Here is a 571922-nt window from a genome sequence, read left to right on the forward strand (position 1 = left end):
AACAACCCAAATATCCATTAACAAGTGACTAGATAAACACGTTTGGTATATCCATGTAATGGAATACTACTCAGCAATAAAAAGGGATGAACTATTGATACATTCAACAACATGTATAAACCTCAAAATGATTATAATAATTATCCTGACTGGAAGAAGCCAGACAAAAGAGAGTATATACTGTATGATTCCATTTATAAAAAATTCTAGAAAATGCAAACTAATCTATAGTGATAGAAACGAGCTCAGTGGTTGCCTGGGAATGGCAGGGAGGCAAAGAAGAGCAGGAGAGATTGACTGAAAGGGAAACTTGGGCCAGGGGTGTGTGTGGGGGGTGATAATTGATGTTCATTGTCTTGATTGCGGTGATGGTTTCACAGGTAGGTGTGTGTGTGTGTGTGTGTGTGTACATATATATGTCAAAACATCAAATTGTACACTTTAAATATGTGCAGACAGTAAAGCTACTTTTTAAATTGAGGTAAAATTGACATGTAACATTATATATAAAGCTATTTTTTAAAAGGAAGAAAAAACCCTGAGCTTGTTCTTTCTTTCTTTAAACACTCTGTGCAGTTTGAAGCAGCTGGCCCCCTCCCCAGGTTTCATATTCCTTATTCTTACTATAATGATTTATCTCATCAGCAACCCTGTCCTCCAAAGCCTTACCTTCCTCCTAGGTGACCACAGGTGATAACTGTACTGCCATGGTGTGGTATGGACTACCAGAATACTATCTCCTCATGTTAATAGGTTCATTGTTGCCTTTGGATCAAACTAGGTCAGATATCCAACCTCAGATTCTCATTTCTTTGAGAGTCTATTGCTGGCCACCATCCTGGTATCAATCAGTCTATCGATGAGGGTTAATTACAGAGAACTGAATTCACAATAACTAACTGAAGCAGAAAGGAATGTGTTAAAAGTTGCTGGGGACAAGTTCAAGAGGAAGGTCTCAGTCCTTTCTGAATATGGGAATTACCTCAGTATGTGGGGAATGATTTGATTGTAGAATAATTAAATCTACATTATAGAAGTACCTTTTTAATGGTGTTTCCTGCCCCTCGCAACACATAATAATTTCCCAAACCCTGGTCTTGTGAAATTTCTAGAAAAACTCCAGGGATAGAGAACTGGGGATCAATGGCTTATTCCAGGGATAATTCCCTGGGGTAGGGAAAGGACAAGGTAAACCTGGAACACCTTGTTGGGCTAGAAAGCAAAGAAGCCCTCAAAGATTAATGAGGACCAGTCAAAAGAACACAGGACACTGCACATCTATAAGAATGGCTAAAACGAAACAACAACAAAAACTTGACAAGTTCACAAGAAGAGATTCCGGCCAACTCCAGGATGGCTTAGGGACCCAGCCATCTGCCGTGCAGGGAAACACCTCACCAGATAGCACCTGGATATGGATCGAAGATACAGCATCAACCTCTCTGGAAATCTTTGAAGAACCCGAGGAAAGTGTCCTGGTAGAAATCAGGAGCCCTGGGTTCTGCTGCTAACCTGCCTTGTACCTGCCCACGGGCAGGTCTTTTCCTCTTCTGAGCCTCTGTGTCCTGTGTGTTCAATAAGGGGAGGGGGCACCCTAAGTGTTTTCAAATTGAGTTTCCTGCAGCCCTAGGACCCCTTGGATTGCCTTGGGACACTGCAAGGAGAGCCAGGGTTAGGGGTGAGCTCCACCTAGAACAGTCCTGCTTTTATCTGTTTTATGTTTGGCAGATATAACTCTCAGTTGACAAACTCAGGAGGCACAGAAAATATCAATTCCTTTGGTTTCTAAATTTCTAAATTAATTTCTGACTCCCATGACCTATTCCCAGAAGCTGGATGAAATATTCACCCCAAATATTCTTGGATTTCTCCTCTCAGATTGTGCCTCACTTCCAGGACACGGTGTCCACTAAAAAGCCATGTCTCTGTCCAGTGGTCTCTGTGAGTCCAGCTGTCTCTGCTGATTCTGTGCCACTCCTGGGACATGGGTGCCTTTTGGAAGCTGACCAATGTCCCCTCTGCCTTCCTCTTCCTCATCCCACAGACCCCTTTCTCTAGCCCACCCTCCACCCTGGGATAACTCTTCCTAGCCTGGGGGGATTCCCTTTTGTGTTTCTTTAAGACATTCATTCAGTCAATGCCAGTGAGTCCCCGTCATGGGTTGAACGGTGTTCCCCCCAAAAAGATATGTTGGAGTCCTGACCTCCAATAACTCAGAATGTGACCTGATTTGGAGAAAAGACCTTTAAAGAGGTGCTTAAGTTATAATAAGTCTATAATCCAATATGACTGCTGTCCTTATAAGAAGAGGAAATCCGGACACAGGTAGGCATGGAGGGAAGATGATGTGAAGAGACAGAGAGATGACGACCATCTACAAGCCAAGGAGAGAGGCCTGGAATGAAGAGTTCCCTCACAGCCCTCAGAAGGAACCAGCACTGCCGACACCTTGATCTCAGAGTTCCAGCCTCCAGCACGGTGACAATACGTTTCTGGTGTTTAAGCCACTCAGTGTTTTGTGGTATTTGTTTGCAGCCTAGGGCTGCAGGAAACTCAATTTGAAAACACTTAGGGTGCCCCCTCCCCTTACTGAATGCAGATTCCTTCTGCCTCTTTTACTTCCCTTGCAAACCCTTTAAGTCCTCCTGAGCATTGTCAGCTCTCCTAACATCTGACTGAATGGGAGAAAGAGATAGGGAAAAACATAAGTAAATATTTCAGTTTCATTCAGGTACACACACACAGGCAAGCAGAGAATCAGAGGCTTAGGTGCTTAAAAAATCACTAGGCTGATGAGTTGATGATTGTTGTCATTGGGTGATGGGTCCATGGGGGTTCATTGGACTATACTCTCTACTTTTGTGTATATTTGAAATTTTCCATTATAAACCATTAGAGAGAAAAAAGGAGAGAAAGAGAAGGAAAGCATCACTGCACACCACTGGGCCAAAAGATGATGCAGGTGCTTCCATCTCTAGAATTCCTCATGGTAGCATCTGCCCCTCTCCTTGTCCCTACCAGCCAGACTCTATTGACAGAGTCGCCCCAACCCCAGCTGAGGCCACTGGCACCAGAGCCCATGCCCAATTTTTAGCCTGGAGACTTCCTTCTCCATCCAGGCTTCAGCACTGAGGCCTTTGCAGCCATGGAGCAGCTGCAGCTGCACAGAGCAAGGATGGCAGACAGACCCTCCTGGATCTCAAATACGCCGCAAACCTCATCACCACCTGGGCTGCCTTGCTGGGTCCTCTTGGATGGCTCCTCGCTCCAGCTCCTCTCTCTCCTTTTAGGAGCTGTTTCCCCTGCATCCTCTTATTATCACTTATCATACCAAATAACTACCCCAATATTACTAATGATCACTCAAATTACATCCTGAGACACAGCTACAGTGCCTCATGCCCATGACTCCCCATCATCAAAAGCTCTCCCTGACCCTCAACTCTGGGGCAGGGTGAAAGAACCCATAAAAACAGTATTACTAGGGCTTCCCTGCTGGCGCAGTGGTTAAGAATCCGCCTGCCAATGCAGGGGACACGGGTTCGATCCCTGGCCAGGGAGGATCCCACATGCTGCGGAGCTACTAAGCCCATGTGCCACAACTACTGAACCTGTGCTCTAGAGCCAGTGAGCCACAACTACTGAAGACCTCGTGCCTAGAGCCCATGCTCCGCAACAAGAAAAGCCACCGCAATAAGAAGCCCTCTCACCGCAACGAAGAGTAGCCCCTGCCCGCCGCAACTAGAGAAAGCCCACTCACAGCAACGAAGACGCAACACAGCCAAAAATAAAAAATAAATAAATTAATTAATTAAAAAAAACCCAAACAAAACAGTATTACTCGTGGCATTTTAAATGAGTTCAGGATACTGCTGGTACCAGGGTCACACTACCCCTGGCACTATGGTTAAGTAGTCAATAAACAGCAGCCCAACAGTTCTCAGCTTCCTCGTGCCCCTTTCAGGGGTCACTCTGTGTTTTCCCTTTTAATTCCTCTTCTAAACTCACTTCTTCCTTTAGAGCCCACTAGTGCTGAAATTTTCACTGGCAAAATGAGAAAAGGAAAATGGGCTTTTCATGGGATTGATTTAATGAAATTTAAGAAAACTGTCCTTTTATTTTAGGATTATGTTCTTCTTATTTTCTGGTCTTAAAACATCTTTTCTTCCATGAAGCGGTGATATCAGTGTACCGCAACATACAAGTTGGGGTTTAATTGCAGGTATAGCAGTCACTCTAGCTATTCTAAGCAGGAAATAATTTAATACAGGGATTTAGGACTTTACAAGATCATTGGAAGGGCTGGTGGAGCAAAGGTAGGCTGGGCTTCTCGGAGAAAGTCCCAGAAGAATCGGCCTGCCAGGAGCTCTGCCATCTCTGCCATGATCAGCAATCTGGGGAATCAGGGAGCCGTCTGCCGGCTCCAGGACCACATCACCCCCGGCAGTGATCCACATGATCCACATCAGCAAAAGGGATGCCACATGTTTGCCCCTTGACACACCAAACTAGAGCCTGGGCCTGGCATGTCTGCTACCGCCACCCCCAGGAAAACCAGATGTTTTTGTCTCCCCGCAAGTCAGGAGAAACAGCAGCAGCGCAAAAGCACATGGTTGGCCGCGCACTGCCTTCTCAGTCTCACGCCAGTGCATCTGCCTGGCAGAGGGTGGGTCACGTGTGCACCTGGAGCTGTAAGGCCTGCTGCACAAAGGATGGAGCTGCTTGAGCCAGTCTGCAATTCTGTTGCTCAACTCCCACATTTTACTCAGGTGTGAAATCCAAAATTTCCAGTGGGCACGGGGTGGGGGTGGGATCAGTGTCTAGAGCGTCCCCATCAAGGACAGAAATTAAACTACTTAGATACATACCCAATATCTAATAACCATAGGAGGAGGTGCTCCTCCTCATGAGTCACCAAGAGGATATGAATTAACATCACGATTAAAATCACTGATGCACACCCAGTAGCTTGACTGAAAAGAAAAAGAGCGACAACACCAAGTGAGCGCAAGTATGCAGAGCGAGGAGAGCTCCCGTTCACCGCTGGCGGGAGCGCGTGCTGGGACAGACACTTTGGAAGATTGTGTGGCGGCACCTACGAGAGCTATAAGTACGGATGACTTCTGAGCCACTAATTCCACCCTAATTCCATCAAATAAAAACAGGCATGAGAATGTTCATGGCACCACTATTCTCAAGAGCCCAAACCTGAAGACAGCCCAAATGTCCATCGACAGGAGAATGAATAAATCAGCTGGAGTATATTCACATAATGAAACACTACAGAGCAATGAGAACCAACAAACCACAATCGCGTGCAGCTGCATCAGTGGATATTAAGCCAAAAAAGACAGACGCAAAAGAGCGCATTCCATGTGTTTCCAATTAAACAAAGTGCAGAAGCAGGGTCTCGGGAGTTAGCATAGTGGGTCTCCTTGCAGGTAGATAGGAACTGGTAGGGAACACGAAGCAGGTTTCTGGGGTGTTGGTCATGTTTTTTTCTTGACCGGGATGCTGGTTACACACGTGTGGTTACACACTGGGGATTTCTGTCTTGCTGTACACATGATACATGCACCTTTTAATGTACATATATATATATACGTCAATTAAATTTACAAAATGAAACAGACAACTTAGCTTTGATTCTTTCCCTAAGCACCTTCCCACCCCCCACCCTGATAATAGTGATGGTTCCATTTACGGAACACCTACCGTGAGCCAGGCACTGCACATCACACTGCTGATTCTCACTACCTCTGGGTGAGGTGAAAGGTCATTTTGTGGATGAGGCACCAGAAATGAAGAGTAATTACGCAGCTTGTCCAAAGCCATCCAGTGGACAAGCGGTTGAGCCATGAGTCAAACCCACAACCCTACGGCTTGTGCCTTTCCCATTCAGAAGCCCATTGTGGGCTGCCCTGGTGGCGCAGTGGTTGAGAGTCCGCCTGTCGATGTAGGGAACACGGGTCCGTGCCCCGGTCTGGGAGGATCCCACATGCAGCGGAGGCGCTGGGCCAGTGAACCATGGCCGCTGCGCCTGCGCGTCCGGAGCCTGTGCTCCGCAGCGGGAGAGGCCACAACATTGAGAGGCCCGCGTACCGCAAAAAAAAAAAAAAAAAAAAGAACTCTTTGAGACAGGTACTCTGATTTCCATTTTATAGATGAGGGAACGCAGGCTGAGAAGTTGAGTGACTTGCATGGCAGGCCCTCTAAGCTGGCCCAGTCGTCCCCTCCTCCTCATGTTCACTATCCTTGTGTAACGTCCCACAGTTTGAGCGCAGGCTGGACTTACCGCCTCACTTCTAATGACTAGAATAGGGTAGAAGTAATGAATGTTGCTTCTGAGACTGAGTTATAAAAAGGCCATGGCTTCCATCTTGGGCACACTCTCATTTTCTGGGATCACTCGCCCTAGGGGAAGCCAGCTGCCCGGTGGTGAGGCAGCCTAGTGGAGAGGTCCCTGTGCGTACATTTGGAAGCTGCTCCTCCCCCAGGTGAGCCTGAAGACGACTGCAACCTCATAAGAGACCCCAAACCGGAACCGTGCAGGAAGCTTCTCTCACGTCCCTGACCCACAAAACCATGAGATAGTAAATGTTGTGGGTTTTTTTTTTTTTTTTTGCGGTACACGGGCCTCTCACTGCTGTGGCCTCTCCCGTTGAGGAGCACAGGCTCCGGATGCGCAGGCTCAGCGGCCATGGCTGACGGGCCCAGCCGCTCCGCGGCATGTGGGATTCTCCCGGACCGGGGCACGAACCCGTGTCCCCTGCATCGGCAGGCGGACTCTCAACCACTGCGCCACCACGGAATCCCAATGTTTGTGGTTTTAAGCAGCTAAACGCTGGGGGGAATCTGTTATGTAGCAATAGCTGGCTGATTCATTTGCCTGCACTCATGCAGAGAGAGCTGGAATTGGGACCCAGGTGTGTCTGACTCCAAAGTCCCCACTCTCAACCACTCCTGGTACTGTTTCCCCTGAGTCACGGAAGGACCACATTAATGCCTGAAGTGAACTGAGACTGCCTAGAACTAACGATGAGGCTGGGAGCCGAGGAACTTAACCATTCTGTGCCTCAGTTTTCTCATATATAAAATGAGGATGATAATAATACCCAATTTCATAGGGTTGTCATGATGATTAAACGAGTTTATACATGCGAAGCTCTTAGAACCTAGCGAATATTCCAAAAGAGATAATATTAGTATTAGAGGAAATAATGTGTGCAAATATTAAATGAAATCAGATTCGGCTCAGTTCAAGCTCCTCTTCAAAATCAGTGTTCTTGTTTGCAAAATGGAGATAACAATATTGTCAGTCCTTATCGTCAGGATTAGGTGAATTAGCAGTGTCTGGAACATACTAGAAGCTTCATAAATGGCACCTGAAGCGTGATGATCATGACTAATGTTCTAAGGGTGGCACGTGGAGGATGAGTGACTAGCGAGTACTGTTGCAGTCCAGCCCTTGTTGACCCCACTCTCCTGAGACACATCACATTCCCCTGCGCTGGGGTCTGGGAGCCGGCTGAAGCTGGAGGGCGGGATGAGGGTGTGGGCAGAGAGCCTGTGGTTCATGGGAAATCCATGAAGACGCCTAGACCTTTCTTCTGGTCCTTGGGAATGTGCTCCCTTAGAGCACTGTGCTGGCAGCTAATAGGTCTCTCAGTCCTCCAATTATGGGATTATGTTAACTATCCCAAGAAGGAAATTGGTTCCATGAAAATCCCCAAGTCCCTGGGGCTGAAAGGCTTAATGAGTTCCCAGCACCAAGGATGCCACCATTTCTCATTCCAATTGATCTTTCTTGCAATCCCATGGTTTGTGTACAAAATGTACTCCAAAAGAAAGAAATAAGTAAATAATACAAAAAAAGATGGGCCTTACTCTGCAGCCCTATGTGGAAATGTTTGAGAAAATGTGATGACCATCTTTGTTCAAAGATTTGGAGATTTGGGAAACATGTTTGTATAACTTTCCCAATTTGTCATTGAGTTTTTTAGCATAGTGAAGAACCAGATACCATAAAGAAAACACAAAACACATAGTCCCCAAAATGATACCAGAACATACTTTTTAAAAAGTACAGGAAATTCCCTGGTGGCGCAGTGGTTAAGAATCCGCCTGCCAGTGCAGGGGACACGGGTTTGAGCCCCTGTCTGGGAAGATCCCACATGCCACGGAGCAATTAAGCCTGTAGCCACAACTACTGAGCCCATGTGCCATAGCTACTGAAGCCCGTGTGCCTAGAGCCCATACTCCGCAACAAGAGAAGCCACCACGATGAGAAGCCCGCGCACCACAATGAACAGTAACCCCCACTCGCCACAACTAAAGAAAGCCTGCGTGGAGCAACGAAGACCCAATGCAGCCAAAAGCAAATAAATAAAATAAATAAATTTATTTTTTAAAAAAAAAAGTACAACTGCAGAGCAACCCAGATGTTGCCTTTTTCACCGAGGTCCAACAACGCTGGCTGTGAACTTCAGGCAGGAAAGACTTGGATTGTGATCCTGTCTGAGGCAGATCACTTCCCGTCTCTGGATTTTCTCATCCACAAAGTGTCAGGCTTAGATCTATCACTGGTTTTCAAGTTGGGTATCTTGGAACTCCTGGGGGTGCCCTGGGAGGGGTTCCACCCCCTAAAAAATCAGAGCTGCTCCCCTTTTGTCGGCCTCACATTTTAGGATTCAGATTCTGATTTTTTTGGAAAAGAGCTTTTCCTGCTTAGGAAAAAAAAAAGACTTGAAAGCTACTTTCTTTGGTCATCTCTAAGGTCCTATCTAGTTCTGGTAACCTTAGAGTCTGTGTTCAAGAGGAGGGAAAGGGTGGTACAAATGGCATAGGAAACACAGGAGTCAGACTCAAAGGAGAACTTCCCTAATAGCAAGGAGCATGGAAGGAATAACATGGAAGGAGAGCTGAGGAGCTTTCATTTGCAGGGATCTTTGAGAAGAACAGCAGAAGGGCTTAGATGCAAGGAGGTAGGTGAGCTGATTCCATGGCAGGAGGATTCCACTGCCCTGTGAAACTCCTACATGGGCTGAGCAATTCCTGGATGGGGAAAGGCCCTGCAGACCAGAAGGCACAGTCTCTCTTCTACATTTCTTTCCTTCTACCTGAACTTACGTCTCCCAGCTTTGCAACCTGAGTCACACATTCAACAAACATCCAGGAGTGCCTACTACGTGCCAAACCCAGTGCGAGTTCTGGGGATGCAGCTGTGAACAAGGTGAAAATCCCCGCCCTCTCGTTTTAGAGGGCGGCACAGAACTTGACCTACAAACGGCAGTCATTTAGTGCCACCCATACTAGAGCTCCAAGAAAGAAATACAGAACCACAAGAACAACCGCAGGGAGCTGGAACCCAGGGGTTACTGGGGTGGGGCTTCCTTGAGGAGTGATGTTTGAGAGAGGTGAGAATTAACCAGGTGGAGAGGGAAGAGGACCCCATCCCACGGAGGGAGCCACAGGGAGGGTCTTCCAGCCTTTCCCTCTGATGCACAGACATGCTTCCAATTTCTACATTAATGAATTTGCACTCTGGGTGGTCTCACTGTCTGCATTAGCTTCCCCACCCATCCTCTGGTGCATGCTTCTCAAACCTGAGTGTGCATCAGAATCAGCTGGGCGCTCGTGAAAACCACGTCCCTGGGCCCCGCCCCCCAAGTCCTGAATCAGTGTTGATGAGGTGGAAGCCTCCCAAGACCACACCTGAGAGGTGCTGCCGGCTCAGGGGTCACTTCCCATCGAGCCTCACTGGACACCCACCTGTCAGAGAGACGGGCGGCTCCCTGCCTGGTGTGATGCTGGCACGAGGAAGCTCTCATGGGGAGGTGGCATCCTTTCCCTCCACCTCAGGTCCCTCAGCTGTTCTGCCGAGAGGGAGGGCAGGCTGCCTGGCCAGGTTTCAGTCCCTCAGCCCTCAGTATTTCTGTCTGCCTTCCACTAGCCCCCAGCCCTACTGACCAGTGAGGTTCCCCTTAGGTGGGAGGGCAGTAGGTGGGGGAGTTGGTCAGCTTTGCAGGCCCATTTTCCAGCTGGAACAACGTCTCGTCGAGGGAGCCAAAGGGAAGGATGTTGGGGGAAGATTGCCCCCCAGGAAGGCCAGCCCCGCAGGAGGAAGGCCCACTGATGTTCAAGCTTAGGGTATGGGAGACGCCCCAAGGCGGCTTTGAGGCCCAGCACCAGCAGCTGCCTGAAGCCTGCTCTGTGACACGCTGCTTATCCTCAATCACATGCCTCTTTGGCTGAGAACAGGGTCAGTGCTACGGATTCCCACCACGACAGGCCTCTCAGGCCCAGGAGAACAGGCTCACACATGGTGGGTGGGCCTGGGTGTCCGCTCCACAAGGCCTCATCTGTCTCTGCCTTGTTCGTGGGTCCATCCTCAGTGCTCAGCACATGGTCTGGCCTGGAAGAGATGCTCCCCAATATTTGCTGAATGATGACAGGAGAGGAGGAGCTGTAACGCAGCAGTTAAGAACATGGGCTCTAGAGCGGGACAAACCTGGTTTCAAATCCTAGCTCTGAACTTACCAGCTGTGCGTCTTGGGTAAGTCCCCAGCCTGTCAGAGCCTTATTCTCTTCGTCTGTGGATCAGTGATGGTAATGGCAGCAGCTACTTCGTGGGGCCCCCAGAAGAGCAAGTGAGACCAGGTCTGGAGGTGTCAGGGCAGACAGTGGCCACAGTGCCCAGTGAGTGTAAACTACTCGTGTTGCCATGGAAGGGACCTGGGGTGTGTTGTCTTGAGAAGGGCTCAGTGTGGTGGGCCACAGAGGGGATCAAGAGTCCAGGGCTGCAAAGGGGCTTCCTCAAAGGAGGCTGGCCAGTCATGGTTTAACCCCACCAAGGAGAGAACTGTCATACGATATGAGAACACAGAATGAAGCTGGATGAGAGAAAAGCTTCTCACTGAGAATGAACCCAAAGAGTGGCTGGAACCCATGGAGGTCTTGCAAGGGTCCCTCAGGGCTCTTCTCTCTTCTGGAAGTGTCAGCATCACAGCTTTGCTGCACATCTTGCGTAGCTTTTCTCTCTGTGGCTTCCTGCCTCCTCCCAGCTTGGCTTTCTGGCCGGAACTGAGGAGCCATCAGCATTCCTATGGTGCTTGTCACTGTAGAAAGCAGGGACAGGAGAGACAGAGAAGGAACAAGAGAACTGAGGAAGGGGAGTGGGGGAGGGGAGGAGGAACAGGTGGGCTAGTGACCAAGCCACTGGCCCAAGCCGGGAGTGGAGGGAGTGGGATGGCTCCCCTTGGGAGCACGATGGATCCCCTTGGAGTGAACTCAGGCACCCAGGAGAGGCTCTGAGGTCATCCCAGCCATCCCCCAGCTCTGGAGCCAGATGACGCCTCCCCTGGCCCAGGCAAGTGGAGGGGACTGACCCCATCTGAGGCTTTTAGAGCCCCATACAGCGTGCATGTTAAATGGGCATCAGCAGGGTTGCTGTGCTACGTGAGAGCTTAGGAACCCCTCAGCCGAGGACAGCAGGGCTCAGTACAAGACAGTTCTTAGCAGCAGCCACGAGAGCGACTCTGGCCAGGGACCCACTTCCACTTTGGAGGCGGGGCTGTGCCCACCTACCTTCTCCAACTGCAAAAGCCTCAGATGTGAGCAGTGGGCCCGCAAATTTTTGTTCTGTTTTGTTTTGTTTTTGTTTGGGGGTAGTGGAGACTTAGGAAACAGAGTTCAGCAGTATAATTAAGTGAAGCTAATAACAAAATTAATCTGCCACCTAATTATATACATACTGTTATTATGCTAAGTAGTAATTAGTCGTAAATAGTAAACAGGCCATGAAGACAAAGGTAACGTATGTGCTTTTACACAGCCAGGCGGGTGGTTATGGCAGGTCTCTTTTTGTCCGATTACCTTTCCGAGGATGTGTCACGGCTTCGGGCTGAGAGTTCACCTTGACGCCAGGTACTGTTCCAGCACACGCGATCACTGACACTCATCAGTTGTGCCTCAGTTGTCCCCCTGGCCTGGGACTTTCTTTCCATGCTCCCATCACCCGAGGACCCGCCAGCGTCCCCCCAAGCGAGGGGTCATCAGCCATACATTCAGCTGCTCCTTTATTTCTGCTCTGACCTTCTGGCTGCCTTCCTCCTTCAATTTATTAACAAATATCTGTGCCCCACCCCTACAGGGCAACTCTGTACCGGACGTTGGAGAGACAAAGGGGAAGGGCACCAGTTAAATTATCAGGAGAAAACGGAAACATTTGGGCTTACGATGATGAGATATGTTTGCTCTATGATGTCACCATACATATATTATTGCTCGCAACCAAGATCTTTTCATACGACTCGAAAAAGGTTATATATTTTTTAAAAGATGAATAAGATCAGGCTTCTCTGGTGGTGCAGTGGTTGGGAGTCCGCCTGCCGATGCAGGGGACACGGGTTCGTGCCCCGGTCCGGGAAGATCCCACATGCCGCGGAGCAGCTGGGCCCATGAGCCATGGCCGCTGAGCCTGCGCGTCCGGAGCCTGTGCTCCGCAATGGGAGAGGCCACAACAGGGAGAGGCCCGCATACCGCAAAAAATAAAATAAAATAAAATAAAAGATGAATAAGATCTAGTTTTTTTTAATCTAGTTTTTTAAAAGGAACCAATGGCTGGCTGAGGAAACCAGTCTCCCTCCTTCTTGGTACAAGACTCTGGGATAAGGCTGGAGGGGTCTGCGGAGGCCATGGAACAGCAGTGGCTCTTGTTTGGTGAGAGGAGGGGGGCTGGACATTGCTCAGGGCAAGTTTCACTGAGTGGCGTCTGGAAGGATGGGGAATTATAATAGCAACTAGCGTTGATCGAGCACTTACTATGTGCCGGGCACTGCTCTAAGTGCTGTGCCTGCATTAACCCACGTGACCCTCACAGCATCGTGGGGCAGGTCTACTGTTGTCCCACTTTACAGAGGAGGCAACTGAGTGCAGTGGGATGAATGGTGTCCCCCAGGAAGATATGTCCAACTACTAACCCCTGGTCCCTGTGAATGTGGCCTTCTTTGGAAACAAGGCCTGCAAATATAATTAAGGATTAAGATTTTTTAAAATTAATTAATTAATTTATTTTTGGCTGTGTTGGGTCTTCGTTTCTGTGCGAGGGCTTTCTCTAGTTGTGGCAAGCGGGGGCCACTCTTCATCGCGGTGCGCGGGCCTCTCACTATCGCGGCCTCTCTTGTTGCGGAGCACAGGCTCCAGACGCGCAGGCTCAGTAGTTGTGGCTCACGGGCCTAGTTGTTCTGCGACATGTGGGATCTTCCCAGGCCAGGGCTCGAACCCGCGTCCCCTGCACTGGCAGGTGGACTCTCAACCACTGCGCCACCAGGGAAGCCCAGGATTAAGATATTTTAAGGACAAAGTGAGATTATGATCTTGCCTGGAGATGAGATCATTTGGCATCTGGGATGGGCTCTAAGTCCAATGACTGGTGTCCCTATGAGAGAAAGGAAAGGAGCGGGAGATTTGAGACAGAGACTCAGGGGAGAAGCCCAGGTAAAGACAGAGGCAGAGATTGGAGTTATGTGGCCATAAACCCAGGAAACTAGAGCCTGCAGAAGCTGCAAAAGACAAGTGAGGATTGTCCCCTAGAGCCTCCAGAGGGAGGACGGCCCTGCCGTCCTTGTGCTGTAACAAGTTCTCCTCTGGAGAACCTGGGTCACTGTGAGTGATCTCCCTCATCTCCCCTGCCCCCTAGAATCCTTCAGATCCATGTCAAGGAAGGGTAAGCTACCTCCCGTCACCGGGTGGCGGTCAGCGGACCCAGGGAACCCCGTCTCAGACTTGCCGGCCCCTGTGGTGTTTGCTCAGCCCACCAGGAACAGCCTGGCTTCAAGAGTGAGCAGGGCCTGTGGTCACCGTTGGGGGAGTGCTGCAGGCCGACGGAGCCCCCAGGTGGATAGGCTGGGTTCCTGCTTTGGGGGAAAGGTCTTGCTGCTTTCCCCGCCAGCAGCAAACCTGGACGCCTGTCCTGAGGGGGAGAAGGGAGACTCACTGGGCAGTCTTGTCTGGCCATAATGTCAGCGATCAGGAGACTCCTGGGCCACTCAGACAACAGGGCTTCCAGTGGGGCAGGCCGAGCCTTCTGGCGGGTTGACAAGGGGTGCGGTTCTGTGGCCCCACCGTGTCCTCACTCCTTTATCCTGATTCTCAGAGAGGGCTGGGGACTGGTTTGCTTCTCCTGGAGAAGACAGGTCTTGCTGCAGCAGGAAAGGGACTTTGGCACTTTGTGTGGGAGATGGGAGCAGCAATCAAGGCCTAGGGAACCCAAAGGATGGGGGAGGGTAAGGTTTGGGGGGGCTTGTGGGATAGAAATCACACTGCTTGTCCCGGGGCCCCTGAGGGCTTGGAAGTTAACACAGGGACTCGTGGGGCTCAAGAAACCAGTGGGTACCCTGAGCAGTAGCCCGAGCTCCCGGGGGAACTACCCCTCAGGAGGGTGGAGCCACAGCTCAGGGCTCTGCAGGGTGAGGGGGTTGTCAGACTCCTGGCAAGGCAGCTTCCAAGCAGATTCTCTTTTCTTTGCTTATACTCCCCAGCCCGGCCCCTGCCCGGCACATCTTCCCCTCCCAGGGTAACTACTGCACTTCTGCCAGGGTCCAAGCAAGAATGCCACGGGGCTCCACTGCGTCTGGTTCTGAGAATGTTCTTTCTCTGAGGGAGGGATTGATGTCAGTGCCCCCCAGGGGCTGAAGTTCCCCTCCAGTGTCCGGGAGGGGGACCCAGACTGCACGGGTAGAAGGAGCTGCCTCAGGCAGTAGAGGGAAATCCTTCTGGCTAGGACTGAGCAGGATGACAAAAATGGGCAAGAGGGACGTGGGGACTTTGACATTTTGTGGCCACCTGAATGGGCTAATCTATGTTTCTCTGTGACAGCAAAGGAAAGAGGATTTCATTGTTGGGCCCTTGCTTTCTCTGTGTGATGGAGGGATTGGCTTGAGAAAGAGGGGGTGAGTTCTTCATGATGGTTGAACCCAGGCACTTGACTGTTTCTGGCCTCGCTTGGCTGTGCCATCACGTCGTGCTCACTGGTCACCAGCTCAGGAGCCAGGCTGGGTGGCTGCAGCTGGAGATGGTTTCAGATGGTGAGAGTGAGGCTGGGGGCACAGCACAGAGCAACCTGTGGCCTTGGGGCAACAGTAAAAGCAATATAACTGGTGTAGTCATGGAGCGTGGGGGTTCTGGAACACCCTCTGGCTTTATGTCCAGGCTCTGCCACTCACCTGCCAGGTGACCCTGGCCCAGTTACTTAACCTTTCTGTGCCTCAGTTTCATCATCTGTAAAATTGGAGTCCAGCAGTATTGACTTCGTAGAACTGTTGGGAGAAATACACAAGTTAATATACATGAAAAAATATGAACAGTGCCTGGCACATTGTACGTGTTAAATATTAGCTACTGTTATTCTCCATGGGCCGCCCTTGCATTAGGGGCCAGCACATGGGTGAGTCACTCTGCATTTGGAGGAAGTGCCTCTGGGTTTTCATATTCCTGGGTCCCCTGGCAACATTGTCATCAAGTAAATACCAAAAGAAACCTACACTGAGGTAATGCTGCCTGAGGGTAGAGGACATCCTGGGGAGACTTGGGGGTGCTGAGCATGGACCAAACCCCTTCTGCTCCAGGCCTTTTTCTCTCACCCTAAAGCCTCAGATCAGCTGCCTTGTTTTATATTTATTCCATATTGTCAGCTTTTACTCCTGCACCTGTGGATCTGATATCACCTGAGCACCTCTCCAACATATGGTCCCTCCCGTGTGCTTGACTAAATCACATGGTGTCAGGGGCTGCCTGAGAGTTCCCAGAACTTACCCCCTCATTGTTCAGAGGAGGACACTGGGACCCGGGGCAGGGAGGGAGAGAGTGACACAGCAGGGACTCTGTGATGTGGTCCCTTACGGAGTCCAGTGTACTTTCACTAAGCTGGTGCCTCCCAGTAGGAGGAGAAGTGGTTACCTTCACCCCTGGCCTTGATCACATCTCCACTGATGGTTTCCTTCAGCCCATGACTGGGCTCCAGCTGGAAGGCACCGGGCAGATATGGGGCCTGGGCAGGCATTGGAGCTTGCCATTCAGAGGAAGGAGGGGAACACATGGTCTGAGGTCCTGGCTTGTCCTACTGGTCTGGCCTCCTCGGATGGAGCCCAGCCTGGGCCTGAACAACGTCCTCCAACCAGATGAGGTCCGTCATTTAAGGGAGCTCTTGCCCTCAAGGGCCAGAGGCACTGCCACCTCTGGGGCCCCTGGGGAGCAGCCTGTGCACTTGGACTACTTACTTCCTGGGACCACGAGGTGAGGAAGTGGCTGAGGTTCCCGCAGTGCCTGGCAAGGCGGCCACAGCCTCTGCTCTGCCCTCCATTGAAGCAAACTCAATCCCTTCAGCCATTTAATGAGCAGGGCAGGGGCTCATTTAATCCTCCCGGAAACTCTGTAAACGAAGTATTATTTTGTCCCTATCTTATATGTCGAAGAGGCTCGGGGAAGTCGTGAGGGCAGAAAGTGGAGCAGGAATCAAACTCAGGCCTGACTCTGAAGCTCCGTGTTTCTCTGTCTCCAAGTAACCAGGCAGAGGTTGGGGAGGTTGGTGCTAGGCAGAAATAGAACCACACAAACCAATAATATAGGGCACTAGAGAGCGGTGGAGAGAAAAACGGAGATAAATTAGGGAGACTGAGGATCACAAGAATGAGAAATTAAAGAGGAGAGGGAGAAATGACATCTTCTTTGTGTCCCTATGGCAGGGGCTATACAGCTGCTTTACACCTGCTATATGCAGGTACATCCGGGTATAGTAGGAGACCCTAGATGTTTGAGCTACACATCCAAAAAACAAATGAACGCACGGCCTGGTGGGGTGACCTGGAGAACCTGCCCATCCAAAGGGAGAGCCTCCACCCTGACCCCTGCCATGTGCCCTGTAGGACTGGGGCCCAGGATTGCCAGAACTCCAGGGCATTTTTTCAAGAGAAGCAGGAAATTAATTTTTTTAAATGTGAACCCTCTTAATTTAAAAATGTTAGTAACCAAAACAGTTTAGAATATCACTTTAGAAAAGGAAAAAAAAAAGCCATGTTCAGCTCACAGACTGCAGGGGTGCAACCTCAGCTTTACTGCACTTGTTTCCATGAGGATCTCACCACCAAACTGTGAGCCTTTCCAAGGCTTCAGACCGCAGGAGGAGCAGTGTGGGCTGGGGGGATCGAGAATTGAGGGCTATGAGACTGTGAGGAAGAAGCATCCAGATTTCTAGAAAGGAACCAGACTAAGTGAGACCAATGCATTGTCAAAAAGATGCAAAAGAGTCATTCTGCCTTTGACCCTGGAGGTGCCTTCCACCTGTTCTCTGCAGCCACAGCATTGCCAGAGCCCTGAGCTCCAGGCGGAGAACATGAAGCTATGGGCACAGGAGGGCTGAGTGGGGCAGAGAGGGAGGATTGCTTGGAGGCGGTGGGAAGCAGTTCAGCCTGGTTGCTGAGAAGTGAATCACATTTCCATGTGATGGGTGCAGTTCACACTTTGTAAGGGAACAGAGAGCAACCGGAGCCTGACTTTTCTAAATATACCAGGCAAGCCAACTTGCCTGGCTCGGAATCGAGATTCCTGGCAGGAGGCTCGGCGAGCCCTGGGATCCCACATTTGCAGGCTGCATCCCAGGCTGTGCTTCTCCAATGAGGGGAGAGGGGCTGATGCCGGAAGCTGGGACTTCCGGAAGGAGTCCACAAACTTCCATTCTTGGGTTAATACCTGTAGGAACTCTGGGAAACCCTCCCAGGCCTGGGTTAAGCTGTACCACCACGGGGCTTCTGCGGTCAGAGGGGCCACTGGAACCACACAGCAGGCCTCCTCCTCCTGTCGCCCTCAGCCTTCCCAGGGCTGCCTGGCACAGACCCCCTGGTTGCGTCCTCCAAGCTTCCAGGTACGGGCAGTGTCCCTGACATCCTTTCCAGGGTCTGGGAGGGTCCATCTCCCCCAGTTCTCTAATCTCCTTGTAAGTCTGCACCTGAAGTCACGGTGTGGGCAGCTGAGGCTCCGCCTCCCTTGACAGGAAGCTCAAGTCCCTGGAGGAGCATGAAATCCCCTCATCGTACACCCAGAAGTGGCCTGCAGGGCCGTGCTGTGGGCTGGGAATGCGGGATCCAGCTCTGCCAATGACCACCCGTGTTCCTTTCTCTTCTTGGACTCAGTTTCCAACTCCGGACAAGTGCAGGCTGGAGGTGACGATGCTCATCTGAGGCCCCTTCCGGTTCTGACGTGTCATGGTTCCCTCGTGTACACATGGGCTGGAGGTTTGGGAAGGTACGAGGTGGGTGGTGTTCAGTGACAGTTCTCCATGGAGCAGGTGGGGCTGCTCATCTTCTGACTTTGAATATGAAATGAAGCAGCCTCAAGCCGCTGGCAGGCTATGATAAGTGGCTGGAGCTTACAGCTTGATCAGCTGTCCTAATGCAGGGGAGAAGAGGCAGGGATAATCAAATAAATGTAGGCTTTAGCCTGTGGACAGAGATGTCCATGTCATGTGGGCACACATCTGGGCACCTTGGGCACTGTAGGCCGGGCCCAGCCCAGCTCTAGGGAGGAGCTCTGGTCCTGAGCTGCTGCGGATAAGCAACCACCAGGCTTCGAGAATTCCTTGTAACCAAACTCTCAGCTGTCATCAGCTTGGCTAATGAGAAGCGCCTGAGGAAAAGGCCGAGTCCGGTGGGGAGGTAGGGTTTTAAGCTCAGACCCCCAGGGCTCCGACTGGAGGTGTCAAGCAGAGTGCTGCCGCCTGGAACCCAGGAGGTGGAGCCCTTCTTGGACCTCAACCTCCCATTGCATCCACTGGGCTTCTCGGGGAGCCTGGTTCAAGGGGTTGCCAGGAGACCCAAGGGCACCAAGAGGACTAAAAGTCTCCAAGGAGCCAGCAGCTGTACGCTTTGAGAGACTATCTGGGTGGGGTACCCCCCGAAAGTCATCCTAAATGAACCCCCTGCCCCCTGCCAATGCCCCTGTGCTCCAGGGAGCAGGGAGACAGCATGGTGGAGGGAAACCACTGTGCACTTTGGGATTTGTGGAGTTTGGATCAAATCCTGCATCCATCCCTGTTCAGAGGCCAAGCCTGAGCACATGAGCCAAAGCTGCAGGCCCAGCCCCTTCTTAACACATTGACTTTCTAAGTTTCTTTAAAAGAACTTACTGGTATCTGAAATGACCCTATTTAATCATTTGTTTATGTTTCCTGCCAGTCCCTCAAACCCTAGTAGAAGCCTGGGGACTGAGAATACAGTGGTCCACAAGCCTGGAGGAGTTCCCACCCTTGTGGAGTCTGCAGTCTTGACAGGCAAACAGGTGAGAAAAGATGGCAGTGAGAACTGGGGGGGAAATATGAGCACTGTCACAGTGGCCTCAGAAATTACAATATTGCATGAGACATACTTCACTGTTACCTGAAATTCTCACTTAACGGGTCTCCTGTTTTTTTTCTGGCTCCCTGGCACTGTGGGAGCATCCAGGAAGTACACCAGGGCCGGTCCTAGGACCTCGGACAGGCACTTCCTGGAGGCCAGGCCACAGCCACTCCTGAAGGACAGGAAGGAATTCACCAGGTGGAGAGGGAGAACCTCCCAGCAGAGGGAATGTGCTGGACAAAGACCAGGAGGTGAGAGCCAGGTGCCCCAAGGGCCTGATAGGCCTTTATGAACATGGGGTGCAAAAGGGTGGAGACAAAGCTGACACAGGTTGCAGAAAGTCACTGGGTCAGGTTCAGGGGTCTGGACTTTGCACCAAGAACAATAGAGTTACTGCAGGCTGAAACAGAGAACGGCATGATAATACTTGCATTTTAAAAGGCTATTTTGGCTGCTGTATGGAGAATGGATTTGGGGGGAGGGCAAGGGTGGAAGCTGACAGCAGGTTGGGAGGCCGCTGCTGCTGTCCAGCTGAGATGGTGGTGGCCCAGATAAGAGAAGAGGCGGCGGAGGAGGGAAGTTGATAAATTCTATGGATCCTCAGGAGACAGAATCAATAGGATTTAGCGACTGATTAAAAACTAAGTGAGGGCCAATGAGGGAGCAGAAGAGGGAAGATGGCTCCCAGGTTCTTGGCTTGACCAGCTGGTGGATGGGATGCCATCCAGTGAGGTGGGAAAGGCTAGGGCGGGAGAGGAGGAAGGGATTTGTGGCAGGGGGAGGCGGGGAGTTTCATTTTGGATAGGCTGAGCTCTGGGCGCTTATGGGATGCCCGAGTGAAGGGGTCTAGTAGAGCTCTGAGATGGATGCAGGCTTGAGTCAGAGGCCTGACTTTAGTCATCAGCACAGAGAGGAAACGCAAAGCCATGGCAGCCCTGCTCCACCTCTCCAGCTCCTGCGTCAGATTCCAGAGGGGCCTGGCTGGGCAGTGACAGGGGGCACCGTGGCCTGAGCCTGATCCCTTCCTGAGCACCCAATCCCATGGGCAGCCCTCCTTGGTTCTCACCGATGCCCAGCATATGGGAAAGTGACTCTTGCTGCCTCGCCTTCTGATTTCTCTTAGATGGTTACATAACGTGTAAAGTGTTTAAAGTGTTCACAACTGATTCAATTTAAAAAAGTAATGTGGGCCAAAGAGAACATGTTCAAGGGCCAAATCTGTTCTGGGGGCTGGTGATCAGGGGCCTCAGATTTGAAGTAAGGAGTTAGGATAGAACCCTCAGGGTCAGGAGCCCTGAAGGCAACGTTCTTCAGAGTAAGGCCCTGGGCCAGAATCCCCCGGGAGCTTGGGTGAAAAGACAGCCCCAGTCTCTGTCTCCAGTGATTCAGATTCAGTAGTTCTGAGGGAGCCAGGAATCTGATTTTGTCAAGTACCCTGGGCGATTCTTGATGCACTCAACCTGTGAGTCACGGGGTTGGCAGAGACACGAGCAAGTTTGGTCAAGGAGGCAGGAGGAAACCAGAAGAGCAGGCTGTCCAGAGCAAAGATCATTTCAAGAATCATGTTGGCTTCCTGGGAGGGATTCCAAGATCCCTCTTCATTCTCCCCAGCATGTCTTGGCTCCTTCCCAAGGAAGAGGAATGCTAATCTTTGTGCTCAGTTTTGAGATTCTGATGGAGCTCCATCTGCTAGTGAGAGGGAGTGGAGTCAATGGGCATTGAGGTTGGTGTGCAGGGGTGTGGGTCTCTCTTCTGGCTCTTCTAGCCATTAAGTGGTAAACAGAGCCAAATCTCCTCTCTCTCCCTGGATGCTTTCCTGTCCTTCCCAGCCTAGGCCAGCCTGGAGCCAAGCATGGTGGCACATGCACTCAATCTTTGAGTATTTCTTCCCTGGAGATGGTGGTATGTTGGGTCAGCCTTTCTATCACAGTAGTAGGACCTAAGAGCTGGGATGAACAAGAATAGGGTGAGAGGTAAGCTGAGCAGGCCTCACGATTGCCTTTAGTCTGAGCTACTTCCTCTTACTGGTTTAGGAAGCATGAGTGTTCTATGAGGAGCTTACCAGAATGCTCCCCCTGGGGCTCAAGCCACAGTTAACCATTACACATTTTGTTGGCTGGTTCCCCCTTGTTTCTTTTGCATACACCTTCATTAGAGATGCATGGAGAAAAAATGAGAGTTCTGGGCCAGGACTGGGTATTGCTGGGGCCCCCAGTCTATTCCAAAACCATACCATTATTTCTAACATCCAGCAGGTAGTACCCCAATTTCAACCATACGGCAAGGACCACAAAGCACACACTGGATTTCATAACAAGGAGGTCACTAGTGACCTGGAACAGAGCCGTGTCGGTGGCATGATAGGAAGAGCCAGGCTGGGTGAGACGGGAGTGGGAGGTGAGAAGCAGAGGAGAGAACAAGAGGAGAGAGGGTGGAGGGCTGGGGTCAAAGCCAAGATGGGGAGGCACTCCATGGGAAGAGATGGCAAAGAGGACGTACAGAGAGGATGGGATGGCTGGCGTGAGTGTGTGTGTGTGTGTGTGTGTGTGTGTGTGTGTGTGTGTGTGTGGTGGCATCATCTAGAACACAAGGAAGGGATTAACTTTGGACAGGTCACCCCTTCCATTCTAACAGGAGGAAAAGAGAAGCGTATGCTCAGTATAGGTTAAGTCTATAGCTGTGGTGATAGAAAGCTGAAGGAATTGCTACCTGATGGCACATTTCTCTGAAATTGGGGGTGTTATCCTGGGCTGGGAGTGAGTCAGAGGTTTAAGGAGGATGGAGTCTAAAGGGAATCATGGGCAGTGCCAGGCAGGCAGCCCCAAGGGGGAGGCACAGCTAAGGGTAGCAGCTGGATGATCCCAGCTCAGGGTTTTGCCAAGAGGGTGCAGTGGGAGGGCAGAGGGGCACGGGGGTTCTGATAACAGTGAGAAGAATGGTGGAGTCTGGCAGGAGAGTCTGATGGGAAGCCTGAGGGGTCATGGGCAAGAGAGACTGGGGAACAGGGAGAGATGGGGAACAGCGAGAGAGCTGGGAGCTTCAGAAAGCCAGGGATGGGTGTGGGCAGCAGAGGGCAGGGCATAGCCCCGGAGCCGCCCTGGCAGGGGGCGCGCAGAGAGCTGGTCCCAGCTGTCTCACTATGTGGCCCTGGAGAAGTCACGTGCCCTCTCAGAGCCTCAGTTTCCTCTGCACAGAGAGTGATGGCTTCTCTGGCTCCCAAGCATCTAGGTGGTGAGCTGACGTGGGGAGGATGCCACCCGGAGCGAAAGGAACTCTTAAGGCCGTGTCAGATAACAGGGCACACCAGGACAAAGCAGCCATCACCTGGTGACGTTCAGGAATGAGGGTAAAGTCAGGGAGACGATTTCCTGACACCAGGAGCCTCAAGGAGGACATGAGCCTGAGTAACGGGCTGACAGCGGGCACTTAAACTGGGGTGTAGGCACAGGGGGAGTGGCAGTTGGCCGATCCAATTTGGGGCTGTTGGTCCCAGCTGGGTCTTCTCAGACAGACACTGGTAGGCTCCCTTTAGACGCACCAGAAGGTGGCAAATGGTAGACTCCATCCAGGGTTGCTGACACCTGGGTTCTCAATCTAATGTGTAATTCATTACCTATTTGAGATGGTGGTTTATTAAAAGCAAAAAACAAGGAAAATCTTCCCAGATCCCAGGCTAAGCCCTCGTGCATCTCTTTTTCTGTTCCCCCCAGGACATGTTAACATCCTCTGATGGGGAAAGCTGCCAACAGATTAGTATTTTTCATGGTGTTCAAGGAGCTCTAGCCCTGAAGATGTTTCAAGGATAAAGACAGAAAATAGCTTTCGAAAAGCCTGCAGCAGCACCCCGTCTCTTGGAGAGTCACAAACTGCATTCAGGTGCAAAAAGATCTGAAAAGCACAGCAGGACAGAAAACTTTGTTTCAACTTTTTAAACCACAGAACCGCTCCCCCCAGCATATCCATACTCCCATGCCCTCATAACTAATATTCTATGGCTTTCACTTTGACATACATTGGCTAAATAAACAAACCACCTGCTGTAAGACTATCACTATCTGCCCTGGCACAGTCAACTAGTGTGGTTGTAGAGGCATTACGTATGCCCTTGGTTATCTATTTGGTATGTCCAAAATCGGTGTCATTTAAACAGCTCTTGAGGAAGACTTTAAGCCTGTTAAAGAGACAATAATCCATGGCATGAATAGAAGTATTTTAAATCTGTGAGAAAACTCACAGTCCAAGAGTCAAGTTAACTCACACCCACAGAGTGTACTGGACATGCTGCAGACGAGCATTCTCGGGGCCAGACACGGCCTTATAAGGTGGCCCGACATTTTTTCATGGCCCCGGCCACCCTCCAAAAATATCCAGACAGAAGAAGAGTGGGAACTGACCTCCCTGAACGTTTCAAAGATTAACAAGCAGGCTCTCCATTAAACAGGAGCACTAACACCTGCTTTACGACCAGCTCCAAAATTTCTCATTTCAAAGCCAGGCAGCCTGCAGGGTCCCAGCTGGGGAGGTCTCCCAAGGCGGAAGAGAATAGCCGGAGCCTCAAAGCACGCATCCAAGCTGGGTTTTTTGCTCTAAAAAGTGTTATTTCCTGTACCCCTGCAGAATATGCTTTAAGATCCGGCTGCCTTTAATTTATATGGACAATAGAAATCTGTGACTAATTTGCTATAGTGCGCCTTTCTGCCTCTTCACGCCCTTGGACCGAAGCTGTGTTCCAAACGCCTTTGGCTCCCAAGGCCCCGGATCGCTTGTGAGGTGCTGCCCCCCAGCGGGACAGCCCAGCTACGACAACACGGAGGCGGACATCGCCTTTGGGTTTAACCAAGTCCAGCATCTGGAAGTGCATCTGGATTGCATCCACGAAAGTCAAAGATAGATGTGGAAGCACTGCCGTTGTGATAAGTCCATGTTCTGGAATTAGTGAACAGAAAGCACAATTTCCAAACATAAGCAGATTTATGAAATGGGTACTAGGTGCTTAAGTACACCGCCTCTCACATTTTATTTTTGCTCATCAAGTGACTTTTAAGGTGAATTGCCTTTTTGTGGGAAAAAAGATTATTTTTGGTAATGAGACCTACCCCTATAACAGTAAGGGGTATCGGGGTATCTTTCTAAATTTGAAAAAAAAAAAGATTAGTTTCTCACATGTTTAAAATAAGAGTGTTGGTCAAAAAAAACCTCACACAGCTCTCTCTTCTAACTCTGGTTCCCAGTTGCCGGCAGGGGAATGTTAATAGATATGGCTATTTTTGCTAATAGTTGTTTAGAACAGTTTCTTCAACACTAAACTGTATAACAACGAACCAGTCTATTTGTAATGCTGGGATAAAAAAATACATGAGGAATTGCAAAGCTAGTCTTCATTCTTGTTAAAGGGAACAGAACAACACAGCAGTATTTTCGGAATGCTGTGTGTAACAGTAGGTCTCTTAATTATACCAATGGTAATTCCTCAGGCTGGGGCTTATGTTAACATAGTACACAAAATTGCCATAAAATATGACAATGACAAATGACAAAGCCCTGGCTGGTTTCCCATTACCACCCTAAGATTGAAAGGTTGTATTTTCTGTGTAGCCTCTACTATGAACTTTACCTCTGTTCTTCAATTTCAGTTGAACTAATTTTCTTTCTTTTCATAAATGAAAGCGTGTCTCCGAAGCAGATGAAACTCTATGTGAGGAGAGAGGTGGTCCTAACCACTGTGCTGGTAATGTCTGTGACCAGACAGCGTTCAGAAAGAAAATGTTCCTTTTCGGAACAAAGACCACGGTCCTGGACAAGGGTGACAACTCTGAGAAAGACCTGGCAGACTCAGGAGGGGGCATGTCCCTGCTGGAGGCACCCTGAGATCACCCAGAGAAATAACCAGAAAGCGACCGGCACAGGGATTATGCATCAGCACTTTCATTCTGAGGTGAGGAAATCTAGGGTCTAGTACTTAGCAGGTCAGAAGTGGCTGAGCTGAGTACCCTTCTCAGTGTCTTTCTGCCCACTTGTTACTGTGGACGTCAGTGTGTAAAGTGGTGCCTAGGATTGCTCTGTATTTGGAGTTGTTTTCAGGAGGAGGTACTCAACCACTTGACCAAGTACTGGTTTTACTATAAGATGAACATTGCTGGGCAACAGTATTTCCCCTCTCAACTTACATTAGAAAAGTTAGATTAAAACACACACACAAACATTGTAAGACAAGGGCCCTCAATCTTGTACTGATTAATTTTCTATTTTTCTTGGTCACCTATATGAGGAATCCATCTTGTCCTTCTGTGTAGCCAGGTTGGAGACTGGCTTGGTAAGCTTGAAGACTGACTGGTAGGAAGAATGACTTTTTGGAAACCTCTTAATATAATCTATTTATTTTTATTTTTCCTGTAAGTGTAGAACCATTAATGAACAGCAGAAATAGATTTTAAAACTGTAAAGAAAGAGCTGGAATCCGTTAACAGAACTGAAACTCTTCCGTAATCCTGTAACACCATTCTCAGGCCAATTCAGTATGAAAAATCACTAGACTCACTGGTCAGTATTTCAAATCCAGGCAGAGCACACACCAGTTTATTTTGAAATGCAACACAGATCAGTATTTTATGAATACAACTTATTACTACATTAACATTATCAGGTAAAAACAGCTTCCAAATGCATGCATAGAAAGTTAAGCATAGTCTTTGAACTCCTTATTTCTAAATATACAAAAAATACATTTAAATTATATAATTTTAGTGAATCAAAGACTTATAAAATTACAGTTTTGGTTTTCTCAACATAGAAAAAATATAAAAATGACTATATATATGGTTGTATAATTTTTTACCCAAATTTTAAAGGAGCAGTATGTACTGATATTGTCTTATAACGTTTTATCTGAAACTCAGAATTGAAAATAATTTGCAGGTTGTACCACATCAACGCCAACCTTTTATTATAAACGAATAACCAGAAACATAAGTGGAAGTGAGGGCACAATCTCTTCACATGCCTTAACGCTACACTGTCTAAACCCTTCCTGTCGGAAGTTTGCTCCAGAGAACGTTTTCATCAGGGAGGATGTGCTTTATTCCATGACTAACTCTCCACGGTCAGTACGTGTTAAATGAATGAACCCAACCTTAGCAAATAGAACACAGCAAGATGCAGATTAGCAGCTTGTGTCTACAAAGCACTACTGCATACCTCAAAGAATTTTCTGCCAGAAGGTGGTACCCGAAGGGGGGGATCTGAAACACCCCATCAGGTCGGGGGCTGGGCAGTTGATGCCTTTGACTGTGCCCTGAAATGAAAATGGTAAGTCTGACAAAATACCCACCAAAACACCACCTTCCTCATTCACACTTTATAAGAAGATGTGACATCTGGTGGGGTTAGACATTCTCAATTCATAAGAGAACACCACCACTTCCAAAGAGAAATGAATTCATGTTAGAGATAAAGAAACCAGTTACTGAGAGAGGTGACTGAAGGACACGGTGGCATGGCTTACTTATCTTCAATGAGCACTTCAAATGGTGATGGACAAAAATGCACACTGGGGTTGAGACCCTTTTTGAGAAGGGAGTTGTTCGCTGCGTTCTTGTTGCCGAAGTTCAATTTGATGCATAACCACTGTTTGTGACAGGCTGTTTTTCATAGTGACAAATTATAATAGAGAGGCCCGAATAAAACCCCCAAGCCAGCAATTCTGGAAAACCTGCATTTCTCATCCCATCTTCTACAACTATTCCAAAAACAAATGAAAAAATCTTACTCAAATTAATAATAAGGCTAATATAACCCAAACTGATTCTATTTTATAGTAGAAATATATTTTAGAAAAAGAAAAAGCATGAAAAATAATCTTTCCCATATATTTTGTTTATCAAATACAAGAATAGATTCTAATCTCAACACGCCCAAGTTAAGAGTGCTAACTTTAAGAAGGAGAATTTTAATGTTTAATTCAAAAATAATTTATTACACATCTACCTGCATTAAACTTTAGGCTGCATATTTTCTTCTCATTTTCATCTTAATTTTCAAGCTTCTATGAAAATAAGCATTTAAAAATTAGTTTTCCATTATGACACTTCTAATAATAGCAATTATATTTTAATTGATAATCAGTCAGTAAGCTAGACTTTTACAGATCAACCAATTAAAAAAAGGGGGGGGGAGTTTGCGCAAAGAACATTCTGTGTTTAAAATCCAGTGCATGTCTAAACTTGGGCTTTACATTTTTATCCAACCCTTTCTTGAAGAGCCTTAAACTTAAATGCAGTTTAGCAATTAAAGTATGGAGACATGATGTTAATTAGACAATGTCCATATGTCCAAAGTATTTCTTGGCTGATCCAAAATGTGGGGACAATACTACTTTTAGCTCATGACTGCCCAACTGGAACATTTCACTGCCTCTGGATTTACAACTTGGTGGGAATTACATAGGACCATAATTAGGAAAAGTATCCAAACAGAAGAGATGAATGAAAATGTAAAAGTAAAATAATAAGGGCATATAAACCCATTCCTGACTGTTCTTCCAGACTCCATTTTTAGAGTAACGCCTTCCATGTGCTTTCGTTAATGGATTCTTTACTCCTGTGCAACTAGACTGGCGTCAGGTCCCTAAGTAAGAATTGCTCTTGGCAAACACCTTGCTCAGGGGTGTTCTGAGAATGGTACTGTGAAAGGTACTTGTCACTGACTAGTGACTGAGCTTTCCCTTTCTGAGAACTGTCATTTTGTTAAAATATGATTGAGGCTGAGCCCCAGATAAAGTAGCTTCCCTACAATATACTTATTAAATTCTTATTAAATTCAAGCACATTTCGTAGTGGCAGGCAGTAACGACTCGATTGAAAACAAACAAAAGGGTTCTAGCTGTTTTCTGATTACAGGCACTACTCCAAAGCTTCACAGACATATATACATTGTATAATTCATTCACTAGATAGAGGGGAAGGTCCCAGCCATAACTTCAGAGCATTCCAGAGAACAAATGGCTTCCAGCATGCAGTCAAGCACTTTGAGAGGGAATGCTAAACACACTGCAGACTGAAACATAACTGCTGCAAGCTGGGCATTGAGTGGGCACAACTTCATTACTCAGACTGTAACGCTCAAGTATTTAGTATTACAGATCTTTATTTATCAGACACATGAAGGAAACAGGAGGATAAAAAACGCCAAATCCCTTTCCAGCGCCATCCTAAATACTGGGAACTTCTGGTTGAAAGAACATGCTGAAATGGACCAGCAAGGATGTTTTATGTAACAGCTTTTGTTTTGTTTTTTATAAAATCCCAGGCCCATGTGACACTGGATTTTGGTTTTTGTTTTGGTTTGGTTTTTTTTAGTATTTTAAAAAAAGTTCTTACTTATTTTCTATGAAACGTACTGGGAACAGAAAAAGTCTGCAGCATCTTTTGTCATTGGAAAGTTTGTTTCTGGGGGTGTGCAGGAAGCAGGAATTATTCAAATTTCTTGTGCTCTTCAGTATGAGAAAGGACCTTTCTTCTCTGGTGTATCATGTGGAAGTATAACTGGGGAAAAACTGGAAAGAAAAGAAAGGATTCATTAAGGAGATGATTTAAAATCACATGTTCTATGTAAAGCACATGGACTTGAGGTCCTCTCTGACTCTCTGACCACTTTCTCTTCCAGCAACTAAGGAAGGTAACAAAGTGGGCTTGGAGAGAGAGGAAAAACACAGAGGGACTGACTTTCCCGCTTTAGCCGAGGGGGAAGGGTAGCGTGGACTGGAATGACAGATACTACTGACACTACCATTACCAATCAAGATGCCACAGAGCTGCCCAATGATACTCTTTACACTCTCTCATGTTATCTTCACATGTATTCTCTGATTCCCCAACAACTAGGGGAAGAATTCTAGTGATGGAGTTATTATTCCTGTTCACAGAGGAGGAACTCAAGCCCCAGAGAGGGTGGGCGCATGCCTGGGGTCTCACAGCAAATCACTGACACAGTCAGGACCAGGCTCGGGGTTCCTGACCCTTAGTCTCGGCCTCTCTGTTACGGCTCTGTCATCAGGGAGGATCTCCTGAAAGTACTTCCAGAGAAAGGCTGTTCTTTGAGTGGGAAGACTGAAGAGGGGGAGGAACGCTATGACGTTTGATCTGAACACCACTAAGCCAGGTTTGGATGAGGAAAAAGTCCATATGAAAAGCAAGCCCTTAGGCACCGGAGATTCTGTTCTTGGTCATTTCATAGACTACTTTAAAAAGGACTGGTTCTCAAGTGAATACGGTGGTCCTGCCTCCCTAGGCAGTATTTAGAAATGCGGGTGGAGGGAGAGTATCGAAGGGGGTAGATTACTGGCATTCAGCACAAGGGGCCAGGAATGCCAAAACCCACAACGCATGCATGACGGTCCCCCGTGACTAAGAACTGTGTCATCCCAAATGCCTATAGTGTCCCTGCTGGGAAATGCAAGTTTAAACTACCTGACCTTCACAAGGTTACTGTAAACTGGGGGTTCAAAAACCATGTGAAAAACTCCAGTGAGCTGGTCTTGGATGTACACTATCCCTCCTTCCCTTCCCAACCGCTCCAATCTCTATTTTTTAGACAGTAACCTGTGTTTTGGGGGAGGTAATTTCTACTACTGCCAACTCTCCTTTCACAGTTTCTTCCTTTTTAAATGGATTCCAAGTTGGCCAAATGTCAAATGATCCTCCCAAAGTACTCCAAGACATCAGTGGGTGTGTGCACATAGATCTGATAAACTGCAGAGGAGGCCCCGGTGCCGAACTGGGCTGCCATCCACTCCACTCACTGTTTGCAGGCAGGAAGTTATTCACAGAAAAGACCCAGCTTGTGCATAAAATTCAACAGTGAGAGAACTATTTTGGTGTGAAAGCCAGAAAATGTGACAAGCTCTATAATCTAAAAACTGGAAGTAAAGATATAATTAAACCATAAGGAATGCTAATTGTAATCATTTGAAAATGTGTGGCCAGTCACATTTCTACAGACCTACTTTAGTAAAGGGAAACTTTGAGGCAAGGTACACTAAGGACTTTTCCACTGGCTGCATTTGTTATTACGCCACTCATAAGGTGGCTATAGCCCCACAGGCTCTGAGGGCGGACAACGATCCAGAAGCCATTCATCAGGCCCTTAGTGGCAGCACGACGGCCAAGTATACCTTCTTCGTCCCCCAGGCAAGGGCCTGCTGGCTACAGAGGGTCAGGGGTCAGAACTGGAGAGCCAATATGGCCCTTTCATTTTTTTTATATCTTCCAGAGGTTTCTCAGTGCCCAAGAGAAAGGCAAGTGTGGGGGAGGCCAGGAGAATGGGGGTACTTGGGTTGGAAATTCTCTACTGCTCTGAGAGGTGACCAGAACTTGGGTGACACTGTCTCCATCTCAATTACCCACACGTTCACACTGAATCCAACCACAGTGACTGAAACAATTCCAGATGCACGGCTACTGCTTTTAACTACACTGAAAATCTCAACCTGCCAACAGGCCATTTAGAATTCTACCCTCTGCTCTTACAGTTCAGGACATGGAGGGTGGAGATGGTGGCTGTGCACGTATGTGTGTCTGGCTTGGTGTGTCTGAGTCGGGGTAGGGAGCTGTGCGTGTCACTGCACCCACCTTCCTGTAAGGAAATGGGCTCTCTTAAGACTTGAAGGCTGAGAGCAACTGGAAATGCTCTGCTTGGGGCAAGTTTCTTCTGTTCCTCTAAAAATCAGAGGTGAGGTTATGGTTACTGACAATGTGGAGAGTGCCCTGCTTCTTGGTGCCCTCACCCTACTCATTGTTTCTCATTTCTCTCAGCCTTTTTTTTTAAGGCTATAGCTAACTTTCTACAGCCTTTTTAAGGCTATAGCTAACACCCCTATAGCTAACTTTCACCAATTTGCACAAGGATGGGGGGAGGTGATGTAAACAGGACTTAGATGTCTACTGAGTCCTGTGGATACTGTACATACTCATACTGCATCTGCAGCAGAGGAAGAAAAGAGCATCTTGCAAGGGACTCCAAAGCACCTCGATATGAGAAAACTCCCAGGGCTGCGGCTCATGGGCCATACACAATATGGGCTATGTGTGCACCAATGCGACATCAGGTCAGGACCGTAATGAAGAGGTGCTGCTTTATGTAAGATATGTATATCATTAACTTCCCATTAAAGAGGGTTAAAAGAAACGTAAGTTGTAGAAAGGAAACCAAATTTGGTAAAGAAAGCTGCATATCAACAGCAACCTCTCCTAACTCTGCATTTTCTTCTCATAAATACCAAGTTTTGGAAAGTTGGAAATGTGCAGCTGGCTGGAATGAACTGTACAAACTGGTCTCAATATTAACAACCTGAACTACTGACAACATTCAGGGCCATTGGCTCAGGCCAGAAGCATAGTGAGTGCCAGCAGACACAAATATGGTCTGCATGACCATCCTGAGCCGGGGTGGGGAGTTAGGGATTTGGAGGGAACCTTTTAATCCCTGTCCTTGTTCTACAAGGGTTAAGCTGCCTTAGAAATGAAAGAATACAGCTTTTAACCAAGCCAAGTTCTCTTGTCAAAAAGAGGCCGAGAATGGAAGACGGGGGAAGGACTGAGGTAAAAGCAGACGTCTGTTGAGAGGAGAGCGCTGTAAGACAGCTGGCTCTAAGGTCTGTGTTTTCTCTCTTTTCTCTTTTAAGGCCAAGAAGGACAATCCCAGAGAACTGGGCTTGTTTTCCTTCAGGAATCCTATCATCCTGTGCTTGACCAGGCCCCTTCGCTACATTGAGAGGTCAGCAGGCAGAAGCAAAAGGCTGGGCAGCACTGGTTGCCCACCAGAGCACAAAAAAGACTACGAGGTGCAGACAGACACGGGCTGCCCTGGAGAACTGTTCCTGGAATAAAGCCCCTCCTTCTCTTCCACAGACAGAAAATCTTGCAGCAACTCTGAGGTAGGGGCCCCAGATTTCTGTCAATGACACAGCACCTTGTTATTGGTTTGATTTCATGATATTCTCCTTGCCCCTTTCCCAGTTACCCAATACAGCATCTATCGCCATTCAAAGACTTATGTTGAATTTAAATAAATCCTGTGGTGCTTGTTGGGATATTTGTTAGCCTGGGTGTGGCAAAACTGCAATTAGGAATTGTTGCTCTAGAGACTGGAAATAAAACTCTAGGGGAACAAAATTAGAAAGGTGAAAAGCTCTAAGTTAATTTTTATTACGTAAATTTTTACACTCTTCCATATTTATCTTTTGTTTGAAAATCAACTACCTTTTACATTTGAAGAGAGATGTCCTTTAGCCACCATGGTTCTAGCACCAGAGAGGAGGACTTGATCATTAATAAAGAGTAGAAAATGAATCATGTAGCAGAACTGCATCCAAGAACTTCTCCAAGATAAATGTTCACATGAAATCGGGGTGTGCTTTTTTTCTCACAACGCATGAAATGCAATTTTCCACAGGGGGACACAAACATGTCACCTATGATTGTGTTAGGATGATTCATTCAGTTAATGCTGTGGGCTGAAGAAAAATCCAACCCTCCAGTCTGAATTTAACCTGAGGTTTAGGGGAGGACATAGCATCTCACAGACTAAAATAAGATTCAGAGTCACAATGCCTATGGAAGTAGCTAAATGAGAAGAAACATTAACTTTACGTGTCCTTGGGTAAAACAAGATCCTTTTGGATATGTGGAAATCAATCATAGGATTGCAACTGAACATCAGAATTTGAGAAAAGGAGTAAACAACTCTTCCTCAGCAAACATGACTCATTTCAGAGAAGCCTCAAACATGGCTTTTTCTCTCTGTTAATGTGCTGATAGGCGTGTCTGATTACCATATATTTAAACCTTCAGAATTATTAAAATAATTGGAAACCATCCTGAAGATAACACTATGTCCTATTCAGATGGCTTTGTTTATTTCCAAACAAGAAAATAAATATAGAAAAAACAAATTAATCTATTTTTATTTTGTTTCTAGTTAACTATCAATTCCTTAAAAGTGAAGTAACTGTCTATTTTGATACAGTAAAAATGTAAAAATCTCTTTACAGTGTTTTTCAAATACCACAACAAGTAGTTCTCAAGAGACAGAAAAACTCAAGGTAAGGTCTTTAATGGCTTTTTTTTTTTTTTTTTTTGCTTTCCACTCAGTACTCTCCTCCAATAGACAGTTAACCTATCCTGGAATTCACTGTTTAAAACACACACTGAGAAGCACTGCATTTTGGCAGCTGTATTGAGAAGGGTTCATCTTTATTCAATCACTACCAGAGAAAATTCCCTCTGACAGTCGGTCGGCATTCAACAAAAACCAAAGCGTCCCCAATAAATTAGATTTATGGTGTAAAAACAACCAAAGGCATTTAACTCTAGTTATTCTTGAGCCAATTTTTGAAACATAAATAAATATATGCATAAACATCTACTTACTTGGAATGTAGGAGATCATGATCAGAATTAGGAATGCGTAATAGTCAAAAGAGAAATTGTATTTGTTAGGTAAACTGATGGAGTACAGGCCAGACTGTCTGACAAAGGGCAATGCAGCATATATTGTGAGCAATTCTCCTGACACTCCCATTGGGTACAGCACAATGAAAAGCGTGTACCTAAAACAAAACAAAATATTCATTACTGAGGTTCAAAGCCAGCTTTAGTAGAAAGATGCATCCCCACCAATACTGATTACTTGGTAGAAAGCTATCGTTTATACATTTCGCTGTTTACCCACTGCTTAAATTCAGGTTTTACAAGCCAGTTTTTGAAAAGGGCCAAAGTAAGTATGCTTCTGAATGTTCTAAAATAAAAGAAATGTGTTTGGTCAGCCTCAAAATTTGGCCTAAATAAACAACTCTTCAAAACAACTCCCTAAAATAACTGAGATGATGCCAAATATTGGTAAAGGAGGGGCACTGAGTCATGGTTTATACTGAAGGGTCCTGCCTCGTGGGGTGGGGGTGAGTTTGCGGGGGAAGGTGTTGGAGCATGGTGTCCAGGAATCCCTACAATGTACACCAAAGTCTGGTCTGTGGACTGAAAAAAACAGCACATCCAACGTGTGTATACTGCTACAACTTTTCAAATGTCTGTATGTGCTATTGTGAAAAATAAAATATACCCTAATTTTAAAAGACATTAAAAATTTTTATGATAAGCCTTTAGTCATTACATAATTTTCCAGTCAAAAAAACTACAATTACTATCACATGGGTGACTCCACACAATTTTTTTCACTTTAAAATAAAGGAGTTCCTCAGGTTTCAAAAACAATTCAGAGGGCTTCCCTGGTGGTGCAGTGGTTGAGAGTCTGCCTGCCGATGCAGGGGACACGGGTTCGTGACCCGGTCTGGGAAGATCCCACATGCCGCGGAGCAGCTGGGCCCATGAGCCATGGCCACTGAGCCTGCATGTCCGGAGCCTGTGCTCCGCAACGGGAGAAACCACAACAGTGAGAGACCTGCGTACCGCAAAACAAACAAACAAACAAAAAAACCACAACAATTCAGAGAGGTTCATCCAATGGAACTAACTGGAAGCCATTCTGAGGTATAAGTATTGCTAAAGAAATCATCAGCTCAGATTTTAAAAAGCCTTTGGCTGTTTGTGGCTGACAATAAATACTGGGCTCTAAATGTCCAGGTACAGGAATTGTGCCGAGAAATCTGTGACAAAAGAAAGACATGTTCTCCATTGCTACCTTCAGCCATGCTGAGGAGGATGGTGGAGAAGGAAGACTCTTCCATGGGCCACAGAAGACAATGGACAAAAGAATCTTTTCTCTAATTGTAAAATCAGGGTTTGGTCAATAAACTTTCCCTATAACCAGGATAGACAGCTTTCACAAGTCTGCCCAGCTTGGTTAGAAACTGCTATATTTTTCCCATTCTCCCTTTTTCCTAATATAAATGTTTATTGAAAAAAAAGAAAAGAAAAAGAAGTTCACATGCTTGAAATGTTGGAGGCATTTGGTTTATGTCTCTGTTTAATCACTAGACTCATAAATTGTCTAGGAACCATCATTTTCCTTTTATGAAATGAGGAACTTTGGCCCCAAGGATGATTTTTTTTTTTTTTTTTGCGGTACGCGGGCCTCCCTGTTGTGGCCTCTCCCGTTGCGGAGCACAGGCTCCGGATGCGCAGGCTCGGCGGCCATGGCTCACGGGCCCAGCCGCTCCGTGGCATGTGGGATCTTCCTGGACCGGGGCATGAACCCGTGTCCCCTGCATCGGCAGGCGGACTCTCAACCACTGCGCCACCAGGGAAGCCCCCCAAGGATAATTTTGATCCTTAGGCTTTGTCACTCCTTCCTGTAGTCATTTCTAACTCAGAAAACTGCTCACAACTGTGTCACACATTAGTTCAGATAATTAGATGAACTATCAGCCTTTTATACAATTCATAACAAATATTACTGCTAAAAATAATCAAAGCAAACTAAACTGATAATATGCTAAAACTGCCATGTAACATTTGTTATTAATTAAAAAGTAATTTAAGAGTTATCTTGGCAAAATTGAGACAAGAATTGGACTTGGTCCAAAATCCATCAAAATGGCAGAAGCTCATCAGTAAAATTTTCTATGGACAAAAAAGGGATGGTATATCAAATCTCTTTTGAATAATTTAACTGAAAAGAACTGATCCCAAGGAAATAAGTAGAGATAAAAAATTTTAAAGTGTTTCTATTAATCAAAGTTATGTACAGTCACTTATTCTGATGAAATCTACAGACCAGATTTCTACCTAACCCGTCTCACACAATTTATTGGCCACACCGGGCAGGTTGCAGGATCCTAGTTCCCCGACCAGGGATCAAACCCAGGCCCACAGCAGTGAAAGTACCAAGTCCTAAGCACTGAACCACCAGGGAATTCTCACAATTTTATTTTTAGAAATAAAAAATAGTATTTAGGCAATAAAGGAAAAATACAGTGATAGATCACTTCAAAAGTTAGTCTTCATTCCCTGTACTTCTTTACCTGGCCCATTTGATGAGGTAAGGCAGATGGTTTAATAGACTGAATGTATAAAAGGAGTAACGGATAATTTCTGTGATTGTCCAGGCAATAACAAACAGGAGGACACTGTCTTCACTCTGTACCTGTAGAAAAGGAAGACAAAAGCAAAAGCAAACACATAAAACATCTTAGCAAAGAAGCACTCACCATGTGGGAAGCTGAGTCCCTCACCCCCTTACAGAGCTGGTGGGTTGAAGAAGTTGACACAGCCCCTGGTGTTTACCTCAATGGCCATAGCACAGCACAGAAAGAGCTTACCACATAAAGGAACACATGCATGCCTATGACAACAATTGTGTAGAGCCAAGTGAGAAGGAATTCGGCTTACTGACGAGTAAGACAGACAGGGAGGGGGAATTATATGAGCTGTAGCCCACAGGGAGAAACAAACACGATGAGTGAGTTTCTGCATGTTCGTTTGCTGACCTGATGTGGAGAATGTGAACTGGCATTAGTGGGAGCCAAGAATGGTTAGGTAAGATGGCAGAAGGGTGAATTGGTGGAAACCTTGGGTTCCATTAACAAGAATTTTAATTTGCTTTGCATGACAACTTGGAATTCAAGGAAGTTTCAAAGAAGGGCAATATAATGATTAAAACACAACTGAAGCTAATTCCCTGGGCAGGATGAATTCACGTGAGGAGGCTGGAGACCAGCTACGAGGCAGGGCCCATTTATTCTCTCCCACTGGTGACTTCTGCCCGCCCCCCCCCCCCCACCGCCATGAGGCCTGGTTTAACTCAAGGATTACAGAAGCTTCCATGCTGATCACAGGAGGTGGCTAAAGCCAGAAGAGCTTTGGAATACTTAGCCTCCCCTGAAGTTGTTTTCATGCTGAAAAAAACAATATATATATATATATATTTTAAACTTTTTAAAAAATTAATTAATCAATTAATTTATTTTGGCACGCTGGGTCTTCGTTGTGGTGTGTGGGCTTCTCTAGTTGTGGTGCATGGGCTGTAGAGTGCACGGGCTCAGTAGTTGCGGCATGTGGGCTCTCTAGTTGCGGCATGTGGCATCTTAGTTCCCCGATCAGGGATCGAACCCGGGCCCCCTGCATTGGGAGTGTGGAGTCTTAACCACTGGACCACCAGGGAAGTCCCCAAAACAATATATTTTAAACAGAGCTCCTTATGTATGTTTTTTAGGGGATGTTCTCACTAGATGCCTTAGACTGCAAATCTTGCATGAAAATTTATTACCGTGGTATTAACTTTCAGCACCCCCTCTTCCCACCCCAGCTAAGTTATGATGATCCTTGGCGCTTGGAAACCAATAATAAGAAACAACCTTCCACACCGATTCACTTATATTTTCTTACATCCGAAAAGAGCAGTTAGAGAGTTGGATGTGAATAAGAAATTCCACTGAGGAAATCAAACAAATTTCAATTACAAGATGGATGTCTCTGTCTTACTCCTAACATCTAATTCAACAAAGGTATGGCATTCTAACCTTAACTTTTGCTTCTCTGCATTTGCAGTGTTAATTTAGCACTTACATTCTTCCTCAGAAAGTGTACATGGAGCGATCTACCTACACAATGAAATAAGGAGTCATTTACATACCTATTAACTAAATTGCTCTCACAGAGAATTTCATAAGTCCATAGTTACTACTCTCTAAAAATAATAAGAATTTTATACTGTCAAGAGCAAGAGTACTTTTTGTTTTCCTGGCACTCTTATATTAGCCAAAGTAAAGCAAAAGCTAAACCCCTCTAAAGCTTTCATGTTTCATTTTTCAGTCTGTCTCCAAATCCTTGCTTAAAACCCATCTATACTAAAACATAATTTCAGAGCACACTTTGCTTTTTGATAGACTTTGTAATCCTCCTCATCTTAAGGAGATATGTTTTTACAGCTATGGGCTGAAGCCTTCCTTAAAGACCTTTGGGTTAAACAGGAAGTTCTTCTAATATTTTGCATTGTAATCGTCTTGAAAGCAGGGAGCATGTTTTATTCATTTTTGATTCCCAAAAGCTCTTTGTGATTTTCACAAGTAGGAGCTCAACAGATATTGGTAAAGCAAAACAATTCAATCATAATCAGCTGCCTGCTTTTTGATACCTGATATTAGTTTCTACGTAGTCTTAGAGGCCTTCAAATAAGGGAAAAGCAAACAAAGAAGTCCCCCCCACCCCCGGGGCCTCCCACTCTGATCCAGCCTGCAGGTTATTTGATTCACTGTCCCCCCACCCCCACCCCATTAGACTTTAAACAAAAGAACTGTAACAAACTCAGACTCAGGATGAATGTGAAAACAGTCTGTTCCCAGAATCCAGCTGTGAAGACCATGTCACAATTTTAAGAAGACTAAGGATGGGGAAAATGATCATTCTGTACAAATGATATCTTCAGATCAATAGGAAGTACAACATGTTGTTAAGGAGGGGATCACATAAAGTCAGAGATCAAGCTTATCTAATTTGCAGATAATTATCCAATAACACAAAATAGGGGTAGAATGGAATGAGTTAAAACCAGTAAGATCAATGAGCAGGTTTGGGCTAGGTTGACCAAAAATGTCTTGAAGCCATGTTTCAAAGCTGCATGTTCACCATCATGGCACAAACGGGGGAATGGGCCGGGGGCAGCCTGGCTGGCCAGGAAATCTTCCTTTGCCTGGTGCGGTGAGCTGCGTGTTGGACCCTCCACACTGTAGAAAGCAGGTTTCAGCCCCCTGCTCTACAAAGGGAGAGGAGACGCGGGGAGTGGGTGGCGTGTGCAATTTAGCCAAGGGAGTTTACATAGAAATTCAAGCTGGAGAAACAAATGGGTGCAAGAGAAAAACCTTTACACATAAATAGCATCATCTGTTTGACTTTAAAAGGCTCAGGGAGTATCAGTACATGAAAAGCTGTCATTTTTATTACATTCAAAGAAAAACAAATGGTGCCACATAAGAAAATCGCTATTGTAGAAACCCTATTCTTCTTAGCATTTTGGAACCTACTGCTTACCCCTCTGGTTATTTCAAAGAAATCCCCTGATCATGCTTTCTCTGGTAGGTGTTCTTTCCTCTTCTCGATACCCTTTTCATTTGTGAAGAGAAGAAATTTTGGTAAAATCTCGGAGGTGAGAACTAGAGTCTGTTCTTGGCAGAACTGTGAACAGTATGTTTATCTCAGTCTCCTCTGGTTGCCATAATAAAATACCATGGTCTAGGTGGCTCAAACAACAGAAATGTATTTTCTCGCAGTTTTAGAAGTCCGAGCTCAGGGTGCCAGCATGTTTGCTTCCTTGTGAGGACCCTCTTCCCGACTTGCAGCTGGCTGCTTTATCACCACATTCTCACATGGAACGTGAGAGAGAGAGAGGGAAGTTCTAAAAATATGTAAAAGGTATCATGTGCAAGGATATTAGTGCCTTAGAGGCATGAATCTCATTGTGAAGATCCCACCCTCACGACCTCATCTAAACCCAACCACCTACCAAACGCCCCCCCTCCAAATACCATAACACTGGGGGGCTTAGGGTTTCCACATACGAATTTTGAGGGACACAATTCAGTCCAAAGCGTCATTTCAGACCAGGTGTTGGCAAACTTTTCCTAAAAAGGGCTAAATAGCAAATATTTTAGGCTTTGTGCCATATGTGGCCTTAGTCAGGTATTTTTTTTTGTTGTTTTTTTACACCCTTTAAAAAATGTAAAAACCATCACAAATTGCAGGCTACATGTAGCCCACAAGTCAACCCTGTTTTAGATCCATTTGACTCCCCCAACTTTCCCTGTTAACCTCTACAAATATCATTCTTCAGCCTTCCTTTGGCAGACTCTGCGCGCGTGTGTGTGTGTGTGTGTGTGTGTGTGTGTGTGTTGTGTTGTGTTGTGTTTTGCTGGGGGGTGGGGGAGGCAATATATCTATAACCAATGGACGTTATGGAAAAAGGAAGTAGTCTTAAAAGAATACATATAGGCAAGTTTTTCATGTTATGTCATCTTAAAATCTTAGTAATCTCCTTATGTTTGTGATAAAATATACATAACTTAAAATTTACCATTTTAATCATTTTTAAGTGTATATTTCAGTGGCATTAAGTACATTCACCATGCTGTGCAACTATCACCACCATCCATTTCCAAACTTTTTCATCATCCCAAACAAACTCTGTACCCATTAAATAATATCTCTCCATTTCTCCCTCCCTCTAGCCCTTGGTAACCACTACTCTACTTTTAGTCTTTAAGAACTTGCTCATTTCACAACACTGTAAATCAACTATACTTCAATTAAAAAAAAAAAAGAACTTGCTCATTCTAGGTACCTCAATTAAATGGAATCATGCAATATGTGTCCTTCTGTGTGTGGCTTCTTTCATTTAGCATAACATTTTCAATGTTTATCCATGTTGTGGCACGTATCAGAATTTCCCTCCTTTTAAAGGTTGAATATTATATTGTACGTAAATACCACATTTTGTTTACTGATTCAACTACTGATGAACATCTGTATTGCTTCCACCTTCTGGCAATTGGAATAATGCTGCTGTGAACATGGGTGTACAAATATCTATTTGAGTAGCTGTTTTCAATTCTTTTGGGTATACCTAGGAGTGGAATTGTTAGATCATATGGTAATTCAATGTTTAGCTTTTTGAGGAACTACCAAACCGTTTTCCACATTGGCTGCACCATTTTACATTCCTACCAACTGTGCAAAAAGGTTCCAATTTCTTCACATCTTCACCAACACTTGTTATTTTCCTTTTTTCTTCCTGACAGTATGAAGTGGCATCTCGTCGTGGTTTTGATATGCATTTCCCTAATGACTAGAGATGTTGAGCATTTTTTCATGTGCTTGTTGGTCATATGTGTATCTTCTTTTGAGAAATGTCTTTTGCCCATTTTTAACTTTGGGGGGGAATAACCTCTTTTTAATAATTATGATCACAATAGCAGTAAAAATAATTATACCTAATAGTTACTGAACTCATACTATCCTGCCAAGCACTTTTTAACATATATTACCTCTTCGGATCCCCATTTTACAGATGAGGAAAGTGAGGTTTACAGAAGTTGAATCCAGGTCTTGTCCCAAAACTCTGAACAGTTCTGACTTGTCTTCTTGGGCTTTAGACATACACACACACTCCCCTGTTGCTGTGGGGAGAACATCTCTCTTGCAGTTGAGGATGGGGAGGTGAGGGAGAGACATAGAGATGGTAGGTGTAAGAGATGGCTAGTATGGTTGGAAAATCAGTTACATGTTGTAAATAAGTAAACTGAGCAAATAAATCAATATATTAAAAAATGGACTTCTCGCTGTTGGAATAGGTATTTACAAACATGGAAGGGAGAATGCTAGAAAGAACACCAAGATGTTGAATTGTAATTGGAGGAATTGGTATGAGCTCATGATTTTATGTATGTGTGTGTGTGTGTATACACATATACACATACAGTGACGTAAATACTTTTAGATATACATGTGTATGAGTATATACGCATATAGATGCATTGATACATATATGTATATAGTAGCTTTCTCTACTGAGAGGACCAAGAGGCAATAACATCCCAGTAGTGAGGAGCACCTCAACTACCAGATCTTGGTTCCTAAATATACCATCCTCCACTAAAAGGAACCAGGTTCCTTGGCATAATGGCTGATTCCAGGGCTGGGGCAGGGGAAGTACAAGATGATTCTGGAAATCTTTTTATCAGAAAGTAAGGAAATGCTCAAACAATGATGAAGACAAGTCAAAAGGACAAGAAGAAAGGGTTCCCTCTAACCAAATCACAGACACCTTTAGCATCAAAGTAAATAACAGATTACAATCCACTGGATTATATAGGAATTCACAAGTTCAAACTGATATAAATAAAATAAATAAATGAATAAATGAGAGAAAGGGAAAGCTATTCCTTACAGTAGGATGCCAACTAATACATGGAAAAGAAATGACGGAAGTAGAGAGTCACCATTTGGTAACCATCACAGAGGTGGTTGATAGAGACCAGGAATCTTTCCCGAAATATACTGATCAATAAAACAGGGAAAATGGTGACTTGCAGGTGGAGAAAGCCGGCAGGCACCAACAGAAGCAGGTGATTGAGGTCAACATCACCGGGGGGGATGGGTATAGTCATGGTGCTGCCACCTCATGTGATACCCTGAGAAGAGCATGGCACCATGTCTCTGGTATTTCTGCCAAGAATGCATGGCTTGAACTGGTTATGAGGGAACACTGGATGGATCTAGGCTGAGGGTCACCCTAGGGAAATTAAGGCCTATACTCTTTAAAACTGTTAAGGACATGAGAGGCAGATCAGGACTTCTTAGTCTTAGACTGATGGGTCTAAAGAGATCCGACAACTCATTGTATATATGGCAACAACCATGTTTCTCCTTTCCCTGTGTATCCTGGTGCTTAGCACAATACCTGGAGCGTAGAAGATACTTAGTAAATATGTGCCATCCAGAAAGGGAAAAAAAAGGACACTTAGTTTAGACAGTTAGTGAAATCTGAATGAGGCCTGTGGATGGGACGATAGTATTGTATCAGTTTTGGCTGCCAGACTGGAGGGTTGTTATGCAGGTGATGTAGGAGAGTGTATGAAACATGTACTTGGGTGACAGGACATCATGTACAGCTTGCTCTCAAGGTTCAGAAGAAAACGAGTGAATACGGGTAGATAAATACAGAGGAATAGGTGATAGGAATAGGAACAAATGTAGTAAAATGTCAGTAGTCGGGGAATCTGAATGAAGGAAACGGGAGAGTTCTTTGTACTGTTCTAGTTCAAATTTTCTGTAAATTTGAAATTACTTCTAAAGAACTTATTTTAAAATATCACCTGAGAACTAAGCAACCACTTTGGGGACATAATTAGAAGCAAACAGTATCATCTGGTTTCTATAAATTGCTTTTGATATGGAGCCTCTAAATCTGCTGGAAGAGGCGGGCTACATAACCATAAAAGGAGATATAAGAACATTTATAACAAAAACTACCAATAAGAGCACACTCGAGAAGGAACAACAGGTTTAATGCTGACCCTAAATTTGTATCGGCATTACTATTGTCTTACACTGTAAGTACCCCAAGGGCAGGTCCAAAACCTCGCTTTGAAAAGGGGTTAGCTTACTTAAAAAGCAAAATCAGACTTTCAATAAATGCTTTAGATTAGGAATAATAATGATGATTAAGATAATGATAACTCCCATTTAGCAGGGCTAATTATTCCTTAAGTATGGTAAAAGTAATTATGTCTAAATTTTCACCAGCTAACTGTGAAACCATTTTAATAAGTATAAAAGAATTCATTCCTATGTGAAGTCAATTATATCTCTCTTTTAAAAGTCAATTATATCTCTGCTTCAGGACATAGAATTCAACACAGTTGTGTAGAAATTTGTCACTAAAATTTTGGGAAAAGATTAGGTTACATTATAGCTAATATGTACCTAACATTTACTGAGCACTTACTAAGTGCCAGGCACTGTTCTAAAAGCTTTATATGTATTAACATATTGCATCCCCAAGACCACCCCATGAGTAGGAACAACAGGGCCTGGGAGACTAGAACAGTTCCTCAGGAGCTAAAACAGCTGGGCAGCTGAAGCGTGACGTGGTGCCAGCACCCTGTCTTTCCTGCCTTGTCAGTTATCCCACTCTACCGTACTGCTCAGTTCTGCTCCTGAGCAAGCCCTGTAAGGGCGGCACCTGTGATTTCTCCTTCCCATGCATCCTAGTGCTTAGCACAATACCGGAGCAGAGAAGGTACTGAATGAGTATTCTGACCCATCTGCAGCCTGGCCTGCATGTCCTCTGCCTTGGTTGGAACAGCCTTGGGTGAGGAGGGCAGCTCCCCAGGGAGGGTGAGGCCACAGGGCTGCTGCCTGGATGGTGACATCAGCAGAAGGTTTGGGCTGGGGCACTGGACAATTCTGACGACAATCCTGGTCCTTTCCATAACTTTCTGAAGCTTTTTTGAATAAAAATGTAACTCACTTAGTTATCTGCTTAAAAGGAATGTCATCCTTGATAAGAAGCTGAAATGTAATAAATATTGACATGTGGTGGTTTAAAAAAAAAAAGATGTCTGGATTAGCGTTAGTCTTTTCACATGGCAATTTCATGTGTAAAGTGTCCTTCATGATTTAGTGTTTATTAAAAATCCATGATAGGGTACATGGTAAACAAACCAGAAAATAATATTCCTTTTCTATGGAAAATGCAAGTTATAATATTAATATTCTTCTCCTTTAAAGGAGAAAAAAATGTGCATCTACATAGATTTTTCTTAACCTACAATGACAAAGGGAACTGGTTAAAAAATTATTTCCATTACAACACAATAACTAAGGACTAATTTTTGATATGGATGATGGCCTAGTTAAAGGTTTTGGCGTACGAAAACAAGTCTTGGTCATGAAATTAACTTTTCTGAACATGCAATGAGAAAAATGTATAAGCATGCGGTAAACAAGCAATGCATGATCAACTCTATATTTATGACAGACATGCAGGTCTGAATGCTAATATGGTCCCATTAGTCCAACTTTAATGCTACTATCTGCTCAGCCCATTTCCTGGGAAACATGAAGGAAGAGTGGCAGGTTCCTACAACTAGCCTCTTCTCCAGTCATTGCAACTCTTGAATTAAACAGACCTCCAGGCTTCCAGGCTGCATATCCTTATCTCTCCCAGCCTCAGCTTCCTCATATGGAAACTGAGGTAATATTTGCCTTTGCATGGTTGATGTGAAGTCAGAAAAACCTATCAAATGCTTAGTAAAATGCTAGCCATTTAATATACAGCAGTTATTACTATTATTCCACGAAAGAAAAATTCAATTCAACAAATCTGTATTAAGTTTCTATTATCTATGCTAGCCACTGCTGGGACCCAGTACAGGTTGGTGGCTGCCTCTTAGGCTTAATTAATTACCAAGATAATATTTTGTTTGTTGTTGTTTTGCTTTCTGTTGGTAAGTGTTAAAGGCATTAGCCTGTACCAACTCTGGGATATCTAAGGATCTCACCAGCTGCTAGCCTTTCCCAATGTTCTTCCTGAGTTCTGTTTGATTTTCTCACCTCCAAAGAGCACATTATTAACTGAAAAGTTTTCATGCAACTATTTCCTTCAACCAAACTCAAGCACGAGGACTGCATCAGAATGAGGTCATAATTAGTCCCACCTTGATCATATATACCCAATACAGTCTAAGTATTCTACGAAGCAATAGTCCTTTAACTACAGCAAGACAGCTCGAGAACAATATTCCCAGCAGTAGGTTACTGTGGCCCCATAGGGAGAGCTGGGGAATACTCACCCCACTGTCCACCCCAGACCTCTAAATGTATCATCCTAGTGTGCCTACCCAACACTCTAGAGGGAACAGGATTGATCATTGTCAGAAATGTAACTGACATGGTCAAAAGAACATGAAATTGGCAATAGACACTGTGAAATGTCAAGGTTCTTTTGTTCTATGATGGTTTAAGAATTGCAAAAATGTCAGTAAGACAGAAAATAAAAACAAAGGCCTCAATGAAAACAAACAAAACCTCCAAAGGCTATGAATACCATCTCCTGGAGCATAAATATTAAAACAATGTCCCATGATCCTGGTCCACAGATATTATGAGTTTGTACAGTGCTCTAAAAAATAGTTGAGCCAGTTTTTTAAGTTAGAGATTTCACATTAAAAAAAAAAATCTGTATTTCTGCTTCTGCTTAAAAGAGCGACTGCATAACACTCGATCGATTTGCCAATCACTAGCTGAGGTGAGCACGGCCTTTCTTCTTAGATGATATACACTCTCTAGTCATCATATTCTCTTTGAACTTTCCTTTAACACCCACCTGTGGGACAGACATCTGGTGCCAACTGATAAGCTCTGCTACAGATGGCAAAGTGCTACACAAATGTAACATGACTATTTGAAAAACTCTAAAGTTTTAAAAACTATTAAGTAGTATATAAAAACTTGGTTAATTTGATTAGTTTTTACACTTGAAGCTCTCAACATACACTTCTTTGAAGCAGTAACCTCAATAAAAGATTCCCTAAACTTGACCTAAAAAGACAGCACCAATGCAGAAGGCAAAAGAGATGCATGATTATCGAGTTTTTGGTTATCCTGGTAATTTTTTTGCCAGAGCAAAATATAGTAAAGGGGAGAAGATGCAATACAAACGATTATGGTAGCAATTTAAAGAAAAGACAAGTTAAAAGTCTTTAATGCATCAAGCCTAATAATTAGTCTCCTCCCTCCCTTCCAAATGCAAGCATACCCTCAGCATGCTTCCACACACAACCACACATGTGTATCAAGTCACGTCTTACAAATTCCCAAAGTGCACCAGGGTCACTTCAGACTGGAAAAGGGTCCTCTCTCTGGAAAATGCAGACGACTTAGTAATATGCTTTATTTTATCCATGATGCATCACAGCTTTTAAATGAGAGCTTCTTGACTATATAGGGCTTCTTGATATGGGTAGGTAAAAAAGGTTATTGAACCCTCTTCCCAGAAGCAATAGAAATACACTTCACACATATTTCACAGGAGCAGGGGGATAGGGATGACTTCTTCAGGTTCCCCTGTCATCTTCAAGATTCCCACTGAGACCAGTTACCTGCTGCATTCACTGTGCAGGTCAATTGTCAGGAGACTGAACGTACTGGTATTCTTGTCAATTTATATATTTTTAATTAAGTTACCTGATTCTCCATATTTGTGCTGAAAATACAGTTATACTGAAAAAGCTACAGCATATAAAGGACCGATTTGGCAAAGGAGCAGATAATTTAAGAGACAGTTCCTCCTCCTACATATTAAAAAAGTTTTCCAATGAATATTTATCAATGCTTTAAAAATGCCACTCATTATACTGTGGAGCACACCTGTTTAAAAGCAGTTTATAGCTAATAAGTTTTAACTTTCCTTGACTTTGCTGACATATTTTAGCAATGCTCACGACGTATGCCACCAGCTCACTTTTACAGTGTGAAATGAGAATCTCTGAGCTCATTGGGATAATAATGTTGACTATATTTCTTCTATGGTATCTTTGAACTCAAATAGGAGAGAAAAGGCCTGTGAAATGGTTTTCAACAAAGGCAAATGTGGGACATGTTAGCATGGTGAATCCACTGCAAAGGCCAAACTGCAGGTCTCTGAAAAGTAGGGTCTATATGGCCTCCTGCCTCACCAGTTAATCAACTGCTACCTCTGCAAAAGATGAGAATACCATCCACACTGTTTCCCACACCTGCAATCAGGATTTTTCTGACAATTTAATCTAGAGTACTAAACAAAAAATCTCCGTATTTAAAGAACACAGCATACCAAGTATACCATATAAATTTCCTTTGGCTACTTTTTTTTTTTTTTTGCGGTACGTGGGCCTCTCACTGTTGGGGCCTCTCCCATTGCGGAGCACAGGCTCCGGACTTGCAGGCTCAGCGGCCATGGCTCACGGGCCCAGCCACTTTGCGGCATGTGGGATCCTCACGGACCGGGGCACGAACCCGTGTCCCCTGCATTGGTAGACTCACTGTCAACCACTGCGCCACCAGGGAAGCCCTACTTTTTTTTTTTTTTTTAATCACACAGTCATGCACATATGAGATAAAATATATGGAACCTAATTGACTGAAATAAAGAGAATGGTAAATAATATTACACTGAACAACTACAGCTACACCGTCCGATACAGTAAACTCCAGTCACATGTGGCTATTTAAAATTAAATTACATTAAAATTCAGTTCCTCATTCACTCTAACTTCATTTTAAGGGTTCAATATGTGTTCACATACAACTAGTAGCTACTATATCGAACAGCACAGACACAGAACATTTCTGCCATTACCAAAAGTTCCTTTGTACAGTCCTGGGATAGAGGAAATACCCAAAAGAAAAATGCTGGTAACCAACATATTTCTATCACTATATGGGACCAAAAAGTTACCCTTTTTGGCTTGACATAAACATCTGAATTCACTTCACTTTCAAACCATGGATGAAAACTGGTTTGAGTGTCAAATTCACTTATTGGTAACTCTCCACTGACAGTACAACTTGACAGCGCACTTCTATGACACAGGCTTACTTCCCTGCATTATTTATTCTTCAACTCAAGCTGATGACATACAACCAAAGCTGAAACCACTTAGGCTCCCAGCCTGTAAATCTCATCTCAGGTGCTTCTTTGGGAAACTACTATTTTACACGCAAGGTAACCTTTCTTTTTCTTTCATCATTCTCATTCCTATTCCATGACAGTTTCCTAGTGCCAAAAGTCAAACATCTTTGTTAATCTCAGGACTCCAAGTATCCAGATTTGGCTCTAAACAGGCTTCCTACTATTTCTAAGTAGCAGCAATTACATATATTAAGATACTACCCAACAGTATGAAAATGTCTTATGCTTGAAGAGGATTCATTCCAACAATGAGCTTCTGTGTCAGAAATTTCATTATCAGAAATAGAAGGGAAAAAATTAGGAGGAAAGTAGGAGACACCACTGACACATCCAGAATATCAATTAAATGGGGGAGAGGGGTTTTAGCATAATATTTTAAAAGACTAACTGAACTGTAAATGCACTGGGAAACCCAAGATCTGGAAGTTCTGGGGCAGAGGGAAAGGAAGAAGCCAATAGTGCTCAGGCCTGAAAGGCCTGGCCACCTGCAGGGCAGTCTGGACTGGGCAGGCTGGGGCAGGTCTGGCTTTGAGTCCCAGAGGAACCTCACAGAGTGGGGCACTTTCCTTTGGAGCTGACAGGTCAGGCCCTGGCCCTTCCTGCCCTGAATGACATTCCCCCAAATGAAGATAACCGTGCAATCTTCCAGGGAGTTTGTCTGGTTTACCTGCTCCCTCTCGTGCCAGAATTGAGGAATGGGAATGGATGATGTCAGATTTGGCCCTTGGGGTAAGAAAGCAAAAGAAAAGGTCCCGAGAAACTTCAAGTGTGAGGGTGTTTGTGGGGCAGGGTCACCAATGAAGGAGGGTGCAGTGGAGGAGAGCCAAGAGGAGAAAAAGATTAACATTAAACACAAATGAAAGTGATCTCCTGATTTTGCTGGGGCTATGTTCTTGTAGGATGTAGTGGTAACACTCGCTTGGATGGTTTAAGATGTTTTATTTTATTTTAAACACAACTGACTTAATTATCAACGAACAGAGTATAATACATTTTGAACAAAGGAGTGCCGCTGAAGTTTTCCAAGGACTACAAAAGAACTAAGACAATGGGAGAAAGATGCAACATCGAACATCAGACGTGAACCTACACTGAACCCAAAAGGATCTAAATATTTTGCAATATTTTGAAATAAAATTTTTATACACGGTTCAAGAAAATGTTGGAAAGGGACAGAAAAACACTGAGAGAAAAACAGACAACCTGATTTTGCCAAAATCACCTACGCTAAATATATTTAATGTCAAAGTGAACCATCCAGCCTTGAGAAAAGTAACACTATCTTTAAGTGTCCATTATTAACAGATGCGGAAGTGGCATTAAAGTACTGCTACATCTGTCTTGGAGTTGTCTAAAGTCTGACAGTGTCTGATTAACAATCAAATAATGAGGTTTTCTACCTTTAGGAGAGGTGCTAATTTTAAAAGTGAAGGTGATGCAAATCCACCTACAGAAATATTTAAAATAGAAAGTAAGGGAATAGATGGAGTAGGGTGGAGAACTTTAGACATTTAGCACTCAAGGGGCCAAAAGATACTGAATGTATCCCAGTGTCCTTTGCTAACTGAGATGGAACGTCACTGTGGAAACGGCCTGGGCTAGAAGACAGTGGCGTGGCTTCTGGTCCAAGCACAGTACCCAAGGAGGGAACAACGTGCCCCAGATGCAGCCTCTCAGCTCCTCATCTGAATGATATGGATAAGAAGGTGCCCCTCCTGCCTAACCGAAAGCCCATGTTCATGGATGGCCATCAGGGACAAGGAGCATGTGCAGCCACAGGAAACATGCTAACGAGAGAAGCAACCTCAAGAGGCAGCAAGAGCACGAGCGCACCGCGAACCCAGCTGGAGGACCCAGCAGAGAAGGAAAACCTATAATGCAACACAACAGGAAAAGGATCATGGAGTACCCTCCAGGAAGAGGATCGTGGAGTATCGAGGATACCACTGTACGTAGTCCTTTAGCTTCCACAAGAGTGAAAAAGGAGCGGAAAAGAGGAAGAAAAAAAAAACTGTGTGGCATCTATGAAGGAAGTAGCAATCCTTCCGAAGTGAAACTGCTTTATAAGGGGTTTCAGAAGCTGCTCAGCAAAAAACTGCATGCTAGAGACCTTGATTTCTAAACACTGCTGCCTTGTTTTCATGTATCCCTCTCAGTTAATCTCCACAAAAACTCTGTGAAATGAGCAGGACAGATACCAGTATTACCATGTCACAGATGAGAAAAACAAGGCTCAGAAAGTTGAAGTGCTTTGTCCTAAGCCACAGGGTAAGTGTCGAAGTGCACACTCACCAACTCCTCATGAAAATTATGGCTGTTAAGCCTCCATGTTCTAGAATACTGAGTTTGACTTACCTAGAAAATAACAGAAGTGTCCAAGGAAGATGACATTTCTTGAGAAAACCGAGGAAGAGAGATGTTTGTGCAGCATTTCCTTGGGTGGAAACGATAACGATCTACCTGGAATCATATATGATCTACCTGGTGGCGTTGGCCAGGCAACAAGAAGCACCTGCCCAGGATGGAGCCCTTCCCTCCAACCGCCCCCCAAACAAATGATGCTTTAGCTTCTTTAATGCCATGGTTTCAAATCTGCCTCTGACTTCAAGGTGGGCCCTTCAAGCTTCCTCTTATATGCAAGTGACCCTCAGCTCCACAGACGCTAGATTTTGGAGAAGGCACCAGAAACTCCACAGTCCCTCCACTTAGCTGGGTAAGGGAACTCCAGGCTTTCATTCTCTAAGAATGAGACTATGGCTCTCAGATTTGGGACAGAGATGGTGAAATTTGGTTAGGTCTCGAGGAAACTAAGCAGAAATGGGAAGTAAAATCAAGAAAAAAGAAGGGCAAATAAAATTATAGCACAACACTACAGTTTCTTAGAGCATTTCTCAAACCTTAGAATTCATCAACTTATCCAAGGAGCTTAATAACAGTGATGATTCTCTGTCTCCACTCCCCAAAATTCTGTATCAAATGTGGGGCAGGACCTGGAAAGTGCATTTTTTTTTTAATTTTTTTTTTTTGAAGATGTTGGGGGTAGGAGTTTTTAGTAATTTATTTATTTATTTTTGCTGCGTTGGGTCTTCGTTTCTGTGCGAGGGCTTTCTCTAGTTGTGGCAAGCGGGGGCCACTCTTCATCGCGGTGCGCGGGCCTTTCACTATCGCGGCCTCTCGTTGCGGAGCACAGGCTCCAGACGCGCAGGCTCAGTAGCTGTGGCTCACGGGCCTAGTTGCTCCGTGGCATGTGGGATCCTCCCAGACCAGGGCTCGAACCCGTGTCCCCTGCATTAGCAGGCAGATTCTCAACCACTGCGCCACCAGGGAAGCCCTGGAAAGTGCATTTTTAAGAAGCTTTCTGGTAATTCTGTTCCAAATAGTCCATAAACCCCAGTATGAAAAATAGTCTTGGAACTTTCAAGGAGAAAGGCCAATTAATTGGAGAGATTTAATCAGATTGTCCTAAAATGAGCACTAAAAAACCAGAGAAGCACATGGGCAAAGTGTTGCAGACAAGCACCCAGGGCCTACAATTGATTTGTACATTTCACATGTAAACCATCTGAGTGGAGAATCCTATGCATGTGGTATGACAGAACCGCTGAAGAGGAAAAGTGCTTCTGGGTCTGGGATGGGGGTTTTCAACTCCACACGGGATAAAGAAAGTATGGTTAGCACACAGAAATAAGGATGTGTTTACATCTCATTTCTAACTGGTGAGAGCAAGCTCTGATGCAGTAGGAAGACTGTGAATTCAGAAGTCTGCTTTTCAACTCTGCCATTTGACAGACAGTCATTTGCCTCTCTAGCTTCCAAGCTTGAAATGGAGACTACAACCTACCTCAAGAGACAGTTGTCAAGAGTGAATAATTACAACATATCTTAATAAAGCCCTCTATAAACTGTAGTGCATCAAACAACAAAAAACAGCATAATGATAAAGAACTGGAGGTTACTAACTTTCTTAAACACTGATGGCAAGCTTTTTGTAGGCATCTTGCTGAGAAGTTAGCAAAGATGGCAGATTAAGTGTTACAAAGCCCAGTGGCATGCCAGAAAGAAGTGGGAAACAGCTGACTGGTGAAATCAGGAGAATTTACAGAACACTCCAAAGGAATGTGGGCAAACATCCTTTTCTCCAATGGTGGCAAAGGGTGAGGAAGAAAGGAGAGAAGACTCAGCACTCCAGACTATAGTCTATTTTACACAAATTACCGCTAGTAAAGTGTCGAAGGTGTTTGTTGCACTTAGGCTAAAGTCACAGCGAGAGCCCAGCAACTTCTTACTCAACCGCTGCCCATGCCCTGGGACTTCTGCTCCAAGAACATGGCGATCTTACACTAAGAACTCCGGAGGGGATGTGTGTGGGCTTCTCCAAAGAGGGCTGGGCCAGGAAAAGGGACAGTGGCCTACCTGTGTGTCCAGGAATCTGAGGTTTGGCTCAGCTACTTTTGGACAAGGAAGAATATGTGCCCTGTGGACTTGTCTGTTTCTGAAGGGGGGTCATAGTGAGGGACAGAAGGTGGCATCACCCACTGCAATTCACTCTGAAAACTGTCGATCTTTTTTCAGTTCAATGAGGAGACAAAGACACAGACCCAAACAGAGGGTGAGGGGAACAAATGCCCACAGAGGCCTATGTGGCAGTAGCAGTGGCCAGCCTGGCTAAGGAATGGGGAGGAAGCCAGTTCAGTCCTGGAGGTCAGGTGGGAAAACTGGAAAGGAGACAGGTTAGCTAGAATTTCTGATTCCCTCCTGTATCCCTCAAACCCTATGTCCCACCCTGAGCGTGTCTGTTTTATCAGAAGTTTTACTTTGCTTATATAAAAAGTCCTTTTAAAAGGAAAGAAGTGGGAAGGTTATTTGCTATGTTAGGTCAAGAAAAAGCTTTTGAGCATAGAGACATTTTTTCTTTAATATCCTGCTCATCAAGGTGTCCTGCTAGTGATGGTGGGTCCTTATACATCATAAAAGAAAACCAGCTGATCACCTTTTAGTTCTATGATATACCTGGTGACATCTATGTGACTAGCATTCCACGCAGTAAAGAATTATAATGACAAGTAAGGATGCATGTCCTAAAGGGCATCTTAAAAGAAAATATACCTCAAATATGAAAAAAGTAGTATCTAGTCTTAAAAGGTATACAGGCTATACCTTAGTACATCATGTACAATTACAGAAAACAAGGGGAATGAGCATAGAAAATATAAGCAGGCCAGAGAGGGTGGAACAAGAGTCCAAATCCAAATGTAATGCTATGAAAATGAAGAATCTGTGTCCACTTTAAAGGGAAATATGATGTAAAAACAAATTGAGAATGAAAGTAGAGTATTGTGAAAAGAATTTGAACATTACTATGAGAAAGTGATATATATTTTATGAAGCAGTTATTTCTGAGGTCAATTTCCCTATGCATTAGTTATGTGATTCCCACCATTAAAATAAACAAAGCTGGATATAAAGAAAATACAGATATTTTAAAGATGTTTCAGTAAAACAGAAGAATGGAAGTTTAACAGGGAAGTTGTATGTAATGTTGTATAGAACCAACTGAATTATAGCTAACATGAAACTCTACGGCAGGAAAAATAGCCTTTGGCCAAGAGAAGGGGGTGAGGAACAGGTCACAGACAGCAGACTCACCTCTGAAATGCCACACCAACAGGTTTTCAAATTAGCTATTAGCAACTTGGGGTTGGCCAGGAGGGAATCTACTGCCATAAACAAAACGATGAATGGGTTCTTTTCAAAGAAAAGGGGAATGAGGAGAAAAGAAGTGTGATCTTGGAACAGCAAATACTATTTACATGAGAAAGGAGTAAGTCAATTAATCAGCAGGGTATATGTGAATAGAAGAGGACCCAAGAGGTGACAGAAAGACAAAATTTACTACATTCCTAAGAAAATGATATGTTAACAATAGTAGAAATTGTGTAAGTTTGGTTGCAGAGAAACAATTTTGAATACGCAAATCTAACAAGCATATAACTTAAATTACTGTAAGGCTCAAATATGACACTACCTGTGAAACCATCTGTTAAATGTCAAGTCTGTGCATCTGTCAGGCAGGAGGTTACTGAGGGCAATGGCCAGGTCGACATAGCTGTAATCCACAGAGGCATTTAATAGCTTTCTAATCCAAGCTGTCTTCCTGCTCTGCCCAGGAAATCCTGGCAAATGTTGGTAACAGCAATAATGGTAACAACTGCTTAATTTGAACTGTAATCATTTTTGATTTACCTGTCTACCACCCCATTCGCCAGAAGTGCTAATAAGCAGAGGAGTGGTTATGGAAGCAGAGGAGAGGAGAAGCAGAGGCCATGAATAACCCACCACCTGGAGCATTAGCTCCTGGACACCTAGTGTCTGACTTTACTGGCAAACTGATTAAACACTCCAGAGCTGAAAACACTCTATCTTCATTTAATTATTCAAAGTGCATAATTACCTGTTTAAGAATATAAATGAGTTAATATTAGGAAGAATGTTTAAGTCACTTAAGACTATTGGGAAATTAAAAATTCGAGTTGCTGGTTAAAATGGAAAGGACAGAGTGTATACACAAAAGTAAAGGAGGAAGAAATACAGGTTAACAATGATTTCTAGAAAGAACTTTGAAACCAATGAAAACAATAACTTTTCCTTACTCCAGAAACAATTAAGAATGAGGTCAAGGGGCAATATGCTACATTAGGATTTACTTGCCTGTTTTTGACTTTTTTTTTTTCTTAAGAAATGTGATTACTCTTAAAAGTGATCATGTATGAGATTGTTTTACATTCTTCCTACACAGAAAGTGTAGACAGACATCTTCAAGGAGTGAAAGAGCTTAAAAGAAAAAGTCTGTGAATCTATAACAAAAACAATAACTTAGCTTAGTCAATTTTGCTTAAAAACTCATTAGCTATGTGCATTTTTCTGTATGTATATCATACGCCAATAAAAAAATCATTAGTTAAAATACAAATGAAACTGTCTAAATAAATCCTGAAAAACAAAATGTTTTGACAGGGATTTCAGAGTAATAGAGCTAATGGATTAGCACATTTCATGAGGCTAAAGAACCCAATACTGCTGGTGATAAGTTACCGGGACTGGAAAACTGAAAAATGAATCTTCTTGGTGGCTACAGGTACTCTTCCTCACGATGACATTAGCAAGTAATAGCTGACTTTTAAAAAGCCAAAACATACTGGAAAACAATTCCCTTCCCTGATACCAGAAAATGAAAGCTTAGTTGTGGATTTACACCCATGGTAATGATGTCTTTCTCCCTCCAGTTCTTACAAGAAGCATCCCTGGGCCTGCCCGGGTATCCACCACCCCAGACCCCCAGCAGAGGGTATCCACCACCCCAGATCCCCAGCAGAGGGTACCCACAGATCCCTGGGCCTGCCCGAGTATCCACCACCCCAGACCTCCCAGAACCACTAGACTCAGCACACTTGGGAATTCTATTAACCCTGGTCGGCTGGGTGGAAACAAGTTTGTTTCTCCTGGTCCTACAAAGATTGGACTGTTCTGGGAATGCATTAATGTCCCTCACTTCCACAATGGTCCCACTACAAGGATGAAGATGTCCAGAGTTTATGGTGCTGGATCCAAACAAGAAAGCAGAAAAATATAACTGAGGTGCAGACCACATCCATACCAGCCAAATCTCCAAGGGAACTGAGATTTCAGGACTTTGTGTAAGTCTTCTCTTTACAACACTGCATATTTGGGGTATGTTTCCCACTAGTAACCCAATTCCTACAGTACAAGGGATTTTTATCTGGGCTATAATGATATGACCTGGAGTTCCAGCTTTAGCCATAAAACACATGTGAGAAAGAAAAGTTGACTAACGTTTGTTAAAGCTGATAGTATTTTATTTTTGTCAATTTAAACACTTACCTCTTTGACGCTATGTGTTACTGCCCATATTAAAAAAACTCTTGACATCACCTGGAAAGAAGTCAGGACAACAGAAGATGGAACAATTCCTGAAAGAAATTTTAGGCTGGGTAAATAAATGTATTGTACTAAGTTCCAAAATGTAATCGATTTTCTAAAACATCCAAATTTTAATGTTTAAAGCCAAAACTATCATGAGCAACTGAAACTTATCTACATTGCTATATAGACTATGTTTTTCTATGTAGTCAATATTAAAACATTTTTCCTCCCTCAAAACAATAAAATTGTTAATGGCAATAGCAAACCACAGAATCTAGGTACCTTTCGTAGGTCTTTCAAAACCACTTATACAGGTAGAGAAAATAAAACCACTGCTTAACCTTTAAAATTAGACATTGAAAGTTCCTTTTACAATATGTGTTTCAAAAATGAACAGGCAACTACAGAAGGAAAATCAATGGTATGTGTGTCACTGGAATATTGGAAGCTCCTGGATATCAGACTTGATATGATATACTACCTAATGGTTAAGTTGGCATTTTATAACCCACTTGAAGATTCTGCCAACAAGTGGACAAAATCAAAGTTTATATACCATTTCTTCTTACCTTGTTCTTAACAGTAAGCATTGGTACAAGTATCTTCCCAATGTTCTCAAGTTATAACACTGGAATCATGTTTAGTTATTTTAGATAATCATCAAGTTCTGCTAAGTTTACATTTCTTTGGCTTCTCCCTTCAGTTCCTACAACCACAATCTAGAGACCAGCCACCACCATTATATAAAATTCTTCCCTCCTTTAATTCATCTTAAACCCAGCAATAAGTCATTATCTGAAAACATTCTCCTATCTTTGTTAACTTTACACTGGCAAGGAACTGCTACAAAAATAAAATCTGGAAGCAGAATTATGGGTATGCAGTCCAGTAGCCCCTCCACCATTTCTCACTGGTCTTACTGCTACCAGCAACTAGACTTACCAACTTTCTGGACCTGTCAAGTTGCACGTGGGCAACTCCACACCTGCCAGGAACCCCTCATCACGGGTTGTAAATTCTTCTTCCGCTTTAAAACTAACCTCATCTTCAATACATTCAGTGGACTATCCCTGATCAATTTTCATTCTTCTAAGCCCTCTAAAATACACTCAGATTTCTAGACATTTATATAGTTGGACAAACTACAACTTGCCAAAAGACCATGTGCAAATCATATAAAGCTCTATAGGTTTGGCTATGAAAGAAAATTATATCTTAGAATGAGCTTTAAAGAAGATCTGGGCTTTGAAGAGGTAGGGTTTGGTTCTCAAAAGCAAGTAAAATGGACATGTCAAGCACAATGCTTGGCATATAAAGACGCTCAATAAACCTTTGTAGAATGAATAAAAGAAAAATATAAATGTATGGACATATAAATCAATGGAATAGAACTGAGAGTCCAGAAATAAACCCTCACATTTACAGTCACTTGATTTTCAACAAGGGTGCCAAGACAAGTCAATGGAAAAATATTTATCTTTTCAACAAATAGTGCTGGGACAATTGGATATCTACATGCCAAAGAATGGAGCTGGGATACTTTCTTACACCATATATAAAAAGTTACTCAAGACGGATCAAAGACCTAAATGTAAGAGGTAAAATTCTAAAACTCTTGGAATAGAGTTATTTACATAGATGTAAATTTTGTAACCTTGGATTAGGCAATGGTTTATTAGATATGATACCAAAAGCACAAGAAAAAAAAAGGGGGTTTTATCAAAATTAAAAACGTATGTGCTTCAAAGGACACCATCAAGAAAGTGAAAAGAAAACCCCCAGATAGGAGAAAATATCTACAAATATATATAATAAGGAAATATATACAAAATATATAAAGAACTCATAATTCAACAATAAAAAAAAACTACCCCATCTAAAAATGGCAAAGAATTTGGATAGATATTTTTCCAAAGAAAATATGCAAATGGTCAATAAGCACATGAAAAGGTGCTCAGCATCATGAGGGAAATGCAAATTCAAATCATAATGAGATCCACTTCACGCCCACTAGGATTGCTATCATTAAAAAGACAGATGATAACAAGTGGTGGTGAGGATGTGGAGAAGTTGGAACCCTTGTGCATTGCTGATTGGATTAGAAAATGGTGCAGACACTCTAGAAAACAGTCTGCATCAAAATGTTAAATACAGAATTACCCTATGACCCAGCAATTCCACTCCTAGGAATATATATACCCAAGAGAAATGAAAACATATGCCCACACAAAAACTTGTACGTGAATGTTTGTGGTGGTATTCATATTAGCCAAAAAGTGGAAATATTAAAAATGTCCATCAACAGATGAATGGATAAATAAAATGTGGCAAAGTCATACAATGGGACATTAGAAATAAAATAAATAAAAAGTAATAAATAATAAATCAAAGAAAATGAAGTAATGATACATGCTACAATATTAATGCAACTTAAAGCATTATGCTGAGGAAGCCAGTTACAAAAGATTACATGCTGTATCATTCAATTTACATGAAATGTCCAGAGTAGGCAAAATTATAGAGACAGAAAGTAGATTAATGGTGACCTGGGACTGGAAAGTTAAGAAGAAAATGGAGAGTGACTGCCAATAGGTACAGGGTTTCTTTTTGGGGTGATGAAAATGTTCTAAAGTTGATTATCGTGATGGTTGCATAACTGTAAATACTGAACTGTACATTCTAAATGAATGAATTGAATGATATGTGAATAAACCTTTTATTTAAAAATATGTACGAATGGGCTTCCCTGGTGGCGCAGTGGTTGAGAGTCCGCCTGCCAATGCAGGGGACACGGGTTCGTGCCCCGGTCCGGGAAGATCCCACATGCCGCAGAGCGGCTGGGCCCGTGAGCCATGGCCGCTGAGCCTGCGCGTCCGGAGCCTGTGCTCCGCAACAGGAGAGGCTGCAGCAGTGAGAGGCCCGCGTACCGCAAAAAATAAATAAATAAAAAAAAATTAAAACATGTACGAATGAAGTACAGAGCCTGATGATATAATGTGTAATACTGCCAAAGAGGCTAATTAGTGAGTCAAACATTAAGTGTATATACTTAGCCAGATCGCATTTCAAATAAGAAAAACTAAAAAAGATTGACAAACAAAAAGTTTTCTTAAATGAGTTATTAATAAGCACTTGCCACTCAAGGAAAGATCACTACTCTTTCTAGCTTCTTTTTTTTTTTTAACTCAAAGACCAGCTCATCACATAAAAACATGATTTTTTTTTCCTTTTATTTCTGCTCTTTCTTTTTTTTACCACTGAAACAATGGGCTAGACTGCTAACAGTCTGAGCAGTGCTCCAGGGTTGCTGCTACATTTGGGTAGGGATCAAAAAAGTCCAGGATCTGGACCTCAGATTTCCAAGTTCAAAAATCTAATTTTATGCCACTCACGAACAAGAACTAGGCTCCTGGGAGACTGACTCATTAGTCAAATCCTAGTTAATAAACCAAAATGTCAATTTATTCACTTGTAATAGAGGCACAGCCTTTGTAATTACTAAATGTCTGGGATTTTAGAGACCCTCATCTAGGGGTGTTTTCTGCTGTCAAAATCAGAATGCTTTGTAAGTGTGACTTTAAACAGAGGCATTTGGGAGATCTGAAGATGAATATCACAATTCAGTTGTATACAGCTTTATTAATTATCCCTTCTCTACTATAAAGCTCCCTTTTCTAGGAAACATGAATATTTATATGTTTCCCTTTCAAAAGTGCTAAACAAAAATTATCTGATTGTTTTCCTTAAAAGTAAGTTTTGGTAACCAAAAACAAAGATTTACTTTTCTGGTAAATTTCCCACTAGTCTTTTCTTCTAAATATATATATATGTTTTTTTTGTTTTTTTTTTTTTTTTGCGGTACGCAGGCCTCTCACTGTTGTGGCCTCTCCCATTGCGGAGCACAGGCTCCGGACGCGCAGGCTCAGTGGCCATGGCTCACGGGCCTAGCCGCTCCGTGGCATGTGGGATCTTCCCGGACAGGGGCACGAACCCGTGTCCCCTGCATCAGCAGGCGGACTCTCAACCACTGCGCCACCAGGGAAGCCCTCTAAGTATATTTTTAAATACAGTTCAACTTCTATTGTTTATACTCTTTGTGGTTTGCTTTCTCATTTAACATTTTAAGAAATTTTCTATCTTACAACAAACATATTCTTCAAAATTTTTAACTTGATTCATAATATTCCTTTGAGTTGAATATGTTTGTTTACCTATTCTCCTTCTGTGAGACATTTAAATTGCTCCAATTTCTTGATACTATAAATGAAGTAATGCAGTATTACATATAACACTTAAAATTTTTTGAGGCTTAGACCCTTTTTTTAAAAAAGGATTATTTCCTTGGGACAGTTCCCAGAGGTATAGCTGCTAGGTCAAATGGCATGAATGCCTTTAAAGCTCTTGAAATATACCACCAAATTGCTTTCCAAAAAGTTCGTATCAATATACACTCCCACCAGAAGCATACAAGAGCGCCTGCTTTAGCACAGCCCCAGAAGTAAATTTAAATCTTAGTAAGTTAGGGAATAAAAAGCCGATTGATGCTTTCTAATTTGATGCAGATGCAGAGATGTTTCTGGCTTTGCCTGCAGGTGCTTCTGCATTCCCTATCCAGGGAATCTGCCTAGTTAGGCACCTGAATTTTTTCCAAGTGATGCCATCCATACCAACTCTCACTTAGCTTCTATAGCATATGAACCTACCTCAACCAGTCACCCAGAAAATAGCACTTCTGGCCCTCACCTAACAGCTCAATCTCAAAATGCCTCCTCTAAGAGATCAGTAAAAAGGCCAGTGGGAGGAACGAACCCTTTCCTAGGGAAGACCATCTGAAGTCCAGGAGCTCCAAGTTTATCCTTGGATTCAAGCCAGACAAACAATAGAGGGCCACACCGATGAAACATATTATTTTAGCTGTGAAAAGAACTGACATCACTGAGTTGGGTTTATTGTTATCATCAGGTCGGTTTCATAAGAACTGGTTAAAAAATTATTACCTTTTTGCTGTAGGAATGGAATGCAGTGTAATATCCACCCTATCACTCAATGCCCCCCCTCTATAAAGCCTCAAGTAGGAAATTTGTTTAAAAACTTAATGTTAAGAAGTGTTGCTCCTCTCCTCTCCTCTCATCATTCCTCTCCAATGATAAGAATTATATAACTCAGTTGCCCTTTTCAACTTGGTAGTCAGAAAGTTTCAAGCCAAATATGAAGCATACTACAGTACTATATTTTGTGTTTAAGTTACCACAAATCCTTGTGGAATGAGGAATATAGGTAGATAAGACAGACCAGATCCTCTCTCTTTCCTAGACTTCTTACAGTCAATCCCACTGTGTTAACATTTGTTATACCATTACCCTTTATTTGAATACAATGTTCATTAACATAGCATGTTTAAACTACCCAAACCGCACATTTTTTTTTTTTATTGTTGACTGCTTCAATTGGTTGTTTCCAAATGACGGAGAGATTCTGCAATCTTATCAGTAAGCTATTACTATATCAAAATTCATTCAAAATGATTACTAGATATCTATTATTTGTTAATTTAATTCAACAAACATTTTTGGAGTACCTACTCCATGCCAGGTACTGTTCTTCATGCTAGGGTTACAATAGTGAAGGAAATGTCCCTGCCTGCATGAACTTACACTCTCAGGCTATAACTGATTTACTTTGGGATAGCTTTTATTTTTAGCACGGTTTCCCTGAAGTTGATATGAGGCTACTAAACATTTGTAAACTGGAAAATGGCATGAGTGTTTCTTGGCTTCAGAAAGATATCTCTGTCAGCAGTGTGAATCTTTGGCAAGGCAAGGTTATAAATTGAGAAACAATTATGAGAATTTATGTTGAAAAGGCAGTGAACTTTTGAAGCAAAACACTGGCAGATAAAAGAAACACAGGCACTTGTGTGAGTGCACATAATAAGTAAAAGCTGTATAAAGAGGATTCGGCAATCAGTTTCTTGTTTCTCCAGAACCAGGGTGCTCTGAGGACTCTCCAAACAGTTGAGCCCTACAAAGCTGAGTAGCACTAGAAATCCTCCCTGCCTGGTGCAACCCTCACATGGGCCAGGGTAGTGGGATTGGGAGACTGGCTACATATGACCAAGACCAGGTTGAAAGTTAAGTACAGGAAAGGCAACACAGGCTGGGAGCAGAGTAGGATAGTGTTCAGATGGAGCCCACTACCAAAGCAAGAAAGGAGACACAAAGTTGGTGCCACAAATTAAACTAAATGATGGAAACTGAAATCAAAATCTCCCTACCGAAATTCCAAATCCATTGAACTAAAAGTAATAAACATTAAATAACAACAACAAAAATCACTAGCAGCAACCAGAAAGGAATGGGGTACACCTTTATGCCATGTATTTTATCTTATCTTATTTTATTTATTTATTTTTTGTCTTTTTTTGCGGTACATACGCGGGCCTCTCACTGCTGTGGCCTCTCCCGTTGCGGAGCACAGGCTCCGGACGCGCAGGCTCAGCGCCCATGGCTCACAGGCCCAGCCACTCCGCAGCACGTGGGATCCTCCCGGACCGGTGTACAAACCCGTGTCCCCTGCATCGGCAGGCGGACTCCCAACCACTGCGCCACCAGGGAAGCCCTATGCCATATATTTTAAAGAGTGCTAGCCAAGAAAGGATTATTGCACACCTCCTGCTTTGTTCCCAACTCCCAAAAAGTGATATTGGTGAATCAACAAAATCGCAAGAATTTTCACTAACAGGCCTAGATTTGAAGAGAAACACAAATTTCTGACTGGAGTGTAACAGACGTGGAGGCTGGAAAGTGATGGGGAAGTAACTAACTGGGAGCCACCTCACAGATGCTAACTAATAAGCCTTTCAGACCCCACAGAGTTGGAAGACTGGTACAAAGTTCCCTTTGAGGACAGGATATACTTTCTACAGGGTTGAGGAATCCCAGGATGAAGCGATTAAATCTCAGAAGAGAAGAAAGAGCTCACATGTTTTTAAATAAGTAATTCGTTCACACTGTTCAAAGCTTTTAAAGTATAAAAAGATACACAGAGAAAAGTCTCCCTCTCAGTCCCATCCTACTACCCCTCAGGTGCCTTTCCTACAGGCAACCAATTAACTTTTTGTCTATCATTCCAGAGATATATTTTAGGTATACAACAGCAAATATGTTAAGTCAGTGTATAAAGATACATTTATACACACTCTTTTTCCAATTTTTTCCATAATGACAGTCTTTTCTTCTTTTAAAAATATCCTGATGATCTTTCTATATCAATACATGCGTACACTGTTTTAATTACTGAGGCTTTATGTTTTAATATCTGTGTACTCTTCTAAGCCCTACCACCATGCCCTCAGCATGTAAAAAAATACATAAATCAGGAAAACCTTCATCCTTAAACTGTAGCTTAGAGGGGAAGACAACTCAATCTTAAATACTGTGGAAATGCAGTCAGGGAGGATTCAGTAACACAGCAAATAAAATGGCTGGACAGGGCTGCTTGCCCTTTAGCAAGACGAAAAGACATGGCAACCATATGAACATAACGCAAGAAAAAAACAAAAATAAAGCATGCATTGACGGCAGGAGGAGAATTCAGATAGATTCGAAGCACAAGAAGGATCTGAGGCACCACTGCTGGCTTTTAAGATGGAGAGGCCATGTGCAAAGACTGGAGAGCAGCATCCAATTGCTGAGAGCAACCTCAGGCCAATAATCAGCAAGGAATCAGGACCTCAGCACTATAACCACAAGGAACTGAAATCTGCCAACAGCTTAGAAGCAGATTTTTCCCTAGAGTCTCCAGATAAGAACCCAGACCAGCTGATACCTTGATTTTGGCTTTGTGAAATCCTAAGCAGAAAACACAGCTGAGCCCACTCAGACTTCTGACCTATAGAACTATGAGCTAATAAAGAGGTGCTGTTTTAAGCCAAAAAGAAAAAAAAATTAAATCAAGAATAAATACAATAAAGCATGCACTGCATTTAGGGGAAAAGTCAAAGATTAAAGCAACTGGAAGGAAGATAATAATTACAGAAGACAAAGACAATCCAACACAAGAATAATTGTTATCCCCAAAGTAGAAAACCCAATATATGGAACAGAAAATGTATTTAAGGGTGTAATCCAAGAAATGAAAGAACTAAACTTGTACTGAAAGAATACTGTATCCCAGAAAACAACTGATAGTGAATAAGTAAAACCAAGAACTTTCTTGGTTAAAAAAATAATACTTTGGGATCCAGGAAAAAAAGCAAGTTACCTACAAAGTGGCAAGAAAATCAGCCTGGCTTCAGACTTCTCCACAGTAACATTCAATGTCAAAAGACAATGAAGCAACACTACAAAGGTCTGAGGGAAAGAAAGTATGTTCAAGAATATTACACCCAGACAAGATGTCATTCTAGTGTAATGGCAAAATGTAGACATCACTAAATATGAATGAACTTGTCACATAATGCCTATGTGACTGACCCTGAGAAACACACACTGTCAGAAATTCAGCCAAACAAGATACAAATCAAAATAAAGAACTCAGGAATGGAGAAGTCATGGCAAAAGGGCCCATAGTAGGCAATGGATCCATTCATATATAACACTAAGACAAAACAATTATGGTAATTATGGTTATAGAACAGAGTGTAAATGCTTATAATTTATAATATTATTAAATTAGTAACAATTTAAAAATGGAGTCAGGGAAGAAGAGATGGAAGAATTAAGAGATATTGTCTAAAATATTGCTAAATGTAATTCTAAATTTACATTCTAAATTCTAAATTCTAGATTCTAAAAATCTAAATTTTTCATAATCTTTTTGTTAAACTTTAAGGGGCCTTTTAGTAAATAATATATCTCTCATGGTTAAAGGTTTTACACCATATTCTTTTTTATAAACTCAATACTTTTAATGAAAAATAGCATGTATAGCATGAGCTACATAACTTGATTTTTCTATCTACTTTTTCTTCCTTATATTAATATACATGTGAAAAGAATGCTCCCTGGGATGATGTTTATCTAATATAAATGACAATTAGCACTACTGATACAAGTTTTTAAAACTTTATGTACTTTTACACATTGTTTGAACTCACAAAAAACATGAGTTAAAAAATTTAAATTAATAAAATCATCATTCTTAACAAGAAATGAAACATTTGGCATCAGCAAAAGATAATTCTGGAATTGAACTAATTCCATTCTTAAATAGGAATTTTCTTAAATATTTTCTCTTAGAGTACAAGCTTTTCTTAGGGAAAAAAATATTTCTGGCCAAAATGAAGAGAAGGGTGGGAGTATGAAATTCAAGGAAGATTACTGGCTTCTTTTGTTTTTGTTTTTTAAAGAAGGACTGACAGAAGATCAATTTTCTTTTTTTCCAGAACATAGAAAACTGGCCATGCCTCTTGGGCTTGCAGCACCTGACACCCCCAGAAAGCAATTTTCAATATATTTATCATAACCACACTTACTTTATTGAGATCTGACAAAAGAAATTTGTGTCTTACACTGAAATCAACAGCAAAATTATGGTATTTATATGATAAACTCTGGATTTATTTGAGATTGGCATTTCGAAAAGATATACTAAACTGTAAGATGGCGTTACATTTTGTGTTAAAAGGATAATGTTACTAAGTGCTTATTTTTTACCAAATTGAAATGGATATAAAGCAGAAGCATAAGAAATCAGGTACAATGATACTTCATGTGTCTAGCACTGGGAAAAACTGTAGTTAGAATGAAATCTTTTCCCTTTATGTGACAAAACTTTAAATACAGAGGTGCTTCTCACACTGGGGCGTGTATACTCCAAATACGTGCTTTAGGGTCCAATCCAGAGGCATGCTACTAGCAGTCAACTTACTCAAACTCAACAGTATGAACTCAACCAAAAGAAAATAAGAAAGAAAAATAACTTCATGCGGGCAACCTCACCCAGCATTTCACAGTGTGAATGTGTGCACCGGAGTGAGTGGTGGTCTCGGGTCTCCTGGCCATGTTGACTGTGATTTTACTGTTCAAAGGTAATATAATATTCATCTAATGAGGCCCTAAATGCAAGCCAATTATTTTATCCGGCATTCAAATGAAGGAAAAGTTAACACTTTCAACACTGGAGGGAAAAGTGCCTGTGCTGGACTCACTGAGAGTCGATACTAAGTTGTACTGTTGTATGAACAATTTCAGGTGTTTTTCATTGGAATTTTACCTCTACATAAGCAACTCCACTTTAGAAGACAAAGCCACAGGATATATATAATGCATCTTCATGGTTCATTAATTTTCCCTGAAATTCGGGGGGGGGGGGAATCCATTTTTACATTAAAACATGAAGAAGGAGACTTCAAGTGTTTCATATTTATGGCAAGTTATCTGGTGTTTACTCTCAAACCCCTGGAGAGGAACTATACTCCTCACAGATATTAGGCAGACTTGAGAAAAGCTGGAAAAGCACTATGATACATAATAAAAATATAAGGTAGGAAGTTGAGCGCATGGAAGAAGGGATAGAAAAAACCTCTCGAAACCACGGGAGAAATCAATACCTAAATGGATGTGGTGAAGGCCTGTACACTTGCTTGGGGCAGAACACAAACTTGGCTTAGAGCTCCTTTATGACTAATGTAACGAGAGAAAACAATCCGCGTGTAATTTCAGTGTACATGAGAAAAACAGAACCAAGGGGCTCATTTTTGTTTTGTGTTTTTTTTTTGGCTGCTCCACCGGGCCTGCGGATCTTAGTTCCCCGACCAGGGATCAAACCCACGTCCCCTGCATTGGAAGCATGGAGTCTTAACCCCTCGATTGCCAGGGAAGTCCAGGGGCTCGGTTTGAGCATGTACTTATATGTAAAATGGCTTTGACTACAGTAGTAGTTTCAAGTTTACTGGATGTCCTCTATACACTTTTCTGTTTGTTTTCACTGTTTCCTGTTGCAGATAGTCGGCTCTCAGAGTGTCTGCCACCAGCTTGCTCTTCCACTTAACTGAGGTTCTTACATGTAAAAAGTAACAATAAACTGGCTTTAAGAGATCCAGAGGCCTCTGAAGAAAATGAGCTCTGGAGGGTTTTATCAAATATCCAGAGGCTTTTTTTCATTTGTTTGTTTACTTTTGGGGTCTCCATTTTTTAACAAAGTTACTGGAAGTCTAATCTCTGAATGAGAGCAAAATGTAAACATTTAAAAAAATGACACATTTCCAACCATTCTGAAGATAACATATTATAAAAGGGTGACACATTTTGAAAAAGATGAAAACATAAAAATATTAGAAGCCATTCTCAAAGAGGACACAAGTCAATGATAAGTCATGGAACCTCACTCAAACCTCTATATTATAGTTAGCATTCCAATAGCAAATTGCCACCTGATTAGTTTTACTGTTCATAGAGCTGCAGGTGTTTTAGATCAGACTGTTAAGTGCAGCCTTGAAATAGGGATAGTTCATATATATTTCACCAGCAAAACTACATCATAAACTTTTCTTAAAAAAAAGATTTATTAGTATCTCTATTTTTACACTTATCAAGTTTTGTCTTAATATACTTATGAAAATTCTATTATGTAAAGCTTTTTCAAAAGGCTGAACCCAATCTGATTGTCACTTACTGGAAATAACGGAAGATCTAACGTCAAGTTTGAGAGTATAATCATTTCCTTACTACTTGAAAAAACCAACAATCACAGGATTTCACTTAAGCAAACCAAGAAATACACTTCTGCTAAACCATGTTCTTTCTCAGAGTTCTACCAAACCCTGTGAGTAGGGAATAAAGATTGAAGATGAAGTCTAACTTTACTAGAAGGTTGTGAAAGGCAGCTTTCTTGGGAAAGATTCTTTATTTAAAAGAGCAAGTAACCACAAGGGTTATTTAAATATGGTGATCTTTAGCTAAGAAAATCTTGGCTGTCAGAGTTGGAAAGGATCTAAGAGATCAAGTTCAACTCAGTTCTTGATAGATGAGGAAACTGAGGTGTGAAGAGGTAAAGTGACTTGCCAAGCTTACATGATAGTTGAATACAACAAATTAATATTTATGTTTAAAATTTGGTGGTTATTCACAAAGAAGGTTTTAATTATTGGTCAATATATAGCTATAAGAGAATTAAAGTATTAGCAACCAATATGACAAAAGGTTAACATTCGAAGCATATGAAGACACAATTGTTTTTGTCTTTTAAAAAATCAAGACCCTAATGGACAAATAAGCAAAGGGCATAAGTAGATAATTCACATAATAAAGAACATAATAAACAAACATGGAAGTATATATAATTTCATAATTAGCAAAAAAGTAAGAAACAAGAGTAACCTATGATTTTATATGATTAACTTAGTGAATATTAAAAATAATCCTTTGCAATTCAATTTGGCTTTTTTTTTTTGGCCCCACCCTGCAGCATGTGGGATCTTAGTTCCCCGACCAGGGATCAAACCAGCGCCCCCTGCAGTGGAAACACAGTGTCCTAACCACTGGACCACCAGGGAAGTCCCAATTTTGCAATATTTTTGTTAAAAGAATCTTCATACTCTTTGAATTAGTAACTACATGTGAAAATGTATGTGAAAGGCATAATCCAAAGACTAAAAAGTTCACATATCAACAGATATTGGTTGAAAAATTAATATTTAAAAATGGGGACAACCTAAACATTTTCCACTGGGAGGCATGACAATACATCTAATTCAATGAGATATTTTGTAATTGAAAAATATCAGTGAATACAAGATAAGTGTGAAACACCGTCATATCAGAAAGTAAGGACACTAAAACGGTGACTGAGGTTCTATCATAAAGGACTCAGAAGACAATCTGAAGATGCTCCCACTGGCCAAAGATGGCCAATTTGAGCGTTAAAAAGAAGAGATACAATGGACTGAATCACACCGGATATGTTAAAATTCATGAGTTCATGATGATAAAATAAGAAGCAAAGACCTTCGCTGTCCCTTTGACATGCTGATTTGTGTTGTATGGAGGAAGGGGTGTGTGTGTGCATGTGCACGTGTATATGAACGTGCATGCATGCGTCCATTAGTATCAGTGCCTGCCCGAGTCAGGAAAATGACATCCCTGGTTCTGTATGAGGACAACAGTGTATAAAGCAACATGAAATGCTAGCCCTCATTTTGTTAACTTACAGACTAATGTCAATTGTTCTCAGAACTGGATTTTTTTCCTCAAAATTGAAACTGCTTTTCCTTTTGGGTTTAATGAAGTATTGCTAGTTGAAGCCAGTCTGACATGGTGACAGAGCTGTTAGACTGATGAGAAGTGTTGCTGCCTGATTTAAAGCCAAACCCTGAACCCTTTTAAAGAATAAAAAATATTGTATATGGGAAAACCCCCCACAAACTTTTACTGGTTTTCTTTAGAGGATTCTGGGAAACCAACACATTATTCTGAAAACTGGGAAAGGGATAAAAATCAAGCTTGGAAAAAAAGAATATATATATCTTGTTATGTCACAAGAAACTAAGGAAAGCAGTTTGGGAAAGGGGGAAGGGAACTGGATAAGTGGAGAACCAGGGTGGGACAGGGGCTCACTTTTCACTGTATACCCTTTAATGAATTACCTATTTGAAAAAGAAACTCATTTAAGTATCACTATAGAGATTATGTAAAAAAATGGAAAAATGGTTATATTAAAGGAAAAAACTCAGCAATCAAACGGTAGCCACTCTGATTATAATAATGTAAAAACCGTATATGCACGTAGACCAGGCCTGGAAGGAAACACAGAAAAACAAAATTGCTGACTAGACTTGCAGAATTTAGGGCATTTTTTCCTTTACATTAAAATGAATTCCCTTGTTATATTTATAAAGTTATTTGTCCAATAAATAATGTTAAGGTGGCATTTAAATGGGAAACATAGTATTTTCACTCTGTTACCCATACTTGTAGGAAAGCCCAGATATTTGAACCTTGAGCCCATAATCAAGGCACTAAGAACCATTTGCAGGCAACTTGACTCTTACTGTAAGCAAGAGATCTAAGAAGGATAAAAGAAAGGGTATACTGAGCAGGCTGTTCATACAGTAGATGTTAAAAGTACAGTGACTCTGCCCAGCTCTATTTCCCATTCCTGCACTAATGCGGGGGTGGAGGCGGTGGTGGCATTCACTGAGTAGGAGGCCAGCAGAACATGGAAAGAGCCTGTTGACAGCGCATAAAAGACACACACTGAAACGCTACTTGCAGGAGGAGTGAAGCTTGTCAAAGTATTGCAGAGGCTGGGAAAGTGAAGAGAAGAGAAAGAGCAATTATAACCTGAACCTAACAATTCCTCAGCTAAATTTAACTAGAGAGGTGGAATATATCTGCAGCTTGAAAACGATAGGCAAATGAATGTTCAGGTACAAAAAGGCCCAACCTACACAGAACTTTAAAGGGTCATTGTAAAAAAAATTTCTATTTTCATATCAATCATCTGCTATTATTCTGAATATATTTCAATTGTGAACCCCTCAAATAAATAAATGGACTTAAGGAAGTATAAGGAAATCCTAGGCTCAGAGCAAAACCTTTTATTTCTTGTTATAAATCAAAATCAGTAAGGATTTATTAATGTCAAGCTTTTCCAGAAACATTACTTTAAAAACTTTTAGCTCTGAATAATGAAAATTAAACAGTCACTTTCATTTACCTTTTCAAGTTTGAAATGAAATTATTTATTCAAAGCCTTCCAAATTTTTATGTCAAGAGATAACTCAGTTAATATACTTATTTACATTGAACTGTGTTCACAAATAATTCCTAAATATATTACTTAAACACCTAAAACACATTATCCTAAAATACAAATACTTTATATGAATTAAAATGTATATCTAAAAGGTAATGATAACTATTTCTAGGTAGTTAGATTAAATTGATTTTTACTTTCTTCTTTATGTCTTTCAGTATTAACTGATTTTAAAAATAATACGCATGTGTCACTTTTATACAGAAATAAGGTTATTTTAGAAATAAGGCCTTTTCACTTAAAAAAAATCACCACAACATGATTTAATAGCCACCATATTATAAATTCTGTTAAAAATAAAAATGGGTAGAAGTTCAATCAAAACAATGTATAATTGTTTTCACACACAACTGATTTACAATTATTTTAGCAAAAAAAAAAACACATGTAATCAAAAATCTAAGTTGCAAACAGCTTTTGGAAGAGTTTATTTATTCAGGTACCCCCTATTCTAATAAAGACTTTGCTGGGAGGAGTTGATCATATATAAGGTCATTACTGAGATTTATGATCACATATATTACTTAGCGGTACTGAGATTTATGACCATACATATTGTCTAGAGGTAAACCAATCTATGTTTTAGCTTTTCAAATCCAACTTAAAAAATATAAAGCAGATTAATTATTCACATCAAGTACTCTAATATCACTATATTCTGTTGCCAAGTGGATGGACTCATGGATTGCTCTATGGGCTCAAGACTTGAGCAACCATTCAAATCCTTTCTGGCAACCACTACTGGTTGATTATTCACTGTGCATTTTCCTCTCTTCCTTACTAACAGAGTACTGATCTTATATGGAATAGCAGTGTACCCTGCTAAAACACTAGCTTCTTTGGAATCCCCTGCAGTTGGAAGAAGCCATGTGGCACAGTTCTGACCAATGAAAAATAAACAGTTTCTGGAAAGCCTTGCTGTGCAGCCACTTTCTGCCTGTAATGTGACATGACACCACATAACTCATCACAGCCATATTATAACTACAGGACCACATGCACCAAGACAAAAGTGACACACTTCTGTGAACAGTAGAGCAGAAAGACAGATTTCTTGTTATACGTGAAAAAGAAACTCCTATTTGGCTAACACACAGTAGTCAGAATTCCGGCACGTATAGCCAAATGCAATCCTACTTACATACTCTTTCTTTTACAGTTGAGAAAATGAACCAAAACTCTGAAGGGAATTTGAGTAGACTTAAGAAGTCCAAGTATATCAGAGTGCAGGACAAGGTAACACTTTTAACAAGAAGCTATTCCAATTACACTTTCCAGTCATGAAGACTAATGGCATCTGTAAGATGGTGAAAATTTGGTGCAATATTTTCTTCTGGTTAACAATTTCCTAAATCATCTATAAGCCAGATTTCATATCTCAAAAAAATCACTAATATTTTATGTCCAAAAACAAAAGCAAAAAATCTGCTCTCTTTTGCAATTATGACATGTGGTATTCATGAGCATCTTTTAAAAACATTTTTCAGTAGCCAAGAATGTGGCTTGCCAGGTCAAGATCTACCAGATATAACTGCAGTATTTACTGCAACATTTAACTATCATAAATAGTTCATTGCTCTAAAATGAATCATTTTTCTTTAACAGTGTTGGAAATGTGATTACCCTATTCCCCCTGCACAGATTATTTTAAGGAAAACTCCACCCATAAGCACCATACTATATCTAAGCAAATCACCCACAGACCTAAGAGGAAAATGTTATATGAAAGGAGATAAACTCTAGCGAGCTAGAAAGTATGTATTTTACTTGATTCTTCACAGTAAACAAAGTACTATGAAGAATCACTTTGTTTTGAACTCCAAAGAAGTTTAATAAATATTTATGGGCTGAATGTGTGAATGAACCCTAAGAATAATGAACACAGATCACATATCCCAGAGCAGGTTCCTGTAAAGTTTAGGAGAAACCCCTTTTGAGGTTAGAGTTTCAGAGTGGAGAGGGATACCATTTCCTCATGGTGTGTCATTATGAAGCTAAATCTCTCACAGGCTATTCTACTACAGGTGGAATCTACACCGAGTGTCACCAGCTTATTTTGCTCCTACCATGTATCCCTGAAGTACTTGCCAAGATGACCAGAAACTCTGTATTAGGTGCTATCTGTTAGACCAGGATTTACTTTAAATTATATAGAAGTAAAGGGAGAAACAATAAGGCTATGTTGTTGCTCAACCTACAACAATACGAAAATCTACTATTAATTGAGAGTATTCTATGCATCAACCATGGTTCTACATCCTTTACTTATATTAACTAATTTACTTCTCACAACTCCTATGAGATAGGTGCTATTATTTTTCTCTCTCTTTTTTTTTTTGGCCGCCCTGTACAGCATGCAGGATCTTAGCTCCCTGATCAGGGATTGAACCAGGCCCTCAGCAGTGAAAGAATGGAGTCTTAACCATTGGACCACCAGAAAAGTCCCTATTTTTCTCATTGTATAGATGAAGGGAACTGAGGTCCAGAGAAGGTAAGTAACTTGCACTAAATCACACAATGAGTAAGTGGTAGAAGCAGAATCAAACCCAGGTAGTCTGGCTTCGGAGTCCATGCTCTTAACCACTAAGCTATACTACCTCCAACTATAGGAAGGAGAAAATCAAGCAAAACAAGCCTGTGGATGGTTTTAAAATATGCCCACAAATTCTTTGATACTCCTCCCTTTAAGAGGTAGCCTACTTTTCCTCCCCTTGAGTGTGGGATGGACTTAGTGCCTTGCTTTGAACAAAAAGAAAAAGGTAGGAGTAATAGTGTGTGATGTTAGGGATTAGATCATAAAAAGCACTGTGGCTTCCTCTTTGCCCTCTCTCTTAGATCATCCACTCTGGGGGACACTAGCTGCCGTATCATAAGGTTCTTTCAGCAGCCCTATGTGGAGAGGACCAAGTGGTGAGGAACTGAGGTCCCCTGCCAATAGCCATGAGAGTGAGTTATCTCAGAAACACATCCTTCTGCTCCAGTCCAGTCTTCAGCTGACTGCAGTCCTGGCTGGCATCTGACTACAACCACGAGAGGCTGAGCCAGGACCTCCCGGCTAAGCTGCTTCTGAATTCCAGATGCACAGAGACTATGAGAGAGGAAATGTTTGTGATTTTAAGTTACTCAGTTTGGGGGTAATTTTAATGTATCAATAAGCACAGAAACTTTCATCAGAACCATATTTTCAATATAAAATTATATTTTAATACATTTTGTGTAAAATATATAAAAACTTGTATAATTAATATGTGTAATTACATAATTACACAAATTGTATAATTATATAACTATCTGTAATTATATATAACTATATGTATAAGCACATATAATGTACATGTTATATATATAAAATATATACCCACATATATGTAACTACATGTAATATGTAATTATATAATTATATGTGACTATACATTAAGTAAAAAATGATTGAGTATCTGCTCATTCCCTGGAAGCAGTAACCATTTTAATCACTGCAGAAGGGTAGAACAACATATCCGCAATGTCCCTTCAAAAGCTACTCTATTTACTTGATAAAAAATTAAACAACATATATTAAACATATATACATGTAGAAAGATTATTCCTGCCTTATATCATCACATACTCTTTACTTTTCCTCTTTTCTTATAAGTCAATAAAGAAATAATACATTCCAGCTCCAAAAGTCTATCATAAGAACAAACTGTCTATTTGATTCCTAACAGTCTATTCAAGGTGCTAATTTGCCATTATTTATAGACTTGATTCCTTTCTGAGCAGCTGTCATTAACAGAATAACTTAGGAGTTCAAAACATTCTTTATTCAACTCAACTGCCTCCTGGAATTGTTAGTCATACATCTCAAGGTTACAACTATGATAAAAGCTAAAGATGAACCAAGTTTCAAGAAGGCTATGAAAAAGAGCCACCATTACATACACCAAGATTAGTTGACGCTCACTGATTGATATTCCGTTAAAGCCTTCATTCCTAATCATTTAGGTCTCTTTTATCAGATTGGAGGCTTTCTGAAGATGTTTCCTGTACCAATGTTTTAACTGTTTGTGGCTTTCAAAGCACTCCAGAGCAGTCATTTGGAAACCCATGTATGCCTAGAAGACAAACACTAGTGTACCTCTTGGTGTAGAAGGGAAAGAGAGAAAACAGTGAGTTGGCTTCTAGTCTAGAAGTATTTGATACTTTGTCCACACCATTCTCCCTGCCTCAGGTTTTAGAAATAGTACTCTGGCCTCAAGCTGTCTCATCCTAACTCAAATTCTCTAAAGAAAGAAGAGTAGAGGCATGACCATACCTGGGCAATGAGGGCTGAGGAGAGTCTGAGAACAGGAAATGCTGAGGGAACAGATGAGGACGAAAAGTGGAAAAAGAAATGGAGAAAATGAGCAAAAATGAAGAGGCAGGAAAAATAGAGGGGAGGAAGAAAAGGCAAGGAGGAAAAGAAGGAGGAGCAGAGAGATTTCAGAGGAAGACATGAGAGCACAGAGAGAATAAAAACATGGAAAGGCAAAGAAACAATATTCCTTCAAGGAAAAGAGAGCAAGTGTGAGAGAGAGAAGGGTGTGGGGGGGATAAATGGTGAAAAGGCAAAGAAGGGGGGGAGTCATAGCTTACCTCTAAGTCTCTCATTAGGCAACCAGTAGAAACTGGGAATGCCACTAACAGATCCAGAGAATAAGAGAAAAAGCAGGTCTGAGATAAAATGATGACTTAAGCTTTATACATCTTGAGTTTGTGGTGTGCATAAAGGAACCAAGTGGCAATGTTCATCTGGGCAGCTGAGTTGGAAACTCAGAAGGCTGGTGTGGCCCAGAAGAGAATATGTGGGAGCCAATGAAGCAATGGGGAAGGTATGGTGAGGTCAAAGAGGGAAACTGCACAGGGAAGAAGAAGAAGGCTAAGGACCAAAGCCCAAGTACACCAATATTTGAGGGACACAGAGAGAAAGAAGAGCCCATGAAAGAATCTAAGGACAGGTGCAGGTGACCTAAGGCACAGGAAGAGAGCTAGGAGAGAGAATGGGCAGGTGGAAGAGTGAACTGAGGAGCAGCAAGGGAAGTGCTGTCCTTACGGAGAGTGAGGTTTCCATTAAGGTAAGAAAGTTGAGGAATTATTCTATGAAGACAGAGGTGAATTTGCTTCCAGTGGAAAAGGGTTCCAAAAAGCACTGTCATCTCTCCTTCTGTGCTCCCATACCCATTTGAACTTATCCTTTGGGCAAAACTTTTGTCACACTCTGCTTCATGTTTGTGTCCTTGGCTCGAGAACAGGATGGGGTCTGCTGATATTTGTATTCTCGGTGCTTAGTCAGTACAGTGCTTGTCACCCGGCACAAACTCAATAAATGCCTGGAGGTTTTCTGAAGGGCAATGGGAAGTATGTGTTAGTAGAAGTCTTGATATGACCTTTGACATATTTCTACGAATTTATCTATAGAGACTAGTCACAAATGTGTATAGATTTAGCTACAGATGCAGTTATTTGCAAACTTTATTCAACAAATACAGCATTGATTAAAAATCAAAATATGTCTACATAATGAATACTATACATGCTCCAAAAATTTTTATTGACCATCAATAACAAATAAATCTATACAAAACCTAAACCCTCAGCACAACTAAAAGATATAGACTCAAATCACATGTAAGTAGAACTATAAACACCAAATTCCAGCAGAGCCATGTCTTGAGCCTCTACTGCAAATCTTTATGGAAAGTGAGAGTCTGGAAAAATGGCATGCTAGCAAGAAGAGAGGAACAGAGGGCTGAAATTTGAGGTAAAAATTCCCCCAGGAAGAGGCAGTCCACCCTAGGTACAAAAACACTGAGAAAAACATTTTGTTGATTAGACTAACGACAGAAAAGGGAATTACTTTAGTCTGTGGGACCCAAGTGGCAATCTCAAAAAGGTATCACTTCTAGGGAAGAAATGGGTAAAAGGGAAGGGAGAGATGTCTTTTAGTGAATGGATGGTGAAGGAGGAAAGAGACAGGAGGAAATCTACACTCCTGTAACACAAATGAGAGCTCAAAACAATTGATAGGCATACAAATCCTATTCCTACTGACCTCCTCAAACAAAAAGGCATCCTTTGAAGAGACTACACTTCATTATGTTTACAGATAAAAGTGTCCTCAAGCTAGTAATCTTATAAATCAAACCAAACTTCCAACACTAGCCAATGAATACATAAAAGCAACTTACAATTGTACAAAACTACTATCAGAAGAAAACAAAGAAAGAGGATCAAACACTTTAGCTAATGAAAATGCACTCAAAAAAAAAACAACCACAAAGGAAACTTTAACACAACACTCCAAACTGAATATTATTAAATAAGCATTTGAGTATATGAAAAATTATTTTTAATCAGAAGTCCAAGAACTAAGAACAGAAATGGACCAAAGCAGGCAGAAATGAAACAAAAGTTGAACTCAGGACAGAAATAGAAGAGAAAGACAAAATGATATCTGACCTAAGGACTACTTAAATCTCAGGTGATCAAAAGAGAATACATTCAAATGAAAATTTAACAAAGGGCACTGAAGAAAGGAAGCAAAACAGCCAAGAGAATAAAAATGAAATTAAAGTAAAAGGGATCAGAGAGAAAGTGGATGAAAAAGAAGGGAGGCAAACAAGATCTAACATACAGATATTTGGAGCCCCTGAAAAAAAAAAAGAACAATGAAACAGAACTAAAATTTAAAACTATAATCCAATAAAACTTTCCAGAAATAAAAGAGGGCCTGGGGCTTCCCTGGTGGCACAGTGGTTGGGAGTCCGCTTGCCGATGCGGGGGACATGGGTTCGTGCCCCGGTCCGGAAGGACCCCACATTCCGCGGAGCAGCTGGGCCCGTGAGCCATGGCCGCTGGGCCTGCGCGTCTGGAGCCTGTGTGCCTTAAAGGAGGAGAGGCCACAACAGTGAGAGGCCCACATATCGCAAAAAAAAAAAAAAGAAGGCCTGAATTACATATCAAAAGAGGCTACTAGGTACCTGGGAAATTGCCCTGCAACAGTCAACTCTAAGGCATACCCTAGTAAAACTATTAGACTCTAAATATAAAGAAAAAAATCCTCAGTGATATCAGCAGGTTGGCAGAATAGGATTTTTCAGTATGCATCCCCTCACAGAAACATCAATTTGAAAAACTATCCATGCATGAAAGTACTTTCACAATAGCTAAGGATTCCAGGTGAGAGATTACAGCACCTGGGTGAAGCACAGAAAAAAGAAAGGACTCACTGAAGGCCAGAATAGGAAGGATGACCTGCATCACCCTTCACCATCAAGCCTGGGTAGCATAGTACAGAGGGAAATACCCTCCAATGGGGGAAGGAGACACCCAATTTCACCACAAACTCCAGCACTAAACCTATCCCTGCAGCCCCTGGCTCCAGTCCAGCCCTCAGGACCCCAGGCTCCAAGCTGGCCCTAGTGTCAGGCAAACCTCCATGGCCACCAGCTCCAGACTGGCTTGCATGGACCTAGGACCCAGGCCTATGATCACAGACCCAGGCTCACTCCAGTGCCAGACTGGCCCCTATGGACCCAGGATTCAGACACACCCCAGTGGACTCAGGCACCAGGCCCACCAATCTGCTGACCCAGGCACAAAGCCAACTCGCTTGAGGACTCCAGCAGCAAGCTGACCCACAGACCTCATCAGATAGCCTGCCCAGAATTTCTGGCCAGGTCGACTGGTGAAAAGCTTTCCAAGCTGAATCCAGTTTATAAAAACTGGAAGAGGTGTCTATTTCTTCAAATGTTCAGACAGCAGTGAAAGGCTGAGGGCATGAATAAACAGGGAAACATGACACCATCAAAGGAACGAATAAAGTACTTGTAACTGATACTAAAGAAATGGAGATCTACAAACTGCCTGACAAAGAATTCAAAATAATCACAGAAGAAGCTCAGTGAGCTACAAGAAAATGCAATTAGATAACAAAATGAAACAAGAAAAACAACACATGAACAAAATGAGAAGTTCAACAAAGAAACAGACGTCATAAAAAAGAACTAAATAGAAATTCTGAAGCTGAAGAACACAATGACTGAACTGAAAAATTCCACAGAGAACTTCAAGATCAGACTTGATCAAGCAGAAGAAAGAATTACTGAGCTTGAAGACAGGTCATTTGAAATTCGTCAGTGGAATGAAAAGAAAAAAGAATGAAGAAGTGTGATGAAAGCCTATGGGAAACCATAAACTAACCAATGCATACATTATTGGAGTCTCAGAGGAGAAATGGGCAGGAAGAGAAAGAAATTATGTCATTACTTGTCTAAGAAAATGATGATAGAAAGCTTCCCTAATCTGGAGAAGCAAACAACATCCAGATCCATGAAACCCAAAGAACCCCAAAGAAATTATATATACAGAGGTCTTCACTGAGATACAATATAATCAAATTATCAAAAGTCAAAGACAAAGAGAATTCTGAAAGGAGCAAGAGAAAAGCAACTCATCACAGTCAAGGGAATCCCTATAAGACTAACAGCAGATTTCTATTAGGCCAAGAGACGATGATATATTCAAAGTGCTGAAAGAAAAAAAAACCCCTGCCAACCAAGAATACTATATCCAGAAAGAGTTTCCCCTTTAGAAATGAAGGAGAAATAAAGACTTTCGCAGACAAACGAATGCTGTGGGAGTTCAATATACTAGACATGCCTTAGAAGAAATGCTAAAAAGAGTTCAAGTTGAAATGAAAGAACACTAACAACACGAAAACATATGAAAGTAAAAATCTTACTGTAAAGGTAAGAATATTGTCAAATTCAGAATATTCTAATACTGGAATGGTGGTATGTGAATCACTTTTAACTCTGATATGTAACTTAAAAGACAAAAGTATTAAAAATAACTATGGCTACAATAATGTGTTAAAGGATACCCAACACATAAAAGATGTAAATTGTGACACCAATAACAAAAAAACATGGGTAAAGTAAAAGTTAGAGTGTAGTTTTTGTATGTGGTCAATGTTAAGTGGTTATCAGCTTAAAAGAGACTATTTTACTACAAGATGTTTGATGTAAGTCTTATGGTAACAACAAAGAAAAAACTAGAGTAAATACACAAAAGAAAAAGAAATCAAAGATACCACTATAAAAAAAATCAAATCACAAAGGAAGACAGCGAGAGAGGAAGAAAGGAACAACAGAACTACAAAATGGTCAGAAGGCAATTAACAAAATGGCAATAGAAATAGCACCAATAATTACTTTAAATGTAAATGGATTAAATTCTCCAATCAAAAGACAGAGTGGGCTTCCCTGGTGGCGCAGTGGTTGAGAGTCCGCCTGCCGATGTAGGGGACACGGGCTCGTGCTCCAGTCTGGGAAGATCCCACATGCTGCAGAGCGGCTAGGCCCATGAGCCATGGCCGCTGGGCCTGCGCGTCCGGAGCCTGTGCTCCGCAACGGGAGAGGCCACAACAGTGAGAGGCCCGCGTACCGCAAAAAAAAAAAAAAAAAAAAAAAAGACAGAGAGTTACTGAATGGCTTAAAAAACAAGATCCAACAATATGCTGCCTACGAAACACTTTAGCTTCAAGGACACATAGGCTGAAAGTGCAGTGATGGAAAAAGATAGCCCAAGTAAATGGTAACCAAAAGAGATCAGGGGTGGCTAAAGTACATCACACAAAATAGACCTTAAGTAAAAAACTGTCACAAGAGACAAAGAAGATCATTATATAATGATAAAGGAGTCAAATCAACAAAAGGATATAATAATTTTGATTACATACACACCCAACATTGGAGCACCTAAACATATAAAGCTGATAACAAAATTGAAGAAAGAAATAGCCAGCGGTACAAAATTAGTAGGGCACTTCAATACCCCACTTCCAACAATGGATAGATCATCCAAGACAGATCAATATGGAAACAGCAGACTTGAACAACACACAGATCCAAAGGACCTAAGAGACACACAGAGAACTTTCCATCCAACAGCAACAGAATACACATTCTTTTTCAAATGCACGTGGAACATTCTTTAGGGTAGATCACACGTTAGGCCACAAGACAAGTCTTAACAAATTTAAGAAGACTAAAATCACATCAAGTATCTTTTCCAACCACAACAGTATCAAGTTAAAAAACAATAACAGGAATAAAATTGGAAAATTAGATTCAAAAGGGAAATAAAAAAATATCTTGAGACAAATGAAAATGAAAACACAACATACCAAAACTTATGGGATGCAGCAAAAGTAGTTCTAAGAGGGAAGTTTCAGCAACAATGGTTACATTAAGAAAGATCTCAGCTTCCCTGGTGGCGCAGTGGTTAAGAATCTGCCTGCCAATGCAGGGGCATGGGTTCGAGCCCTGGTCTGGGAAGATCCCACATGCCGCGGAGCAACTAAGCCTGTGCGCCACAACTACTGAGCCTGAACTCTACAGCCTGCAAGCCACAACTACTGAGCCCGCGTGCCACAACTACTGAAGCCCACGCTCCACAAGAGAAGCCACCGCAATGAGAAGCCTGCTCACTGCAACAAAGAGTAGCTCCCGCTTGCCACAACTAGAGAAAGCCTGTGTGCAGCAACAAAGACCCAATGCAGCCAAAAATAATAAGTAAATAAGGAAAAAAAAAAGGATCTAAAACAACCTAACTTTATACCTCAAGGAACTAGGAAAAGAAGAACAAACTAAGCCCAAAGTTAGCAGAAGGAAGGAAATAATAAAGATCAAAGCAGAAATAAACAGAGACTAGAAAAACAATAGAAAAGATGAATGAAACTAAGAGCTGGGTTTTTTTTTAAAAAGATAAAATTGACAAATCTTTAGCTAGACTAAGAAAAAAAGAAGACTCAAATAAATAAAATTATAAATGAAAAAAGAGGCATTATAACTGATACCACAGAAATACAAAGGATAATAAGAGACTACTATAAATATTTATATGCCAACTAGATATCCTAGAAGAAATGGATAAATTCCTAGAAATACAACCTATCAAGACTTAATCAAGAAGAAAGAGAAAATCTGAGCAGACCAATAATGAGTAAAGAGAGTGAATCAATAATCAGAAACTTCCCAATGAGAAAAGCCCAAGACCTGATGGCTTTACCAGTGAATTCTACCAAACATTTAAGGAAGAATTAATATGAATCTTTCTCAAATTCCTCCAAAAAACAGAAGAGAATACTTCTAAACTCAGAAAATAAAATAACAGGCCAGTATCTCTGATGAACACAGATGAAAAAATCATCATAAATACTAGCAAACCAAATTCAGCAGCACATTAAAAGGATCATACAGCATGATCAAGTGGGATTCATCCCTGGAATGCAAGAATGGTTCAACATATGCAAATCAATAAATGTGATACACCACATTAACAAAATGAAAGCTAAAAATCATATGGTCATCTCAATAGACGCAAAACAGCATTTGAAAAAATTCTAAACCTTCTCAAAAACTCTCAACAAATTAGGTATAGAAGGAATGTATCTTTTTTTTTTTTGCGGCACACGGGCCTCTCACTGCTGTGGCCTCTCCCGCCGCGGAGCACGGGCTCTGGACGCGCAGGCTCAGTGGCCATGGCTCACGGGCCCAGCCGCTCCGCGGCATGTGGGATCCTCCCAGACTGGGGCACAAACCCGTGTCCCCCACATTGGCAGGTGGACTCTCAACCACTGCGCCACCAGGGAAGCCCAAAGGAATGTATCTTAACATAATAAAGGTCATATATGACAAACTAACATCATAGTCCATGGTGAAAAGCTGAAAGCTTTTCCTCTAAGGAACAAGACAAAAATGCCAACTTTCAGCACTTCTATTTAACATAGTACTGCAAGTCCTAGCCAGAGCAATTATGAAAGAAAAAGAAATAAAAGGGATCCAAATCAGAAAGGAAGAAGGAAAATTGTTTTTGTTTGCCAATGATATGATCTTATATATAGAAAACTCTAAACATCCCCCCCGCCAAAAAACAACTATTCAGTAAAGTTGCAGGACAGGAAATCAACAGAGAAAAATCAGTTGTGTTTCTACACATTAACAATGAACTATCCAAAAAAGAAATTAAGAAGTCAATTCCATTTACAATATCATCAAAAAATATATAAATATTTCAGAATAAATTTAACCAAGGGGATAAAAGATCTGTATACTAAAAATTATAAAACACTGATAAAAGAAATTGAAGACACAAATAAATGGAAAGATATCCTGTGTTCATGGATTGGAAGAATTAATATTGTTAAAATGTCCATACTACCCAAAGTGAACTATAGATTCAATGCAATTCCTTTCAGTATTCCAATGGTGTTTTTTATAGAAATAGAAAAAAAAAATCCTAAAATTCACAAACACAAAGGACCCTGAAAAGCCAAAGTAATCTTGAGCCAAAAAAAAAAAACCCAAACAAACAAACAAACAAAATACAATGCTAGAGGCAGTATACGACCTGATTTCAAAATATACCATAAAGCTTTGGTAATCAAAACAACATGGTACTGGCATAAAAACAAACATATAGACCGGTGGAACAGAATAGAGAACCCAGAAATAAATCCACACATTTATGGTCAAAAGATCTTTGAAAAAGTTGCCAACAACACATAATGGGGAAAGGATAGTCTCTGCAATGATGGTGCTGGGAAAACTGTATATTCACATGCAGAAGAATGAAACTGGATGCTTATCTCATGCCATGTAAAAAAAATCAACTCAAGGTGGATTAAAGACTTAAAATATAAAATCTGAAACTGCAAAGCTACTAGAAGAAAACATAGGGAAAAAGCTTCTTGACACTGGTCTGGGCAAATTTTTTTGGATATAACCCTCAATGTACAGGCAACAAAATAAAAAACTGACAAATGGGATTGCATCAAACTAAAAAGTTTCTGTGCAGCAAAAGAAACAATCAACAGAATGAAAAGACAACCTACCTAGATATCTGCAAATAATATATTTGATAAGGAGTTAATATCCAAAATATTGATATATGAGGAACTCAACTCAATAGCAAGAAAACAAATACCAAAACAGAAAATGGACAAAGGACTTGAAAGGGCACTTCTCAAAGGAAGACATACAAAATGGCCAATAGGTATATGAAGAAAGCTCATCACTAATCATCAGGGAAATGCAAATCAAAAACCACAATGAGATACCACCTCACACCCATCAGAATAACTATTACAAAAAGCCAAAAGATACCAAGCATTGGCAAAGGTGTGGAGAAAAGGGAACTCTTATACACTGTTGGTAGGAATATAAATTGGTATAGCCATTAGAGAAGATGGTATGGAGGTTCCTCAAAAAATTTAAAATAGAATTACCATATGTTCTAGTAATGCCACTTCTGGGTATACATCCAAAGGAAATGAAGTCAGCATCTTGAAGAGGTGTCTTTACTCCCTTGTTCATTGCCATATCATTCACAACAGCTAAGATACTTAATCAACCTAAGTGTTTACTGATGGATAAATGGATAAAGAGAACATGATACACACACATGTATTATCCAGCCTTAAAAAAGAAGGCTGTCATTTGCAACAATGCAGGTAAACCTGAAGGACATTATGCTAAGTGACATAAGCTAGGCAAGAAAGAGAAATACTCCATGATCTCACTCATAGGTGAAATCTAAAAGAAGTCAAACTCATAGAAGCAAAGGACAGAATGGTGGCTGCTTAGAGCTGTGGGATGGGGAAAAAGGGGAGATGTTGGTCAAAGAATACAAAGATTCAGTTGTGCAGGACGAATAAGTTCTGGAGAACTAATGTACAGTATGGTGACTGTAGTTAATACCATTATATTGTATACATGAAATTTGCTAAGAAAATAATCTTAAATGTCCTCACTACGAAAAAAAAAGCTAACTGTGAGGTAACAGATATGTTAATTAGCTTGAGTGTGGCAATCATTTAACAATGTATATTTATATTGAAGCATCACACTGTGTACTGTAAATATATATTATTTTTATATCTCAATAAAGGTGGAAAAACAGAAAAAATTTTTATGATTTTCAGGTAAAAAGACAAAATATCATTTTTTTTCCTTTTGGCTGCATTGCATCTTCATTGCTGTGCATGGGCTTTCTCTATTTGCGGCGAGCAGGGGCTACTCTTGGTTGCGGTGCATAGGTTTCTCATTGTGGTGGCTTCTCTTGTGGCAGAGCACGGGCTCTAGGCACACGGGCTGCAGTAGTTGCAGCATGCGGGCTCAGTAGTTGCAGCATGCAGGCCCTAGAGCATGCGGGCTTCAGCAGTTGCGGCACGTGGGTTCAGTAGTTGTGGCTCGCGGGCTCTAGAGCACAGGCTCAGCAGTTGTGGCGCACGGGTTTAGCTGCCTTGTGGCATGTGGGATCTTCCCAGAACAGGGATCGAACCCGTGTCCCCTGCATTGGCAGGCAGATTCTTAACCACTGCGCCACAAGGAAAGTTCCCAAAAGACAAAATATCTTTAAAGGGCAAGATAATTAGGTTGGTATCAGACATCCCAGGAGAAACATACAAGCAAGGCCGAGTAAAGAACATAATGAATGTCAAACTGGAAGTTCTGGCTAGTGCAATAAGACAAGAAAAAGAAATAAAGTATACAAATTGCAAAGGAAGAAACAAAACTATCTTTATTCATAGATGGCATGATTATCTATACAGATCTACCCAAAGAATCTACCAAAAAACCTCCTGGAACTAATAAGCAAGTAGAGCAAGGTTGCAGGATACAAGGTCACTACATAACAAGCCAATTGCTGTCTTATATGCCAGCAATGAACAACCAGAATTTGAAAAAAAAATTGTGATAACAACAAAAAAAGGAAATACTTAGGTACAAATCTAACAAAATAGGTACGTGGAAAATGTCAAAACAATGATGAAAGAAATCAAGTAAGATCTAAATATATGGAGAGCTAGTCCATGTCTGTGGACTAAAAGACTCAATATTGTTAAGATGTCAATTCTTCCCAACATGATTTATAGATTCAACACAATATCAGTCAAAAATCCTAGGAAGCTACTTTGTAGATATTAACAAACTGATGCTAAGGTTTATACGGAAAGTCAAAAGACCCATATAGTACTGAAGAAAAAGAAGAAAGTTGGAGGCCTTATACCTATTACAATCAAGACAGTATGGTACTGGCAAAATAAATGACATTTAGATCAACAGAACAGAATAGACAGCCCAGAAATAAACCCATGCAAATATCTGATCTTCAACAAAGGCACAAAGACAATTCAATGGACAGGAGAAAATCTATGTGACCTCGGGTTTGGTAATGAGTTTTTAGATACAACACCAAAAGCATAATCCATGAAAGAAAAAAATTCCTTCATAAAAGCAATTTTTTGGTTTTAAGCTGGTTAAGTGTAAAGTTGGTTGGTTTTAAGTTAAACTTTGGTTAAGTTGGTTAAGTTGGACTTCATTAAAATTAAAAACTTCTGCTTTGTGAAAGAGACTATTAAAAGAATGAAAAGAGAAGTCACAGACTGGGAGAAGATATTTGCTAAACATACGTCTGATAAAGGATTTACATCCAAAATATAGTAAGAATTTTAAAATCTCAACAGGAAAACAAACAACTCAATTAAAAAGTGGGCAGGGCTTCCCTGGTGGCGCAGTGGTTGAGAGTCCGCCTGCCAATGCAGGGGACACGGGTTTGTGCCCCGGTCCAGGAGGATCCCACATGCTGCGGAGCGGCTGGGCCCGTGAGCCATGGACGCTGAGCCTGCGCATCCGGAGCCTGTTGCTCCGCAATGGGAGAGGCCACAACAGTGAGAGGCCCGCGTACCGCAAAAAAAAAAAAAAAAAAAGTGGGCAAAAGATGTGAACAGAAACCTCATCAAAGAAGGTATACAAATGGCAAATAAAAATGTAAAAAAATGTGCACATCATTTGTCATTTGAGAAATGAAAATTAAAATAAAGGAAACTGGGACTTCTCTGGTGGTGCAGTGGTTAAGACTTCGAGCTCCCAATGCAGGGGGCCTATGTTAGATCCCAGGCCACGGAACTACATCCCACATGCATGCCGCAACTAACAGTTCACATGCCACAACTAAGGAGCCCACATGCCGCAACTAAAGGAACCCACGTGACGCAACGAAGGAGCAGGCAAGCTGCAACTAAGGAGCCTGCCTGCCATAACTAAGACCCAACACAACCAAATAAATGAATATTAAAAGAAAAAAATAAAGGAAACCACTGCATATATACTATGATGGCTAAAACCTAAGATAGCAAATGCTGGTGAGGATGCAGAGCAACAGGAACTCTCATTCATTGCTGACAGGAATGCAAGATGGTACAGCTACTTGGAACAGTTTGGCAGTTTCTTACAAAAGTAAACAGTTTTGCTATATGATCCAATAATTGTGCTACTAGGTACATAATCAAATTATCTGAAAATGCAAAAAAAAAATTTTTTTCCCACACAAAACCAGCACACAAATATTTACAGCACCTTTATCCATAACCATCCCAAACTGGAAGCAAACTAGATGTCCTTCAATAGGTGAATGGATAAACAAACTGTACATCCATACAGTGGAATATTATTCAGAAATAAAAAAGAATGAACTTTCAAACCATGTGAAGATATGGATGAATCTCAAAAGCATGTTGCTAATTGAAAGAACACTGTGAGGTAGGAACTGTTTTTAAAATACTAGTGGAAAGATGTTCACTATGAATGATGAGGAAAAAATTCCTTTCCTAGGAAAGCTGTACAAAACTATAAAAGACATACTACGTCATACAGATATTCCAGATATTCCAAAGTGTTCTTGCTTCCTTCATTAATACACTATTTAGCATTCAACTCCTGCTGTGGAATCATAAATCAAAGAATTCTTTTGCTAAACTTTCACTTTTGGGCTCAATGCAATTAACTCGATCACTAGATGGTGTTTCCAGCTTTGCTGGACTAACCTTGCTTTTGAAGCTAAGAACATAAGTGGAAGGTTTACTGACTTCAGACTGTCACAAACCATCTGACCAGAGATCTTCTGAAATACTTTCTTTGTCTCTAGCTTTTTAATTAAGCAAATTAAGGTAATTTTTAATTTTAAAGATACCTTGTGCCTATAATTAAGAAATATTTATGAGATAATCTCCAGGGCAATGCAGGAAGTTTCAGCTTTTTGTTACTTAAAATATTAACGATCAAGGCATGAGAGAGCGATGGAAAAACATCCACTTCTCTTTTCTCTCTTTTCAGTTTCAGCTATTGATTCATTACTATTTTTATTAGACGTCCTCCCGAAGTCCTTACCTTCAGTGTCTCCTTACTAATACAAGGGTGCCATCTAGTGATGATCATGGGTAAATGTATGCCATACAAAGTGTGTGTGTCCATCTCCCACCCCAATTCAGTTTTCTGCTGGGGATTTCAAGATGCATTGAGAAAGCAAAATAAACAAATGGGACCTAATTAAACTTAAAACCTTTTGCACAGCAAAGGAAACCATTGACGAAACGAAAAGAGAACCTACTGAATGGGAGAAAATATTTGCAAATGATATGACTGATAAGGGGTTAATCAAAATATATAAACAGCTCATACAACTCAACATCAAAAAAACCAAACAACCTGATTAAAAAATGGGCAGAAGAACTCAAGAGACATTTTTCCAAAGAGCACATGCAAATGGCCAACAGACACATGAAAAGATGCTCAACACTGCTAATCATCAGGAAAATGCAAATCAAAACCACAATGAGATATCTATCACCTCAAATCTGTCAGATGGCTATCATCAAAAAGAACACAAATAACAAATGTTGGCAAGGATGCGGAGAAAAGGGAACCCTTGTACTGGTGGGAATGTAAATTGGTGCAGCCACTGTGGAAAACAGAATGGAGGTTTCTCAAAAAACTAATAGACCTACCATATGATCCAGCAATTCCACTTTTGGGTATATATCCAAAAAAACCCCAAAACACTAATTTGAAAAGATACGTGTACCCCAATGTTCATAGCACCATTATTTACAACTGCCAAGATATTGAAGCAACCTAAGTGTCCCTCGACAGATGAATGGGTAAAGATATGGTATACACATACAATGGAATACTACTCAGCCATAAAAAAGAATGAAATCTTGCCATTTGCAGCATCATGTATGGACCTGAAGGGCATTATGTTAAGTGAAATAAGTCAGACAGAGAAAGACAAATACTGTATGATATCACTTATATGTGGAATCCAAAAAATGCAATAAACTAATGAATTTAACAAAAAAGAAACAGACTCACAGATATACAGAACAAACTATCGGTTACCAGTGGGGAGAGAGAAACAGGGAGGGGCAGGATCAGGGTAGGGGATTAAGAGGTACAAACTATTGATACCATGTATAAAATAAATAAGCTATATGGATATATTGTATAGCACAGGGAATATAGCCAATATTTTATAATAATTATAAATGGAGTATAACCTTTAAATTGTGAATCACTATATTGTACACCTGTAACATATAATATTGTACATCAACTATACTTCAATAAAAAATGCATTGAGGGCTTCCCTGGTGGTGCAGTCGTTCAGAGTCCGCCTGCCGATGCAGGGGACATGGGTTCATGCCACCATCTGGGAAGATCCTGCATGCCGCGGAGCGGCTAGGCCCGTGAGCCATGGCCGCTGAGCCTGCGGGTCCGGAGCCTGTGCTCCGCAAAGGGAGAGGCCACAACAGTGAGAGGCCCGTGTACCGCAAAAAAAAAAAAAAAAAAAAAAAGCATTGAGAGGGAAAATGTACTAAAACTATCAATACTATACTTGAAACAAGTTTCCTAATACTCATACATAGGTATATTTAAACATCTAGCGCATCCTCCTTTTCTATTGCTGCTCAGATAACTGACCATCTCTGAAGCTACTTCATAGTTAGTTTCATGGAATTTCAGATCATCCAGCTGAAAGGAATGTTAGAGATGATATATTATCTAGTCAAACTCCTACTTCTTCAGATGTGGAAACTAATGCCCAGAGGGAGGGTGCCTGACTTGTTACACAGCTCGTAGTGTTTCCAGTGGGGTTGGTTTGCCTTAGCTTGGTTCCTGATGGACTGGAAAACAAGATAGTATTACCTTGCAGAGAAGATATTTTAAACTATCTCAGTAACAGGTTTCCATTCAAACCAAACCCCTAGCTGTTCCTGCAAGGATGGCAAAGGGTAAAATTCCCTGATCTAGGCTCTATTCATGGCTTTCCCTTTTCCAACTGGGCACAGAAACCCTCAGGGATTATGTTTTGCCCACTGATAATCAATGGAAGAGCTGCTACAGCTTACTGCATGCTTGCTAGGTGCCAGGCAGTGTGCAGGAGCTCTGGGTAAGTCCCTCACCTCCCCTGCTCAGGCACTTTGGGCTCCTGATGAGCATGCCCTATTTGTCCCTTCCCTTCATCTCAGTACATTCACTCAGAGCCGGGAACAACTTACGGAGCTGGATGTTCCAGGCAAAGGGACATTTTATGTACAAAATCATGGAGTGTGAAAATGCAAAGTTTATTCAGAGAAAGTGGCTGAAACTTTGGGTATGAGGAGCAGAAGACGCAGGTGCTAAAACTATCTTTCTTTCCTCTTCTCTCTCTGTCTAGAAGGGAGAAGGCAAAATGTGATCAGGAGGCAACAGAATAATCAAAGCGCCAAAGCCGAGGGAGACTAAGCTAGACCGGTCTGAAGGGCTTGGCTGATTTGGAAAAGATTATGAACACGGTCTTGGTAGAGTTCTGGTGTTGGGATGCTGGGAAATTAATAAATGACAAAGACAGAATAACAAGGAGTTGACCAGGCCTCTAACCTCCCCACTGCACCCAGACAGCCCACTGCACCCAGACAGCCCTCTAGGCAGCAGACACAGGCTGGCCTGCTGGGAAAGGTTAAGTTCGTTTTCCCACCTCAAAGGGCTTCTCCTTCCCCTGTCAGTACTACCACTAAACATGCCCCCAGGCAGAAAGCAACTTCTGAAGCTAAATCTGCACCATTTTGTATTCCGTAAGCCAGGAAAACTGGCTTGGGGAAATGGGTCCCAGGGTTGAACACACTAAGAACAGGGTGGAAGAGAGCCAGCAAGGTCCATGTGACCCTGTGTCAGTTCCCACTAACAAAAGGGGAGATAGATCTCAGGATCAGAAATTTGTACTTTGGGAATATGGCTATTTTTATACTGTTTGTATTTTTGATACTCATCCCCTTTTTGTTCTTCCTCACTTTTGGTAAAGTTCATTTAAAAAATGTCAACTAAGCCAAGAGGCACCAAAGAAGGCAGTTTTGTTTCTGTGCCCAGCCATACCCATGAGGGCTGGGCACAGGGGTGAAAGCAGAATTCCAGATGAGCAAATCCGGGGGAATAACTCCTTTCCTCCACAATGCTTTCCTTCCAGAGTTCTCTTCTGCTGCAACACAGAAGGTTCTGGGTCTGGCTTTAGTAATACGTGAGGGCATGTCCTTCACAATATTGCACTGTAAATGAGTAATAAAAGCTTGAACCTCTGGGAGGCCGGTGGCGGGGGCAGATGGGAGGAAGCGTTGCAGTTTGGAGAGGATTTAGTTCATTCTCACTGGTGGGAGGGATAAGATTTCTGGTAGGAGACTGGGTCTCTGGTGCTTGTCTCTCCGGCAGCTGCCCCTTTCCTCCCTGGCACCATTTGTTACTTAAAATCAGTCTGAAGCCATATGCTACCTATTAACATTAGGGTGATTACAAATTTCTTAAAATTAATTTTTAAAAAATAATTAAGTAAAAGGTATCATCAGTTTACGAGAGGAGTGCAAGCTGGAATGTACAGCAAATATTTGAAACCACAAATCTAGGATAAGGGCTTCTGTCCTTGTCTGTTGATGATATCAGAGTGCTAATACTCAACTTCAGACATAATACCCTCTGGGCTGTGACTGAACTCCTGTTCTACAGTTTTCAATCAAGAGAACTTCCAAAGTTATTTATATTGACAGTATAATTTCCAACACAAAGGTTCACCAAACACACAATGTTACATCTTATTAGGAGTATCATCAGGGGCTTCCCTAGTGGCGCAGTGGTTGAGAGTCCGCCTGCCGATGCAGGGGACACGGGTTCGTGCCCCGGTCCGGGAAGATCCCACATGCCGCGGAGCGGCTGGGCCCGTGAGCCATGGCCGCTGAGCCTGCACGTCCGGAGCCTGTGCTCCGCAACGGGAGAGGCCACAACAGTGAGAGGCCCGCGTACCGCAAAAAAAAAAAAAAAAAAAAAGAGTATCATCAGTTCTAGTCCCTCTACCTCTAATTTCTATCCCAACAAAGTGGGGTAACCATACTCTGGAGTTAGCTGAGAACCACCCATATCCAATATGCCTCTTCCACAATCTAATCTTGAGCACAACACAGAAAAACAGGTAATACTTCTTTCAGTACAAACTGTACCATGTGATTAAAGAAAACCACACTCTTCTTTGCAGTCTTGTAAAAGACATGTCCCAATTGGGTTTTTAAATTCTCATTTCCAAAAAGAAAAACACTGCGTAAATAAAAGCACTATGAATCTTGGTCTGAGGACTGAGACCACAGTATTTAAGAAATCTTATCCCAGAAAAAGACAAATACTGTTTGATCTCACTTTTATGTGAAATCTAGGGAAAAAAAACAAAAACAAATAAACAAACTCATAGATACAAAGAACAGACTGGTGGTTGCCAAAAGCAAGGGGTGGAGGTGCGGGGAACGGGTGAAGGTTGTCAAGAGGTACAAACTTCTAGTTATAACATAAACAAGTCCTGGGGATGTAATGCAGAGCATGGCGACTACAGTTAATAATACTGGATTGCATATTTAAAGTTGCTAAGAGAGTAGACCTTAAATGTCCGTATCACAAGAAAAAAAATTATAACTATATGAGGTGATGGACATTAACCAAACTTATTTTGGTGATCATTTAACAATATATACATATACCAAAGCCTTATGTTGTACACCTGAAACTAATACAATGCTATATGTCAGTTATTCCTTAATTTAAAAAATATGTCCCCAACATGTGCTCAAAAGGGCTATCATTTGTCCCCTTCCCTCCCCGCAAAAGAAATCTTGTTCCTGCATTATCAGTGGAGAGCAAACAACCCACTTTAAAGAAGTTGGGGCATGGAAACCCATTTGGAAGGACAGAGGCCTGACTTCCTCACAGAAATGAATCCCTCACGTGGAATTTTAGTTTACTATTTCTGGAGGCTATTTTTGCCAAGTTGCATTGTCATAACCATGGACAAGAAGCAACTCCAACCCATACTAAGAACAGGTGACCCTGAAGCACTCACTTACACAGAAATTACAATTTAGGAAAAATAAGAATATGGAAGAGTTACACTTATATAAATCTAAATATGGAACATTACATTAGGGACAGAATAAAACTTTTAACATTCTATGACATTATTATTGTTAATAACAAGAACTACCATTTTATTGGGCAATTTTCAACATTGCCATATCTTAGACATTAAGCTAAGTGTTTCTCATGTGTGTCCTCTCGCGTTTTCACAACAACCCTAGAGGTAGGTATTATTATCCTCCTTTTATTGAGGAAGAAATGAAGGCACACAAAAGTCGAGTTACATCCTGAAAGTAATAGCTAGTAACTAACCCAGGTCTGACTGAGGTCTAGACTTCTCATCAACAATATGTAAACTAAAGACATCTCAAGGCATTAAAACAAGTTTCTAAAAGGCCAAGCTGGGGCCTCCCTGGTGGCGCAGTGGTTGAGAGTCCGCCTGCCGATGCAGGGGATACGGGTTCGTGCCCCGGTCTGGGAGGATCCCATATGCCGCGGAGCGGCTGGGCCCGTGAGCCATGGCCGCTGAGCCTGTGCGTCCGGAGCCTGTGCTCCGCAACGGGAGAGGCCACAAAAGTGAGAGGCCCGCGTACAGCAAAAAAAAAAAAAAAAAAAAAAAAAAAAAAAAAAAAAAAAAAAATAAAAGGCCAAGCTATTACAGTGAAAAGTTTCAGAAAGCCACAGGAAAATAAACCATCATTCCAAAAGTAAACTTAAGTCGTATGAGTAAAAAAAATAAAGGATTGCGTTTAGGCTAATGCTAGAAACAGCCTATTTATTAGTATTCTTACCGATTTTTTTAAGGAACTGAAAACATTTTGAAACAAGTTTCAGAAAATTTCACCAGAATTTAGTAAGATTATGATCAAATGTTCACTGAGCTCCCACTAGGAGCCATGAACTGTTAGGTGCTGGGATACAGAAATCAATAGGAGACAGTTCTCATTCTTGGAAAAATTCAGTGATCTTGGTGGGAGATATAGTGACAGACCACAATACATTGTGGAAAGTGTGATAACAGAGTGAGTTGCAGGGTATTACAGAAAAGTGAGGAATGGTATGTAATCTAGCCAGAGGGTGGTAGGAGAGTTTACTGGGGGAAGCTGCCAGCTGCAGGGGATGCGCTACCACTCCGGCAGAGCACAAAGCCTGGGCACAGACCAGAGGCAGGAAGCAGTGCAGTAGTATGGGGGGCCGGGGGGATACAAGAAGGTCAGGGTTGCTGAAGCAGAGAGTGGGAGGCAGGGAATGGACATAGGTAAGGCTAGGGAGGTGGGCAGGGTCCAAATCATGAAGATGTTTAAACCAGCGAAGGGTTATAAGCATGGAAGTGACATGCTCAGAATCATCCTTTAACTAAATCCCTCGAGGACTGTAAGCATGGATTTGGAGCCACACAGCCACAGGATCAACTTCTAGCTCTAAGGCTTATTAGCTAAGTGAACTTTGGCAACATATAAAACCTTCTAAGCCTCAGTCTTATCAACAGTAAAATGGGAAGTAAGTAGATTATGAATGTAAAGCACTGAAACATAGTAAATGCTCTTATTATAATGATCGCTCTTATTATTACTAATATTAATATTATAAACCTACAAGTTCAGGGAGTGTGATATGGGAGTCCAGATGAGACATATTCAGGCCCTGAACAGGGTTGGAAAAAACAGGACAATCTGAGAACTATTTAGGAAACAGAACTGAGAAAACCTGATGACCACCTGGCTATGGGAGTATGGGGAAAGGACAGGAGACATCATGGATGAGCCCTAGGTCTAGAATGGGTGACTGAATGGACAGTGGTTGGAAGCTGGTGGAGCACCCAACAAGAAGAAGGAGGCTGCTGAGGAGGAGGTGTACATCCAGGAGTGGACATCCAGGAGCTCACGGAGTGAGTCTGGAGTCTGGGGTGCAGGTGTGGCTTGGAGTTAAAGAAGTGAGTGTCTTAAGTACCTCAACCCATGAGAAGGAAAGAGATCACCCAGAGGGCCTGTTCAGGGAAAGGAGCAGTGCGCTTGGCCAGATACTGGGAACACCCACAATTAAGGGGCAAGGGGAGAAAGAAAAGCCCCCAAAGAAAGAAAAGAACCACAGAGGACCAGAAAAGCCAGGAGGTCTCAGTATGATGTAAGATAAAAGAACAGGATGTCACAGAGGGGGTCATCAGTGGTACCCAACGTAGTTGAGAAGTTCAGTAAATTCCAAACGTTAAATTCCTCAGAATTTAACAGAAACTCGTGCTGATTTTAGACCAGAGGGCAATTTTAGTAGGACAAGGGGTACAGAAGCACAACTGCTGGGTTAAGGTATAAATGGGAGCGTGGAAGTGGAAAGAGTGTACCAGAAATCTGGTAAAAGGGATGAAGAAGACTTATGTAGTAATAAGGGAGGAAGGTAGGGTCAAAGGTTAGGTTAAAAATTATTTTTAGGATGGAGCATTCTGAGCATTTTGTGAGCTGAGAAGGAAAAGGCAGATGACAAAGGTTGACGATGCAAGAGAGAGAATCACTGATGGAACAAGGTTCTTGAGAAAATAAGAAGGAATTTTAAAGTATCTCCTGTGTGTCAGGCACCAAACCGAGACCTAGGGACACCTGTCAACAAACCATCAGAGCAGAGTGTGACATAGATGCTAGTCCTCGGAGCGCATCCTGCCAGAGGTGCTCAGAGGGGCGCCCATCTGAGTGTGGCTTTCCTGAGCTTAAGCCTGTGCCTGTTCACCTCTCTGCTCCCACTACCCACCAGTGTCTGGCCCCACCTGGTAGGCATCCAATCAAGTTCTTGGTATGAATGAATAAATATACTTGTCAGAAACTTTATTTCCAGGGGTAGAAATTTTATAGAGGCATGAGAATATATTCTAGGACAGATAAAAGGAATTTGTGTATTAAAAGACAAGGCAATATTAATTAAAATAATAATACACATGCTTGGAAAACATGCATCTAAGAGCTTTGTATGGAGGCAGCTGAAGGTTAAGAGAGGGGGGAGACTGGGGGCACAGGGTTCAGTCATATGGAGAAGGCCTGAACTGGTTCCAGAACTCTCTCTGGCTGAATATATCCCCCAATCTACAAATTTAAGCACTTAAGAAGGGACAAATTTTTCACCTCAAAACTCTAGATAAAGGACTAAAAAGGAAATGTATGTAAGATTATTCACTAGCTGAAACCCATTCACCATAAAATAAAGTCAGTCAGGTGGGCTCTGGCTCAGACTGGCCAGGTCCCAAGTAAGGCTGTGCCATTTACTGGCTATGGGACCAGGTCCCTTAACCTTCTCTGGGAAAGCAGACCACATGATAAATGAGTCTCCAAGCTCCTTTCAAATCTCTTGCTTAAAGGTGCTAAAGCAGTTTCCTAACCTTCTGAATCACGCTCCTCTGAGAATCTATGAAACCCATGAATCCTACCCACCTTCCCAAGCAAACACAGACACATCCATACAAAATTTTGCAAATCATTTGAGAAATCCCTGATTGTAGACCTCCTCCTAGTGAGGAAACAGCCGAGGTGCAATTCTTTATACGGAAGATGTTTGTCTTCCTTAAAAGTAATAGAGCCCAGGTATCATAGTGATCCCTTTAAGGCCCATGGTGGAGAGTTTGCTGTGTGTCCACCTGAACCGTAAGTCTCCTCATTTCTGAATTCCCCAGTGCCCCGAATATAGTAAGTACCCACTTAATTTATCCATTATGTTGATCAGGGCTATAATGGGTTGAATGCATAGTTCTGGAGTTTTCAGACTCTTGGTGCTTCTCAGTGAGTAGCAACTTCAAATCCTCCCTTGGAGAGACAAGTCCACATGCACAGCAACCGCTATGGGTTTACTCCACAGGGCCTATCAACTTTCCAAAATTGATTTCTGCTTAGAGGAGTCTAGCCACCCCAGACTAGAAGCAGAATTTGATGACCCTCCGCATTCCCCCAAAAGGAATCACATTGTATCTGCTTTCAGTAGAAATCTCTCATATTTGCATAACCCTTTGTACTTGTACTTTCCAATCCCTCTCACATACATTAAATATTCATCTGAGAGGTAGGCAATATACGCAGTACTCCATTTTAAAAACTAAGGAAAGAGAGTATAACATTTAAGTAATCAGAGAGGGCTTTCAACAGAGCCCAGCACTCCAAGTCACATTTTTATAAATATCTAGTGTTTCTCTATTTACCCTTGTACTGAGAAGGTAGGAGAGGCCTCTTTAAATTGACAGAGAAAAACAGCCATGGCATTTAGTAAAGTGTTCAGTGATAACATCTAAATAGTACCCATGATTTTAGAAACCAAAAGCCTAAGCAATTTTATATATAATGATTAAATAGGTTAGTTTTTTCAATGCTCAGTAAGAATCTAATCAACCTATCATTCATGACTTAAGAAAAGAAAGCAGAATCCACTCTACATAAGTTGGGGGGGAATTCCATACTCACCTACTGCACAATGTAAAATCTAGAGAGAAAAAGGGGGGAAAAGAGAATTAGTAAAGATCAATAATATTATAGTTTTATTTCATACAAACTAGCCTTTCAGAAGAATAGAGCAGTGTCTGCCAGCAGTATTGAATTCAAAAAATGAACAATTTTTAAACTTGGCTACAGACTATTTAACAAAATGTAAATTCTTGTTCAGTTTTTTGTTTGTTCATTTTTAGTTTGCGTATCTATGGAAGATTTCCTAAGGAATAAATCTTACCCAATCGTTTAGCAAATGTCAAGGACCTCTTCTATAATACATAAACTGGTAGGAGCAGCCAGCGTACAACAACGCCCATGTCCCATTTGTACAGAACAGAACTATCACAGACTATGGAACACAGGATCAGAAGAGCCTTTTCTTACCTGGCAGGCCCTTCAATGCAGACATTTATTCTACAAAGCTCTACCCTTGGACCCCATCTTATCTCATTCTGTGATCTCATTATAGGGGTATTCCCAGTCTAATCTCTAACCCCAGATCTCTTTGAATTCCAGGCCCAAATTCCTTTGGACATCTCCATCTAGGTGTACCAGCAGCAACTCAAAGATGGCGTGCTTCTGCAGGAAGCTCACCCTTCCTTTCCTTCATATCTACCATGCCTCTTGATCACCAACCCCCCCACTCTCAGATTCAACTGCTCTTTCCTTTCCTTCACTCCCAAGTCAAACAGGTTTCCAAGTCCTGCCAATGCTTTTGGCATGTCTTCCCCAGTTTTCTTTTCCCAGTGCATGGGTGAGACTGCTATCTCCTCTCCATCTCAATGGCCATCTAACCAGCCAATTAGGTTCTTCCAAATCCCCTTCCACTTCATCCTGTGTCTGGCACTGCTTTAACCTGGGTGGTGGTAGTAAAGAAGTAATTTGAAGCCATCTACAAGGTTGATTTAATGACCAAAGCGTTTTTGGATGATAAGACCTAACAAGTATTGCAGTGCATTTTGGAATTTACATTTCTCAAGCCGTCATTGTGCTGTTTGAAACTAACAATAACCCTGGCAGATGGGCAGGACAGATATCTCTACTTGCAGATGAGAAAACGAAGGCTTAGAAACACTGCTCAGCTTCACCAAGGTAGTAAGTGATGTACCGGATCAAGAACCTAGATTTTATTTCTACTCTACTGCTTTTTCTATCATTTCACTGTACATTAGTTACACCTGCAAAAGCTATAACTTGACAAGACTTAGCTCTATCTAAAACATGCCTAGGGACTTCCCTGGTGGCTCAGTGGTTAAGAATCTGCCTACCAGGTTTCCCTGGTGGCGCAGTGGTTGAGAGTCCGCCAGCCGATGCAGGGGACATGGGTTCGTGCCCCGATCCGGGAAGATCCCACGTGCCGCGCAGCGGCTAGGCCCGTGAGCCATGGCCACTGAGCCTGCGCGTCTGGAGCCTGTGCTCCACAACGGGAGAGACCACAGCAGTGAGAGGCCCGCGTACTGCAAAAAAAAAAAAAAAAAAAAGAATCTGCGTGCCAACACAGGGGACATGGGTGCCAGCCCTGGTCCGGAAAGATCCCACATGTCACAGAGCAACTAAGCCCGTGTGCCACAACTACTGAGCCTACACTCTCTAGAGCCCGCGTGCCACAACGACTGAGCCCGCATGCCACAACTACTGAAGCCTGTGCACCTAGAGCCCGTGCTCCACAACAAGAGAAGCCACTGCAGTGAGAAGCCCGCTCGATGCAACTAGAGAAAGCCCGTGTGCAGCAACAAAGACCCAAAGCAACCAAAAATAAACAAAAAACAAACAAAAAATAACATGCCTAATAAGACTCTGTGCTCAAGTCTCTGATTTCACTAAGTTTTTTCTGAAGGGAGGAGGATGGAGGTGGCTTGGATTTAAAAAATAATCAAGCTGCACAAATATGTCAATAACTGATAAAAGAACAAAAGAATTACTAGACTGCAAATCTTATATTTTTCAAAAGAAAACACTGCTAAGAATCTCAAATGTGTGAATATTACAAGATAGGACAAACTTCCTGCTGCAAAGTTGAGGAAAACTAAGATACGTGTTGATTAAAATGAAATGGAATGAAAGATGAGTGATGAGCATCCTTTGAGACAAGATAGATGATAGTGCCTAGATAGAAAACCTATTCTATTCATGTATGTGGCAAGACATCCAGGCTGCTGATTTACAATAGGACACTGCAGAAAAGGAATGGATAACCTTAAGGCCTATCATGTCTTCTTTGTGTGACAGAACAGATCTTAGTCCCATGAGACCCAATCTCCCCTTTTTTACCACATATTTTATAATGCCTCCTTTACTAAATATAAAATTCATAGATGATATAACTTACCTGCACAAAAATTAAAACAAATAAACAGTGTCCTAACCAATATGTAAAGAAGAAATAAAAAGATAGTAGTTTATTTAAAAAAATATGTATTTCCATAGATAAATGCTTGGGGACACAATGACATAATGAAGCAGTCAGATATAGGTATCAACTTATGATGAATAAGTTTGGATTTAAAAATAAGAAGATCAGAAAGCACTTTGGACAAGAATAGGAAAATAAAAGAAAAGAGGTACACACCAACCCTAGAATAAAAACAGTATTAAGATAATAATGGACATAGGGGAGTAATCTTAACTGAAGTTAAAACAACACGGCAAGTAAATAACAAAGTAGAGAAAATGAGGAAGTACAACATTATCACAAATGAAGCTAGGTCTTATTTATTTGTAAGTGTGGTGTCAAAATAATCCCCTAGATTATGTCATGGGATAGGGTAGGAAGAAAGTATCACAGAAAGCATCCTTCTGCTTTGAAATCCCACTGAGACATACAATCTGTGCCTGGTCTGTAAAAAGAACTTGGAAACAATATTCTTTGAATGGTGAGACAAGGAAAAGAAGATGGATTAGACAAAAACACAGTAATGCAAGATGTGATAAAGTAGTTGTGTAACTGTGGATAGTTTTAGGATAAAACTGAACAACTGTAGTGATTCAAAAAAAGGCAGTATAAAATATTATTAAAATAGTTATATTAAAGAAATCGAGGGGGCTTCCCTGGTGGGGCAGTGGTTAAGAATCTGCCTGCCAATGCAGGGGACACGGGTGCCAGCCCTGGTCCGAGAAGATCCCACATGTCGTGGAGCAACTAAGTCCATGTGCCACAACTACTGAGCGTACGCTCTAGAGCCTGTGAACCACAACTACTGAAGCCTGTGTGCCTAGAGCCTGTGCTCCACAACAAGAGAAGCCACCACAGTGAGAAGCCCACGCACCGCAACAAAGAGAAAAGCCCACGCGCAGCAATGAAGACCCAGTGCAGCCAAAAATAAATAAGAATTTTTTTAAAATTTAATTAAAAAAAAAATCCGCCTGCCAATGCAGGGGACACGGGTTCGATCCCTGGTCCAGGAAGATCCCACATGCTGCGGAGTGACTAAGCCCATGGGCCGTAACTAGTGAGCCTGCACTCTAGAGCCCATGGGCCACAACTACTGAGCCCATGTGCCACAACTACTGAAGCTCACGCACCTAGAGCCCATGCTCCCCAACAAGAGAAGCCACTGCAATGAGAAGCCCATGCACCGCAACGAAGAGTAGCCCCCACTGGCCGCAACTAGAGAAAGCCCGCACGCAGCAACAAAGACCCAGTGCAGCCAAAAATAAATAAAATAAATAAATTTATTTTAAAAAAAAGAAATTGAATGAGATCCCTGCATTTCACGAGTCTCCATTAACTTAAAGTCTGAACAGGAATCTCAATCTGTTCCATATTTTCAATCAAAAATTTCATTGTTTTTGCAGTTATAACTGTTGCACTGAAATCCTTTTCAACTAAATATGCAAGCTGGAAATGCTATAATGTTTACAGAACAGAACGTGCAGAGGGAACAAATTACTCAATTATTTTGAGATGATACCTTTATTTCACTTAAGCTCCCTATTCATACCAACTGTGCTAGGCAGAATGCTAAAGATGATTCCCTAAGATTCTTGTACCTTGGTTATCCAATCAAACACTAAACAAGGTACCACAGGGCGGGAATTTTGCAAATGTAATTAAAGTCTGAAGTCAATTGATTTTAAGGCACAGAGAGTATGTGGGTAGGCCTGATCCAACCAGGCCAGCCTTTTAAAAGCAGAGAGTTTTCTCCAGCTGGTGGCAGAAGAGGAACTCAAAGATATTCAAGGAACAAAAGATATTCAATATGCCATTTCTCACTTAGAAGATGGAGGAGGCCATGTGCAGGGACTGGAGAGCAGCCTCTAGGAGCTAGGAGTGACCCCCAACTGACAGCTAGTAAGGAAATGGGACCTCAGACCTACAACCACAGGTTAAGTGGATTCTGTCAATGAGCTGAATAAGCTTAGAAGCAGACTCTTTCCCAGAGTCCCCAGATAGAAGCCAACCCAACTGACACCTTGATTTCAGTCTTGTGAGACCCTGAGCAGAGAACCCAGCCAAGCCCAGTTTCTGACTCATAGAACTGTGAGCTAATAAACGAGTGTGGTTTTAAGCCACTAAGTTTGTGGTATTTTGTCATGCAGCAAGAGAAAACTAAGAAAACGACCTTCTTCTAACTTAATAAGCTTTTTGTTTAATTTCTTGTGAAGATTTTTTAGTATGAATATGTACTACAAAACTATCAATTTATATTTGGAGAGGGATCAGCCCATGGTATATACAAAAGTCAGGGGGAATACAGACCTCCACTGAGTTGGACTGTCTCAGACAGCGCAGGACATCTACTTATAGCACCCCCATTCATTGTGGCAATCAAAATACCCTCAGTTTTCTAAATCGTACTCTAGAGGGGTCACACTGCTCTTGCTGAGATCTACTGAGAATCACTGAACTAAAATAAGCATACCTCATTAGAAAAAAATTCAGAAGACTTGCCATATTCAAAATCTCCCTTGAAAATATGTCATAGTGCTAATGATCCAATGTCAGCTGCTAGGAGTGTTCACGCGGTTGAATGCTCCCCAATGTGTCTGCCACCAGTGTCTGTGTTCCCTGGGTGAGCCCCCCCCTCCCCAGCCTCTCCAGGAGACTCCCCAAGGCCAGCAGGAGACTGGGGCATGAATGGAACTGGTAGAATTTGTACACAGACAGCCAGGCTCCAGAGCTGGTGCTCTTAACCACTACATATATTATTGATTTTGAGATGTGTGCCTTACAAACCATAAATATTCAGAACTTTGAGCAGTACATTTGCTTCTCTCCTGTGTCTGGAATGAGAGATAACCAGAAGTACAGATTTAGACTCATTCATGAGCAGTTTCTAATGGTTTAGCTGGGTGGTCAGGAACTTGGAAGGAAAAGGATTGGAAGATAGTGACAAGGAAAGTTGGGGAAGAAGTATGTGGATGGATCTCTTAGAATGGGCATAGACAGTGAAAATATTTGTCTCACATGAATGCTCACCAAACGGCATCTACTGTAAAGGAGACTCTTAATGATGGTGGACAAAATGATGGACCCTAATAACGTCAATTAGACTCTTCCCAGCCATCCCAGTGTTTCCTCAATAGACCCATGAACAAATCGGCCATGTTAACAAGAATGGAGGCTACGCATGGGCTCAACAACATGAACCTCCTCTTAGTAAGGCAGACCTGGTTAACCCTACTGCTGAGCACCTAATCTGCCAATAGCAGAGATCAGAATTAAGTGCCCTATAAAGCATCATTTCCCAGGCGGACAGCACACAACCTGATGGTAGGTCGATTACACTGGATTTCTTCCACCAAGGAGGGAGCAGATATTTGCCCTCACTGGAATAAACACATACTCTAGATATGGATTTGCCTTCCTTGCCCACAATGCCTCTGCCAGTGTTGCCATCTATGAACTCACAGGGTGCCTGATCTGCCATCATAGCATTCTACAAAGTGTTGTGTCTGATCAAAGAACTCACTTCACAGCAAAAGAAATACATACATCAATGGTCTCAGGCCCAATGAATCATTTGCTCTTAACCACATATGCCATCACCCAGAAATGCCTGGCTTAGTTGAAAGGTAGAATGATTTACCGAAGACTCAGTTATGATGGCAACTGGGAGACAGCACCTTGAAAGAATAGGGTTCTGCCTTACAGGATGCAGTTTATACTTTGAATCACAGATGCTGTATTCCTCATCACCGGATTACACAGGTCCAAGAATCAAGGGGAGGAAGTAGGAGTGGCTACTCTCACTATTATACCTATTAACCCACCTAAAGAATTTCTGCTTTCCATCCTGGCAACTTTGAGCTCTACTTGTTTGGAGAGCTTAGTCTCCACAAGGTTACTGGTTGCACCAGGTGACAACAATGGTTCTACTGAATTGGAAGATTAGATTGCCATCTGGCCATTTTGGGCTCCTTATTTATGCTACTGAACCAATAGGCAAAAAAAGGGGGTTTATCTATGGATGGAGTGGTCAATCCTGATTGCCAATGGGATATCATGTAGCCGTACATAATCGAGGCAAAGCGGACTATGTATGGAAGCCAGGGGGTTCTGAGGCACCTCTTAGCATTTCCAGTAGTAAACGTTAATGGAAAACTACAGCAACCAAAAATAGGAAGAATGACTAAGGACTCAGACCCCTTGGGAATGAAGGTTTGGGTCACTGCTGTGGGTAAGGGAAATATGGAATGGGTAGTAGAAGAAGGAAGCCACAGGTATCAACTATAACCTCATGACCAATTACAGAAACAAAAACCGCAAAAAAAACAAAAAAAAAAAAGCAGTAAACATCTCTCTCCTCTTGAACCCTTTCCATTTTCACCCAGTGGCAATAAGCTCATTTTAGTTTCAAAATTCAACCTCAATGTTGAATGTCATCTTTCACAATAGGTTACTTGGAAATATCTTTTTTGTAAAAGTTTCTAAGATTTGCACTAAGGAAATTAATTTTGTAAGTTACCAACAAGTTTGTTCAGTTTCATTTTTTAAATAGACTTCCATTTTTTAAAGAGTAGTTTTAGGTTCACAGCAAAACTGAGAGGAAGGACAGAGCTCTCCCATTTACCCCCTGCCCCCCACTCAAGCACAGCCTCCCCACAATAAAAATCCCCAACCAGTGTGGTATGTTTGTTACAACTGATGAACCTGTACTGACACATCACTGTCACTCGAAGTCCGTAGCTGAGGGTTCAGTGTTGCTGTTATACATCCTATGGGCTTGGACAAATGTATAATGACATGTACCCACTATTACAGTATCATACAGAGTAGTTTCACTGCCCTAAAAATCCTCTGTGCTGTGTCTATTCACCCTTCAGTTTCATTTTTAATCCAAGGTGAAATAACAATAACAAAGTCCAAAAAAGAGTAGCAAGTCTCAAGAGGAATAGGAACCCAATCAGCTTTAGTTCATGGATTTAACATCATTCAGCTATAGTAAGTCCCAATTTGTCTTTCAATTCAAAATTCCACACTGTTGGAGAAAAGTCTGACCAGTCCAGTTTGGGCCAGGTGTGCAACCCTGGATCAGCAAGCTATGGCCTGAGAGGAAGAGTCAGGGGTAGAGATGCAGCTGGTATGGGTCTAGTGGTAGAACTGCGAAAATTTCCAGAGAATAAAACCCCCTGAGCTGGGCAGCTCCACAAAGCATGTCTACTACACTCATGTTATGGAGAGGTCTAGAACTAATTTGGGTTATGTTTACCAGTATTTGGTTAGTTTTGAAAATTATATGTATTTATGATTTCATCTTTTTTTCTTAAAACTTACCTATATAATAACATGTAGTCTTGAAAGACAGACCTCAATATGTTAACAGCAGTTATCATTAGCTTATGACTGATATGTTTTTTCTTCTTTATGTTTATCTGGGTTTTGCTACAATGAATATATAGCACTTATGATTATAGACGATAATGATTAGAGGCAAACACCTTTCCCCTCTCCTCTGGCTTCATGAGGCTTTTCTTCCAAATATTTCTGGTCTCTCTCCACCAATTAGTCACTTTACTTGAGAAAGGAAGGATGACGCAACTGAGCAGTAAATTTGGCAAGAATGGGGCGTGCGTACCTCAGCTCCACCCTAGGGCTTCCACAGGAACCCCAAGCTCTCTGGTTTTCTCCATGCTGCCCTGGCCCCTGCTGCCTGGAGGCAGAGTCTAACTCTGGAGTTCAGTTAGCAAACCTGCTTGACTTGCACACTAACACACAGCCTCCCACTAGGCCTTTATCACTAATAAAGGTGATTTTTAGGGTCCTTATACAATTTATTTCCCAATGTTCAGAACATAAGCAAGAAAAAGAGGGTATTTAGTGTGCTCTCTCAAAGGTTTCAATCCAAACATGTTTTCAAAATCCTTTTATATCCATTTTTGAAGGAGGAAATAGGTGAAATTTCCTTAATCACCGTTACTTTTTCTGTCACTTAATCTGACCTTTTTTGCTATATTTGGCTCTATAATTTATTAATTCATTATCTGCTGTATTTTCATATTCTGATTGTGAAATGTTGAAGCCCCACAGCACTTAGAACTGGAAAAAAAATGTTAAGGTCATCTAATCCAGAATATTCATAACAGAGAGGTTAAGACCAAGTGGCAAAACCAAATCTTAGTACCCAAATTTCTTGTCTTCAGTGTTCTTTTACATATACTGTGACACTTCTCAAGTACAATTCTATTTTTACTTCTTTAGCCATTTCTGCCAGCTTTTCTATGATAATCATTCAGCCATTAATAAATTCCACCGACATGTGTCTACCATGTTCCTTCTGCATGACAAATTGTAAATGCGGCAAGTTTCTCTTTGGCTTCTGCTCTGAAATCAACTTAATTTTAAGCAGGATGGTCCTGTTTTTCTTGTATGCTTGGTCGTGGAAGGCTGGTTTGTCCTTTAGTAAGCTTACGTCAGTCTTTTATAGGCAACAGATGTTGCATTTTGCTTTTTAAACGAGTAACCACCACCCTACCTTTTTACTTTGATAAAATTAACGTCTACTTGCAAAGACATTAGAAGCAATGCATTTGTGTGTAGTCAATCATCCTATACATTTATTGTTACTGCTACTGTCTTTTTTTTTAACAGATGTAAAATTCTGTACTTCACTTTAAATCAAAAGATAACCTATCTAAGCTGCCTATTTTCTTCTTTTATCAAAGAACTTTTAAAAAAAATAAATTTATTTATTTATTTTATTTTTGGCTGCGTTGGGTCTTTGCTGTGTGTGGGCTTTCTTTAGTTGCAGTGAGCAGGGGCTACTCTTCGTTGTGGTGTGCGGGCTTCTCATTGCCGTGGCTTCTCTTGTTGCAGAGCACCTGCTCCAGGTGCATGGGCTTCAGTAGTAGTGGCACGTGGGCTCAGCAGTTGTGGCTCATGGGCTCAGTTGCTCCGCAGCATGTGGGATCTTCCCAGACCAGGGCTTGAACCCGTGTCCCCTGCCTTAGCAGGTGGATTGGTTTTTTTGTTTTTTGTTTTTTTTTGCGGTACCCGGGCCTCTCACTGTTGTGGCCTCTCCCGTTGCGGAGCACAGGCTCCGGATACACAGGCTCAGTGGCCATGGCTCATGGGCCCAGCCGCTCCATGGCATGTGGGATCTTCCTGGACCGGGGCACGAACCCGTGTCCCCTGCATCGGCAGGCGGACTCTCAACCACTGCGCCACCAGGGAAGCCCAGCAGGTGGATTCTTAACTACTGTGCCTCCAGGGAAGCCCTCAAAGAACTTTTAAATCTTATTTTCCTAATTCATTTTTGTTTTCTATTATACTTTATTACATATTTATTACATATTATATCTTTCCTTTTTAATTTAAAGATTCACAAAGTGATATGTAAATGCACACTAAAGTATATAGAATAAAAAGCAGAAATTCTCTTGTATTCCCGCCAAATACCACATCCGTCCTCAGAGGTAAGCACTAGTAACAGTTTAATATGCACCCTTCCATACCTTTTCCAATATCTGCAATTTGCTTTTTTTTCTTTTGATTTTCCTAACCTGAAAACACCACCATATTTTAATAATTATTCTCATTATTTTTGTCTTATGAATTAAAAAGTTTATAAACTCTGTTGTGACCTAAAATTTACATCACAAGGTTTGTCTTCCTTTGCTTTCCCTCCTTCCCACTTTGTTCTACCCTGGGAGAATCTGAAATATTTTATGAAATTACATGTGGACACCTTGCAATCTGTATGACGGTCTAAAGCTATGCTGTCAACGCAGTAGTCACTAGCCACATGTGCCTATTTAAATTTCAGTTAAAAGTAAATAAAACTAAAAACTCAAGATTTTCAGTCTCACCTGCCCCATGGGCTCAACAGCAGCTAGTATATCAGACAGCACAGATTTGGAATATTATCGTTGCAGAAAGTTCTTCTGCACAGTGCTCATCTAAAGAATTGGTTAATTTTATTGGACTTCCCTGGTGGTACAGTGGTTAACAATCCATCTGCCAAGGTCGGGGACACGGGTTCGAGCCTTGGTCCAGGAAGATCCCACATGCTACAGAGCAACTAGGCCCGTGCGCCACAACTACTGAAGCCCGCACGCCTAGAGCCCATGCTCCACAAGAGAAGCCACTGCAATGAGAAGCCCGTGCATCGCAACAAAGAGTAGCCCCTGCTCGCCACAACTAGAGAAAGCCTGCATGCAGCAATGAAGACCCAACACAGCCAAAAATAGATAAATAAAAAATAAATAAATTTACCAAAAAAAAGAGAATTGGTTTATTTTATTTATTTATATATCAGTTAAAAACCCTTTGATAAGGTTCTTTCAAAGTTCTATTATTTTGGTAGGTGTTTTCAAAATGTCTCCATCTGTACGAAATTGCATGGTCTGTTATTCAGAAACCTAATGCTGTCTCCTAGCTTCATATGAATCTTTTTATTTTTCAAAGTCTAACGTCCCAAGTTGTTTTACTATTACATTTTAAGATCTCTTCTCTGCTAGAAATCACTTATCTTTCTTTTAAGTTTAAAAATTTAACAAATAGGTGCCCAGGAAGGGAAGGGATTTTTTTTTCTTGAAAAACAGTGCCTATGTACAACTCCATATACTCTCAATAACCACACTGAGAGGGGCTTTCTGTTCTGAATAGTTTTCTAGAATTTTTCCTGATTGTTTCTGAGTTATACTTTCCAACCTTTTCTACTTCTGGTAGCCGTACTTTTTGACAGGTTGTATACCCTCAATCTGTTTTCTAGATACCTTGGTTCTACTATACTATTCATCTGTTAAGTTTCACTACTTTCCTGTATATTTTGTTTTTCTGTTGTACTGATAATCATTCATGCATTAGCTAGTCCACCAACACATATCTCTGATGTGCCTGGCACTATGTATTTTGTAATGTTCTTTTTGACATTCAAATGGTACACTCTGAACAGTCCCAATGGTTTCTGCTCTGTAATGTTTTATCTGAGACTATAACTAGGAACTCCTGCCTTTCTTGAATCTTCAGTATCACCTATTTCTCTGCACTGTGGCCTGCTTCCCGCCCTGAACTGCCACCATTGACATTGTTAGTTCTCTTTAAAAAAAAAAATTTCAGCACCCTCTTTTCTATAGCCATTACCTATCTTCTCTGAATACCGTATCAATTTGCTTCTATTTGCTTGAGTTGTTAAGCAGTGAGGCCTGTGTGGGTGGACTCCTGTTTCCCACAGTCTCCCTCTTCCCTTCTAATGTTGTGACACTTAGTAATTATACCCAAGTTCTATTTCCCTCTGGTTTTCACACTGTTTCTGAAGCTGGTTTGTCTGGGTTTGCTGTCATTCCTGTTTTGTGTCAGATAGCTCTACTATGACTTGCTCTGCTAGCTTTTCAGAAGTCTCTTTTAGAGGTCTGGTTTCTCAAAACAAGTCCTCAGAATAAAGTTAGTCTAAAATGTGCATATAGCTTGTGTTTCAGAAGTTCCTTTTTAAAATTACTGAGAAATTAGCATGTTTCCACAAGGAAGAAAAATATTACAGATGATGGTTATGTCCCCAGATGAGTTCAGAAAAGCAAAGTTAATATATAATGTGCCTAAAGTATTAGTAATATCACAGAACCCAACCACCTAGTATCTCTGTGGAAAAAAATCATCCAGTAGTTGAGGCAAAAAGACAAAAACTGGCAGGGAGACAAGATGGGAGCCCTCTTCGTAAGGACACTACAAATTCTTAAGATTTTGCTATATTTTAGAGAAATATCCAAAATCAGTTTCCTATTATTTCATTAAAGGATCTGAGGAGAGTTGTGACATGAGGCATGAAGAATTAGACCAGAATACAGATGGGGCTTAGAAAACAACAAAAGCTATCTTCTCTCCTTCACTGCTTCTCCAGAACCAGTTCTGCCATTTCAGACCCAGTCCTAAAACAACTCTAGGAAAAGATAACAAATGACACTTTTTTTCTTTATTTTATTTTATTTTTCGGTAGATAAGAGGGTTCCAAGCATTAGAAGGAGATGGAAGAGAATAAGAAGGAAAGGAGGTGCCTGTGGTCCATTAGATATTCCAAGATGGACGGTAAATGATATTGAATATATGTACTGATGTACATGTGTTGAAGATGGTCTATATTAGTCTCAACAATTAATGTCTCTGCAGAGCAGTCCTTAACCTATTGGAATCCTCACTGTCAATCACAGAGGCACATCCAATTACGAGTATTTGAAAATGTCTTTGCTGTAATTACATTCTTATATTAACTAAATATATTTAGAAATCCAAATTCTCTTAGAAATAATTTTAAAGCGCCATAATGTAGGATCTTTAATTTCTAAACTTTAACTCAGTTCTTAACAAAGCTGGAAAGATAGTCTGTCCTTATCCACGAACATCATGGACCCAAAAACAAGAATAAAGTAAAAAGAAAATTTATCCGGCTCATTATAGATGAACGGCATTTTTTAAAAATTGAGATATTAATTCACATATCACAAAATTCACTTATTTAAAGTGTACATTCAGTGATTTTTAGTTATGTTCCCAAGGTTGTGCAACCATACTACCATCTAATTCAAGAATATTTTCATCACCTTAAAAAGAAATCTTGTACCCATTAGCAGTCCCTCCCCATTCTCTCCTCCCCACAGCCCCTGGCAACCATTAATCTACTTTCTGTCTCTATGAATTTGCCTATTCTGGACATTTCGTATAAATGGAATCAAACAACACATGGCTTTTTGTTTCTGGCTTCTTTCACAAAGCATGTTTTCAAGATTCATCCATGTTATAACAAGTACCAGTAATTCACTCATTTTATGGTATGGAGATATATTTTATTTATCTATGAATGGCATTTTAAAAATATACTTTTGCTACCTATGTTAATTAGCTCTCAGATTCAACTCAAGACACATTGTAGTTATTCACACACTGATCCCTTGGCACACAAAGTTATCAGTATTTTACTTTCTATAAATTTATAAATCATCTCATACCTTATCATCTTCACTGTATTGCGTCTCATTACTTTAATACTTAAAGTATTTACTTAAAGTAAATACTTCTTGGACTTAATGCCTAGCACCACTTTTCTATAAATTGTCCCTTCCCTCCAACTTCTATATGGTTAATGTGACCCTACTCTTGTCTACAGGTGATTGGTCCAGGAATAAGCACCTGATTCAAGCTGGACATATTAGGCCCTTCGCTAGGAATACGGAAATGGAAATGATATTGTTTTTAATTAGCTGCTCTTGATTGCAGAAACTACAATCTCAGGAGTTTTCTGTTACCATTGTCTGCCACACAGACTAAGAAACCAAAAAAAAAAAAAAAAACCCAGTCTGCAAGAAGAGAAGAACCAGAGAAAAAGAGAGAGAGGTAATAGTAGAGATAAGAGAAAGAGCAAGACCTCCTGGGTTCCCTGTGGTGCTCTAGTCCCAGATTCCAGGCCATTCCTAAGGCCCAGCTGCATCCCCACCCTTGGATTCCATGGGACATACTATACACTTATAATAAGTTCCCCTTACAGTTTAAGTCAGTTAAGGCAGTTTGTATAATCTCTAGCCAAGAGTCCTAACATAATCAACTACCCAGTAAGATTTTAATATCTTTACTAGCAAGGGTTCAACCTCCATGGCACCCATTACAGTGACTCAAACACATACTTATTTAACTATCACCTGTGGAATATTTTGAAAAACTATCTATAAAAATTACTCAAGACATTCTTGGATACGTATGTGGAAAAAAATTAGGATTTCTGTCTACTTTATTAAAAAGCTATATTATTGGGACTTCCCTCGTGGTCCAGTGGGTAAGCCTCCGTGCTCCCAACGTAGGGGGCCCGGGATCAATCCCTGGTCAGGGAACTAGATCCCGCATGCTGCAACTAAAGGTCCCGCATGCCGCAACTAAAGGTCCTGAATGCTGCAACAACAACAGAAAGATTCTGCATGCCACAATGAAGATCCCGCACACGGCAATGGAGATCCTGCCTGCCGCAACTAAGACCTGGTGCAGCCAAAGAAAGAAAGAAATGTTTTTTAAAAAGCTATATTATTGTATCACAAACTCAATATATCTTTGCACCCATTTTGCAAAAAATCATTTAATTTCCTCAGAAAGTCTTTCTGTATTACACTACTACACGCCCATTTACACTTGCTTAGTAAATGTTTTATATTTTTAAAAAGCAAAGTGTTATATTTTCCTAAGAAGATTTGAAGTTTCTTGAGAACAAGTAATCTCTATTTCCTCTTAAAGCAAATTCCCACAGAACCTACTAAAGAAAAATCACACAGATTACTATTCAGAATATTCATACAGAGATATAAGTGAGTAGCTGACCTCCCTGGACTCATTTTTTCCTCCTATAAACACGGTTTATTGTCAAGCACTAAAAATTCCCATAAGGACAACTTATCTGTAATTAAACAACACTAAGCACATTATTATACTATTAGGTTGGGTAGGCAATAAAACATTCCTTAATGGACGGCTCAGGAGATGCAGCTCTAGCAAGCCTGCTCTCTTGTCCCAGGTTGAGGGGTCTACTGCCAACACTGCCATCTACAAAGCTAATTCTCTGCACATCCCAGGGAGTCTTCATTCATTTTGCAGAGTTCTTTTCCCAAAATCAAATCCAGGATTTGTCACCTAATTGGTTCTTAGTGGGGATGACAGAGATAAAAACAGAACTCCAAAATATTTTCTTAAATCCCTATTAAAAATTTTATAGGGATAAATGCGCTAATCCCTCCAAGTCTAAGATTTGGTTCCTGAGTAGATTTTGCATCACACTATTTAATGTCACAACCTTCCCTAAGATATCCTTAAATTTTAAAAATTATACCTCTAATATTACCAAGTCTTACAGAGACAGAATCCCCTTTAAATTAGTGAATTATTGAAGTATTCCAGTTGGATACAACTTCTTACTATATCAAGCACTCCGGCAGTTCCTGATGGTCTTGACTCCAAACTTGGTTCTCTGTAGCTTGAGAACTGTGCTGGCCAAAGCCCTGACAGACAAGTGATACTTCTTTACTATTGCCGCCTTCCCCACAAAATTTAAGCCTCTAAGTTTACAATATGGCCCCCACAAGGATTTGCTAGTTTCCTCAAACTCAAACTGTTAGGGCAGAAAGGAACTTTACAAATCTACTTCAAACTAATTATTTTACAAATGAGAAAACAAGGTGGACAAGAGATAAATGACTTGCCCAAATTCACAAAGTTGGTAAAACCAGCATGCTTAGAATAAGGGCACTCAGACTCCAGTTGTAAGTTCATTTCATCATACCATCTAACTTAAACATATAAGTATGGACAGTATTGAAATCTCCCTGCTTTCTGGGAGAAAAAAAACCCAAAACCTACAACTTTCTGCTTTCAAAAATGAGGGTGAGGGCTTCCCTGGTGGCGCAGTGGTTAAGAATCCGCCTGCCAAGGCAGGGGACACGGGTTCGAGCCCTGGTCCCGGAAGATCCCACATGCCGCGGAGCAACTAAGCTCGTGTGCCACAACTACAGAGCCTGCGCTCTAGAGTCTGTGAGCCACAACTACTGAGCCCGCATGCTGCAAATACTGAAGCACATGTGCTGCAACTACTGAAGCCCGTGCATCCTAGAGCCCGTGCTCCTCAACAAGAGAAGCCACCGCAATGAGGCGGCCACGGACCACAATGAAGAGTAGCCCCCGGCCTGCACGCAGCAACGAAGACCCAACGCAGCCAAATATAAGTAAATAAACTAATTTAAAAAAAAATGAGGGTGAGAGGTTGAGGTAACATCTCATTTCACGGAGATAAATGGTCTTTTCTTAAACAGCCTTCCAAATGTCATGATGGGCTTGGCCTAGAGGCTAGGTAAAATGAAACTGAATACCAGATCTTCTCTGCAACCTGAAAAATTTTCATCATAATGAACTATGGCAGCTACGGTGTGTGCCCAAAGCTACCTCATTCCCCCTTTTCCATTAACAAAGTCTACAGTCCCTTGGCCAGAAGAATGGGCATGTGTCCTAGATCTGACTAATCAAGTATTTCACATCACTGGCAAGAGTGATTGGTCTAGGTAAGACCAACCAGAATCCTTCTCTAATGCTGAAAAAATAAGCTCTCTCCCACCAGGTGGAGAAGGCAATCTGCGGTAGGAGAGCCTAAGACTAATATTCAAAGAGAAATAGAGAGAAGCAGGGATGAGGGATGGAAAGAGAGTCCGGCAACATCAAATCCTTGGTTCTCATTCCCAAGCTGGTTCCTTTGATTTTGTAAGTTAACCCTATTATCTTTATCAACTACAGAAGCCAATAAATTTCCTTTTGCTTAAAATAATTTGAATTGCAAGTCAAAAATCCTATAATATACTTACCCCAGAAGACAGGACTGGATATACATATTACCCTTAATACAGGGAAATTAATAAACTATTGTTTAAAAAGGTTTTTGGAGGCTTTTAAACAGGCTCTACTATTTCTTATATCTATCACTCCTGACATCCTACACTCACCAACTTCACTGTTCCCATTATATGCCCGGTCCCTGTAAGTACCTGAGTTTGTTAACACTTCCCTAGGATGTCCCTAGAATTTTTTTAAATCCTAATATAAGCTTGTTTCATTTGATTGACAATAAAAGTTAAATGTAAAATATATTCCAGGTAATACAAGTTAAATGAGATCTTATTTATGTAGAATGTCAAAAAGATAAACCAGGTATCAACATTACACATAGCGTTCTATGAGGCAAGTTTTCAACATTTAAAGCAAATCCAACAGAAACATGGCTACTTCAATATAATTTAGTAGCTGGTTTTTAATTTTAAAACAATAGAAATCAACAACAACAAATCTCAGGACCCACCTCCAATAAGGCTCCAGTTTGGAAGAATTTCAAAGGCTTTTCAATGGAATAATAAAGGCTATGATAGCTACCCTTAGCCAGGTATGCTCTGACCAGACCAACAGCTATAACGAGCCACCTAAGAAAAAGAGCAATCAGAAGAAAAAAAAAAAGTAAGTAGGATTATAATAGAAAGATGTGGCAATCATAGATATTACTACAGGTGACCTCACGATCTGTGTCCTAGGTTTATCGATTATCACTCTCAAATGCCAAGCTGTATGTAATGCACAGAAATGTTGTACCTCCAGCAGCGCCCTACGAAGAGTGCTTTTTGCAAAAGCACAGTGGCACCTCACCCATCTGGAGCTCAGCTTTTTGGCAACTTGCCCGTTGAGAACAAGGCCAAAAGGAGGGAAATAAGCTAAATTGGTCCTTGAGCAGCTAAATTAGGTGCCAGGAAGTCCAAGACAAGAGAAAAAAACTATTAAAGGAAAATTTTAAATGCCCTGTGCAGTTAAAGGGTCTGTAATAATAACAGGGTGGAGAGATGTTTTAAACTATTTATCGAAGTATCTCATTGAACATACCCCTACCTTAAAATCTATTCTTTTAAAAGACTGCAAATGACATATGAATAAATGGTTGGTTTTTTAAAAAGAATAAAAGGTTTTTAAGCTGAGATTCCCAAAATCAATTTAGTAAAGAAAGCCAGATCAATACAAAACACAAAACAGGGAAGCACTTAGGCATATGGCTCTGAACACTACATTTCTGTTCTACTGTCCTCCAAAATAAATTTCTCAGGCCTTGTAGTTTTTTATTTGTTGAGTTCCATAATAAAATGAGGTATATCATTATTAAGGTGTGTCTCCTTGAAGGTGCTAACAGATTTATTTACGTGTAAAATCTTAACTAGGCAATGGGGTATGTGGTCTATGTTATTTCTAGAAACTATCATACAAATACCTCGAACAAGAGTTGGTAAAAAAAAAAAAAAAAAAAGAAATGAATTCCTTAATGGTGTAACTGGTTCAGCATTAGTAGCCTAGAAAAAAAGCTTACTTTACTCTCATATCCCCAACTTTTCTTCTGGTTTAAGATACCACTCCTTACCCTCCACCCCATTCTCTATGTTCATGGTTCAGGAATAAAGGCTTCTTTTCGTCTTCCTCAGTGTATCTTAAAATCCCTCTTCAGTACAATGCTCTCATCAAAGCCCTTGCTAAGATGACAAGAATTTTTATATATAAATATAAATACACACACATATGCACTGCTGAATATTCTTTTAAAATCATTCTGTGACCATTTATGTGATAAAGAAAACGTGCATCTGTAATATGGCTTCTAAACCCAGAACTACTACTAACAAGTTCTGTGACCTCAAGTCAAGCAAGTCACAACTTCTCTGAGCCTAGGTTTCAATACAATACTGGCTATTTCTAATACTAGCCATAAAGCCTATGATCCTCTCAAGATGTGTTTGTGTGTGTGTGTGTGTGTGTGTGTGTGTGTGTGTGTGTGTGTGTGAAAAAAGCAAGGTGCTGAAATGCTAATCATTAACATTCGTATTTTAAAAATACCCATGTACACATATTTGCTTGTATCAGTATCTGAAACATAAACAAAATTATCTGCCTTCCAGGGAAGAAATCTGGGTGGAAGGGAAGGTACAAGGGAAGATTTTCACTGTATGCCCTTGCATACATTTTCAATTTTGCACCTGGCCAATATATTATCTATTTTAAAAATAAATAAAACTGGATGTTCATTATACAGTTCTTTCAACTTTTCTATATGTTTGAAAATTTTCATAATAAAATGTTAAGAATTTTTTTTTACAAATTTATAAAATTTAAATATATATAACAGTCTGATCCTGTGATCCTCGTCATCAAAAATCATGGGGTCAGAGAATTAGAGGAATCTTGGAGATCACCTAGCTCAACTCTTTAGTTTTTACAGATGAAAAAACGGAGGTCTAGAAAAATAAAATGATTTATCCAAGGTCACACAGTTAGTGTCATAACTAGAACTAAAAACTAGCTGCGACAAGGGATGGACTGAAATAAAGGAGAAACAAGAGGGAGTAAAATCTGTTTCCAGGGTCTATTCCGCTTCTCCCCCGTAACTCTGCCTTCCATCTCTAGTGTCTGCCCCACCTCAATCCATCCTACAAAGTCTAAACTCACCTAAAGCACAGGACTGCTCATGTCACTGGGCAAAAACTTTGAACGCTGTTCCACTACCTTTCCCATTAAAGCTCATCCTGGATTTTGAAAACAGCCGCCGAAATAAACGGTCAACTCTGCAGACACAGCTCCTTCCACTCCCTTGGGGGGAACAGCTCGCCATTCGTGACTTGCCGCCTGGGCTCTCAGCGCTGCAGGATCGCCCAGCACAACGCCCCCCAAACATGGACGTGTGGCCAGCCCATACGTCCTCCCAAGGCCCTCCGGACCAGCGCCTGGGCAGCCTTCCCCGAGCCCCCTTGGAGCCCTGGAACTCCAGCTCGGGGCACACCCGGTGCCTGGGAACTTGCTCGGCCCCCAGCAAGCACCCAGGCGGATTCAGCCTCGACTGCCCCCGGAGCCCAGGTGCCGGGGCCCGGACTCCCGCCACTGGAGCTGCGCTGCGCGAGGCGAGTAGAGCCGGGCCGCTCTTCCTGCCGCAGAGCCCCCTCCCCGGCCAGGCTCTCTCCCCGCCTTCCCGAGCCCCAGCCTCACCCCGCGGTCATCACCACATTGTAGATGACCAGGTACGCCGTGGCCAGAGGCCCCGGGCCCTTTTTCTTTCGCGAGCCGCTGGCTTCGCCGGCCCCGGCCCGGGCCCCGCCGCCCCCATTCCCTTTCGTCGCTGCAGTCGCCGCGGCTGCCGCCATATCAAACGCCGGGAGCACGCTCTCCTCGCGCGATCACCTCCGCCCAGACTGCCCACTGCGAGCGGGATGGAGGGAAGGACAAGGGAAAGGCGGGGCTGAGGCCGCGGGGCGGAGCCAGGGACAGCTCCCACGGCTGCCGCCATCTTGGAGGAGGGCAAGGACGCCCCGGCCCTCCCGCCCCCCCGCTCGCCTCAGTCGCCACCGCCATCGTGGAACAGGGTAATCACCGCCGCTTTTGCGTTCCCGGTAATAACCTCCGGCGCCATCTTGGATTAGGTCAATGTTGTATTTGGCCTTATTCGACAGGCCAGTTGTTTCTGCCGTGTGGATGTCTCGTCGTCCCTGGTTATTCTCTCTCCTATAATTTCCGCCTCTCTGTGGGATTAATAAAATGATGCTTTCATTTTCCCTTCTCATCTTGACTTCTCCCAGTGGTCGTAACTTCACCCCTATACACGCGGTTCGAGTAACCTGCCATTTTGGGTCAGGGCAATTGACGCTGATTTCGCTTCCCATCATCCCCAGAGGCCGGCGGGAGCTGCCCCTTATCTTAACTGCTAGCCGGGTTGAAGATTGTGTCTCTGAAGGTTTATTCCCTGCCTTTTGATTTTAAGTTACTTGTACAGTGGAGAAGGTCAGCAAGAAGTATGTCCCTTTTCCTATCCGATTAAAGTCGCCCGTGTGGCCTAGGATCCAGTGTCATTCTTGAGGGCCTGGAGGATGCCCCAATGCGTCTTCCAGCTCGAAGCCGCGTGGGCTCGCCCGTCGCCTAAGCCCGTCGTCGAAGCAGGACGAGGATGAGACGATTAGGCTGCCGGCTAAGGGTGAGGTGTCGAGTGGAGCGAGAAGCTTTCCACCCACAGTCTTCCAAAATAGAGGGATGTTGGCTTATATGGAAAACATGTCTGCTTAAGGAAACCGGGACAGCTTGTGGAACCTGCTTCAACCAGCTGACCCCACTTTTCATTCACTGCTTTGTTCTAGCGGTTTTTGGTTTGTACTAGAAGTCTCCTAACCGTCAATTTTCTCATGCCCAAATCTCTCTTTAAATTAATTACTGTACATGTGGTGGTATACAATACTTATTTATTCTTTCCAGTAAGTATTTATTTTATGGAGCGTCTGCGAGATTGCACTGGGGTTCATAGCACTAAGTGAAAGACAAGTCCTCGGTCTCCCAGACGTTATAGAGGGAGCCAGGTGAAAATAACTGTGTGTTAATTGGTGAAGAGTGTTATCAGTTAGGAAGTTGTTTCAGTAATCCAGGCCATAGCGAGTAGTGGTTTGGGCCAGAGTGGTCGCAGTTGAGGTGATGAAAACTGAATTGAATTCTGGACATATTTTAGAAGTAGCGCTCATAAGATTTGTTGATATGTTAGTTGTGGAGTGTGAGGTAAAAGACATTATGAGTAGCTTGGAATAATTGAGTTGTAGAAGAAGCTATTTTGAAGGCAGAAATCTGAGATTTTATCTTTTACTTGCTGAGCTTGACGTCTATTAGACATTCAAGTGGAGAGGTTGAGTAGACAGATACAGACGCTGAGGTTCCAGGAAGAAGTGTGCACTAGACGTATAAATTTGACAGCCATCAGGGCGGTGATGGTATTTAGAGCCATGAGACATCTAAAGATCGAGAGGTTACAACTAAACGGTTGTCAGTGTCTCATCCTTACAGCCCCACAGATTGTGTAGAGATCCTGTTGCCTGGTTTTCCTGGTTTCTTTAAAGAGCAAGTTGGTGTACTCACATTGCAGGCTGTGATCAGAGGGAAAAATTTTTGCAAAGGAAATAAAGAAGTGAGTCATTTTGCAGAGCAGATAATCACTATCTAAAAGCTTCTTTCATTCATTTAACTGATATTTTTCCCAATATAACCTGCTTAGTGGGAAAGTAGGAGGCAGGAATGCATAAAGCTCTGTCGGAAATCAATTTAAAACTCAACGTATCTTCTTACAGTCACTTAGACCCCAGTGTGTTCTCTCCAGTATAGTCACAGCGATCTTTTCCAAATACAAACTTGTTCATGTCTACTACCTTCCCCCCCACCCTCTTATGACATTTAAATGGCTTTTAATGCACTTATAATAAAGTACAAAATATTTAATGTGACCCACAATAATGTGAATGGACTTAACTCCTACCTGCTTCTTCAGTCTCACGTCACACCATGCTCTCCCTAGACATACTACCTTTATCTTAGTTCTTCCAATGAGTGATGAGCCTTTCTGCTACAGGGGCTTTGAGCCTGTTGTTCTCTCTGCCTAGAATCTCCATCCCTACCTTCCTCCTTCTGATCTAAGTTTGCCATCATTTTCCCTAAACTTCTGGAATGAGTCATTCTCCTTGTCTCCACGTACTTCCTCTCATGACACAGGCCACAGTAATTTTATATTTACTCACGTGACTTCTCTCCCCAATAGACCACAAGTTTCATAAGACAGGAATAGTGGTATTTCCTTGGTAGTAGTGGCTTGTTTGAGTTGTTTGTGTTTGTGTTTTTCCCCTTCATTGCCTGACACATTGCCAGCAACATGATTCTGTCTAGATCAAGCATGATTTCTCTAGCAAAAGTAATTATTTCAAGCCTTAGGACTATCATGACACAAGCAGAGCTCATTAGAGTTCTTCTGTGAAATTGATATGAGGATGCTGGGGTGTAGTGTTCATCTTTTTGTCAGGATTATTAAAAATAAGAGGTTGTGCTCCTGGCTCCAGACAGTCACCTTCCCTTCCATGTGGGGAGAGGAGAAATCAAGCAAACAAGAGGGACTCTGTGTTTTGAGGGCTTTGGGTCTTGATTCCAGTCCCTGAGGTCTGGTACTTGATGCTTTTCCAATTTTGTGGGTTTTCTCGTTATTCTCCCCAGCATGGGAGTCAATATATTTCTTTTGCTTAATTTAGCAGTCCCAGAACAACAACAACAAACCACAGCTCTATCCTATTTGTTCCAATAAAAGCCCTGTAAATTAATCTCTTTAGTTTGAGTCACATGCCCATCACTGAGCCAATCATTGCAGCCAAAGGGGATAGAATATGCTGACTGGCCAGGTCTTTGTCATATACACATAGTAGGAGGAGGGAGGCTTCACCCAAACTATATAAATTGAGTTTATACATCCCCCGCGTTTGGGGGATATAGTTCCCCCAGAAGTAATAAGGGAGTTTTTATCAGAAGAAGAGAATAGATGTTGGGCAGGTATGGTAGGCTGAAAAATGGCCCCCCCGATTGACGTCAAATATCTGTGAATGTTACCGTATTTGGAAAATACATTTAAATTAAAGATCTTAAGATGAGAAGATAATCTTGAATTATCCAGTGGGCCCTAAATGCAATCACATATCCTTATAGAATAGACACACAGAGAAAAAGAGTCACACAGAGAGAGGAGGAGGCAGTGTGACCATGGAGGCAGTGTGACCACAGAGGCAGAGATTGGAGTGATGAACCACAAATCGAGGTATGTTGACAGCCACCAGAATCTGAAAGGTGCAAAGAATGGATTCTCCTTTAGAGCCTCCAGAGGCAGTACAGACTTGCCTTGCAATACCTTGATCTCAGACTTAGAGAATTGTGAGAGAACAAATTTGTCTTAAGCCACCCAGTTTGTGGTAATTTGTTACTGCAGCAACAGAAAACTAATACAGCAGGTAAAAACAACAGATACTGAATGCTTATTATATGCCTCCAAGTATGTTACTCCAAGCCAAGTATTGGGAGAATTGCTACATTCAAAGAATAATTGAGAATGTTAAGCAGGTTAGAGTGGTCTAAATAAACATTGTTTCTGAGGACTACAAAGCAGTATTGTTGTGAGGAGAGAAGTCAGGAAAAGCTTCTCGAAGGCATGTCTCAAACGTAATCATAGGGATGTGTTATGAAAAGGTTGAAAGTCATTAAAGTGAGAGAAGATAAAAGGTAAAAAATGTAAGAGGACACAGCCATGTGTCTACAGAAGGCTAACAAGGGTGAAGGGATAAAAATAAGTCTAAATAAATAGTTGGGACTTGATTGCTGGACTGAGGAATTTAAATTTGAACTAAGGGCCTCCCTGGTGGCGCAGTGGTTGAGAGTCCGCCTGCCAATGCAGGGGATACGGGTTCGTGCCCCGGTCTGGGAGGATCCCATATGCCGCGGAGCGGCTGGGCCCGTGAGCCATGGCCGCTGGGCCTGCGCGTCCGGAGCCTGTGCTCCGCAACGGGAGAGGCCACAACAGTGAGAGGCCCGCATACCGCAAAAAAAAAAAAAAAAAAAAAAAAAAAAATTTGAACTAAGACATGGTAATGAATCAGGTTCTTAAATAGTTACAGGTTGAAAGTATTATCCGAAAAGAAAAATCAACTCCCATTTATTAGTTTCCTATTGCTGCTGTAAAAAATTATCACAGGTTAGTGGCTTGAAACATCATGGAATTTATTCTCTTAAAGTTCTGTAGATCAGAAGTCCAAAATGATTCTTTCAGGGATAAAGTCAAGGTGTTGGCAGGGCTGGTTCCTTCTGGAAGCTCCAAGGGAGAATCCATTCTTTACCTCTTCCAGCTTCTAGAAGTTGCTGGCATTCCTTGGCTCACAGTCACATCTCTCCAGTCTCTCCAGTCTCTGATTCTGTTGTTGGAATACCTTCTCTGATTTTGATTCTCCTGCTTCTCTCTTATAACAACTTTTGCGATTACATTGGGCCTAGCCTGATGGTCAGGGATACTCTCCCCATCTTAAAATCCTTGACTTAATCTCATCTGCCAGTCCCCTTTACCTTATAAGTAACAGTCTGGGGATTAGAGCATGGACATATTTGGGGGCTATTATTCAGCCTACCACATTCCATTACCAAAAGAAAAGGAGGGAGGGAGGGAAAACCCCAAAGACTTGAAAAATGATAAACATTCTTTTTAAACCATTGCTGAATTTGCAGGAAAGTAAAGGGTATCTCCAAAGCGGGGATCAGAAGTGGAGTGAGGGCTTGTGTTGGGGATGGTAAAGAATAGTAAATTGAAACCAGAACAGTGATCGGTTAGTAAAAGCAAAAGCCAGGATTTCTCTGAAGGTAAATGCTAATGCCAGTGCTAGGGCTGAGAGACTAATCAAGTGAGTTTTCTAGGGCTTTTTCTATTTGGGCACTACCCATTGATTTCAACATATGAATTTTGAGGGAGTCATAAACATTCAGACCATAGAAGTTGCCTTCCTTGACAAAAGGGATTTTGTAGGTGTGATTAAATCAGGGACCCTGAGATGAGGAGATCATCTTGGATTATCTGGGTGGGTCCTCTGTAATCATAAAAAGGAGGCGGAGGAAGAATCAGTCAGCCAGAAGGCAGTGTGACTACAGAAGAAAGTCAGAGTGAGATGCAGTGTTTTTGGCTTTGAAGATGGAGGAAGGGGGCTTCCAGAATCTGGAAAACACAAGGAAATAGGTTCTTCCCTAGAGCCTTCAGAAAGGAATGCAGCCCTGCCAACATCTTGATTTTATCCCAGTGAGTCCTATACTGGACTGCTGATCTACAGAACTATAAGATAATAAATTCGTATTGTTTTTTAAGCCACTAAGTTTGTGGTAATTTGTTACATCAGTAATTGAAAACTAATACAGTAATACATCTGTATCAATAGCAGCCAAAAAGCATTACTAGAGGTAAAATCTTTCATAATAATGAACTGTTCTGTTCACCAGGAAAACAACAATTTTAAACAGGTATGCATAATTTAAGAGGTATGGCCTCTGTGCTACTGTTCCAATTCTACATAGAGAATTATAAAACATTATTGGATGATGTTAAGGAAACCTAAGTAAGTGGAGAGATACTGAGTTCGTAGATTGAAAGACTCAATACAGTAAAGATGACAGTTCTCCCCAAATTAATTTATAAATTGCATGCAATCTCAATCAAAATTTCACCAAGTAGTTTTTGTTTGTTTTGATTTTTGTGGAATTTGAGAAGCAGATTGAGATTTTATATGGAAATTTTAATGGTCTAAAAATTACCAAGATATTGGGAGAACTTGCTCTACAAGATAACAACATTTACTGTAAACTATAGTTTTACAATTAAGACAGTATAGTATTAGCATAAGGATGGCAAATAGACTGATAGAACAGGATAGAGAGTCCAGGAACAGACCCACACATATATAGTCACTTTATGTATGACAGAGATACAGTAGGGAAAAGATGAACATTCCAGTAAATGATTCTGGGACAAGTGGATATTCGTATGGGAAAAAAAAATTTCCTACCTCACACTATACACAAAAATCATTTCTAGACTTAAAATGTGAAAGTCAACATTTAAAGCTTTTAGAATTAGTATAGGAGAATATCTTTATGACCTCAAAGGTAAGGAAAGAATTTTAAAACAAGATATAAAAAAGTACCAGTTATAAATGAAAAGGTTGCTTCTTTGACTATATTAAAATAAAGGGGGCTTCCCTGGTGGCGCAGTGGTTGAGAGTCCGCCTGCCGATGCAGGGGACATGGGTTCGTGCCCCGGTCCGGGAGGATCCCACATGCCGCGGAGCGGCTGGGCCCATGAGCCATGGCCGCTGGGCCTGCGCGTCCGGAGCCTGTGCTCCGCAGCGGGGGAGGCCACAGCAGTGAGAGGCCCACGTGCCGCAGGAAAAAAAATAAATAAATAAAATAAAATAAAATAAAGGATTTTTGTTCATCAAAAGATAGCATAAAACAAGCAAAAAAAGAAACAAGGTACAGAGTGGGAGAGGATATTTGCCACATATGTAATTAATAAAGTACTAGTCTCCACAACATATGAAAACTCCTTCAAATCTGTGAGAGATAATTACATTGAAAAAGTGGGCAAAAGACTTGAATAGGGACTTTACCAAAGAAAAAATATAAATGACCAGTAGACGTATGCAAATATGTTCAACCTCTTATTAATCAGGGAAATGAAAATTATAAGCACAGTGTGATACCATTAGCCATTCTCCAGAGTGGGTAAAATGAAACTGTTTGATAACACCAGTTGTTGGTGAGGGGACTGCAGGTGGTGAGTTGGCGCATTCACTTTGGAAAACAGTTTGGCATTATCTAGGAAAGTCAAAGATACACATATCCCATGACTGGTTTTCTAATGCCAGGTTGATGGCCTTAAAGATTCCCTAGGGTACATATATTAGAATATTCAAAGCAGTATTTTTCGTTACAGTCCCACACTGAATACAACACATCTATCTACAGTAGAATAAATAAATAAATTGTATATCTTACGATAGAATACTTTACAGCGATGCAAGTGAACAAATTGCAGCTCTATTCAGTTATAACAGAGGAATCTCAATATTGAGTGAAAGAAGTAAGGCACAGAAGAATACATACAGTATGATTCATTCATCTAAAGTTAAAAATCAGGCTAAATGAAAAATTATATTGTTTAAGGGATTCATACACAGGTGGTAAAACTAAAGAAAAGCAAAGAAATTATCATCACAAAAGTCAGGATAGTGGACACTTACCCAGGATAGGTAAGACAGGTGCGTAGTGGGGAGGGAGGAATTTATGACCAAGAGGGGACAAGTAGCAAGGATTGGGAGAGTGGCAGGGAGAGGAGTTCTGGGTGTAATGGAAATGCTTTATTTCTTGACCTGGGTGGTGGTTATATAGGTTTGCCCTTAGTGATAATTCATTAAGATGTATATTTATGTTTTGGGTGCTTTTTGCTTATACTTTATATGTTAGATATACTTTATATGCTTGATATACATAAATGATATATAATAAATATAAAGAGGAGTCCTGATAGTAGGAAATACTGCATCAGGATGATCATGTAAGAAGCTATTGTAGTTAATCTGGGTATAATAAAGATGTTAAGGGGGGACATCCCTGGTGGTGCAGTGGTTAAGAATCCACCTGCCAATGCAGGGGACACAGGTTTGAGCCCTGGTCCGGGAAGATCCCACATGCCGTGGAGCAACTAAGCCTGTGCACCACAACTACTGAGCCTGCACTCTAGAGCCCGGGAGCCACAACTACTGAGCCCGCACGCCTAGAGCCCGTGCTCCACAACGAAAGAAGCCACTGCAATGAGAAGCCCGTGCACTGCAACGAAGAGTACCCACTGCTCGCCACAGCTAGAGAAAGCCCATGCACAGCAACGAAGACCCAACACAGCCAAAAATAAATAAATAAATAAATATTTTTAAAAAAAGATGTTAAGGGGACAGCATTGCTGGCACCTCTTTTTTTTTTTTTTAATTTATTTTGGCTGCTCTGGGTCTTAGTTGTGGCATGTGGGACCTAGGTCCCCAACTAAGGATTGAACCCAGGCCCCCTGCGTTGGGAGCACGGAGTCTTACCCACTAGACCACCAGGGAAGTCCCTGGCACCTCTTTTTAAGAGAAGCTGCTGAGGCAAAACCCTGGTGACAGATAGTGGCCATGTTTTGTACCCTATGATCTTCATCCCTTTGACTACAGATAGGAATACATATACAGATGGTAAGACTATACAACAAAGCAATGAAATGTTTATCACACATTCAGGATAGTGGATACTTCTGGACTGGAGCTGGGCACCTGATCCAGGAGTTATTGATAGGGAGGCACCCCTCTTCCTCATCTTTTCATCTCCATAAAAAAGGCAACTTCTGTACAAAAGGGGTTATGTACTAATCAGATTTCCAGCTTCCTGAACAATGGAGACCAAAACTGGTTAGTTAGAGAGGAGTGTATTGAAAGGACATTGGATAGCTCACAAAATTGATGGAAAAGCTGAAGAATAAGGTTTGGAACATCGACAGGAGCCAAGGGAAATTAGACATCTAAAAATAGAGACCAAATCAATACACAGGAAGAGTCTGGTTAGTATCTAACAACTTCTGTCATTGGCATAGCCACCATTGGGCATTGGATGCTGCCATTATTGTTTCCTCTGTCACCTCTGGAAAGATTCTAAACTGCCATTTACTTCTCTGTGTTATTCAGTCCAGAGTCAAGGTTGTAGGTAGGAGCATATTGTTGGAAGTTGACATACCCAAATTCTAGAGACAAGGCAGATGGGAAAGGGGCTGTTTGCCCACACTTGCTTCTTTATTGGAATTACCTCCAAAATAGGAAGTGTGTTTAGATACTGGGTGGCCAAAAATGAAAGACACCCATCACAGGAAATATCAGAAATAAACGTATCTGGCCCCGCAGGGAGGAGGAAAGAGTAATATGATTAAGATCTGTGAAATTCATTGGGCCATGTTTTAACCGGGGGACGAGAGATTCTGCACAGTCAGGAAAGGCAGCCAGGCTGACTCTACTGCCCTGCAGTGCACCATTCTCTCTCTTTTCTAGTTTCTCTGCCTGTGATTGGGAATAGGGAGCAGGGTGTAATTCTGATCAGCCCTGTGCTACTGGCCAGGCTATCTTCAATTCAGGAAGCTGGAAGTCCAGATTTCAGCAATCTTCATGGTTGGTCACGTACCGCAAAACATACCCTTATAGGGCTCTCTCTTTTTCTTTTATTATTTTTTTATTGAAGTGTAGTTGATTTACAATGTTGTGGCAGTCTGCTGTACAGCAAAACGACTCAGTTATACACATATAGACATTCTTTTTTTATATTCTTTTCCATTTTGGTTTATCACAGGATATTTAATATAGTTCCCTGTGCTATACAGTAGGCCCTTGTTGTTTATCCATCCTATATATAATAGTTTACATCTGCTAATCCTAAACTCCCAGTCCTTCCCCCACCCCCCTCCCCCTTGGCAACCACAAGTCTGTTCTCTGTGTCTCTGTTTCTGTTTTGTAGATAGGTTCCTTTGTGCCATTATTTTAGATTCCACATATAAGTGATACCATGTGGTATTTTTCTCTTTCTGACTTACTTCACTTAGTATGATAATCTCTAGTTGCATCCACATTGCTGCAAATGGCATTATTCTGTGCTTTTTTATGGCTGAGTAGTATTCCATTGTATATATGTACCACATCTTCTTTATCCATTCATCTGTCCATAGACATTTAGGTTGTTTCCATGTTTTGGCTATTGTGAATAGTGCTGCTATGAACATAGGGGTACATGTATCTTTTTGAATTATAGTTTTGTCCAGGTATATGCCCAGGAGTGGAATTGCTGGATCCTATGGTAATTCTATTTTTAGTTATCTGAGGAACCTCCACACTGTTTTCCATAGTGGCTGTACCAACTTACATTCCCACCAACAGTGTAGGAGGGTTCCCTTTTCTCCACACCCTCTCCAGCATTTGTTATTTGTAGACTTTTTAATGATGGCCATTCTGACCGGTGTGAAGTGGTATCTCATTGTAGTTTTGATTTGCATTTCTCTAATAGTTAATGATATTGAGCATCTTTTCATGTGGAGGGCTCTCTGTTAACTGCCAGATGGGAGATGGTGCTGAGGTCATTCCCCACCTTCCTGAATTGTTATAGTTTCATTATCATACAAAAACCTGCAGAAAAGGAGGGGTGAGTGATAGGATTCAAACTCTAAATTCCACTCTAAACTTCCAGTTAGCCCATAGAATGGCCAGTGATATGACTAATATGAAAAGGTTATATCACATTATTCTTTTGAGAATTTGAGCTTGGGGAAACTGACACCCGAGCAGATGTGGAGAGAAGAGACCCTCTATGAGAGACTGTGAGATAGCTGCCTTAGTACTTGATGACTTTCTATGATCAGCTTCAGGCCATAGATCTCCTCATAAATGGTTAATAAACACACTGATGAAGATAAATAACATTTATGAACAAATGATGATTAAAATGATGAGATAGATGCCCTCTTTTTTTTTCTTCTTCAGAATGTCAAAGATAAAAATAATACTGTTAGCAGGGATATAAGGACATGGGTATTCTTAAACTTTGCTACTGAATGTACAGACTGATAGATACACTGTCTGGAAGGCAGCTTGACAATACATAGCAAAACCTTCAAACCATGAATGTCCTTTGACCCAATAAGTACACTTCTTGGAATTTATCTTAAGGAATTTAGCTCAACTTTTTTTTTAAATTTTATTGAAGTATAGTTGATTTATAGTGTTGTGTTAATTTCTGCTGTTCAGCAAAGTGATTCAGTTATATATATTCTTTTTCATATTCTTTTCCATTATGGTTTGTCACAGAATATTGAATACAGTTCCCTGTACTATACAGTAGGACCGTGATTTTTTAAAAAAATTTTTATTGGAGTATAGTTGATTTACAACGTTGTGCTAGTTTCTGCCATACAGCAAAGTACATCTGTTGTGTGTGTGTGTGTGTGTGTGTGTGTGTGTGTGTGTGTGTCTCCACTCTTTTTTAGATTCTATTCCCATGTAGAGGACCTTGTTGTTTATCTATCCTATATATAATAGTTTGCATCTGCTAATCCCAAACTCCCAGTCCTTCCCTCCCCCACTCCCCTTCCCCTTGGCAACAAGTCTGTTCTCTCTGTCTGTGAGTCTGTTGATCTTAAGAAATTTAGGATGTGAAAAAAGATTTAGTTAGTTATAAGTGCTCATCACAATGCTATTTACAGTATCAAACTGTTGTAAATAATCTAAATGTCCAGCAGTACAGACTGGTTAAATTATGATAGAGGTTTAAAATAGTATAACATTCAGACACTAAAAATGATTTTGCAGAAACTTACTTTCAAATGATTCAGCAAAAATAAAGTGTGTGTGTGTGTGTGTGTGTGTGTGTGTGTGTGTGTGTAACAGAGAGCACAAGTGTGAGAGAAATTGTGCGCAAAGGGCAAATGTGGAAAATGATGTGATTGTTAAGACAAAAACTATAACAGGTCAGAAATGTCTACTCTGCCTGCAAGCTAACAAGGTGGCCTGGCCCCCACCCCACACACTCTCGTATTTTCATGTATATTTTTCTTTCAGGGCCCAGCCGCAGCAAGGGGCTCCAGATTTTTGTCCCTGTAGACCATTACTGCCAATTCTTGGGGTCTTCCTCCCAAAGGACAGCCTCAAGGCATTGTTCTCTCTTTGTGACCCAGCCCAAGTTCCAGTACCCTGTGCTGAGGGAGCTGACCTTTTCACCCAGGTCCCTCAATGAGGAAATGTTCTCTTCTTTTGAACACCATGGCGGACACACATGGTCTGGGGCCTGGTCCAGGTGGATGGAGTGTGGGTTTTCCCAGGAAGAGGAGCAGGGCAGAGCTTGATCTCAGGGTGCACTTTGTGGCTTAAGGTATGTGTGTGGGGGTTAGTCTGGGTCCAGATAGAGGGGCAGGAAGAGGATGTATGTATGTATGTGTATGTTTATATATATAAAATATACATGTTATTTATATATATATTATACTGTTACACACACACACACACATACACACACACACACACACACACACACGAATAATGAGCCCTCTGAGCCACAGAACAAAAACCATTTATCATTTATGGCAAAAGCAGCAGCCAGAGCAACATCTTATGTTGGTTACCAAGCCCCATCCACAAAGGGCAACATAATGAGGGCCAGATGGTACCTGCATATGCAGTGGGGTGCATTACAGGAGAGGAACCCTGTAATGGCATATTGGGGGTGGTACATTCTGATCCCCTTCAGCTCCTTATACAAATATTAGGAAACTCTGATCTTATATATGGCTGCTGGTGACCTGTCTATCCTGCCCTCCAAAGAGAGAAACCTTGTCTTTATTCTAGAATGTAAGCCAGTCTTCTCCAAGACGAGAAGGAGAGGTCTTTATCTTTACTATTCTGAACATCTCTGGGAAGAGAAACATATCTAATCTTTACCCTACTGAAATGTCTCTGTAGGGGAGGAAAAAAAAAAAAAGACCCTTTATCCTCTACCCTCTTAGGTTCAGTGTCTGGGACCCTGTGAATTGAACTGATAAAAGATTAACAGGAGAAAAAGGTTTACTTCATATACATGTGGGGGGCCTCACAGAAATGAAGTGAAAACCCCAAAGAGGTGGTCAGACCCAGAGGGTTATATGCCATTTTAACAAAGAGCAATAAATTTGTGGAGAAGTGACAAGACAAAGGAAGGTGGGTTTAGGTTTTTATGGGCAGTAAATTGTGGGAAGGTAAACTTGTGGGGAAAATTAATGGAAGATAAGGGTTGTTTTTAGTAAAGTTTGTTATGTAGCTGCCATCTGTGGGCTGAGACGAGTTTAGAGTCAACTCGTGTCTGGTGATTCAGTGTTATTCTGCTCTTCCTGATATATGAGAGAGGATGGGGACACATTCACAAAGGGAGATTTATGCCCTGCTTTTAGGCAGATAGGGGGAGGATAGAGAGCTTTTTCTGTATCTGCTGTTTCTCACTTGCCTTCAGCTCAAAATAGTCCTTATGCCAAAGTGGCATATTTGGGGGTGGTACATTCTGATCCCCTTTAGCTCCTTATACAAATACTGGAATTGATTGTAAATGCTTTTGATCAGAAGACCTGAATTGTCCAGAAAAGTGAGATGTTCAGAGTGGATCATCTCCGAACAATATGGCGCGGATCATCTCCCAACAGTATTCTACTGAAGGGTTTAAGAGTGTTTATCGAACTATACTATCAATCTTTCTCCAAGTTTGAAAAAATTTTAAATAAAAAGTTGGGGAAATAATGCAGAGATGCATTTGATATGGAAATTGTTTAGAATATATTAAGTGGAAAAGTGGACTATACATGGTGTGTAGTAAGATCTTATTTTTATAACAGTTAGGTATATGTCTATAGAGAAAAAAATCTGTAAGGGGATATACCAATATATTATTAGTGTTTATCTTTGGCTGAGTAAGGGCATTAGGTTTTTTTTCTTAATGTTCTTTCTGTTTATATGTATTCTGCTTTTTTTTCCCAATGAGTGGTTTTGTGAGTAAATTCTTTTCTTTAAGTTTATCAAAAACAAATCCCTTTATGTCTTTCTGTCTTCTAATGAGGATAGATAGCAGTGACATGTTGGTTTTTTCTCCCCTCATCCTGGATGTACTTAAATTGCCCTGCAAAGTGGGGAGGGAAGAGAGTGAAAGATAAAGAGAAGAGGAGAGAAACCTAGGAGAAGAGACAGGTCTGGGAGGATTTTTCAAATGAAATGCTGATCAATATGAATTCCCTTATTTACTTTACCTACCTTACAAAATCAGTAAATTCTTTTATATTTTTGTGTGAGTTGAATTTTTTGGTGGGAAACTCAAAAGGAAGAGGAGACAACAGTAATATGGGTTACATTTTGGGTGCTGCCTGGGATTTTCAGACTAAAGTGCACTGCCTAGCTATATTTAGGATTAAATCATCACCTATAATAGTGGTTTTCAAACTCAAAGATTATTGAGGCCCCTAAAGAACTTTTATTTATGTGGTTTATAACTACTTTATATTATCCATATTAGAAATCAAAACTAAGAAAAATTTAAATCACAAGAATATGTTAGCTGTCAGAGTGATGACATTATCACACATCAGGACACCAAAAGTAAAAGCAACAAAAGCAAAAATAAACAAATGGGACTATATCATACTAAAAATCTTCTGTTACAGCAAAGGGAACCATCAACAAAATAAAAAGGCAACCTACTGAATGGGAGAAGATATTTGCAAATCATATATCTGATAAGGAATTAATATCCAAAATATATAAAGAACTCATACAACTCTATAGCAAAAAAAAAATCCAATTAAAAAATGGGCAGAAGATCTGAATAGACATTTTTTTCCCAAAGAAGACATACAGATGACCAACAGGTACCTGAAAAGATGCTCAGCATCATTAATCATCAGGGAAATGAAAATCAAGACCACAATGAAGCATCACCTCCCGCCTGTTAGAATGACTTTATCAAAAAGACAAGAAAGAACAATTGTTGGCAAGGATGTGGAGAAAAGGGAACCCTCGTGCACTGTTGGTGGAAATGTAAATTGGTGTAGCCACTATGGAAAAAAGTATTGAGTTTCCTCAAAAAATTAAAAATATAACTATATGATCATATAACTATATGATCCAGCAATTCCATTTCTGGGCATTTATCTGAAGAAAATGAAAACACTAACTAGAAAAGATATATGCACCCCCATGTTCACTGCAGCATAATTTACAATAGCCATGATATGGAAACAGCCTCAGTGTCCATCAACAGATAATGGATAAAGACATTTATATATATATATATATAAAATCTCCATTAAAAAAATGAAATCTTGCCATTTGTGACATGGATGGACCTCGAGGGCGTTATGCTAAGTGAAATAAGTCAGACAGAGAAGGCCAAATACTGTGTGACCTCTCTTATATGTGGAATCTAAAACAACAACAAGAACAACAAAAACCCAACCAACATCATAGATACAGAGAACACATTGATGCTCTCTGTGTTGGGATTGTCACCTGATCCGTGTGTTTTCTGAGTTGCTACTTCTCACTCTCACTTGTGCCTGTTGTCCACCAGTCTACAGCTTCTCTAGTCTAACTTAATTTATTTTATTTATTTTTCCCTCTGGTCTAACTTTAAAAGACCCCTTTTCCTGCCCGCGTTCGAGGAGAGACTGTCAGAGGGCCTGTGGGCTAAAGGAGGAGATGGAGGGGGAACAGTGAGTCTAATTCCTCTGTTTTTTGCCTTGTTCTGTGGTAGGACTCAGCTTGCTTTTTGACGCTTTCTCCCCTGAAGATGCTTGCAGAGTGGAAAAAGTTGAAACGAAATTACTTACTAATTAGTCTATCCCAAAATTTTGTCAACAACTCGAGTCTAATGTATCACCTCTCTTATTCTTTGCCCTGTGGGTTTAATGCCTTTTGTGCCTTTACTTTCATTTTAGTGAGGTTTTGGGAGGCAGGAGATAAATTCAGGTGTCCGATCCACCACGTATGACCACTAGCCTCAATTTAGTTTCCATAGAAACAGCTTCTCTTCCCTTTAGCACCCCATTTTTATTGATTTATATAATAATTAAATTATGTAATTACAGTTGTACAACTGACATAAAGAAGTCTAAGAACAAATCCAATTGGTAAATAATACTACTCAGTGGATATCAGTTAGGAGAACAGAAGTGTGTGGGCTCCAGTTCATTTATTTTACAGAAAGTATGAAAATTGTGGTTAAGTCAGGCAAGTTGGATTAAATGGAAATTAGTTAACTGAGCTTCTACATTAAATAAATGAATATAAGACATTCATTAACAGGGTGCATTTTATTTTTATTTTATTTTTTTTAACATCTTTATTGGAGTATAGTTGCTTTACTATGGTGTGTTAGTTTCTGCTGTATAACAAAGTGAATCAGCTATACATATACATACATCCCCATATCTCCTCCCTGTTGTGTCTCCCTCCCACCCTCCCTATCCCACCCCTCTAGGTGGACACAAAGCACCAAGCTGATCTCCCTCATTAACAGGGTGCATTATTAAAAGTCTAAATGATTTGGTTTCTTGGACAACCAATTTAACTTTAAGTGACTTTATCTGTCTTTAAAAACTCCTTGAGCAAGCAAATGCCTTTCCAGGATCAGGCTCTTTTCTGTACTTTGAACATGGGTACTATTGATGTGTTCAGACTGACTTCCTGGACTCTGGACCCTTGTCTGTCCTAACTCCTATGTATCCCAACCTACTTCTACATTGATTTCCTGGTTGGACTTTTGACCTGCATTGACCTCAATGCATCAGTGAGTTGATACCTTACATTCCTTTTGAGGCTCCCCTTCATAGGTACATTGTTCCCTCAGTCTCTAACCTTTTAGGCTTCTTCAGAGTAAAACTGACTTGCCTTCCTATTGGACTTCTTCTCTGCAGGAAGTCAGGTTTCAGCTTCTGTGCTCTAAGTAAGTTACCTGCTCATCTGTTTGCTTTCCATCTTCCAAAATTCTGGTATTTTTCATCTTTCTTCTCCCATATTTGTCTTTGAGGGGTTTATAGCTTTAAAAAAAGTATTCCTTCACTCTCAGTTTAATGGGGTTCTGAAGAGAACGGAGTTACTGCTTGTCTTCTGGAGTTCATGTTTGGTCTTCTCTCGACTATGGTAGCTTCCCATTTTCCAAACCCTTAATCTCTTGATTCTCCAGAAAATAGGAGCATTTTGAGCTTTCTAGACAACTTAAAAAAGGTGTCTACCTAGTCTTTTCCTGGGACTGCCTAGCAGAGCCCTATTTGTTCTGTGGTTAATATACTGCCAGAAGCAAGTCAATGTGAATTAGCTTTTGTAAATATAAATTAAAAATGAGAGAACTTTTGGGGATTAAAGGTTAAGTGTGAGTTTAAAGTCAAGCCAACTTTGAGAAATTTCCTCTTGATTGGAAAATAAGACTCATAAGGTCAGATGAGCTTTTCTCTTTTGACTATGAAGAAGAGAGTATTTAGAGACTGGAAATTAAAACTTTTCCGGAGACCAAGAAGGCAGTTGTAGCATTTCCTAAACTCATAGCAATTGTGTTTCATACAGCTGTATGTGCACTTTCAGTTACAAAGATGTTTTTCCGGAGGTGGGTGGAATTTCAATAATTCTTTCCATTTTTCATTAGTGTATAACTTTTCCACATATTTGTTTTGTTTCTACAGAAGTATTATCAGTTCCTTGCAGGTAGAGGATGTTTCTGACACATCTTAGCATCTCCGAGTGCTAGAAGAATAGAGCTGACTGTAAGGATCAGGTACTGTGCATGAGCTCTTTTAATTTTTATAACGATCTGTGAAGGAGGAAATACAATTTCTCTAATTTTATAGGTGAGGAAACTGAAGCACAAGCTACACAACTCCAGTGAGAAGCAGAGCTGGAACTGATTCCACTTGGCTGATTACCCAGGTCAGCTAGATCCTACCCCTCATATCCTGCAGTGCTTGCTTTCAGTGACAGGTGATGTGCTTTCTGGAGAGACAGATATGGGACTTCATGGAGCTTACAGAATAGGCTATATGACTGCTTGCTAATAAATGTCTGTTGAATCTGACCAGAGGCTATTGGTCATTGTAACATACCATCTGGAGCAAGACTGTGGAGAAGCCCTATAGCTTAACCTGTCTCTTAACTGTTGGAAGCTACTGATGTCTGCCCAAAAGAAGCTAATAATAATGAATTGACTTTTAGGTTAATTTGTAACCTTCTTCTTCCTTAGTTATCTCCAGCTGGAAGAAATCTAGTCCCAGAGAGTCAAATAATGATGTCTTGTGAAGATTTATCATGTACTTCTATGTGGTCACTACTGGGGCTGTGGTCTCTGACACGAAGCCCTCCTTGCAATGTACAAGCATTTGGAACACTGGCAAGGCCTATGAGCTAAAATTTCAAACAACCAGCAGTTAGAAACTGACGGTTGTCTCCAAGTGCTGTAGATCTCCTGGGTATTTCCAGCTCCAATGGGAAGGGAGTTATGATCAAAGCCACTAAGGTTAAAATGACTGTAGCTATCAGGATGGCCCCTCCCCCTTCCTTTTGGTTCACTGTTGGGGAAATCTTGCCCCAGGGACGCTGTCTCTTTCTCTGCTATCTCAGTTGTCCCTGTTGGATGCTCCCCTATCTCAAGTAGCTCCAAGTTCCAAAAACACCAGAGATTTTTTGCCTAACTGGTTGCTTCATATCACAAGTAATCTGGTAATTGCTTGTGAATTGCAGGTCTATTTCAATTTTGTGGTGAGAAGCACAGAACTGGTACTTTTTAAATGTCTTAAAAAGTGAAAAAATATATGAATGTAAATAATCAAACACAATAACGTAAGTATTGAATTTGTGTTATCCAATATGATTGATGAAACTATAGACCATACTTTCCAGACTGATTTCACGCAAACTTTTATGTTTTAATTTCACAATTTGAAAAGTGATATGCATAGTTAAGGTAAAATTTGGAGTTTCTCTTTTCCTCCTAGTCCATCTAAAACAGTGCTGTCTAATAGAACTTTATAGAACGTTTTCATCTGTGCTGTCCAATAAGATAGCCAGCCACTAGTCACATGTGATTATTGAGCACTTAATGTGGCTAGTGTAGCTGAGGAACTGAATTTTAAATTTTATTTTCATTAATTTAAATTTAAATAGTCACTGGTGAGTCATGGCTACCATATTGGTCAGAATAGATCTAGAATACAGTGATGACCTTATAACAGGATAGTCTAGGCTATGTTACAGCCACAAAGAATGCTAAAATCTTGGGGATTTATAAGAACAAAGATTTATTTCTTGCTTGTGTTAGGTACTCATTTGGGATTGGCTTCGGACCTAGGTGGATAAAGTAGCCACCATCTGACATGTTGCCAGTCACTATGGAGAGTCTTGCACCAGTACTTAAATTCTCTGGACCAGAGGGGATGAACATCACTTCTGCTTCTACCTCGCTGACCGGAATTAGTCACATAGCCCCATCTCCCATCTCACACAGGGAGTCAGGAATGTGGTCCTAATCATGTGCCAGGGGGCAAAGAGCCTCAGTAATGACTGTCACAGACATTAGCTTCCTTTTCGAAATACAGAGGAGTTCCCAAGGGTTAAAGAAAGTAGTATTACCTGTGTTTTCTTGAAAAGTGGAGAGTTGAGTTTCTTTAGAATTCAGTTATTCTTTAGCTCATTGATACTCATTAGCACAGATGTATTAAAAGCACAGATTTTATTAAAATGTGTAGAACTCAAACATCTTGATAAAAAGAAAGAGACTTTAAGTAAAGTTAGAGCTGCCAACAGTCAGCATGTCATTTTAGTTACACATAGAAATTCATTTAATATGAAGCTCTGCAATGTAAGGAATAATCAGTGGATTGTTTTTTATATGTTTGGGATGAGAATGGAATGGAAGGAAATTATTTGTTTTCTTTCAGAATATAAGGGGCATTTTTCACTAGCGAGGAATAAAAAGTCCTTTTCTTTAAAAATAATAATTTCCTCACTAGGAACATTTGTGGATTGTGGTTGCCTTAAAAAAATGAAACAATTTAAATATTATCTGGACAATGGATTCTTTCCAGACTATACTGTGGAATCATAGAATCATCTAGTCTAACATTTAATAGTATGTCTTGATTCTTTCTAGAATATCTACAGTATTGTTTGAATACTCAAGACCTGGGGGCCCCCACCATCTGATGTCTGATAACAGACTTCCTGTGAAGCAGGAGTGATGGTTTCCTGAGAACAAATGCTTCACTATCAAGACATGGAAAGATAGCACTCGGCTGCTAGTAACAAATTGCACCAAAGTTACAAATGCAGACCAAGCCTTGGTAAATATTAATGACGATGATGATTTTGTGACATACTGAAAATGTTAGATTTTAGCATTATGAGTGTACTGTAGATACTAGAATGTAATTGAACCAAAATGATGCTTGAGAGAAATTTTGAAGCAAATGTGCAAATTAGGCTACCTAGTATAAACTAGAAGTGCCTAAGTCATTCTGTTCCTTAGTAAAGCACAACCAAGTAAGCCTTTTTTTTGGCTGCTCTGCGCGGCATGTGGAATCTTAGTTCCCTGACCAGGGATCGAACCCGTGCCCCCTGCAGTGGAAGCGTGGATTCTTAACCACTGGACCACCAGGGAAGTCTCCCAGCATGTAAGCCATTTATGCAGCAGAGCATTTGTTTTTAGTTTCTGAGATCTGTTTGGGTCGTCTACAACTGGTGGCCTGAAAGGGAAAAGAAGGCTGCAAAGACTGAACAAACAGCATGCACTGTGGTAGCCTTTATTTAAAAATTGTGAGCTAACTACAGTTGTAGTGTTCTCATTTACCATTCTGATGGCATAATAAACTGGGAGAACATTAACACAACTTCAAGAAGGCATCAAAAAACCTGTAAACAAACATACACACCACGCATGCGCGCACATATACAGCATACATGCACACAAAGATTATAGTCTAAACACAATCAGAAGTGATGAAGAAAAGCTTTGAATGCTCTAAATCAAATTTAAAACACTATTATAATAAACTGTGGCAATACTGTGGCTATATGAAAAATGTTGTAACTGCTTAAAAAGCAAAAAGAAAAATACTGGCAATTTGAAACTAGCAGCAAGAAGCAGATAAAAATAGAATGGAAGATAACATAAGAATAGGTAACATCAAAATTCTAATGTTGATACTGTGTAGGATTGCACTGAAGTAATTTAAAATTGGTTCTTAAGGAACTCTCAAAAAGTCCCTTGAGGGCCTCCCTGGTGGCGCAGTGGTTGAGAGTCCGCCTGCCGATGCAGGGGATACGGGTTCGTGCCCCGGTCTGGGAGGATCCCATATGCCGCGGAGCGGCTGGGCCCGTGAGCCATGGCCGCTGAGCCTGCGCATCCGGAGCCTGTGCTCCGCAACGGGAGAGGCCACAACAGTGAGAGGCCCGCGTACGGAAAAAAAAAAAAAAAAAAAAAAAAAAAGTCCCTTGAAATATTAAACTGCTGCGCTTTACAAACAGTGGAAAAGAAAAAAGTATTTGGAATGTTACACACACAGAGAGGAAATGTATTAGGCATATCAGTTTATGGTCTTTGTTTATGCCCTTCAAAAAGTTTTATAAAGAAAAATTTAAGTGCCAATGTAGTGAAAGAAAGTTAAAAATTCCTAAAGATGCAAGTCTGAGTGCATTTATCAGGTTAAGAATATATTTCAAGGTTGGGGGGGCAAGGCATGATTGATGCACATTCAAGAAGAAAAGTCTCGTGGAATCCATAAGGTAAGTAGAGTTCTCTGGAGCATGTTTAAAAATGAAGGTATATTAAACTCAGACTATCCTGAATTAGATTCCAAAGTATGTGGAGTTCTATAGCTGAAATCTATTTCATAGTGGCCAATAAATAATTAAGACTAACTTTTCAGCAAACTGTTTTTTCATACATTCAAACACAAAGATCTTTACCACACATGCAGAGCTGATATTCTAAAACAGCGCGGGTATGAATACTGGTTTCAGAAAAACACATTAACAAGGATTTTTTTCCATAGGTTACTATAAAAATGTCTGAAGCTTCTAGAAATCTTCAAAGAGGGGATAAGTTTAGATTTCCTACTGATTTTGGAAGAAAGGAGATTCTGTTTTTCCTAAGGAAGCCAGTCATCCATGAGCAGGAGACGTGTCTTCAGAATCTAAGAAGGGTAATGTCCCTAATGCTTAAACTCATGGCAAGTCCAGATCCAGAAAAACTGGCAGGTAGAACAGGGGATGGAAATGAGAAGTTCAAATGTCTATAGTATACTTTGGAAATATTGTGCCTCGTAAGTTAAAATGGCTCAACTGCCTGAAGAATGAAGTGCTACAAGACTGGAGGAGACCCGGTTCTCTGGAGTAGGAGCTGGGAGAGACCCCCATCTCCAGGGACCCTCTGGGCAGGGCTGTGACCTTGCTTTTTCATGAGTGCTTTCAGTTGGAGAATTTGTATGACTTTGCCCAGATAAAGCTTCCTTCTGGTTACTTTTTCTCTAAAATTGGTTGGTCAGGCAACTTACTGGTGATTTCCCAAAATGAAATCTAGCTGTACTAGAATCTTAAGGTGCCAGCTAATTTAAATTAATGCCCCTCAGTAATGCTGCTGGGTATCAAGCACTATTGCTGAAGAATCAACCCCGAAATGACCTAACTAAACAATCTATCACACTAGGTGCTTTTACTGTCTTGGGTTTTTTTGAGCTTTAGAGAGATAGTCTTTGTCATATGACTTAGAAACCGCTTCTCTCTGGCTTTGTTTCATTCTTCCTCCTCTTCTTCTTCCCCTTCTCCTTCTCCTTCTCCTTCCTCCATGGTTTCCACAATGAGCTCTGCTGTGCAGGTGGCTTCTCCAAGACTGTTGACAGCCTTGCAAGTGTACTTGGCATCATCATCCCCGCAAACATCACTAATGATTAAAGAGCAGTTCCCATCCTCATCATAGTCTATCTGGAAGTGGCGGGACTCCCTGATTGACTGGTCATCTTTGAACCAGACGACCTCAGGGTCTGGGTATCCTGTATCACAGGGAGGGAACACAAGTTGCAGAAACTATTATTTAAAACTTATCAGTTCATGCAAACTCTTGAGCTACCTCTATTGATTAAGGGGGTAAAGGGAAAAAAATTATGATGTTGGCTTTTACCATCTATTTTGATATTTACATTTGAATAGGGGCATGTATTGTAAACACTAATATCTGAAACACCACATAAGGTATTGTACAGCCATCCCATTTCCCACCCATGTAGGGCTTGTACCACCTCCCACCTTAACACAGATATAGATAACTCCCTGGAACACTGTCCCAGTTCCAACCACATGCCTGGAGCTAAATATCTTCTTGGATTAAAAGAAAACTTGTTTTATCTTGTATAAAAGAACTTAAATAAATTTAAATAAAAAAATAAGAGTCAGAAAAAATGGGCACAAGGGATCTTTTGGGGGTGATGGAAATGTTTAAAAACTGGATTGTGGTAATGACTGCACAATTCTGTAAATTTCTAAAAATAATTGAATTGTATACTTAAAATGGGTGAATTTTATGGCATATAAATTATAATTCAAAGATGATAACAGACCTATAAAACGTAAATTAGAAGAACTGACAATACTGCTAGGAAAAAGAAAGCAGTATTTGTCTTTGTCTGATCCAAAGACGACTCATTCGTCTCATTTTATGCATTAGTCATGTTGCTGCAAAGTTCAGCATTAAAATATATATGTTTTATGCCTTTAAAAACATAATACTACTAACTGACTTGTTTTTAAACTTTGGAGAAGTAGTTTTACAGGACAAAATTGTAGCCCCAGCTAGAATACAAATTACACATAAGAATTCTAACATTCTTTTCAAGTAGAATTTTGTTTTTAACAAACAGCATCCATATGCTTTAATTTCTCCTCAGCACTCCAAAGTAATGCAAATACCAAGAAAATAATCCCAAAGAGAAAAGTAAGCAAAAAGGTAATTATTATGAAATAATATTTCCTAAAAAATAAAGGAAAAAGTAAAGAACTTAAGACCCAGAGACAGTGGTGATGGTGAGAGCTACAAGCAGTGGCCCAGAACTCTCAGCAGAACCCCCAATCTGAGCACTTCCACACTAGCAAAGGCAGCACATCCACTTTTTTAAAAAAAATTGAATGAAAAAAGAGAAAGATTTGGTAGGCGAGGCATTTATAAGGCATCTTGATAATATAGTGATGCAGGAGAAAAATTGTTTTTTCATTCCTACCTTTGGGTTACTTTACCCAAAAGGCATTATCTAGCCATACTGCTGGAGAATCTTACAAAGTGGGAGGCATGGTTCGTTATCACTGCTGTCCTGTGCTATGCTGCCTTGGGGAAGTTGGTCTGACCAAAATGGGAGATAGACCTCCACTCTGGTTGGCACACAACAGTCACAGACCTGAAGCAAAGAGGCCTGTCTTATCTTGCCACTTATCTTTCTAGAATGTTGCAGTCTGTTGAAACTGAAATGCTATGTGTCACCAACACTGCTAACTTCTCAGGTGCTATGCTAAGATCCCTTAGGGTCCCTTGAGCTCTAACAACTCACTCTGGCCACGTTATTTCTAGCAGGCAGAGAAACATGGGGAAGACAGCACAAGGGCCTGGATCCCAACTTCCCTCACTTTGAAGTCACACCGCAGGCTGTCTCTGCACTTACTAGTTCCACAACTTTTCCCTTGACTCCATGTCATCTTTAAAAGACTTGAAAGGTTTCCCCTTTCCACATGTTATCTCACAGTCTCCAGAGCCACTCAAGGCATTAGACACTAACAGATGAGGACTAGAGGCTCAGAAGAGCTAAATCACCGCCCAAGGTCACAGAGCCCAGTGATTAACAGCAGAGCTGCCTTCTCTGCATCCTGTGCTCTGTGCCAGCCTTCCTTTGAGAGCCTTTGGTGGGCAGTTCACATGCTTCCCATAAGCTTGTAGAGCTCATTTCATTAAGCATGTTCCAAGGCAAATAGGTCCATGATAAACCACTTTTAACTTGGGTGTAGTGGCTGATGTAAGTAGGTGAAATACTAGATGTGCCCTCAGTGAGTCACTGAATGGCCCTAATCTTAAGCAGGTGGAGTGGGGCAGTGGGCCAACTCCTCCTGACCCATTTTCCCTCACAGCCTGGCTGCCCCAGAACTGGCATTCTGCCAAGGGCACACAGTAGGGGTCCACCAGCCAACCATACCCCTTTTGTAGTTAAGGGAAGAACAGCGACAAACTTACCTTCGATCTTGCAGTCAAATCTAGCAGCACTTCCCTCCACAACTTCTAAATCACGAATGGTCTTAGAAAAGTAGGGTTTTACATGGGCCTTTTCCTCAGTGACAGCCTCAAGGAAAGCTTGGGAGACATCTTCTAGAAGACAGGGAAGAGGACATGGTAATTTCTTTATTCCTTGTTCTCTCCTCTTCCGTGGTTTAAAAAAGCTGACTTTTTTTTTTTTAAGTTGTTATACTTTAGCAAATAATGGCACTTAGAGGACTGAATCATAAGCACACCTTTCTCCTGGGGACTGGCTGGCCTGCTGCCAAATGATTTTGGCAGAAGAGAGAACTGTGACCAAACTGGGGAAATGTTTGGACTCCCCCTCCCTTATGCTGACACACTGAAAAAGGAAATAATCTTTAAAAAGGTTATCTGGCTGCATTTCATGCTGTTTCAGGATTCAGTTGAGGGTATTGAAGAAGGACGGAAGCACGCCAGCCCACCTGATCCCTGTATCCCCTCTGCCCTCCTCTGGAAGCAGCAGGCCCTTCATCTGCTCCTTGGAAGGGAAGACCCAGGTCCTAGAGGCATCTTCGATTTGCCAGTAGCTCTATTCTCCACACGGATACTGCCTTCACAGTGTATGACTCTGGACCAGGGTTTGGGATTGGTCCAGGGAAAAGCTGTAACTTTGAGTGGCTCCTGATCTTCTCCTTCCCCTTCAGGCTATTTCTGGGTTGTCTGGAGAGTGGCAGGGCTGGAGCAGGAGGGACCAGGCCCATGTGCAGCAAGCAGTCTCGGTCCCTGGCTGCACCAGAGCAGCTCAGCAAGCAGCCTCACCGATTACCCTGTCTTATGCACAAAGGGAGCTAGACTCAGCTTCTCACCTTTGGATACCAAAAGCATTAGGCAGTGGGAGGTGGAGGAGTGTCTCAGGTCAAATGAGGCACCTCAAGATGATAAGGGCCAGACCCTACATGCATCTGAAGCAGGAAGAGGCCAAGGCCTTCACTGAGGAGATGGATGGGGCAGCATCTCAAAGACGGTGGGCAAGAACTAACCCTGTTGGTCTCTAGGAGGGGCCCTGCCAGTCAGTGTCTACCCAGTTCAAACGACATGTTTCAGCATCATGAAAAATACCAAACAAATATGGACTATATGAGTCAATTTTTGTTTAAAAGGAAAATGCAAAGACACGTTAAAAAAGGATATTTTTTAAAAGTACACTACTATATGTGATTTTTATTTTATGTTTGCCTATTATTATACAAGCATTGCTTTTGTAATGAGAAAAAAGAAACTTTTAATAAAGCCTTTGCTAATTCTTATGTAAAATATAGGGAAAAGATTAGCGGAGATCATCTAGTTCTATTAGACAAATAATAACTTCTGAAAATAGTTAAACCTAAGGTGAAACAATTAAAGAATAATTACTGCATTTAGTAATTATTGTCAGGGCAGTGTAAAAGTAGTTTCAAATTTTTCCTTTTAGGTTGTATTAAAAAACCCAACCCCCCCACCTTAAGAAAAAAAAACCTCTAAATGCCTCTCCATCCCCCAACCCTTCCTTTGTCACCATCTGGCTGGAGAAAATCTTCCTGGAGCTTCTTACCTTCAGACTCTAGTTTTTCTGCATTGAGTGGGCTGGTTGGTGATCCTGCTGAAGATTTCCTGCCACTGAGCCCTGAGATCATTGCCATAGAGGACAGTCTTCCAATGGCTCTCACAGCATTGCCCGTTTTCTGGAAAATAGACACTGGCGTTGGACTCAGGCGGGGTCACTGGTTCCAGCTGGGCAGCGGGGCTCAGGGAGAAGAGCCCAGCCCAGGAGAAGCAGCTGTCCTTGAAACAAGGGCCTCCTGAGTGCCGAGGTCCTGCAGAGGAGTGAGCCCAACCTTACTCTGCTCAGCACTCTCAGCGTGTCAGAAGATGTTCGGAGAATGGAATGGGGCCTGGAACCGATGTGTGCGTTAATGTGACTAAACAAGGTCAACATGAGACAAAAACCCTTTTCATACTGTGCTTCAACTCCCATAAAAGGGATAGTTTATATAAAGCAACTGCAGGCTGAGACGGCTCCAAAGACTTAACTGCTGACAGGGCCCAGTGGAGGCTGTTTCTCATAAAACAATGCTAGTGATAGGATTTTAATTGGCCAAGAGAATAGATACTACGGATCCCACAGGTCCCGTTGGGGGAAAAAAATGCCTTCTATTGACCATAGGCAAGTCGCTTAACCTCCCTGGGCTTCAGTTTCCTTCTCTGTATAAGGAGTGGGGTGGACAAGATGATCTCCAAGGTCTCAGTTCTGTTTATGATTCAGATACTTCAGAGATTTCGAGAAATACTCTGGCTGGCCCCAGCACAAGTCTACAGTGAAGTTCTGGAGGAGTGTTCTTCCCTGATGTACACCCAGCATCAAAAAGCAGCACCCAAAGAAATGAAAAGCACAGCACTTTGCTTTCCTTAGTCAAGGCACCTTGGGAGAGGACAGAATTTTTACTGAAAAAGATGCCAGGACTTGAAAATTTTCTTTGCATTGTGAAAATTCTACGAAGCATAGGATTTAGGTCAAGAAGTCCCCAATAATACACATTGTGTCTGTGTTTCTCACCTGTAAGTAACGATTCTCACCCCTCTTCTAAGGTCAGTGGAATGACTAAGATAAGAAACTAAGGCATAACCACTGCTTTCCAGCCCTGCACCCAAAGCATCTTTTGAGGCATCCAGATGCTGTGCATCCAGGGAGCAAATGTCACCACAGACTAGCTGCTGAGAGAGGAAGGAAACAGCCCGTACACAGGCAAACGGCTGGCACTCACCCACTGGACCTCAAACTGCCGGCAAAGCCATTTTCCTCCTGAATTAACTTCATACACCCAGGTATTTCAGGCAAGCCTCACAATTTTGGACTATCTGAAAAGCCAGTATACTTCAGGTAAAAGATTATTTCAAAAGTAAAGAATTTCAGGCTGCTGGGGAATCACATAGAAAGAGAGAGAGAGAGAGAGAGAGAGAGAGTGTGTGTGTGTGTGTGTGTGTGTTTTAAGCGGAGTCCTACTGCTGTGACCACAATCGCTTCCTGTTATGTCACAGCCCATCCTTCCTGCAGACTACTTTCATGCACTCTGGACAGGCATTCCATCTTGCCCTGTCCTCTGGCCATCCACCTCTCACATATACACTGTGAGGTGTGGTTATGCTTCTGGCCCTCTGTCCCGCAGTGAAGCTGGGTCACTCTGAAAAGAACCCAGGAGGCCCCAGGTGGAGGTGATGGGGGAAGAAGGTGAGGAATGACAACCCACTGACTTAACTGTGTGCAGAGGCACTGTGGCCCTGCAGAGGACACTCCGGGAGACTGAGACTTCTAGCAACTTGCATGCCTTCTGGGAGAGGCTGTTACTGGTGACTTCACTGATCTGTTTGTTCTGCTAGCTGGAGTGTGGAGAGACCCAGCTCTTCCCAGGGGAGCTTACCCTGACGTCAGAAATGGGTAAAAGGTGGTGCCAGCCACGGCAGCCCTCCCTACGGAGTCCATGCCGGACCAGACCACTTCCTAACCAGCCAAACTCTCAGATTCAGCCCTTCTCAGCTCTCCAATCCCTTCATCCAACACAGATTGGTTTGCCCTGGGCCAGGAGTCTAAATTCAGAGGGTTTGTTTTCTAACCACTCATTACTCTGTTAACGTGTGCAAATCAGTTCCCCTCTCTGGGCCTCATTGTTGGACCTGAAGATTCAAATCTCCCTGCAGCTCTAGTCTTCTACAGAAAGACTATGATTCAGACACGCAAATGTGTAGCAGGGAACGCTCCCCTTGAGCCCATGGGCTCCCTAATCCCAAACACCTGGATGCAGGACTGTCTTCACTTGCATGGTGTGGAAGAATGAAGTCTTTCCTCTTCTGTTAACAAAATGACTAATACGAAGCTATGAGAACAAGGCAAATCAAAGCGTTACAATATTTCAGAGAAGGTGGCAAATAACAAACGAATAGACCACACATTGGGGGAAATTTTCCATCAGATGGAGCAATAGACCATATAATTTCTAAAAGAGGAAGAAATGTAAGTGCTCAATAGGGAAAATCTTAATAACCTACACATCAGAGGTCAATCTTTGGAAGCTGCTTCATGGGAAAAAATAGTTGGTGGGGGAGTTATTTGTCAGAACTATATGTTCTAGCCTTCCAGTTTCATGCCTTTGGGCTGAAAATTGGTTGCTGCTTTACTAACTGAGACCTTTGGAAATTTTTTAAACATCAAAAAAGAAAGATTCAATTCTTAATAAGTTCCATTCTTGTCTTGAGGAGGCCTTTTTCTTGTTGGAGGGCAATTGCCAAGGCTGGGTTCCTGTGTTCCAGGCGGGCAGGGTCTGTAACGGCTTCCCTAACAGAGCACAGACTCCCTCCCCTGGGACAGCCAGCGAGGGTGACTAACCAGCCTGGTTTCCCAGGACTGAGGGATTGCCCAGGATGAGGGGCTTTCAGGGATAAAGCTGAGACAGGCCCTGGAAAACCTCGGCAAGGTGATCACTCTAGAGCCAGCCAGCCATCATGGGCCCTACATAAACACCAACAGCCCCAAGACTACAATTTCCCCTGAGAATGCATATTATCTAAATGTGATGGCCAAGAGTACTCCATGCTATACTGAGTCAAAAGCTTTCTTCCCCAAGGCCCTTTGGTCCATACTGCTGAAGTCTTTGTGGTTCTCAGAGAATAAAGATGGCTGCCCACAAGCCTCCAATTCCTAGTCCTTTGCTTCCATTTTGCATGCAGAGGCCCTGTTATCCTGCTCAACTTACCCACCCTCAATGCTATGACTCACCACCATGTCTCTTCAACATTCTTTTGATATAAATAAAAAACCTACCCTCTTTCAGAATAACTTCATTCTAAGATCAATAATACAATGAGTCATCTATCTGTTGCTTGTTTGTTGGGGCTTGTTCCCATGTTACTTCCTTGCCCTTTTATGAAAACCACACCAGGGGCTCCCCTGGTGGCACAGTGGTTAAGAGTCTGCCTGCCAATGCAGGGGACATGGGTTTGAGCCCTGGTCCAGGAAGATCCCACGTGCCACACAGCAACTAAGCCCATGCACCACAACTACTGAACCTGCGCTCTAGAGCCCGTGAGCCACAACTACTGAGGCCGCGTGCCACAACTCCTGAAGCCCCCGCGCCTAGAGCCCCTGTTCCGCAAGGGAAGCCACCGCAATGAGAAGCCCACGCACTGCAACAGAGTAGCCCCCGCTCACTGCAAATAGAGAAAGCCCTCACGCAGCAACGAAGACCCAACGCAGCCAAAAATAAATAAATTTTAAAAAATCCTTAAGAATGTCATAAGCTTTAAAAAAAAAAAAAACAAACACCAGGATGATAGCAAAGAAGCTTTTCTTATGCAGCTGTAGAGCGTTGTGGGCCCCCTGTGCTTGCCCTGGCCCTCTCCCTCCACAGCGCACCCCATTCTATTCCCCTCCACTCCACTCCGCCTCAGCACACAGAACCTCAGCTGCTCTCAGAGGGAACCCCCTATTCCAGGGGTGCTAAGGTCCTGGTATCCAGAGTTTAAAATGTGGAAAACATTTTCCTAAGGAAGAAATGTAACACAAGATGGTCAGATGCAGCTGAACTATTACCAGTGACAATATGCTTCAAGGACATTATGTGTTGAATGGGATTTTGCAGACTACTTTTCTATGTAATTTTGTGAAACCTAACCACTTTTTCTGTGGAAAAGCCATTTCCAAATGCTGCTACCTATATTAAAATAGGAAATTAATGTTCCTTCTCTGAATTCTGTCCTTTCCCTTCTCACTTTCAGAAAACCTTATGGCTAATAACACTGTAAACAACAAGAAAAAATGGTTCAAATATCACCACAAATTACAGTTTCTGGGCCCATCTGACTGAAAAATTCCATTTATTTCCTCTCCCATTTCCTTATCTCTTCTCTGCGCCTATCCCCTGGGTTTAGGCTCTTTACTGGCTTTGGTTCACAGGCAGATGCGTGGATGCCTCCAGAAGCCTGAAGTAATAAGGCTGCCCTTTAGCCCACGGCCTCATCCAACCAAAACCCAGTGCGATTCCCTCCTCTGAGAACTGCCCCACCCCCGTACCAGTCACCGTATCTGCTCTAGAAACACCACTATTTCTTTGAGATCTACTGGCCACAGGATCATTAATAAAGCCAACCTTTGATTTTGTGGCCCCCTTGTGGCTTTGTTTTTTTAAAAGAATATTTGCTCCTCTGATTTCACTGGACCCTAATGGCACCAGAGGGTAAGGTAAGCGGCACAGGTGTTCCAACTCACCAGGTACTTGACGGAGGCCAGGAGATCCACCCAAACCTTCAGGTAGGGCTAGCCAAGAACTGACTCCCACTTCGGGGAGGCCGCTGAGATGTGCAGGGGGTGGAGTCTCTCAGACCCACACACCCGAAGCCCCTCTCTCACCTTTGCTCCTCTCAACCTTTGTGTGAACTTGGACTTTTCAGTGAACTGTGGTTTAGTCATTCTGTGTGGCAAATCACCAGTGTCCCAGTTGCCCCTAAAATGGTGGTTTCCTTTTTCTCTGCCACAAAGGCAAGGTCTAAATGCCCCAGTCCCCTGAATGCGCAGCTAAAAGACTGCTCCTGTCAGGCCAGCAGGATCAGGGTGAGGTCCAGTTCCCACCTCTGAGCCTTTTCCTCCGTCTGTGCTGTTATCCCCTCCTCTCTGTGTTCTACTCATGTTCCATGGCCAACTTCAGACTCCTGCCCTTGGCAGCCTTTCTTCACAACCACATCCACCTCTGGTGTGACTGGTTCCATTCTCTGTCCGCACTCACATATATGGGAATGGAGAGCTATAGTGATCATTTATAATTCTTGGTGTGTGTTATGTCCTTTTATGTCTACTTGCTTCAGGTCCCTGTTACACTATACATTCCTTGAGTATAGAAACCATGTACCCTCCAGTAACCCAGGAATTTTATAATACTAGCAGTGATAATAAAAATAAAATAGATCATGATAAGTTCTCTATGGTTTTGGATGATCATTTTCTCCATCTGCTAACAATCAGAGGCAATTTGTGTCATTAAACTGTGTGCTGTTAAGACTGTGTATGCTGGAGCCAGTCTCTGGGTTTGAATCCTGGCTTTCCCACTTACTAGCTGTGATCCTGGGTGACCTTCCTAACCTTTCTCTGCTTTGTTTGTCTGAGAACTGGGGATAACAATAGTGCCTGCCTCCCAGGATTAAAAAACAATGCATAGAGAGTGCTTTGAATGTTCCCTGATATGTGGCCAGCCCTCCATACATATTGGCTACCGATCTCATTTATGAACACTTACTATGTGCCAGGCAATGTGCTAAAGGCCAGATGAATATTATCTCATATAATTCTCACAACAGTGAGAATCTCACAAAGATTTGGTACCACTAATATCCTCATTTTATAGATGAGAAAACGAAGGCACAGCAAGGTTAAGTAACTTGGCTAAGGACATGTAGCTAGTAACATACAACCTCTCTATGTCTCTCCCATGTCTCTCTTTATGGATCACGTGCCCACCTCCTGCACTGTAAAGAAATGCAAGACCATCACGCTACCTATAAGGAGATCACACTCTCCAGGGTTGCCAAATAGTCCTAAAGGTGACATTGCTCGTCCCTAGTCACGAAGACATGGAATGTCAGTCTTGGTCCCAGACTATTTCAGAAACAAATGTAAACATTTTTGGAGTGAGGCCAGGGCAAGTTGGGAATGAGGGTAGCTTGAATAAAGCAACTGTGAGGGGCGACATCCCAGTCCAAAGTGACCCCTCATTACCTGCCATTTTCTTCTTGCCATGTACTTCTTCATCCGGTCCTTGGAGAGTTTCTTGGCCTCCATGTTCCTGGTGTCTTTCATTAGCCATGTATGCTGAAGGCACTGGGTGCAGTCCAAGCGGTTTCTAATAGAGGCAGAGATCAGAGGGTTTCTGAGCAGAAGGGGACCACAGAGACTGCTGGTCAGATCAGAAATGGGAGGTCACCTGTCCCTAGTTACACAGGGCAGAGCCCAGGGCTCTCTGCTCCCAGTCCATCCACCATGATGAGAATCACTGTGCTGTTGGCCTTTTTCCTCTCGGCCTGGGTTACACTGACTAGACCCAGAATACATTAGTGTTAAGAAGGCCTAAACACCAGGAAGCAACTGGAGTCTCATGACCTGCCCTTGGGGTCTAGGGAGGCTAAGTGCTGGAGGGCAGACATGTCTGGGAATGACTGGCACCGTATTCCAGGGTGGGGTCATTTTGCTGGTCATGTGGGGGCTGGGAACTGCGGAGGCCCGATCCTTCTGCCTCCTTGTCTGATGGAGAGAAGAGTGAAACCTTAGGCCCAAACCTTCGAGAATCAGTGAACTCTCAAGTCTTATGGTGTGGTTGAGTATCAGGTTTTTCCCATTAAAACTCAAAAGAGGTATGTCCTTTGTACAACCTATGAATTATGACAACCTTAGAACTGCACTGAAACTCATTTAATCTTCTGAAAGCTCTGGGAATCTAGAAATATTTCAGGGCCATCACCTTAATTGTCATAGGACTAATGAAGTCCAAAGTACCAAATGCTAACATATGTAGAAAAATGAGTAAAAGTAAATTTGCTAACTATAGGAAATATAGTGATCTTTAGATAAGGGGATATGGATTATTTTAATTTTCTTATATTCAAAATTTGTACAACTTAATGTATTAATTTATAATAGAAAAACATTTTTAAAAGGATAGATGGAGATTTCTGGTTGAAGAGATGCTGAGTTTGAGTTTATGGGAATCTAGTGTCTTGATCTATATGAAATCAATTCTTTGGTGAGTCCATTTTATGAGCACAGAGGAGCCAACATGTTTCTGAATAAACTCAAGGTCAGGTGAGAAAATAGGGTATATACACAATACCTCATTTACCACATCTTGGGTGAATGAAGCCTGGTTGACAAAAGCCATCCTTGGACCACAGTTGTTAGGAAGGAGGTCCGCACCTCCCTGAGGCACCTGGGGAGCGGGGACCCCTCACACGGGAGGGGCATCTCGGTCCCCCCCAACATCTAGATCCTCCTTGGGTCACACCTGCTTCTGAGGCAAAGACTGGGGCAGCAAAGTGCTAAAAAGACCTCGCTGTCAAGGAGTGTAGAATGTCTCCTCTGGAGGAGTTTGGCCCTGAGCTGGCTAAAAAGGACTGAGAGGTGGGTGCGTAACCAGAAAACCAGACCGAACCACTTAAGAGACCCTCCAGCCTCGCTCCTTTAGCAACTGTGCTCTCATGTCCCAGACAGGATTTCCCCCAGAGGGAGCAAGACGACCAACAGCCTCACGGGGGGTCTGTGGGCCAGGCAGACAGGGCAGAACCTAGGCCACAAAGTCCCCTTGGTGCACATGCAGAGCCTCTGGGCTGACCCCTCCCACCTTCCTCCGGCACACCACCCGTTTCAACACCACTTTCTGGGGAAAAGCTTATAGCTGCTTGTATTGCCAAATACGACTCCCCGGGGCCCCTGGAGCCAGGCCTTGCCTCATCTGGCCACCTGTTCACAGAGTGGGTGAGGCGCCCAACAGCCCGACACCCCACCCCTCCCTTGCCCTGGTGCAGGCCGGCCCTCCCGGCACGTGCACGGCCCCTCTCCACTTCCTGCTTTACGGTAGCTGCTTCTCCTCGCCAGTGAATTCTCTCCAGCCACACCAAGACCCCCTCAACCTCCCCTCCTCTGCTCTAGCCTCCTCTACTGCCCGCACCTCCATCCTCTTCCCTCTGAAATACAGACTGAGCGCCTTGGGCGTCTGACCTTTCCTCACAGCCTTAGGCCGTCTATACGCCTGAACACTCGGGCCTCCTGATGTTCACAGATGTTCTTTATAGTCATCTGCTGACCACCTGGGCAGCTCCAGGCAGCCCCAGAAGGTGGAGGAGAGAACCTCACAGTCTGCATGGCTGCAGGGGACAGAGATGGAGCTGGGACCAGTGGCCTGGGGTCACAGCCTAACTGGCCAGTGGTGGAAGGTACCTGGCCACACTCAGGCAGGCAGCTCCTACATGATTTAGATACAAAATAAGCATCAAGCCAGAATAGCTAGGAGTATGATCAGGACCGGCAAATAGGGTACCTCCCCTGCAAGCCCCAGCAGGGGGGCTGAGGTTTCAGCAGGGCGGCTACAGGCCACAGCTGTACACGGAAGATAAAAGGGGCTGTCGTTATTCACACGCAAGCTGCCTCATTCCGTCAACGCTCAGTCAAGCGTTGCTTTTCAGATGAGGCTTCTGTGCTTCGAAAGACAGGAGAGTGTCCGGCACCAGGGAGCAGGACCCTGGCGCACGCAGTGCCCATCCTCCCCTCCTCGGGTGCGGAGGGGCCCACGACAGGGAAAGAGAGTCCCAGCCTCTGGACCCCAGTCCAGGGAGTGGGGAGGCCGAAAAGACTGAAATCTCGACTCATTACTTCATATCTTTCTTCAGCAAGCTGCTGATAAAATCCTTGGCGTCATCCGAGATCTCATCGAAGGCCTCGTCGTCAAAGTCCCAGGTGGCTGAGGTGACGTTGGCTAAGGTTTCGTTATCGTTGTCACCCATGAAGGGGGACAGTCCACTGACCCTGGGGGATGAGAGAGGAGAGCAGTGAGTGGGGGAGGCCAGCAGAGAGGACGGTCCCGCCAGGGGAGCGCTCCCTGAGGTCAGAGGTGAGAGCGCCCCCAACGCCCCCGCGCCTGCCTCTCCTCCCACCCAGGAGAGAAGGGGGCGTGGCTCTCAGCCTCTGCCCGATGGCCCACTCACTACTTCTGGGGTGTCGCCCGCCTGTTGACACCACCTGCCTGTGAAGCTGAGGCGGAGGGACTTTTCTTCAGTTTACCACTTCCACACAGCACAGCAGGGCCTTCCTCCCTGCCTTCTGTTCTTACCCAACACCCAGGCGAGAACTTCGCCCCGCAGAACCTTCTCCAAGGTCCTGGGGGGAGGAGCGGCCTCCTTCGCAGGGCTCCAGGCATGCATGTGCACGCGCGCGCGCGCGCGCGCGCACACACACACACACACACACACACACACGTGGACTGGTCACGTGGTACAGCATTCATCACCGCGCCCTGTCCCGCCCTCCCACCTCTCACCCTCAGCATCAAGAACAGGGCCAGCCCACGCGGGGCTCAGCAAGGGTGTGTCCACGAAGGGTGGACCTGCAATGCGGGTCGGTGATCATTTAGACCAAACCAGAAAACTTCCCTCAGAGGAGCCATGGCCTGTTCATTCGCTGGGTGACCTTGGACAATTCCCCTCATCTCTCTGTGTCAGCTTCCTCCTCTGTTAGATGGACAACCTGCTACTTGGAGTGGTCACCACCGCCACCTCTCCCTGTTCTCCTTCTCCTGCGTCCTCATTCTCATGACAGCAGACATCTATCAACTGTTCACCACGTGCCATGCACTGGGCAGAGAGCTAAAACAGATTAACTCATTCAGTCTTAACACCACCCTTTAAGGCAGGTAACTCATTACTTCGTTTAACAGATAAGGAAACTGAGGCACCGAGTGGGGGTAAGTAACTTGCCCAAGGATTTGCAGTCAATGAGCCTATTTCTTAACCGTTAATTTGTACAGTCATTTCTGGGAAGATGAAGTAAATCACAGCGTACAGCACTGGCAGGAGGCCTGGTCCGCAGTAAGCAGCTTGGTCTGCTGTGACCATAGCTATTAGGCAGTTCTTCTGTACACAGTTCACCCCCACTGCCCCATCAATCTGTGATCTCTGGAATGACTCACTTACCAATAGCTTAAGCCAAATAAAATTTGGAAGGTAAAGTATCTCAAAGCTGAATGGAGCAGACGTCTGGCTTACTGGCCTCACCTCTCACCTCTGGCGGGCACCTCATCTTCCCCCCAGCCATGCAGCCCGCCACTCACCCTGACCTAGGGCCAGCTTCATGGGCCTTGGAAGAGCCCCACTCTTGGCTTAAGGCTCTGCTGCCATCATTTTGAAATTCTTAATGTTCACATAAGTCACCCCACCTTTTTATGCTGCACTGGCCCCTATGATTTATGTAGCTGGTCCTGCCCTGTCCCCACCTGAGCCCCACGAGATGGATCTAGGGCCCTCATGCCATCAACCTTCCAAGTTAAGTCTTCACTAACATCCCTTTCCCCAAATCCCTCATCATAAACAATAATGCAAACCCCTCGGGAGCTGTTTTGGCATCCAAGAGGCCTCAGCTTATGAAATACACTCGGCCCTGAAAACTAAGTTTTGTAAAACAAAATCTATTGAAATATTGCAAGGAAAGCTTGCCATGGGAGGAACCCTCTCGTGAAAATCTTCATTAAAAAGAAGAAAAAGAGCTTTTTCGGTGTAAATTATCTCACCCTAATCAACATATTTGTGCTTTTGAATAAAAGAGTTTTATAGATGGCATTAAAATGTCTTAAAGCAAGACACCAATTTATGTTCTGAGAAGGCATGGAGATAATCATTCTCGATCATATCACAATGAGGGAAGGGTGGGACCTCACCAGGCCCGAGTGTGTGCTGTTACATGCTATTCCTTTCCCCTTTCCCCTCTTATACACCAAGGGTCCTGGACTAGAATTCCTAGGGGCTCCCAGGAAGCCCATAGGCTTAACTAGTCCCATCAGGAAGCAGCCTGACTCTTGCTTGCCAGCTACATGCTTCATTCTGTCTCTGCACTTTCCATTTGAAACAAAGGGGGGAAGTCCTACAGCACTCCAAGAGATTGCTGGGAGTGGGGGGCAGGGAAGCAAACAACCCTGCTGTGGAATGCTGAAAGGCCGCCTTCTGTAAACCTCCTTTCCTAATTAGGAACTGTCATCCTGCAAAGATAGGGCTTAATCTCTGTGATGTTCATAGTTGGGGAGAGCCTCCTCTCCTCTGGCCTCTGGCACTGCTCCTTCCTGGCAGCCCATCCATCTGAAATCCCTCCCAAGCCTTGGCTGGCTCCTCACCTGCCCCAGCTCCCCCAGCATTCCCCCTGATAAACAGTACATCTCTAAAATAAAACTTGCAAAATATGCAGAGCATGATGATGAAGACAGTATTCGGATTTTAGTAATGCCGTCCCGTGGTGGTGGGATTTTGCAGAATTTTTAAACTTCCTTTCTTGTACTTTTTCTTTATTGCTAGAATGTGCATAGGATCATACATGGTTGGGTTGTTCAACCCAATCAACAAACATAGTAGTAACCCTAGCGTTAAAAACACAGCTACTCACCTCTTTTCCTAGTCTTACCTAGGTTTTAACTGAAGGGGATCAAAGTCTACCACCCCAAAATATGAACCTGGGCATAAAAATTGCCTTGAGCTGAAGGCAATTAGCCCTTTGTCCTCCCTCTTTCTGTCTAAAAGCAGGACATAAATTTCTCTTCATTAAGGTGACATAAATTTCCATTTGTTCTATTTGTCCATTTCTTCTCTTCCCAGGAAGAGGAGAAGGACTCTCATCTGCATATTAGATAGTGCTGAACAGTCCCTATAAATTTCCTAGTCACCTTGTCACAATTTACTCCCTCCAGAACCTCCAAACCTTTTTTCCTTCATCTAGTTATTTCTGTATAATTTATCACTCTTTGTTAAAGTAGTATATAAGCCCCAAATTTTAAAGGTACCTTGAGTCACATTTCTTTATGAACACCTGTGCATATGTACATAATTAAATCTATTTTCTTTTTGTTAATCTGTCCTTTTTAAAAAAAAAATTTATTTATTTGGTTGTGCCGGGTCTTTGTTGCTGCATGTGGGCTCCTTCGTTGTGGCATGTGAATTGTTAGTTGCAGCATGCATATGGGATCTAGTTCCCTGGCCAGGGATCGAACCCAGGCCCCCTGCATTGGGAGCGTGGAGTCTTAGCCACTGTGCCATCAGGGAAGTCCCGTTAATCTGTCTTTTGTCAGTTTGACTTGCAGACCCCCAAGAACTGAACCAAAGAGGTAGAGGAAAGTTTTTTCCTCCCTAACATAACCAGTGAATTGGTCTGGTTTTCACAAAATTGTAATCAGTGTGGGCAAGTTCTTGGATGCTCTACTTTTTCCTCACTTGACATTGTCTTTCACAAGTGTATACAGAGTCTTAATGTTCATTTTTAATGGTTAAATATTAGTCTTTGTGCTAATGAGTCAACTAAGGACATGACTGCAGGGTGTTCTAATTTCTTAATTCTTAATCTCTCACTGCAGCCAAACTTCACCAGGGAATCTGATGCGGGGGCCTGTTCTGCTTGGAGGACAGAACATCAGGAGACAGAAGGCAGAAATGCCTCTTGAATTACACTTTCTCTATGGTGTTTTTTAAGCAGATGACTCCACTGCATGAATGGCCAGCAAAGGAGGCCATACATCTTCCAGCAGAACTACTGAGTGCTTAGGAAGGGGTTAGTCTTTTATCCTTGGGATACTCATTCCCTGGTGTGGTGGGAAGATTTGAGAGGGCTGGGAAGGCCCCACAGGAAGAGCTGGGCATTGTTTTGTACAGTAGCCTAGGAAAGACAGACCCAGGGTTTAGTCATGTTAACCACAGCCCAAGTCCCTGGAGAGCAAAACCTGCAGGTGGTGTCTGGGCCTGTTGTGGATGTGGGGTGCCTGGAGGTCTCAGGACCTGCAATAGAGAGCATGTCTGGACTCAGCAGCTAAGAGGGCAGAAGCAGCCCTGGGTGGAGTTACTGGATCCCTCTGAAGAGGCCTGCATCCAAATCTGAGTCCGAGTAGGTACCTGATGCTTGGGCACTGGGACTTCTCCCCAGCTCACTAGGCTGCTGTCCCCAGAAGTTAGATTCCAGACGGGGATGGACCTGGCTCTCTGGACCATGGTGCGTGCTCACAAATGAGCTGAGATGGGAAGTCTGCTGCTGAGCACAGCAGGAAGATGGTAGGGAGGAGAAAGCAGGGCAGCAGTTTGGGGGAGAGGAGGAGGAGAAGGAATTCTGGGGTAGGGGTGAGGGCAGGGCACAGAGAAGGGTTTTGGTATCTCCACAGGCAGTAAGGGAACAGCAAGTCCTAAGGAAATGGGGGGAGGGAGATAAGAGAGGGAAGGAGATCTTAGAAAAGGAGGTGGGGCTTAGAATTTCTTCACCATTGAAGTGTGGCCTAGAGAGCCTGGTCCTCTCTCTTCCTGCCAGAAACCAATGGGTATTGGTAATAGCAGAAGTCTCCAGCAGATTCACGAAATCTGCTTCTCCCTTCAGAATCAGGGGTGAGAGGGTAAGGGGCCCCCAACCCCACCTGCTACATCTCTACCCTGCCTGGAGACCCTGGGCAGGCAGTGGAGCCAGGTCTCCTGTGCTGTGACAGGATCTGCCCCGATCTCTCCGAGGGTGTGAGAAGGAGTTCCTTCAGCAAAGTCAAAACAACCTATGGGACACAGCTGCTCACTTAGAAGGTGCTCACCAAATCTGCACTGAGGGATACATCTGTTATCACCTGTCCCCAAGCTCCCCATATCTCACTGGCCCCAGAAAGGAGATGGTGGCGGGGGGACATCCTCTGGCACAAACAAACAAGGAAGGTGACCCTGACAAGGACTCCAAGCTCCAAAGAGAGGGATGGAGGGTGCATGAGGGCTGCCAGAGAACCTCTTCTGGGGGCTTCCGGCAGTGGCTCCAGAATTCTGCAGAGCAGGGGCTGAGAGGAAGCAATCTGGCTGGCTCCACCTTCTGTTCTCACACCACGTGCCCTGCTGACAGCCCTAGTCGAGGAGAGAGACTCCCAGACCTCAATCCCCACTGTGAGAGCCAGCAGGAAAAGTCCCACAGGGCAGAGCAGCCCGCAGAGGTGCTGGCTCCCCAGCAGCCAGGATGCTGGGGAGGCTACAGGAGGCTGTGTAGGGCTGGCCTGTGTCCATCACCCCCACTGCTCACCTGCCCCCCTTCCACAGGCACCTCTCCACCCTCCCGCCTCCGTCCAGGTGCCTTCAGGCTGGTGCCCCATTCATCAAAATTATTTTCCCCCCATTTCCAAAAGCCCTTCCCTATTCCTAGGTCTCAGCTTTAAAAGTAATCTGGCAAACCATGTAACATGTTATCCAAATTACTTCTTCCACCTCAAAGAATTTTCATTTTAAAATAAAGTGCTCGGGCTTCCCTGGTGGCGCAGTGGTTGAGAGTCCGCCTGCTGATGCAGGGGACACGGGTTCGTGCCCCGATCCCGGAAGATCCCACATGCCGCGGAGCGGCTGGGCCCGCGAGCCATGGCCGCGGAGCCTGTGTGTCTGGAGCCTGTGCTCCGCAACGGGAGAGGCCACAGCAGTGAGAGGCCCGCGTACAGCAAAAAAAAAAAAAAATAGGGCCTCCCTGGTGGCGCAGTGGTTGAGAGTCCGCCTGCCGATGCAGGGGATACGGGTTCGAGCCCCGGTCTGGGAGGATCCCATATGCCGCGGAGCGGCTGGGCCCGTGAGCCATGGCCGCTGGGCCTGCGCGTCCGGAGCCTGTGCTCCGCAACGGGAGAGGCCACAACAGTGAGAGGCCCGCATACCGCAAAAAGAAAAAAAAAAAAAAAATAAAATTAAAAAAAAAATAAATAAATAAATAAAATAAAGTGCTCTTATGAACCAGTAATTCTAGTTCTAGATTATATATCCAACAGAAATGCATAAAGATATTCACTAAAGCACATGTACCGGAATACTCACAATAACCCAAACTGAAATCTAGTCAAAAGCCCATCAGCACAGAATGGATAAGTAAACTGGATGAAGTTCACAGAGTGAAACACTATACAGCACCAAGAATGAACAGCCTACAGCTACACACCATAACGTGAATGGGGGTCACAAACAAGGCGGGGCAGAAGAAGCCAGACACACCTTTCTGTATGATTTCGTTTATATAAAGTTCAAAAGCAGGGCTTCCCTGGTGGTGCAGTGGTTGAGAGTCCGCCTGCCGATGCAGGGGATGCGGGTTCGTGCCCCAGTACGGGAAGATCCCACATGCCGTGGAGCGGCTGGGCCCATGAGCCATGGCCGCTGAGCCTGCGCGTCCGGAGCCTGTGCTCCGCAACGGAAGAGGCCACAACAGTGAGAGGCCCGCATACCCCCCCCACCCCAAAAAGCAGGTGAACATGGTGCGTGACGTTAGAATGGGGATCAGGTTACCCCTGAGGGAGTAACCAGAGCCTGGGCACCGGGAGGGCTGCGGGCCTGGTATTGTGTGGTTTCCGGGTCTGGGTATAGGTGTGTTCACTGTGCAAATTCACTGAGTGTCTAGTCACCGGTCTGGCCCTGACCCATAGGGAGACCAATCGTCCTAGTTTGCCCAGGATGGTCCTCACTTCAGCACTGAAAGTCCCGTATCGGAAACCCATCAGTGCTGGGTGAACTGGGACAGCTGGCCATACTCTAGGACTGTGGCAAGTGGGCAGCCATGCAGGCTTCCCTGGCTCCTGTGACCTCAATGCCAAATGAAGATCGAATCTCTGCCATGCCCCGCTCCCAGGTTTATTCTGAGGACCAAACAGATGGTCCTGATTCTACAGCAGTGGGAAAACTGATGGAGAGAGTAAGGCAAGTCTGCTTGATGGCTGCAGGGTGACCCAGGACCAAGCCAAGCCACAGGGCAGCTGGGTCTGAACAGAGGGAGCTGACAAAAGACCGTTTCCCAAGAGCCTTTCCTGGGCAAAGATCCAGCATGAGCCCCATCCAGCCTGGGGCAGTCCCCACTGCCCTGCTCTCCTTTATTTACCAAGGGGCCAGCACTACAGAATCTGGCACAGTTTTCTTCACTCCTCAGCTCCCTTTCTCCTGGAGGGGACTGGGTAGGGAGAGGCAGGGAGATGCACTCCTGGCCAGAGTTTCTTCTCTGCTGCTCTGGGGGAGGCTGTGTTGGTGGGGGTGACCCCAAGCAGGGAAGAAGATGACTCTCTGAGGTACAGAACCTGTGACACAGGTTCAGCTGAGGTAGGCTGTCCTAATAGCCCACAGGGAAAGTAAGACTCCGGAACACGTGAAAAAGCCACATTGGCACGCGCGCACACACACACACACACACACACACACAAAATCACTCTGCTTCTGCTAAAGCTTTTGTAACAGTGGTTCCTAAACCCAGCTGTGCAGTAGAATCACCTAAAGCCATTTCTCACACTGGGGTCTGAAGACCCCATGGATCTAAGAAAGTATTCTTAGAGGTCATATTCAAGTTTTCTGCGAAAATGTTTAATTTGTCCTTTTGCTTTAACAACAAAAACTTTTTTCCAAAATGACTACATGCATATCTGCATTTTCAGGGAGACCATCCCATAACTGTGTGATGCCACACAAACTCAGGGGCTGCCACTAAGGCTAATGCCTGCTTGCAGCCTGAGGCTTCAGAGACTAAATCAGCCAGATCCCAACAAGAGGGTGTGCTCTAGGGCCTGGTACTCAAAGTGCTGTCTTCAGACCAGCACCATCAGCAACCAGCACCTGTTAGAAATGTGGATACTCAGGTCCCCTGGAGCTTCTGGATCAGAACTTGTAATCTAAGGAGCAGCCCAGATGATTCCTTCATGTTACATGTCTGTGAAGCACTGGTCTAGATTACTGGCCTTCCCTCTTTTCTCCAGCATTTTTTAACAGAATGGCTTCCTATTTTCCACCTAATTTCCCAATTCTATTTACTACACAGTAGCTTTCTGTTGTCTATGGGTCCCACTAAAGGCTCAACCATCAAAAGTGCTTATTAATTAGTCCGCATACTGGACGCAGAGATGAGGCTGGAATTTGGGGTCCCTCTGCCATGAGGATGGGGTGTGGTCCTCTGAAGATGACGATGACACCCACAGCAGGTGTACACCTGGGATCTCTCCCTGCTTCTCTATGGACCCATGTACACACATGAAGGTAAATTCCACGGCACCAGCCATGCTCCTGTCCTCCTGACCAAAGGCCCCTAGGTGGCCAGCATCAAGGATGGTGAGGGGCCCAGAATGGGGCTCTTGCTGTGTAGAGCTAGACGCTCCTGCAGAAGTGTGATGTGGGCTGTGGACATCACCTGGAGCACAGAAGCCAGGCAGGCCAGCGAGGAGGGGGATGGGGGCCTACCGCCCTCCTGACTCTAGGTGGGCTCCCCATCAGGACCCGCCCTGGTCCCTTCAACCTCAGGGCAGCCTGGGGACCCTCCCCCCATGTGCCCCAGGACTCACAGAATGTAGCAGATGACCCCGATGCTCCACATGTCTGTGGCGTAGCCAATGGGCTCATAGTTGATCACTTCAGGTGCGACAAACTCTGGGGTGCCAAAGAGGACCTTCAGAGACCCCGCATTCTCTGCAACCAGGATGGAGAGGGATCAATCACCAGAATGTCCCTAAGTCAACCCGAGGTAAGCAGATGCCTGGGAGGGACACAGGCAAGGCCGGCCTTCAGCGGCTCTCCCCTTGCAGGATGGCACAGAGACAACAGCCTCCTCGATACACCAGTGAAACCGACAAACTGCATGCGAACCTCAAATGTTTGGGCGGGGTTGACGGAGGCGGGAGAGCCCGTTACAGCCCTGCCCCGGATGGAATGGCTTTCCATGTGTCTGTCTCTCCCATGAGTTCCCTGAGACAGGGGTTGTGACTTGTGCTTGAAAATAATCTCTACCATTCAGTCTGTCATTTGTACCCTGCTGCCTGCTTTATGAGGACTTTCCTATTTAATGCTCTGGCCAACCCTAAGGAGGATGACCCCCATCTCCCAAGGAGAAAAGGGAGACCCAGGGAGTGACTCCCCCCACCAGCCTCCCGGTAAATGGTGGTCAGGACCTAACCCAGGGGGTCTGACTCCTGAGCCATGTTCCTCCCCTCCCCCACCCACCTCTCCACGCGTAGTGTCACATCTCTCTTCCCAGGAGCTGCTGGGAGGTCAGTTGGGAAAAATCGTAACCCTGAGGTGGTGCCTCTGAGCCATAGAGGACCATCACCCACCAAAATGACTCTTGGGTTGGGTACTCAGGCCCTGACCGCCTTCCACTATCGTGCCCTGCCTCCTGAAAGGGCAGGAACAGCAGTGATGCTTCAGAGAGCCCTGGACTAGGCCCCAGGTCCTCATTCCACCCCAGCTCGTCGTGGGACTTGCTGGGCAAAGCTACTGTGAACCTCGGTTTCCTGGTCTATAAATTGAGGCTCATAAAATCTGCCCTGCCTGCCTCAAAGGGTTGCTGTGAGAATCAGATGAGAGAAAGTAGGTGAAAGTGCTCTGGAAACTGTACAGTAGGATGCAAATGTGAGGAAGCACCATCAGCAAAATGTTCTGCTGCCGAAGGCACCAGAGTGAAAATAATAATAATGATAAAATAAATGAAAACACCTACATAGTGCTTACTATGTGCGAGGCACTGCTCCTATCACTCTACCTATATTAACTCAGTGATCCCATAACAACTCTATGAGGTGAGTCCTACTGTTATCCCAATTTACAGATAAGAAATTTGAGACATAGGTCCCCACAGCTAGTAAGTGGGAGGGGCAGTCTCCACGGTCTCTGATCTCAGCTCCAATCTGGTGCATCCCCTCTAATACCGTTGTCTCTAATACAGTGCATGGAACACAAACAGCCATGGCCACTGCCATGACATGCTGGTGACAACAGGAGAGGTGGCTCAGTCTTACCCAACCTCCTGGCCAGACCGAAGTCGATGAGCTTGATCCTGGTGCCTGTCTTGTTGACACACATGATGTTCTCGGGCTTGAGGTCCAGGTGGACAATGCCCTGCTTGTGGATGTACTCCACCCCCTCCGAGATCTGCCTCATGTACTTGATGCACTCCCGCTCGGTCAGCTCAAAGTCCTCGTCGATGATGCGCTCGAACAGCTCACCCCCGGACACGCTGCGGGGACAGAGGGGGCGCTCAGACCACAGGAGCAGGGAGCCTGGCCAGGGCAGGCTGGGGGAAGGGGTCACAGCCAGGAAAGCCCAGTGTATGGGGGTGCCAGGCATTTTCTGCAGCTTCCCGAGTCCCAGACCACTGCCCCGTTATGTTGGCCCCAGTCTTCCACTGTGTGAGGATGGCCCGGTCCTCCTGGTTTCCTGTTTGGGGGACCCTGCCTGAGCCCACTAAGCTTTGGAGGGGTTCAGGGAAGCATCTACTAGGCAGTTTCAGAGGTGGCCATGAACTGAGATATCCAGAATGATCTCCTAAGCAAAAAGGGTAACTGCCAGGCAACCTCTTTTCCCCAAATGACTATAGATGTAAGAGATTATCCTGTTCTCCAGCCATGTCTTTTAGTCATAAAGAATTGAAGTTTAAAAACTCACAGTACCCATAAGCATTTGTTTTGCATAGCCAGAAACAGAAAAATATCTTCAATAATACGGAGCATCAGCACATTTTGTAAAATTCATTGGCTGTAACCTATTATACTTACAGTTGTGATCGATTTGCTTCCTCTGGCTAGGCCTATAACATCAGTTTACTCCTTCCAGCAATAACTAACTTGCCTCCCCTGCTCCCCGGCCCAGGCTGGGTGTGTAGTACATCCTTCCTGCCTGGATAGACTTTGGATCCTGGCCATGGTGGTTCTGGGGCCTGCAGTGGGCGTCTTTTCTAAGGATTGGCCAGCCAGCATATTTCCCTTCAGTGCAAATGCTGAGTCACATGGGGCCTCTCCATTCCCTTCTCCCAGCCTCCCGAACCCACCTTCCTTGCTCGCCGCTCAGAAACCTTAAAGCATCCCCTTGGTAACTCATGTAGCATCCAGACATCAGTAAGTTCTTTTTTTACAATGTCCTGTGGATCCACCAGCTGAACAATGTTGAGTGGGCTTCCTTCTGAGCCTGTCCTCTTCCAAGGGGCTTCCCTCTTCTAAGGGAGTCATCGCAAAGATGGGAAAGAGCTGAGTTTGAATCCTGTCTCTGTGGCTTGGGCAAGTTACTTATCCTTTCTGAGCCCCAGTTTCCTCATCTGTCCCTACGTCATAGTAGTTAGGAATGAAGGAAATTTTGTAAAGCATCATGCCTGACACACAGTGGGTGCTCAGCACATATTAATTATCATCTGACAACCTGCTGTGGGCCAAGTGGATCTTGTTACTGACCCCTGAGGGAGAGACAGACAAGGACGCACCACGGGGCCCAGCACACGGAAGCCTCTGTGGGTCTCCATCACCACAGGACAAAGACTTCTGGGAGGTCTGAGCGGGTAAAGGTCAGTTTGTGCCAGTGGCCGCTGGGGGGCGCTGGAACCAATGCTTTAGAACCAACCGAGAAGGAGGTCCTTGTGTGGCCAGCAGGTGGCGCCTCTGTCCTCAAGCCCTTCATTTCTGTTGCCCTCCACCCAGGCTCTAGGTCAAACTCTAATCTCCGTTCTTAGGTTCCTAGGTTTCAGGCCATTCTTATAACATCTCTGAGCCCCAATTTCCTCATCTGTAAGATGCAGATAAAAACACCACTATCTCATAGGGTTGCTGTGAAGATTGAGTGAATTAATACAGGTAAAGTGCTTAGAAAAGTGCCTGGCACATAGTAAGTGCTCAACGATGTTAATTATCTTTTTTTTTTTTTAAAGAACCAGTGGGGGCTCTTGTTGAAAATACAGACTCCCAAGCTTCTCCCCTGAAGATTCTGATTTAGAAAATCTTGGAAGGGTTGTGATCCATATTTTTAATGAGTACCCCAGGTCATTGTTAAGATCAGACAAGTTTGAGAAATATTGGCTTACTCAGTTACCACCCCTGGGAAGCCAGCTGAAATTCATGTCCTCTGAGAAATCACTCCCAATTTCATCATATGATCTTTCCCTCCCTGGGTTCCCACAGTCTCATCTCTGCACTTTTCCCATCAAGTCTGCCTTGTCTTAAAGTTGTTTGTGAACATGTCTGGAAAAGGTACGGCTCATCTCTAGACACTTGTTTTTACCTGGCAATATCTGGCACAGACAAGGTACCCCAAAATGTTTGGTTTTAAATTTAAAATATTCTGAAAAAGCAAGAAACCATTTTTTGCAGTGTCCTTGGGAACGTCTGAGGCAATGAGTGGTGGAAATCTGAGCCATGGAGATAATTACTGCTGCATTTCTAGAGGTAACCTATTCAGTAGAGGTGCAAATATAGGTTCAAACCTATTCAAATTTATTTAGTGTATTTTGAAAACTGTCCTTGTGGTCCATTTTCGAGGATGGAAGGGGTTACATAAACAGGATTAATGGTTCTATATAGGTTTCTTTTCCAATCGCTCAAGACTGTGGGTGGAAAGAAGCTGCCACCCACAGAGATGGGATAAAGCCATGGGCCAAGATTGGGCGGAGGAAATGTGTGCTTAATAAATTAACAGTGACGAGTGAGTGAATGAATGAATGAATGAATATCTACCTTATTCCAAGGGATCAAATTTATCCCCCAACTGTAGACATTGGCCAGCCCTCACTGGCAGCCAGAAGGATGACACTTCACGGGGCTCCAAACCCAGACCCTCTCCTCCTTGTCTCGTGGCAGCTAGCTGCTTATTCTTTGATCAGTTTTGCCAATGGCAGCATGAAGGTGAGATGGGAAATGGATGACCCAGCTTAAGCTGTACATCTGCTTCAGTGCTCAGGGGCCCGCCAGCACTTGGAATGTCCCAAAAGGACCAGCCCTGACTCCCGGCCCGGAGCCTGAAGGAACTCCTGTATTAGAGCAACACTGCTACAACAATAGGGGCTTGTCTCATAATCGGAGGTCAGAAAGGCTGAAGACACATTAATTCTGGTCTCTCACTGTATCTGAGGCGGCTGATCTGAAGGCTGGGACCCTGCAATACATTTTCATTTTTCTGTATCACCAGGGATTGCCCTTCTCTTAATCTCAGTTTCTCCACCAAACAAGGAGAAGAGCAAATCATACTGCTGAAAGCCAACCTTTGCCTCCTCAGTGGCCAGGTCTGTTTAAGCCGGGAGGGAAGTACAGTTTGAGTATGAATCTGCTCCTTCTTCTCTGGTCGAGTTCCTATCAAGGGGCAAGCTCCTTACCCCAAGTGCAGGAGAATCATCTGGCATCTGTGAATGTAAGACTCACTCCTGTCCACGGGGGAGGTGTGGGGTGGAGGGATGAAAGCCAGACCAGCTGAAGCCCTCGTACGTTTTCTCCCAACATTTTCCATCCAGCTTGCCAACTCCCAATTCCAAGCTAAGTATGGTATTCTGCCCACTGGTGCTGCTGCCCAGCCTCACCCAGGCTTGGCTGCCTCCTACCCGCTCCTGCACCTTCTCACGAGCTTGCTCAAGGTTTAACTTCCAAAGATAAGACATTTCTTCACATGTCCCCACACGCCCACGCTGCCTGGACCAAGCAACCTGTTCTACAATAAATGTGAAAGGCTGCAGCCCATAGGGCTATTGTGAGGGTATCATGAGTGAGGCCATGGACATGGGCTAAATCTTTCCCAGAAGTGGGGAGGGAAGTTGGAATTCGGGGCTGAAAACTGATTCTAAGAGACGAAGGAAGATTTTCTCTGAATCTGTGTAAAAGTTCCACAGAACTGCAGAATTTTAGAACCAAAAGGGAGTCTAATCCAAATACCTCTCCTCGCTGAAAGGATTTAATAATTACAAAGTCACAGCTCGACAGTAATAGAAGCTGACCCCAGGTTTCCTGAATAGTAGGATTTGTTCCACACAACCAGTTGGGTGTTAAAGTGCTCACAAAATAATTTCAAGTGGAAAAAAGACCAGGATACAGAAAAAGTCAATGCATCATACTCCTAAGAATAACTCGCAATTATACAGCCTGTGCCTGACACATGTTATTCCATCTCATCCCCACATTAAACACGAGATGGGTTATAGCCTCCTTTTACAGATAATAAAACGAATGATTGGCACCGTTGGGCAACTTATTCAAGGTCGTCAACAAGAGGCCGAGCAGGGGGTGAAGTGAGGTTTCTCAGACTCCAGTCTGTCTCTCAACCACGACTGCCTTTCCTGAGGAACACAAACCGAAAGGAAACACGGAATGAGGGGAGTCATGTCTCAAACTGGGGATGCCTCACTGGCTTCTTCTTTCCCAGGAAAGAACACCGAGATGTTGACAGAGTCCTCTCCGAAGGACTGAGACCCCTGAAGCTCGGGATGAGCAGTTCAAGGATGCTGAAGGCAATTTCAGAATATTGCTAAAGCTTTCAAATGCACATCCCCTTTGATCCAGCACTCCCACACTTCTGGGAATTTTCCCTACAGATGTACACAGGCATGAGTGTAAAGCTGTATGTATAAGGTTATAAACACTGCCTTTTTGCAAAAGCCAAAGCCTGGAAACCATCCAAAACCCTATCAAAAGAAGACGAATAACCTGTGGTCTATGCATGCGCTGAGATCCCAGGGAGCAGGGAGAGAGAGGAAGCCCCCTGGCTACTGATGTGGGCCTCTCTCCAAGATACACTGTTGAATGGAAAGAAGCCAAGTATAGAATATTGAGTGAAACTTGTCTTTGGGTTAAAAGGTGGGAAGTATGTGTATATATACATACATACATACATACATACATATATATATATATATCCATATATGAATATGAATAATATATATATAAATAATATATGCTTGCATTTTCTTAAAGAAACTTTGGAAGGACACAGACAAAACCAACAAAATTGGTTACCAGTGGTGCTGAGGCAGGGTAGGAACAGGGTAGATGGGAGACAGGGGTAGGAACGGGACTTCTCATTGTGTATTTTCTTATATTTTTTGATATGATTGTATCATATACTTTAAAAATTCAGATTAAAAAAGGAAAAGAAATACTTAAAAAATACGCACTGGGCTTCCCTGGTGGCGCAGTGGTTGAGAGTCCGTCTGCCGATGCAGGGGACACAGGTTTGTGCCCCGGTCCGGGAAGATCCCACATTCCGCGGAGCGGCTGGGCCCATGAGCCATGGCCGCTGAGCCTGTGAGTCCGGAGCCTGTGCTCCGCAACGGGAGAGGCCACAACAGTGAGAGGCCCGCGTACCGCCAAAAAAAAAAAAAACCACACTACGGAGCATGTCTGGCTTACTGACTCCAGTATGTTAGTATGTGTGTGTGTGTGTGTGTGCACATGCAGACCAGCACTCAGAGGGGAGAGAGGTGGAGGACTGGGACTCGAAGAAACAACGGAGTCCAGGAAAGCCTTGGCTGGACGTCATCTGGTCCTCCCCCTGCCTCTCTGTACAGCCCAGCTCAGAAAACGCTACTCTTTGGTGAGTGAGAGGTCAAGAGAGAACAAACCAGCGTGGACCAGGGGCACACAGAGCAGAGCAGGAGGACGGGAACGAGGCTTACACTCCTGCATTCTGAGCTCCCAGCCCTGGGCCCCCTTCTCTCTCACAGGCTGGTCGGGAAGTTGCCCTGTCCCCCCTCTTCTGCTCTAAAGCCACCTCTAGGTCAGAATGCCCTGAATGAAACCAAGGGGCCGAGGGGTAGCCCTGAGCCTTTCACAGGGAGGTGAAGGTGAGAAGGGGGCAGGGGTCCTCAAAGACCTGCCAGTGTGTTCTGGAGATGAGCAGAGGGGGCTGGTGGGCAGTGGGTCAGGGCCAGCACCATGCACAGACGGACTGTCCCCAGGGGTCAGCGCCCGGCCATACGGGCTGTTGAGTGTCGTGCACATCACACCCTGGCCCACAGTGCTCTCCATCTTGGGGCGGAGGGTGGTGGCGGGACAGTGGGGGAGTCACACAAGGGGATCCCAGGCCCATGGTGCCTGGGCCGCCCCGCAGCGGGACACTCACATTTCCAGAACCATGACGATGTTGGCCTTCTCTTCGAAGGCATCCACACACTGGACCAGCTTGGGGTGGTGGAGGCAGTTCATGATGCTGATCTCCTGCCGGATGTTCTCTTTCTCTTTTGCTGAATATGCCTTGAAGAATTTCCCTGCCCAGATTTTTCCAGTTTTCTTTTCTACAAGTCGAAAGACCTGTCCAAATTTTCCACTGTGAATGAAAGGAGGAGAGAAGAAGCAATTTAGCTCAGCTTTCCACTAACCTGGGATTGGCAAGTGATGGACTGTGGGACCCACAGTGGGCCTCTCTCTTTTTCTAAATAAAGTTTTACTGGAAAACAGCCACGCCCATTTGTGCCCAGACTGTCTGTGGCTGCTTCTGGGTTTCAGTAGCAGAGCAGTCGCTGCAGCATAAACCAAATGGCCCACAATCCCTGAATATCCATTATCTGGCCCTTTACAGAAAAAGTCTGCCAGTCCCTGCTCTGGGTCAGTGAAGCACACTGCTGATGCAGACAGACCTACTCTCCATCACTTGTCAATGTCAGCCTAACTCTGTCCAGTCTTGCTGTTCTTTTAGGACTGTCATCTCCCTGGGCTGAGGCCTCAACCTTGGCGACAGACTTCTTTCCCTTTCCCCTGCGAAAGGACCCGTGACGTCAGGTTGGGGAAGTCCTCCCCAGGTACCGAGAATTTCTGAGTGGTTGCCTTCCTTCCACGCCTTTCCAGTACCGGGGCCCTGGAGACAGCCGAGCAAGGCCCCTGCTTCCCACTGTGGGGATGGCAGTGGTGGCATTCCACTGACACCACTCCCGCCCCAGAGCAGGGTCCTCGTTCTTCAGGACTGCGATGAGGTTGGTGTCACTCCCTTATTGGACAGAAACCCTCCGGAAATAAGAGCTGAGCCCCATTCCTCTCTCTTCCACCTCCCCTCCTCCTCCAGGGATAGTCAGTGGGCGACAGGCAGCCCTGGGTGCCGCTGCTGGTGGGCACAGCCTGGCTGTGCCGAGGGCCCGGGGTTGCGGTCTGAGTCCATTGGTGTCTCTGCAGCCGAGGGAAGAGCCTGAGCGGAGACTGTGGACTGAGTTCACAAAGCGAGGGGTGATGACAGGAGGTGCATGTCAAGGGGGCGCATTCTTCTGAAGCACTAGAGCTAGAACTACTGAACTGTGAGCACAGATCAAAGGGAAGGGATCCTAAAGACAAGTCGGGCCAGACCCGCTGCCCTGGGTTATGTCCTATGTGCGGGGTGGATTGCAGAGGAGGACGGGCCTGCTCAAGCTTGCGGAGGGAGCCCGGGGCACAGCAGCTCCTAAGAGAGCCCTGGCCGGGTGATGCTTTCACGGGTGCCAACAGGTCAAGCCCTCCCGGTTCTGCAGGAACCTCAGTCTGGGGAGTTGACAGGACCCAGGGAAGGACAGGAAGAGGAAGCAGAGAACTTAACCTCGGGGCCTGTGCCACCCTCACCCTGGGCTCCGGAAGGATGCTTCCCACTCCACTTACGATCCTAGTCTCTCTTCGATGTCGTAGAAGTCAGACACTTTCTGGTCAGTATTGACCGCAACGGTCCGGTAATCAACCTCGGGCTCCTTTTCATCTGCAGGGTGGGGGTCGGGATGAGTGTGAGCCATCAGACCCATCACCCACCCCCCTCTACCCCTCGAGTCTTCCCAAGGACGGGGGCCAGCACTCACCATCATCTGACACCTCCACTTCATCCTTCGGCTCTAGGGGGAGAGAGGGCGTGGGCGATTAGTAATGAAGGCCCACCAAGAGCAAAGCATGCCGGGGGCCCTGTCAGACTTCAGCCTTCCCAGGCCCCAGACCACCAAGCCCAGAGCTCTGGGCATCACCACGGGCTCAGTGGGTCCACGCTGCAACAGGGCCACGTATACACCGGCAGGCGCTGTCCCCCTCACCTCACCCAGCCCCTCCTCTGCCAGCTCTCCCCTCCATCCACTCCCCTCTAGCCCCTAGGCATGCCCTTCTTCACATCTTTTCTAGTCTCTCTGACTTTCAGAACCTACACACAACTGCGACAGTCCCTTTCCACTCCGGCTCAAAAGTTGGCAACTTATAATTGCTACTAGTGTCAAATCCATTTATCCATTGGCTGAGAACTTGTTCTGGAATTCCAGCTAGGTACCAGTTATTTTGCCAGTGATCATGGGTGTACAAAACAAAATACAGATGGTATGATCTCTCCTCCTTTCTTGGAGCTTATACATAATTTCGTTGGAGAGGAAAAAACACATATCCTTGAAATATCCACTACGAGTGTTATAAAGTCAAGCACATGATATCGCGGTACAAACTGAGTAGACAATGGAGGAAGGTGACACAAGTGGGGCAAGTATAAAGTCAGAGCAATTAGTCTAGGAAGAAGGAGGCCTTGAGTTGTGTCTTAAAGGAAATGATGGAACACAGTGAGGAGGTGGGTGACGTCATGCAGGAAGCCAGCAGGTGTTTATGGGTATGGCAAGGAGGGACATGAGCAGCCCACCCTGGCCGTTCACACAGATGTTTCAGTAGTGGATGGGGGGTCGTGAGGGGACAGGCTGGTGGCCAGAGGAATACACCCACTTCAGAAGTCCAGGCTTTCCTTTGCTTTGGTATAATTAGTCCCTAAAGAGCCACTGTGGCTTCTTGACCTTAGCCAAGTGCCTTTCCCTTCCTGGACCTCAGTTTCCTTATCTGTAAAAGGAAAGCACTGTATTTCTGGGTGATTTCTCAGGTCCTTGGCTAGCCCTGGACGCCATGCTTTGTGATGTGCTAGGTGCTGCTCAGCCATGATGCAGGCTATGTCCCGTCTGACAGCGGGAACCAAGGGAGGCTTCCTGAAGAGGTAGAAAAACCCGAGGAAGCCAGAGAGGGAGGCCAAGGATTTCTCAAGTGTGTGTGTGTGTGTGTGTTTGTGTGTGTAAACAACTGGGGGAAAGGGTGTGATTTGCTGAAGCTCCCAGCAGAGTAAGACTGAGGACAGGAAAGGGACGGCAGATGGAAGGAAGGCCAGAGCAGACGGGGCCGAGGGGTTGGTCAGACACTGCCCAGCAAGGAGGGCTTGTGAGGGAGCGGGCCCAGCTCTGTGTGTTTCGCAAGTGGAGCGCTGGCGGTGAAGGTGCGGGTCAGGGACCAGGTGCAGCTTGAAACTGTAGACAGTGAGCCTCTCTGTTAGGCTGAGGGCAGAACAAATTACTGAAACCTAAGCAGGCAACCTGAGAGAAGTCACACAGTTCCCATGCAAGATAAGTACCCCTTGCTGGAAAAGAGTTTTGAGAGAGTTTATAAGCATGTGACCGGGAACAAGAGAGGCTATGATTTGTTTAGAGTTCTTAAAATGCTGTCGATGAAGTTTAATTTTAAAAAACCAACACAAGTGGGATTGGGAGGAATATTTGTCACAGAACGGAAAATGCCATGGAAAAATAAAAAAGGATAAGATCGACGGGGACTCTCAGGTTAGTGCTGGGGTTCACAGATACTGTCGGGATGTGAGTATAACTGATCAAGTCTTCTAAATCACAGATTTGAGAGTTGAGAGTGACACTGTCAAATTCACAGACGACCAAACTGTACTTGAGAGCAACACACCTGGAAGGTAGTAATGGAGTCATGTGTTCAGGGAGAATTGAATCATTCAGACTTTCAGCATGACAAGCCCTAGGGTATCTAGTCAGAACCAAAAGTGGGAGCCCCATTCCTCAACCAACTGCTCTGGCCAACAGAATGCTGTCATTGGGGACGTGTGCACCGGCGGCAAACAGGTATTATTACTCTGCCCTTGGTAGAGCCTGGGGTCATGTGATCCTAGAACCCTGGCTGTTGGCACTGAGAAAGTCTCAGTGCAGCTGGAGGAGGCATGGGCCATTGAAAGGAAGAGCTGCCATGTGAAGACAATCAGAAAAGGTTAGGCCTCTCTGGTTGGGAAAGAAACCTAAAGCAGACAGGATCAAAAACAAAAAAATCACAATAGCCAAGGGTGAGATTAGGGTTACGAACTTTCACCAACTAATGAATACTATAACGTGGGAGAACAATTTAGCGTTATACCTCACATAGGAGGAAGGCTGTAGGCATCTGGAAATCACATGACCTGTTTCCCGGAGGCATCTTCCAGGTGGCCCTGAAAGGGCATGCAGTTCTAGAACTGCCCTCTCCCCATCTCTTTGACACCAGTTAGAAATGGAGATAGCCTTCTTGCCCTCATCTCAAATACCACACCTACCCTCACCTCCTGCCTCTCTCCTTAGCAGTCAAGATGTAGAGTGCTTTCCTGGTACCAAGGCTGTGGGGTCCAGCTCAATCTCAGGGAACCCAGGCCCCTGCCTCTGGCTCACTGTTACACAGCAACCCTTCCTCTGTGTGGAACTCGGACCAAGGCTCCAGGCTGAGACATTTCCCTTCCTCCTTTTCCTTTTCGTCCTGTCTCCACTCTATTTGGAAGGGAAATGGCCATGAGAGGAGGAATCCCAGAGGCACGGGGGAAAGACCACAATTCAATTAGCCAAGCTCTCTGAGCATAAAGGGGTAGTAATGAGAGAGGTGGCCACGTGGTGTCCATCTTTCCTTTCAGGAAGGAGCTAAATTGCAGTAGAAGGGACTTCAACGAAATACTTTTTTAAAAATCCACTCAGAAAGAGCTGTGAGATCCAAGAGCTAAGTGGAAGAACTATTTGGAAGATGGTTCCAAGACATTTCTGCAGGCAGATGACACCATCCCCCTGGAGTGGTGTTTCGGGGAGGACCGGCTGAGCGCTCTGGCCCTCACGTGGCACGTGTCTAGCCGGCTCCCTGGACAGAGCGGTCCCTTCGCACGGCGGAGGGCTGCTGGGCGCCCAGCGGGCACTAGAGGGCGCCCGCGCCCCGGGGAGGGCAGCCGCGGCAGCTCAGGGTGAGCGGTTGATTTCCGCTGCTTCTCTAGGGGCTCTGCATCTCTACCCTACTCTGCAAGCAGCCTCTATCACAGCTGTTTGCTAACAACTGTATAGACTAGGACAAATTAGGATTAGGAGCAAGGACGGAGCGGATTTCAGAGTTAGAGTTGAGTATGGTGGGAGTGGAGATCCAGCCCTGGTTGGGATGGGAGAGAGCGGCTGCGTTGGGTGGGAGGGGGAAGGGGAGGTGCTCGTTTACTCAGGTTTGGGAAGATGAGGAGGGGAGCTGTCAGGTTAGGGGTCCTAGTCTGAGGGGGGGCGGCTCTGGCATAAGGAGGCCACAGAGCTGGGTGAAGACCTACATGCTATGCTGTGTCCTCCACTGTATCCCTAGCGCCCCTGCAGCACCTGGAACACAGGAGGGGCACCGGACACACTGAGTGAGTGAATGCAGAGTGAGGGCGGGGATGGAACTGAAAGGTCCGGATGAAGCCAAAAACTGAAGTTGCTGAGGCAGAGGCTGGAGGGGCCGTGGTAGCGGTGGGAAGGTGAGAGCCAACGTTAGCTGTGCTCAGAGGGGGGAGGGTTAATTGGCACTGCCTTTTTATGACCACCAGACCCCACGGGCTCACAGAAATGATCTACTATAATCACATCCCTCTTCTACACATGTGCACACACACACACACCCTCCACTTCTCTGAGAGCCATTGCACTTTTAAAGAGGAGAGAGGTGATCAACCCAGGCTATAACGGACAGGCTTCTGAGCCGTCCACAGAGAGCTTCACTTGGAAGCCACATCCCCTTACCCTCACCCTCCCATCCCCCCCTTCATCCTCTGCCCCTCCCCCCCCCCAGTCAGGGACAAGCCAGCTGGACCTGGGGGTCGGAGCATCTTCCAGCCTGGAAGCCCTGGACCCCTCCTCTGGATTGCAGGCAATTTCAACATTTCCCTTTGTCTGCTCCCAGCCAGGATGGGCCCCAGGAAGAGAATCTGAGGACCACAGAAGGGGGTTCAGCTGGCCTCAGGCAAGAAGGGAGAGGCCACCTGCCTGGAGCCACGTGGTCCCAGCCCCTCCTCCCCATAGACTGTCCTCACAGCCCTGGAAGCTGCTGTCCTGGCCTCCTAAGAGCCACACGCGCAGCTCCTGTGGCTTCTGGTCCTCTGTGTGGGGCTCAACAGGTATTCTACAGTCTCTCCTGGTACATGCCATAAAAGACCTGGAAATTTTCCCTTCCAGCTAATGCACATCTCACTGCCATGTTACCCCTTTTCTATCACTTTTCTAAGAAGTTGGGAGTCATCTTCTTGGACAAAGTAATATGCTAAAAACATGCAGACTGGAACCTGGCTGCCTCTCCTGGCACACCCACTCTAACCAGTCTGCTTCCCATTCTGCTCAGGTCAAAGGGGGATGTCAAAGGGCGGCCGATGGCAGTTTTGTTACTCTTTCTCCCAGAAGACATCTGTGAGCGGCTAGTGGGCAGGAGCCCCATGAAACTGCAAAGAGGTCTGGCAGGGCTCTCTCGGGCCGGGCTCCACGATCCACGCTGCCACAGCACACTGTGGCTCTCAGAGAGGCCTGCCCTCTGGGGATCTCTAGGGCTCACTGGGCAAAGGACCCCAAGACAGGGCTGCACAGGCAAAAGTATAAATTTGGTGTGTTTTCCACTGGCAACCTCCAAACTTTCTTTCTGGAGCCCTCATTTAATTTGCAAGTAAAGTTTAATATCTGTTTTATGCCTAAATTTTGAAACTAAAGAGGGGTATCAAACTGTAATGACAGTTTCCATACGTATGATGCCTCTGGCTATATGGTGATTTCAGTACCTGCATCCTGTCCAGCTCCTGGTCCTTTAGTCTGCTCTCTACCTCACATCTTACAGCTCTCTCTTCTCCTAGAAGTCTTTCACTTGTTTTCCCTCCACCTTCCTCCCTGCCCCCAACCTTGCCTCCATCTTAAATTCACAGCACTCGTTTTCTTCTCTTCACATGAAACTTCTTGAAGTAACATTCCATACTCCTGGCCTCTCCTTCTTCCATTTATTCCTTAGCCCCAGGCCAACCATTTTCCACCCTGTGGAAATGTTATGGACTTTGCTCTCAAAAATCACAGCTTATCAAAGGGCTGAATCCAAAGATCTTGCAGCCTCATCTCTTTCCTCTTTGCCACTCGCTGCTTCCATGTTTCTGCAACACAGCTCCAGCCTCCCCTTGGTTCTCTCCCCTCTCAGTCCTTTCTCCTGGTCGTGCAGGCTCCTTCATTTCTGCACCAGTGTAGACTTTCTTTACCCCCCTCTCCGTGACCTTACTGATGCCCATGGCTTCAATTACCAATTAAATAGTGAAGACCCCCCCCCAAACCTGTAGCTCGAGCTTAAACCTTTCTCCTGAGCTCTGGATCCAGCCATCCAACAGTCTGAAGACACCTCCCCATGGATACCCCTCAGACACCTCAACTTAACAGGACTGAAACCAGAACTTCCACCTTCTCTGGGACTCCCTGCTATCTAACCTCCAAGTCACTGGGAGGCAGCCTGGCCTCCTCCATTAGTTTAACCAACGGAGCTCAGGCTCAGGGTCAGACAGCTCCGAGTTCAAGCTTCAACACACCATTTCCAAGCTCTGTGACCTTGGGCAACTAGCTTCACCCCTCTAAACCTCAGTTCCCCTACCTGTAAAGTGGGGGTAATATCAGTATCTACTTTGTTGAGTTAGATGCGTGACATAATGCACGTAAAGTGTTTAATGTATGGTTAGCATACAGCAAGTGTTTAATATATGTTAGCCACCATGAATCATAATAATCAACCTCTAAATGGCTCTTGAACTTGTCTTTAGTTGCCCAAGCTGGGACCTGGGAGTAATCTTAGACTCTTCTAACTTTTCCCTTGAATTCTCTGCCCCAGAAGTCATCAGGAATGGTCAATCCACCTCCTAAGGAGCCCTTACCATACCTCTCCTGGACTACACCACAGAGGCTCAACCGGTATTTCACTGACTCCAATCTCATCCCCCTAGTCCACTTCAGTGCTTCTCGAACTTTCAAGTGTATATGAATCCATGGGGGGTGAGGGTGGATAATGTTAAAATGAAGGTTCAGAAGGGACTAGGGAAGTGGGGGGCAGAGAGTCTGCATTTCTAACAGGCTCCCAGGATCTCAAGACTAGTGGTCCAGACCACCCCTTGAGTTCCAAAGGTCTATTCTTCCTCTAAGTCTCTTTCTAAAAAAACAGATCTAATTGCATCAAGCCCCTGCCTGAAAACCTTTGATGACCTCACAATTTTACCCACACTGTCCTTTTGTGTTGCTTCCTCCTGTTCTATCTCACACACCATATGCCCTGGCCACACCACACACAAGAGTCTCAAAATGCCATGCATTTCCACCACTTTGTACCTTTGCTCACGCTGTTTCCTCTGCGAGGAATGCCTCTCCCAATCTGCCCTACCTCTTGGAATCCTATTCCTTTTTCCAAGACCCAGCATAAGTATTACGCCTAGGAAGTCTTTCCCAACCTTCATGGCAAAATTATTCATGCTTTCCGCTGTGTCTCTGCAATTTGTTTATACTGGTCTAATAGGATGCAGCCCATCTCATTATAGTTAGCTGTCCTCCTTGTTAGATTTTATGCTCCCAATCTTATCGGTCTTCCCTGACACTGAGTTCACCCTCAAATATGAGTGCAAGAGAGGAGGGAGCTGGATGAGTGGGTAAGGCAAGACGTTGAAACTGTAGGTCTACCTGAGCTCCCGTTTCCCAGGACTGTGCCCCTGATTAACACACCATCGCCCCTGCTGGGAGTGTACCAAAACCGGTGGTTCAATATTTTTTGAAGGATCATAGGTACCTCTTTTAGAGTATAGATCAGCATCACAACATTGGAAATCAAGATCCCAAAAGACTCTGCCAGTCATCAGTGATGTCTTGTCAGTTCCCTTGTACCCGGCTCAGTTCAGCCTTCTATACACACAAGGTAAGTCATGCACATTTATCTCAAGCCACTGATGAAAGGAAGGCAGCCTACCCTCAGGTTTCTCTCCCACCGCTGTGAGTTCAGACTCCTGGCTCGGCTCACTGGTTCCATAGACGTTGATTGCGCGCACACGGAATTTATACTCTCGGTCAGGCAGCAGGTCGTGGATGTTAAAAGAGGTGCTGCGACACGTGGCCAGTTCCTTCCACTTCTTGTCCGCCGAGTCCCAGATCTCGATGCTGTAGGACTGTACAGCGCTGCCCCCATCGTACGAGGAGCCGTACCAGGACAGGGTCAGCGAGGAGCTGCGAATGTCAGAGGCACAAGGCGTGCCGGCCGGCGGGTCCGGCTTGTCTGGGGAGACAGAAGCACAACATCACCCAACTCTGCAGGACTGCAGGGAGAGACGTTCTTTAATTTGCTCTGTCATGAGGGAGAAGCCTGGAGAACAGGAGCTGCAATCCCTGGTCCTGGCTCTCCTTCCCTCATCCACACGGTCACACCTATGTACACACCTGCCTATATGGAAAGCCCCACAAATACCGATTTGCTCAGAAAAAACCTCTTTTTTGGCTAGTTTCCAGTCTACACGTCAAGGTTTCCTGTGCTTTGCCCAAGTCAAAAACATATTTCTCAGTGTAAACAGACCTAGAAAGCTGCCCAGGAGGCGTGGACTGCTTCCCATCAAAAATATGCTTTGAGGGAGAGTTCAATGTGTGTGTGCGTGTGTGCGCGTGTGTCTCCTTCAGGCCTGAGGTCAGTGACCAGGGGTCACATAACCAGGGGTCAGTCTCCACTTTCTCTGGGACCTGGGAAACACCTGCCCCGCTGACAGTCAGTACAGAACAGTGAGCTCTGAAGTCACACACTGGGTTTGAATACAGCTCTGTCTTCATTCATTACTTGTTAACCCCTCTGTGCCACAGTTTCCTCGTCTGTAAAATGTGCATGATCATAGCACTGGATCACAAGGTTGTTGTGAGACATTCTTAGACAAGCGTCTTGTTTGAGTAGCCTTTACTGTCATCATTATTGCAGAAGTTTATTTCTAACTTTATAATATATAAAAAATTACTCCTACCCTCTCTCTGTCATCCTCCTAGGACTGGTATAAAATGAGGTAGAGAATTTCAAAGCGAACCACAGTAGCAAATCACAATTATCCCTGACTGAGGGCCAGAAAATGAGCTAAGGACACAAACTAGGAGCGGCCCTTTGTCTGGCCGGCTTCCCATTCAGACCAGTAATGCTAAGAACCAGTAACACTGCCAACTTCAAGGCAAATCACGGTAGTCAGTGTGTTCATTAATGAGGTTCTTTAGTTTTGCTGATTTTTGGCAGGTGCTCATCTGAACAGAATTCTATTTTTCAGATTTAGTCTCTGTAGGTGGTTGGTTTAGTTACAGATACCAGTGTTCACTAAGCCTTCATCTCCTCCAAGACAATCTGAGTCCTAGAGCTCCCCAAACGAGCAATTAAAAGCCTTGTTTTATGCTCTGTGAATTTATAAGCTATGTGAATTCCAGCTAATTCTTTAACTTCCAGAACAAGTTTGTCTTTTACATTTGGAAAATGGGGTTAATATATATCTACCTCTTAAGGGTTTTGCAAGCATCAAATAAGCAAACCTAGGTAAAAGTACTTCATTTCTACTCTCCTCCCCCTCAGCAAGGTAGGAAGGCCAAAGAAAATCCCTGCAAATGACTTAAGCATATTGAGAAGAAAAAGAACATTCTGCCTGTGTGTGTGTGTGTCCAAGTATACATATACATAAACACATACACATGCATATGCATACACATACACCTATACATACATACACATACACACACAAACACATACATATATACCTATATACACATCCACATCCACATATACATATACACATACATATTCATTTTCCCCCCTCCCCCAAGCCCTGCTGCTTCTACATCCAGCCAAGAACGCACTGCCTGGAAGCCATCCATACCCAGCAACCCCAGCCTGGGTTGACTCGCCCTGGAATGACTCTGGGACTGTGACAGCCACTCCCCACCGGTGGCAGTCACTCTGGAGGCCTCCTATGATGGAACCACTTTCACTGGTTGTTCAATATGTTCTCTTAGAAAAACTGTTTGTTCTGAAAGATATATTGGTCTTTTTAGAAATATCTCTGGTGTTGGCTAAGATGTTTATTACTCTAAACTCTCTTACAGGCAAGTGGTTCAAGTCCTCTCAAGACCTAGCTAAGGAAGTAAAAAGGCCTAAAGAAAGATGAAAGACAGACTCCCTGCCTCCCTCCCTCAAAGGAAATGCCTGGAAAACTTCTGACTGGACACGTTTAATGTCCTGTAGTTTGAGATGACGAATACAGATACACTCCACTGACTGATATTCTCCCCTCCTGCTTTGGTCAAGAAAAGAAAACTTTGAGAAATGGGTATTTTGGAAAAGGTACTATGAATCCCCTACCCTGTTCCAAATATAGTCTCTTGGCTAAAAGAGAGCGAACCGACACAGGACATATGTCACTGCCTGCAGCATGAGAGAAGATGCAAAGTTTGGGGAGGGTGGCTTTAATTCAAAGTGAAACCTCAATGCTTTCAAGGAATTTGATGCCATATTAAGGAGTTCAGAACAGACTCAAGTCTGAAGTCATAGGAGATTAGGAGGCCCCACCCGCATGCCTGCCCTTGGAGCCACGGGCTGAGCCTGATGCTTTCTGTTCTTTCCAACCTACGGAGCTCCACATGGAGGCTGGATGAGCTGGGAAGGAAAACCCTCAGGACAGAATAGACGTCCTCAGAACAGCCTGCTCTCAGGGCCAAAGAAACAGACGCACTCAGTCTGGGAGGGAGGCCTGGGCATGGCCTGGCAAAGGCCAGGCGGGCTCAGTGTCTGGGGCCCCGAGCTCCATGCTTCCTTGGAATTCCTTCATGGCTCCCTGGAGACTTGACTAGCAGAATGGGAAATGCTGAGTCTAATGGAAGGGGCTCCGATGGCACCAGTTCCAGGATCTTCTCTTCAGCAAATATTCTCACTCCTGGGAACGGAGGATCTCATCTCTACTGCTTCTCTGGAGTAACTGCGCTGGCAGTCTCTGCGTGCCTGTGTGTTTGAAGATGGTCTGTGACTGGGCCTAACCCCACCTGGGCCTCCCTTCACTGGCACCTCAGCAGCCACCTGCAGCTTTTAGAGAATGGCAGGGCTGCAAGGGCCCCCAGGTTATCTATCTGGGTAATCCCGGCCCTTCGGGATTAGGCAAGGCACTTTGCTTACCAAGAATACCCAGCTGGCCAGTGACAGAGCCAAAAGGAGATTCTAAAAGGTCTCTGAACCCTCACTCCAGGGGCCTGTTATTTTCCCAGCTATCAGGCTGAATAAGATCAAGAATGCATCTTGCTTAAGCCCCAAGCCAAGCATTACGATGAGAAATCTCCTGACCTTAAAAATCATGCAAGTTCCAAGCTCAGATAGTACTGGGGGATTACTGGGTATCTGGGATTCTCTCTGCTTTGTTTTTCTCCTTTAAAGATACGCAGAGTGGCCTGTTTTTCTTGTGTTGGACAAGTCGCATGAAGGATTTCATCTGGGTCCAGCTGCTCTCTCCTGCCCGAGAGGCCCCTCCCTCACCCTTCCGAGGCTGAGGCTGGAGGCCCACTCGCGGGCAGAGGCCCTCTGTGCATCACAAATCCCTGCACTGTCTTTTAACATATAATAATAATAATAAGCCTTCAAAATAGCTAAACATCACTTATTTAAAGTAACTGAAGGAAAGGCTAATTTTTTTAAATGGATTTATGTATTTATTTTTTTATTTTTGGCTGTGTTGGGTCTTCGCTGCTGTGCGTGGGCTTTTCTCTAGTTGTGGCGAGCGGGGGCTACTCTTCCTTGCGGTGTGCGGACTTCCCATTGCGGTAGCTTCTCTTATTGCGGAGCATGGGCTCTAGGCACGTGGGCTTCAGTAGTTGTGGCTCGCAGGCTCTAGAGCACAGGCTCAGAGTTGTGGCACACGGGCTTAGTTGCTCCGCGGCATGTGGGATCTTCCCGGACCAGGGCTCGAACCCGTGTTCCCTGCATTGGCAGGTGGGTTCTGAACCACTGCACCACCAGAGAAGCCCAGGGAAAAGCTAATTTTTATCATCATTTTAAAAAATAGGAGTCAGAGACTCTCTGAAAAGAAAGGGGTACTTTAAAAAACATACAGGAAGAGAAGTTTACAGCTAATTAGTAGAAGTTGTGCTAAACTGGCCTTATTTAGCTGGCTTACAAAGTGGGTGCTTCCAAAGTGCCTGAAACTGTCTGGAGTAGGCCAAACAGTTCCTGTTTCATCTCATTTACATTTTACATCTACTTAATCAACCCTGATCAGATAATACGCAGATGTCCCTAGAGACATGCAGGTAAACCTGGGCTTAATCCAGATTTACTTTGGACTGATTCTAAATCCACAGGCTCTGAATGAATGTGGATTTGCTGTATCCATCAACGTGAGTCCTCATTTTATTGAGCAATTCTATTCTTAGCTCTCCAAGGGGGAAGCAGACAGAAAGCCCTTCCCCTCCATTCCATTCCCCTCCCAGGACGGCATTTAACATGCCGCTCCTGCCAGCTGGCGGACAGCCAAGCCAATGGCCCTGTCAGCACCGGCCGAGGAGAATGAGAAACTCAACCATAAAAGGCCACAAATGCAGCCCGTATGGTAGTGATGGAGGAGGGGAGCGGGTGGCACCGTGGGGAGCATGGGGGCAGGGGGCACTGGTCACAGAAAAGCAGTTCCATGGACTTGACCCTAAAGTTCCCCCAGCAGGAGCAGATGAGAGAGAACACCAAGGAAAACTGGAAACTGCTTCCAGCTGACGGGTGGGGCGTGGCACCAAATCAATACTTCAGGTTCCGGTCTAAGTGGAAAGGCGAACTGGATCACTAGCACCAATCCCCCGCCCCCAAAGTGTTCCTGACTCCAGGAGGAGACAATTAAAATAAGCATCCAGAGTCACCACAGAGAGAGCGAGGGGGTCAAGGGTCTCTCCTGTCTTTTATAGATGAGAAACCTATTCCCTGAGCCTCTGGTCCACTGGCCTTCCCAGAGATAAAACTCCTGGCCTAAGGAAACTAAAGAAAGGGGATCAGATCAAAGAACACCAGGTGAAATCCAAAAATGGGCAGAAGGCCTAAATAGACAATTCTCCAAAGAAGATATACAGATTGCCAACAAACACATGAAAGGATGCTCAACATCACTAATCATTAGAGAAATGCAAATCAAAACTACAGTGAGATATCATCTCACACCAGTCAAAATGGCCATCATCCAAAAAATCTACAAACAATAAATTCTGGAGAGGGTGTGGAGAAAAGGGAACCCTCTTGCACTGTTGGTGGGAATGTAAATTGATGCAGCCACTATGGAGAACAGTATGGAGGTTCCTTAAAAAACTAAAAATAGGGCTTCCCTGGTGGCGCAGTGGTTGAGAGTCCGCCTGCCCATGCGGGGGACACGGGTTCGTGCCCCGGTCTGGGAAGATCCCACATGCCGCGGAGCGGCTAGGCCCGTGAGCCATGGCCACTGAGCCTGTGCGTCCGGAGCCTGTGCTCTGCAACGGGAGAGGCCACAACAGTGAGAGGCCCGCGTACAGAAAAAAAAAAAAAAAAAAACACCAAAAAACTAAAAATAGAACTACCATACGACCCAGCAATCCCACTACTGGGCATATACCCTGAGAAAACCATAATTCAAAATGAGTCATGTACCACAATGTTAACTGCAGCTCTATTTACAATAGCCAGGACATGGAAGCAACCTAAGTGTCCATCAACAGATGAATGGATAAAGAAGATGTGGCACATATATATACAATGGAATATTCCTCAGCCATAAAAAGAAATGAAATTGAGTTATTTGTAGTGAGGTGGATGGACCTAGAGTCTGTCATACAGAGTGAAGTAAGTCAGAAAGAGGAAAACAAATACCGTATGCTAACACGTATATATGGAAACTAAAAAAAGAAAATGGTCATGAAGAACCTAGGGGCAGGATGGGAATAAAGATGCAGACCTACTAGAGAATGGACTTGAGGACACGGGGAGGGGGAAGGGTAAGCTGGGACAAAGTGAGAGAGTGGCATAGACATATATACACTACCAAATGTAAAATAGATAGCTAGTGGGAAGCAGCCGCATAGCACAGGGAGATCAGCTCGGTGGTTTGTGACCACCTAGAGGGGTGGGATAGGGAGGGGGGGAGGGGGGGAGATGCAAGAGGGAAGAGCTATGGGGACATATGTATATGTATAACTGATTCACTTTGTTATAAAGCAGAAACTAACACACCATTGTAAAGCAATTATACTCCAATAAAGATGTTAAAAAAAAAAAAAAAGAACACCAGGTGAAAGGCTTTCGTGTGCACCACGTATGAAGGCCCACAAGTGCTCTAGGACCAGCCTGCTATCCATCTGCTGCTCCTTCACTGTCCCAAACGCCTGCCACGTGGCGGGGGGGCAGTGGGTTGAGCATGACAGACAGTGGGAGGCCAGTTAGGAAGCTAGTTTGATATTTCAGGAGAGAGTTGACCAGGGCATGAAAAACACAGTGATTAAGATGGAGAGGAAAAAGTGACCTTGACAATCAGTCTGGAGACAGACTCTGAACTCAATCCTGGGATGTAGGAGATAAGAAAAAGGGAGTGGATTGGGGATTAGGAGGGCAAGGTGACCTCAGAAGAGTAGTCCCAGAAGACTAATGGGGCCTGGGGGTGAGGCTACAGGGAGTTGAAGATTGTTGCCAGGGAGGTGAAGAAGGAGACTCAGAGGAGAGACTGGCTCTTTCAGAGGGTTTGGCTGTGAAGACAGAGCAGGAGAAAGACGCTAGGGTGGCCAGAGTGAGACGAGATACTGCAGGAGTTATGCGTGCCTGTGTGCACGGCGAAGATGGGAGAGACCTGGCAACATTTATGGGAGAAATTGGGGAGAAGTTGAAGAGAGTGGGGGTGGCGGGGGTTGGAGCCCTCAAGAGCCTGGGGTCCGGAGCACAGGAGAAAGGTGGGCAACACCCAGAGCCTGGAGGGTGGAGTCAGCACAGGGACAGATAGAGAGACGCCTGCAGGTGTGGGACCACCAAGCTAAGCAAGTTCATGCCAGATGCCTCCTATTTCTCAGAGAGGCCAGTGGCCAAGGCCTGCAGGGTAGGGGGGAGGGTCTTGAGGAATGGCTATCTCAGGGTGTGGGAGAGGGCACTGACGCCTTGGCTGAGCCCTGACATTGACAGAGCCCAGCACTGAGTCTGCAGATCGATGTGATCTCTCTGCCATGCCCCAAACTCAGGCAGAGCGGCAGTGAAGTTGAAAGGCAGCACTGATTCAAGGTGAGGGTTTGCGAGGGGACTGGGGTGGGGGCAGGCAGTGGACCAGGGGGCCAAGGGGTCACAGGGGTCACAGGGACTAGCTGGAGAGAGCTGGAGCGGTAGAGTTCAGAGTCTGGCTAGAAACCGGGAGGGGATTCATAGGAAGAGGAAAACGCTGTGTGTGCAAGGTCTGGGATTCTCAACAAGCATGAAAGGCAGCAACAGTGTGAGAGCAGGGAGTGGGAGAGCAGGGAGAAAGGGAGCCTGTGGGCAGAGGGAACGCGTGCTGAAGGAGTGGCCCCGGGAGATGAGGCCTGGAAGTCCATCATCCCGCCTTCCCTTCGCCCCGTCCCCAGACTCACCCACAACGGTGAGGTTGACCTGGGCCTGCCTGCTGCCCAGCCTGTTCTCCACCAGCAGAGTGTAGCAGCCACAGTGCTCCTGGCGTGCAGCCCGGATGGTGAGCTTGCTGCCATTCTCACTGTTCTCCACCTTGATGTGCTCACTCTCCTGGATCTGGGACAGAGAGTGGGGCAGGCACTGGAGGCTTGAGCCAGAAAGGAAGGGGGCTCCGACCCCCACTCCTCACCCCTGGGGATGTGGATACAGCTGCCCGAGCTGTGTGGGCTGATCTTGTCTGGACTCTGAGCTTCCCCCTAAGCGGGGAAGACCCCCTAAGGTCTAGACTCTGAGCTTCCCCCTCTCCTGCATCCAGAGCCAAGCTGCCGTGACAGGGTCGAGATCTGGGACAAGCAGGGAGGGTGCTGAGCAGGGTCTGGTGGTCGGGAGTGAGCTGTCACTCTCTGCTCCAGACCGGAAACGGGGTACATTCCAGCCCCCTCCACTGCTCTGGGATGGGATGGTGGGAGAACACATTTGATCAAAGTCACTTACAAAGCCCACCCAGTGGATTCTGACCTCTTCTGTGCTGTCAAATACCATAGTCACCAGCCAGATGTGGCTATTCAAATTTTAGTTGAGTGGCAAATAATCCAAATGTCCATCAATGGATGAACAGATCAACAAAATGTGGTACATCCAGAAAATGGAATATTATTTGGCCATAAAAAAGGAATAAAATATTGGTTCATGTTACATCACGGATGTGCCCTGAAAACATAACGCTAAGTGAAAAAACCCAGACACAAAAGAACACATATTGTATGATTCCATTAATAAGAAATGCCCAGAATAGGCAAATCCAAAGAGACAGAAAGCAGGTTAGAGATTGCCAGGGTCTGGGGGAAGGGGAGAAATGACTACTAATGGGTCTGGGGTTTCTTTTCGAGGTGATAAACATGTTCTGGAATTAGAAAATTGTTATGGTTGCCCAACCTTGTGAATATACGTACGCTTTAAAAGGATGAATTTTATGGTGTGTGAATTGTATCTCAACAAAGCTGTTATAACAATTTTTAATTAATTGAAGTGTAAAATTCAGTTCCTCATTTGCACTAGTCACACTTCACATGTTCAATAGCCACATATGGTGAGTGGCTACTCTCCTGGATAACAGACATAGTACAATTACATCACTACAGAAAGTTCTGTTGGATGGAGCTGGGACTTGGCTCAATGTCTCTGAAGAGGGTTGAGATTCCATCTTACTTCAGACACCACTAGCCCAGACAAAACCCAAGTAAACATGCTTTGGGATAAGGCCAGCTTCTCTTCTTCATCTTTTGAGTCCAACTCTTCTTTCTTCCCCAGGACTAGCCTCCCACCTCTGGGCCTTAGGAAAATTTGAATGGGTTGGAAATAGAGCAACAGAGGGCTCAGAAGAAGTCATCACACCTTCTGTAGAGGTCCTGATCCAGGGCCAGCCTGCCGGTCTGGGGCCCCTGCTGATCAGGCACATGGGCACACACTACCAACGTGGGATCAGGAAAATGGCCAGGCTCCCCAAGTTTCTCTAAAAGGAACTGGTTGTTTGGAAATTCAAACATTTTCCTGTACGACTGTTGTTATAAATGGAAGTTAGATTTCTGGGTCAGTAAGCCAAAATTCTGTTTAACGTACAATTTATCTACTCAAATACTCAGGTGCACTTTTATCTCTCCAGCATGTGGTAAGTTTAAGTGGTTGCCACAGATAGGGCTCAGTGAGCTGGCACAGAATCACGGAAAGCTCAAGAGTCTGAGAGGTCATTTAGGTCACTGGTTCGATTTTCCCGACTCCAAGTAGAATTCTAGACAGAGATACCAAAATCAGGTGGGGGCCATAGGTGGTTTCTGTTTCTTCCTTCATACTCTTCTCTATCACACAAATTGTCTATAAAACAGGCATTCTTGCTAGATGTAGAAGAAAAGGTTATTAAGAGCTCAGATTGGGTGGGTGGGTGACAGGGGTGTGAGGGGCTCTCCCATTTCTCAGGCCCCTGTGATGCCCTTCATCACAGCATTTCTCATCCCTTTTGGCCCAGAACTGCTCTGGAACTCGTGTGGGTTGTTCTCAGGCCACTACCCTCTGTTACTGACCTGCTTTCGGAACTTCATCCAGGTGCAGGTGATGGGCTGGGTGCCGGCCACTTTACCAAACAGCTCCACAGGCTCTCCTGCACGCACCTTTTGGTCCTCAGGAAACTGGATGATCTGAGGGGGCACGGCTGGGGGAGGACAAGGGAGAGAGTGAGCTCCGAGGAGGAGGGAGCCTCAGACATTCTAATCTCATTCGACGCTGCCAGCCACATTGGTCTGTTGCTCCTCTCTCACCTTCTGGAACCTTCAGGGTAAGGCTGAGCAGTGACCACTGCTTCAGACACCTGGGCTGACAGATCTGCTAGGTTTGTTGGTCTCTTGATCCTGATTCCCTCAGAAGTGACCCACACAATTTACAAGGCATGATTCTCCGTTCGTTGGTTGTTCTGGAATTTGTGCCTTACCCTAATTTTTTGAATCTGTGACCTTACTCCTTTATTAGTTACAAAGCATCTTGCCTTCTAACCTCCAAGTCACCCTGGCTGACAGGCTCAATATGGTTCACACCCTCAAATGTCTTTCCATGGAAAACAGACAGGGCTTCCTATAACAGGGACATACAGAGCAGAGCATGAAAACAGCACAAAGTGGATTATCTCCGTAAGGGGCAGACTGGAGGACAGAGAGGTGAGCAGGATTTCACAGAAGGGATGGGAAAGTCACCCAGTATCATGTAATGCTGTCTATACCAGGGAAGCAGGAGAAAAGGCAAGTAGTGGAAGGGGAGGGGGTGGGGCAAGGCGTACAGAGACTCTCGGGGAAATTTCAGCCTGAATAATGCAGAGCTTGAATCGGGGAGCGGGGTGGGACCACATCCCCAGTGGTCAGTCTAGCAGAGCAAAGGGTAAATCCCTCATGGCAGATGACTCCCTCGCCCGCAAATGTTGCCATGACCAATTACCTGCCTTCGGAGGTGTCTTGGGGGCAGGTTTCTTTTTCACAGTTGCATCACCTGAAACAAAGAAGTCCACAGGTTATTTTCTGTTTTTTTTTTTTTTTTTACAAGGCTTCTGAATCCTAGGAGGGCATAGTCTTATCCACTGGCCCCTCATCCAGATAGAGCCCTCCCTTGGATATGTCTTTCTGGAGACCTTGCAGTCTCACATGGACAACCTCATGAGCGAATGAATATCACTTCTTAACAGGGCCTCTGGAGGGGTCCCTGGAGCCTCCAGAGAGATAAAAACTCTGAAAAACGCTTAAGTTTCCATTGTCCATTTCAATGATGATAACCCCAAACTCACTGACTCTTCTCTTACCCTAACTTTCAGGAAACTCATAAGGGAAATTATGTCAGATAAACTGACTAAATTTAGTCCTTGGTGTGGATCCAAGGGTCTCAGGCTTCCTTTGGGTCACAGACTGTGGACTGTGGCTTTTATTTTTTTTAATGTTTGTTGAATGGATCAATGAATGAACAAACAAATGAATGAACAAACCAATGGTCTCCTTCATTCTTACCCCCCACCCCCCATTCTCCAAATAACTCACATAAGAAAAATGACCCAAACAGACCAGTTTTGCCACACAAACCTATTCATTTGTCTAAATAGCAATATGGTGAATATGTAAAAATATCCTCAGCTATCTTCATAGCTTAGTTTCATATTTTTTTCAGGTCTTTGCTCAAAAGTCATCTAACATACTTATCCAAGTGAAATGAAAACCTACATGCACACAGACACCTGTATATGAATGTGTGTAGTGGGTATGTTTGTGATTGCCAAAAACTAGAAGTTATCCAAATGTCCTTCAACTGGAGAATGAATGAACTGTGGTACATTCATACAAGGAAATACCACTCATCAATAAAAAGGAACAAACTTCTGATATACACAACATGAATGAATCTCAATGATTCACCTTTCTCTTCTGCTAAAAGAAGCCAGACTCAAAGGCTGTGTACTGTATAATTCTATTTGTAGGACATTTTAGAAAAGGCAAAACTCTAGGGACAGAGAAAAGGTGGGTGGGGAGGGGTTGACTACTAAGGGGCATAGGACATATTTTAAGGTGTAGAAACCATATCTTGGTCGTGGTGGTAGTTACAGGACTATACGCATTTGTCAAGAACTGTGCAACAGAAAGGGTGAATTTTACTGTATGTAAATTATAATATGAAAAACGGGAAAGAGTTGCTTAACCAATGAGATCCTCCTTAACCACACTATATCAAATAGCTGTGGTCTTATAATAGATTGTCCTTGTTCTTAGGAAATATACACTGAAGTATTGAGGTATAGAGGATATCACATGTGCAACTTACTTTCAAACTGTTCATAAACAATAATGTGTACGTATGTATGTATACGTGTATATGTGTTTGTGAAGAGGTAGAATGAAAGAGAGGTTGAGAAATAGAGGAAGAGAAGGCGAGAGAACATATGACAAAGCAAAAATGATAAAACATTAATATTTGAAGAATGTGAATGAAGGGTATACAAGAAATATTTGTACTATTTTTGCAACTTTTCCATAGTTCTGAAATTATTTCAAAATAAAAGTTAAACAGAAAGTTAAACAATGTTTTATCCAGCCAACATGATGTAGTTGTTCAAATGAGGGAGAAAGAGAAAGCAGCGTCTGTTGAGGAGACGGCTGGGAGGTGGGACACAGGGTGGACCTGAGGACTCGAGATGATCTGACCTGGAGAGAAGATCCCCACTGATCAGGAACAGAGTGACTCAGAGTAGAGAGTCAGGGTGATGTTTGGTGGAGGGTGGCTGGAGCACAGGGCTGGTTTCAGAGAGCAGTGGCACGAAGATGGCGTGACAATTTAAAGAAAATAAAAAATTCAGTTCCTCGGTCACATTAGTCACATTTCAAGTGCTCACAGCCATGCATGTTTAGTGGCTTCCATATTGTGTAGACAGAGAGCACTGCTATCATCACAGAAAGTTCTATTGGGCAGTGCTGGTCTAGAATGTCAAGTTTGAGAGTTAGGTCTCTGTCCTGAATAACAGGAAGTCCTGACACAAACAGCAATCCAACTGGGCTAGAGGACTCCTGGAGGTCTTTCCAGTTCCAGGGCACAAGAATATCCAATTAGGAGGCTATTGCCATACTCTTAGGAGAAACACATCAAGGTCCAGCCTTGGCAAAGGCAGCAGAAAAGAAAATACAAATAAGAGATGGAAGAAAAGTTAAAAGAATTCCGGGGCTAAACAAGAGGGAGGAACAAAGATTTCTCAGGGACTTCTTGCTTGAATAAATGGGAAAAATTTTATCGATGGAACGTGGAATCTAGGAGTGAAAGATGAGGAGTTTGGCTTGGCTCAAGAGAATGTGGTCGATGAAAGAGTTTAATCTGTGTATTGGCTAGAAGCCCAGGATCAGAATTCTAGAGATAGTTGGTGGAAGCTGAACGAGAAAGATTTCAGGATCCAACATGCAATCATTAATGGAAACTGTGAGGATGGGTCAGTTCTTTGGGGAAAATAGTACAGTGAAAGATGAGAAAGGGCCAGGGTCTGATCTGAGGTGATGCTCTCAGGGAGGAGCGGGGCTGAAGGAGAGGGGCTGTGGAAGGACGGTCCCTGAAACCCAGGGTGGAGGAGGATGGGCGCTGGGAAGATACGACCAGCATCAGGTGATGGGTGGTATTTGAGAGGGCAGGTTCTGTGGGTTGGTGGGGTCAGAAGTTGCTCTAGAGTAGATTCTCAAGGAAACAGCTAGGGAGTCAACTAATCCATCAAGAATTCTGGAGGTGAAAGGGACAAAGAGAAGCAGGGTGAAGAAGAGGAAATGTCAAGCTAACGTTTCTTCTAAGGTGAGAGAGAAGAGAACAGGTGTGAAAGCAGAAGGCTAGGACTAGGTGGCGAGGGAGAGCCCAGAGACGCTGGCAGGGAAGAGCCTGGGAAAGCCAGATCCCTCGGGAGTGGGTACTGGATGGGATACGGAACCCTCAGAATTGGCTGAGCCACAAAACCCCTGCTCCCCTGCATCCAGGGCAGCTGGAAGGGAGACGGCACAACTGGAAGAGAGCAGCTCTCAAGGGAAGGAAAGAGGGGTTCCTACCAGAGCCAGGATCTGACCTCCTGGGAGGGAGGAAAGCCAACTCTTCAGAGGAACTGTGTGGAGGGCTGTTGTTATGGGCTGAGTGGTGTCCCCCGCAGTTCATGTGTTGAAGCCCTAGTCCCCAATACCTCAGAATACGACTATATTTGGAGACAGGAACTTTAAAGAGGTGATTAAGTTAAAAGGAGGCTGTTAGGGTGGACCCTAATCCAAACCGACTGGTGTCCTTATAAGAACAGGAAATTTGGGCACACGGAGAGACACCAGGGATGCACATGCAGAAAAAGGGCCGCGTGAGGCACGAAGCCTGCCACCTGCAGGCCAAGGAGAGAGGCCTCAGGAGAAACCAAACCTGCCGACACCTGATCTCGGACTTCCAGCCTCCAGAATCGTGAGACAATACATTTCTGATGTTTAGGTCACCCAGTCTGCGGTAGTTTGTTATGGCAGCCCTAGCACACTGCAGCTGTGGATGAGCTCTGGGGGCAAGGAAGGAGGGTGCCAGCCCCTGGAGGGTTGGGCTAAGGCAAGCAAGGACACCAAGTGGAAGCAGATGACTCCAAAGTGCCCCCCTATACTATTCTTGGGGGCTCTGGGTAAGCCTACCAGGCCAGAAGTAGAGCCTGAACTAATAGCGATATTTCTATGTTACAGTTAAATAAGATTAAAGGCCAAAATTTTATGGTAGTTCTACAAATTTCGAGCGCCTCCTGCTTGAATTGGTTAGCATTTGAAACTGGTTTGGTTCCTATCAGTAACAACTATTTGAAACATTAACAATGTTCTGTATCCTATTGTATACATATTTTATAGGACCATCTGCTGAAATCCATTAATTGCCTTCTGGGCTTAGGAGAACATATTTAATGGATTAGAAAGCAGAGTCACTGGATTCGAAACCTGGTTTCTCGTAGAGAGCTAGACTCAGCAAGTTGAGTTTCTAACCTATGATGTCATCATCCTTTTTCTCATTGGGTTCTTACCCCAACCAAACACAAGCAGGGCACTTCACGTTGTTTCCATTTCATGCAGAAGGAGAGGGATCTGAATAAAAGTTAGATGACTTGCTGGGTTTATAAAACGACATGTGGCCAAGTTAGAAACAGGACTTAACCCTCTTGCTGCCCAGTGTATGGCTGCTTTCCTCCTGTTTCCTCTTGACTCCAGCTGACCCTCAGCTCCATCCTCAAATCAGGTCCTTGAAACCTTTCTCTGTCCCTTTGCAGAAATGCAGTGGGTGTAGGCTCTGGCACCGGACTTGGGTTTGAATACTGCCCTGTTACTTCCTAAGCTGTGTGACTTATAGCCTGTTATTTCACCTCTTGGAGCTTCAGTTTCCTCATTCAAAGAATGTGGGAAGAATAAATAAAATTTGTTGTAAAGAATTAAGCTACATTGTAAAGAAGGTATAGCAATAAAGTGCAAGCTCTAACACCAGCCCTACCACCCATTCACCTTTCTTCCCCAAACACATCCCCAGAGGATTGCTCTGTACTTTTCTTCACCTGTTTAGTCTCCACACTGTTGGTCAGGTCAGCTTTATACCTACACGAGGTCGCTCATGCTGCACCTGAAGCTCCTTCCCCAGTTCACGTCCTCAGTAGAGGGAAAATTCTTGCTGGTCCAGATGCCCAAGCTCTCAGTACTTCTTGGGTCACTAACTAGTTTCTTCTCCTCTGGGTGCACCCTTCTTATTATCTTATTATTGCTGTCAGCCCTTTGTCTCTCACCCTCTTCTCCAGCACCCCAAACTTTCTGTGCTAGCCATTGTCAGAGAGGAGTATCACAGAAGGAAAATAAAATCCAACCCTCTTTGCAAACCCCAGACACAGGGTGAGGCAAGGAGGGCAGAGTGTCCTCCCTCTCCTCGCCACTGGGTCTGTCCCTCTCCCAGACAGTCAGCCCTAGGTGGCACACCCCTCCTGGTACAGCACTGCTCCCCAAACTCTAACTCCACAGACTTCTCCGAGTTCCTCTTTTTTATCCCTCTTTCTGCTGTCCTCATTTTTCCTGGAGCCCAGACCTCTCTCCTGGGCCCACCCATACATCCCACTACCTGACACCATCTCCCTAGGCACATACCACAAACCCAACACATCCAAAACCAAATCCAGCTTCTTCTTCCCATACTGCTTCTCATCCCCATTTCTCCCAAGGCCCCCTCCCTGCCCATATCCGGTCACGAACTGGCATCCTTCAATTCCATCAACAAGATAACCTCCTTGGTCCCACTTCCACATCCCTGCTGTCACCATTCTAGTCCTAACTGTACCACCTCCTAGACTTCTGGTCCCGTGTCCCCACACTAATATATCCATCACTCAGTGGCCAAAATGGTCTTTCTCAAATGCACGTCTGATGTCACTCCACTGTTGAAACCTCTCCAGTGGCTGCCCACTGCCTCTTAGGATCAAGTCCAATTCACCAGACAAGGGCCTTCAAGATTTGTCCCCGACTTTCATCCCCAGCCTTCTTTTTAACTCTTGGGGAACACCCTCACCCATGCCCTGTATGCTCAATGTCAGTGGTTCTCAAAATCTAGCGTGCATGATGATTACCCGGGAGACTTGCTGAAAACACAGATTCCTGATCTTCCTGGGGTGTGGATGTTGCTGGTTCCTGTGCCAGCTTCTGGGGAGACTGCTCTGTACTCTACACTGAAGGCCTTTCAGTTTCTGCAATGCCAGGATTTTGTTGTCAACTCTTTGCTGACTCTTGCACATTCTGGGACAGGTCTCAGCTCACACATCACTGTTGCCAGGTTGGGTTCCATGCCCCTCTAAGGCAGTTCAATCAGTAGTCATCACAAGGCACTGCAATTGCAGAAACCTGCCCCCAACGCGCATATACCCCAGAAAGCTCCCTGGGGACAGGAATGGGGCCCATCCTGTTCATTTTCTGTATCCCCAGTATGTAGCTCAGTACCTGGCACAGGCTTGAAAACAGCTCTTAAAGGAATAAATGGAACCCCCGAGAATCTCTGTTAACATAGGAATTCCCGAGAACACTCCAACCCACCCCTGGGCTCTGATGCTCAGAGATAAAGCCCATTGGCTTGAATCCTTGTGCAACTTCCCACAAAGAGAAGGTCCCTTTCTCTGTTACCAGTTAGATCAAAGCTGCCAGGTACTGGGCCTTCCACCCCAGACAGGGGACTGAGGCTGGAAGAAGTGAAGCAGCCCAATAAAAACATCACAAATCAAAACACTGAATTTAGAAGGTTCCTGGGAAACATGGGGCTGGGCTGGGAAGGCTGGCCTCCAACTGTCTGGATAATCCATCTTCTGCTTTTGCCCCAGCCTGCCCCCACCCACCTAGTCCTGGCCTCATGAACCTTCCTCTGCCCTGGGATGGCAGAGGTCGGCACCCCACAGAAGTTTCCAGACTGCTCAGTCTGAAGACACATGAGTCCCTCTCTCCAGTGATCTCCGGAAAGATCAGAGAGAGCAACTGGGAGATATTTACAGAGCCTGAAGGCGGGTCTTACAGCTTCAAAAGGGTCTGAGATAATGGAAAGCCAAAGGGAACTGGGGAGGTGGCATGAACAGCCTAGGGTACAGGGAGGTCCCTGGATCTCTGCCTCTCTGGGGACATTTCCTTTTTTAGGTAGCTAGCTAAAAATAGACATCAAACCCTTCACAATTCCCAAAATCAGCATTAACTTTCTGCCACAAGCTCCTGAAGGGGACTCGGGTTGGGTGACGTGTGGAGGGAGAGCACCCACCCTGCAGGGCTGTGTCAGAACAGGAGGGTGGAGGTGAGGGTCTGGGGATGGAAGGCTGAATCTCACTGTCCTGCACTGGGGGAGGCTCAGGGCTCCAGGGGACTTGAAACCCCCTCAACAATGTCTCTCTCCTTCCCCCCACACATATTAGGCCCTTTCCAACCCCTCCTTACAAACCTGTGGAAAACTATTAGTCATTTTCCCAGAATGAACATCTCTGGGCAAATTTCCTATACACATCCCTTCCTAGCAAAGGCTGTCACGTAAGAAGATTCCAGAGGAACACTGCTCCTCTTGTTACTGCAAACACCCAGCCCTGAGCCCCCAGGGCACAGAACATCAGGACGGTTGTGAAAGAGGCAGTCCAGCATGGCCAGGACAGCGGTGTCAGTGTTGCTTGATGGGCATCCTCCAGGCCCTCCCCTGGGAGGACCCAGCTGCCATTGAACTGGCTTGTGGGAGACAAGGGAAGAGCTGGGAAGGATCTGGAGGTGGCAGCCCAGGAGTGGAAGCACAGGCCCACATGCATGGTGGGGTGGAGGGTGGCATGACCACCGTCACTCTCCAGAGACCAGTATTTTGGTTGGGAATAACCAGGAGTTGGTGCCAGCTTTCAAAGACATTCATGGAAATAGCCCCACTTCTCTCCCAGGGTCCCATATCTTTCCCTGTCAAGCAAGTCTTGATGCCAAGTCTTAACCTCTCCAGCATTTCCTTCCAGCCCTCTGAATCCCGGAGAGAGTTCGATCAAAAGGAAGATTTGATCCCGGAGAAAATCTTCTGGATAACTGGACACTGCTTTTGATATCCAAAGATGTTTTCAAGGGGACTGACTTTTGGGTTCAGAGAGAGACACATACAGGAGACCAAGGCAAAGATATCTAAGAGCATCGTAATCTGGGATAGTAGTCAGTGAGGTCAAAGTGACCGATATCAGAGGTGAAGCTCAAGGCCAAGGTCAGGCATGGAATATAAAGTGGTGTTCCACCTGCATCCTCCCCAGATCCCAGAAGCAGGGGAACTCATAAATACATTTGAAAAGTGAAATACCTATTATATCCCTACTTCACACCAGGCACTGAAATTTCAGAGATGGACAGGCACTGGTTCCTGTCCCCTAGTTGTAAAAGCACCTTGTGGATGCTCCTCTATCTCTTTTCTAAAAGACCGTCAGCTTTACGGACTGATAGGAGGAAGCCCTGAGCCTGTTATCGTACTGGCAGTGCCTCTCTGTATTTTCTCAAACCATCCTTCAGCCCCATCAGTGCCTCTCTCACACAAAATTCCAGTCAGATCCCCTCCAGCTGGACACACTAAGCCTGGACTCTACGCATATGGCCTCCTCCCCATCAGGATTTCTCTGCTGCTGTGTGTTCACGCTTGCTGGAGCTTCCACCCTTCATGTACCAGATGATACAAAGGGTGTTGGCCAACCCCACCTGTGCTGTATCACTCCAAGGAAAAGCATTCTATTGAATGTCTTGATGTCAGAGATGGAAAAGGCCTGGGGGGTCAGTCGGAGAAAGTCCCCATTTGACAGTTGCAGAGCGAGGAAGGGCTCTGACTAAGGCCACATGTTCAATTAGAAGCAGAACCAAGACGTTCATTTCCTGCTCTCCAGCCCAGGGGCTTGTTTGGCTATGCCCTGTGCCTGAGCACTGCCCCACCGGCCACAGTAAATGGGCATCTGGAGGGCCAACAAGGAAGGGTATTGCCGTCTACCCACGCCCCCCATCCCCGTCACAGGTGGGGATACTTTTCCCCAAGCCCACGCACGTCTCTCTTGTTCTCTCTCCAAAGGTGGGAGATGACCCACTCTGGGCTGGAGGAGTGCATAAAGTTTTCCAGGAGTGCTGAGACGGAATTCCCATCAAGATGGGGGAAAGCAGCCATAAAGGATACTGGGACAATTGACAAAAATTGAATATGGGACCGTGGGTTAAACAGTATCGGTTCAATGTTAAATGTCCTGATTTTAATAATTGTATTGTGGTTATGTTCTTAGGAGATACACAGTAGATATTTAGAGGTCAAGGGCATGATGTCTCTATTTGTAAATGGTATATATATGTCTATATGATGAATGGTGAATATATATGAACAAATATAGTGTATATATAGTATATATACAGTGTATATAGATACATAGATATGAATATTTGATGAATGGTGTATATATATATGAGTTTATACACAGAGAATGACAAGACAATGGAACAAAATGCAAATAATTGATGAATCTAAGTAAAGGGTGTACAAGAGTTTCTTGTGTTATTCTTGCACCTTTTCTGTAAATTTGAAATTATATCAAAATAAAGTTAGAAAAAAATTCCCATTGAGAGGCATGCAGCAAAGACCCTGACAGGTCTTAAGATCCAGGGAAGCATGCTGGCTGTCACACTCTTCTCCCCCCAGCTCTGATGGCAGACCTCTGTCCCCGCTGGTGGACAGTGTCCACTGTGTGGACAGCACAAGGGATGGCCCTGAGACTATGGAAGGCACAGGGTGGCGTGGGAGGAACGGAGATCAGGGTTGCCCTCACAGTGCCCACATGTAACTAGCTGTGAGCTGTGAGACTCTGGGCAAGACAGTTTAGTTCTCTAAGACTCAGATTTGCTCATCTGTAAAATGGGAACAACTAATTGTAGCTCAGTTGAATAAGACTAGCCTGAAGTGACATAGATTGAGTGGCTAAGATTATGCCTGTTGCATGGGTGTTCAAAAAACTCTTGTTTTGTGTGATGGGCAGGTGACTGAATCGGGGGCCCTCACAATAGTACCTGTGCATTCCTCCCTCCAGTCTCCCCTCACGAGAGGAGTGTTACAGTTCCTCCTCAACCAAACCACATTCCTCTCCTCTTTCATAACCTGGCCTAGCGTTTCCCTCATCCCAAAACCTTCCCAGATGACCCCCTCCTCACTTCTGTTCTTGTGAGTTGGTGTCTGTCAGGTTAACTTGTACTCTCGTCAGTTTTCTCTCATCTGGCCCCTTGGGTTTGGGCAAATCCGCTTGGCTTTTCCCTCATGCTCCCCAGAGCTAGGCAGCAGCGGTGCCCCCAGGGGCTCTCAGGCCAGTGTGGACAAGCACCATCCACTTTCACGCCTGACAGCTCCCTCACAGGACCAAACATCTGAGCTGGGGAGGGGAGGGCATGCAGACAGGGATCTGGCCGCCATCTATTTGACAAGGAAACCACTCAGCCTTCCCTCGGTCACTGGAGGAAAGATGGATTTCCTGGTTAGATTAGGTACTTCCCAGCCCTTGATGAAAATGAACACACATACACAGCCAGATCACTCAGCAACATGAGAATCTGGGCTTTCTCATGGAATCAGAGATGTCTGGGACTGGGGACAGCAATGCTGAGAGAAAAAGGCAAGTTGCAGAGGTGTACAGATTGCATAATTCCATTTCTGTGAGAAAAAAGTCCAACTGAAATATTTGCATGTGTATATGTGAATATTCAGAAAAAAGTAATTGTGAATATATTTGAGGAGGTGAGTGAAATTAGGGCTAAGATGAAAGAGGGCTTTCACATTGTACTTGGTAAACTTCTGTACTAGTTAAAATGTTTCAACAAGAAGGCATGCATATTTAACTTATGTAATTGATAAATCATATAAATTATCCCCCAAAGTGAGAAAAGAACTGGGGATGCAGACCTAAAAGACACCCCTTTCATTCCCTATCTCTGGGCAGCTGCCTTCTCAGGAGCCTCCTGGGAAGGAAGCCCCACAGTGGTACACAGGCACCAAGGAAACTGCAGGTTTCGAAGGAAAGATGCTGCTAATGTTCTCAGTGCCCCAGGGAGTGACAGGCTGGGATGATGGGGGCCAGGAGGCGTGGGCCGGCAGAGGTATTCAACATGGCCATTACTATACATAGAGACACACACTTCCATTCTTTTGGGAGTAAGACATCTGTCTGTAACTCCCACATGAAGGCTTTCTACAGAGTGAAATTCCCCTTCAGCAGACAAGCAGTGTCAGCTGGAGGTGATGCAGTCACGAGAGTGTTTGCCACGGAGATGAAGCACTTGCAGCTGCCCCCGCCCCGAGCAGCACTGCCCACTGAACCCCCCTCTCTGCACCCTTCGGAGGGGAAAGAACCATGGCGCCCAGACTCCACCAGAGCATCTTGCTCTCTCCCTAAAGGCAGGTGATGGAAATGCCCTGAGGACCTGGGCCGGGGGGCCCGCGGTGGTTCCACATTTAATGGAGTTAGTAGAGTTAGACCCAGTTCTGCTTCTCAAGACCAGTGGTGCCAGGGCACCTGGCTTCCCTCTGGACAGTTGGTTTCCAGCCTGGCTGACAGCACCTTGGAATGGCCCAGGAGCGTAAACATACACTGAAGCCGGGATCCCACTGCCAGAGATTCTAATCTAATTAGTCTGGGGTGCAGCAGGGAGCAGTGGTTTTAAATGCTCCCCAGGTGAATCTAACATGCAGCCAGGGTTGAGAGCCCCTGCCCTGGAACTGCATGATGACAACTTGGCTGGGGTTTTCCACAGCCTTCTCTTCTCCAGGGCAAAGAGCCCAGGTCCCGGGTCTGCTCACTGCCTCCAGTTTGTTTTTCTCTTTCACGGCTCTCCTCTGACCCCACACCTCACTTCCCTCGGGATCGCACTGGAATAGATGTGCCAGAGCTGAGGACAGGAGGCTGCTGACCTCCCAGCTCTAACTCCAGGCACTCCTGCTTCTGCCCCCAGGAGAGGAGAACAATCGCATCAGACCCAGTTCACCATCACTTGGCGCTCTTATGAGATCCCATGTCTCTCCCGAGGACTTTGTCCCATAACTAAATAGAACACAGGACCAAGAAATCCTTTCGGAAGATAAAATCATTAACCCATTCTCGCTAGGTTTTTCTTAGAATCGTTTATGCATTGTCAACAACTTATTATTAAACGTCCACTTTTGATAATCGGAGGCTCCCAGTGGTTAAATATCCATGAGAGGGCTTCCCTGGTGGCACAGTGGTTGGGAATCTGCCTGCCAATGCAGGGGACACGGGTTCGAGTCCCGGTCTGGGAAGATCCCACATGCCGCGGAGCAACTAGGCCTGTGAGGCACAACTACTGAGCCTGCGCCTCTGGAGCCTGTGCTCCACAACAAGAGAAGCCGCGACAGTGAGAGGCCCGTGCACCGCGATGAAGAGTGGCCCCCGCTTGCCACAACTAGAGAAAGCCCTCACACAGAAATGAAGACCCAACACGGACAAAAATAAATAAATAAATAAATATCCATGAGAAATTCTCATTCCAATTTGGCTGCCCTGGCATACTGAAGGCTGAGCGTGCTCCCCACCCCACAAGCTTGGCTGGTATGTGCATGAGGAACCCAAGCTCCTCATTGGGAAGGTAAATAGGTTGCTTTGAAGAGATGAGAACAAAACTAAGTTACAGAACACTGCCTTGTAACAGAAGAAGAGAGGCAGCCTTTGAATTAATCTAGCTCACTTCCCTTTATTAGTGTCAGTAATTAAGAGTTTGTCTTGTCTTTTGCTCTTTTAAAACACAGAGTGTGTTGGGGATGCCCAAGCAACCCCATATCTTTTGTTAAAATTGGAGGTTTTGAAGCGTACTTCTAACAAAATTAGACCAATAATTAATCAGCAGTGCAAGCCAGGGCTGCATTATGACCTTTGTGGAGTCTAAGCACTTTTGCCTTTGAAGGCTCCTTCCCTTCACTAAAGTAAAAAAAAAAAGTATATACTTACATACATACATACATAAATTATATTTTACAACTGCACTGGTATAAAGATGAATATATTAATGTTATGAATTAAAACATTTTCTTTGACCTAAAAGTTAAATTTTTCCCTAATTTTATAAGATATTGCAATATTTTTGTGGGCCTGTAAAAGCACCGTGGACCCTAGGCACAGTGCCTAAAAGCTTATAAGGGGTTCTGGGGAAAGCCAAGATCCAAAAAGAGGGAGAGAGGCAGAGTCATAGGAGAAGCCCCTTCCCTGCTTGGCTATTTAGACCACAGCTGCAAGTTTGTTCTAAGAGATGCTGGTAAGGCCTTTCTATGAGCAGGTCACGGCACTGGCATCCTGAAAGGTGCACCCCTAAGTTGGCCCAGCTGGAGGCCCACGGAACTTAAAAAGGAGGAAGGAGGATGAGACACAGACACGTCACCGTGAGCCTGGGAAGAGGACAGCCAATGGAAGAAGGGGGATGGATGCTGAGCGCTAGCGGGGCTCACGGGAGGGGAGAGTTCCTTTCAGCTGGAGCAAAGACGAGCTCAGGGATGAGATGACTTTTCAGTGGGAGCCTGTCCCACAAGAGAGGTGCCAGAGCAAAGGCACAAAGGGAGGAACACAGGGACATCCGGTGCGCACAGAGGAGCTCAGTTTGGCTTGAGGATGAAATAGGAGTAAGGAGCTGGGGGGCAGAGCTTGGAAACAAAGGCTGAGGCTGGATGTCAGAATGTGTGCTCACACGTGGCAGGTGTGCCAGGACGGCAACGTGTGAGAGGTTCACTTGCACGGGACTGGTGGGCCCTGAGGACCGCTGGGTACTCCAACCAGGAGTGATCTGATCAGAGCCACTGTGTAAGAAGGTCTATGTGGCAGGAAAGACTCAACTGGGAGAGATTAGGGGAAGATCTCCCAGGGTTCTTGGTGGGAAGCAGAAGGGGCCTGAGTGACGTTGCCACAGGATGTGGATGTGCAACACCACTCAGGCCTTGGGAGAGGTGGGAGGGGTGAGAAAAGGCCAGTGGCTCGGTCACCGGGGGCTCACAGGGCACCAGGGTGGTGGCAGGGTCCAGGCTCCGAGGAGCACAGGCAGGGAAGCGGCCGGCCCTCAGTCCCGGGTTTGCCTGGAAGAGCTGAACGAGTACTTACTCTCTGTTCCTAGCATGGAAGGAAGAGAGCTCTTGGGCCTCCGGGCTTTCATCTCCGGGGCCTTGGCGTTCTCACTGGTGGGGGCATCTGGAACAAAACAGGTTAACGACAAACATGAGTAGGCAGCTGCCCAGGGAAGGAAGCAGAAGAGGCATCGCAATAAACATCCCACCTCAACACCCACACGTCCTCCCTGTCCCGGCTCCACTCTGAGGGCCCTCAGTGCCTGCTGGGCAGGCCAGGCACCTTCCTCTCAAGAGCACCAAAGAAGGAGTGTCCTCGCCACCCTGCCTTATAAATCAGGTGCCGAGCACAGCTGCCCTGAAGATGGATGGACAGGCTATCCTGGGAGCTGGGTAGCGCTTTCGCCTCTGCTGCAGGCACGGGCTGCCAGAATCGCATCACTGGCAGGGCTGGGGGTAGTCAGAGCCCCTCTGCTCACCAGTGCCTATCTTTTCCCTTCACTGGGTCTTAACTCACTTGGGCTAAACATTCTGGATTTCCAAAAGCCTGCTCTGTGTAGAGAGGTCTCTTGAACAGGGGAAGCAGGGGATGGGTTGCTGCCCTGGGCTCGTGGTCTGGAGGGGGCTTGCAGCCTGTTGTCTCTGACTCTTGTACCGAGGGACACTGACAGTCAGACCTCCAGACCAGATGAAGGCCTCTGAGCAGGCGGCCGGCATGCCTCACGGGGTCTGGACTGAGCCTTGGAGCCCTTGTGGGGGCTCCTGCACCCCCTCCAAAGCAGAGCCACTGGAACCCTGCAGCGGCAGCCTCTGGGCAGAGCTGAAATGCTGCCCGGGTGAGCGCACAACTCCGCGGGGCTGTCCTCCACTCCCCCTCTTCCCATTCATGCCCAGTGTGGAAGATGCCGGGGGAAACCCTCCCTTGTCAGGGCAGCAGGGTGACATAGCACTAGGCTGGGTGGAAAAGGCCCTCACTAGGCCGAGAAGAGACTGGACTCTAGCAAGCTGCTGGGACCGGGATAAGAAGGAGCTGGTTGTACCGCTATCACTGGGCTCCAGCATTTTCCACAAGGAACTCTCTTCAGGGACTAAGCTGGGAGGGAGCCTCCCCCTCCCAGCCCCTTCCTGTGCATCCTTTTCCTGCTCCTGAAGAGGAAGCGCAGAGGGAGAAAGGAGGGGGTGGGACTTTCCAGCTGAAGCTTGGCCACATTCCTGTGGCCCGTCTGGGGAGGAAGGGCCATCTCCCTGTCCCCGCCTCCACGGTGGGGCAATCCCAGACTCTACCACGTGCTCTCGCCTAGACTGGGCTTCTGGGGCTTTGCGGGGTGGGCTCGGAAGCACAGAACTAGGGGCTGGGTGGGTACACTTCCCTTGACGTTTGCAGATCAGGCTGCCATAAACCAAGGTCATGGGGTGAGCCTATGGTTCCCTGTCTGGGGCCCTCCCTTCTTCCCTTCCTTCAAGACCGGCACTTCTGACAGCGCCAGTGACAACTTAAAGCAAGGCACACCCAGAAATGTCTTTGTTTTCCCCCTTTTTGAGGAAGAGGAGGCGGGGACAGAGAGTGCACAGACAGTCCTCTCTTCCTTGGCATAAGTACTCGCTTTGCCGTCTTTTTCCCAGTGAGCTCCGGGGCATCAGAGGAGGGAGACGAGGAAGGACCAAGATTTTTCTTTAATTGATGGGGAAGCTGAGGCATAAGCAAGCAAAGGAGGAGAGGCCCAGTTTTCCTGGGCTCCTGAAAGAAAGGAGACGGGGACTGAGATTCCTTCTCTCCTCGTGGGGTCATGATGGGCTTTGCTTCCAAGCACCATTAGAGTAGCGATGGAGAGAAGAGGGCTCTCGTTGCAGCTTTGTCATCCGCAATCCTGGGATTGGGGGCGAATAATTTCAGCTGCCCCGGGTCTCTGTTTCCACATTTGTACAAGGGAAACTACACTTATTTTCTCTGCCTCACAGCACTACGAGGCTCTAGGGAGAGACTGCGTGAGATGGTGATTGATCATTTACCTGTTCATTCGTTTCTCCTGTTCGCCGCATTTCCTCGCCTCCTTCCCAAATCCGCTTTAGAATCGTCCACCTTCACAAAGCCCTCCCGGATGGGCCCCTGCTGTATGTTTCCTGCCTCCTCATCCGTCCTCAGCTCTTGGGTGCCTGCTTTACACTGACTTGTGAGTACACCACCCCATCATGTGCTTTGAGCCTTGTTTGTGGATGTTCCTTATCTTTCCATCTGGCCGTGAGGAAAGGGGCTCAGGTTTCCCGGGCAGACCAGGCACACCCCCAGACTTGGAGCCCCACAGGGGTGGACCGAGCCCCCTCTTCCCTCTGCAGCACCCCCGCCCCCTGTGTGCTGTGCCTGCACCACGAGCCACTAGCCATCAGTCCGTCCGTGAGAATCGCAGCAAGGAGTGGGCTGAGAGGACCACGTGCTTAATCAGAACCAGCTTTGTGCTCACATGGCTGCCCAGGGGATAAAAATAATAGTAATAAAAGTTTAAGAGCAGCATGTATTTTCTGTCTATTTTAATCAGTTTGTGATGAAATTGAGCTCCATTTCTAGATCTGGGCCCCAGGGCTGGAGGCCTTTGCTGGTCTGCTGGTGCCCCCAAAGAAGCAGGGGGGAGGAAGGTGGTTGTGTGAGGAGCGGCGGTGGGGGGGCCTCAACATAGAGAGGAAAACGTGTCCTTATATGGACAATGCCTCACCCCTTCCACTCCTGGGCTAGCTCTGGGCTCAGCCTTCCAACCCAGCATTTCTTCTTCTGTCTCCCCCGAGAGAGGTCATTCCCAGAGCTGCAACCCTAGGTAGGGGGAGGGAGGTCTTGGGAGGCTTCTGGGAGGGGGGTCTGAGCTTCCAGGACCCCCAGGAGGGGGCAGGGCAGAGGGGCTGGCCTCTCTCTCTCTCTCTCTCTGCCCAGGAGCGAGCAGCATGCAGGCAAAATCAGGAGGGAGAGAGCTCTGGTCAGGATGAGTGCCTTCCTGGCTCTGCAGGCCGGTGACTGTGAGTCCTTGGGCAAGTTCCTGACTTTCTTCACCAGGAAAGAGGGAATAACAACACCCCAACAGAGGAGTGAATGAGATGCGGAGTAAGAGCTGGCATTTATTGGGTACTCAGGCCGTGCCTGGCACGATGCTAAGTGCTTTACACCCGTGTTTCAGGTTGAACCACACCATTGGCCAATATTCAAGTGTTTTTGACCTACTAAAACAGCAATTTTATTTAGTTCAACCTAATACATTTTAGCTGCCCGAGACAATATAAAGAACAAATGGGGGCTTCCCTGGTGGCACAGCGGTTGAGAGTCTGCCTGCCGATGAAGGGGACACGGGTTCGTGCCCCGGTCCGGGAGGATCCCACATGCCACAGAGCGGCTGGGCCCGTGAGCCATGGCCGCTGAGCCTGTGCGTCCGGAGCCTGTGCTCCGCAATGGGAGAGGCCACAACAGTGAGAGGCCTGCGTACCGCAAAAAAAAAAAAAAAAAAAAAAAAAAAAAGAACAAATGGGAGTGGGAGCAGACTGAGGCCAACAAAAGAAGTGGGGGTCAGCTCAGCCACAGTCACAAGGGCTCCCTGGCCATGGAGGCAGTGGACCACAGTGGTTAGGAGCCAAGGTGTGGGTTTAAATCCCCACCCAGCTAGTTATTAGCTGCATACACCTCAAATTAGGCTTTAAACTCCCTTCTTACAGTTGCAAATCACCCCAAGTTGCCAAATCCAATGGCTAATGCTCATGCTCATCTTATTCTACTCAGCAGAGCCTTCTGACACAATGATCTCCATCATTCCTTTCTTATTGAAATGATCACCCTTTGGCCTCTGGGACACCCCTCTCTGCTTGATTTCTTCCGGTCTCACCATGGCCAGTCCTTCTCCGTCTCCTTCACAGACCTCTGTCCTGCCTTACTTGTCAGTGTTGGACTCTCTCCTTCCCTCCTCCATCCACATCCACCCCTGGGGACCTCATCTACGCCCAGGGCACTCAGTGGCCTCATGAAGATGGCTCCTCATGTCCTGCCTCTAACCCCGACCTCCCTCCTCAACTCCAGGTTCATCTAAAGGTCAACCTACACGACAGGCCCACTTGGACATCTAATGGACACCTTAAACTTCACATACACGGAAGTCTTGACTGTCCCCCACCCCTACCCATTCTGATCTTAGTAGGTGGTACCACCATTGACCTGTGCTCCCTCATGAAAACTAAGGGTCACCTTTGACTTCCCTTTCTCTCTGTCTATTTCCAATTCATCAGCAAATCTTATCAGCTGTACTGTCAAAACATTATAAATCTGGTCATTTCCCACCTCTTCCATAGAGTCTAAGCTGCCATCATCTCATGCCTGGGCTATCGTGGCAACCTCGAATCTGCTCTCCCTTTTACCCCTCCTGGGTCTGGTCACCGCCTGAGTGATCCTTTACAACGGCCAGGGCTGTCCCACCGCCCTTATAATAAAATCCGGCGTCCTGGTCACAGCCTACATGGCCTTGCAGATCTGGTCCTCCTCAGTCTCATTTCCTACCACTCTGCCCCTGGCCCGGGGCTCGGCCACCCTGGCCTCCTTACCTCTCCTTCTGGGAGTGTCTCCCATACAGTCTCAGCTCAGGCTTTTGCTCCTGTTTCTTACCTGTGCCGTGCTACTGCTGGGACGCCTTCCCAGATGCCATCAGGCCTCTGTTCAAATGCCTCTTCCTCAGAGAGGCCTCACCCTCTCCAACAACAGCACACTCCCCCATCACCCTGCTTTGCTTTCTTCACAGCATGTGTTGTTGCCTGAGATCGTATGACATATCTGTTCATCCGTATTTTTGTCTCTCCCTCACTCGAATGTAAAGGCTCTGAGAACAGGAACTTGTTTCGTTCACTGCTTTTAACCCCAGCCCCCGGAGCAGAACGGGCACTGACATACGGGTTGAGAGAAGGCCCATGGGAACGCCACGCCCTACCAAATGCACACACCAGCCTCCATGGTTACAAAGCCCCGGATCTCACTGGTAGCTGAGGCCCGATGTCCTTGGCAAGGTGGCTGGGAAGGGCGGCCTGATCTGCCCGGTCTTGGGATTTGGGCCTACAAAGGGCTTTGCTTCCTCACCTCTCACCGGGGTCTGAATGAGAGGGAGTGGGTCACTCAGGCCAGAGGTGCAGAAGGACTTCCCAGCGAGAAGGGCTGTTAGTAAGGAAGACCTGGATCTCTCAGACAGTGGACACTGCCATGTTATTCACTAGATAGGGAGGCCATGCAGGTGGTGGAAAGGTGCAGACTTTGGAACCAGACACACCTGGGTTGGAGTCCTGCCAGGGTAACTCATGCCAGGGAGTCATGTGACTCCCTGTGCAGGGTGGCTCGAGGGGCCTGGGCTTTGGGATCAGAGACACCCAGGGAAATGGCATCTCCTGCTTACTGTCTGAGTGACTGGGGAAGGCTGCTGACCCTCACTGAGCCTGGGTTTTCCCACTGAGAAAGATACCCTGCCCAACTGCTGCATAAACTAAAAATGCACAAGAGTTTCTGGCCACGGCAGGCCATGGAAGGTCTTGAAGGTCAGCTTTTTCTCCTCCTGGGTGAGTTTTCTGACAAGTCCTTACCCACCTCAGGCTTCAGCTGCCTTCTGTGGTACCAGTTGACTTGTCTGCTGCTAACCTGGAAGGAATGGCGGTATGACTATAATCAAGAAAGTGCACAGAGCACGCTTTTTCTTATGGAAACAACCCAAAGGGCAGGATTAAAAGAGCCAGATGTGCTGCATTATAAAGGCAACCTCCCTTTGTCTTTTCTATAAGAGGGAAGTAGTAGTGTGGCTAATACGGAACAGCCAATGAGCCAACGTCATTTTTATGAGGTCTTGAAATACATCATTCTATTAGCCACAGATATATAGTCTAAATGGTGTCCAGCACAGGCTACATGAGTGATAGTGAGTGACTGTAGGGGGCAGGGCCAGCCTGACATCAGCATTAGCTGTGGTCCCCACCTCGAAAGGAGAAGGACCTTGCAGCCCCTTAGGAGGGAAGCAAGACTGGTCTTATCCAGAGGTTTAGCAGGGCAGCTGCAGATGGAGAGCAATGGAAGACCCTGCCCAACAGCTAGGCTTCAAAGTTCAGTCAAGGTTACTTCTTAGGGCAAGCGGTTCTTCACTGTCTTTTTTTTTTTTTTTTTGTGGTACGCGGGCCTCTCACTGTTGTGGCCTCTCCCGCTGCAGAGCACAGGCTCCGGACGTGCAGGCTCAGCGGCCATGGCTCATGGGCCCAGCCGCTCCGCGGCACGTGGGATCCTCCCGGACCGGGGCACGAACCCGTGTCCCCTGCATCGGCAGGCGGACTCTCAACCACTGCGCCACCAGGGAAGTCCCCTTCACTGTCTTTTAATTTATGACTTCTTTTAAGCATTTGTTTAAAAACTGTGGACCCTTTCTTCAGAAAAATGCTCTAATCCACAAACACATAAAAGTTTGCCCATAATATCAAAGGGTGCATGGGCCCATTGGGACCTCTAAGCCAGGTACTATCGCCTAAGGGTGCGGGGAGAGCTGAGAGGATCGGGGACAGAGCAGGACTTGAAGTCTATTTAGCTGAGAGGAGCACAGGGGGAAAGATGCTGAAAGGGGGCGGGGGAGCAGCTCAGGAGCCTGTAGTCCTTTCCTATTAGCCCAGAGGTGGCTCTTGACGGAAAGATAAAGTTAAACGTGGCAGGAAGGACAGGAACATAGTCCAGGTGTAGCAACAGGGAGGAGAGTGGGTGTGGAGGGGGGCTGACCTTCCCTTTTTCTCTTTGAAAAAATACAAAACAAAACCCAATTAACCCGGAGTCCGCCCTGCTATCTCAGCTGGTCTCCCTCTCATCCCCTTCCTAGCACGTCTCCTAAGACCCACATCCCAGTCTGTAGTCTGAGGCCAAACCCTGCAGAGGCCCCTCTGAAGGAACTATAGATACATTATGATGGCCAAGATTAGAAGGAGACCAACTTAAGGGCAAAGAAAGCCCTTTAAGTTGCAGAATGAATTCCCAAACCTTAAAAAAAAAAAAAAAAAAAAAAAGAATCCCCAAATGTATTCTCTAGGGAAAAAGGAAATTTTTTAAAATGAGCCATTTGCTCTTTCTGGAAAAGGTGCTGACACTTTGCAGATAAGGAGAATGAATTGCCATCCTGCCTTCAGCTAGCCATGTAAATAGGACCCAAAGAGGCTAGGGATTCCAAAAGCAGATAACCTCATTAACAGGCGGGGCTTCCTTCTGGAACCAGCATGGGTCCCAAGTGTGGCGCTGTTAGAAATAGGTCTCTGGGGTCAAGTTCCCAGAAACACTGTTTTTTAAATTGTAGTACCTGTCTAGAAAGAAGCAGAACTCTGACCTGGGTGGGTAACAGGAGTAATCAGAAGCAGCAGCCCCTGGCCTCAAAACATGTGTTTCAAGCCCCCTTCTGAACTGACCATACACTTTGACCCATGGAATATGCTCCCTTAGACTCAAGAGCCCCTGTGACAAACACATTCATAGAACTCCAGGGAGACACCCACAATATTCTAGTTTCAGGTTTACTGTTGGCTACTGACAATTTGTGTTGCCATTATATGTTTTATTAAAAAAGACTTTGGTTTTTAAGACTCTCTTTTCTTTTCTCCCACTCATTATGTATCACAGATCTTGGCTTTTATGATCAGGAAATCATATACAAAATCCAGAATGGAGACAATGATTCCACGTCTTGTGGAATGGGGGTGAAACAGGTTAGGGGTTTAGAAGTCAAGTGATTATATTCAAAGTCAGAGGAACAACAAAACTGGTCTTCAAGATGCCTTATTTGGACACTAGCTTTTAACGTGTCACTGATAGTTACTAACCAGGCAGTTCAAGGGCAAGAAATTGTTTTCCCCAAACTACCTTTTTAGACAGTTCCAGGCAAGTAACGAAATACCAAGAAAGGGCACTGGATTGCAAGTCCCAAGATGGGACTCTGGCCCTGGCTTGGACCTCAGTAGAGCAGGGAACCTCATGAGGGAAGCTTTCCCTCTCTGAACAGCCTGGGTGTCCCGCCCCGTCAAGTGAGGGTGGTGGCCTAAACCATCTACTTCCAAGCCTCTAATTCTAACCCTACACAGAGGAGAAAAGGAAAGTCACACACTACCTGCATTTCTTTTTTTTTTTTTGCGGTACGCAGGCCTCTCACTGTTGTGGCCTCTCCCGTTGCAGAGCACAGGCTCCGGACGCGCAGGCTCAGCGGCCATGGCTCACGGGCTCAGCCGCTCCGCGGCATGTGGGATCTTCCCGGACACGAACCCGTGTCCCCTGCATCGGCAGGCGGACTCTCAACCACTGCGTCACCAGGGAAGCCCTACCTGCATTTCTTTAGGACAAATCCCCATTCCTTACAGCTTGGACTCGCCCCTTCCTCACAAGAAACTCCACTCAGACCTGGTAAGTCTCTCCGTCCCCACGCGTCTCTTCCTCTCCCTCTGCTGTATTATGATTACTTTTCTCTAACTGCAGAGGCAGGCCTGTCCCCGTTACCCGAAGCCACAGCCCCTACTCACCTCCTGGAGGAAGTGTCCCCACTTGGACCTCACTCTGCTCCCCCTTCCTCACGGGTCTGTCCTGCTGGCACTGACACTTGTTCGCTGCGGCTTGTAAAATACTATGTAGTCATTTTCCTGTGGGTGTGTCTTTTCTCCTACTGCCCTGTCTCACCCTTCCCTTCCTGGCATGTAGGGGTCAGGACTGGGGAGGAGGGACCAGCAAGGTGAGCAGCCCTCTTCCCAGCAGGGGGCAGGGCTGTGAGGCCACAGGGGACCACCAAGTAGCGCTCCCACTTTCCTTCCTGTCTCATTGTTTTGCAAAACATGGTTTGTCACCCACAAAGCGAATGCCTCACGTTGGGATGGCAGCCTTGGGCTGCAGCCCTGTTCAGGTACGGTGGGAAGGGGGCGCTGAGAAACGGGATTCTACGTGTGGCAGGGGTGGGTGGGCACAACCTACCGTCCACGGTGACTTGGCAGGAACACTCAGCCTGGCCGGCGCTGTTCTTGGCTACGCACTTGTATAAGCCTCTGTCCTCGGGCAGTGCCTTCTCAATGGAGACGGAGCACAGTGAGCCTGGGCGGGAAGAGGAACATTTGTTGAGTGGACCAGGTCTGAGCCCAACACCTGCCGGGCACTTGGAGCATCAGAGCAAGTGTTATTCACACGCTCAGAAATCAGAGGCCCTGTGGGAACCAACCTGCTCGCCCCACCAAAGCCAAGGCACTTTTTGCTGATAACCCAGATCCAAAATAACTGATCCCTAAATATACCCAACCGCCCCCCACCCCAGCAAGTTCTCTCATGGGGATATGATTGAAAGGTAAGAAGAGAGAGAAACAGCCTCTGCCTTTGGAGAGCATCAGCACAACAGAAGGCACAGACGGACCCAGGCCCTCACCCTGGATGTCACCAAGAGAGACAAGCAGTAGTCAGGCTCCGGTCCACAGACTGTGGTAGGGACAGTGGCAGGTGAGGACACTCTGCCCTGCTTACAGCAATGTTTCTGGGAATGCGTCCTAGAAAAGGGCATTTTGAACAAAGAGGTGGGGCGGGGAGGGCAGGAGCCCCTGTCCAGCAGGGACACTGGCCTGTGGGCAGATCTGTTGGGAGGAGACAGTGACTAGCCTGGGACCCTGGAGCTGGCTTTTCAGGAATGGTATCTGAGCTGAGAATCATGGCCGATGAGGGACCCTGGGCTGGGAGAGGGGCTCTGTGGGGCTGCCCCTCTCAGTGCAGGGTCCTTTGGTCCCCTTAGAGAGGGATGGCCTTCTTTTCCACAGGGCTACCCTTGCCCCAGCACACCTCTTCTGGCCTGGTTGGGGGAAGGAGGGGTCAGGCTGGGCATGAACAGAAGTCTGGTCCTCATCCATCCTAGCTCTCTCATCCCAGGGCTGGCTACTTCCCTGGGGGACACGTTTGGGGAGTTTCCCTTAGGGTGTGGGGAGACACCAGCTGAGGACTGGGCTTGCTGGGCCAAGCAGGAGGGCAGCAGTACCCTCGTTCCTGCCATCAGACACACACACAAGCCAGCAGCACGGCGTCCTGCCCAAAGCTGCCCTGTCGTCAGGGCAGCCGTCATCGTACGAGGAGGAGGATACAGCCAGAGCCACGTGCATCCTGCCGCCTGGAGCCACTGGCTCCGGCCACCTCCCTTTCTGCCACACTGCCCGGCACAAGTCACTGGCTCTGAGCGGGCAGAGCTGTGTGCATCCCAGGTGTGTATGCGAAGCAGCATGGCCTTTGATCTCAAAAGTCCCCGCACCCCCATGAGACAGATGCACAGACTTGACCAACAAATACCAGGATATTCAGAGAGAGGAAGGGTGACGTCAGTTCTGCCCAGAGAACCTCACTAAGGCTGGAGGAGAAAGCAGAGACAGAATGGTTCTCTTTACTTCCTGGCACATGGGTAAGGTCTTCAACAGGGCAACCTCAGTCTTGCCGACCCCTTGGGGCAGGATGGCTGATCTGCACCCCTCCCTCCTACACTCTCACTGAGACCCCACCTCTCAGAAGGACCTCACTATGCTCTCCCACCGGGGTCGGCAATGCCTCAGGATCTCTTCCCATTGTGGCTAGGAGACAGAATTTGCAGACACTGCAGCAGAAAGGATTTAGTTTGGATTTTTAGGAACTCTGTCGTGAGAGCAAGAACTATAAGGCACAGGAATCAGGGAATGAGGGTTCCTATCTTCTAGAGAGAGAAATTTCCATTCATCTGGGAGGGCAGGGGCATGCGCAGATGACCTCTGGCCCCCAAACTTGAGGCTTAGAAGAAACGGACCCCATCTTGCCATGTTCCCTCAGTCTGAGGCTAAGGCTCGGGGAGCAGATATCCCACTGCCAACAGACATCCTGGTCGAATCCTTGATTGTCTCTCAGCTTCAGTCCCCCAGCTGCCTTCAGCCTTAAACCCAAATGGGACAAAACAGTAGTGAGACCCCCAGGAGAGGTAGAGCATGTAGACCACAGCCCTTGCCTTTCACGGGGGTAAAGCATCAGAAAGGCAGTTTTTCCAAGCCACTCAGAGCCTGGACCCCTGGCCATGTGCGTGGGCTGGGGGAGGGCCCCCGGCAGGCTTGGAGGCTGGGCTGGCCCAGATTGAAGCATCTGGTATTTCCTGTGGGACAGCTTATTCCTGACCTCCAGAAGAAAAACTGTTTCCCAGAGTTTTTTTTGAGAAGCCTCAGCCTGGTGGGGAATTTTGAGAGGAAGGTGAGGGGGATGGGAACCAGGGATCCAATGAATGGCTCAGCTAGACGGGTCCCTGGGAGAGCCCCTCAAGGCCACAGAGTCTGAAGACCACCCCACCGTCTTGTGCTTTCTCTGAGTGTGTGGGGAGAGGAGGCGTGGGGTGTACGAGGTAGGGGGAGTGGTCCCAAGCCCTAGAGGCTCTGCTCCGAGGCTGCCCTCAGTCAGCAGTGTCTCCTGAGCTGGTCCCCCAGCATGCTGGGACAGTACAACTCAGCTGCAGGTCACCTCCTCAGGGACGGTGCCTTCCTTGCCATCTCTAAGCACCCCTGGCCATAGGTGGACCTCTTCTGTGCCCTGAGTTCACCTTTATCAGAGCTGGTCTCCCAAGGCCATTACTGAAACACACACCTCTCTCCCACGCTAGATCATGGAGGGCAGTGACTGTGACTATTATGAATGTTTTTCCTGAGCCTGGAATGCAGTCAGTTTAAAAACAAAAATTTGCCGTTCTGAGAATGTCCAAGGCATATTTCTGGAGCAGGTGATCTGGTAGGATCTATGCAACAGAAAGTCATGAACACTTAATCAAACATAACCTACCATTGAAAAAGACAGTATAGTTTCTAAAAGGAAAAAAAAAAAGCCTAACTCAGAATTCTTCAAGTGGATTATGCATACAATGAAAAGGGCTAGAATACTGCCTCACACATAGGAGGTGCTGTATAAACCCTTGTGTTTTGTAGGATGGACTTACACAGGTTTTGAAAAAGCCTTTGCGAGATCCCACACTGAAGACAATTAAAAATGAATCATTGGCTGACAGCAGCAACAAAAATGAACCCTCATTCATAGACGGGGAGAGATGTTTGCCAGGGACAGAAGCCTGGCCCGGGGGCAGGAAACAAGGCATAAAGAGAAAAGCACTTCTCAGGAGCAGCGCAGAGCCCACTGGCCAGCCATGGGCCTCCCAGTCCTGGGCCAAGGCCTGAGCAGCGCTGCTGCAGGTCCAGAAAGGGCCTGGTGAGGCCACTCTGCAGGCCTGGAGGGCAGGCCCAGCTGCTGTAAGTGAGCACCATCCGCCCTGCCGTTCTGGGGGATGCAGGAAGAGCAAGGGCACCTCCACAGGTCCCTCCAAGAATGAACAGTCAACTCGACTGACTGCCCTCGCACCTCTCCTGCTCTCCTCGGTGCTAGACAGAGCGGACATAATCATGTTTTGGGGGGCCTGTGGGCTATGAGCCCTATCCAAGTACAGGGTTCAGAGAAGCACCCCTGAAACCTATCAACAGTGCCCACCAGCAGTAGGTCGCAGACACACACATTGATGGGGGAAGAGCACAAGAGTCTGTCATGGCCAAAGGCCCCAGGGACAACAGTCTGGGAAGGAGTCCTGGGGGAAGTGAATCTTGATCTAGATGAGGTAACAGAAGGGGGTTCAGTGCAGTGGAGCGAGAACGGTTCCGAGCCAGGGAGGCGGGGGTGGAGGGGATGCTCAGTAGGGTGTGAAGGATGGGGAAACCCACTTAGCAACCCCCCTTCTCCCTACAAACCCCTCAAAACACCAGCTTCCTTCCTTATTTCCACTGGTGCCATCACTGTGACCCAGTCACCCACACACGGCCACTCAGCGCTCCTCCACCCTTTCCTCTCCTTTACCCCAGCTGCCCACCCTTCCAAGCCAGGCAACAGGTTCTGTTCATTCTGCCTTTGCTTCTTGCACTGGTTATCTCCTGTCTGTGCCCATGGCTACCTTGTTCGCCCAGGCCTCACCACCTTTCTCCCCACCCTCTTCGGTAAGCTCCTTCCTTGTCTTTGGGCACAGAATCAATCAAAACCCGTAAACCTCAGCTTTGTGTCTATTGCTTTCCATTCCCAACTCTTACATGGCTCCCTACTGCCTTTAGAACTGAGTTCCTTAGCATGATAGAGGATGCAATGGGGCCGCGCCTCCCTCTCAGCCCAGATGATGCTGGGAGCGGGCCTGCCTTGGCTGCTGCCTGTGCTCCTGCTTGGGAAGCCCACACCCTCCCTCCTGCTGCGGGCCCTGCCTGCCTTCACACTTCAGATCAAGGCCTTGCTCTTTCACCACCAGCCTCTCCCTGCGGCCCAGCACTCAGCTCCCTCTCCTCTCACTCCCAGCAGCTCATCATCGGCACTTGGCTGGAAGAGGTTTATCACTGTGTGTGTGTGTCCTCTCTTTCCAGATCTATCGAGAGCAGATTTACTCATACCTCTCAGAGGTCCCACTCCCTGCAGCGGAGCCTCCTGAAGTGGTCACTCATGAGGCTTTACCACAGGTTTTCTCCTGGGTCTGTGTTTGACCCAGGCTCTTGTAGATTTGGGCAGGGAAGCACTAGAGAAGGGACAGTGGACCGAGTGTGGCTGCTGCTTTGAGACCAGGCCTTCTCCCTACCAGTCCCGTTTCAAGGTCAGCTTCCTCTACTGCAGTGAAAATACCAGAAGCTCACAAGCCCAGAGGGCACCGCCAGTCTTCCAGCCTCCTGACAACTGTTGACAGTGTTGTGGAATAAACAGCCATTAGCCTTTTCCCCTGATAGACAACGCTCTCCAGGAGCTGATCAGGGAAGGACCAGGATGCTGACACGCTAACAAGAATTAACTAAGAGGTGATAGAGCACAGCGGTCTAGGCATTGGAACTCAACTGCCTGCCTTCCAATCCCAGCTCTGTTACTAACTAGCTGTGCAGCCTTGGGCAAAGTGCTTAACTTCTCTGTTAGATGGGCAGTATAGTGGTTGCGAGGATTAAATGAGTGAAAAGCATAGTAAGATGCCTAGGTCAGTGTCTGGCACGTGGTGTTCCATTAGTGCAGGCTATTCTTATTTTTCAAAGGAGAAATACAAATATTTAGAACCTTTTTAAAAGTTGGTTTGGGGGCTATCTCCATAATTCCCCCCCCACCCCCCCACCCCAGTCTCTCTCTATCCTCTCATTGTGCTGGCCTTCATTTAATCATGTCTTCTTCCCCAGCTTTAGACCTAAAGGGTCCGTCTGAGGTGCTTTCTGTGGGAGATGACACTAGAGTAGCCAGTGTAAAAGGGTCTGGCGCCCAGCAGCTATGCTACATCAAGGCACCCTGGGTATGAAGAGCCCATTCTAAGGGCTCAGGTGCATTTCTGAGACCAGAGCTGAGGTGTGCTTACACTGCTTTGTCCAGTTCATTGTTTATAAGCAGCTCTTGGTGGCTCTGCAGGTTCCACGCAGGTCCCACAACAGCTGCACAGCCATGGGCATTGCCCTCAGCTGTCCCAACATCAGCTTCCCCGAGGGTGGTACAGCCACGGACCTCACAGCGTGTAGGACTATGGGATCACACATGTCCCCACGATGGCAGCTGCCCACCTTCCGTCCCACCCCGAGAGGTCACCACAGGGTAACCTGGGAATTTCTCCTGGTCGAGGTTTCGGGTCAGTTTTACCTGAAACTTTCCAACAGGGAGGGGCCCGCAGAGGTGGCAGGGAAGGCTTGGCATCCACTCCCCTGGACATCTCATCCCACCATGGCGATCCCCCATACCTTCCTGTGTGTGGAAGGGCCGAACTAGCAGAGGCAGGGGGATGGATGAGATGACTTCTGGAGGCCCCTACCAAGCTGAGGATTTTCATGTGGAAAAGCTATCGTGTCAACACGTTAGCAGAAAAGACACCCTTTTTTTCTCTCCTGGCCAATTTCCCCTTTACTCCTTCAGCAGTTAGATTCAAAACGCTCAGGTGTTCCAGATTTGCTGTCTGAGCTGCAGAGTGAAGACAAACTCCATCATGAGCTGAGAGGGATAATGCTATTTTCAAATGCTTCATTAGGGTTTTTAAGAGGAAGGAAGACAGCCAGATGAGGGGTGAAGAGGGGTGCCATCAGAGGACGGGAAGGAAGGCCGCGCAGCGGGGGCAGTGCTTCTGTCTCAGCTGATCTGGAGTTGACAGGACCTGTCTGCTAGGGCCTCTGCCCTGACTGCCCTCTCCCCGTCAAGGTGAAAATGCCACGTCCCCGGGAGCTTGTGCCCTGCCCTGTCCAGAGCTGCCAGCATCAGCCTCGAGTCAGGCCAGACTCTATCCTAGGGCCAGCCACCAGAGTGGAGCGTGGGAAGCCTGCTGTCCTTGGAGCTCCCAGCCAGGACTGGGATTTACAGAAACGTTTCAAACCAAATGAGGGGTCAGAGAAAATACCCCTCTCGTCCCCATCTCTTCTCTAGGTTAAACTGGCCCATCTGAGAACTCCAAACCCTGAAAGGCCCCAGATGGCAGGATTTAGGGCCCCCCCTCTTCTCTCCACAACCCAAGAATGTGAAATACCAGCAAACAAAAGTCTCATCCAAATTAGGAAGCGAGTAGCTCTGTCTGCCTGTGAGTGTGTGCCGTAGGGGCTGCTTGGGGTTTTGGCTTCCCCCTCGGGTCCCTTCAAACACACAATGTTATCAAGACTTAAGTTGTTGACCCCAAATCACATCCCGTCACTGCACACCCTGACCTGAACCTAAAATACGGCTTCAAAGGCAGTTCTCAGCCCCAAGCCCCTGGTCAGCCCTAGCCCCAGTGCCCCCATTTCCAAGCCTATGATCGGAGCCTTCTCTGGGCCAAAGCTGGGCATTAGCACAGGCCTGCTCTGAGGAGCCACACCTAGGGGTGCCATAAGGGGGCTCTGCCAGACAGATGCCGAGATCTGGGAATGTGCCTGGGGGGCCAGGCACCCAACCCTGTCCCCCAGCCATGGAGTGTGGCGGGCACCAATCCTGTGAGTGAGGGGCACAGAGTGGCCTTTCCCACCCAGGCTCTGGGCTACTAACACCATTGACAAGCCAGGGCTCCAGGAGCTGACGGTGGCTGGGACAGGGCTACCCTTCCTCCCGGCCCCAACCGTGTTACCTTCTTGGGAGAGGACAATGAACTTGGTAGTCTTGAGCGTCTTTCCATTCAGTGTCCAGGTGATGGTGGCCGGGGGGTCAGAGGACACCTGGCACTGGAGCAGCAGTTTCTCACCCTCCACCACATGGAGATCTCGTAGCTTCTCCTTGAAGGCTGGGGCTGTCCCTTGGCTCTCGGGTCTTTTTTCATTATCTGTGGCCCCTGCATGGCCCCTCTTGCAGTTCACATCATTCTTAACCTCCTTCTTAAGTTCTTCGTTCCCAGCTGGTTTTGGGGCCTCGGACAACTTGGCATTGCCCAAGGCTTTGGGGGTCTCAGCTGACTTGACATTACCCAAGGGTTTGGGGGTCTCAGTCAGCTTGGCATTACCCAAGGGTTTGGGGGTCTCGGCCGGCTTGGCATTACCCAAGGGTTTGGGGGTCTCAGCCGGCTTGGCATTGTCCACGGGTTTGGGGGTCTCAGCCAGTTTGGCATTACCCACGGGTTTGGGGGTCTCGGCCGGCTTGGCATTGCCCACAGTTTTCAGAAACCCTGAAGGCTGGGCATGGCCTACAGGCTTGGGACCTTCTGCTGCCTTGGCATTCAAGGCTTCAGAGTTGTTACTGCCATTCTCTGCAGGTAATTTTTTCTTACTGCCCAACACCGAGCGAAAATCTGGGGTGGCAGGTTTTGGAGGTGGCACCTTCTCAGGCACAGGGGTCTTGGGAGTCCCCTTCTTGGCCAGGACAGAGCGGAAGTCCACCTGCTGGGGGCTATGCACCTTCCTCTCTTCCTCCGACACAGTCTTCGGCTTCACCTGCCGCTGCAGGTTGGCGCGGAAATCCATCTGCTCGGCTGGGATCTCCTTCAGGTCCTCTTCAGACAAGGTCTTGGTACTCACCTTCTTGCCCAGGAGGTCACGGAAGTCCAGCTGCCCCACCTCCTGCTGGCGGATGGCCTCCTCGGTGTGCTGCCGTGTCTCCACGCGCCTCGTGAGCACCCCGCGCACGCCCTCGCCGTCTCCCTCGTCGGGCCCGCCCTGCCCTCCTGCTGGCCAGCCGGGCCTCAGGCTCCCATAGCCGCCACCGCCACCACCATCAGCGCCAGCTCCCCGGCTGCAGAGGTCCTCACCGCTGGCAGGCTCCCTCCCCCTGCAACCAGTGAAGGGAAAAAGGAAAGTAGCAGGAGGAAAAGGGGCTGGGTAAGAAAGAGACGTCAGGGGAGAGCAAATCCCCAGGGAGGGAGGGAGGGTGGAGGGGAGGGGGGCTGGCCAGGCCTTGTTTATAGAAGGGAACTTTGGTGAGAGGCGCTTGCTCGCTTAGTTGGTTTGTTACATCGGTAATGACTTCAGTAGCCTTATAAGGGTGTATGCCAAAAAAAAAAAAAAAAAATTTCACCCCCCTCTCCTCCCCTGCTCTCCCTCCCTCATTCCCCTTCCAATCTCTCCCTCTTGGCTCGGGCAGCCTCTACTGGAGGATACAAACAATCTGGGGCTGCTGGGCTGGGCCTGCTGGGACCAGGAGGAAGGTGGGCGGGTGGTGGTACAGGGCCTGGCTGGGCAGCCCCTGGGTGGTACTCACCGCAGGACAGCTCTGGCAGGGCTGCTCTGTAGCATCAGTGATACCTGGCAACTGCATTCACCAACCCGGTTCCTGAAGAATTCAAGGGATCAGTACAGATCAAGAGGCTTTCTGGGCCAAGGGCCTGCCTAGCCTAGGGCTGTGAGGAGGGCAGGGCAGTCAGGAACTTGGCCATGGGCTGGCTGGCTGACCCCAGGGAAGACAGGACCCTGGGCTAAGCTGTGACCCTAACACACCCACACCAGACCTAGATTTAGGGCAGGGCCCTCCCCGACTTTGGTCACGCTTTATTTTTCCAGCTCTTGTTTAAAAAGGAAAAAAAAAAAAAAAAGAATCTTCTGGGCAATAGCTACGGTAGGCATCCGGAGGTAGGACTACTTTTCTGTAAGTATATTACAAAAATTATACAATCAATCGATCACTCAGTCAAGGAAGAGTGAAGACTAATACTGCTAAGGGCTGTGATGGAGCCCCTTGGTCTAGACTGTGTGGCCCCTGTCAGCCTTCCCAGTGACCCTGAGTCTGACTCCATGCTCCCTTAAAACAGAGGTGGTTATTCCTTCTCCTCACAAGGTGCCCCTACCTGCTAGGTCCCCTTCACCTGCTCATGAAATAAAAACACCCTCCAATCCCTACCCATCAGCGAATGCCCTCAGATCAGAACTTTTTGTATTAAAAACCTAACAGGTGTCTCCCTACAAGGGTGACCCATTTTCTTCTTCCGTTGGGTGGAGAGGGCTCTGGATTCTTCAGCCCATTGTTAAAGCTGTTCATGACCAGCTGAGGCCCCTCTGCTCAGGAAAGGGGCTGCAACCAGGCTCGCTGTGCTGGGCTTACAGCAGATCAGCCCTCCGACCCCACAAGGCTGCCACCTGCTGGCATTTCTGGGCTCTGACCAGCCAAGAAGGTTCTGCTCAGACGAGGGGAAGTGGAGGGGCAGATCTGAGAGCCAAAGGTGACTCTGCCTGATAATAACCACGTCGTATGCAGCACCTTCCAGCCTTCATGACTTGCAGCCACTATCTTTCTTGTCCCCATACAGCCCAGTGAGGTTCAGAGCACTGCTCTGCCCATTGCAAAGGGAAGAAAGGGAGGCCCAGCAGTTTCCGGGACGCAGTGTTGGGCTCTTGGGGTCTCGCACTCATTCCCTGCACTTGGCCATCTTACTTGCACTTCAGGGGCTGACAGATGCCCCAGACCTTACCGTAGACACAATCCAACTCACTTACTCAAGGCAGCTCTGAAAGGTTGGGGTGAGCATTGTTTTTTGTTTTTGTTTTGTTTTTATTTACTTATTTTTTGCTGTGTTGGGTCTTCGTTGCTGTGCATGGGCTTTCTCTAGTTGTAGCGCACAGGGGCTACTCTTTGTTGCGGTGCGCAGGTTTCTCATTGCGGTGCTTCTCTTGCTGTGGAGCACGGGCTCTAGGTGCTCGGACTTCAATAGCTGTGGCACGTGGACTCAGTAGTTGTGGCTCGCGGGCTCTAGAGCGCAGGCTCAGTAGTTGTGGCACACGGGCTTAGCCGCTCCGCGGCATGTGGGATCCTCCTGGACCGGGGCTCAAACCCGTGTCCCCTGCATTGGCAGGAGGACTGTTAACCACTGCACCACCAGGGAAGCCCAGCATTGTTTTTATAGGTAAGAGAAATGAAGTTCATCAAGGTTAAGTAATTTTGCCTAAATTCACAGAGCTGGCTAGCGGGGAAGGGGTTGGGACCTGGGTCTACTTGAATCCAAGACCTGTAACTTTCCCATCCCACCCTACTGATTGCTAATCAGTACAAATCTATTCTGGGACATGTGTGTGTTTGTGTGTGTCTCTGTGTGTATGTGTATATCAACTGCAGGTATGTGGGCTCCACCTGATGGGCACCTGTGCCTGCAGGCCCATGTTTGGGAACGTGTGTATGTCACCCCCACGTGGACAGAGAGCTGAGCATGTGTCCCGTAGCTCTGCCGATGCATGTGGGTATCTACCTTGCTTTGCCTGGCCTCCCTCCCAATGGAGGACCAGCTCCGGGTCAGGCACCGGCAGCCCACTGTGTGGCAGATGATTCTTGAGGGTCCCAGGGGGTCACTGTTCACTCCTAGACACTGGGACCCACATGACAGAAGGAGAGGTTGATCTTTCGGGCTCCCTAACCCTCCTCTCACCTTCTGGGGTCCCCTCCTGGTCACCTTCCTCAATGCTCAAGCTCTTGGGGGTGCAAATTCAAGGTTCGGGGAGTTTGAGGGCCCAGGGTGCTCTTGTGCTCCACAGACAGCACTTAGGTGCCTCCTCAGGGCCAGGCCCTGGGAAGGCTGGGAGGCCCTCAGAGCATCCTGAGAACTCAGCTCAGAAGACTAACAGGGCTTGGGTCAACCATGGGAGGTCACTTGGGGGTGAGGCCCAGCCCCCTGGCACCCCCCTTCTGCCAGGCTGCTGACCAGTAGAGCCCACTCTGTTCCCACTTTTCTTTCAAGCACAGGGTGCGGGGCCTGGGGTTGGCGTGGAGCAGGACGACAAGATGCCCAAGGGCCATGTTTTCTGGGGAGCCCTTTTCGACACCTCCTCAGCTGAGTTTCCTCCTCTCACAAGTAGCACACAGCCCAGATGCAAAAATCAGGAGCAGACACTGACCAGATGGCCCTGCTTTGCCCTAGCCAAGCCCCTCAGAGGCTCTAAATGGTGGGGTGCCCTGACCCCCAAGCTGGAGTAAGCTCTATCTCTCCATGGGGGAAGCAGGTAAGCACTTCTGTTGTTTTCTATTACCTGCCTTGAAGGAGGCAGGTACAGGTGGCCTTCCCAAGGCCTCACCCTGAGGTACCCAGGCAGTCTGAGGGGGCAGATGGGAGGTAGAGAACTTGGGATACCATGGCTGCCCCACTATGTAAATCATTCTTTGGCATGGGGGTCACTATGCCTGCAGCCACAAACTTAAGTCTCTGCTAGACTTTGAAGGCTAATCATGGGTTCTTTTGGAGCCTGCAAAGGTCAGAGAGGCCTGTTGCCTGGAAGCCACACCCCAGATAATCTAACCAGCTGATCAGCCTCTTCGGCCCTCTTTTTTTTTTTTTAATTTATTTATTTATTTGTTTACTTTTGGCTCCGTTGGGTCTTCATTGCTGCGCGGGCTTTTCTCTAGTTGTGGTGAGCTGGGACCACCCCTTGTTGCGGTGCGCGGGCTTCTCATTGTGGTGGCTTCTCTTGTTGCGGAGCACAGGCTCCAGGCACACAGGCCTCAGTAGTTGCAGCACGTGGGCTCAGTAGTTGTGGTTCGCGGGCTCTAGAGCGCAGGCCCAGCAGTTGTGGCGCACGGGCCTAGTTGCTCCGTGGCATGTGGGATCTTCCCGGACCATGGCTCAAACCCTTGTCCCCTGCTTAGCAGGCAGACTCTTAACCACTGCGCCACCAGGGAAGTCCCTTTGGGCCTCTTTGGTGTCTGCACATACTGTATTCAGTTACAAAGTCAGGCTTGAGGCTGAGGCACGACCCCCATGCACAGCCCAGGTGCTGCCACAGAGGACATGCAGCTATAGCCCTATAAGCTATACCTTTTACAACTAACAGAATCCTTTGTGTTCCCTGCCTCCTAAACTCTGAATAAGAAGCCCCAGTCTTTGGTTACAAAGCCTTGGATGCCGTCCCACTCTGAATCACCCACCCCTGGAATGGATTTTATATGCAAAATTAGTTTAAAGAACTAATTTCCTGGCAAGTATCAATTTTTGAAATATTTCAGCTGGAATTTGGAGCTGACTTTTTGACATTTCCCATTTTAGTTCAGGAGACAAGGGCTAGGGGAGGGGAGGTAGAAACCAACCACCCGTATGTACCCCCAACTTCAGCAGGACAGAGAACACCTGTCCCACCCCCACCCTCAGCCTGGCTTCCTCCCAGCCTCCTAGTCTCCCTCCTTGAAAGGCATTCTGTCCTGGGTCTAGGTCTGATTTCTCTCTAGGTCTGGGTCTGAGAAAAGCCACAGGGCAGCGGGCCCCCTGGCAGGCCTGGCACACACTCCCCAGGGCAACTTTCCATGGACTGGCTCCTTCTCACTGGGGACAAAGCCAAGGCCAGGGCAGCAGCCTCCCAAAGGAATGAAGAGGCTGGACTCTGGGGAGGGAAAAGGAGCAAGGGCTGCACGTGTGGGGACCCTAGTGCGATGTCCCAGGCTTCCCAAGTTCCCAGTGCATTGAAACAAAGAATGGAGGAGCATCTGATTTAAGGACAAAGCTAGGGTTCCAGTCTAGGCTCTGCTACTCACCTTTGGGTGGCCGTGACCCTGAGGCCTCAGCTTCCCCCATTATTAAACAAGGAGGTGGCTAGATAACTTCTGAAGTTCCTTCCGGCTAGGACAGTCTAAGTTTTATGACTGTCCCCAGCTGGGCCCAGACAGTCTGCCTGCTGACCTCCCAGTGCAACCCTCCACTCTGGCCTGGCAGACTTCCCACAGCCTTGCTTTGATCTTTCCTACCCTCTTGTGCTCAGCCTATCCAATGAGACTTTACTCATTTGCCTCAGAATCCCACAAAAAGCTCATCTCTTCTAGGATGCCTAGCTTGATTACACGAGTATTATCTCAAAGCACCACTCCTTTCATACAGACAAGCTCTATTCTAACATATGATCAGTTTCCACTATTTGTACTGGCCTAGAGGAAGAAGAAACTATCTCCTCTCTCTTTTGGAGGCAGATTGGCCTTCCTGATAATAAATGGTTCAGACACAAGGCAAAGGCCGTTGATGTGTTCTGAGCATACTGCTGATGGTGGTAGGATGACCAGTCAGCCCATGAACATCTCATCAGCTGACCACAGACATGTCATTAGCTCAGTTGAGGTTTGCTGAGCCTTTCCCAGCTAAGTAGAATTTCCTAGCAGATCCAAAGACGCCCAATGAATAATAAATGGGTATTTTCTTAAAAGTCACTAAGTCTTGGGATGATTTGTTATGCAGCAAAAGCTAATGATGCAAATATAAAGCACATGCCCAGAAAGGACACAAGTAGATGGAGCACATGCTGGGTTTTGTCATTACTGTAGGAACAATGCTCCATCATAGCAGTAGCTTTGGCATATTGCTACAGAGCTCAGAGACTTGAACATGATGGGCTCAGTACAGGGAAATGATTGATCCAGGAGAGCAAGCCCCTTGCAAAGTGGCCAGGCACCTGAGCCAGAGCAGTCCAGCCATCTTCAGGATGTGGCACAACCTGTTTGCAGAGTCCAGGTGCAGACAAGTGCTCTCCTTCAATGCTAATACCAGCCCTAGGGGCTGGCGTTCTGTCTCTGTCAACCCAGGGTTGGCATGGAATTTTAAGAGTTAGAACATTTTAAAGGTAGAAGAACATTTCTGGATCACATTCGTATAACCAATAGTTACCAAATGCTGACTACGGGCAGATACTGTTCTAGGCCCTGGGAACATGGCAGTGTGCCTTCATGGAGCTTACCTTCCCATGTTCCCTAGAAAGACCTTGAAAGGGAGGAAGAAGGAATGGGGATAGTTAACGTCCCTGCAGTGGTTTTAAATGTCTACCAATTCTTTGATACTCCTTTCTCCAAGAGGTGGAACTTAATTCCCCTCCGCTGGAGTATGGGTTGTACTTAGTGACTCACTTCTTGCAAAGAGAGTGTAGCAGGAGTCATGGTGTGTGACTTCCAAGGATAGGTCATACGAGACATTGCAAGTTCCAACTAGTTCTCTCTCTTGGACCACCAACTCGGGGGAAGCCAGCTGCCATGTCATGAAGACGCTCAAGCAGCACTAGGGAGAGGTCCACACAGCCAGGAGCTGAGGCCTCCCGCCAACAGCCCTGTGAGTGAGCCTTCATAGATGTGGGCCCTGCAGCCTTAGTCGAGCCTTCAGAGACAGCAGCCCCTGTTGACATCTTCACTGAAACCTCACGTAAAACCCTGAGCCAAAACTCATCTAGCTGAGCAGCTTCAAGTTCCTGACCCATACAAACCATGAGAATACAATTGTTTGTTGTCTGAAGCTGCTATGTATGGGGGTAATTTGTTACTCTGCAATAGATAATGAATACATTCCCTCTATCCTGCTGCTTTTCCAATTTTAATCCATCTTCCCTCCTTCATAGTCTTCATATACCAAATAATGGGGGAACAAAAGCCGGGATGTAATAAGACAGAGGACTCCGGGGAACTGAGCTCAGAAGAGAAGGCTCTCAATGAACCTCTGTTGTATTGATGTGGAAGAAACAAAAGCAGCAGCACCAAGCCTGCACTTTCTTTACCTTGAAGCCCAAACCCGCATTACTTTGTGATTCCTCTGGCTTCCCAGTCCCAGGTAGGGACTTTGCTGGGAGGTAGGAATTTGGGGCGTAGGGGTTAAAGGAGGTTGGCAGGTCATGCAGACTCACTTGAGCAGGATCTCATACTGGCCGGCATGCCAGGGCTGCACATTCTTTAGAACCAGGGTGAACACGTCCTCATTCTGTAGCACCTCGAAGTGGCCAGTGTCTTTGGAGAGGGCTTTGCCGTCCCGGAGCCAGTGCACAGTGGGGAAGGGGTCCCCAGCTATGGCACAGGAGATGAGGACACTCTGGCCCAGGCAGGCTGTCACTGAGCGCGGCTTGCTGATGAACCAGGGCTGGGTGCCATCCTGAGGCTCTGAAGTTAGCAAAGGATTGAGTTAGAGAGGGAGGCCTTTCAGCAGAGAGCATTCACTCAACTCTGCATGGCAGTGAAGGTCGGAAGACAGAGTGTTACCCAAAGAACAGCTTGTCCAGAAATCACTTTTATTGAACATACAGGTAGAGCACATCCTTCTCATGGCAAATCTGTCTCGGTTACTTCTCACAGGATAATATTAACATGAATTGGTATATCCAAAGCGTGGGGAGGTTGTCCAGAAGGTACAGGGGCACTGGGATAGGTACCAATGATCTGCATGACATGTGTATGATTAAGAGTTGTCACTTGCTTCATGCGTGCTTAATTTGTCTCTCCTCTTAAATCTGGGTTCTCTAAAGGCTAGGACCATCATAGGCCGTAACTCATCTGTCACTGCCAAACTGTTAGTGTGTTAGGAGATATCTCTCCCAGCACTCTCCGCAGCTTGACACCAGTACCCCAGAGAGGGCAGGAACCTCAGAAGGTAGGGAACGGTGGCCCCACTCAGTCAGAGCCTCAGATGTAGGATGGGGAGCTGGCCACTGGGGCTGGGATGGGACCAAGGGAACGTGGGGTCCGTGGTGGGGACAAAGTAGGCTCACATGGTTTCCTCGCCTCCAAATCACCTTTGGAGAGACCATGGCAGCAAAGCCTCCCTGCCTCTGCCCCTGCCTCTGCCCCTGCCCGCCACTGGTCAGCAGGTCAGCCTCACCTTGCACTGTGAGCACGGCCTGGGTGCGGACCTCTCCTGCGCTGTTCCAGGCTTCACAGGTGTAAGTGCCCGTGTCCTCCGGGAACACTTCCTGGATACAAAGGCTGTGCTGAGTGCCTCTCTGTTCAAAGTGGAAGTCCTCTGACTCCTGGATCTCATTCCCGTTGTGAAGCCAGATGACCTCAGGGGGTGGGTTCCCTGAACGGGGAGGAGAGGCAGGGGAGCTCGTCAGGGAGGTGCTTCCCTGGGCTGTGCAGCAGCTCTACTTAATACTATGACGTTGTATTGCATACGTTTTCCCATCCATAACATATTCTAACCCTATCTATCTCAAAGGTTTACTGGGAGGATTAAACAAATTAATACCTTAGCAGCCCACTAGAAACGCTGATTAGAATAGCATCTGGCACAAAGAAAGTACTCAATGTATGTTCATTGTAATTACTTAACAACAGACTTGGGGAAACCAGAAAGAATCCAGAAGTGCAAAATATTACTTCAGAGACAAAAGAGGAAACCTAGAAGAATGGTTTTTAAAATTAGAATTCAAACTGCTTGATGATGCTGAGTGGTAGCTGGATCAGTGGGTTCCAGCACTGTTTCCTGCTGTGCACACCTCACACCTTGTGTGCGTGCCCAGGCAACACCATGGGGACTTCACAGAAACTCCCTTGTCAGTTTTCACCAAGGGAAAGCTCCCTTAGAGCTTCATTTTGCTACCATACAAATGTTGTCCAAGGGTGAAGATGGGTACCAGGCTTTCCAAACCCAGCTCATGGTGGATAGCATTTTCACTTTTACTAGTCTACTTCCCTGGGTAGCTTCTAGCCATTTGTTGGGGCATAAAACAATGGCCACCTGTGAGGGTTTCCTCTGCGGAAAGAGCTGAGCCATTGCACTCTGCTTCCAGGGGAGCAAGTCCCTGGGAACGGCTGCTGAGGGAGGCTGTGTGGTATCAAGCTCTTTCAGGGACAGAGGAGACCACCATCTGTCTCTGATGGGGTAGCCAGCATGTGTCTGGAGGCCAGGTGCAGGGTGCCTCTGATTTCTATCAACTCGAGGAGTATGTGCAGGGGAGGGGACCCAGCCTCTGCCTGCATTGTCCCGGGACTGCCTTCAGTCTTCGGGAGCAGGGAGTTCATCCCAGGATCCCTAAAAGGGTGAGCCCATGGGTTCTCTCCCAACTCATCTTTATCACTTCTGCAACTCAAAAGGAACTGAAAAACCAGACAGGACCTCCAGGCTGTCACGGGACTGATCAGAGGCCAGCATGAGCCTGCGTCAGTAAGTCTGTGCCAGGACATTCCCCAGGCTTCACTTGCTGGCTTCTAGCAAAAACAGTAAAATCTCTCACTGGGCTGTTCATCCCACACTCTTGTCACCCCACCCATTTGAGAAGGACCCCTGTTCTATCTTCTCTCCTTAACATTTGAATAGAGCAACAGAGATTTATCTTCCAAGGGTTAGGAAGTTTTCACATCATCTGGTTTTGGACCTGTGTTCACAATCTTCCAGCTACATTGGCCATACTACGTTCTCAGTTAATCCCTCACCTCTCTAGCATGGCCATCTTCTTCCCTGGACCACTTAACCTTGAACCCAGAAAATCCAGCCCAGAGAAAGCAGAAGAGAGGGACCAAGAGGCTCCACTTATTTGGGTCCACTGACTGACAGTCCCAGGCTGCCTTTCTGGTGGACAGTGATCTGAGCGGGATGTCGGGAAGCAAAGCCCATGTTGCAACCGTGCCCGTTTTCACGTATACCCCGGGGACAGAGATGCAGGGACAGACCTGACACCTGGACTGTCATGGTGACCTGGCTCCCATCCATGACTCTGAGATCAGAGAGGCCCTGCAGGAAGAGGGGCGCGACGGGCTTGCTGGAGGCCGTGGGCAGGAGGTACTCACTCCTCTCGTCACTCTTCTTTTCTGCGTGGCAAACAGAATGTGGGGTGCACATTCACTCATTCATCCCGCAGACACAGATGAAATGAGCACTCAGCACACGAATGTGTTGGGGCTCAGGTTCCCACCAGAAACTGACCGCTGCCGGATAAGGAGCTCGGGAGGCCCTGGAGATCCCTAGGAACAAGGCGTGCCCATTGCCCTGTGTGGTACGACAGTGCTCTTGCCTCACAGCAGGAAAGGACGAGGCCTCTGTAGGGCCATATCCAACCTAGGCTCTGGCTCCCCAGGAGCACTTCCAGGGGATGGAGGCTGGGAGTGGGGGAGCCAATACTTGGCATCTTATGAGACTTTGTTTTCCCCTTAAATTGTATTTACTCTTTTGAATAAGTGATACATTCATACAGCATAAAATTCAAAAGGTACAAAGAGTATGTGTACAGTCTCCCTTTTACCCCTGTCCTCTGGCCAAATGTCTCTCCCCAGAGGCAACCGATCTTCAGTTCCTTGTTCACCTTGCCAAAGATGGTCCATGCATATAACACACAATAGCAGATAGGTATACTCTTTAATTTTTCTTCTCTTAAAAAAAAAGATAGCACACTATACACAATGATTGGCATCTTGCTTTTTCATCTAACAATACCGTTATCCTTCAGTATCTGCAGGGTACTGGTACCAGGACCCCTTGCAGATACCGAAATCTGCAGATGCTCCAGTCCCTTATATAAAATGCATATAACCTAAAATCCTCCTGTATACTTTAAATCATCTCTAGATTACTTATAATACCTAATACAATGTAAATGCTATGTAAATAGTTGCCAGTGCGGCAAATTCAAGTTTCCCTTTTTGAAACTTTCTGGAATTTTTTTTCTCGAATATTTTTGATATGCGGTTAGTTGAATCCTCAGATGCAGAGCCCGTGGATACAGAGGGCCGACTGCATATCTTGATGTTTCTCATAAAACAGAACTGGAGAGCTTCCTCGTTGTTTTCTATGACTGCGTGATGCTCCTTTACCATCTCCTGAGATTTTAAGCACCTCAGGAAAGTCAAAGATGCTACATAATTAGAATGACTAAAATTAAAGACTGATCAACCTAAGTACTGGGTCTGGCAAGGATGTGGAGCAACTAGAACTCTCCTACACTGCTGGTGCGAGTGTAAAATAGTACAGAGCCTTTTAAAAACAGTTTGCTGGGCTTCCCCGGTGGCGCAGTGGTTGAGAGTCCGCCTGCCGATGCAGGGGACACGGGTTCGTGCCCCGGTCCGGGAGGATCCCACATGCCGCGGAGCGGCTGGGCCTGTGAGCCATGGCCGCTGAGCCTGCACGTCCGGAGCCTGTGCTCCGCAACGGGAGAGGCCACAACAGTGAGAGGCCCGCGCACCGCCAAAAAAAACCAAAACAAAACGAAAACAGTGTGGCAGTTTCTTAAAAAGTTAAACATACATTTAGCATATGAGCCATTCATTCTGCTCCTGGGTATTTACACAAGAGAAATGAAAGCACATATCCATACAAAGAGTTGCACACAAACATTCATAGCGGTTTTATTCCTAATGGCCCCAAACTGGAAACAACTCAAATATTCCATCAACAAGTGAATGAATAAACAAATTATGATATATCCGTACAATGGAATACTACTCAGCACTAATGAGAGACACTACAACAGGGACAAATCTCACAAAAATTACACTGCATGAAAGAAGCCAGGCGAAGAAAGAGTACCTAATGGATGATTCCATTTACATAAAATTCTAGAAAATGCAACATATAGTGACAGAAAGGTTGCTTGGGGCAGGCATTGTGGGGAGGGATTGTAAAGGGGAACAAGGAAGCATTTGGGGGTGATGGAGATGTTCATTTTTTAAAATTGTGGTGAAGGTTTCATGGGTGAAGCCTTCAAATTAAACACCATAAATATATGCAGTTTGTTGTACAACCAAAACGGGGAGCGGGGGCGGTGGTGGAATCTCTCTCTGGGAGGGGGAAGGAGTGCACCGGCTGGACAAAGACAAAAACTAGAACAGCTCTCTGGGTTCAGGGCTGGCCGACTCACTCCCACTCCGTTCGCTGGGGAGATGGGTTAACAAATAGGCTTTCCATTATTCTTAGAATCCTCCCTACGCCGGGCTCTGACCTGCCTCGTGTGAGCCGCACAGGGGAAGGAGCTGTAAGGTTAGGTTGGGCTGGTGTCTATTTCCCACACAGGATGGCCCTCGTGCAGGGCGAGCTCCCAGCCGCCCCGTCTCTGATCCTGCCCTTTGTCCTGTGAGCCAGGTGGCTTTGACCTTCAATAACTCTTTGTTAGTCTTCTTATTTTTGTCTTTGCGGGAGGGGGGCAAGGGTAGGGACAAAGAAGGCTATGGTATCTCTAAGTTAAACTCTAAGTTTGGGGGAAGAGGGACTGTGGTATTTTGAGTTATTTTTAGCACAGGATCACACATACCAGACCTTCTCCTGGAAGCCTGCAGCCATGAGGACACATTTCCAGAGTGCTTTACATACCTGGGAAAGGCCTAACTCCAAACTGGCCACTAGATTTTTATCTGCTGGCACTGAAAACAAAATATGGTGCACTGCAGAGCACACCCAGCACGGCTTCTGGGAACGAGGGTGAGAGAGGCTGGGAAGACCAGGTAGGTAGGAGGACAATTTCCCCCAAGGCAGGTGCCGTGTGAAGGGCCTGGAGCCAGAGTGCAAGGGAAGACAGGGCCCATGACCAGAGGACGGGCTCTTGGAGCCCTCCTGCCCCAGCCCCTGGCATCACTGCCTTTGACAGGGGGCAGCCAGGCAGCCTTGGCCTTGGCAGAAGGCCCCAGGAGTGGGCTCCGGGGGCCCAATATTGGAAATGCAGAGATCTCCTTTCTCTGACTGAGCGGCAGTAGCCAGGGAAGCAGGCTGCCTCAGGAGAGTTGAGGAATTTCCTGTCTTGCACAGACTGAGAAGGCTCGAGGACAAAATGTTTTTGCCCGTCCAGGGCCCTCCCTGTTCCCACCTCTCCGCTGTCTCAGCCAGAGTCCCCAGCTTTGCAGAGCTCCCTGCAGACGGGTTCTTATTCCTAAGTGCTGTGGAAACATCAAAAACTCCAGCTCCCTTTCCTTCCAGCCAGTGCAGCTCCTCTTTGACCCCCACCATCTCCTGGGTCTTCCTACTGCCCAGTTTTCTGGCCTGGGGCTTTGGCAAAGCCAGGCCACCCTACGGGTCTCGGCCAGTGGGGACTAAATGTCTATCTATAGCTCCCTGTCCTGAGAGGGTGGCCTGGGCACTGACTCCCAGGTGGCAGCTCACTGGTTCTCTGAAAGCCACTGGAATGTAGGCTCTGAAGCCGGGTCCTGGTCTTGGGCAAGTCACTGCCTCTCTCGGAAGCTCGACTTCTTCATCTGTATTTAGGGTAATAATAGTATCATCGCAGGACCTGGGGGTTTGAAAGAGATAATCTGTGAAAATACTTTGTCCGGCCATCCATCATCAATAGTCGCAGGTGTGTGAGGCTGGCACAAGAGCTGACTCACACCTACCCGCTCGGGCGCCATTAGCTGGTGGGTTTATCAGCAACAGAAGAACAAACAGAGGCTGGACCCTCACCCCAGGATTACAGACTCATTCTTATGTAACCTAAGGGAAATACTGTTAGGAATACAAATGTGTTGCTTAAAAATATCATGGATATATCTAAAGTAAATCTAAAGCAATTTGAGAACAAAATTTCACTGCACTCCCTCAGAGAGAGGTGAGAGAGAGTGCCCGAATTTGTGGGAACTGCCCCTGGCAGGCATTTAGTTCCAATGTCACCCATCGCCTCTGACCCTGTTCTTGCCTCCCCAAAGCCCCACTGTAAGAACGGAGAGAAGAGGGAAGTGACTGGGAGGAAATGTGCAGAATGAACCTGTTCTCAGACCTGCCGTTCAGGGTCACATGGGACTAGAGCTACGGTGAATCGGGCTAGTGGGTGGCTGAGTCATCCCCAGCATTCAACCTCTCCAGAGTCTTCACAGGGTGAGAGAACCAACCCCCTACAATTACACTCTGCGCTCGGCTTAAGGAGCCAACAAGGATGTCAGTTTTGAGACAAGCAGCTACCTCTAGGTGACCTGAGAGAAGCATCCCTAACTTGAATCCTGAAACCCCAGTCCTAACCCCACCGCCCCACTTTACTGGTAGTGAGGCCAGGACGTGCTCAGGTAAAGGGAGTTGCCTGAGGTCCCAGAGCCAGTGACAGGCACACCTAGAGCTCACCCCAGGTCTCCTGACTGCAAGGCCAAGGTGTTCTGGAGGCTGTCTCTTCCAAGGGAGCCAGCCACCTCCCGTGATGCCCATGCTGAACTCCCTGTGAGGGCAAAGGTCCTATGCTGACCCCCATTCTTGACCCTTGACAAGGGAGAAAGCTATCGCAGAGCAGGGAAAAGGGCAAGGTGTGTGTATGTCATTTAATTCCAAAGCCACACACAACTTCTTCTCGCTCATCTGTGGCTGACTGACCACATATCAGTTTATGCTCACTCTTGTGTGGACTTAGATAAAATGAGACAGATGGAAACAGGTGCTGTGAACTCACAGCCTGAGCTGCATGATCTGAAGCAAGTTCCCCATCCTAAGCCTCAGTGTTCTCTCCTCTAAACTGATAAGAAGACTACAGTTATCATCAGTTACTGACAATCATGCAAAAGTGATAAGGGTAATGCACACATCATCAGTATAATGCATGACAAATACTGCAGGGTTTTCAGATGATTCAAAGAAATAACACCCATAAAACAGCTACAAGAATATCTGGCACATAATAAGTACAGGAATAAATGTTTTATGCCTTTCCTAACCCAACTGTTTTTGGTTGAGCAAACTCAACCTGACAGTAACTACGATGAGAAACGTCTCCCAAATCTGGACATTCACATTTAACCAGGCAGAGATCTGAAAGGTCTCAGCTTCCACTGAGATAACATTATAATAATTCCTTACAAAGTTCAGCACCTCACCATTCTAAAGGATTCTAAAGGATGTCTGCAGCTCTCAGTTTATCCTCAACACCCCCTGAAGTAAGGAAGACTGTGCCCTCATTTTACAGCAGAAGGAGCTGAGGCTCAAACTGGAGAAGGAACTGTTAAAGCAAATAAAGTTGGATCCATCCCCTCAAACCATATATAAGTGGGTTAAAGATAACATTTCTCCCAAACTTCATGTAGAGAAAGGATTTGTCAACATCTTAATGACTAGCTTCTTATAGTACATTTCTAGTGAAGTAAACCCACCCAGTGATGAAACAGATTCTTCTCTGCTCCTTCCGGAAAACAACTGCTTCTTTCCTTCAAGCCAGTAATGCAGAGATTCCTTCATGATCACGTTGATCTACAAGTCAGTGCCCTCTATGCTCTTCAGGTGCACTGCTACGATAGCAACTTCCCAAAAGGCAAGTTACTCCTCTTTTTTGTTCACTTCTATGACGTGGAGATTATTGAAGAAGAAGCTTTCTTGGCTTGGAAAGAAGATATAACCCAAGAGTTTCCAGGGAAAGGCAAGGCTTTGTTCCAGGTGAATCAGTGGCTAACCTGGCTAGAAACTGCTGAAGAAGAAGAATCAGAAGAAGAAGCTGACTAAAAGAACCAGCCAAAGCCTTAAATTGTGGAAAACATACCGTGGGTATGATGTAACTGCCTTTGACCTAACCACTGTGAAAATTCATTCCGCTGTAAAGTTTTCACAATATTTAAAGCAGAAGCACGTCAGTTAGGATTTCCTTCTGCATAAGGTTTTTTTGTAGTGTAATGTCTTAATCATAGTCTACCAACAAATATTTTGGGAGTATCTTTAATGTTTAGATAGTATATTAGCAGCATGCAATATTACATTATAAGTTCTCAAGCAGAGACAGTCTATTGCCAGTGATCATAGGCTGTTTTAAGTTAGAAAACTGAAGAGCAACACTGAATACTGTAGAAATGCACTTTGCTCAGTAATACTTGAGTTGTTGCAATATTTGATTATCCATTTGGTTGTTACAGAAAAATTCTTAACTGTAATTGATGGTTGCTGCCGTAATAGTATATTATTGCCTGTATTTCTACCTCTAGTAATGAGCTTTAAGTGCTAGATTTTAATATCCTTGAGCCTGGGCAAGTGCACGAGTCTTTTTAAAAGAAACATGGTTTACTTGCGCAAAACTGATCAGTTCTGAGAGATCGTAAATGCCCTTGAAGTGGTCTTCGTGGGTATGAAACAAATTGTGAGAATTTGAATTGGTGCCTCTTATTATAGTATTGAAATTAAGTCTACTTAATGTATCAAGTCCTGTTCATGCCCTGATTTTATATACTTCCTTCAGAGAAGGAAGCTGGTCTGTCCTAAGAGCTGACATGGCCAACGGAGTCCTGGTCTGGATGCTCCCCTGCCTGTCCTGAGAACAAAGGCCAGTTGCCTAGATTCCACTGGGAGCTTTCCGTCACTGTGCTCACGCCCAGAGTCACCGGTTCTCCTAGAGATGTCTCTTCTAGGGTTGTGCTTTAGCTGTCACCTGGCATAGTCCTGGTTTGAGGCGGGGAAGGCGGGCCAGGGTCTGAGGAAGAGGCCCCCAGTGGCCATGGAGCCTCAGGGAACCTGAGCCTTCTTCATTTGGGGAAGGCAGGCACTGGCCGTGGCACACCAATAGCAAGGGAGGGGTCCCTGGGACCCTATGACAGACTTGCTACCCAGCTCAAATGGGGCCAGACTAGATAGACCCCAGGGCTTCCCCACACCTGTGCTTCCCCTGCTTTGCTGAGACCAAACCCAGAGGGGCCCTTCTTTCTGGAATAAAGGATGGGCCAAGCCTCCTCGATTTACTGGCCTAGGACTAAAGATCTGAAGTGGACTTATCTGTTGCTCTGGTACTTGGTCAATTGGCCAGTGGCTCTCCACTCACTCACTGACTTACTCTGCTGTTAAACTCAGCAGTCAGGTACTGGGGGCTCTGTTCCATTTTGAGAGAAAGGAAAAGGACCCAGCCTGTCCTCCAGTGGGAAAGACAAGAACTAAGATTAAGAATGCTGGGACTTCCCTGGTGGTGCAGTGGTTAAGAATTGTCTGCCAATGCAGGGGACACGGGTTTGAGCCCCGGTCCGGGAAGATCCCACATGCCGTGGAGCAACTAAGCCCATGCACCACAACTACTGAGCCTGCGCTCTAGAGCCCACGTGCCACGGCTACTGAAGCCCGCATGCCTAGAGCCCGTGCTCCGCAACAAGAGAAGCCACCGCAATGAGAAGCCCTCGCATTGCAACGAAGAGTAGCCTCTGCTCGCCGCAACTAGAGAAAGCCCGTGCACAGCAATGAAGACCCAATGTAGCCAAAAATAAATAGATAAACTTAAAAAAAAAAGAATGCTTATAAGCAGCTTATTGACAAGTAAAAATGATGCCACATAGACTAAGCTGTAGCAAGACTTAAGAAAGGGAAAGAGGAGCGAGAGGAGAGAAGAGAGGGCAGGAGAAAGAAGGGACATGGAAGACAGTCTGAGGGAAAAGGAAGGAGAGAGATGGCGGGGAGCACTGCTTTCTGACCCTACAGACCCTCCAAATTTTCCCTCCTTGGCCATTTTTGCTCTGTTTTGACTCATCAGAAACTGTTTTTGAAGACAGTTCCTAGTCATGAACTTAAACATAAAATTCTTGCTCTGGAGAAGCAAAAGTATCAAACAAATGATTTCTCAGGGTCCCAGAGCAGCAAAGTAGAAAGCAGATGGGCTGAGGCAGCTGGAGGCCTAGAGCTGCTGCCTATTAGCTGGGTTATTGTGACTTGACCTCCGAGCATCGATTTTCTTCATCTGTAAAGCAGAGTTATTCAAAAGTGGAAAGTGGAGTTGTTATGGGAATTAAATAAAACAAACCAGCCTTTCTAACTGATTAGATTTTGTCTATCAAAACAATGTTCCTCATCAGAAAAGCTAATTGATCTTGGTCTTGTTTCAACACTTATAGGAACTGGTATTAACCCAATACTAGATTTTTTTTTTTTTTTTTTTTTTTTTTGCGTTACGCGGGCCTCTCACTGCTGTGGCCTCTCCCATTGCGGAGCACAGGCTCCAGACACGCAGGCTCAGCGGCCACGTCTCACGGGCCCAGCCGCTCCGCGGCATGTGGGATCCTCCCGGACCTGGGCACGAACCCGTGTCCCCTGCATCGGCAGGCAGACTCTCAACCACTGCGCCACCAGGGAAGCCCCCCAATACTAGATTTTGAAAAGCTCTTATTTAAGGAAGTTAAGTACCCACACAACAGGTGCTATTTGTTACCTTTCTCATGAATTCGCATACAATAACCGGTATAACCCTGCTCCTCAAACCTGGAGACACAACTGAGGGCTCTGGCTTCTCTTGGGCTTGAAATTAAGAAGCCCCTATACAGCCTTTGTCCCAGTGCTGGTGTGATGGTAGTGTCTCCCTCTATACTGCATTCATTCTCCTGTTCTTCCCTTCTGGTTCCTTCCTCTCTTTCTATGGGTTTAGCAAGAAAAACAATTCTGAATTTCTCCTTAGAAATTTTCTCTTGGAAGTTTTCTCCACCTGTCAACTTTTACTAGCCAACACGCTGCTCTCTAAAGCGCCCCCATGGTTACGGATCTGAATTTGCATACACATTGAGTAGTTTGCCTTGAAAATGGCCCTTAGCAGGCTCCCAGCTCATTCAAAACTTGTGTCACATTAAAACAAAAAATTATAGAATGTTACCTTTCAAGTGTTTAATGACACAAATATGAAACAGAGACAGAATACCTTACCATCTTAAGAGCCCCTGAAACCATGTACAAGTCCCTGGGTCCTTGCCATGTTGTAACAAAAACAGAAATGAGGTTTTTCCTCTCCTGATAACAAGGAAAATAAAGGGAACAGTGAACATGTGAGAGAAGAAACATAAACTGACCTGAAAGAATTAATCGATCCTAGTTTTACTTTAACCTGTAGTGTCTGTAACTAGATTTGTCCTTCACAAAGCTAACTTCTAAGGCTCTCTTACACTATGTGAATTACATCGTAACTAGATTTGTCCTTCACAAAGCTAACCTCTAAGGCTCTCTGACACTATGTGAATTACATCCTGCACCTATCAGGCCCTAATTCCCTGTGAATTACATCCTGCCCCTAACACTCTCTGATCCTGTGTGAATTACATCCTGCACCTGGTATTTACACTCCCTGAACTCTCTTGTAGCAAATCACCCCTTGTAGCATTCTGCATTTCAGAAAGATGAGGGCCAATAACTCAGACACAACAGACTGAGCTGCTGCAGGCAATTACCAGGCTGCCTGACACCAGCTGTGACTGTTTTGAAATAATGCAAGAAGAAGAAAAATGCAAGACCTTCATTACTTTGATCCTTATCACCTACCCCAGACTGTGAGCTCCACCTATAAGACCTCTTCGGATTCCCCGGGGGGGGGGGGGTGGCACAGTTCTTGAGGTGCTAGCCTACTCTTTGCCTGGCAACAAATGAAGCTTCTCTCCTTTCCTCCGAAACTCTTGTCTCCATATCTCCGCTTGGCATCCATGCAGAGAGAGCCAAGATTTTTGGCATCACTCCCCAGGGCTTCCCACCTGGGGAGGGACCACTGCCTGTCACAGCTTTTACTAAGTCCTGCTGTCAGAGCCTCAGGCCTGGTCTCTCAGCATCTTCCCTGCTCTGACACCAGCGTCCCTGGACCCACAGGTCGTCACCAAATAAAGGTGGACATGGAAGGGCCCTCCCCTACTTCCTAGCATCCCCCACTCCTCTCAGGTGTGCAGACACATGGACCTTTTGAAGATGCATAGTTAGGGGGAGGGAAAATGATTGCGTTTATCTCCGATCTGCTGAAGATTTTCCTTAAGCTTTGAACCTGAGCTATTTTGCTTAGTCATAAAAATGCAAAATACCATTCCAACAGCAAATCTGATTCACCCCAAACCCTGTTATACTGTGGAAATTAAGTAAATTACCAACAAAAGGCAGTTCTGGAAGCACAATCCTCCCTTCTTCTTTATTTGGTGCTCAAAATCCAGCAAGGTCCAGGGATCATGGTCTAGCTTCCTCCTTTCCCTAAGTTCCAGGACTATTGACTCTAGAGGGCTCATCAAGGAAGCTTACCTTCACCCAGACACTCCCCATCTGCAGAGCATTTATGCATGGTGCAAATCCCTCCCCAGGGACAGATGTGAGCTCTCTTCCAACAAAAGTCTGTCTCTTAACCAAATAAACCTACTTGGAGCATCAGCAAAAGGTCTACTTCAGTGGGCATAAAAAGAGATCCTTCCCCCCATAGCCTTGCTCTCTCTTTTGGCTTTTCTTCTCCCCACTGATTTCTCCAGAACCTAAAAAGCAAATGGGAAGAAGTGGCAAGAAAAAGAATGAAAGGAAACAATGACGTATGACATCCCCCAAAGTATCTCTGACCAGTAATGATAGGGTTGCCAGATGGGAGGCAGGAATCATTGCAACCATAGCCTTCTTACTGCCTTAGAAGTTATAATCAAACTCTAAATGTAAAGGTAAACCATCCAAGCCAGCTGACGTTCCCTCCCGAGGCGTGTCTGGGAACCATACTCTCCACCACACTGTCAAAGCACGCATCACATTTTGCCATTAGGAACACAAAGCTGTAATTCTGGATGGCATTCCTGACCAAGGACTCTGGGCAAATAAATGCTAAAGATGACCTGCAATGGCTGTAGAAGTAGACCACGATGCAGCTCTAATTGTCCAATTAGTAAAGTAAGGCTCCAGCTCCATGACGCGGAAACAAACAAATACTCGGAAGTCCTTCTGTGACAAGAAGGGCTCACATGGTGCACAACACCAGTTCTGTTGTATCAACTTGTATAAAACTAAAATATTGGTTATAAAATAATTTAACATTTATTTGCTGGCCTTCATAGAATTTAGAAGACTTTGGACACATATTGTAGGTGGACTAAAGTTCTTAAAAAACAAACAAAAAAGACAAGGTAAAACTGATGTTTATCCTTTCCCCTCAATAAGTTTCTCTTTAGCTGACATAAGATTTAAAAATGTTTTCAATCTATGTGGAATCTTAAAAAATGGTACAAATGAACCTATTTACAAAACAGAAACAGAGTCACAGATGTAGAAAACAAACTTATGGTTACCAAGGGGGAAAGGCGGGGAGGAGGGATACATTGGGAGATTGGGATTGACATGTACACACCACTATATATAAACTAGATAACTAATAAGGACCTACTGTATAGCACAGGGAACTCTACTTAATACTCTACAATGACCTATATGGGAATAGAATCTAAAAAAGAGTAGATATATGTATATGTATAACTGATTCACTTTGCTATACAGCAGAAGCTAACATAATATTGTAAATCAACTATACAGTACTCCAATAAAAATTAACGAAAAAAGGGTTATCTTAAAAAAAGTTTTTTAATGTTTTCAGTGTTTTTAAACTCATAGAGGGAAAGATTATACAACGTCCAAAGTGCCTGCCAGTATCCTCCAACTAAAATGGCGGGAGGCTGTCAGTACTCAAAGCTGCCCCACAGAGAGCTTGTCACGAATCTGAAAACCAGCTGGGCTTCTACGGATGCTTTCACTGCCTAGTGAATGGCTGACTTCCCTGGTGCCTGTTGCTTTCATTAGAGGCTCTTTATCGAAACAAATACTCTAATAAATATGCTTATTGTTTCATTTTTTTATTTTAGAAATCAGGTTTTAAAAAAAATTTTTTTTCACTTACCCACATTTTATGTCCTTAGGTGCCTTTAAGAGCCCAGCAGGTCTTCACTTAAATAAACAAACCATTAGGCTGAGACACTGTCTAACTGGGCACTATTAGCAGGTTAATAAATCTAGTCACTTAAGAATTTTAGCCTTGACAAAGATACTCCAGGGGGAGATAAATTAAAATATTCTAGCCTAAGGAAGCCTCCACACCAATGACTCAGTGCAAATACACTGAAATATTTACTCTCCTTCAGATCTTCCTGGCTTCTGCAGGAATTTAGATTAATCATCCTTTAGGCTCCATCTGGGTCAGGAGGGAAGACTTTCACGGCCTGGTTAACTACTGGGGACATTTTTCCTAGTGTGGGAGGAGGAAAGCAGGAATATTTGTTGGGGGGCTTTTGAGAGCTAGTGTGTGTGGGTTTGCTGAGCACTCCCATGAACCCTGAGACCCCGGACATGTGAGGAGTCATGTGGAGGGAACACCCCCTGCACTACCGGGCAGACTCACCCACCGCCGTTGCTCTTTCATTCATTCACTGAACACATACCCTGCCTCTCTCGGAACCCAGTCTCTACCACTGGGCCCCTCACTCCCCTTGCTCCAGACTCACTGTCTCTTAAATAGGCCGACTTGATTCCTAACTCAGGGGCTTTGCACTTGCTGTACCGCCTGCCTGGAGCACTGTTTTTCCAGTTCATGAGGTCTCTGCTCAAAAGTCACCTTCCCCAAGAGGTTTCCTCCAGCACCTAATGAAGACAGGATCCCTTCCACCCCACTCTCTTATTCTCGTTTTCTTAATAGCACTTGCCGGTATTGGATTAAGCCAGGTGTGGATGATTGCCCATCTCTCCATCAGAATGTAACCGGCAGGAAGACAGAACCTGTCTCTTGTTCATGGCCGCTTCCCCAGAACGATGCCTGGCACCAAGGAGGTGCTCAGTAGAGATTTGCTGATAAGTAAGCACAACCGTAAGGGAGGTACAGCTGGTAAGAGAACTCACCCCAGAGGAAGTGACATTTGTGGGAAGGAGTTAGATTTGGGGAGGAAGAGGTTACAGAGGAGAGAAGGCAGAGAAAGCAGGGAAAAGAGCCTGCAGAAATCATGTCAGAGTGATTGCCAGAAACTGATTGCCAGAAATTGCTGAGCCAGCAATTTCTGGATGATTGCAAAACCTTGGCGAAAGGTTAAAGAGGTGAGAAAGAGCACCCGTGTCTGGCCTTCAACAAAGTATCTGCTGAGCTCTCCTCCAGCAAAAGTTGCCGGGGAACCTGCTCCTCCCTGGAAACCAGACCGGGGAGGGAGAGCCATTGCCGAATGGCGCCCTCTTGTGGCCAGAGCCCCCAGAACGGATGCTCAGACTATGGCTTTCGTGTGTGGCCCTACACTTCCCTTCTCTTGATTCTGATTCTCTCTTCCCTTTACCAAAACCAAACGACCAGACAGACAGACAGAAAAACAACCACCCAGTGTGGCAAAGTTGATCCTTTGGTAAGACCGCTCCTTAGAGTTGCATTTTGAAGGGAGTTCATCTGTTTAAAGGTCGGGACTCCGTTGGACAATCATAAAGGCACCCACTTACTGAGCACGTCCCATGTTTGGAGATCATTAGTGTGTTTGTTAATGTAATCCTCGCAGTACTTGGGGTGACGCTCAGTGTCCATGTCTTCACACAGAAGAGGAAGGTGAGGCCCGGAGAGGAAACAGCAGCCCAGCGGCAGGGCTAGCAAGCCGTGCTCAGGACTCACACCTGGGCAGGTGCTCCAAATCCACGCTCCAGCCGTGGTCTGGGGCCACACGGATGGGAGAAAAAGGCCAGGCCTGGGCAGCTGAGGGAGAGGCCAGGACAGTGGTCGGCATAGTAGGGGACTAATGCCTCCACTACAGTCGTCTCCCTGCCCCTGAGCTGCCCCAGAGACTGCAGCCAAAGAAGCTGCCAATAAAGAAAGAAAAACTCCACGGCTGAGGCTGGTGCGGGACGTGGACCGGAGCCTCCTGGGGACCCTGGGAGCAGAGCCAGGGCTGTCACGGTGCCAGGCTCGGCCTGCCCCGACCCTGTGCAGGCAGCCCAGCGCGGCGGCCCGAGCTCGGCCACGTCTCAGCCTCCTTCACCATTTATGGTAGCTGAGCCTCTGTTTGGCCTTCACAGGCCAGTCAATCCCCACGCTGGGAGGGGGCCCTCGCTCACACAGGGCTGCTCTCAGAGCAGATCCACGTGGCTCTGGCAGAGTTCTTGCCGGGGACCTCTCTGTTTCTGCTTTGAAACATGCTCAGATGGGCAACCACCCAGGACCTGCCCCTCCCACAGACCTGGGGGCAAGGAGGACGGCCCCCAGGCCGAGTGGGAGGGCCTCCTGGGAAGAAGCAGGGCCAGCCCCCGGCTGGCTGGCCAGTGCACACGGGCACTTCACAGGAATTTCAGAGAACTCAGAGAGGCTGGAGAGAGCCTCTGCAGCCAGGCCACAGCCAAGTCAGGGCACCAGTGCTATTCCTCTATCCCTAGGGGTGACAATGGCCAGCCCCGGGGGCGAGGGTCAGCCCCACTCTGGGGCCAGGGGACTTGCACTCTGCAAAAGGGCAGGAAGTTTCAGTAGCTTGGTGATCTGGGTTAAAAAGGCCAGTGTGGCTCACGACCTTGGGGTGCTTAGACAAGTGACATTGATTTCTTGAGACCCTCAGACCCTTCTATGTAAGATGGGAAGAGCACTGCCCCCCACCCCTGGGCGGCTGCTGCTCACATACAGGGAGACTCTCCCCAAGAGGCCGAGCCCTGCGGGAACAGAGTGGGGAGGCATGTCTCCTGCTAGGCTGCTGGAAAAGCAGGGCATAGCGCATCTGTTCCAAGCGCCCAGGCCCCAGTCACCGGGGCAGCTGGGGGCCCAGGCTCAGCTGGGGCTGGGGAGTCAGGCTTACCTGAACACCTGGGGCCCAAGAAGTCCTTCCCCGGCACTGTCACCATGCCTGCTGATACCACAGCCCAGACAGCTCTGTCTTGAGTCTGTGGCTCTCCAGGGACTTCCTGGGACTAAGCGCTTGGTGCTGATCAATGGATGATAGCCATAATAATCAGATTACTGGACACCAGGCTGGTGAGGTATAAGAGCAAGCCTGGGGCGGTGGGGAGGAGCAAGGGCAGAAGGAAAAGGGGGACAAACGGTGGCCCTCTGGAAGCCTCAATACTGGCACACGTTACCCGGTGTCTCCCAGTGTCCCCCAGTGCGTGAGGGGTCATTTATGAGAGCCTAAGTCCTCCAGGGATACTTTATCTTTCAGTGCGTGCCGTTTTCTGCCTACCAGACTGGAAGCTTCTTGAGCCAAGGGAGTCTTTGCCTCTTTCCCCTGCGTCTTCCCTCAGCCTTGGTGGAGTGAGGGAGGGGGGGACTGGCCTTGCATGTCCATCTCCCATGGCAGACCCTGGTCACTGTGAGCTCCTGGAGGCCATCGCCTCCATCTGCCTGCCTTTAGGTGTGGTGCCCTTTCTCCAAAGCTGATGTGTTGGCAGGAAAGGTGCTTCCAGAGAGGTGCCCAGGGGCTCCTACCATGGACAGTGACCCGGGCGCTGCAGGACACCTGCCCCAAGGTGTTCTCGGCCAGACAGGTGTAGGTGCCATCGTCCTCTGGGAGGGCATCCTGGATGTGGAGCTCAGCCACGCCAGCCTCGCAGGTGGAGTGAGCGTACTGGATGGGCTGCCCTGTGGAGGGAAGCACGGGAAGGCTCAGGCAGGGAGCACCCAGTGGCAGGGTGTGAGCCCTGTCCTCAGCAGGGCAGCTGTTGTCATGACGCTGATGTTCCCCATACTTGCTCAGCCCCACTGAGGGCTAATGATGTGTCAGGACCACCCCCAGCCAACTGGACAGAGGTTCGAGGAGGGGAAAAAGAGGCAGGTGCTAGGGAGGTAAAGGAGAGGGAGTGATTATGTGGATGGAGGAGCAAGGCTGGGGCTGGTAGGACTTGGGGGACAGATTCTGGAGGCACTTAGAATGCAGGCAGGAAAGGGACAGAGTTCTGTGCATTCTGTTTAAATAAATAGTCCCCAAATCCACATCCTAGACTTCACAGAATCCTGAGCCTGGAAAGAATCTGACAGGGTCATCTGGCCCATAGCCCAGCCTCAGGCAGAACAGACCTCACCCAGACTGCACATGAGGCTCCCGGCTCCTTTTAGATGTCTCCAGAAACAATGATTCCATTTCCCATTGCAGATATTTACCAGAAGCAATTCTGCACCCTCAACCTAACACTGCAATGACATGCATTTTAGGATTCACAGAAAAGATAAATACAGGGAACTAAAAAACGACGCTGGCCCTTTCTTCCAAGAGTCCCTTGCATGGAGGGCCCTTTATTCAGGTCACATAAAGTCCCGCATGGAGATAGAAGTGTGTGGCGTGAAATTCAGTGGTTTCTTTAATGCTATATGTTCCCGGGATTTTATCATTCCAGGATGTGAGCTTTCATTTCCAGGAAAAAAAAAAAAAAAAGAATCTCATTACTGAAGATCCTGGCCTTAGAGCAGGAATGTTTCCATTCACCACATATGAAGCAACTGTCGGCTCCTTCCCTTGTCAGCCCAGGCTCCTGGTTTGCACATCATAAAACTGGGGGTGGGCAGTGGGAGAGGGAGAAAGTGAAGAAAAAGGTCCTCTCCCTGCAATCCAATGTTTTCTTCTGCACATAGCAACATTTCACATCTCCATGACAGGCACTGCCAAGTCAGCCACAGGGCCAGAGGAAAGAGACCGCACTTCATAGAAGTGGGGCTGGGGGCTGGGAGAGCCAGGGGCCAGGGTCCTGCTACTGAGAGGACTGAACACCCGTGTGTGTGTGTGTGTGTGTGTGTGCGTGCATGTGTGTGCATGTACCTAAAACCTCTCTTCCTTGGGAATACCAGTGCATTCCATGACTGCCATCTAAGTGCCTCTGCTGTTGAAACCTGTGCCAACAAGCTGTTTGAGAGCCCTCCTTTTACTGGAACATAGCTCATTTTGGCTCCACAGGCATGGGGTGAAATGGTGGCTCCAGAAAGGAGTTGTTGACTCAGGGCAATCAGAACTAGGCAACACAGAACTCCCAGCTCCAAGACTGGTGAGATCAGAGTTGGCGGCCAAGGGTCCCCGACTTGTGCATGATCGCCCTCTAGTGGGAAGAGTGTGAAAATGCCAAGATTCGCCAAGAGTAAGGTGGGGTTGCTTTTCAGTTTGGAGAGGTGTAGACCAGGGGTCAGCAAACTCCTGCTCGTGGGCCAAATCCCACTTGACGCCTGTTTTTGTATAGCGCAAAAGCTAAGGATAGTTTCTCATATTTTAAATGGTGGGAAAAAATCAAAGGAAGAATATTTCATGACGTGTGACAATTGTGTGAAATTCACGTGTCCATAAATACAGTTTTATTGCAGTACAGCCACACCCATTCATTGACATGTTGTCTCTGGCTGCGCTCTGTGCCATGACAGCAGAGTTCAGTAGCTGTGACAGAGACTGCGTGGTCTGCAAATTTGGAAATACTTACCAACTGGTCCTTTATTGACAATGTTTCTTGATGTCTGGCCTGGAGTGTGAGCCAGGCGGAAGGGAAACTCTTGCTCAGAGCCCTTCCTTTAGTCTTTAACATCCGTGCTCTGTTCCAGCTGCAAGGAGGCTGCCTCCTCGCAGTCAGTCACCGAATCCGATAGGAGCTCTGTCCGTAGTGAGGGGTGGAGACCCCAATTCTCACCTCTCTGCCCAAGAAGACCACAAATAGGGAGACCCCAAGGCAACTTCTCTCACTGACTAAAGATCATTTCTAGCAAAGCCTAAGCAAACTATACCGATGAAGCAGGTTCACAGGCAACACGGCAATGGTGCAGAAATGACCGGGCTATTTGGTGCACAGGTGACGGGCCGCTGCTCCCTTAAGGAGCCTATCCCATCAGCGTGAGAGCTGGCAGAGACCCAAACCTTCTGTTCCAGCCCAACTCCTCACCAATAAAGAAGCCGATGCCCAAAGAGGTAAAGGGGGGTGTCCAAGGTCACCCGACCACTCGATACAGAGAAGGACAAGTGCAGATGCTTCATCCTCCCCGCAGATCCCCAAAGCAGACCCCACCCAATTTCACCAATCTTATGAACTGTTCTCAGTTCTGATAATAGAGTACTCCCATACTTTTGGAATTTAAAGGCTTTTTTTTTTTTTTTTAAAGAGAAGGGTGATAATATATAATAATTTTTTTTTCCAAAGGACCTTACTTGGCAAAAAAAAAAAAAAAAAAAAAAAAAAAAAAAAACTTAGGATGTCTCTATAGGACTATAATGTTAAAAAGAATTGCTGGTCTATAAACCCCCAAACCACTTGTCGCTAAATAAAAGGCAAGATCCCATAAGCAACTGCGAGTGTGGTTCATTAATCTGTTGGTATATTTGTTCATTTTTTGACTCAACAAATATTTATTGAGGCCCACTCTGAGCCTGGCCATATGAAAAGGAACTAAATTGCTTGTGCACCTGGGTGCCAGGCATCTCATTAACTGTTTTATATAAAGGATCTAATTTAATTTTCACAACTGCCACCCTGGAAGGTAGATGGCATTATTCTCGTCTTGCAGACGAGGAGCTCAAGGCTCAGACAGGAGTAAAACTTGCCCAGTGTCCCCAGCCAGGCATTAGCAGACTCCCAGGTCCCGTGCTCTCTCTGTACCCCGTGCTTCCTTCTCATGCATAAACGGTTCACAGTGATATGTGGGGAGGCCAAGTGAGAATGCAGGCAGGGTCAAGGGCCCAGGCAGCTGGAGCAGGGGGGACTCACCATTGAGCAGCCAAGTAATTCGGGGCACCGGGGTCCCCTGCACCGAGCACTGCAGCACAAAGTCCCGGCCCTCAACGACAGTGCAGTCCTTTAGGACACTGGAGAATGAGGGGGCCGCCTCCATCACGGCCAGCCCTGTGAAGGCAAAGAACAGACAGGCCGTCTCAGATCACAGCTGACCTGTGCTGTTGACTGACCGGAGGCTGACACCTCACTGCCCTGGGCGCCCAGGGCTTGCTTCTTTGGTGGCCTGGCTTTGCCTGACCCATCATCACACAGGGAAGCAGGCAGCACCACTGAGGCAGAGACCTGGAGCCTGAGGCAGTCACTGGCAGGGGCTTTTTCACTGTCACAAGACACCCCAGGTCTGGGAGTGCTCAGGATGAGGCTGGCCTCCTCTCCTCCGGGACGCAAGTACCCCCCACCCCACTCCCCATCTTGTCTTGACTTTCACTATCCTGGAGCATCCGCAGAGCTCCTCCTTCCCCCTTTCTTGGCCCTATCCTACTTTCTGGTGTCTTTTATCGTCTTTGACGTGTCTCATCAGACGATGCAAACATTTTTTTATTTTTTTAAAATCCTTGGCCGAAATGTTTCATTAGATTGAAAATGTGGATAAAATAGATTTTTTTTGGAAAACATAAATGCCTAAGCTGACTCAAAGAACAATTTATAAATTAAAAAATAGACGGGCAACCTCTATGATCTAATCATAGAAATATCCCCTTATGGTTTACTCAAGAGATATATGTACAAGGATGGACACTGAAACATTGTATGTAATAGCTAAAGGCCCTGCACACTCCTGTGAATATCTTTTTCACTTGTAGAGACCACATGCCCATTGGTGAGGACATTTCAATTTTAAATTATTATAATTAATTTTTCCAATTCCAGGACAGAATCAAATGACAAGGACTTACATGGGTTCTAGTTTTCCAACCTAGGCCAGTGATTCAGAAGCACTGGGGGCCTGGGACAATGCATTACTCAGTCCCCCTCATGATTCTGATGCACATTCTCACTGAGAACCACTGAGCTGAACTTTCCAGAAGCCTTCTAAATAGGTGAGTTGGGGAGTATTTTGTAGTTTGGGGGCCATAATTAAGAGCAATAGGGATAGAAAATCTCTTCTACAATACCCAGAATATGCTGCAGAAGAGTCAAGGTAGCTGATAGCTGAGAAAAGGCAACTGGGTTTGGTGATGAGAAGATATCTCACTGGTACTTTTCAAGAGAAGCTATTCAATACAGTGATGAAGGGAAAACCATATTATACAGCAAAGGTTTAAGGGCAAAGGCTAATATTCGAGGGCTTACCAGGTACTTTTCCAGAGGTGACAATGCCACGAGACTGCTATCTTTAGCTCGTTTTATAGATGAAGTTCATAATTTCCCATAGTCAAGACCAATGGTGAAGCAAGGCTTTACACCCAGTTCTCTGACTTTACATCCACACTTCCTCCTCTAGCCCCGAGCTCCCCTAAAGGGAGAGCAGGCAGGGGGAGCACAGCTACAAGTCAGGATGTGTTGCATCTGAATGGGACTGGTACTGAGGGAAGGGATGCCAGCCTATCTGGACAGGTGGGGGAAGGTACCACCTCCACCCCTTTGGACGGCATCAAACTCCCTCATTAGAGAAATGCCTTTGGGAGTCACTGAAAACAATATGGGCTTTTGTGTCAGACCAACATGGGTTAGGAATATGCTATTTTTTACAAGGCATGGGACCTTGAACAAGTCACTTAACCTCACTCCAGCTCAGTGTTCTCATTTGGAAAATGGGTGTAACTCTATCTCATAAGATTGTTGGGATAACTACATGGGGCCATGCAAGTAAAGCTTTGAGCAGGAAGTCTGGCACATTGAACAGGCTTTCAGTGGGGGATTAGCTGCTATTATCAGATGGAAGCTGGGTGTGGAAACTGGAGCACTAACTCCAGGGAAGCCAGGGAAGCCAGGGAAGCAGCAAGTTTTGGGGTAAAAGAGAGTGGAGAGAGAGCGTGGGAGCTTGAGGGTCAGTGAAGCAGAAGGAAGATTTTTTTTTTCTTTTTAGTTGAGGGGAGACCAGAGCACACCTGTAGGGAGGAGAAAGAGGCCTCTAGATAGGGGGACGGGGAGAGACTGAAGAAATGCTGGGAGAGTCAATCATTATTAGACCCGATCTCTGTGGGGATGGGAGGGATGGAAAGAGAAGTCTTGGTAAGGGAAACAGGCAGCTTTTCTGCAGTGACAGGAAGAAAGAGAGGAAGAGGCGTTAGACAACCTACATCTTGGTGAAGCCTTCTAGAGAGCAGCTAAGGAGAAAGGCAGTCAAGCAGGACTTCTGGAATGGCAGACTAAGGACCTCCATAAGTCTGCTCCTCCAGACAAGGAACAGGAACGCTGGCAAAAGTACTCAACATCGGGCTTCCCTGGTGGCGCAGTGGTTGAGAGTCCGCCTGCCGATGCAGGGGACACGGGTTCGTGCCCTGGTCCGGGAAGATCCCACATGCCGCGGAGCTGCTGGGCCCGTGAGCCATGGCCCCTGAGCCTGTGCGTCCGGAGCCTGTGCTCCGCAACAGGAGAGGCCACAACAGTGAGAGGCCCACGTACCGCAAGAAAAAAAAAAAAAAGTACTCAACATCACCTTTCTCAGAACTCTGGAAATTACCCAAAGGCTTGCAGCATTCTGAGCGGCCTTCATTCTAAAACAAACAAGCACACAGCTGAATCTTGGTAAGAACAGCAAGCTTTGTGGCATGCCCAGTTTCCACCCCCTTGCCCAGCTCTGTGGTGGCTTTAAAACCCACATTGTCTTTCACCCCCAACTTGCTGCAGGTACAGTCTCCACGCACAGCTTCCGTTTAATAAGAGTAACTAACACTCCAACCAAAGCTCCTTGGTTTTTAACCTTTGGTGGACACAATGTTAGGTGAGTCCCCCGCCCTGACACAGAGCCCTGGATGATGAAGCTCAGGTTCCCCGAGCTGGGACCTCTGCCTACAGGCGCTCCCACCTCCAAATGAACGTATAATATTCCTTGCAGAGGAATTCACCAATGTAGTAAAATTCCCAATGAAGAAGTGAGTCAATGGTATACAGTGAAAAGCAAGACTACTTATCTCACCCCTTCCTGGACCCCCTGTTTCTCTTCCTAGGGGTAACTTGTGGACCCTTCCAGAAGTGTTTATGCGCACACAAGCATCAGTTTGCTTTGTGTACATAGATTTTTTTTCCTTTAACACAAACAGCATATGATACACACGGCTCTCTCTGTACTTGGCTTGTCCCCTGTGCTAACATATCTTGGACAGGTTTCACTAGCAGGGTCTACAGGTCAGGCACATTCGTTCCCCTGGCTTCATGGCATCTTACTGTGTGAATGAACTCGTAAGCTCTCTTTTCTGAAACATTTATTATGGCAAATTTCAAATATACACAAAAGTAGAGAAAGCTGTATAGTGAATCATCATATCCCTGTTTCTCAACTTTCATAATGGCCAATCTCACTTCATTCATACCCGCCACTGAGTCCCACCACACATGGATTATATCTGAAGTACATATCAGAAATCATAGCATTTCACCAGTAAATAACTCAGCTTATATCTCTAAAATATATGGACTTTGAAAAAAATCACCACGAGATCCACCATCACATCTTAAAAGTAGCACTAACTCCTTTATACTGGATATCTTGTCAGTGCTCAAATTTATCTGATGTTCTTACAAAAAAACTTTTTTAAAGGTGTCTCCATCAGGATCCACGCAAAGTCCATGTATTGCAACTACTGGTGTCTCTTGTGTGTCTTTTCATCTAAGTTTCCTACAGTTTGTTCCTTCTTTCCTTTTGGCTTGCAGTTTACTTGTTGAAAAAACAGGTGAAGGTTATTTGTCTCAGAGTTTCCATCAGCCTGCAATGTGCTGTGGTTTAATAAGTTCCTCAGTAGTATGACATGAGTCTAGGGTCCCTAAGTAGCATTTAAAGTGAAGGGGAAATCTTATAGAGAGATAGATAGGTGCAAGGCTATTGAACACAGTTCTGTTACAGTAGTGAAAAAAGGGAAACAATAGAAACAATCTAAATGGAAACAACAATAAGGCCACGCCTAAACATCATTCTATGAAATATTATACGGCCATTACAAAGCATGCTTTTTTTTTTTTTTTTTTTTTTGCGGTACGCGGGCCTCTCACTGTTGTGGCCTCTCCCGTTGCGGAGCACAGGCTCCGGACGCGCAGGCTCAGCGGCCATGGCTCACGGGCCCAGCCGCTCCGCAGCACGTGGGATCTTCCCGGGCCGGGGCAGGAACCTGTGTCCCCTGCATCGGCAGGCAGACTCTCAACCACTGCGCCACCAGGGAAACCCCAAAGCATGCTTTTAAATGATATTTAAAAATATAGAAAGAAATAGTATAGAAAGATGCTTATGTAATGTGAGCAAATTAGAATAGTCAGCGGTATACAAACAGCACAAAGCTAAATTTGTTTTAAAAATATTAAACTATCATTTACTTCTGAGTCATAAGATTATATACATTGTTTAAATTCCTCTCAATGAACATGCACTACTTTTATAAACAGACACTATAATGAGCACAAAAGATGTGGCACTCACATCACCTCACATCACTCTCAGTGTGTCGATCTGGTTCTCTGTGAGACTCGGCAGCTCACAGCTGGGCTGGGCCTGGGGCCTGGGCATGTTTATTCTGCGGTGATTCGGATGTGAACTCCTGATCAGGAATCACTCTCCTGGAGCAGTGACTCTGGCCTTGGCCGGTGGGTGGGGGCGATGTTTCTGTTGGGTGGTACACCCTGAGCAGGGGGCTGCAGGAGGTGACGCTTGTGTGGTGTATGAAGCACCCCACAAAGGTCCTCCCTCAGGGAACCCGGGGTGACCTGGAGGAATGTACTCACTTTTCACCAGGAGGGTCCAGCCACAGGACACCCGGCCTCGGACATTGGTGGCTGTGCAGCTGTAGTTCCCACTGTCCCTGGCCCGGGCTCTCAGGAGGCAGAGGTAATGGGTCCCCCCAGCTTCATAAACCTCGATGGTGCCTTCTCTTCTCTTCAAGGGGGCACCGTCCAGGAACCAGGTCACTTCGGGCTTCGGGATCCCTGAAACTACAGGGCCAGGTGAAGGACGGGAGGCCCCCGAGAGCACGCTGTACTTGTGGGGCGCAGGTAGGGGTGGAGAGGCTGAGCCGGAGGGCAGAGCCCAGTCCCGTGTGCAGCCGCCCTCCCGCTTGAACCTCCTTTCTTACCCCTCCACCCCACATCCCAAGACAGAGGCAGGGTCCTTGGGGAGGAGGGCTACAAGGTGATAAGCTAGGTCTCCAGGTCAGCCAGAGGGAGGAAAGAGGAGGGGACCCTGTGGCTTGTGTGTGGTGGAGATGGTGGAGATAGGTTTCCTGTGGAGGGTGGTGAGAATTAGGGCTCAGGGTCAATGCTGTCTCCAACCATGAACAATGGGTCACTGCTGGGAGTTTCTCCAGAACAAGAGACATGACGAGATTGAGTCTTTCCGGAGGGGAGACCCCTGTAAGGTGCTTCCTGGGGTCGAGGATGGGGCTCTAGTCCAAGGGGCCAGGGGATACAGGAGACTCTGACCACTGAGCGGAAGGAAGGGAGTGGCCACCCGGGGGCTAAGTGTGGGCACCAGTGGCCTCAGGCAGCTCTACTCACCCTCGCATCTGAACTTGACTGGCTGATCCTCACTGACTTCCTGGCTTTGGGGCTTGCTCTCAAATTTGGGGAATGTTGTGTCCCCCTGGCCCTCCGTGGGGACCTTCCTGGAAGCAACCTGGCTCACAGTGTCTTGGCTTCCCAGGCCACACTGCCTGGCATGGAGGGTGGCTGGAGGGCGAGCAGCTGGCTTCTCCCTCTCTTCTCTGGAAGGAGACAGGGCACCCGAGACTGGCACTCTCGGTGCCAGCTGCACTTTTGCGGCCTGCAGGGTGATGGTGCTGGAAGTCTTCTGCAGGACGGGGGTCCTCAGAGCCTTTCCGGGTGAGTCCCCCGCTGGCTCCGGCTCAGATTCCCTTGGGGGCTGAGGCTGGCTCCCCGTGGCCCAGGTCGGGGAGCCACCTCTCTGGATGTTGGAGCAGTTCTTACTCTCAGCTGCAGCCTCCAGACCATCCAGTTTCAGCCCCTGAGCGATTCCATTGGTCACTTCCTTCCTGATGTCTGAATTGGCCACCTTTGTTCCTCTCACAAGCGACCTGTTTGGTGGGTGTGTGGCGGGGTCAGTGGGGCAGAAGAAGGAATAGAACAATCATCTGGTTACACATTACAAGCCCAGACGGCAGGGATTACAAAAGCCCACAGATCAAGACAGAGTAAGAGCCGAGGTCTTTCTATGCAGTTTGCTCAGTTTCCAGCCAGAAAACAAGCAGCCATTCTCGGTCTTCCCTGCCCCTCATCCCCAGCCCAGTGCTCTATCCACACTTATTACATCTGCCCTTTTTCTCTTCTCCACGAGCCCCGACCTGGTTCAAACACGTGGTGTCCCCTGTCCACACTGGCCCTAACCCAGGTTCCACATAGCATGCACAGTCCATCTTTTAAAAACATAAATTGAATGATGCCATTTTAAGCTTAAGAATTTCCAACAGCTTTTCCACTCGATTAAGAGTAAAACTGAGCTGTTCAAGATGGGCTGCAGGGATGCCATGTGGGAGCTGGCTCCGCGTGGACCCCCCGCAAGACACTGTCTCCAGTGCCTACCAGGCTGCAGCCCCTCAGGGTTCTTTGGGCCCCAGGCTCCCTCTCACCTCACCACTTTCGCACCTGCAACACCTCTGTTTGGAACACTTTCTCCCTGAGCTTTTCTTCTCTTAGCTCATACTACTCCTCACAGGACTGAGCTCAAACATCAAGCTTTCAAAAAGGGGTCCTCTGACACTCTACTCCAAATTAGCGCTTCTCATAGACTTATGTTTAGCGCTTATGTTTTGTGTGGCTCTGTTTAAGGCCCTTCTCTGCACCAGACAGCTCACCATGCATACCCAGCATCTAGCACAGAGCCTCACGCTCAGGAAAGGAAGCTCTCCCGATGAAGACATGCTGGGTGAGCAAGTAGATTCTGGCCTTGAACGTGGAGGGCATCCTTGCAGAGCAATGCCCTTCCTAATGACAGCTAACTAGTAAAGATACTGAGCAGGGTCTCTGAGAGTCTCAATGCTGATGGCAAGCCTGACACAGGACCTGGACAGCAAATTACAATAGAATAAAACTAAACACCCCAAATAAAACAATGCCCCCCAAACAGTCAGTTCTCCCCGCTATACGGTGACTCAGAAATTCAGGGCATTTCTTGATGATGAGCCCTCTTTTCTCTCAGGGCATTTCAAGATGGAAACATGATAATCACAAAGCCTACACATACCTATTGGCAATGTCCAAGCCTGGAAAAAGGGAGAAGGTAGAAAGACCGTTAGTGGAATGTTTTATACACCAAGAACAGCAAGTGATACGACAACCATCTCTTGTTTATGACAGAGTTTGGCTTCCCAAACTCTCACTTTCCCCATCACCTATGGTCCTCCCTCCCTCTCTCCTTTCAGCTTCCCTGGTCCTGAACTTCTTGGGTTAATCTGATAAACTCCTCTGAATCCTGGAGACACTGTTAAGCTTCCAGCACTGCCCTGGGACCTTTATGGCAACCTCTGCTGCCCCGCCCTGGGCACTGGAGCTTCCTGTTCTCTAGCCCACAGAAGGAAACAAAAAACACTCTACTGAAAACTTCAAATCCAGAAAGTTTAACTTGCACGTAGCCCTCAAAAAGAAACCCCCAGTGATCATTTTTGACAAATACCTGCTTCATTTTAAAGTGTACAGAGAAAGTGTAATTTTATTCAGTTCTTCAAAGAAAAAACATACAATTGCTAGATATGTTTTTCTTGCCACATGATTTTAAAACATTTTTATCCCAGAAAATTACAAAATATACAATAGTACAGAGAAGGATATAACAAACACTGAAAGCCTACACCCAGATTAGGGAAATACCAACCTTTTGCCAATCTTATCTATCCCTTTTTGTTTTGGTTATTTGAGGGGCTTTTTCTGGGAATATTTTCAAACAAAATGTCATTAAGTGCTTCAGAAGGAAACAGTTCTTTAAGTCAGTGCTGGGGCAAGTAAAGGGAGAGGGACTAAAACACTTCTCCAGATGACTAACAGCAGGTCCTGAGCCTGTAGTGAGTTGTGAAGTCAAATGCTATGGTCAGAACCAGGGTTTTTTCTTTTCTTTTTTTAAAATTGCCAACGTTTTCTTATGTGGTAGTCCTACACTTTATTTATTTTTTTATTTTAAAATATTTATTTGTTTGTTTGTTTGTTTATTTATTTTGGCTGCACCGGGTCATAGATGCGGCACACAGGATTTTGTATTTTTTTTTAGTTTCAGCATGTGGGATCTAGTTCCCCAACCAGGGATTGAACCCCGGTCCCCTGCATTGGGAGCATGGAGTCTTACCCACTGGACCACCAGGAAAGTCCGCAAGGTTTTTTCTTTTAATGGTGTAGAATGGAAGAGAAAATGCCAGCATGTACTGTACATACTACTACTCAGAATTGTTTCATAAAACTTGTTTTAGTTAAATCTCTCTCTCTCTCTCTCTCTCTCTCTCTCTCTCCATCTATCTGTCTATTTATCTATCTATCTATCTATCTCCTGGGTTGCAATGTAGAATAAGTTTGTTTCTGTGGGTAGTGAACACACTTGGGCCAAAAATGTACAGAAAGCAAGAAGGGGTATTTTCTGAGAAAGGAAAGAGATGGGGAAGAGGAAAGTCAAAGACATGAGGGTAAGAAAGGAGGAGGAGAGAGTAAGGTCATTTCCCTCCCAGATCCCCAAATCCCACCCCGCTCAAGGTTCCCGCTAGAATAAAGTGATGTCAATCCCCTTCCCCCTCCACACACTCTGGCTTCCGCAGGCTGGACTTGGCAGAACCAAGGGGAATGTAAGGGAGAGGCATGTTCAAAGAGGTTTCAAGAGAAGAGTTTACTGGGGCTGATGACTACAGCAAGAAGAGACAGGAGTCAAAGGCGATGCCAAAATGCCCAGTCTGGTGGGAAGCAAAGAGTTACGTTGAGGGAGCACCTGATCTGAACGACAGGATGGATGACAAGATCAATTTCAGGCAGGTTAAATCTGAGGTGACGGCAAGACATTAGCAATGCCCACTCTTCCAAAAGGCAATTAGAGATGTAAATAAAAAAGGAGTCTGAGGGCTCCCCTGGTGGCGAAGTGGTTGAGAGTCCGCCTGCCGATGCAGGGGACGCGGGTTCGTGCCCCGGTACAGGAATATCCCACATGCCGTGGAGCGGCTGGGCCCGTGAGCCATGGCCGCTGAGCCTGCGCATCCGGAGCCTGTGCTCCGCAACGGGAGAGGCCACAACAGTGAGAGGCCCGTGAGTCTGAGCAAGAAGGAAAAACTGAACACAGGTGTGCAGACACACGTGAAGCATCTTCTTCCATGGCCGTGTCTGTGCTACCCGCCTACCCTTTCTTCTGATTCAAGACCCTGCCCCTGGGGAGGGACACATGAGTAGGTAAGTGTGACACGTGTAACACACAGACACGTAATGAACAAGCAGCTCCTTCTAGGAGGGTAGGGACTCCAGGAAGGGACGGTCCAGCACTAGCCCTCCCACCACCTGATACCTTGGATGGAGAGCTCAGCAGACATGGAGGCCTTCCCTGACCCGTTCACCACCATGCACGTGTACACTCCCACGTCATCTTGGTTGACCTCGTGGATTTCCAGGACTTGCACCCCATTCTTCTCAGACATAGACACACGGGAACTGGGCTGCAGGGGAACATCTCCCTGTGGATGGCATAGGCAGCTTGGTCAGAGAAACTGCTCACCTTTGACTCTGTCCTACCTCCTGTCAATCCAGGTGGGACAGACACCAGGCATGCACAGCAGGGCCCTCTGCTCTGGGCTCTGTCAACGTGCTTGACGAGCAGCCTGAGGGCAACCCAAGGGTCCTGACTCGAGGTGCATGGATGTGCTGTGGTGTTCGGTCCAGCTGAGGGTAGGTGTATGGAACCTGTTTCGAAGGAGCCCTAGTTTGAGGTGGGGAATCCTATATTCCTCACTTTAGTTCTCCTCTGTCTCCCTCTTCCTTTTATTGATGTTCCAGGGTCAGTACAGGAGAATCAGGAAACAGGGAAAAGGCATCCTGTCACTCATTTTTATACAGGAGTTCCATCTGTGAAAAAGCTGCTCTCCCTGGCCTTGACCCCCAGAGCTCCTCGCTGCCCTGTTAACATGGGCTGCCCAACCCCCTGCTGCCTCCTCTTCCCCCTCCCCCACCCCTCCCCCACCTCTGTCTTCACATTGTTCAGCCCTGAATGATTTATAAAGCACTCCCACATGGAGCCTCCCAACAGTATTTGGAGGTAGGTGGGATTATCTCTGCCTCATAGATAAGGAAACTGGGGTTCTAAGAGATCAAATGCTTTGCCCGGCACCTCATGCTTTGTCAATCGGGGAGCTGTGGCTTGAAATCAGCCCCAGACTTCAAACTCCATTCTCTTGACATGGTCAGGTCTGTTTTGACTCGGAAGTTTTATACTGTTTTGTGAGTGTGTGGATTACAGGACATCGTGGGCTGAGTAACACAGGGAGAGTGTGCAAACAGGGGTAAGAACGGGCACGGCTACCAAACACATGAGAACCTCAAGGACGCTCTACGGTTGAAGTGGAAGGGACTGATTGGGGAGACAGACTCCCCGTAGTCCAGGGATCTAACCCAGAGTCAGGGCAGACAAAACCTCACCTTGAGCCAGGAGACCTGTGGCTGGGGCCGGCCAGTGATCTTGCAGGAGAACCGCCCCATCTGTCCTTCTCTGACCACTGCTCGGCCCAGCTTAGTAGCAAACTTTGGTGGGCATTCTCCCCAGATGCTAGGACGGGTCTCCACCGCAGGGGCTGCAAATCTGTCCCTGGAAAGAAATCAGCAGAGAATCTACAGTAATGCAGATGCTTTTCTCTCTGTCCCCACTCAAGTTAAGCTGGGCTCAGAAACCAGCAAAGGGCAACCTTCCCAATTCTGTGTCTCAAACACATTTCTGGAAAAATCTGTGGCACCACAACCTATTTCCTCCACCTCCTGAGCATGCAGCTAGCCTTCAGTTACTAGCCTCCCTTGAAGTTAGGTATGCTTGAATTCTACTAAGGTCTGGCCAAAGCTGGGCTTTGGCCAACAGACCGTGATCAGAAAGCAGAAACACCATGTGCCATTTCTAGGCTGGACCCATCAAAACCTCCTGTGCTATTCTCCCCAGTCTCTCTTGCCCACTTTTCTGGCTAGATGCAGAGAGTCCTGCTGAGGCTCCAAGGCCTAGGAGATGATGGAGCCACAAAACAGAAGGAGCCTGGGTCCCTGAAAGATAATGGGAAGGTTTTCTACCTGTCCAAGAATATGTGAACTGACTTTGCTTGAGTAAGAAATCACCTTTCCCTGTGTCAAGCCATTCCAATTTGGGGCTTGTCTGTTATAGCAGCCACTGTTACTTACCCTCACCAATTTAGGCTTACTTGCCATAAGAAATTCACATACTGACTGCCTCTTCTAAGTCTGCTTGTTTAAGTCTTCTGACTATTGCCTTGGTTGTTAGGGACCCCTGCAGACTATGGCCACATAGCCCACTTCCATTTAGCAACTGGACTAGTCAAAGGGGTATCTATAGAGGCCTCCAGGTCAGGAGGTGCCGTGTGACTGACACATCACACCACAATAGGCTCCCGCTTTAGTTATCATAACCCAAGATGTTTGAGAAGACTTGCTCCCCAGGCTGTTCTGCCCAGGCCTCAGGAAACGCCAGTTACCTTACGCTGGGTTGGACATCCTGGAACTTACCCCAAGGCTTTGGAAACAAGAGGCTGAGCATGCTTCTTCACAAAGCCCCCTGCAAGTAGGAAACAAAGAGAAAGAGGCTTGAAAAGTCTGGTCTGAGCCACAAACTGGGAGCAACAAAAGCCAGAAATAGTCAGCGGGGGCAGGGGGTGGATAATGATGGTAACAGTTCACCCTGACCGAGCCCATACTGGGTCAGGCTCTATGGTGGGCACTTTACATGCATCGTTGCATGGATTTCCCACAATATTTTAAGGAGGCTGGTATTACAACATCCTTCTATTTTTTTAAACAGGTGAGAAAAATGAGATTCGGAGACATGAAGTCGCCCACGTGAGTCACAGAGCCAATAATGGTACAGGAAAGCATCCCGGTCTACCTATTCTAGAACACTCCACCATTCTGCTGAGTGGTTATATGGCCCTGGACCTTCCACTCGGGGATGATCTGTGGCGATCAGGACCTCTCCAGAAAAGGAGCCAGTTGAACAGACAGGGGAGATGCACATGCATCTCTCTTACTACATCTATTCCTGTTTGACCCAGTCACCACTCCACCCTTCCACTTAAAGCTCAGCAAACAGCAGGATTTGTCCTGCTGGAATGGAGCAGATCACAGGAGACAAGCTCCAGAGCAGCCAGCACCTCCCAGAACCTGCACCAGCAGGACACTGGGCACTGCCAGTCCTGGGTGAGGTGCTGCTGTGCTGGGCGGGAAGCAGTTAAGTAGCAGACTGTGCAAGGCAGCTGGGGTCAGCTCCTTTATCCTACTGCTGCTGCTGGGAGGAACAACTCATCACGTGACCAGGAAGTGACTACGAAGCAGTGGGGTGTTTTTGAGGAATGGGGAGGGGGAGAGGAGGACATTTTTGAGATGACAATCAGCCTGGAAGTCGTCCTCTTTCTGCGACAAACTAGGAATGTTTATAAAACTCCACCCAAGGCACGCATGGAAAGGGTAGAAGTCATTCCCTGATATCGGCAGGCAGCTGCAATGGGAGATCTGCAGGGTGTCTCCCGGAAAAGGGTAAACTTCCTTAAATTCCAGCACTGATCACATCTATGTGAATGCATAGGAACATAGGAATGGAAGGTGAAGATCATGGCTGAGTACTTCCCTCAGCCATATCTGGTTTAAGGTTATGCCAGGACCTTAGTGAAAAAGGGTTAATAACAATTATTAACAATTATGTTATTATAACATAACATAATAACAGTTATGTTATTAACAAGGTTAATAACAATAATAACATCACATTTAAGTTGTGATGCCACATGGGTTGACAACTGTTGTACATGCATTCTGCTTAACGTAACTATTTAGTGAGCCGTGTATAGTTTTCATCCCATAATGTGGGTTTAGTTCTTGTCATTCAATTCTCTGTTCAAGGTTAAAAGAATTTATAAGCTGATAAAAGGAGAGACCTGTTCTGGGAGGGCCCAACTGACAACTGCAGTCAAGATGCTGGGGTCCCTCGGACACCACTGGAGGAAGTTCTTTTAGAAGGTATTTGAGCAAATGCGAATCATCAGCTTTAAAGATGCTCTGCTCTTAGATCAGCATCTTCCTTTCTGTCTCTCCAGTTAAAGGAAATGATGCTAAAAGTAGGAAAGAAAGTTTACAAAGCTACTCACTTTGGTCTTGTTTGTAGTAGTAAATATTGGAAACAACATAAATGTCACACAGTAGGGAGGCAATAAGTGGCACAGTAAAATGTACAATTAGACATCTTATTCTGCCACCATATTATGTTTAAGAATATATGAAACATGCAGAAATATGTTAAAAATATTATATCATTTGCTCTTCAGCACACTCCAGCTGGGCTGTGATCCTCTTCACTCCACTGAGCTCCATTCCGACCACCATCTTGCCAAACCCAGTGGTTAATCCTCTTCACAATCTCACTCAGTAGCACTTGACAGCAGGGGCTACTCCTCTCCAAAGCACTTTCTCCTCCAGACTCTCCTGCTTTTACCAGGTTGCCTATTCTTTCCTCAACCTCCTTCTCTTCTGGAACTTTATCTCTGAGAGCACCCTAGGGCTGAGTCTTGGGTCCTTTCCTCAGCACTATGGACTCTTCCCCAGGGGGGTCTTAGTCCCATAGCTTTAAATAATATCCATAATAACTCCCAAACCATACTCCCACCAGAACTTTTTATTCCTCAGAAGTATCCAGGCCAGTGCCCAGCACATAGTAGGTATTCAAATATTTGTTAAACGAATGAATTTTATGAAAAAAAGAGCAGCAGGCAAAATTTTCTATTCAATGTGATCATAATCAGGTAAAAATAAGATAAAATACCCAAACATAGTGAAACAACCAGAAGAAAATATATCAAAACGTAATTGCCTCTTATACAGGCTCTACTCCACAGCATTAGGCACACACCAATCACTAAGACTCTCATCTAAAATAGCCAGGTACCATTCACTGCACTTATCATGCTACTGTACCACTCATTTCACATTGGGGTAAAGATTTGATAAAAATTAGACTGGTCAATAGATAACCAACAAGGACCTACTGTATAGCACAAGGAACTACACTCAGTATTCTGTAATAACCTATAATGGAAAAGAACCTGAAAAGGAATATGTGTACATATAACTGAATCATTGTGCTGTACACCTGAAACCAACACGATATTGTAAATCAACTATACTTTACTAAAAATAAATTAATTAATTAAAAAAATTAGACTGATCAACAGATGAATGAATAAACAATATAAGGTCTATCTATACAATGAAATATTATTCAACCATGCAGAGGAATAAAGTAATGATACATGCTACAACAAAGATTAACCCTGAAAATTTTTGCTAAGTGAAGAAAGCCAGACACACAAAAAATGTATGATTCCATTTATATGAAATGTTCTGAAGAGGCAAATCCACAGAGACAGAAGGCAGATTGAGTGGTTGCCAGGGGCTGGGGGGAGGGGGGAGTGGAGTGACTGCTCAATGGGTGTGGGGTTTCTGTTTGGGGTGATGAAAAGTTCTGGGGCTAGACAGTGGTGATGGCTGCACACCATTGTGAATGTGCTTAATGCCACTGAGTTGCATGCTTTAAAATGGTTAAAATGGCAAATTTTATGTAATATGTATTTTATCACAATAAAAAAATTATACTAAGAATCTTTAAAACTCTTGGGAGCTAAATGTCTTAATCCAAAGGCTAAAATTCCTTTACTCCTTAAAAGATAGAGCAAAAATATGGCATTTCCTCAAAGAATACCAAAAGTGTGCTGTTTGGAGGTACTTCTGTATCAGAGTAAGAGCAGTTTATGGTACAATCCAAAGGTAACATATAAAGCAGTCAGCTAAAAATGGAATTGAGGAATGCTCATCTTAATGTGTGTCAACACCAGAAACATACATCAAAGCAAACAGAGAATTTGGGCTAAAATAGCTAACAGGGTCTATTTATAGGCAAAAATTTGAAGTTGCAAATTGTCAGATAAGGCAAAATTAATTTTGTGAAAGTATGAAAATCTGGCAGAACTGCAAGGCTATGTAGAAAAATAAGTGGAAAGGGGATTAAGGTAGAAATGCCAAAAATAGAAGAGTAAGTTAAGAGAATCGGTGAAGACAGGACCAAGTTAGTGAGAGGGAAAAAAAGGCCAAGGCGCCAAAGGTATTTAAACAGTCATCTCAGATTGTTCAAGAATGAGTAAAAGAGGATGCTAGCAGGTTTTAGGAATGAAAAGTTCAATAGTGGAGATACTAAGCACATTTTGTCAAAGACTGAGTAGACACAGAGAATGCTGCTGAAAGAGGAATAATGTGATCATGATGGTAAGAAGAAGAAATACTTCTAAAAATGTGCGATGATATAATTTATCATCCAAACAGAGACTCTGGACACTGAAAGGGGCATAATTAATAACTCTGCCCGGACAACAGGAGTAAATCAGGACTGTTCCAGGCAAACCAGGGAGCAGTCACCCCACTTGCAGGCAACTTCAAAGCAGATTTTAAGGACTGCTTAAGATAGTGGTTCTTCACTCAATCAGAACAAATACCCACTTTTTATAACATGTATTTAGCAATGTCCCCTATGCCATGTTGAATCAATATTTGCCGCTAACCATCCACATATATAATTTCAAAAAGAAAACAAATGTAAAGCCCTGACTAAAATGTTAAGGAGAAACAAAAGGAAAGGGAAGTATAATAATGTTTATTTCAATATGAAATTTCAATATTTTGATATTGTACATCAATAGATGTTCAAGCATGTCTATTTCAATGTAAATGCCCAGGCACTTTAGAAGACATAATGAAATAGATGCCTGCACTGACTCATATGCATGTTTGGATTTGAAGGTGAATGATCAAAAAACACACTGTACAAGTAGTCATGGAAATGAAGAAACACAGGTATACAGGTGGACGCTAGAATAAAAAGTAGTGTTAGCGATGTTATATGTCAATTATATCTCAATAAAGAGAAAAAAGAAAAAATTAGTATAGTAAAAAGAAAGAGTAGTGTTAGGATAAATAACAGAGAAGACATTATATAACAAAGAAAGAATGAAACCTTAAAAGAAGATAACACAGCAAAACAAGTTACAGACCACTGAAGTAGAGAACATGGGGAAAAAAATGACTGTAAGTGTGGTGTCAAAACAATTTTCTGCTGTATGACATGGGATCCTTGAGACCTCATCTGTACTAAAACACTGATTCAGTCCCTATTATGCATAAGGCATTAGTTAGAGCTTCAGCAAGTAGACTGATGTGTGTAATAAAAGAAGCTAGAATAAAACTTGAGCCTTAAGAGAAAGGCAAAGTGCTTCAAAGATGGGGGAGGGGACACCCCAGAGCAGGGCCTATTGAAGATCTTGAGTTTCAGTTTAAAGGTGGATCATTGGAGGATTCGAACGGAGGGAATGATAAAATCCCATCTGAATTCTTTGAAAGATATTTTTAGCAGCAATGTGGAGATTAGAGTGGGGGATGGGTAGAAATGGGGAGACCATTTGGAAATCTGTGCAACAGGACAGAGTGGATAGGACCACGATGGTGGCAGTGGGGACAAACGAGAATGGGCACAGCAGGATCTGGTGACTGACCAGGGAAGGGGAGGGAGGGAGCACTTGAGGATGACGAGGAGGCTGGGCTACCCTGCTTCCAAAGGAGGTTTGGGTTATCACCTGTCAAGGTTGCAGCTGTGTCTTCCAGAGGGCACTAAAGTCCTAACCATAAATGTTAATGCACCTCTGCCAGGGGCTGCCTGTCACTGTATAAATGGGGGCCTCACCCTATATAAACAGTTCACTCTACAGCCTCCACTCAGGCAGGGAGCTTTGGAGGTCACTGCCACAGTCCACGTTCAATGGAATGTACACACGTACATTATTCTTACACTATGACACTCAATAACAAGTACAGTTGACCCTTGAAGAACACAGTGGTTAGAGAGGCCCACCCCGTGCAGTGGAAAATCTACGTACTCTATCTCTGCCTCAGAAATGAAGGAATTGGGCTTCCCTGGTGGCGCAGTGGTTGGGAGTCCTCCTGCTAATGCAGGGGACACGGGTTCGTGCCCCGGTCTGGGAGGATCCCACATGCCGTGGAGCGGCTGGGCCCGTGAGCCATGGCTGCTGAGCCTGCGTGTCCAGAGCCTGTGCTCTGCAACGGGAGAGGCCACAACAGTGAGAGGCCCGCATACCACAAAAAAAAAAAAGAGAAGGAATTGATACATGACTCACCCAAGGGCAGGAAGCTGAAGCTGTTCTGTATAATCAGGACTCAAACCCTAGTTCTTTTGATTCTGCATATTGTGATCTCTAATTGAACACAAACTTCCTCCCACACTAAGTTAATTTAAATATCTGTAAAATGAAAATACAGGTGCTCTATTTATTGAAAAAAAATCCAAATATAAGTGGACTCATGCAGTTCAAAACTGTTATTCAAGGGTCAACCATACATCCTTGCATAGAGGCTAAGGAGGTTATCCCAGGGTGCCTAGTAGACATTTCAGGAGTTCTATTTGGGTCCCCAGGAAACTGATGCACTAAAGAACCAATTCTTCCTCAGGGGGTTGAAATAAAATATCCACCACTTAGAAGACAAATTACTTCCTGGTCATTGATGGATAAGGTAGTCATATATCCTACCCAATGAGTTCAAAGGAGTAGTGACACGAAGTTTTGTTTTGGAGTGGGGAATAGTTCAATAAATTGCGGCCAGTGATCTCTCAACTGTCTTAAATAAGTACTCTAAAGAGGAATTTAGATCCTCTGCAGAGACAAAATAGCTGTTTTCTTTAGAGTCTTCCTTCTGAGGCCAAGGATCACAGGCATCCCAGCTCATTTCTCAAGAGTCACTTTCCACTGTGATTCCCTCCCAAAACACCAAGCCAAGTAGCAGGTATTCCCTTCAGTACTTAAGTCAGAAAGACTGATTTTGTATCAATTTATCAGGAAGGAAACAAAGAGAAATTTACCTCTGGTTTGAGCCGCTCCCCACTTGTGGGTCTGATGTGGAGTCATCTGGCTGTGGCTACTGTACAGGTGTCTGATCAGAAGCCACCCAGTGAGCAAGTGCAGCATATGGGAAGGTTATTTTAACCATGGTTCTGGAGAAATTCATTGTACTAATAAGCAACCCATTTTTGTCGGGAATCATGCAGAGTGATGGTGTATCAAAGACTAATGGATGGGCTTCCCTGGTGGCGCAGTGGTTGAGAGTCTGCCTGCTAATGCGGGGGACACGGGTTCGAGCCCTGGTCTGGGAGGATCCCACATGCTGCGGAGCAACTAGGCCCGTGTGCCACAACTACTGAGCCTGCGCGTCTGGAGCCTGTGCTCCGCAAAGGGAGAGGCCGCGATAGTGAGAGGCCCGCGCACCGCGATGAAGAGTGGCCCCCGCTTGCCACAACTAGAGAAAGCCCTCGCACAGAAACGAAGACCCAACACAGCAAAAATAAATAAATTAATTAATAAACTCCTACCCCCAACATCTTCTTTAAAAAAAAAAAAAGACTAATGGAACACATGAAAAATCTGTGATCGTAATACTTGTAGTAAACCCATGTGCTCAGAAAAATAAAGGTAAAGTTAAAAAGATTCATGAAGCAAAGCAAGCACATAGTAGGTCTGTCCCTCAAGGTGTGGCTAAGGGCAGCAGTTCATCTGGAGAGCTACATGCCGTAGGAAAATGGAAAAGCAACAATTAAGGGCAGAATCGTCCACTCATACTCTGGAACGGATATGACTCTAAAAACCGCCTCGCCTCGTGCTCCAGACCTCCCACAGTCTCCTCCCAATCTGTCCTTCAGCTTTATTTCCCACTACTCTGCTCCTGCCTGTCTACTCACCCCACCCTCCACCCCAGGCCCTAACTCTTAACCACTTTCCTCTCATCCCCAGCATCAGAATCATAATCTGCCATCCAATCTCACTCGCTCTGTCTGGGCTAGCCAAGTCCCTCCTCCTCCAAGAAGATATCGCAGACCATTTCAGCCTCCAGATGTCTCATCCTCTTCTAAGTTTACAGAGTGGAAGTGCCAATCATTTGGCAAATAAACCTGTGCTGCCTTGAGGTTGTGCTTTTACTTAGCTTTTAATGTGTCTAGGTCTTAGCTGACCAACCAGGTTCTTGCAGAAAGGATCTGACAAAGCATTTCATCTCCCACACGGCACCACACAAAGCCAGCACTTCCTAAATGCATCCTGATGTTGTTGCTTAATTGCAACATAACGATGAAATATGAGGTCAAGAAAGTCAGTCTCTTGAGAGCAATAACCAAGTCTTGCTGCTCTTAGATCCCAGCACAAAGTTAGCACATGCAATGAAGTCTGATGAATGAAGAAGAGGCTAGAACTACAAGCAACTGGGAAAGGTCTGGGGGTGGAGATGGGAGAAATGGGTAAAGGAGTTAGAGATGGGAAGAAAAGATGGCGGCTGGGCCAGCCAGGGGTACTGGCATGTATTTTGGAGGGAAAAAGAGGCAAAGTGAAACTGGAGGGTGAAAACAACAGATGGAAGGGAGAAGGAGATTTGGAAGGCATGCTTCCAGAACAGAATGGGACCAAGTCATTTGTCATCTAACTCTTGTGTGTAGCAAATAAGTGAGGCAGTCTTGACACACAACTGTTTCACAGCAAAGAGACTGGAGGGGCAAAAAGAATAATCTTTATCTCTGCCATATTTATATTTTTCCCTTTGATGAGACAGAAAAGGACAAGAACTCAGAACATTTTAATATTCTGACTGAGTAAGAAAAAAAATAGGGCATATGCCCCTACAGAAAGAAGAGTCATCAGGGAGTATAACAGACTGAAAAGAGCTTATAAAGAATACAAATGGGAAATATAATTACAGGTCTTTAAGAAGGTAGAAAATTTAGGTAAAAGAAGACAGTACAAAAGAAGAGAACAACAAAACAAAAGGAGAATCACAAAAGACGTTCTTGAGGAATACAATAATTTAAAACTCAGCCATTGTAAATAGACATGGGTTCAAATATATAATGTCATCAATCCAATCCAATGTGAAAATAAAAGGGATCTGAGAAGTCTGACCCTGGAAAAGGGTAGGTAGCAAAAGACATGGCGCAGAAGCATTTCCTACAAATTCAAACTCACCAGAGAATGCTGGTGCCAGCAGCACCAGAATAGCTTGGCTAGCGGTCACTAAGGCCAGTCTTCTCCCTTAAATCCCATGACATGGGGTCACTCTCCTTTCTGCCGCCACATTCTAGGTGGCCTGCCACCTGGTTCTCTTTCACTCGCATGGTCAGGGAGCACTTAATTCTACTGCAAAAGTGATATTTGTTACCTATTTATAGTCTCTCTTTCCCCATTGGAAGTAAACTCCAAGGGGGCAGAAAGCCTGTCTGAATTGGGCCTGACACAGAAAGAAACAGAGTGGTGAATGAGGCAATGGATAGAGGGATGCACTCTTTGCTTGTGTGAGACATTCCAAGATGAGGGGACATGTCTTTGCTTTTCGACAGAGACAAAAGTGGAAGCCTCAGAACCTATCACCTACAGGGGAGGGAGCTGGGGGAAGAATCACCCAGGAATGGAGGTGAAGGAGGAGGAATTTGCATGAAGGATAGTGTACTTAATAGAGAAGAAAGAGTGATGGTCAAGGCTGGATCCAGAAAGGAGGGAGGAAACAGGTCTTTGCCCACCCCCCACCTCCATTTATTCATTTCAAAGAAAACTCCCAAGAGGAAGGAGCCCCTGGCCGAATCTATTCCCCAGCGAATACATATTTACTATTTTTAAAGTTATTTTTTCAGTTGCTCATTGCACTCTTAGGCGGAGTCGTTAATGGCTTGGAATTTATTTTTCAGAGATGAAAATAAACTTTATCCACTTCCTCTGAAACTATCGCTCTCCACTCTCTTGCTACTCCTCTTCCCCTAGAATAAGCCCTTATTTCTCAACATCATCTTTAAAGCTTTACTCGCTGCCCAGTGCACCAGACATGTTGATCATGACTAGGGTAACCATGCAATTTATTATCCAAACCGGGACTCTTTTGAAAGTCAAAGGAGGCTCTATTTATAATTACATTGGTAGAGTAGGCATGCTGGGATAAATGGTCACCCTAAGGACACTTGCTGTGACCATGGGTCTGCAAAAGGGCAACCACTTGCCCAAATGCTCACATTTGAGAATCATCTGTACTAGGAAAAATATATCACATCTGTAACTGAATCCTTCCTTGCTACTCAAAGTGTGACCTGTGGACCAGCTGCACGGGCATCACCCAGGGGCTGGTTAGAAGTGCAGACACTTGGGCCCTACTCGAGGCCTACAGAACCAGAATCTGCATTTTAACAAGATTCCCCCAGGTGATTTGGGTGCCCTTGCATTTGCATTAAACAAGCCTATAAGGTGAGTATGAGCTGTCCTGAGGCCTGGATCACCTCTGGGCCTCCAGTTTGGCTTTCCCCGGGGTTCCTGAGCTCATGGTCTTAAAATTAACCCTCTATTACTTGAAATGACTTAAGTGACTCTCTGGTCCCTGAAACACAAAGGGCCTTCTCAAAGTCAGACCACCACGTCTCGGGTATATCTCTCATTTCAGCCCCTCCCCTCACTCCACCCCACACCCTAGGTTCACTCTGTGGATGTGATTGCCCAGGACAACCTGCCACCTTGTTCCTACACGTGGGCTTCTCTTTTTTCTCCGTGTAAGCCTTGTTTATCCCTATTCAAGCTTCTAGAGCTGTGCTGTCCAGTCAGTACAGTAGGCATTAGTCACCTGTAGTTATTGAGCTCTTGAAATACGGCTGGTCTGAATTGAGATGTGTTACCATGTAAAATATGCTGCAAATGTTGAAGAATGTAAAATATCTCAGAAATAATTTTTATATGTTGAAATGATAGTATCTTGGATATATTGGGTTAAGTTAAAGTATTTTATTAAAATCGATTTCAACTTTAAAAAAAATGTGGCTACTAGAAAACTTGAGATGACACATGTGGCTCACATTATACAGTTGACCCTTTAACAAATGAGGGGGTCAGGGGTGCCCACCCTCCCCGCAGTTGAAAATCCATGTATAACTTAGAGTCAGCCCTCTGCATGTTCGTCGTTCCTCTATGTCTGCGGTTCCACATTGCAGACTCAACCAACCTCAGACTGTGTAATACTGTGGTATTTACTATTAAAAAAAATCCCCATATAAGTGAACCTGCGAGGTTCAAACTCATATAGTTCAAGGATCAATTGTATTTCTCTGGATAGTGTGGTGCTAGAGAACAGGCTGTGGCCCCTACATTATACAGAAAGCTCCCAGAAAGCAGGCACCACGTCTCTTCCCTGCTCCGCACCAAGCCTCTGTGACCAGTCCTCTGGAGGTAGGTGAGTGTCAGGGCTGGCTACACAAAGCCTTTCCAGGGCTCAGACTAGGGCTGCACAAGGTCATGAATGGTCCTGTCATGAAGATGCTTGCCCTCCAGGAGGATAGTGCATGCTTCTTGGCCCTGGTTACCAAAGGAAATCAGGGGAGAAAGCTTTCTCCTCTATTCTCCACACAAGGATTTCCCTCTGCAAGTAGTTCTCAGGATATTAATGCCACGTTTGAACATCACAAGGTTACCATTTACTGAGTGCCTACCATTTGTCAGTGCTGCACTGATCTTTACACAACCCGTGGGGCAGTCATTAGCATCAGTTTACGGAAAAGGAAATAAGGTTCAGAAAGGTTAATTTCCCCATAGTTAGAAATTAGTGGAGCTAAAATCCAAGACCGTTGCATAACACTGCCTTCTACACTTGACCATTAGGGGGTCAAAAGGCTCCATATACGAGTCATACCTTTAATTCCTGAAGCTCTGCTCTTTCCGAATAAGAAGCATAACTAAGAAGCAAAGCACAGAGAGCTGGCGAGAAGCAGGAGGGCTGCTGGATTCCCTTTATAAGGGTTTGGGCTAGCCTGGCACCGTCAACAACTTATCCACGCATAAGGGACCAGAGTGGATCCTTCCAGGGCTATGGTCTACGGGGTAGTCCCAAACCACACATGGGCTGAAACTGGCCTTTGATGCAGAAGCAGAAAGTATACAGGGCCATTCACATTTAAAGGTACTGCAGCCTTCAGGTCATTCTCTACTTCCTAGGGTTAGAAGGCATAAAACATCTTCGATGATCTCCTCAAATTGAAACCAAAGGGGAGGGCGCAGGGTTGAGAGCCTTAGCCTTCTCTCATTTGCTATAGTTCTCCTGCCTTCTTTCTTTTCCTCTGCCCTGAGTACCATGATCTAATAGAAATTTTCCTGCTTAGTTGAGACATCAGATCTAACATCCTCACTGATGGGAACTAAAAAAAAAGAAAAAGGTTTCATACAACCTGGGTTTTATAAAGCTCTCCTGTACTCCTAACCCACTCCATTCCTTTACAATGGATCATAGAAAACAAGGGCTAGCCCAGGTTGTAGAGACCACTGAATTCTACAGAAACAGAGATCCAGAGTTTAAAGTCTCACATTGACCGGCAAAAGTTGAGACCAGAACCTTGAACCTCTGATGCCCCGTTTCCCCAGTTCCAAATAGAAAATCAGAAAAGGGGTGTTATAGACTACATTTTTGTGTCCCCACCCAAATTCTTATGTTGAAGCCCTCACCCCACACAGTGTCACTGTATTTGAAGACAGGGCCCGTGAGGAGGTGACAAAGGTTCAGTGAGGTCCTAAGGGTGGGGCCCTTAGAAGAAGAAGAAGAGACACGAGAGTTCCCTCTCTCCACCATGTGAGGACACAGCAAGAAGGTGGCTATCTGCAAGCCAGGAAAAGAGCCTTCACCAGAAACCATATCCTGCTGGACTGATCTTGAACTTCCAGCTTCCAGAACTGTGAGAAAATTCATTTCTGTTATTTAAGCCATGCAGTCTGTGGTATTTTGTTATGGCAGCCTGGGCTGACTAATACAAGGGAATAAAGTAATTTTTATTTGTGGGCCTCAACTCAAAGTTTGGGCATTGAAAAGTGTATACTGTAGGGGAAAGCACAGCATCAGAACTGGCCGAGATGAGGGTCATTCAGAGAGTGACCAGGGGCCACCTTCCACGTGGAATGCCCCAGCCCACAGGTACCTGAAGGCCATTAAAAGGAATGAGTCACTCAGTTAAAGAATTTGGGGAAAGCATCCAAACTATGCATATTCTATTCTGTGAAACAGCCTGTCTGTCCTTTCATGATGCAAGCAAACAGGAAAAACACTGGCTGAGGTACACCTTGCCCCCTTCTGGAACCTTCTCTGGCACACAGTGTTCTCTGAAAACCAGGTTGGGAGGATTGTTTTCTGAGAGAGGAGAAATGAGTCTGACCTTCTGGTTTATAAGCCCTTAGAAAGGCCTGGAAGGGTGGAGGGAACCTTGCCATATTTCTGAGGGTCTGACGAACCCACATGTCCTTTTAGACATCAGGGCTTTAAGCAGCAGCCAGTGGGCTGAACTGGAAATGTTCTCACCAGTGGAGTGCCTTCAGCATGTGGGAGATAACACCGGCAGCAAAAGGAACAGTTTTACTTATGGTCAAACGTTTTCCTGGAATTTTTAAAGTTAATAAACTTAACAGGATTTTATTTAAGTACAAAGGGAAAAAAAGGCAAAATAACTAATCAGTGTTAACACACTTGTATGTTTATCTCCTATATATTTTTCTGAGTTTTACAAAGTTTTTTATGATGGGCATGTACTACTTTATAATGATAATAAACACTGCTCATTCTCTAAATAGTTCAGTATCTAGCATGTGCCAGGAAGTTTTCTAGATGCTGGAGATACAGCAGTAAACAAGATAAAGCCCTTCCTTCTCCTAGAGCTTCCAGTTAGAGGTGGGGCTTGGGGGAGATAATCAAATGGGAGGCAGTGACAGTCCTAGAGGAAAAAGTTCGGTAGAGTGAGAGGATGGAGAGTCCCGGGGATGAGGTGGTCAGAGAGGGTTCTCTAAGGAGGGGACGTCTGAGCAGAGACCTGAAGGAAGTGAGGGGCTGAGTCAGGGGCTGGGCTGCAGAAAGAGCTCTTCTTTACACAGGGAACAGCCGGGTGAAGGCCCTGAGGCTTTGCTCAAGGACAAGCAGAGGGCCAGTGTGACCACAGTGGAGCGAGCAGGGTGAGGAGTGGTAGGAGAAGGGTCTGGAGAGCCAGGAAGGAGCAGGATGCACTTTGTAAGGCCATGATGAGGAGTCTGGTACCAGTCTCAGTGTGAGGGGAAGTGAGGGGAAGGCTGGAGTAGAAAGGGAGGTGATGTGTAGTCTGACATTGTCTCCTGGGATGCCTCCCTTGTTCCAGGGACCACATTGCCCCCACCAGACTAACAGGTCCTGAGTTCCGGGATGGGGATACTTTCCCTTGTGCGTCCCTCTCTCAAGAGAGGGCTGAGGCAGGAGCTGCAGGCCTTGGGGAAACTGATGGCTCATTTCACCCCAGGGCTTTCACCTCTTGGGACTCACCTTCTACTGTCAACTCCACTGTCACCTGGCGGGCACCACGACCATTGGTGGCTTCACAGGTATACTTTCCCTTGTCTTCCTCACGGACAGCATGAATCACAAGGCTGAAAGTCCCCCGGGTACCACAATCCAGCAGGAAGCGGCCCCCACCGGCAATGGGTTGCCCGTTTCTGTGCCATGTCACCTGGGGCTCTGGGTAACCCCGGACCTTCAAGGAAAAGAAGAAAGGGTGAGAGCTTGTACATAAGGAGTACTTCCTATGTGGCAGGTATTGTTCTGGGTGCTTTACATGTATTAACTCTTTTAATCCTCATAACATCCCCTGCAACAAATACTATTTTCATCTCCATTTTGGAGACGAGGAGACTGAGACGCAGGGTTTTGGTAGATTTCTCAAGTTTCTAAGGTAGCAAGTAACCGAGTCAGGCATCCTGGCTCCACAGCCCACCACACAAGTGTCTCTCAAGCCTGGATGCATGATTAGAATCACCAGGGGGAGATTTAAAGCAATACTAGTGCCCAGGTCCAACCTTGGACCAATTAAATCAGAACCCCAGGGGGTGGGGACTGAGCATGGGGATTCTAGAGCAATGCTTCCTACTCTAACATGAATCACTTGTTAAAAATGCAGATTCTGCTTCTATAGGTTTGGGGTGGGCCTGAGATTCTGCAGTTCAGACAAGCTCTCAGATGATGCTGAGGCTGCTGGTCCCTAGAACTCACCTTGGGTAGCAAGGTTCTAGATCTGAGCTGCCCAGTATGGCAGCCACTAGCCACACATGGCAACTGAGCACTTGAAATGCGGCTGATCCTGAGTTGCACTGTAAATGTAAATTATACGTGGGGTTTTGAAGAGTTAGTATGAAAAGAGAATGTAAACTACCTCGATAATTTAAAAATACTGATTACATATTGAAAAGATAGTCATTTTGACATATTGGGTTAAATAAAATATATTGTTAAAACTAATTTCACTTGTTTCTCTTTACTTTTTTAATGTGGCTACTAGGAAAGGTACAGCTACATACATGCCTTGCTTGATGTTTCCATCAGGCGGTGCTGCCCTAGGCCACTCTTTCTCTACAAATAGTTAGCAGCTAACATCTGTTGAGTGCTAAGTGTTAAGCACTTTTCTAAATACTTAGCATATCTGAGCCTCACAGCAACTTGTTCAGAGAGAAGATATTTCCCCAAAGAGGGGAAAATGCAGAGAGAGACAAATTCCAAGAAATCACCTTGAGTTTCAGAGAAAGTTCCCCAAGGGCACTGAAACCCCTGAAACTCAACAGACCCTTTGGAATGGACTCATCTTCGGAGGAGCAGGGCTCAGACTGGCCCATCAATGCACAGCCTGGAACCTGAACTGGGGGATTTTAGCACTGGAAATGCACAGAAGACATCACAGAAACCTCCTGAGAAGGAAACTGTTGGCGTTACAAATAGGTTGTAACAGTAGCTTTTATCCACGTATCCACTCCAAGACAAGAGAGCATAAATACAGATGAAGCCAAACCAAAATTCCCTGGATGACCTCAAATTACATTTACAAAGAAAGCCTTCAGTGACCTACAGCAATAATCCTCCTATACGCCCCAGCAAGGTCAGAGAGGATGCTTTATCAGCACGTGGGAGAAAGGCGAGGGGAGGTGGCTGTGCCCTCACGCCTAGCCATTGCAGCCTCACCAAGCATGTATCCTATCTCAGGGTGATGCTGTTGAAGGGGACTACGTGCATATTATAATGCCTATTATAATATGAAACAAAGTGTTAACAGCGATTGCCTCTAGGTCTCTCTTTTCCTTTTACTTAACTATCATTTTCTGATATTCCTGCAAATAACACCCCTGACCTTGGTAAAACAGAAAAAAATTTAAATGAAAATGTGTGTTCCTTTTTATATTCGTGTGCCTGTATAATGAATGTATAGCACAACCATTCATTAATCTGTGGAGCCCCTCAGGGTACTTAAATCTAGAAATGGAAATAAAAGTGGTACACAAAAACATTATGCATGTTTGAAGGTAGCAAATGACACATATCCGTATAAAACACATCACCTTGTGGCACTATCTTGGCACAAAGGTTCATGCCAAGGAATGTCAGAAAATCACTCTGTTAAAGCATTCTTTTTCTCTGTGAAGCATATTGTCAGGAAACAACTATGGAAAGAAACTCTTTCCTACAGAAGGAAGCCCCTTGGGAGTCTGGTCATATAGTGAATCTGCGAATCATCATCTTCTCCTCCATCCTGTCAGGCAGAGCCAGCCTCACCTCCAGATGATCAGGTGGCCTTCTGTCAGTGTCAGAGAAAGGCAGGGCAGAACCCTGGGACTGGGAGGAGATGAATCATTAACTTCACCAAAGGCGTCCTTAGCATTCCACGAGCAAGTACTCTGGCCCCCTGCAGCGGTGCCAACTCTGTGGCCAACAGGGCCTGAGGCGTCAATGTTTAACTGGGGACATTACAAGTGCCCCAGACCTCAGGGACACAGATCTCTCTTTCCCGTTCCATTTTCCTCTCATTTTCAATTTTTATTTATTTAATTTATCCTGGTTGCACCAGGCCTTAGTTGCGGCATGTGTGCTCCTGAATTGCAGCATGCATGTGAGATCTAGTTCCCTGACCAGGGATCGATTCCAAGTCCCCTGTGTTGGAGGGTGGGTTCTTAACCACTGCCCCACCAGGGAAGTCCCTCTCATATTCTACATACATATACATTCCCCTCCACCCCATACCAACAGATCCACCTCTGCAACACCCTTATATATTAAAATAAATATCCAGGGATTTTTAAACATGCTGAAATTGGTACCACTTAGAAAGCTGCGGTTTGCAATGGACTTTTGTACACCCTGCATCTGAAGCAAAGGCAGGAATTTCTATGACCTTTTTCCGTTCCAAGGTCTGAATGGTTTTCAGCTCCAATTCTTATCCTCCCAATATGGAAAAACTTGTCCAACCACTACCTAACGTTACTTAAAAATTACTCAACTTCAAGTAAACTCATTTTTGTTGCCGGCCCACTATCCTGGGCTCCTGGGTGGGAAAAGAAGAGAAGCCTGGACTCACAACCATGGTTGTGTGACGGCAGCCCTGCCCTCCCTGGACGCCTTATCTGCCTTCATCACGGGCCTTCCACCAAGAAGCCACAGATGGGGGATTTTTTACAGCCCAGTCTAAGACCACAGTAAAAACCCAGTGATACGTTAGCTTTCAGAGGTCTTCCACATATAGAATCTTATTTGATTCTTGCAACACTACAAGGGAGGTGTCCTGGGTTGGGTTCCCAGGAAGCAGAACCTGAGATAGGGATTCAGGAACCCAGGTCTTAGTCAACAATCAGAGCAGCTGGGAATGGGTGTAGCAGCCTGGTGCAGGGGATCTGGGTGGGGTACCAAAATTGTCTGTGACAGCATGCAAGGCCAATCATATTATTAAGCCCAGAGAGCAAAGGAAAGAGGCCTGGAGAAGTGGATGATTTGCCAGCAGTAAACTGGCAGATCTGGGACCACAATTTTGGTCTTCAAGTTGAGTGGCTGTCTCTCTGTGCTTCACTGTAAATTCATTTTTTTTGGTGACATAAATATTATAGAATCCAAAGCATTAATAAGGGTCTATCTCTAATAGACCCTAAGCCTCCTCTAGGTTACAGCAATATCTGCTCCCCACTTTGGGAGAAAGCCAAAGAACTCACAAAAGTCATGGCCATCCCATAAGCAAGTCTTGGGCTGTTTCCCTGGAGTAACAGGAGGACAGTGCTATAGACTGAATGTGTCTCTCCAAAGTTCATGTCGAAATCCTAACCCTTAATGTGATTATATCGGGAGATGGGGACTTTGGGGTGATTAGGTCAGAAGGGTGGAACCCTCATGAATGGGATTAGTGCCCTTACAAAAGAGATCCCAGAGAGCTTCCTCACCCCTTCTACCGTGTGAGTACACAGTGAGAAGCTGGCCAGCTATGAACCAGGAACCGGACCTCTCCAGACACTGAATCTGCTGGTGCTTTGATTTTGGACTTCCCAGCCTCCAAACACGTGAGAAATAAATTTCTGCTGTTGAAACCACCCCATCTGTGGTATTTCTGTTATAGCAGAAATACCCCAATGGTCTAAGATAGACAGGGATCGGGCTTCCCTGGTGGTGCAGTGGTTGAGAGTCTGCCTGCCGATGCAGGGGACACAGGTTCGTGCCCCGGTCCAGGAAGATCCCGCATGTCGCGGAGCAGCTGGGTCCGTGAGCCATGGCCGCTGAGTCTTCGCGTCCGGAGCCTGTGCTCCGCAACGGAAGAGGCCGCAACAGTAAGAGGCCCGCGTACCGCAAAAAAAAAAAAAAGATAGACAGGGATGGGTGCCATGCACACGCCCAAGACACGCCTAGGAAAGTCCGTGTGGAACAGAGAAGACAGTGTAAGAGCCAGGCCTGAGTCCTGGGTCTTACTTGTCTTCCTAGCTTCTTCAGGTTGTAATTCCTTCATTTCATTGAAGAGAAAACAGCTCTTGATAGCTCAGGCTCCTTCCATTCCTGAAATAGTCTGGATCTAAATAGTGACCCACTTAGCTTCTGGGGGAAGATTCTTTCCTCTCCCTCCAGTCTACCCTGGGCCCCAGCCCACAGCCTTAATACTCTCTAATCCTCCATAAGGGAAAATCAAGTGACCACAGGGAAAAAGGCTTGTGAACATGAGTGGGCAGCCCTGACTTGTCACCATAATGAGTTTTTGGAAATGGCCCCAAAGAGGGTCATTCTAAGGAGAATCATATTTTTGCCACAGTAAACCACATTTAATTGGAGGTTGTGTTCTTGAACAAAAGCCTGGGATCAAATAAATAAAGGGCATAGCCGACAATCTGTCATACAAATAAAGATATAGTAACCATAACCCCTATAATAATTTAAAATAGTAAAACTGTGCTCCAGTGCCATAAAATGTCCCCAAGAGCCTTTACGGCCTCAAAAGGCCTTTAAAAGGAATGGGGGCTCATTCTGTGTGTGTTGGATGGTGAGGCGAGAGCTGGGCTGCAGGCGGGCAGCTGCTTGCTGCCACGTCACACCAGCCGGCCGTGCTGGAGAGTTTTTCAGAACCTGGCGCTGCCTCAAGATCTGCTTAATGATTGAAAGTGAAACATTCTTAAGGGCACTGTCTCTTCATTTTTCTCTGATGTGTGTGAAGGGCTTGCAGTTAATTCCAGTTTGCCCAGGACAGGCTACCAGAGCATAAGCCCAGAACAGGGCCAGGTTCTCTGGCCTCCACAACCCCTACAAGACTCAGAGCAACACACCTGCCTTCTCAGCTCGGTGAGTGGTAGAAAGGGGGTGATTTTGCTGTTTTGGATGATCTCCTGCACGTCTTTTGTTCCTGGGTGGGCCTGTCCCTGTTTGCACAATGCAAGCCCACACAGCTGCAGTGCAGAGCTGGGCAGGACATGAAACTGAGACTCTGCCCACACTGGGGACCGAGGGAGACCAAAACGAGTGAAACCAGGATTACCCTAAGGCCAGGGTGAAAGGAGACGGCCCGGCAGGACACTGGGGAGTTGGGAAGATACACAAAGAAGACGTGAGCAGTGAGCTGAGAAGTCCTTGGGGCTGGGAACAATAGATGGAGGGGTTGTCGATAAGCATTTCTTTGAAACCTGCTGAGTAACTGAATCGACGATGGGAAAAGCTGAGCCTGAAGAATGGGAAATTAAGGAAACCTGCTGGACAGGTGCCCCACCTCATTCCCCCGCAAGCTGGACAAAGCTGATTCTGCAACACAACTGTCTCCATGCTTCCTATGATTGCCGGCCTGTCTGTAGCACATCACTCTGAAACTCTTCCCCTGTTTCAAGGCAGCTTCTTCTATAATAAAGAAATTCTCCTATGATAAATGACCAGAACAGGGCTGGTGATTTAAAAAGTGAAAAATAATAGGAAGTTAATCAGTGATGCTGAGGAATGTGTTGAAGAAGAATTCTCTGCCCCATCTCCAAGTATAAGCTCACCCAGATAATAAATGGACAAGGATGCACAGAAAGGAGAATTAAAACATTAACACCCCCAGCAAATCAGAGCACAGAAAATGCCTATGAAACTTACATCATGGGTATATCACGAGAGTGGAGAGTGAAGGGTGAGCCATGGGCATGGCATGACCGAGCTTAGCGGCCTGGGTCTGTGTCAGCAACTGGCACACGGCCCATTGGACAGGCGGAACTTAATTAAGGCTTTGAATAATCCCGTTGACCAACAGTCAAAAACCTTAACTGAACCCACAGAACCCATCAGGAAGAGATCATACCAGCTAAAAACAGCAATTAGTGAGAGGCTTAAACTGCTGGATGCTCCCTGCCCTTAAGTTCAAGTTGTGAAACAGCGAGGACCAAAGCAGTTCCATGAAAAACAAAAGCAGAATGCAGAGAATCATTCCTCAAACTGGCCCAGAGAATGCCACCTGGGTCATCAGGGAAAGATGCTGAAAGTCTCTATCTGTGATCAGCCACTCTCATTTTCTTTTCTTTTTTTTTTTTTTTAACATTCTTTTTCATATTCTTTTCCATTATGGTTTATTATAGGATATTGAATATAGTTCCCTGTGCTATACAGTAGGACCTTGTGGTTTATCCATCCTGTATATAACAGTTTGCATCTGCTAATCCCAAACTCCCAATCCATCCCTCCCCAACCCCTCCTTCCACTTGGCAGCTACAAGTCTGTTCTCTAATGTCTGTGAGTCTGTTTCTGTTTCACAGATAAGTTTGTTTGTGTCATATTTTAGATTCCACATATAAGTGATAGCATATGGTATTTGTCTTTCTCTTTCTGACTTACTTCTCTTAGCATGATAACTTCTAGGTCCACCCATGTAGATGCAAATGGCATTATTTCATTATTTTTATGGCTGAGTAATATTCCATTGTGTATATATACCGCATCTTCTTTATCCATTCATCTGTCCATGGACGACATTTAGGTTGTTTCCATGTCTTGGGTATTTTAAATAATACTGCTATGAACATTGTGGTGCATGTATCTTTTCAAATTAGTGTTTTGTCCAGATGTATGCCCAGGAATGGGATTGCTGGATTATATGGCAACTTGATTTTTAGTTTTTTGCACTCTCAATTTCTATGGCAAGTTTTCTTTTCCTCTGGCCCAAGACACAGACAACCCCATATTCCTACATCTGCCAGACTGAGAACATCCTGTTTCTCCCACAGAGAGTACGAGACAGGCTATAGCTTGGCAGTCTTGGGTTATACCTCAGGCCCTTTTGAATGTTTCAAACAGAAAGCTTGATTTCCTTTTATCTAGCTCACCTTATCAATGCACGCAACTTTTTGATTCCCTTTCTTTTTTAAAAAAAATTTATTTATTTATTTTATTTTTGTTGTATCCTTGTTGCTGTGCGGGCTTTCTCTAGTTGCGGTCAGCTGGGGCGACTCTTTGTTGCAGTGCGTGGGCTTCTCATTGCAGTGGCTTCTCTTGTTGTGGAGCATGGGCTCTAGGCGTGCAGGCTTCAGTAGTTGTGGCATGTGGTCTCATTAGCTGTGGCTCACGGGCTCAGTAGCTGTGGCTCATGGGCTCTAGAGCGCAGGCTCAGTAGATGTGGCGCACGGGCTTAGTTGCTCCACGGCATGTGGGATCTTCCTGGACCAGGGCTCGAACCCATGTCCCCTGCATTGGCAGGCAGATTCTTAGCCACTGTGCCACCAGGAAAGCCCCTGATTCCTTTTCAATGACACAAGCACCTAAAATTCTGAAGCAGTCCAACAAAGAAATAGAATTCTAAGTGTAATAGGGAAACTCTCACATTGATGTTTTCCTAGTTTTTCCAAATTCAGAGTTTTCCTATAAAAACAAGTGTTCTTCTGTTTGAACTCTAGTCCTTGTGGGATGGCTGTGGGATTCCAGCCTTACTGCACACCTCTCTACTCAAAGCCCTGAGTTCTGGCTTTACCCCCATCACGATGGTGTCCAAGGACATGGCATCTCCAGCTGGTGAAGCTAGCCTGGGAGGTCACTCTCCAGTTTCTACTGCCAAGTCAAGATATACTCTCAAATATATTAAAATATTAATAAGAGGCGTGTGGTATCATAGAAGTGTAACAAATTAGTGCTGTGGCTTGGTTTTGTTTGATTTGCTCAGGATCTCCTGCCTACCTTTCCCGGTGTAAGCTACTCCTTTGAGGCAGCAGACTCACTCCTCTACCCACCGCAGGTGAGTCTGGTGGAGATGCATTAGGCAGCTGCCTCCTGGCCAAAACGCTCAGACTTCCAAAATGAGCATGATCCACGTCAGCCAATCAGAGCTCTTCCCTGCAATTTCAATTAGAATAAAGGGAGACCAAACTGTCTCTTCACAGGGACCCCAAGCTGGGAAGATGTAAGCCTGAAGCTGTCTGTCCACAGCCATATTTTCCCATCCCTGCCCCCTGTTTTCTTGCCTCCACCTAAGGGAAGGAAGCCATGTGCAAAATAAGACATCACATACACAGTGAAGAGGAGAAGAGATGGAGGCACAGCCTGGTAGAGCTATGGCAGACCCGGGATCCACTCAGTCATATAAGGCAATACATGTCTTTCACTTAACCCATGGAGTTGGTTTGTCACTTGCAAACAAGAGTCCTGACTAATTCAGGAAGGTATATGGCATCTGGAATCAGACAGACCTGTGTTGGATGCTGGCTGCACCAAGCAACAGTTGACTGACTTTGGGCAAGTTACTTATCTGACCCTCAGTTTATACAACTGTAAGATGGGATGATATCTGTATCCACTTCCATGGACAAGTTTCTGACCAAATGAGATAGCATGTGTACAACAGTATATTAACAAATTCGAAAGGTTAGATCTTCTGTCTCTTCTCTTCTTCAAAGTCAGTAACTCCTTATAATAAGTTACCTTAGAATCCATTTGGCTCCCAGCTTTAACAGCATGAAGCTGTATTTCTGCCCTAAGAAATACCGCTACTTTGTGAACTTCTGGGCTTGCTGAGCCTCATCTTACACAGCTCGAATTCTTATAGACAACTTCGAGGCATCACACCCTTAATTAGATAAAAACCTAACCCTTTAAACTGAAAACACCTTCTGCCTTAGCTGAACTGGCTTATTATTTTTATTTAAAGAGCAAACCCCTTTTGAAAAGTGATCATTGATTTTATGTAACATCACAAAGCACATTTTAAAACAAATAGCCACTCTATAGTTTTGTCTGCACCATCATTCCACTCCTGGAATACCATGTGCAACTCTGAGACAGAGACCATCCCCTTGATTTCTGCCTCACTGACTTATGCAGCCCTGGAATTTCAAGGGCATGGGCAAGTTTCGGGAAGGAAATAAATCTGGGGTAATAAATCTGAAGTTTCTGGCCAGTCATGGTTGGATCTGGGTAGACAGAGACATACCTCACTGGCAGAAGAGATGGAGCACAGGGCTCCTCCCCAAATAACGCACAGCCCACTTGGCAATGGCTCACGACCCCTCAAACAGCACAGGCCAGATGCCACAAGACTCAAAAACTGGCCACAGATTGTACTGGGAAGGTCCTGGCCTACGAGGACTCTCAAAGAATATGAGGCGATTCTGTTTAAAAGCAAAGGTGGGCCAAAGTGACCAGAGGGTCCCAACAACCTGAGAACATCTCGGCTTGGTCCCCTTGGCTTAAATGGGCTCCCCTGGCAGCCGCTGACCACCCGTTCCGCACGCACATCATCGCACAAAGCCTGCATTCCGCTTGGACTCGCCCAGGTGGCAGCCTGTGAGGGAGGTGGGGGAGCAGGTGGGGCTTTGGCAGCAGGACCTTGCGGGCTGCCTGCATCCGTATGGCCAGGAGGGGGTCTCTGTGATGCTGTCAGAAAATACCTGGCACAAAGGGTAGAATGCAGCTGTGTGAGTTTGCTACTCTATGGCAGAATGTCCTCCCCAGGCCCTGCTGCTCAAAGGTACCCTGATCTGAATAGAGAAGCACGCCAGATAAGGAATCGAAAGCTGCTCCCTGGGCAACGTCAGTGTCTGACTGCCCACTGGGCTGAAAAACACAATCAAACATGCTGTCTTAAACTGTTTTCACTCTCACCAAGACAGGTACATGGTCAAAATGTACATTAAGTCATTAAAAAAAAAAAAAAAAAAAAAAAAGCAGGCCTCTGCTCTACCCCTCCCACCCCCAATTTCCACTTCCTTCAAGTCTTTTAGCCATTTCTTTTGGTATTTTTTTCCCCTGTATTTCTAAATAACAGCCTTACACAACTACTTATTTTATTCTTTTTAATTTTAGACTTTATTTCTTAACATCTCTATATGGAATATGAGCTTTCAGCTCTCAAATCTTCCCCCACATAAACCCTTCCCCCCACCCCCCCAATAACCACATCTGAATTTTTATTAAGCCAGTGTGTTAGTGTTTGCTTCATTTTAACTTTGCTCACTGCCAAGCTACACAGTATATTACAATTACATTTTTCCCGGAGTTAATACCTGCCATACTTTTGGTTTGATTCGTTTTTTAAGAACCCAACTTCTCAAGAGAACTATAAAATTCTTCTCAGCAATGGTCAAATGCATCAGATAATGAATTCATCAGTGGCTTTTATTTTTTTCTTCTTTGGAGAGACCCCTTCTGGAATCTTCTGTCATTGTCCTCCAATCTAAACTCGATGCTGTCCAGGTCTGACACACAGTGGTCCAAGGACTTTCAGTCACCCATCCTCTTTAATCATCCACTTTGGTTAAACATGTCCCCTTCCAGTGGTTTCTTAAGGACAATTTAACCTTTCTTAAGGTTAAATTTTTAAACCTGGCATTTCCAAAAGTGTCAATATTCTACTTTATACTCAATTTACAGTTTATCTAGGAAAGGAATTAGAGCAGAAAATCTTTGTCTCTTCAGAATTTTGAAGGTATTGCTTCATGGCATTTGCAGGCAATGATTCTGGCATCCAGTGTTGCTGTGAGAGGTATAACGCCAAGGCGGTCCTTCCTCTATGACCTGGTATGTGGTGTGTGGTGTGTGGTGTGCGTGTGCATGTGCGTGTGTGTTTTCATTCCAAACTTCTAGAATCGTCTCTTTATCCCTGACAGTCTAGAGTTCCACGACGATTTGCTTTGGTGTGGGTCTTAGTTCACTCATTGTATTGGACCCTTGGTAATAGGTCTTTTCATTATTGGCAATGTATATCTTTCAATTTTGAGGAATTTTTGTGTTTTGACAATTCTCTCTCTACTGTTTTTTACTATGTTCTCTTTATAGAATTCCCGAGTTGGATATTAGCCCTACTAGACTGACCCTTTATATTTCTTTTCTCATTTATTTTCCCCCTCTTTTTGTTCTCTCTGGGAGATTTCCTTGACTTTATCTTCCAGCCAGTCTATTGAAGTTAATATTTTAGCTATCATTAATTTTTTTTAAATCTTCTTTCTCAGTTTTTCAAAACTACTTTGAATAAACTCCTCTTCTTGTTTAATGGAAGCAACATCTTATCTCTGTGGTGAGATGAAATGTCTTCAAAGTCTTCTGTAGTCTTCTGTTCCTACTTGGTTCCTTTTCTGGTTCTTTTTGACTCTTTCATAACAGACGCTTCCCTTGAACAGCTGATGGTCCTTCACTGACTCTTCATGCATGTGAGTGAAGAAATTAAAAGCTCTGTGCACACAAGTGGGGCCTTATCGATTTGTTGGATCTCCCAGTAGTGTGAATGGGTAAAAACTCTCAACTATCCATATCTGTGGATCTTGTTTCTTGAGATGATCAGTTTTCACAAAGAGAAAATCTTCTGATTCCCTGCTTAGGTGGTGGTGGTTTGGACACAGTAATTAAGTCTGTCTACCAGCATTTGGGACTCTGACTGAGGGAAGGCCTTGAGGGGTCTCATCTCATGTGGTGACTTTCACTTAGTCCCTTGCCCTTTCGAGTACAACACCTCACCCTGCCTGCAGCTGTGCCTTGTGCCCAGGAGTTGAGATTGAGAGTTGGTCAAGTTCAGTCTGTCCTCAGAGAACCTTCGATCTTTCAGGTGGAGGGGAGGCGCAGTGGCCCAGCACATGGAGTATGGAAGGGGACTGGGGACCTTAACTGCTCCTTATTACATTTTTTTGGGGGGGGTACACGGGCCTCTCACCACTGTGGCCCCTCCCGCTGCAGAGCACAGGCTCGGGATGCGCAGGCTCAGCGGCCATGGCTCATGGGCCTAGCCACTCCGCGGCATGTGGGATCTTCCCGGACCGGGGCACGAACCTGCGTCCCCTGCATCGGCAGGCGGACTCTCAACCACTGCGCCACCAGGGAAGCCCACCTCCTTATTACATTTTTAACCAGTCCTCCAGTTTTCAGCTTCATTCCACAACCCAGGCTTTCAAAATACATGGTGCCTCCCACTTCTCAGCCTCTTCAGGAATTCTTTTGGCACAGGCAGACTTACTTTTCCTTATTTCCCACTCCCTAGCCACAGGGACAGCACAACACAGAAAACTAAAAGCCATCAGCCAATCACCTATTCATTTTCCATCATCCATCAATTCGTTGACATGGCTCATCAGCTGTTGTCTCTCTCTCATTCTTTTTGTCCCCACGGATTAATGTTTTCATTTTCTTTTAATAAAAACTCATTTTAAGGATGGTTATCATAAAAACAACAACAACAACAAAACAGAAAATAAGCAAGGATGTGGAGAAACTGGAATCCCTGCGTTCTGCTGGTGAGAATATAGAATGGTATAGCTGCTATGGAAAACAGTACGGTTGTTGCCCCCAAAATGAAAAATAGAATTGCCATACAATCCAGCAATTCCACTTCTGGGTATAAACCCAAAAGAACTGAAAGGAGGGACATGAACAGATATTTGTACACCCATATTCACAGCAGCACTATTCACATAGCCAAGAGGCGGAAGCACTCCAAGTGTCCATAAATGGATGCCTGGATAAACAAAATGTGATATATACATAAAATGAAATATTAGTCAGCCTTAAAAAGGAAGGAAATCGTGACACATGCTACAACATGGATGAACCTGGAGGACATTAAGCTGAGTGAAATAAGCCAGTCACAAAAGGACAAACACTTAGATGATTCCACTTAGATGAGGACCTAGTGTGATGAAATTCATGGAGACAGAAAATAGAATGGTAGTTGCCAGGGCTGGGAGGAGGCGTGAAATGGGGAGTTAGTGTTTGATAGGTACAGAATTTCCATTTTGTAAGAGGGAAAAAGTTTGGGAAATGGGTGGTGGTGTTAGTTGCACACCATTTGAATGTATTTAATACCACTGAACTGTACGTACACTTAAACATGGTTAAAATGGTCAATTTTCTGCTATGTGTATTTTACACAATAAAAAAAATCAGTGAGTCATACATATGTGGATCTATTTTTGAACTCTGTTTGTTTCAATTAACTGTATATTTACCCCTTTGCCAAATACTACACTGCCTTTGGTACAATAGCTTTATGTTAGGTATTAAAATCAAGAAATAAAAGTTTGAAAACATGTAAATCAGACCAAAGTCACTCCTCTATTTAAAAAATTTCCAATGGTTTCTCACTGTACTAAGAATAAAACCCAATTACCATGGCTTACAGGGCCCTGTGTGCCCTGGCCCCTGCCTATTTCTCTCCCCGCTCCATCCTTGCCCACTGTACCCCTGCCACACAGGTCTTCTCTCGATGGCAGGAAATAAGATGAAGACAACTGGTACTCTACCCTGGAGTGGGTCCCCACCTGCGGGATGACAGGGGCACGCAATCGACCAGAGCACGCACGGTCAGTGCCGCAGAAGAGGCGTGGACGGAGGACTGAAGGAGCGCATGGAGGATGGGGGGAGCCCCATGGTGGTACTGCTGCTGTGAGCTGAGCAGGACTCCGGGAGCCACCTCCCAATACAGCGTCAGCCCCAGGGAGCTGGGGTGGGGTGGCGGATAGAGCTGGGTAGGTGTGAAGCAGCCACTCAAGTTTGACTAGGCAGGAGATGGTTCCCAGTAGCTCTGCCAGCCTTGCGGCAGCCCCTCAGGGTCCCCACCCTGGGATGGGCTCAAGGAGAGGTGAGCGGAGATGGATCCCAGGCCAGGGCAGTGGGAGCACAGCCTGGGAGGAGCCCTGGGGCTCATTCTCCTCCTCCAACCTCCCTCCACAAACATCCCAGTGTCACCCAGGCAGTGCTCCACAGCCACTTCTGCCTGATTCACTGGTCCTGCCAACTGAGTTGCATGCAGTGCAGCTCTTGTACAAGATGTTGTTCAGGAATTTTAGGGCAGGGCCCCAGGGGACACGGGAAAGAGAGCAGAAACAAATGCCAGGACCCTCACGGAAGGTCCCATTGTGAACAAGCCTGTGCGTGGTGGTGGCATGGGTGGCAGGGAACGCCGAAGGGGTTTGAGTCCTAGTTTGAAACACACATTTAAAGCAGAGTTAGACTTCCCAGTCCGAACCACTGCTATTTCTTTTCTGAAGAAGCATCTGGAAAAATGGAGGGAAAAGCTGCCCAGTTATTTAGTAAAAACAAAACCCAAACTTTCCTTTCCCCCCTCCTGCCAATGTCCCTTTAAAGTATGTGATCCTCAGGGATCCACGGGGGCTGGGGCCCAGCTATAATCACTGGCTCGAAGGCTAGGATACCTCCCCAGCCCCCAAAGCTGTGTGCTCAGGGTCAGTGGAGCCTGCTTCTGCCTGACCAACACATGGCTGGTCGAGAGGTATCAAAACCAGCCCATTTCCCAGACTGCTACAAGAGAAGCTTGAGGGTTTCCTGTGTTGGGAGCTTTGTAGCCCAAATAGCCCTTCTCCCCATGTCCTAGAATATCCCTAGTGAAAGGAGGAGGGTAAACAGTCTGCAAAAAGCCTGGGCATGCGTTTTCCTTTCTAATCACAGAGTACTGTAAGAAATTCGATAGGTGCCACTGTTAGAGCATCAGCGTCGGGGGAGCCTGTAGGCTGGGCTTGGCCACGGCCTCAGTGTGGGTGACTGCTCAGACCACCCAGCTCAGAGGATTCCAGGTGCAGTCCATGAAGCTGCCGAACATGAGTGGATGTGCTGGCAGGCACCGGGGTCACCTTAATAAGTTAGGTCTTTACTGACTTAGAGCAAGTCGGCTACAGACAACTCCAGGCCTCAGGAACAGGGAAGAGGTAAGAATGGGTTTTGCCAGTCCCTGGGGGAGTGTCAGGAAGTGGCAGGGAGAAGCAATATACAGGCAAGAATGGTGCCTCTGGGGTGCCTTCAGGGAAGAGGGCTGCTGAAAAGATGACTTGGTTCATACTTTGTGTTGCAAAAAGGGTCAGCTTCAGGTTGGGTACTAAAGGGTCTGTAAACTTCTTGTGCCCCTAAGAATCCACTTTAGCCTAGAAAAGCTTAACTCTCTCCACTGCCACCACTCTCACATTCTCAGGGAGACCCTAGCCTCTGGGAATTCTGGTAACACTTTCTGCCTCTCACTCGACACCTTCCCATGGTAGCTGCTTCACCGACACTGGGGCCCACTGTAGCCTGAGCAGGACAGGGAATTCCTGGTCCAGATCCCAAGGGGAGGCAGGCCAGTCTGCAGCCCAGAAGGAAGGGGCATGCCTGGGGTCCAGAGCCCATCACTCTCAGTGACAGGAGGGAAGCGTGAGAGCAGTGTTTATTCCAAAGCCGTTTTCTGTCAAGAGCCTCTCAGCTGGGTCCAGGGCCGGGGCCCCATTTCCAAGGTTGGTGTTTTTCCCTTCCTTCTGCTGGACAGGGAGAAGTGGAAAAAACCAGCACTGCCTTGGCCCTCAGCTTCTTTGGAGCTGATTTTGCTCCCCCTGGCAGGGTCTGCCCCCAGAGTAGACATGCAAACCACAAATGCAGGCCACAGCAGCGTCAGAGTCCTCAGCTCTGCTGCCCAGCTGGGTCACCAGACCCACGTGACTCACCCAGGCAAAGATCCCTGACACCACTCAGGGCTCAGGCCACTGCTGCTCCTGCCCTCACCCCACACCTAGGCCACAGAGGGCCTACTTCTCTAAATATACCTGTAGTCTGCGTACTGGGGACAGTGCTCCCTCTCTAAAAAGATAGTACTTATTTTTAAAGCTGAAAAGAAATATCCTGCAGCCAGGGCTAAATGCCAGTACAACCAATTCTCAGTTATTTCCCTGCTGCAAAGCTCTATTGCTATTTGTCTACAGGATGTGTCCTACATCAGATTTATCCTCCTAATTTTGTCCTTTTAAAAAACGCTCACCATACACCATTAGGTGAACATGATAGATACCTTAGAGACGTGTGGCTAGTGGGACCAAGACAGGAACAATTCCAAGACACCACACCCTCCCCCTCTCTGTCCCCTCCTCCAGAATCACTCACTCCCCCCTAGAGAGTCTCCCCAATTATCCAGCACCCTCTGATCTCTCTCACCGCCCAGCTTTCAGAACTTACACTATTCTCTAAAGTGACCGCATTTTAAAAACAAGCAGACATTTATCTGTTTAAAATCAGGCCTGTTCCAGAAAATCTGGGCCAAACTAATCACCATTACATCACCTTTCATATTTCTTTCTGCCCTACAGCAAGCACAGTGACCATACTTTCCATATAAAATCAGGACACATTATCTGACAAGAGATTCATGGGCAACCTCCAGGTGCAAGGAGGAGTTGGTGTTATAAAGTCTCAACATCAAAACACTGGAACTCCAAGAATATTTGGATGACTTTACTGGAAAAAATGAGAATATTTTGAATCAGAATGGCTGACAACAATCTGAGATGTCAGCACCTATGCCAATAACACAGGTTATGCTTTTTTTTTTTCTGTACATGAATGCCTACATCTGCTTTATTCATAATAGCCCAAGCTGGAAACAACCAACTATCCATCACACAACTTATGCTTTTGTTTATTCCAGGCAATTCAGCATAACTCCCTACAAGGCTGTGAGTTACCTAAGAGGGGGAACTAGACATGTTATCTATTTTGAAGGTCTCTCCATGTCCAGCAGGACTACTAAATCCACTACTGAGTGGACGGTTGACTGATGTCTCTCCTCTCCCATCTTTATGTCCCAGCTCAACTATCATTTCAGAAACACCTTTCTTGATGTCCCAAACTAGGTCATGCTGTTATGCTTTCAGGGCACCCCATGTTCTTTCTTCAGTGGGTTTCATCAGAGTTCATAATTCATCTATATTTAGTTATTCTTGCCTGTCTCATAGCACTAGACCATGACTGCTTGTGGACAGAACTACAGAGGTTTGGCTCATCAGCGAATCACCAACTCCTTGGCATGTAGTAGGTGATCAACCAGTATTTTTACATTAATGACCTGGTCTCTCTGGTAAGTCCCAGGACTTCATATTTCTCCCTTGCACCAACGTTTTTATTAATTACTCGAACGAAGACTGCAAAGCTGCTCATGAGAACTAGAGTTAGCATCAATACTGGGGGCACATAGGCTAACAGAATCAACATGCTAAAAGAACAAATGTCCAAACAAACAGAAAGTAAGCAGAGAACAAGTACTGTGAAGGTTCTAAATCATCAGCTAGACAAAATCAGAGGGGCAGGGGCAGCTCATGTGTAAAAGGAGCTGGCAAGAGTCTCCTAAACTTCATTCAGTCTTAAGCTATATTACAGAGCATGGTGTGTGAACAAGGAGAGGGCAGCCGCATGCGGCCTGACCACCACTGCCAGGTGCCACAGGTTAACTGGACGTGGATGAAGGGGCTCATGATCAGTGAGGTGATGACCATGCCTACTGCCCCACTGGTACCTTGCTGGTGCTCAACAGATGTTTACTGAAGGAACATAAAGGCTAGTTGATGGAAATAGGTATATTTAGCCTGGAATAAAACACACCACAAGGAGGACATAACTGTCTTCAAATATATAAAGAGCTCTTGTATAAAACAATCTATGTGCTGCATAGCTCCAGAACAGGGATGAACCAGTCCAAGATCTAGGCAGATTTAAGCTGATACAAGGAAGGGTAACAATAACCTGAACAATGAAAGGGACCAAGTGTAACATGATAGATCTCCATCCCCAGAAGTCTTCACAAGGAGGCTGGAGAACCATCTGGCTGGGATGTTGTCCAGGGAAACTTCATCCCCTCTAAGATGACTTCCACCCCAAATCTTAGTCTTCTAAGAAATTAACAGAGCTGAATGCATAAAGGTGAGAGAGAACTTGAAAGAAACATTACATTTATGCTATAAATAACCTTTGTGCTATGAATACAGAGCTTGGAACTATCTGTTCCTTGAAGGGTTTAATGAACTCACCCACAAAACTATGTGGATCCAGCATGTTTTCAGGAGATGTTTCCTCAATCTTCTAATTTCTTCCACTGAACTTTTCAGGTTTCCAATTTCTTTTTTTAGTCAATTTTGGTAGTTCCTATTTTCTTAGAAAAAATATATTTCTTTCAAGATTTCCAAATGTATTATCAGAGTTGAACACAGAAATCTCATTTTGTCAACTCCAGATCTGTGGTTAGAGTCTCATTTCTAAATTTTATTTATATTTCCTGTTTTTCTCTGGTTGGTCTGGTTGGCCTTGCCTATTTCCTATTTCCAAGACTAGTCCTTAAACATATTCATTAATATCATTTTTCTACTTTGTAATGAACTCATGTCTTTTATATAAATAAAAGAAATGGTCTCCTCTGGTTTGTTCTATTATTTGATTTTGTGAGTTGAATAATTGGTTCATTATTTTTTAGTATTTTTTGTTCTATAATAAAAACATTAAAGACTATGAATATACCTCTGATACTGGCTTTAGCCAGTTATAAACCAGCTACTCAAAAAGCAAGATTGTTTTCAAATCTAGTAGCTATTACCAGTTAGAAAAGGTACACACACACACACACACACACACACACACTTCATCTAGGAATAAACTTAAGATGTGCAAGGATCTATATAATGAAAGTTTCAAATCTTTCTAAACAACATATGAGAAGTCTTGAATAAATAAAGAAAAATACTTTGTCCTTGGGTTAAAAGTAAGCAGTGGGATTATACTATTAAATACGGAAATGTTAAAAAGCTATAATATTGGGCTTCCCCGGTGGCGCAGTGGTTGAGAGTCCGCCTGCTGATGCAGGGGACACGGGTTCGTGCCCCGGTCCAGGAAGATCCCACATGCCACGGAGCGGCTAGGCCCATGAGCCATGGCCGCTGAGCCTGCGCGTCTGAAGCCTGTGCTCCGCAACGGGAGAGGCCACAACAGTGAGAGGCCTGCGTACCGCAAAAAAAAAAAAAGCTATAATATTAAAGTGTTAACCGTCTTGGTTCAGATACAAAAATACATACATTGATTAATAAAACAGTCCATAAAATCCAAAAACAATCTCTATACATGTGACTTTAGTACGTGATAAAAGTACCTTCAAATGAATGAGAAAAGAATGAATTATTAAGTAAATATGGATCATGTTTTTAAAAATCACATTTAAGATCCCTACCTCACACTACACAAAGAAACATTTTGATTAAAATGTTAAAAGTTTAAAAAAAAGCTAGAAAAAAATAATCTTTGAGATTCCAAGTATGATAACAATGGCAGGAACTATAAAGATATTTAGCCACTTAAATTTAAAACTTTTGTACAAAAATAAAGTTATGACCAAAATTAAAAGGTAAATGAATGAAAATTATTTGAATTACATATAGAAAACAAAGGTAGAAGTTCTTAATACATAAAGTTTGTATAACTAAGGAAAATGAGTACATAAAGAAAAAAGTAAAGGGTATGGACAAGAAGTTCATGAGACAGCCAAACATATAAAAAAATGTTTAATTTAAAAGTGATCAAGCAATGCAGATGTAGAGAATGGACTTGAGGACATGGGGAGGGGGAAGGGTAAGCTGGGACAAAGTGAGAGAGTGTCATGGACATATATACACTACCAAATGTAAAATAGATAGCTAGTGGGAAGCAGCCGCATAGCACAGGGAGATCAGCTCAGTGGTTTGTGACCACCTAGAGGGGTGGGATAGGGAGGGTGGGAGGGAGACGCAAGAGGGAGGAGATATGGGGATATATGTATACGTATAGATGATTCACTTTGCTTTACAGCAGAAACTAACACACCAGTGTAAAGCAATTATACTCCAATAAAGACATTAAAAAAAAAGTGATCAAGCGAATGTGAAATAAAATGTGATATTGTTCATTATTAAAGTTTGTTAATTTAATAGGTAAAGTGATAACCAGTGCTTATAAGAGTATGGGAAAATGAAATTCTTAAACACTGCTGATGTGAGAGTTACAATTTGAACTTCATTTTTCTTACCTATGAAATTAACATAGTAATGGTGATCTTACAAGGCTGTCTTAACAACTTGGAAATAGCTATCAAAAGACTTTAAAAGATTCAATAAGTCTAATATCTGCCTTAGGAATTATCAAAGTTGTCCATGATGATGGATGTAAGTTTAAGTTATTTAAAAGAGCAAATATTATAAATCCAAATGTCCAAAACTTAGTCTATTTAAAATAACTTTCCAGCCAGATGGTAGCCACTGGGGATGGAAGCTGGTCGTGGCTACAGTGGCGGGAACACCATCATGTCCCAGAAGGAAAATTCCGTCAGCACTGTTTAAAGGAAGGAAACTGCAAAGCTTTGAAATATTCATTTTTGAATGCAAAAGATCAATTTTGGATGCCACATCCATTTAGAGGATAAAAGGATACTGACAGGATGTTGAAACCAAGATGAAAACAGCAAAAGGATTTACTCTACTCATTAAAACAGAGAAGCCAAAATAGGAAGCATACCTTCTGTCACATGTGTTCCACTGGACCAGCTTTTCCTTCCATGGAACACTGGAGAATATGGATGAGTTCTGTTTTTGAATATGTATAAATGATTCTCTTGCTCTAAGTTATTTTTAGGAGAAAAATTTAATTGAACAATTATGGGCTGAGAGTGTAATAAATCTGTTTCAAGAATTGTTCTAAGGCATATAAATAAATTAAATTTAAATAATTATGGTACAAAGATGGGATGAAATACTATACAGCTATTAAAAATTATAATCTTGCAACACACAAGAAAACATTAATTAAATATTAATTTACATAAAAAGGCAACTTATAAAACTACAGTTATTTAGTATGTATAATATGGTGTTTAATAACCATATATGTTCCTCCTGTTATAAAAGAAGAAAAATTGAAAGGACATATACAAGAATATAAACAGCTTCTTTCTCTGGTGGTGGGATTGTTTTCTTTTCTATACTTTTCTGTATTTCCAACTTTTTTTTTTACAGTGAATATATTTTACCTTCTTGAACAACACCAAAAACATTTAAAAACCTAACTTACTGAAGTTCAAATTATGCAAATTTTCTAGGAGCCCATTTTTTGGAAAGTAAATAAAAAAGAGAACGGCTGTGACTAAAAGTCCCCTCAGAAAGGAAGACTGAGGGAATGGCACGCCATACTTGTCTATAAGAAAATCCAGCTGAAATCGGCACGGCTGGTGACCAGCTGGAATAAGACCAAATGGGCTGCGGCTGTAGCAGAGCTGGCAGCATTCTCCATGCAAGGCCCTTTGCAGCAGAGGGCGGGAGGCTTCTGAATGGGAGCTTAGAACAGTGTCCTCACTCCCTAGCTGGTGTCCAGCAGGACCACTGAAAGGACTTCAAAGGACAAAGGAGTCCATCCGTCGCTCGCCCAGGAGACAGCCCACACCCCACACCCCTGCCCAGAGAACCTCGCATTGGTTAACTCATCCTGCAAGGATGCAAGTCAGTGGTTAACTCCAAGCCTTGAGTGAAATAGCAACTGGTGGTCCTGGCCAAATCCTCTCTCGGGTTTAACTGGTTTCAGCCTCTGAGCTGGAGTCTGATCCTGAGCAGAGCCACTGCCCATCCCCAGCTGAGGCTGCCAGGGCCTTGGCAGAGTCCTGGGGCTGAGCTCCATCCATGGAGCGAGACAGTTCTGGGCATGGAAAAGCAAGGGGAGGCTGGGCGCCAGCCTCCTCCCCAGCTGTTTTCAATAAGGCTCCATTTCTGAGGTTGCTGGCAGACCTCTGGAAAGATCTGAACTAACCTCACATAATGTTTTCCATCAAACCCACAATTAAGTAATATTCTCTTAACTCATGAACTGCACATGAAACCTTTTTCCTGTCACTTCTTAGCTCCTCTCCTAAGCAACCTACCAGCAGGTCAGGCTGGGGTTACAGCGCTTTTGCGGGGTCAGCGGAGACCACAGCACAGGCTTCCTGAGGCCATTACTATGCCTCCTCCTGCTACACAAGGATGGAGGGGTTGAACATTTGGCCTCACGATGTACAAGCCACATTATACACATCATTTCATTTAATCCTCCCAATGGCCCTAGAAGGTCAGCATTACTATGCTAATTTTACAGGTAATAAAAATGACGTTCAAAGAAGATAAGTCATTTGTACAAGATCCCCAATTCATGCTTTTTCCACTACAGCCTTCCAAGGAGGTCAAATAGGATTGTGGGCAAGAAAATTCCACGTATCAAAAAGCTATTCTAAGACCATCTGGTCTGTTGGCAAGATTTAAGCACCACGACCTTATTTTGTAATTGAAAAAATTAGTGACTCCTAGAATGACCTCAGATGGATCCCACCTTCTCCATGAGGTGTTCTGAGTGCTTCTTGCCAACAGCTTTTATCACATATTTTATAGTATTTTATACTCTGGCCAAAGGGCATTAGGTCTTATTTACTGAGGAGGGTTTGTTCATTCACTCACTTGACAAAAGCTTGCAAAGCACCCTTCCCCGGTACTGCGCTAGTCATTTGTAAGAGATACACAGATGATTATGAACTAGTCTCAACTCAGGGAGTACCTACTCTCAGAGAGGAGATGGGGAAGACAGATTCAACAAAGGAAATCTTATAAGACAAGTGCACACACACACACACACACACACACTTTACCTCCTTAATCAGGCTGCATCAATGCTTAGTGAACAAGAACCGAGTCTTCAGTGTTTTCCTGCTCATAGGACCTAGCCCCGTACCTGCTGCACACCTATGTTACAGTCAGTACAGTTGGCCTGGCCCCTATCTTAGGAAACCCCTTTCTACTGGGGGAGACAGTATCCACCTCTAAAGGCCCCTCCTCTGGGATCCAATGAAGACAAAGTGACAAATATACTCTGAATAAGGATATGATTCAAAGGGGAAGATTAAAATTAGTAAATATTTGGGCCAGGACCTGATGTGTGGAGAAGAAAAGGGAAAAAGAAAAACAAGGAGTAGTTCAAGACTTGACCCTATGTGGTTGGTGGAATCTCTGAGCCTGAAACTGAGATTTAGCCCATCCCTTTGTCAGTCAGTGTCAAGGAAGCTGGCACTAGTAGGTTAAGGCAGAGGCAGATGCAGACTGGGGCCTAGAGAAGGATTCTGGCTCAGAGAGCAGTTTGGCAGATACAGAAAAGAACCAGGCTGTGATCTGAGGCAGGAAGAAGCTGGAGGCAAATTGACAAACTAAGTTTGTATCTCACAGATGAAGGAGAGATGTCAAGCCAAAGACCAGCCTTTTGGAAAGCACTAGAACTTTAAAATGCCCAAAGCCTTTGTCCCTTTGGTCCCTCTACTGCAAACTAATCAACCCCAAGGAAATAATATTAATTATTGAATTGAAAGCTTCATGTATAAGATGTTCACCAAAATTTAATTTGTAAAAGGAAATACTGGAAACCATCTAGATAACTACCAATGGAGGAATGGTTCAGTAAATTGTAGCATATCAAAGTTAATGGAATATTAACCATTAAAATTATATTGACAGAGTGACTTGAAAAATGATATGTTGGGTGAGAAAAGGGAGGATACAAAACAGTATAAACAAATTTTAGGTGGTTTTAGGACAGTATAAATGATCTTTAGAGTGGTGCTATGGGCAGGTTGGTGATCCTGGTCATGTTACTAGTATAATGCCTACCATTTTATTAGGGAAGTACTGTGTGTTGACATCAACTCCCCAACCAATAGTGCTGTGAGGCAGCAATTATTATTATTATTATTATTATTATTCCCTGCTCACTATAGAGCTTAGAGAACAGACCTTAAAGCCTGTGCTCTTTCTACTCCTCCCACTGCCCTACGGCACGGAGGTTCTTGGTTCCCTACACTACATTTTATGACCATTTAAGCCCTGGCAAGGCCATGTTTACAAGCACAGGGTTGGCCATTGCTCCCTAAAGAAGGCAAGATGAACTAGGCCTCCCAGAGGCCTTCACCCACATTCTGCCACAGCTGGAGTCCCATCTCCCTACCCATCCCTCTAACCCCCAAAACCTTGGAGAGATCATGCCTCTCACCTGACTAGGGGGAACTGAAAAGTTCAGGGAGCATCACCAAATGTAGAACAGAGAGCTCAGGGCCACAGGGAGATGAGGTGTGGAGCAGCTGGGGGGTGGCCTGAGCTGGTTTAGGGACAAAGAGCAGATGGCTGGGTGATCTGAGTTCTGGGGAGGAGGGGATCACAGAGCAGAGAACAACGACAGAGCCAGGGTCCTCCACTCTTCTGCCCAATAGCATCTCTCACTGCCTTTAAAATCGAGATAGTTCCCCTTATTCACACACAGGAAATGTGCACACATCCCCAGGTACATACCACAGGAGAGCTCCTACTAGTTATGTCCTGTGATTACATCTCCTGAGTAAATGAGCTTACTTTTGAAGGACAAAGTGGGTCTTGTACCTGATCATGATTTTTAGGAAGCTTATCGTCACATCTGAAACCCATCTCCATCAACTCTACAAGACTGTACAACACTCATTTCTGTGTGCTCGTCTTATCCCAGGTCTATATTTCCCTCCCCATATTTCCCCTTTGCTCTTTTCTGATCTCTCACCTCTATGCCAGTAAAGGATTCAAAGCATTATAAAATTTAATTTATACAAGGGCAATATCACCCCTAAGGGGGTGAAAATTGGTTTGGGGAGAAGGGGGCAAAAAACTTTACTCTTTTTTACGTATAAAGCACTATATACATACAGTTCATAAAGAGAGAGTACCTCCTTGAGAACCACTGATCTCTGTGAGTCAACCCTGTGCTCGAGCAATAAAGAGAACACCTTCCCTTGACCCGAGATCGTCAGACACATCATTCCCAGAAGTAAATTACCCGGCGCACGCAAGTCCGGTCCCCTCCTGTCTCACAGCCTCAGCCCCACCCACGTGCAGCTGAGACCTGCAGCCGTGACCTGTGCTTCTACCTCCTGAGACCAATGATTTCACATCAGTGGTGTGGAGAAGGGCCTGTGTAGGGCCGGTGTGCACAGATGCACACCGTGGTCTCACCTCAGTGGGGCTGGGATGGGAAACTCCAAGCACCCCAGTGGCTTCTGATGGACCCCACTTTGAGACACACTCTCTACACAGGGTCTCTACCAATGACTTAGGCACCTAGGTATCCAGATTTTTACCCCAAACTCCAAAAAAGTCATGCTCTGGCTGTTAAAAAGGAAGGGGTGGGGATGGGGAGGTGACTGATTTGACTTTATTATAAGAGCTTTGCCCCAGGTAAGTCATTAATCAAGCACCAGAGTTCCTTACGTGTGTGTGGGACCCACCAGTTCTAGGTCATTATATTCGTCACTTCCAGAAACCAGTGTCTCCCCTCTCCTCTCTGGACTTAACTGTGGCAAGTCTCCCCATCCTCTGGCCCCACAGGGGATGGCATTGACTGGGGTGGCGCCTGGCCCCGAGTGGCCTGGCCGTGAGGGCCTCAGCCCGGGGAACCGGCCTCCACGGCCTCGGCTTCTCCGCACTGCTCACGGATGAGGTGAGGCCAGAATGACAGGCTGTGGAAAGTATGTCCAGGTGCCTGGCTCCCTCGGCCTCATGCCTTTAAAATCAGGATCCAGATTTGATTTGCTTTTCCTTGCCTTCCTGGCTCCAGCTCTTCCAGGCTCATTTTTCACTCCCCTGTCAGGCTTTCCAGGGCTGGGGGGCCGGGCGAGCCAAGACCTTCACACTCCACAGACAAGCCTCCCCCGCCGCCGTCCATGCAGGCTCCCACCCTGCTCCCACCACCTCAGCCTGCCCTGAATCCCACAGGAGTTTTCTGGGGGGGATGGACCTGCATCTCTTAGAGGAGCCACTCAGGGACCCAGTGTGTCACCCAGTGAGAGAAAAAGACTGGGCCTCATTTCTCATTTCTCATTCTCACACCACTCAGCCAGCCCTGTCAGGACACAGCATCTATTCACTGTCATGGTGCCCCACCTGCGTGTCCTTGAGCAGAGGCCGAGGATCAGGAGTGACCCTGAAGGAGCCATCAGGTCTGACATCCCACCTTCCCAGATGACGTCCCAGCCATCTGGGACATGTGTGTGGAACGAGTGTGGAGGGGCCGATTCACGGCCTCAGCTGACTGAGAGTGTGAATCTCTTTGAATGGAGAGATAGGATGGTCTCCTGGTCCTCTCTGTCATCTTTTTACCCCAGGTGCACCTAACACCCTGCAGAGAGCTACTGTTTGCTGAACTGAGTTCACCTGTAAACCACCCACTCAGGCCAGCCTTCCTGAGGGTCGCAACTTCATGTAGCCCTGGGGGTCAGCTGGCGGGCACACTAATAAAACCACTCGGCCTCTACTCCAAAATCGTATTTAAATTGTATGTTTATGGAATCATGGACCGTTAGAGCAGGAAAAGGCATCAGAGTCATCTGGTCCAACCTCTTTATTTATAACTGAGGAAACTAAAGTCCAGAGGTCAGAGCAAGTTAGAGACAAAGACCCAGGTGTATGACCACCAGCCCAACCCTCCTGCCAGTGTCACACCATTAGTCCTGAGACAATCCAGCTCCCTATGATGACCAGAAAACTGCCAAGCAAAGAAGTTTGCAAAGGATGGGATTTTAGTATCACTAGGCTGACTGCAGTTGTATTTAAATTTAAATCCTTGTTAGCTATGATCTAACTACGCCTTATTGAATACCTGCCATGGCAGGGTACCATCCTTGATGCTATGAAGAATACAAAAATGAGTAAGAAATGGCCCTTAAAGAGCTCTCATTCTAGTGGCAAGCACATAAATAACCAGAACATAAAGCCAAAGATAGACAGTATAAGAAAGCTCCAGGTGATTCAGAAGGAAGGAGAACATAACTGGCAGGGAGAAGCATGATGGGCTCCCTGGTAGAAGTGACTTTTGAAAGAGCCTGGGTATTACTTATATATCTGGGGTCTAGATTCCAGTTATAAATATGACAGAAGTCAGGGAGACAAAGCCCAGGACCTGCTCAGGGATGGTGGGCTCAGGTCGTAGGGTGGTTGGGAAAAGCACTGGCCCAGGGGACTGACCCACACTGTGGACAACACTGAATGCCAGTCAGGGAGCCTGGACCCCAAACCATGGAAGGCTCTGGGCCAAGAGGAAGAGCTCAAAGAAGAACTTTGCAGAAGATGAAGTCTGGATGGGGCTGAGTGAGGAGCACCCGGGAGCCCTGGCAGGTTAACCCCGCCTGATGGGTGGGCTCTCACCCCTCAAGGGGTGCCAGCCATTCTTCAGCTCTGCTGTCCACTAGTGGATGGGCAGATTCGACTCACAGAAGGTGATTAGAGACCCAGCATCATTCTTCGGTCTAGTTCTTCCTGAGAGCACTGTGCTCTGGGAGTCACTGGGCCTCCATTCATACATTTCATTCCATTTCATCCTGCCTATTCTTTCCCAAGAGCTTAGAAATGGGACACAGGGTGATGAGCACTTTCTACCTTCTCACAAACCTAGAAGGGCTTTGTACATTATAACGTGTTATCCAAATGAATGATGTATTATTAAAAATCTATCCACTGATGGATGAATGCATAAAGAAAATGTGGTGTGTGTATATATATATATATATATATATATATATATATATATATATATAATGGAACATTACTCAGCTATTAAAAAAAAAAAGGAAATCCTGTCATCTGCGACATGAATGGACCTGGAGGGTATTAAGCTAAGTGAAATAAGTCAGACAGAGAAAGACAAATACTGTATGATCTCACTTACATGTGGAACAGAGAACTGGTTGCTGGGGTGTGAGTGGGGGGATGATTTGAGATAGGTGAAGGGAGTCAAAAGGTATAAACTTCCAGTTGTAAAATTAAAAAGTCCTGGAGATGTAATGTACAACATGGTGACTACAGTTAATAGTACTGTATTGCACATTTGAAAAGAGATGAGAGTAGATCTTAAAAATTCTCATCACAAGAAAAAAAGTTTATAACTGTGTGGTGATGGATGTTAACTAGACTTATTGTGGCGATCACTTTGCAATTTATACAAACATTGAATGATTATGTTGTACTCCTGAGACTACTATAATGCTATATGTCAATTATATCTCAATTTAAAAATAAGACATGATCAGAACAAAATATAAAGAGAACTCCAGGGACTTCCCTGGCGGTCCAGTGGTTAAGACCTCGCCTTCCAAAGCAGGGGGTGAGGGTTCGATTCCTGGTCGGGGAGCTAAGATCCCACATGCCTTGTGGCCAAAAAACCAAAACATAAAACGAAGCAATACTGTAACAAATTCAATAAAGATGTTAAAAATGGTCCACATCAAAAAATCTTTAAAGAGATCTCCAACCCCAAGATGTTGGAACTAAATAAAATAATAATACGTTAAATATGGGAACAACTGTCAAGATTATTTGGTGCAACTCCCAACCTGACTTGTGGATCCCAAATACTATAGCCCTGATACAGCCCTCCTTAAACACGTCTGGTTCTGACCAGCTAAAACAGTACCTGGCTCATGGTAAGGTGCTCAATAAACACAAGGTAAATGAATCAAATCCAAACACTCAAAATCTACCTTATATCAATATTAATGATCAAGAGATTAAAATTTAGAAAATCCACAGACTGAACAAATAATCTCTTATTACTGGGTACCTACCAGAATCTGGGACTGAGACACATTTTTTAAAAATCAGACATGTGAAATAGGGAACAAACAGTACAATATATAAATAATAGAACTTCAGATTGCAAAGGGCCTTAAGTGTCATCTAAATTTATTATAAGGAGGAATCTGAGACTCAGGGAGGTTTGGTGGTTGGTTGAAAGTTTTAAGGCAGCTTCATAGGAACCAGAACCCCAGTCCAGTGTTCTTTCCACAATATATTATGTTATCCATCCAATCAAATCCTAACTTGTAGAATATAACCCTCCTAGAATGTGGCAATGGAAAAGAATACAATGGACTGGAGGATCTGGAAAAGGCTTCAGAGAGGAGGAAAAGTTTAATTCTCCATTACCAAAATTGAAAATCCATTAGTTGCAAGATCACTAATGATGGTGATCACGTTTTCCTTTTCTATGTAGTCCCAGGATCCAGAGCACAGAGGAAACTCAACTCATGTTGGCCAACTTTAAAAAAAGTTGTATCTTAATTAACTTCATTTAAAGTTGGAAGGAAGTTGTATACTACAAGGAATGTGAACATCTCAGGTTCCATAGAAATTGTATCTATGTAAAAAAAAAAAACAGGCCTGGGCTTCCCTGGTGACGCAGTGGTTGAGAGTCTGCCTGCTGATGCAGGGGACACAGGTTCGTGCCCCGGTCTGGGAGGATCCCACATGCCACGGAGCGGCTGGGCCCGTGAGCCATGGCCGCTGAGCCTGTGCGTCCGGAGCCTGTGCTCTGCAACGGGAGAGGCCACAACAGTGAGAGGCCTGTGTACCGCAAAAAAAAAAGAAAAAGAAAACCAAACCAGGCCTGCACAAACTCTCCCACGCCCATGTAGATTCCCACTGATGAACGCCAAACTGGAGCTGCACACCTGTCCCTTGGGCCACCATGAGCAAACACAGAGAATAAGAAAAGCCGAATCCGGCGTCTCCATCTCTCAGTGCTCATTTTGCCACACAATTTTGTTTCCATTTCAAAGCAGACAGTCAAGTAATTGGAAACATGTTAAAATAATAGAGGCCCAAAGGCCTTATTAGTAGAGACACATGTATCCACAAAGCACAGTCTTCTCTTCCCTGAGAGGTAAACTGTCACCGCAAAATTAAAAAACACAGACACATAGAGAACTTACAACAAAAAAAAATTCTATTTACATGGTTCCAATTCCTCTTCTACTTTTAGGTAGTGAACACGTAGATGCTTTTAGATGGCAGTGCTCACACTGCATAGAGTCCATACTCCACTTCTCTTTCCACTTGTTATGCACACACGTTTCCATTTAGGGGTATAGCTCCCCAAATGATATGTTTCTTTAAGTATCTCCTTTTGAGCACAAACTAATTACTTTTTTCATTTTAAATAGTGCTCTGAACATCCTAGTACCATCTACTTTTCTCCTTCTCCTTTAAGAGTTAACTTAGCGCCAAAAGCAGAATTCTTGGCAAAGCACATCAACAGTTTTACCATGCCTGTAACATTCTACCAGTTTGGGCCCCAAAAAGGCTGAACCAACAATCAGTGCTCCTGGCACGGTTTCCTGTTTCACCTGTTTCCTCACAGTACCAACAGTGGGCTTTTGGCATCTTTTGCATTGCTAGTTTTTCAGGTACATAAATACTTTAAAGGTATTTTAATTTCCATTTCTCTAGTTGCTGGCAGTGTTGGATAATGTATTTTGATGCAGTGCTACATATTTTTCTACTTAAACTTTATGTTCCTTTCAATGTAAACAGTGTATTCATCTTTGACCACTTATCAAACAGAATCTGGACATTGAACTCAGATAGATATACTAAGTTTTTTTATAGGCAATTTTATTGTGTTTTTTAGAAATTACGGAAGTAATTCCTTTCTACTGTTAAAAAATTTCAAGCTGTAAGAATGTGTACAAGGTAAAAGGTGAAAGTTGAAGGTATAAAATGACGAAAGGTTTCCTCCTCTCTCACTCTTTCCCCTCCCTGGAATAGTATCATTTTCCAGATATAACCACAGAAATCATCTTTCCATTCTTCTTATCATTAAATTCTGTAATTCTAGGTAATATATTCTGGGTATCTTTCTTGATTTAAGAATTTAGAGAGCACTTAGTGGATTCCCACTATGAATGATGAGAAATTTCACTGGCTTACACTACCCCTCTCTCACCAGTCGTTTTTTGATTTTTAGATCTTCTATTGGACATTAATGACAAGATCACAAACTCAAATGCCTACAGACCCTGGGCAGGATACCCAAGTATAGAAAGTGGGCAGGGACAAGAAATGTCACGAGGCTCTTCCTGCCCATCTATAGCTTTCCCACTGTTAACATGAACGTGGCTAGGGAAAAAGCAAAGTCATAACTGGCAACAGAGCAGAAGCAAGAAAAACTATAATCCTGCAGCCTGTGGAACAAAAACCACATTCACAGAAAGATAGACAAGATGAAAAGGCAGAGGGCTATGTACCAGATGAAGGAACAAGATAAAACCTCAGAAAAACAACTAAATAAAGTGGAGATAGGCAAACATCCAGAAAAAGAATTCAGAATAATGATAGTGAAGATGATCCAGGACCTCGGAAAAGAATGGAGGCAAAGATCAAGAAGATGCAAGAAATGTTTAACAAAGACCTAGAAGAATTAAAGAACAAACAAACAGAGATGAACAATACAATAACTGAAATGAAAAATACACCAGAAGGAATCAATAGCAGAATAACTGAGGCAAAAGAACGGATAAGTGACCTGGAAGACAGAATGGTGGAATTCACTGCCACAGAAGAGAATAAAGAAAAAAAAAATGAAAAGAAATGAAGACGGCCTAAGAGACCTCTGGGACAACATTAAACGCAACAACATTTGCATTATAGGGGTCCCAGAAGGAGATGAGAGAGAGAAAGGACCCGAGAAAATATTTGAAACGATTATAGTCGAAAACTTCCCTAACATGGGAAAGGAAATAGCCACCCAAGTCCAGGAAGCACAGAGAGTTCCATACAGGATAAACCCAAGGAGAAACATGCTGAGACACATAGTAATCAAACTGGCAAAAATTAAAGACAAAGAAAACTTATTGAAAGCAGCAAGGGAATAACAACAAATAACATACAAGGGAATTCCCATAAGGTTAATAGCTGATTTCTCAGCAGAAACTCTACAAGCCAGAAGGGAGTGGCATGACATATTTAAAGTGATGAAGGGGAAGGACCTACAACCAAGATTACTCTACCCAGCAAGGATCTCATTCAGATTCAACGGAGAAATCAAAAGCTTTACAGACAAGCAAAAGCTAAGAGAATTCAGCACCACCAAACCAGCTCTACAACAAATGCTAAAGGAAATTCTCTAAGTGGGAAACACAAGAGAAGAAAAGGACCTATGAAAACAAACCCAAAACAATTAAGAAAATGGTAACAGGAATATTCGTATTGATAATTACCTTAAAGGTGAATAGATTAAATGCTCCAACCAAAAGACACAGGATCGCTGAATGGATACAAAAACAAGACCCATATATATGCTGTCTACAAGAGACCCACTTCAGACCCAGGGACACATACAGACTGAAAGTGAGGGGATGGAAAAAGATATTCCATGCCAATGGAAATCAAAAGAAAGCTGGAGTAGCAATGCTCATATCAGATAAAATAGACTTTAAAATAAAGAATGTTACAAGAGACAAGGAAGGACACTACATAATGATCAAGGGATCAATCAATGAAGAAGATATAACCATCGCAAATATTTATGCACCCAACATAGGAGCACCTCAATACATAAGGCAAATGCTAACAGCTATAAAAGAGGAAATCGAGGGCTTCCCTGGTGGCGCAGTGGTTGAGAGTCCGCCTGCCGATGCAGGGAACATGGGTTCGTGCCCCAGTCTGGGAAGATCCCACTTGCCTTGGAGCGGCTGGGCCCGTGACCCATGGCCGCTGAGCCTGAGCATCCAGAGCCTGTGCTCGGCAATGGGAGAGGCCACAACAGTGAGAGGCCCATGTACCGCAAAAAAAAGAAAAAGAAAAGAAAAGAAAAAAGAGGAAATCGACAGTAAGACAATACTAGTGTGGGATTTTAACACCTCACTTACACCAAGGGACAGATCATCCAGACACAAAATTAATAAGGAAACACAAGCTTTAAATGACACAAGAGACCAGATAGATTTAATTGATATTTATAGAACATTCCATCCAAAAACAGCAGATTACACTTTCTCCTCAAGCGCACATGGAACATTCTCCAGGAGAGATCACATCCTGGGTCACAAGTCAAGCCTCAGTAGATTTAAGAAAATTGAAATGATATAAAGCATCTTTTCTGACCACAATGCTATGAGGTTAGAAATCAATTACAGGGAAATAAACATAAAAAAACAAAAACACATGGAGGCTAAACAATACGTTACTAAATAACCAAGAGATCACTGAAGAAATCAAAGAGAAAATCAAAAAATACCTAGAGACAAATGACAACGAAAACACGATGATCCAAAACCTACGGGATGCAGCAAAAGCAGTTCTAAGAGGGAAGTTTATAGCACTACAAGCCTACCTCAAGAAACAAGAAACAACTCAAATAAACAATCTAATCATACACCTAAAGGAACTAGAGAAAGAAGAACAAACAAAGCCCAAAGTCAGTAGAAGAAAAGAAATCATAAAGATCAGAGCAGAAATAAATGAAATAGAAACAAAGAAAACAATAGCAAAGATCAATAAAACTAAAAGCTGGTTCTTTGAAAGATAAACTAAATTGATAAACCATTAGCCAGACTCATCGAGAAAAAGAGGGAGAGGACTCAAATCAATAAAATTAGAAATGAAAAAGGAGAAGTTACAACAGACACCGCAGAAATACAAAGCATCGTAAGACACTACTACAAGCAACTCCATGACAATAAAATGGACAACCTGGAAGAAATGGGCAAATTCTTAGAAAGGTATAACCTTCCAAAACTGAACCAGGAAGAAATAGAAAATATGAACAAAACAATCACCAGTAATGAAATTGAAACTGTGATTAAAAATCTTCCAACAGACAGAAGTCCAGGACCAGATGGCTTCACAGGTGAATTCTATCAAACATTTAGAGAAGAACTAACACCCATCTTTCTCAAACTCTTCCAAAAAATTGCAGAGGAAGGAACACTCCCAAACTCATTTTATGAGGCCACCATCACCCTGATACCAAAACCAGACAAAGATCCTACAAAAAAAGAAAACTAGAGACCAATATCACAGATGAATATAGATGCAAAAATGCTCAACAACATACTAGCAAACAGAATCTAACAACACATTAAAAGGATCATACACCATGGTCAAGTGGGATTTATCCCAGGGATGCAAGGATTCCTCAATATATGCAAATCAATCAATGTGATACACCATATTAACAAATTGAAGAATAAAAACCATATGATCATCTCAATAGATGCAGAGAAAGCTTTTGACAAAATTCAACACCCATTTATGATAAAAACTCTCCAGAAAGTGGGCATAGAGGGAACCTACCTCAACATAATAAAGGCCATATATGACAAACCCACAGCAAACATCATTCTCAATGGTGAAAAACTGAAACCATTTCCTCTAAGATCAGGAACAAGACAAGGATGTCCACTCTTGTCACTATTATTCAACATAGCTTTGGAAGTCCTAGCCACAGCAATTAAAGAAGAAAAAGAAATAAAAGGAATACAAATTGGAAAAGAAGAAGTCAAACTGTCACTGTTTGCAGATGATATGATACTATATGTAGAGAATCTGAAAGATGCCACCAGAAAACTACTATAGCTAATCAATTAATTTGGTAAAGTTACAGGATACAAAATTAATGCACAGAAATCTCTTGCACTCCTATACACTAACAATGAAAGATCAGAAAGAGAAATTAATGTAACAACCTCATTCACCACTGGAACAAAAAGAATAAAATAACTAGGAATAAACCTACCTAAGGAGGTGAAAGACCTATACTCAGAAAACTGTAAGACACTGATGAAAGAAATCAAAGATGAAACAGATGAAGAGATATACCATGTTCTTGGATTGGAAGGACCAATATTGTGAAAATGACTATACTACCCAAAGCAATCTACAGATTCAATGAAATCCCTATTAAACTACCAATGGCATTTTTTACAGAACTAGAACAAAAAATCTTAAAATTTATATGGAGACATAAAAGACTCCAAATAGCCAAAGCAGTATTGAGGGGAAAAAAAATGGAGCTGGAGGAATCGGACTCCCTGACTTCAGACTATACTACAAAGCTACAGCAATCAAGAAAATATGGTACTGGCACAAAAACAGAAATATAGATCAATGGAACAGGATAGAAAGCCCAGAGATAAACCCATGCACCTATGGTCACCTAATATATGACAAAGGAGGCAAGGATATACAATGGAGAAAAGACAGCCCCTTCAATAAGTGGTGCTGGGAAAACTGGACAGCTACATGTAAAAGAATGAAAGTAGAACACTCCCTAACACCATCCACAAAAATAAACTCAAAATGGATTAGAGACCTAAATGTAAGACTGGACACTATAAAACTCTTAGGGGAAAACATAGGAAGAACACTCTTTGACATAAATCACAGCAAGATGTTTTTTGATCCACCTCCTAGAGTAATGGAAATAAAAACAAAAATAGAAAAATGGGACCTAATGAAACTTAAAAGCTTTTGAAAAGCAAAGGAAACTACAAACAAGACGAAAAGACAACCCTCAGATTGGGAGAAAATATTTGCAAACGAATCAATGGACAAAGGATTAATCTGCAAAATATGTAAACAGCTCATGCAGCTCATTGTTAAAAAAAACAAACAACCCAATCCAAAAATGGGCAGAAGACCTAAACAGACATTTTCCAAAGAAGACATACAGATGGCCAAGAAGCACATGAAAAGCTGCTCAACATCACTAATTATTAGAGAAATGCAAATCAAAACTACAATGAGGTATCACTTCACACCATTAGAATGGGCATCATCAGAAAATCTACAAACAACAAATGATGGAAAGGGTGTGTAGAAAAGGGAACCTTCTTGCACTCTTGGTGGGAATGTAAGTTGATACAGCCACTATGGAAAACGGTATGGAGGTTCCTTAAGAAACTAAAAATAGTTTTATCATATGACCCAGGAATCCCACTACTGGGCATATACCCAGAGAAAACCGTAATTCAAAAAGACACATGCACCCCAATGTTCATTGCAGCACTATTTACAATAGCCAGGTCATGGAAGCAACCTAAATGCCCACTGACATATGAATGGATAAAGAAGATGTGGTACATATATACAATAGAATATTACTCAGCCATAAAAAGGAACGGAATTGGGTCATTTGTACAGACGTGGATGGATCTAGAGACTGTCATACAGAGTGAAGTAAGTCAGAAAGAGAAAAACAAATATCGTATATTAACACATATATGTGGAACCTAGAAAAATGGTACAGATGAACCAGTTTGCAGGGCAGAAATTGAGACACAGATGTAGAGAACAAACGTATGGACGCCAAAGGGGGGAAAGCGGCAGGGGGTGGTGGTGGTGGTGTGATGAATTGGGAGATTGGGATTGACATATATACATTAATATGTATAAAATGGATAACTAATAAGAACCTGCTGTATAAAAACAAACGAACAAAAAAAAAAAAACTAGCAACAGACGCTTGCCCATGTGTTGGGAGATGACTGGGAATCGGGGTAGGTCGGGACTACAGCAACCTGGCAAAGACATGCTTAGATGTAAGGGTAGCACCCACTGACCAAGTGTTGTCAGATCTTATTTTTTGAGAAAAGCCATTCAGAAATGAATTGTATGTGTAAGTTTTCCATTTGTAAATCTTAGCTCAAATGTTTTGAGAACACTGCTGACCAAACATAAAATGTCTGTGTACCAAATATGGCTGATGAGCTGACCATTTTTTACCTCTGTCATTATGGTTTTAAGTCATATACTCAAGCCTCTGTTATTTGATCCATCTGTTTTAGATGGTATCTCCTCACTTCCTACCATGTAAGATGAGGACAATAGTGCCCTTGTAGTTTTCTCTTCCTCTCTTTCCCTCCTCTACCTTACCATTCAACATTCCTTTACTTACGGCTTGCCAAAGCTTACAGAGTTTACCTTCTGTTCTGTATCTTTAACTAACACTTTAGAGCTTTGTCTATAGATTGACTTTAAAAAAAAGAACAGGGACTTCCCTGGTGGTGCAGTTTTTAAGAATCTGCCTGCCAATGCAGGGGACACGGGTTCAATCCCTGGTCCAGGAAGATCCCACATGCCGTGGAGCAACTAAGCCCATGGGCCAAAACTACTGAGCCTGCGCTCTAGAGCCTGTGAGCCACAACCACTGAGCCCATGTGCCACAACTACTGAAGCCCGCGAGCCTAGAGCCCGTGCTCCGCAACAAGAGAAGCCGCCGTGATGAGAAACCTGCACATTTCAACGAAGAGTAGCCCCCTCTTGCCACAACTAGAGAAAGCCTGTGCACAGCAACGAAGACACAATGCAGCCCAAAATTAATTAATTAATTAAACTTTTTTAAAAAGTATAAAAAAGAACAATTTTCTTGATAGCAATATTATATTGTATAAATATTTTCTTCAAACATTTGGTGGCCATGAATTAACTATTCACAATCTATGATTGAAGAACTAGTTTCTAAATGGAGGTTTTCCATCCCTGTGTGTAGTCCTGTCACCCTGAATGAGGGGCTTGACTGCAAGCTTCGTGTCCCTGAGTGGGGCATGTCTACTGCTGGGCTTCACTTAGAGTGTCTGGGCATGGAGCAGCTGGACAGCAACTGGACAGTCAACACATTTCACCTGGTGGCAAAGTAAAAAGACTTTCTTTGGAGATACTAATTAATATCGACACTAAGAACTTCAGTTTTCTCCATAGAGATATTAAGTAAACATCCTTTAATCACCCCTATTTCTGCCCTACAGCCCACTCCTAGTCTCCAAATCCTTTCATCTCAAATATGTGGCTCTCACTTATATGTTATGGTGGGTAGCGCTGATGTATCCATCCATGCAAACCCATGGAAATCCCTCATCCACTAATTCCCCTCTCCTGTTCTCAGTGCAACTCTGAATTAATTCTTTTTAACCCTTTATGTTCATTTCAACGGCACATTTGGAGGGTGGAGAAGTTAATAAATATGTTCAGTCTGGCATTTTGAATCAGAGTGGCCACCAACTTCTGACAACTGTACTTTCAGCATGACTTGCCCTGTCATTTCCCATTCTGCTGCTTTTCCTTTAAATACTTCAGGAACCAGTCTCCTTGTCATGAGAATTTCTGAGCCACCTGGAACAGACAGCTATTGAAATTTGGGGGAGCACATTCAAGCTTTCTGGGATACCAAGATTACTACTCTTCAACAAAAATGGAAAACAAAGATTCGTTCATCAAGGGTTTACATTTTTCTTTGAATGATTTTATGCCCTAAGGAAATTATCAAGAATTTAATGTCTTATTTCTATTGTGAATGGAACAGCCATTGTCAATATATCTTCTAGCTGTGGATCTCTAGTACGTGGGGACTGAATTAAATGCAAGAGTGGCCTTGATCAGCCCTCTCTGATAGCACTTTCTAAGATGATAGAAATGTTCAATAATCTGCACTGCCCAACACGGTAGCTATCAGCCACACGTGGACACTGAGTGCTGAAAATATGGCTAGTGTGGCTGAAGAACTGAATTTTTAATTTTATTTAATTTTAATTCATTTAACCTAAATTTAAGTAGCCATATGTGGCTAATCGCTATCCTACTGGACAATGCAGCTCTAGACCTCAAACAACTCATTCGAATTGAGGAAGCAAAAGACAATAAACAATAACTGATAAAGCTGCACATTAATAAAAGAAAAAATGAGTCAGATAAGTAAGTATTCTAGGAATTCAGAGGAGGGAGCAATTGAGGGTTGGAAAGTTCAGGATTAGCTCAGATCTACCTATGAGGTGGATCTATGTGCTATTGTTAAAAAAAAAAAAAAAAGGCCAAAAGATGTTAAGCAAAAACAGCAAGGTGAAGATCAGTATATGTACATGGGTCCACTTATATATGTAAAAGCATATACAGATTTATGCTTATATTTACATAGAATATTTCCGGACGGATACCCAAATTGTTAATGGTGGCTACCTCTGGAGAGCAGAAGTACAGGTCAAGGCAAGGAACATTTTTACTTTGCTGGAATTTTTGTTTTAAAAAGAGTTTAACATTTAAATCATTTTTTCTTTATAATAAAATTATAGGCACAGAGATGATTAATGAATAATACGTTTTTAAAAGGCCAAAGTAGTCAACACTTTCCTGCGGTTATTACTCATGAATGATTTTATGTGATTATTGGGAACCTTCCACATCCTATTACCATGGCTCCTCTGTCCTCTATTAAAATGCTTTAAAGAGAAGACATACTTAAGGAAAGTAGCCTGAAGGAGGTAGGGTTTAAATAGGATCTTGATGCTGGATAAGATGCAGTGGGAGAAGGAAGGGCATTCTTGATAAAGGCATGGCCTCAGGTAAAGAAGGGAGCAGGGAATAGGATGGGGGAAGGGGAGACAAGACCCTAAGAAGCATGGGACCAAATCCCTATGGGCTTGACTGGCAAGAGGTCTCAAGTCAGACCCAACCAACTTGGTTCTCAAGGGAACCAAACACTAACAGAGCACCCATCATGTGGCAGGCATTGTGCTACTCCTGGGACACAAAGATGAATAAGAAACAGTCACTGAGTTCAAGGAACCAGATGAGACCTGTAAAAGGGATGACATCAGTAGTGCGAGGAATACACGATTTGGACCCTAAAGTACTGCCTCCTTCACTTTCTGACGTAATCTTGGCAAGGTTTGTAATTACTCTGAGCCCCTGGGTTCTTCCTCTATAAAAAATGGGGATATGAGGGCATTATGCTAAGTGAAATAAGTCAGACAGAGAAAGACAAATACTGCGTGATATCACTTATATGTAGAATCTAAAAAATACAACAAACTAGTGAATATAAAAAAAGAAGCAGATGGGCTTCCCTGGTGGCGCAGTGGTTGAGAGTCCGCCTGCTGATGGAGGGGACATGGGTTTGTGCCCTGGTCCGGGAAGATCCCACATGCCGCGGAGTGGATAGGCCCATGAGCCATGGCCACTGAGCCTGCGCGTCTGGAGCCTGTGCTCCACAACGGGAGAGGCCACAACAGTGAGAGGCCCGTGTACCGCAAAAAAAAAAAAAAAAAGCAGACTCACAGACACAGGGAACAAACTAGTGGCTACCAGTGGGGAGGGCGGGGAGGGGCACTGTAGGGGTGGGACATGGGAGGTACAAACTACTGGCTGTAAGATAGGTATAAGGATGTATTGAACAACACGGGGACTACAGCCAATATTTTGCAATAACTGTAAATGGAGTATAACCTTTAAAAATTGTATTAAATTTTTTTTAACTTTTAAAAATGGGTATAAAGCTGCTTTACCATGAGGACAAAATGACAAAGACCATATGCCTGGTGCCAGTAGGCCTATCACACTCTGCCCCCACTCCTAATCGATAGGGAAGATAAAATGCTTTCCTTGTTTACCCTTTCTCCAGAATGGCGATACCAGAACAAAGTACTGTTGTGTGGGCGAGCAGGGCTGGAGTGAGCCATAGGGAGGAAGGGAGGAAGAGGGGTCAGGGCTGGAAAGCTTGGAGCTGATTGGAAGGGCCTTGTGGGCAGCTCTGAGGAGCCTCAACCAAGGTTCAAGGATTGAAGCAGGGAGGTGACATAGTCAGACCTGCATTGTCGGTAGGACCAACTGGAAGGACAGAAGTCCAGAAGCAAGAAACCAGTTTCCAAGCCACTGCAAACCTCATGTTAATCTCCTCTAAATTCCTATAGTACAAACTATTTAACTGAACTATTTCAAGCATCTAATTATACTGTCATATCCTACTGTTTTATAGGCACATGTTTTTCTCAAGAACCACATCATTAAGACTTCTGAGGACAGAGAATCCCCTGATGGTCCAGTGGTTGGGACTCGGCACTTTCACGCTTTCACTGCTGGGGCCCGGGTTCAATCCCTGGTTGTGGGGGATGGGGACTAAGATACCGCAAGTCATGTTCAAAAACAAGACTTCTGAGGGCAGAAAGCAGACCAGATGCTTCCTTCAAACTTCTCTAAGTGGTTGAGTGCTTCTGAGATAGAAGCGAACTGGGAAGTTAGTGGGGGAAGGATACCAATGTTGGTTAAAGTGGAAATTGAGTTATTCACGCTTTCATGGGTCAGGCCTTCCCTGTTCCGTTCCTCCACCCTCCACGCCTTAAACATAAACATGTCTTAATGAGGCCAGGCTAGCCCGTTATTGTGAAGCCCCCTTCAGTGAACACTGAGCCCCTCAGTCTGGACTGAAATCTCATTTGGGCTGTACTTCAAGAGGCACTAAAGTATCAGCTCGTTTGATTCACAGCACAGCCAGGGCCTATCACTATGTTTGCTTTTTCTGATAAGAATGAATTCCAGGGCAGAAGGGAAGAAATCTCCAGTAATTTTAGTATTTCTCCTACCATCTCGCTCCTTTCACACTTGACTCCATGTTGGGGGAAGCAGCCCGTCAGCACTTTAGCCGCCCTCAGGGGCAACAGAGCAGCTGGAGGCATTTCAGTCAGCCCTTGATATGTGTGGGCCTCCGCTATCTGTCCGTGGAGGCCCCCAGCACCCTGGGCCCAGCAACACACACGAGGCAGTGGCACAGTCCATCCTATGCTGTCAGGGCCCTGCTATACCCGTGGGCGGACAACAGATCCCCACATCTGAGTTTCATCTACCTTCTTATCCCCCCAAGCAAACAGCTGCCCCTTGACCATCCCACTCAGGCCTAGGTAAGTCTTCTCACAGGAATAGGCCAACCCAGGTCTTAGAAGTGGGCTCAGGGCCCTTTGGTAGAGAATTCCAGGGTCCTGGGTGCTCAGAACATGGCAGATGGTGTGGCTCCACTGGGTATATCCCTTGAGCAGAGAGATCCCCTGCTCTTGGGCAAGGGTGCAGCCAGATGAAGGAACAGGGGTTTCTAGAATGTGGGCTCAGGTTGCCTGGGTCTAAAGGTGGTACTGATGAGACATAGATCCAAAGTTGTATGAGTTCTGGTAACTATAATCTCCTTAAGCTGGCAGAGGAAAAAAAAAAAAAAAAAGGTGGGGCAGGGTAGGTAGCTTTGCCCTTATCAGTAGACCCCGATCAAATAGTAGTTTTCTGTAATGACATTAAATCACCACTTAGCGCCATATGGTTGACTTTCTCTCATAGACCCTAGATCCTGTTGGTTCAAGCCAGATGGCCACAGCCAGGGAGGAACAAATTCCTCTAGAATGCTTTAACTGCACGGCCACATTCAACTCAAGCACTCCCCTCACTGTTGGTAGATTTGGTACAGGTCTGAAAGGGTTTTTTAGTCCTTCTCTGTGTTATGTCTTCTCCCCTGTTATTCCCATCATTTAAAGAGACGATATCTCCACATGCATCTCATTAGGTGTTGTTTATCAGTTAGGAACACTTTCTATAAAATTTCCTGTGTGAATAACCACAGCCAAAGATCCTATCTAGGAAACTCTCTTAGGACTTCTGTCTCTTAGCTGCTGGTCTTCATGCTCCCTCAACAGCTGTACCACCCCCACCCTCTATGCCCACCCCAACCAATCCTTTGTATTCTGGCTTGTTCCCTCATGGTTTTAATATGGCTGCCTGAGCACCAGCCATCAAATCTGCATTCAAGGCAGGAAGCAGGAGAGGAGTGGAATATGAGAGAACCAGTGACTTGTTTTGGGGTTTTTTTGTTTTTTTTTGTTTTTGCGGTACGTGGGCCTCTCACTGTTGTGGCCTCTCCCGTTGCGGAGCACAGGCTCCGGACGCACAGGCTCAGCAGCCATGGCTCACGGGCCTAGCCACTCTGCGGCATGTGGGATCTTCCCGGACCGGGGCACGAACCCATGTCCTCTGCATCGGCAGGCAGACTCTCAACCACTGCGCCACCAGGGAAGCCCTTGTTTTGTTTTAATCAGAAAAGCAAACGCTTTCCTAGGAATACCCTAGCTGACTTCAGCCAAATGTGTCACTGAGCAACTCTTAGCTGCAGAGGAAAACTTCACAATGACCTCTAGAATGGAAAAGGGAAGGGCAAAGAGGGTTGGTCGTGGGTTACATGTTGGTCCAAAGTATCTGCCACAAAGTGGAAAAACCCTAAAGGATGTGATGGACTGAGACCCACAGAGCTGAACATCTCACAGTTTGGAGCTTCTCAGAAAAAGACAAGAAACACAAGGGGCACCTGTGGTCCTGTCTTAGGGTCACCAAGTCTTTTTGATAGAAAGAGGAAGGCGGGGAGGAAGGGGTTCATTAAGTCTTTGGCCTAAAAATAGGATAAAGAGGAAGGGGGGGCGGGCAACAGTTTTTACCTCTTTCAGGAATAAAACCAGAAAACACAAGGTTGAACCAACTTTTGATTACCAGCTTCAGAAGGCAGTAGGAAACAAACCTTTATAACTTCCTCACATCTGTGGGGTTCATTGTGTTTCTACAGTTACGGGAGGATCCCGTGCCCTCTGCAGAAGAAGCTGGGACATCCTAGTACCCTCCACACCCAGGCTTTAGGGCTTGAGCTGGTAGTGGCAACTTTTTAGAGGGGCGTGGGGGGAGAGGAAAGCAGACAGAGGCCCTGAGGGCTGCTGCAAGGAAGAGAAGGGTTCCTGCTGGCTGCGATGGGTGCCAGCCTGGGCCTAAGAAGTAGCTTCAAGGCTTATTTTAAAAGTCGCTCAGTTTTAAGAGAGTCTGCAAGAGCCCAGTGACTGGAGAGCTGAGGTCCTGAGGTCGCTGTGAAACTGACACCAGGACTGGCTGGTGCAGAATGAGCCTCTAGAACAGGATGCATCCCAGGGCCTGGACAGAGGGGTCAGCTGCAGGACAGGTCAAGTGGCCACAGCAGAGCAGGTTAACATGCCCTAGAGGCAGAGAACCCCTGGCTGTGATCAGGGGATGACCGTTTGGCGCTCGGTCTTTTAAAACTAGAAACTCCTGCTCTAAGCTCGTGTCACGCAGGTCACCACCACCCTACCTTTCCCTTCTCTGAGGGGGCCAGGTCAGGAACACCCGCTGCTCATCTGCATCTCTGTATCCAAACAAAAATTCCTCATTCTGGAGTCACTTGACGTGGCCCTTCCCTGATGCAAGGTGTTCCTTTGCTTCAGTGATAACACACACTCGCAGCATGCTAGTTTACAGAGCGCTTTCTAAGACAGCCCCTCCCTCTGTGTTTCTCTCTGCAAGTTCTGAGATGGAGCCAGACATTCCACCTAACATCTCTGGAATTGTCTTCCTTCTGTGTCCACTATACACCAGCATGCTCTCAAGGTGCTGTTCTGGGTTAATTCCAGAAAGCTGGTGAGTGGTAACAGAGCTCCGAAGGCTGACTTCTAAGGAACACATTCCCTTTGACCTATAGCCCACATGTAATATACAAAGTCAACCATTTCCTCAATATAAGTAAAATAAAATGTTCACATAGAGAATGCTCTACTTTAAGAATACTGCAGTCAGCATTGTGAATGCATCAAATGCCATCGAATTGTTTAAGACAGTTAAATTTATGTATATGAACGTCACCTCATTAAAAAAATACTGTTATTACTACACTTCTTGACTTTATGAACTGCTTTTACCATTTTCTTCTTCAACTCGCTTTCTTTTCACATCCCTGCAGGCCAGAAAATATAGAAACAACTAGTTATTTCTTCTCAGATAAGGAAACTGAGGTCCAGAGAAGGTCTGACCTGCCAACTAGAGGATAACTGAGCAACAGAGATCTCCAGTGTGTGGACTGCTGGACCAGTGCTCATTCTACTAAGGTTCCAGGGCAAACAGCCCGAAGGCTCCGCTCCTTCATGACCTCCAAAGTCAGCAGAGGAAGCAAGCCCTCCTCATCTGCAGAAGCTAAGTCATCTCTTACTCTCTGAATTTGAGGGAGGAGTTCATCTCTGACAAGCAATAGGGCAGGAGGGTGGGTATGGATCAGTTTTGCTAAGCTGTTTTTCAGAAGTTCACTTTGAATTTTCTAAGTGTAAATCCAGTGTTTTATAACATATTCACAAAGTTGTGCAACCACCACCACTACCTAATTTCAGAACAGTCACGATCCCCTAAAGAAACCCTGCACCGCTCGGCAGTCACTCCCCACTCCTCCCCGCTAGCCCTCAACCACACTCATCTACTGTTAGTCGCTATACTTTTGCCTGTTCTGGACATTTCAGATACAGTCATTCAATATGTGACCTTCTGTGTCTGACTTCTTTCATTTAGCGTGTTTTCAGTGTGCATCCATGTTGTCGTGTGCATCAGTACTTCACTCCCATTTCTAAATCCCCAGGGACTCTTCTTGTTGCTTCTTTCCTGCCAGCTGTGGGGATGTGGGGACGGAGGGACCACAGTCAGGGCAACAGAAAAAAGCCCTCATCCTGGTAGAGCCCAGAGAGAAGAAACAGACCCCTCAGCAGCATCACCAACATTCCCCTTCTTCAAGTAAAACATGACAAGGAACGTCAGATCCGCCAGCAAACAGTTAACTACACAGGCCTGTGCAGAGCGCAGAGCCCCTGAATACTCTCCAGAGGACCACGCAGCCAAACGTGCCACTTAAACAGAGGCAAGGCCCAGTGTCATCCAGGAAGAGTGATGCTCTTGACTCCTTCATTCCACAAGCTTTCAGGTCCCTGCTCTTAACTTGTAGACTCATAGTGCAACCTATGAGTTCCTCATCACCTCAGCTGTCTTCTGCTCGGATCAAAGCCTTCTAGCTGCTAAAGCATTTCCTGGGGGAGATCGTCCGTGTTTAATCCAGGACAAATATTACTTGCAAACCCCTGACTTCCACGTGCATCTCTGCATCAAGCTGATGATCTGACTTCCTGGTGACCTGAGCCAGCAGGTCACCAATGGGGCATAACCTCGATATTCTTCCCATCTTCCTCTTCTCCTTTCTAGTACAAGGTGGACAAGGAATTATCATTGCCTATTTGCAGAGGAAGAAATGGAGGCCCAGTAAGGGCAAGAGACCAGTATCCATTAGCAAAAGGTGACAGAACTGAGATAAGGGGTCCTATCTCCCACCCCATTGCTCTGGATGTACCGTGTGGATACACGAGAGGGTTAGTTAACCAAACACTCCTTCCAGGTAGGAAGTGAGAGAAAAGTGAGAGTTAGTTCTCAATTGTCAGATTTGAGACTTCCTGCCACCAGCCCCCCTCTTCTTCTCCTAGAATCAGGTGCCTGAACCCAGAACACGACTTGCATTAATAGCAAAACATCAGTGTCCCTCCCCACCCCCAAATTCTCCAGCACGGCCCAAAGTCAACCATAAACAAAAGAAATAGGGCCAATGGGCATATATCCACTTTACTTGTGAGTCCAAAAGGAAAGCAGGCTTTATGGCAGGTCAGCCTGCCGAGGAGAAGGCTGGAGCAGAAGCAACCACCCTGCCCCACATCCCCTGCAAGCCGCCCACCCAGCCTCACTCCTTACCCTCCCTTCAAACTTGGCGGTGGCCCCTTCCTTGATGCAGAGGTTCCGAGGGGGCAAAATGAAAGCAGGGGCCTCGGTCAGGGGCATGGAGCCGACTCTTGTGTGATCCACAGTGAGGGAGGTTTTGGAAACGTGTGTCGAGGCAGCCAGCTTCACATCCCCCATGGTCTGCAAACAGGAAGGAAGATCAGGTCAGAGGAGACAAAGTACAACCCATCCTCCCTGCAGGCGGCCGACGTGCCCAGGGTGCTGGTTGGGGCCGCAGTGTCGTGGGCTTTACAGGGAGCCCCACTAGGTCAAGGGCCGCCTGGAGCTCCTCTCTGGGAATGAGAGTCCCTGTGTCCCCTACACGCAAAGCTGCAGGGGTGAAGCCCAGTCTGCCCCAGACGCCAGCTCCCAGGGCCACGTCCTGGTCTCCCCAAAACCCCGTGGAGAACTTCCAGGAAGGGGGCAGCTAGAGCAGGAACAGAGACATCAGATGTTTCTCGGCGTTTTTACAATGGATATCTGAAGTCATACTTAATAGTCACTCAACCTTCAGAATCTATATCTGCATTAGTCACTCAAGGTGAAAGTAAAAGCTGCTTTTGCCTGAACTGTGAGGGCTCTTGGGCTAAAGAAAAATGGGATCCATAGTCCAAGAAAGAAAAGAGTTTAGGGTTAATACAGCAAGGATCCTGGGTGAGGTGAGGTGAGGTGAGAGTGCGGGGTTGAAAGCAGGGAAGGAAGCAAGGCTAGGGAGGACCCTAGCCACTTCTGGGGACCGGACTGTGAAAAAGCCTCAAAAGTCATAGAATGTCAGAGAAGGGAGCATTTTAAGGTTATCCAGGCTAACTCCTCCATTTATAACTGAGGCCCAGAGAAGGTAAGTCACTCACTCAAAGAGACAAAGTAAAATGATGGCATCACTGGCAAGTAAACCTCAGGCTCCTGACTCCTGGTCCAGGGCCCCGTTGGGACTAGACAAGATGTCTATGGGGGCTGGCAGGTTGATTGGAACAAAGGGATTTCCTTAGGGTTAATTCTAGAAGTGGAATTAGGAACAGGTATGAATCAGTTCCTGGTTGCAAATTACAGAAATGGACTCTGGCTCTTATAAATGGATAAGGGATCTGTTGGAAAGACAGGGAGTAGGGAAGCTATCAAAGTCCACAGGAAAGGCTGGAGAACCAGGCTGGGAAAACAGGCAGCAATCGAGAGAAGCCAGGTTGTCAGAACCTAGCCAAGGTCACTGGACACCCGTTGCCACCCCCTGGAATATGTCCCAAGTATCCCTGCTCCAGATTTCAAGTCCAGGTAGGAGCCTCACCAGGCTGGGATGGTTCCAGGTTGGGGACCACATCTTAGTCAGCATGGAATCCACGGTACCTGGCCTATCACAGCCCTGCAACGTCTGCTAAACTGAAGAGGAAGAGTATTTCCAGTTTTTATTTTTCTGTTCATTTTCTTGGGATCGTCAGTCACAAGACTATGTCCCATGCCAAGTGGGGTAAGCTGACAGAAATGAACAGTGATAATCTGGGCATGTAATTAGTTCGTTTAAATTTAATAACATCTAACAAAACTAAAATGGAGGTTACAAGTTAAAGTAACAAAGACCTAGGTTTGTTTGTAACAGGGCACATCCCCTGCTTGACAAAGCCAGCTTTCTCTTTCACTGATGATGTATTAGCTTTGCAAACAAAATCCTTTCCAAATGATAAGACTCACAGGTTCACTGTAGTAAGTAACAATAAAAACCAAACTTATGTAGCACTTACTATAAACCAGGAACTATTCTAAACACTTTATAAATAATAGCTCAATTGCTCCTTACCTCAACACTGTGAGACAGATGATCTCATCATCCCCATTTTATGGATTAGAAACCGAGGCTCACTGAGATTAAGTCATTTGCCCAGGGTCAGAGTATTTAGTAGGGGGCAGAACTGGCATTTGATCCCAAGTGTCTGGCACCAAAGCTCCTATTCTTAACCACTGGACCCTCTTTTTTTTTAAATTAATTAATTAATTTATTTTTGGCTGCACTGGTTCTTTGTTGCTGCATGCGGGCTTTCTCTAGTTGCAGCGAGCGGGGGCTACTCTTCATTGCAGTGCACGGGCTTCTCACTGCAGCTCTTGTTGCAGAGCTCGGGCTGTAGGCGCACGGGCTTCAGTAGTTGTGGCACGTGGGCTCAGTAGTTGTGGCGCACGGGCTTAGTTGCTCCTCGGCATGTGGGATCTTCCCAGACCAGAGCTCTAACCTGTGTCCCCTGCATTGGCAGGCAGATTCTTAATCACTACGCCATCAGGGAAGTCCCCCACTGGACCCTCTTGCTTCCTATTAGGAGTCAGAGTGGGCTGGTGGGAAGGGGGTCTGAGGTTGGGGTCATAAGCGAGAAAGCTGACAGCTGCTACCATACACACATAAAACTGAGATCTTCCATATGACACAGCATACCAATGACAACATTAAAAGGCATTTGATGATCTGGGATAAAATGTTTGCAACAAGAATGAAGGACCAGGATATTTTATATATAAGAAAACAGCCTGACAGATAATGGGTAGAGCCATCACTTGGATGGTTCACAGAAGATAGACAAGTGACCACAACACAAATGCAAGCTGCCTAGCCTCAATCAGAATCCAAGAGTGCAAATTAAGGACAAGTTATTATTTTAAAAAACTGACCAAACTGACATTTTAAAAGAAAGATAACATACAATACCGGTGAGACTCTGGGTACTCATACCCTTCTGAGGAGTATAAACTGAAGCAATCTTTCTGGAAAGCAATTTGTCAAAAAGATTCTGAAAAAACTGTCCATCTCTTTCCCCAGTAATCCTACATTTAGAAATGTATTATTGGGAAAGATTCAGAGATACAGACCCAAATTTATATATGAGAATGCTAATCACATTACTTATAGGAAAATAAACAGAAAAATAATCCAGTTAAATAGAAGTAGAAAAGAAAAAAAAAACCAGTTAAATATCCAACAGTGAGAATTGGTTAAATACAGTAGAATATCAGGCAGTTATATGAGTGTATATTTACAAGGAAAATAATAATAGGAATTTAATGATACAGAAATTTTAAACTAAAAATAAGTTTCATTATGGAAAATTTCAAACAGAAAAGTAGAAAGAATGATAAAATGAGCACCTCAAATACCTATCACCTAGATTCAACAGTTAACATTTTGCCATATTTATATCATTGTGTTTGTGTATGTGTTTGCAGAACCATTTCAAGGTAATCAGGATATAATTTTAATGGCAAGAATCAAGATATAGTCATTCACTCAATTAAAATATATTTATTGAACATCCACCATGTTGCAAGCTAGGGGCTAGGGATACAGCAGTGAACAATTACATGTGTGTATGTGGTGAGTGTGATAACATGGGGTTCTTATATCCTGCAGAGCCTCCCAGGACCATACCCCAGAGGGGACACTGTTCCCTCTGCCCTCGTCCACTGCCACTGAAGTCAGGTGACAAATACACTCTGTGCTGCCAGCGCCAGGGGTGGCGTGGAGTGAGGGCAGGTATCACAAGGGTCGCCGCCAGCCGCAAGTCCAGGGCACTGCTACTTTCCAGCTATTAGCTGGGCAAGGGACTTCAACTCTCCTGGCCTCAGTTTCCTTTTCTATAAAATGAGAATGATAATATCAATCTCACAAAGTTCACGGGAGGATTTGAATGACAGTGTATATAAAACACTTAGTACAGCATAAAAGGCACTCAATAATTGGTAGCTGTCAACATGGTCATCATCCAGCTCCCAAAGGGAAAGCAAGTTCCCCAACCCTGCAGGACAGACCCTTTTCACCAAGGACGGCAAGCCCAGGCAAGCCTGATTATTCTCAGGGCAAGGGTATCTGAGTGGGATTATTGTATAACAGCAGTGGGAAGCATATGGCAGACCATGAGAAGGTGGGTAGGAGGGCCTGGGGCCCCTTGACAGCCTCCGCAGCACTGTCCTGTGTGTCCTAGCATGGAACGGGCAGGGTGCATGCACCCGACATCGTGCTCAGCCCTAATCTCACTCAATCTCCTGGTCCTGCAAGGCAGTTCTGATTATGCTCCTTTCACAAACGAGGACACCGGGGCTCAGAAAACCAACTACATTTGTCCAAGGTCACATAGCTAAGAAGTGGAAACCAAACTGAATTCTGATCGTAGCCATACCCTGTGGGCTTCCTGGAGGGCCCCCGGACCCAGACTAGGCATTTCCTGCCTTCCCCAGTAATGGGAGATGCGATAGGCAGAGGCTTGGGAGTTGCATAAAGGAAGGGGGGCGGGGGAATGTAACACCCCCTTCTGCTCTCACTTCTAGTTTTCAAAAACACAAGACTCTTCCACTCTGCTTTCAGGGGAGCTGGAAACTCAGAGTGGTGACATCAGGCTCAGAATCCTCTCTATAAATCCTCTTGATCTTGACCTTCTGAGGTCTCCTGAAGGCCCTGGATGCTATCATCAAAGGGAACATGCTCGGCCCCATACACACAGAAGATAGAAGTCTTCCATCCCTGGGCAGGAGGGAAGGTCTGGCTTCAGGTCAGAAACAGAACAGGCAAGTCAATACAGCAAGTGCCCTGCGAGGGGAGGGGTGGGTGGGTGGGTAGGGCAGTTATTAACCACCACACAGGCAGAACCAGAGCCCAATCCCAGGCTGGCCAGGCACACCAAACAGCTCTGCTCGGCTCATCACCCCGCCCACTGCCATCAGCCGCATAAACATATTCCGTCCACACTGCAAATTAATGGTTACAGGCATATCTGGAATGCTCTACCAATAATAATTATAATAATTATTATAAATCAAACCAAACCATCCTTGTTCCCTTCTAACGCCTCATCCAGCCTGTTGACCACATTCCAGTCGAGAGCACCAGAGGTCCTGGGTGGCTTCTGCAATAATTTCTCTATCGGCAGAGCAGGACTCAGTGGCTGGAGTCAAATACACCTACCCAGGGGGTTTTGTTCAGCACCAGTTAAATGCAGATCAATAAGAGACAGAAGGTAAATGGGAGTGTTTTCTTAATTTCACTTTCAGATTTTTCATCATTAGTGTATAGGAATGCCAGAGATTTCTGTGCATTAATTTTGTATCCTGCTTTACCATTGCAACAAAAAGAATAAAATATCTAGGAATAAACCTTCCTAAGGAGACGAAAGACCTGTATGCAGAAAATTATAAGACACTGATGAAAGAAATTAAAGATGATACAGATAGATGGAGAGATATACCATGTTCTTGGATTGGAAGAATCAACATTGTGAAAATGACTCTACTACCCAAAGCAATCTACAGATTCAATGCAATCCCTATCAAACTACCACTGGTATTTTTCACAGAACTAGAACAAAAAATTTCACAATTTGTATGGAAATACAAAAGACCCCAAGTAGCCAAAGCAAACTTGAGAACGAAAAATGGAGCTGGAGGAATCAGGATCCCTGACTTCAGGCTATACTACAAAGCTACAGTAATCAAGACAATATGGTACTGGCACAAAAACAGAAATATAGCTCAGTGGAACAGGATAGAAAGCCCAGAGATAAACCCACGCACATATGGTCACCTTATCTTTGATAAAGGAGGCAGGAATGTACAGTGGAGAAAGGACAGCCTCTTCAATAAGTGGTGCTGGGAAAACTGGACAGCTACATGTAAAAGAATGAAATTAGAACACTCCCTAACACCATACACAAAAATAAGCTCAAAATGGATTAAAGACCTAAATGTAAGGCCAGACACTATCAAACTCTTAGAGGAAAACATAGGCAGAACACTCTATGACATAAATCACAGCAAGATCCTTTTTGACCCACCTCCTAGGGAAATGGAAATAAAAACAAAAATAAACAAATGAGACCTAATGAAACTTCAAAGCTTTTGCACAGCAAAGGAAACCATAAACAAGACCAAAAGACAACCCTCAGAATGGGAGAAAATATTTGCAAATGAAGCAACTGACAAAGGATTAATCTCCAAAATTTACAAGCGGCTCATGCAGTTCAATAACAAAAAAACAAACAACCCAATCCAAAAATGGGCAGAAGACCTAAATAGACATTTCTCCAAAGAAGATATACAGATTGCCAACAAACACAGGAAAGAATGCTCAACATCATTAATCATTAGAGAAATGCACATCAAAACTACAATGAGATATCATCTCACACCAGTCAGAATGGCCATCATCAAAAAATCTAGAAACAATAAATGTTGGAGAGGGTGTGGAGAAAAGGGAACACTCTTGCACTGCTGGTGGGAATGTGAATTGGTACAGCCACTATGGAGAACAGTATGGAGGTTCCTTAAAAAACTACAAATAGAACTACCATATGACCCAGCAATCCCACTACTGGGCATATACCCTGAGAAAACCATAATTCAAAAAGAGTCATGTACCAAAATATTCATTGCAGCTCTATTTACAATAGCCAGGAGATGGAAGCAACCTAAGTGTCCATCATCGGATGAATGGATAAAGAAGATGTGGCACATATATACAATGGAATATTAGCCATAAAAAGAAATGAAATTGAGTTATTTGTAGTGAGGTGGATGGACCTAGAGTCTGTCATACAGAGTGAAGTAAGTCAGAAAGAGAAAGACAAATACCGTATGCTAACACATATATATGGAATCTAAGAAAAAAAAATGTCATGAAGAACCTAGGGGTAAGATGGGAATAAAGACACAGGCCTACTAGAGAATGGACTTGAGGATATGGGGAGGGGGAAGGGTAAGCTGTGACAAAGTGAGAGAGTGGCATGTACCTGTATACACTACCAAACGTAAAATAGATAGCTAGTGGGAAGCAGCCGCATAGCACAGGGAGATCAGCTCGGTGCTTTATGACCACCTAGAGGGGTGGGATAGGGAGGGTGGGAGGGAGGGAGAGGCAAGAGGGAAGAGATATGGGGACATATGTATATGTATAACTGATTCACTTTGTTATACAGCAGAAACTAACACACCAGTGTAAAGCAATTATACTCCAATAAAGATGTAAGAAGGAAAAAAAAGAAGAGACAGAAGTAAGAAGAGAAAAAAAAGGAGGCGGGGATCAGAAGAGCAGTGGTCTGAGGGCTGGAAGCCACACGCCGCCATATACACACAATGCTTGGGCCAAAGCTCACCTCCAAATAAGGTCTTCACAAGTAGCAGAATTTATTAATCCTTCAAAGCAGCACTAAATTAATTTGACTTTAATTCGATCAAAAGCACTTTCAATTGTCTCTTGAACCCAGAAAGGAACACTTTCAACTATGGCCAAGAGAGAGGGCAAAAAGACTCAGAGAAAAGTTTAAAGTCAAGAATCAAGGTACACAGCAGAACAAGTTTAGAGAAACCAGCTGCCCCCTTCCTTACCCAAAGTGCATACATTTTAAATGATCGTAGTCCTTAAGCACCTGATCCGGCAGCAAGGCATCCTGGAGATACCATACCTTCCCTACAGGGAAGGGCTCCCAGTGGGCTCTGCACTGGAAGCCATGAACCCCCGGAGCCACAGGCACACAGCAAACACAGCAAACCACTGAGGTGCAAATGCCCCAGGCAATGACAGCTTCCTCTCCCCACCTTAATCCTCTCTCTTCAGAGCATTCAAATCCTGACAAATTCCCTAATCTCTCCTAATCCTAACGAGCTGCTCCTTGGCTGTGGGCTGTGCCTGTTGACTTGCTGTGACCCACCGGAGCAGGCAGTGCGGCAGGGTCACACACCAGAGAACAGACACGCCTTACCGTGACCTCTTCCCTGGGCAGCTCTCCCATGAGTCGGGACACGTGGACAGCCACGCTTTACCACCGTACTGCAGAGACGCCTGTCCAAGGTCTGTCCGAGAAGGAAGACAGTGAAGGAGAGCCAGAGATGTAGCAGAGCCCAGGGCCAGACTGAAAAGTTAAGGGGCGTTCGTCTGACTGCTCACAGATGTTGCAACTTGCCTTGCACCGAGCAGCCAACTTCACCCGGTCAGAGCGATGTGTGGTTCCAATCTGCCCAGATGGGGTGACCCTTGAAACCCCTGGCTGCCAGCTGCAGAGGCTCTGAGTGGAGTCCTGGGGAAACCAGGGATGGAAGCTCACAGGTTTTTACTTGTTCAGAGCTGTAGGTTTCAATCTGAGTGTGGAGCAAAGGGAGGACACTGTCAAGCTGAGAGCTGAGTCCTTGGAGGGGCTGGGCACACCCCCAACTCCACATCTGGCCTGGAACACTACCCATCCCTAGGCACATGTGGCCTGGGATTACCACCCAGTGCTTGTGGGACCCTTGCCTCCTGAGACCTAGCTCCCTCCTCCTTGAGCTGAAGAAGCCCTCTTTATAATCCCCGGAGTGGGAGCAAACTCAGAAAGCAGAGGGATGGGAGACTCCTGTGCTCCTGTCTTAAGGAATCTGGGCTGAGAGTTGAACCATGCTCCACAAACTGTGTTCACGTTGAGAACAGGACCTAGCAGCGTGGGTCCTGACCCCTGGAGAGATTCAGGAGTGGTCCCTGGCGCATACTTCTAAAACATGGTAGTAAGGTGATGACCAGTCCAGTCTTTCTCCTCCAGGGGACAGAAGGTATTTCCATAGTTCCAAAGGAATCTCTCATCCTATGCAACTCACACCTTGGGACAGACTGCAGATGTCCAAATCAGAAATGATGTGGATTTAAGCTTTTCTACTGGCTCTTGTCTGATTCTTGACCTAGCTGACCTTCTCCTAACACCTAGCTGACCCCTTAGCCACTAGCTCAGCAGTTCTCAAACTTTTTGGTCTCAGGGTTCCTTCATACTCCTAAAATTAATGAAGATCCCAAAGAGCTTTTGTGTGTGAATTGCTGCTATTAATATTTTACTGTATTGAATTAAATTTTTACTGTATTAAAACTAAGAAATAGTAGTTCATTTAAAACATCAATAATAAACCCATTAGGTTAACATAAATAACACTTTTAAAAGAAAAATACATTTTCTGAAACAAAACCAAAAAAAAAGTTTAGTAAGAAGAGTTGTTTGTTTTTGCAAATTTCTTTAATGTCTGGCTTAATAGAAGACAGCTAGATTTTCATATGTGCTTCTGCATCCAGTTGGTTGTGGCATCACAGTGTTCGTATCTGCTGGAAAACTCCGTTTGAGAGAAAAGGAGAGTGAAAAAAAGCAATGACATCTTATTATAAAAAGCAAATGACATCTTATTACAAAAATTATTTAGACCTCCTGGGCCCATGAAAGAGTCCCAGGGTCCCCAGGGCCCACTTTGAGAACCATTGCTCTACCCTATCTCCTGCTCTCCCCACCACCATCTGTTCTTCTGTCCTCTGTAAAGCACATAAGTGGAAGGGGAATAGTGGTTTTATAGGAGTAGTGGTGTGAGGCTTTGACGGGCAGGTGGGAGAGAGGGTGAATCAATACCTAATTTGATTCCATCTTTTTTTCCAAGGGGAATGGTTGAACATATGTGGACCAGAGAGATTTGAAGACAGATACTGATGAAGAGTACACCTTTAAGGCAACTGAGTTCTTGGTCAAGACTGAATATGCACCACAGACTCCGGAAGATCTTGCACATGGTAGATATTTGAATATTTTATGGATAATAAAGGAAGAAATGAATCCAAAAAAACAATGCTACTCACCCTGAGGAACAGAGGTGACTCCAGATCTAGGTCTCCTAGACAGAGGTCTCTGGGGAGCAACCAGAGACTGGAAAGTCATTTTGAAAGACAGAACTAAGGACAGTAATTCGGACAAAATCATGGAAGGTGTGTCTATCACATACATCATAGTTGGCCGCCATGCAGTCATGTGGTTATTTGATTAACATCTGTCTCCCCCACTGGAACATAAGCCCCTCCACTAGGTCACAGGTCCTGTGTGGTTTGCTCACTAATGCCTAGAATACGGATGAGCACACAGTAAGTTCTCAACAAATACTTGTGGGATATATGAATAAATTGAAAGTTGGGCTAAAAAGCATAAAAAATCACTTCCAAACTATGGTATCCCTTAATTTTGTTGTGGAGCAAACATGTGAACATTAGAGAGAGGATGTAGGGAAAGGAGTGGGCGAACAGGTCACAACAATAAACAGTCTACCTCTCTGGGGCCTGTAGGCATTTGGTTCCAGACACATGGGTACCAGCCCTGGCTCTAAACCTGGCATGTAACTTGTAAATCCTTTCCCCTCTTTGCTTCTCAGGCTGCCTGGGTGTGAAGTGAACACAATCACACCCGGCCCTGGGTACACTCTCTAGGTTTCCTGCTGGCATCCTTGAGAGCCTTGGGCCCAGGTTTCCGGGTTCCTAAGGGATATCAGGTAAAGCCAGCCCACTCCTTCCTGCCCCACCCCCCAGCTGAGTTCTTCCCTGAGCCCACAGGCAGCCCTTCCTTCCCCATGGCGTCCTGGGCCTTTCCTCTTGAAAGACACATTAAAGGAAGGTTGGGCGGACTTTGCTGGTGGCGCAGTAGTTAAGAATCCGCCTGCCAATGCAGGGGACATAGGGTCAAGCAGCCTGCGTGTCACAACTACTGAACCCCGTGTGCTTAGAGCCCGTGCTCTGCAACAAGAGAAGCCACTGCAATGAGAAGCCCGTGCGCCGCAACGAAGAGTAGCCCCTGCTCACCGCAACTAGAGAAAGCCCGTGCGCAGCAACAAAGACCCAACGCAGCCAAAAATAAATAAATAAAATAAATAAATAAATAAATTTATTTTTTTTAAAAAAGGAAGTCTGGGCTTCTATAGGCAGGTGACCTACCCGCTTCAGCCCAGCCACGTCATCAGAGGAGCAGACCACGGGCAGGAGGAGGGTGTCCACTCAGCAACTCTACCCTGAGTGCCCACATCTTTGGCAGAAAGTTATTTTTAAATTTTCTTAAGAGACTTCCGGGTAAGATGGCGGAAGAGTAAGACGCAGAGATCACCTTCCTCCCCACGGATACACCAGAAATACAGCTACACGTGGAACAACTCCTACAGAACACCTACTGAACGCTGGCAGAAGACCCCAGACCTCCCAAAAGGCAAGAAACTCCCCACATACCTGGGTAGGGCAAAGCGGAGAGATCCGCACACAGAGGATCGGTGCCGAGCAGCACTCACCAGCCCGAGAGGCTTGTCTGCTCGCCCGCCGGGGCACGCAGCGCTGGAAGCTGAGGCTCGGGCTTCGGTCAGAGCGCAGGGAGAGGACTGGGGCTGGTGGCGAGAACTCAGCCTGAAGGGGGCTAATGTGCCACAGCTAGCCGGGAGGGAGTCCGGGAAAACTCTGGAGCTGCCGAAGAGGCAAGAGACTTTTTCTTCCCTCTTGGTTTCCTGGTGCGCGAGGAGAGGGGATTAAGAGCGCTGCTTAAAGGGGCTCCACAGACGGGCGCGAGTCGCGACTGAAAGCGCGGAGCCCAGTGACAGGCGTGGGACGCTGGGGCTGCTGCTGCCGCCGCCAAGAAGCCTGTGTGCGAGCGCAGGTCACTGCCCACACCGCCCTTCCGGGAGCCTGTGCAGCCCGCCACTGCCGGGGTCCCGGGATCCAGGGGCGGCTTCCCTGGGAGAACGCACGGCGCGCCTCGGGCTGGTGCAACGTCACGCCGACCTCTGCCGCTGCAGGCTCGCCCCGCACTCCCTGCCCCTCCCTCCCTCCCGGCCTGAGTGAGCCAGAGTCCCCGAAGAGGCTGCTCCTTTAACCCTGTCCTATCTGAGCGAAGAACAGACGCCCTCCGGCGACCTACACGCAGAGGCGGGGCCAAATCCAAAGCTGAGACCTAGGAGCTGTGAGAACAAAGAAGAGAAAGGGAAACCTCTCCCAGCAGCCTCAGAAGCAGCGGATTAAAGCTCCACAATCAACTTGATGTACCCTGCATCTGTGGAATACATGAATAGACAACACATCATCCCAAATTGAGGAGCCCGGAGTCAGTGCTGTGCCTCTGAGGTGGGAGAGCCAACTTCAGGACACTGGTCCACAAGAGACCTCCCAGCCCCACATAATATCAAACGGCGAAAATCTTCCAGAGATCTCCATCTCAACACCAGCACCCAGCTTCACTCAACGACCAGCAGGCTACAGTGCTGGACACCCTAAGCCAAACAACTAGCAAGACAGGAACACAACGCCACCCATTAGCAGAGAGGTGGCCTAAAATCATAAAAAGTCCACAGACACCCCAAAACACACCACCAGACGTGGACCTGCCCACCAGAAAGACAAGATCCAGCCTCATCCACCAGAACACAGGCACTAGTCCCCTCCACCAGGAAGCCTACACAACCCACTAAACCAACCTTAGCCACTGGGGACAGACACCAAAAACAACAGGAACTACGAACCTGCAGCCTGCAAAAAGGAGACCCCAAACACAGTAACATAAGCAAAATGAGAAGACAGAAAAACCCACAGCAGGAGAAGGAGCAAGATAAAAACCCACCAGACCTAACAAATGAAGAGGTAATAGGCACTCTACCTGAAAAAGAATTCAGAATAATGATGGTAAAGATGATCCAAGATTCTATTTCCCAGATCCATAATCTTGGAAATAGAATAGACAAAATGCAAGAAACAGTTAACAAGGACCTAGAAGAACTAAAGATGAATCAAGCATCGATTAAAAACACAATACATGAAATAAAAAATACTCTAGACGGGATCAATAGCAGAATAACTGAGGCAGAAGAACGGATAAGTGAGGTGGAAGATAAAATAGTGGAAATAACTGCTGCAGAGCAAAATAAAGAAAAAAGAATGAAAAGAACAGAGGACAGTCTCAGAGACCTCTGGGACAACATTAAACGCACCAACATTCGAATTATAGGGGTTCCAGAAGAAGAAGAGAAAAAGAAAGGGACTGAGAAAATATTTGAAGAGATTATAGTTGAAAACTTCCCTAATATGGGAAAGGAAATAGTTAATCAAGTCCAGGAGGCACAGAGAGTCCCATACAGAATAAATCCAAGGAGAAATACGCCAAGACACATATTAATCAAACTGTCAAAAATTAAACACAAAGAAATCATATTAAAAGCAGCAAGGCAAAAACAACAAATAACACACAAGGGAATCCCCATCAGAATAACAGCTGATCTCTCAGCAGAAACTCTACAAGCCAGAAGGGAGTGGCAGGACATACTTAAAGTGATGAAGGAGAAAAACCTGCAACCAAGATTACTCTACCCAGCAAGGATCTCATTCAGATTTGATGGAGAAATTAAAACGTTTACAGACAAGCAAAAGCTGAGAGAGTTCAGCACCACCAAACCAGCTTTACAACAAATGCTAAAGGAACTTATCTAGGCAAGAAACACAACAGAAGTAAAAGACCTACAATAATGAACCCAAAACAATTAAGAAAATGGGAATAGGAACATACATATCGATAATTACCTTAAATGTAAATGGACTAAATGCTCCCACCAAAAGACACAGAGTGGCTGAATGGATACAAAAACAAGACCCATCTATATGCTGTCTACAAGAGACCCACTTCAGACCTAGAGACACATACAGACTGAAAGTAAGGGGATGGAAAAAGATATTCCATGCAAATGGAAACCAAAAGAAAGCTGGAGTAGCAATTCTCATATCAGACAAAATAGACTTTAAAATAAGGACTACTAGAAGAGACAAAGAAGGACACTACATAATGATCAAGGGATCGATCCAAGAAGAAGATATAACAATTGTAAATATTTATGCACCCAACATAGGAGCACCTCAATACATAAGGCAAATACTAACAGCCATAAAAGGAGAAATCGACAGTAACACACTCATAGTAGGGGACTTTAACACCCCACTTTCACCAATGGACAGATCATCCAAAATGAAAATAAATAAGGAAACACAAGCTTTAAATGATACATTAAACAAGATGGACTTAATTGATATTTATAGGACATTCCATCCAAAAACAACAGAATACACATTTTTCTCAAGTGCTCATGGAACATTCTCCAGGATAGATCATATCTTGGGTCACAAATCAAGCCTTGGTAAATTTAAGAAAATTGAAATTGTATCAAGTATCTTTTCCGACCACAATGCTATGAGACTAGATATCAATTACAGGAACAGAGCTGTAAAAAATACAAACACATGGAGGCTAAACAATACACTACTTAATAACGAAGTGATCACTGAAGAAATCAAAGAGGAAATTAAAAAATACCTAGAAACAAATGACAATGGAGACACGACGACCCAAAACCTATGGGATGCAGCAAAAGCAGTTCTAAGAGGGAAGTTTATAGCAATACAATCCCACCTTAAGAAACAGGAAACATCTCGAATAAACAACCTAACCTTGCACCTAAAGCAATTAGAGAAAGAAGAACAAAAACATCCCAAAGTTAGCAGAAGGAAAGAAATCATAAAAATCAGATCAGAAATAAATGAAAAAGAAATGAAGGAAACGATAGCAAAGATCAATAAAACTAAAAGCTGGTTCTTTGAGAAGATAAACAAAATTGACAAACCATTAGCCAGACTCATCAAGAAAAAAAGGGAGAAGACTCAAATCAATAGAATTAGAAATGAAAAAGGAGAAGTAACAACTGACACTACAGAAATAAAAAAGATCATGAGAGATTACTATAAGCAACTCTATGCCAATAAAATGGACAACCTGGAAGAAATGGACAAATTCTTAGAAATGCACAACCTGCCAAGACTGAATCAGGAAGAAATAGAAAATATGAACAGACCAATCACAAGCACTGAAATTGAAACTGTGATAAAAAATCTTCCAACAAACAAAAGCCCAGGACCAGATGGCTTCACAGGCGAACTCTATCAAGCATTTAGAGAAGAGCTAACACCTGTCCTTCTGAAACTCTTCCAAAATATAGCAGAGGGAGGAACACTCCCAAACTCATTCTACGAGGCCACCATCACCTTGATACCAAAACCAGGCAAGGATGTCACAAAGAAAGAAAACTACAGGCCAATATCACTGATGAACATAGATGCAAAAATCCTCAACAAAATCCTAGCAAACAGAATCCAACAGCACATTAAAAGGATCATACACCATGATCAAGTGGGGTTTATTCCAGGAATGCAAGGATTCTTCAATATACGCAAATCAATCAACGTGATACACCATATTAACAAACTGAAGGAGAAAAACCATATGATCATCTCAATAGATGCAGAGAAAGCTTTCGACAAAATTCAACACCCATTTATGATAAAAACCCTGCAGAAAGTAGGCATAGAGGGAACTTTCCTCAACATAATAAAGGCCATATATGACAAACCCACAGCCAGCATCGTCCTCAATGGTGAAAAACTGAAACCATTTCCACTAAGATCAGGAACTAGACAAGGTTGCCCACTTTCACCACTCTTATTCAACCTAGTTTTGGAAGTTTTAGCCACAGCAATCAGAGAAGAAAAGGAAATAAAAGGAATCCAAATTGGAAAAGAAGAAGTAAAGCTGTCACTGTTTGCAGATGACATGATACTATACATAGAGAATCCTAAAGATGCTACCAGAAAACTACTAGAGTTAATCAATGAATTTGGTAAAGTTGCAGGATACAAAATTAATGCACAGAAATCTCTGGCATTCCTATATACTGATGATGAAAAATCTGAAAGTGAAATCAAGGAAACACTCCCATTTACCATTGCAACAAAAAGAATAAAATATCTAGGAATAAACCTACCTAAGGAGACAAAAGACCTGTATGCAGAAAATTATAAGACACTGATGAAAGAAATTAAAGATGATACAAATAGATGGAGAGATATACCATGTTCCTGGATTGGAAGAATCAACATTGTGAAAATGACTCTACTACCCAAAGCAATCTACAGGTTCAATGCAATCCCTATCAAACTACCACTGGCATTTTTCACAGAACTAGAACAAAAAATTTCACAATTTGTATGGAAACACAAAAGACCCCGAATAGCCAAAGCAATCTTGAGAACGAAAAATGGAGCTGGAGGAATCAGGCTCCCTGACTTCAGACTATACTACAAAGCTACAGTAATCAAGACAGTATGGTACTGGCACAAAAACAGAAAGATAGATCAATGGAACAGGATAGAAAGCCCAGAGTTAAACCCACGGACATATGGTCACCTTATCTTTGATAAAGGAGGCAGGAATATACAGTGGAGAAAGGACAGTCTCTTCAATAAGTGGTGCTGGGAAAACTGGATAGGGACATGTAAAAGTATGAGATTAGATCATTCCCTAACACCATACACAAAAATAAGCTCAAAATGGATTAAAGACCTAAATGTAAGGCCAGACACTATCAAACTCTTAGAGGAAAACATAGGCAGAACACTCTATGACATAAATCACAGCAAGATCCTTTTTGACCCACCTCCTAGAGAAATGGAAATAAAGACAAAAATAAACACATGGGACCTAATGAAACTTAAAAGCTTTTGCACAGCAAAGGAAACCATAAACAAGACCAAAAGACAACCCTCAGAATGGGAGAAAATATTTGCAAATGAAGCAACCGACAAAGGATTAATCTCCAAAATTTATAAGCAGCTCATGCAGCTCAATAACAAAAAAACAAACAACCCAATCCAAAAATGGGCAGAAGACCTAAATAGACATTTCTCCACAGAAGATATACAGACTGCCAACAAACACATGAAAGGATGCTCAACATCTTTACTCATTAGAGAAATGCAAATCAAAACTACAATGAGATATCATCTCACACCAGTCAGAATGGCCATCATCAAAAAATCTAGAAACAATAAATGCTGGAGAGGGTGTGGAAAAAAGGGAACACTCTTGCACTGCTGGTGGGAATGTGAATTGGTACAGCCGCTATGGAGAACGGTATGGAGGTTCCTTAAAAAACTAAAAATAGACCTACCATATGACCCAGCAATCCCACTACTGGGCATATACCCTGAGAAAACCATAATTCAAAAAGAGACATGTACCAAAATGTTCATAGCAGCCCTATTTACAATAGCCCGGAGATGGAAACAACCTAAGTGTCCATCATCGGATGAATGGATAAAGAAGATGTGGCACATATATACAATGGAATATTACTCAGCCATAAAAAGAAATGAAATTGAGCTATTTGTAATGAGGTGGATAGACCTAGAGTCTGTCATACAGAGTGAAGTAAGTCAGAAAGAGAAAGACAAATACTGTATGCTAACACATATATATGGAATTTAAGAAAAAAAAAATGTCATGAAGAACATAGGGGTAAGACAGGAATAAAGACACAGACCTACTAGAGAATGGACTTGAAGATATGGGGAGGGGGAAGGGTAAGCTGTGACAAAGTGAAAGAGTGGCATGGACATATATACACTACCAAACGTGAGGTAGATAGCTAGTGGGAAGCAGCCGCATAGCACAGGGAGATCAGCTCGGTACTTTGTGACCGCCTGGAGGGGTGGGATAGGGAGGGTGGGAGGGAGACGCAAAAGGGAGGGGATATGGAAACATATGTATATGTATAACTGATTATATTTGTTATAAAGCAAAAAAATAAAATAAAATTAAAAAAAAAAATCCACAAAAAAAAAAAAAAAAATTTTCTTAAAAGGGGATCAAACCAAAAAAACACAGCCAAATGAACACACAGTGTGAACGAGTGAGGCCTGCCCTCCTGGAGCTGCTCTCTTACTGTTGGGATTCTTGCTTAATTTGAGATTTAATGAGACCAGATGAGAGAAGCTTTCTGCAGTAAAAGTCACATGCAAAAAGAAATCAGAGCCAGAAACCCTGATTATAATTAAATTAGCAACATGCACATTCCTATCATCTTAGCAACATCCTAAAGTTCACTCAGCTCATTAGCAGTATCATCCCTGCAGAAGTAAGTCTGGGGTCACAGGCGTGTTTATTCAACCATCCCCTTCTCAAATACCTTGCCTCCCCCTCCATCCTGCTAAGCCACGCCGATGTGCCTGTGAGATGAGCACTGTGAGGACTCAGGCAGGAGCAGCCCCACCTAGGTCCGTGGGAGCCCAGGAAATCCACTTGGGGAGCAGGAACGGTGCTTGTGGCTTCCATCGACAGGATGCCCCTCCACAGGGAACAGACTGCTGTGCAGTCAGATGTGCATTCTCCACTGCGAAACTGTGGCCTGAAAAAGTGACAACCTCTGAAAGTCTTAGTTTACTCATCTGTAAAATGGAGCTGCTATTAATACTCTCCTACCTGCAGGGTTGCTATGAGGGTCAGCAATGTGTATAAAAAACAGCCCGGCCCAGTCTCTGGCACAGAATAAGTGCTCAGTCCATGGTGGCTGCTATTGTTCATGTTGTTGCTGTCACTGTTGTTTTAAGATTTCTGTCAGAAGCTCAGAGGATAGAAGCAGCCTTGGCCAACAAGGGGGCCAGCTCAGGAAAATTGGCGGGCAGCACCTGACGGTTAAATAGCTCAGGAGAGTCAGAGGCTCCAGTGCTCACTGTGGCTGCACCCTAGCCACTGCGTGACCTTGAGAAAGCCACTTCCCATCTCTGGTTCTCTCTCTGACCTGAAGGGCCTCTCTGGACCTTCCTTCCCTAGTTCACCTGTGTCTCTACGACTGTTGCCAGCTCTCCATAGGATACCTGGGCAGGTAGGAAAGGTTCCAGCAGGGGGAGTCAAGCCCACAGCAGAGACAAGATGCTTTGGGACACCAGGAGAGGAGAAAGAAGAGACTTCTGTTCCAGGCCCTCCACGCAGGGCTTCACAGGCTGACAGGCGCATCTGGCCCTCGGCACACACCTATGAGACACAGGCACAAGCCATGAGGACTGAAGCCTGGGCCAGCGCTAGGAATGGGCACGAACGCAGTCATTCCAGCTTCGCAGCCTCTGGCCTCTCCCAGGTCGAGCTTCTGATTCTCTGAGGTCTGTCCGGAGAGGGGCTGGGGCTGAAAGAGCTGAGGGGAAACCCCAGGAAAAAGAGGAGAAAAAGGAACCAATAATAGCTCCTGTTTAGTGAGCACTTATTAAGTGTCAGGAGTGGACTAAGTACTTAAGGTGATTCCCTTAGCAGAGCGGCAAATATTAACAGCAAAATTAAAGGGGCAGGGTGCTGGGCAGAGTCATTTGCTCATAAAGTAAGTGGAATATATTCCTTTTCTTTCTACCACTTCATTCTTCCTCTCCTTCCTCCAATTTAGCCAACATTTAGTAATTTATTTTGAAACCGGAGTCTTGGGCAGGGGGAGCACATGGAAGGGGTGGCGGGTGGGCAGGGGTGGTGGGTGCGCTATTAGGGATGTAGTGTCCGAGGGGTGAGAGTGGAGGAGAGGGAGAAAAGGGAAGGGTCCCCAATCTGTGCCCTGAGCCTGCCCGGCCATTCCTCTCCTGGTCTTTAGTGAAGCCTAGGAAAGCTCTGGAAAAGAAGGCCCAGGAAGGGAGTCCATGATTCTGCTCATCACACCCTCCCTGGAGGGACCCTGAGCAGCTTCTCCAGCTCCAGACAGGCATGTCCCATCCCGTCTTCCTGAGCCACTGGAAGCACATGCTGCCCCTCAGCTTTCTGCCGGGACCTGGCCCTGTGGTAATGATCTGAGGGGACCGGCCCAGAGGATCCTGTGCTGGGAGGGCCCTTGGATTCTGAGAACACGGCTGCAAGTGAACTGTGAGCGGAGCTCACCCAGGCCCAGCTACTGAACACGGACCCAGCTTCTCTCCACACAGTTTAGGGGAGTTGCCAGCACCCCATGGCCTGTGTCTCCTGGGAAAACACTAGCCCTGTGGCTGGACTAATGCCTGGCTGATGCGAGGAGAGAGAATGAGAAAGACCCTTCTATGGGAGGCCTGCCTTTCCCCGTGACAGGCTCAGGCACTGGCTGGAACGGTGTCTTCCAAGGAGAGGGGGAGCGGGAGCACAGCCGACAGGAGGGTCTGCAGAGATGTGGATGCTGATGAGAACTAGTGCTGAGTTTGAAGACTCTCTCCAGCCATAGGCGTCCACAGCTCCTGCTAGACCTCCTGGGGCCCAAGCTGGCTCCACCACATCCCTGTTTCCCCGAGCTTCCCTTACTGAGAGGTGTGGGGATCCTTCTTTGGCAAAGCCTGACACAGCATGAGAATATGAGGCAAGCCAGCCTGCTTCACCAACTCCTACAGGCTCTGGGATTTGAAATGCGAATTTGTAATTGTTTTCTACTTACTCCCACAGAGGAAACCTGCCTCTTCCAGCTGAAGCCAAAGGCCTGGCCAACAGTGTATGCATTTCTAGTTTCTCTCCCACTCTTGATTAGCGCTGAGACAAGGGGGCAGGTGCACAGAGAAGAGGAATGAGGAGGGAGCCAAGACCCGGTGTCTCCAACATGCCAGAGGAGGGAGGGTGCTAAATCCAGGTGGGTTTTTCCCCTGGAAATTTTAGGTTGGCTGCCCCAACCAGAGAGAAATGATCAATTCCTACTCTAGGGTCAAGCCCAGAACTGAATCAAGAACACTGTTGGGGTAACCGCCAGTCCTGGGACACTAGGAACAAGAAATTGACAATCTAAGAGTGAGCTGGGTGGTGATGACAGCCAGTGGACTTGGGCAAGCCATCCCATCACAGGCTGTGGAGTCAGACATGCTGCACTTGAACCTGCTTCTGCCACTTAGTAGCCAGATGACCATGGGTGATTTACTTAATCTCGCTAAACCTCAATTTTCCCATCCGTAAATCTGTTCTATAGGGCTCTGTGGAGATTAGAGGGAAGGTCAAGTATCTAACACAAAGTGGATACTCAGAATACCCAACACACTGTAACTGCAATGCAATTTCTAGCCATGCCTGGCACATAGCAAGCACTTAGGAAATGATGACTCTCTGGTAACAGTCAACTAGGAGGACCAATCAGAGGTATCACATTTCACTTATATGTTCTCGTTCATTGAAATATTGCCTCAGGGACTTCCCTGGTGGTCCAGTGGTAAAGAATCCGCCTTCTAATGCAGGGGACATGGGTTCAGTCCCTGGTCAGGAAACTAAGATCCCACATGCTGCAGGACAACTAAGCCCAAATGCCACAACTACTGAGCTAACGTACCTCAATGAGAGAGCCCATGTGTCACAAACTATAGAGCCCACATGCTCTGGAGCCCTTGTGCCACAACTAGAGAGAGAAAACCCACACACCACAACTAGAGAGAAGCCCATGCCTCAATGAAAGATCCTGCACGCCTCAGTGAAGACCCTGCGTGCAACTAAGACCCGATGCAGACAAAAAAAAAAAAAAAGAAATAAAAAAAAAAGACATACTGCCTCAAACATAGCCTCATCTATCACAGAGAGTAGATTACTAATTCACACTCCTACATTGACTTCTTTTACTCAGTTACTTGTCATTGGCTAGACAATATGCATTGCTCTCATCCCAAATTCTAGCTTCCTGGTTAGAACAGTGGAATACAGCTGGATCGCAGAATGTGAGGGTTGGTAGGGGACCTAAATCATCTAGCCCAACCCCCTCACTTTACAGATGAGGAAGTGGGCCCAGAGTGGACTTATGTATCCTCAAAGACCAGAGGAGGGCGGGGATCTCTGAAGTTTCCAAGGCACAAGAATTCATGAGAATGAGTCATGATCATCTAAGCAAGTGAGCCCTGCAGTAGAGAGCTGAGTTGGGCAGGGGAAGATGGTGGTACATGTGTCAGTGCAAGGAAACTCACCTGGGAAAGGGATGGGTCAAGGGAGGTTTTGAGAGATATAGTCATTAAATTGATTGAGACTAGGTTGCGGAGGGCCTAGAGGGTAGCATGTTCTTAGATAATGCTACCAAAAGCTTTTGCTTTATAATAAACTTCGAGCTACTGACAATTTATGAAATGCTTTCCCAATCAAGATCTCATTTCAACTTCACAACATATTGAGATACGTTACAACCCCATTTTATTGATAGGAAATCTGAGGCTCAAAGACCAAGTGACTTGCCTAAAGTCAATAGCTAATAAAGCAGAACTAGAATCCAGTCCTTCTTACTCCAAATCCTGGCTCAATTTGGTAACATGCTCGGGGAGGATTTAGCAAGATATGTTGAATCTTATCATAATAAACACCATGCCCAAAAGGAAATTTCCAGTATAACAACTGTGTTGATATTCCCTCAGATTTTATTGGAATGATATCTGATGGGTACAGATTTGACTAATGTAGTCAATCCCTTGCCCAGAGAAAGCCCCTTTTATTTGTCCCAAAGAAATGGGTGACTTCATTTCAATCCCTCATGCCTGAGGGAGAGACCATGCTTACTGGCTAATCTCTAGCAAGTCTGTGTAGGACTCACGCCACCATCAGTAGATATGCCTCACCCCACGCACAGAGATGCTCTCTCTTCCCATTCACAGGCCAGACATCTCTGTGTTCTCCCCCAAAGTGTGCTGCTCTTCCCCAGACTCCCCTCAGTTCTCCTCCCTCTGGCTGGGCACAACCCCAGACCCTGGCCTTGGGTGCTGCATTAGAATGGCCAGGAGGATGCTTTGGCAGTGTGACAAGCCCTGTGTTTCCACAGGCGGTTCACCCCTTGCCCTTACCTGCCCTCCCATGACATGAGGACCTGTCCCCAGTACAGCCTCCAGCTCTGGATGAGAAACAATGGCTTAGTGTTTCCTGGAATTTACCTGGGGTGGTGGAAGGCTGCCATCCCAACCCAACCCAACCAGGTTTATCAGCCCAAGGGAGGAAAGTCAGGCTCAGACACAGCCCCGCTCCTCCTTCAGGCTTCTTCAGTCTTCACTCTGAGGGGCTGCATCATCTTCCCTCCTCTGCGGGTGGCACCCACCTAGCACTGTGCAGCCCCACTAGGGTGAGGGGCACAGGGGAGCCTGTCTCTCGAGGTTCCTTTAGGATTCTTGGGTACCAACTTCAGGCCCCTTGTGGAGGAGACTTGCTCACCCTGGGAACCTGAAATGTCAGGGCTGGAAGGGACCTTAGAAATGATGCCATCAGGGGGACCTTCAAGATGGCAGAGGAGTAAGACATGGAGATCGCCTTCCTTCCCACAAATACATCAAAAATACATCTACATGTGGAACAACCTCTACAGAACACCTACTGAACGCTGGCAGAAGACCTCAGACTTCCCAAAAGGCAAGAAAATCCCCACGTACCTGGGTGGGGATTTTCTGGCAAAAAATTGTACCTGGCACAAGAAAAAAGAAAAAACAGAGACAAAAAGTAGGGGCAGGACCTGCACCTCGGGGACGGAGCTGTGAAGGAGGAAAAGTTTCCACACACTAGGAAGCCCCTTCACTGGTGGAGACGGGGGGTGGGCCGGGGGGAAGCCTCGTAGCCACAGAGGAGAGCACAGCAACAGGGGTGAGGAGGGCAGAGCGGAGAGATGCCCGCACAGAGGATCAGTACTGACCAGCACTCACCAGCCTGAGAGGCTTGTCTGCTCACCCGCCGGGGCGGGCAGTGCTGGGAGCTGAGGCTCGGGCTTCAGAGGTCAGACCCCAGGGAGAGGACTGGGGTTGGCTGTGTGAACACAGCCTGAGGGGGCTAGTGTGCCACAGCTAGCCGGGAGGGTGTCCGGGAAAAAGTCTGGACCTGCCGAAGAGGCAAGAGACCATTGTTTCGGGGTGCGCGAGGAAAGGGGATTCCTTCCCTGTGTGCCCAAGGAAGGCAGAGCACCGCCTAAGTGAGCTCCAGAGACGGGCACAAGCCGCGACTACCAGCTCAGACCCCAGAGACAGGCATAAAACACTAACGCTGTTGCTGCAGCCACCAAGAAGCCTGTGTGCAAGCACAGATCACCATCCACACACACACCCTCCCCCGCCCCACCCCACTGGGAACCTGTGCAGCCCTGCACTGTCAGGGTTCTGTGATCCAGGGACAACTTCCCCAGGAGAACACACGGGGCACCTCAGGCTGTTGCAACATCACACCGGCCTCTGCCACTGCAGGCTTGCCCCTCATTCCAATTATGACTACCGTTCCCCTCCCTCTCCCCGGTCTGAGTGAACAAGAGAGCCCTAATCAGCCGTGGCTTTAACCCCCTCCTGTCTGGGCGGGGAACAGGTGCCTGAGGGCAACCTACATGCAAAGGTGGGGCCAAAACCAAAGCTGAACCCCAGGAGCTGTGAGAACAAAGAAGAGAAAGGGAAATCTCTCCGTGCAGCCTCAAGAGCAGTGGATTAAATCCCCACAATCAACTTGATGTACCCTATATCTGTGGAATGCCTGAATAGGCAATGAACGAATCACCCCAAAATTGAAGCAGTAGACTTTGGGAGCAACTGTAGATTTGGGGTTTGCTGTCTATGACTGATTTGTTTCTGATTTTTATGTTTATCTTAGTTTAGTTTTTAGTGCTTGTTATCATTGGTGGATTTTTTTTATTGGTTTGGTTGCTCTCTTCTTTTTATTATTATTATTTTAATAATTAAAAAAAATTTTTAATAAGAGCACCTTTAAAATAATTAATTAATTTATTTATGAATGTGTTGGGTCTTCATTTCTGTGCAAGGGCTTTCTCTAGTTGTGGCAAGCGGGGGCCACTCTTCATCGCAGTGCATGGGCCTCTCACTATCACAGCCTCTCTTGTTGTGGAGCATAGGCTCCAGATGCACAGGCTCAGTAGTTGTGGATCACGGGCCTAGTTGCTCCGCGGCATGTGGGATCTTCCCAGACGAGGGCTCGAACTCATGTCCCCTGCATTAGCAGGCAGATTCTCAACGACTGTGCCACCAGGGAAGCCCCAAAATTTTGTTTTTAATATTCTTTTTTCTTTCTTTTTCTCTCCCTTTTCTTCTGAGCCGTGGGACAGACAGGGTCTTGGTGCTCCAGCCTGGTGTCAGGCCTGAGGCTCTGAGGTGGGAGAGCCGAGTTCAGCACACTGGACCACCAGAGACCTCCCAGCCCCACGTAATATCAATTGGCAAGAGCTCTCCCAGAGATCTTTGTCTCAATGCTAAGAACAAGCTCCACCCAATGGCCAGCAAGCTCCAGTGCTAGACGCCCCATGCCAAACAACAAGACAGGAACACAACCCCACCCATTAGCAAAGAGGCTGCCTAACATCATACTAAGTTCACAGGCACCCCAAAACACACCACCGGATGCGGCCCTGCCCACCAGAAAGACAAGATCCAGCCCCATTCACCAGAACACAGGCACTACTCCCCTCCACCAGGAAGCCTACACAAGCCACTGAAACAACCTTAGCCACTGGGGGCAGACACCAAAAACAACGGGAACTACGAACCTGCAGCCTGTGAAAAGGAGACCCCAAACACAGTAAGTTAAACAAAATGAGAAGACAGAGAAATATGCAGCAGATGAAGGAGCAAGGTAAAAAACCACCACACCAAATAAATGAAGAGGAAACAGACAGTCGACCTGAAAAAGAATTCAGAGTAATGACAGTAAAGATGATCCAAAATCTTGGAAACAGAATGGAGAAAATACAAGAAATGTTTCACAAGGACCTAGAAGAACTAAAGAGCAAACAAACAATGATGAACAACACAATAAATGAAATTAAAAATTCTCTAGAAGGAATCAATAGCAGAATAACTGAGGCAGAAGAACAGATAAATGACCTGGAAGATAAAATAGTGGAAATAACTACTGCAGAGCAGATTAAAGAAAAAAGAATGAAAAAAATTGAGGACAGTCTCAGAGACCTCTGGGACATTAAATGCACCAACATTCGAATTATAGGGGTCCCAGAAGAAGAGAAAAAGAAAGGGTCTGAGAAAATATTTCAAGAAATTATAGTTGAAAACTTCCCTAACATGGGAAAGGAAATAGTCCATCAAGTCCAGGAAGCAAAGAGAGTCCCATACAGGATAAATCCAAGGAGAAACATGCCAAGACGCATATTAATCAAACTATCAAAAATTAAATACGAAGAAAAAATATTAAAAGCAGCAAGGGAAAAGCAACAAATAACATACAAGGGAATTCCCATAAGGTTAACAGCTGATTTCTCAGCAGAAACTCTGCAAGCCAGAAGGGAGTGGCAGGATTTATTTAAAGTGATGATAAGGAAAAACCTACAACCAAGATTACTCTACCCAGCAAGGATCTCATTCAGATTTGATGGAGAAATTAAAACCTTTACAGACAAGCAAAAGTTAAGAGAATTGAGCACCACCAAACCAGCTCTGCAACAAATGCTAAAGGAACTTCTCTAGGCAGGAAACACAAGACAAGGAAAAGACCTACAATAACAAACCCAAAACAATTAAGCAAATGGTAATGGGACCTTACTATCGATAATTACCTTAAATGTAAATGCATTAAATGCTCCAACCAAAAGACAGAGACTGGCTGAATGGATACAAAAACAAGACCTGTATATATGCTGTCTACAAGAGACCCACTTCAGACCTAGGGACACATACAGACTGAAAGTGAGGGGATGGGAAAAGATATTCCAGGCAAATGGAAATCAAAAGAAAGATGGAGTAGCAATTCTCATATCAGACAAAACAGACTTTAAAATAAAGACTATTACAAGAGACAAAGAAGGACACTACATAATGATCAAGGGATCGATCCAAGAAGATATAACCATTGTAAATATTTACGCATCCAACATAGAAGCACCTCAATACATAAGGCAAATGCTAACAGCCATAAAATGGGAAATCGACAGTAACATAATAATAGTAGGGGACTTTAACACCCCACTTTCACCAATGGGCAGACCATCCAAAAAGAAAATAAGGAAACACAAGCTCTAAATGATACATTAGACCAGATGGACTTAATTGATATTTATAGGACATTCCATCCAAAAACAACAGAATACACTTTCTTCTCAAGTGCTCATGGAACATTCTCCAGGATGGATCATATCTTGGGTCACAAATCAAGCCTCAGTAAATTTAAGAAAATTGAAATCATATTGAGTATCTTTTCCGACAACAGTGTTATGAGACTAGATATCAATTACAGGAAAAAAAAACTGTAAAAAATACAAACACATGGAGGCTAAACGATACGCTACTAAATAACCAAGAGATCACTGAAGAAATCAAACAGGAAGTCAAAAAATACATAGAAACAAATGACAATGAAAACATGACAACCCAAAACCTACGGGATGCAGCAAAAGCAGTTCTAAGAGGGAAGTTTATAGCAATACAATCCTACCTCAAGAAACAAGAAAAATCTCAAATAAACAACCTAACCTTACACCTAAAGCAATTAGAGAAAGAAGAACAAAAAAACCCCAAAAGTTAGCCGAAGGAAAGAAATCATAAAGATGAGATCAGAAATAAATGAAAAAGAAATGAAGGAAACAATAGCAAAGACCCATAAAACTAAAAGCTGCTTCTTTGAGAAGATAAAATTGATAAACCATTAGCCAGACTCATCAAGAAAAAAAGGGAGAAGATTCAAATCAATAGAATTAGAAATGAAAAAGGAGAAGTAACAACTGACACTGCAGAAATACAAAGGATCATAAGACATTACTACAAGCAACTATATGCCAATAAAATGGACAACCTGGAAGAAATGGACAAATTCTTAGAAAAGCACAACCTTCCGAGACTGAACCAGGAAGAAATAGAAAATATAAACAGAGTAATCACAAGCACTGAAATTGAAACTGTGATTAAAAATCTTCCAACAAACAAAATCCCAGGACCACATGGCTTCACAGGCGAATTCTATCAAACATTTAGAGAAGAACTAACATCTATCCTTCTCAAACTCTTGCAAAATACAGCAGAGGGAGGAACACTCCCAAACTCATTCTATGAGGCCACCATCACCGTGATACCAAAACCAGACAAAGATGTCACAAAAAAAGAAAACTAAAGGGCAATACCACTGATGAATATAACTGAAAAAATCCTCAACAAAATATTAGCAAACAGAATCCAACAGCACATTAAAAGGATCATACACCTTGATTAAGTGGGGTTTATCCCAGGAATGCAAGGATTCTTCAATATACGCAGATCAACCAATGTGATACACCATATTAACAAACTGAAGGATAAAAACCATATGATGATCTCAATCGATGCAGAAAAAGCTTTTGACAAAATTCAACACCCATTCATGATAAAAACTCTCCAGAAAGTCAGCACAGAGGGAACCTACTTCAACATAATAAAGGCCATATATGATAAACCCACAGCCAACATCATTCTCAATGGTGAAAAATTGAAACCATTTCCTCTAAGATCAGGAACAAGACAAGGTTGCCCACTCTCACCACTATTATTCAACATAGTTTTGGAAGTTTTAGCCACAGCAATCAGAGAAGAAAAAGAAATAAAAGGAATCCAAATTGGAAAAGAAGAAGTAAAACTGTCACTGTCTGCAGATGACATGATACTATACATAGAGAATCCTAAAGATGTTACCAGAAAACTACTAGAGCTAATCAATGAATCTGGTAAAGTAGCAGGTTACAAAATTAATGCACAGAAATCTCTTGCATTCCTATACACTAATGACAAAAAAGTCTGAAAAAGAAATTAAGGAAACACTCCCATTTACCATTGCAAGTATAAAATACCTAGGAATAAACATAGCTAAGGAGACAAAAGACCTGTATGCAGAAAACTATAAGACACTGATGAAAGGAATTAAAGACATACAAACAGATGGAGAGATATACGATGTTCTTGGATTGGAAGAATCAACATTGTGAAAATGACTCTACTACCCAAAGCAATCTACAGGTTCAATGCAATCCCTATCAAACTACCAATGGCATTTTTCACAGAACTAGAACAAAAAATTTCACAATTTGTATGGAAACACAAAAAACCCCAAATAGCCAAAGCAATCTTGAGAAAGAAAAATGGAGCTGGAGGAATCAGGCTCCTGGACTTCAGACTATACTACAAAGCTACAGTAATCAAAACAGTATGGTACTAGCACAAAAACAGAAATATAGATCCATGGAACAGGATAGAAAGCCCCGAGATAAACCCACACACATATGGTCACCTCATCTTTGATAAAGGAGGCAAGAATATACAATGGAAAAAAGACAGCCTCTTTGGTGTACAACAGAAACTTACACAGTATTGTGAAGCAATTATACTCCAATAAAGATCTATTAAAAAAAAGAATGAAATTAGAACACTTCCTAACACTATCCACAAAAATAAACTCAGAATGGATTAAAGACTTAAATGTAAGGCCAGACTCTTAGAGGACAACACAGGCAGCACACTCTATGACATAAATCACAGCAAGATCCTTTTGGACCCACCTCCTAGAGAAATGGAAATAAAAACAAAAATAAACACATGGGACCTAATGAAACTTCAAAGCTTTTGCACAGCAAAGGAAACCATAAACAAGACAAAAAGACAACCCTCAGAATGGGAGAAAATATTTGCAAATGAAGCAACTGACAAAGGATTAATCTCCAAAATATACAAGCAGCTCATGCAGCTGAATATCAAAAAACAAACAACCCAATCCAAAAATGGGCAGAAGACCTAAACAGACATTTCTCCAAAGAAGATATACAGATTGCCAACAAACACATGAAAGGATGCTCAACATCACGAATCATTAGAGAAATGTAAATCAAAACTACAATGAGGTATCACCTCACAAGGGTCAGAATGGCCATTATCAAAAAATCTACAAACAATAAATGCTGGAGAGGGTGTGGAGAAAAGGAAACTCTCTTGCACTGTTGGTGGGAATGTAAATTGATACAGCCACTATGGAGAACAGTATGGAGGTTCCTTAAAAAACTACAAATAGGGCCTCCCTGGTGGCGCAGTGGTTGAGAGTCCGCCTGCCGATGCAGGGGATGCGGGTTCGTGCCCCGGTCTGGGAGGATCCCATATGCCGCGGAGCGGCTGGGCCCGTGAGCCATGGCCGCTGGGCCTGCGCATCCGGAGCCTGTGCTCCGCAACGGGAGAGGCCACAGCAGTGAGAGGCCCGCATACCGCGAAAAAAAAAAAAAAAAAAAAAAAAAAAAACTACAAATAGAACTACCATATGACCCAGCAATCCCACTACTGGGCATATACCCTGAGAAAACCGTAATTCAAAAAGACACATGTACCACAATGTTCACTGCAGCTCTATTTACAATAGCCAGGACATGGAAGCAAACTAAGTGTCTATTGACAGATGAATGGATAAAGAAGATGTGGCACATATATATAATGGAATATTATTCTACCATTAAAAAGAAACAAAACTGAGTTATTTGTAGGGAGGTGGATGGACTAGAGTCTGTCATACAGACTGAAGTAAATCAGAAAGAGAAAAACAAATACCATATGCTAACACATATATATGGAATCAAAAAAAAATGGTTCTGACGAACCTAGGGGCAGGACAGGAATAAAGACGCAGATGTAGGGAATGGACTTGAGGACATGGGGAGGGGGAAGGGTAAGCTGGGACAAAGTGAGAGAGTGGCATGGATATATATACACTACCAAATGTAAAATAGATAGCTAGTGGGAAGCAGCCGCATAGCACAGGGAGATCAGCTCGGTGCTTTGTGACCACCTAGAGGGGTGGGATAGGGAGGGTGGCAGGGAGGAAGATGCAAGAGGGAGGAGACATGGGGATATATGTATACATATAGCTGATTCACTTTGTTATACAGCAGAAACTAACACAACATTATAAAGCAATTATACTCCAATAAAGATGTTAAAAAAAAAAAAAAGGCAAAGTCCACAGGAAAAAAAAAAAAAAAAAGCAATGATGCCATCACACCCCCAACCCGGGAGTGGAACAACTCATTCCTGGAACATCAACTATACTCAAAGATCTGGGGGAAGCATTTCTATATGGGAACCAATGTGTTCACATTGTTGTACCAGATGACAACTATAAGTTGATTTTACAAATTACCCTAAGACTTCAAAGAAATGTGATGCTTTCTGCAAGCTGCTTCAGGCTACACCCCAAGCCCCTACCCTCAGAATACTAGTTCTTTCTCCAATTCCCTGGGGATGGCAAAGTCAGAGAAGCACTGCTCCCACCCAAACCCTGTATCACAGAAGGGAAACCTCAGGTCCAGCCAAGTGAAGTGACCGTGAACCACAATATCTACTATTACTAATAAAGATAATCCATTTACTGAATGCTTACCAGGAGCCAGGTACTCTACTAAGAGTTTTACTTAAGTTAACTTTCATTTTCAAAGCAACTCTATAAGAGGTATGATTTTCACTTTAAAGATGAAAAGAAGACTCAGAAGTTGAGCAATATATCCAAAATCGCAAAGCTAACAATGACAGCTACTTCTTATCAGCTGGATTTGAACCCAGGCCTCTGACTCCAAGGTTCAGAGCCTTGGTGACAATGTCACACTGTTAGTGATGCAAGAGGGAGGAGCCGGGAGTGGGTTGGAGTCCAGGGTGCTGGTGTCTTGTCCCAGATTATTATGCACAGCCCCAGAACACAAGGGTGCCTTAGCTTACCCTCAGCCTGTCAATAAGAAAACTGAGGCTCAGAGAGAAGAGCCCAACTTAAGGCCAGAGCTACCGAATTTCAGAGACAGCATCTGCTAACAGTGGGCTCTGGGGGAGTATCCTAACCTCTCTGGGGTTAGAAGACCTCTAACATCCCTCCTGAAGGTACCAGTTATAACCTGACTTGCACATCCTGTCAGCCTTTGTGAGCCTGAGCACCTGCGGGGGCCTCATTCACTTTAGTCTGCAGACAGCAGCTCTGACAAGCTACCCTTTACCTCCCACCAGGGGGCTGGACGGGGCGGGGGGGGGGGGTCGTGCTAAGGGAACTCGTTTGACAATTGCCAGTCACTCCTGGTTCTGAACTGATCAACCAGCCTGCTAGTCATTAGCTAAGCCCTGTATGCCAGGAAGCAGAATGTATACACAGTAGCCAAAAGCCACAGCCACAAGCACGCACACCCCTCTCAGCAAGGAAATTCCAGAAGTTCATTCATTCCTGTGGTTCGCATCTATAAGAATCTTCTTCCAGATCCCAACTTCTTAGGTCCCTGATGTTGTCTAAAAAGCCTACTCCACATCTGGACAAAAGCATGCTGAAAAGATGCGACTCTGTTGTGACTACTTAGAATATTTACATTATCTGTGGTATCCATGTTGATCGCCTGAGCCAATCAAGCCAGGTTTATCAACACTGTGCTCCCAGCAGGGCAGGAAGCAGCCCAGCTGAAGGGTCAGAACACACAGTCTGTCCACACACCCATCACTGTGTGTTTACCCAGCTCTGTCCCGGACCCCACGGGGCTCTGTGTGTTGGGAGGAAAAGGGAGCAGAACAGCAGGGGGTGAAGAGACAGGAGTGAGAGAAAGTTGAGACTCAGGGAGCAGCTTTGGAAGGGCCAGCACTCCTCACTTTGGCCTTGAGGAGGCCTCTGGACGGCAGGAACCATCAACCTGCTGGGGAAGAGCCCCACCTGAGAGTAGATAAAGGCAGCTCACAGCCTGCTTGCTTCCTCCCCAGCCCAGCCCAGCCCCTCAGCTCCCACCCACACTGTTGCAGCTCCTCCTAAGCATGTTGCAGGTTCTAGAGTCTCGCCTCCAGCTGTGGCTCTTTAAAGCTGAGCAACTCGAGGTTCACACAGGCCCTACCTGATGTTCTAAGCCTGTCCCGGCTCCCCCCGGAGCTGCTGACTGGGGAGCCCCTCACACCTCTTCTAGACAGGCTTCGGGACCCAGGACATTGGCTGGGGGCGGGCATGCCATCGCCTCTCACCTTCCCTTTCGTGCTCCTTGAATAGGCGGGAGAAGCCACTCAAGCACCAGTGTGCAGGCCCTCGGCTGCCCTGCTGTCCCCTCACGCTGGGCTGCGGCTCAAGGCCCTTCCGCACCACACCTGCCTGCCTCCCTTCCTCCCTCCCAAAGGACGCCCTCTGCTTCTCTGTCTCGGCAGGCGATTAGGGATGCTGCCGAGAACATCCAGTTCTTACCATCTGCAACAATGGACGATAACAGAGAGTGACGCATTTTCTCCTGTAAGGACTTTTCCCACCAATCATGTCTCCCTCCCTTCCTCCTCAGGCGTCACTGAAGATACTGACAAGGCTAACATGTGTCTCTTCTCCTCTCCCACCCCAAACCTGCTCCGGAGGGGCGCTGTTGAGAAAGAACATGGTGACCCCTGGGAACCTGGAGGCAAGGGCATGGAGAAAACTGATGGGCAATGGAGAGCACGGTGCATCAGCAGGAACACAGCCAAGTGTGACTGACCCTCTGGAGAGAGGACCGAGCTCACAGGTGTCAGCTCAACTGGCCCCAGTGGGGAGGAGAGGGCCCCTGTCCCTCCAATCTTCTCTTGGAAACAGGGGGCCAGCAGGAAGATCAAGGGCTACCCCATGTGTCAGCTGGGCTCACACCTGGCCAGGGGAGCACAGACCTTGAAGACAGGGGACTTAGAATCCTATTGGGGAGGCCAGATCAACAAAGCAGAACAATATAACCACAGGGGCCAGGAAAGTGGGATTGGAAATAAAACAGCTGGTGGGCCCTGGCCTGTTCACGGGACGTGGTAAACCCTTCATGTTTTCCACTCCTGAACCCCACAGTTCTGCACTCTGCTCGGGACACTCAGCCAACACAAATCAGCGGTTCGTTTCTTAGCATCTGCCTAGAGGGGAGCATGGGCCCAGCATTTATTGGGTGTTAAGTGTTCTCTCTCCCCCGCAGTAATAAGATGGGTACAGGACTCTGAAAGGAAGTACATTGTTTACCATCACTGAAAAGCTTTGAAATGGCCATCCTAGTTGTTAGAACATTTTCTCCAGGGCAATTTAGGTATGCTTCCACCCCGTGTACACAGCAGCCAACCAGCTAGGCCTCTCCAGGTGTGGTAATTAGGCCAAAATAGGGCTACTAAATGTGCTTATCCATATCAAATAGACCTATTGAATTAATAATGCACTTCTAATTACTCTAATGAAATAATTTATCATTCACTCTTGAAGTAAGAATCAGTTTTACTCTCACTCTGGTTTTTTATGGTTACTCAATTCGGGATTTTTCTGAGAGAAAGCAGTCCCCTGGGACTTCCTAGAGTCCAGTGTTTGATGGGGGGAAACTATTTATACTGAAGAACTCCGCTCCTCCCCACACCTGTTAGCTGGGGCTTGGTTCCATCTCCCCGATGGCTTTGTTCCTCTTGGTTTCTAGGCCAAAGTGAGCTTCTGGGAAGCTGCAATTTGGCACAAGTGCGTACTTCCTTGGGTGTCCTCTCTCTCAGCTGATCTTTGCAGGTTCCTGGCAAGTCTCTCTCTTAGTTGAGACAATGCTCCCCCCGACCCTCTTCCCGCACCTCTTAACTAGAAAAATAATATCCAGGTTCCAGAAGGTAATTTCTTGCTTAAGCCCAGGAAAAGCCAAAGAGAGCTAGCTTATCCCCACATTTGCCACCTGCAATGCTCAACCAAACAACAGGACAAACCATCTACGAAAGATCTAGCTATCTCTTCACTTCTGCAATCCCTGAAGCATTTCTTTGCCTGTCCGTGTGCACAGTGAGCTGCATCTGTATGGCTTCCCCATTGACCGGAAGCCCCTCCGAGCTGACACTGTGAGGAGATGCTGCCTAAAGGACGTCCCTTGAGTCTGCTCCCCAAGCCCCGCGAGGTCCAGCTGGGCAACTCTGGGCACTCGGGGTCAGACCCATCCTCCTGTGGGCACAGGGGAGGGGCCTCCCCCACAATCGCACTTTTCTTGCAAGCTGAACCTAAGGCTGGGCTCCCAGCCTGCATCACAGATGGTCAGCTTGGTGCTCCGCTCTGAAAGGGGGTTCCCAGTAAGGCAGCCTTGACGGAGCCAACGGAACACAGGGTAGACACCAAGAAAGAAACAGAGCCCTCCCAGGCCGAGTTCTTGTTTGCTTCAAGTTATTTTCTACCATTTCAATGTATTTCTGCACTAGCCATATATAGGCTTTTCTATTAAAATTCAAGGACTTTTCTAGGGAGAACTGCTCCCAGGTACACAAATAGGAGGACGGCTCAGCTGGCAAATTATCTATTTTCACTGTAGATACTCTTCTGCTCAATGAAACTTTAATGGTCATGAACTCAATTTGTGGGATAGGTAAGGAAGGATGGAGGTGGAAGAGGAGCTCCTGGGTCAGAGTGAAATATGAATTCTAGCTACATGCTACAGCAGCTTAGGAACAACCACTGTGATTATCCTACAACTAATCAGGAAGCAGAGCTATACTCAAATGGGCCACTTCTCCCAGGCAGGCCTGGGCCTGCCTCAGAATCAGGGAATCTTAACTCACCAGCTCTTATGCACTAGAGGAAACCGGCAGAGCAATTACCATCAACCTATACTGTCCTCCTCCTTCCTTTTCAATAACTAGGGTGACCACATGACACATTACCCAAACCAGGACTCTTCTGAGAGTGAAGAGAGGGACTATTAACACTTATGCCGGGACTGTCCAGGGGAAATAGGATGTGTGTGACCACCCTAATCACTCCCACCATCTCCTTAAGTCTGGATGTGACACATGACTTCAAGGATGTTTTCCCTGGCCACGTTCACTCTGTTCTGGCCAAGCTTGTACTTCACGTGCCCTCAGTCCAGGAAACTGTTATGTTATTTCACGCACTGGGTTATATTTGGACATGTTCTCATATCTGTCCTCGCGCCTTTTCTAGACCATCAGTGTCTTAGTTTCTGACTTGTTTTTTTGAACTACAGTTGATTTACAATACTGTGTTAGTTTCAGGTGTACAGCAAAGTGATTCAGTTACATATACATTTTTCAGATTATTTTCCATTATAGGTCATTATAGATATTGAATATAGTTCCCTGTGCTACACAGTAATCCTTGCTGCTTATCTATTTTAGGTACAGTAGTTTGTATGTGTTAACCCCATACTCCTAATTTATCCCTTCTCCCCTTTGGTAACCATAAGTTTGTTTTCTATATCTGTGAGTCTGTTTTTGTCTTGTATACTGTCTTGTATATAGATTCATTTGTATTATTTTTTAGATTCCACATATAAGTGATATTGCATAATATTTGTCTTTCTCTGTCTGACTTACTTCATTTAATATGATATTCTCTAGGTCCATCCATGTTGCTGCAAATGGCAATATTTCATTCTTTTTTATGGTTGACTAATGTTCCATTATATATATACCACCTTTTCTTCAACCAATCACCTGTTGATGGCCACTTGGGTTGCTTCCGTGTCTTGGTTATTGTAAACTGTGCTGCTATGAACACTGGGGTGCATGTATCTTTTTGAATTAGAGTTTTTGTCTTTTCTGGATATATGCCCAAGAGTGGGATTGCTGGATCATATGGCAGCTCTATGTTTAGGTTTTTAAGGAAACTCCATACTGTTCTCCATAGTGGCTGCACCAATTTACATTCTCACCAACAGTGTAGGAGGGTTCCCTTTTCTGCACTGTTTGCTAACTTTTTGCATGAACTTTAAACTCACTCTAGTTCCTTTGTTCCATCCACTTTTGTCATTGTTCATAAATAAATAATATTTGTTGAAAGTCTGGTTGTAAGTATGATTGCAAATGACTTTTTTCCTAACATAAATACCGTCATTTTTTATATTTTTTTCCAGTATTTTTCTATATATGTACTTTTTAAAACAAAATTATACATACACACTATCATTGCCTTCATCTTCATACTTTTGTTCAGGCTAAACCACAATATTTTTCCTGGTTACAGGACACTCTTCCTAAGACTCATTTTTAATAACTTTGTAACATTCCATCAAGTGGATGAACCATCATTTACTCAATCACATCCCTGTTATTTACCATTTACGTTGTTTCCAATTTCACTAAAACAAACAAAATCACAAGTCACAATTTCATGAACATAACTTCTCCTTCACTCTAGATTATAATATACTCAAAATATATTTCAAGAATTTCGATTACTAAGGCAAAGTGCTTGAAATTTTTATGGCTCTCAAATCTAGGTCCTCTTAATTTCTGTCAATGTATACTACCTGGGGTGACTCATGGCTCCCCAAATATTTTGCTCTCCTTCCTCAGCCCCAGTTTGATCTTGAGCTCCTTGATCTGGTGCCAGGGCCCAGGTATGAGCCAGGTCCAGGGATTCCTGCACAGTTTGAAGGGATGTGCACTTAGATATCTGACCAAGTTAGGCAAGGCTTGGGAAATGAGGCAAGGATTGAGCAAGACAGGGAAGGATCCCACCCCAAGGAGTCATGAAGTTCAAAACAACTATTCTTATCAAGCAAAACATGGGGTCTCTGCTCTCTCTCCTCTGTAATCCTGCCAATGGGGGCAGCCCTGGATGCCTCTGAGCCTTTTCTGCAGAGCTGAGTCCTACCTTAACCTCAAGGTATCCTCTTCTCTAAGGCCTTCCCAGCAGGATTTATGACACAGGTTCTTGAGCACAGATTCGGACAAACTTTCCAATCTGTGATAAAATACAGAAAATGAGGACAATACGTGGAATTTTTCATACAGCTCATTGCACATAGTTTAAAAGGCCATCCTGTAATCTCAGTTTATGTCCTTCATACTTTCTTGGAATTAATGTATTCTTTCATTTATTTGTAAAATTGTCCGTGGCTTTGTTTAATTAGTAGTTCGTTTATTTATCGCATATGTTTTGACAGCTCACTACCCGCCAGGTGCTATTCTAGACCCTAGAGACAGAGCAGCAAACACAAGAGACAAAGGTGCCTGACAACTAGCTTTTCTGATTGTGACATAAGTGCCTGACATGTAGCTTTTGATTGCTGAGGCCTCCACTTCAAAGACAGCCATTTCGAATAAACACACTGCCAGCTACAGGACTAGATAAACAGCCAGGCCGCCCCACCCATGAGGTTCCCTTTTTTTAGAGAGAGCTCTGGTGACCTAGATAACTGACCGTTCGCTGGTTTTTCCCTTCCTGTGCTTTAATTCCTGCTTTTATGCTTTAAATTCACCAATAAAGAGTGAACACTTGAAACTCTAGGTCCTCCAACCCTCGACCCCAATAAAGGCAGAACCCCAGGTCTGCTCCATCTCGTGCTTTCTCTCCCTCTCTCCCCCGACCCCTCGCTGTGTGGCCCCAGGGAGGTCTTGCACCCTCAGGGACCTGCGAGCAATAAGCCTTGTCTTTTCTAAGTTCCCTGATGGTTGTTACTGAGCTGTGTCTTTCAGTCTTAGTAAGAACCACAAGGGTCGGTCCAGCCACAACATTGGCTCCAGGTGGAAAAATGTCTGTGGGGGGCCACCACAAATAGCACGGCCCAGGGGAGTGCCCCCAGGCATCTCTAGCTTACAGGATCACTATCACCAGGCTGAGAAGGCCTTGAAACAGCGCCCTTGCTCTGACTGTGGAGGCTCTGTGTCCGCAGCGCCCAGGAGGGTGGGGGGAAGGGCTCAGGTTTGGACATCGTTGTATCTCCATGGTGGTGTCCTGCACAGTCACTTCTTAGTAAACACTTGCTGGGGATGGGGTTTTATAAAGACACTGACACTCCCTGGAGCATTAGTGGGGACACTTGTGTGCACAGCAGAGGGCCTGTGGGCAGTCTGAAAAAGGGCGTGAAATCAACCAACTCTGGGGCCATGGTGCCCGGCTTCCAATCCCAGCTCTGCTGTAGGACCTTCAGCAAATGCTTTAACCTCTCAGCCTGTGTCCTCACTTGTAAAATGGGCAGGACTGTAACAGTGCTTGCTTGAAGAGGCTTGAAGATGGAAGCCCTCCGCACAGTCCCTGGCACACCAGAAGCCCTCAGTAAATGTGACCTAGGTGTAGCAATGACAATAGCATCAATTGGGTGCTAAATAAACCAGCTCATAGGTGACCGTGTCAACATTAAACCAGGTGAAAGGTCACAGCCCAGAGAACCAAATGGAGCTTGAAGGTACATCTGACGGGCCAGAAATGTGAAAGATATAACAGGGAAAATTAAATTTGTATATGAAGGGAGAACAAAACAAACTGGCCAGACTTTCTCTTCCTTCTCCACATGTCAATGATAGAAACTGATAGAATTTCATTTATGTCAGTGATAGAAACAGGGCAAAATGCTCCTACCAAATCCAGGTTTGTTCAATGATGGGCACATGCCAGAACTCAACCACAAATGGCCACGATGAGTTGAGGGGAATGGAACTAGGGAATAAACACACAAGTTCAGGGACTTTCCTAAAGTATCGACATTCCACAAACAGATAATTTCCAGTGCCACACAGAACTTCGGAATTTAAGAAATCTGAGGGAGGGTGGGATGGGGTAGAAAACAGAATACTGGCCACAACGATCAGCAGGACAAAGGCCCAAGTTTGCAGAGGTTGCTCTTAGCTCTGTGACTGAAATGCATGCTGTGCAAACTTAATATCAGCGGCTCAGATAAAATAATGTCAGCAGACTGGATAATTAAAGCTTTTTGGCTCATTTCTTTGTTCCCTTGCTTTCCGGAGGGAGGTCAATAGAAAAAGGAGATGGGTCCAGTAAACCAAGAATTCCTCAGAGTTTTAAGTATATTTTTAGCTACTCCCGACATCTGGGATAGCAGAGACATTATTTCGGGATCAGAGATCAGATCCTGATCATGCCCTTTACATGGGGCTAAACATCACTCTCTAAAATCCTTTGATGAGAATGTACTTATTGCAAAGATATGCACAGGCTAATTGAGACCGCATTTAGGGTGTCTGTAGCTTCTGACAGAAGATGTTTCTGGCTGAGTGGAACAGATGCCATTAAACCAGTTGCCACCATTCCTATTTTTCACCATCTTCCCAAATTCCTTCCTGGACCTGCATCTGGACCAGACCTGTTCCACTCAGCACTGGAGCTGCCCAAGACCAGGGGAGTGACCACGGGTCCACAGCCAGGTCCTTACAGAGCAGCAATGGACCCAACCGCCTGGTCCCACTTGCTTTTTAAAGCATGGGCTACTCGACAAGGAAAGAGTAAATCACAAAACCACAGACACAGTTAAGAGTGCAGGGAGATCTTCGAACTCAACCTCCCATCCAGTAGAGGAATGCTGTTCTGCCTCAAACTGGGCAAGGGTGGGACTGATATGTCTGTGGACAATTGCCAGGACCTGGCTGAGCCGTGAGGCTGGTGATTACAGGGATGGAACCAAACCCATCAGGGATGGCGGGAGGACTTAGCCAAGATCCTGGTGGGTCCCTCCGTAAGAATGCTGGGAACTGCAGGACTAGGGATGCATCTGAGACTAACCCCTCCAGCCCCCTTAGGGCAGGCTGGGGCTCCCTAGAGTTAGAACTCCCTCCCACCCCACTCATGCAGGAACCCTCTCTGGGGCATGTCTGACAGGGGAAAATGCTCAGAGAGGGGACAGGAAGGGGTGGCAGGGGAAGGAGTTCCAGTCACTGTGTACAGCAGGGTCTGCTGAGCCATGATATGGCTTCACCTAACTGGACCCAATTCTGTCCCCTGGAGACACATAAACTCTACCTTTCTACAAGACATGGCTACAAATATCTGAAGACAATCATCATTTACCCTTTATCCTTCTGCAGATGAAACACACTCGAGCCTTTCAACTGTTCCTACTTGCCACTGTTTCCAAACCATTTCACATCCTCTGGGTTCATGCTAGTTTCACCAGGACCCCCTTGGTGTGACCCTGAGGACTGAAGAAAGAACACAGGAGCACAGTGGATAAACCACAGGTTTGAATCTCGGCGCCATCATCCCCCATGCCTCAATTTCCTCTGCAGTTTCCTCTGCAGCACCTGATAATCTTGGTTATGAGAAATGCATAAGTCAGTTCATAGCGAACTCTTAGAACTGTGCCTGGAAAGGCAGCTGATAAGCAGCTAATTAAGTCTCAGCTACTTCTTAGCACAATGCTTAGCATAAGAAGTATGCAATGCATATCCAAATCCTGCAACTGATACTCCATTACTCACCAGCTTTCTTACTCATAAAACAACAGTACCACCTCTGAGCTTTTTTTTTTTTTTTCCCGGACCGGGGCACGAACCCATGTCCCCTGCATCGGCAGGCAGACTCTCAACCACTGTGCCACCAGGGGAGCCTCCACCTCTGAGCTTTGATGAGGTAAGTTGTGAGAAGTCTCCTGGTCAGTGCGTGGTGCAGAACAAGCAGGCCATATACACTAGCTTCCTTCCCCTTTGTACGGATGCAGCAGCTAGGAGGCATTCTCTATGGGTCTCTCATGTGCTGTATATCTGGCAAGCACAGGTACTCACTGCCTTTGCTCCAGATTATCTTTTCAAGAATATTTGTATCATAAACAACCTTGGAAGAAAGACTGTCTTCCTTTGGAGCAAAGAACAGGCACACTTACTGTCCATTATAAAAGGTCTGAGTTCCCTAATCTCAGGATTTCTCTCCACTGTGTGGGCAGGCGTCACCCTATGGAGATTGGAGCTCAAAGAACCAGTGAGAGAAAATGCTGGTTCTCTTGTCACTGTCATTGTTATGAATCATAAAGTCCTGTCCCTAACCCATGGAGCTCATCTTCTGCCAGCATTCATGAAACCTTGGCAGCAAACTCACTAGCTTGCCAATTGGTGAAATCTCAGACCCTCCATAGTGATTAAAGACAACCTAGAGAAGAGACAGTGACAAAATAACCACCCCCTGACCCCTACAGTAAAGATATTAAACTATCATCAACCTTATCATAGTCTATCTACACTTAGCTGATTTTCTAAAAATTCTAAGTGAAGAATTTTTATTTATTTCTTTATTTATTCATTTCGATTTTCATCTTCTTGATTTTAATCGAAAGTTCCTTTCATTTGAGGTGTCTTCTAAAGCTTTTTTGAGGGGAGACATCTTCTGAACTTGAAGGTCCCCCTTTCCAGTGCCTTTGTCAGAGGTGCACAGACCACAGTCTCTCCTCCTGTTCCACTCACTTCTCCCGCCAGACCAGGTAGACCCTCCTTCTAAATCTAGGTTCTCATCCGTAGCATGAGACACCAGTTTGAATTGTATGAGGCTCTTGACAAGTTTCTACCTTCATTCAATTTGTGGCTAAGAGCACGGTGAGTTCTACAATCATCCTAGGATGCTCTTTGTCCTCCCCTTACCCTTTACTGAGAGCACTGGGTGGGCCTCTATATTAACACCTCCACTTCCAAAAGGCAGAGATGTGTGACCTATGGGATGTGACACAGCTGAAGATCAGCAGGACACCAGCTGGTGTAGTTAGGAAGAAGAGGTAAGAACACCCACGTCCTGCTGGGAAATCTGGCCTAAAACCACTAAGGCTGTAACCCAGAGCAAGTCGAGATCTGAGAAGGCAGCTGTGTGAATGGGGTAGGGAAGTGCAAATACTGCCATGTATGTGCTTCAGACTCATCTCTGGCACTAAGAAAGACAGGGGCACAGTTAGGGACAATATTATGAAACGCAATTTCAACTCACCCCAGGTAGCTTAGTAGGAGGCCGGTAGATATGAAGCTGTCAGTGGTTCCAAATCTTCTTCAGACACCGTAAATTAGTGGGACAAGATCTTTACTCCCATCCTCTACCACGGCCACTACCACTGTCCCTCATTTTCAGATCAAGGATTCATGCACGTGACAAACTGTAGCTCACAGGTACCCATTGACTATTCAGATAAGCAACCAGTGATTTTCATCGTTTTGTCCCTTGGGTACTTGCTTGCATTTTATATGTACCCTCCTTCTCCACCACAAAACTGGGTATATCTGGGTCTCAGCATCTGGCATTAAATTATAACATGATTCTTTTCAAAAATAAATAAAAATAAGTGAGCCAATAAATCTCTTGAACTACAATGCTTTTTCTCTTATTCATCTTTTTAAATTGAAGGGGTTTTATTTTTAGATTTTACTGTCTGAAGATTTCTTACAATATTTTTAAGCATGACTGGGTATACCAAGATCTCAACATCTGGTCATAAGTTACTTGCAAAACTGTGGCATAGTTTTCTTTCTTTTGAAAAATAATTAATCTGTGATAGCTTTAATAGATATCAAATGAATAAAAACAGCTTTTATCTTAACATAGTTTCAGCAGTAAGCTTGGACTTTATCAGGCCCCATGATCAAGGATTACTCAGGAAAGTTTAGTAATTAGGTTCCCAGGATAACTCCAGGGGATGGATCCTTGGCTTGCAGGCTTATTACCAGCTTAAACTCTCATCCCACACCCCAAGTCTCCCTTGTGTTATAGAGGGCTCTCAACTTCTGGTCCTGCCTCCTCAAGGTGGCCTCCCATCTCTTCAAAGCTCTCACAGTGTCCCATCCAGAAACTGCTTCTATGCTTTCCTATGATCCAACGGTCCTCTGGTTTCATTATATCTGTGTAAGATACAGGACAGGATCCAAATCTCATCCCAGACTCCCTATTGTCAGAAAACTCATCTCCCTACCTACTCAGATTAACTCCTAATGTACCCAACCCTTAGAGGGTTTTGAGGCTGTTCCACAACAGACTGTCTCCAGTCAGAGATGGCCAGACCTTCACACCTGGTTACCCCCACAGGTACAGATCAATAAAACCCAGTCAATGGAATATTACTCAGCCATAAGAAAGAATGAAATAATGTCATTTGCAGCAACATGGATGGACCTAGAGATTATCACACTAAGTGAAGTAAGTCAGACAAAGTTCATATGGCATCACTTATATGTGGAATCTAAAAAATGATACAAATGACTTATTTACAAAACAGAAACAGATTCACAAAACAAACTTACAGTTAGAAAAGGGGAAGGGAGATAAATTAGGAGCTTGTGATTAACAGATACACACTATATACAAAATAAACAACAAGATCCTACTGTATAGCACAGGGAACAATAGTCAATATCTTGCAATAATCTATAATGGAAAAGAATCTGAAAAAGAATACACACATGCAGGACCTCCCTGGTGGCGCAGTGGTTAAGAATCCGCCTGCCAATGCAGGGGACATGGGTTTGAGCCCTGGTCCAGGAAGATCCCACATGCCGCAGAGCAACGAAGCCCGTGCGACACGACTACTGAGCCTGCGCTCTAGAGCCCATGCTCCACAACTACTGAGCCCGCGTGACACAACTACTGAATCTAGCATGCCTAGAGCCCGTTTTCCGCAATGAGAAGCCCGTGCACCACAACAAAGAGTAGCTCCCGCTCGCCGCAACTAGAGAAAGCCTGCACACAGCAACAGAGACCCAATACAAAAAATAAAAATAAATAAATAAATATTTTTAAAAAGAAAGAAACATTTGCTAAAGGTCCCTGCATCATCTACGAGGGGCCCACTGGCTCAGACTTTAAGGGACCCTGGAGAAGGGCACCGAGTTCTGGGCAGCCTCTACATCGACCAGGTTAACGGCTGTGCTCATGAGGCCCTGTTTCCTCACTGAGGAGGAAAAAGAGTACTGGATGATCTCTGCAGCCCCATCTGCTCTAGGTTTTACAACAGAAGTTTGACTGTCCTCTTTTCCTCATTGCAAACTTCCCTGTCCTGAGCATAAAGCTGGTAACTACACAGAAAGGGCTTCATGCACAGCCCTCTTAGCACCAGAGGCTCTACCTTCAGCCCTATTTTAGCCGAGGCAAACCTGCCTTTAAAATAAAGCGACTTGTGTTAATTTCTCTATCTTTTGATCTTCTGCCTCTGCTGCTTCACAAAGTCATGGCTTTAAGGCTTCGCCTTCCAAGGGAGCCATGCTCAGACATACAGAGTGTTCACTTTGATCCAGCCTCCCCTGAATACTAAAATAATGCCTCCCATCTCAGATGCAGGTTCTGTATTTTCTTTCAGGCAGCAGTAGGACACCACTACATTTTTTCTTTATCAGCCACTTTAGAGTCCAACCTCACTGTCATTTTTTTTTAATTCCTTTAAAGTTACAGGATTTATTTTCTTAATGAAAGAGCAGCCCCTACATACTTTTTTTTTGCCTTTCCAAGTAGTCTAAGAGGCTACTCTCTCACTTCAGTGATGGGGCCATAGTTCAAAGCACCTTTAGAACCATGGGGGAAACAATCAGTGCTATAAAATCACAGGCCATGCTTCCTTTCACTAATTCCTCTTTCCCTTCCTCTTCCTTCTCATACTCTTTGCTTCACTAGAATTGGTTGTGGCCCCATCAGCCTCCTTTGCACTGAGAGTGAACAGATGGCCCCCTGGCTGACACTGGCTGAGGACCCCTGACACGCTATAAGCCTGAGGGTCAGCATGGTGGCAACAGAAAACCCATCTCCCTCACTGGCTAAACCTGCAAAAAGCAATGAATCCCGCCCCTCCTCAAATAACACATAGGAAATCCCAAAAGATCATTGACATGTTTGAAATACTATTGAGAAATATATTTCAGAATATTATTTGAAATATTATTCACCATTGGATAGCTGCCCAAAGAAGTCCCCATCTAAACACTCACTCTATGTTACCCTAACACAGGACTTCTCACTAAACAGAGTGGAGATGACCACGTCTGTGCAGCTCTCGGTCAGCACCCGGAATAGCTGGGCCCACATTAACACGGAATTCTACCTGTGTGCCAACCCCAACGAGGTCTGCTTGACAAGTAAACACAGGGTCAAAGGGGAAATCAAAACCGAATGGAGGGACTTCCCTGGTGGCACAGTGGCTAAGAATCCGCCTGCCAATGCAGGGGACACGGGTTTGATCTCTGGTCCGGGAAGATCCCACGTGCCTCGGAGCAACTAAGCCCATGAGCCACAACTACTGAGCCTGTGCTCTAGAGCCTGCGAGCCACAACTACTGAGCCCGTGCGTCTAGAGCCCGTGCTCTGCAACAAGAGAAGCCACTGCAATGAGAAGTCCGCGCACTGCAATGAAGAGTAGCCCCGGCTTGCTGCAATTAGAGAAAGCCCGCGTACGGCAACAAAGACCCAATGCAGCCAAAATAAATATTAATTAATTAATTAATTTCAAACAAACAAACAAAAAAACAAATGGAGTTCACCACAGCAGCCTCCTGGAGCAGTGGAGGAAGAAGTTTGGGGCAGTCGGGAAGCTGGAGCACCAGTTTGGCAGTACGAATAGCTTCCAGCAGAGGCCAGGGCACCCAGCAGGCACTTAAGCAATCTTGATTCCTGGCTGGCTCCACCGATGGCTCCCACTGACTTGACCAGTTCTAGAATTCTGACCGGCTAAGCCAAGGTCAACAGATAATGCTAAAGCATGTTGACTTCACCCCCACCTGCCTGGGCACCTGGCCAGGTGTCATCTCACCCTGGGGGCTGTGGTCCCTCCCGGATGCCCAGGAAGGCACACAGCTCCCCTCCGGCAGCTCCTCAGGGCGGACTGAGGGGGCGGGGTCAACAGCACAGTTTAAACTCTGCCCGCTCACCAATGTCTCCTCTGCTGTTTGTTGTGGCAACTGGGCTGAGAGGACAAGGAAAGAAGTGCTGGAGGTCTGCCTCACCGTGGGGAGCCCTCAGCCGGGACACTCCTGAAGTGTTCTGGAGTGCAGCAGGGGCAGCCGACTTGGCAGCCACCTGGCCGGTGCCCAGCGGAAAGGAGGACAGGAAAGCCGAGGCGGGGACAGACACGCAACAGGGAGTGGAAGCGGCAGCCGGAGGACCTCATCACCGGAGAGGCTGGTGGAAATGTCCCAAGGTCAACAATGGTTGCTTTTATGACCACGTGTGGGGGCTATGGGTTTAGAGTTCAGGAACAACGGTTACGAGGAGAACCAGAACAAGGTGCTTCCTTCCTCCACAGAGGACATATGCAGGAGAGCCAGGGTGGATGGCACTGGGGTGAGGGTGCAGTGGCTGGGGAGAGGCCCTAGCAGGGATGAGGGAGGAAGGACACCCGGCAGGCCTCTCAGGAGGCCATTGGGGTCTCTGGAGGGGCCCGGCTTTGGTGACACAGCCAGGGGAAGGGGATGCCCACAGGACAGGGAGAAAGTACCCACATCTGGGAGAAGACTGTCCTCAGCAGTGAGTGAGCCCCCGCCCCCCACTGTCCCAGGCCCCAGCCCACGTCCCATGCCCCGCAGAACCCACATGCAGGCAGCCCACGGCGCCCACCCCTCAGCCTGGTCCAGGCTCCCGAAGTTCACCCCTTCTCCCCCCTTCACAAACCTGTTTCCCTCCAGCAGCAAATCTCATATATTCCTTAAGAGGGAAACAAATACTTATATCAAGCATATGCAGTAAATCCATTCCCTCAAAGGAACAAATGACTTATCTCTGAGCCCATTATGTGTTGCCCTTCCAGAAGGTGTATTAGTAAAAGATTCTTTGTAAATCCAAAGGAAATCAAATGCTCATGATGGAATTTCAGCAGAGGAACTTTCAGGCGGAAAGGTCCTTACACATCCCTTCCATCACACAGGAGATCTAGAGGGTGGATGCTCAGTCTAGGGTGGTGGTCCCCCCACACTTTGAGGTGTACCTTGAAGAAGAAATGGGAGTGACTGGGCCCTCTGAAGCGGGGTGGGATGGGGTGGAATCCTCACCCTGTTACAGTGCCGCGGCTAGACGTTCTCTCCCACCTGGACAGGGAGCTTCAGCAGAGAGCTAATCCCAAGGGTGCCAGCCCCACCTGAACCCACTTGCTGCTGGTAACCCGTGTGGCCACAGGACCAGGTGGGAGCTGTAGCAGGATGGTGTTCCTATTAGTAATGGTTTCTGTGTCTCTCAGGGCCTAAGCCAGTCGGTCCCAGCGGAACTGCTCTCCACCCAGCAAGCTCAGTCCACCTGCTGCCCCTCTACTCAAGGATTCTCCACCCTTGGTAAAGGGCTCAGGCACCTGTGGCTTGACCCTGACTCCACCTCCAGCTGGAGCACACTTGGCACCTCATCCTCGCCAGCCACTCTTCTGCTGGCTGCCAGCAGGAGGCACCTCCTCACCTGCTGCTCCTCCTGTGTCTCAGGCCCACATCCCACCCTGTGCCCACAGGAGCCGGGGATGCTCCGCCACACCCATTCTTTTGTCCAGCGGATTAGGCCACTTCCGGCTATAATCCTTTCACAGCTCAACCTGCATCAAGGATGGTTTCCAAAAGGACCCGAAGCCACTCACAAGAAAATACAAAACTAAACTGATTATTTAAAAACTAAATCTGTATAAAAGCTGATAATATATGGAAAATGGTTTTCTAAACTAATTTTACAAACGTATCAAGCATTACATCTGTCCCCTAAGTTTCATGACACTCATAGTAAAAAAAAAAAGGAAACAGAATGGGTCACATAATTCTCCTTGCTGTGAGGATGCAAAGGCACTTCATCAAGAAACAGTGCTAATCTCTACAGAGAGGGAACCGAACATCACATGAACAATTCTACCCATAGGGTTTTCAGAAAGAAGTGCTCACTATTTGTCCCCTTTTTAACATCAAAACTTATGAAAGTAAGAAGAATATTAAAACATGACTTGAGACTTTTGCAGGGAACTAAAGCAATGTCATTTGGGCAGGGGTCTGGAAGCTTAAATACAAGGCACAGTGGTTCTCAAGGCACCTCACCACGCATTCTGCAGTGACTAGGGGAAGAGGAAGTTTCGAGGGGGAGGGGCACTGGGAAATGTGGTGGGATTATTAAGTCTCATATGACTTGGCGGTGGGAGGACAAGAATGCTAAAATCCTACATTAAACAGAATACTCATTATAAAGAATTATCTCATCTAAAATGCTAATAGTACCCCTGCTGAGAAACAGTGGAAGGGGAATCAGTAATTAGCATGACTCTTTTAATGCCTTAAATACCAATTAAATCTTCACAGAGAGTTGACAGCAAAGACTACAAGAATGTCTGCTCTGGGAGTACAGATGAAGGGGGATGCAGGCTTCTGATGTGTCAGTCCTGCTGGTGGTGACATGCAGATCATTTTATAAAGGGATTGGAGCCTGATGAGTACTGTTGGCTAGAGAGAGAGCTGGATGATGGTGAGCTATAAGCATGCCTGTGGAAAGGGACAAACCTCTCCCGTTTTTTATTGCTTTATATGTCTAAATGAGGACACAGTTGGGACATCAAAACTGCACATCAACACATCACAGGAGAAACTAGTCTAGAGCACTGGTTTTCAAAGTGTGGTTCCCAACTAGCATCACCTGGGAACTTGTTGGAACTACCCCACACCGGCTGAATAGAAGAAACTGAGTGGGTCCAGCCAGGTGTGTTTTAACAAGTCCTCCAGGTGAGCCTGATTCAGGCTCAAGTTTGAGAACAACCAGTCTAGAAGGTTTAGGGCTGAACATGGCAATCGGTCACCAGAGATATTTTAGAAATGCTGGCTCACCCCTGTGCAGAGTCTCTATTAGACTCTGAGAGGGAGGGGGATATTGCAACATGTCTGTTGCAGGCAAATGATCAGAGGCAGAGGGTCTGAGAGGGAAGACCTAAGTGATGAGAAATGGGAGCAAAGAGTGAATTATCAGGGGCCAATTTAAGTCTCAAGTCAGATTAACCATCCTAGAAGAATTTTGTTTTTTTGAAACATAGTTGATTTACAATATTATATTAGTTTCAGGTACAGATAGTGATTTACAGCATTTACAGTGATTTGCAGCACAGTGATTTAGTATTTTTATATATTCCATTTAAAGGTATTACAAAATAATGGTTATAATTCCCTGTGCTATACAATATATCCTTGTTGCTTATCTGTTTTATACATAGTAGTTTGTATCTCTTAATCCCATACCCCTATCTTGCCCCTCTCCTCTTCCCTCTCCACATTGGTATCCACTAGGTTGTTTTCCACATTGGTGAGTCTGTTTTACTAGATATGTTTATTTGTTTTATTTTTTATATTCCACATATAAATGATAATACAGTATTTGTCTTTTTCTGTCTGACTTATTTCACTAGCATAATACACTCTAGGTCCATACACATCATTGTAAATGGCAGAATTTCATTCTTTTTTATGGCAGAGTAATATTCCATTGTATACATCTACAGCACCTTCTTTATCCATTCATCTGTTGATGGACATTTGGGTTGCTTCCATATCTTAGCTATTGTAAATAGTGCTGCTATGAACATTGGGGTGCATGTACCTTTTCAAATTAGTGTTTTCATTTCTTCCAGATATATACCCAGGAATGGAATTGCTGGATCATATGGTAGTTTTATTTTTAGTTTTGAGGAACCTCCATACTGTTTTCCATAGCGGCTGCACCAATTTACATTTCCACCAACAGTGTACAAGGATTGTCTTTTCTCCACATCCTCACCAACATTTGTTATTTGTAGACTTTTTTTTTTTTTGCTTTATAACAAATTTAATCAGTTTATTTGTAGACTTTTTGATGATAGCCATCCTGACATGTGCGAGGTGATAACTCGTTGTTTTGACTTGTATTTCTCTAATAGTGATGTTGAGCATCTTTTCATGTGCCTGTTAGCCATCACTATCTCTTCTTTGGAAAAAAGTCTATTCAAGTCTTCTGCCCATTTCTTCTTTGGATTGTTTTTTTTATATATTGAGTTGTATGAGCCGTTTGTATATTTTAGATATTAATCCCTTGTTAGTTGCATCATTTGCAAATATTTTCTCCCATTCAGTAGATTGTCTTTTTGTTTTGTTGATGGTTTCCTTTGCTGTGCAAAAGTTTTAAGTTTAATTAGTCCCATTTGTTTATTTTTGCTTTTATTTCTTTTGCATGAGGAGCTAGATCCCCCAAAATATTGCCACAATTTATGTCAAAGAGTGTTCTGCCTATGTTCTCCTCTAGGAGTTTTATGGTTTCATGTCTTATATTTAGGTCTTTAACCCTTTTTGAGTTTATTTTTGTATATGGTGTGAGGAAATGTTCTAAACTCATTCTTTTACATGTAGCTGTCCAGTTTTCCCAGCACCACTTACTGAAGAGACTATCTTTCCTCCACTGTATATTCTTGCCTCCTTTGCTGTAGATAAAGTGACCACAGGTGTGCTGGTTTATTTCTTTGTAGAAGGATTTTGTTTTTAATCAAACTTGTACTTCTCTTTGAATAGCCAATATATTTATATGATTCAAAATTCAAAAGATTCAAAGGGTATGCAGTAAAAGGTCTTTCACTCTCCCCTGCTCCTAGGTATTCAGCTCCAACTTCCCTTCCTCAGAATCAGCCGTGTCATTAGTGTCTTCTAGGGATATGTTATAAAAATACATATATGTTTTTGTCCCCACTTTCTTTCTTAAAAACAAATGATAGCATATGACATACTGTTTTGTACCTTGCTTTTTTCACTTAATATATTTTGGGGATTATTCCATATTAGACACATCAAGAACCACCTAGAAGACTTCCAGGTATCTGGAAACATACAACACCCCAGAGACATGTGTGCCTTCCCTAAAGAGAAGGAGCATCTGCTAGGCATTACATGATTCTTGTGCATTTCTTAGTGAACCCCCTATAGAGAAATTGTCCTGAAATTCTCGGTTTGGAGAACTCTCCTCAGGCCCTACTTGTATGCTGTGTTATAATAGAAGGAGGTAATATGGAAACTCTGAGGTCATTAAAGTCCAAGAATAACACTACCAGATAACATTAGCAACTAGTGGGTCAGACACCCTATGATACACAGTAGAGGAAAGCTTGAACCCTGGAGAGAACTCAAAGCAATGAGAGGACTTGAACTTTTTGTCTGTAAGACTAATAACCATAAAACACATTTTATCTGTAGGAATTCACAAAACACATGAAAGGATAAAGACATGAACTAGTGAAGAATACTTAGGTCAGTTTTCAACACTTAGAATCAGATATATAACAGAATAAAATAATATATATATATAATCTCTATCCTTCTACGAGCTTCAGTTACAGTAACAGTTCCTTCAGAATTACTTTTTGTTCTGTCTGTCCTTCAGCACTATCAGTAAGATGAGTGATGTTGAGCACATTTTCATATACCTATTGGCCACTTGGATGTCATTTTTGGAAAAATGTCTATTCAGGTCCCTTGCTCATTTTTTAATTGGGTTATGATATCTTTGTGGTGGGTTTTTGTTTGTTTTGTTTTTGCTTTTGAGCTATATGAGTTCTTTATATATTTTAGATATTAATCCCTTTTTAGATATATGGCTTGCAGATATTTTCTCCCATTCTGTATGTTGCCTTTTCATTTTGTTGATGGTTACCTTTGCTGAGCAAAAGCTTTTTAGTTTGATATAGTCCCACTTGTTATTTTTGCTCTTGTTGCCTGAGTTTTTGGTGTTATATCTAAAAAATCATTGCCAAGACCAATGTCAAGGAGCTTTTTTCTTACGTTTTCTTCTAAGAGTTTTAAAGTTTCAGGTCTTCTGTTTAAGTCTTTAATCCATTTTGATTTGACTTTTGTGTATAGTATAAGGGTCTAATTTCATTCTTTTGCATATTGATATGCAAAATTTTCCCAACACCATTTGTTGAAGAGACTCTTCTTTCTCCATTGTGTATTCTTGGACCCCTTGTCAAAGATTAGTTGACTGTATATGTGTGAGTTTATTTCTGGGCTCTCTATTCTGTTCCACTGACACATGTCTGTTTTAATGCCAGTACCATACTGTTTTGATTAGTATAGCTTTGTAATATAGTTTGAAATCAGGACTTGTTAATGCCTCCAGCTTTGTTCTTCTTTCTCAAGAGTGCTTTGGCTACTCAGAGTCTTCTGTGGTTCCATACTAATTTTAGGATTGTTTGTTCTATTTCTGTGAAAAATGTCATTGGAATTTTGATAGGGATTGCATTGCATCTGTAGATCTCTTTGGGTAGTACAGATGATTTAACAATATTAATTCTTCCAATCCATGAACACGAGCTATCTTTCCATTTATTTGTGTCTTATTCAATTTCTTTCATCAATGTCTTATAGTGTTCAGTGTATAGGTCTTCCACCTTAGTTAAATTTATTCATATGTATTTTATTCTTTCTAATGCTATTGTAAATGGGATTGTTTTCTTAATTTCTTTTTAGGATAGTTTATTGTTGGTGCCTCCAGCTTCTGACACAGGTTTTAATGAAGACGAGTTCCTTCTGCAGGGAGGCACCCCTTTCCAAAGGCCACATCAATTCAGAGAGAAAAACCAAAACAAAAGCCCCACAGCAAGAGACAGGAAGGAAGGGAAGCTTTTCAAACTCCCTGTCCCTCTCCTCCATAGCACACAATAGCTGAGTCCTCTACTGGAGAATCATGGCTCCAAAAGAATCCCTCTGACCTGGTGTTTTCTGGTTTTAAAGCCTCCATTTGAGCACTGTCACTATGGCGACAAGTCTGGGATGCTCTACTCTAAGTGAGGAAGCTTATCCTTCAAATATGCTTCTTGAGTTAGCAACAAAGGAATTCACTGAACCTCAACTAATCTCATATTCTCCTGGGAGACCTCTCTCAAGAGGCACTTTTCTCCCCTTGCCCTCACAAACCTCCCAGATTTACACTGTTCACCCAACAAACACATTTACAGAGATTTACAGTTTACTTTCACCCACATCACCTCAATCAAGCCCTGAGGAGTCCTCTTCAGTCACATGAGCCTCTTCTACAACAACTTAACAAAACAAGGCCCTTGGTTTTAGGGAGCCCTTCCCCGGAAGGCTAGCAGACACAGGCCCTGCAGCTGAGATGGGACAGAGGAAGGAGGAGTGGGAGCGTGGGGAGCTTTACCCACATGGCTTTTTCTTTTCCAGAGGGAAGAATCTGCAGTGGCTTCTAGCCCTGGGAGGCCTGATGTCCACTCCCCTGAAGCTCTTCTCAGTCTGTTCCAGGCTGTTGTTCTGCCTTGGCTTATGTTCTACATCATTCCCAGCCCCAGCTGTTCCAAGAGTGGCTGTCGGCTCTGGGGAATTTATCCTCCCTGACTTCAGAGGGGTCTTCCTTAAATATGAGTTCTTAGAGTCTGCCCTGGCTTCCTATAACATAGGTGTAAAAGGAAAACTCTCCTTTACTTTTCTCTGCTCTGTGATGACATTCTGCTTCACTTCTGGTCACCAAATGTGTAGAGGTTTGCCCCTCACCAAGCAATTCTCTGCAACACCAGCTGAGTGTCCTACAATTTAATTCAATTCTGACACTATCTACCTGGAGAGAGCATCAGATCCCACAGACTGCCCCCACTTCAGATGCCAACTGCAAGTCCAGGTTGTTACCTGGACTTCTGACTCACTGGCTATAAATCAGAGGCTCCCACGACTCCCCTCCTCGAGTTTGATCACTTGCTAGGACAGCTCACAGAATTCAAGAAAACAGTTTACTTATTAGATTAACAGTTTATCACAATGGATATTAAAGAACATGAATGAACAGTCAGGTGAAGAGATACATAGGGTGAGGTCCGGAAGAGTCCCAAGCAAAGGGGCTTCTGTCTCATGGAGTCTGGGGTATACCAGAAAGCTGGGGTATACCCAAAAGCTCTCCAAACACCATCTTTTTGGGTTTTTATGGCGGCTTCCTGTCATAGGCACAAATGAATACATCACTGGCCATTGGTGATTAAGTCAATCTCTAGCCCTTCTCCCCTCCCCAGAGGTCAGGAGGTGGAACTGAAAGTTCCAACTCTCTAATCACCTGGCTGGCTCTGCTGGCAACTATCCCCCTTCCTATGGTTTTCCAGGGGCTTTCCACAAATCACCTCATTAATATAAACTCAGTGGTTGAAACAGGCTTGTTATGAATAACAAAAAACACCCATTTCATCTTTATGCTCTAGTGCTACTTAAGGAGTTAGGAACAAAAGATGTCCATATAGCTCTTATCACTTAAGAAATTACAAAGGTTTTAAGAGCTATTTCCAGGAAACATGACAAATCTATTACATCAGCGTATCACAATAGGCCTACCTCTTATTAGCTTTATAACCTTGGGGAAGCGATTTAACCTTTCTAAGCCTGTTACCTCTTCTGTAAGATGGGGGCAATTACATCTATCTAGATGGTTCTGATAAGGACTGAGGACACAGATACATTCTACAATTCTTAGTTCCCTCCCATCCCAGCCCACTCTGCCCTCAGCGGGTAGGCAATCTCAAATCCTAAGGAGGTTCATAACAAAGAGACAAAATGATGTACCAACCTCGCATTGGCCTCTCTACCTTGTGTCTTTGGTCCCCTAAACCATTTCTGGGTGATATGTAATTCTTTTCCTCTGGTTTTCAAAACAAACAAATAAGGGAGGCTGTTCAACCTCATTTGTCTTTATTATGAGAGGCAATGAAGTAGGAACAAAGATCATCCTAGGAGATAAAACTTCTGGGTTCCAGTCCTCCCTGCTCACTGAGTTCCTCAGCCTCTCTGGTCTCCAGGAGTTTCTTTTTAAATACCTTACCTGTCTTACCTCCCAGAGGAAAGGGGCTGGATAGGGTGCTCTGTTAGAGCCCCTTCCTGCTCTAAGATCTCCGAACTTTAAGGGAGTACCAAACATGAAACGGGAATAAATCAGACTTACCAGAGAGACTGGTCTTGCCCTCTAGGAGTGTTCTAAAGTGTTCTAAACTCCACCCCCACTTCTTAAAATAAACATTTCATTTGTTTATGGGAATAATTTTAGATTTTTAGAAAAGTTGCTAAGATGATGCAGAGAGTTCCTTTAACCAATTTCCCCTAATTTTAACATCTTATATTACCATGGTACATTTATTTGTCAGAGCTACAAAACCAACATTGGTACATTATTTACTAAATTCCAGATTTTATTTGGATTTCACCAATTTTTCTACTAATGTCTTTTTTTCTGCTCCTGGATCCAATCCAGGATACCTCATTGCATTTAGGATAAAACAACTTTCAAATGGTGAAAGATTTCCAACATAGAGACAAACAGATCTTCAATAAAAAGAACATCAGATACACTTGAGGCTATTTTTGAGCCCTCTCTTCCCATTTTCAAGCCCTTTCCTTTCTCCCTAGAGAAGCAGCATCACAAACTCATTGTTTATCATTCCCTGGCATGTTTGCATGGATTCCTAAAAAGAAAATATAAGCATAAACACTATTTATTATTGTTTTTCAGACTTTAAAACTTATATAAATAGTATTCTTTTCATATCCTTCCATACCCTGCTTCTTTCATTCAACTATGTTTTTGAGATCCATCTGTTAAGAAATATAGCGATAGTTCTTTTTGCTCCCGTGCATAAGATGTATAGCATCTCATTCTATGAGTACAACACTATTATCATTCTCCTACTGATGGACACTTAAACCGTTTCTTTCTTTTCTTTTCTTTTTTTTTTTTTTTTTTTGCTGCAATAGACATTTTAATGCATTTGCTGAAACATAAGAAAGATTCTCCATCTAGGACTAGAATTTCTGCCTTAAAAGGTGTAACCAGCTTTCTGTTGGAGATGACCTCCCCATAATAACATGACTCTCGCAAAGGATATCATTCATCCCTCTCCAGAAGAGGAGAAGAAGAAACACAAGAAGTGCCTGGTACAGAGCCCCAATTCCTATTTCATGGATGTGAAATGCCCAGGTTGCTATAAAATCACCACTGTCTTTAGCCATGCACAAACAGTAGTTTTGTGTCTTGGCTGCTCTATTGTCCTCTGCCAGCCTACAGGAGGAAAAGCAAGGCTTACAGAAGGATGCTCCTTCAGAGGGAAGCAGCACTAAAAGCACCCAGAATCAAGATGAATGGAAAACCATCCCAATAAACGCATTTTGGATACATCCTGTTTATTGTCTTGTTTTACTGCTAGGAAGTTCCTACCTCACGTATTCAGGGGCAACTCTAGAGTCAGCTGGGGCAATCTGTGAAATCAAATGAAGGCAGATTCCAAGTCAAAAGTCCACAGGGCTGAATATAAGGACTCCTTACCTAGAAAGAGGAAAGCTGTTGATGCCAACACCGCAAAGAGGGTAAAGAGGAAAATCTGGTAAGAACCCATGAACTTCTGGAGGACACCTGAATCTTCACACTGATCTACACATTGGCAGAATAAAAGAAGATAATAGTTATTTAATACATCCAGGACAGACGCTGCATTTAAAATCTTGTGTGGTCCTAAGAGTATCTAGCTGAAGCACTCAAAACCTAGCCCTCTAAGAAATTCTTTTGCTTTTTACCAGAGAAAAAGGGGTGAACTGTACTTGGCTCCTCTACCTCTTTTTGGCTTTTTACCTCTCTAACGTAATAAACTACAATTATTGAGCCTCTCATTTCTTTTTAGCTTATAAAAGAATATTTCAATTCTCTGCCACTTTAAAATGCCTGTTACCTTTCCTGTGCACTTTAACTCCAGGTAACATGCTTCCCTTCACCAAGTTTGTGACAATGTACAGTGATTCAACTTCTACTTTTAATCCCTCTAACCTAAAACATTTCCTTGGATCACCAATGACCTCTTATATCCAGGGGCCACTTGTCCTTTTTTATTCAGGTGTCATTTCTAGGTAACATTCTGATTTGTATATAACCTTGTCCTCAATAAATCTTCAGACTTGTGTCTTTGAAGCATTAAAAAAAAAAAAAAAGGTGTAACTAAATTGTTTCTTAAAGCTGTTGTACTGATCTACACTCCTTTCAGAAGTGAATGAGTCTGTTGCTCCACGTCCTCATCCATACTTGGAAGGGCATTCATTTTATAAATTAATTTGGTGACAATTGGCATCTTTATAATGAGTCTTCCAGTTCATGAACACTGCCTTTTTTCCCATTTATTAAGACTTTTTTCTTTTCAGTAATTGTAATTTCTCCAAAAATTTCTTGTACATATTTTGGTTAGGCATACTACTAGGTATCTTGAAGCTTTTATTACTATTGAAAATGGGATCCTTTATTTATTAATTTTTCTAATTGGTTATTACCAGTGAATAAGATTTCTATATGTTGATTTTGTGTCTAGGGAAACTGGCAAGCTCTTACTATATATTTTCTACTTAAAAAAACTCAAGAAAATCATAATGTATGCAAATAAGGACATATCTTTCCAACATTCACAACATTTTTCTTATCTTGTTGCATTGGCTAGAATCGCCTGTACAATGCTGAATATAAATGGTGAGAAAGGGCATCTTTATCTTTTTCATGTCTTTACTGAAAAGAAGCCTAGAGTCTTATTGTTAAGGATAGTTTTTGCTGGAATATTTTGATAGATGCTCTTTATCACGTTAAGGAAACTCCCTTCTAAGTTTCCTGAGAAGTCTACTCAATCATGAACAAGCACTAAATTCTGACAACTACTTTTTCTGTTTCTTACAGATTGTAGGTATTATTGATCTGTTAACATGATTTATTACATTAACATATTTTCTGATGTTGGATCATTCTTAATTTCATGCATAAACTCTACTTAGAATGTAAATATTTGAAACAGATTTGCAAATATTCCATAAGCATCTATGTTTATAAATTGGACTGTTTTATAATTTTCCTTTCTTGTATTCTTCTTGTCTGGTTTGGGTATTTAGGTTATATTATCATTGTAAAAGTAGATAGCTTTTCCTAATTTCCTATTCTCTTAAACAGTTTGTTAATATTAGGATTATCTACTTCTTAGAAGTTGAATAAAGTACAGATGTAAACCACCTAAGCCTGATATTTTGGAGAGATGAGGTCTTGGTTATCAGCTTAAGTTCTTTAATGATTTTTGCTTTTTGGTATTTTCTATATTTTTTCAAGTAGTTTTGGCAAATTATATTATCTAGAAAACTATGTCTTTTCCCAATCCAAATTTTGTCATAAAATTCTTCAGAGTATAATCTTATGATTTTTATTATCTATTACGCATCTGTAGTTATAGTTCCCTTTCTTACAAAATATTATTTGTAGCTCTTTTTTGAAAAAAAAACTTAACTAGGGATTTATCTATTTTATAACTTTTTGATCCTCTAAATTGCTTTCTATTTCATTTTATTTGTCCTCTTAGTTTCCTTACTTCTACTTTTCTAAAGGCTTATTTTCTTCCTTGTCTATCTTCTTGAGATGGACATGTATAGACAGTATTAGTCATCTAAACAATATGTATTATCCCTTTGTTCTTTATTAGCATAACCGCTATTAAGTTTGGGAAAGCAATATGCCAAGCTAAAAGACAAACAAATTATGTTTTTCAGACTCCCCTGCAGCTAGGAAATGCCATATGACACACCTGTTACCAATGACATATAAGTGGAACTTACTGGGTAGGGCTTCCAGGAAAACTCTTTAATTACAGATAGCAGACTCAGCTGGTACATGCCTCTTTCATAACCTGTCCTTTTCTTCCTCATCATGTTTGGAATGTGCATACAAAACTGGAAGTAGAGCAGCCACCTTACAACCATGAGGCAGCTAGCATGAGTATGAAAGCTAAGTTTAGATGAGTCAAAAGGTAGAAGAGCCTGGGCTATCATGGCATCATGGAACCTCTATATCTGATTTGAACTGTCTACCTCCAAATGAAATTAAGTCCCCCATAAAACTGTGTTCCTCTGAGACAGGAGGGAAGAGGGCAGGGCACAACCATTAAAAGAATGATACAACCATTAAGAACAGAATATGATAAACTGGTTAGAACCTATTAGGCCCTAGATGGTGGAAGATTTGACTTCCAGTAGACCTTGATCTTCATTATACACTCACTGTAATAATTAGCATGCTAAATGACATACCCACAGGCGCCATGACAGTTCCAAGGCCAACCATAAAAGGCCAAAAAGTGGGCAGTGGCCCAATTCCTGGAAATCCCTGCCCCTTCCCCAACATAGTTGGAATACTTCCAATTTATTAGCCTATGAAATTACCCAGCCCACAAAAACTAACCATCCCATATTTGGGGGCTGCTCTTGCCTTTTGAGACAACACTATATTCTGTCTATGGTATGTGTATCTCTCTAAATAAATCCATTTCTTACCTATCACTTTGTCTCTCACTGAATTCTTTCTGCTACGAGACATAAAGAACCTAAGCTTCATTAAATCCTGAGACCAGGTGTGCGATTTCAATGAAAAGACAGTGGGTTCAAGTCCCAGTCTAAATTTTGGCTGGGTTTGAGTCCCATCTGAGGTGTGATTGGGTTCAAGTCCCAATCTGAGGTGTGCGGTTTCACCTCTGCAAAGTTTATGATTAACCTCTCCAACCAAAACTTTATTTCCTTTTTTATCCTGCACCAGTTTCCCTCAGGATTGAGAAGTATCACAGAAAAGGGGGGACTGAAACCGAGCAGGACCCTGCAGCGCCCTCCTGGGTACAAAAGCCTTTCTGTGTCCCATTTCTTGTTTGTAGAAAAAGTCTTTAGTCTCCTAAGCCTTCCCTGATTTCCAAAGAGCAGAGCCAGTTATGAATTAGGGAAGTGAGGGAATGCAGAAACAAAGGAAAGGCAGTCAAGAAACAAAGTTCAGCAATCAGAGTCCTAGTTCCTCTTCAAGGGATATAAGTAACCATCTGATGCATATCTTTGAGTTGTTCTGCAGGAACCAAGACTCCCACCCAGGTGGAGGATGGTGACTACATGCTGACCACAAGCACAGAGACCCCAGACTGGTTGGAACCAGAAGGTTGGTGATTAAGATTCCTGAAACACAACAAACACTGTTTCCTCACCACCAACCAATCAGAAGAAAATCATGCCCTCCACAACCTTCAGCCCAAATGTTGCCTTTAAAAACCTTATAGTCCAGACAGCCAGGAAGATGGATCTGAGAAAAACCTATGTCTCATATCTTCTTGGTTGGCACCCTCTTATCAATAAACTGCTCCAAACTCTGATGTTTCAGTTTGTTTGGCCTCACTGTGCGTCGGTACAGGAACTTTAGTTTGACAAAACAAACTTCTTGTTACATGACAAGGTTGAACCTCTAGGTCATTTAACCCATGATCATTTACACACAGCCAAATACTATTTTAAATAATACAATATTCAACTATCTTTCATTTTTTTAATTTTTAATAAATGTATTTAAGGTCATAAATTTTCCTGAAAGAAAAGCTTTCTTGACTAAACTGAGAGATCAACTGTGATGGTCCAGACCAGAAAGACCACCTAGCCAACCCAAAAAGTAGTGATATAAATGAAAATGGCCATGGTTTAAGTCCCTAAATTTGGGGGTGGTCTGTTATACAGTAAAAGCTAATTAATACAGAAATTGGTTTCAAGAGTGGGGTGCTGCCATAACAAAATCCTAAAACATGTGGTGTTGGCTTTGGAATAGGGCAGTGACTAGAAAATCAGTAAGGAAACAGACTGCAAAGGTTGCAAAAATGAAAAAACAAACAAACAAACAAACCCAAAAACCCACCTGCTGTAGAAGGTCTGGAAAATGATGACTCATACTATGTAGAGACAGAATAGTTGGTAAAACTGAAGTTGACAATAACTTGAGAGGAAAAAAAATGAACCTAATGAACTTTTGGTTACAGCTAAGTAGATCTCAAGAGAGAATTTGGAAAGTGCCACTTGGGTACTCTTAACTGCATATGATAAAATATGGCAAGACAGAAGAATGGGCAAAAGAAGGAAATGTTCAGTTTGCAACCAGAATTTAGATGGAATACAGAGGGCCCAGGGCCTGCTGTGTTGGAAAATAAAACTCTCATCTCCAGTCTCCCCATATCTGAATAGTCTTCAAGTAAAAGATTCTCAAAGTAAAAGGAGACCTTAGGACAAAGAGAAAAGCAAGGGTATGGCCACTTGTTAGGACCTCTGAAAGATTTAAGAAAGTGCCTAGTATACTTTCTCAACTAGACAAAAAGGCATGACAGACGCCTAATCCCAAATCACAGTGAATAAATCTAGAGAAAAAATAACTGTGGGTATAGCTTTTGTTGAATAAAGTAGACTATAATCTGTTACACCAAAAGCCCAAAATGTTAAAAAAACAAAAACAAAACAAAACTATACCAGCAAAAGCACCATCAGCTTGGACTAGAGGGAACTAAGATTGATTCAACTGCAAAGACGTCTCTAGGCTCTCAACTACCTATGGGCAGGAAGCCAGAGGAGAAAGCTGCTGAACTGTTAACATGGCCATTTCTTATGGAAAGGAAAGATTTCTCAAGATGGGGAACCAAGGGACTACAGAATGGAGTCTAGGGCCTTGGAGAACAATGGAATGGGAAGGCACTCCCAGGAAGCAGAACTGAGCCCTAACCAAGGGCCTAGGGGGAATTTTAGACCAGTGATTTTACGTACCCTCTGATCTTCCCCCTTTTGAAGGGATGCGTCTATTCAGTTAACCTGCCTCTGTCTCACCACTGCATGTCAGGTGTGCAGGGAGAAGGTGACTTGTCATTGTAATTCACAGATTTCTGAATCAAGAGGCGCCTTACCCAAGGAGCCACATCTAAGGATCCTCATTCATCCTGATGTGATAAGATCGTGAGATTGTAATCTCATCCTTCCAGCCTGATGCTGTATGTAGGATGAGACATGTAAAGTGGGAGAAATGTGAATAATTTGTGGCCAAGGAGCAAACTGTGGTAGATTCTAAAAGCAGCCATACACGTATATACAATGGAATATTACTCAGCCATAAAAAGAAACAAAATTGAGTTATTTGTAGGGAGGTGGATGGACCTAGAGTCTGTCATACAGAGTGAAGTAAGTCAGAAAGAGAAAAACAAATACCGTATGCTAACACATATATATGAAATCTAAAAAAAAAAAAAAAATGGTTCTGAAGAACCTAGGGGCAGGACAGGAATAAAGCAGCAGACGTTAAGCATGGACATGAGGACACGGAGAGGGGGAAGAGTAAGCTGGGACGAAGTAAGAGAGAGGCATGGACATATATACACTACCAAACGTAAAATAGCTAGCTAGTGGGAAGCAGCCACATAGCACAGGGAGATCAGCTCGGTGCTTTGTGACCACCTAGAGGGGTGGGATAGGGAGGGTGGGAGGGAGACGCAAGAGGGAGGAGATATGGGGATATATGTATATGTATAGCTGATTCACTTTGTTATAAAGCAGAAACTAACACACCATTGTAAAGCAATTATATTCCAATAAAGATGTTAAAAAAAATTTTTTAATTAAAAAAAATAAAAGCAGCCACAAATTCTTTACCTCCTACCAAGGGGTGGAGTCTGTTTCTCCACCCCTTGAATCTGGGCTTGGCCTCGTGACTTGTTTTTGCTAACAGGACATTAGTAAATGTAATACAAACGGAAGATTAAAAAGTGCTTGCACAAGGAGGCTTGCTCTCTGGCTGCATTTGGAAGCCTGGACTATCATGTGAACAGCCTCAGCAGACAATCTGGAAGATGAGAGGCAATTTGGAAGAGAACTAAGGCATCCCAGCATGCAGGCCGTCAACTTCCAGACATTGAAGCTATCCTAGATCATCTAGCCAGCCACCAGCCCATCAAAGATGAGTGTGATAGTCAAGATCAGCTGAGCTGGCCCAGATTTTTAAAACTACACAGCTACCCCAAAGATTCTAGAGCTGAATAAGATAGTGTTTCTTTTAAGCCTTTACGTTTTGTAGTGGTTTGTTATGCAGCAAACCTCAACTGATACAATTATAATTTTTTTTACATAGTCCATAATTATCATCTTCCTGACTCTGAATATGGCTTTAACATCACTTCCCCCCCAGAATAGCCTGCCCCATATTGCTATTGTCGCCTAATTTTCATTTTAATCATATTTTTAAATCACTCACACACACACACACACAAACACACACACACACTCAGGAATTTTTTACATAGGTTAACAGTTAAATGAATATAAATATATTTAATTTCTGTGTTCACTGTTGTTTCTTATATTGTGCATCCTTTCTCATTGTTTGATTTTTTTCTTTCTAAAGTATATCTTTTAATAGTTCTTTTAATGAGTGTCTTGAGTTTATACCTTTGGTCTTTATTTTTCTCTCACTGCTGTAGGATAGTTTATCTAGGCATAGTATTCTAGGTCCAACACTTAGAAGTTGTAAGTATGTTTTCTTACTTCTCCTGCTGCTGAAACATCTATTAGTCCTTTATTTATACATGACATATTTTTAACTCTGATTTTTAATTGGTTGCTATGGACTGAATGTTTGTGTCCCCCCTAAATTCATATGATGAAGCCTCAATTCCCAATGTGACTGTATTTGGAGACCGGACCTTTATGGAGGTAATTAGGGTTAAATGAAGTCATAACAGTGGGGCCCTGATCAGATAGGATCAGTGTCCTTAGAAGAGACAGGAGAGAGCTCGCATTCTCTCTCTCCCTGCTACGTCAGGACACAGTGAGAAGGTGGCCATCTACAAGCCAGGAAGAGAGTTCTCACCAGAAACTAAATCAGTTTTGATCTTGGACTTCCCAGCCTCCAAAACTGTGAGAAATAAATGTCTGTTGTTTAAACCACCCAGTCTATGGCATGTTGTTATGGCAGCCCAAGCAGCTTCATATACTGGTCTCCCCCTGCCCTTGATAGTATGCAGTTTCACTGCAATATGTGTAATTGTGGGTTAACTTTTACTTAACCTCCGTAGTATTCGGAGATACTTTTGATCCAAGAACTCGTAGTTAGTCAACTCTGGAAAATTATTAGCCATGTATTTAAATATTGCTTCTCTTTCATTGCCTCTGTTCTCTCTGTAACTTTTATTACAGAATGTTGAAGCCGGTCAATTTATCTTTCATATCTCTAAACTTACAGAGTAAGTTTCTCTGTACTGTTTTCCAATCTGTTAACTTACTTCAGTGGTAGCTAGGAATCAGTGCACCCTATCTATTGTATCTTTATTTCAATAACTAGTTTTCATTTCACATTTTAATTTTTTATATATATCTGATCTTATTTTATTTATGCTTTTTTTTCATAATTCCTTATTTTTTAATGAAAGTTATCCCTTTTTTTAGGGCGGGCACATCCTCTACCTACTTATTATAAAGTTATTTTCAGACTAGTCTATCAAATTAATTTCATTTGGGATAATTTCTTATTCATACAGTTGATTCTGTTACCTGATTTATTTGCAATTTTGGAGTGGCAAGTTCCTTTTGAGTCTGTTCTTCTCACTTTTGTTATTTTGTTCCCCTCTCTCTGACTCCATTTCTCCTTGACCCTCTGAGCCCCCAGTGCAGAAGCAGGTTGGGTGTTACAGTCCCACAAGAACATGGCAGCCGCAGTCACAGAACCAGCAGGCAGCTGGGCTCAGTTCCTGGTAGCAAGGCTATGTGCTTGTTCTTGCATTCCTTAGCCCACAACTCCTGTCCCAGTCTCCTCCTTCCCTCTCACATATCCAGCCTTCCTTCATGACTTGGTGAGCTCTTCTTCAGCCCTGGCTTCAAGCCTTACTCTGGTTTCTCAATGCCTGCACAGCACTCTTGTTTTCTTGGTCCCTTTATTTCATAGAAGCCAAACTCTTCATAGCCACTGCCTCCAACCAACCTACAGCACAAGAAACTTCAGTCTCTGATCACCTTTTTGCAATTCTCTTCTTCTATGATCCACAGAGATGGTTACTTCATATCTGAGGCTGGTGATGTTCATTTTTTGTTTCTCTTTCCTTTTGTCCCTCAGAGATATGAGTTTGGGGAATCAGTTTTCAAAATGTAAACAAGATGTACATTAGGAATCTGGTCCTCCTTCCCAAAGTTGCACGTGCTCCCAAAATGAAACTTTAAAAAAGGACAAGGGGATCATATGTGAATGCCAATCATTTCTCTCTTGAGCCAGAGAAGCATCTCCACCTCACTAAAGCCTCTCTGTCCAAAAGGCAAGCATGGTGAGGAAGGCAAAGAGAACCACTGCTCTTGGCTACCATATACCCTGGAGATCTGGGAACTTCTCCTTTTAGATCTAAGCTATCTATTGATCGAACGAAACAGAACAGAGGACTTTGGCAAGAACTTGAAAGGCTAATATAATCTTTCCCATTCATTCAAAAATTTCAGTTAGAAAGAATGGGGTGGAAAGAGGACACAGTAAATACTGTGATGTGGCATATTCAAAACTACAAGTCCATTCTTTTCGGAACAGAACTTGCTACACTGGGGCATGGGCACCTGAGTCTTCAGTGTCTGTGACGTTGTCCTTACAGTTACTGGACAAATAAAGGGATATAACTTAGTCTGGAATCAATAAATGGAGAACGCACAACACAAGTAGCTTTCCTTCCCCTTGACCTGGAAAGAGACTTCTTCCTTGCCTATAAGCATATAGGAAAGAAATCTCACTTTCAGTTGGAACAACTCAATTTGGCATTCCCCTATAACATACCACCACAACTCTCATCTATTTATCCACTGGGAACTTCCCCGAATTGGTCTCATCAGGGTACCAGGTGGGATGAGATGAGGCACATCAATTTCATCACTAACTTCCAGGGGTTTACTTTGTATGTGTGCTTATTTGGGGGTTTGCTTTTTGCCAAGTCTACCACAACACAGCCAGTTTTCCATTTAGCTACATGACTCATTCAAATATTTATTGAGCATTTACTGATAATAACAGCTCCTATTTAATGGGGACCTCTGTTTGCATGACAGTGCATTTTACATACCCATTTAATCTTCACAACCGCTAGTCATTCAAAGTAGGCACTGTTATCTTCATTTTTCAATAGAGAAAACAGGCTTAGAGAAATTTAGTAGTTTCTCAAAGTCACACAAGCTGGAGCTTGAATTTGGATATGACTCCAAAACCAAAAATGTTTTTGTTATTGCAATCTGAGGACAACTGTTCTTTCCTATAGAGAAACTATGTGTTACAGGCTATGGCCCTAAGTTTTCTACACTGAGGCAAGGTCAGCCTAAAACAGCCTACTCTGGGGACTTCCCTGGTGGCACAGTGGTTGAGAGTCTGCCTGCTGATGCAGGGCACATGGGTTCGTGCCCCGGTCCGGGAAGATCCCACATGTCACGGAGCAGCTGGGCCTGTGAGCCATGGCCGCTGAGCCTGCGTGTCCGGAGCCTGTGCTCCACAACGGGAGAGGCCACACCAGTGAGAGGCCCGCATACCGCAAAAAAACCCCAAAAAACAAAAAAAAAAAACCCAGCCTACTCTGGAGCTGTCCCCTGGCCTGTATATATTCATTTTCCCTTCCACCTCAGTTCTGCCATTTGTGCTTCTGGGGCCTATGACTTAACAACTCTCAGCTACAGGCAGAATCAGACAGAGGCAACAAGAACTTTTGGGTTGCTATTGGTATTGGATTCTGGGCCCTTCTCAGTCAGGGCCCTGAGGTTTGGTAGTTTTCCTGCTGCCTAAGCTCTGGGGATTTGTCTCCTTGTCAAGCTTATTTTTATCACTTACAGTGGTGCCCAGATCCCGTGGTATTGGCCTTGGCCCTGAGGATGGTATATAATAGGCAGAAAAATGCAGTGGGACTTGGAAGAACTGAGAGGTCTCCAGAAAGGGAGAGGCCTCGAAGTACTAAGGAAAGGAAAACTGGAGCTGGTTTCCCAGAAATGCGGATGGGCTCTAACCTTCCACTCACTCCTTTGGCCTCTTTAGTAATTCCCTGGACAGCCTGGGAGAGTCATGGGCCTCAGCTCACCAAAATGCTTCTCCCCACTCCATCCTGACACCTAATGTGCTAAGTGCTTTGTGTGCATTACTTCATTTAATCTTATGACATCCTATGAGGTATAGGTGCTGTTATCTCCATATTATAGATGAGAAAACCAAGGGAAAGAGAAGTTTTATAATTTACACAAAATCGCACAGCTAGTAAATGACAGAGTTAGGATTTGAAGCCAAGCAGTCTGATGCAGAGGCTGTATGCTAAACTACGATAGAAATAGCCTCATAGAAAAAACAGAAAAGATAGATGTAAAATATGTGTCTATAATTAGTTACAGGGATTTGGGGGGATTGGGTAATGCTTGGTCAACACCATATTTTGACTGGTGAAGGGCTAGGCTCTGTGACCTTCCCACACACTGTCTTCTAAAGGATGCCCGTTCAATTGCGGGGGACAGAAGGGTTCTTGGCCCACAGCACATGTGACTCACAGCAGTCACTCAATAAATGTCAGCTAGAGTAGAAGCCCCTTTAAATAACCTCCACTTACCAGAATACCCTTTTAGGCAACATTCTCCATTCCCTCTGTACCAGATACTGACGGATGCCACCATGTTGAATGCTCAGGGCTACTAGATATTCTCTAGTATACTTGAACTTTCTGCTCCTTCCAGGTAAGCTGTTTGCAAGAGTCAGCTGGTTTGTCCCCAAAACCACTTTTTCCAATTGTATTTACTACTTAGATTATATAAGTGAATTCACATATAATTCAACCTGATTCAGTCATACCAAATGCCAGCCATTTCCAAAAATCTAACCCATGTTCAAAAGATGAGGTGTCATAATACAAGATCTCGTGTCATAAAACAAGATGTTAAAAAGACTGTCCAAATATCACTATCATATCAAGAGGTTCTATAACTCAAGAAGAAAAAGACAAATAATTTAATAGAAAAATGAGCCAAAGACAAGAACGATTTACAAATAGCCAGAAAACATGGCAACATGCCCAATCTTACCAGAGGTAAGTAACAGTTAAATTAACAGTGAGATAGCATTTATTATCCATGAGACTAACAAAAATTTAAATGACTGATATCATCTGGTTTTGGTAAGGTATGGGCAATCAAACTGTTACCAGTCATTTCTTGTAGGTAGTAGAAACAATAAATTCATATACATAAATACATTTTTAAGGGGATTTTCAATGTTTTCAGATGCAGCTAAATAAAAAGCAAAACTCACCCTCAGAAGGAAGAAGGAACTGTTCTAAACCTTAAACACTATTCTAAAACTGAAATTCGAAAAACATTTACAGCAATGTGGCATCACCAAATGAAGAGGTGATAATACACACGCTCCTAAGAGGACTACTGTGATTTAGACGAGGACTTCCTAGTGTGGTGATTCCGACACCCTTCTCCCAACTCTGCTGGCCTATCTTGGCGGGTGTGGCAGCGCCCATCCCCAGCAGGCCCAGCACAGGACGCCATGCTGTTCAGCAACACCCCTCTCTCTCTTCCCCCCTCTCTCACATACAAGGCTCGGGTTGCACTGGGGTGGACAGTTTGCCTCTCACATTCTTTGATCAGAACATTGCTGTGTCTCCAACCTCTCATGCTTGAAACAGACTTGCTGGTATTTGAGCCCTTAGGACACCCAGCGCCTGCAATAAAATAAAGACTCAGCTTCTCTTGGAGACCCACTGAGCCAAGGACATAGTGTTCTATCTATACAATGAAATGCAGATTTCCCAATAAAAGGCAAAATTCTTGACTTCGGGAGGTTGAATAGGATGGAAAAGAATTCCAGCTGGTTAAAGTTACGGCGCTGAAAACAGCCCCGTCTGCGAATAATTCTTGTGTCTGAGGCCAAGATGCTGTCGTCGTGCCACAGACTGTTAAAATATCCACTCACGGCACGCTCCAGTCCTCAAAGCTGCGCCCTGAGACGGTCTAAATTGGTCAATAAACACAGTGGTTCAGTCTTGCCACCTTCTCTTCTGAAATTAAGAATATTTTAGCTGAATTAGTGCCAGGGCAAAATGTACAGGAGGCTGTATTTAGTTAAAAACTGGTTGGACACTATGATTACATGTTAAGATCATGAAAGAAATGTCAAGAATCCTCCTTCCTGCTGTATAGCTGAAAGAAGAAAGCCATAAAACAGAGTCAGCTGTGCCCTGTAGGCCTAATAAGGTGGGCTCTGGGGTGAGACTGCTGGGTTTCCTCCACAGCACCATCACTTCCAGCTCAGTGACCCTGCCTAAGTCTCCTGGCGTCTCTGTCCCCCCATTTCCTCGTCTGAAATATGGGGATGCTAAAAGAGCTCACCACATAGGGTCATCAGAAAGGGCAATGAGTTAATCCATTTAAAGTGCTGCTCTCCAACGAAGCACTCAAATGTTAGTTATCACCCCTGGAAGGGAGAAGTGGTGGGCTGGAGAGAATGCTGAAGGACTTGAATGTCTATCATTGGTTTGACAACCCGTGTAGAAGGCACTCATTGATGTGCTCTGCCCAAGCTGTTCTCTGGCCATTTCACGTGTTCAGCCATTTACTTCTGACACTTACCTCGTAGCTCTTTGGGTGTGTGTCATCTCCCTAACTAGATGGTGAGCTCCTGGAGGGCAGAAGTGGTGTCTTCACCTAGCACGGAGTCTGGTCCCCAGTAAGCACTCAACAAATATCTGATTGACCCTGCTAGCTGTTCATATGCAGAGTGAACTGGACTCAAAATTAATCACACAAACTCCATTTAAATGGGCTTTTCTAGAAGTGCAGCTAAACTTTGCAGGACACATTCATCAAAACCAGAGATAGAGGTGGGTCTCTGTGATCCACTGGACAACAGCACTAGAAGGTGCCATCCCTGCCACAGGCAGGGTGCTCTCTTACTCGCTGTCTGGGAGCTCTCGTCGCTCTCAGCAGGAGAATCCTCCCTGCCCGCAGCAGAGCTCCAGGCCTGCAGAGACCCCGTGCAGAATCCGGGCAGCAGTCTGCATCTTTCCCCAGGAAGTCTTTAAGGTCCTGTTGGCTAAGCACGGGCCATCTGGACCAGCTCCTGTGCCACCTGGAATATTTAGAGACCAGCTCCAGTTCACAATCCTAGCTTCATACTCTGACCTCCTGGCCACGTGTTCTCAAACTGCCAAGTTGTGCAATTTAAGTTGGAGAATCCTGTGTCTCTGGAGGTCATTTGTTCATTCAGCAAGCTTCCCAGAGGGTCTTCTATATTCTAGGTACTAACCACGTTCTTAAAATATTGAATCGTAATAAAAATGACTCACACGCCATTTACTGAATATTGAGTATGTGCCAGATACTGTGTTAAGTGCCCTCAGTCCATTGTCTAATTTAATTCAGGGAGGTTGGTATTATTCTCATTTTACAGATGAGGAAAATGAGACACAGAAATGAAGTAACTTGCTTGCACTCCCATGGTTAGTGAGCTGCAGGGCTGGATTAAGGCCCGAAGCCAAGACGGTTTGAGAGTAAGCACTCTGATCACGATGCTTGCTGACTCTCCCTGCCTCACTTAATCTATTTCTCTTCTCTAGCTTTATGACTCTTGCTCATGTCACCCTTACCACCTAGATTCAAAAGATCTAAACAAATTGGATCTTGCCTATTTCACGGGCTCTTCTGGACCAGGTTTGACGTGACAGGTTATCAAACCCCTGACACTAAACAAAAAAGGTGAAGTTCAGGTTGGGCCGGATAACATCGCCTTTCGGCACCTCTTGCATCCCTCCTTCCTTGTTTACCTCCCCCTTCCCTACTTGTCCCTCCCTCCTTTTTCTATCTGCTTCCCAATACACGCACTCAGATATCCCATGGGCTCCCCAACTCAACCCCAAATGAAACTCACCCTGCTTCCTGACTTCTCTGCCAACGCTTTACGCTTAGCTGCCTGGCATTCAGGTCGAAACCTCAGAGTCAGCAGCATGAGAAGGAAATAGAGCCTAGTGAATAAAAAATACAGGCTCTGGGTTCAAATTCTGGATCTGACTCTACCCGCGGCAGGACCGAGGAACAAGTTACTTAATCAGGCTCTGTCTCCGTTTCCTCCACTGCAAAATGAGGATAAAAACAGCACCTACCACAAAAGAGAGTGTTTTGCCACAAATGCGGCAGGAACAACTGGATATCCATTGGGGGAAAAAAAGAATTTTGACTCCCCCATTTCATATGCTACACAAAAATTAATTTGAGATGGATGATAGATCTAAACATAGAAATTAAAGCTATAAAGCTTCTAGAAGGAAATATAAGAGATGATCTTTGTAATATGGGAGTCAGCAAAAGTTTCTTAGGATATGGAGAAAAGAACAGCCTTACAAAGAAAATGATAAATTAGACCTTGTCAAAATTTAAAACTTCTATTCATCGGAAGACACTGTTAAGAAGATGAATAGGCAAGCCACAGTTAGGAAAAAGATTTGCAAATCACATATCTGACAAATAAGGAGTATTCAGAATAAATAAAGACTCCCTAAAATTCAATAAGAAAAAGACAAAAACCACGATTTTTAAATGGGCAAAATATTTGAACAACACTCAGAAAGAAAGATATAGAAACGGTCAGTAAGTCCATGAAAAAGTTCTTAGCATCATTAATCATTAGGGAAATGTAAATTACAACCATTTGGGGATAGCTACATATCCACCAGAATGGCTAAAATTTAAAAGTCTAACAATACCAAATGTTGATGAGGATGCAGAGTAACCAACCAGACTCTGATACATTGTGGAAGCATAAAAGTGGTACAACCACTTTGGCAGTTCCTTATAAAGCTAAACATAAACCTATCCTATGACCCACTCCCAGATGTTTACCCAAGAGAAATGAAAAAATATGTCCACCAAAAAAAAGACCTGTACAAGATGTTCATGGCAGCTTTATACAGAAAAGCCAAAAACTGGAAACAGCCCAGTGTCCATCAACCGAAGAATGGAGACACAAAACTGTGGTACAGCCATACAATGGAATACTATTCAGAAATAAAGAGGAAGGAACTACCGATACACACAACAACATGGATGGATCTCAGAAACATTATACCACGTGACAGAAACTTCAAACCAGAGAGTACATACTGTACAATTCCATTTATATGAAGTTCTAGCAAAGGCACAGGAATCTATGATTTAAAAATCAGAAAAGTGGTTGCCTCTGAAGAGTGGGGACAGGGACTGACTGAGACGGAACATGAAGGAATTTTCTGGGATGCTGGTAATGTCCAAATCTTGAAAGGGGCTTGGGTTGCACAGTGCATGCTTTTGTCAAAAGTCAGACAATGGTACAGTTAAGATTTGTGCATTTCACATATGTAAATTTTTCTCAAAAGGAAAGTAATGTAAACAACTATTGAACTCTAATTAATGGTATGTGTGCTTAAGTATTTAGGGGAAAATGTACTAATGTCTGCAACCTAATTTGAAATGCATCACAAAAACAAGATGGTCGGATGGATAACAGCGGGATGGATAGATTCGTGACAAGGCAAACACAGCAACATGTTAATTTTAGAATCTAGGTGGAGAGTATATAGGTATTCACTGCACATTTGTTTCAACTTTGCTGCATATTTGAAACTTTTCATAATGAAATAACAGAAAATAGTACCTACAATATAAGATTGCTATACCATCTTTTACCCTCTTTCCTGTCACCACTCACATGGTCTCCAATACCTGCTACCTTTACATCACTCACATTCCTCCCTTCGCTGGCTCTTCTGCAATCTGCAGCCAGGCCCAAGCCATGGACTCATACCTGGATTACAGACCTACTGTCCTCCCTACTGCTGGTGTTCCCTCACTCCAAGCCATCCTGAATGTCCATCTTCTCACTCACAGCTCTTATTATGTGAACCCTGCTGCTCAGCAACTTTTGATGCCTCTCCATTAACAACCTCAAAACTCTCAGCCTGCAACAAGGCCCTTGCATTCCGGCCTCGTTCTATCAATATGATTGCCCTACAGAAATACAGAAGTTCTTGGCTACAGTCAAACGAGATAACTACTTATCCCCTAACACAACACACACTTCCTATCCCAACACCCTTGCCTCCTCTACAGGAATCTATTCCTGGGTGTCCAGGGGCCCAGCTACAGGTCTCAGCAGTTCAGCATATGAACAGAAGGTGGTCAGAAAACTTTGGCCTTGACAGGTATGAGTTTCAAGGCCTCCTACAGAGACTCAGCAGTGTTATGCCAGCACAGAAAGCACCTACTCCCTTTATTCACTTGTTCGTTCATTTACTCTCTAACTCACTTGCTAAGTACTTACTATGTGCCAGATAATCTGCTAGAGGCTGCAAAGGAGGTAAGGTGACAGGACCCCAGCCTGAAGAAACCCAATTAGTGAGAGTAAGATTGAAGAACTGTCATAATTCATAGTAAGTCCTATCCTGAAGGTGGCAGTACCAGAAATCTCACTCAAGGTTCACTCCAGATTGAGTCTGGTGAAAGTGTAGTGGGATCCCTGTGGCAGTTTCAAAGCATGGCCTCAAAATCTTTGACACACCTCCCACTGAGGTAGGGGAGAATCTGTGTTCCCTCCCCCTTGAATCTGAGCAGGCTTATGACTGTCTTGACCAATAGAGTATAGGAAAAGTGATACTGTGTGACTTCTGAGGCCAGGTAATAGAAGACCAGGCAGCTTCCACCTGGCTCTCATGAAATGCTCATTCTCCAAAGGCTCCTGGGGACACTCCCTCTTGGAACCCAGCCGCCATGTTGTGAAGAAGTCCAAGCCACATGCAGAGGCCACATGTAGGTGCTCTGGCTACATGGGCCCCAGCTGACCCCAGCCTTCAAGTCATCTCAGCCTAGGCACCAGACTGTAAGTAAAGAAGCCTCCAGTGATTCCAGCTCTTAACCATTTGAGTCATCTGAGCCATCCAGGTCTTCAGAAAACATCCCCACCATGTCCTGTTCAAATTCCTGACCTGCAGAACTCCTGAGCATAATAAAGAATAATATTTATTAGTAGTACTATGCTGAGCATAATAATGTTTTATGCTGCTATGTCTGGGGGTGTTTTGCTATAAGCAATGGATAAGTGGAACAATCCCTTCAAAAACAAGTGCTACTCATGGCAGGGCCCTGGGCAGCCTAGGCCAGGGGTCTGAAGCCAACAAAGAGTGACACCCCTAAAGATTATAACTGGAACACCCCTTTAAAATTTTTACCCCATTTATCAAGTTTATAATACCTTCAATTATTCAACATTCAACAAATAATGTATTCATTGCCTAGATGTGACAGTTAGTGTTTAGTATTAGATAAAAATCCCTGCCCTCCAGGGGCTTACTACCTAGTGGAGAAACAGACAGTAAGTGAGACAAGTAAGGAAAATATAAACCATGTTGGATAGAGGTTAAATATAAGGAGAGAAAATAAAGCCGGGAAACAGGCTATGAAATATCAGGTGTGGGATCAATATTTTAGAGAGGGTGGCCAGGAAAGGCCTCATGGAGAAGGTGACTTGAACAAAGCCCTGTTGGAAAGTCCTGGGATGGGAATACCACGCCCCCATGGCTGTCTCCTTCTAAGCACCCTTCCCATGTCACTTGCTCATACCCCATCAGCTAGACAGACCTCACAAAAATCCATAGGGTCAAGGAGCTTCTCCAACACAACAACTCTCAAAGAAGAATTATGTGATGCCAAAGCAGGAAGGGCCCTCAGAAGCCATCCATTCCCACCCCGTCACCTTTCAGTGGAGAAACTGAAGCCGTGGTGTTCCAGGTGGCCTAAGACTTAACCTGAGACGTGCACTTCTGCCCAGCCCTGTGCTCTTGCTCCTACTCTCCACTGATTACTGGAAAACCACTCTCCCTTGGTAACTAAGCTCTTTCTCCCTTGGCTGCATCACCCCAGCCAGTTGCACCTGATCCTCCCCATCTGTCACTGACATAGTCTGAGACCAGTCCCCAGAGTGGGTGGGTAAGGGAGTCCAAGATTAGAATGAGCACTGGCCCAAGACAACTGCCAGCACTCCCACCAAAAGTGCTACTGATGCCTATAACACCTCCATCAACAGCCCCTCCGCAATGCAGTCAGTGAAACAGAAGATGGACATCTTCCACTTTCTCTTCTTAGCTGCTCTGTTGTGGGTTGAACTGGGTCCTCCAAAAAGTCATGTTGAGAGACTGGTTCAAGACGGCGGAGTAGAAGGACATGCGCTCATTCCCTCTTGCGAGAGCACCAGAATCACAACTAACTGCTGAACAATCATCGACAGGAAGATACTGCAACTCACCCAAAAAGATACCCCAGATCCAAACACAAAGGAGAAGCCGCAATGAGATGGTAGGAGGGGCGAAATCACAATAAAATCAAATCCCGTAACTGCTGGGTGGGTGACTCACAAACTGGAGAACACTTATACCACAGAACTCCACCCACTGGAGTGAAGGTTCTAAGCCCCAAATCAGGCTCCCGAACCTGGGGGTCCAGTAATGGGAGAAGGAATTCCTAGAAAATCAGACGTTAAAAGCTAGTGGGATTTGATCGGAGGACTTTGACAAGACTGGGGGAAAGAGAGACTCCACTCTTGGAGGGCACACACAAAGTAGTGTGTGCATCAGGACCCAGGGAAGGAGCAGTGACCCCATAGGAGACGGAACCAGACTTACCTGCTAGTGTTGGAGGGTATCTTGCAGAGACGGGGTGGCTCTGGCTCACTGTGAGGACAAGGACACCAGCAGCAGAAGTTCTGGGAAGTACTCCTTGGTGTCAGCCCTCCCAGAGTCCGCCATTAGCCCCACCAAAAAGCCTCGTAGGCTCCAGTGCTGGGTCACCTCAGGCCAAACAAACAACATGGAAGGAACCCAGCCCCACCCATCAGCAGATAAGCAGATTAAACTTTTACTGAGCTGTGCTGACCAGAGCAACACCCAGCTCTACCCACCACCAATCCCTCCCCTCAGGAAGCTTGCACAAGCCTCTTAGATAGCCTCATCCACCACAGGGCAGACAGCAGAAGCAAGAAGAACTATAATTCTGCAGCCTGTGCAAGGAAAACCACATTCACAGAAAGATAGACAAAATGAAAAGACAGAGGAATTTGTACCACATGAAGGAAAAAGATAAAACGCCAGAAAAAAACAACCAAATGAAGTGCAGATAGGCAACCTTCCAGAAAAAGAAATCAGAATAATGATAGTGAAGATGATCCAGGACCTCGGAAAAAGAATGGAGGCAAAGATCGAGAAGATGCAACAAATGTTTAACAAAGACCTAGAAGAATTCAAGAACAAACAGAGATGAACAATACAATAACTGAAATGAAAACTACACTAGAAGGAATCAATAGCAGAATAACTGAGGCAGAAGAATGGATAAGTGACCTGGAAGACAGAATGGTGGAATTCACTGCCACAAAACAGAATAAAGAAAAAAGAATGAAAAGAAATGAAGACAGCCTAAGAGACTTCTGGGACAAAATTAAACACAACACCATTCGCAGGATGGGGGTCCCAGAAGGAGAAGAGAGAGAGAAAGGACCTGAGAAAATATTTGAAGAGATTATAGTCGAAAACTTCCCTAACATGGGAAAGGAAATAGCCACCCGAGTCCAGGAAGCTCAGAGAGTCCCAGGCAGGATAAACCAAAAGAGAAACATGCTGAGACACATAGTAATCAAATGGACAAAAATTAAAGACAAACAAAAATTATTTAAAGCAACAAGGGAAAAACAACAAATAACATACAAGGGAACTCCCATAAGGTTAAAAGCTGATTTCTCATCAGAAACTATAAGCCAGAAGAGATTGGCACGATACATTTAAAGTGATGAATGGGAAGAAACTACAACCAAGATTACTCTACCCAGCAAGGATCTCATTCAGATTTGACAGAGAAATCAAAAGCTTTACAGACAAGCAAAAGCTAAGAGAATTCAGCACCACCAAACCAGCTCTACAACGAATGCTAAAAGAACTTTTCTAAGTGGGAAACATAAGAGAAGAAAAGGACCTACAAAAACAAACCCATAACAATTAAGAAAATGGTAAAAGAGCATACATATTGATAATTACCTTAAACGTGAATGCATTACATGCTCCAACCAAAAGACAAAGGTTCACTGAATGGATACAAAAACAAGACTATATATATATGCTGTCTACAAAGGACCCACTTCAGACCCAGGGACACATGCAGACTGAAAGTGAGGGGATGGAAAAAAGATATTCCATGCAAATGGAAATCAAAAGAAAGCTGGAGTACCAATACTCATATCAGGTAAAATAGACTTTAAAATAAAGAATGTTACACTTCCGGGTAAGATGGCGGAAGAGTAAGACGCGGAGATCACCTTCCTCCCCACAGATACACCAGAAATACAGCTACACGTGGAACAACTCCTACAGAACACCTACTGAACGCTGGCAGAAGACCCCAGACCTCCCAAAAGGCAAGAAACTCCCCACATACCTGGGTAGGGCAAAGCGGAGAGATTCCCGCACAGAGGATCGGTGCCGAGCGGCACTCACCAGCCCGAGAGGCTTGTCTGCTCGCCCGCCGGGGCACGCAGTGCTGGAAGCTGAGGCTCGGGCTTCGGTCAGAGCGCAGGGAGAGGACTGGGGCTGGTGGCGAGAACTCAGCCTGAAGGGGGCTAATGTGCCACAGCTAGCCGGGAGGGAGTCCGGGAAAACTCTAGAGCTGCCGAAGAGGCAAGAGACTTTTTCTTCCCTCTTGGTTTCCTGGTGCGCGAGGAGAGGGGATTAAGAGCGCTGCTTAAAGGGGCTCCACGGACGGGCGCGAGTCGCGACTGAAAGCGCGGAGCCCAGTGACAGGCGTGGGACGCTGGGGCTGCTGCTGCCGCCGCCAAGAAGCCTGTGTACGAGCGCAGGTCACTGCCCACACCGCCCTTCCGGGAGCCTGTGCAGCCCGCCACTGCCGGAGTCCCGGGATCCAGGGGCGGCTTCCCTGGGAGAACGCACGGCGCGCCTCGGGCTGGTGCAACGTCACGCCGACCTCTGCCGCTGCAGGCTCGCCCCGCACTCCGTGCCCCTCCCTCCCTCCTGGCCTGAGTGAGCCAGAGTCCCCGAAGAGGCTGCTCCTTTAACCCTGTCCTATCTGAGCGAAGAACAGACGCCCTCCGGCGACCTACATGCAGAGGCGGGGCCAAATCCAAAGCTGAGACCTAGGAGCTGTGAGAACAAAGAAGAGAAAGGGAAACCTCTCCCAGCAGCCTCAGAAGCAGCGGATTAAAGCTCCACAATCAACTTGATGTACCCTGCATCTGTGGAATACATGAATAGACAACACATCATCCCAAATTGAGGAGCCAGGAGTCAGTGCTGTGCCTCTGAGGTGGGAGAGCCAACTTCAGGACACTGGTCCACAAGAGACCTCCCAGCTCCACATAATATCAAACGGCGAAAATCTTCCAGAGATCTCCATCTCAACACCAGCACCCAGCTTCACTCAACGACCAGCAGGCTACAGTGCTGGACACCCTAAGCCAAACAACTAGCAAGACAGGAACACAACGCCACCCATTAGCAGAGAGGTGGCCTAAAATCATAAAAAGTCCACAGACACCCCAAAACACACCACCAGACGTGGACCTGCCCACCAGAAAGACAAGATCCAGCCTCATCCACCAGAACACAGGCACTAGTCCCCTCCACCAGGAAGCCTACACAACCCACTAAACCAACCTTAGCCACTGGGGACAGACACCAAAAACAACAGGAACTACGAACCTGCAGCCTGCAAAAAGGAGACCCCAAACACAGTAACATAAGCAAAATGAGAAGACAGAAAAACACACAGCAGGAGAAGGAGCAAGATAAAAACCCACCAGACCTAACAAATGAAGAGGTAATAGGCAGTCTACCTGAAAAAGAATTCAGAATAATGATGGTAAAGATGATCCAAGATTCTATTTCCCAGATCCATAATCTTGGAAATAGAATAGACAAAATGCAAGAAACAGTTAACAAGGACCTAGAAGAACTAAAGATGAATCAAGCATCGATTAAAAACACAATACATGAAATAAAAAATACTCTAGATGGGATCAATAGCAGAATAACTGAGGCAGAAGAACGGATAAGTGAGGTGGAAGATAAAATAGTGGAAATAACTGCTGCAGAGCAAAATAAAGAAAAAAGAATGAAAAGAACAGAGGACAGTCTCAGAGACCTCTGGGACAACATTAAACGCACCAACATTCGAATTATAGGGGTTCCAGAAGAAGAAGAGAAAAAGAAAGGGACTGAGAAAATATTTGAAGAGATTATAGTTGAAAACTTCCCTAATATGGGAAAGGAAATAGTTAATCAAGTCCAGGAGGTACAGAGAGTCCCATACAGAATAAATCCAAGGAGAAATACGCCAAGACACATATTAATCAAACTGTCAAAAATTAAACACAAAGAAATCATATTAAAAGCAGCAAGGCAAAAACAACAAATAACACACAAGGGAATCCCCATCAGGATAACAGCTGATCTCTCAGCAGAAACTCTACAAGCCAGAAGGGAGTGGCAAGACATACTTAAAGTGATGAAGGAGAAAAACCTGCAACCAAGATTACTCTACCCAGCAAGGATCTCATTCAGATTTGATGGAGAAATTAAAACCTTTACAGACAAGCAAAAGCTGAGAGAGTTCAGCACCACCAAACCAGCTTTACAACAAATGCTAAAGGAACTTCTCTAGGCAAGAAACACAACAGAAGTAAAAGACCTACAATAATGAACCCAAAACAATTAAGAAAATGGGAATAGGAACATACATATCGATAATTACCTTAAATGTAAATGGACTAAATGCTCCCACCAAAAGACACAGAGTGGCTGAATGGATACAAAAACAAGACCCATCTATATGCTGTCTACAAGAGACCCACTTCAGACCTAGAGACACATACAGACTGAAAGTAAGGGGATGGAAAAAGATATTCCATGCAAATGGAAACCAAAAGAAAGCTGGAGTAGCAATTCTCATATCAGACAAAATAGACTTTAAAATAAGGACTACTAGAAGAGACAAAGAAGGACACTACATAATGATCAAGGGATCGATCCAAGAAGAAGATATAACAATTGTAAATATTTATGCACCCAACATAGGAGCACCTCAATACATAAGGCAAATACTAACAGCCATAAAAGGAGAAATCGACAGTAACACACTCATAGTAGGGGACTTTAACACCCCACTTTCACCAATGGACAGATCATCCAAAATGAAAATAAATAAGGAAACACAAGCTTTAAATGATACATTAAACAAGATGGACTTAATTGATATTTATAGGACATTCCATCCAAAAACAACAGAATACACATTTTTCTCAAGTGCTCATGGAACATTCTCCAGGATAGATCATATCTTGGGTCACAAATCAAGCCTTGGTAAATTTAAGAAAATTGAAATTGTATCAAGTATCTTTTCCGACCACAATGCTATGAGACTAGATATCAATTACAGGAACAGAGCTGTAAAAAATACAAACACATGGAGGCTAAACAATACACTACTTAATAACGAAGTGATCACTGAAGAAATCAAAGAGGAAATTAAAAAATACCTAGAAACAAATGACAATGGAGACACGACGACCCAAAACCTATGGGATGCAGCAAAAGCAGTTCTAAGAGGGAAGTTTATAGCAATACAATCCCACCTTAAGAAACAGGAAACATCTCAAATAAACAACCTAACCTTGCACCTAAAGCAATTAGAGAAAGAAGAACAAAAACATCCCAAAGTTAGCAGAAGGAAAGAAATCATAAAAATCAGATCAGAAATAAATGAAAAAGAAATGAAGGAAATGATAGCAAAGATCAATAAAACTAAAAGCTGGTTCTTTGAGAAGATAAACAAAATTGATAAACCATTAGCCAGACTCATCAAGAAAAAAAGGGAGAAGACTCAAATCAATAGAATTAGAAATGAAAAAGGAGAAGTAACAACTGACACTACAGAAATAAAAAAGATCATGAGAGATTACTATAAGCAACTCTATGCCAATAAAATGGACAACCTGGAAGAAATGGACAAATTCTTAGAAATGCACAACCTGCCGAGACTGAATCAGGAAGAAATAGAAAATATGAACAGACCAATCACAAGCACTGAAATTGAAACTGTGATAAAAAATCTTCCAACAAACAAAAGCCCAGGACCAGATGGCTTCACAGGCGAACTCTATCAAGCATTTAGAGAAGAGCTAACACCTGTCCTTCTGAAACTCTTCCAAAATATAGCAGAGGGAGGAACACTCCCAAACTCATTCTACGAGGCCACCATCACCTTGATACCAAAACCAGGCAAGGATGTCACAAAGAAAGAAAACTACAGGCCAATATCACTGATGAACATAGATGCAAAAATCCTCAACAAAATCCTAGCAAACAGAATCCAACAGCACATTAAAAGGATCATACACCATGATCAAGTGGGGTTTATTCCAGGAATGCAAGGATTCTTCAATATACGCAAATCAATCAACGTGATACACCATATTAACAAACTGAAGGAGAAAAACCATATGATCATCTCAATAGATGCAGAGAAAGCTTTCGACAAAATTCAACACCCATTTATGATAAAAACCCTGCAGAAAGTAGGCATAGAGGGAACTTTCCTCAACATAATAAAGGCCATATATGACAAACCCACAGCCAGCATCGTCCTCAATGGTGAAAAACTGAAACCATTTCCACTAAGATCAGGAACTAGACAAGGTTGCCCACTTTCACCACTCTTATTCAACCTAGTTTTGGAAGTTTTAGCCACAGCAATCAGAGAAGAAAAGGAAATAAAAGGAATCCAAATTGGAAAAGAAGAAGTAAAGCTGTCACTGTTTGCAGATGACATGATACTATACATAGAGAATCCTAAAGATGCTACCAGAAAACTACTAGAGTTAATCAATGAATTTGGTAAAGTTGCAGGATACAAAATTAATGCACAGAAATCTCTGGCATTCCTATATACTGATGATGAAAAATCTGAAAGAGAAATCAAGGAAACACTCCCATTTACCATTGCAACAAAAAGAATAAAATATCTAGGAATAAACCTACCTAAGGAGACAAAAGACCTGTATGCAGAAAATTATAAGACACTGATGAAAGAAATTAAAGATGATACAAATAGATGGAGAGATGTACCATGTTCTTGGATTGGAAGAATCAACATTGTGAAAATGACTCTACTACCCAAAGCAATCTACAGGTTCAATGCAATCCCTATCAAACTACCACTGGCATTTTTCACAGAACTAGAACAAAAAATTTCACAATTTGTATGGAAACACAAAAGACCCCGAATAGCCAAAGCAATCTTGAGAACGAAAAATGGAGCTGGAGGAATCAGGCTCCCTGACTTCAGACTATACTACAAAGCTACAGTAATCAAGACAGTATGGTACTGGCACAAAAACAGAAAGATAGATCAATGGAACAGGATAGAAAGCCCAGAGTTAAACCCACGGACATATGGTCACCTTATCTTTGATAAAGGAGGCAGGAATGTACAGTGGAGAAAGGACAGTCTCTTCAATAAGTGGTGCTGGGAAAACTGGATAGGGACATGTAAAAGTATGAGATTAGATCATTCCCTAACACCATACACAAAAATAAGCTCAAAATGGATTAAAGACCTAAATGTAAGGCCAGACACTATCAAACTCTTAGAGGAAAACATAGGCAGAACACTCTATGACATAAATCACAGCAAGATCCTTTTTAACCCACCTCCTAGAGAAATGGAAATAAAGACAAAAATAACCACATGGGACCTAATGAAACTTAAAAGCTTTTGCACAGCAAAGGAAACCATAAACAAGACCAAAAGACAACCCTCAGAATGGGAGAAAATATTTGCAAATGAAGCAACTGACAAAGGATTAATCTCCAAAATTTATAAGCAGCTCATGCAGCTCAATAACAAAAAAACAAACAACCCAATCCAAAAATGGGCAGAAGACCTAAATAGACATTTCTCCACAGAAGATATACAGACTGCCAACAAACACATGAAAGGATGCTCAACATCTTTACTCATTAGAGAAATGCAAATCAAAACTACAATGAGATATCATCTCACACCAGTCAGAATGGCCATCATCAAAAAATCTAGAAACAATAAATGCTGGAGAGGGTGTGGAAAAAAGGGAACACTCTTGCACTGCTGGTGGGAATGTGAATTGGTACAGCCGCTATGGAGAACGGTATGGAGGTTCCTTAAAAAACTACAAATAGAACTACCATATGACCCAGCAATCCCACTACTGGGCATATACCCTGAGAAAACCATAATTCAAAAAGAGACATGTACCAAAATGTTCATAGCAGCCCTATTTACAATAGCCCGGAGATGGAAACAACCTAAGTGTCCATCATCGGATGAATGGATAAAGAAGATGTGGCACATATATACAATGGAATATTACTCAGCCATAAAAAGAAATGAAATTGAGCTATTTGTAATGAGGTGGATAGACCTAGAGTCTGTCATACAGAGTGAAGTAAGTCAGAAAGAGAAAGACAAATACTGTATGCTAACACATATATATGGAATTTAAGAAAAAAAAATGTCATGAAGAACATAGGGGTAAGACAGGAATAAAGACACAGACCTACTAGAGAATGGACTTGAGGATATGGGGAGGGGGAAGGGTAAGCTGTGACAAAGTGAAAGAGCGGCATGGACATATATACACTACCAAACGTGAGGTAAATAGCTAGTGGGAAGCAGCCGCATAGCACAGGGAGATCAGCTTGGTACTTTGTGACCGCCTGGAGGGGTGGGATAGGGAGGGTGGGAGGGAGACGCAAAAGGGAGGGGATATGGAAACATATGTATATGTATAACTGATTAAATTTGTTATAAAGCAAAAAAATAAAATAAAATAAAAACACAAAAAAATAAAAATAAAAAAATAAAATAAAAAAAAAAGAATGTTACAAAAGACAAGGAATGACACTACATAATGATCAAGGGATCAATCCAAGAAGAAGATATAACAATTATAAATATATATGCTCCCAACATAGGAGCACCTCGATACATAAGGCAACTGCTAACAGCTATAAAAGAGGATATCGACAGGACCACAATAATAGTGGGGGACTTGAACACCTCACTTACACCAGTGGACAGATCATCCAGACAGAAAATTAATAAGGAAACACAAGCTTTAAATGACACAATAGACCAGATAGATTTAATTGATATTTATAGGACATTCCATCCAAAAACAGCAGATTACACTTCTTCTCAAGTGCACACGGAACATTCTCCAGGAGAGATCACATCCTGGGTCACAAGTCAAGCCTTGGTAAATTTAATAAAATTGAAATCATATCAAGCATCTTTTCTGACCACAACGTTATGAGATTAGAAATCAATTACAGGGGGAAAAAACATAAAAAACACAAACACATGGAGGCTAAACAATACGTTACTAAATAACCAAGAGATCACTGAAGAAATCAAAGAGGAAATCAAAAAATACCTAGAGAAAAATTACAACAAAAACACAATGATCCGGGGCTTCCCTGGTGGCGCAGTGGTTGGGAGTCCGCCTGCCGATGCGGGAGACACGGGTTCGTGCCCCGGTCCGGGAGGATCCCGCATGCCACAGGGCGGCTGGGCCTGTGAGCCATGGCCGCTGAGCCTGCGCGTCCGGAGCCTGTGCTCCACGGCGGGAGGGGCCACAGCAGTGGGAGGCCCGCGTACCGCAGAAAAAAAAAAACAAAAAAACCCACAATGATCCAAAACCTATAGGATGCAGCAAAATCAGTTCTAAGAGGGAAGTTTATACCAATACAAGCCTACCTCAAGAAACAAGAAAAATCTCAAATAAAAAATCTAACCTTACACCTAAAGGAACCAGAGAAAGAAGAACAAACAAAGCCCAAAGTTAGTAGAAGGAAAGAAATCATAAAGATCAGAGCAGAAATAAATGAAATACAAACAAAGAAAACAATAGCAAAGATCAATAAAACTAAAGGCTGGTTCTTTGAGAAGATTAAAAAAATTGATAAACCTTTATCCAGACTCAACAAGAAAAAAAGGGCGAGGACTCAAATCAATAAAAATAAAAATGAAAAAGGAGAAGTTAAAACGGACACTGCAGAAATACAAAGCATCATAAGAGAGTACTAAAAGCAACTCTATGCCAATAAAATGGACAACCTGGAAGAAATGGACAAATTCTTAGAAAGGTATAACCTTCCAAGACTGAACCAGGAAGAAATAGAAAATATGAACAAAACAATCACAAGTAATGAAATTGAAACTGTGATTAAAAACCTTCCAACAAACAAAAGTCCAGGACAAGACGGCTTCACAGGTGAATTCTATCAAACACTTAGAGAAGAGCTAACACCCATGCTTCTCAAACTCTTCCAAAAAATTGCAGAGGAAGGACCACTCCCAAACTCATTCTATGAGGTCACCATCACCCTGATACCAAAACCAGAAAAAGATACTACAAAAAAAGAAAATTACAGACCAATATCACTGATGAATATAGATGCAAAAATCCTCAACAATATACTAGCAAACAGAATCCAACAACACATTAAAAGGATCATACACCATGATCAAGTCAGATTTATCCCAGGGATGCAAGGATTCTTCAATATATGCAAATCAATCAATGTGATACACCATACTAACAAACTGAAGAGTAAAAACCATATGATCATCTCAATAGATGCAGAAAAAGCTTTTGACAAGATTCATCACCCATTTATTTATTTATTTATTTTTGTGGTACATGGGCCTCTCACTGTTGTGGCCTCTCCCATTGTGGAGCACAGGCTCCGGACTCACAGGCTCAGCGGCCATGGCTCACGGGCCCAGCTGCTTCGTGGCATGTCGGATCCTCCCAGACCAGAGCACGAACCAGTGTCCCCTGCATCAGCAGGCGGACTCTCAACCACTGCACCACCAAGGAAGCCCCAGCACCCATTTATGATAAAAACTCTCCAGAGTGTGGGCACAGAGGGAACTTACCTCAACCTAATAAAGGCCACACATGACAAACCCACAGCAAACATCATTCTTCATGGTGAAAAACTGAAACCATTTCCTCTAAGATCAGGAACAAGACAAAGATGTCCACTCTAGTCACTATTATTCAACATAGCTTTGGAAGTCCTAGCTATGGCAATTAGAGAAGAAAAAGAAATAAAAGGAATACAAATTGGAAAAGAAATAAAATTGTCACTGTTTGCAGATGACATGATACTATACATAGAGAATCCTAAGGATGCCACCAGAAAACTACTATAGCTGATCAATGAATTTGGTAAAGTTACAGGATACAAAATTAATGCACAGAAATCTCTTGCATTCCTATACACTAACAACGAAAGATCAGAAAGAGAAATTAAGGAAACAATCCCATTCACCATTGCAACAAAAAGAATAAAATACCTAGGAATAAACCTACCTAAGATGGTAAAAGACCTATACTCAGGAAACTATAAGACACTGATGAAAGAAATCAAAGATGACACAGATGAAGAGATATACCATGTTCTTGGATTGGAAAAATCAATAATGTGAAAATGACTATACTACCCAAAGCAATCTACAGATTCAGTGCAATCCCTATCAAATTACCAGTGGCATTTTTTACAGAACTAGGACAAAAAATCGTAAAATTTGTATGTAGACACAGAAGACCCAAAATAGCAAAAGCGGTCTTGAGGGAAAACAACAGAGCTGCAGGATCAGACTCCCTGACTTCAGACTATACTACAAAGCTACAATAATCAAGATAACATGGTACTGGCACAAAAACAGAAATACAGATCAATGGAACAGGATAGAAAGCCCAGAGATAAACCCACGCACCTATGGTCAACTGAGGAGGCAAGGATATACAATGGAGAAAAGAGACAGTCTCTTCAATAAGTTGTGCTGGGAAAACTGGACAGCTACATGTAAAAGAATGAAATTAGAACACTCCCTAACACCATACACAGGAATAAACTCAAAATGGAATAGAGACCTAAATGAAGACCAGACACTATAAAACTCTTAGAGGAAAACATAGGAAGAACACTCTTTGACATAAATCACAGCAAGATCTTTTTGATCCACCTCCTAGAGTAATGGAAATAAAAACAAAAATAAACAAACGGGACCTAATGAAACTTAAAAGCTTTTGCAAAGCAAAGGAAACTACAAACAAGACGAAAAGACAACCCTCAGAATGGGAGAAAATATTTGCAAATGAGTCAACGGACAAAGGATTAATCTCCAAAATATATAAACAGCTCATGCAGTTCAATATTAAAGAAACAAACAACCCAATGCAAAAATGGGCAGAAGACCTAAATAGACATTTCTCCAAAGACATACAGATGGCCAAGAAGCACATGAAGAGCTGCTCAACATCACTAAATATTAGAGAAATGCAAATCAAAACTACAATGAGGTATCACCTCACACCAGTTAGAATGGGCATCATCAGAAAATCTACAAACAACAAATGCTGGAGAGGGTGTGGAGAAAAGGGAACCCTCTTGCACTGTTGTTGGGAATATAATTTGATACAGCCACTACGGAGAACAGTATGGAGGTTCCTTAAAAAACTAAAAATAGAATTACCATGGGATCCAGCAATCCCACTACTGGGCATATACCCAGAGAAAACCATAATTCAAAAAGACACATGCACCCCAATGTTCATTGCAGCACTATTTACAATAGCCATGTCATGGAAGCAACCTAAATGCCCATCGACAGATGAATGGATAAAGAGGATGTGGTACCTATATACAATGGAATATTACTCAGCCATAAAAAGGAACGAAATTGGGTCATTTGTACAGACGTGGATGAATCTAGAGACTGTCATACAGAGTGAAGTAAGTCAGAAAGAGAAAAACAAATATCGTATATTAACGTATATATGTGGAACCTAGAAAAATGGTACAGATGAACCGGTTTGCAAGGTAGAAATTGAGACACAGATGTAGAGAACAAATGTATGAACACCAAGGGGGGAAAGTGGCGGGGGTGGTGGTGGTGTGGTGAATTGGGAGATTGGGATTGACGTGTATACAATAATATGTATAAAATAGATAACTAATAAGAACCTGCTGTATAAAAAAATAAAATTCAAAAAACATAAGTAAAAATAAAAGCAAAAAAGTCATGTTGAAATCCTAACCCCCCCCCATCCAACCTGTGAATATAACCTTATTTGGAAATAGAGTCTTTTCAAGTTAAGATGAGTTCACACGGGAGCAGGATGCTCCCTAATGAAATGACTGGTGTCCTTGCCAGAAGAGGGAAATTTGGACACATACACAATACACAGAAGAGAGACAGACACATGCAGATGGAGGCAGAGATTAGAGTGATGCATGTGCAAGCCAAGGAACGCCAGCGGTTTGTCAGCAACCCACCAGATGCTAAAAGAGACAAGGAAGCAGTCTTTCCTAGAGCCTTCAAAGGGAGTGTGACTCTGCTGACACCATAATCTCAGACTTCTAGCCTCTAGGACTGTGAAAGAATAAATTTCTATTGTTCTAAGCCAATGTGTGGTAGTTTTGTTACAGCAGCCCTAAGAAACTAGCACTCTTGCGTATATAAAAAGTCTGGAAGTACCCGTGGTCCCCATACACAGGCTTTCTCCCTGTAATTCCAGGTCAGGCACTCAGAAGCAGCTTCCACCTCCCCCTTCACCACTCCTCATCCTTCATATCTACCAACAGTGCATGTACCGAATCCACCCAGGGAGCCTGCAGGAAGCGGGTGAGAAGCCAGTCATGCCTAGGGTTTTGGGTACAATTTGCTGACCACCTTGATCTATGTCTTGCTATGGGCACAACCTGTTTTATATGGTTTGGCTCCAACCAGTCTAGGATCTGTTGGCCTTTTTACGCTACTTAAGAACGACTGATGGTCCCTGTGACAGGCTGAGAGGTCACAGGGAAGTACCATCCACAGAAGACCGATCACTCTCATGGGTCCAATAGTGAGATCATTAAACAGCAATCATCCCAGTAATAGGCTCTTTGGCAATATGGAACAAAAGCAAAAAAAAAAAAAAAAAAAAAAAAGAGGATCGTAATGTACCTTTCAACCTGGTAATGCTGTTCTTGGAATACCAAGGAAATGACACAACAGAAAAAAACAAACGATTTAGACAAAGATAATTATAGCAGTGTTACTCATAATTGTGGAATAAAAACTGGAAACATTAATTGCAGAACAGTTAAAAGAGAGTGTCATAATAATACCTAACATTTCCTGAGCCCTTACTATATGGCAGACAATACATCAAATGTTTTGCTTGGATTATCTTATTTCACCCTCACAAAAATCTTATGACAAAGCTGTGTTATCCCTTTTTTAGAGATAAACCTGTTCAAGGTCACACAGCTAGCAAGTGGCAAGTGACCACTACTTTATGCCCTCTGCTTAGTTAGAGTAGTGACTTTACCATGGCCATGTCAAATAGGACAAGTTCTTTTTAACTTCCCTGAGCCTTAGGCCCTCAACTATAAAACAGGAAGAAGAATAACATCATAAGACTGAAAAAATTAAATGCAAAATGTGTGAACCATTAAGTAAACTATAAAGCATTATCCAAATGAAAAGTACTTACAGACTCAATGACAACTGAATATCTCATGTGGTGGGAGTCCAATTGTAGCCTATTTTGCATGCTGAGTTGAACAGTTAGAATTTTATCTTTCATGTAGTAGAAGATTAACACTGTTTTTTAACCAGGGATGTTACACGTTAATGTTGTTTTGAGGTACGATAATATAAAATCATCTCAGGATGACCAAACTGGAACTTTATTTAATTTCCAATCCTCAACAAGTTTTATGAGCTCTCTAGTAAAAGCCCTGGCCTGCTTCCTCCAGAGGGTGGGCAGGGTGGGCCTGGAAGCAAGTTTCCTTGATTCACTGATTTCCGGCAGGAGACACAGGGGTCTCATCCCCTAACAACTGTACTCAGGGGTCTAGAATGCCAGCAAAGGAAAGCAGAGACCCCAGAGCACACAAAGAGGTGGGAGCGTCCTGATGGCATTTGGGGAGAACTCTCCTCACCCCTCCCGCACGTCACTGGGCAGTAAGGATGGTACAAATGTGTTCTGTCCACAGTGAGGGCCTACACATGTATAAAGGAGGGTTATTACTGTCACCAGGTCCTAGGGGTCTGACACTGTCAAACACCAGGCAATTATGCAATCGGTTCCACTCAGTCCCAGGACCCTGTTCCCATCCCAGTGAACCAGGCTGAATAAGACAAAAGCACCAAACAATCCAAGGCCCCACGCAGACCTGGCAGTTGGCCCCTCCCTACTCCAGAGCAAAATCAGACACTCAGCCCCTGAGTCACCCCTCCCCAGCCTTCAGTCAAAAAATACCTGAGAAGGGAGAAAGTGACTAACACCCCTCTCCATACCCTAGATGTCTAGTGAATTTTCCCATCATGTTTGTAACTTGTTTTGCATTTCTTTTGCCCACCACTCCCTTCAGAGTCCCCCCTCATCTCTCAGGAGAGGGAGTGGGGTGTTTAATGTAACCCTCGCAACAATGCTGAGAGGTTGTGAGCATCTTCATTTTATTTTTATTTTTTTATTTTTTTTTTTTATTTTTTTCTTTTTTTTGCTGTATGCGGGCCTCTCACTGTCGTGGCCCCTCCCGTTGCGGAGCACAGGCTCCGGACACGCAGGCCCAGCGGCCATGGCTCACGGGCCCAGCCGCTCCGCGGCATATGGGATCCTCCCAGACCGGGGCACGAACCCGTATCCCCTGCATCGGCAGGCGGACTCTCAACCACTGCGCCACCAGGGAGGCCCGCATCTTCATTTTAGAAATGAGTGAAGGAAAGTTCAGAGTGGTTAAATAATTTCCCAGGCTCACCCATCTAATAAGTTGCTGAGCTGGGATTCAAACCCAGGTGTGTGAGCTGCAAAGCCCGGACCTCCCCATCAACCACACACCTGCTCTCCCAGTCAATGAGAAGAAGTAGCCGAGATGGATTCTGCAACCTGCCTATACAAAATCTGTCTGGTGCATCAAGTTGCCATGGCACTATGTGGTCAACACATAGCTGCCAGAGACACAAAGGTCAGGCATGCTCACATTCAGGAGCCAGATGGGCCCCCCCTCCTGCTCCGGCTCTCCTACACACTGGTACACCCTCTGTAAAAGGAGACCAGGGCCCTGGTAGGGGTCAGTCAAGCCCTTTCAGAATACCAGCACTAGGCTGGCATCTGGATGCCTGACTTCCTGTGTCAACCACAATTCTTGGGAAAAGGAGAAAGTAATTAGAAAGCAGCGCCCCACAGACCAAACTTAAGTCATGTTTCCAAAATAGACTCCGAAATGAAAGATCAGCCTGTGCCTGCAGTGACAGCACTTGGGCCCACCTCCTCCACACAGACCCCATTTCCTCTGAGCCCCTGAGGGGACCATAAAGGGAGGTCAGCAGGGGCACCATGGACATGCACAGTTCTTTCCATCAGCCACAAATATTTACTAACCATCCACTATATGCTTGATGGGAGATAAGAGGTGGTACTATACTGTGACCCTGCTCCTGAGAAGCTCCCAGCTCAGTGACAAGCTAAGAAACAAAGACACAGATAGGTGCAGACCAGACGCTCTAAACTAAGTGAAGCTTATCTCGGGAATGCAAGGCTGGTTCAACATTTGAAAATCAATCAATGTAATTCACCATATTAACACACTACAGCAGGGGTGGACAAACTATGCCCCATGGGCCAAACTGTCTGTTTTTGTAAATAAAGTTTTATTGAAACACAGCCATGACCATTCATTTACATATTATCTATGGCTGTTTTCATGCTACAAAAGAAAATGGCAGAGTTGAATACTTGTGACAGACATTATATAGCCTGCTAAGTTGAAAATCTTTACTGCTGGCTCTTTTCAGAAAAAGTTTGTTGACCCTTGATCTAAATTATGGGGAGAGAGCCCTTTCACCCATAAAACTACAGCAACTCCAACTCCCTCTACTCCCTGTTCTACAGACCAGGTTGGGAAGCAGATGCGAGCATTAGGGTCCCAGACTCTCAGGGCTGGAAGACCAGGCCATTGCCTTTCACAAGGAAAACAGTCCAAGGTATGACTTCCACTCCTCCCTCCCACTGGTCCCACTCGCAGGTAAAAACCTCAGGGCTCTCTGGAAGAATCTGGCACAGGCTTTTACTAAAGCTTTCATAATAAACGCTTGTAGGTGCAGAAAACTCCTTCTGTACATCCATGTTCACCTTCCCAACCCAACTACCCCCAAAAAGGAGAATTCTGGAGGTCTCAAATCAATGATCTAAGCTTCCACTTTAGCAAACTAGTAAAGGAAGAGCAACTAAACCAAAGCAAGCAGAAGAAAACAAATAATAAAGAGAAGAAATCAATGAACTTGAAAACAGAAAATTAACAGAGAATGATCAATGAAACCAAAAGCTGATTCTTTGAACATATCAATAAAGTTGACAAACCTCTGGCCAGACTGGCAGAGAGCAAAAAAGATACAAACTACAAATATTAGTAATGAAAGAAGAGACATCACTATAATCCCTAAAGACATTAAAAGGATAATAAGCAAATATTATCAACAATATTTGCCCATAAATTCTACATTTTGGATGAAACAAATTACCCCCAAAGCACAAACTAGTAAAAAACACTCAAGTTGACACGGACTTATATATACCACCAAATGTAAAATAGATAGCTAGTGGGAAGCAGCCGCATAGCACAGAGAGATCAGCTCAGTGCTTTGTGACCACCTAGAGGGGTGGGATAGAGAGGGTGGGAGGGAGACACAAGAGGGAGGAGATATGGAGATATATGTATATGTATGGCTGATTCACTTTGTTATAAAGCAGAAACTAACACACAATTGTAAAGCAATTATACTCCAATAAAGATGTTAAAAAAAAGCACTCAAGGAAAAAAAGATGACCTAGATAGCCCTACATTTATTAAATAATTTAGTTTGCAGTTAAAAACCATCCTAGAAAACATACCAGGTTCAAATGGCTCCACAGGAAAATTCTACCAAAAATTTAAGGAATAAACAATAGCTACCCTATACAACTCTTCCAGGAAATAGAAGTGGAGGAAACACTTCCCAACTCCTTTTATGAGGTAACCAATACCCTGACACCAAAATCAGACAAAGACATTATAAGAAGAGAACTAGCCCAATATCCTTCGTAAGTATAAATGCACACACAAAAAAAACCTCAATAAAATGTTAGTAAATTCAACCCAGCAACATACAAAAAGATTAATAATATATCATGACCAAGTGGAGTTTATTCCTGGAATGTAAGGCTGGTTAATCATACAGAAATTAATTAATGTAATTCAGCATATCAACAGACTAAAGCAGAGATCAGCAAACTATGCAGCCTGTCTTTGTAAATAATAACTACTGGAACACAGCCATGCCCATTCATTTATGTATTGTTTATGGTTGGTTTCATGCTGCAATGGCAGAGCTGAGTCACTGATTAGAGACCTTGTAAGAGTCGAGTAGAGACCTTATGGCCCACAAAGACTATAATATTTACTCTCTGGCTGCTATGATCTGAATGCTTGTGCCCTTCCAAAATTTATATGTTGAAATCCTAACAGCCAAGGATGATGATATTAAAAGGTGGGACCTTTGGGAGGTGCTTAAGTCATAAGGATGGAGCTCTCATGAATAGGATTAGTGCCCTTATAAAAGAGACTCCAAAGAGATCCCTAACCCATTCTACCATGTAGAGGACACAGGAAGAAAGTGCTGGCTATGAACCAGGAAGAGGACACTCTCTAAAACTTGACCATGCTGGAACTCTGATCTTGAACTTACCAGCCTCCCGAACTGTGAGCAATAAATTTCTGTTGTTTATAAGTTACCCATTCTGTGGTATTTTGTTATAGCATTCTAAACAGACTAAGACACCTGCCCTTTAAGAAAACATCTGCCAACTCTTGGACAAAAAAAAGATATACATGATCATTTCAATAGATCTACAAAGAGCACTTGAAAAAAAATCATTATCCATTCAAATTAAAAAATCTCAACAAGCTAGGAGTAGAAGGGAACTTCCTCAACATAATAAGGAATATCTACAAAAATCACACAGCTACCATCAAACATAATGGTATGAGACTGAATGCTTGCCACCTAAGATTGGAAATAAGACAAAGATGTTTATTTTCACCACTCCTTTTTAACATTATACAGAAGATCCTAACCAGCACAACAAGGCAAGAAAAATAAATACAAGTCAAATAAATTAGATTGAAAATAAAACTGTCTTTATTCACAGATAACATATTACCTGCATAGAAAATCCCAAAGAATCTTAAAACAAGCTACTAGAACTAGTGAGTTTAGAAAGGTCACAAGATACAGGGACTTCCGTGGTGGCACAGTGGTTAAGAATCTGCCTGCCAATGCAGGGTACATGGGTTCAAGCCCTGGTCTGGGAAGATCCCACATGCCGTGGAGCAACTAAGCCCGTGCACCACAACTACTGAGCCTGCACTCTAGAGCCCATGAGCCACAACTACTGAGCTCGCATGCCTAGAGCCCGTGCTCCACAACAAGAGAAGCCACTGCAATGAGAAGCTCACTCACCGCAACCAAGAGCAGACCCCACTTGCCGCAACTAGAGAAAGCCCACGCACAGCAAAGAAGAGCCAATGAAGCCAAAAATAATAAATAAATAAATTTATAAGAAAGGTCACAAGATACAAAGATCAATATACAAAAATCAATTGTTAGAAAGAGAAAAGCTCAGAGAAATAGTTAAGAGGCAGAGGAGGGTTGAAAATTGGTTCTATAACTCAGCCTCCAAAATTACATATTTTTATGGTGTTGGTTAACTTCAAACAATTATATACCAATTATATTAATTTCAAAATTCTATAGGTACATATTTTGGTACACTTTATCCTCTGATTTAAATCTTTTTAAAATCCACTGAAATAACACGTCAATTGTATTTACAGTTGACCCTTGAACAGCATGGGTTTAAACTAAGTGGGTCCACTTATACATGAATTTTATCAATAGTAAATACTACAGTACTACATGATCCTCGGTTGGTTGAATCTGCAGATGCAGAACCTCAGATAAGGAGGAATCACAGATACAGAGGACTGACTCTAAGTTATACACGAATTTTCAACTTCAAGGAAGGTCAGTACTCCTAACCCCCAAGTTGTTCAAGGGTCAACTGTACTAGCAATGGACAACTGGAAAACAGAATTTTACTGAAAGTGCCATTTACAATTACACCCAAAATATGAAATACATAGCTATTAGTCTAGCAAAATATGTCCAATATTTACTATGCTAAAACTACAAAACACTGATGAAGAAATCAAAGACCTCAATAAGTGCAGAGATGGAGTTTATTTATGTATTAGAAGACCCAAAATTGTTAACATGTCAATTCTCCCTAAACTGATCTATACATTCAATACAATACTAATGAAACTTCCAGCAGGATTTTATGCAGAAGCCAATAAAATGATTTTAAAATATATATGAAAGGCAAAGATATAGAATAGTCAAAACAATTTAGAAAAGGAAGAACTAAGTTGAAGGATTCACACTACCTGATTTCAAAACTTAAAATAAACCTACAATAATCAAGACAGTGCGGTATTGCTGAAAGGATATACACATAAACCAATGGAACAGAATAGTCAGAAACAGACACACACATATATTCTCAACTGATTTCCAACAAAGATACAAAGGCAATTCAATCCTTCAAGGGGAATGATAGTCATTTCACTATGGTGCTAGAGTAATTGGACATCTGTATGCAAAAAGAACCTCTATCTATACCTTGCTCCATGTACAAAAAATAACTCAAAATGGATTAGACCTAAATGTAAAACCTAAAACTACAAGACATCTTAAAGAAAGTACTGGAGAAAATCTTAATGACTTCATATTAGGTAATTCTTAGATACAACACCAAAAGAATATATTTTTTCAATTGATAATTGGACCTCGGCAAAATTAAAAACTTCTGCTCTGCAAAAATAGACTTTGTTAAGAGAATAAAAAGACAAGCTATAGACAATGAGAAAATATTTGCTAAACATGTCTGGACTCATGTCCAGAAAATTAAAAATTATATCTCAAAACTCAATGAAAATGAAACAAAGATGCTAAACATTATTATTCATTAAGGAATTACAAATTAAAACCACAGTGATAAAAGTATACCTATTAGAATATCTAAAAATTTTTAAAAGTCTGGCAACACTAAGTGCTGACAAGGATATGGAAACTATAACCCTTGTACCTTGCTAGTGGGAATGCAAAATGGTAGAGCCACTTTGGAAAACAGTTTGCCGTTTTATTATAATACACCATATCACCCAGCAATCCCACTCCTATTTACCCAAGTGAAATGAAAATCTATGTTCACATAAAAACCTGTACACAGATACTCAGAGTGAATTATTCATTATCACCCCAAACGGGAAATAGCCCTAATGTCCTTCAACTGGCTAATAGAGAAATACATACAATGAAACAACACTCAGTAGCATAAAGGAATGACCTACTGGTATACCCAACAGCACAGATAACTCTCCAACACACTGATAAAAGTATACCTATTAGAATATAGGTATGAATATTAGAACATAGGCTAACTGAAAGAAGGTAAACGTAAAAGGTTACATACTATATGACATTCTGAGAGAGGCAAAATCATAGGTACAGAAATCAGATCAGTGATTCCCACTTAGGGTCTTCAGGTGGTAGAAGAGTTGACTATAAAAGTGCCCAAGGCGGGCTTCCCTGGTAGTGCAGTGGTTAAGAATCCACCTGCCAGGGCTTCCCTGGTGGTGCAGTGGTTAAGAATCCGCCTGCCAATGCAGGGGAATGGGTTTGAGCCCTGGTCTGGGAAGAACCCACATGCCGTGGAGCAACTAAGCCTGGGAGCCACAACTACTGAGCCTCTAGAGCCCATGTGCCACAACTACTGAAGCCCGCGTGCCTAGAGCCGGTGCTCCGCAACAAGAGAAGCCACCGCAACGAGAAGCCTGCGCACCACAACGAAGACCCAATGCAGCTAAAAATAAATAAATTAAATAAATAAATAAAAATTTTAAAAAAAAATCTGCCTGCCAAATCAGGGGACACGGGTTCAAACTCTGGTGCAGGAAGATCCCACATGCCACAGAGCAACTAAGCCATGCACCACAACTACTGAGCCTGCACTCTAGAGCCCTCAAGCCACAACTACTGAAGCCTGTGCACCTAGAGCCCATGCTCTGTGACAAGAGAAGCCTGCAATGACAAGCCTGCGCACCACAAGGAAGAGAAGCCCCTGCTCGCCGCAACTAGAGAAAGCCTGCGTGCAGCAACGAAGACCCAATGCAGCCCCCAAAAATTAATTAATTAATTTAAAAAAAATTTTTTAAGTGTCCACAATTTTTGGAAGTAAGGGAAATATTCTGTATCTTGATTGTGGTAATGCTTATATGACTATCTATGTTTGTCAAAATGCAAAGTTGTACACTAAAATAAGTTAATTTTATTATATGTAAATTATACCTCAATTTTTTTTAATGAAAAAAAATGTCTTAAAAAAGATTCTGGGGACTTCCCTGGTGGCACAGTTGTTAAGAATCCGCCTGCCAATGCAGGAGACACGGGTCCGATCCCTGGTCCGGGAAGATCCCACATGCCACGGAGAAACAAAGCCGATGCGCCACAAATACTGAGCCTGCGCTCTAGAGCCCATGAGCCACAACTACTGAAGCCCACGCGCCTAGAGCCTGGGCTCCGCAACAAGAGAAGCCACCGCAATGAGAAGCCTGCACACCGCAATGAGGAGTAGCCCCCACTCGCCGCAACTAGAGAAAGCCCATGCACAGCAATGAAGACCCAATGTAGCCAAAAATTTTTAAAATTAAAAAAAAGATTCCGCCATGATGCAGCATGGAAAAGAAAAGTTATCGTGTAACTAAAACAATGCCTACCACTTGTCAAGCAATGGAATCAAAGGCAATAGAAACTGCCACATGTATCAGAATAAAGCATAGACTTTTCAAAGGTAGGAAAAGTTGGTGTCACTAATTCATGTGCAACACATGATCAGTTGGGTACTGAACAACAGTTTTTTCAAAGCTTCCAGTTAACTTTCAGAAGAAGACTTTTAGCAACATTATTTTCTTATAGGACTAAACCAGAGCTAAAAGTTTAACCTAAATGAAATGTAGATAAAACCCTGGTATACTTCAGTATTCCTCAGAATTATTCTGTCGATCCTAAAGGGGCTGAAGATGTCAAAATTGTGGGCACACACAAAATCAGCCAAGGTAAGCAAAGACAGTTAATAGTTCTATCTTACTTATGACCATAAATGCAAAAAAAAATTCCAATAAAGTATTAGAAAATCAAAGCCAACAAGGTGTTTACCAAAACTATACATGACCAAGTATTTATTCAAGAATTTATCTTAGGAATTCAAGGATGGCTCAACATTCAAATATCATGAGCACAGATGATCAAAAACAGCATTTTATCTTGAAGTCTTGTGTAATTCTGACAGACAAACACAATTCAGAAGGATCTGAATACTTTGATTGTGATAATGATGAAGAAAGTGAATATGAATAAAAGCATATTGAAATTTAGAAATTCTTCTAAAATTGTGTATATTAGTGTTTTTTCCCCCTAAGAATCTAGAAAATGATATGAATCTTACAGCCTACGGTAACTTGAAATCAAGAAAATATGGGAATGTTATCTCCTTTCACTATACAACTATTACCTTTTTTTTTTTCTCTTCAACTAGCCTGAGTTGGTTTCTGTTAATTTTGAAGAATCTTTCCTAATACGCAAATCAAAGAAATAATTACATAGTGAAAAAGCAACCAAGATTGATTCTCAAATCCGGCTGACATTGGAAACACCTGGGGAGCTTTGTAAAAACAGAGATTCCCTGACCACACCCAGGTCTAGGCTGGGGACTAGGAGGCATGGATTATTTTGCCAACAAGGCTCCCAAAGGAATTTTTGTTATTAGTGGGTTCTGGAAGACTGCTATTAGGAGATAAAGGCTTTAGGCATGTCTTTCCCTTGAAGTTTTTTCAGTGTGCTTGTAGATATAAAAATTTTAGCATGCATAAAACTAAACAAGTAAACTTTCCATAATAATATATGACTTGTCACCATCAAAAGAATTTTACAGGGACCAATTCAAGGTTCCTACGGAAGTTCAAATGAGAAGAAGAACTTGAAGCTCAGGAGGTCAAAGGCAATCTCCATTTTGGGGCAGTGCCTGACACATATTAGGAACTTAATTCATTCCCTGAACAAATATTTAAGGATAGAAGAACTTGTCAGACAAAGAGGCAAGCAAAGAATATTCCTGGAGAGGATAAACTCATAAAGGCAAAGAGATAGGAAACTGGGTTCAGGGACAATAAGTTAATGAGTCTCATTGCCTTGGAGGTCAGATTACAGAGGCCCTTGCGCTTCAGGTTAAGGCTGTTCTGTGAGAAGCAGGGAGCCACTGAAGGTTTCTGAAGGTGGAGTGACACAGCCAGACTGGGCTTTAAGATTAACAAAGCAATCAAGTGTAAAATGTATTTGTGCCACAGAGAAGCCAGTTTATAGTCCAAGTGTGAGCTAGCAAAGGTCTGGTCGTGAGCAACAGCAATATGAAAGTAAAACCCAGGGATTCTCTCTGCCTGGGATAACCAGAGGAGGGGGTAACCACCGCAAGAGGAGGGGCTGAGTGGCCGTGGTCATCTGCAACCAGATGGTGCCCTAGGTGACTGCCCAATCACAACAAAAAGCCTGAGAACTCCCTAAAACACTTCAGTTGAAACGCCATGGGGTAAAATCAGTAGCAACTGCATTAACTGTCTCATGCCCAGCATGAGGCCCTACGATGAAGACAGAAGCTTCGGTAGTAATAAGAGGAAAGTTACGGGCACACTGAAACAGCCTATTGCCTCTTCTTGAACATATCCATTTCCACAAGGTTACCAACCAAGCGACTATGCTCTGTTGACACTAAAACAAAAATATGGACTGAGAACTTAACCTGGATAATGAGGAAGGGTAGAAACAGGTCCATTTTAGGCACATTCTCTGAATAGCCTTAGTACTCCGCAGGAAAAATGCATAATGTTTAGGAGAAAAATAGAACAGTTATGCCTCACCATGAGGTAGATGAGTGGAAAGTACCTTCTCTGGGAGCAGCAGATGGGAGGTGCCTCAGGATCTTTCTTGAACACTCGCACTCACTCACTAGCCAGGCCTTCAACCCAGATGTCCAGGCACCTGTGGCGTGCCAGGTACTAAGACTACTTACCGGTCTAAGAGTAAGGACACGGAGATGAACCATGGCCTTTGCCCTCAGGAACTCGAGGCCTAGTGGGCCACCACACCTTATGACGGCATCGCAATAAAAGTTACCACGCGGGCCTCCCTGGTGGCGCAGTGGTTGAGAGTCCGCCTGCCGATGCAGGGGATACGGGTTCGTGCCCCGGTCTGGGAGGATCCCATATGCTGCGGAGCGGCTGGGCCCGTGAGCCATGGCCGCTGGGCCTGCGCATCCGGAGCCTGTGCTCCGCAACGGGAGAGGCCACAACAGTGAGAGGCCCGCATACCGCAAAAAGAAAAAAAAAAAAAGTTACCACGCACTTGTTCATCTGCCCACGGCTTCCTCAGGCAAGCAGAGAAGGGGTTCCCCCCTCCATTTATATATGCCCTTGCAGAGACCTGGACAGTGCTGGAGCTGACTCCAAACCACGGCCTCTTCCTGGTTTGTCACACAGCCTCAGGAGACATTCTACCTAGTCCAGCCCTAAAAAAGGAGAAGAACATTTCTGCCAAGGTCAGTGCCGATGGCCAGAGCCTCCAACTGTTCATAGGATGAAAATTCCTGTGAAAGATGGTTCATTCCAGAGTCAAGGCAGACCCAGAAGACAGTGTCAGCCACAGGTGTCAAGTCTAGCTATCAGGTGGGATGGGGGCTAGGACTTCAGGGACGGGTGGAAGCTGTGTGGACAGATATAAGGTATGCAGGGGCCCTGGCAGCAGACAGATGGCAGTGATCACAGAGTCAGGCCAGATAAGGAACACTCACCCCTGCTCCCCAGGGCACCCTCAGACTAAAGAGGCCAGCCTTCAAGGACTTTGGAGAACCTGGTGGGACAGATGATAGAACCGACATGCATCCATTTCTCTGGCCGACGTCAGGCCTTCCCACCCCATCACCATCCCCCACCAGGGTGGAGTGATAATAACTCTGGCTGTTCCCGGTTCTGCCACCAACGCCTTGGCCTCATAGATGAGGGCGTCCACCTCACTATAATGCAGGTGTCAGGTGGACTGACAGAAATGAAGCATGAGGAAAGAACACAGAGCCCCGGGAACCCAAAAGTCTTCGTGGGATGGGCTTTCACTCTGGCTATAGATTTGCCTCACATAATTTTTGATCCAGTATAAAGTGAAAACGAAATTGTTCCAGGAATATTCTGGGCAGCAGAGGGAGAACACCCCCAAAATAAATCTCAGGACAAGCTGTCCTGCATGGTTGAGAGCTCACCACAGGGTCAAAGGTTCTCCACCAGGTTCTAACAAAGGAGGAGCTGAGAGCGTCTGGACACTGGAACCAAGTGTTCCCACATTCTTCTCTTCGGGCCTGTACCCACCATCCCTCCTCCTCATCTTCGAGGCCTTTCCTTATCACTCCAGCCTCTGAAATTCCCCCAAATGAGTCTGTACCAAATAACTTATCCCTGTTTTCTAATTATATACTTCATACATGTTAGCTGTTTCCCCACAAAAACCCAACGTCTCCTGGGCATACTACCTTCCTTTTATAATCCTCCACAGGGCTAGATGGAGAGGAGGTCTGTAATTCATGTTTGTTGGTTGATGTACAGGTCATTCCACAGAACTAGCGAACACTACTCAATATGTAGAATAACGGGTATTCCTTCTTTTGTGCCTCCTTATATTCACATATTAATTTCATTTTTATAACCACCTTCATTGTCAGAAGAAGAAACTGCAGTCAGCCCACAGAGGTTAAATACCATACCCAGGAACATCCAGCCAGTACGTGAACAGGATGGCTCGAAACCCAAGTTTAACTCCAAAGATCACATTCTACTCTCGTGCTGCCTGTCCTGCCAGAAATCTGAAGGAGAGCTACTCTGTACCAGAAATATCAATCTCTGAAAACAAAAAACATAAACAGCATCCTCAACGATGAAAGCTCAACAGTATAGCTATTTGGTTCCTGAAAGATTATGAGAACTAACTCATAAGGTCCTGAATTAACAAATCAGCATCCGTCCGATCTGGGGGCCCAGAGTCCAGGGTAGGGGGAGGAGGGCGGAATCAAGCAGCAGATCTGAAAGAAAAGGAAATCCTCTCCTCATCCTGTTTCTTTTGTCTCCAGAGGGCCCAAGAGAAGAGGGGAGGGGAGAAAGGGGGACAGAAGTACCAACAATGGGGGGAGGGGACAACAGTGGGACATTCAAGAAGCCAGATCTATACATAAATTGCCACAGCTCCCTTGTAGGGTGTCCATTGTGCGCATTCACCCTCAGATAAAAGAGACAGTGAGCAGGGGGACAATGTGAGCATCTGGAAATCCAGTCCTATCCCCACAAGCTACAAACAGGGAGCAATTCTTAGAGGCTCGCCTCCATTTCACAAGGGCCACAGCCCTGACAACAGGTGCATCCAACAGGGCAGGAGGGATGCATCTGCTGACCTGTAGTGACAAATACTGAGGTCCACCCACCGTGAGACCGTAAGAACCACATTTGCTCAACCTGTTGGCTTAAAACAAACGGAAAAGTATGAAGCCAAAACTCAATAAAGAGACAAGGGCATTCATCTGCGGAACTGCACAGGTGGGAGAGGCTCACACAGCAGACCCCGGCCCAGCACACTCACCTTTCAGCACTTGTGGAGCAGGGGGCTAAGGGAGCAGAAGGAAGGGGCCAGAAGTCACGTGGCACAGGATCCTGTCCTAGTGACTTCTGCGCTGCTCTCACTCTCGACTCCCAGCCCCATGCCACGCAAGTGTCCACATGCAAACAGTCCTACCTCGTGTCCTCTGGGTGCACTCTCTGCAGATCAGAGGAGAATGACAAATAGTCAAGTTGGGAGAGGACAACGTCTTCTGTTGGGAAAGGTTACTTTCTAAGGGTTGTACGCTAAATTTCCCTACATTTACAGAAAGGATAGGACAGGAAGCTTTTAAGAATGAACAATTTGCCGGTCAGAATGTGTTGCTTTGAACTGGGGGAAGGGCAGTTAGGCTTCCAAGCGGCCCTGGTGTATATTTCCAGAATACCAAGAAGTGTTGTTCTCAGAAAGATAATAAAAGTCCACATGTTCATGGGATCTCTGCACCCCTACCTCCAGGCTGGGCTGCATTCTCAAATTGTCACCTCTTGAACCTCTTAAAAGGCAAAGAGCCAATAAATCAACTGTTTCAGACTCAGACTCATATTTTGGGGGGGAAAGCAAGGGGTCCTTCTTTTTTTTTTTTTTTTTTTTGCGGTACACGGGCCTCTCACTGTTGTGGCCTCTCCCGTTGCAGAGCACAGGCTCCAGACACGCAGGCTCAGCAGCCACAGCTCACGGGCCAAGCTGCTCCGCGGTATGTGGGATCCTCCCGGACCGGGGCACGAACCCGTGTCCCCTGCGTCGGCAGGCGGACTCTCCACCACTGCGCCACCAGGGAAGCCCCCAAGGGGTCCTTCTTGTAGACACTGAGTACATGGTGACCCCAGAGCATTCACAGTCTATTTCTCTGAGGCTGGGGCAGAACTCCCCAGCTATGATCAAAACCCCTCCTCCACCTGTGGCACCGCAAGGGCCTCTCTCTTAACCCCAGCACCATCTGGGGCCAGCCTCCTTTTCTGACAAGCCTTCCCAGCAGACTCCCCTGCAGCTGCCAGCCAGAGGCCCCTGCCCTATGGTGACTACACCTGTCTAAGGTCCAGGCAGCAGGTGAGTCCACCTAAGCTTACCAGTTAGACCAGGAACTTCCCCAGGGCCTACTCTGCTCTGTACATGTCCCCCAAGATCTAACCCCTGAGGAAACAGTCTCCTGATAAGAGGATCAGCAAACCTCATATAAAGAAAATACTCTAAGGCCCCAGCTACCCCCTCCTCAGTTATTTAGTTACTGCACAAAAGAAACCAAACACACAGATCCTTTGCCACTGTGGGGTAGTTTTCCGAGCTCATGCCTGGTAGTGCATGAGGACCAGCATTTTTTTGTATCATGACTGAGGGGACAGAGAGGCACATCTTGGTGAAAAGGCTCTTGTCCCCAGAGTACCCACTACCCCATCCAGTAGCCAGCGTCCAGCCACTCCCCACCCAGGGCCAAGTGCCCAGGCTCCTCCCTGCTCTGGATGAAGGCTACTGGCCCACCTAGGATGGGAGACAAAGGGCCAACCTCACTCTGGGCATGAAGAAAGAACATTCCATACCAGCCTAGGGCACTATGGTGCCAGCAGTATCACCTTCTACATCCCTGCAGTATGCAGGGCAGGGAAAGAGACTAAGACAGAGGATCACCGAAGAGAGAAGGGAAGGGGGTCAGGAATTTAAAAGTAAAGAGATGGAAGGGAAGAGGGAAATAAAGTGAAAAAAACAAAAATCAAAAACAAAAACTATTTTACTAAAACCTGAAATGCCTTTTAGGCACCCAGAAGCACCTACACTTCCCCCAGAGACTTGCACTGTGGATCCCTGATGCTTGAAGTGTGAGGGGTTCCCTAAACGGTTCTCTTAAGCCCCTCATTTGCAAATAACTCATTGACAAGTTGTGCATTTTGACAAAAGATTGTACTAAAGCAGGGAAGAAACTACAGGCCCAGCTGGAAGGGGGATGCAACACTAGGCAGGCTCCCGAGGGCTTGGGGGGCGCGGGGGCGGATTGCACATACTCTGCTCTTTGCACTTGGAGAGAGGAGGGATGGTAAAACCAGCGGCCTGAGGCCTGGCACTATTCCCGCTGCCCGGGTGTTCCCCCAACAGGGCCCAGCTCCTTCAATTGCAAGGGCTATTTTTACCCCTTCTAGGACTCAAAGAAGCTGGGTCTTTCTCCTTCAGGTTACTATATAGAGGATGTGCCCTCCCAACAACAACAAAATGCTCTCCCCATCAGCCCGTCTTCACATCTGCAATACCACTCCTAGAAATTCAGCCCTTTGGGTCTTGAAGAGTGTAAGTAGCCACAAGTTCCAGGGAGGAGTTCTGCCTTAACCATAGACAGCTAACACCTGGGAATTAGTTTAGCCTAAACTTTCCAACCGCAATTATCTGCGAACAAGGGTCCTTCAACCATGAAACTCCGGTTGAAGACAAGGAGGCAGAGCAGGCGAGGGGCTTCGGTGAGGAGCAGGGAGGGAGAGCAAGACTGTGACGCCCGACGCCCCAGTTTTGCCTGGGACGCCGGGGCTGCCGCCACTGCCCTATCTTCCCTGACTCGCATTTAGGACTTTCACGTGGCACCTCCGCGCCCGCAGCTGGGAGAAGAGCCCACCTCTCTTCCTTGAAGGCTAGCGGCGATTTGCAGCCCTCAAATCAAAAGCGCCCCCTTCGGATGACGCCTATAGAGACAACCGCATAACTGTCCCCAAGCACCTCACCTTTCAAAAGAAAATCGTGCTGCCTGGAAACGCTGGGGTCGCCGCCTTACGCGCCACACCCCGCCCCAACTCCTCGCCGCACGTAGGAACCCCTCTCGAACAGTGGAGCCAGGGGCAGGCTCCCGAGGGACGGGGTCCCGACCCCGGGACCCCCGCCCTCGGGAAATGACTCCCAGGGACCGCGCCGGGACAAAAGCGTGGGGCGGGCTCACTCACCCGCGCGGCGAAGGCGGCCCGGGAGACGAGGCACGGCGCTCGGCGGGGGCGTCCCGGCTACCGGCGCGCAGCGCAGGCTCAGCCCTCAATCCGCCGCCGGCTGCGGACCGGGCGGCGCTGGGAGCCCGCGAGGCGAGTCCCGCACGGGACGGGGCGGGGCGAGGGTGAGTGGCCGGCGAAGAAGCGAGCAAGTGGGAGAGCATACGCGAGCGTGCTAGCGACTGAGAGCACGGCGCTCCAAGTCCAGACCCAAAAGGCCGCCTCTGGCTCACACGCGCTGATTTGCGTGTCATTTGCATAGCGCTCTGGGAATGGACCTGCGGTCCTTCCGCCACGCCTACCCGCCCTCCTCCCACGGGTCGGGAGAGGAGAATCCGGAGCGGAACGGAGCACTGGACCTCGGTCCACCTCGCCCTTCCCCCGCACCGCCCCAATTCCTCCTTGCACACCGGACTGGTGGCCTTCAGGGTGTTTTCTCGTGTTTTCCCCTGGAAGACCACTCGATACACAAAAAAAGAACACACTGGAAAAACTCTGTAGACTTTAAAATTAATTTTTTCTTTGATGTGGCTATCAAAAACAATAACGAGTAGATTCCCCCAAATGAATGCAATTTTGGTTTTTGGACAAAGTATCACGAAAAACTTGCTCATTTTCAAAATTGGACACAAGGCGCAATTTTGTTCTGCCTGGATAACATAGTCCTTTAAAAGGCGGGCTCTGGGGCTTACCTGGTGGCGCAGTGGTTGAGAGTCCGCTTGCTGATGCAGGGGAAATGGGTTCGTGCCCCGGTCCGCGAAGATCCCACATGCGGCGGAGCGGCTGGGCCCTTGAGGCATGGCCGCTGAGCCTGCGCGTCCGGAGCCTGTTTTCCTCAAAAGGAGAGGCCACGTCAGTGAGAGGTCCGCGTACCAAAAAAAAAAAAAAAAAAAAAAAAAAAAAGGCGGGTTCTGGAGTTGAGAACCCTACCCCTTACTTTACAGCTGCAAAATTTGGGGCAAGTTACTAATCTCTGTTACTCCGTCTTCTTATCTCTAAAATGGGACAATGTGCCTCATAGGAATGTAAGGCTTCAGTGAGATAAGCCAGGTAAAGCGCTTAGGATAGTGCCTAACAGTTACTTTTAAACGTGCGAGTATGATCTATATCTACTTAATGAAGAAGCAATCAGACCAAGGGGAGGCAAGAAAGAGGAAGGGAGAGGTAGGGGAAGAGGCTATAGATGGCAAAGAGAGAACGGCCTAAGATTAGAGACAGTCTCTCAAAGGTTCAGGCCAGGGTTCCCCCACCCAATTCTGCTGTTAGGCTAACCAGACCCAGCTCTGAGAAAGCATTTCTATATCTTCTTTCCCCTCAGAAGATCCAGCTGTGAATGCATTTTGAAACGTTATCATGGGATGTTCTGGAGAAATATTAAAAATGTTCAGGGCTTCCCTGGTGGCACAGTGGTTGAGAGTCCGCCTGCTGATGCAGGGGACGCGGGTTTGTGCCCCGGTCTGGGAGGATCCCACATGCCGCGGAGCGGCTGGGCCCGTGAGCCATGGCTGCTGAGCCTGCGCGTCCGGAGCCTGTGCTTCGCAACGGGAGAGGCCACAACAATGAGAGGCCCACATACCGCAAAAAAAAAAAAAAAGTTCAACTCAGCTACTTCTTAAAAAAAAAATATTGAATCTAAAGGAAGCAAAGTCTGTTCTGTGGTGGAGAGTCCCAGATTGGGAGACCTGAGTGTTAGACCTGGTTCTGGCACTAGCTTCGTGGAGCTTGCGGGAGTCACCATCTCTGGCCCTCAGTTTTCTAATCTGGAAAATGAGGAAGCTCCTTGGGATATTTTTTGGTTTTTTGTTTTTTTCAGGCATCTTCCAGCTCTGAAATTTTAGCCCCAGTGTTCCTCTGATATTTTCCTTTGTTGTGTGTTAAGAATCCTTCATTGGTTTGGAGGATAACTCTACAGCCTTTTCAAAATTAATATTTTTCCTCTTGCCTAATATTTAGCTTGCATCTGATATGAAATATTTTGTAGAGCTTCCTGATCTCTTCATTTGGACCCTTTCCTTTCCCCCCCCCAAACTGTTTATTCCAGGTAAAGGAGTACTTATGCTTTTTATAGTAAAATAAAACACAAGTACAGAAAACCACACAAAACAAATATATAGATTATATAGACTGGTGAATTTTTATGAGGCAAACATCCTTGCAGTCACCACCCAAGTCAACAAATAGACCTCTGCCAGGCACCCCAGAAGCCTCTCCATGTGCCCCATCCCTATCCCTATCACTTTTGCTAGTTTCTTTACATAATTATCCCCTAAGTTGCATCATGCCCATTTTTTTTAACTTGATATGCCTTTTAAGCCTTTTGTTACAATTTATCTGCTGAAGGGCAGTAGGCCTTTTGACCTGTGGAGTTTCCCACAGTCTGGGAACTCTATTTTAATAGGGTACTTCAGCATATTCCTCTGTCCTCTGCATTTCTTGCAAACTGGCAACTGCCCCAGAGGTTTCACCAGTCTGAGGTTCCATCTGTCTGGCAAAACTGTAGATGATGGTGTGTTCTTTCATCAGGAGGTTGGTAATGTCTGGTTTTGCTCTTTTTCTTTTGAGGCTAGCAGGTGTTCATGCTGAATTCCTAGAACCCTGAATTAAGTCATTGAGGGTTGCAAAATGGTGATATTTTAATTCTATAATTTTGTTTTTATTTATTAGCTGAATAAGTTTATAAGGAGATGTTTCCTCTCATCCAGTATTTTGTTACCATGAGAAAAGTTCATAAGAGAAAATTTGGGTAAATCCTTGCTTTTTTCTTTTAATTTACCCCAGTTTCCAAGATAATGAATTCGTTCTCTGTCATCCTCAAAAGGTGACTTAATTAGGTTTCTTAGTGTCATTATAATTCATGGATTTACATATAGTTGATGTGTTTCAATCTACTGTAATTCTAATATTTATTAAAGCTCAAATTGTCCAATCTTTGGCCAGTAGGTATCTTCCTTGCTACCTAGTATGACAAGATGTTCCAGGCTCATTTTGTACATTTGCTGCTCCAGACGTGGAATCAGCCGTTTCTCCAAAAGAAGCACTAATTATCTTTATTTATTGATACCTTTATTGATATGGACACTAGGGGGTGTTCATTGCTGCTAGGTTGGTAACTGTTTCTAGGTCTTTTCAATAGGTAGAATTAGGATAGAATACGTCAAGAGTTCATGTTACTATTTCTAATTCAATTTCAGGACTACAGTGTTTTAAATTAACCCCTTCTAAATTACATCAGGATCTCAGAAGAAATTCCACATGGAGAATTCCGGTTCTCAAGAATTTTATGGATCCACCAGAGGGCAGACAGCAGAAGCAAGAATAACTACAATCCTGCAGCCTGTGGAACAAAAACCACATTCACAGAAAGATAGACAAGATGAAAAGGCAGAAGGCTATGTACCAGATGAAGGAACAAGATAAAACCCCAGAAAAACACCTAAATGCAGTGGAGATAGGCAACCTTCCAGAAAAAGAATTCAGAATAATGATAGTGAAGATGATCCAGGGCCTCGGAAAAAGAATGGAGGCAAAGATCAAGAAGATGCGAGAAATGTTTAACAAAGACCTAGAAGAATTAAAGAACAAACAAACAGAGATGAACAATACAATAACTAAAATGAAAAATACACTAGAAGGACTCAGTAGCAGAATAACTGAGGCAGAAGAATGGATAAGTGACCTGGAAGACAGAATGGTGGAACTCACTGCTGTGGAACAGAATAAAGAAAAAAGAATGAAAAGAAATGAAAACAGCCTAATAGACCTCTGGGACAACATTAAATGCAACAACATTCTCATTATAGGGGTCCCAGAAGGAGAAGAGAGAGAGAAAGGACCCAAGAAAATATTTGAAGGGATTATAGTTGAAAACTTCCCTAACATGGGAAAAGAAATAGCTACCCATGTCCAGGAAGCACAGAGAGTCCCATACAGGATAAACCCAAGGAGAAACATGCTGAGACACATAGTAATCAAACTGGCAAAAATTAAAGACAAAGAAAATTATTGAAAGCAGCAACGGAAAAACAACAAATAACATACAAGGGAACTCCCATAAGGTTAACAGCTGATTTCTCAGCAGAAACTCTACAAGCCAGAAGGGATTAGCATGACATATTTAAAGTGATGAAAGGGAAGAACCTACAACCAAGATTACTCTACCTGGCAAGGATCTCATTCAGATTCGATGGAGAAATCAAAAGTTTACAGACAAGCAAAAGCTAAGAGAATTCAGCACCACCAAACCAGCTCTACAACAAATGCTAAAGGAACTTCTCTAAGTGAGAAACACAAGAGAAGAAAAGGACCTACAAAAACAAACCCAAATCAATTAAGAAAATGGTAATAGGAACATACATATCGATAATTACCTTAAATGTGAATGGATTAAATACTCCAACCAAAAGACACAGGCTCACTGAATGGATACAAAAACAAGACCTGTATATATGCTGTCTACAAGAGACCCACTTAGGACCAAGGGACACATACAGACTGAAAGTGAGGGGATGGAAAAAGATATTCCATGCCAATGGAAATCAAAAGAAAGCTGGAGTAGCAATAATCATATCAGGTAAAATAGACTTTAAAATAAAGAATGTTACAAGAGACAAGGAAGGACACTACACTATGATCAAGGGATCAGTCCAGGAAGAAGATATAACAATTATAAATATATATGCACCCAACATAGGAACACCTCAATACATAAGGCAACTGCTAACAGCTATAAAAGAGGAAATTGACAGTAACACAATAATAGTGGGGGACTTTAACACCTCACTTACACCAAGGGACAGATCATCCAGACACAAAATTAATAAGGAAACACAAGCTTTAAATGACACAAGAGACCAGATAGATTTAATTGATATTTATAGGACATTCCATCCAAAAACAGCAGATTACACTTTCTTCTAAAGTGCACATGGAACATTCTCCAGGATAGATTACATCTTGGGTCACAGATCAAGCCTCAGTAAATTTAATAAAATTGAAATCATATCAAGCATCTTTTCTGACCACAGTGCTATGAGATTAGAAATCAATTACATGGAAAATCCATAAAAAACACAAACACATGGGACTATACAATACGTTACTAAATAACCAAGAGATCACTGAAGAAATCAAAGAGGAAATCAAAAAATACCTAGAGACAAATGACAATGAAAACATGATAATCCAAACCTATGGGATGCAGTTCTAAGAGGGAAGTTTATAGCAATACAAGCCTACCTCAAGAAACAAGAAAAATCTCAAATAAACAATCTAACCTTACACCTAAAGGAACTAGAGAAAGAAAAACAAACAAAACCCAACTTTAGCAGAAGGAAAGAAATCATAAAGATCAGAGCAGAAATAAATACAAACAAAGAAAACAATAGCAAAGATCAATAAAACTAAAAGTTGGTTCTTTCAGAAGATAAACAAAATTGATAAACCCTTAGCCAGACTCATCTAGAAAAAGAGGGAGAGGACTCAAATCAATAAAATTAAAAATGAAAAGGAGAAGTTAAAACGGACACTGCAGAAATACAAAGCATCATAAGAGAGTACTAAAAGCAACTCTATGCCAATAAAATGGACAACCTGGAAGAAATGGACAAATTCTTAGAAAGGTATAACCTTCCAAGACGGAACCAGGAAGAAATAGAAACTATGAACAGACCAATCACAAGTAATGAAATTGAAACTGTGTTTAAAAATCTTCCAACAAACAAAAGTCCAGGACCAGATGGCTTCACAGGTGAATTCTATCAAACATTTAGAGAAGAGCTAACACACATACTTCTCAAACTCTTCCAAATAATTGCAGAGGAAGGAACACTACCAAACTCATTCTACGAGGGCACCATCACCCTGATACGAAAATCAGACAAAGATCCTACAAAAAAAGAAAATTACAGACCAATATCACTGATGAATATAGATGCAAAAATCATCAACAAAGTACTAGCAAACAGAATCCAACAACACATTAAAAGGATCATACACCATGATCAAGTGGGATTTATCCCAGGGTTGCAAGGTTTCTTCAATATACACAAATCAATCAATGTTATACACCATATTAACAAATTGAAGAATAAAAACCATATGATCATCAAAAAGAAAAAATTTATATATTAGCAAAAAAAATCCAGTAAAAAAAACAAAAAAGATTTATATATCAAGTAATTGACCAAGTAATGTTTATATCAGGTGTGCAAATTTGGTTTTACACTTGGAAATACATTTCACCATATTAACAGAATAAAGGAGAAAATCCATATGATCATCTAAATAGAGGCAGGAAAAAACATATAACAAAAATTTAACAACAAATTTGTGAGAAAAACTATCACCAAATTAGGAACACAGGAGAACTTCCTCGATCTGATAAAGAGCTTCTACAGAAAAATATAGCACTGACACCATGCTTAGTTATCACACTGAATGTTTTTGCTCTAAAATTCGGCACACGGCAAGATTGTCCTCTCTCATCACTCTTATTCAACATTTCAGCAATAACGTGTAAAGAAGAATTAAAAGACATTCAGACTGGACAAGAAGAAGCAAAGGTGCCTTTATTTGTAGATTTCATAAGTGTTATTTTTAAAATGCTAAGAAATATACACCAAAACTATTATATTTAATAAATAAATTTACCAACATTAGAGAATAGGTTAATATACAAAGATTAATTTTATTTTTATTTACTAGCAATAAACAATTGGAGATAAAATCTATTGAAAAAAAGAATTTATGGGATGATGCAATTAGAATATCCCAATTTACTACTTTGTTTTATTTCATATTAAACACACAACAATCTCAAAATAACAATATTAATACTATCATCACCAATCCTAATTGTTGAAAACAGTTAATTTTGCATATATTATCCATTTTATTATAGTTGGGCTCTAATAGTTGTCAGCTTCTATAGCTAGCCCGTGTGTACTATAATCTTCCTCATTTAGCCCTCATTTAATCTTTTTTTTTTTTGGCCATGCTGCATGGCATGCGGGATCTTAGTTCCCCAAACAGGGATTGAACCCATGCCCCCTGCATGGAAGCGTGGAGTCCTAACCACTGGACTGCCAGGGAATTCCCAGCCCTCATTTAATCTTAGTTCCATAGGTAAATATATATTTAATCCTCATCATTAATTCCTTATGTCTCTCTAATCTAGCCATTTTGGTTGTCTGAAAGCTTGTCCTCTGTAGATTCCTTAGGATGGGCTTATGGAAAGAGTATTCCCTGAGTTTTTTTATGTTGATTACAATATGTCTATGCCATTTATACTTGAAGGTCAATTTTACTGGATATTTTACTTGACTTGAATTTTCTTTCCTTGAAAATCTTAAATATGTTTTGACACTTATGTAAATGGCATAAAGAATTGCTGTTAAAAAGTCTGATAGTCTACTTTTCTATCCCTTTTAAGTTATATGCTCTTTTTGCATAGATACTTAAAGAACTTTATCTTTTTTCATTAAAGTCCAGTAATTTTACTAGAATATGTATATTGACTATTCTGGTTTGCTATTTCTCAGGTAGACAGTGTGTTCTTTTAAAATGTAGCTTTAAACATATATATTAAATTTCTCTATATTTACATTATATATTTAATTTCAGGAAAGTTTTTCTGTAATTATAATTTTTAATATTTGTTCTGTTCCCTTGCTTTAAATTGCTTCCCTGGGAACTTCCATTATCTGTATGTTGGACCTCTTTTTCCTGTCTTCAATATTTGTTCCTTTCCCTCAAATACTTTGAATTTCCTTCTTCATTTCTTTTTTTTAAATTAATTAATTAATTATTTTTTATTTTTGGCTGCCTTGGGTCTTCATTGCTGCGCACGGGCTTTCTCTAGTTGTGGTGAGTGGGGGCTACTCTTCGATGTGCTGCGTGGGCTTCTCATTGCAGTGGCTTCTCTTGTTGCGGAACACAGGCTCTAGGTGCATGGGCTTCAGTAGTTGTGGCACGCAGGCTCAGTAGTTGTGGCGCATGGGCTTAGTTGCTCCGTGGCATGTGGGATCTTCCTGGGCCAGGGCTTGAACCCATGTCCCCTGAATTGGCAGGCAGAGTCTTAACCACTGTGCCACCAGGGAACCCCCTTCATTTCTTTTTGATTTTAAAACTTTCTCTCCTTTTCACCTTCTCTTTCAAGGTTTTGTTTGTTGTGTTTCTTTGCTTTTGTGTCACTTATAGTTTAATCTTCATTTCTCAATTTTTTTTTTTACTATTCTAATTCTTCTTTGAGTTCTGATCCAATTTCTGAGTTTCTCTAATTCTGATGTATGTTGTTCTTATGTCACTTTCTCAATGACTTTTAGCTCTCTTAGGACATTAGAGCTTTGATTTGTTTTTTGAGCATATCTTTCTGGCAAGTATTCATTGTAAGGATGTTAATCTGATCTGATCCTTATTCCCTTTTTTTTTCTTAGTTTTGCCTGAGAGTTGACTTTGACTCTTTTCTGTTGTTCATTTTAACATGAATTTTATTTTACTGAACTTTTAGAAGGAGATTTAATCCAGATAGCTTTTTTGGGGGGGTGGGGTACGCGGGCTTCTCACTGTTGTGGCCTCTCCTGTTGCGGAGCACAGGCTCTGGACGCACAGGCTCAGCAGCCATGGCTTACGGGCCCAGCTGCTCCACGGCACGTGGGATATTCCCGGACCGGGGCATGAACCCACATCCCCTGCATCGGCAGGCAGACTCTCAACCACTGCGCCACCAGGGAAGCACCAGATAGCTTTTTTAACTTCACAGAACTCTCCATTTTGTTGTTTCTGTGGAATGTTAAAAAAATTTTTGGTGGCTGGATTTCTGAGATTTCCTGGCTTTGCTCCTCTCACTCACTTTTATCTGGCTCTTCCTTTTCCTTCAACTCTGTTTTCCCTATCATGTCAATTTTTTTTTCACTTTTTAAAAATTGTGGCAAAATATACATAAGATATACCATTTTAACCATTTTTAAATGTACAATTTAGTGACATTAAGTACATTCACAGTGTTGTATAACCACCACCATTATGTATTTCCAGACCTTTTTCATCATCCCAAACAGAAACTCTATGTACATTAAGCAATAACTCCCCATACCCCCTTCTCTCCAGTCTGTGGTAACCTCCATTCTACTTCCTGTCTCTATCAATGTGCCTAGTCTAATAGATACCTCATATAAGTGGAATCATACAGTATTTGTCCTTTTGGTGTGGTTATTTCATTTAGCATAAAACAAGGGTCATCTATATTGTACCATGTATCAAAACTTCATTTCTTTTTTTTTTTTTTTTTTGCAGTATGTGGGCCTCTCACTGTTGTGGCCTTCTCCTGTTGCAGAGCACAGGCTCCGGACGTGCAGGCTCAGCGGCCATGGCTTACAGACCCAGCCGCTCCACGGCATGTGGGATCCTCCCAGACCGAGGCACGAACCCGTGTCCCCTGCATCGGCAGGTGGACTCTCAACCACTGCGCCACCGGGGAAGCCCACTTCATTTCTTTTTATAGCTGAATAATAATATTCCATTGTATGTATAAACCAAATTTTGTTTATCCATTCGTCTAGTGATGGCCGCTTGAATTGTTTCCACTTTTTGGCTATTGTGAGTAATGCCATTATGAATATTGGCATACAAGTATCTGTTTAAGTCCCTGTTTTCAACTCTGTTGGGTATATATCTAAGAGTTGAATTACTAGGTCATATGATAAGTCTCTTTATAACATTTTGAGGAACCACCAAACTATTTCCATAGTGTCTGTACCATTTTACATTCCCACCAACAATGCACAGAGGTTCCAAATTCTCCACATCCTCACCAGTGTTTTTGAGATTTGAGATTTCTTATTTGACCTATGTGTTATCTAGAAGCATATTGTTTAATCTCCAAGTATTTGGGGGCATTTTCCAACTATCTTTCTGTTATTGGTTTCTAGTTTAATTCCATTGTGGTCTGAGAGCAGACATTGTGTGGTTTTTATTCTTTTGAATTTAAGGTGTGCTTTAAGGTCCAGAATGTGTTCTATCTTGGTGAATGTTCCATGTGAGTTCAAGAAGAATGTATATTTTTCTGTTGTTAGATAGTCTATAGATGTCCATCTTTTCCCAGTTGATTGATGGTGTTGTGAATTCAACTATGTCCTTACTGATTCTACCTGCTGATTTATCTATTTTTGATAGAGAGGTGATAAAGTCTCCTACTGTAATAGTGGATTCATCTATTTCTCCTTGTAGTTCTATCAGTTTTTGCCTCATGTATTTTGTTGCTCTGCTGTTAACGCACATACATGTAAAGGATTATTATGTCTTCTTGGAGAATCGACCCCTTCAGCACTATTTAATGCCCTTCTTTATCCCTAACTTTCATTGCTTTGAAATCTGCTTTGTCTGAAATTAGTATAAATACTCCTGCTTTTCTTGATTAGTGTCAGAATAGTATATCTTTATCCAACCATTTACTTTGAATTTGTATGTGTCATATTTAAAGTGGGTTTCTTGTAGATGGCATAGAATTGGGTCCTATTTTTTGATCCACTCTGACAATATCTTTTAAGTTGGTGCATTTAGACCATTGACATTCAGAGTGATTATTGGTATAGTTGGGTTAATAAGCTACCATATTTCTTACTATGTTCTATTTGTTATCCTTGTTCTTTTCTCTGATATTCACTGTGAGAACCAACTTGAGGTATTGGAGGTGAAGCACAAAAGTGTAGGCCACTTCCTCACTCCATGTCTGGGTCCCTCTAAATTTTTTAACTCTTAGACTCATCTACACTGATCTTCCATCAATTTGTATTGACAAATTGACAAATACATCAATTGTGATGTCAATTTGACAATTGTCAATTTGTCAATCCAGGTTTTTCCTCCCCTGGCACTCATTCCTGCAGAGGTGCCTGCTCATGGGTTTTTGCTCCAGTAAGTTGTGATTCTTTGTCTCCATCTGTTTGTCTCTCCAATATTGGAAGCAATGGTTTGCCCTGTGAGATAACTTCTCTTACAGATCTAAGAAGTGTTGTTAATTTTTCAGTTTGTTCAGCTTTTTATGTGTTGTCAGGGTGGAGATGTCCACACTTCTTACATTCCAGACCAGAAACTAGAAGTCTCTCATCATTTTAAGTTTTCTGGGATTTTTTTCTTTTCTTTTTTTTTTTTTTTTATAATAGCCATCTTAGCAGTTGTGAAGTATATCCCACTGTGGTTTTGATTTGCCTTTCCATGATGACTAATGATGTTGAGCATATTTTCATGTACTTATTGGCCATTTGTATATCTTCTTTGGAGAAATGTCTTTGAATTCTTTTGCCCCTTTTTAAATTAGATTGTTTTTTTTTTTCATCATTGAGTTTTAGGGGTTCTTTATATATTCTGGATACTAATCCTTTGTTGGATATATGATTTGCAAATATTTTCTCCCATTCTGTGGGTTGCCTTTTCACATCATTGTGTCCTTTGATGCCAAAAGTTTTAAATTTTGATGAGACTCAATTTATCTATTTTTTCTTTTGTTGCCTGTGATATTGATGCCATACTTAAACTATTGTCAAATCCAAGGTCATGAAGATTTTCTGCTATGTAAGAATTTTATAGTTTTAGCTATTGCATTTAGGTCTTTAATCGATTTTGAATTAATTTTTGCAAATGGGGTAAGGTAAGGGTCCAACTTCATTCTTTTGCATGTGGGTATCTAGTTTTCCCAGTGCCATTTGTTGAAAAGACTGTTTTTTCCCCATTGAATGGTCTTGGCAGTCTTGTCAAAAATCAATTGGCCATATATGCAAGGGTTTATTTCTGGACTGTCTATTGTATTCCATTGTTCTATATGTCTGTCCTTATGCCATCCCACACTGTTTTGATTATTGGAGTTTTGTATTACGTTTTAAAATCATGAAGTGTGAGACCACCAACTTTGTTCATCTTTTTGAGATTGTTTTGGTTATTTGGGGGTCCCTTGAGATGTCATATGAATTTTAGGACTCCTCCCCCATATTTGCAAAAAACCATCGAGATTTTGAGAGAGATTGCTTTGAATCTGTAGATTGCTTTGGATAGTATTGTCATCTTAATAATATTAAGCCTTCCAGTCCACAAACACAAGATGTCTTCTCATTTATTTTCTTTCTTTTCTTCTTTCATTTCTTTTCGCAATGTTTTATAGTTTTTGGTGTAAAAGTCTTTCACCTCCTTGGTTAAATTTATTTCTAAATACTTTATTCATTTTTGATGCTATTGAAAATGGAATTGTCTTCTTAATTTACTTTTCTGATTGCTCATTCCTAGTATATAGAAATGCAACTGATTTTTGCTTATTGATTTTGTATCCTGCCCTATTATGACAATTATATTCCACTTCCAAAAATTTATCCTAAATGTGAAGTCCTGTCCTGAAAGGGAATTCTTGCTGGTCAGTTTTAAGAGTTAATGGGGACTGGACTGTACCAGTCCATTATGGCTAATGACTAGAGATCAAGAGGGTTTGCATAAAGTTATAGGAAATATATCACTTAACCTGAAAAATACCATGGCCCAAACACACAAACCTAGTGCATGATGGCTGGTTTGTCAAGATTAAATAAATCAGCTTCAGAGAGAAATTTTTCTGTTTGTCCCCTTTGATGTCCTGAAATAATGCAAGTTAGCCCCATTGCCCCACAGCAAGACACTAGTTGTAGAAAATATTCCTTTGCTTGATGGGGGTGGGGTTTCCATTTATTTTTACTGCCTTCCTAGGAAGTTTAATCTGCAAGTCCTGGCCTCCATCTGTCTGTGCACATCCTCTGAACTTCCTTCCTGTCTTTGGATCCCTTCTCTGGCCTGGTCCTCTTCATTGCTGGGCCCTTATTAGGAAAGCCAAAGGAGAAAGAAAGGGAAGAAAGAGAAGGTAAAATATAATTTATTAATCTCTGACAAGTGTCAAATATTAAATAGCTCACCTTAGTTTATGAATTCATTAAATCCACCTAGATCAGTGGATTAAGGTTAAATCCTTAGTGGATTAAGGTTAAAGACTTGCTGGTTCTGAAGTCTGGCAGCAAGTTGGACTCACCTGTGGAGCTTTTTAAAAATACTTATGCTGGGGTGCCACCCACAGAAATTGAATCAGTTGGTCTGGAGTGGGGCTTGGGGAATGATTTTTTTTTTAATTCCCCAGTAATTCTGATGTGAGTTCAGAGCTGAGAACTATTATAGCTTAGGTAGAATTCACAGCAGAAAGAACAATTTGTAAATTAACCAACAGTGCTTTTGTTTGGCTAATGATTTCTAAAAAGACTAGTGCCTTGACCAGAGGCATTAACATATGAAAAAAATACACTGAACTCCATAATGCGTTTGTGGATTTATTTCTCTAAGTATTTACTGTAAATTGATTTTCTGTACTTTAAATCCTATTTTGTCATGCATTATCATTACATAGTTGAAAAGCTTATCTTTGAGGGAAAATATTTGACTACAAAGCCATTAAAGAAAATAAAATTCCAAATTACAGAAAAAAATGTTTAATTTTTTAACCATTAAAGTCACACATAATTGCAAAAAAAAAAAAAAAAAAGGGAAGGAAGAAAAGAACACTATAGAAGGTAGAAAGTAAAAAGTAACTGTAATCTCCCCCATAGCTGTACCTTGCAATCCCACAAGTCTCCTCTTTTGAGAATTTCTTGGGCATCTTTTAGGAAAGGGCTATTTTATTAGATCACTTATTATAATAATAATTCTAAAATTTAGTTCAAAATGTTATTTTAAAGTTCCTATAGTTATTGTAATGTTAGAAACAAGTTTAAGTTCTAAGTCAATGATTTCAAGCTGCAGAATCCCCAGATTCCAAGGAGGTGATGGGGGGAATGGAGTGGGAATTGGGGCCAGGTCCCCAGACCCCCACGCTTTCCTTGTCCAGAGCAGCTCTGCTTTTCTCTATTTCATGTATTGAGCTTTTGTGTAAAACTTTGCAGAACACTTAAATCCACTGTTTTATGTAGTCTGAAAGAATAGCAACGACAGTTTAAATGGACAAATAAGAACTCAAGTGATCACATTCTGTCATTTCACGTTCTATCATTCTTCCTCATATTCTACTGCTAATAACCTATAGGGTCTCTATTTGCTCCTCCTCCCCCACAGACACACTGTAGGGGTTTATCTTAGAAACCATAGAGGGAAGTGCTGTAAAAACCCAGTATAGCAAAGAGCACATTTAAGGACAAAATGAGCACATGAATATCATGGCTGAGAAATCTATGTATTGCAAAGCAAACTTGGGGGTGTTTGTATGTAAGACTGTTGATTTATAAATTCTGTAAACTCAGTTTTCTGCATAATGAGAACCTATGGCCAGATGATATCATCTATTAAAAATCCTTTGGGGCTTCCCTGGTGGCGCAGCGGTTTAGAGTCCACCTGCTGATGCAGGGGACACGGGTTCGTGCCCCGGTCCGGGAGGATCCCACATGCCGCGGAGCGGCTGGGCCTGTGAGCCATGGCCGCTGAGCCTGCGCGTCCGGAGCCTGTGCTCCGCAACGGGAGAGGCCACAACGGTGAGAGGCCCAAGTACCGCAAAAAAAAAAAAAAAAAAAAAAAAAAAATCCTTTATTTTTCAGAAGTAGAAATGGAGGTTAGAGAGTAAGTCATACATTTCCACCTCAAATTTGTTGTGTGAAGGGAGTATAGTTTAGTGCTAAGATCTTCTGAGTCAGCCACTTGGTTTGCATGGAAGCTTTGTCATTAACTAGTTGTGTGACCTTGGACAAGTAAATTCTTCTGGGCCTTAATTTCCTAATTGTTAAAAAATGAGATACAAACGAAATAAACCCTGTCTACTTCATGGTGTTGTTTTGAAACTTGAATGAGAAGATGCACTGCAAAACATATTAACTCTGGCCTCCAGTGGGCTAAAATTCTTTCCATTATTTGTGAATACACAAAGTGTATGAAGGAGTACATTTATTGTAATTATTTATCTGTGGAAATAAACAACGACAAAAAGGTATTCATTGCAAAACCAAAACAATCAAACTACATCATAACAGCAAAATGGCATTTCTAAGAGGAAAAAAACAAACAGAAGAAAACCTTCCTTGGGAAATTTTTGCCCTGGATTATCCCAGCATGTTTTATAATGGTCTCCTACATGTCCATGTACCCACTAGAAAAACTGGCTAATTAAGAGCCCTCACATGAGGGCTGACATTAGGATGTTGGCTAAAACAGCAACATTCCAGATTCCTCTTCTTTGTGGGTCTTCCAGGGCTCATCTGTTTCCCTCCCCCAACCTCTTAGCAAGACCTTACCTAAATGATCCTCCTGATAATATGAGAAGGAGCTTTCAATTCAATTACAAGTTCCAGTGACTGGACAGTCTGTCTAAAAAGTTCTTTCTTATGCCTTTATAATCTTCATGCTGCTAATAAAAATCCATTCAAATCATGTTGGTGACAAAAATTCTAAATACTATAAATAAATTTAACAAGGTAGACTCAAGATCTATATTGAAACAAACTGAGGGAAAAAACTATTAAAAGACACAAAATAGGATTTTAATAAATTGAAAGTCATATCATGTTCCTAGAAGGAAAGACAATAAAAAACTGTTAATTCTACAAATTTTAATATATAAATTTAATGTAGTTCCAGTTAGAATTCCAACAAGGTTTTTCTTGGAATTAGATAAAATGATTCTAAAATTCAATAGAAAAAGAATGCCAAAGAATAGTTAACACAACTATAAAAATGTAAGAAAAGACAGAGTGGGTATGTACAGGGGCTTACTAAGATATCAGTTGTACTATAAAGTTTATGTATTCAAATCAATATGGCATTAGTAATGGTGTATAAAAGTGTATTTGTGGAACAGAATAAGTAATTGATAATTATATTACAGTGGCTATTGTTTGTGTGCCAAACTGGTAGTTCAAGGGAAAAAGATGAATTCTTTTTTTTTTTTTTAAAGTGCCGGCATAACGGGCTACCCATCTGAAAGAAAATAAAAATGGACTACTATATTATACTAGATTCAAAAGTAAACTACAAATGGATTAAAGATTTTAATGTAAAAGAAAAATATTTTTAAACTTGAAAACTGTCTACGAGATTATATGTACAATCTATGGTTTGGGGAGACTTTCCTTACCAAGAACTAAGAAACTATAAAATAAAAGGCAAGCATATTTGACCATATACAAATAATTTTTTTTTTTTTTTGGTTTGGCAAAAGGTACTAAGACAGTTAGTTGCAATCAATATGTCTGGAAAAATGTTTGTGCTACTATATTCTCACAAAGGATGACTTTCTATACAAAGCACCCTTAAAAATTGATAAGACAAAACCAACAATGGGAATGGAAAATTGTGCAAAGGATACAAACAATTCACTAGTGAGTAAAGCCAAAAGGCCCAACAAACACATGAATATGGTCAAATTCATTCATATGGTAGAAATCAGGGAAATAAAAATGAAAGTAACATAAAATTGCTTGACACCCATCACACTGGCAAACACAAAAACAGCCATAGCAAAGCTTCCACTGATCAAATGTGAGACAATTTAAGTATTAATAAGAGTCATAACAACAGTGGATTAAAACACATCAAATAAATTTAATCCATGAATTCATAATGATACTAAAAAACAATTCACCACTGAAGGATACTAGGGAACCAATTCATTATTTTGAAAACTGGTAAGTAACTGGAAAGAATTAAGCATTTTTCTTATTTATGTAAGTGAACTGTTGGGTAACCAAATAGCAGATGGGACGAAGTTTTTCTTTATAGATGTATTCTGTGTCACAAATGAAAAAGGATAGAGTTGGATGGTCATCATTTTGCAGCCCTAATGGATCTGGACATTGACAATCAGTGGTTGCTAACATCACAAAGGGAGAGACAACCAGACATTATGTGAGTCCCAGTGGAGGAACAGACACCATCTATGAATTATTCTTGTCATAAAGGTCAAACCTGAATCTGACCAAGCCTCTAGATTCCACTACCAATTCACAGGAAATAACTAGGATAACATTCCACTACAACATAGGGATGCAACCCACAAAATTCAGACTGCAAGAAACTTCACGGCACTGACAACCGAGTTCTTTTACCAAATAAATTGTAAGGAACAAAAAGATGGAGGAAGAGACTATAAATTAAGACACATAAAACACTTTAATTCATTGCAATTTGTGGGCCTTATTTGAATCCTTATTCAAATAAAATGTAAACACTGGCTGAATATTTAATGAATAATTATTGTTAATTTTTTAGATATTGTAATAATAGTGTGATTTTATCTTTTAGACATACATTTATACTTATATTTATAAATGAAATAATATGGCATCTGGAATTTGCTTTAAAATAATATAAAACAGGGGGAAGTAGGGACAGAATCAGCCATGGCAGATGGCAGTTGAGGCTGCCAGATAGGAACATGATAATTCATTATATTATCTGCCTACTTTGTACATGTTTGAAATTCTCCACAATAAAAAGCAAACACACACACACACACACACACACACCAAGCCATCGTTTCTATTGCTGACTGCGTGGTATGCATGAAGGCAATTCTCACACGTGGCTGGCAGAAATGTAAAGTGTTACAACCTTTTCAGAAGGCAATTTGGCAAGATCTATTTTTTAAAATACATATATCCTTTGTCCCAGAAATTCTACTCCCGGGACCCTATTCCTCAGGAATAGAAGTAGAAATCCACAAAGCCACATTACAGGTATGTTTACTGTGAAACTGTTCATAGGGGAACCCAATCTACAGCCATCTACAGTCTACAGCAGATTTGGTAGACTGGTCCACTCTCCCTCTAGTTAACCCTTTTCTTATGTGTCTTTCTATTTTGCAGAGACTGAAAAACTAAAGACATGGTTCCCAGACTGCCTTGAAGCTAGTGTTCTAGATTGTGATTTAATTTCACCAGTCAGATGTACTAGTGTAGCTCTGACAGACGCAGTATGGGTCTGGAGTCAAAAGTTCTGGCGGTAGCTTCCTAACCCCCCAAGTTGCAGGTAGGGTGGCATGATTCTGGAACCTGCAGCTGGGACAGCAACTTCCTGACTGTATGGATGTCGTAGTTCCCTGGGGGGGCAGGTTCTTTGGGACCGTTGTGGGAGTCATCCCTGGAGGCCCAGCCTAGAGCCTGCTATTCGGGTCCCTCTAATGATTTACTAAGTCCCAAATTTCCTACATTAAATCATTTTCTACCTAAAATAACTAGTTTCTGTTATATACAACTGATCCAAATTATTGAATAAATTGTAGTACTACATCTCCATATCATAGAATATTAAAAGAATGAATTAGATCCATATAAATGACATACTAGTCATCTAGAGGGAGTTTCATAGGTACTTCTAAGTGTGAGAAAATAAAAATACAGAAAATGAGTATCTTATGACCCATTTTTGCAAAACAATGATCAACTCCCTGAAATTTCTATAAATACAAGGATCCATGTAGGATTTTATGAGCATGGAGAAAATACTGGTTATGAATATAGGTTACAGGTGTGTGGCTAGGGAATACAAAAAGGGCTAATATGGGGATAGGAGGTGTAGAATGAATGTTGATGAAAAAAAGCAAGCATGATATGATCTTACATATGTACATTATTTGGTCAAAATAAAAGTTAAGTGACACATAGGTTTGAAGTAGACGCTTAATAGGAATCAAAGCAGAGAGAAAAACAAATTACAAGGAAATATTTGAAGAAATAATGATTGAGAATTTTCCAGAATTAGAAAAAGATGTAAGATCACTGATTCAAAGAGCTCATAGAGCACTAACAGGAGACATTAAAAACAAAAACAAAACACTGTCATATTCATTAGGGTGAAATTTAAGATCATCAAAGCCAGAGAAAATTTTAAAGGCTTCCAGAGAGAAAAATTATATTACCTTGAAAGCAACAAGGCTCTGGTCCATGACAGTCTTCCTCATAGCCACTGGGAGCCAGAAGGCAACGGTGTAATGTGCAAAGTGCTGAAGGAAAACAAGTTTGAACCTAGGATTTTATATCAAAACCACTATGTTTTAAACCTGATATTCCCTCATCCTACTGTCAATTTTGCCTTGGTTTCTGAGGTGGCTTGATTTTTTCCTTCCATTTCTTTCCTAAACTCTGCCAGCTTCTGCTTCGTTTCCTCCTGCTGTCTCATCGCCTTGTCCCTAAGTTTTTGCTTCTCTGTTCAATGTTCTTGATTTGAATAAATATTCGTTAAAATCAGTTTTAAAAGTTCATGGCCAGAGACTTCCCTGGTGGTCCAGCAGTTATGACTCTGTGCTCCCAATGCAGGGGGCCCGGGTTCGATTCCTGGTCAGAGAACTAGATCCCGCATGCTGCAACTAAAGATCCTAAGACCCGATACAGCCAGAAAAAATTTTTTAAGTTAAAAAATTAAAAAAAAAAAAAAAGGTTCATGCCCAAATATTTAGTCAAAACTTTACTCTATGGCAACATTATTATTCTTTTTTTTGGCGGTACGCGGGCCTCTCACTGTTGTGGCCTCTCCCGATGCAGAGCACAGGCTCCGGACGCGCAGGCTCAGCGGCCATGGTTCATGGGCCCAGCCGCTCCGCGGCATGCAGGATCCTCCCGGACCGGGGCACGAACCCGTGTCCCCTCCATCGGCAGGCAGACTCTCAACCACTACGCCACCAGGGAAGCCCTATGGCAACATTTTTTTGATGTTTTTATTTATTTATTTATAAATTTATTTTTGGCTGCATTTGGTCTTTGTTGCTGCACACGGGATTTCTGTAGTTGCGGCGAGCAGGGACTACTCTTCCTCGTGGTGCGCGGGCTTCTCATTGTGGTGGCTTTTATTGTTGTGGAGCACAGGCTCTAGGCACGTGGGCTTCAGCAGTTGTGGCAGGCGGGCTCAGTAGTTGTGCTCGCGGGCTCTAGAACACAGGCTCAGTAGTTGTGGTGCACGGGCTTAGTTGCTCTGTGGCATGTGGGATTTTCCTGGACCAGGGATGGAACCCATGTTCCCTGCATTGGCAGATGGATTCTTAACCACTGTGCAACCAGGGACGTCCTTGACAAGGTTTTTAATTTACAGTTTTTTCTATTTCTTTTCTCTTTTTTTCCTCAAAATATTCTAGTATAGATCCTCTGCTGGTCCTTCTTGATGACTGATTTTTTTTTTGAAGCAGATAAGGAAGGTTTTCCTGGGTCAGCTATTTGCAGAATGCTTGTGTATAAGAAGGGTTGGAATTTTCCTTAATCTTCAGTTTTGTGCAGTGATTTGTTTAGCGTTACTTCTCTACATGGCAATAGGCATCTATATTTTTAGCCCAACATAAAGCTTATGGAACTTCTTTGCATTGTCATAAACTAAGGATTTACGACGTTTCCCTCTGGGTGAGCTGTTCATCATTAAGAAGTGTACTCTGCTAGCTCTTTCTGCTACCTGGAACCCAGAGCATCCTCTCTCTGTTTCCTATCATATGTACCCTGCTTGATAACTACTGCTTTTGGCAGTTCTTTTAGCTCACCTGTGGCTTGCTTTTAGAGCTGCCTCCTAGTTTTCCTCACAAATGGCATTTGTACATCTCTTGTTTTTGACTTCTACAAAAGAAGGGGGGAAAGGACAACTTTACACTTCCATCTTCACATTGAAATCCAATGGAAATTATAGTTTAAATGTGAGGGTGACATAAAAATATTCAAGTCCTCAGAAAGTCACCACACAAAGATACTCTTTAAAAGTGATATCATCTAGAAGAAAAATAAATATGGAGGGCATCTAAGAGATGAGTATTCGAGGAAAAGAGAAGGAACAGCAATCCAAAGCTAAAATTCTATATGACACCAACATGGTGTGAGTGTCCATCAGCGCTATGTGTCTAGTTCCTTTGGTGTTGCAAACCATCTCCTTGGAAGTTGTAGCATTTTGAGCTGCTGAGAGTCTTTGAGATCATATTTCCTCATTTGTCAGGTCCTTGGGCTCTAGGTCCCTCAGAGGCACTTTGTCTTGTGTTTAAATACTCAGTGTGGCACACACTAGAGAGCTAATAAATTATAAATGGTTGAAGGTCACAAAGACTATGAAGACAGACTCACTTGGTCACCTGACTCCCAATCCAGGGCTCATTCTCTTCTAATGCACCATTATTAAAATGAACTTTCCCATAGACTTAAATATCATTGCCTTTTCAAGTGTCTTACATTCATCAATGATCTATCATGACCTTTTCTCAAACTTTGGCCAGAGATACAAAACGACAATTTAAATTCTCATACTCTTTCTGGGTAAGTTAGGGGACAAGAGGAGCTGCCTTATGTGTTAGTCATCCATCATTACAGAAATCTGACCAGATGTATTTTTAGACCAGTTGAGATGGTGGGGAGGGAAGAGGTGATGACAAGTGGTCTGAGTCTCTGGTGAAAAAAATGATCATTAGCTTTGTGGCAGGGGAAGGGTGGAGTGGTGGCATATAGGTCACTGCTCTAAATGCTGAAGACCTACTTACTCAAATATTTATTGGCTTGTTCTAGTTTGTGTACCATCTTCCACCAATCTATGTCCCTATCCTAAGAGAGCAAGTCTGATAGTATTGACCTAAAAAAAAGAAAAAGAAAAAAGATTAATTTTCTCTCCATCTATTGAGGCTCTGAATTTAAAATTTTATTTTTCCTTTACTCCTTTCTTCTTGCCAAACCACAAAGTACTACCCTCCAGAAGGATCTGTTCTGCTTGTTTTGGAGCTGCTGACTTTTAAAATACTTGATTCTGGTCTCCAACCCCATTCTGGGGCTAGAGCTCACAGCCAAGTGCAGAATAATCTGGAAAGGATGGTGGGGTGAAAATATGTACCTTGGCTGTGTGCTCCCTACTGGGCAGTGGACCTCATTCCTTGTTTTAGATTTGAACAAATGTGTCAGTCTCCAGCTCCAAAGGGGACCACATTTTCCTGCTGGATAGTCTGTGATACTTCTGCATGTCTCCTTGAGATCTCCATGGAAAATGAGCCCTCTTACTCTCCAGCTGAACAGAAGATATCGCTGGGGTCCTGGAAATGTCCGAACTCACTGTAAATGCCAGTGTTGATGGGAGAAAACTCATGTAACTTTCTCCACCCGCTTTAAAAGCAAGTTTAGATAATGACTTTTGATGGAAATGGCCAAGTGGGAAAATTGTTTTACTAGCATTATGCCACATGTTAAACAGAGAATTTAAGAACATTGTGTGTCTTTCATAAAGCAAAAATGAAACCTTAAGTGTCTAGCACAGTACACGCACATATACATGTAGACCAACTATATATAATTAGTGATCATTAACAACTATTTACCAATGACAGTTTGCAAAACATTTCTACTTATCTAATCCTCATGATAAATTACAGAAGGAATTCCTTTATTATTAGACCATGCTAGTAGAGAGAGAATGGCATACAGCTAGACTCTGGTGACAGATTTGGGGACCCAGGGGTTCAAGTGGTCATGAGATTCACCTGATATCAAGGAGACAGCATAGTGAAGAAAGTAGACTGAGAATCACAACATCTGGTTCACGGTGTTAGCGGTGGGGCCTTGAGCAAACGTCTTTAATATTTTTGTTTTCAATTTCCACATTTCTAAATTATCCTTGCACTGGTGACGGTTTAAGCTTCTGCCCTATCTCCCCTCCTAAAGATCTAAGAATCCGTGGCTTCTCCACAGCACAAGCAGTAGTGTGCAACTGTTTGCTAAACAAGTGAATTTTGCTTCAGAAGTTAACAATAGGTATAAAGAATAAAAGTTACAAGGAGGCTAATGCTAGGAGCTTAGATGTATGTAACAGAGCTCTAACAAGCTGTTGCATGAACTTGCCCACACCAGGAGGAAATTAACTGAAGCCTCGATGACCATTTGTCAGGGATTTAGTTAAGTCCAGCAGTAGTTATTAACTGCTTACTATATAATAGGTACCTAGTGTCACGGGGTGTCAAAGATAAATAAAACCTGGTCCCTGCTCTTACGTACACAGGGTAGGAGAGGCTGAAATGTAAACTGATGCATCAGTAGAGGGATATGCAAGGTGCAGAAGTGGTACTGTGGGTTTGAAGAATGAGTAAGAATTTGTCAGGAGCCTGAGGAAAAGGGTGGTCCAGGCAAAAGGTACATTTGGGATATTACCAGTAGTTGGTATCACTGTAAAACAGATTCCCCCTTCGGGTATGAGAGCGAGAGAAGACTTTTATAGATAGAAGTGCTTTCAAAAACCAATTTTGAGCCCTTCAGAAGTCCCTAAGATCTTACCATATCTGATAATAATTCTCTGGGAGGTCATACTCAGGCCAACTGCTTTAAATAAAATACGCCCAGTTCTCTACATATGATATACTAGAACACCAATATATAAGTTATATAGTCATAGAACACATTTGTTTAAGCAACTTTAGGCAGAAGGAAAGCAAGAATTAACAGATTTGAAAAATGATTAAGGGAGTATTAGCTCGTAAATCAAATTCAACTTTAGTGTAATGCTTAAATTCTAGACGCCTAAAAACAATTTTTGAGAAGGGGACTCTTACTCTAATAATTAAAACTTTAACCAATTCTGTCATTCTTTGTGACCTTACCCCATTTTTTTCTTCACAGCACTTATCCTTTGCTTGTGTCACACTGTAACAGAAGCTCCTTGAGGGTAGAGAATACCTGTCTTGCTCACTGTTGTTTTCTCAGAACCCAGAATAGTAGTACCTGGCATATATTAGAGCTTTCATTTCATTTATTCATTGAATGAATGAATGAATCTTTAGCTGAAGGGATTGCCCCACAATATGAGCACTAGATACACTTAAGTTGTGATTTGGCTGCATGCCCTTTCTACCTAACTAGGCTTTGCAATTCTGCCCTACTTTCCATGTGGTTGAAGGCCTTTATTTTTAAGGCATTTGACATAAATGCCAGCATTAGTAAAAAGTAGAGATTTCTGGACAATTCACTAAACTCCAAGGGTGGCAAGAATACGAGAAATATTTGCACCAAGTACTTCTTTGGCTTCTTTAGCCCTGATCCTAGGATCCTTATGCTTGGTCAAATAGAATCAGATTCTAATTTTCATCTTCAGTGGTCTTCACAAATACTAAATCCATTATGAACAACCTGTACATTATCTCCACAGATCCAAGAAACGACCGTAGAATAGTGACAAGATGCTGGAAAATAGTTCCTTCCTATTCTACAGCCAGTACCTATCAGGAGACACTGAATTCATCCTTTCAGAGGTTAGGGGACAGTCCATATGCTTTTCACACTCTGGGATATCAGAAAAGGTTTTGTGAGAGCGCCGGGATTTGGGACTAGAATGACCCTACTGAGACGATGATGAGGCAGTAACAATGACTCCTAGTGTGAAGATCAGAACTACTGAGAATGGGCACTCTTCCTCTCCTTTTTAGCCCACTCTCCATTATCACTACCGTTATCAAGACTTACACTGGAATTTGTTAACTTTGAACTTAACCAAGAACTTGATTTTTCATTTTAGACAGTGCTTGCTCAGTGTGACTTGAACTGATCAAATTAAAAACCTTGGTGTCATCTTTGATTTCTCCTTCTCTTTCATTTCCTATTAAGTCACCAAGCCTATTGAAAACTTTTCCATTTGTCTCTTTCACTCTTACTGCTAAAGGCTTATCAATTTATGTCTGGACTACTGCAACGGCTTTCTAAGTAGTCTCTAGCCTCTCTCTCCTCTAATCCTTCTTATTTACCTTTACTCTATGCAGTTTTAAGAACATCTAGTTTCATCTGGTGATCCTCAATTTAAAAAAAACACCCCCAGGATACCCTTACACCCAATGATTTCATAATGTATAATGGTCACTCCTCAGCCTGGAGCTCAAGACGTTCTACAGTCTGACCCCAGCTCTTCTAAATTGTGTTACCATCATCTATTACTACCATTATCATAAAGGAATGTCAACCCTCTATATTAGTCAGGTTGCTGTACCTAACATTCTCTGAATATACCACTCAACCTCCACATTCTGATGATGCTGACTTTATAGGGGGTTAACATTTTGAGGATATTTACAGAATTATTCAAATCCTATACATTCTTTAAGATCCAAATGAAGTTTCTTCTCTTCTAGGTCTTTCTCTACCATTTTGGGACTTCTTTCTACTCTAAACTTCTATGAAACTCACTGTCTATTCCATCCATTTTGCTAGGGTCATATTCCATCCTAAAATTTAACCAAATTCTTTCATGTTTCTATGCCATGTGTATGTCTTTAATCAAATAAACAGTAAGCTCCTGGTAAAGGTCCCCCAAGGATTTTTCTAGTCTCATTTGGTCTTCAAAGTATTAACCCATAGTTAACTGAACCCATAAACATTAAAAATGTTTCTTTGCATGTTAGGATGCCCATCCTATATTAAGGGGAAAAGAGGACAATCTCCTTGGATATCATATAATAATCTTAAGAATTTACTTCTGCATATGAATAACAACTGAATATTTAGGAATACACAGATGACAATTTTCTCCCTTGCTTTATTATTCTGTATTTCTGAACTGTACTTCTGAACTTATGTGTTCAAAGGTTGTGAACTGTTACCTCCACATAAAACAAGGAATTAATTTATGAATACTGGAAGTAAGAAATTAAAAATATTATTGGACAATTCTGTGAAAATAGCTTAGAATTCATTTAATATTTAGACCTAAGAAATCTCTTTCTATAAAATCTAAACATGTCAAAGAGACTATATCTGGGCCCTTTAGAATCTGTAGCCGCAACACTTAAAAACCAGCAGGAAGAGGTTCTGGGACCAGCAGAACACTCTTTAATGCTAAAGGCTGCCCAAGCACTAAATACAATGACAACAGGGAGGTGACTTGTATGACGTATCAGTGATAGCAAACTATGCAGTTTTCTAAGAGTTAAAATGTGCTGTTTACATGGAAGAAAATGATACCAAGTAGTTAGGGAGTGCAGTTTAGAGAAGCACAGACCAACCTAGTTCATATTATTTATAGAATAGAGAATGTTCTCAGCTAAAGTGCTGAAAAAAAGAAAAAATTGGTCCAGAAAGGCAGAATTACAACCAGCGCAAGATTTATAAAATCCATCATGTTCAGGGACTTCCCTGGTGATCCAGTGGGTAAGACTTTGTGCTCCCAATGCAGGGGGCCCAGGCTTGATCCTTGGTCAGGGAACTAGGTCCCACATGCATGCCACAACTAAGAGTCTGCATGCCGCAACTAAAAAGAGTCCGCATGCTGCAACTAAAGGGTCTGCGTGCTGCAACTAAAAGATCCCGCATGCCACAATGAAGATCCCATGTGCCTTGACTAAGACCCGGCGCAGCCAAAATAAATAAATAAATAAATAAATATTGTTTTTAAAAATCCATCATGTTCAAATATAATGACAAAAAACAAACACTTCTTTATTTAAAAAAACAAATTTCCAAAACTAAAACTTCTTTGTTAGCATTTCTTTATCAGTCTTTTACTTTTTAATGGTCTTAAATGCATTTGTGACAAAAATAAAGTGCCAAAGTTTTAAGAAACCATATGCTAACTTAGGATGTTATCTATATTTTCTTGGACCAATCAATGACTTTTTAAAATAGAGATATTGGCACTTTTTCTCTTAAAATAAATGTTTATATGTCTCACCAATAACACCAGCCTGTAGCACAGAGCATCCCACATAAAAACACAATGCCATTAAAAACCAAACAGGAATCCTGAAAGAGAAAAGAAACTCTAGTTTTAATATAGTAAATTGTACCCAGAGACACCCTTCCCATTATCCTTTAGAATAACCAGAGTGTCCTTCCAACCTGCACCCTTAGCCCAGCAGAGTAAGAATAAACTCTTAATTGATAAATACTAAATTAAATATTATTTACAATACTTACAATATTTTCCTAGTTACACACAACTTTCTTCTCTTAGCAAATGTCAATTTCTTAAGATGATTTGTTTTTAAAAGTTCCAGTGTCAATATATTCCAATAATAAATTTACTATTCATACAATTTATTATTTCACACATAATATAAAACCTTAAAGAAATTTAAAATATATATTCAATGTAGCCAAGTTCTATTCTTAAAAACAACTTTTCTTCTGAGTTTACTTCTCCAGAAGACCAGTCCTCAAGGACTTCTGGAGTCTAGCAATGTTGGCATCCAGTGCTGCAAGGCCATTTCGGAAGTCTTGTTCATCACGAGAAGTGAACGTAGAAAAAGAAGAAGTGCTCCAGTCAGAGGTTAAATCAGAATTTAAAAAGCTACCATCAGAGACTGCACTACTTTTCACTTGAATGCTGCTGTTCTGACAAGTGGAGGGGCCATGATACGCAGCCAATTCCTCTGGCTCCTCAGCGGCAGGAGGGATCTTGCAAATGGTTTCCTTTATTTTCTTGAGGAGTTGCTTGTCCTCCATATCAGCTGTTCTGGAAAGGTTCTCAGGTGCAACTCCTCCCTCTTTGGAAGCGGAACAAACTCCAGGTGTACACAATTTATTTTCTTTTTCAGCAACAAGTCCACTGACCATCTGCGGTGGAGCAACACTGATCTGTGGCTGGGGGGATAATCTCTGAGATAGTGGTGATTTCTTTTTAGAAGTGCTTCTAGCAAACGGAATGTAAATTGTCTTATCCAAATTACACTCATCTTCTATTAAAGTTGTAATTTCACTCTCCTCATCAGAATCCTGTTTTGAAAGGGCAGAAATGATTCCAGGGGCTGATGCTTCCACCATGTTCCTAGCATTAGTATGTTGAGGGCCTTTAGAGGGCAGAACATTTTCATAGGGTCTATCTGGCACTGTGTTTTCCTCATTGTTAATTGTAGAAAGTGGCTCTGAACGTGTAATAATAGTGTGAACTGGTTCTAACTTATTTAGATAGCTCATTATGGAAGTGTGAGCAGGGATTGGGTCATGTTGAGGTTGTTTTTCATAAATGTTCAGAAGTGATTTCGTAAGATTATTCCCAGGCTTGCAGCGAGCAGTGTCCATACTAAGATCTGAGAGAAGCTTTGCCATACTGGTCTGTAAAGTTCTGTTAAGAAGAATTTAGTACACTAATTATTTCTTTGTACCCATTTCTTTCATTTATTTAAATATACCTCATCTTTAAAAGAAAGTATTTGAGGCAAGCACCTGGTTCTTAATACAGGAAAATGCAACTAAAAGCACAAAATCACAGAATATGCTCTGGAAAGAGTAAATTAAAATAAGATGATAAAAGATCTTGGTCTGCATCAAATCGATTATTATTATATCTAAAAATAGAGGCTCAGAAAAGTTTCTCTCTTAAGGTACAGAGATGCTTTATTTTTGAGCAACATTGCGAAATGGTAAATATATTACTCATTTGTTAGTGGATTCTGTTAGTAATTAAATTACTTTCCATTCAAAATATGTATGCAAAGGACGCTGGAATAATGCTGGGTAAAGAAAAAAGGATAGAGATAATTATCTAGTATAATTAGGTAGCAACAGCTAGGCTCCAGGAAAAGTGTGATGTAAGGAAAACCACACAGGGTTTGAAGTCAGACAGAAATGGAATCATATCTTCACACTATCGCTAGCTGTGATCTTGGGCAAGTCACTCAACCTTCCTGAATCTCAAGTTCTTCAATTGCAAAATGAAGGTAACTACTTCAGAATTAGAGTGAACATTAAATAAGATAAAATAATAAAACATAAGGGTAAAGTGCCTAGCACAGTTTCAGGCTAAGTGGGTTTTTATTTCATGGCAGCTTTTATTAGTAGTCCTATTAAAACCATTTTATACCAAGGCTTTAGTCTATTTGAATTGAATCATAATACACTCTTAAATACAGATAAGGAAAAGAAACACACCAATTTTAAAAAAAGAACATCAACAGGTAATTTTAAAAGACTACAATTAGCCAATAAGCATGTTTTAAAAGTTCAACTCTTATCAGAGAAATTCAGAATTTTTAAATGTGATATTTTTTGGCCTATCAAGCTAACATAGGAAAATAAGAATATCCATTGTTAGAGAAGCTTGGAGAAGCAGGTATTACCAGTGGGAGTGTACACTCTCTGAGCAGACCAGCAATATATCAGAAGCCTTAAAGATTTGTATATCCCACACCTTTTGACCCACCAAGTTGCACTTCTAGAACTTTATCCTACTGATATTCACTAAGAGGCTGTACCCAGAGATATATTTACAAAGATGTAATTTATAATAGAAAATAAATGGGGTTAATATCCTCAAATACTGTGGACTGATTTAGGTAAACTATGGTCTTACTGCATCACAGCCATCTATAGCCATGTTGTAAAGAATATTTATTGATAAGAAAATGTTCATTATACCAGGTTAAATTTAAAAGATCAGACCATAAGCAACACAATAACAATATTATTTTTGTAAAAACAGCTACACACATCCAAATAAAATACTAAAAGGAACCTTTATACAAAACCGTTAGCAGTGATTATATCTTTGGATATAGAATGAGTGATTCTTTTCCTACAAAAGGAAAAAAATAGTTTTTTTCCAACCTGACTTTCACTGTCATCTTAAATATGCTATGTTTTGAGTTCCGATTACCATTCAAATGGCAATGGCTCCAGCCACTTTTTCCTCATACCTCTTTCAAGAAGGTAATGAGCTACTATTAAAATTAAACAATATGCTATAGAAATGTATATTTAAAGAAATGCTGTAATGAACAATGACCCACTAGTTAATTCAACAAGACTGCACGCTGCGCTTTTTATTTATGTTTAGTACAGAAATCCTTATGTTGAAGTTCCTTGCCAGACTTAAAAATGTTATCTCTGCTGTGCACAAAATCTGCAATACAGAAAGGAAGGAAGGGACAATGTAATAAGAGTTTAATCTCTGGAAACTAATAGCAATCACTAAGCTTCTCATGTGTAAACAAAATGTGACTCACCATTGTCTTTGAAATTAAATCTCTGTAAGTAAAGTAAAAACATGCCAAAATTTAAAAGGAAGCAATACAAGCACCTAGATAGCTACAAAGTAGTTATATTTGTGTTTCTATTATATGAGACTCAGCGAAACACACTGATTTTTTTTTTTTTTGCATTCACTTTATTTTTTTATTTTTTTGCTTTATAACAAATTTAATCAGTTATACATATACATATGTTTCCATATCCCCTCCCTTTTGCGTCTCCCTCCCACCCTCCCTATCCCACCCCTCCAGGCGGTCACAAAGTACCGAGCTGATCTCCCTGTGCTATGCGGCTGCTTCCCACTAGCTATCTACCTCACGTTTGGTAGTGTATATATGTCCATGCCGCTCTTTCACTTTGTCACAGCTTACCCTTCCCCCTCCCCATATCCTCAAGTCCATTCTCTAGTAGGTCTGTGTCTTTATTCCTGTCTTACCCCTATGTTCTTCATGACATTTTTTTTTCTTAAATTCCATATATATGTGTTAGCATACAGTATTTGTCTTTCTCTTTCTGACTTACTTCACTCTGTATGACAGACTCTAGGTCTATCCACCTCATTACAAATAGCTCAATTTCATTTCTTTTTATGGCTGAGTAATATTCCATTGTATATATGTGCCACATCTTCTTTATCCATTCATCCGATGATGGACACTTAGGTTGTTTCCATCTCCGGGCTATTGTAAATAGGGCTGCTATGAACATTTTGGTACATGTCTCTTTTTGAATTATGGTTTTCTCAGGGTATATGCCCAGTAGTGGGATTGCTGGGTCATATGGTAGGTCTATTTTTAGTTTTTTAAGGAACCTCCATACCGTTCTCCATAGCGGCTGTACCAATTCACATTCCCACCAGCAGTGCAAGAGTGTTCCCTTTTTTCCACACCCTCTCCAGCATTTATTGTTTCTAGATTTTTTGATGATGGCCATTCTGACTGGTGTGAGATGATATCTCATTGTAGTTTTGATTTGCATTTCTCTAATGAGTAAAGATGTTGAGCATCCTTTCATGTGTTTGTTGGCAGTCTGTATATCTTCTGTGGAGAAATGTCTATTTAGGTCTTCTGCCCATTTTTGGATTGGGTTGTTTGTTTTTTTGTTATTGAGCTGCATGAGCTGCCTATAAATTTTGGAGATTAATCCTTTGTCAGTTGCTTCATTTGCAAATATTTTCTCCCATTCTGAGGGTTGTCTTTTGGTCTTGTTTATGGTTTCCTTTGCTGTGCAAAAGCTTTTAAGTTTCATTAGGTCCCATTTGTTTATTTTTGTCTTTATTTCCATTTCTCTAGGAGGTGGGTCAAAAAGGATCTTGCTGTGATTTATGTCATAGAGTGTTCTGCCTATGTTTTCCTCTAAGAGTTTGATAGTGTCTGGCCTTACATTTAGGTCTTTAATCCATTTTGAGCTTATTTTTGTGTATGGTGTTAGGGAATGATCTAATCTCATACTTTTACATGTCCCTATCCAGTTTTCCCAGCACCACTTATTGAAGAGACTGTCCTTTCTCCACTGTACATTCCTGCCTCCTTTATCAAAGATAAGGTGACCATATGTCCGTGGGTTTAACTCTGGGCTTTCTATCCTGTTCCATTGATCTATCTTTCTGTTTTTGTGCCAGTACCATACCGTCTTGATTACTGTAGCTTTGTAGTATAGTCTGAAGTCAGGGAGCCTGATTCCTCCAGCTCCATTTTTCGTTCTCAAGATTGCTTTGGCTATTCGGGGTCTTTTGTGTTTCCATACAAATTGTGAAATTTTTTGTTCTAGTTCTGTGAAAAATGCCAGTGGTAATTTGATAGGGATTGCATTGAACCTGTAGATTGCTTTGGGTAGTAGAGTCATTTTCACAATGTTGATTCTTCCAATCCAAGAACATGGTACATCTCTCCATCTATTTGTATCATCTTTAATTTCTTTCATCAGTGTCTTATAATTTTCTGCATACAGGTCTTTTGTCTCCTTAGGTAGGTTTATTCCTAGATATTTTATTCTTTTTGTTGCAATGGTAAATGGGAGTGTTTCCTTGATTTCACTTTCAGATTTTTCATCATCAGTATATAGGAATGCCAGAGATTTCTGTGCATTAATTTTGTATCCTGCAACTTTACCAAATTCATTGATTAACTCTAGTAGTTTTCTGGTAGCATCTTTAGGATTCTCTATGTATAGTATCATGTCATCTGCAAACAGTGACAGCTTTACTTCTTCTTTTCCAATTTGGATTCCTTTTATTTCCTTTTCTTCTCTGATTGCTGTGGCTAAAACTTCCAAAACTAGGTTGAATAAGAGTGGTGAGAGTGGGCAACCTTGTCTAGTTCCTGATCTTAGTGGGAATGGTTTCAGTTTTTCACCATTGAGGACGATGCTGGCTGTGGGTTTGTCATATATGGCCTTTATGATGTTGAGGAAAGTTCCCTCTATGCCTACTTTTTGCAGGGTTTTTATCATAAATGGGTGTTGAATTTTGTCGAAAGCTTTCTCTGCATCTATTGAGATGATCATATGGTTTTTCTCCTTCAGTTTGTTAATATGGTGTATCACGTTGATTGATTTGCGTATGTTGAAGAATCCTTGCATTCCTGGAATAAACCCCACTTGATCATGGTGTATGATCCTTTTAATGTGCTGTTGGATTCTGTTTGCTAGTATTTTGTTGAGGATTTTTGCATCTATGTTCATCAGTGATATTGGCCTGTAGTTTTCTTTCTTTGTGACATCCTTGCCTGGTTTTGGTATCAAGGTGATGGTGGCCTCGTAGAATGAGTTTGGGAGTGTTCCTCCCTCTGCTATATTTTGGAAGAGTTTCAGAAGGATAGGTGTTAGCTCTTCTCTAAATGCTTGATAGAATTCGCCTGTGAAGCCATCTGGTCCTGGGCTTTTGTTTGTTGGAAGATTTTTTATCACAGTTTCAATTTCAGTGCTTGTGATTGGTCTGTTCATATTTTCTATTTCTTCCTGATTCAGTCTTGGCAGGTTGTGCATTTCTAAGAATTTGTCCATTTCTTCCAGGTTGTCCATTTTATTGGCATAGAGTTGCTTATAGTAATCTCTCATGATCTTTTGTATTTCTGTAGTGTCAGTTGTTACTTCTCCTTTTTCATTTCTAATTCTATTGATTTGAGTCTTCTCCCTTTTTTTCTTGATGAGTCTGGCTAATGGTTTATCAATTTTGTTTATCTTCTCAAAGAACCAGCTTTTAGTTTTATTGATCTTTGCTATCGTTTCCTTCATTTCTTTTTCATTTATTTCTTTTTTTTTTTTTTTTTTTTTTTTTTTTTTTTTTTCGGTACGCGGGCCTCTCACTGTTGTGGCCTCTCCCGTTGCGGAGCACAGGCTCCGGACGCGCAGGCTCAGCGGCCATGGCTCACGGGCCCAGCCGCTCCGCGGCATATGGGATCCTCCCAGACCGGGGCACGAACCCGTATCCCCTGCATCGGCAGGCGGACTCTCAACCACTGCGCCACCAGGGAGGCCCTTCATTTATTTCTGATCTGATTTTTATGATTTCTTTCCTTCTGCTAACTTTGGGATGTTTTTGTTCTTCTTTCTCTAATTGCTTTAGGTGCAAGGTTAGGTTGTTTATTCGAGATGTTTCCTGTTTCTTAAGGTGGGATTGTATTGCTATAAACTTCCCTCTTAGAACTGCTTTTGCTGCATCCCATAGGTTTTGGGTCGTCGTGTCTCCATTGTCATTTGTTTCTAGGTATTTTTTAATTTCCTCTTTGATTTCTTCAGTGATCACTTCGTTATTAAGTAGTGTATTGTTTAGCCTCCATGTGTTTGTATTTTTTACAGCTCTTTTCCTGTAATTGATATCTAGTCTCATAGCATTGTGGTCGGAAAAGATACTTGATACAATTTCAATTTTCTTAAATTTACCAAGGCTTGATTTGTGACCCAAGATATGATCTATCCTGGAGAATGTTCCATGAGCACTTGAGAAAAATGTGTATTCTGTTGTTTTTGGATGGAATGTCCTATAAATATCAATTAAGTCCATCTTGTTTAATGTATCATTTAAAGCTTGTGTTTCCTTATTTATTTTCGTTTTGGATGATCTGTCCATTGGTGAAAGTGGGGTGTTAAAGTCCCCTACTATGAGTGTGTTACTGTCGATTTCTCCTTTTATGGCTGTTAGTATTTGCCTTATGTATTGAGGTGCTCCTATGTTGGGTGCATAAATATTTACAATTGTTATATCTTCTTCTTGGATCGATCCCTTGATCATTATGTAGTGTCCTTCTTTGTCTCTTCTAGTAGTCCTTATTTTAAAGTCTATTTTGTCTGATATGAGAATTGCTACTCCAGCTTTCTTTTGGTTTCCATTTGCATGGAATATCTTTTTCCATCCCCTTACTTTCAGTCTGTATGTGTCTCTAGGTCTGAAGTGGGTCTCTTGTAGACAGCATATAGATGGGTCTTGTTTTTGTATCCATTCAGCCACTCTGTGTCTTTTGGTGGGAGCATTTAGTCCATTTACATTTAAGGTAATTATCGATATGTATGTTCCTATTCCCATTTTCTTAATTGTTTTGGGTTCGTTATTGTAGGTCTTTTCCTTCTGTTGTGTTTCTTGCCTAGAGAAGTTCCTTTAGCATTTGTTGTAAAGCTGGTTTGGTGGTGCTGAACTCTCTCAGCTTTTGCTTGTCTGTAAACGTTTTAATTTCTCCATCAAATCTGAATGAGATCCTTGCTGGGTAGAGTAATCTTGGTTGCAGGTTTTTCTCCTTCATCACTTTAAGTATGTCCTGCCACTCCCTTCTGGCTTGTAGTGTTTCTGCTGAGAGATCAGCTGTTATCCTGATGGGGATTCCCTTGTGTGTTATTTGTTGTTTTTGCCTTGCTGCTTTTAATATGATTTCTTTGTGTTTAATTTTTGACAGTTTGATTAATATGTGTCTTGGCGTATTTCTCCTTGGATTTGTTCTGTATGGGACTCTCTGTGCCTGCTGGACTTGATTAACTATTTCCTTTCCCATATTAGGGAAGTTTTCAACTATAATCTCTTCAAATATTTTCTCAGTCCCTTTCTTTTTCTCTTCTTCTTCTGGAACCCCTATAATTCGAATGTTGGTGCGTTTAATGTTGTCCCAGAGGTCTCTGAGACTGTCCTCTGTTCTTTTCATTCTTTTTTCTTTATTTTGCTCTGCAGCAGTTATTTCCACTATTTTATCTTCCACCTCACTTATCCGTTCTTCTGCCTCAGTTATTCTGCTATTGATCCCATCTAGAGTATTTTTTATTTCATGTATTGTGTTTTTAATCGATGCTTGATTCATCTTTAGTTCTTCTAGGTCCTTGTTAACTGTTTCTTGCATTTTGTCTATTCTATTTCCAAGATTTTGGATCTGGGAAATAGAATCTTGGATCATCTTTACCATCATTATTCTGAATTCTTTTTCAGGTAGAGTGCCTATTACCTCTTCATTTGTTAGGTCTGGTGGGTTTTTATCTTGCTCCTTCTCCTGCTGTGTGTTTTTCTGTCTTCTCATTTTGCTTATGTTACTGTGTTTGGGGTCTCCTTTTTGCAGGCTGCAGGTTCGTCGTTCCTGTTGTTTTTGGTGTCTGTCCCCAGTGGCTAAGGTTGGTTTAGTGGGTTGTGTAGGCTTCCTGGTGGAGGGGACTAGTGCCTGTGTTCTGGTGGATGAGGCTGGATCTTGTCTTTCTGGTGGGCAGGTCCACGTCTGGTGGTGTATTTTGGGGTGTCTGTGGACTTTTTATGATTTTAGGCCACCTCTCTGCTAATGGGTGGCGTTGTGTTCCTGTCTTGATAGTTGTTTGGCTTAGGGTGTCCAGCACTGTAGCCTGCTGGTCGTTGAGTGAAGCTGGGTGCTGGTGTTGAGATGGAGATCTCTGGAAGATTTTCGCTGTTTGATATTATGTGGAGCTGGGAGGTCTCTTGTGGACCAGTGTCCTGAAGTTGGCTCTCCCACCTCAGAGGCACAGCACTGACTCCGGGCTCCTCAATTTGGGATGATGTGTTGTCTATTCATGTATTCCACAGATGCAGGGTACATCAAGTTGATTGTGGAGCTTTAATCCGCTGCTTCTGAGGCTGCTGGGAGAGGTTTCCCTTTCTCTTCTTTGTTCTCACAGCTCCTGGGTCTCAGCTTTGGATTTGGCCCCGCCTCTGCGTGTAGGTCGCCGGAGGGCGTCTGTTCTTCGCTCAGATAGGACAGGGTTAAAGGAGCAGCCTCTTCGGGGACTCTGGCTCACTCAGGCCGGGAGGGAGGGAGGGGCACGGAGTGCGGGGCGAGCCTGCAGCGGCAGAGGTCGGCGTGACGTTGCACCAGCCCGAGGCGCGCCGTGCGTTCTCCCAGGGAAGCCGCCCCTGGATCCCGGGACCCCGGCAGTGGCGGGCTGCACAGGCTCCCGGAAGGGCGGTGTGGGCAGTGACCTGCGCTCGCACACAGGCTTCTTGGCGGCGGCAGCAGCAGCCCCAGCGTCCCACGCCTGTCACTGGGCTCCGCGCTTTCAGTCGCGACTCGCGCCCGTCCGTGGAGCCCCTTTAAGCAGCGCTCTTAATCCCCTCTCCTCGCGCACCAGGAAACCAAGAGGGAAGAAAAAGTCTCTTGCCTCTTCGGCAGCTCCAGAGTTTTCCCGGACTCCCTCCCGGCTAGCTGTGGCACATTAGCCCCCTTCAGGCTGAGTTCTCGCCACCAGCCCCAGTCCTCTCCCTGCGCTCTGACCGAAGCCCGAGCCTCAGCTTCCAGTGCTGCGTGCCCCGGCGGGCGAGCAGACAAGCCTCTCGGGCTGGTGAGTGCCACTCGGCACCGATCCTCTGTGTGCGGATCTCTCCGCTTTGCCCTACCCAGGTATGTGGGGAGTTTCTTGCCTTTTGGGAGGTCTGGGGTCTTCTGCCAGCGTTCAGTAGGTGTTCTGTAGGAGTTGTTCCACGTGTAGCTGTATTTCTGGTGTATCCGTGGGGAGGAAGGTGATCTCCGCGTCTTACTCTTCCGCCATCTTACCCGGAAGTTCCACACTGATTTTTAATGCTTGGAAAACTGGCACGTTTTCATAATAAGAAATGTAAAGTTCTTTCTTGGCTATTTATAAAAATATACTAATTTAAATAACTATCAGCACTTGTAAGAGTGCTCTCAGAAGCTATTAGAAGAATACTTACTACTTATTTACTGAAAAATACATTAATTTTCCTCACATTTTAATGGTTTTATAACATGTATTCTAGTAAAATCTTTAAAAAGTGATAAAGATGTATTTCAAAACTATTGAAGGGAGCTTCCTTGGTGGCGCAGTGGTTGAGAGTCCGCCTGCCGATGCAGGGGACATGGGTTCGTGCCCCGGTCCGGGAAGATCCCACATGCTGCGGAGTGGCTGGGCCCGTGAGCCATGGCTGTAGAGCCTGTGTGTCCGGAGCCTGAGCTCCGCAACGGGAGAGGCCACAACAGTCAGAGGCCTGCGTACCGCAAAAAAAAACAACAACGACAACAAAAACTATTGAAGGTTGAAGAAGGAAATGGTTTAGGAAATCTGTTTAGAACTTGTATGTGAAACTTCTAGTTCCATTATCCCTCCCCAGTAGTCTGAGAAAGGCGTTACAAAATTTTGTGAAATCTCTGAGACTATTTAACACACACACAAAAATATGTACCTATCTGAGGTGTATGGCTATAGGGAAAAGACATGGGATAGATGAACATGAAGACTTATCTGTATTGTCAGATGTCATTGCTTTACTCTCTAATGTCAAAAGTAAAATTTAAATGGTCACAGTTAGCCCAGCTATAGTACTGGAGATGTTCCTAATTAATTGATTTACATAGGGTACCACCAAACATATCATAAATCACCAGTGTGGGTGAATTTTGACAACTGAGCTCCAAGAGCATTTTTTTGTTGTTTTGCTCTTTAATTTAAAAGGCAAAACAAAAATTGCCATCAGTGGGTATATATACTTAGCATTTTGAAGCTAGTACTGAATCTTCAGAAAATGCAGTGGTAGAACTATAAGACACTGTGCTAAGCCTGCCTACTATGTTTCTATAATCATTTAGAGTCTAGTTAGTCTGACTAACAGGTGAAATAGTAGTCATGAGGCAGGATTTATGCTCAGCATAAAAAGAAAAGATCCTTAACAACAATGGAAAAAAACTGACAGGAAAGTTCTTGAGAGTCTTAAGAAAAGGAGAACAAAATGTCTATATCTAACATTTTAGATACAGTCTTTTCTAAAAGCAGATAATATATAAGAATTAATGACCTTTCTCAGTTTCTAGGTTAGGGTAAATGTTAAGAAAAGGCTCCAGTTGGCAAACGAATCCATTTTAGTTCCTAATAAACACTGGAAAAGGCACACTGTGTGTTATTTGGGAAAAAGGCAGAAGAATCTCTTAATAATGAGTCATCTCTCAGAAAGAAGCTGTCCTTTGCAAAACAGGAAGCAAGGCTAAAGAGGGAATCTGAAGTCTTGGCTGAAGTCCAGCTCACATCCCAACTAGGTGTGAAAGTCAGGTATGTGCCTTCATTTCTTTGGGCTTCCATTTATGCTAATTTCTAGAATAACTGTACTATTACTTACTCTGAAAACCATTCTTACATTTTTGCATCAATTTTCTTCACAAATGTACCACACGTTTATCCTTAAAAAAAGATGTTATTTCCCTTCACACATCATCAAAGAACTAGAATAGCTTTTTGCTTAACGATGTGGATATTTAGCAACTAAAATGATTAAATATTTTTGTGTGTGTTTCACATTCATATATTTGGACCACAGAATACAATAAATGTTTGTTGAATAAATGAATAAGCAAATGAACCCATCCATTTATCCATCCATCTCCCTGGGGAAAAAATGCTAAGGTTTACGTAGACTAGATTAGGCACAGAGTCATCACCAGGAATAAACTGTTTTAGTTAAGACCATGCCATGTATGAAGGTGAAAGAAAACCTGGCTAGGAATTATGAGATGTGAGTTCTAGTCCCAGCTCCGTTATTAACTCTCTATTAATATTTAACTTACATGGCCCCAGTTTCCCCAGCCATAAAAATGCAGATATTTAAATCTTCCCTCCATAGATGAGGGCAAATGAAATAATAAAGAGAGGACTTTGAAAAAAATCCAAGGGCTTTATAAATAAAAGATAACATCAGCTTCTAATGTCACGCCCATAAAGGAGCTGGGTTTAGTAGTATGAAAAAGAAATTGAGGGAAGAAAACTCCCAGGAAGCTAGATCTTCTGCTTGGGGCCGACAACCATGCCCCTTAGAATGAGGAGATGCTGCCAGTGACACCTAAGCAACCACTCATGGAACTTGACCATGTTACCTTGCTGTCCTCTTTTTCTTTTCCAAACTGACTATATACCATATATACTTTAATACATATGTTAAAAAAATGTATTAAAAAAGTTATTTTTTAACTTAGAAGAAGTTTACTGATATATAATTTATAAACTATAAAATATGGCATTTTAAAGTGTACAACGTGGTGGGTTTTTTGTATATTCATAGAGTTGTACAACCATAACCTCCACCTAGTTTCAGAACCCTCATAAGAAACTCTGTGCCCATTAGCAGTCACTGCCCATTCTTCCCCTCTTCTCCCAGCCCTTGGCAACTACTAATCTACCTTTTGTTTCCATGGGTTTGCCTATTCTGGACATTTCTTAGAAATAAAATCATATAATATGTGGCTTATTGTGATTGGCTTCTTTTACCATAAATATTTTAAAATAACAGAATTTTTATCCCAAATTACTCCTCAGAAAAAAGAAGACGCTTTTCTTTGGAGACCATATAAAGACTTTCGTAAGAAGGGACACATTCTCCTAATTACTTCACTTTGAACAAGAGTGGTATAAACCAATTTTTAGAAACTCTGACTAGAACCTAATTAATTATACTACATGGATACAAGAAGTGTATTTTGTTTTTTTCACCGTTCAATAAAAGTTTGAGTGAAATTATTCTGTGAAAGATGAGTGAGAAAAAAACCCGATATTTCTGTATTAACAATAGCTTTTATAAAGTCACTTCAAATACGTTTATAAAACAAAATATTATATATATTATTATTTATATATATATTTCATCTATTTCCCTAAAAGTTTATAGTTCAAAATTTGGAAAAAAAGTTTGTAATTCAAAATGGGTCTTCTCATTTGAAGTATGAAGAAGATTGTTTTATATTCAGGATTGTTTTATGTTTAGAACTATGAATTTCCAGGATCATTCAAAGGCATGGTCAGATACGATGACATTCAGGCCTAAAATAACTGACTTCTCTAGGATTTTAAAAATTTGTTGAAAATCTAATTCTTGTGAACTATCTCAAGAGAAAACTGAACTTTATAAGTGCATATCATTTAAAAATTGAGTGAGGTGGTTTTATTTATGTAAGACATGTTAAGGAATAAAGGGATCTTAGAAGTTGCTGCCAACTCCCTCATTTTACTGATGAAATGAATGAGGCTCAAAGAAGCTAAATGACTTACCCAAGATCTTATGAATGAGGGCTTACTGTGCTAAGTGCTTTTCATGAATGATTTTAGTCCTCCTATCAACCCTAATCATGTCCCCACTTTACAGGTAAGGTTTAGAAAGGTTAACTGTCTTGCTCAGAGTCATACAGCTAATACATGGTAGAGCTAGGATTCCACTCAGGTTTCTCTGGCTTCAGAGAGCTCTTAACCATTTTGCCAAATAAGTCTTTAGCTCCTCATCAGAGGTCTTTTCACATGGTTTAAAAAAGCAGTTAGCCATGTTTGGAATTTATCTTAACTGGAACAGAAGAAAACATCATTAGAAATTAGCAAAAACATTGAGAAAAGGGTAGGGGTCAGAAAGCAGGTCCAAAATTATTTTGAAGTTTATAAATACATCTAAAAGGTATGTTATTCAAATGATGTCAATATTACCTGGTTAATTCTCTCAGTCGAGTCACCTCAGCATCACGCTGACGTAATGTTATTCCCAAAATCTGATTTTCCTTTTCTGCAGCTTCTAACTTAAACCGGGAGCTTTTCACATTGACTAAAGCTTCCTCCAATTCTAAAACAACAAAAAAGTTTTAGTTTCCCTATTACTTTTTAAAAAGTGACCATAACTGTAGTTCAAACACATACCAATTTTCATTCTTCTTGTCTCAATGTCAAATTGCTGTTTATTTTCAAGTAAAGTTTGATCTTTCTCTTTAAATATACCAGCAAATTTTTTGTTTTCATCTTTCTGACTTTCTATCACTTTTAAAAGCTCTTCATTTTTACTCTGTAGTAATTCTTGGCTCTTTATTGACTCCTGTAATTGATTTTGCAGTGACTTGTTCAATGATTGAAGAGAAAACACTGTAAGACAAAACAGATCAAATAATTATTACCCCAATTTAAAAACTACAAACCTGGAAAAGCTCTGCTTTTTTTAAAAGAAAAGGCTTGGAATTTATTGATTTTGCTTAACAATTATACGCTTGAGCAGTTCTATGTAAATACTAAAGGTATTTAAAAAAACCGATTGGCAGAAGTCATATCTTTCTTCTCCAATTGATATTTCAGGCATAATTTTTTTTACCTTTTTTTAACAAAAAAATAATATATATACAAAGCAAAAAAAAATTTACCTTTTTTAACAAAAAAGTAATATATATACAAAGTAAAAAAATTCAAACACCATGAAATACCAATGATACCAAATGATTCTCAATGAAAAGTCTCCCTTCCCACCCCACTTCCACTCTCCCCCAAGAAGCAAGCAATATTAACTTTGATATCCTTCTGGAAAATACTTTTGCATATAACATGTATTTAAGTATAAATGAATCACAATACACCCATAGTTTCTAACCTTCCCTTTCCCCCCTCCATAAGATTGTTATGCATCAGCACACAGATCTATCACATTCTTTCTAATGGCTATAAAATGGAACCTTTCATTTAACAGTTGCAGCCTTGAGTGAAGTGGAATCTGGGCATACAGTAGTGAACAACAGAGACATGGTTCCTGCTCTCATGGAGCTGATAGCAAACAAGTAATTACGAATAGTAATACATGCTCTCAAGGCAACAAGAAGGGAAATGGTAGAGAATAAAAAGAGATAGGCTGCTTAGAATGGCAACCACTGATCTCCTCACTTTCCATCTTGGCCTCCTCTCTCCCACCCATCCCCATGGTTTATTCATAATGGAACCAGAGTGATCTTTTCCAAAATTACTCTGAAGTTGAATGCGTTTATGAAGTGCATGTTCTGTTGGGTGCTCATATTTTTAAAATTTCTTTGTAAGAGATATTTTTATATATTAGGAAAATCAAGCCTTTGTCATCTCATACAAAAAAAATTCCCCCATTTTGTTGATGCTTTTTGAATGTATTTATAATTTTGTTGTACGTAAAATGAAAAAGATTTCTGGGACATGCTTTATCAATCTTTCCTTTGTAGCATGTGAGTTTTTGTTGGGCTTAGGAAAAGTTCCTAAGAATACAAAAAAAGTTCTTATCTTCTCCCCTAGTACTATTAGTTCTTTTTTCTTTTCTTTTCTTTTACTTTAAGCTCTATGATCCATAAGGACAACTTGGCAATATCTGTCAAAACTGCAACAGTACATACCCTTTGACTCAGAAATTCTACGGCTATAATCTACAAAAACAGTCACACATGTGCACAAAGACATATGTACAAGGATTTTCGTTGCAGGATTATTTGTTCTGGGAAAATGGGGAAAGTGCCTAGATATCTATCGGCAGAGGACTTTAAATACATTATGACAGAACTACATAAACAGAATACCTACACAGTTCTTAAACAGAAAGAAACATATTTATGTATTTTGATAGAGAAAAATGTCCACTACATATTAAGTGAATAAATACAAGCTGCAGGAGTATATACAGTGTAATCTCATTTTCACAAAAGAAGTACATATGTAGTTCTATTAGTGCCCATCTGTTAGTAGATACGCAGTATTTATGAAATAAATCAATTATATATGAACAGGAGATATGTGAAAGGAAATACAGTCTTTTTTTAAAAAAAATAGAGGTATTGGGACTCGCCTGGTGGAGCACTGGGTAAGAATCCGCCTGCCAATGCAGGGGACACGGGTTCAAGCCCTGGTCTGGGAAGGTCCCACATGCCGTGGAGCAACTAAGCCTGCGAGCCACAACTACTGAGCCCTCATGCCACAACTACTGAAGCTTGCATTCCTAGAGCCCGTGCTCTGAAACAAGAGAAGCCACCACAATGAGAAGCCTGCGCACCACAACGAAGAGTAGCCTCTGCTTGCCATAACTAGAGAAAGCCTGTGAGCAGCAACGAAGACCCAATGCAGCCAAATATAAATTAATTAATTAATTTGAAAAAATAGGGGTATTATCGGGAAGTCACAGCACGAATCTTTTATTTTTGTGTTTCTGCACTATTTTAAATTTTGATGAGTATTATTCTTACTTTTTTAATGTTGATTCTTAACAGAAAGTCCACTTAATACAAAGTAATTAAGAAAGTTCAGGGCTTCCCTGGTGGCGCAGTGGTTGAGAGTCCGCCTGCCGATGCAGGGGACACAGGTTCGTGCCCTGGTCTGGGAAGATCCCACTTGCCGCAGAGCGGCTAGGCCCGTGAGCCATGGCCGCTGAGCCTGCGCGTCCGGAGCCTGTGCTCCGCAACGGGAGAGGCCACAACAGTGAGAGGCCCGTGTACCGCAAAAAAAAAAAAAAGAAAGTTCAATTCTTTATCAACATCTCCAGAGCCACAGAGAATTTACCATCAGTTCTTAAGTTCTTTTACCTACATTCAAGGTTGCATTCCAGAGAACCAGATGACTTTTGAGTTTCTTCTCGTTCTCTAAGTTGCTGGTTCAAAATTCTCAATTGCCTAAATGAAATAATGAAGAAACATGAATGCAAGAATCCCAAGCTCATTTAACAGTATACATTTGACAGCCTATTAAAATAGACAACACAAATAGTTGCTAGAACAGCAGAACTCCATCTTATCCCCCAAACATAAGACAAAAACCAAATAAACAAAGCAACAAAACCACACTACTGCTATTATTAGAAGGCCTGAGATAATTTTTAAAAGATTGTCTGGGATAGCATAAAACCACCCCTCACTAGAAAAAGGTTAATTTATTTTTCCCCTTCCCTTTTTTGTTCTCTTTTCAGTGATTTCGTTGTTTGTTTCTATTTCTTTCATTTCTATCTCCTCTTGCTATTTTCTTCTTCTGTCGTCCGTCCCAGGAAGTATTTTCATTACGGTAGTAATTATCTACATTTTTTTTTTCAGGAAGAAGGGCAATAAAATGTGACAAACGATAAGAATGGGCAATTCACACAAGAAATAGAAATGGCCAATAAGCATGTGAAAAATGCTCAGCCTCACTAATATGAAGAAATGCAAATTTAAAACAAGAGATATTTTATGGCCACAGGATTGACAAAAATGAAAGGAAATAACACTTTTTGTTGGTGATGGTATAGGGAAAGGGATTATCTCAATTGGTGGGAGTCTACTGGTGTAACCATTTTGGATGTCAATTTGGCATTATCCAACAAATGTAAAATGTTCACAATCTGTGACAAAATAATTCCAGCTCTAAGTTATCTAGCCTCAGAAGTAGTTCTATATGTGCAAAATCATCTATAATCTTGTAGATATATATAAGGATGTTCTACACCAGTAGAAGTTGGAAACAAAATACTACATAAATTATGATATATCCATACTACGAAATGCTAATACACAGGTATTTTAAAAAAGAGACTGGCTTCCCTGGTGGCGCAGTGGTTAAGAATCCACCTGCCAATGTAGGGGACATGGGTTTGAGCCCTGGTCCGGGAAGATCCCACATGCTGCGGAGCAACTAAGCCCGTGCACCACAACTACTGAGCCTGTGCTCTAGAGCCTGCAAGCCACAACTACTGAGCCCACATGCCACAACTACGGAAGCCCGCACACCTAGAGCCTGTACTCCTCAACAAGAGAAGCCACGGCAATGAGAAGCCTGCATACCGCAACGAAGAGTAGCCCCCGCTTGCCGCAACTAGAGAAAGCCTACACACAGCAACAAAGACCCAACGCAGCCAAAAATAAAAATAAATAAATTTATTAAAAATAAATAAATAAAGAGACTGTCATGGAAAGATTTCCAAGAGACATTATATAGTGAAAAAGACAAGCTACAGAACAATAGTATAATAAGATCTCATTTTTGTTTTAATAAAATTCAACTTTTCTAAAAGGTTTCTCCTTTACAACAAAGAGGGCAGATTTAGAAAAGGCAGCATAGACTGGTAACCCATAACTCCAACTGGAATGCTGCTTCTGATATTTTCCAGAAAAACAGCAGGTCCTTGTACACACCAAGTGTGTGACAGAAGCTTTGCTTGACAATTCTGTATGTCCCTGGTCAGATTCTTCTCTCTTCTCTTTTACAAGTTCATGGGCCTGAGCTGAGAAGCATAATAAAACTACTCCCATATTTAGGAAAACATTCCCTCCAACCTAACTGTACCACTAGCTACTCTCTTCCCTCTCATTCCCAGTTTTTGGGGCCAGACCTTTAAAAAAATGATTGTTCTATAAAAATGATACATGATAATAAATAAAAGTCTTTTAAAAATGGATGTTACACATGCTATTTAAAAGTATTATGTATTATATTTAAGTTTACTTTCCATAATGGAAAAGAATATGAAAAAGAGTGTATATACATAACTGAATCACTTTGCTGTGCAGCAGAAACTGACAAAACATTGTAAATCAACTATACCTCAGTAAAATAAAATTTTAAAAATTATTCCTAAACAGGCTAAAATAAAGGAAATAGGATATGAAAAACACTGATTTGGGAATTTTTACTGTCAAGATTACTAACAGTCTATTCTGAGCCCATAATTCCAGTTGTTTTAGTTCTATGTATAGATTCAATGTTCATCTCTAATCTACTCCTTTACCTGAACTTACCTCTTGGTTGACTAGACTCTGCCATTCAAGAATCTTTGTTTCTAAAGGAGGCCAAGGGTGCTATATTTCCTAAGTTTTCCCACACTTTAGAATATGACTATTACCTTTACACTAAAAGGATCACTGGACCACATATTTTCTTTTCCCTTAGAACTTTGTAAATGATGTTCTATAATCTTCTGACAATTAATATTGCTGTGAAAAGGTTGAGGCCAATTTGATATTTTTCTCCTTATGAGTTGCTTTGTCTTTTGAGTGTCTGTAAAAGCTAAATTTTTTTGTCCTCAAGGTGTAGTAACTTCACCAGCATGTCTTGGTATTGATCGTTTCGCATAGTTTTCCTGAGAACTTCTATAACCTATTGATCTGCTGACACAGATCTTTAGTAAGTTTCCCTTTATTTATCTATCTTTTAATATTGTCTTTAATCTATTCGTTCTCTTCTCTTTTGCAGGAACACTATGCCAATTTTGCATCTCTTTTGTTTCTCTTCCATGTATATCATGTTCTTAATAATAATTTTTAGATCAATCTTTTTCTATTTTTTTTTGTATGATTTCTTGAAGTGTATCCACCACACATTCAGTCATTTAACAAGTACTTATTAGAGTGACTGCTAGGCACAATTCTCGGCACTAGAAATACAGCAGCAAACAAAAAAGACAAAAATTCAGCCTTCTCAAATTCATTGAGACAAAAAAGAGCATAGAGGTTATCAGGGGCTGGGGGGAAGGGAGAAGGGGAGTTACTTTTAGTGGGCACAGGATTTATGCTGGGGATGAAAAAGTTTTAGGTACAAACAGTGGTCATGGGTACACAGTATTGTGAATGCATTTAATGCAACATACATTTACAAGTAGTGAAAAAATAAATATTATGTCATATATTTTACCACAATAAAAATAAATTAATAAAAAATATTTAAGGGGTTTGTAAAGAGAAATAAGATAAGGCTTACAGGAGACAGTGAACTATGAATTTAGTAGCAACTGAAAGAGAAATATTTGGGGGGGAAGCAAAACACAAAAACCAACAAAACAACAACAAAATTCAGCCTTCATATTGCTTAGCTTCTTTTTTTTTTCTTTATTTTTTTGGCTGCATTAGGTCTTAGTTGCAGCACATGGGGTCTTCACTGAGGCATGCAGATCTTTCGTTGCGGTATGTGGGGTCTTTGTTGTGGCGTGTGGGCTTCTCTCTAGTTGTGGCACGCAGGTTTTCTCTCTAGTTGGGGCGTGGAGGTTTTCTCTCTAGTTGTGGTGTGCAGGTTCCAGGGAGTGTGGACTCTGTAGATTGCGGCATGCGGGCTCTCTTGTTGAGATGTGCGAGCTCAGTAGCTGTGGCACAGGGGCTTAGCTGCCCCGCAGTGTGTGGGATCTTAGTTCCCCTACTGGATCGAACCCGCGTCCCCTGCACTGGAAGGCGGATTCGTTACCACTGAGCCACCAGGAAAGTCCCCTGTTTAGGTTCTAATGGAATGCAATATCCCTGACTTGATGTTTGTTTGGTGTTAACTTATTTGTTTCTAACAGGGCTTTCATTTCTGTAATTTTTAGCTTTTTTATTTTTCCAAGGTCATCTAATCCACTTTTCTTCTTCTCTGTCTTTTCTTCTTTAAGCACTCTCTCTTTTCAATCTCTGTCTTCCTGCTTCTAAGAGAGACTCTATTATATTTAATTTCCTTGAAACTATAGAATACTGTTTCAAGTTTTCCTGGGTTTTCCTTGGGTGATCTGTCTTGTCATGTTTATTCTTGACCTACCTTTGTCCCTTTTGTCAATTTGTTTATTTTGAATGTTATACAAACGTCTCTCCCCTTCCATAAGTTCTTTCTTCCCATAGCTTTTGTGGTATCACTCTCTCCCAGTTTTCCTGATCCTTCTCTACTTGTTCCTTCTTGGGTTTCTTTCACAGGCTCCTCTTCCTGTGTTCTTTCCTTAAAGAGCTGTTGTTCCCCAGCAATTGCCCTTTGGCTTTGTTCACACTCTATACCTTCCTGGGGAATTTACCACTTACACGCTGATAACAAATCACTTGCTTTTAATTATTATTGTCTCCAGTGTCTACACAGTGCCAGACCTGTAGTAAATGCTCAATAAAAATGTGGTCAGTGAATAACTCCCAAGTCTGTTTCTATCCTGGATCATACCACACATGTCTCCAGATGGTCTAAATGATACATCCAGCATATCTAATTCTTAATTCACTGGCTCTCCCATTACATTTTCTAACTCAAAAATAAAGTGACAGATTGGTTCAAGACGGCGGAGTAGAACGATGTGCTCTCACTCCCTCTTGCGAGAGCGCTGGATTCACAAATAACTGCTGAACAATCATCGACAGGAAGACACTGGAACTCACCAAAAAAGATACCCCACATCCAAAGACAAAGGAGAAGCCACAATAACACGGTAGGAGGGGTGCAATCACAATAAAATCAAATCCCATAACTGCTGGGTGGGTGACTTACAAACTGGAGAACACTTATACCACAGAAGTCCACCCACTGGAGTGAAGGTTCTGAGCCCCATGTCAGGATTCCCAACATCGGGATCCAGCAATGGGAGGAGGAACTCCTAGAGAATCAGACTTTGAAGGCTAGTGGGATTTCATTGCAGGACTTTGACAGGACTGGGGGAAACAGAGACTCCACTATTGGAGGGCATACAGAAAGTAGTGTGTGCATCAGGACCCAGGAGAAGGAGCAGTGACTCCAGAGGAGACTGAACCAGACCTACCTGCTACTGTTGGAGGGTCTCCTGAAGAGGCGGTGGGTGGCTGTGTCTCACCGTGAGGACAAGGACACTGGCAGCAAAAGTTCTGGGAAGCACTCCTTGGCATGAGCCCTCCCAGAGTCCGCCATTAGCCCCACCAAAGAGCCCGGGTAGGATCCAGTGTTGGGTCGCCTCAGGCCAAAAAACCAACAGAGAGGGGACCCAGCCCCACCCATCAGCAGACAAGCGGATTAAAGTTTTACTGAGCTCTGCCTACCAGAGCAACAGCGAACTACCCACCACCAGTCCCTCCCATCAGGAAACTTGCACAAGCCTTTCAGATAGCCTCATCCACCAGAGGGCAGACAGCAGAAGCAAGAAGAACTACAGTCCTGCAGCCTGTGGAACAAAAACCACATTCATAGAAAGATAGACAAGATGAAAAGACAGAGGGTTATGTACCAGATGAAGGAACAAGATAAAACCCCAGAAAAACAACTAAATGAAGTGGAGATAGGCAACCTTAATGAAAAAGAATTCAGAATAATAATAGCGAAGATGATCCAGGACCTCGGAAAAAGAATGGAGGCAAAGATAGAGAAGATACAAAAAATGTTTAACAAAGACCTAGAAGAATTAAAGAACAAACAAACAGAGAGCAATACAATAACTGAAATGAAAACTACACTAGAAGGAATCAATAGCAGAATAACTGAGGCAGAAGAACGGATTAGTGACCTGGAAGACAGAATGGTGGAATTCACTGCCACAGAAGAGAATAAAGAAAAAAGAATGAAAATGAAGACGACCTAAGAGACCTCTGGCACATTAAACACAACAACATTCACATTATAGGGGTCCCAAAAGGAGAAGAGAGAGAGAAAGGACCCGAGAAAATATTTGAAGGGATTATAGTTGAAAACTTCCCTAACATGGGAACGGAAATAGCCACCCAAGTCCAGGAAGCACAGAGAGTGCCATACAGGATAAACCCAAGGAGAAACAGGCCAAGACACATAGTAATCAAACTGACAAAAATTAAAGACAAAGAAAAATTACTGAAAACAACAAGGGAAAACCGACAAATAACATACAATGGAACTCTCATAAGGTTAACAGCTGATTTCTCAGCAGAAACTCTACAAGACAGAAGGGAGTGGCACGACATATTTAAAGTGATGAAAGAGAAGAACTTACAACCAAGATTACTGTACCGGGCAAGGATCTCATTCAGATTCGATGGAGAAATCAAAAGCTTTACAGACAAGCAAAAGCTAAGAGAATTCAGCACCACCAAACCAGCTCTACAATAAATGTTAAAGGAACTTCTCTCAGTTCACACAAGAGAAGAAAAGGACCTACAAAAACAAACCCAAAACAATTAAGAAAATGGTAACAGGAACATAAATATTGATAGTTACCTTAAACCTGAATGGATAAAATGCTACAACCAAAAGACGCAGACTCACTGAATGGATATAAAAACAAGACCCATCTATATGATGTCTACATGAGACCCACTTCAGATCAAGGGACACATACAGACTGAAAGTGACAGGATGGAAAAAATATTCCATGCAAATGGAAATCAAAAGAAAGCTGGAGTAGCAATACTCATATCAGATAAAATAGACTTTAAAATAAAGAATGTTACAAGAGACAAGGAAGGACACTACACTATGATCAAGGGATCAATCCAAGAAGAAGATATAACAATTATAAATATATATGCACCCAACATAGGAGCACCTCAATACATAAGGCAACTGCTAACAGCTATAAAAAAGGAAATCAACAGTAACACAATAATAATAGGGGACTTTAACACCTCACTTACACCAATGGACAGATCATCCAAACAGAAAATTAATAAGGAAACACAAGCTTTAAATGACACGAAAGACCAGATAGATTTAATTGATATTTATAGGACATTCCATCCAAAAACAGCATATTACACTTTCTTCTCAAGTGCGCACGGAACATTCTCCAGGATAAATCAAATCTTGGGTAACAAATCAAGCCTCAGTAAATTTAAGAAAACTGAAATCATATCAAGCCTCTTTTCTGACCACAACGCTATGAGGTTAGAAATCAATTACAGAGGGAAAAAACGTAAAAAACACAAACACATGGAGGCTAAACAATACATCACTAAATAACCAAGAGATCACTGAAGAAATCAGAGGAAATCAAAAAATACCTAGAGACAACTGACAATGAAAACACGACGAGCCAAAACCTATGCGATGTAACAAAAGCAGTTCCAAGAGGGAGGTTTATAGCAATACAATACTACAAGAAACAACAAACATCTCAAATAAACAATCTAACCTTACACCTAAAGAAACTAGAGAAAGAAGAACAAAGCCCATAGTTAGTAGAAGGAAAGACATCATAAAGATCAGAGCAGAAATAAATGAAATAGAAACAAAGAATACAATAGCAAAGATCAATAAAACTAAAAGCTGGTTCTTTGAGAAGATAAACAAAATTGATAAACCACTAGCCAGATTCATCAAGAAAACAAGGGAGAGGACTCAAATCAATAAAATTAGGAATGAAAAAGGAGAAGTTACAACAGACACTGCAGAAATACAAAGCATGCTAAGAGACTACTACAAGCAACTCTATGCCAATAAAAAGGACAACCTGGAAGAAATGGACAAATTCTTAGAAAGGTATAACCTTCCAAGACTGAACCAGAAAGAAATAGAAAATATGAACAGACCAATCACAAGTAATGAAATTGAAACTGTGATTAAAAATCTTCCAACAAACAAAAGTCCAGGACCAGATGGCTTCACAGGTGAATTCTATCAAACATTTAGAGGAGAGCTAACACCCATCCTTCACAAACTCTTCCAAAAAACTGCAGAGGAAGGAACACCCCCAAACTCATTCTATGAGGCCACCATCACCCTGATACCAAAACCAGACACAGATACTACAAAAAAAGAAAATTACAGACCAATATCACTGATGAATATAGATGCAAAAATCCTCAACAAACTACTAGCAAGTAGAATCCAACAGCACATTAAAAGGATCATACACCATGATCAAGTGGGGTTTATTCCAGGAATGCAAGGATTCTTCAATATATGCAAATCAATCAATGTGATACACCATATTAACAAATTGAAGAATAAAAACCATATGATCATCTCAACAGATGCAGAAAAAGCTTTTGACAAAATTCAACACCCATTTATGATAAAAGCTCTCCAGAAAGTGGGCATAGAGGGAACCTACTTCAACATAATAAAGGCCATACAGGACAAACCCACAGCAGACATCATTCTCAGTGGTGAAAAACTGAAACCATTTCCTCTAAGATCAGGAACAAGACAAGGATGTCCACTCTCATCACTATCATTCAACATAGCTTTGGAAGTCCTAGTCATGGCAATTAGAGAAGAAAAAGAAATAAAGGAATACAAACTGGAAAAGAAGAAGTCAAACTGTCACTGTTTGCAGATGACATGATACTATACATAGAGAATCCTAAAGATGCCACCAGAAAACTACTATAGCTGATCAATGAATTTGGTAAAGTTGCAGGATACAAAATTGATGCACAGAAATCTCTTGCATTCCTATACACTAACAACGAAAGATCAGAAAGAGAAATTAGGGAAACAATCCCATTCACCATTGCAACAAAAAGAATAAAATACCTAGGAATAAACCTACCTAAGGTGGTAAAAGACCTATACTCAGAAAACTGTAAGACACTGATGAAAGAAATCAAAGATGACATAGATGAAGATATATACTATGTTCTTGGATTGGAAGAATCAATATTGTGAAAATGACTATACTACCCAAGGCAATCTACAGATTCAATGCAATCCCTATCAAATTACCAGTGGCATTTTTTACAGAACTAGAACAAAAAATCTTAAAATTTGTATGTAGACACAGAACACCCCAAATAGCAAAAGCAGTCTTGAGGAAAAAAAAGGGAGCTGGAGCACTCGGACTCCCTGACTTCAGACTACACTACAAAGCTACAATAATCAAGATAATATAGTACTGGCACCAAAACAGAAATATAGAACAATGGAATAGGATAGAAAGCCCAGAGATAAACCCACGCCCCTATGGTCAACTAATCTATGAGAAAGGAGGCAAGGATATACAATGGAGAAAAGACAGTCTCTTCAATAAGTGGTGCTGGGAAAACTGGACAGCTACACGTAAAAGAATGAAATTAGAACACTCCCTAACACCATACACAAAAATAAACTCAAAATGGATTAGACACCTAAATGTAATACCGGATACTATAAAATTCTCAGAGAAAAACATAGGAAGAACACTCTTTGACATAAATCACAGCAAGATCTTTTTTGATCCACCTCCTAGAGTAATGGAAATAAAAACAAAAATAAACAAATGGGACCTAATGAAACTTAAAAGCTTTTGAAAAGCAAAGGAAACTACAAACAAGATGAAAAGACAACCCTCAGAATGGGAGAAAATATTTGCAAACGAATCAATGGACAAAGTATTAATCTCCAAAATATATAAACAGCTCATGCAGCTCAATATTAAAGAAACAAACAACCCAATCCAAAAATGGGCAGAAGACCTTAATAGACATTTCTCCAAAGAAGACATACAGATGGCCAAGAAGCACATGAAGAGCTGCTCAACATCACTAATTATTAGAGAAATGCGAATCAAAACTACAATGAGGTATCACTTCAGACCCGTTAGAATGGGCATCATCAGAAAATCTACAAACAAATGCTGGAGAGGGTGTGGAGAAAAGGGAACCCTCTTGCACTGTTGGCACGAATGTAAATTGATACAGCCACTATGGAGAACAGTATGGAGGTTCCTTAAAAAACTAAAAATAGGGCTTTCCTGGTGGCACAGTGGTTGAGAGTCTGCCTGCTGATGCAGGGGACACGGGTTCGTGCCCCGGTACGGGAAGATCCCACATGCTGCGGAGCAGCTAGGCCTGTAAGCCATGGCCGCTGAGCCTGCGCATCCAGAGCCTGTGCTCCGCAATGGGAGAGGCCACAACAGTGAGAGGCCCGTGTACCGCAAAAACAAACAAACAAAACAAACAAACAAACAAACAAACAAAGTAAAAACAGAATTACCATATGAGCCAGCAATCTCACTACTGGGCATATACCCAGAGAAAACCAGAAATCAAACAGAGACATACACCCCAATGTTCCTTGCAGCACTGTTTACAATAGCCAGGTCATGGAAGCAACCTAAATGCCTATTGACAGACAAATGGATAAAGAAGATGTGGTACATATATACAATGGAATATTACTCAGCCATAAAAAGGAACGAAATTGGGTCATGTGTAGAGACATGGATGGATCTAGAGATAGTCATACAGAGTGAAGTAAGTCAGAAAGAGAAAAACAAATATCATATATTAACACATATATGTGGAACCTAGAAAAATGGTACAGATGAACTGGTTTGCAAGGCAGAAAAAGAGACACAGATGTAGAGCACAAACGTATGGACACCAAGGGGGGAAAGTGGCAGGGGGTGGTGGTGGTGGTGTGATGAATTGGGAGATTGGAATTGACATATATACACTAATATGTATAAAGTAGATAACTAGTAAGAACCTGCTGTATAAAAAAATAAATAAAATAAAATTCAAAAATTCAAAAACTAAATAAAAAGCTAAAAAATAAAGTGAAATAAAAGCAAACAATCTATTCTTCCTCCAGTAACTTCCACCTGGAAGAATTATGTTACCATATGTCAAATTATCAGGCCAAAAGACTGAAGGCCACACTCCAGCTCCTCCCATTGATATCCACTTCAGCTTTTGTTCTGTGTGGGTACACAACAGTCTCATATTTGAGTCTAATATCAGGAAATGGTCATGAATTCTAAGTTGCCCTTTGAATATTAAAGTCCCTCTCTAGCTGAACTGGAACCCCCACAGCCCTCATCCAGGAAAGTTTGGAACATGCCAGGCCTTTTGGTGGTCACAGTGAATAGGGCACTACAGACATTTTATGGGTAGGGATCAGGAAGGCTAAATGTTGAGCACTGTGTCAGGAGTCTCACATAAAAACTGCCCGGACCCAAATTCCAAAGAAATAATGCACCTAGCTATTTTTTTTTAAGCCACAAGATGGCAATAAACACCAAGAAAGTCATGAAAGATTAGTTTTCTGGCCATAAAGGAACAGGAAGTTTCAAAATGCCCAAAAAAGAAAGAAAAAAATTTTTTTGATTGAAAAAGTTGAAAAACACTTTTGAATAAGCTTATGCATTCCAACTTTCATTTGTAATGGAGATTATGGATGTTTCTTTCCAAACAAAGATTACCAAAGAGGCAAAAAAATTCCTATACTTGTGCTGGAAATCTCATTCTGCTAAAAAGAGTATCTGACAAATTCCTCATTTTTCAATAATTTCAATTTTAGAAGGTCAGGTAAACAATGGCAGTAGCATGCTATTTAATCTTTGTCCTCTAAGGACACAGCCAAAAAGCTTTGATGCCAAGTCTGAAGAATTAGGTGAGACATTAAACTAATACCTTTAAAAAAAGTTAACAACAAGCAGTGACCAATAAAGTATTAAGTCTCATTTTCTTAAGTGGCTTATAAATTAGCTCCTAAAGCAATTTTAAAATGTTCTAAGGAATATAAATAAATAACAACTACTGATATTTCCCATGGTCACAATGTTAAAATAGATAATATCTGGAGACAAAGTTTTAGTATGCTTGTTTAAGAAACTAATTATTTGATAGTCATACCTTAAAAAACATATGTGTTTATTTAAAATGGATTACAGTATGTTCTTTTGTTTCACAAAATACACATAAATACTGAAGCATAATTAAGTTAGTCTCTACTTCCTAGCAGAAGCAATGCAGAAGCGTAGAAATTAAGATCAATGCACTCTAAAATCAAACTGCCCAGGTTTGAGTCTTGTCTCTGTTACATCTTAGGTATGTGACCTTGGGTTAAGTTACATAACCTCTCTGTGCCTTGGTTTCCTCATTTGAATAAGAATAACATAATAGGGCTTCCCTGGTGGCGCAGTGGTTGAGAGTCAGCCTGCCGATGTAGGGGACACGGGTTTGTGCCCCGGTCCAGGAGCATCCCACATGCCGTGGAGCGGCTGGGCCCATGAACCATGGCCGCTGAGCCTGCGCATCCGGAGCCTGTGCTCCGCAACGGGAGAGGCCACAACAGTGAGAGGCCCGCGTACCGCAAAAAAAAAAAAAAAAAAAAAAAAAAGAATAACATAATACCTACCTCATAGAGCTGCTGTAAGAATTTAAAGAGATGACATATAAAAGATAATAGATGGCACATATTATATTATGTCTTATGGCCTGGCACATAAGAAACATTCAATAAATGTTAGTAGTAGTATTGGCTATTACCATTATTATTACTTATACTTGGTCTTGCTTTTGAAAAACTAATGCTATTATAGGGATCCCTTAGGTCAGGACTAAAGACAGTATTATTAGAATTTAAACCAGCAACCCCACCATATACCACAGTATCTAAAGACTAATGACCTTTAGAGAAATAATCCTAAACGAGTAAATCTCACTAGGTGTCATGCCTTTGCAGGCTCCAGATCCATGAATTTAAGCTATCCTCCAACTAGGACTCCTATTTTGTTGCTTTCCAGTTTTTTAATATTATGCAGGTCCTTGCAGTTCCCATCTGGTACAATGTCTATAGCTCACACAACTGTAACGCCCTCTCGGGGCACACTCACACACTGCAGTGCTGCAGAAGCACCTGAAAGTGTCCTCCCATCCTCTGCAAAGTGTACTGATAGACACTGGAGCAGGGGCCCTGGTGATCACCACTGAAATGTTCAAAGTTAAGATATTATTGATAACGTGTAAGTGATTTCTGTATTTCAAGATTAGATACCTGGTTTATATCTTTTCTGAACAAATTAAGGCCATAATATCAACATAAGTTAAGATAGCCAAAAGAAAAATTACCTAAGAATTAAAATGAGTTTTTTCCTATGTCTGAATGTAGTGGGGCGACTGGTGTGCACCCATATTAGGTTCTCCTTTCCTTTGGAGTATATGGAAGTATGAGAAAATTTCATGTCCCAGATCTTTATATTAGGCAGGGCCATATTCCTCATTTTAGCCTATAAAATACAAGTAGAAGTGAGACTACCATACTTCTGGGCCAGGGCATATAAGAGTTGGTTTGCCATATCCATATTCTCTTTTTCCTGAAAAACATATACGGAGACAGTAGATCCTAAGACGGAGGGAACCTAAATCCTAAGTCACAGGACAGCCTCAGGTGACCCATGCTGGTCTTGGCGTGAGGGAGAAATAAACTTCTGCTGTGCTACGCCACTGAGATTTTGGAGTTTGTTACTATATGGCCTAGACTAGCCTGATAAATACCCTGAGGTAGTTCATTTTCCTCTCCATTCACTACCAACCAAGTAACAGATGTAACAGATAACAGATGTAAAACAATATGTACTAGTGGGCAGAAGTAACGGAAGAGTTAGAGAATGCCAGCAATATTTGGAAAATAGGGAAGAAAAAGTAGAAACATAGTAAGACAGTATATATCTATTTTCCTTATGAAGCCCTAGACATCTCATTAGGCACTTTTGTTCTGGCCACGGGACATCTTTGCATGGAGACAAAAAAATTCAAAGAGCAATTCTTACCTGCGTAAATGAGCATTTTCACTTCTTAGTGGTTGCATGGCCAGTGCTATTTCAACCTGAATATTTGTGTTTCCATTTACTGTTGGAAGCAGAGATACATACAACTCCAGTTCTGTAATCAACCTCTGAATATCTGAATCTTCTATAAAAGGCAGAAGAAATAAGTAAAGACAATATTATAAATTATTTTTGGATAAGATTATTCATATGTATTACTAAAAAAGAAAATATTTCAGAAATATACATACATGCTATAAACAAACTCAACTCAGTTATTTATGAATTTATTATACAAATCCCATTTTCCTCTTTCCTGCCACCTGCATTTCCTTACTGAAAAGAATTCTAAAGACATCAAGTTCAGTAAACTAAAGATTAATCTTAAGTCACAGAATTATTATATCAGTGATTTTTTCAGTTAAAATGTCTAGTAGGAAGATGGTTTATATATATCTCCTAGTTCGCATTTACCGAAAGACTATATTAGACTCCTTTAATTGCTAAAGGGTTTCCTATAATTAATTACAGTATTAACATTTATAATACAACCTTTGATCCTGCATAAACAAATAACTCACTTTAGGTGATTCAAGTGGGCAACACACTGAGGAAAGGTCTACTAAGATAAGATTTTATTATTTAATTTTATAAAGTAGGTTAACACAATCAGCTACACTTCATTTGATGTAGCATCAAAAGCAGTTATCATTTTTGTTATTAATTGTGGGGAGTGGATGGTTTGGGAGGTGGCAAACAGCCACAGGTAGAAGGTAGATTTTAGATCTTTTGTCCTTTTATTTTTTAATTTTTTATTTTTTTTTGCGGTACACGGGCCTCTCACTGCTGTGGCCTCTCTCGCTGCGGAGCACAGGCTCCGGACGCGCAGGCCCAGCGGCCGTGGCTCAGGGGCCCAGCCACTCCGCGGCATGTGGGATCCTCCCGGACTGGGGCACGAACCCGCGTCCCCTGCATCAGCAGGTGGACTCTCAACCACTGTGCCACCAGGGAAGCCCCTGTCCTTTTATTTTTGTCCCCTCATATCTATCCAAATTTTCTGTGAACTGAAAACATTTGATAAATATAATATTAACTGTCTGATATCCAAAAGAGGTAAGGTGTATTCTAGTTACAAAAATTTACTCAACTCCATGAGTATTTTAACACCCTGATGGAATGTTTACATGCACACAGTAAACAACTGTGCCCAATTACAGAGCAGACTTCTACCAATCCTCCATAGAGGGGTTTTACTTGTAAGCATTGGAGGCCGAGACCTGGGCTCCACCATTTTCTAGCAATGTACCTTAGTCAAATTACTTAACTCCTGAAGCCTAGGTTTCTTCATAGTTAAATGGAGATAACAACAGTACCTCATGGGGTTGCTGAGAGGATTAAATGAAATACTGTTCTGCAAGCCTCAGTTTCCTCATCTGTAAAATGGGGACAATAACAGTACCTCACAGGGTTGCTGTGAGGATTAAATGAGATAATGCATATAAAACACTTAGCACAGTGCTGGGCACATGGTAAGCGCTCAGTAAATGATATTGTTACTATTATTATTGTTACCAATGATTAAGTATTTGGTTAAGAAAATAGTAATAAACTTAAAGTCTAAAAACACAAGAGATTTTAATATATTAAACCACTGGATCAACAGTGCTACAATCCTTTAGATAAATTTTAACATTTGGTACTTTTTTTGTCAGCCTGCAAATATTAGGTATTCAATCAGTGCTTCCACAATTAATTACTGTGTTTTCTAGATGACAAATCTGTAACTCACTCCAAATGAAAGCCATTATTTAGAATATATACCCATAATGAAAACATATGAATATGACCCAGCTCAAATGTATCTTAACTCCACCCAAGACATTTTTCTTGATTTAATTAAAAAATCCCAAGAGTGAATTTAAAAGGGCATAAAAAGTTTTAGGTTCCTTCTCAAAGTGAGATTTGTTAAACATTATAACAGTTGGTTATTAAAGAAATGATGAGAGGAAATTTTCTGCACCTTTTTAAAATAGGAAAAAATTATCATTCTATTCTAGGGAATTAATCATGTTTAGGGTCCTCTAACCCCTTAAAGTTTATCTCTATAACTGGTTGAATCTTTTCAAGGTCCTTTGAATCAAGCAGAATGAATACACACTTTCAAGTAAAAGACTGTTTGATATTCTCTAGCACATTTCAAATCCACAGGAAACAAGAGGGAGCAAAACCTAAAAAATAAGAATAAAACAAACAAAATTCATTTCCTCATTAGCACAAGACATATTTCTATGGAAAATATCACAAACTCCATGTCAGTTATTCTGAATTTAAATGACATGCCACAGGGACTTCCCTGGTGGTGCAGTGGTTAAGAACCTGCCTGCCAATGCAGGGGACATGGTTTGATCCCTGGTTCAGGAAGATTCCACATGCCGTGGAGCAACTAAGCCCATGTGCCACAACTACCGAGCCTGCACTCTACGGCCCGTGCCACAACTACTGAGAATGCACACAACTACTGAAGCCCGTGTGCCTAGAGCCCATGCTCCACAACGAGAAGCCACCGCAGTGAGAAGCCCACGTGCTGCAACAAAGAGTAGCCCCTGCTCGCAGCAACTAGAGGAAGCCCGTGCACAGCAACGAAAGACCCAATGCAGCCATAAAAAAATAATAAATAAAAAAATTAATTAATTAATGCTAAACTTATAAAAAAAAAATGACGTACCACAGAAAATTATAAAGAAAGTCTTTATCTACCTTGTTCTGCTACCAGGGCCTTGAGCTCTCCCAACAAATACTTGATAGTTCTAACTTTTTCAGCACTCTGGTTCACATTTTTCGCATTCTGCACATCCTTTATTCTTGTATCTTGCACAGGTATGTTTAAATCCTTTCTTTCACTTCTGACCTCTCCAGTTTGTTCTTTAACATATTTTTCTTCATTAATAGCCAAGAAATCTGGCTGTAATAGGGTGGGGCTGCAGCAAGTCTGACTGTCTGGATGAGAACCCAACAGTTTCATGTATGTTTGGAAACACTTTAGTAGGTCCGGTTCCTTAGGAACTCTTTGTTGTGGCAGAATTCCATTAGTAAGACCCAGCTGCTGAAATGTTGGAGTAGCTGGTTTGTCAGTTTGGGGCAGGCTCCATGGAACTCCAAGACTAGTACTGAAGGAATTCCTCAGAACATCATCAGTACAATTCACAGGAATTGTTCTACTTTGTGATGCAAACTGGTTGTCACCGTCAGTCTGAACTTCCTAAAGAAAGAAATAAACAAGTTAAGCCTTCAAAAATGTGAGCACTGACTTGTAGGCATTAACTATAATAAACTCAAACGAAAAATGTTAGAAGATGACATTTGCAGGATGGAGTTATAGATTACCAGTAAATAAACTGAATTTCCCCTCAGCACAATATTCTAGCTTTTTAAAGCCTCTGCAATATGGGAACATTATAAAGCCATGACTAAAATAGATCATTTACAAATATCACACATGGTTTAAAGGCATCAAAAATTGGTCTACTTTGGGGCTTCCCTGGTGGCGCAGTGGTTGAGAGTCCACCTGCCGATGCAGGGGACACGGGTTCGTGCCCTGGTCTGGGAAGATCCCACGTGCCGCGGAGCGGCTGGGCCCATGAGCCATGGCCGCTGAGCCTGCGTGTCCGGAGCCTGTGCTCCGCAACGGGAGAGGCCACAACAGTGAGAGGCCCGCGTACCGCAAAAAAAAAAAAAAAAAAAAAAAAAATTGGTCTACTTTGGGACTAAACAAAATTCCACTTTGGGAAATTACAATGTAAGAAAATAAGGTGAAAAAGCTTTTGCACAAATATATTTAGAGAAATGTTATAGTGGTAAAAACTTCCTTAAATGTCTAACCATAGGTGAGTAGTTACACAGACCATGGTATATCCACTACATAGAGTATTAACAACTTATTAAAAATTTAAAAAAGGTAAATTACAATAAAATGTTAAGTGAAAAAAAGCAGTATATAAAACGCTATAAAATTTAATTATGATGATATTTTTAAAAGAAAACTAACTTAACAAATTAAAACCAGAAAACAAAACCTACACAGAGAATTAAATAACTGGAACATGCTCTATCAACGTGTTAACAGCAATTATGCCTGGGTGGTAGGTATGGGTGATTTCTTTTTTCTAGTAATTTCTTTCCCTTTCCCCCTTCACCCTTTCCCCCTCCCCCAATTAATAGGTAAAACTTTTCTAATACAAAATAACTTGAAAAAATAATTGGTCTTTACATCCTAGGGCATTAAGATACAATCAGCAAATTCAATTTTCTCTCAAGATGACAATTTCTAAAAGCAAATTACTACTTATATAGTATATAAACTGTACTCACAGAATGAACCACTGGAGGGCAGGGTGGTTGCTGAGGTAACTGGACTGGGGCAGAGGTGGATAAGCTATAATTAGAATATGGAGATGCCTGAGATTCTAAAAGGGAAAAGGGAAAAAAAAGTCATTCACATCTCAGACTGCTTATACAATTACCAGGCAACTTAATTAGAGCTTATAATCATGCTTTTTAAAACGTCATTCATACTAACCAGAACCAGACACAGTGTGGCAAGGTGCAGTAGGAATTCCTTTAGGGTTGTTCTTTGAAGCCAAGTTATTCATCAGTGACATCTGAGTCTGCACATGCTCACAGAGGGCTTGGTATATTATGGGTGAATACATTCTATAATGATCTTGTAGTGACCAATTTTGTGGTATATTTGATGAGTCTCTTTCACTTCCAGCAGAAGCATCATTAGGAATCTGTTTCTTATTATCTGAAGATACTAATGTGGAAGAAGGGAAAAAAGTTCTTGAAATACGATTCTTCAAAAACCTTTACCATAAGATATTAGGGAAAAAAGGACTCTCAGAAGTAGCTCAATTTATCACATACTTTACAGAACAGCTTTACCGCTATCACTCCTAAAGAAAATCACCTCAGATGATTTTTTTAAAGTAACGAATTAGGTTCTCCAGTCAAAAATCATCTACACTATGTCTTTAAAATCTTTATTAAACACTACTAATAAAATCTCTCTAATTATAAAGACCTCTCTTAGGGGGGTTACTTCTCTCTAAAATCCAGTAAAACTCTTTCACCTTGCTCCTTTTCCAGTTCATGCTCTTGAGAAAGGGAATGCAAAAGAAAAGGCAGATACCTTGTACAATTCTGATGCTTTGACAATAATAATAATAATAATAATAATAATAATAATAATAATAATAAAAAATAAATCAGAGCTTTTAGAGTGAGAATAAAAGTGGATTTAATCTACATGTTGGGCTCTCAGACAAGACTTTAACCTGACATTTAAAGTCTCCAAAGCTTAACCACGACATACTTTTCCAACCATCTTCCCATCACCCTCAACTAAGAAATTTTTCATTCCAGTCAGGCCATTTTAGACACCTAAAACAAGCTTTTCTCACTTTCCCAAAACATTACTCATGATGAACCATTCTTTCCAATTCAATTCTACCTACTCACCAAAGCTCATCTGAAGGCTTCTCTCTCCCACGAAGCCTTTTCCAGTCATTCTAGTCTAGTGACTGCTCTTCACCATCCCAGAGCACATATTGTCTATACAAATCATATATCACTTGCATATTGTATTATATTGCTTATCTTTCATTCTCTTGTCTACTGACTAAACTATAAGCTTCTTTAGGCAGGACTGTATTTATACTTCATTACTTTCTCCCACAGAGTCTTGTATTAATCTATGTACAAAGCAGTACAAAGTAGAAACCTGGTATTAATAAACTAATACATGAAAAACAAGTTTTCTACATAGCACTACTCTATAGATCACTATCAAAATCTATTTCTTTGTCTAATAAGATCCCCTTCCCAAATGTTTTTTTAAAGACTATTAATAGAAATGAGAGTGTTCTTGGTAGATCATAGGTTATCAGAGTACAAAGTAAGTTTAGAAAAATCTACAGCTTTTGGCAAAAGCTTACCAAAGCTAAATATATATTCTATGACATAGCAATTATACTTCTGGGTATATACCTAACAGAAATGAGTGTTTATGTCTACTAAAACAGTGATCCCCACCCTTTTTGGCACCAGGGACCAGTTTCGTGGAAGACAATTTTTCCACAAACCAGGGGCGGGGGGATGGTTCAGGCTGTAATGCAAGCGGTGGGGAGCGGTGGGGAGCCATGGGGAGCCATGGGGAGCCATGGAGAGTGGCAGAGGAAGCTTTGCTGGCTCACCTGCGGCTCACCTCCTGCTGTGCGTCCCGGTTCCTAACAGGCCGTGGGCAGAGGAATTGGGGACCCCTGTACTAAAAGATGTGTACGAGAATGTTCACAACAGCTTTATTTGCAGTAGCCAAAAACTGAAAACACCCAAATAGCCACGAATAGTAGAAATGGATGAATTGTGGTATAGTCATCTGAAACTATACAGCAATGGAAAAGAACAACCTACTGATATACTCAAACTACCTATATGAAATTAACAGATATGATGTTGTGTGAGAGTTAGACACAAGACTACATAGTGTACAACTGCATTTACATGAAGTTCAAAGATAACAGAACTATCTAATGGAGATAGAAGTCAGAAAAGTGGTTACTCAAGGATGAGCAGATAGGTGGTAGTGAGAATACTGAGGGGTAGGAGCCTGGTAGGGTACTGAAAATGTTCTATATTTTCATCTGGGTGGTGACTATATGGGTGTACCCAATATGCAAAAATTTATTGAAATTTATGCACTTGCTTTATGAGAGTCACTCCTTAATTATTTAAAAAGTGAAAAGTTAAATTTTTTTAAATGGTATGGAATTCCCCAAATACATATACAATTTATTGAAAATAAAAACATTGCTAAAAGCATAAAACTTACAAGTAAAAGCAAAAAGTTAAAGGCAGATGAAATATTATAACCAATAAAGATAGAAAAATACTACTTAATTAATATTTGACTATGAAAATGGTTGGAGATATTGGATGCTTCCATTTTGACTTGGGCTATACTCTTCCTTTTGAGATAATCTATTGCTGTCAACATACTTCCTTGGCCTGAATATGAGCTCTAACAGTTACTAGCTGAATAACTTCTGGCAAATTATTCAACCTCTCTTGGCCTCCTCTTCCTCATCAGAAAAATGATGATAAGAGCATTACCTATTTCATAAGATTGTTGTGAAAAGTAAATAGCACATGTAAAGTATCAATGTCTAGCACATAGTGAGAACTCAATAAATGTTATATCTATTACCAAATGGCTACAAAGTCTTAATACGGACAAATAAATATTTCATATTCACAAATCTTCCCAACTGCTATCAATAAAATATCTCTAACCATGTCCCCTCTGAGGTGACATGCAGTAACAATTATTCTTCACTCTCTGAATATATGAGCTACAACAAATTGGTTAATAAACATTTCTGTAAAAAAAAAATTATTTCTTAGTGGAAAGACAATTTTATAATAAATCAAATGGAAAAGCATCGTCCTAAAATAGTTTAACTTTGACATCTAAAATGATGAAGGGTGAGATCACAGGCAGCCCACGGCCATCCAGCACATTGCTCTTCCTTTCCTCCTGATTCCTAGGTCTCTCTTCTGCTCCTGGGTTTCTTTTGGTCCCATAAGATAAGAATTGTCTGGTTTGAGGAATTCTCAGATTTTACACTCATAGTTCCCAAGCATTGGCACTCATTCACTTTTCAAGGGATCGTTTTCACAATCTCTGATGAAGCTGAGCTACAATATTATGCCTTTGCCAGCAGATGGCATCATCCAACATAAATTAATAAACCTCAAACACTTCTTAAAATTCAAAGCTTTAGAAATTAACATGACTTACTTTGCTCCTTTATTAACTCACTCTATGTGAAACTCTACTGAGAATGTTGTATATCTGTATTTAAGAGACAAAATCTTAAAGCAATTTATCTAAGACAAGTTAAAAACCATAAATGGATACACAATTTTAGAATTAAAAAAAAAAAAAAAACCAACAACAAAATAAGCCTGTTACTACACAAGTACAAATGAAGTATATTTCTTGCTCTTGTTCACTATAACAAAGCACCCTACATAAACATTTTACCAAACAGCTTAGGACAGCAATGCCTAATTGGTGTCAGTTGATAACTATTTATTCAGTCCACAAAACTTTTTCTGTCCTTGAATTTTAGCTGCTGTACAGCACTGTTGCTTGAATGTACAAGCATTGTCTGATAGGTAAGATAGTTCCTGCCACCCAAATACAGAACAGACATCTACTGTGGATAAGAGCTGCTGGATGCCTATTATAATGTGAAATACGTGAAAGAACACCTGGCCTTGATACGGGCAATCAAAGCTCAAAATATTCTGCCAGTAGCAGTTTATTTCCCCAAGGTGAGGGCAGAAATGTATACATGATACTGAAAGTAGGTCACATGCCCACAGCATTCAACAGTTATCAAAATGTAAAAAGTTGCTTATTAAAAAAATGTTTTTTTTCTTTGAGTGTCAGGAGCACTCTCAAGCAAGCTCTCAACGCATTTCTGGAACTGCCTTTCTGCCTCCTTCCTCCCAGTATGCAACGGGGTGGGTGAGTGTGACTCCACAGACGCTCAGTGATCAGGCAGGTACCAGACAGAAAGTAAGTAAGGAGCCCAAGCCCCAGAAGACAGTTAACACCAAATAGTAAGATAATGTATGCTAAAGTTAAAATGATACATAGATGCCAGTTAACATGCTGTAGTAGAGTCCTGAAGTTCTAGTTATGATTATCTCACTTATGGAGAGATGGAAAAGAAAGCAAGTGCTGAGTTTGGTTTTTGTGTATTTTGAGCACTGTGCCAACAGAGCAAAAACCTTGTACTGGTTAACAGCTGCTAACCACAAAAAAGAAAAAAAAGATGATCCTTTCTAGACAGTGCTACAGTTTGGTAAACTAAAAAAGAGTAATTTAAGCAAAGGGAAAGAGGCTTCTGTCTCTGAAGAGTCAACCTTAGGAGTAAGTCAATGAGAACCACTTCTAATACTACAACCCTAAAGGAGACTCTCCTATGGGATATAGGTCCTTCCTTCTGAGGATGAAAGTGTAGGGGAAATGACAATAAGAATATTATATCCTGATCACGGGCCAGAACTGCTGATCTGACTCTAATCCGAAGAAGAATTTAACGCCAGGGACCCAGAATGCTAGATCTCTCTCATTTGCTTCCCCAAACCCGTCTTCTACCCGTCTCCGCCCTGCTCTGCTCTCTCTGGGATGCTAATCTGTATGGATTACATTGTTAAGAGACATTCCTTCATGGGTCTCTTCTGCTCCTACATGTCTTGCTGGGTCTACCAAAAAAGTAAGGCCTTGACCTAAGGTCTTTACCTGGGCCACTTCTCAGGGTTGTGTTTGTACTGAGCAACTTTGAGGGATAAGATGATGTTTCCCCCGAGACAAGTATAGGCTTGCTTACTGCTTACTACAAAATCAGTGGATTCCCCAAGCTCAGCGGTTGTCAGCTGAAGCTTAAACCTACAGCATGTGCAGCATCCACCTGGGTCCATCCCATCATCCCAGTGGGAAATGGCAGCGAGGGAGAACCAACACAAATATGCTGATGTGCATGAGTAATAAAGTCCTTTGTCTCTGACCCGGAGTCTTGTGTCTCCTGTCAACATGCATGACACAGTAAGGCTAAATTATTAGTTGTAAGAATGAAAATCAAATCCCAGACCAGATATACAACAGGGTTCCAGGTGGGTCCAATCCAATGGGAGTCTCAGCATTATCAAGGAAAGGAAGAAGCATGAATTCAAAGTATTTATTCCCAACTCCCTCTCTATGAGGCCACCTTGGGCTGGCTTTGTCACTGCTCTTCTCAGGCAGCCTACTCTACACAACAGTATCTCTTGAGTCCCGGTACCCTCTTCCTCACCTCATTCCTTAAGGCCTAAGGACAATAAAAGCTCTGTTCCTGCTGCTAGCACTGGGCTAGCACAATCCCTTGTGGTTTCCGTATACTCTAGTCACACCTTTGTAATGAGTTTCTTTGTAAATAAACCATCTTAGAATTATCTTAATTTGAGTGTAGCCATCTATTTTCTGTTGGAACTCTGATAACAAACAGTTAAGCTGGAATCCAACAAGTTGCTACCACGGCACCACTGCCAGCCATGTACATTCTAAATGAGAGTTCCCTGAGGAAGGGTGCCCTGGACAAAAAATAACCTGCCTTGAGAAGACCTAAACAGACATTTCTCCACAGAAGATATACAGACTGCCAACAAACACATGAAAGGATGCTCAACATCTTTACTCATTAGAGAAATGCAAATCAAAACTACAATGAGATATCATCTCACACCAGTCAGAATGGCCATCATCAAAAAATCTAGAAACAATAAATGCTGGAGAGGGTGTGGAGAAAAGGGAACACTCTTGCACTGCTGGTGGGAATGTGAATTGGTACAGCCACTATGGAGAACGGTATGGAGGTTCCTTAAAAAACTAAAAATAGAACTACCATATGACCCAGCAACCCCACTACTGGGCATATACCCTGAGAAAACCATAATTCAAAAAGAGACATGTACCAAAATGTTCATAGCAGCCCTATTTACAATAGCCCAGAGATGGAAACAACCTAAGTGTCCATCATCGGATGAATGGATAAAGAAGATGTGGCACATATATACAATGGAATATTACTCAGCCATAAAAAGAAATGAAATTGAGCTATTTGTAATGAGGTGGATAGACCTAGAGTCTGTCATACAGAGTGAAGTAAGTCAGAAAGAGAAAGACAAATACTGTATGCTAACACATATATATGGAATTTAAGAAAAAAAAATGTCATGAAGAACATAGGGGTAAGACAGGAATAAAGACACAGACCTACTAGAGAATGGACTTGAGGATATGGGGAGGGGGAAGGGTAAGCTGTGACAAAGTGAAGGAGCGGCATGGACATATATACAGTACCAAACGTAAGGTAGATAGCTAGTGGGAAGCAGCCGCATAGCACAGGGAGATCAGCTCGGTGCTTTGTGACCGCCTGGAGGGGTGGGATAGGGAGGGTGGGAGGGAGACGCAAAAGGGAGGGGATATGGAAACATATGTATGTGTATAACTGATTAAATTTGTTATAAGGCAAAAAAAAAAAAAAATAACCTGCCTTGAGAAAAAAAAGTAAGAGACTGGAGGAATAGGTAGATGGCGCTACCACTCCTTTCTTTGTCCACTGGGCCCCCAAAATAGGATTCTACTTTAAGAATTAGACCAGGGGTTAGCACACTTTTTCTTAAAAGGCCAGAGAATAAACATATTACGCTTAGCAGGGCCGATTGTCTCTGTCACAACTACTCAACTCTGCCACTGCAGCACAAAAGTAGCCATAGAAAATACATAAATGAGGGACTTCCCTGGTGGTCCATGGTAAAGAATCCGCCTTCCAATGCAGGCGACGTGGGTTCGATCCCTGGTCGGGGAACTAAGATCCCACATGCCACCGGGCAACTGAACCTATGCACCACAACTGCTGAGCTTGAGCACCTCAAGGAGAGAGCCCACGTACTGCAAACTACAGAGCCCACGCACCCTGGAGCCCATGCGCCACAAGTAGAGAGAGAAAATCTGCACACCACAACCAGAGAGAAGCCTGCGCACCACAATGAAGAACACGCGGGTCACAACAAAAGATCCCACGTGTCTCAACGAAGATCCAGTGTGCCACAACTAAGATGCAATGCAGCCAAAAAATAATAATAAATAAATACTTTTAAAAAAAGAAAATACATAAATGAATTAGTATGGCTGTGCTCTGATAAAACTTTATTTACAAAATAAATGACTAAACATTATTTATAAAGCAAAACTGGCTGTAGTATGCTGACCCTGGTTTAGACCAATGTTGTCCAATAGAAATATAATGTAAACCATATATGCAATTTTAAATTTTCCAGTAGCAATATTAAAAAAATTAAAAATGGGTAAAATTAATTTTCATGTTTTATTCAAATCAATATAGCCAAAATATTAACATTTCAATATGTAATTAACATTAAACATTAAGATATTTTATTTTTTGCATTAAATATTCTAAGCATACTGTGTATTTTACTATTAAGCACATCTCAATCTGGATGGTAAATTTGCATCAGAAATCCTTGATCTGTATTAGATTTAATAAAATTTACAGCTGAAAAAAGTAGATTCATGTACCCAAGTTATTCCAAACATACTTAAAAGTTTTCTAATAACTGGATCAAGTACCAGTTTTCAAATTAAAATTAAATTTAAGTAAAATTAAATACCATTTACAATTCAGCTCCTTGGTTGTACTAGCCATACTTGGAATGTTCAGTGGCCACCTTTGGCTACAGACTGTCATCTTGAGCAGAGCAGGTCAAGACAATACGAGGCTAAATGCGACTGGCCTCCAAGATAGGTTAGTAAGTTGTTTCCTCTGCCTTAGTTCTCTGACTCAGGACCACCTGCAACATCAACCTCCAGTCCTATGAATGTTCTGCCCTCGTTTTCTCAGCCTCTTTGCCTGGATCCTGATCTCTTAATACCCAGGGCTATTGCTGTAGATAATTTTCTAGACTTCACTCCTTGCCTAAGCTGAATCTAAGCATGCACTGCTGTGTTAATATTTTTGGCCCACCTGTACTGTGGAACTAGATGGTTCCATTCTTGACCATCTGAATTCCCATTGTGGACTTTTATTTTTTCTTTTTAAATACATTTATTTATTTTATTTATTTATTTTTGGCTGTGTTGGGTTTTCGTTGCTGCATGTGGGCTTTCTCTAGTTGCAATTAGTGAGGGCTACTCTTAGTTGCGGTGCGCGGGCTTCTCGTTGTGGTGGCTTCTCTTGTTTCGGAGCATGGGCTCTAGGCGCATGGGCTTCAGTAGTTGTGGCTCGCAGGCTCTAGAGCGCAGGCTCAGTAGTTGTGGTGCACAGGCTTAGTTGCTCCATGGCATGTGGGATCTTCCTGGACCAGGGATCAAACCCTTAACCACTGTGCCACCATGGAAGCCCCATTATGGACTTTTTCATTTCCATTTTGGGCTATCTTGTTCTATAGGCCTCTATGGAACAACATAATCAAAACTTGATTATCCTAAACTGTTTGCTGAATTATTATACTTAATTAAGTCAGCAAGATTAACTGTGAGGGTATAAAACATCCTTGGCCACAGTCACCATCAATCAGTGGCAGGCCTTCTTTCCTTACATATCTTATCCAACTTGGAATTTTACCTTCCTATTACCATGTCTTCTAACTGTGCAGCACAAAAATTGAGCTATTGAACCTACTTAAAATATATATATATATACATAAAGTATTTTTAAAACAATAAATATACACATGAAACACAACCAATTTGTGAATATCTATGAAAACAAGGGGCAGGGAGAACAAAGATAACTCTGTATACCTCCCAAATGTCAAAGTGAATTTGAACCTTTCCTCCTACAAACCTCGTCACTTTTTTTTCTACTTTTCTTCTTGGGAAAGTAACTACTCAGTGATTAGAAGCTGAATAGAGGGGAAAAAAAGCACAAGCACACACACACACCTGAATAACCAATGTTATTAAAATGAATCCAACTGCATAATCCCAATAATTTATCAAAACCCCCGGAATTAAGTATATTTAAATAAATAAGAGAAAAAAATACTTACAAATTTCCTTCCAGACTACAGAAGGTACAGTATGTTTTTCATGTCCTTTCTTTTTAGATCCATATCGTTTGCTTTCTACAGGTCTGGGGTAATGTCTATTTTCTGAATATGCTATTTCTGAACCTACTAATAATTAAAACAAAAATTCATTAGCATTAAGAGAACTACTTAATTGAGAAAAGGTGATCAGCAAAGAAGCCTTTAAAAAATAAAACCTGAATCTTCATTTCTCAAAATGTCCCGCAGCAAAGAAGCACAACCATCAAGCCCTTGTATAGGTTCAGTCTGCAAGGAGAAAGTCATTTAGAAATTTGTACACAAAATTTTAATGCAGGAAAAAAAACCTGTAATTTAAAAATTTTCTTATTTAGAAGCAATTTATTATTGGTAGAAGACTTGTTTTAAAGCAAAAAGTCTTCATTCTTCATTAGAGCAATTAATACTTTACCTTTGAATTTTTATTCCCACTTCTTAGCTTTTACCTGAAAACTAATTAAAATAGCATATATTGTATCTATTCAGTTTAATCTTACCTGACTTTCTGAATCAGAATGAGTGGGATAGCCAGAATCTGCATTAAAACGGGATATCTTTCTCAAATGGGTCCTAGAAAACAAGTTTGTTAATATCTTTACATATGACACAAAAAGTTGTTTTCCCAAAATATATTATAAATAGACATTCTCTTTCCAGCGAAGATTGGATAAGAAAGTTTGTCCAACCATGTAAAAGATGGATTTATGCAGGACTTTATGAAGACTGTAAAGACTAAAATGATCAACATGGGTAAGATATGAAAAGTTCCTCCCCAGATTTTTGTGAAGGTAGAGACCCATCTAGTTCTCTGGGGTAGGAAAAATTTAGTCTAGCCCAAACACTTGAAAATCTCTTGAGATTTCCTGAAGTTGTAAACTTCTTTATGTACTTACCCTTTCTTTCCACTTGTTAATTTAGCAGGTCCAGTGTGCTTTCCTGAAGATAATACCTACGACATAATGCATTATATTGTAGTATATATACAAATATTTTTTCTATTACATTCTCAGTATGCTGTTTGGACAAAACCTGAAATGTTATTCATTGTTTCTGTTCCCTTTTTTACTGTGGTAAAACATACATAAAATAAAATGTACCATTTTAGCCATTTTAAAGTATACAGTTCTGTGGCATTAAATACATTCACATTGCTGAGCAACCATCACCACCATACATCTCCAGAACTTTTTCATCTTCCCAAACTGAAATTCTGTACCCATTAATCATTAACGTCTCATCCCCTCCTCCCCTAAGCTCCTGGTAACCACCCTTCTACTTTCTGTTGCTATTAATTGGCTATTCTGGGAAGTTCATATAAATGTAATCATACACTACTTGTCCTTTTGTGACTGGCTTATTTTGCTTAGCACAATATCTTCATGTTGTAACATGTACAAAATTTCCTTCCTTATTAAGGCTGAATAATAATCCTTTTTTTTTTTTTTTTTTTTTTTTTGTGGTACGGAGGCCTCTCACGTTGCGGAGCACAGGCTCCGGATGCGCAGGCTCAGCGGCCATGGCTCACGGGCCCAGCCGCTCCGCCGCATGCGGGATCCTCCCGGGCCGGGGCATGAACCCGCGTCCCCTGCATCGGCAGGCGGACTCTCAACCACTGCGCCACCAGGGAAGCCCCAATACTCCATTTTATATATGTACCATGCTATTAATTTTTAATAAAACCCACAATTATAATTGAACTCTTATAAATAATTTGTTCTATATAGAATGTCAAGCAAGCAACACATACATTTGTGTCAAGTCTATTTAAGCTGAAAATGAAGTTGAGATATTATTTTAATCAGAAGTATCTACTATAGTAAGTTTGGACTATACTCAACCGTTGAACATGTTCTACATTCCCCAGTTCTTCAAAACATACAAGTTAATTCAAGATACAGGGCAGAGTCCATAACTCTGATTCTATTTATCCACGTTCTTTAGAATGCCTGACAAGACTAGCACATGAAAACTCTACCATTCCTCTTTATCTATATCTCATTCTCTCAATCTTTCTTTTTAAACTCATATGTTGTTTTTTTAATTTTTGATTTAAAAAATACCTTAGGTGGGCTACCTCTTGTGTAGAATAAAGAAAAAAATTTGCTTCTACATGCATCCAATACCTTGAGAGTTACAAAAGAAATAGTTAATTGTGGTTGCCTCCAGGGAGGGAAACAGAATCTGGGAGACAAAGCAGGAAGGGAAACTTTCCATGGTATACCTTTTTATATCTTAAAAACTTTATACCATATAAATATAATCTCTATTCAAAATATAACTTTTAAAAGACACAATTATATTCCCTACTCACTCCCTCATTTTAGCCTTCAGGTGTAGTCACTGTTGGCAGTTACCTTTAGGATTTTTCTTGACATGTTTACATATTTCATCCCAAGACAGCTTTGAGCATTAACTATTAAACTTTCTGGAGTTTTACAATATTCTATTATTTGCTTGAATATGTACACTCTCCTTCTAAGAATGCTACTGAGAATACATTTTTTTAAATTGGGTTGATAAAAAGTTTTACTTCTCCTTAAGATAACTTAGAATATGATGGAGTCATAAAGCCAGCAGTGAGGACCAACACTGGCGGAAGTAAGATCCCATGTAACATAGCTCCACTGGCCCCTGCATGACCCCCTCAGGGTCTTTCCTTTCACAATATCTATGTCGGTGTCCTGGCCAGGACCACAATAAAAAGCCAAACCATTGTGCTGCTAGATCTAAAAACAACTACCACAATAATTATCTTTCAAAATTAAAATTAGTATACTATCTGAGATAAATAATGGCATAATTGTAAGATTATATACAGCATTTCTCCAAAAAACACACACATTAGGTTATATTACAGAAAACCAGGTAAAGAAAATTAACCAAAATAAAGCACCCTGTAACAGTATCATACTGGCACATTTCCTCCAAATTTATTTTGTATTCTTTATTTTGAAATAATAGTACAAATAATTGTATACATGTCACCAAGATTCCCCAACTGTTGACATTTTACTACATCTGCCATGTTCTCTCTCAAAAAAAATGTATATAATTACTTTTTGTCTGAACCATTTCAGATTAAGTTACAGACACGATACCACTTTATATTTAAATATTTATTCCTGGGACTTCCCTGGTGGAGGAGTGGTTGGGAAGCCACCTGCCAATGCAGGGGACACGGGTTCGATCCCTGGTCTGGGAGGATCCCACATGCTGGGGAGCAACTAAGCCCTTGTGCCACAACTACTGAAGCCCACGTGCCTAGAGCCCGTGCTTCACAAGAGAAGCCACCACAATAAGAAGCCTGTGCGCTGCAATGAAGAGTAGCTCCTGCTCGCTGCAACTAGAGAAAGCCCGTGCGCAGCAACGAAGACCCAACACAGCCAAACATAAGTAAATAAATTTATTAAAAAATAATATTTATTCCTAAATATTTCCTAAGGACTAGGTCAGTCTCTCATATAACCAAAGTATAATTATCAAAATCAGGGAATTAACACTGAAACCATACTATAATCTAATCTACAGATCTTATTCACATTTTGCCAATTATCCCAACACTGTACTTTATAGAAAAAAAATTCTGGCCTCCATCCAATCGAGGATCATACGTTGCATTTTAAGTTGTCCTATCTCTTTAGCCTCCTTTAATCTGTAACAGATCCTCCGGTTGTCATTCATTGTCTTTTACAGCCTTGACATATTTAAAGAGTATGAGCAGTTACTTTGGTAGAATGTCCCTCTGGACATTTGGACTTGTCTGCTTTCCCATGACTAGTTTCAGGTTGTGCTTTTTTGGCAGGAATACCACAAAAGGGATGTTGTATCCTTCTCAATACAATATGAGCAGGCATATGATGTCAGTTTGTCCCATTACTGGTGATGTTAAGTTTGATTAAAGATGGTGCCTATCAGAGTTTTCACTACAAGCTTACTATTTTCACCTTTGTAAATATTAAGCATTTTGTGGGGAGATACTTTGAAATTACACAAACATCCTATTAATCAAACTTTCATCCAGTAGCATCCATTGAGGATTCTTGCCTTAATCATTTGTCAAATAGTGATTTTTCTAACTTACATCATTCCTTCTACATTTATTAGTTGGCATTCAACCTTAGTGAAGTACTTCTTCATTTGTTAGTACGGACTTACTGATTCCTGTTTTACTTAATGGGTTATGATGCATTATTATCATTATTTATACTAACACTCAGATTGCCCCAGATTGTCAGTAAGAGTGTTTTCAAACAGGCTCCTGTATCTTTTTAACATGTCCCCATTATTTTTTGAGCTATTGCTTACAATAACCAGGTTTTTTTTTCATTGTGGTAACATGTAATCTACCCTCTTACCAAACTTTTAAGTGCACAACATAGTATTGTTAACTATAGTATGATGATTATAGCAGATCTCTAGAACTTACTCATCGTGCATAATTAAAAGTTTATACTCATTGAATAGCAACTCTCCATTTCCTCCTCCCTCCAGCCCCTGGCAACTACCATTCTACTCTCTGCTTCTATGAGTTTGACTATTTTTAGATACCTTATATAAGTGGAATGATGCAATATTTGCCCTGTGACTGGCTTATTTCACTTAGCACAGTATCCTCAAGGTTCATTCATGTTGCATATAGCAGGATTCCCTTCCTTTTTTTAAGGCTGAATAACATGCCATTGTGTATCCACTAATCCATCAATGGACATTTAGGTTGTTACATCTTGGCTATTGTGAATAATGTTACATGAACACAGGAGTGCAAATATCTCTTCAAGATCCTGTTTTCAATTCTTTTGGATAAATATCCAAAGGGGGACTACTGTATCAAATGATAGTTCTATTTTTAATTTTTGAGGAAACTTCACATTGTTTTTCATAGTGGCTGCACCCTTTTACGTTCCCATCAACAAGTGTACAAAGATTCAAATTTCTCCACATCCTCACCAACACTTGTTATTTTCTGGATTGTTTTTTGCTGTTGTTGTTTTGTGCTTTTTTTAATAATAGTTATCCTAACAGGTGTGAGGTGATATCTCATTGTGGTTTTGATTTGCATTTCCTTGATTAGTGATGTTGACCATCTTTTCATATACCTGTTGGCCATTTGTACATCTTCTTTGGAGAAATGCCTGTTCAAGTCCTTTGCCCATTTTTCAATCAGGTTATTTGGTTTTTTGCTGTTGAGTTGTAGGAGTTCCTTATATATTTTGTTTATGAACCTTTTATCAGACATATGGTTTACAAATTCTTCTCCCATTCCATAAGTTGCCTTTTCACTCTGCTGTTTCCATTTTATTTTTATATATCTAGGTCTCAGCCCTAGAGTTGACCATTTCTCCCAAAAGTCATGATTCCTTTTAGTAGAAAACAGTATTTAAAAACCAAGATCTAGGCAATAGCTGTGCTATTTGCTACTGGGGCTTCATATGGATTATTTATTTAGTCATCATGACTAGATAGTTGCAATTTTGAGTCTTGTGTTTTTATTTTTAAGTCTTTTTCCATATTAACATAGTCTTCAAATTTTTTAATGGTTGTATAGTATTTCCTTGAGCGGAAGTAATATAATGTGCCCTTGGTTTGCTTCATATTTTTCACAGTCAAAAAACAAACCTGAAATAAATGTTTTCATATACTGAAAATAGCCTTTCACATTCAAGATTAAAAGCTTAATTATTTGATAACAGGTTATTAGTTGTTTAAAGGACCTAGATACAAACTGCAAAACCACTTTCCAAAACAAGTGCCCCAAATGGCAATGCATGACAGAATCAGTTTGCTTTATCTCATATTTACTCCCACTAAGTATTATCATTAAACTTTCTACTTTGCTATTTGAGAAAATCATAAATATTTCTTAGGAGTCATATCTCCTACCAACAAGTGCAAGATAAAATTATATTTGTGGAATAATTTAGTGTACTAAAGCCTTTCATTTCCACTTAATCCACACCCTGTGAGTTGTTATTACTTCTGTGAGATGGGAACCTAATTTTCAGAAAGGTGGCTTGTTCAAAGTCATATATCTAAGAGATGTTTAAAAGAGTAATGTTTAAAAGAATGGACTCTGGCACCAGCTATGTGGGTATCAATCCTGTCTCCACTGCTAACCAGTTGTGTAACTGTAGGGAAGTTATCTGAAGTCTCCATCCCTCAATTTCCTCATCAATAAAATGAGGAGTGTTATTTACCTCCTAAGACTATTGTGAAGATTAAATGAGAAATTATATGTAATATCTGTAGTAGTGCTAACCAAATGTTAGCTGCTATTATTATCGAGATGGTAATAAACTGTTTTTAAGGGGGCTAAATTGTGTTGCACAATTTATGCCAAGTGTGAAACAGATGTTTTATCAGGTTCTCTCATTTAACCTCCCCAATTCTTTGAGGCAGAATTTTACACCTATGTTATAGATAAGGAAAAGGAGGCTCGGAGCAATAAAAAGTACTTTGCTTACTATCACTATAACAGTAGTGGCAGAATTGGAATTTGAATCCGGAGGTGACTGTGACTACAAAAACCATGTTTTCCCCCCTTGCTGACTGCACGTATTCTGCGTTCATTCAATAGAAAAGAAAGATCTATAAGGGTGGGGCTGCTCTGGAAGTACTCATGAAGAAAATCTGGAACCAGGTTTTCAAAAAAATGTAAAATTCACGTTAATGGGGAAGATAGCATTAGAAGTGAGTTGATAAGTGAAGGAAGACCAAACAAAGGGATGCGTGTGTGGCTATACTTAAGGAGGAGTAAGAGCACTCTAAGTAGAGGGTCTAAGTGAGGACTTACTGATTCCTATTGGTTGACTGATTACCTGAAAATACAGAGATAAACTGTTTAGTAGCGGAGGAAGCCGAGCAATGCTCTAGGCTGAAAAATGGCTTGATAAGGGTTAGCAAGGGCACAAAAGGGGCGCTGAGGGGCACCCAAACGATGGAAATGTGAGAGTGTTGGACAAGACTTCTGTAAGTGGTCCTTGAGCTGAGGGACAAGAGACGGAAAGCGGAGATTTCGGGCAGAGAAGGGCATTCTAGGCAGAATAAAGAGCAAAGGCACAGAGGCCTGAGAGAACACGGGCGCCCAGGGCACTGGAGAACACACAGGTTAATAGCTCTGGGTATTACTGGAATGGGGGTGGAGGCTGGTAAGGAATGCACGGGCCCGATCGAAAGATGGCTGTGTGGACAGGCCAAAGAACTGAGATTTTATCTTGGAAAAAAAACAGAAAGAAGTGTTCCAGAGCTGGATTTTAAGCAGAAAAGAGAATCGATGAGGGGCGTGCATTTGAGGAGGGGTAAGACTAAATACAGGGACACTAACTGGGAGAGTTGTGGTTTCTTTTTTTAACTAGTAGTAAAATACCAGCTACTGTGACGGAAGATCCAGCTAGTAGCGGCACTTGTTGGAAAAGCCGAGAACCTGTAGTTGATGCAACAACGTCCTGAGACTCCGAGAGGTCAAGTCACCCACCCAGCGGCGGAGGCTGGACACGAACCCGGGGCCCACACCAAAGCCAGCGCTCAGGTGGACCCCAACGATTACAACAGAATATACATCTAAGGGCAGAGCGGCTGTGTTAGGGTGTTACGATTAGGTCCCCACCCCACCCCCGCCTCATCTCCTCTCCCAGCATTTACTTTTAGTGCGGCAGCACTGTCTCGGTTTCTACTTTTTGCCCCAGGGAGCTCTGCACGTCTCCCGGCCCGAGGACTCCCTCCGTCCCTCTCCACCCTCACAGTGGACTCCTCAGGTCCGCAGACCTCACCTGGCCCGGTCGAGATCCGGACCTGACCATCTCTCGCAGCTTCAGAAAAGCCCAAAAGGAGTGAAGCAGAGGCGCACTGTAAAAGGAATTAACCGCCGCGAACTCCCGGCCCCCCTTGGCCCGCCCCCTGAGCTTCCGCTTCCGGGAAGGAGCCCGCCGAACGCCGCGCCTCATTGTCTGTGGCGCGCAGACAAACCTTCTCTCCTACCCGCAGCCCAGCGCCCTTCGCTTGCGCAATAGGTCCCTCCCGGCCCCGGCTCGTCACACTGCGGCGGAGGGCGAGAGACGCACAGGACGCCGGCGAGCTCTCCGTGGCCAGGGGCGGGGCGGAGGCGGGGCGGGAGGGGCGGGGCGGGGGCGGGGCGGGAGGGGGCGGGAGGGGGCGGGGCGGGGCAAGGCCTCTCCAGGAAGGGCCAGGCGAGCAGCTGGAGCGCTGGGCTGAGCGGGTTTTCGGATCACCTGGGAGACCTGAGTTCTCCGTCCTGCGTCCCTGCAGCGAGAGTTTCCATGGAGGAGCGCTGCCCTGCAACAGCTGGGAGAAGTGGCGAAGGGGACCCGCCGGGACCAGAGGAAGGGACTGCGGTAGAGGGCGAACAGGTTTCTGAACAGGTTTCCTCTGGCTCTGGGTTTTGACTGTATTTTTAGTTGGTGTTTAGTATACCATTTTGAATGTATTTGTTCTTGATAATCAATAAAAATCAATCCTCGGTCTCGTTATCTCTGCGTAATTATGATGGCAGTTTCAAATTTTTCATTTTGTGGCCCTCGATCTCAGAACGGCGCTCATTAGTTGCGATTTTGGTTTTACTTCCAAGCATAGTTGTTTACCCTTCAGTGGAGGTAATCACTGTTAATAAAGAATAACAATATTCTTACCATTAGCATGCTGCACGAATTTTAATGTGAATGTCTGTTTTTTTAAGGCATTTAGTTTTGGGTTAATGTTTTAAATCAAGTTGGGGAGAAATTAAAAACCTAATTGATTTCATTTTTTTAAAGGAAAAAAATCTACCTTTTGAAAGTCTTAATTAGAATTAAAATAACCCAGAAACTGAAATCTGTCCACCAATATATTGCACACTCATACTGAGTGATTTGGGGAAACTAGGTATTTAATAAATTTAGCTTTGAATTAGATTAAATTGTGAAAACCTCTCCCTTCTTCATCCCTCTCCTATAAGTGTTTAACGTATTCACCTGAGGTTTCAGATGTTTTTCTTAGTTGACTAGACTTGTCAAAACTTATTCTGGGGCTTCCCTGGTGGCGCAGTGGTTGAGAGTCTGCCTGCCGAAACCGGGGACATGGGTTCGTGCCCCCGTACGGGAAGATTCCACATGCCGCGGAGCGGCTAGGCCCGTGAGCCATGGCCGCTGAGCCTGTGCTCCGCAACGGGAGAGGCCACAACAGTGAGAGGCCCGCGTACCGCAAAAAACAAACAAAACAAACAAACAAAAAACTTATTCTGATTTTTCTTAATTAATACTTCTTAATTAATACATGCTTATAGATAAGAAATAAAAATCACCCATGATCCCACTATCCAGGGAACACCACTCTTAACATTGGTACATTACCTTCTAGACTTTTTCCAACTGTGTACAGACAGTCCACACTTATGATGGTCCGACTAAGGATTTTTCGACTTTATGATGATATAAAAGCAATATGCATTCAGTAGAAACTGTACTTTGAATTCTGGATTTTGATCTTTTCCCAGGCTAGCAATATGAGGTAAAATACTCTCTCATGATGCTGGGCAGTGCAGGGAGCCTCAGCTCCCGGTCAGCCACGCAATGAGGAGGGTAAACGATGGATACTCTTTAAATATACTCTATACTGGAGTATAATTGCTTCACAATACTGTGTTAGTTTCTGTTGTACAACAAAGTGAATCAGCCATATGCATACATGGATCCCCATATCCCCTCCCTCTTGAGCCTCCCGCCCACCCTCCCTATCTCTCCCCTCCAGGTCCTCGCAAAGCACCGAGCGGATCTCCCTGTGCTTTGCTGCTGCTTCCCACTAGCTATAACTATTTTACATTTGGTGGTGTATATATGTCCATGCCACTCTCACTTCGCCCCAGCCTCACCCCCTGGCGCCCCACCGCCCCCCGTGTCCTCAAGTCCATTCTCTATGTCTACGTCTTTATTCCTGCCCTGCCACTAGGATCATCAGTGCCATTTTATTTTTTTTTAGAGTCCACATATATGCGTTAGCATACAGTATTTGCTTTTCTCTTTCTGATTTACTTCACAACAGTGCACAAGGGTTCCCATTTCTCCACATCCTCACCAACACTTATTTTCTGTTTTTTGTTTATTTTTTTGTTTTTTAAATTTATTTATTTATTTTTGGCTGCGTTGGGTCTTTGTTGCTGTGCGCGGGCTTTCTCTAGTTGCGGCGAGCGGGGGCTACTCTTCGTTGCGGTGCACGGGCTTCTCATGGCAGTGGCTTCTCTTGTTGCGGAGCACGGGCTCTAGGCACGTGGGCTTCAGTAGTTGTGGCACGCAGGCTCAGTAGTTGTGGCACGCGGGCTCTAGAGCGCAGGCTCAGTAGTTGTGGCGCACGGGCTTAGTTGCTCCGCGGCATGTGGGATCTTCCTGGACCAGGGCTCGAACCCGTGTCCCCTGCATTGGCAGGTGGATTCTTAACCACTGCACCACCAAGGAAGCCCTATTTTTTTGTTTCTTTAATAGTAGCCATCCTAACTGGTGTGAGGTGGTATCTCGTAATTTTGATTTGCATTTCCCTAATGATTAGTGATGTTGAGCATCTTTTCATGTCCTTATTGGCCATTTCCATATCTTCTTTGGAGAAATGTCTATTCAAATCCTTTGCCCTTTTAAAAATTGGGTTGTTTGTATTTTTGTTGTTGATTTTCAGGAGTTCTCTACATATCTGGGTATTAATCTGTTGCCATATATATGATTTGTAAATACTTTCTCCCATTCTGTGAGTTGCCCTTTTACTCTGTTGATATTGTCTTTTGAAAAATGAAGTTTTTTTATTTTCATGAAGTTTCAAATTTGTCCCTTTTTTTCTTTTGTTACCTATGTCTTTGGTGTCACATCCAAGAAATTATTGGCATATCTAATGTCATGAAGATTTGCCCTATGTTTTCTTCTAAGATTTCTATACTTCTAAGTCTTACATTTAGGTCTTTGATCCATTTTTAGTTAATTCTCATATATGATGTTAGGTAAGGGTCCAACTTCATTCTTTTGCATGTGGATATCCAGTTTTCCCAGCATCATTTGTTGAAAAGACTGTCCTTTCCCCATTGAATGGTCCTGGCACCCTTCAAAAATTATTTGGCCAAGTACGTAAGGGTTTCTTTCTGGGCTATCTATTCCATTGGTTTATTTATCTGCCTTTATGCCAGTACCAAACTGATTTTATTATGGTAGCCTTGTGGTAAGTTTGAAATCAGGAACTGTAACTCCTCCAGCTTTGCTCTTCTCTTTCAAGATTGTTTTGGCTATTCAGGGTACCTTGAGATTCCATATGAATTTCAGAATGAGTTTTCCCATCTCTGGCACTGGGGTTGTGATAGGGATTGGAACTGTGAATTACTTTGGGTAATGGTGACATCTTAAAATATTTTTCAATCCATGAACATGGGATGTGCTGCATTTATTTATGTCAATTTCTTTAATCATTGTTTTGAAGTTTTCATTGTACAAGTCTTTCGCTTCCTTGGTTAAGTTAATTCCTAAGTATTTAATTCTTTTTAAGGCTATTATACATGGAATTATAATATGTATAATATTATACATAGTGGAAATTTCCATATTGTACATACATGGAAATTTCTTAATTTTCTTTTCAGATTGTTCATTGTTAGTTGTACAGGAATGTTACTAATTTTTGTGTGTTGACTTTGTATGCTGCTACTTTGTTGAATTCACTTATTAGTTCTAACAGTTTTTGTGTGTATGTTGAATCTTTAAGATTTTCCCTGAGCATGCATGGTCACGTTCTAATTTTCCCTGTATAGCAACAACAGTTGCTTTTGAATATCCCAGTCTTTAATGTCTGACTCTCAAAAGAGGAAAAAGAGAAAAATGAAAGGAGGAAGAAAGGGTGCCAGCCCTTTAAATCTCATGAGTCACTTCATCCAGAGGGGGAGGGGCTTACAACAATGGAGGGATGTGCAACAACAGTGGCCACCCACCTCTTTGTCTGCACCCCTGTGATCAGGAACATCAATTAGCGATCAGAGCACAGATATGCAGTATTTGGAGGATGGGGAGATTTTTGCCCACCCTGGCTCCCACAAGCTGTGTGCAAGGATGGCATCACTCAGAATTGCGTGTCAGCTTTAGGTTTTGTTTAGTCAATAGGAGTCACCTGGCAGAAGATAGGAGGGAAAGAGGAGAGAGATTGGAGAATTCCTCCCCTCTTAGCACCATTCTGGCTGATGCCTTGGCTCTCTGAGACTACAACTCAGAGAAGCCACTGGGCTCCAGTTCTCTCCAGGCTCCAATAAAACATTTGCTCCCCTTGTCCCTTCAGGGTGATAATGTTTTGCTACTCTCTGGGTGTCTGAACACTCCTTGTTGGCTTCCTCATCCACAACTCTGTCATTAGAAGTCTAGCTGAGAGTGTTTTCTGTTTCCTACTATGATCAGAGTCATAGAAAGCCACCATATTGTCCAGAGGAAATACGTTAGTAGCTAGAATGGAGGGTGGTGTGTGGGAAGATGTGAGAGGACAGATGTGAGAGAAGCATAGGAGGTAAAATGAACAGGACTTAGTGATAAATTTGGGAAGTAAGGCAAAGAGGAGGTATTTACATTGGCCTTGGTTTCTAGGTTTTGCATCTGGATGGGTAGTGGGAGAGATGATATTTAGGAGGGAAGTTTATGAACTCATTTCCCCCCAACATTTTATTATGGAAAAAAAATTACAAACTAGGAACTCTCATTTTGGGGCATGTAGATTAGAAGTGCCTTGGAGTCATACAAGTAATATCAAGTAGGCTACTGGTTATTTGAGTCTGGAGCTTGGTGGAGAGATATGGGCTACAGAAACACATTTTTCAGTCATCTGTGGTAACTGAAGCCATAGGCTTCTGAGTTTGCTCTCTGGTTACTTTCTCAAGAAAGCCTTTCCTTCCACCCCACTCCTGCAACCTAGTTCGTGTGCCCCTATACTATGCTGTTACAGCATCACTTTTCACTTACGTGATTAGTTAGTTAATGTCTGTCTTCCCAAGTAGAATTTAATATCTATGAAAGCAGGAAACTTATTCAGTGTAGCATCCCTACTACCTAGCACAATGCCTTGCACAGAGTAGGAATTTTTTTTTTTTTTTTTTTTTTTTTGCTGTACACGGGCCTCTCACTGTTGCGGCCTCTCCCGTTGCGGAGCACAGGCGGCTCCGGACGCGCAGGCTCAGCGGCCATGGCTCACGGGCCCAGCCGCTCCACGGCACGTGGGATCCTCCCGGACTGGGGCACGAACCCGTGTCCCCTGCATCGGCAGGCGGACTCTCAATCACTGTGCCACCAGGGAAGCCCAGAGTAGGGATTTTTAAATTGTTGAGTAAATAAGTGAACCAACCAGCGCTTGGACTGCTTTGTTGCACTGGGACTGCCAGCCACTTGAATGCTCCAAGACTCAGGATTTTTCAGGACTCAGCCCTCTGAGCCTGATAGCGAAGGGTTTTTTTGGTTTTGTTTTGTTTTGCGGTACGCAGGCCTCTCACTGTTGTGGCCTCTCCCGTTGTGGAGCACAGGCTCCGGATGCGCAGGCTCAGCGGCCATGGCTCACGGGCCCAGCTGCTCTGCGGCATGTGGGATCTTCCCGGACCGGGGCACGAACCCGCGTCCCATGCATCGGCAGGCGGACTCAACCACTGCGCCACCAGGGAAGGGAAGCCCTGGTAGCGAAGTTTTGTATCATGGTTAACAACTCAGCTTGGTCTAGGCAGTATTTTATAATTTAGTACGTTGGACCAGTGGCTTTATCCAGTCAGCTCGCCTCTAAAGTGTGAAAACCTTTGTTCATGTTTAACCATGTTCCAGTTTATAGGAAAACACCAAAGTTGCAAAGTATATAAAAATCTAAACTAAAAACACACGTTAAGATCTGTAGCTAGGAGACAAGATTCACAAAAGCTGTGGACTGAATAATAAATTAAATGTTAGGAACACGAACTCAGTTCTGCTTGGAAAGATCTGAGACTGCCCTACTGTTTTTCCTCAAGTCACCTGGTGACATCTGGAATTAATTCTAACACAAGGGTTCTTAATCTTTTGAAATCCTATACAATTTTGAGAATTTGCTAAAAGTTTTATAGTTTTTCCTCAGAAAAATGCTAATGTGCACATTTATGAAACATACTGATGTATACAATTTTATCAGAGGCATTCAGGAGCCTCTCCAAGAATTTCAGGTTAAGAATCCTATTCTTACATAATTCAAAACCAGCTTTCCACACTTGAGTGTCCAGTGCCTTCTGCTGCAGGGCCCTGGTGGTCTTGGAAGCTGTTGGTTAATGAGGGAGAAAGAGGTGCCAGATGAATAGCATCAAGGAGAAAGAGGGCATGGAGCACGGAGAAAATGGAATTGAGCCATAATCTTTGCACTTCCAACAGAAGCTTTAAAAGTATCTGCAGTCTTCACTTTAATCAAAATAGCTTAATTTAGGAAAGAAGTAGCCCACTTCTTTTTCTTAAAAAAAAATCTTGGTTTTATTGCTTCCTGAGTGTTGTTCTTTTTAAAGGAGAAATACAAACCATATGTTACAGGGGTCTCAGTTTGACAGCTTAACTGAGGTCATCCTAGGATTCAGATATTTCTGGTCACGATAGGAAGGCCAGTGGGATGGGTCTGACGCAGCAAGGATCAAGAGAGCCCCTTCGGAATGATCTCATCTAGGGAAGTTACACAAAGTAGCTGGTTTGGGACAATGTGTCAGGTTTGAAGGTCAAGTGTGATTTTACTACAGCACAGTGTCAGTCACTTATTGCCCTGCAGCCCTTATGGACTTGTCCCTTACCGAAGGAGAGAAACAGTAGTGATTAAAATGCTAAAAATTATTAAAATCTCTGTAAGGCATTGTGCAGAGGTTGCTGGCACCCATCCATATGCTTTCAAAGGTTGCTTATTGGGGCTTCCCTGGTGGCACAGTGGTTAAGAATCCGCCTGCCAATGCAGGGGACACGGGTTCAAGCCCTGGTCCGGGAAGATCCCACATGCCGCAGAGCAACTAAGCCCATGTGCCACAACTACTGAACCTGTGCTCTAGAGCCCGCGAGCCACAACTACTGAAGCCCATGTGCCACAACTACTGAAGCCCATGAGCCTAGAGCCTGTGCTCTGCAACAAGAGAAGCCACCACAATGAGAAGCCTGTGCCCCGCAACAAAAAGTAGCCCCTGCTCGCCGCAACTAGAGAAAGCCTGCACGCAGCAACAAAGACCCAATGCAGCCAAAAATTAAATGAATGAATAAATAAATAAATTTTAAAAAGGTTGCTTAATTTCGTTTCTTTTTATGGCTGAGTAATATTCCATTGTATATATGTGCCACATCTTCTTTATCCATTCATCCGATGATGGACACTTAGGTTGTTTCCATCTCCAGCCTATTGTAAATAGAGCTGCAGTTAACATTTTGGTACCGCATAGCACAGGGAGATCAGCTTGGTGCTTTGTGACCACCTAGAGGGGTGGGATAGGGAGAGTGGGAGGGAGGGAGATGCAAGAGGGAAGAGATATAGGAACATATGTATATGTATAACTGATTCACTTTGTTATAAAGCAGAAACTAACACACCATTGTAAAGCAATTATACTCCAATAAAGATGTAAAAAAAAAAAAAAGGTTGCTTATTGTGTGCAAATGTGACTTCCTACCTAAGAGCTTTTTTTCTGGAGCAAAAGGAGCAAGCTCAGGCCATGAGCTGGGCAAACTGTTAATTCCAGAAAGTTAATGGCCCTGGAAGAAGCCCTCAGTCAATGACAGATGGGAACAGGGTGAGGAAGCAGCTCTTAGCCAATGATGGAGAACTTCCTCACCCCTCAGGTTGGGGTAACTCTGAGGTGTGTTCTGCACTGTCTCCCAGAGTCCTCCAGCAGGACTGGGCTCCAGGGATAACTGGCTTGATAACACACCTCTATTTGCTTTCTTCCGTTCACCATCTTACTTTCCCTACTCCCTTTCCACTGTTCCTGGGATTGCCTCCCAAACAAACTGCATGCACTTAAATCCTTGTCTCAGAGGCTGTTTCTCAGGGGAAACTCCATACTAACATAGGCAGTGTGCATACAGGGCACCACAAGTTTGGAATCAGACAGACCTGGATTCAAATTCCTTCTTACCAGTGACAATGAATAGCTTAATTTCTCTAAGACTGTTTTTTCATCTGTAAAATGGGGGTAATCGTACTGACTTCGTAAGGTCAGGTCATAAAGAAAAATTTGAGAATGTATGTAAAGTGTTGTCCACAGTGACTTGCACATAGTAATACATGTTGGCTATTATCATTACCACAGTATTCTTAGTATTGTTAACACAGCATAGCGCAGGTAGAGGGAAAAGTTTTACACCCTTGGGGTTACTGCTGAAGCAGGTTGATTTGGCAGACGTGCTGGGACCTGATGAGCGTCTGCGGCTTAGCAATATCAGTGGCTTAGAGGAAGCATTGCCACAGTGAGCCAAAGCAGGAGAGGAGGAAAATGGCAGACACCAAGTGGTGGCTTTGAAGAAAAGCAATGGGCAGTGCCCCACTGGTATTGCCAATCGCACTTAGTCTCAACCGATGGCTATAGTATCATCAATGATTTCATACATGTGTTCAGGATTCACTCTGATGGCTGGGGTTTCATTAGCTTCACTCTTCAGGGATTATGCTCAGGGCTACTGAGGTTTGGTTACTAATTTCAAGCTGTTTCTCTCAAAGGTACAAAGGATCTTTTAACTTTTATTATTTTATGAACTTGTCTTAGGGTCTTTCACATTGGGGCAGTTCCCTCTGCTCCCGTTCACTCCTCACTCCCAGGCCAGATCATATTTAAATGCTTTGACTGCAGTGAAAGAGAAACAGAGAGACTGAGGCAGGTTAAAGTATTTCACTCATTCTCTAAACCTGGTTAATTACAGCTCAGGGTTTCACCTGCAGTGCTTCAGCCTTTCAAACAGCCAAAGTCCCAGAGTGGATGCAGCTGATGGGCCACTTTGGCTGACAGCAAAGCCTGTGGTGACATCCCATCACAATCTTCTTTTACTTAGTTAGACACTAATAGACAAAAATGTCCCCAATTCCGTAGAGAGATGCGTATATATGAATAAAGCAACCTAAACATGATTTTTATACAAAAAACAACTGAAGAGGGGATAGTACTACAGATAGGAGGCACCGGGCAACCTGGGCACACCTGGCCTTAAGAACAATAACCACACAGCCTGTGGTTCTCATTGCTTCCTGGGAGAAAGAAAAATCTTCTGGTGACCTTGTCAGAAGGTCTTAAGCTCATTCAGGGGATTTTCCTGAGAGGGTCTCATTACATCTGGATATGGTGTCAGACACCTTAATATGGACACTTCAATAATCATCTCTGAAATGCTTTTTTAGTGTCTCTCAGGGCCACTTACGTTAAAGTGATTTAAGTTCGTGTCTTAACTTCACGTTAGACTGTGAGCTCCTAGAAGGCAGAATTCACATAAGATTTATTTGTATAGGCCCAGAAGCCAGCATAGTTCCTGGCTAGGGTTGCTAGGTGTAGCAAAAGAATAAAACAGAAATTCCTAAAAAATTATTGTTTATCCAAAATTCAAATTTAACTGGGTGTTCTCTATTTTATCTGGCAATCCTATCCCTGGCATACAGCTAACCTCAATAAATATTGGTGAATGAGTGAATGAATGAATGAATGACCATCAAAGCAACCAATGAAGAAATAAACAGGTAAAAACATGGATTGACCATGTAAAAGCTACTCATGTAAATTACGCCTAACAATTATAAAACATCAAAACTGTGTCTGGATAACATTCTACCTTTGAAAATCTGACAGCCTGGCTTTTTCACTTGAGATACATTATCAATGCTTCGTCAGCCACTTTACTCAGTGTCCATGTGGGAAGAAAACTAATCTTCTGTTAATGGACGTGTTTTGTTCCAACAATTTTACATCATAATTCCACACATTTCTGATTTCATATGTTTGCTTAATTGTTTATTCGTGTGTACCAGTTTCACAGGAAAATTGACATTGGATGGTGTATGGGGTTCAGTCATTCTGAAGCACAATCATCTCTGTATCTTCCTTTAAAATTGCCAAAACTGTGCTTTTATTCCAGCCGAACCCTGGGGTTTTGGGTAAAGTCACTCACCTTGATTAAACCATCAGGACCAATACTGTTTGGGAAAAAATATATATTTGGGGGTTAGCTCATTTAACAATTAATCTTAAGAAAGACAATATATAAACAACTCTCTCACTCCAAATTAATTCTGCTGTGGCTCCTGCCCTCATCACCCTCTTTTTCTCTGAACTCTTGACTGCCTGTTCCTCCTCCTCCCCTCCTACCCCACTGGTCAAACCTGAAAGGGAGCCAGAGTCACCTACTGTGCTTGCTGAGACACAGCCACTGGGCCCTGCCCCCAGAGTTCCTGATTTGATGGACTCAGGGTGCAGCCTCAGAAATCCCATTTCTAACACGTTCCCAGGTACTGCGGCTGCTGGTCTGGGTAGCACTCTAAGAATCACTGTTCTATACCATTCTTTCTCTTCTGTTTCTCCTTCTCTTTCTGATCCCTATTTATTGTTCTTCACAATATTCCTCTGTTCCCAGAGCAGTATAATACAGTAACCTCACTATATCTTGGCCAGCTAGATTTGTTTTCCGCATATTCTTTCCCCTCCAATTGGTAAATGTTTACTTACACTTCACGTTCAATGTAGTTGAGCATTCGACTGACGTGTGATGCAGAGATCTCCCCATCCACTTCAGCGATATATGTGTAGAGAAACTGGAAGGTGCTGAAAGGGATCCGGGGAGGGCCACCATCGTGGTCAGATGATAGCACTTCACACACTATCTTGAGAGTTTTGGCAATGGTCTGTAAAGCCATAAGGTTAAATGAGGAGAAGGTCACTATTCCAAACTAAATTCCTAAGATCAGTTTAGATAACAACAAAGAAAACGAAAACCTTGCTCTCATAAAATAAAGTGGGGATGATGTAATATTCTGGAAAGCTTGAATTTTTTACACCCAGATGTCATTTAACTCAATCTCAAAATATTGAGTATCTACTGGGTGCCTTTCTTTTTCCTTTCCTTTCTCGGTTGGAGGGATACTTTCAAGGAATTAAGTTTATAAGCTGTTGAATGCTTTAAGACATTTATTACTTTAATTAGAACAATCTCACTAAAGGAGGGGAATTTGCTTTTGTAGTCTACAAAATTAGAATGATTTCTTCTTACTGCCCTGCAGTCTTCTCTCTAAAGGGCTGAAGTGATTAGTCTAGCTTATGTACTCCAGTGAGACACTTGGAACAATGCCACAGGAGGGGAGCAGACCGCTTTCATTTCCTCTCTCCTGCCCTTGGGAGTTCTCTCCTGGAGGCCATCGTGAAGCACTGTGTGAGGCAGTGTGCCAGGCACTTCCACAAAGGAGGGTGGGAGGGTGGGCACACAGGAGGCTGGTAAGAGGTTGTCAGAGAGGATGGGAGGCCACGTGCATGACTTGCAGTCAGCATGACTGATTTTGGGTAGATTTGTGAGCATGTGTGCCCTGAACTTCCCAATTTCCATCTATAGCTCATCCCCTCTGCTTCTAAAAAAACCCCTACTGCCCTATTGCCTTTGTTCTGTAGTCCTCTTCCTACAGCCTCATCCAAATTGGGGTGCTGTTATGGGCTGAGTTATGTCCACGCAAAATTCATATGTCGAAGCCCTAACCCCTAGAACCTCAGAATGTGACTGTATTTGGAGATAGGGCCTTTAAAGAGCTAATTAAGTTAAAATGAAGTCATCAGAGTGCGTTCTAATCCAATAGGTCTGGTGTCCTTATAAGAGGAGATTAGGATGCAGAGAGAGAGAATGGGGGAGAGAGAGAGACCGACCAGACACATGCATGCAGAGAGGGACAACCACGTGAAGGAAGAGGGAGACGATAGCCATTTACAAGCCAATGAGACATCTTGATCTCAGACTTCCAGCCTCCAAAACAGTGAGAAAACAAATTGCTGTTGTTGAAGCCACCCAGTCTGTGGTACTTTGTTACGGCAGCCTTAGCACACTAATAAAGGTGCTTTCTACCCCGAACATCTTTTACTGATTATTCAGATAACTCAAATTCTATTGCCCTTATACGATTTTCAAATATTTTCAAATAGTTAATAAACAGATGAATGGATAAGAACTCTCTAGGCTGGAGCTTTTTGGTAAACTTAAATAAATCGGAAGCAAACAGAGATCTGCATTCTGTTGCACAGGAATTTTGGGTCAGATGGGGATCCACTCCATAGAGATAGCCTGTAAGCATCTTACAAGCCTCATTTTCAAACTCAGAGGCGAAAGGCTCAGGAAGTGAATTATTTGCTAACAAAACATGCCCTTCCTTCCAGTGAGCACGACTACACGATCTCTTCTTGTATATGATTGGTAGGTATTCTAGAGAAAGGAGTGGTGACGGGGAAGAGGAACACAGGTCTGCATACTGTAGCATTGTGAATCACATGCAGATTCGGGAAGTAAATGCACCTGCTTCCTAAAATTCCTGCCATTAGATTCTTCTATAAGGAGGGGGCTGGATTTTCCACATGGCCCAGAGATCATGGCTGGCTGGTGAACTGGCAAAGCAAGGAGGGCATTTCTGGGCTTGCCTCCAAGAATGTAGCGATTAGTAAGAGTGCCACCCTCCTCCAGATGGTGACACCCTGACCACCCTTACATTTAAGTTCCCAGCAATAGTCCAACATGAACCAAGTGGGCAAAATGGGATGGGCCCTGGATCCATAGGGCACCCTTTATTCACAGACTAGACTTTCATGCTGACTTCGCCTCTAGGTGATATTTTTTTTTTTTCGCGGTACGCAGGCCTCTCACTGTTGTGGCCTCTCCCGTTGCGGAGCACAGGCTCCGGACACACAGGCTCAGCGGCCATGGCTCACGGGCCCAGCCGCTCCGCGGCATGTGGTATCTTCGTGGACTGGGACACGAACCTGTGTCCCCTGCATCGGCAGGCAGACTCTCAACCACTGCGCCACCAGGGAAGCCCTCTAGGTGTTCTTTGACATAGGGATGATGGGGAGCAAAGTCAGACACCTGAGTGCCTCTCAGAATTGGCGGGGTCCACTGTTATCCAGAGCCAGGCCTGATGGTGTCTCTGTGGAAGCAGAGAAGGTGGAATTGAACCACAGGATGTTAGAGATCAAAGGACCTCACGGAACATCTAGGCCAACCTCCCCGTTTTAGCAGGGAGGTAGAAAGAATTCACCTCATGGTTTCCTCTGCCCAGTTTGGGTGGCAGCCATATCAAAGTAAATCTTACAGCTGCAGAGGGAGGGTTGGAATCGGTTTTTCCGAAGTCAACTCTTGGTTACTGTGAGGTATGTGGACAAGGAGAGGACTCAGACACCTCCAAGGTGCTGAGGGGCTGTGACACAGAGCACCAAAGGCAGGGAGCAGTTGAGGGCAACCCAGAAGAGACTTAAAGAGGCCCTGAGCACCAGGGAGAATGGAGGTGAGCTGGCTGGGGGACCATCGTGCTGTGAGAGAGACCAAAGACTTCAGCTGCACAGCTAGTGACCACACAGACGAGTATTTCCATGGAGACAAGAGATGCCAGAGAGTGGGCTTCCCTGGTGGCGCAGTGGTTGAGAGTCCGCCTGCCGATGCAGGGGACACGGGTTCGTGCCCCGGTCCGGGAAGATCCCATATGCCGCGGAGCGGCTGGGCCCGTGAGCCATGGCCGCTGAGCCTGCGCGTCCGGAGCCTGTGCTCCGCAACGGGAGAGGCCACAACAGTGAGAGGCCTACATACCGCAAAAAAAAAAAAAAAAAAAAAAAAGAGATGCCAGAGAGGACCAAGGGATGTGGGAACCCTCCTCTTGGCTGCTCTGTGATCCCAGCATCACCACTTTCCTTGAACAACTGCCACCTTGGAAGAGAGGAGCAGTGAGGACAAATCTGAGAGACTGAGCAATTCACCTTAAAGCTGTTTTCAGTTATTGCAGCAGGTGAAGAGTCCTGGGTTGGGTTGGGTTGAATCTACTTATTTTCTTACTCCACCCTTCATGGGTAGGGTAGATGGGGAAGAGCAGGATTAATGACAGAGAAAGTATTGGGACACTTCCCCCCGCCTTGGACGTCTCTGAACATGGTGTGAGTAAACTTGTGACCCCATGAGAATTTCATAAAACGTGCCCATTTTTTATTTCTCCCCTGTGATTTTCCCCAATCCTTGGGGCTATTTCCACAGAAGTGTGATAGTGCTGACTGGCAACGTATCTGCCTCTGCTGCTGAGAGTAGTTTATTCGTTGCATAAGGGTGCAAGAAAGGGCAGCGAAGAAGGGAAAAAAAAACCACAAATGGCCTCTCCTGTCTAAAGAAATAATTATGCTGAAAGTTCAGCAGCATCCACAGGAAAAGTTGGACTACAGTATTTCTGGTAACTTTTCTCACAAACAAAAGTGTCTAATGTGCATACCCAGGATATTCGAGAAGAAAGAACAAGATTGTATTTAAACATACTGAATGATTCAAACTACCTTTTTCGTACCATTTAGTTTTGGCAGAGGCAATAATTTTCTCATTAAGTTTTAAACTTGTATGTATTTCAGGGATTTAAAGAAATCATTTTTCTGACTCATTTTCATTTAAGTTATTATAATTGTGTTTAACAAGAGTGAGTCCACATATAAGATGATACCTAAATCTTTTGAGTATGTATATGAACTGGTTTCTTTAAAACAGGAAAACGGCTTTTGCCGTTGTCAATCAAGTCAAATTTGGAAAAGGCATGAATTTGTATGAGCATCCTGCATCCATGGGGATGTCAGGACTCTGAGTCTGGAAATAGCCTCATCTCTCCTTTCCTGCTCTCTTCTCTCTGATTTTTCTATCCAATTATGCTTATCAAATAGTAGTTTTCGATAAGGCTGCACCTCTTTTTAAAAATCTCTATTGGTATATCTTCTAGGTGTCTGAAACCCAAGTATAAGCCAATCTTCTACAGCTGGCTCTTGGTTACTTTTAGGAATATGAATGGAGGGAGTGGAGTGGTAATGGAAATAAACCTAAGTGCAATGACTGAAATTCATAAATAATCCAAAACCTGCATTTTAGTCAACCTCTCCCCAGAGTCTGATGACAGCTTTCCCCTCTCTCCTCCTAATCCCTGCTTCTGGCTGATGAGCACAGAAATGACCTTAATTCAAAGAGGAGAAGGAGTAGACAAGAAGGAGCACACTCCTCATGAACCCTGGAGAGCTGACTGTGTGTTCTTACCAAGCCTCCCCCCCGCCAGGTCCCGATAGATTTTCCCTTAAGGAACAAAAACCATTAAAGCTAACTTACAACTCCAAGAGAGCTGCAAGAAAGGGCGAGAAACTTCAGCCACTCGATCTCCTCCATGAAGCGGCCCACATTCATCACACTATTAAACAGGTCCGGTGGGAGATTCAGCACCTTCCACATCTGGGCCAGCTCATCTGCGTGGACGATCAGTCTGCCAGCAACCTGCGGGGCCGGGGACAGACACAAGACAGGGAATGAGGGACAGGACAAGAGAAGGCCCTGAGAAACCTACCCCGGGGCAAGGCCCTGGTTCTCCTAGCACACAGCAAGGGGTGGGGGAAGGTGTCAGGGGTCAACAGAGACTCTGTTTGGCAGTTCTCTTTGTAAGGGTGGAGGAATATTCAGCATAGTGAAGAACATTCTGAGATATAATCATTCAAACTTCAGGTATCAGAGTTATGGGGAAAACATACATGTATATTACACTTTAATTTTTTTCTAGAGCTTTTATTATCTGCTGTTTCATCCCTAGGTTGTCCCTGTAAGGCAGATAAAGCAGCCTGAAAATGAAACCAAGGGGCAGAGAACTTGTCTGAGACCACTATTAGTGGTGAAACTAGAACTAGATGTTAAATCTCTTGCTTCTAGACTCCGCTGAGTTCTTTGCACTAGACCCTGAATGCATCGCCCATGCTTTCCTGGGAATAACGTGGGGTCTGTGGTCTGGATGCCTAATGTTGCTTGGTCCCAGGTACCTCGGATCTCTGCCATGTCTACTGCACAAGGTGCTTGGTGGTCAAGAGGGAAGGGTGCAAATGGCCAGTTGTCGGCCAACAATGCAATAATGGTGCAGATGCCCCAGTGAGGTGCTACTACACCTTCCCTGGTCCTCTGATTCCAGTGAAATGCTAAGCCTCTGGGACCAAGGCAGTTGGTTAAGTCAGTCCTGAATCACCCCAAACCTCTTGGTCCTGGATCCTAAAGTGAGGTATAGTGTGCTAAGCCATTTTTCTTGGGAGTTGGCCAAACTGTAAGCTTTCTCAAGACAGACCCTCCTCATCCATTCACAGGACATCTCCCAGGATGATATGGCTGTGGAGAGAGCCTAAAAGCTAGGTTGTGTCTGCACCTGGGGTAACTGGGGAACTATAATATGCCCCTCCCCAACCGTGATTGGCATTGTATCTGGGCTTGATCAGTAAGGGAGACACTGGCAAGGCATGTGGACCTGCACTTTCTGGAGAGAAGGAATTCACATTGCATTGAGCCCCTGGACATTCTGCCAGCTTCAGGACGACGTGGGATGACCCAACTGACAACTCAGCTTACAGCCTATTTCACCATGATTCCTATTTCCCCACGGGAAGATTTACTCTCAGTGCATGGTTTAGTGAATTTTAAGACAACGGTGAGTGGCCAGGTGACTTTTGTCTGTACGCACCCAACCTTGACATCGTCCCTACACTCCCCCTCTGTGCTGCCGTTTGGCCCTTACCCGAGAATGCAGGATCTTTAACAGGTCCGGTGTAAGCTCAGCCCAGTAAGACAAAGTCACTCGCTCAGACGGCTCTCTCACTGGAGGAATCTCTCCACGGGACAGAGCTCCAAAATAACTGCAAGAAAAAAAAGTTGGGGGGCTAGGGGGAGCAGCCTCTACCTCAGTGGCCTCTGGATGCTTTGGGAATCCCCTCTCCCTTTTCTTTGAGGGAAGGGATGGAGGAAAGAACATTTATTAAGTGGCTTCTATATGCCAGACATTGTTTTTAGTTCATTTATGTACAGGAAAAGCCTGAATGTGTTACTTTACACTTAAGGTATAGAGATGGCTTAGGGAATAAAAAGATTTGTTCCTCTCTAAGGATGAGGAGTACCAAAAATTTGGTATGGAATTCCCTGAAGCATATTAGGTCTGGGTATTTTTTTCAGTCATTCCCTCCTAAGTGTTTTATATACATGTGTGCACGTGCACACACGTACATACACACATATAGGCATATATATTGAGATAGATAATATATTGATATAAGTATTGTATATGTACATATGCATGTCTATTTTATGTGTATGTATATTAAAGGAGAGAGAAAATTGTTATTTTAAATCCCCCACTCTTTTTTATGAAGGAAGAATCCTAGTACTTGGAGGATATTTTTCTTTCAAATATATAAGTCTTTATGCTTGGTACGATGGCTATCTACATACTTAAAGTTGGTCTTAGGTAGTAGTAGGGGTATGTAATCTTGGAAAGAGAAGTGGGAAGAAAATTAAAATGACTTCCATAAGAAAGGGGAGGAGATGGGGTGCTCTGGGGGGGTGAGCCTGAAAGTGTTTCCAGCTAGAGGAAGTGAGGCTTGGGGCTCCATCGGGGAGGGGAGAGAAGTTTGGCAGGGCACTAATAGAGGCTCAGGTGAGAAGACAAGCGAAAAAAGGGTTTGAGATGAACTCACATGGGGTGTGTGCTGTAAAATCCTCCTCTATCTTCCTTCAGAAATTTCAGTAACATCTGCCTGCCCACCAGTGCTTTGTGGAATGGACTTTGTTTTGGTGCAGTGTGGAAGAACACTGAGCCCTGTTTTGGGATTGATCTATGATGGGAAGAGGCTGCCTGCAGCAGAGAGTGGACATGAGCAGTTGATACTTGGGGCACCGATGCCATATGGAAGGGCCTGTCTTCATCAGAAGCCTTGTTATTGACTACCCCTGGATCACAGCCTCTGCCCCGTCTCTTATTAATTTTATTTTATTAATTTCTCCAGATCCAGGTAATATAAAAAGAATACAGGGAAATTTTATAAAAGCCATACAATGCAAACCACTCTTTGTCTCTAAGCCACCGCACAACGCAGAGCAACGGCTTCCAGTACCGAAACACCTTCCAGGCACCCCTTGGAGGTCACCAGCAGGGAGAGCAGAAGAAATACTTTCAGGCGACCTCTACTAATGTGCATGAGCAGTCTCCGCAGACAGGTCAGTGGTCGGGTGGGTGTGGCTCAGCAGCAATGTCTTTGGACCTTGTAGCAGATTTGGTTAGAGAACGTGGAAATGAGGCTGTAATCACGGATTTCATCCTCCATGGGTTATTTAGCTTCTTCCGCAGTGAGCATTTCCATGGTTCTTCAAATTTGTGTGGTCACACTGACCCACCACAAGACAAATTAGTTTTTTTCCTGCTGATGTCTGGTATATGGTTTCTTCATGGACAACACATATGCAGGGAAACTTATGCTTGTGGTAAATTAAGTAGACATTTCATCCTGGAAATACTTTGTGGAGTTTTACCTCTAAAATGCTGCAGGTTTGTAAGTTACATTAAACTGTCTGACGAGTGCTTTCCGTGTCTGAATACATGGAGAGTGTTCTTAGATCATGTTCTCCTTTTTCATTGTAGTTAAACTACAAACTGATTCTTCACAGATATCTAAGACATTTATAGCACATGATACAATATGGGGGAGCAAGCAGGTTACAACAGTGCAATGTTTTCTCCCATAAATGTCAGGGACAATGCCAAGAAATGTCATTTTTCTTGCTATAAAAGCAGTGCAAGAACAATAAAATGGGGTTTTAAACTATTGTATAGTATAGAACAAAGTCTGTCTGAGTGTGCCAAAAGAAATTAGTCTTCTGACGCTAAAGTTCAATCCTAGAGGTAATATATAAAATTTAGACTAGAAAACGAAACAAGAGTTCATTACTAGGCAAAGCAACCCTATTTGTGTCTGTTTTTATGAGCACCACGGGCTTATTTTCCTTCCATTTGTAAAAGCTTCGTCCTAGCCCAGCCCAGGAGCCGGATACTGTGTGAGGCTCCTCTTAGATTGCTTCGTGAGCCTTCTCAAAGGTGTCCGCACCTTCTTCTCACCACCTGCCCACTGCACCTCCTCGGCCTCATGCTGCGGACATTCTCCCCTCCCCCAAACCACCAGCTCCGCTCTGCAGCCTCTCACTCCTCCCCCCCCTCTCCCACTGAAGCCCTACTGAGGAGGTCATCCCCAAGCAGTAAAAATCGCCTGAAAATGGTCCCCGGGAGGTCTGGTCAGCTCCTAACTCCTGCCCCAAGCCTCAGTCCCCCAGTTCGAGCAGGCACTTTTTGTCTAAGAAGCAATTTCGTAGCTGGGAGGCTTTGTGTGCGAAGCTCTTTCAGCCTCAGCCAGCAGTTATTGTGTAAGCTCCTTCCATCGAGCAGCCTCTGAAGGTGTCTCCTGAAGGAGGACACCTGTGGTGGAGGCACGCTGTTTGCAGCCAAGCCGGTGCTTCGCCTGTCCCCATCACTCTTTTTTTTTTTTTTTTTTTTTTTTTGCGGTATGTAGGCCTCTCACTGTTGTGGCCTCTCCCGTTGCGGAGCACAGGCTCCGGACGCGCAGGCTCAGCGGCCATGGCTCACGGGCCCAGCTGCTCCGCGGCATGTGGGATCTTCCCGGACCGGGGCACGAACCCGTGTTCCCTGCATCGGCAGGCGGACTCCCAACCACTGCACCACCAGGGAAGCCCTGTTCCCATCACTCTTGCCTCGCTTCTCCAGGATGCAACGGGTACTGTATGGACATCCTTATGCTGAAGGAACGTATTAGTTCAAAGACACAGTCAAGAAAATAACAATTTCCCCAAAGACAAGATACAAAGTGTCTGGCTGGGGCACAAGAATGAGTTTTAACAGTGGTAGAGGAAGGTGTCCCATTCAAGGAGTAAACTCAGGAGCGAGGCCACTTGGACTGATCCCACACAATCCTCCACCTGGGCTCATCACATCGCTCCCCCACAGGTGCACTGCTGCCATCTAGTGGTTAAACCTGAGGATGAGGCCCTGGTTTACACCAGGGAAAGGCAGGCTAAGCTCCGCGGGATTCCGAACCCTTCTTTCCACTGGGACGGGGCTGGGGGAGGGGTGGAGGTGGAGGGCAGGCACAGGGTGGAGTGTGCGTGTGTGATGTGATGTGGTAATCTAACTCTTGCTGATTGCCCTAGGACACTTTGCCTATAGCCCTGGCGTCCTATTGCTCAGTCTCGTTCCCTTGGGGGAGGGCCTCCATCCTCGCCCGGTTTGCTGTATTTACGTGTGGATTTTAAAGCACCAACAATTATGCCGATCAGTCTCGACTCCCAGGCTGCAGCCGTGACAACCTCCTCAGGTTTCCAAGACCTTCCCTCCTCCACCCCCTATCTCCACCTCCAATGGGAACCAGGGGCTGGAGGTGAGAAAGGAGTACGTACTCGGCGGCCCACTGGATGAGATCTTGCGGCTGGGTCCGAATGGCGGCTTTGGTAAATTGCTTCAACAATTCCGGCAGCTCCGGGGGGATGCATATTTGCTTATGTGTCTGAGGCATTGATTGGTTGACCTATTGTCGGGGTTGGCGGGGGGGGGGGAATAAACAAAATGAGAATCTTTGAATCATGAAATGACAGGAATCTTGGACAGGAGGTCATCCAGCCTCTGTTAGATACGTGCAGTACTGGGGAGTAAAGTACCCCACAAGACAGATCTCCAAGGTTAGAAAGTTTTCACTAATCCCTGCTTTTTGTTGTTATTCCTTCATTTACATCAAAAACACAGAATACTATTTGTTCATTAAAAAGTAGAGATTAACAAGAGGTAAGCAAAAATATCCCTGGTGATATCCCAAAATACTGGCTGTCTCCTTCCAGAATTTTTTCAATGTAAATATGTATTTGTATATATAAAAATGGGGACATACAAAACAGCTTATTTACTCAACATCTTATCATGACCATCTTCCATATCATACAACTCTTATTGGCCCAATAAGCATCGTAGCAAAATTTACTCTGTGAATCCTCTATTACTTGACGTTGGGTTACGTATTTCCAAATAAAAATAATCATTAAACAGCCATTTGATGAACATCTCTCTGTACATTTGCAGGTACTCATCCACTTTAATTGTAAAAGAGAAACTTGTATATTTCACTCAAAAAGTTCCAGGACAAATTGAAACAAAACATGAAAATCCATAGATGGTATGCAACACTATACACAAATAAACGGCAGATGAAAAGTCTTTGCTTTTAGTAGAGAAAGAGAGACTAGATGTTCTGAAAAGCACTGTCTCTTCAAAACACCTGGATACGAGACAAATCCGAGCAAATATACCTTTCAAATTGCCTTGTTGACCTTGCAAGAAAGTGAGGGAAATCCTCATGTGCCAGATAAGTGAGTAAAGCAGAAACCAGAGTGGAAAGCAAATGAAGAAATTAGGGCTGACGTGGGGGCAAATGTAGACACCAGGAACTTGAAGCTTTGAGATAAATGGCCAGGCAAGGACTGAAGAAGTAAATAGCTGAACAGAAGACTCTCTTATCCCCCCAAATCTGAAACCCTCCAAGGCTCACACACTTTCAGTGTGAAAGGGTGGGACTGAAAATATCTGCCTAATGGCAGGGGGAAGAGGCACAGAAATCTTTCTCTCTTGCTGCTACTTTTTGGGGGAGAAATAGTCTTCCACGAGTTTGTAGCCACAACCTAGGTCTAAGTTTTAAATTTATACCACCAACCTGGTTGGGAAATCCCAAGACAAGAAACCAAAGTGGCCTCAGGTGGTGGTACTCCATTATCTTTTACTTTATGTTCTTTTATTTAGAGGAAGAAGAGTATAAAGATATTAATTTTAAACTTTGTAAAAAGTCAAGTACACATGGCAAAATTTCAAGGGTAATTACTATAAAAGTAATATAACCACCAAATCAGTAGATGGGAGAAGAGGAATTAAAAGCACTAACAACATAGAACAAATTGACTGATCCAAATGAAGGCAAGAAAGGAGGGGCTGGGGGAAGCATAGGAAAGGTGGATAAACAACATGATAGAGGAGAACCCATATACATATCAGTAATCACAATAAAAAGGAAAGGTCTTAACTGTGCCAGTTAAAATACAGAAATTATCAGACTGGATTTTTAAAATATCCAGCTGTAGGCACATCTGAAAAGACACAAGGACCAGGAAGACTGAAGGTAAAAGGATATATGGATAAATAGGCAAATAATAACCAAAAGAAAGTTGATGTAGATGTGTTAATACCAGACAAAAGAGACTTTAAGGCAAAATGAATTGTTAGGAATAAAGAGGGTCACTGCATAATATAAAAGCTTCAGTTTAGGGCCTCCCTGGCGGCGCAGTGGTTGAGAGTCCGCCTGCCGATGAGGCGATGTGGGTTCGTGTGTGCCCAGGTGCGGGAGGATCCCACATACCGCGGAGCGGCTGGGCCCGTGAGCCATGGCCACTGGGCCTGCGCGTCCGGAGCCCGTGCTCCGCAACGGGAGAGGCCACAACAGTGAGAGGCCCAAGTACCGCAAAAAAAAAAAAAAAAAAAGAGCTTCAATTCATTGGGAAGATAACACAGTTCTCAATGAGTGTGTTACAGACACCACCATGGGGGAATCTCATGATGCTGGGTGGAAAAAGCCGTATATTGTTTAGGGTCACAAATATAATAAGAACAGTATTACAAGACATTTAATTATAAAGAAATATAAGAAAGAGCAAAGGATGATAAACACAAATTCAGAATGGCATTATCCTCGGTAGGGGAGGGAGAGGGATATCATCAGGGAGACACAACAGGAGTTCCCACACTATTAGTAATGTTCTGTTTCAAGCTGGATGGTAGCTGCCTACATGTTTGTTTCATTATTTTTTTCTGCCTAAATTTACATTATGCATTTTATTCGTATGTATGAAATATTTCATAATTTAAAAAGAGTTACTGCTACAAGTTGATTGTTTCGGATAACTTTTCATTTTACCTAGCAAAGGACAGTGACTTATTTTTCTCATATTGTCTGATATATATATGTGGTAAAATATACATAACATAAAATTGACCACTTTAACCATTTCTAAGTGTACAGTTCAGTGGCATTAGATACATTCGTTGTTGTGCAACCGTCACCACCACCCATCTCCACAATTTTTTCATCTTCCCAAACTGAAACTGTACCCATTAAACAATAACTCCCATTCCCCTCCCCACAGCCTGGCAACCACCACACTACCTTCTGTCTCTATGAATCTGACTACTCTAGGGACCTCATATAAGTGGAATCAGACAATATTCATCCTTTTGTGTCTGGATTATTTCACTTAGTATAATGTCTTTAAGGTTCATCCATGTTGTAGCATGTGTCAGAATTTCTTTCCTTTTTAAGGCTGAATAGTATTCTATTGTTTGTATAGACCACATTTTGTTTATACATTCATCTTTTGATGAATTGTTGTTGAGTTGTTTCCACCTTTTGGCTATTGTGAATAATGCTGCCATGAACAGTACCTGCTCCAGTCCCTGCTTTCAATTCTTTTGAGTATATACTCAGAAGTGGGATTGCTGGATCAGATAGTAATTCTAATTTTAATTTTTTGAGGAACCATTGTACTGTCTTCCACAGTGCCTGCATCATTTTACTGTCTGCATATATTTTGACAGGACCTTTTAAGTTGCTGTGCAATTGTTTGATTTCTATTCTGAAGGCTCAGTGGCCTCATGTCAATAGAAGGATGGTCCAACTCTAATTAAATAGGCCTCCATGACAATACTAATGATAACCCTTTGTTGGTATAGAGCAAATATAAGAAATCCTTTACTTCACCTTACTGCCTCTTCTAATGACTGTTCTGTGATCTCTCTTCATTTTGGGGCAAAGACTGTCTAGTAAGTTTTTCATACCTAGTCTTTTTTCTCAATGCTCAATCCTTGTTTAACCTCTTGCAACTTTTTCTGCTCTCACCATTCCATTGGTCCCTTAAAGTCATCAGTTACATCTATTAACTTCTTATCTGTGCCAGATGAGATAATCCTGTGCTAAGTATTCCGTATACATTTTTTTCACTTAATCCACAACATATCCATATGAGGTAGGTGTATTATCACCATTTTACAGATGACGATGAAACTATGAATGACGATAAAACCTTTGAAACGACACGTAACTAATAAGTAACAGGCAGGATTTGAACATACACAGTCTGAGGCTGGAGATGGCCAGTTAAACATGACTGTCATTCCTTTCTTGAGGCTTTCTCTTTTTTTGATGGCATACACTATTCTTGTTTTTATATTTTCCTCAGCACCCCTCCTCTGTCTCCATAGCTCTTCTTCCCCCTTCCTCCTGCTAAGCAAGACTTAGTAATCTTCCCAAAGCTCAGTCTCTAGCATTCTGCCATTCTTGGAGAGCTCACATCTACCACGAAACGGTATTGATGACACTTGTTGGTCCATCCCAGACCTCAGACCTGTGCTACATTTCACATTCCTTACTGCTTCCAGGACATCTCCACTAAAACTCATTCTCCATCTCCCAACTAAGTCCTCTCTCCAGATTTGTTTCAGAACACGATACCACCATTTCCTCAGTCATTTGGCCTCTATTCTCTTTAATCTGTTGACTCTGTCACTGAATCCCATTGATGTTTCCTTGGAAATGTGTCTCCAAACTCATCCCTTCCTCTCTTTTTCCATTTCTTTTAGTCTGGTTCGGCCCCTCGCCTCCATATGGGCAACCCTGTCTCGGGTCATTCTCTGGTCTATTCTGGCCGGTGTGTCGGGATCTATCTTCTACTGTTGTTAATAGGTGAGAGAGCCCGGCTCACAAAATGATAATCATATCCTGACTTTCAAGGTTCTCCATGATTTATAGATGTAATTTTATACTATAATTTTTTAATATAATTTTTTACTAGTATTTATGAACACAAATTTCTAACACATAGTCTACTCTGGCCACTTTCCAAGAAATTATATATTCAAAGCTTAACACTTTCTCATCCATTGTTAGCAGTACCCTATCCTCAGGATGTTGCTAATTCTGGCTGGCTTACTTGAGGTGCCCTCCCTCTTCCTTTCCATCTGTTAAAAACCTGCACACCCCGGCCAAAGTTCATCTTGAGTCCATACTATGCCATAAGCCTTCCTACAAAACTTGAGTATCATCAAATATTATTTGTAGTACACATTTTACCATTTTATCCTATTCTGCCTTTATAGATCTCTAAAGCTGAGCTTCCCACAAGTGGTCATGGCAGAATGGGTTACAGGTGTGCCATGAGAGACTCATGGTTGTAAACTTTTCATAGTGATAACAAAATTTACAACCATTTTATAACCCTTCACAAATTTATAACAGTTGAAATTATATTTGGATACATATTTTGCTCAGTCAGTAAACTTCCAGATTTCAGTAATTATTGTTTTTGCACTTAAGGTTTTATGCAGAGCACCTGCCAGCAGAGATGCTTCTATAGAATTTCCCCCTTTAACCACCATGTTAAAACCATCTCTGTAAGTCTGATTATTGTTTGAATTGCAATGTATTTATTGTCAGTGAAAACTTTTGTGCATAAGTGTTTCAAATACTTAGTTCTTCCTTTGATTTAATTTGCTCTTATTTTTAAAATTATTTTCTCCCCAAAAAGAAGGCATATTTTCATCATCATCATCATTTGTCTCTGATAAAACATAATTGATTTTATTTTTTTTAATTGTGGCTTGATTTATAGGTTTATTTATCCTTGGCTTTTGATGTAAAATATCCAAAATCTGATTCTGAATGGAATTTTATAATGACATTATTTACTTATAGAAATAAAAAAAAGTTTGCTTCTAAAAGCAAATAATAGTGGAAAATTTAATTGGTTCAGTAAAGGGACTGTAGGCCTTTAATATTCTTATAAAAGTATTTTTCAAAATATTTTAACTATACTTGAGTATAAGTAATACTTATATTTTGTGGAAAATTTAGCATTTTAATTATTAAATTAAATGGTAATATTTCTAAAAATTCCCCTTATCAAATGCTTAATTTTTCAAAAGTTTTGTGATTTATTTAAAAATATTCTTAAGAAAATGGACAATCGTATTTTCTCTGAAAACTGATTTGTTATAGTAAAAAGTTCTGTAGTCTCCGTAAGTATTTTAAATACACGATTTATTTTCCCACTATAAAGGGTAATTTTAAATTAAATATTAAAGTTTAATTATAGTTTCATACTTTTTAGAGTTTCACAGACATATACATGTAGTCAAAAATATAAATTTAAATCACTTATTAGACAAAATAGTGAGGATTATTTCAAAAAAAATTATATCAAAAACAAATTTTGATTTGTTTGCTCTGATAATTTTTTTCTTTACCCAAATATCTGCCTAAATATCTCATTTTCATGGAAAAGTTATCAAATGAAAGAAATTGTGCCAGGTAAATTATGCCAGAGCCTTAATAGAAAATATCTATATTATACAGATAGTCTTTTGAGAGATTAATTCTTAAAATTTTTGATCTCAGCACCCCTTACATTCCTAAAAGTTATTGAGGACCCTAAAGATCTTTTGTTAATGTGGGTTATATCTTGCAATATTTATCATTTTAGAAATTCAAAAATATTTATTTTAAAATAAAAATAACTCCTTTACATGTTAACATAAGTAACATTTTTATGAAAAATAACTATAGTTTCCAGACACAAACAAAAATCCTTAATGAGAAGCATGACATTGTTTTACATTTTCTGAAAATCTTTTAATGTCTGGCTTAATAGAAGACACTTAGATTCTCATCTCTGCTTTGCATTCAATCTGTTTGATTTAATTCAATTACATCATATAGCTTCCGGAAAACTCCACTGTACACTCTTAAGAAGGAGAGTGAGGAGGACATACAATGTCTTAGTATTATTACCAAAATAGTTTTACCTTCATGGATTCCTACCCCCTAAAGTGTCAAGGATCCTCAGAAGTCCCGGAAACCACACTTTGAGAACCACTGTTCAGTGGGACTGTTTATTGCAGTAGTTTACATCAGGTTGGGTTCAGGAAGAACTCAAGCCAGAATGTCTCCCACAAGTACAGACTCACTCATTTTAACAGCCTGCCTAAGAAATGACCATGTTTGGAACCAAATGAAGCAAAGGAAATACAAAAATGGAATATTACTATTAGAAGATGCATTGATGACAGTCTCTACAAGACCAAATCAAAGTGTTTCCCTGAAGGGTGATGAATCTACAGATGTTAGTAACAATGTTTAGTTAATAGCAGTAGTTAGAATCCCTGGAGAGGAAGGTTTGGAAGAATATTGATTTGCCAGAAAGTACCAAAACAAACTACTCAGGATCAGGTATTTGGAGTAGGAACTAAACACTTTAAAACAAATAAGATTTTCTGGATTATGCAAGCAAAACGGTTTCTGTACTGGTGGGAAAGCTGTGATGGCAGGGAGGTGGGAAGGCTTTATGTCATATCTGTTCTCCATGTTCTGAACACCTGAGATGCAAGCCGTTGTTTTGTTCACATAGAGCTCTTGTCTGTACATTTGCCTATAGATGTGAATTCCATATTAAAGGATGTTGCTAATAAAATCCAGGCTGCTATGGTTCTGTTTTTAGCTTTATGTGAAGAAACAGTCTGCTGTCTCCTACTAAGTCACTATCAAAGGAAAAGCTTTCCCTCCCCCACCCTGGAGGTTAGGAGCTAAAAGAGGAATTGAAAGATGTCAATGATCCTTATTGCAGAATTGTTGAGGAGAGTTTCTTGTCTTCAGAAAATTGGCTTACTCGACATTTTCGAGCACCAGAATGAATTTAATCAAAATCACAATGAATGTGTGAAAATATAATAAAGTGTACCAACAATGCTCATAGACTCAAAGAAAACATGAGGTTAGAAGTAGTTCGGGGGGAGATTAATATTTCTAACTTCAACTCTAAAGAAGACTGGTAGCAAAACATCTGTTAGGTGTCACGCTACTTGGAAATACATGATATAAAAAATTTAAGTGCATTAGAAATCCATTCACATTATCCTAAGAATTTCAAAGACAGAAGAAATCAAATTATTCAGATTCTGGTTAATAGTGAGAAAGGAGTTCCTGTTAATTGGAGAAAATCCAATAAATACCATTTTAACATTTGCCAAGACCCATCTGTGAGGCAAGCTTTCTCACTGATGGTGACTATCAGAATTTGAAGAAAACATCATTAAAAACTTTTGGTCAGGAATTGCATGTAGTTATTTCAACACACAACTTGATATAAAGCAAAATCATGATGTGAGCTTTATTTCTCTCTAAAAGGTTAAAACTTTTTTAATTGGAAGTTTTATTCAAAGTAAACATTTAATATCTTCACTCTCACTTTTTTTTCTTTTTGCAGTATGCGGGCCTCTCACTGCTGTGGCCTCTCCCGTTGTGGAGCACAGGCTCTGGACGCACAGGCTCAGCGGCCATGGCTCATGGGCCCAGCTGCTCCGCGGCATGTGGGATCATCCCGGACCGGGGCACGAACCTGTGTCCCCTGCATTGGCAGGCGGACTCTCAACCACTGCGCCCCCAGGGAAGCCACTGCATTGATCTTTGCCATCGCCCCAAAACATATTTCTACTTCTTATTTAATCTCCAGGGAATGACTTTCCCCTCAAGCCCTACCTGAGTGAGATCAAGGATGTCAGAATGAAGTCACACTGCCATCTTCTGCCACCAGTCCATCTCTTTGACCTCATAGTCTTTCCTCTGCTGCTTGAGCTCTTAGTTCTTGCCTTGTCCAAGACCTGAGGAACCAGCACTTGACCCTCTACATTCTTCTCCGGGCACTGTCTGGCCTTCTCTTTAAAAACATTTTTTTTTTTTTTTTTTTTTTTTTACTTTACTATCTTTCCCAATGGTCTAATTCTCTTTTTCACTGTCAGACTTCCCAAGTGCACTAAGGACTGACTCTCTTTCCTCTCCACGTGATCCCTCCTCCTTTAACCTCCTATAAAGCTTCCATCTTGATTATTATTCTGAAACTGCTTTCACAAATGTAAATATCACCAGTCTCCCTGACTGCTAAATCTAGTGAGTTTCCTCACAACACTTCTTCTTGGCTTCTGCATTGCATTTGAGAAATCGATCTCTCTCTGATCAAACACCTCACTCCATTGGATGATGGTTGTACAGAGTCTTGCTTGCCCCAACTCTTTGCTGTTCCTTGTTCATTTCTGTTGCTCACCTTTGTCTCCACCACTACTTTTTAGAAGTATTGCCTAAGGCTCAGTCCCTGGATGTTTGTGTTTTCTAAGCTATGCTTCTTTTTCTCAAATTGTTTGTTTTTAAGAATTTTGATAAATGCTCCACGTGTACCAGAAAAGAATGTTTACTCTGCAGTTGTTGGGTGTAATGTTCTATATATGTTAAGAGGTTTAATCATGTAGTTCAGATCTTCTATATCCTTATTTATTTTTTTGTCTGCTTATTCTATCGGTAACTGAGAGAAGTGTTTTTAAAATCTCCATCTATAAGGTGGTTTTGTCTATTTTTTCTTTTAGTTCTGTCAATTTTTGCTTGATAAATTTCCAATCTCTGTTATTAGCTGCATAAATATTAAGGATTTAAATTTTTTTTCCTCTTGAATTTAACCTTTATCATTACGAAATGCCTCACTTTATTTGTCTTAAAGTCAACTTTGCCTGCCAGTTTTCTTTTAATTTTTGCAAGATTAAAATTTTTCCAAACTTTTCCCTTCAATGTTTTGGTATCCTTTTGCTCAAGGTGTGTATTTTGTAAACAGCTAAAAAAAATACTCTGAACATTTTGTCTATTAATTGCCTCCTTTCTTTTAAAGGGCATATTCACTGAGTATAGAATATCTAGGTTAGCAACTTTTCCTTTCAGCACTTTATGTAATCCCATTGTCTTTTGGTCTCCATTGTTAAAAATAAGCCAATTCACCTTGGAAGGGCTCAGCACCCTCCTGGAATTTGAATTGATCCAGTACTCGTTGCTTCTAAAGCTCCCTGATGTATTTACAATATTTTTAAAAATAATTTTTCTAGATTTTTAAATTTGTTGCAGTAGGTGGCTTGAGCTGCTGCAACCTCCTATATTCTAACTGGAAGTAGAGGAATTTTGGGGCCTTTAACCAGAGCTCTATACTGATGACTCCCAAATCTGCAGCTGTAAACTCTCAACCATGCTACAGTCATATCCACCACGTACCTACTGTAGAATTCCTCTTTTCCATAAAAGCATCCAAAACAAACTTCTTTTACTCTCTCAATTGCATTAGTCTGATATATCATGGCCATTTTTTTTTTTTTTTTTTTGCTGTACGCGGGCCTCTCACCACTGTGGCCTCCCCCGCTGCGGAGCACAGGCTCCGGACGCACAGGCTCAGCGGCCATGGCTCACGGGCCCAGCCGCTCCGCGGCATATGGGATCCTCCCAGACCGGGGCACGAACCCGTATCCCCTGCATCGGCAGGCGGACTCTCAACCACTGCGCCACCAGGGAGGCCCTATCATGGCCATTTTTATTCATCCTTCTCTTTCATTCCCCACTTTACTCCCAGTGGACTTAAAAAAAAAAAAAATCTGTCTGGAAAATAAAAAGGAACATCTTTCCCAAAAAAGGAAGGGACTTAATTTGACTTACAATATAGTTCAATATCTTCAATTTACAAGTGAGAGAATTGATGTACAAAGAGGTGAAGTGATTGGCACAAGCTAACAGTTTCTGTCGGAGCTGAATCAAGAACGTATGTCTCCTTCATTGCTCTTCCCACACTATACCATACTGCTTCTCTCAGAATAAGGCAATTACACATCATGGATTTTCTCTAGGGCAATCCTACTTTCAAACATTATGTTTGACTCTCTCCATAAATTACTGAAATATCCTGGATATTCCCATTTGCATCATGAAAAGTACATTTTTAGCACCCTGAAGTGGAACAAAAATTATTTGTCAGAGCATGTTGTAATTTTTTGTCCTGAAAATATGATTATTGTCTTGTTAGCCATATTCCATACAGTTCCAAAGAATGGAGGGGTGCCCAGCATTAAGAGAGGCTTGAAAGTCAATGCACATTCCTTATCTCATTTAATCCTTATATCCATCTATAGGTAGGTTCTAATATTATAATCATTTTCCAATGCCAGGAAATCGAGGTTTAGTTTTCCCAGATAAAATGTCTTAACCACTCATGTTATCACAACACTTTCTAAAACCTTTAGTGGATCTTTATTTCTTTTCTCATCAGAATGATGCCCTGTCTGACTTTCTAGCTCTCTATGATTTGTCTTATTCATATTAGCTTGCCTCTCCAACTTTATTTCAAAGAAGTCTGGATCTTTTTCTACCCTGGGCCAACCCCTGGATCAAGCCAACTCAGCATTTGGATGCCAACAGCAATATTGCTAAGAGCAGTCCTACCTGACCTTGTCCTTTTTTTTTGTTTTTTGCATAGTGGTTTTTGGCTCTGTTATTAGCAAATTTCTCCAAATTGCTTATATATCATGCTAGTACCACCTCTTGAAAGTTATGAGTTCCACATGTTTATTATTTAACAAGTGAACAGTTACCTCTTTCAAAGTGTCTTAACTTAGGCATGTTCATATTTCAAAGATTTCCGCCATGTTCATATCATGGTCCACAAGCCCAGGGATACCGTTTACAGACTGCTACGTTAACTGTGCTCCCTAATCACAGTCATGGGGCATATGGAACCCACAAGAGAAGCCCCTTCTTCCTCCGGGAACACACCCCCTGACTTTGGGACCTGGCATACAAACCTGGAGCCACCTTAACCTTGTCTTTCATGTAAATGAAAGTCTCCATTTCCTCAGAGTGAAGAGTCAGAATATTCCCCTACATCATTTCATCCATTTACTTGTTTTCCCTATTTCTGATTTCATCATAGCATTCCTATGATACGGGACTCAGAGTACATAAGGGCTATGTGGGGTGAATGCACCACAGTTTTCAACAAAAGATCAGGGCTATGTTTCTCTCCATTCTTTTATTTTTTCTTTTCTGGCTGTGTTGGGTCTTCGTTGCTGTGCACAGGCTTTTTCTAGTTACTGCGAGCGGGGTCTACTCTTCGTTGCAGTGCGCAGGCTTCTCTTTGTGGTGGCTTCTCTTGTTGTGGATCACGGGCTCTAGGCATGCAGGCTTCAGTAGTTGTGGCACACGGGCTCAGTAGTCGTGGCGCACGGGCTTAGTTGCTCCGTAGCATGTGGGATCTTCCCAGACCAGGGATCGAACCCATGTCACCTGCATTGGCTGGTGGATTCTTAACCACTGCACCACCAAGGAAGTCCCTCCACTACCATTCTTGATGATGTTTAACATTGCACTTGGCTTCTCTGACACAAAACACAGATTCCATAGGGCAGATCAAACTCTAATGAAGAAGCACTCTTGACCATGAAATAGGAGACCAGGACTCTGATCCTGGGTCTATCTTTGACTTAATTATGTGATCCTGGACAAACAATCCAATAAAACCTATGTGTCAGCAATAGCACTGAATAAATACTGGGATACAGAAATAAGTTAGTCACACACCCTGCCCTCAGAGAGCCCATAGTTCAGTGGAAGAGACTAACAGGAAAATCAGTGATTACAATAGGGTATGGTAAGTACTAGATATAGGAGAACAGAAACTCCTAGATGAGGCATCTAACTCATCTGAATACTGGAGAAGGTGGTCAGAAAATACTTCCAAAATAGTGATGATATTTGAACAGAGACTTGGGGAAGCCTGGTTTGTTCATTGCTGTTATTCCCAGCCCCAGAACAGTGCCAGGTACAGAGTAGGTATCTAATCAGAGCAAGGAGCGAATTCTTTGTGGCTAGGACTACTTAGACAAAGGGGTGGAAGTGTCAGAGAACACGGAGAATTCAGGGACTTGTGAGTAATTATGGAGGGCTAGAGTGGATAAAGAGGGAGTGGCTGTGCCTAAGGCTGGAAATATAGCCCAACATCAGAATATAAAAGGCCTAGTTTGCCATGGTAAGACTTTTGAACTTTATCTTAAAGGCAATAGGGATCCACTAGAGGATTTAAACACTAGAGTCACTCGATCAGATTTTGGTGTTCACTTGATGCTCCAGTTATCAGTTGATTTCCTCTCTGCTCCACATTCACCCTGCATTGCTTCCTCAGCAAAAATAGAACTAGGTCTTTTAGTTTTCCTTTGCCAGCTGGCACAATGTTAAGCTTTGTCAGTAGAGGGCGCTGGAGGGATACTGGAGGAGGAAGGGGCTTCTCTTGTGGGTTCCACATGCTCTTGCTGTTAGGCTCCAGGACCGTGCAGTTTCCCCAGTGCTGGGATCCTGCGGTGCACAGCTTCTGGACCATCTGCAGTATGTAATCTCTTAAGTGCCCAATGGCTGCAGTGCACAGCAGTCAGCAGTGCCCAGTGGCTAGCTGCTTCCCCTGACACCTCTCTTGGGAAGGCTTGCAGCAGAGTACAGCCAGTGTACTTTCACCTTTTCATGAATGGCTTCTTTGGCATCCCAGACAGTGGATTTCTGGCTGCCTGGAACCTCAGCAACTTCTCTGCCATCTAATGAGTTGTGGTTACACCCTCTGTGACACACTCTTGGGAGGTCATCTGTTTCTTGGATGATCTATCTCATGGGTAGTGATTGCTTCGTATATCTGCGATTCCTGTATACTTTGGATCTTTATGTCTTGCTAACCAATCTTCCATTACTCCAATCGATTATAGTTAAAAATTAGTTATATTGAACTGTCTTTGTTAAATTGTTGTATGATTTCTTTCTCTTTGCTGGACTCAGAAACACACATTGACTGAAAGCTGTGGAGATGCGCTGAAGAGAGTGGAGAGAAGCTTTATGCAGGGAGCCTGGTTAGGAGAATACGGCAGCACTTTTGGTGACAACTCTGTAGAACATCATTGCCTTGAAAAGCAATTGCAATGGGGATGGATAGGAGAAACAGGGGCTACAGGACTTGGTAACCACTGGGGGAGATGGATGAGAAGAGAGAAGAGTTTAGGGTGACTCCCTACTTTTCAAGCTTTGATGACTGGGTAGATGGTGGCACCACAGTAGAAATGGCAAACACAGGTCAAATTCCCCTCCCGTGTCCCCATGGATCTCTCAGGACTTCCATGCACTTTTGAGCCACAGAGACTTAGGATCATAGACTCCTTATGTTGGAAAGGCAATGAATCCCAATGTTTTCTTTTTGGCAATATGGACCATTTGTTCACATCTGATAAAAGAAGTGGGGAAAGGTCCATTCTATCTTAACATTCCATGATTCCAATGCTTTGTGAAGTTCTTTTCTGTTCTTAAAGCTCTCGTTATGGTAGGCCTTCCTCAATTGTCCATCCATTCTAGCCCTGCCCCCCCAAATCTTAAAATTCAACAGATTTCCTCTTATGCCTCCCAATGTGGAAAGGCAAGCCAACACGTATATGTCGAGTGCTGAAGAATAAAGGTCTTATCCAATACGAAATATAGATTTGTTTCTGCAATTTATTTGGTTTTACTGGTGTGCCCTTAACAGGGCCTCAACTATATAAACGAAAGCCTGCAGTTACCTGAATGAAAGGGTCCAGACACCAGAATCTCGGAGGGAGTTTCTACGAACTGCTCTTAGAACCAAGGACCAGGCAACTGTATGTACTTGCTTGGGTTTGGAATAGGAGGTGATGTGTTTTGGACACATGGTTACCCTTGCCTGGATGCACTCCTCACCTTTCCATAGGTTCTCTGGGTCTCAGATCAGCTTTCCCTGACCTCTCTGACTGTCAATTCCCTTATACCCTCTCAGAGCATCACTTAGTCACCTCCCCTTGGCAGCACTTAGCTCAGCTCTAATTTTCCATTATTTGTGTGATTTTTTTGATGAACACCTGCCTCTCCCAATAGACTGTAAACTTGAGGGCAGGGACGGTCACTTTCTGCTCACAACAGAATCCCCAGTGCCTAGCCTGGTGCCTAGAATACAGTCAGTACTCAATATATATGAGGAAAATGAATGAATGACAGCGGTTTATAAAGTACTAGTCATGTCCTTTGGCCCTCATGGCAATCCCGCCGTAGGTATTCTTATATCTATGTTAGAGATGAAAAAGCAGAGGTTTGTCTTGTCAATGGGAGGATCTGATCCCAGATTCTGTTATGTTTCCAAATCACTGCCCCCGTGTAAGAAATCATAAAATGGTAGCTCTGAGTATAAAATATACTTATACTTTGGGTAGAGAGCAGTAATCATCCATGGTTACCTTCTCTTAAGGATCACAGTCCCCCCTCTTGCTTTGTGAACAAGAGGGGTTCAATCCAGGTGGGCCCATCGGGCAGGACTCTTCCCTCCGACCCGGGCGGTCGTCGGGGCGCTCAGGGTGCTCCCCTCCCTCCACTTCCCCTCGGGGTGGTTACCTGAGGCTTGCTCCCAAACTGGCTATCCGGCACCGGCACCGGGCGACACCTCGCGCCTGCCCTCAGGCGGGAGGTGTGGTGAGAGATCCAGCGCCTCGCACCTTCGTCGGGCGCAAAGCAGCAGAATCTGGGCGGGGAAGGGCGGCACCGGCCTCAGTCTCAAGGCGCAGGAGAGGTGGGGCTGGACCTGGCTTTGTTAGCTCTTCGCCTTCGCCTGGCAACGCGGACGCCGGCTGCGCTGCCTAGCAACCGCTGCCGCGGGGCCGCGGGCGAGACCTCACCGAGCCGCCCCCGCTCCCCACCCCGCGGCTCCGCCCCTCCCGTCTCGCCCAGCCCCCTCTGCCACAGCCTCCCGCTCAGTCTGGGTTCCCGAAGTTCCGCCCGGGGCGGGGCTAGGAAATTGAGAACTGCTTCGGCTTCTTTTTTTTTTTTTTTTTTTTTTTTTTTTGCTGTACGCGGGCCTCTCGCCGTGTGCGGCCTCTCCCGTTGCGGAGCACAGGCTCCGGACTCACAGGCTCATCAGCCATGGCTCATGGGTGCAGCCGCCCCGCGGCATGTGGGATCCTCCCGGAATGGGGCACGAACCCGTGTCCCCTGCATCGGCAGGCGGACTCCCAACCACTGCGCCACCAGGGAAGCCCCCGGCTTCTTTTTTTTGTGGCAGAAGGACCAGATCGCCTAGCGGTTTAGGGATGAGACTGGGGGCGTTGAGAAACCTGGGGGAATGTGTAGCAATTTACAGTGGGCTTTTGTACATTAGAGAGCGGAAGTGGAGGAGTTTTCAGTGATTTTTTGGCTTGCGGAAAGTGAGCACGTGAGGGGAAGCCCTGGGGAACAATTGTCACAAGCGCTTCTTGCAGTGTCCTCCCCCCCTTTTTTTAAACATACTAACTCGCTCAGTCCTTACAATCACCCCATGAAGCAAGTAATCTAATTATCTTCATTTTTACAGGTGAGAAAACAACACAGAGCACTAAGTAACTTGCCCAAGATCACAGTAAGTGATAGGGTTAGGATTTGAACCCACATTTCGTGGTTCCAGACTTCTCACTTTTTTTTTTTTTTTTTTTTTTCCCTTCTGTACGCGGGCCTCTCACTGTTGTGGCCTCTCACGTTGCGGAGCACAAGCTCTGGACGCGCAGGCTCAGCGGCCATGGCTCACGGGCCTAGCCGTTCTGCGGCACGTGGGATCTTCCCGGACCTGGGCACGAACCCGCATCCCCTGCATCGGCAGGCGGACTCTCAACCACTGCGCCACCAGGGAAGCCCCCAGACTTCTCACTTTTAACATCTATAATGCTAAGGAAGGGGAATGGAGCTAGTGTGGATAGGAACAGAGCTCAAGATGCCAGAGGCAACAGGGAAAGAAGGAAAATAGTCACGTGCAGAATGGCATCGAAGTCTCACAATAACTCCGGAGGTAGGTATCAATATTTACCTTCACTTTAGAAATAAGAGACAGGCTTAAAAGGTTGAGTAACTTGCCTATGGTCAGACAACTGGCAGTGAGGCCAAGTTTGACAAGACCTTTGCCAAAGTCTTCTGATTTCAAGATTTTTCTTTCTTAAGTTCCCAAGGAAGCAAGAAAAGCCCCCTCTTTCTCTGCTATAACCCTTGTCATTTCATACCCATTTTTAAGGTGCCCATTGCGTCATCCACTCTTTCAATCCAACAGTAGTGTGCGCTGGTCTAAATCAGTGAGTTAGTTCATCCAAGGCCTTCACAGGTTTCTATAGTTGTGAGATGAAAGCTGTTGTCTCTCCTTAAAGCAATTTCAAGCATCTGTGAGCAAGTAGGGGAGCTGGGTTTTTGTTTTATGTATATGCAGAGGGCTTTCAGAGCTTGCTGTCATCTATGTGTAAAGGGTCCAGTCTGTTGGCATTTGTCAGAGTCTTGCAGGTCCTTGCACACGTGGAGAATTCTGGATAACTTGAGGATGGCCACTTGTCCACAGGCAAGTAGGGGATAAAAGAAACAGAATCACTGGCCATCACTCACCTTCCTGAGCCCTCTGTTGAGGGGCCACCAGCTGTTGGTATAGGCATCTGCTGGGCAGTGTGTGCCTTAGGATTGGACGGGGAGGCTGGAGGTTTGAGGGCTACAGGTGCATCTTCTAGGAGAAAAAGAATGCTGTGGCCACTAGGGTCTGTTCTGTGTGTGTACAAGGGAAGAAGGTGTGCTGGGCCCTTCCTGCTTTAATGCAGGGTAAATGATACAGAGAAGAAAGAATAATAATGATATTCATGCAGAAGAAGGGGAGTTTTAGGCAAAGCTAGAGATGGAAGATGAAAAATGGAATTTCAGTGTGGGAGGTTAGGTGTAAGAAAGTAATTTCATGTTACTGTCTGACCGAAGTGGTGTGACAGTCTGCAGGAGGCCAGGTTGAAGTTCTGTCAGTCAATAAATACAACAGAATGTAGTGAAGAGAATATAACTTTACAAGGAATTCACAATCATAAAATTCAGGAAAGTTGCTTTCTTCTAAGAGAGAGGCAGGGGGCATGGAAGAGAGAAGAGCACATGAATAGATGTGACTGGTGGTGGTTTAGCTCTTGGTGTGGGTGGTGGGTTTGCGGGTGTTTATTATGTTTCACAACTTACATACACTTTAAAAAAATATGTTTCAGATATTAGTCCATAAGATCTTTTAAAGTAAACTCATCAAATAGGTCACACTATTTTTTGTCTGTTTTCTTGTGTAATTGAGAATCGACTATATCTGTTTTATCATTTCATTTTCCCCTTGTTCTCATCAACATACAAATATTCTGCAGTTTCTCCCATCATATTCTCCTCCAGCTTTGCCCCGTTTCTCTGCTCCCCTTATTGCAAAGTTCTTTAAATTTATTTATTTATTTTTGGCTGTGTTGGGTCTTCGTTGCTGTGCGCGGGCTTTCTCTAGTTGCAGCAAGTGGGGGTTACTCTTCGTTGTGGTGCGTGGGCTTCTCATTGTGGTGGCTTCTCTTGTTGCAGAGCACGGTCTCTAAGTGCATGGGCTTCAGTAGTTGTGGCATGCAGGCTCAGTAGTTGTCGCTTGCGGGCTCAGTAGTTGTGGCTCATGGGCTCTAGAGCACAGGTTCAGTAGTTGCACTGCACGGGCTTAATTGCTCCGTGGCATGTGGGATCTTCCCGGACCAGGGCTCGAACCTGCATCCCCTGCATTGGCAGGTGGATTCTTAACCACTGTGCCACCAGGGAAGCCCAGCAAAGTTCTTTAAAAGAGTTGTCTGTACTTGCTGCCTCTAATTTTTGTCCTCTCAGTCTCTCTCGAGTCCACTTGAATCAGGCTTTCATCCTCATTACTCCACTGAAGCTACTCTTGTCAAGATCTCAGACAACATGATGTTAAATCAAAGGTTGTCTCTTAGCCTCATCAGCAGCATTTGACCCTGTTGATCACTCTCTCATCCTTGAAACTCTTTTCTTGGTTTTAGGATATGACACACTCTTGGTTTTTCTCCTTCCTCATTAGCTCTTCCTTCTCAGTCTATTTTGCTGGTTGCTATAGAATGAATGTTTTGTCCTCCCAAATTCATATGTTAAAGCCCTAAAGCCCAGTATGATGGTATTTGGAGGCAGGACCTTTGGGAGATGATTAGGTTTAGGTGAGGTCATGAGGGTGGAGCCCCATGACTGGATTAGTGTCCTTTTAAGAAGAGGGAGGGACCTTCTCTCTGCCATGTGAGGGCACAGCAAGAAGGTTGCAGTCTGTAAGCCTTGAATCGGGCTCTCACAGGGACCAAATCTGCCAGAACTTTGATCTTGGACTTCCCAGCCTCCAGAACTGTGAGAAATAAACTTCTGTTTTTTAGGCCACCCAGTCTATGGTATATTGTCATAGCAGCCTGCTCTTCTGCACCCAGTTCCAATGTGTGCAGTTTTTTCCCCCACACAACAAGCAATTCTCTGACACCAGCTAGGTGTCCTACAATTCCACTCAATTCTGACACTATCCACCCAGAGAGAGCATCAGATTCCACAGGTAAGGTCTCAGTCCCACAAGACTGCCCTCCACTTCAGATGCTAGTCTCAAATCCAGGTGGTCATCTGTGCTTCTGACCGACTGGCTATAAATCACAGGTCCCACAACCCCCTCCTTGGGTTCAATTAATTTGCTAGAGCAGCTCATAGAACTCACGAAACCAGTTTACTCACTAGATCAGGATTATTATAAAGGATACAAATCAACAGTCAGATGAGAGATACATAGGGTGAAGTCCAGAATAAAGGAGCTTCTGTCCCTGTGCAGCTTGGGGCCCTGCTCTGTGGCACGTGGATGCGTTCTGGTTCATCAACCTGGAAGCTCTCTGAACTCTGTCCTTTTGGGGATTTATGAAGGCTTTATTACATAGGCATGTTTGATAAAATTATTACCCACCATTGGTGATTGATTCAACCTCCAGCCCCTTTCCCCTCCCCAGGGGAGTGGTACTGAAATTCCAACCCTCTAATGACATGTCTAGTTCTTCTGGCAATCAACCCCCATCCTTAGTGACATCCCAAAGTCACTTTATTAACATAACAAAAGTCACCTTTGTCGTTCTCATCACTTAGGAAATTCCAAGGCTTTTTGGAACCCTTGGAATTTCCGAGGGTTCCAGAAACAACAAAGACCAAATATGTATTTATTATAAATCACGATATCACACAACCCAAACTGACTAAGACACTGGTCCTTCCTCCCCTCCCTCATACCTTAATGTGGAGTGTCCCAGGATTTACCCTTGGACTTGCCCATCAACACTCACCCCCTTTTTTTGTCTCATCCAATCTCATGTTTTCGATTCCAAATTTATATCTCCAACTCTAATCCTTTCCTACACTCCACACCCGCATATCTAGCTGTCTACTTGATAGCACCACTAAGAGGCTTCTGGAACTTAACACGCCCCGCACTGCACTCCTGATACTCCTTTCCAAACCAGTTCCTCTAGTCTTCCCCATATCAGCAAATGCATCTCCATCCTTCCAGTTGCTCAGGCTAAAATCCTTGGCATTATCCCTGGCTGCTTTTTCTCTCACACCTTACGTCCAATCGGAGCAAATACTGTTGGCTCTACCTTCAAAAGATATCCAGAATCGGAGCACTTCTCACCTTCTCTACCACCAACACACTGGTTTGAGTAAACCTCATCTCACACCTGGACCACTGCAGTGCCTTCCCAACTCAATTCTCTGTTTCTGCCCTTGCCACTCTATAGTCTATTTTCAGCTCAGCTGCCAGAGCGATTCTTTGAAAACCTGACTGATCTCGTCACTCTTCCATTCAGAGTCCTCAGTGGCTCCCACCTCACTTTGTCAAAAGACAAAGTGATCTGCAAGGCCTTAAATTCTCTGGACCCATCATTTTCTCCTTCCTTATTTCCCTCCAGCGGCACTGGGTGTCTTGTTCTTCCTTAGCAAGGCCAGGCCCTCTCCTGCCCTAAGACCTTTGCACTTGTATTTCCTTTGCCTGGAATGTGATTTGCTCAGATAACCACATGGTTCACTCCACAGCTCCTTTGGGTCTATTTCAAACGTCACCTTTTGGGGGAGACTTCATGGACCTCCCCCCTCATTTAAAATTGAATACCAGCCTCCTACTTTACTATCACTACATGCTATGTATTTTTAAAGATTTGTTTTATCAGTTTACTTATATTCTCTCACTGGAGTACATGGGTTTTTGTTTCATTCATGTGTGTTTCTGGGGCCTTGAACAGGACTGCACACATAATGGGCACCATAAATATTTGTTTACTGAATAACGTTCTCCTTTTTTTCCTCTCCTTCCACTTTTCTTCCTCCTCCTTCCTACTTCCAAGAGGCCCTCCTGAAAAGTGATACTTCAGTGTCCATTCAGCCTTTTTAGCTCAGTGTCTTAGGGGCTAAAGTTGTATTTGATCAAGTAAGGAAAAGTGTGGCATGAGGGTAAGACTCCTGACCGTCCTTGTGTCACCACCATCTTAGCTCAGAAAGTAAGTTCTGCCTCTCCTGTGTGGCTTATGTCATGGTTCACATTCCTAGATCTTCAGTTTAAGTTTGCCATTTCCAGGAAATGAGATGTGACCCCATCCTACAGGCTGCTTGGGTCATGGTGAGTCTGGGACCGAGTAGGACTGACGGTCGCACCCCAGTCTGGTCTCCGCTCAGTCCCCATGTACTCCTGGGGCTCAGCTGTGTGGTGTGGTTGTCAGTCTCCTTGTGGAGCCAGTACCCACTGTGGACATGATTTCTCTCCATAAAGGCATTCGTTTTATTTTGTTGTATGACAAATTATCACAAACAACATAAATTTACGATCTCAGTGTCCTTGGGGCAGGAACCTAGGAAAAGCCTAGCTGGGTCCTCTGCTAAGGGTCTCATCAGGCTACAATTCAGGTGTCAGCTGCATCTGGTATGAGGCTTGGGGCCCATGCTCACTGGTAGTCAGCAGAATTCAGTTTCTTGTGGCTGTAGGACTGAAGTCCCTGTGTTCTTCCTGGTGGGGGATTCCTCTCCACCCCTAGAAGCTATCTTCAGGCCCCAGCTATGTAGCCCTCACAGCATTTCACAGCATGGCTGTTGGCTTTCCTCCAGTCCGCAGAGAGCACCTGCTTGTCTGTATTAAGGACTCACCTGATCAGGTCAGGCCCATCCAAGATAATCTCCCTTTTGATCAACTCAAAGTCAACTAATTGGGGACCTGATTACATCTGAAAATTCCCTTTTGCCACATGACGTTACTCACGGGAGTGGTATCCCATTGTATTTACAGGTCCTACCCACACTCAAAGGGATGAGACTATACAGAGCACACAATCTTGGGGGACATCTGAGAGTTCTGCCTACCACAAAATGAACCTTCCTGAGGGAAAAAAGCAAGAAGATCCATCATCTTTCTTCAGAGAGAACCACAGAGACAGAGAAGCACAGATACCCCTTGTGTTTCTGGATCCCATGATCCTCTTGCTTATATCTGTGCATAACTTTTTCTTCAGAACTCTGGAGGGGTCATACCTCCTATTACCACTCACTTACGGAGAACCAACTGTTTATTCCACTTAAGTGAAAATGTCTACATAATCAAAGTCTACTTCTTTACAGATTTGAGTGATTAAAAAAAAAAAGAGGACCATTAACCACTGGGGAGGTGGGACCAACAAGGCTCCTCCCTCCTTGACTTTCCTCCCTCCTGTGGCTTCTGTGGGCAGCTCTGAGTCTCTCAGTACCACCCCCAGCCTACGTGGCACCTTTGTCTACATTAGAATAAGGTGGTCTCTCCTTTTTAGGCAGGCATAGTCCCTGGGACAAAGGAACAGATGAGTGGGGCAGGAGCTGGACTTCAGCCCATTTCCCCCTCAGAAAACTGCCTGATTTTCTTGTCTCTGGAACCTTTTGTTTCCATCCCACATTCTTCTTCTAAATAGGAGCACCATTCCTCCCCACGCCCCCCCTCCTCCCCTGAAAAAAAAGAAAAAAGAAAACCTTAGTCCTTGGTTTTCTCTACTTTTCCTTCTCTCCATAGGAGGGTAGAAGTCTGTCTCTGTGTGGATGACTCAAATTTACACCTCTAGTCCCAATCTCCCTTCTCAACTCAGTGCCATGTCTAAACATCCTTGGCTTCCTTCAAATAAGTTCACAACAGACATATCATTTTTGCCTAAGAGCATCCTCAGCCCTTCCTTGCTCTGTCAGTGAAGACATAATCCTCCCTGCTGTCCAATCTGCAAACCTGAAAGTTACCCTCGACCACTTCCCCCTCTCCGCACACAGCCTGCCTGCTCCTCTTTTTAAGGGTGTGTGTCATTTGTCCTTCTCCTGTCCGTCTTACTGTTCCACATTGTTCTAAGCCTTTAGAATCTCCTGTCCGCCCTGTGTTTCAACAGATTTCTGATTATAGTCTCGTTTCCTTTCTTTTCCCAGTGGTTCTCAGTTGGGGACAATTTTGCATCCCCTTCAAGGACATTTGGCAATGTCTGAAGACACTTTTTGTTATTCCAACTGGGGGTGGGGTGCTATCGAGGCCAAGGATGCTGCTAAGCATCCTACAATGCACAAAGTAGTATCCACCACAAATGTCTGTTCCTCCAAGCTTCCGGAACATTACAGCCTGCCTCTTCTTAAGAAAATGCACTCTGCACACATTCCTTGGCGGAAAGATACATTATTTCCCATTTCTTATATATGCATGTCTTCCTTTGCCCAAGGTGCCCACCCCCTTCCATGTTTACGCCAAGAAATCTCCCCTTTCTCTGAAAGCCCATAGTAAGGTGTCCAGACTGTGCGCTGGGCTAGTCTCCATTTGTCCCCCTGTGTCCACTCTCCACTCTTGTCTCTCCTGATCCGTGCCGCACGGCTGCATCTCCCGGCTCCCTTGCCCTCCAGTTTCTGGTTGGGCCTGTGGGAGGCATCAGCAGGTGACCAGAGGTTGGGGATTTCCTACGCAAGCCCCATCCTGAGCTTCTGGCCTCAGCCTATGGAGCACCCCCTCTTCAGGCAGCAGCACTCAGTGGGGTCCATGACCTCGGTCCTTGCTCTGCTGCTTCAGGCCAAGAGTGGTAGCAGCATCCCACTGCTGCTAGACCTGTTGGCCACTGTGATCCGTTGGCTAATTCTGCCCACAGCCCAGTCAGTGTTTTCTTAAACTCCCAGTTAAATCCTTGGAGTGTGCCATCTGCTTCCTGCTGAATCCTTGATGACGCGTCAGTCACTTGAGCATTCGCCTTTCTCTTGGCTCCCATGCAGATCTTAGAGTCGGGACTGTTCCCGTGTCACTCAGCGTGTACGCCCCACACTGCTGTGATCCACTTACATCTGGTATTTCTCATGTTTCCCAAACACATTGCAAACCCCTGTGGCTTGAGCTATTGAGCATATCGTGTACACTCTCTTGGCAAAGTGCCGTGCTCTATAAATGTTTACCAATGACAATTACAACAAAATGTATTGAAAAATCACCTCATTTTATAAACAAAGCATTTGGAATTTAAATTACTTATTTCCTTTTGTCCCACAGGTGTTTTGGTGATTTGAACTTAGTAACTTTTCCTTGATGTTTTAAAAATGACTGAGGGGGCTTCCCTGGTGGCGTGGTGGTTGAGAGTCCACCTGCCGATGCAGGGGACACGGGTTCGTGCCCGGGTCCGGGAGGATCCCACATGCCGTGGAGCGGCTGGGCCCGTGAGCCATGGCCGCTGGGCCTGCGCGTCCAGAGCCTGTGCTCCGCAACGGGAGAGGCCGCAGCAGTGAGAGGCCCGTGTACCGCAAAAAAAAAAAAAAAAAATGACTGAGGCTTGGGCTTGGGACTTGCCTGCTCAGCTGCTCTGTTTTGCTTACTTCCTGGTAGCTGATGGCAGTCCGTGTATTTGTGGCTGCTGAATAAGGGACTCCAAGTAAAACTGGGGGGTTTTGCCCTGGCTTCCTCTCTTGAAACCAATATTCTCTCCCTTCAAAAGTCTTTGCTGCATTATTCTGTCGCTGGTCTGCAAAGACCAAATGTTCCACTGGTTCCCTAAGTCTAAAACTTGTGCTGCATTGTGCCCAAACATGTGCTTGGTAAATGCCTGTTGGTCCCACAATTCAATTCGAGGTTTTATTTAAATATTAATGATGCAAAAATTGGTGTAAGTGCCTCCTTAGGGAATCTTAGGAAACTACAGGGATGTAGTCAAATGGTTTGCAAGTTGTACTTACTTATTTATAACTCTAATTTGAAAAGAAGGACCAGAGTTATTAAAGGGGGTGTTCACGTTTTACAGAAACCTTATCCTAAGGAATAAGGGATAATCATTCTTAAGAAAAGGGGGAAATGCCAAGTTATTTCCTAGAGTTATGGCTTCTTGTCCTTCCTGTGTTATAATGGTTGTTTGCGTGGGCAATTAAAAGACCTGTTTCTTCTGCTCTCTGCGAAATATGTCTCCATCTGCCTAATTCTACTGTGGAGGTCTCAGTCTCACCTCACAGTTCTGGTTGTTTGTCCTGCCAAATATCCACACTCAAGTTCTGTTTCCTTTCTACCAGAAAGATAAAGAAGAGGAATGGTAGGCATTCTGGTCCACAATCCACCTTGGTGATTTCATAGTGGGGCCCGGAAAAAATGAAGCTGACGTAGGCTGAGTGGGACCACATTATGACTTTCATGGATCTTGGGCACCTTTGCTTTTGTGGGCCCCTTCCACCATTAAAAATATGAAAACTTATATTTTACAACTGTGTTGGCATATGGCAAATACATTAATATAATATATTAAAACATTTTTATGGACCCCTAAAAGTATTTTTGTCCCTAGGCACTGTGTCTCCTGTGCGTAATGAATTAGTCAGCTCTGTAAGTGAGCAATGGGAAAAGAAAGTAGCTTGACTCCTTTTTTCAGGGTCTAAAGATACCTGGGTCCAGGGTGATTTTCCCATTAGATGGAGAGCCTGAAGCATGGTGAGATGAGCCTGAGTGGCTTGCTCTTCTGCAGCTGGTTCAGATTCTAATGCCTTGCTGCTTTCTTGGCAGCACAGAGAAGAAACAATTACCATAATTTTTTTCTGGCTATAAAGGTGATATTGGTTTATTATAAAATTTGGGGAAAAAAAGTTAAGAGCAGATTTTTAAAAAAACTCCTTTAATCCTAACTCCTAGAGCCAACCACTGCCTATTGCCTCATGAAGTTGTATAAATGGGTATATATGTATAAATGAACACTACCACCAGTGGGACAGGGCTGGTCCATCTCCCAGGAGCCGACCCAGCAGTGCTGGTTGTTGTTGTTTCTGGCTGATATCACCCTCAACTCTAAAATGGCTGGATTTTACCAAATCCTCCCACCCTCCAAGGCTTATAAACTACAGTGTTAAGTGAAAAAGGCAGATTGCAAAATGTATATATAGTATGATCTCAATTGCATAGAAACATGCATAAGAATTGAGGAAGACAATAGACAATTATGTCAATAGTGGTATTAGTCCATGGAAGCTCCAGTGTGGGTGAGGGACAGCTTTTTGGGAGGATGGTAGCTTTTCAGCACCACACAAACCCTCCTCCACAGGCAACTCCTATGCATAGGAAATTTCCTATGAAATTTCCAGGCAGTTTCCTATGAATAAAATTCTGCTGTTTATACTCTTAGGAGAGGCGAAGGGGACAGTGATCCTTCCATGCATAAACCCCACACCTTTGGAGGTAGCTGTCCTCCCTCATCACCTTTCTCCTGTGCCCACCCATGAAGCAGCAGTTTCTGCAGTCTCCTCTTTGTATTGGAGGCTGGGAGTGGGTTTTCCTAGCTATCCTCTCGGGAACATGATTCTATTCTCTACATAAAAGCAAGGATACAATTAAAGCTACGCATCAGAGAGCAATCAAGGGAACTAACAACTCCGCATTACTGTGAAGAGGGTGCCATTGAACGAGGGCAGTTTCTGCAGCACTCTTCCTACTGTTACCACAAGCGCAGAAGAGCAGCTTCTGGTGCCTCTGCAGACCCTCAGAGGCAGAGCCTTCCCAGCAGGCAGGAATCTGGCTCATCTCAGAGACATGGGGATCTGCAGACAAAACATTTGGTTTTCTACAGTGGCCCGGTCCAGTATCTTACAGTGTTTCCTTTAGTTCTGACCTATAACCTGCCTGTTAAGGTTTCATCCCATATCTGTTTTCCTTTATGAAGACAGAAACATTGGCCTGTGCATCCCCATCTGATAACCCTCCGAAGCTCGATGCTGGGTTTCTTCTGACGTGTGTACGTCAAGCCCGGAAAATTAGAATAATGCCAGGTTAAGAAACTGAGTCTAAATGGTACATTCAATAATTTAATTCAATAAATATTTGTTTGAGCATCTACTATGTGCCAAGCAGGAAAGAAATAGACAAGGGGACACGCACTGAACCAGAAGTTATTAGCGTGTGCTACTTTAGATGCTGTGTTCAGAGACCCCAAATCCTCTCTCAGTTTTTAAGGTGAGCTTTGAAGGCACATACCTTGGGTTGAATTCACTTACTCTTTCTGTGACCTAGGCCAAACTGCTCACCTACCTGAGTCTGTGTTTTTTTACCCCCAAATGAGGATACTTTCAGTACCTATTTCAGAGGTTGTAGAATAAATGAAATCATTTAAGCAAAGTACACTTCCTAGTAGTGGAAGTTGCTCTGTAAATGTTGCTCCTTCGTTCAGGTTTTATAATGATTTGGAAACATCAGCAATATTGGGTGTAATATGAAATTGGTTTTTATTTATTTATTTTTTGTGTGTGGTACACGGGCCTCTCACTGTTGTGGCCTCTCCCGTTGTGGAGCACAGGCTCCGGACGCTCAGGCTCAGCGGCCATGGCTCACGGGCCCAGCCACTCCACAGCACGTGGGATCTTCCCGGACCGGGGCACGAACCCATGTCCCCTGCATCGGCAGGCGGACTCTCAACCACTGCGCCACCAGGGAAGCCCCGGTTTTTATTTTTTAAATGTGAATTTTAATGTGTATTGTTCACTTTGACGATCAGCTATAATTCCAAATTGGCTTCCTACAAACTCAGTTATGACCTATTATTAATATGCCAACATTCATTCACCCAACAAGTATTTCTTAATTATCTTTTATACTGTAGTCAGGGTACGCTAGGGGAGTAAAAAACACCTTTAATGTAAGCTGGTGCTAACATGATCAGGAAGTGAAATCTGCTGGGAAGAAAGTCCTCTATGGGAGGAGTTTCCAGGACAGCGGAAGATGGGCTCAGAGAAGCACAGATGCAGCAGAGACACTTCTCCAGTGCTGGCAGCAACACTCCTAACAAATGCCTGCCTACAGAAGAATCCTGGGAGCCTGGACTTGCCACTCATTCTTGAATTGCATTTATTCTGGGAACCAAGCAGAGTGCTGTGTCAATCTGCTAAGAAGGAGGCAGAGTTATAAATAAGATATGTGCTGACATAGGAAATAAGATGAAAGATGGCATTTGGGGCTTTCACGGCTCCCCCCCTCCCTTAAGTAGAAGGAGGAAGGCCATCCATCTTGATGGGGGCAAGAAATTCAGGGGCCATCATTCCAAGAGAAGTGGAAGGGAGAGAGGAAATAGGAAGTAAGACAGTGGTGAAAAGTGGAGAGGTGGGAAGAAGTGAGTGAGACGTGAACAGAAGGGTGCGAAGGTAAGCTGCTCCCCGCACCGTACCCCCCAGGCAGGTGAGATGAAATCAAAAGGAAAAGCCTTGTGCTAGGACAAAGAGTGGAGACTTACCCAACTGGAAAGAAACTTGAAATAGCAGGATAGTAATCACACATGGCCAGAAACAGGGATTGGGTAGGAAAAGAATTAAAAAGCTTAAGCCATAAAAACAGAATTAGGTGGGAAGGCTAACACAGTCGTGAGATAAAAGACCAGACTTGGTCTGTGCATTCCCAGGTAGTGCCATTTACCCTTTCGCCCAAAGCAGACCTTGACCCTCAGCCCTCAAGGTGAATACCTTCAAAGGCATTAATGAATCAATAATGGGGGGGGGGTCCTCCCATCAGGGGTGGGCAGTGGTGTTCTAGCTGTGGTTGAAGGAGGCTGTAGTGGAAAAAAGTCTTGGAGTTGGGTTCTCGACTCAATGTTGCTATCAACTGGACATATGACCTCAAACAAGTCACCTGACCTCTGTGAGCTAGGTTTGGATATAGACTCTGCCATGAACTGCGGTTGATCTTGATCTACTTACTCCCCTCTGTAGACTTCCTTTTCTTTATCCATACAGTGATGCATATTAGACTGTGTCTTAAAAGCTGCTGCCAGGGTTAAAATTCTATAATACTTGGATGAATGCTGAGGGTAGATCAGGGGGCCCCAGTAGTGTTAGCCCATACAAGAGAGTTTTTAGCAATTACCCACCCAGGATAAGGTGGGAAGGAGACCTAGAGAGAACATAAAATGGTGGGGGCTCCTCAAGGAGGCCTTGGGGGGAACAACGTAACAGCACTCGGCCAAGGAGATGAGATGGACCTAGCTATCTTGCAGATAGAAGGCATGGAACTGCAGGTATGGATCTGCTTCATTTCCCCAATGTGATCTCTTTCTGAGGCCAAAACAAAGATTTGGAGAAGTCATAGGTCAGAGGACATCAAAGTGCATCAATACTGAGAAGTGTTCCCTGAAGTAGTATTGCCCAAGCTCAGGAATCAGGAGCGGCCATGTGGTATATACAGGAACACGCTGCATTCGTTTACCTTACACATTACATTATCAATTCACCTTGATGCAATCATGTGTCCTCTCATTGGTCCCTGAACTTTACTAAGGTTGTTTCATTGGCCAGAGGTCCCTATCAAGATGATCTCTAAGCTACCTGTAGAGATTCTGTTGCTTCTTGCTCATCTCTCCCCACTGCCCCAAAGGAGCTAGTATGCAAAAGCTCAACCCTGTTCAACAGATAACTTTGAATCTTAAATCAGTCTTTATCCCCTTGTCTAGGGAATCCTTAAGTAGCTCAAATCTTATAAATTTCCGACAATATGTATGAATCCAGGTACTGGGTCACTGGGTCACTGTCTGGGGGGTGTCAGCCTTGGATATTGGAAGTCTTGGTCTAGGAGACAAGCGACTCACTATTATATCAAGGATTGTAAATAGTATGCTCCATATCTAAGGATAAATTTGAGTCTTGGTCAGAAACCTTGGTGGGAAACCAAGGCCATTACTAATAGGCAGAGTGTCCCCTGTACTACAGGTGTTTTGTCAGTAACAAAGTGTGATGTTTTGGCAAACTGATTGACTACTATAAACTCTTAGATGGAGGCAAACCCTTCATAAGGATAGATCGGTGGCAAGGTCAGACTAAGTATTGCTTAGGGTTAGAGCTTTATTTGAGTTAGGGCTGTGCTCCTCCACCTGGCGACCTGGACAGGCAGCATCAGTACCACCTGGGAGGGAGCTTGTCAAAAAGCAGAGTTTCAGGCCCCATGCTACACCTACTGGATCAAAACTGCATTTGACAAGATTCCCAGCTGTTTTGTATGCTCATGAGAGGTTAAGAAGCACTGGGTCGGTGCTTTGTGACCACCTACAGGGGTGGGATAGGGAGGGTGAGGGGGAGATGCAGAGGGAGGGGATATGGGGATATATGTTTATGTATAGCTGATTCACTTTGTTATACAGCAGAAACTAACACACCATGGTAAAGCAATTATACTCCAATAAAGATGTTTAAAAAAAAAAAAAAAGAAGCACTGCGTTAGGGTGCTCCTTTAAAAAAGAATGTAAACGTCTCTTCTAGAAGGTTACCATAGGCCAGTCATTTACAATGTAATGAGAATGGTTTAAGCATATTACTTCTCATTTATCCCTTAGCTAAAATAAGCCAGAATGGGACTTTTGTTTGAAAGGGAGGGAGAAATCCTCAAATCCCCAATTCCTGACCCCTACTCTAACCTCAGCTCTTATCACAGGGATCTGGCATATAGTAGGACTCAACACACTTTTGTTTTGTTTTTGTTATTTAGCTGAATAACTGACTTAAAATAACAAAGGACATGTGGTTTTGTGCTTATCATGATTTTCCATATGCCCAGGTGTGGGAGGCAGAATAGTGGATCCCAAAATGTCAACATGGAACTTGTGAACCCCTGAAACCTGTGAATATGTTAACTTACATGGTATTGGGGAATTAGACGATTTTAGGTTATGGAGATATTTCTGGATTATCCAGGTGGACTCAATGTAATCACAAAGGTCCTGAAAAGTGGAAAAGTAAGGCAGAAGAGAAGGTCAGCGTCAGAGAAGGTTATGTAAGAAAAATTAGACCTACCTCTACTGGCTTTGAAGGTGGAGGAAGAGAGCCATGAGTCAAGGAATGTGGGTGATTCCTACATACTGGAAAAGGCAAGGAAATGGATTTCCCTTAGAGCCTCGAGAAAGGAACGCAGCCCTGATGACATTTTGATTTTTGCCCAGTGAAACCTCTGTTGGACTTGTTACCTGCAGAACTGTACAACAATAATTTATGTTGTTTTAAGCCACTAAAATTGTGGAACTTTGTTACGGCAGCAATAGGAAACTAATACACCACACCAGGGAACTGTTAGTTCTTTCATTTTGAATGTGAAAGGCAAAATTTATCTATCTATCTATCTATCTATCTATCTATCAGTCATCTATCTATCAATCATCTGTCTACCTATCATCTATCATCTATCTCTAATTTTTTTTCTTTTCTGTATCCTTTGGGATTCAGGTGCACATGCTTGAGTTAATCCCATTCTTAGTTCATGGAATATCATCATCTATCCATGGAATGACCCTCTTTCTTTTTAAGAAAAAATACTTAATTTTAATGTTTTTTCCCTTCACTCACCATTCCCAATCTTCCTACCCTCCTCCCATAGGCATCCACTCTAATATATTTAGTACAGTCCTTCCAATCCATCTGACAGATGTTTATTTAGATATATGAGCACCCTTACAAAAATACACAAAGCTGTTTTATGTGGGTGTGTAATACATAAATGGAATTGGCTATAAATCTCATTCTGTTTTTACTTTTTTTCTCTCAACTCTGTTCTTGAGATCAATCCAGATTGCTGTATGAATATCTAGTTCATTACTCTGCTGTATGCATATACCAAGTTTTACTTGCATGTGCCTTAGAGATGGACATCTAGTTGGCCCCCAACACTGAGGTAATGAACCTCCTTAGGCACATCTCCTGTGTTCCCCAGGAAGAATTTCTCTGGGGGTATACCTAGTAGTGGGCTTGGTAGATTTTAAGGTACTGAGTTCTCCTTCAGAATGGCTGCACCAGCTATGGATGAGGGTTTGATTTCCCTACCTCCTTGCCAATGCTTAATAATAGCTGACTCAAAAAGCACGTATATTTATGGGCAACAGGTAGCTGTGAAAGGAAGTATAGGTGATTTAGTGGAAATCATGCTGTGAATGCAGAATGGTTGGGAATAAATTAGAAAATAATTCTTGGAGGAAGAGAGTCTTACAAGAAGTGATGAATGTGGCTGGGAAGAGGAAAGCCTTCCAGACAGGAAGGATGTGTGCAGGGCTCACAGGGGCTCGGACTGATCACTGTTGAGTGGTCCTTATTGGCAGAGGTGATCTTTCCTCCTCTGACTAGTTATCTGGTACTCAGTCCAGCCTGTTTCCAACCTCCCATCACCCTCACATCCAAAGAAAAAGATCTTCTCTGAATTTCCCTGGGGATATGAGGGGCTCTCAGCTTCCAACTCCCCCTCTTCCTTAAGTCTGTCTGCCACCTTGAAAATTTATACAATCTGATGCATTTTGACAGATGCATACCCCTGGGAAACCACCAACACAATCAATCCACAGGAGATTTCCAGCATCCCCCAAAAGTTTCCTTAGACATGTTTGCAGCGCATCTTTCCCTCTGCCCCTAGCCCCATGGAACCACTGATCTCCTCTCTGTCACTATAGGGAAGTTTGCATTTTCCAGAATTCTGCATGAATAGAATTTTACAGTATATACTCTTTTGTGTCTGGCTTTTTTCATCCAGCATAATTTTTCAAAATGCATTTATTAAATGTCTATTTTGTGCCAATGGTTAAGTATACATTAGCTTATTTAAAAAAAATATTTACTTATTTATTTGGTTGCGCCGGGTCTTAGTTGCAGCAGGCAGTCTCCTTAGTTGCGGCTCGCCAGCTCCTTAGTTGTGGCATGTGAACTCTTAGTTGCTGCATGCATGTGGGATCTAGTTTCCTGACCAGGGATCGAACCCGGGCCCCCTGCATCAGGAGCTCGGAGTCTTAACCACTGTGTCACCAGGGAAGTCCCTCATCCAGCATAATTATTTTGAGATTCATCCATCCTATTGGCATATCAATAATTTATACTTTTTTTTTTTTTTTTTTTTTTTTTTTCTTTTTGCGGTATGCGGGCCTCTCACTGTTGTGGCCTCTCCCGTTGCGGAGCACAGGCTCCGGACGCGCAGGCCCAGCGGCCATGGCTCACGGGCCCAGCCGCTCCGCGGCATATGGGATCCTCCCAGACCGGGGCACGAACCCGTATCCCCTGCATCGGCAGGCGGACTCTCAACCACTGCGCCACCAGGGAGGCCCATTTATACTTTTTTTATTGCTGAGTAGTATTCCATTGTATGAGTACATGACATTTTATCTGTTTCCTTGTTGAGAGACTTGTTTTTTTTGTTTGTTTGTTTTTTTTTGCCGTACGCGGGCCTCTTACTGTTGTGGCCTCTCCCGTTGCAGAGCACAGGCTCTGGACGCGCAGGCTCGGCGGCCATGGCTCACGGGCCCAGCCGCTCCACAGCATGTGGGATCTTCCCGGACCAGGGCACGAACCCGTGTCCCCTGCATCGGCAGGCGGACTCTCAACCACTGCGCCACCAGGGAAGCCCGAGAGACATTTAAGTTGCATTCTGTTTGGGGCTATTACAATTAAAGCTGCTATGAATATTCATGTACAAACTTTCATGTTTACTTTAATTCTCTTGGGTAAATAGGAGTTCAATGACTGGATTAAATGACAGGTGTATGCTTAACATTTTAAAAAATTGCCACATTCTTTTTCAAAGTGCTTGTACCATTTTACATTCCCAACAGTCTTACAGTTTGTCCACATCCTTGTCAGCAGCTGATATGGTCAGTCTTTTAAATTTTTTGCTATTCTAATGGGTGTGAAATGATATACAATTATGATTTTAATTAGCACACAACTAATGATATGGAGCATTTTTCATGTGCTTATTGGCCATTCACATATCTTCTTTCATGAAGTGTTGCTTCACATTTTTTGCGCATTTAAAAACTGCATTTTTTTGTATTTTTATTATTGAATTGTAAGAGTTCTTTATATGTTCTGGATATAAATCCTTTGCCAGATATGTGTATTGCAAATATTTTCTCCCATTTTGTGGCTTAACTTTTCATTTTTTAAACAATGTATTTCAAAGAGCAACATTTTAAAATTTTGATTAGGTCCAATTTATTAACTTTTTGTTTTATCTTTTGTGTACACTAAGAAATCTTTTTGTATCCCAAGGTTGCAAAGATTTTCTCCTATGTTTTATTTTAGAATCGTTTAAGATTTTATAGCATTTGTGCATAATCTTAACTTCCTCCTCTATTCTCTGATATCCTTGGGTCGTGGGTCTTTCCTGGAAAGGTCAGTAGCATCTCTTTTTATCTGTAATGGGAATAACTCTTAAGACCTAGTTGGAGTCCTTTGATTATGTCATCAGCCATATGGGCTCGTGGCCACACAAACATATAGAAGAAAATTTAGAAATTTCACTGAGTGGTTCTCTCCTACTTAGGACTGTAATGTAGAATATGACTAGTTGTCCCATCTGGAGCCTAAATGAATTTCATATCCCTCTGAAGAAAAGTGGGCAGGAGTGCTAAGAACTGATTTGGCTAAAGGAAGAAGGAAGGTGTTTTTGCTCAGGCCCCTGGAAAGACAAGGGAGATCAGAAGAAAGCAAGGTGTCTATCCTGGATATTTATGATGAACCAAGTTCTTGAGACTCAAGCAGAAACTGAAAAACATGATTTCACAACTGATGCTGTGAGGCAGAGGAATACAAACAGAGGTGCTATCTTGGCACCCGGGGGAAAAGTGCCCTACAGAGGTGGTCTTCTCCACCTGACATAGACCCAGCATGGCTTTAACCAGGGAAGATTCTGGGAAGTGTAGGGCATCTTTGGCACCATGGGAGTTTGCAGATCTGGGAGCTCTGAGAGCCACCAGCCTTGGCACAGACGTTAGTGTGGTCACAGAAAAAAAGAAGTGGGGACAGAGTTGAAAAACAAGAGGGAGGTTCTTGAGTGCATGAGAGACTCCCCTGGGGAACTCTCCAAAATTCAGGAGTAGTAGGTTGTTGCCAATAACAAGACAGGAAAGGGGAGCTGGGTAAGCTTTAGGGACAGTTACAATGGAAACGACTGGCCCAAGTGAGTGCTATGGATTACTTATGGCCATTAGGAAGGAGGTTGGGGAAGGTCAGGCATAGTGTGTTTTCTGCCTGTTGCAGCCATGAAAAAGTCAAGGGCTAAAAAGGCCAAGAGTTATCTGAACTGCCCTCCTTAGAAAGGTCATGCATTCAGGATTTGACTCATTGATGATTAACCTTAGTGTTGATCTGTAGATGTTGGTTTCTATAAGAGGGCTAAGAAGGTTTGATGATAATTAAAAAAATATTCTGGTAAAAAGTGTCATCTCATAAATTATTTGGAAGCGGCAAAGGCAAAAATATACTTTGTAATCCAAATATATGAAAGTTACCACTTTAACCAGACAATCAAACTTAGCATCACTATTAGTGGAACAACCTGAAATTGTATACCTCCTGCTGGGATACACTATGAAGTACACAGCATCATCTGTAACACATTCTCACCCAAAGTGAATCTAATCAAACTTTCAGGCCAGCACTGTCCAACAGAAGTATAATGTGAACCACAGGTAATTTAAAATTTTCTAGTAGCCACCAATGGGCAACAAAAGAAAAAAATAAATGGACTACAGCCAAATTAAAAACTTGTACGCATCAAAGGATACAATTAGCAGAGCGAAAAGGAAACCATGGGATTGGAGAAAATGTTTTCAAATCATATATCTGATAAGGGATTGATATCCAGAATGTATGAAGAACTTCCACTCAACAACAACAAAAATAAGAACTAGATTAAAAAATGGGCAAAAGACTTGAAAAGATATTTCTCCAAAGAAAATATACAGCTAGTCTATAAGCACATGAAAATATGCTTAACATCACTGACCATTAGGGAAATGCATATCAAAACCGCAATGAGATCACACCGATTAGAATGGCTATTATTTAAAAAAATGGAAAATAACAAGTGTTGGTGAGGATGTGGAGAAATTGGAACCATGGCTGATGGGAATGTAAAATGGTGCAGCCTCTGTAGAAAACAGTATAGTAATTCCACAAAAAATTAAACATAGAATTACCATATGATCCAGAAATCTCACTTCTGGGTATATACCCAAAATAATTGAAAGCAGGGACTCGAACACATATTTGTGTACCCAATACTCATAGCAGCATTACTTAATATAGTCAAAAGGTGGAAGCAACTCAAGTGGACATCAGTGGATGAATGGATAAACAAAATGTGGTATATATGTTAAATGGAATATTATTCAGCCTTAAAAAGGAAGGAAATTCTTACATATGCTACAGCATGGATGAACCTTGAAGACATTATGCTAAGTGAAATAAGCCAGACACAAAAGGACAAATATTGTATGATTCCACTTATCTGTGTTACCTAGAGTAGTCAAATTGCATAGAGACAGAGAACAGAATGGTGGTTGCCAGGAGCTAGTGGAAGGAGGAATGAGTTGTTGCCTAATGGAAGAGTTTCAGTTTGGGAAGATGAAAAAGTTCCAGAGATGGATGCACAACAATGTGAAGGTACTTAATGCCACTGAATTGTATACTTAAAAATGGTTAAAATGGTAACTGTGATGTTATGACTTATTTCCAAATGGTTCAAAACAAGAAAAAATAAAAACACCCCAAACATACACATGCAAACATACCATACATATAGATAAAGCAAATGTGGCAAAACATTAACAATTGGTGAATTAGGAGGCCAGGACACCTTAGGAAATGCCCAAATCCTTTTCCCAAACAAGGGACATAGTCTTCTCTCTCTCTCTTCTCCATAAAGTTCCTAAGGATAATATATGCACAGGGAGCAATGACGAAGGAGCTTGCATTTGAAAGCTCTGTTAGGTGGCCTAGAGCACAACGCAGAGGCCAGAGGCTTCCGTATGCTGTTCCTTCGCCTAAGCACAAACCCAAGTTTGGGGACCTTCATGGGCCAAGACGCCAAAAAGATGAATGCATGCAGCAGGCATGGGAGAAGAAAACTGTGAGCCAGATGCCCTCTTCAGCAATGCAAAGGGAATAGGGAGAAAGGAGGGTGGCAGAGAGGGGCCCACCATCTTTTCTAAGCCACTCCCACTCAGTGTGCTAAGATCTCTCCATCACACTGGCATGACCTCTTCTTGAGGTACAGAGGTGAGGGACATGGGGAGAAGTAAAGATGGCTTGCGTTCCTTCTCTTCCCAGGGATAAAGGGTAGATGGATGGAGGTTCTTAGTCCATATCTGAAAGCCACTCTTCCACTCTTGTAAGTATCTCTGGCATTATGAATGGTGTATAGGCCATTGTCTTCAGAGGAGCTGTGAAAAGAAGTTCCAGCTTGGAGAGGTCAGGATCAGGCAAAGCAGTATTGTTGCTGCCTCCCTTGAAAGCTGTATCCAGGAATGAAGATGTCAACCAAGAGAGGAGGCACCTTGAGTTAAAATGCTTAGGAACTTGGAGAGAAAATTATAAGCGCCGATGACTACTTTTATTAAGGGCCAAAGAATCATTTGATGTAATGTTAGTAAAAGAAGCACAACTTATGTGGAGGAATCTCTACGCTGGCCCTTCCTAAAATGCTGCCTTTCCTTCTCTTTATCTTATTTTCCATAACCTGACAAAATAGAGGTTCAAACCATAGGTGTAATCAGGTTTTATAATTTGGAACACTGTGGAGACAAAGTAACTGAGTTCCCTTCGGTATACATTACTGACATTGCTCCAAATTTAGCCACATCTGTAAATGTTATATAATAGGAATGAACTCAAGGAAAGAGGAAGGGTAGCAGGTAAGATGTGGGGAAAGGGGAACAGAAAGTAATAATCCCTTGAACCAGAACAGGGAACCTCTGACTTTCAACTTAACTGGATGTTGAATGATGGTCTTAACTTGAACAACCATAAATTGAGTCAATTACAATTTTGCTTGCAGCTTCTCCTAAACTCTGGTCTTTTGCCAGCTTCTTGAAACACTCAAACATCCTTGGCTTACGGTAAAAACTTCTTCCTTTGCTGCCGCACTGTAACTTTTCTTATATGTTTAGAAAAAAGAGATGCCTTCAGCTGAAATAGTTGCTGGTTTCAGAGGCACATTGACCTGCCTCATCTGATCAGTCATTAGCCCATCCTATGTTCCTATTACCACTATCACAATGACCTAGCATCAGGTGTGGGAGTGAGGCAGTCATAGAAACATATTTTAAGTACAGATTCTGCCCCCCTGGATTCCCATGCACAGCTCTGGTGGAATGTAGCTTCTCCTCATCTTCAGCTGTTGAGAATCACTGCTTGTAATGAGCAATATTAGTGATGTGGAGCCAGAAAAAAGTCCAATAGCCACTGTCTCAGGGGGAAGAGGAGAGGTGGTCGCCTGTGTTCTCGGCTCCGTTATCTTCTTGGCCTGGGACTATAGACTCAAGGTCATGTTCTGCCCACCCTGCACCTCAAAAATACCTGGAACAGCTGCTCAGGAAGTAAGGGTACATTTAACTTTCTTCAAACTTTGTTTTCCCATCTGAAAATACAAAGCAAGTATGAGACACTGTGAGGCAGGCCCATATCTCTCAGGTTTTATCATTTTCGGTGGGCTCCAGACATCTTCCAACTGCACGTATCTACAAGTTGGTGCTTGAAGACCTTATCTGGAACCCTGGAAGGTTACTATGCCCAAGATACATGGTGGCTCAGAAGTTCTGGAAATATAACTGCCCTGCACCCCACCCCCACCCCCACCCAGAGCATCCTTCAACCAACAAGTGATGGGAGATGATGTGTGACTATCCCAGCAACCTCATCCAGTGGGTGGGATAATTCTGAAGTGTGTTTTACACTGTTTCCCTGTAGGCTTAAGCTATAGCTGTCTACTTAAGCTATAGTTGGCTTAATAATTCACTTTTTATTGGCTGTCTTCCCCTTCCTGACTCACTTCCTCACTCTCTTGCTGGTATTTCCTTGGATTAACTCCCAAACAAACTACTTGCTCTCAAATCCTTGTTTCAAGGTCGGCTTCTGAAGGACAGCAAATGAAAACGATTCTCTAGTGTTAAGTTAGCATCATTAAACACACATTGCAGAAGAGCCGCTAAATGAGACAGGCACCCCTTCCTCTTTTTGTTCCTCTGTTTTTATCTGAGGCAGTGAGGACTGAACCCAGAGATCTGTGGGGTGTGCTGTATATACTCTCCCCTGTGAAGAGCCTGGTATTGTAACAACGTGTTCACAGGCGTTGGGGGTCTCCTCATTGTGATGCGAGTGTTTGATGAAGGAACACGGGTCACAGTGGAATGATTGAGTGTAGATCCGATTCTGTGCTGATGGTGAGTGAGAGGAACTGTGGATAGTGAGAATGGCAGCCCCTACACTGTGTTCCCTGGTGTTCTGGGAGCTGTTTAATAAATGGAAACCCCAAAATAAAGTGCCTATGGTCAAATGTTTGGGAATTGCTGGATCAAGCAGAGACTATTTTATGGTACGACTTCTCAGGACCTTTAAGACGAAGTACATTGTGATTCCCTGAGGGAGGGATCACATATATGGTGTTTTCCAAATCTCTCTGGCCACAGACTTTTGGAAGAACCATCTGTCAATACCCCACTGAAGACAGTTTGGGAAGTGATGGTAGAGAGACATGTATTTTCCCTCTCTCAGGTCTTTCAATGATGAGTGTTTTGAAATGAGTTCTGGTCTCCATCCGAGTGACTGAAATGTCTTTTCCCTTTTCTCTTGTCTGTGAAGCTGGCATTGGAAAGGGGCTGTTCCTCCTTATTATATTTAAGGTACCATAATCATGATAAGACCCAGCAATTGCTTGGCCTTTGCAGTCTCCAGACTGCTTTCCCACACATTAATCCTCATAACAACCCCAAAGGTGGGTCATATACATCCTTATTAAATAGGTGAGGAAACTAAAGTTCAGAGGTTTCTCCAGGATCACTTGGTAGTACATCATGGCAAGAAGACTGCGACTTGAAGCAAGCAGCATAAGTGAGGGACTCTCATTTTCTCTGCATTGTCTGAATTTTGAGTAAAGATTCAACTAATATAGCAGACTTTTCTGACTTTGGGGTTTGAAAAGCTCATGGGACCAGGCCAAGAAAGAGAAAGAGGAAAACACATCAATTCTCAGAGCATGATATATGGGATTATTCCAGGTGGTCTGTGGCTGGTTCTACTGCAGCCCAGAAGGTATTGGGTAGGCTGTAAGATGTTATGGAAAAACACAAACTTTTTGGCCAGCCCAATAGATGGCATCCTGGATAAGATAAGGGCTTTCAAAACAAACTCTGGGTTTGAACTTTTGCTCTATCATTTACCAGCTGTGTGACTTGGGGTGAGTTACTTAAACAATCTGAACCTCATTTCCTCATCTGTAAAACAGAGAAAATAATATTTCTCATGGGGCTACTGTGAGGATGAAATTAGATAATGTACTTAAAGCTCTTCACCTGGGAGGTACCTGGCATGTAGCAGGAGTGATAAAGAAAAGTTAACTATTATTAGTAGCATAATATCCATAACTTTTATATTTTGCCATGAATTAATATTTTAACAAAAACTAGACATCATTTATGTTGTTACCTTACTGGAAACAGTGCTGTTTTCTAATAACTTCTGGCAGTAGGTTTTGTTTTTTTAAAATGATTGTTGTTTGGTTTTGGTTTTATTTTGTGTAAAAATAGGACTAAATGTGCTAGGTCTTTGCAGTCTTTTTCTCTCCAACTAAATAGCCTGTCAACACTCCCTAACACTCCACCTCATCCCCTGAGAAAAGGAAAAAGAACAAACTGAGAACGCATGGAACCACAGCTCGGAAACCTGAGCATTTCCCATTTCAGCTTTCCTTGGAATCATTTGATGAAAAGCCTGTGGTGTGGTTTTAAATGGCATTGGGATGCCCATCTTCTTTCCCTACCCCTAAGCTCCTGAACATGATTTATATTTCCCTATTTTAAGCTAGTGCAGATTTATGAGACTTTAACACCATAGTTGAAGTTACTGGAGGTTTAAAGGGATTAAGCAGGTCCAGCAGCACCTGGAGCTGTAGGTGGTCGAAAAGATTTATCAGCGTTTCCTTGTTAAAACCCACGTTTCAAGGATTCTCATAGCCTGGGTCTGAATCTATTTATTTGGACGGAGGAGTGAATGTAAGGATTTCTCTCAGAGTGAAATGAAAGTCCATCCCTCTATTCCTGCCTCCTTTGTTTTTCGGGCTGGGCGTCTGCCCCTCACCTCTTCATCTTTCACGTCTAGCTTGCTCTGTCTTTTCTGGGGTTTCCCTTCTCTCTGGTCCTGTCTTCTCTTAAGCGCTTGAACTCTTGGGATCCCTGTACGTTCATGTATTCACAAGCTCAGCTCCGACCCATGAACCTAACAGCAGCTGGAGGGAGCTGACATTCCAGGGCAGGGCTGTGGTGGGTGATAGATGGCTGTGGGGTGGGAATGCCTCATGCCATGGGGGTGACAGATCCCTTTGTTTACACCAGAGGGTGCAATGACTCCATGGCTGAGAGAGGCTGGCTGGAGGCTGGAGTTTCCAAATAAAATGCCCATTCAAGGCAAAGCAGGCAAAATTCCCAGGCAGTTAGGTTTTGGAGAAGCCGTATTGAGCGACACTGATAATGGGTTCGGGGCACAAAGTGGTCACACACTCTTGATCATATTCTACCAATGCTGGGAAGAGCCAGCATTCTTCTCACTGCCAGCAATTATTTTCATCAGCCTCTGCTTCTTACCTCTCAGGTTTCCGCCAAGTCCTTGCTCTGCCTGCCCTGTCAAAGCAGTGTGGGTGCTGGAAACATGAACTCATTTTAATATCAGCCTGAACCAGACATCACTGGGAAGGAAATCAGAGAAGCTATTTCAAAGTCAAGTAAAAATAACTTTTGTTGAGTACATACTCTCTGATTCCACTTACATGAAACCCTAGAAAAGACAAATCTAATCTATAGTGATAGAAAGAAGATTGGTGGTTGCCTGAGGCCAAAGTAGGGGAAGACTGACCGAGATGAGGCACAAGAGCACTATTGTGATGCTGGAAATGTGCTTTGTCTCAAGTATGGTGATGGTAGCACAGGTGTAGAACATTGTAAAAACTCATTAAAATGAGGAATTAAAATGGGTGTAAATTATACCTTGATTTTTTAAAATGTATCTGCTGTGCATCCACACTCCTTGTCCCCTCTCTTAGCACAGACAATGGAAAGCTGAGACTAAATCTTAGGATGCGCCCCCATCCGTGGATGGTTGTTCAACCAGCCAAAGCTGTGTGTATCCATAGAGGGCATGGGGCTAATCCAAAGCAGTAGATAAACACCTCATCAATTATAACTCACTTTGGAATGCTCTCTGTGCCTTTACATTCCCTGAGTACAACCTGACTGACAGGGGCAGGGGGGAGCAGGCAGCCAAGAAATATGGTAGGGGAAGCCAGATTAAACAATTACCAGGGAGAGACAGCAAAAGAGTGAATGACCATGCAGATAATAAAGAATTGTTGACTTTGTAACGTGAGCTGTGCATTGAAGGAAAGTGTAAAGGGGTTGGTGAGTTGGAGCAGATGCTCATTAGAAATCAAACCAACCACACCGAATGGTCTTGGCATCTAGATAACAGAAGGTCTTCACCAACTCGATCTTTTCCACATCTGTAATTAAATTTGGGGTATTGCTTAAGTCAGGCACAGAGCCCTATTCATTCTGATTTCCAAATATCCATTTTAAAGTTGGCCAGGCTTACCCAGAGAATGATGTAACTAGACCAAGGATGGAGTGAAGATTTAGGACACTGGATTTTTGTCCCTGCTGTGTGACCTTCTAAAAAAATCACTTTATTTATTTGTTCACTTATTCATTTATTCAATAAAATTACTGAGTACCTGCTACAAATCAGGCCATTGGCAAGACCCTGGGGATACATGGCTCTAGGTTTTTCTTGCCTCATTTGTAAAAGCTGTTCTGGGGTCCCTGCAACATGCTACCACTGTACCGACGGAAGGCGTGGGTAGTGGTGTGGTCTGGCTCGGAGACCCACAATGCTGTACCTCAGTGATAAAGCTGCCCAGGAGGAACAAAAAAGAGAGAACTCCCTAACTTCTCTGGTCTGTATCTTTCAAAAGGGTAATTCTAGGCCACTTAAAGCATCTTTGCCATAAAAATTTCCATGGAAATAAAATTAAGCATTTTAGTTTTGTTTGTTGAAAAAAATATTCTTAAAGCCCTCTAAGGTGGTTTTTAAATTAATTCCTTATTGCTTCAAAGCACAAACTCACATATAGTTATAAATTAAGTTAACACTTGATCTAGTGCAGGGCAATAGACCAACACTTTTGTCCAGCCGCTCTCTCTGATTTGGAGTGTTCCCTGTCCCACCCGCCTTCTCCCCAAGCAAAATTTAGAAATAAACAGACCCAAAATTGCTTCTCTTTTCAAAGTTCTTCTCACACTTATCTTTAAGTATACAAGATCTGTTCCCTTTCAGAGCATCAAACCACCTCTCAGAAAGGTCTGAGAGAGTGGGATTCAAATTATTCTCTGTCCATTTATAATATGTGACCCAGGGAAAGTTCCCTAATCTTTCTGTGCCTCGGTTTCTTCATCTGGAAGTGGGAATAACAATATCTACTTTGAGTTATTGTGCAGTTTAAATAAGATAATGGATTTAAAAAGTACCTAGCATGGTGTCTAGCCAATTGTAGAAAACTAATAGGTGGTTACTAAAGCCTAACAGAAGTGAAGTCTGGAGATAGAAGAGAAAAAGTCCACCACAGAGTAAGAAGTAATCCACTGATTCTGGGAATGGAGGAACCAAGACCTTAAGACTTTGTTGCATTGATAGCTACTGTGGGGCATAGGACCTTCAGATTATTAAACTCAGAAGAGCATATTACAGTTGTCCCTTGGTATTTATGGGAGATTGGTTCCAGGACCCCCACAGACACCAAAATGTGGGGATGCTTAAGTCCTTTATATAAAATGGCGTAGTATTTACATTTAACCTATGCACATCCTCCTTTATACTTTAAACCATCCCTAGATTATTTCTAATACAGTGTAAATACGATATAAATAGTTGTAAATACAATGTAAATGTGATGTAGGTTGTTGCCAGCATGTGGCAAACTCAAGTTGCTTTTTGGAATTTTTTCTGACTATTTTTGATCTGCTGTTGGTTGAATTCACGGATACAGAACCCGCCAATAAAGAGGGTGTGCTGTATAAAGAGATATTTCCTTGCAATGTGGCTGAAGTTTTTTTAAAAAAGCCATTTACTTACTTTACTTAGAATATTGATTCACACCTTGTTATAGGGGTGACTCTTCCTGTTGTTTATGAGATACTACACTATGCCTCCTTTTGTGCCATGTAGGCTCTTTTTTTTTAACTTCTTTAAATTTTTTTTTAAATAGACTTTGTCCTTGAATTTCCTGTGGATACAGAGGGCTGACTGTGTCTACCTGGAAGAAGGGTTGACATTCTGAGAGGGAAAATAAGTCATCATATGCCCTTGACCCAAGAGTGAGAAGGTTTTTCTCTTTAATCCAGTATCCAGCTATAGGAGGAATGCATATGGATCAATGATGGAGAAAAAGCCATATCCCCACTAAACTGCAATGGCTACATCAGCAGATGCCACAGTCAGATTACCTCCATACTCCCGCAGGGAAAGTTGACATCTCCTGGCCCTTTCCAAAGAAGGCACTGTTCCACCCAACAGGTCAAAATCTGTGTCACAAAGAGGGCTGAGAACCTGAAGATAGAGTCTGCCTGCTGATCCAAGAACAACAGATGACTGGTCCAGGCTGTGATTAAAGTTGGTTGGAATTCACAGCCGGCAGAACAATGACCACATTCATGAGCTGAACTTCTGCTTACTCTCCTATTCCAAATCCTTCATCTTTCCTCCACATGGACAGCCAGCTGTGCTGAGAGATTTGTGGTGTTAGCACCTGGAAGTGTTGGATGGACTTGATTCCTGTGTAATAAAATCTAACTTGAATGACTTGAAAATATAGTTAAAGGCTGCAAACCTATTTGTAATTACTAGGATCCCCCCAATAAAAGCCCACTAGATTGTAGAGCTCCATATGGGCAGCGACCACATTTGTGTTTTTTAGTGCTTTACATCCAGTATCGGGAACAGAGCTTCTTGGGTAACCAACCATCTTGGTTTGCCTGGGACTCTCTGGTTTTAGCACTAAACGTCCTGCATCTCAAAAACCCCTCAGTCACAGGCAAAATTGGATGATTGGTCACTCTAGGCGTGGCACATAGTAGGTGCTCAAAAAAATTTGTCAAACAAAGGAAATAAATAAGCAGTAGAAGTATAAAAGTTGGATTAACTGCTGTAGATAGGGGTCTACCTTCAGCAGATACTGTTTTGAGGTTGAGTTTGGTGAAACCAGCATACTATTTTGATAGTATATAGGCCCAGTCTTGGGCTTTAAATACCATCTCATTTCTGTCCCTTCTTTGACTTTAGTTTATACATCTGGTCCATTAGTCAGCAATAGGCTGTACAGTTTCAAAACTGTAAAAATGTGGTCAAAACATGACCAGGATTTCTAAAGTCTATTTTCCATTTGGTAACTTTTCCACCCTATAAACATAGAGGCCAGATGTTTTAATATGACCCATAATATATACTTGGGAAGGGAGGAGCATGTCTCCTATCAAAGTAATTCAACAATCCTTCATTGAGTGACTGCTCTGGGCAAGGTGCTGGGTGCTGCTGGGCATTCAAAATGAGTGAAGAAGATCCTTGCCCTTAGTAGCTCTCAATCTGGGAGTGGTGTGGTATGTGTGAATAAACATTCGTAATTATTTATGACATGAAGCATGCTTGATATATGCATGCTACTTTAATGATTTTAATTGTGCCCTATATGACCACGGGAGAGAAGGAGATTAATCTTGAGAAGTTATGGAATGCCTTCTTAAGGAGGCGGGATTTAAGGTGGGTTTTGAAGGAAGTGTAGGTCTTCAAAAACTGGCTATGAAATGGGGAGAGTGACTTTCCAGGTAGAAGGAAGGGTATTAGTTGCGTTAGGCTACTCATTACCTAAACCTGCCTATAGAGCCTTAACTAAATGACAGCATGTTATTCTCACTTAATGAGAAGTCCAAGGCTGATGTAGCAGCTCCAAGTTGTCCTCAGGGTCTCAGGCTTCTTCCCTCCTTAGGCTTCCCATCCTTAGCCTGTGGCTTTGCTGTGT

The 571922-nt window shown here is 43.6% G+C and overlaps 5 protein-coding genes and 1 long non-coding RNA gene across 13 annotated transcripts; 2 read left to right on the top strand and 4 right to left on the bottom strand.

Annotated features, from left to right (window-relative positions):
* Positions 1 to 25929: 25929 nt before the first annotated feature.
* Positions 25930 to 118174, bottom strand: HACD2 (3-hydroxyacyl-CoA dehydratase 2). Its single transcript, XM_082624216.1, has 7 exons — positions 117959 to 118174; positions 115251 to 115368; positions 97978 to 97996; positions 56463 to 56551; positions 36361 to 36482; positions 33812 to 33990; positions 25930 to 28938 (listed from the first exon to the last, which is right to left on the bottom strand). Exons 1-7 carry the CDS (start codon positions 118111 to 118113, stop codon positions 28856 to 28858), a joined length of 765 nt encoding a protein of 254 aa, XP_082480342.1. The 5' UTR covers positions 118114 to 118174; the 3' UTR covers positions 25930 to 28855.
* Positions 118175 to 118221: 47 nt separating this feature from the next.
* On the top strand, positions 118222 to 139326 carry LOC309805882. The gene is made up of 4 exons (XR_014294323.1): positions 118222 to 118332; positions 135585 to 135676; positions 135750 to 135828; positions 138044 to 139326. It is a non-coding gene; the product is annotated as an uncharacterized lncRNA (long non-coding RNA).
* A 53-nt stretch (positions 139327 to 139379) lies between these two features.
* Positions 139380 to 426587, bottom strand: MYLK (myosin light chain kinase). 5 transcript variants are annotated; one of them, XM_082624213.1, is made up of 33 exons: positions 426508 to 426587; positions 320558 to 320725; positions 274143 to 274350; positions 260217 to 260265; positions 259134 to 259299; positions 258010 to 258175; positions 255727 to 255745; positions 254025 to 254560; positions 253257 to 253463; positions 248355 to 248489; positions 245113 to 245265; positions 229748 to 229885; positions 227958 to 228155; positions 226993 to 227242; positions 220634 to 220705; positions 219075 to 220204; positions 211958 to 212074; positions 211516 to 211605; positions 203024 to 203110; positions 189328 to 189378; positions 188427 to 188554; positions 186312 to 186465; positions 178678 to 178980; positions 171468 to 171500; positions 171277 to 171370; positions 169781 to 169984; positions 163717 to 163934; positions 162268 to 162391; positions 153600 to 153752; positions 150957 to 151080; positions 144753 to 144882; positions 143159 to 143290; positions 139380 to 140939 (listed from the first exon to the last, which is right to left on the bottom strand). In XM_082624213.1, exons 2-33 carry the CDS (start codon positions 320720 to 320722, stop codon positions 140683 to 140685), a joined length of 5991 nt encoding a protein of 1996 aa, XP_082480339.1. In that variant the 5' UTR covers positions 320723 to 320725; positions 426508 to 426587; the 3' UTR covers positions 139380 to 140682. The 5 variants fall into 5 exon arrangements, with proteins under 5 accessions (XP_082480339.1, XP_082480336.1, XP_082480335.1 ...); XM_082624210.1 differs by lacking the exon at positions 211516 to 211605 and having other exon boundaries at positions 143159 to 143287; XM_082624209.1 differs by lacking the exon at positions 211516 to 211605.
* LOC309806781 (small ribosomal subunit protein eS27-like) lies at positions 376601 to 376957 on the top strand (the record flags this gene model as incomplete). Its single annotated transcript, XM_082625743.1, has 1 exon — positions 376601 to 376957. The coding sequence occupies one exon, from the start codon at positions 376601 to 376603 to the stop codon at positions 376850 to 376852; it is 252 nt and encodes an 83-aa protein (XP_082481869.1). The 3' UTR covers positions 376853 to 376957.
* Positions 426588 to 452882: 26295 nt separating the features above from the next.
* Positions 452883 to 505390, bottom strand: CCDC14 (coiled-coil domain containing 14). 4 transcript variants are annotated; one of them, XM_082624531.1, is made up of 14 exons: positions 505260 to 505390; positions 498387 to 498442; positions 497991 to 498063; positions 497673 to 497742; positions 497458 to 497580; positions 488357 to 488593; positions 488149 to 488243; positions 486538 to 487039; positions 483784 to 483925; positions 482848 to 482940; positions 470214 to 470296; positions 467559 to 467777; positions 467352 to 467484; positions 452883 to 454560 (listed from the first exon to the last, which is right to left on the bottom strand). In XM_082624531.1, exons 1-14 carry the CDS (start codon positions 505287 to 505289, stop codon positions 453630 to 453632), a joined length of 2787 nt encoding a protein of 928 aa, XP_082480657.1. In that variant the 5' UTR covers positions 505290 to 505390; the 3' UTR covers positions 452883 to 453629. The 4 variants fall into 4 exon arrangements, with proteins under 4 accessions (XP_082480657.1, XP_082480656.1, XP_082480659.1 ...); XM_082624530.1 differs by having other exon boundaries at positions 497458 to 497583; XM_082624533.1 differs by lacking the exon at positions 482848 to 482940.
* Positions 505391 to 515498: 10108 nt separating this feature from the next.
* ROPN1 (rhophilin associated tail protein 1) lies at positions 515499 to 540960 on the bottom strand. Its single transcript, XM_082626225.1, has 6 exons — positions 540917 to 540960; positions 525951 to 526078; positions 522235 to 522352; positions 520800 to 520961; positions 516161 to 516336; positions 515499 to 515631 (listed from the first exon to the last, which is right to left on the bottom strand). The coding sequence occupies exons 2-6, from the start codon at positions 526064 to 526066 to the stop codon at positions 515565 to 515567; spliced, it is 639 nt and encodes a 212-aa protein (XP_082482351.1). The 5' UTR covers positions 526067 to 526078; positions 540917 to 540960; the 3' UTR covers positions 515499 to 515564.
* Between the last annotated feature and the right edge of the window lie 30962 nt (positions 540961 to 571922).

Source organism: Mesoplodon mirus (assembly GCF_964341445.2).
Source record: "Mesoplodon mirus genome assembly, chromosome: 6".
Classification (NCBI taxonomy): Eukaryota; Metazoa; Chordata; class Mammalia; order Artiodactyla; family Ziphiidae; genus Mesoplodon; species Mesoplodon mirus.

What these genes read in the sequence shown, in the direction of transcription:
- CCDC14 (XM_082624530.1), bottom strand. Translation starts at nt 505,289, where the DNA reads ATGGTCAGGTCCGGATCTCGACCGGGCCAG. An exon ending in TGTAGTCTGGAAGGAAATTT is followed by an intron (nt 488,594 to 497,457) that starts GTAAGTATTTTT and finishes CTTCCACATTAG; the next exon opens with TATCTTCAGATAATAAGAAA. An exon ending in GCCCTCCAGTGGTTCATTCT is followed by an intron (nt 487,040 to 488,148) that starts GTGAGTACAGTT and finishes TTCTTTCTTTAG; the next exon opens with GAAGTTCAGACTGACGGTGA.
- HACD2 (XM_082624216.1), bottom strand. Translation starts at nt 118,113, where the DNA reads ATGGCGGCAGCCGCGGCGACTGCAGCGACGAAAGGGAATGGGGGCGGC. An exon ending in AATGTGGTGATGACCGCGGG is followed by an intron (nt 115,369 to 117,958) that starts GTGAGGCTGGGG and finishes TCTTTTTCTTAG; the next exon opens with GTGGCTCGTTATAGCTGTTG. An exon ending in TACCTCATCAAATGGGCCAG is followed by an intron (nt 33,991 to 36,360) that starts GTAAAGAAGTAC and finishes GTTTTGTTTTAG; the next exon opens with GTACACGCTTTTCATTGTGC.
- MYLK (XM_082624213.1), bottom strand. Translation starts at nt 320,722, where the DNA reads ATGGGGGATGTGAAGCTGGCTGCCTCGACACACGTTTCCAAAACCTCC. An exon ending in CTGGACCCTCCTGGTGAAAA is followed by an intron (nt 248,490 to 253,256) that starts GTGAGTACATTC and finishes TTGCCTTCACAG; the next exon opens with GGCTGGCCGTGATGGAGGCG. An exon ending in GGTCAACCTCACCGTTGTGG is followed by an intron (nt 178,981 to 186,311) that starts GTGAGTCTGGGG and finishes CTGTCTCCCCAG; the next exon opens with ACAAGCCGGACCCGCCGGCC.
- ROPN1 (XM_082626225.1), bottom strand. Translation starts at nt 526,066, where the DNA reads ATGCCTCAGACACATAAGCAAATATGCATCCCCCCGGAGCTGCCGGAA. An exon ending in CTTGCAGCTCTCTTGGAGTT is followed by an intron (nt 516,337 to 520,799) that starts GTAAGTTAGCTT and finishes ATGGCTTTACAG; the next exon opens with ACCATTGCCAAAACTCTCAA. An exon ending in AACTACATTGAACGTGAAGT is followed by an intron (nt 515,632 to 516,160) that starts GTAAGTAAACAT and finishes TTTCCCAAACAG; the next exon opens with TATTGGTCCTGATGGTTTAA.